At 36.4% G+C, this 432281-nt stretch overlaps 3 protein-coding genes across 3 annotated transcripts; 1 reads left to right on the top strand and 2 right to left on the bottom strand.

Annotated features, from left to right (window-relative positions):
• Positions 1-2266: 2266 nt before the first annotated feature.
• Rfk (Riboflavin kinase) lies at positions 2267-49562 on the bottom strand. The gene is made up of 4 exons (XM_090388405.1): positions 49369-49562; positions 29976-30127; positions 15192-15294; positions 2267-2379 (listed from the first exon to the last, which is right to left on the bottom strand). Exons 1-4 carry the CDS (start codon positions 49463-49465, stop codon positions 2267-2269), a joined length of 465 nt encoding a protein of 154 aa, XP_090244531.1. The 5' UTR covers positions 49466-49562.
• Positions 49563-65800: 16238 nt separating this feature from the next.
• Positions 65801-133354, top strand: LOC150075224 (serine beta-lactamase-like protein LACTB, mitochondrial). Its single transcript, XM_090388406.1, has 7 exons — positions 65801-66115; positions 77401-77467; positions 79387-79577; positions 93037-93135; positions 109322-109514; positions 114504-114669; positions 132565-133354. Exons 1-7 carry the CDS (start codon positions 65801-65803, stop codon positions 133253-133255), a joined length of 1722 nt encoding a protein of 573 aa, XP_090244532.1. The 3' UTR covers positions 133256-133354.
• A 23420-nt stretch (positions 133355-156774) lies between these two features.
• On the bottom strand, positions 156775-410327 carry LOC150075225 (alpha-mannosidase 2-like). The gene is made up of 22 exons (XM_090388915.1): positions 410042-410327; positions 387650-387898; positions 372880-373027; positions 365664-365835; positions 345315-345442; positions 333524-333697; positions 327508-327694; positions 311377-311554; positions 300529-300731; positions 288053-288238; positions 284309-284414; positions 273559-273632; positions 259231-259393; positions 239972-240108; positions 225479-225575; positions 222536-222661; positions 207839-207950; positions 191971-192107; positions 177436-177577; positions 175402-175538; positions 162249-162581; positions 156775-156959 (listed from the first exon to the last, which is right to left on the bottom strand). Exons 1-22 carry the CDS (start codon positions 410204-410206, stop codon positions 156807-156809), a joined length of 3507 nt encoding a protein of 1168 aa, XP_090245041.1. The 5' UTR covers positions 410207-410327; the 3' UTR covers positions 156775-156806.
• Between the last annotated feature and the right edge of the window lie 21954 nt (positions 410328-432281).

Raw genomic sequence — 432281 nt, forward strand, 5'->3', positions numbered from 1 at the left:
GAAGTTTGCCTTTAGCCAGCGGGTAGTTGATTACTGGAACAGACTTCCATCTCTTGTTGTGGAAGTTGATAGCTTAAATAAATTTAAGGCTGAACTAAAGAAACATTTGGAGTGACCAGATAGGTGAAATGGGAAGGGTTTTTTTTATTTTTTGGCTGATGCTGTTATAAGCTTGCTTTCTTGCATCATATGCCTCAGCTAATGCTAATGCTAAATCAGGTCTGGAAACACTATGAAAAATTAAGGAGTAAAATTGCAATAAGTAAAATAAATAAATACAGGATCTCTCCACATTTACACTCCTTTTAGCACAATGTTTATTTCTGTGTGAGAATAATAAAGAATATATGTCCTGCTGTACATGATGTATGATATGGCAGACCATTTGATTATTCTGCCTGGTGTTGCTGCAAGTGGATGGGTCTCCTTAGAGAGCCCATCATTATCAAAAATTGATAGCGTATCCCTGAAGTTTTTTCATGGAATTTTGAAATTTTTTAAAAATTAAATTATCATACATAAATATTAATATACTTTATTTAGGCTTTAGTGCCCAACAATACAGTAAAATTATTGTCAAATATCAAAACAGAATAAAAATTAAAAAAAAAAAAAAAAAAACGGAATAAAACAGTGATTAATGTAAAAATATCGTCTACCTCTATTTATGTATTACTTGATTTACTTCTTGCTTTATCAAATTCTGGATCTAAATTACACAGAAATTCTTCAATTTAGGAGTGAAGAATTCTTCACTCCAAAATTTATTTACACATTGATTTTACATCAATGTGTATATAAATTCTTGCATTCAGCAAGAATCAGACTGTGTTAACTCAAATCAAAAACACTTAAATTATCCCCTTGTATAAGGCCACACCTTGAGTACTGTATACAGTTCTGGAGGCCTCATTTTAAGAGGACATAGAGTTGCTAGAACGAGTACAGAGAAGGGCTCTGTACTCTTTTTGTGCTGATGTCCATTTTAAACTGCATCTACAATTAGACAGTTTAAAATTTAGACTTTGGAATTACAATTCATAGATTAATAGACATTGTTTTAAGTGATCTTCAAAACAAATTTATGTGCATACTCCCATAACCCACACACAACAAGCATAGATCTACATACATATGCCACAAAGGCTTAATAATTGCACTGTGCTACAAGGTATTTAAAAAATATATATGGAATTCAAATTTTAATTTAATGAAATAAGCACAATAGTATTTTCTGTTAATTTAATTTTTTTTTTTTTTTTTAAATACCAATTGTTTCACAGACCACCTGAATGAAGTTCACTGATCACTGGTGGTCTTTAGACCACACTTTGCAAACCTCTAGTCTGAAAAAAAAATTCACTGAAAAATACAGCTGTTTGACATTTTATACAAATCATAACTAAAGCAAACATCATTTTAAAATGATTTTAAGTGTCTTAATGGTTAGGGGAAAAAAAAAAAAAAAAAAAAAAAGAAGGATAAAAAAACATTGGAATGTCTACCAAAATTCGATCTAAGGAAACACAACATAAGAATGAAGGATAATTTTCACCTAGAATCTTTGCCATTACAGTTATATCTCATTTGACACAAATGCAAAACATTTTTAATACACAGCTGCAGAAATAAGAAATCAGGTAAACGTTTATAAACTAAGCTAGTTTCATTACTTCTTAACCACCTGAGTATTATTAATTGTTTTTTTGAATAAGCCCCTTCTACTTAGATTTAAAAATAAAAGACAAACAAAAAAATGTTTCCTATAATTGTGAAGTATATAAAAATATATTTATCAATAGATCTACAACAGTATTTATATCTCCTGATGTGTCATGACCAAATTGAATGGCTTTATCACAGTCTATATTTTAAAGCAATAAATAAACTTCTACCTGAGAAAAAGACAGTAAAATTAAAATTCCTACTAGACTTATAAAGAATTCAGTCTATAAATATTACTTATAAATTAATCAATACTTTTGAATAAAAAACCCTACATGTATACCTCTATCACATATCACATTTGAATAATATCAAAATTAAAAAGAATTCTTGCACTGAATATATATACATAGCTTTTACAGTGATTAGAGTAATCTATATAAGTTTTACCAAAAAATCAAGAAAAATTATATTAATATGTATAAATAATATAATTTATGACGTAAAATCATTTTGTATTTGTCACACTATAAAATTAATGTTACAATTATATAGTTCTGGACTGTTCGGTGAAGGCAGCCAATCCCATTCTTTTAATAATTTATTTCATTTCAGAGGAAAAAAAGGCATTTTCTCTATAAATACTATGCTGTGATTCATCTAACTTCAGTTCTGCTTGTTTGATGTCGGACTTGATTTCAACTATCAGATCATCTGTTAAAAAAAAAAAAAAAGGATAAAGATAAAAAATAAACATCAATTAAAGTTAAAAGAATAAATAACCATCAATTAAAGTTAAAATAACAAATAAACAACAATTAAAGTTAAAAGAATAAAAACAAAAACTGAAGTAATAAAGAAATCTGAAATTAGATTAATTAACACTTAACTCCAATGTTTAAAAAGTGGTTTGTTGATTCTGTAATGTTGAGAAATTCTACATCTAGAATAGTCAATATAATAAACTAATTACTCTTTTGCACATAAATTTATTTTTCTGAATTTACTTTGGTGTTCTGTTCTAAAAAGCAAGTAAACAGAAGAAAAAATTACTGCAGTCCTGAGCTGTGCATGCAAAAATAAATTTAAATTTATGCATCAAGCAAACTACTTTAATACTGTATTGAGTTTTTAAATAATTTTGAGAATAAGCACTCTTTAAAATCTCTATGATTAAAAAATAAAATAACTTTTTTTTTTTTTTTTTTTTTTATGTGAACCCCAAACACAAGAGGTATTAGAACCTATAGTACTTAGTACCGTGCTTGGGTTGGAGGTTGAGAAGACGAAAGAAGATATTTGTTGACATTGGACTTGAACTTCTGCAGACTGTAATTTTCAGGAAAGACATATGAAGGACGGTTGTTCCAGAAAATGGCAGTTGATTGAATAAACAAGGAAGATGAAAAGTTGGTTCTGTGAGTTTGAAGTTGGACAGTAAATGGATGTTGTCTGGTGGCGGCATGTGTTTGGACTGTTTTGAAAGAGAGAGAGAGTGGGAATTATAGAAGCCAATTCAGAGAACAGTGCCCATGGAAGTATCTGTAGAAGAGGCATGCAGCAGAAACAGTGCGTCTATGAGAAAGCGAGTGGAGAGACTCTGTTAGAGATGAATCATTAATTAACCTAACTGCCCTCTTCTGAATGGAATCAAGAAGCCTGAGAGAGGTTTTGGGGGCACCACCCCAGATGTGGGAACAATATTCCATGGCAGGGCAGATTTGTGATTTATACAGAGTAAGCAGCTGTTTGGAAGAAAAGTAACGCCGAGAGCGAAAGAGAAAACCAAGTTTTTTAGAGGCAGAGGAAGCAATATTTGTAATGTGCTTGTGCCAAGAGAGATTAGAAGTCAGGGTAATCCCCAAAAGAGATATATCATTTTGCCTAGAAATCGGAGTGTCACTAAAGATAAGCATAGGAGCAGAAGAATCCTTTTTGCGAGATATAAGACAAGACTGAGTTTTAGAAGGGTTGAAATCAACTAAGTTGTCTTTGCCCCACTGGAGAATTACCTGAAGATCGGCATTTAAAGAATTGGTAGCAGATTTTCGAGAAGTTGAAGCTGATTGAGCAGGACAAGGTTTCTCAAAATGGAAAGTTGAATGCAATGTGCTATCATCAGCAAAACTATGGATAGGACTTCCAGTCAATGGAAGAAGGTCATTGATATACCAGAGGAAAAGAGTGGGGGAAAGAACTGAACCTTGGGGGACACCGGCATTAGTAGAGAAGTTAGAAGACAGAGAGCCATCTACCATCACCCTCAGTGAGTGATCAGAGAGAAAACTGGATAACCAATTACTAAAAACAGTTGGCAAACCATAAGATGGAAGCTTGTTTAGAAGACCTTTATGCCAAACACGATCAAAAGCCTTTGAGATGTCAAGAGCAACTACTTGTGTTTCACTGAACCTTTCCATTGAATTAGTCCATAAATGGGTAACATAAGCCAGAATATCACCAGTGGATCGACACTGACGGAATCCATACTGGCGATCGTTGATCAGACGGAAGGTTTCTAGGTAGTTTAAGAGTTGGCGGTTAATTGATTTTTTTTTTTTTTTATGAAAACTCCAAACACGAAAGGTATCAAAACCTATAGTACTTAGTACCATGCATGGGTTGAAGGAGAAGAATGCGGGGAGGGGGGGGTGCCGGCAACTTTGCTCTAGAGACTAAACATGGGTTTCACCACTTCAAGCCTCCAATAAGCAAAGTGGTGGTATTTCACCGGTTGATGCAATGGGACGATAATTGGATGGGAGGGATTTGTCACCCTTTTTAGGAACTGGCTGGATATGAGCAAATTTCCAATCAGAGGGAAAAACACCTTTGGAATAAGAAAGTGAAAAAAGGCGGCAAAGAATAGGAGTAAGTTCAGGAGCACAGGTTTTGAGAACAAGTGGAGAAATACCATTAGGACCTGGAGCTTTCTTAGCATCAAGATTCATCAAAATCCTTCTGATATCCTTTTGACGGAAGACCACAGGAGGCACTGAATGGAGCGTGTTGGGAATGGTGGGAGGTGTTTTACCAAGATCATTAATACATGAGCTGGAAGAAAAATGGGATGCTAGCAGGTCAGCTTTATCCTTGGCTGAAGTGACAACAGAACCATCTGGTTTGGACAGAGGTGGGAGAAGAGATGGGCAAAAGTTGTGGCAAATAGCTTTGGCAAGAGACCAGAATGCTCGGCTACCATTAGGGCAAGAAGGAAGTTTTCTACTCTTAGCCTGTTCAAACTCTAGTTTGGACTGATTAATAACTGCTTTACAATTGTTGCGAGCTTTGGTGTAGGCAGAAAATGAAACTGAAGAATTAGAAACAAGCCAATTACGATATGCAACATTCTTCTCTTGGACAGCCTTAGCACATTTATTGGAAAACCAAGGTTTAGATAAAGGACGAGATTTTAAAGTGGAGTGTGGGATAAAGGATTCCATTCCTGCAAGAATAATTTCACTGACAAGACCTGAGCAAATGTTGACATCGGAAGTTTTGAAACAGTAATCCGACCAAGGAAAAGAAGAAAAGAAGTCTCGCAGGTCATCCCATTTTGCATTCTTGTAATGCCAAACAACACGAGGTTGGGAATAGCCATGAGATAAAGGTTCCATTGGAGAAGAGACAATCGCCAAGTTGTGATCTGAAGTGCCTAAAGGACCTCTCACTTCGACCGTGTACTCAGAAGGGTTGTTTGTGAGAAAAAGATCAAGCGTATTGGCTGTATGATTAGGATTGTCCGGTATTCTTGTAGGTAAATGAACAATCTGTGCTAAGTCATTAGTAATTGTAAAAGCCTCAGCATCTCGACCTGCTGGGTCGGTGTGACTAGAAAACGGAAGCCAGCTGGAGTTGTGAACATTAAAATCAACAAGGAAAATTACCTCACTGTTAGGAAAGTTGGACTGGAGAAAGTCAAGTTGCAAAGAGAGGAAGTCAAAGAGCTCCAAGTGATTAGTGGAGTTGGGAGAACGGTAGAGACAACAGATGAATTTAACACAATGAGGTAGAGAGATTTTAAGCAAATGTTAATTTATAAGCCAGAGAAGATCAAAGAGAGGAGATTCCAAATTGCCAAGTCTCTGACAGGGAATATCAGAACGGACATATGCACAAGTACCACCTTTGAGGCGAAAGGAATCATACAGCGAATAATTTGGGCATCTGAGATGAGCAGTAGTTGAATCAACCGATAACTGAGATTCTGTCAGAAAAAGTACATGGGGTTTGGCAGACTGCAAGTGGAAATGGAGTCTGTGGAAACTGTAGTCACTAGACAAGAATATTATCATTAACTGTATTTAGTGGTCACACTGACTTTGAACCATGGCCAGTTCAAATGAAGATACTGTTGCACTGCTGCACATTGACTACCAAAGCAAAATAAATACAACTATTTTCAGACAGAGACAAAAAGAAACTGAACACTGAGTTAGGAAACACAAGAAAGAAAGTCAAAATGATTAGTTTTCTTTCATTTCTTGTGAAGCCTGTAGTATTTATTTTCATCATATGAATTTGATTTAAATGGGTTTTTACAGAGTGCTTATTCTTGAAGTTATGTAAAAATGTAATATCCAAGTAGTTAATAGTACTGAAATATTAAATTTAATTAGTACATCAGATTTAGTTTTGCATAAAGCTAAAAATTTCTTCTTTACTTCCAACTCTTATAACCCAATGGTTCTATTGTAACATCAACTAAAGATAAAGCAGACTTATCAGCATGTTACCTTTCTCCTAACTCTTGTATCAATGATCTTGGTAAATCATCTACCAGACCAAACACTTCACCTAATGCCTCTCATAGTTTTCTGACAGAAAGGTATTATTAAAAGGATTCTGAAAAATCTTGACACCAAGAAAGCTTTGCCTAATCACATTTCTCCATTTATTCTCAAAATCTGTATCCCCAAACTCTCTCTGTTTTGCCTTTTTACACTTTCTTATTCCACTGGTGTTTTTCCACCTTCTTGGAAATTTGTTCATATCTAGTTAGTTCCTAAAAATAGTGACAAATCTCTCCCTTCCAATTAATGTCTCATTGCACTTCTCACCTTTTACGAAGTAATTAAGAAATCTATTAACCTCCACTTCTTAAACTATTTCAACCTTCCATCTGATTAGTGATTACCAGTATGGATTCTGTCAGTGTCATGCCACTGGCAATATACTGGCTTGTATTACTCATTTCGATGGAAAAGTTTGGAAAAACTCAAGCAGTTACTCTTGACATTTCCAAGGCTTTTGATCATGTTTGGCATAAAGGTCTTCTAAACAAGCTCCCATTTTATAGATTACAAACTGTTTTTTGCTGTTGGATAGCCAGTTTTTTCGCTGACTGCTAACTGCAGGTGATAGTAGATGGCGCTCTAACTTCTCAATGTTGATGTTTCCCAAGGTTCTGTTGCCCACTCTTTTCCCTTTTCTTTATTAATGTTTGGCATAAAGGTCTTCTAAACAAGCTCCCATTTTATAGATTACAAACTGTTTTTTGCTGTTGGATAGCCAGTTTTTTCGCTGACTGCTAACTGCAGGTGATAGTAGATGGCGCTCTAACTTCTCAATGTTGATGTTTCCCAAGGTTCTGTTGCCCACTCTTTTCCCTTTTCTTTATTAATGACTTTCTTCCACTGATCTTCTTCAATGACTGCACATCATTTCACACTACAGTTTGAGAAACCTTGCCCTATATAGAGAGCATAAAATTCTTGAATAACCACCACAAATTTCTTAATACCAATCTAAAGGTAATTCTCCAGTGGGACAGAGAAAACTTAGTTATTAAATTCAATCTTCTAAAACTCAGTCAGTTTATGAATTTACTACTCCTATACTCACCTTCAATAATGCTTGGATTTCCAGTCAAGATTGCATATCCCTATTAGGGATAACCTTAACTTCCAATCTCTCTTGGCATAAGCACATAACAAATATTGCTTCCTCTGCATCAAAAAAAACAGGGTTTTCTTTTTTGCACTTGGTATTACTTTTCTTCTAAACACCTACTCATTCTGTACAAATCTACAATGGAATATCATTCTCGAATCTAGGGCAGTGGTCCCAAACCTTTCAAGCTCCTAGACTCCTCAAAGAGGGCAGTCCTATCTCTGACAATCAGTTTTTATTGCATGCCTTTGCTACAGGTATTTCTATGGGCACTGTTCTGAACTGGCATCAGTAATTCTCTCTCTCTTCCAAATGCCTGAACATGTGCCTCAACTAGGCATCCATTCACTGTTGATTCCAAACTCAAGAATTAACTTTTTCTCATTTATACCTTTCACTCCTGTCCTTCAAGCAGCTTTCCTTTGTATGTATGTATTTCCCAAAAATCATAATCTCTAAAAATTCAGGTTTAATGTCATGTACCTTCTGTCTCCTCAACCCATACATAGTACTAAGTACTATAGATTTTAATACTTTTTAGTGTTTGGCATTTTCATAAAAAAAAAAATTTAATTAAATTAAAATAAAAAATATAAAATCTTTATCATGAAGTTTCATTGTTTTCTCTAAATTTGGTTTATTTAAATTTCTTTGTTGCAGGTAGTAGTTAGACCTCTCAAGTACAACTTGTTGCATTTGTTAGCCATTTTTAGGTGCATTAGCATATATGCATAAACACCTATTATCTTCACCACATCCATCTGTCTGCATGTAGACTCAACTCCCAATGAATGGATTTTTGTGAAATTTTATATTTGGCTCATATAGGAAGATTTGCTGAGCCATTCCAAATTTCATTCACATCAGACAAATAGAAATCCAGCAATTATTATTATTATTATTAGCATATGGTGCAAGGAAGCCTAAGGCTTATGCTGCACCAGCTAAAAAAAAAAAATTCTCAATTACCCTGAGAGAGAGAGAGAGAGAGAGAGAGAGAACAATTATTATTTTTTTTTCCCACACAATTTGTATAGAAAAAAGAAATTCATAAATTAAATATAGTTTTAATGCAGTATTATTAGCTTTAGATGCACACACATCACATGTATTTTTTGTAGGATTTGCGAACATGGTATTGCTTGTGAAACAATACACAGATATAGAGAGACTAAAGAAATTTAAGAGTATACAGAAGAGAAATAAATATTATACAATTGTAATTAAATTTCAAAAATATTTTAAAATTTTCAATAAATAAGCAACAATAAATGATACTAAGTATTAGTCACAAATCTAATTAATACTTTCGCTGCCAACTTTGATGACCTTTTTGACCTGGGATTGAAAATTATAGGATTGAGTCAATCTGGACTAAAAAGGGCAGAGACATTTTTGGACTTACTTCTCACTATGACTAAAGTAATCAGCCTCCAGTGAAGGCTGCTTGAAAAAAATTTCTAATTTTTCTTGTCAAATTAAAGAAAAAGTTCTAAAAGTAGGGTGGTTTCCCTAAAAGTGGATCAAAAATCTGAAGCCACATATTTGCATGAAGAAGCAGTTAACATTTTAATCAACTCACTATAATTACTTTTGTGTTTAATTGCTATGTGAAAATAACACATGTAAGTAAAATAATAAAAATATTAAGTCTAAAAATATATCTACACAGTTGCCTCCAGCTGGTGGAGTACAAAATGTCCGTATTGTTCATAAACAATCCATGGTGGTTAATATTGCAACTTTTCTCTAATGGAATATATATTTGTTCTGTGGTCAGTACATCTATTTCGAAGGGAAGGTAACTAATATAATTGAAGGGGGATGGTACAAGACCCTATTACTTGTGCTCCAAATTGAAAGGCTCCAACTATTAGGAAAAAAATATATATATAATATATATATATATATATAAAAATAAAACTGGGATAAATAAATGGAACTTTGAATAATTATTTCTGATAGCCAGTAGCATGTTTCAACTGTTATTTTATTTTTTTATTTTTTTTTTTATGAAAACCCCCAAACACGAAAGGTATCAAAACCTATAGTACTTAGTACCGTGCATGGGTTAAAGGAGAAGTATTGGGGGAGGGGGATGCCGGAAACTTTGCTCTAGAGACTAAACATGGGTTTAACCACTTCAAGCCTCCAATAAACAAAGTGGTGGTATTTCACCGGTTGATGAAAGTCATCTACCACTGAAAATCCCAAATTGATAATCCCAAACATGAAAAGTATTAAAAACTATAATACATTAGTTTTGTATATGGATGAAAAATTGAGAAGCCATAAGACTTGAATTTCTGTAGATTGCAATTTCAGGAAATATATGTGATGTAAGATATTTATAAATGCAGAAATAGAAGGGGATAAATGACAAAGGGAGTAAGGCTAGTTCTGTGAGAATGGAAGTTGAACGGTTGAGGACTAGTCTGGAAGGGAGTAGGAGAATTACAGCTGTCAATTCAGAAGAATAGTGTATATGGAGGTGTCCACAGAAAAGGCATATGCAGCAGAAACCAAATGTCTATGTAAAAGGTAGTGGAGACAGTTTGTAAGGGAATGGTCATTAATTAACTAGCTATTGCTGAATGCCTTTTCTATAGAAGCAGAATTAGGGAGCACCACCCCAGATGTGGGAACAATATTCTGCTGTATGTAAAATTTGAGATCAGTCCAGAGTTGCTAGCTGTTTAGAAGAAAAATAATAGCAGCAGCAAAAAAAAAAAAAAAAAAAAAAAAAGAGCTATTTTTTGATACAGAGGAAGCAATATTTGTGATATGTTTAAGCCAAGAGATTTTAGAAATTAAAATAATTCCTAATAAAGATATGTGGTCTTGCCTAGAAATCAGTGTTGCTGAAGATGAGTGTGGGAGCACCATGCACCTTTTGGTGAGAAATAAGACTGAGTTTTAGGATTGAAGTTAACTAAGTTTTCCTTGCCCCATTGAAGAATTAGCTGGAGATTGGCATTTAAAGAATTGGTAGTCAATATGAGTAGTTGAAGCTGTTTATGCAGAGAAAGGTTTCTCAAATTGGAAGGTGGAATGTAGTGTGCTATCGTCAGAAAAACTATGGATAGGATTTTAAATCAGTGAAAGACTGTCATTAGTATATGAGGCAAAGAGCGGGAAAAAGAACCTTGGGGAACCATCTACCAACACCCACAGAGAGCAGTCAGAAAGAAAACTGGCAACCCAATTACAAAAAATATAGGCCAAACTATAAGACAGAAACTTGTTTAAAAGACCCTTATGCCAAACATGATCAAGAGCCTTGGAAATGTCAAGAGTAATTGCTTGAGTTTTCACCAAACTTGTCCAAAGATGAGTAACAAAAGATATATCACTAGTACATTAATTTTAAGAGCACAATGCCTTTTCTTACTATTAGAAAGCAAACTGATACCTGTAATAATCTTTTGTTTTTGTTATGCAATAAACTGTAAACATTCTAAAGGGTTATCATTCTCTAAGTTTAAAATGGGGAAAATTGTGCATTTTGTGATTGTCTTTGATGAAGGACAACTTTCCAACCATTTGAAATAAATATAACAATTCATCAGGCACAGTCGATAATTCGAACTAATAATTCATTGTCGATAATTCAAACTAATTGGGACTGGGGGTAGTTCAGACTTTCGAACTTATCAAAAATACTGTTCTGAAGACAAAAAAAAAAAAAAAAAAAAAAAAAAGGTTTAGTAAGTTTAAAAATAAAAACACTAAGTTGTACTTTATGTGCTTTTATTCATAGGTAATGGAAAAAATGGAACTTTTGGTCACAATGACACATGTATAAGCTTTTCACGAAAATAATTACTTATTTTTTGCTGCACCATTTTCAAACTTCATTTCTTTGCTGTCCAGATCTCTCACTCTTTTCAGCAAGAGTAGTTGAGTTGGACAGCATTCAGTTTGTTTGTTGATTTTCACGTGTCATTTAATTTTGTTAATTGGTAAGGTAATAAAAGTGTACATTTGAGCTTTATATCATCATTTTTATAGCCTGTGGATAATTCCACAGGCTATGTTTAGGATAGATTTAGAGAATTCTAATTTTCACATACTAGAATTCTCATTTAATAGAATCAAAATTCAATTTGCAAATGTGATCACAATAACTGGCACATACTATAATTATTTTATGCACCAGCATAAAAAAAAATAAATGTTAGCTCATTCAGATTACTGACATTTCGAATTATTGATGTTTGGATTTTCGACACTACTGTATTTCTAAATTTATTACCTAAAACACATATCAATCAAAATTGCAAGATTGCATGAGACAATAATAATGTTCACAACTTCAGCTGGCTTCCATTTTCTAGTCACACTGAACAAGCCGGTTGAGATGTTGAGGTTGTTGCAATTACTAATAATCTCGCAAGGATTGTTCACTGAAATCTACAGATTTAGTTTCTGCCTATGGCAAAGCTTGCAACAATTGTAAAGCAGATATTAATCAGCCCAAACTAGATTTTGAACAGGTTAAGAGTAGAAAAATTTGATTCATATCCAAACGGTAGTCAAGCATTCTGGTCTCTTGCCAAAGTTTTTGCCCATCTCTACTCACATCTCTGTTAAAACCTGATTGTTCTATTGCCATTTCAGCTAAAGACACAGCTGATCTACTAGTATCCCATTTTTCTTCTAACTCTTGTGTTAATGATCTTGGTACATTCCATTCAATGCCTCCTGTAATCTTCCATCAAAAGTATGTCAGAAAAATTTTGAATAATCTTGATGCCAAGAAAGGTCCAGGTTCTGATGATATTCCTCCATTTGTTCTAAAAAAAAAAAAAAAAAAAAAAAAAAAAATGCTTGCTCCTGTTCTGTGTTGCCTTTTTACACTTTCTTATTCCACTGCCATTTTTCCTTCTGCTTGGAAATTCTCATATCCAGCCAGTTCTTAAAAAGGGTGACAAATCTCTCCCATCCAGTTATAGTTCTACTGCACTTCTACTATTTCTAAAGTAACAAGGAAATCCATTAACTGCCAACTCCTAAACTATCTATAAACGTTCCATCTGATTAATGATCGCCAGTATGGATTCCAGTATTGATCCACTGGTGATATATTGGCTTATGTTACCCATCTATGGAAAAATTGAAAGGAAATGTTTAGTGAAACTCAAACAGTTTCTCTTAACATTTCAAAAGCTTTTGATCAGGTTTGGCAAAAAGGTCTTCTAAATAAGTTTCCATCTTATGGATTGTAAACTGGATCCCCAATTTTGTAATTTTTTGTAAACTGGTGTTTCCTACAGTTCAGTTCTTTCTCCCATTCTATTCCTTTTGTATATTAATGACCTTCTTCCACTGACTGGAAATCCTATCCATAGTTCTGCTGATAATAGCACGTTGCATTGCACCTTCCAGTTTGAGAAACCTTGCCCTTTAAAAACAGCTTCGATTTCTCAAATATCCACTACCAATTCTTTAAATGCTGATCTCCAGGTAATTCTCTAGTGAGAGAAAGATAACTTAGTTAATTTCAATCCTTTTAAAATTCATTCTTGCCTTGTATTTCACAAAAAGGATTCTTCTGCTTCTATGCTTATCTTCAACAACACAGACTTCTAGACAAGGTCACATATCTTTACTGATATTGGGGGTTTACCCTGACTTCTGATCTCTCTTGGCATAAGCACATCGCAAGTATTTATTCCTCTGCATCTAAAAAACTGAGTTTTCTCTTTCACTCTTAGCATTACTTTTCTTCTGAACAGCTACTCACTCTGCACAAATCTCAAATTTGCCTTACTATGAAATATTGTTTCTACATCTGGAGTGGTGCCCCCATAATCTCTATCAGGCTTCTGGACTCTATTCAAAAGAGGGCAGTTAGGTTAATTAATGACCGATCTCTTACAATATTTCTCCACTCTTTGTCTCGTAGACATTCTGTTCTGCTGCATGCCTTTTCTATAGATACTTCCATGGGCACTGTTCTGAATTGGCTTATTCTCTTCCAATCCAGTCCAAACATAGGCCACAACCAGTAGCATCCTTTTACTGTCTAACTTCACACTCACAAAACTCAACTTTTCTTCTTCCTCATTTATTCCTCCAACTTCTGTTTGCTGGAATAACTCACTTCGCACATTTCCTGAAAATTACAATCTACAGAAATTCAAGTTTAATGTTGACAAGTACAGTGGTGCTCAAAAAATATTGTATCACCTCATTTTTAGATTATTTGTTCTTATATTGGCAGCTAATCTTTTAGAAATAGTAGAAGGAACATAAATAAGTAGTAACAATACACATGTGAAACTATTAATTACAGAAAAATGTACTTTTATGCCTTATGGGTAAATATACAATTAAACAAGTACTTTTCTTCAAAATAACAGCATGTTACGTATGGTTCATATAATAACAAAAATTCTATGAAAGCAGTGATTTCCTTCATTACTTTGCTCATACTAGGATGACAGGCAGCTATATAACCAAAAAGACACACTAATATTTTGTTGGCTACCCTTGCTTTGATTACATCATCATAGCATCCACTAGATAAGGTTCTGAATGTATTCCTAGGAAATATCATGGTACTAAATAAGGATTAATGTTTCCTACAGCTCTTTAAGTGTTTTTGGTTTCTTTTGCATTACTGAAATACCCATTTTGTTCCAACAATTTTCAACTGGACTGAGACCTGGACTTGTTATTGTACCATGCCATGTTATTGTGTGAATTGATTTATCCTTCAACCATTTTTGCATGTGTGAACAGTGAAATAAATTACATTTATTTAAGCAAAAGTGCAATGTTTCATAAATTTTAAATACAGAATTGAGACCTGGACTTGTTATTGTACCATGTCATGTTATTGTGTGAATTGATTTATCCTTCAACCATTTTTGCATGTGTGGACAGTGAAATAAATTACATTTATTTAAGCAAGAGTGCAATGTTTCATAAATTTGAAATACTACTAATCCCAATGAGATTACAACATCTATGTATTGTAGCAGTACTTGCCTTTACTCCTGTATCCTCCTCCCATGCTATTTTGATATCCATCAATGAGGATCTTTTGTTTCAGACATACAGCCAGATCAGAAATCTGTCCTGTGCTGCAGTAGTTATTCATGGGCATCCACTTGTTTTCAGACTGTCAGTTTCTGATAATTTTAGTGATAAACGTGCCACTGTTGACTGATTACAGTGAACCCGTTTAGCTATTTCATGCACAGAATCTCTAACATGTCTCTGCATTTAATGCAGTAGCAGCATCACTTTTCCTACATGGTGTTAATTTTGAAAACTTAGCCATTGCAATAGTACAGAATACTGGGCTCGTGGATGTATGGCAGACAACATCATCTAAGAGATGGATGATGCAATAGAGTAATGCTTTTACAAAATATACATATTGTCAGATTTCACAGAAATTCAGTGAATTTTGCAAGTTATGTATTTTTTTTTGAGCATCACTATCTTCTTTCATCTTCTCAACCATCAACTCATGCACAGTACTAAGTACTATAGATTCTAATATATTTCATGTTTGGTGTTGTCATAAAAAAAAGTTACAAGAAGGTACATATGCAAATCAGTACAATGAAAAATTTTTGAAATATAAAAGATATAACAAAATGTATAATTAAATTGCTTACCTACTGATGTAAAGTCCTTTTCTGGCCTTAAGTATTCCAAAATTATCACTTTGAGTAATGAACCATAAAAGTCTTCTTTAAATTCATGAATTATATGGGTTTCCTAAATAACAGTATGGAATTATTTTATATTGCACTTTTATTTATAATTCCTAAAAGGAAAACACTTTAAATATAATTACCAAAGGATATTATACAGGAATTTTAGAAATTTTAAAGAATACACTTAATCTATGCATTGAATTAATTTTTTTTTTTTTTTTTTTTGTATTATTGAATATATTTGGATAGTATGAAGTCCTCTGCTCAGTATTCTCGCCTAGAATACTGAGCTTGCTGTGTTCTACATTTAAATAAGATTATGTCAGCTCAGACTATATCAGATCTAAAAACATTTTAGGAAGAGGGCTTTGTACATTTTCAGTATAATTCAACACACAGGGCAAGAATCTCCTCATTGTAAAAACTTCTGAAATACTATTATACAAATTTAAATGATCTCATTGGAACATGTTTTAAGACATACAGCATTGTTTAAAAATATTTAAAGCAAATGTTAATTTATAACAAAATAGTTTATGTAATAGTTATTTTTTAATTAACATAAAGTAAACTTAGCCCCTAAGTCCTCTTCAGTGTATCATGGTTGTGTACTGTTTGCATTGTAAGTTAGATTGACTATTTATAGGGGGAAAAACAGGAAAATGAATGCTTCCTGAAAGTGAATAACTCAAGTACAGTAGTATATGAAGATGCCTTAATAAGTTCCTCTCAATTACTGATGGTGTTTCAAATCTGCACCTTTCCTTGAAACAGACAGCAAGTTTAACATTGAAAAATGCAAGGTACTTCCATATAGGTAGTGAGTAGTGAATAACCAGGCAGTACTAGTTAGTGAGGATGGAGAGTAGGATTTTCATAATAGGGCTTGCTTAATGGAAAATGAAGTGATTGGCTAAAATCAGATACAAACACATATCATACAATGGATGTAGTTGCAAAGATAAAAGAGTGGCTGAAAGTCAGTTCACTACATGTGGTATGAAAGACTAGTATCAGCAGATAATCTGTCCACCTAATAGTAACAAATAAAAAAAATCCTCTTTACAGAGCCTTACATTTCACAATTCGTTAGCAATGCACTTATAGTGATGCCAACTTTTGCAGTGTATGGTGTTTAATTACAAATATTTTTTTTTTGGCTGGCAGAGTGATTGATACTTTAAAAATATAACATGCAAAAACCACCCAAACATTAAAAATAAATAAATAAAATGTTGCAGTGAAACTAACTTTCTTACAAAACCTGTTCTTTCACTATTGATTTGCTACATGGGAATATCAGTCCAGAGTTTACACTGAGTGGATAGAAATCATGGGATACCTACCCCTAGTAATGGGTAGACCCACCTTTCACCCGGATAAGGGCAGTCACATGGCGAAGCATTGAGTCCACTAGTTCGTGGAAGTGTTCCACAGGTATTTCCATCCATGCTTGCTACACTGCTGTCCAGTGGTGAGCTGTGAATATTTTAACAATGGGCTCGCAGTTTTTTTCGGCTTTCTACTGAGTAAATTTGATCGGTCATGGAAGTTATGTCATCCGCGGCTTCCACCAGAGGCACTTCCCACGCTCGCACTACTAGTAGCGTGATTAGAGTGCGTGACGAATTTTTAGTGACCAGTATGATATCTCAAGTCAGATTCAGGGGGAGGCAGGTGTGGCTTATTACCCCCTTAACCATGCATATAAGTGAATGTGTAAAATATTCCTAGGTCTATCTAAAAAAAAAAAAAAAAAAAACTTTCTCGCCTTACGATGATAACTGAATACGACAGTGTCTGCAGTTCTAAATTTTTAGAATTTTTGAATAGTATGACGTCACAATCATGCTTCCTGAAGTTACTACTGCAGTAAGTATGATTGCAACAATACAAATATTTGTCAACAATTTCTTTTTTCATCTCACATTTTTGTTACATTACATTGTTAGGTGCCCCTAACAGCTGCATATGTTGCTTCAACAACAAGATTGATACATCGATCGGTGCTGTTTTACAGAGACATTTAGATACATTGTAATCACAAGTATACATCTCTTCTGGATTTAGTTTTCATAAATCCATTGTATCTTGTCTTCCAGAAATTATGAAAATTTTTGAATGATCAATAAAATATTTATAATAAAAAAGCTCTTTTATTTCGTAATCAATATATACAAATCAAAATACCTAAAAGAAATGCAAAGGATATTTCACATAAACCATCTACCATGCGTGCTCAGCATACACGCAACTTTTTTATTCATCTTTTTTTTTTTTTTTAACAACTAGGGAAATTAATGGATACATTTTTTTCATGAAAAAATTATAATATTGCAAATAAAAAATAACATGAAATATTTCCCATATCACAAATAACATAAAAACTATCACAAAACATTCCAAAATAAGGGCATTACATAAAAAATATTACACAAATATTACATAAAAAACAAACTTTCTAGAAAAAGTACACAAAATCACAGATTACATGAAAAAAAATTTTCACAAATATTCAAGAAAAATTTATTCTAAAAATTGACATATACAATTTACTTCTTTATTAATATTTGTTGTCGATCTTCTGCTTTGCTCAAAGCTGAGCAATAATTACAGAGGAATGATTTGACATAACGATCCGGATCACACTGAAGCAATGGTTTTCCATTTAGATGTATGGTCATCAATAAACTGCAATGTATTTAATTGTTACAATATTATTCATTATGCCGAAAGCTCACTCAGCTTCAGCATAGCTAATCGCAATAGTTTCAAAGACATTTTCTGGCATTCTTAATTGAAAAGGGAATTTCAATCGATTTTAAAGGTAAACTGTCTTCAACAAAATCTCTAAAATTATTAATTTTTATTTCATATTTTATCAGAAAACTTAAATTTCTTATTTGGTTTTCACCATCTTGCCACCGAGACGAAAGTTCTTTCACATTCCACAATTTCGGGTAGCATATGTTTAAAATTTCTTTCAATGCTATTGTAATTTTCTTTATTTAATTTAAAATCACCCTGTTGCATTAATAACTTGTCAAGAGGTAATTTTTTAAATGTATTCTTACTTTCGATTTTGATTCCTTCAAATTCTTTCCACTTCAACATGCTCTCAATTTTAGCTTCATGATTTCCTTCAGAATTTTTCATATTAGCAATAGCATTGATAGTCTGAATAATTAATTTATGTGCTTTTACCATTGTGATTCTGTAAAACTTCTGAAAGGTAAGAGAGAGCTCCTGCAGGATGTCGATCATTAGTGCTAAATGGTTAAGAAATTCCAAATTTAAAAGTCAATTTAATAATCCGGAATATTTAACTTCTGATTGAAAATGTTTGCACAAAGCTGGATAATTCTTCCAACCCACATTTGCCATCCACAAGCTACAAGCTGCTCATAGTGGCCTGAACACATGACCGATCTTTATAGTTTCCACATCAAGTTCTTTAGCAACCATCCTTAATTCGCACTAGTTTTTTTGGAGAATGGTGTTAATTTTTTTTTTTTTTTAATTATTGCCTGTATGCCATTATATTTTAGAACATTTTCTACACAGTGAAAGCCTCGACAAAGTTTCAAAATCTGCCAACATTTCTCCTTCGTACAGTTTATATAATATCTTAGTTGCCTCAATCCCTCCCCCTCTACGTTGCTACTCTCACTAGTTCTTTGAATACAGTGCAAAATGTCAGAATCACATGGATATTCAGCTACTGTGACCATGCAAACATAGACAGGAGAAATTTACTGGAATGCGTGGATCACTCACTCACTTCTCCAAAAAACATATGACTTCTTGTCTGAGTAAAGGGAAACTACAACACAGGTTGACCAGAGGCTTTATCCATGTCGGGAATATTCTTAATCCTCAGACTGGCTATGGGAAGCATATTGACTAGAGAGACTTCTCGATATGCGACTGCATATCGCACTTTCTAATTACCTAAATCACCTAAAGGCCAGAGGTGAGAACTCTCTCTTAATTCTCTCGTATATGGGGGGGGGAATACACAGACTAAAACGTCAACAGTGGCCACAGGCAGAGGCAAAAGTGATTCTTGCACTGCTTCTATCAGAATGGGTAGCAGACTAGAAAGCAAGGTAATGGAGATTTCCAGGACTGCTGGGGGTCATAGTGGAACAAGTAAATACATGGACTGCGTTAGGGTGGCTAGGAGCAGGAACAGGTGCATGTATACTTGCATGTACACCAATGCTAGGAGTATAGTTAATAAATTTGATGAGCTTAAAGTGCTAGTCAAGACATCAAAGGCAGATATTGTTGGGATATCAGAGACGTGGTGTCACACAGATATAGGCAGTGCTGAGTTGGAATTTGGGGAGTACAATGTGTATAGGAAGGATAGAAAGGGAGGATGGGTTATGCTGTTAGTTAAGAAACACAAAATCTAAGGAAATGCATCCAATTGATGTTGGTGGACAATGCAGTGTTGAGTCTGTTTGGTGTGACATAAGCACTGGGAAAGGAAAAATGAGAGTAGGTGTGTGTTATAGGCCCAATGAATCTGATGAGTATAATGAGCAATTGTGCAGAGAAATAGAGCGGGCCAGTAAATCAGAATGTCTTATAATGGGAGATTTTAACTTTCTTGTGGAACTTGTCGACTGGAACTTGTGCGTTGGTCACTCGCACACAAGCAAGACTTTTGTGGATTTATTGGATGACTGTTTTTTACAGAAACATGTTTGAGAGGCAACCAGAGGGAGTAATACTCTTGATATGATTATCAGTAGTGATTCTTCATGCATTAAGAATCTGCAGATAAAGGAACCACTGGGCGACAGTGATCACAATGTATTGATGTGGGAATTATTTAAAGATGTAACTACCATCAAGGCTAAAGGGAAGGGCTTTTGCTTTCGTAAAGGTGACTACTGAGGTCTCAGACAGTTTTAAATTCTGTACAGTGGGATCAACTGATGATGTTGCCAACAGTGAATTCTAAATGGGAAGCCTTCGGGGACTTAATTTTGGAGGCTACTAGGCTTTTCATTCCAACCAAGAAATACTGTTCAAGGTTTAGGCCTAAATGGATGTCGGATGAATTAATGAGGCTAGTGCCAGAGAAGAAGAATGTATGGGATGCATATAAAGTATCAGGCAACACAGAAGCCTATGGCAGGTACAAACTAGTCTGTAATTAAGTCACAAAGGAGGTTAGGCAGGTGAAGGCACATTATGAGAAATCTTTGGAAAAGGATGCAAAGAAAAATAGCAAGGAGTTCTTTACTTATGTAAACTCTAGAAGGAAAGAGATGAATCAGATTGGACCACTTAACATAGATGGGTTGACTATTGATGATCATGCTCAGGTAGCTGATAAACAATGAGAGGAGTGCCAGAAGTTTATCAAATGCTAACAGGGAGCTAAGTGATTTTGTAATAACTGAGAGCAAAGTGGAGGAGAAATTGTTGAAGTTAAACATAAGAAAGGCACCTGGGGTGGACGGGATCTATCCAGTTATATTAAAGGAGGCAACAAAAGAAGTAAGCAAACCCTTAGCCATAATTATGAGAGCTTCCTTGGACTCAGGGGAGGTCCCAATGGACTGGAGGTGTGCAAATGTATCACCAATTCACAAAGGAGGTTCAAAAGGTGACACAAGTAACTACAGACCTGTTAGTTTAACTTGTGTTCCAGGGAAAATAATGGAATCACTGGTTAAAGAAGAATTGCAGGATCATCTAGACAAGACTGCAGTAATAGTTAAGACACAGCATGGGTTTGTCAAAGGGAGGTCTTGTCTGAATAATTTGATTGGTTACTATGATGTGGTCACAAAAGAACTGGATGCAGGGAATAACTTTGATATTATATACTTGGATTTCAGAAAGCTTTTGATACTGTTGGACATGGAAGACTGCTGTACAAATTGGAGAGGTAAGCTATTACAATGGACAAAGGGATGGTTGAGTGGGAGACAACAGAGAGTGTTAATCAATGGACACTGCTCTTCATGGACAAATGTTATTAGTGGAGTTCCTCAGAGTTCAGTGTTGGGCCCATTGTTGTTTTGTATATTTATCAATGATATTGATGAAGGTATATCAGGTTTAAATGTCCAAGTTTGCAGATGATACAAATGTTGGCAGGGTTGTTAATGACAGTAATGACAGTATGCTACTCCAACTGGTTCTATATAAGTTGAGAAAATGGGCTGAGAAGTGGTGACTGAAGTTTAACATTGACAAATGCAAAGTACAGGCGGGCCTCGATTAACGCAATTAATTTGTCCTGCGAGCGCATCGTGCAAAACGGAAACGCGTTAATCAAATATAATAACCAACAGGAAAAATTATAATTGGTCCTTGACCTTCTGGAATGTCCATGAAGAATTTTAAAAATACCTTTTAAATAACTTTTTAACTGTATATAATGTAAAAGATAATGAAAATAATTATGGAATTAAATGTTTATTGCATAAAACAGCGGGTCTTAAACTGTGCGCCGCGGAATATTTTAAGTTTTCGAGGGAAACACAGCGATATCTGTCGGACACCGCTCGAACTACTAGCTCGAGGTAGTTCACAGTTTCAACATTTCTTATTAAGTTGTTTGGACCTAACTACTAAACGAAACTGTTAGGTATTTCTTTTGGTCTGGGTGCACCTTGAAAAAATTACTGAGACATTAAAGGCGCTGTGAACCGAGAAACTTTGGGAACCTCTGACATAAAATACACAATGAAGAAATTATTGTTGCGAAAATATTTGAACAGTGTTGACTTTCTCTTTTCATCACTCAATTTCCGATAGCCAACAACAATCTTCTCTGGGCCCTGGCAAAATAAATATCGCAGACAACATCAAACCTTTTGTTTGAGGTTCTATGCGATATGAAAGTTTTCATCTAATTCTTTTACCGTTATTTCCTTCGCGGTAACATTTTCATCTGGCTCATTTAAAAATTTGAATTTTTAAATGCAAGTCTGCATTGACTTTATTAGCAGGAGACAAACACGTCTTCTTCCGATGGTTGATGGAACACATTGAGGCGGGCAGCAGGCAAACGTTTGTTCATTGACCGTACGACTCGCGGTAAGCTTAACGCGCGATTCAAATCTTTTTCAACTATCGCATAAAAAAAAAATCGCGTTAACTGGAAATTTGCAATGTGTAAAGTGAAAAGTGGTATCATTTTTCAAATAGCGTTAACTGAATATCGTGTTAATCGAACTCACGTTATGCGAGGCCTAGCTGTACTGCATATGGGTAGCAATAACCGAAGAGAAACGTACCAACTAAGTGGTACTACACTCAGGGAAGTGGAAAGTGAAAAAGGCCTGGGGGTAATTGTGCAGCCAAATATGAAGTTCGCTGAGTAGTGCAGATGGACTGTTAGGGCAGGTCATGGAGTCTTGTCAATGATATATAGGAATTTTGCTAGCAGGGACAGGGAGGTGATAATCCTGTTATACAAAGCAATGGTCAGGCCACACCTAGAGTTCTGTGTACAGGTCTGGAGGCCTCATTTTAGGAAGGATGTAGAGTTGCTAGAACGTGTACAAAGAAGGGCAACAAGATTGGTGAGGGGAACAAAGGGGTGCTCTTACCAAGAAAGGCTTAAGTTCTGCAAATTGCAGCACCTGGAGAGTAGGCACCTGCGAGGTGATCTGATTGAGGTGTATAAGGCCTTGAATGGGCTGAGCAAGCTGAATGCTGATGGGATTCTTCATCTTGCTCAGAGTAAGAACCCGAGGGGGCACAGTTTCAAATTGAGGAAAGATAGTTGTAGAAAGATGTGCAGAAATTTGCCTTTAGGCAGCGGGTAGTTGATTGGTGGAACAGGCTTCCATCTTTTGTTGTGGAAGCTAATAGCCTAAATAAATTTAAGGCTGAGCTGGACAGGCATTTGGAACGAATGGAGGGATGAAATGGGAGGTTTTTTTTTGGCTGATGCTGCATAAGCTTGCTTTCTTGCATTGTATGCCTCTACTAATGCTAATTCATTCATTATATAGAAAATTTCTTCGTTCAACAGAAACTATATTAAATATAATTTACCAAGGGGAATTCAAAACAATTTGCTATAAAGAAGTTCGTTAAACAGAGTTCCGGCTGTAATAAAATCAAAAATTGAGGAATTTTAAAATACATACCCGATCGATTGTGCCATTAAAATCTGGGAATGGGGCCCACTCGCCCGTGCCTTGGTTTTGGCTCAGGATACTCAATAATTGCATTCAAGATTTCATTTGTAAAATAAATGATCATCTCAACAATGGGCTCGGAAATTTTCAAAAAAATAACAATGAGCTTCGCGAGCCCACTATAGCTCACCACTGCTGCTGTCCATAATTCCGTTGCATTCCTGAGTGGAGGATGCAAAGCTTGAACGGACCTTTCCACAACATCCCTGGGTTCATGTCCGATGAATGTGAAGGCCATTCCATGGTGGTAAAATCTGAAGAATGCTCTTCGAACCATGTTCTAGTTACCACGGCTCTGTGGGAAGGTGCATTGTCCTGCTGGAAGAGTCCACTGCCCTCTGGGTGCACAATGACCATGAAGGGATACAGATGGTCTGCAAGGATGGACACATAACCTGGATTGTTCAGAGATGCGTTTAGATGTACCAGCAGTCCCAAGGTGTGCTAGTTGAACATGCCCCAGACCATTACTGACCATTCACCTGCCTGAATAGTTCCTTGTTGATATGAAAGGTGCAATAGTTTGTGAGGTTTCTGCAAGATACAAACCCTCCTGTCCGCTCGAAATGGGACTCATCGGACCAGGAGATCTGTCTCCAATCATCCAAGGTCCAGTGCCTATGTTCTTTCACTCAGTTGAGGCATAGAGTCCTGTGTCGTGGTGTTAGCAATGGTACATGGTAGGTCAGTGGCTCCCATAACCTACTTATTGCAGCTAATGATTGCCTGATGTTCTTAGTGGAGATGTTTCTGGCACCTCCCTCATTGAAGTCAGCAGTGATTTGTGCCGCTGTTGCTCTCAAGTTGGCCGAAACAATGTGAAACACATCGATGGCCACATTCATCCGCCATCTTTCTCTGCCCACAGCACTGTTCAAAATGAGATATTATTCTGGAAATGACGTATTTACAATACACTCTTGAACAGGGATAGTGCATTTCTGTACCACCTCCACGATAGAGTGACCTATGCATTGTGCACCATCATCCCTCTTTCAAAGTTGGTTAACTTGCGACATTTATCCATACTGACATTGAATTACTGTCTATGCGAATGCAGTGAACCGTATACCTGCCAGGCAGTTGGTTTGTCCATTACTGAGGGGAGTGACAGAGTCATGTTATCCAGGAACCAGGTATCCCATGAATTCTGTCCTTTCAGTCTATATAACCATTGATGCAAGAGTGTCAAATGAATCAGAAACATAGCACCACTCAGAAGCAAAACAGAAGGGCAGTAAATGTTACATTATGAATGAATAAGATAGCAACCTTCTCTGAAAGGTTTCTGCTGTTATTCAAGCAAAATTTCATTAGGAAAGAAAAAGCCAATTTCTAACTACTAAACATAACAGGATTTCATCCTTGAAATGCTGCTAATTGAAATGAAGTACAGAAATTTTCAATGAGAAATCAAATAAAATACCTTTCTTGGGTAGTGTTGTGAATTCCAGGTAGATGTAAACTGAGTGAGCAGCACAAAAGAATTATAAAATTGCATGGGGCCTTAGTTAGGCCCCATGCACGTTAAACAGCACATATTAGGGTTGTCTCAAAAGAAATGTACACAGAGTACATGCTCCTCACTCCATATGACTGACATTTATCAGAATAAAACAGAATTCTTGCATTAAATTGTCTATATAGAGTTTTATATCACAAATTTAAACAAGTAGACTAACCATTTAACTATAATAGTTTAATACTGAAAACTATAAAATGTACCAGACAATACAGTACTGTAAAATAATATTTACTAAAACTGATTTACAAAATAAAATGTAGGATGAAATTTTAAAATACAATAAAATATAATAAAAGTTAAAAGCGATAAAACAATGATTGTAGCTTTCGGGGGCATCCGCCTCCTTTCTCAACAACAATGATGTTTAGGCAACACATCCTTAAATAACAGGTTCACAGCACACGTGGCTGACCAAGGTGCATGCTCAGTATTTCTTCCATGTGAACCAGAACCGGAAGTGGCTCGGGAGCATGGGAACGCAAAACGCTTGTCTTTTGCAAGGACCACAGCCTCCAGCAGGGGGTGGAGCCGAACACCCCTGTCCCTATTCATACTATTGTTTTCGGACGAGCCAATCCACAAACTCTTCAGCCACTTACAGTCCCAGAACCTATGCGAGCCCAGTCAAGGATGACAGCATTCACTGGGGAAACCTGGTGTTGTTTCTCCCTATAATGCTCAGCAATGGCGGACTTATTAAACTCTGCGGTCTGTATGGCTCGCATGTGCTCCCCCACATAACATTCCCCACAATCCGGGCATTTGATCTCATATACGACCCCACTACTGGAATCCCCAGTAATGGGGTCTTTGACCTGTGACACCACTGTGTGCAACCTCCGGCCCGGAAGCTGCACACAGCGTGCCTGAAAGTCACGAAGAATTCTTGCAATACGCGATCTGACACGCCTGGTGTTCCATGATTAGGCTCCACATATCTATTATATTTATCAATGACCCTCTGGGGGTAACCGCATTTCATAAGATCCGCCCTAACTTGCCCAATTCTCTCTCTCTCTCTCTCTCTCTCTCTCTCTCTCTCTCTCTCTCTCTCTCTCTCTCTCTCCTCAGAGGTACTACAATGTGTTCTAACCCTACCCAAAAGTGCCCTGGCAACACTATTTTTATACTGTGCAGTTTGTGCTGACCTATAATGGGTGTACTGGCTCCTACACATTGGTTTCCTAAAAACTGTAGTACTAAGTCTGGAGCCTTCTCTGTACACCATTACATCCAGGAATGGGAGGGAACCATTCACTTCTACCTCTGAGGTACACTGTATAAAAGGAGAGAAATCATTGAGAAAACTAACTACATCCTCTTCTCTCCCCTTTTGTACCAAAGTGAATGTGTCATCCACGTATCTCTTCCACTTGCGCATAGGGAACTCCAAACTTGTAAAACCCTATTCTCTAACTCTTCCACTGCTAGGTTTGCGACACGGCTATGGCACAGCTATGGGTTCTCCTATCAGCGCTATTGGCGCAAACCTAGCAATGGAAGAGTTAGAGAATAGGGTTTTTACAAGTTTGGAGTTCCCTATGCGCAAGTGGAAGAGATACGTGGATGACACGTTCACTTTGGTACAAAAGGGGAGAGAAGAGATGTAGTTAGTTTTCTCAATGATTTCTCTCCTTTTATACAGTTTACCTCAGAGGTAGAAGTGAATGGTTCCCTCCCATTCCTGGACGTAATGGTGTACAGAGAAGGCTCCAGACTTAGTACTACAGTTTTTAGGAAACTGATGTGTAGGAGCCAGTACACCCATTATAGGTCAGCACAAACTGCGCAGCATAAAAATAGTGTTGCCAGGGCACTTTTGGGTAGGGTTAGGACACATTGTAGTACCTCTGAGGAGAGAGAGAGAAATTGAGCAAGTTAGGGCGGATCTTATGAAATGCAGTTACCCCCAGAGGGTCATTGATAAATATAATACAGACGTGGAGCCTAATAATGGAACACCGTCCGTTCCAGTCACCACAGTTTATATTCCCTACTATCCGGGTGTGTCAGATCATATTGCAAGAATGCTTCGTGACTTTCAGGCACGCTGTGTGCAGCTTCCGGGCCGGAGGTTGCACACAGTGGTGTCACAGGTCAAAGACCCCATTACTGGGGATTCCAGTAGTGGGGTCGTATATGAGATCAAATGCCCGGATCGTGGGGAATGTTATGTGGGGGAGACAGGACGGCGACTAAAAGACCATCTGGGGGAGCACATGCGAGACATACAGACCGCAGAGTTTAATAAGTCCGCCACTGCTGAGCATTATTGGGAAAAAAAACACCAGGTCTCCCCAGTGAATGCTGTCATCCTTGACCGGGTGCATAGGTTCTGGGACCGTAAGTGGCTGGAGAGTTTGTGGATTGGCTCGTCTGAAAACAATAGTATGAATAGGGACAGGGGTGTTCGGCTCCACCCCCTGCTGGAGGCTGTGGTTCTTGTAAAAGACGAGCATTTTGCGTTTCCACACTCCTGAGCCACTTCCGGTTCTGGTTCACATGGAAGAAATACTGAGCATGCACCTTGGTCAGCCACGTGTGCTGTGAACCTGTTATTTAAGGATGTGTTGCCTAAACATCATTGCTGTTGAGAAAGGAGGCGGATGCCCCTGAAAGCTACAGTCACTGTTTTATCGCTTTTAACTTTTATTATATTTTATTGTATTTTAAAATTTCATCCTACATTTTATTTTGTAAATCAGTTTTTGTAAATATTATTTTACAGTACTGTATCGTCTGGTACATTTTATAGTTTTCAGTATTAAACTATTATAGTTAAATGGTTGGTGTACTTGTTTAAATTTGTGATACAAGTTATTCTCCCAACCTTAGAGGCCTTTTTGAAGATGTAGAGTTTTTTTACAAATGGACGGCGATTTTAAATTTGAAACCTTACATAGTTAAATGCTCACAAATTTATAAATTGCTGGCAGTAAAGTGTGCAGTGAGCCAACTATGAACAGTATATCATAGCATGATTTCATGTTTCTCAAAAGTTCATCTCAAAGGTTTCAAGGTCAGACCAGTGTTGAAGACAAGCAATGCTCAGGTAGAGTGAGAACATCTATGGACAACACATCAACAGTCATTATTACCACCATTTTGGAGAAAGACATAACCTGTTAAGAAACAGCCAATGAATCTGGAATACCAAAATCATCTGTTCACCAAATTTAAATGAGGTGTTATAAAAACAAAAGGTCACCCAATGTGGGAGCCCTATGACTCCCACAATTTGCTGTCAGATGAACAGTCAGCAGAGCATAAAGAAATTTCCAAGTTACTCACATGTTACTGAGAAGAAGATAAAGATGCTGTTGTTGTTATTTGGTTTTTAGGAGCATTAGCAACTAAGGCCATATTGCTCCGGGGATATGCGGTGGTCATTCCCTGACCTTTCTGCATCCTTCGTATTTGGTGGTCACGGGCTTAACCCTGGTCTAATCAAGAAGCGTGTGCTACGGACTGCCGCTCCTACCCACCTGGCTACGGAGGCACCGATAAAGATGCTTAAAAACACATTTTGCCTCAATGAGGCATGTACATGGGACTTTGAACTTGAAGTCACAATCAGCTTGGTGGAAGCATCCATCTTTGCTATGCCCCTCTAAATGTAATTGGCAACATTCAAAAGTGAAGCAAATAAAATAAAAAATAAATTTTCTGTTTATACTCCGGGACGACCAAACGGTCAGAGGAGTTCACAAGATAGATAGAATACAAGAAACAGCACCGTATTCAGTAGTCACGGATTTGAACCCCAGTCACTGATCATGTGCCACTTGTTGCCCAAAAGTTTGTCAGAAGCAGCCATAGATATTGGAAGCCACAGATATTGAATATACACGGAATACTCTATAGTACTCCATGTGTACTATAGAGCAGAGTCTGTATAGCTTGTTTTCACCAATTACAAGTGGGAAGCACTATCTCATCCCCCTTACCATCTTGATATGAGGTTCCTTGTGATTACAGTCTATTCCTCAAAATCAAAGAACTGTTGCAGAACAAAGATTTTCATCTTTAGAAGTGTTCAGTGCAGCTGTGACTGGACACAGCATACAGTTAAATGCATTTTAAAATTATCCAAATGTTGGGAAGCAGTCATCATAAGGTGTGATGGAGACTGAAAGTTTTTAATGTAAATTATCTTATAAAATAAATTCATTTTAAATTAACTGCATTTGTGCATTACTTTTGGGATAACCCTTGTATTTATAATAGACCTGCATCAATTGACCTTAGACTATTTCACTTGTGTTTTCGATTATTCACACTGGCAATTCTGACATCCATGAGAAATGATGAAAGTGAAGTGTTTGACACACTGCATTGTGGTTGAAGAAAACGGAATCTTACTGTTAATTCAAGTCAATTATATTTCTCTTTTGTCAACTGACTTCTGTATGATATCGTACCACACATATCAGACAAAAGGAATTTTTGCTTACTAGCTTTGATAATTATCACATTAATATTTATATGAGCTGTAATCAATTAATTTTCAATGATTGCACTATTCATGCTAGCATTACAACGACTTCACCACAAATAGTTGTAAGGGCAGCTGAACTTAAGAGAAAATAGCAAAAACTTGCTTAGGCCATGGGTATAACCAACCTTCATAATGCAATAGCAGTGTAGCTAAGGAAGAAAGCACAGCAGTGTGAAATCAGCTGTGGATTAGAACTCTGAAGTTCAGATGGTAAACTTTTAATCTGGATTAAAGAGTTTTTATGTAACTATTCTACATAAGCTACAAATACATTTAAATAAGTAGTACAGAGATAACTTTCTGTATGAAATGATATTACTAGCCATTAATTACCTTGAATGCTGAAAGGTAGTCTTGAATGACAGTATAATGGTTTCACTACCTGTCAACTAAAAAAAAGAGGAAATACTAAAACAACCAAACTATCAGTTCTACTGCAAGTTTATTCCAGTGAAGCCAGTAACATGATTATAATTAGTTATGATTGATTAAGTTAGGGGATTAAAAAACAGAACACTACTAAGAAAGAATCAACTTACCATTGATTTTTTAACATTTTTGTAATAAGGATTCCAACCAACACTCATCACCATCTTGTATACAGGGCCATAATCAACACTTGCCCATCCAAAATAAATGCCACCAGGAATATCTGAAGGAAGCTGATCAACTATGTCTTGAGGAAAATTGGCTGCAAGGGCAAAAATAAATTCCCTGAGAAAAAGAAATGCCTTAGTTGGTAGACAAAATTATTTTGTAAATATGGTATTCATTAAACAGAGGAGGTGCAAGGGTTTTCTCTAAAGCCATTGTGGAGACATTATGGGTTCAAGGAAGTTAGCATACAACTAACTCGGGTCAGTGGCATGGGACAAAATTACAATTTTGCCCTCTGTGAAAGCACTTGTGTGCAACCATTAATTACTCCGAATACTGAAAAGTAGTCTTGAATGACAGTATAATGGTTTCACTACCTGCCACCTATTCGGAGAGGTCAGAGTTCAATTCCTATGATGACCAGAGAAATTTCTCAAGTCCTCTTCAGTTGAAGCTGTAGTTAGCCAATCGCAGGCATAGAGAATAGGGTCTCTTCCCCCCTTCCCTGCACAAGTTATTCTGGGATTTTCAGCTTGCACAACATACAAAATGACCCATGAACGCATACTCTTACAGATATAAGTTGTGCTTGGGAGTCATTAATATAATAATTATAAAACTGTTATAGATATCAAAATCCACCAACAATTTAAGCCTTACAGAAAACAAACTTTGAATTATGTCAGGATTTTCAAAAGCAATAAAGTAAAAATCTTAATTTGTCTATACAGTAATGCTAGGAATATTGTAAACAAATTAATTCAATTTCAGCTTTGATTGTCAACTAATGCTAATAATAGTTGTGTTTACTGAGATATAAAATGAAGAATTTCTTTTTTGTAAATACTGAGAGTTCAGGAAAGATAGGAAGGGAAGTATCAGTGGAGAAGTAATGCTTCTGATCAAAAACTACCTTAAAGTGGCAAGAATTTTCCCTGAATCACATCAAGGTAATCAGATGTTGAGTCACTAAATGACTTGATAATAAAAGATGATAGTGGGGATATTTTACAGAGGAGTATGACAAAAATTTCTTTAGGCAGACTGAATAGGCTAGTAAGTATGACTGTCTCATGATGGGTGACTTCAACCTACCTCTTTTAGACAATAATATATAGATCAAAAATACACTATATGTTAAGTTTTTGGAACAAATTAGATGACTGCTACCTAAGAGACTACAAGAGAGTTTAATATCCTACGTCTGGTTCTTATCTCACTAAAGTGGCTAACCGTATCAAAAACTTGCCAGCAGGGAGTGACCACAATGCCATTTTTTTTTTTTTTTTTTTTTTTTGATTTGGTAGTTGTTGGCGCATCGGCTTCTGTGGCCATATTGCACTTCCCAAGGTTTTTGCAGTACTTTGATCCAAGCCCGAGGCGGGAATCGAACCCGCGACCTTTGGGTTGCCGGGCAGGTACTTTACCCACTCGGCTAGCCCGGTCGGCGACCACAATGCCATAAAGTGGATTGTATCTAAAGAAACCTATGTGGTCAAAGATAATATGCTATTGGAAATATTCAAGGGATTTATCTTGAATGTGCAAGCCACAAATGTATTTATAAATTATCTGAAGGAAGCCAGTATGCAAGTTCCATAAACTGAACTGGGCAAAATGGATGACAGGTGAGGTTAAGTTTAATTGAGCAAAAGAAACAAGTATGTGACAGATAAGTTACAAACAATCATGTGATTCTGATACATATGAGTAAACATTATAAGAGAACATGTAACCAAATCACTGGGACAAGAGTTAATTATGAGAAAGCACTAGAAAATAGAGCTAAGAATGGGGATGAGAAGTTCTCATATGTGAATACCAAAAAAGAATCAAATATGACTCTTAGTGGGTTGCAATGGAAGGTCCATAGAAAGCCCTGCAGAAATGGCAGATGAGTTGAATAGATGCTTCTGGATGTTTACAGCTGAAAGCAAGCTTGAATCTCTAGGGAATATTAAGGAGTCATATTGCTGTAAATAAGTAAGATAATGATTTCGGAGAAGCATTATTTAGAGAATGCTATTGAGATTAAAGGAGGGCAAGGCTAGAAGGGAAGATGACATGTCAGTTATTACTAAGAAGACTGTATACACGAGTGGATCAAACCATTTTGAATGTTAATGAGAGCATCATTAGACTCCAAGATCCCCTTTGACTGGAAAAGTGTGAATATATTCTCCAATTCACAAAAATGGTGCTAGCAAAAGAAGGGTTGGGTAACTAGGCCAGTGAGTTTGACTTCTGTGGTTAAGGATGATATTTGGGAGCTTTAACAGAATAGTATCTTGACTAGATCTAAGCATAGGCTTTTTAAGAGGAGTTTATGCCTCGCCACTCTTGTAAATTACTATTATATAGTCATTAAAACAGTTGAATTCAAATAACAATCTTGACATTACATATCTTGCTTTTAGTAAAACTTTTGATAACGTCACTCATGGAAGGCTGCTATGTAAACTGGAAGAAGTTAGAGTTACCAACTACTCCAATTTTACACTGGATTTGAGCCTGGCTAAAAGACCAGAGAGAGGATTGACATAAATGGTCAGTCTTCATGGTGGACCAGTGTAACAATTGAGGTCTCTCAGGGTTCAGCATTGAACCCCTTCCTATTTTCAATTTTCATAAATGATATTAATAATAGTATCCAGCAAAGCTGTCAAAGTTTTCTGATGATCTGAAGGTAGGCATATTGGTTAACAGTTTGAGCCAGGCCATGATGCTTCAAAAAAACTTGAATCCATTGCATGTAATGTCCAAAAACTGGCGACTAAAGTTTATTACTTATAAATTTAAGGTTATTCACTCAAGGAACAGAAATCCTGGAGTCACATTCAAGGTGGAAAAGGCCTGGAAGTTACAATTCAGTCTCGCCTGAAACTGTTATGCAGTGTAAACAGGCATCTAGGAAGGCACATGGTGTACTGTCCATTATTTATAGTACCTTTTCTAGTAGGGAGAAGGACATCATTATCCCTCTATATAAGATGATAGTTAGACTACATTTGAAATACTATATTCTTGTTTGGAGAAAGCACCTAAAAAAACGTACAGCTGGAGGTTAAAAAAAAAGAAAAACAGATAAGTGATAGATGGAAAGCGATGCACACATGTGGTATGGCTTAGATAGTGTGAACTACAAAGTTTGATGGCTGGACAATTAGGGGGAGATCTGAGTGAAGTGTATAAAGTGCAAAATGGATTGAGTAAAATGAATGTGGAAGGTCTGTTCTCCCTCATGAAACAAGAAACAGGGAGCACATAAAACCCAGGGAATAACAGAAGTATGGATTTCATGAAGTTCAAACTATGAACAGCTTATTGTTGAACACTGGAATAAGTTGCCTTCCAATGTGGCAGAAGCAGCTAGTCTGACTAAGTTCAAAGCAAAATTGTACACTGCTCAACAAAATTAACAGAACAATTTTTTTTTTTTCCATGAATATTTCATTGTGAACAGTGTTGTCAAAGGCAAATATTTGATATAATAGGCATCCTAGCATGCAACTTCCGAGTATCCAATAGGAATCGATCTACCACCTTAGAGCCACACATTATGCATATTATTCATGCTATAAAAGTCCGGTTTGCAACTACATCACTTCAAACCCAATTTCTGGCTTGCTCAGTAGGTTAGCCACATCTCCAGTCTCAGGATGGCAAATAAATGTTGTTTAGATGATTCTTTGCAATGGCAAGCTGTTGGAAGACTTAAAGCCGGGCAGTCACAAGCAGAGGGGGCACACTGGTTTAATGTGTCACAGTGTCGTCTCAGTACTATGGAAGAAGTTTTAGAAGACAGGAACCATTACAAGAAGAGCTGGCCTAGGTTTCCTGAGGGCTACTTCAACCAGAACAGACCACTATCTGGCTCTAACAACAAGACAGAACCCTACGATGTCATGTCATCAACTGTCTCTTGAGGTTGCTGTAGCCACAGGTGAAAACATTTCCAACCAGACTGTATTAAGAAGGCTCAACTCAAGTGGACTCTATGCAAGGAAGCCAGTGGTTTTTAGCACATTAACCTGAAACTACTGCAGAGCTCATCGAAATTGGTGCCATACACATGCAACTCGGAGCCATGACAAATGGGATACAGTTCTGTTCTCTGATGAGTCATATTTTAGCCTACAAACACATTCTAGATGTTATTTCACCTGGAGACAACAAGGAATGCAGTACCATCCCTCCAACATCAGAGAAAGGGACACTAACTGTGGAGGCAGTGTTCTCCTGTGGGCAGAATAATGATTAATAGCCGCACCCCTCCATGTTTTTTATGGAGTTACCTTGACTGCGCACAGGTACCGAGAACAGATCCTCGAATCCTATATGCGACTTTTTAGGGGTGCTGTTGGTCCAGGTTTTCTTTTCACAATAATACCACTGCACATAGAGCTCAAGTGGTGGAGGAATATCTTGAAACTGAAGATATCCAATGACTGCCATGGCCCTTTGGGCATTGCACTGCACACCAACAGCAAATCCCTCGGTGGTCACTTTTTTTTTTTTTTTTTTTATGAAAACCCCAAACACGAAAGGTATCAAAACCTATAGTACTTGGTACCGTGCATGGGCTGAAGGAAAAGCATGTGGAGGGGGGGGGGGGCAGAGATTCCGGAAACTTTGCTCTAGAGACTAAACATGGGTTTCACCACTTCAAGCCTCCAATAAGCAAGGTGGGCTAAGATCTGCACTGATGGAAGATTGGGATTTGTTGCTACAAAATCTTATAGCCACCCTTATATTAAGAATGGTTCACCACTGTCAGACCTGTTTGGCCATTGGAGGGATCATATGCCGCACTGCCATGTGACCATATTTTCAAGCATCTTGTATCGATTTGTGTAATGTGACCTTTTTGATAATTCTTAATTCAACCCCTATAAATGTCTCTTTAATACCTGTCCGAAGTTTCTCACTGTCTGCTCATTTCATTGTTATTCTATGGTGCACCACCATACCAAAATTTGTTCCACTTCATTGCAAGCTGCACGAGTTACAACACATTTTCTACGTGTTCTGTTAATTTTGTCAAGCAGTGTATATTTACCTCATTGGAATGAGAATATAAATATTCCATATATTTTATTTTTTTGGCTGATGCAGAAAAAGAGTCTGCTTCCTTGCATCATTTGGGCTTAATATTACTATGATAATAAAAATTATCAGTTTATTAGAAAAATTAAAATATAAAAAATAAAAATAAGCCCACCATGGGACCGCTTATGGAGGATCAGACTGTTTCCTACAAGGTAATAATAAATAAGTAGATATAAATACATTTCTATTTATACCTGGTATGTCCAGAGGAAGTTACAACTTAATTGTAGCTGCTTTGGATGAATAATAAACTAGCCAGTTTAACAGAACAGAAAAGATGGCATGGAAGTTAGAGTAATAAAAAAATACTGAAGCCTATAACATCTAAAAATTGATCTGTGATGATACCACAGAAAAAGTTAGACTGACAAAGGCATATTATGAGAAATTGCTGAGTAAGAAAGCAAAGAACAGAGACAAGAAGTTTCTCATATGTGAATACTAAGAAGAAAAGAGTAAATCAGATCAAACCCTTGCATAATGGTCACAAAAAAAGTTATAGATAACCCTGCTGATGTTGCAGATGAATTGAATGGGTACTTTGCATTGCTATTTACAGAAGAAAGACCCTTCGTAATGAGAAACTGAGCAAGTGAAGTTGGAAAGCATGAAATTAGTGATACTGAAATTCCAGAAGATTATTTATTAGATAAACCTTCAAACTTAAGGCAAATAGGGCTCCTGGAGTTGATGACATATATCCAGTAATTTTGAGGGAGGTGGCAAGAGAGGACATTGAAGTTAATTGTGATGTTGTCACTATGCTCAAGATTGGAGCATAGTTCCCTTAGATTGGAGAACTGTCAATGTATTGATGATACATAAAAGGTGATTGTAAGAGTGTAACTACCAACCAACTAGTCTGACTTCAGTGGTGGGGAAAATCATGGAGGAAATGGTAAAGAGTGCATTACAGGATCACTTAGATAGAAATGAAATTCTGAAGGAAACAGCATGATTTTGTAAAGGGAAAGTCATATTTAACCAACCTGGTTAGCTATGTTGACAATCACTCATGAGTTGGATGTAGGAAATCATTTACTTAGATTTCAGCAAAGCATTTGACTTAATCCCAGTAATCTCTTAGTCAAAACCTTTGAGATTACTGTATAAGCTGGAACATGTTGGAACCACAGGGAAAATCCTTAGATGGATTGCAAGATGGCTGCAGGGTAGGAGGTAGAGGATTGTGATTAAGAGTTATTCTTCTGATTGGGTTAATGTAAGAAATGGAGCTTCCCAAGGATCAGTACTGGGACAACTCTTGTTCTTGATTTTCTTATGTAACATCGACAAAGGGATAGAGAGAGAGTGATGTCAAAGATCAGCACCAAACACAGCTTCTTCAGGACAACTTAAAGAGACTTCAGAGATGGTCAGAAAAGTGGCAGCTAAATTTTAATGTATCAAAATCCTACACTTGGAAAATAGCAAACCCAAAACAACTTACACACTTGGTGAGGTTGAACAAAAAACAACAGAGAAAGAAAGAAAGAAAGAGATTTGAGACTTAAAACACGGTTGGGCACGAAGTTTTCTGCACAAGTAAGACAGTTGGCAAGGAAGGCTCGTGGTGTCCTATTGATGGTTTATGAAACATTTGCTTGTAGTGAGATCATAATACCATTCTATAAGAAAATTGTGAGATCACACTTGGAATAATATGAGGGTATGAATATCACAAAAAAAAAAAAAAAAAAGACTGAGCTTCTTGAAAGGGTCCAAAGACAAGCAAAGACAGTGTTATGAGCTGTCTTGTAATTTCAATACATATTGTCTGTGTATTTTACCCATAGACCAAAGCCATCTGAAAATATTTGGATAGTGAGTAAAATTTATATCATAAAAACTAAAATATACCTTTACACCATGGATGGGCAAAGTTTATAAATGGGAGGCCAGATAAAATGTCTGTGAGGTATATATATATATTTTTTTTAGCTTTCCACGATTTTTAGGATTATTAAAATGGTGTATAATGAAAAAAATCGATAAACAATTTCATAAACAGTTTATTATTTATTGTAACATTTATACATACACGTATGTATAATTAATTTTATTAATAAAAAATATATATATATACAAATTCAAGATAAAATTATAAAAATACAATTATAGTCACAAAACACAAACATAATTCCAGTAGCAAAAATTGCAGTATGCAGTTTATTATGTATACTGTATTTATAAAATGATCGTGGGCCGGATTACACACGTCTGCGGGCTGGAGTTGGCTCACAGGCCGAACGTTGCCCACTCCTGCTTTACACTACGTTGCCATATATTGTCAACAGAAATTAAACAAATCAGATATGTATAATTATAGTGCGAGCATCAATAATATCTATACATAGTCTAGACTTTTCCATAGCTTGAGGCTTCAGCCCTAAACGCTCTATAGTACAAATCAGATACGTATTCAGTGATTTTTTTTTGTGTGTGTGTGTGTTTTTAACACTTAAGCTATCTAATTGCTTATAAGTCATGTTACAGTTAAAAATAAAGTAATTTTCTTTGTTTATTTTTTCTTTTTAATTTAATAACTGGTAGTTTCAAGGAGTAAGTTTCACAGTGCAAGTAAGAGTCTGGTAAAAAACAAAACCACCCCCTCCCAAAAAAAAAAAACCTTTAATCATTTAGCTGGTGCACTGGTGTATTTCAAAGGTTTGGAACTTATGATACATGTACCACTGGTGCATCTAATTATACCAGATGGTACACAAATTCATAGGGAAAAAAATTAATTAAAATACATAAAAACACTGATATAAATTGTGATTTATTATTATAATGGTACAATAACCTTCCAGATTATTTAAGTGGTACATTAAAAATAAAACATTGATAACTCCTGGTGAATTTGATACACAACAAAAAGTAAAATAAAACATGAATTTAAACTATTACAATCATATAAGTTTTAATTTAGTGTACTCCAATGTACTCTTCATATTCATTTTCAATCTCCAACATTAATTATTTTTTTAATTGGAAAGGTTTAGCCATGAAAAAATTCTTGACAGCACCATTCATGTCAAAAATGCTTGTGCTAGGGTAGCTCTGCATAGTGATTCAGTTTCCTTCTATTTTTCAGCAGCTTCCAGCCCTGAAACAACCAACTGCAAAGCCAGAATTCTGTTGTACAGTTGTTGTGGATTTTTTTTTTTCCAGGGGAGAAATAACAAACAAGACTCATTTCTAATGATGTGTTTTGACCTTGTTAGAGAATACACTGTCAGAATTAAAAATAAAATATTAAGGTTTCCCATTAAATTATTTTCCATCCCCCACCCCACCCCAAAAAACTGATTAATAAAATAAAGATAACTACGTGCCTGCTGTTATGGGTTTTTGTATATCCACTAGAGGGTTAAATGTTCTCCATTCTGTCAGATTCAATAATAGATTTGATACAATCAGGCAAGGAATTTATCATACAATGTAATCAGCCATCCAGGAAGGCACATTACATCCTACTGGTGTTTTATCAGCTGCAAATAGACAGAAGGATGTCATTATTTCTTTACATAAAGTGATAGTGATACTGCACCTAAACAAAGACCAAGAGCTTACAGTTAAGAGCTCAAAGAGGAAGTCAAATAGGTACTTATCATTGGTCATATGAAGAATAATTCAGCAGGTGCAGACTGCAAAGCTTAGCAACTACACCTGGGGGAAATTGAAGTGTGTAATGCTACAAATATAAAACTTTAGGGAGCAACAGAAGGCTTGATCTCATGAAGTTTACCTTTGGGCAACATTTTTTTGATCACTAGAATAAATTACCTCCCAAAATGCCAGAGGCAGAGAGTTTGGTAAAGTTCAAGTTAGCATTAGCAAATGATGTAAGGAGGCAAGCTTATACAGCATTAGCAAAGAAAAAAAAAAAACCCTTCCTATCACACGATGGTATAGCCCAGTAGCAAGTGTGGTTTACAACCTGACTGCAACTGTTTCCATGATACATAACACATTAGTGCCCAGCTAATAATAGGTCATATATTTTTTATGGTAGTATATAGATACAAAGATACAATCATGTAATAAGTATCAATAAAGAAATGCAAAATGTCAGAACCACAGCCAGCATGTCAAGTAAATATATCTGGGTGGGGAAATTAAATTGTAGTATTTATTAGTATACAGATACAATCATACAATGTAAGTATCAACAAAAAATGCAAAATGACAACTACAACCAGTCTTTCAAGTGAATATATGTAGGCGGGGATTGTAGTATTTACTTGTACAAAATGATTGGGCCTTTTATAAATAAATACTACAAAGAAATATGTGAAATGCTCTGAAACATGCAGCATGGGTACAAACACTAGACTTATAATACAAAGGTCACATGTGGCACACTATCATGTTTTGATTTGCATCAGAATTGAACTCACTCAATGAACTTCTTTAGGAGCCTCAAATATCAGTAAATGATTCAGTCAGAGGACTGTGCATAAAAAAAAAAAAAAACTAGCATGTTTATGCAAATGTTACCTCACTATTACTTAGGTTTTGATATCTCCCCACCCCCAACAAAATTTCCTATCCTTCCATTAATCAAATGATCTTTAAAATGTCAATATTAGCTTGAATTTCAAAACCAACATACAAGTAACATATAATGCTACTTGACAGTCAGAAATATTCAGTTGACCTTTTTTTTTTTTTTTTTTTTCTTTACCATTAATTTATTAATGGTAAAGAAAAAAAATGGTAAAGTTTGTTAACCATTAATTACTTCAAATTACATTAACATACCGAACTAGTGCAGAAGTGTTTCCCTAGAAAGAACTGAATAATTCTATCTATACAATTAATAATAACAGAAAAAATTTTAAAAATAGCATACAACAGTCTGATATCATTTAATTGCAGCACCACAAAATCATACAACTCTAGTGTCATACACTTTAATCTACTCGAAAAATGCCAACATTCAAACTACTTTAATTTTTGACAATAACATTTTTTCCCAACATGCAAATGAAGCATAATTTTCACACATTACAATACAAAATACTGTTACTGCAAGGCTAGATTATTACAATAAAACCCAGTATGAATTTGCTAAATAGATAAATGAAGTACACCGACTCACAGTTTTTCAGCTAATTAATTAATCTGGTAACAAATTCTAATGGAATAGTGGTCCTTGTTGCTAGTTTCATTTTGAAACTGCCCAAGTGGTTTTGAACATCAACTATCTGTGTCAGGCTTGATTGATTAAGTTTACAGCCTTTCCTAGGTGCAATTTATTACATTTTAAGGTTAACTAGTAAACTTAATTAATGACAAAAAATTCTGAGTTGTGTACTTCATTTATCTATTTAGTGATACTTCGTAGTTTAATGTATGCCTCATTAGTCATTTTGTATTCACCCTGTGAAAATAATGTGCACAAAATATTTCTTCATGTTAATGTTATGAATACAAGTTGAATAAGTATTTGTTCTAAAACTCATTTCTTGGCTAAAGCCTTAGAGTATGAAGGAGTTTACTTATGCAGGGGTTAATGCATTACTTATGCATACACATTTCTACTATCAAGGTACTTTTGCATTGTTTTAATTATATCTCATATTGTGAATACCTTCATAATGAGTTGCCATGGTATTGCACTACCTCGAATAAGTGACGCTTCACCTATGGAGAAGACTAATGTTACTTATTCTCGGCGGATACCACCACCCAGATGGCACTGTTTCAAAGCTTGTTGGCTTCTCGTCAGTGGGCGGGCAGGTACCCTGTTGTTGCAATAGTGACAACCCAGTTATGAAGTATAACTCATTCTTATTTGAGGTAGTGCAATACTATGGCAACTCGTTATGAAGGTATTCACAATATGAGATATAATTAAAACTACGTTGGTAGTAGAAATGATGTGTGTGCATTACCCATGCATAAATAAACTCTTTCTTACGCTTAGGCATTTAGCCAAGAAATATCTTTTAGATTAAACCACACAGGCATATCTCATATTGTGGGGTTATACTTCATCACTGGGTTGTCACTATTGCAACAACAGGGTACCTGCCCACCCACCAATGAGAAGCCAACAAGCTTCAAAACAGTGCTGTCTGGGGGGGGTCTTGATGGGGAAGCGTTGCCTATTCAGGGGATTATGAGTGGTTTAGTTCAGTGAATGAGTGTGAGGAGCAACTGTCCCTTTTCTCTTTCAACAGCATTTCTTCCTCTTCCTCTCCTACTGTCACCTTCCTACTTTCCTAAGTCTAATAGGGACAGTATGTGCATAACAAAGTGTTTTATTCCATACCATTTGTCAAATGGTGCCATCTGGATGGTGGTATCTGCCGAGAATAAGTAGCATTTGTCTTCTCCATAGGTGAAGCATTACTTATTCGTGGCAGTGCAATACCATGCCAACTTGTTGTGAAGGTATTCACAATATGAGATATAAAAGAGTTTACACTTATGCATGAGTATCATTTCTACTGCCAAGGTAGTTTCAGTGTATCGTTTTAATTATATCCATGGTATTGCACTACCTCAAATAAGTAATGCTTCACCTATGGAGAAGACTTGTTACTTATTCTTAGCAGATACCACCACCCAGACGGCACAGTTTAAAGACCTTTTGTGACTCCTCCTTGAAGGGTGGGTGGATAGGTACTCATTAGTGACAACCCAGTTATGAAGTATAAATCCACAATATGAGAGATGCCTGATGTATGCATAGTTTAATCTAAAACCTTAAGAGTATGAAGAAGTTTATTTATGCATGGTGCATTAGCCCAGCCAAAAAAAAAATTCTGTGTTATCCTGAAAGAAAGAAAGAAAGAGAGAGAGAGAGAGAGAGAGAGAGAGAGAGAGAGAGAGAGAGAGAGAGAGAGAGAGAGAGAGAGAGAGAGAGAGATAGAAGGCAATCACCAAGAAAGAGAAGAATGATGATATCCAGCTGAGGACCCTGGGTGTGCCAGGCCCATACTTACAAGATGTGAGCCCCTGGGATTAAATATATTAGCTCTTCTCTAAATTTAGGTGTTCACATAATAAAATATTTAAATATTTCACACTTTTAAATATTTCAGCACAGAACTACTAGCTACTGATAAAGAAGCTGGCATGCTGAATGTGACAGTTCTATTGATAACATTTGCAGAAAATACCATAGTAAGTTTGAGAGCTGATTTCATACTGCTTTCTTACTTTGAAGAAAGTAATATTAATAGCTGTAATGTCTAATTATATTTAAGAACTAAACATATCTTAAACTGCATCTTTCCACCTTTGTCTCACACAGTTGTTTATCAGAATCAGCTGACAAAGTTTGTTAACAAAGACAATGAAGGTATAATTAAAATTGGTACAAAGTTTCCAGAAATATTTAGAGTTGAATTTCGACAGATATCTTTAAATAATAAATTGATAATGTCTCCATGAACTGATCCCTCCATTCAGATATGATTGCCAAAATTGACTTTACAGCTATTACTGATAAGTAACCAGCCCCTCACCAATAGAAAAGAGGGCATGGTTACTTAGAAAAATATGGATAAGGGGAAAGAAATGTAAAGAAACATACATATGAAGGAGAGAAAATGAATTTTTAGAAGAAAATAATTCTAAAAAATATGCAACACATCCAGAAAAAGGTGAAAACACTACAACAGGAACTAATTAATAATGCTTTGATTTGGATAAAACTTGTAGGTTAGAGATATAAATGAATCTGCAAAATATTATTATTATCCATATGGTACAAGGAAGCTTGAAGCTTATGCTGCACCAGCCAAAAAAAAAAAAAAAAAAAATATTCCGAATTACCCAGAGAGAAGTAGAAGGGAATCACCAAGAAAAAGAAGAATGATGATATCCAACTCAGGACCCTGGGTGTGCCAAGCCCATACTCACCAGATGTGAGCCCCTGGGGTTAGTGTTATCTGTAATTGAAATGACATGTGAAAAAAAGTTCAGTGAATTTGAATGTGGACAGGATGCCAGACTCAAAATACAACAGATTACTCAACATTCCAAAACCCCAACCTCTTTAATGGTAAGCCAGCTACCACTTGCATGTTGGTACTTGTACATAGTTTAATGCAGGTAGCCCACTATCTGGGAACAAGCACCTTCATACAGCTTAAATGAGTCATATAAGTTAATATATTTCATTTATTCATAAATAAGCTACCCCAGAGGCTCACACTGGTGAGTATGGGCTTGGCAACCCAGGGTCCTGAGCTGGATATCATCATTCTCTCTCTTCTTGCTTTTTTCCCTTCTATTTCTGATTCTCTCTCTCTCAGGGTAATGTGAAAATTTGGCTGGTGCAGCATAAGCTTCAGGCTTCTTGCACCATATGGCTAATAATAATAAGCAAACACACATAGTAACAGCATGACAGAACCGGTCATTGCTGGGTGTATTAATATGTCTGCTCACTGGAATGAATTTTAGTTTAAGCTTGCTGGTTGTCAGAAGCTGAAGCAGTGGATATTGTGTTGTTGCTGTACACTGATTGGAAGAATGAATGGGCAATATAACAGATAAACAAAAATGTAATTTTTTCAGTTTCCAATAGTTTTTTTGTATGGTGCTCTTTTTTTTTGCTGCTTATGTCAATTAGTCCATGTTTTTTGTTAACTGATGATCAGCTTTTTAAATATATAATTAAGAAGTTTTTCAAAGTTGGCAACCACTTTGTATACACCACTCAATTCATAATACAGACTGGCACATGTGATGGCTTTGAGTAACACAATTTCCCACAACTAACAACAAATGCTGGTCAACCTGCATTCTATGCGACTATTAATGTAAGCAGATGTGTGTGTCTGTAGACACAGAGTCACATAGATGTGTCTATGTGACTATTAATGTAAGCAGATTAACACAGCTTCCAAGGGCTGACAGTATGTGCTAGTCAATAGGTTTTCTACATTAAAGTACCCTATCAAGCATAAGCAGCATACACAAGTGGAAATTCAGCAATTCACCTAAGAGATCTAGAAATGTATATATGAGCAATTAGCTGGGCAGCTATCATATGATATTCCAACTTTGAAGCTTGTCTTCAATTCTTATTTGACAGTCATACCAAATAACACTTCCAACACTGGAAACAATGTTTGTCATTTGTTGATGTGTAAAGCCTCCCACACTGTCTATAATCCTTAATGATATTTGGGCAGTCAGTCATGATGTTCTCTGATCAGTGCAATTAGGCTGCTAGGACAGCTCATGGGGTTTTATCAATGATATGCAGGAATTTTGCTAGAGATAAAAAGTCTTAAATATTCTTTTAGTGGCATGGTGCAGAGGTATATATCAAGAATTTCATGAAATTCATGAAATAAGGAGCATTTAAACAAAACATCTGAGAATAATCTGTAATTAGTGTTCTCCCCAGAAAATTTTGCTAGCTAGGTGGCATTATGAAGTAGCCGGGTGGGGAAGTGTAATATTTTGCAATATTATAAAATTTTCTGTTATTTATAAATGTGACTTAAGCGATCCAGAACAAAAATTAATTGTATAATTTAACATTATATGCCCCTGTCGCATAGTATGTTTGAATTAATATTGATCGAGATCAGTGGGCAATACCATATGATACCGTGAGAATTGCTTAAATTTAACTGGGTGATCAGTTAAATTCACCGGGCAGTGCACCCGTTCAATAGGTCCTGGGGAGAACACTGCAATATTTCATGGTAGTTCCTGTACCACTTCATCAGTGAACTCCTGTAATGTTGTCCTTATGATATCATCAGTTGGTATGCAAGGCTGATGATATTGTAAGGACAGCATTACAGGCATTCACTGAAGTGGTACAGGAAGTACCACAAAAAAACACCTTACAATAATCTGTAATTCTTCAAGAAATTAAAGGCAGATTACACTCCATGCAGGTTTAAGTGTTCATTATTTCACCAATTTCCAGGGATAAAGATGCAATTATTCTACTGTATAAGGCAATGGCAATCTTAAGTACTGCTTAAGTACTCCTCGTTTCAAGAAGGATGTGGATCTGCTGGAATGAGTGTTATTTTGTTTTTAGGAGCATTAGCAACTAAGGCCATATTGCCCCGGGGATATGCAGTGTCATTCCCTGACCTTTCTGCATCCTCCGTATTTGGTGGATCACGGGCTCGAACCCCGGTCTAATCAAGAAGTGTGTGCTACATACTGCTGCTCCTGCCCACCTGGCTACGGAGGTGCCTGGAATGAGTGCAAAGAAGAGCAATCAGATTAGTGAGGAAGCACACCAAAGGGTGCTTTTACCAAGTAACACTTCAGTTCTCATTACAGCATCTTAAACTAGACATGTGCAGGAGATCTGATTGAGGTTATTATTATTATTATTATTATTAATATCCATATGATGCAAGGAAGCCTGAGGCTTATGCTGCACCAGGAAAAAAAAAAGTTCCCGAGTAACCCTGAGAGAGAGAGAGAGAGAGAGAGAGTCAAAAGTAGAAGGGAATCACCAAGAAAGAGAAGAATAATGATATCCAGCTCAGAACCCTGGGTGTGCCAAGCCCATACTCACCAGATGTGAGCCCCCGGGGTTAAGGTTTTTAAGGTTTTGAATGGATTGAATAAACTAAATGTTGATAGCAACCTTACTTCTCTTGCTCAGACAACGCCCAAGGGGACAAATTCAAATTGAGGAAGGATGGTTGCAGGACAGATTTGCCTTCAGCCAGAGAGTGATTGATTGCTGGAACAAACTTCCATCTGGTGTTGTGGACATGGGTAATTTCAAGGAAGGAAAACAAATTATTAGAGGTTATGTTTTTGCTGATGTTACATAAGCTTGTATCTTTGCATCAATTGCCACTATTAATACTAAAATAGCAACTGATGTTTAACAGTGATAAATGTGAAATACTGCATTTGGGTGGCAGTAATACCAGATTAGCATAACATCTAAATTGGTACCAACTGGGTAGTACCAGCAATAAGGAGTATGAAAAATTCCTAGTGGTAATTGTATAATATATGAAATTCTCTGAGCAGTGCAGCTTTGCCAGCAGGGACAAGGAGGTGATCATCCCATTGTATAAAGCGATGGTTAGGTCACATTTGAAATACTACATACAGGTATGGAAACCTCATTTTAGGAAGGGCATAGATATAAATAAATAAATATGATCTTTATTGCAAGGTGCAAAAGTACACGCAGATACCCAGACTTTACACAGGTACCCTTTATGGCACTAAGTCAAGAGTTAACAAGTAGCTGAGATATCATCTTGCCAGAAATATAATACAGGATAAATAACAGAGCAGATTATATTTCTCTAAAAATTAATAAAATAAAATACTAATAATAATACATCAAATTAAAATAATAAAATATATAAAAAATTACACAGAATACTTTTCTTGAATTCGGTTTTATATCAAATTCTTGGCAAGCTGGAGTCATCTCAGTTGTTTGTTTGTTATTTGGTTTTTAGGAGCATTAGCAACTAAGGCCATATTGCTCCGAAGATATGTGGTGGTCATTCCCTGACCTTTCTGCATTCTCTGTATTTGGTGGTCATGGGCTCGAACCCCGGTCTAATCAAGAAGCATGTGCTACACACTGCTGCTCCTGCCCACGGAGGTGCCCGACTTATCTCAGAACAATTAATGGTTGTGGAACACACATGCAGATCTAGGATGAGCCATCTATACTTTTTGTCATCAACTATTTTGCGCAGGTCGGCATCCAAGGATTGAGCTAGATGGGGCTTTTGATAAGGGAGGAGCCGATCTTTAAAATGTAGCCTTGAAGGAAGAGCAAGGAGCTTCGGAATGGAGTGGAGTGGAGAGCTGGTTGGGGGATCTGCCAGCACACAATGTCTCAAATGTTGGGGTGGAGAGATGAAAAAGATTGGTTAGAGGCACAAAAGTATTCTTACCAAGAAAAACAGGTTCCGTAAATTGCAGTCTCTGGAAACTAGGCATCTGTGTGGTTATTTAATCAGAATTAGCAGAGGCATAAGATGCAAGAAAGCAAGCTTATAGTGGCCAAAAAAACTTCCCATTTCACCCATCCATTCACTCCAAAAGTTTGTCCACTTCCTTTTTATTTATTATTAGCTATATGGTGCAAGGAGACTTATGCTACACCAACCAAAAAAAAAAGTTCCCGAGTTACCCTAAGAGAGAGAGAGAGAGAGAGAGAGAGAGACAAAAGTAGAAGGGAATCACCAAGAAAAAGAATGATGATATCCAGCTGAGGGCCCTGCGTGTGCCAAGCCCATACTCACCAGATGTGAGCCCCTGGGGTTCAACTTCCACAACAAATAAAATTTTGTTCCAGCAATTAACTATCCGCTGGCTACAGGCAAATTTCCACACATCCATTTGTCAATTGTCTTCCCTCAATTTGAGTTTATGCCCTCTCAAATTTGTAATCTGAGCAAGAGGAAGAACACCACCAGCATTGAGCCTGCTCAATCCATTCAAGGCCTTATATACCTCAATCAGATCAACTTGCAGGTGCCTAGTCTCCAGATGCTGTAATTTGCAGAACTTAAGCCTTTTTCATAAGAGCATCCCCTTTGTTCCCTTCCCAAGTCTTGCTGCCCTTCTCTGCATCCACTCCAGCAACTCTTCATCCTTCCTAAAATGAGGCCTCCAGACCTGTATCCAGCACTCAGAGTGCAGCCTGACCATTGCCTTATACAAGGGGATAATTATCTTCTTATCCCTGCCAGTAAAATTCCTGTATATCATTGACAAGACCCCACAACATGCTCTGGCAGCCTGTTTACACTACTTTGAAAACTTTACATCTGACACAATTACCCCCAGGTCTTTTTCGTTCACCTCTACCCTGAGTGTAGTAATACACAGTTAATATATTACTCTGGGGTTACTTCTACCCATATGTAGTATGTTGCATTTGTCAATGTTAAACTTTAGTTGCCTATCTGCCCAACTTTTTTAGATCCTCTTGCAGTAGCATACTGTCATTACTGTCATAAACAACTCTGCCAACCTTTTTATCATCTTCAAACTTCAACATTAAGCCTGATATACCTTCATCAATATTATTAATAAATAAACAAAACAACATTAGGCCCAACACCAAATCTTGGGGGGGGAACTCCACTGATAACATTAGTCTACAAAGAGCAGTGTCCATTGAGTACCACTCTTGTCTTCTCCCACTCAACAATCGTTTTATCAATTGCAGCAATTTGCCCTTAACGCCATACTGCTCCAATTTGTACAGCAGTCTTCCATGTGCAACAGTATCAAAAACTTTCTTGAAATCAAAGTATATTACATCAAAATTATTTTTTGCAACCAGTTCCTGTGACCACATCATAGTATTCAATCAAATTGGTCAGACTAGACTTCTCCCTTAACAAATCCATGCTGTGTCTGAATTATTGTGTGTGTTATGAGCTGTCTTGTAATGCAGATGATCCTGCAATGCATCTTTAACCAGTGACTCCATTATTTTCCCTGGAACAGAAGTTAAACTAACAGGTCTGTTAATTTCTCGTGTCACCCTTTAATCCCCCCCCCCCCTTTGTGAATTGTGGGTACATTTGTACATCTCCAGTCTGAGGGGCCCTCCCCCAAGTCCAACGATGCTCTCATAATTATGGCTAAGGGTTTGCTTACTTCCTTGAATTGTATAAGAGTTAAGTAAAACAGATGCCATCTGTTCCCTTTTTCAGATTAAACACACAAGAAGGGGCCATAAATTTAAATTGGAAAAGAATAGTTGTAGAAAATAGGAGTAGAAAAATTTGCATGCAGCAAAGTGTAACCAATTTTGGAATAAACTTCTACCTGGTGTGGAAGTGGGTTGTCTGAAATTATTCATAGGACTGGAGAAATGAAGTTTGTCCCGTTCCTTTTGTTGGTGTGTCACTTCCTTGTATCATGTTTCCAGTACCAATACGAAATGATGCAAACTTATTAGTGAAAGAACCCTATGGTTTTACAAAAGGATCACGAGGATTCTGCAAATGTTCCGTTTTAATGTTCTTTACATACTTAAATGTTTTAATTATTACTGTTTTTAAAGATATTACAGTTCCTTGAAGGATTTTTATTTGCAAAATGATTTGCAGTCAAAAGTTTTGAAAAGCGCTGAATTTTATACAAATAGTGTTGTTACTGATCACAGCAGTATACTGTGATGAACAAGGATTGCCTGCTGCGCTTACACGGTAGTAGTAGCAGCGGTCTCTTAAAAGCCGCCTTATTTTGAAAATAAATTTTGAAACAAATATGTCTAACCTGTTGGTATTCCTAGTTCTTTACTTCCTCTACCAAATCCTTTAACAACTTTTCCTGCTACAAACAATGGGAGACTTTTCCGAATAACTGCAGACATAATACGCAAAATCGTCCTTCGAAATTATGATCTCTTGATATTGTAGTTTCTTTTTGTGACAATTAAAAATTTAACTGCTTCACTTGTACACCAACTCTGTCATGCTACACACCGCTTTCGCTTAGCAAGTGCCACGTGATTATCGAACATACCAATACACGTAATAATAATTTATTCTGATAAGAGATCATATCAAACTTGATCACAATGCAGCATATCAGTAAACAATAATCAGAATTAGAACAAGATAGCCGTCAAAATATGTACAGAACTGTGAACAACATTATCTCTACCAATACCAGGTTCAATTTATTTAAAATCGGCTAAATTAAAGATAGGTTATAAAATCACAAACTGTGATTTTGTCACTGTTCTGGGTAATGTCACAGCTGGAGGCTGTCACGGAGAAACTGAAATCAGCGAAAGACTGCAGCACGTGACTTTTGCACGTATCCGTAGGCGATGTTTAAAACATACAGTATATAGTATACCGATTGGACATAAATCATGGGATACCTACCTAGTAACGCTCAGGCCCACCTTTCGCCCGGATAAGGGCAGTCACACGGCGAGGCATTGAGTCCACTAGTTCACGAAAGCGTTCCACAGGTATTTCCATCTATGCTTGCTGCACCGCTGTCCATAATTCCGTCGCATTCCCGGGTGTAGAATCCAAAGCTCGAACGGACCTTTCCACAGAATCCCAAAAATGCCCCAAAGGTTTCATGTCCGTGAATATTTCATGGTTGTCAAATCTACCTTAGATTAGTTAAGTTAATTCCTGTCTTAGATCTATATACAAGTTACAATTAAAAACTAAGTGCTCTATTGTTTCTGAGACACCACACATACAAAGTGGCGAGGCAGCCAACCCCAAAGCAAATAGCTTGAAGTTCAGATTGCCATGCCCTGAAAGTAGAAATGATAAACTTAGTCCGGCACAAAACCAGGACACCTTTTGCTTAGGAAGCACTGACACATTTGGGAAAAAATTCAGTGTAGCTCTACCTAAATCAGCAGCCGTCCATGAAGACTGCCAACTATTTATAAGTTCTCTCCCAATTCTTCCATTATCTTCCTCGACGGGCATATCCAAATCTTTAGCATACTCTTCTAACCTTGCAGGAATAGCCTTCTTATGAAAAAACTGTAAATAATGATAAATGATCTCATACTGAATAGGAAGTTTTCCATTTAGTACATGTAATGCTACCGTAGCAGTTCCCGGTTATGACCAGAATAAAAAATCGCTGAGCCTGAGTAAGAAATTTTCTGAGTTATTTATCCAGAAACCCCAAGCGCAGCAGCATAGCAAATAATTGGTAAGAAGACACATTTGTAATACAACTTTAAAGTGACAGGTTTTACTCCATACATTCTTGGAGATTCTCATAATCTTTCCAGTCAGTACACTAATTTTTGACAAGATACCGGACATGAGCGATGAAATTGAACCGATCGTCCATGACAATACCAAGATACTTATAATTCCTGACTAATTTCATGGTTTGGTTACTCAATTTTACGTTAGGAGGCCTATTTAAATTTCCCTTAAGAAGCACCTGCTTTTTTACCAATTGAAATTTTAAAATTTTGAACAACGCCAGTTGTCCAAACCCTGTAGAACATTGTTTGCACGTTGTTTTAATTGAGACCGTGACTTTCCAAAAAATAAAACCGTCAAGTCGTCAGCATATGCTACCTTGATAACATTTTCATGTTCCGTCACGAGCTACCCATCAAGGATCATGGTACAGCAATACGGGCAAAGGACCGATCCCTAAGGGCAGCCGGTTGTGATATTCCTTTTAACAGAGCAAGTGCCAAAAAAAAAAAAAAAAAAATTATGATATGAGGGCCCCTGTAAATGATTACATCTACACATATTTATTTTGTCTGTAAATTGCGTGTGTTCTCCGATCGATTTACCTGTTTGCTGGACGAAAAAAACCCACTTTCTGGGTGGAGGGGGGGGGGGGGAACCTTGCTATCTACGCCTGAGGCCGACTAACTCAGCCACGTAGTGAAAAAAACCCATTAAAGTCATCGACGGGAACAGAACAAGTACCAGAGTAAACCACGAGAGCTCTATCCTCGAAATAACTATAGATTAAACCAGAGGTTCCCAAACTTTCGCGGTTCACGGCGCGCTTATAGTGTCCCAATAATTTTTCACGGCATCCCTTGGCCAAAATAAATACCTAACACAGTGGTTTTCGACCTTTTAATATATACCTATATAATAATTTTATTCGTTATATAGAGGTACTAAATAAAGATCAATTATAGATCACCACAAAATTAAAAAGATACGGTACAATGGAGAGCGTACACCTTTTTATAATGAAACACTGTAAATGTATAAATTTAGAAAAAAATAATAAAATAAAATAATAACTTTAAGTAACTTAAACCGAAATTACACGGCAAACCAAGAGTGTTGTTGCAGCACCCTAGTGTGCCGCGGCACCCCAGTTGAAAACCACTGGCTTAAACGATAAATGGCGGCAGAGATCCCGGAACCTCGCCAGGATAATTTGCCACTATACGGTGTCAAAGGCCCCTTTGAAGTCCACGAAGAGGCCGAGGACAGCTTTAGAAGTTGCAGGCTGTACAGAATCAATGACTAGCCGAATGCATTAACGGTTGATCTTCCTTTGCAGAACCCAAATTGATTAGCTGCTTGTAAGTTTTTGTCAGTATAATAATTCATGAATCTATAAACTATTAATTTCTCCAAAACATTTCCCAAAACGGGCAATAGCGCTATGGGGCGATAAGAAGAAGGAAAAATTGGAGTTTTCCAGGGTTTTTCAACAGAATTTTGACATTTGCCTATTTCCAAGGGTTGGGGAATCAAGCAGGAATTTTACAGATTAAAAATTAATTTTGGAACGACAGACCTAAGTATGATATACAATCAGGATGGAATTCAGCAGTATAATGATTTAAATGCGCAGGAAATGATGGATCATGTGGAGTATCGTCTGCTGCAAGCAACGCAGCAGTCAACTAGGTGGAAACAAAATAAAACGACACCTATTCCTTGGTGGCATGCAGCTTTGATTCAGCTGAGAACTAGAGTTCAATCTGCTAGTAAAATGAATCAACGCAGTAGACACTTGTTGGATGTGAGCAATTAAAGGAAACTACAGAAATTTAAGAAGACACTTTCACAAAGCGATAGATGACAATAAGCGAGTATGTTGGCAGAACCTTGTTAAGGAGGTAGGGAATTCTGACCCCTGGGGACTGATTTATAGTTTTTTCCCGAAACAAATTGATGTCGGAAGAAATTTACAATACCGTTACGTCTAATGGGCGAGATTGGAGAAGCACAGTTGAAGCTATAGTAGGTAGTCTATTTCCTGAGGATGTTTCCAGCATGGACACGTGTGATCAAGCTAAAATCGAAAAAAACCCAGAGAATATGTTGATTCCTTTAATGTTGAGCTTTTTATATTGGTAGAACTAGGTATTGCAATTTTGAATTATAAAAAGTGTCCTGGATTGGATCTAATCGAAAATAAAGTATTGGTAAAATTCTTTGAATTTTTTCCTCAGATTTTGCTCTCTTTTTAATAAGTGCTTGTTTTAAGGAGTTTCCCCCCGCTTTTAGAAAGTAGCATTGCTTAAAATTTTGCATAAACCTGGTAAACCAAAATGTGATCCGAAAACATATAGATCGATATTTTTTCTTGCAAATTTGGGAAAATTGTTTGAGAGATTGTTAGCTCCTAGAATTGCGATGTTTGAGGAAAACAGTCTTTACTCTGTTCTTCAATATGGATTCAAAAAGGGACATTCTGCTGAGGATGCAATGACTACTCTTTTGAATTATGTTAAGTTCGAGAGGGCGCTCCGGTCGCAGACGAGAATAGTTGGTTTGTTTTTTGGCTGCTGTAAGGGGATAAGTATTTTTAATTTTTACCTCTTTGTTAATTAACATAGTACATTGTGTTTTACAGAGATATTAAATGGGAATAGTAGCGTTCGTCAGCTTCTTATTTTGAATTTAATCAGCAATTTTCGGAAGTTACGACTACCGTTGTTGGCGCCAGTATTGTTGGACTAGCCGCCATATTGTAATCGATAAGAAATATCGTAACGTATATATATCTAATTGATAGCGTATAAATTGATAGCGTAATAGGAAGCACTGTATTAGGAATCTGTTAGTTAATTATAGTATAATCAATTAAAAATATTAATTTTATTAAATTTCATTGTTAATTAAATTGTATTTAAAAGGAAATCATGAACTAGACTAGAGCTGCGAAGCAAAGATCACAGAGTAGCGAGAGTGCTGTGACTCAGGAGAAAAACGAAATGGGCGATTCTCCAACGCATCACAGTTTCAAAATTTCTGGAGTCATAAGCTAATAAACTTGTCTATGCATGGTTTAAAGCTAAGAAAATTTCTACTCCGACTCGGTGGCTTCTTCATGCCACCGAGTCGGAGTAGAAAGGCAGGTGTTCCTCTGCGGCCCATAGTTTCCTGCTGCAATGCACCTTCATATGAACTGTCCAAATGCATTTCACGACTCCTTACATCTCTTGTAAGAAATACCACCCACACTCTCACTAACAGCGGCGAGTTCATTCACCTTATTAAAGAACTCTCAATTTCGGACAACGAGGTTATGGTGTCATTCGATGTAGTGTCCCTGTTTACTTCAATCCCAGTCCAACAGGCCGTAAACTGCACCAAGAAGCTTCAAGAAAATGAAACAAACCTACCAAGCAGAACGTCCACTGACGACACCTGTACCACCTTCAACCTGTGCTTGTCAGGCAGCACCTTTACCTTTGAGGTGAGGAGGATTCCTTATACCAGCAAGTATATGGCACCACGATGGGTGCCCCTGTTAGTTCCGTTGTGGACAACATCGCCATGAAAGAATTGGAAGAACAGATATTCCTGAACCCACAAGTACCTATTACAACATGGTCCATATACGTCGATGACATTTTCACCGTCGTCCCACGTGGCTCTGAAGCAACATTGCTAGAATATCTCAATTTCTTGTCAGCGTTCATCCAGTTCACTGTAGAGTTAGAAGTAAACGGATCTTTCCCATTTTTGGATGTCCTGGTAAAACGCGTGGGCCCACATTTAGAAATTTCAGTATACCGTAAGCCAATGTGGTGCGGACAGTTCATAAACTACGGATCTGGCCGTGCCACTAGCCATCTCAACAGCAACGCCCGCACTTTATTCTACAGGGCTACACTCCAGCACAGATGAAGCTAGGCGCAACGAGATGTTCAGAGTGAGAACAGACTTGATCAATTCACAATGTTTATTTATTTTATTAATTTATTTATTATTATTGTTCTAATTTATTACTATTATTATTATACCGGTCTCCCAGCGTGATGGAGCCGCGTTCGCTTCCGCCAAGGCGGTACACGAACCCGGGTCCATCAGGCTGGTAGTCATCACTACTGTGCCATCGCGCCCCTTTATTATTATTTTTGTTGTTGCTCTTATATTATTTCTCCCTGATTGGGGGACTCCACTCCGTGACGGGGACTGCTACCAAGTACACAGGGTGGTTGTAATGTCTGGTGTTACTGTCGGTCGAGGAAATCTCTGACTGTCCTACAGGTGTACACGATTGCGATATTCTGGAATTCCTTGTAGGTGTTCTCTGGGAAACAAATTGTTGCTAGGCTGCTATGTAGAGCCTTTGGTACCATACCGGTGGTTCACACAATGATTGGGATGGTTGGCACTTCTTGCAAATGCCACATCTCCTTGATCTCATGTCTCAGGTTCGTGTACTTCCTAATTTTTTCCTCATGAGTTTTATGGATATTTCTAGTGTTTGGCACCGCTATGTCAATGAGGTAGGTGGCCTTTTCCATCTTGTCCACAAGGGTTATTAGCATTAGCATTAGTAGGGGCATTTGATGCAAGAAAGCAAGCTTATGCAGCATCAGCCAAAAAAAAAAAAAAAAAAAAAAACCCACTTCCACTTCACCCCTCTGTTCGTTCAAAATACCTGTCCAGCTGAGCCTTAAACTTATTTAGGCTATCAACCTCCACGACAAGGGATGGACGTCTGTTCCACCAACCAACCACCCGCTGGCTAAAGGCAAATTTCCGCACGTCTATCCTACATCTGTCTTTCGTCAATTTGAATTTATGCCCTCTCAGGTGATTATTCTGAGCTAGAGGAAGAATCCCATCAGCATTGAGCATGCTCAAACCATTCAAGGATTTATACACCTCTATCAGATCACCTCGCTGGTGCCTAGTCTCCAGACACTGTAATTTGCAAAACTTAAGCCTTTCTTCGAAAGAGCACCCCTTTGTTCCATTCACTAATCTTGTTGCCCTTCTCTGTACTCGTTCCAGCAGCTCTACATCCTTCTTGAAATGAGGCCTCCAGACCTGTATACAGTACTCTAGGTGTGGCCTAACCATTGCCTTATACAAGGGAATAATCACCTCCTTATCCCTGCTGGAAAACTTCCTGTATATCATTGACAATACTCCATGAGCTACTCTTGCAGCCCGTCTGCACTGCTCAGAGAACTTCATATCTGCCTGCACAACCACCCCCAAGTCCCTTTAATTCACCACTGTCAGTGTAGTACCACAGAGTTGATACGTTGCTCTGGGGTTGCTGTTTCCCATGTGTAGTACTTTACATTTGTCAATGTTAAACTTCATTTGCCACCTCTCGGCCCATCTGCTCAACCTTTCCAGATCCTGTTGCAGCAGAATAGTGTCAGTAGTGTCCTTGACAACCCTGCCAACCTTTGTATCGTCTGCAAACTTGGACATTAAGCTTGATATACCATCATCAATATCATTTATAAATACAGAAAACAATAATGGACCCAACACTGAGCCCTGAGGGACTCCACTAATAACATTAGTCCACGATGAGCAGTGTCCATTGATTACCACTCTCTGTCTTCTCCCCCTCAACCACCCCTTTATCCATAGCAGCAATTTGCCTCCAATGTCACACTGCTCCAATTTCTGTAGCAGTCTTCCATGTGCAACAGTATCAAAAGCCTTTCTAAGATCCAAGTATATAATATGAAAGCTATTCCCTGCATCCAGTTTTTTTGTGACTGCATCATAGTATCCAATCAAATTGGTCAGGCAAGACTTCCCCTTAACAAAACCATGCTGTGTCCGAGCTATAACTGAAGTCTTGTCTAAATGATCCTGCAGTGCTTCTTTAACCAGTGCCTCCATTAATTTTCCTGGAACAGAAGTTAAGCTCACAGGTCTATAATTACTTGTGTCAGCCTTTGATCCTCCTTTGTGAATTGGCGTCACATTTGCACATTTCCAGTCTATGGGTACCTCCCCTGAGTCCAAGGAAGCTCTCATAATTATGGCTAAGGGTTTGCTTACTTCCTTTGCTGCCTCCTTTAATATAACTGGATAGATCCCATCCACCCCGGGTGCCTTTCTTGTGTTTATCTTAAACAGTTTCTCCTCCACTTTACTCCCAGTTATTTCAAGATTCTGTAGCTTACTGCTAGAGTTGCCTACACCTCTGGCATTCCCCTTGCTGAATAACTCCTCATGTGTGAATGTCGATGCAAAATATTCATTTATTTTGTTAGCTACCTGAGCAGGATCATCAACAGTTGACCCATCAATATCAAGTGGACCCATCTGATTCATCCCCTTCCTTCTAGAGTTTACATAAGTAAAGAACTCTTTGCTGTTTTTCTTTGCATCCCTTGCCAAGGATTTCTCGTAATCTGCATTCGCCTGCCTAACCTCCTTTGTAACTTGGTTGCATATCAACTTGTATCTATCATAGGCTTCTGTGTCATGTGTTAATTTGTAAGTATCCCATGCATTTTTCTTCTCTGCCATATGCCTCATTAGTTCATCTGACATCCATTTTGGCCTAAACCTTGAACAATATTTCTTAGTTGGTATGTAAAGCCTAGTAGCTTCCAAGATAAGTTCTTTGAATGCTTCCCATTTTGAATTTGCTGTTGGTAACATCATCAGTTGGTCCCACTGTATAGAATTTAAACACTGTCTCAGTCCATCGTAGTTGCCTTTACGGAAGCAATAACCCTTCCCTTTACCCCTAATGGTAGTTACCTCTTTGAGTAAATCACACTTCAGCACACTGTGATCACTGCCACCTAGTGGTTCATTTATCTGCCGATTCTTAATGCATGAAGAATCACTGCTGATAATCAAATCAAGAGTATTACTCCCTCTAGTTGCCTCCCGAACATGCTGATGTAGAAAACAATCATCCAATAAATCCACACAAGCCCTCCTAGTGTGTGAGTGACCAACCCCCAAATTCCAGTCAATATCCGGGAAAATAAAATCTCCCATTATAAGACTCTCTGATTTACTGGCCCCCTCTATTTCCCTGTACAGTTTCTTATTATACTCATCAGAGTCATTAGGCCTATAGCACACTTCTACTCTCAATTTTGATCTCCCAATGCTTATGTCACACCAAACTGACTCAACACTGCACTGTCCAGCGATGTCGACTGGCTTCACTTCCTTGGTTTTTATGTGTTTCTTAACTAATAGCATAACCCCTCCCCCCTTCCTATCCTGTCTATCCTTTCTGTAGAAGTTGTACTCCCCAAATTCCAGTTCTGCATCCCTTATATCTGTGTGACACCACGTCTCTGATGTCCCAACAATATCTGCCTTTGATGTTTTGAGCAATACCTCAAATTCATCAAATTTATTTACTAAACTCCTAGCATTGGTGTACACGCAAGTATACCTGCACTTGTTTCTATTCTTAGCTACCCTAACACAACCCATGTGTTTACTTGTACCGCGATGGCCCCCAGCAGTCTCTGAAATATCATGCATCTTGTTTTTCAGGCTTCCACTCATTGTAATAGAAGCAGTGCAGGAATCTCTTTCACCTCTGCCAGTGGCTACAGTCAATCTATTGGTCTTTGTCTCCCCCCAAGCTAGCAGTTTTCCGACCCACCTAACACTGCCTCGATAGCATCAGCAAATATTCTTACACCCTTTCTAATTTAAGTGTATCCCATCCCTGTAGAAGCAATCTCTCCTGTTAACAGTCCAGGTACATAAGTACAGTCCAGGCTGAAAAAAATTCTACCCCTTGAGCCTTGCACAATCCTTCAAGGGCCGAATTGATCGACAAGGCTCTCATCATATACTCCCTCCCATCGTGTCTGGGCAGAATTGCAGACACTTTCAAATTCAACCCTAATTCTCGGCTTTTGTTCAACAGTGACCTGTACTTGTTAAGTAATTCTGCCGGTCTCCTACTCTTAATATCATTATTGCCAACGTGCACAACTATATCACCTTTTGTGCCCTTAAAAGATGATATTCGCTCTACAACGTCATCAACCTTTGCCCCTGGCAGACATACCCTGGTCCTGTTCCACCTATCCGTTTTACAAAGCATGGTCCCCGTTTCCCTGACAATAGAGTCACCAACAACTACTAGTTCCTTCGGGACCAGCGCATTCTGCCTTGGGGGTTGCCTCTGTGTCACGTGATGTCCAAGTGCAAACTCTGGCGTTGATGTGGGCAGCTGAGAGCTTGATAGGCACCTCAATTTAGTTTCTTCGAGGGCATCCACCCTGTCCTTCAAGCTCTCATATAGGCCCACAAGAACGCTGAGTTGTTGCCTGATATCGATACACTCCTTGCATCGCACACACAAAGACATCCCCCATGGCAGTATCATGTCCCGTACCCGATTGCTCTGCAAACATCAAGCAAACAGTGCATTTTATAAGGCTGTGAGTCAGAGGACAACAGCCCCCCTCAGTTCTGCTCTGAGCCACAGCACTTCCATTAGCTTGAGACTTTTGCTTTGCTGCTCTCGTCTGAGTCATGATTCTATTAATTTATTAATTAATTAGTAATTATGTCCGATCTGTTGTGCGGGATTGTCTTATCCGTTATTATGGCGCGGTCCCAGTACAGCTTGTGGATTCGGGTGTCAAATACTGCCTGGGGTTTGTACTTGTAGTATGGTACACTTTCTTTTGTCAACTGGTATTTCCTTGCTAGCTTCTGGTGTATTATCGTGTCTATGAGTGCACTCAGTCTAGGTGATCACCTTGCACCCTGCGGTGATATGTTGCATCGTTTCTGAGGACAGGAGGCATCGTCGACATGTGTCATCTGACATTCCGGACTGCTTTGCGATGTATTTTCTATAGTTTCTGGTGTCGATTACCTGATCTTCGATGGCCAGCATGAATCCTTCACTCTCGGAGAAGAGCGTCCCGCTTATGAGCTGGACGTTCTTCCATACGGGACCCACAAGCGGGACGCTTCCATACATTGGAAGCAATATTATCGATGTGATCTTTATGAAGGTCATTGTAGTGTCTGCCATGGAGTGTCTTCTTTGCCCATCTTTCTTACTTCGTTTCTTGTACCGTCTGGGCGGGAAGGATTACCTCGCTTAGGTTGAGTGGGATATAACACTTATCTATCTTCCTTATGGCCTGGTGTAGTGGTACTGTGTTGTTCTCGAAGTAATCCTTCAGTTAACTATCGCTGTTTTGTGTTGGTCTAGCAAGCCCCTTCTTCCCTCTTTCCGAGCTATTGTTATTCTCTTCACTGCTGACTTCGGGTGGTGGTGGCAACTATTGGTCATCATTGTTCTTGTTTTTCGCATGATATCTTCTAGCTCGGTGTTAGTTAAATCTATGAACCTGAATGTGGATGTTAGTACTGGAGCTGCATAGGTGTTTATGGCTTTAACTGTATTCCCTCCGTTCAATTTTGCTTTCATCAGGCTTCTGAATCTTTGATGATATTTTTCGGTCAGGCACTTCTTGATTTCCTTATGCTCTAACTGCTCAGCCTGCATCATTCCCAGGTATTTGTAGGTCTCTCATTCTGTCATAGCTTCGATCTCTTTATCAGTCAGCAGCTGGTAGTTTCGGCCAACTAATTTTCCCTGGTGCAGTTTGTGGGTCTTCATTTTTCTAGACCAAATTCCATCCTGATATCCTTGCTGAATTCTTCGGTGATCCGGAGTAGTTGCTGGAGTTGCTTCTCAGTTGCCGCGTAGAGCTTGATGTCATCCATGTACATCAGGTGGGTAAGGGTGTACAGGTTCTTTCTTCCTTCTTTGAGGTTAAATCCATATTTGCTACCTATGGTGGATAGCGGGTTGAGTGCTGGACAGAACCATAGTGGGCTCAGAGTATCTCTCTGAAAGATTCCTCTTGTAATGGGGACTGGCCTGGTTCTGATGTTCTCGACCTTAATGGTGGTACTCCATTTCGCTATTGTTGCTCCTAGGAAGTTTGTCACTATCGGATTGACCTTGTAGATCTTCAGGGTCTCTATTAGCCAGCTATGAGGTACGGATTCGAAGGCCTTGCGGTAATCGATGTAGGCCGTGTATAGTTTGCGGTGCTTCTTGAAGGCTTGATCCATAACTGCGGAATCTATGGTTAATTTCTCCTTGTATCCTTTCTGCTGTTCGGCCATTATGTTCTGACTCTCTAAGTGGTCTGATATATTCTTAGTTATGCAGCTGGTCAGGATCTTGTCCTCCATTGGGAGGCATGTGATTGGCCTGTATTTCTCCGGGTTTATTGTATCTTCATCTTTAGGTTTCAGATATGTGACTCCTTCAGTGAGAAAATTCCGGATTGTCTCCTTGTTGCTTAACTTTCGAGTGAACTGCTCTGCCAGGTGCTTGTGTGTGCAAGTGAGCTTTTTGTACCAGTAGTTGTGGATGTTATCAATTTCCGGAGTTCGCCAGTTGTGGGTGTTACTGATCGACTGTTTTACTTCTTCTCAAATCTCCCACTCTCTCATCCCTTGTATGTCCTTCGTTTTCTTCCGTTCTACTTCTATCCAGCGTGCTCTGCTGTTATGTCTTATTTCACTGCTCCAGATGTTTCCCCAGAACTCTTCGATCGTCTTCTTTTGGGTGGTCCGTTTCCTGCTTTCTCATGTTCACCCAGTTTCCTGTAGAAGGCTCTTTGGCCCTCATCGAAGATTCGGTTGTTTATTTTCTTCTTGGAGCTCTCTTTGTATCGATGTAGTCTTTTGCTGAGTGTTAGGAGGTTCTGCTTCAATGTGTCCAAGTATTCTCCTATTCTTTGATTTCTGGTCTCATGTTTGCTGTGGACGCTGTCTCTCTTGAGGATGCTCTTCACCTTTCCGATCAATTTCTTACTTCTGTTACCCTGTTGGTACTGGGTCAACTGACCTATCTTGACTCTTAATTCTTCTATCTTCTGCTGAAGTCTTCTTTCCCAAACTGGCGGTTCCTTCTGTTTTCGGTTCTTCTGCTGCTGGTCTCTTGTTTCTTTTCCAGTAATTCTAGTGGCTGCTATGGCAGCACAGTATATGGCTGTGTGGATAGCCTCCAGCGTTGCCCCATTGTTGTCAAGGTAATGTGGCATTATTTGCCGATTGAGGTGGTCTGTTACTCTCCACAGAATTTTATTTGGCCTCTGCATAGGTATCACGTGGATTCTTGTGGGGTCCATTCCTTCGAATTCTGTTAGGGCCTTCTTCCACTCGTCTTATATTCTGGATAGCATGACGTCGTCTCTTTTCATTTCAGCTACTCTGGGTTGTATTTCTTGCTGTTCCTCCTCTGGTTTCATATTGACCATATTCTTTTTTGTGCATTATAGCAGATCGCTGAGATTCTGCTTGATTTTTTCCAAGATGGCAGGAGCTATTAGGTTCTTCGTGACGATGGTCCTTCTTTGGTCTGCTAATCGCTGTTCGGTGACCTAAATATCCTGGTATCGTTCCAACCACTTGGTATATAGTCGCGATCTGTACATTGTCATATCTGTCTCTAGCCTGGTTATTTCATAGTATGCTCGCATGAGGTATGTATTCATCTGAATGCTCCACTTCATGCGCCGGTGTTTTCTACCTTCCTGAGTGGTCACTAGCGTAGTTGCACAGGAAACACTTCCAGTTGGTGGGGCTGGATGGTCTTGACCTTCTCTTGTGGTTGGCTTACGCGGGACAGCGCCACTTTCTCCACTGTCTTGCTCGGGAGACTATCTCCAAATTTTTGAACCGACCCCTCTGCCTAAGGACTGAACGCGAGTGACTTTATCCTGCGCCACACTGGATGCAATATGAATAATATTTAACTGCAATATCATCCATCTATGGAGGTGGACTTGTTTAGCTTTGGCTTATGTCCAGTGGTTTATTTATTTATTTAGTTCTCGCGAGTGACACCAGTTTTTATTATTATTATTATTAGCCATATGTTGGAAGGAAGCCTGAGGCTTATGCTGCACCAGGAAAAAAAGAAGTTCCCGAGTTACCCTGAAAGAGAGGGGGAGAGAGCGTCAAAAGTAGAAGGGAATCACCAAGAAAGAGAAGAATGATAATATCCAGCTCAGAACCCTGGGTGTGCCAAGCCCATACTCACCAGATTTGAGTTCCCGGGGATGTTCATTTGGCTATCTTTTTCTCCCCTTCCCCTCCCCAAGAATTTTGCCATTCCCTGTATCATTTACTTGCCCACACCTTTTGGTTAAAATTTTTCTGCTTTATATTTGAATTTAATTTTCAAATATAATTTAATTTATTACTTTTCACCTTTCACGTTAATTTAATTACCTTTCACCCCTTATGCACTTCACATTTGTATTATATTTCACGTGATACTTTTGTAAATTTGTATTTATTTTAATTTACATTATTAACTTTATTTTTACACTGCGTAGGGGCTACCTTGTCTACTAGTATTACGATAAAGGCCGCATATTTGCTTTCCCCCTTTTTTCTAATACTACAGAGAAGTTTGGAAACTCAGTGCCTGATACATGGTCAGGAGTAGTCCCCTGATGAATTTCCTGACTATGTATCGTTTTTTAATCTACTATATTCAGATTTTGCATATTTGCCACCTCCTGGTTCGATCTCTTGCTAAAATTGACCTCCCGTATCTGAATATAGTGTTATTTACTTATTTATTTCTTCGTTATTGATTATTTTATTTTTTTCCCCCTCAGTTCAAGTTAATTTTTGTACTAAGTTTTTCAAATTCTTTCACCTGTTTAACTACTATTTCACTTCCACTTTCGACTGTCCCACTTCTCTTTGTTCAGGCACCGTGTGTACTTTTCATTTCCATTTTCTCAGACACCTTATCTATTTTACAAACCACACATTATTTATATCCCTTTGCGTCCTTTACTGTTGCACTGCGCGTTTTGGAGCATTAGACGTACGATAACTTTGCTCTTTTCCTTTTTCTGCTTATTTTGCTTCTTAACAGCTGTATATTACCACTATATATATATACACACTACTGATCTCTGTTTCTGTGGATCCGTCGAGAGTTGGGAACATATACTCTTTGAATGTACTATCTAGGAGGACCATAGACAACAACTCCAGGCAGCAATTTCGGGATTTTCTCCTTACCAAGTAGAACTCCTGATACAATCCCAAAAGAACTTAGTTGCGCTACAGCACTTTGCGACATTCAAGCGTAGAAGGAGGACCATCCTCTCAGCTTCTGTAAATCAACAACTAATGGCCGCTTGGCTGAATGCCGACTTACCACTTCTTTCGTCTTGCATGGGAAGAAATTAGTTCTGTTTTTTTTTTTCTCTTCCTCTATCTCATCTTCTCCTGATCTGCTAGCACTAGTAGCCCTAACACTCCTGCTAGCCTTTTCCTAACCATCCCGTGTGGGATAACTAATAATTAAAAAAAAAAAAAATCCCTCTTTCTTTCTTTCTTTCTTTCTTTTTTATATATTTTTTTCTCCCCATCATTCTGCTTGCTGACGTCCTGGCCGACGCTCTATTCCTTTCCTTGACCAGGTTGTGGGATTTAAACTTTTTTTTTTTTTCCGCTTTCTGACTTGGACTGGGGTTCCCCAGACCAGGAAAGCTCCTCTCTCACACTATACGTTTCTTTTCTTTTATTATTATTATTATTTTTATTATTAATTAATTTATTTATTTTTTATTATTATTTTTTTTGTTTGTTTGCGTTGTTGTTCTAGCAATCCATCCTGGATTGGGACTTCCATGGGCCGGGATCGTCCTTCTCCTCTTTACTCCTTCCCTCTCTTCATCTTATACAAGTTTTTCTTTCCTCCCTGGGAAATCATTCCCCAGGGAGGAAGGCGTGAAGATAGTAGGGGAGGCCTTGCCCTCCTGCTAGGGACGAATACCTGGAGGAAGTCGTCCAGGTGATCACTGCTTCTAGGTAGCCAAAAGGCCAAAACACAACATCACGCTACAGAACACGCACCAAAGCTCACAAACACAGTTTTTCTTTCCTATCACTTTCTTCCGTGCGGGATGAAAAACTTTTTTTTTCTTCGTCTTCCTTTTCAAAAAAAAAAAACAAACCTTTTTTTATTTTTATTTTTTTTACACGGTACACACTGTCCTTACCTTGACAGAGTCTGTAAAAACTGAACAGAGCAACGAGGGGGAGATGAACTGTTCTAGGAGCCACCCAGACAAAAACACAAAAATAAAAAAAATATAAAAATATATATATATACACTGTATATATTATTATTATTCATATGGTGTAAGGAAGCCTGAGGCTTATGCTGCACCAGCCAAAAAAGAAAATTCTCCAGTTACCCTGAGAGAGAGAAATGACGATCTCTAGCTCTGAACCCTGGGTTTGCCAAGCCTATATCAGATATATACTTTGAAAATGAAATGCGCTAGGCATAATTCTTATGGGTTTTGGTAATTAACTATATAGTATCGGTGTAAATACACCATAGTTAACCCATAAATTTGAACTACGTAAGTAGCGTAGAAGGCATCGTTTTAATTGTATCTCATATTGTGGTTGTCTTCACAGCCAGTGAAGGCAATGTGTTCTATTTACACCGATACTATATAGTTAATCAGATATATATATATATATATATATATATATATATATACACATTTGTACAAATACAAATATATCGTAGGCTAGTATACGTACAATATATATTGTACGTATACTAGCTTACTAGCGTACAAATATATATATATATATATATATATATATATATATATATATATATATATATATATATATATATATATATATATTTGTACGCTAGGGGTCCGCTGTACGGAATGAGTTTAGAAGGCATTGTGGACAGCTGATTTGGAGTCGTTTATGTTTGGTGAGAACTTATTAGCCAACTATATAAAAATCATGAGTGATCTTATTTTCGACAATTGAAAATATTTTATTGCCGTGTGTAATTTCATTAAAGTTACTGAAATTATAATTTTGTTTTGAGTATCTGCAGTGATATCGAGAAATTAATTATCCTTAGTTTTTCACTAAATATTTTGTTTTATGCATATGCAAACCAAAATCAGTTCCGAATTATGAATTCCTTCAAACCAACCTGTAGTTTATTTTTGAGATTTTGTTGTAATAACGGATCCACGAAGTGGTATTCAACAAAATTTTTAAATTCAATCAACTTAAAACATTTTTCGACCAACTTCAAAAAGAAAATTAAATACAGAATTTTCACTGCTGGAGCGTGTACCATCTGTGCTTGTATTGGAGTTTACTGCGTATTGCATTCTTCAGTAAAAGAAATACAGTGTGAGAAGATATATGAAAATAAATATCGGTCATCAATTTCTCTTGAGGAAGCCATCAAACAAAGTCGAGACTTAATACAGCGACTTAAGGTTTGTTTGTGGTACCTGTTTAATATTCCTTTTGATATTTTATAGTTCAATATACAATATCACTGCATGCAACAGTTGTCCAAACCAAGGGATATAAGAAAATACTGAAAATTAACCAAGAGAATAAGAAAATACTGAAAATTAGCGTAAATAAATACTGAGTAATAAAATTATATATGAAAACTATATGTAAATTCATTCATTTGTTTCATATTTAATAACTAATCAGTTACAACTGCCTTCACTTGTAATAAATTAAATTTAAAAATTGAAATTAAAATTGTAATATCTTTTTTATGCAAATCTGTAATATTACACACTTCTTTATTTATACTCAGAAAGACTCCTTTGTTAATATTTTAATTACTTCAAAAATAAGAAAAAAAAACTTTGTAGTATTATTACACAATAATTTGAAATTTAAAATTTACCACTGTTTTACCATGTTTACACATTGCTGTAGTTATGAAATGTGATATCGAAATATGTATATGTGATAAACTGGCTTAAGTTTCAATTTGATATTAGTCTTTTAATTGTTTGCTCCTTTGAAAATTTCTTTTTTTTTTTCCCTTCTTGATACTTCTGATAACGAAATATGACATGCTATAGTAGAACTTCATAAATCTGGCATTCTCAGGACTGAGCAGATTTTTTTTTTTTTTCAGATTTTTGAAAATTCAAGTTGTTTTAAGGTTATGCATTTAGCCTAAGTATGACTATGTGCATAACCGTTGCGTGTGCATAAAATATTCAGGGATAATTTACTATTTTTATTAGATAATACAGTAACTCTGTGATCCCTATAATCTCCACAGAATGATAGTTATCATTAGTAGAGGCACATGATGCAAGAAAGCAGGCTTATATATCCAAAAAAAAAAACCCCTTCCCATTTCACCCATCCATCCACTCCAAATGTTTGTCTAGCTCTGCCTTGAACTTATTTAAGTTGTTGACCTTCATTACAACAGATGGAAGTTTGTTCCAGCAATCAACCATCTGCTGGCTAAAGGTGAATTTCCGCACATCTGTTCTACAATTGTCTTTCCTCAATTTGAATTTATGGCCCGTCAGTTGAGTAATCTGAGCAAGAGAGAGAATCCCATTAGCACTGAGCTTGCTCAAACCATTCAAGGCCTTATACACCTCAATTAGATTACCTTGCAGGTGCCTAGTCTCCAGACACTGCAATTTGTAGAACGTAAGCCTTTCTTGGTAACACCAGCCCTTTGTTCCACTCGCTAATCTCGTTGCCCTTCTCTGTACTCGTTCCAGCAGCTCTACATCTTTCCTAAAATGAGGGCTCCAGACCTGTGTACAGTACTCAAGGTGTGGCCTGACCATTGCCTTATACAAGGGGACAATCACCCCCTTATCCCTGCTAGCAAAATTCCTTTATGTCATTGACAAGACACCATGAGCTACTCTTGCAGTCTGTCTGCACTGCTCAGAAAACTTCATATCGGACTGCACGATTACCCTCAGGTCCTTTTCATTCTCCACTATCTTGAGTGCACCATCCAGTTGATACATTACTCTGGGGTTGCTGCTACCCATATGCAGTACTTTACATTTCCAACTTTAAGCCAAAATGTTAACAAGTACTGTCTGATTGGTCCAGTAGATAATGTATAAATAAAGGCCATGGGGTTTGAATGCTGCCTCTGATATGGGTGTTGCAATTGTCTAATTTTTTTTAATATGAAGTATAAATAGTGCAATATATTTCAGAAATCAAACTGCCTTCAAAACTAAATACATTCTGTACACTGTATTGTGAACTAGTATTGAATGTCTTGCAAAATGAGTGATTTTATACATTGCAAATACATGTTAACTGTGGCATAAAGTCTTGGAAATATGTAAAACAAATGAACCGGTGTTTGGAAATTATTAATGGAACATAATGCATAAATATGGAACCTGATTTTTTTTTTAATTCCAGCTAGCTTAATTTCCATGTGCCCTATGGTCAACTACCCTCTCCAAGAAATATTCACAAAATTCTGTATTTTTTAGGTTTCTGCTGTATTTGCATGTAGAATGTATAGGGTACTCAGAAAGTCCCATTATTCCGCACCATAAAAACGAAATGTGACACATAAATGAAGAACAAAGTTGCTAACAATAGTTACTAATCTGGAGCATCTGTGTTTTCATGCCATTTTCTGGATGTTGAAAACACAAATGCCTTACACAATAATTACACAATAATTTTGAAATGTGATATGTGATATCGAAATATGTATAATGTATATGTATATGTATAATATGTACAAAAATTTTGCAAATTTTTGCATAAAATTTGCAAAACCTCAATCAGATCACCTCGCAGGTGTCTAGTCTCCAGACACTAATTTGCAGAACTTAAGCCTTTCTTTGTAAGAGCAACCCTTTGTTCCATACACTAATCTTGTTGCCCTTCTCTGTACTCATTCCAACAGCTCTACATCCTTCTTAAAATTAGGCCTCCAGATCTGTATACAGTGCTCAAGGTGTGGCCTGACCATTGCCTTATACAAGGGGATAATCACCTCTTTATCCCTGGTAGAAAAAATCCTGTATTTCATTGACAAGACACCATGAGCTACTCTTGAAGACCATCTACACTGCTCAGAAAACTTCATATCTGCCTGCACAATACCTCCAGGTCCTTTTCACTTTCTACCACTTTCAGCATAGTACCACACAGTTGATTTGTTACTCATATGCAGTACTTTACATTTATGAATGTTAAACTTCAGTTGCCACCTCTCGGCCCATCTAATCAACTTTTCTAGATCCTGTTGCAGCAACGTACTGTCATTAACAATCCTGCCAACCTTTGTATCATTTGCAAACTTGTTAATGTTCTGATGGTATATTCAGAACATTAACCTGATATACCATCATCAATATCCATTGATGAATACAGAAAACAACAATGGATCCAATGTTGAATCCTGAGGGACTGCACTAATAACATTAGTCCACGAAGAGCAGTGTCCGTTGATTACCACTCTGTCTTCTCCCACTCAACCATTCTACACTGTTCCAATTTGTGCAGCAGTCTTCCGTGTGTAACGGTATCAAAAGCCTTTCTAAGATACAAATATATGATATCAAAATTATTCTTTGCATCCAGTTCCTTTGTGACTACATCATAGTATTCAATCAGATTGGTCAGAAAAAACTTCTCCTTAACAAACCCATGCTGTGACCGAGCTAATGCTTCTTTAACCAGTGCCTCCATTAATTTCCTTGGAACAGAAGTGAAACTAACAGGTCTGTAATTACCTGTGTCTCCCCTTGATCCTCCTTTGTGGATTGGGATCACATTTGCATATCTCCAGTCCATGAGTATCTCCCCCGAGTCCAAGGAAGCTCTCATAATTATGGCTAAGGGTTTGCTTACTTCCTTTGCTGCCTCCTTTAATATAACTGGATAGATTCCATCCACCCCAGGTGCCTTTCTTAAGTTTATCTTCAACAATTTCTCTTCCACTTTACTCTCAGTTATTGCAAGATTATCTAGCTTACTGCCAGAGTTTAATACACCTCTGGCATTCCCCTCCCTGAATAACTCCTTATGTGTGAATGTAGATGCAAAATATTCATTTAGTTTGTTAGCTACCTGAGAAGGATCATCAACAGTTGAACCATCAATATCAAGTGGACAAATCTGATTCATCCCCTTCCTTCTGGAGTTTACATAAGTAAAGAATGCTTTGCTGTTTTTCTTTGCATCCTTTGCCAAAGATTTCTTGTAATCTGCCTTTGCTTGCCTAACCTCCTTTGTGACTTGGTTACAGACCAGTTTATATCTATCATAGGCTTTTGTGTCACCTGTTAATTTATATGTATCCCATGCATTTTTTTTCTCTTCTGTTTGTTTGTTATTTGGTTTTAGCAACTAAGGCCATATTGCTCAAGGGATATGCAGTGGTCATTTCCTGACCTTTCCGCATCCTCCGTATTTGGTGGGCACTGGCTCGAACCCCGGTCTAATCAAGAAACGTGTGCTACACACTGCTGCTAATGCCCACCTTTTTTCTCTGCCACGTGTGTAATTAGTTCATCTGACATCCATTTAGGCCTAAATCTTGAACAGTATTTCTGAGTTGGTATGAAAAATCCTAGTAGCTTCCAAGATTAATTCTTTGAATGTTTCCCATTTTGAATTTGTTGTTCGTAATATCATCAGTTGGTCCCACCGTATAGAATTTAAATACTGTCTCAGACCACCGTAGTCACCTTTACGAAAGCAAAAACCCTTCCCTTTATCCCTGATGGTAGTTACCTCTTTGAGTAAATCCCACTTCAGTGCACTGTGATCACTGCCACCTAGTGGTTCCTTTATCTGCAGATTCCTAATGCATGAAGAATCACTACCGATAATCGGATCAAGAGTATTACTCCCTGTAGTTGCCTCACGAACATGCTGATGTAGAAAAGAATCATCCAATAAATCCACAAAAGCATTGCTAGTGTGCTCGTGACCAACCCACAAATTCCATTCAATCTCTGGGAAATTAAAATCCCCCATTATAAGGCACTCTGATTTACTGGCCCACTCTTATTTCTCTGCACAATTGCTCATTATACTCATCAGATTCATTAGGCCTATAACACACACCTACTCTCATTTTTCCTTTCCCCGTGCTTATGTTACACCAAACAGACTCAGCATTGTATTGTCCACCAACATCAATTGGATGCACTTCCTTAGATTTTGTGTTTCTTAACTAACAGCATAACTCCTTCTCCCTTCCTGTTCTGTCTATCCTTTCTGTGCACCTTGGAGTCCCCAAATTCAATTCTGAACTGCTTATGTCTGTGTGACACCACGTCTCTGATATCCCAACAGTATCTGCCTTTGATATCTTGACTAGCACTTCAAGCTCATCAAATTTATTAAGAGTACTCTTAGCATTGGTGTACATGCACCTGTTTCTACTCTTAGTTACCTTAACCCAGCCCATGTGTTTACTTGTTCCACTATGATTCCGAGTAGTCCTGGAAATCCCCTTTGCCTTGCTTTCCAGGCTGCTGCTGCTGCTCAATTCCATTTCAGTAGAAGCAGTGCAAGAATCACTTTCACCTCTGCTAGTGGCTACTGTTAATCTATTAGTCCGTGTATCCTCCCAAGCTAGCAGTTTTCTGACACACCTAACTCTGCATTGATAGCATCAGCAAATATTCTTGCTCCCTTGCTATTTAAGTGTATCCCATCCCTGTAGAAGCAGTCTCTCCTGTTAACAAGCACAGACCAGGCTGAGAAAAATTCTACCCCTCGAGCTTTCCACAATCTCTCCAGGGCCAAATTGATCGACAAGGCTCTCATCACATACTCCCTCCTATTGTCTGGGCAGAATTGCAGACACTGAAATTCAACCTTAACTCAGTCACAAACTATTCCTTTAAATATTTGGTTGATGATATATTCAAAGAAACATGGAATAAACAAGTGTGTGGCAGACATTGCCACTCATATCATAATGTGGATTGGGTTCCAGTTCATCAAAGAGGTGTGGATTGTCTTTGTTCAGAAATGAATATTTCTTATATTTGTACTGTGTTAAATTGCACACTCGTTGCAGAATGTAATTTTTCAACATGCCAAGATTATTAGAAAAACTTCCAGGAAATATTCACAGGCTTTAGATTGTTTCTCTTTGACTGCTTAATTCATTAACAAATGATTGGTGATGTTTCATGCAAGATCTTTGCTTATGTGATCTCTTAGCTGTGTGTGGCCTCTGTAACAGTATAATGGTTTTGTCACTTAGAGAAGTTTGGACTTGAATCCTGTTGGAGACTGGAGGAATTATTAAAAGCCTTTCAATCAGGGCTATAATTAGCCAAGGAATTGCCTTCCTCCATCTTTCGTGAGTTATTCTGGGTTTTTCGGCTGCACAATGTCAGCCTGTGAACAGACGCATGTGCATCATCACAGGCTGATGTTGTGCAGTCTGAAAAACCAATATATATAGGTTATTAACTTTTATAATAATCTGTATATAGGTTAATGTATTATATACAACAACAACTTCAGTTGTGGAATGTCAACTCTGCATTTCTGTGACTGTATCTAAAGTGATTTCTTCAGCGAATGACCTGCAGATGAACTGATGCCTATATATTGTTTTGTTCACATTGACAGTCTTTGTGACTGTGGTCTCTCTTTAATAGAACTAGTTTCAAACAGCTTTTCTGAGCATAGAGCCATTTTCCTTAGTGGTATTGCTTTTTTTTCCATCAAATAAAATTGATTTATATTCATTTTAGAAGTACACCAATGACATTTTTAGACTAAACTGAAGACATGGAACTACTCTTGCATTCAGAATAAAACAGTTTATTAGGTAAAATTAAAATTTTTAGAAATCATAAAATCTGAAGAGTAATACTTAGTCCAGTTTTATCAGATTCAAAAATTTCATCTCAGTATGATGAAAACGTTCCAGACAAATCTCATAAGCATTACAGCCCATTTACATTGTATCATATTAATGTATCTGTGCACATCACATGAAATTGTTTCTATGCTAATTTGTATAAATGTTAACAGTGCTCTGTTTTGTCTAGATATTAAAAATAAGTTGAGGACAGTATTGGAATTTGAGTTTGTTTATACTTTGGCTTGAACAGAATAGGTCAGAGGAGTTCACAGCCAATTGCTATAACAAGAATATAGTTATTACACTGTATTTAGCAGTCAGTCATGCTGGCTTAAATCATGGTTAACTCAAACTAATGTGCAGCTGCACTACCACTTGTCTACGTGAGACTTCACAAACATCTGTTTTTCTTTCTTTTTTCTTTTTTTTTATGAAAACCCCAAACACGAGAGGTATTAGAACCTATAGTACTTAGTACTATGCTTGGGTTGGAAGTTGAGAAGACGAGAGAACATATTTGACATTAGACTTGAACTTCTGCAGACTAATTTTCAGGAAAGACATATGAAGGACGGTTGTTCCAGAAAATGGCAGTTGATTGAATAAACAAGGAAGATGAAAAGTTGGTTCTGTGAGTTTGAAGTTGGACAGTAAATGGATGTTGTCTGGTGGCGGTACATGTTTGGACTGTTTTGAAAGAGAGAGAGTGGGAATTATAGAAGCCAATTCAGAAGAACAGTGCCCATGGAAGTATCTGTAGAAAAGGCATTCAGCAGAAACAGTATGTCTATGAGACAGAGAGTAGAGAGACCCTGTTAGAGATGAGTCATTAATTAATCTAACTACCCTCTTCTGACTGGAATCTAGAAGCCTGAGAGAGTTTTTAGGGGCACCGCCCCAGATGTGGGAACAATATTCCATGGTAGGGTGGATTTGCGATTTGTACAGAGTGAACAGCTGTTTGGAAGAAAAGTAACAGTGAGAGCAAAAGAGAAAACCAAGTTTTTTAGATTCAGAGGAAGCAATATTTGTAAAATGCTTCTGCCAAGAGAGATTAGAAGTCGGGGTAATCCCCAAAAGAGATATATCAACTTGCCTAGAAATCAGTGTCACCAAAGATAAGCATAGGAGCAGAAGAATCCTTTTTGCAAGATGTAAGACAAGACTTAGTTTTAGAAGGATTGAAATCAACTAAGTTGTCTTTTCCCCACTGGAGAATTACCTGGAGATCAGCATTTAAGGAATTGGTAGTGGATATTCGACAAGTTGAAGCTGATTGAGCAGGGCAAGGTTTCTCAAAATGGAAAGTGGAATGCAATGTGCTGTCATCAGCAAAACTATGGCTAGGATTTCCAGTCAATGGAAGAAGGTCATTAATATACAAGAGGAAAAGAGTGGGAGAAAGAACTGAATCTTGGAGGACACCAGCATTAGTGGAGAACTTAGAAGACAGAGAGCCATCTACCATCACCCTCAGTGAGAGATCAGAGAGAAAACTGGATAACCAATTACAAAAAACAGTTGGCAACCATAAGATGGAAGCTTGTTTAGAAGACCTTTATGCCAAACATGATCGAAAGCCTTTGAGACGTCTAGAGCAACTGCTTGTGTTTCACCGAACTTTTCCATTTAATTTGTCCATAAATTGATAACATTAGTCAGAATATCACCGGTGGATCGACATTCGGAATCCATACTGGCGATCGTTGATCAGACGGAAGGTTTCTAGGTGGTTTAAGAGTTGGCAGTTAATTGATTTCTCCATTACTTTAGAAAGAGTAGAAGTAATTGCAATGGGGCGATAATTGGATGGGAGGGATTTGTCACCCTTTTTTAGGAACTGGCTGGATATGAGCAAATTTCCAAACAGAAGGAAAAACACCTTTGGAACAAGAAATTGAAAAAAGGCGGCAAAGAACAGGAGTAAGTTCGGGAGCACAGATTTTGAGAACAAGTGGAGAAATTACCATCAAGACCTGGAGCTTTCTTAGCATCAAGATTCGTCAAAGTCCTTCTGACATCCTTTTAACAGAAGACCACAGGAGGTATTGAATGGAGTGTGTTGGGAATGGTGGGAGGTGTTTTACCAAGATCATTAATACGTGAGTTGGAAGAAAAATGGGATGCTAGCAGGTCAGCTTTATCCTTGGCTGAAGTGACAACAGAACCATCTGGTTTTGACAGAGGTGGGAGAAGAAGTGGGCAAAAGTTGCGGCCAATAGCTTTGGCAAGAGATCAGAATGCTCGGCTACCATTAGGGCAAGAAGCAAGTTTTCTACTCTTAGCCTGTTCAAACTCTAGTTTGGACTGATTAATAACTGCTTTACAATTGTTGCGAGCTTTGGTGTAGGCAGAAAATGAAACAGAAGAATTGGAAACAAGCCAATTACGATATGCAACATTTTTCTCCTGAACGGCCTTAGCACATTTATTGGAAAACCAAGTTTTCAATAAAGGACGAGATTTTGAAGTGGAGTGTGGGATAAAGAATTCCATTCCTACAAGGATATAAGGTATAAAGGTATAAGGTATAAGGTATGTTAGTGTCTAACGGCTCCTGGGATTTCTCCCATCTCCGCGGGTGTACATTGTATCGGGGCCAGAGATTTGAAGTGTGTGGGGGTCATGTGCTGTATATTGTGTTGTGCCCTTTGTTCCTCCGGTCTATTAGCCGCCGAGCCCCTAGTGGGACCCGACGTTACCACACCATGCCACGGGGAGGCTGACCGGGTGTACCACTGTAGCTAGAGTACTCTGGCGGGTCCTGCCACCTACTTTCCTGGGATTTCAGTGGCTAGGACCAGATTTAAGAATGAGATGATCGCTGTTTCTTGAGCAACGGTTGTAATTTTAACAGCGCGTAGGGTTGTTCGCTGATAACTTGTTCTAGGGCCAAATAGGTCGGGCAGTAATTTTGATGTTTTTAGATTTAGACCTGTGGGGGCATGAGTGTGTGTGTATATAAAAATATATATACACACACACCCACACACAAATATATATATATATATAAACTAAAAAAAAAAAAAAAAAAAAAAACGTTGTGCAAGAGAAAAGTAAGGGAGGAAGGCAAAAAGACTGGAGGGTAGGAAACAAGGATAATTTCACTGACATGATCTGAGCAAACGTTGACATCAGAAGTTTTGAAACAGTAGTCCTACCAAGGAAAAGAAGAAAATAAATCTCGCAGGTCATCCCATTTTCATTCTTGTAATGCCAAACAACATTATGTTGGGAATTGCCATGAGATAAAGGCTCCATTGGAGAATAGACAATCACCAAGTTGTGATCTGAGGTGCCTAAAGGACCACTCACTTCAACCGTGTACTTAGAAGGGTTGTTTGTGAGAAAAAGATCAGTGTGTGTTGGCTGTATGGTTAGGATTGTCCGGTATTCTTGTAGGTAAATGAACAATCTGTGCCAGGTCATTAGTAATTGCAAAAGCCTCAGCATCTCGACCAGCTGGGTTGTTGTGACTAGAAAATGGAAGCCAGCTGTAGTTGTGAACATAAAAAATTGTTAACATTTAATCAGTTTATACACTTGGATTTGAAGACAATCTTATTATTTATGACAGCTCTACTTTGACTTTGTGCTAAGTCACAAATTCAGTCTCATGTAATCACATCTTTTGAACCTAAAAACTGGAGTGTCAGGGAAAAAAAATTGTTTGCTGCAGTATTACAAAAAAGAAAAAATAAATTCAATATGTTGATATATCCTAGCCATCAGATATTCTTACATTAGTGTTATATTTTGTGCAGATGTTATTAGACATTATCAAATTCTTCATAAGCTTTCTTTCTTGCATCGTATGCCTTTGCTAATACTAAAATCTCACTTTTTTTTTTTTTTTTTGTCTTATGCCTGATGTACGTGATACCACATATTTACTCATATTATATGGAGTACTAATATCTGTCATCCTTGGTATATGTGTCTATTTATAACAAGAATTAAAAAAAGAGAGGATTTAAGGATATTTGCTTCATGTTATAGTAATACTGTGACATGAATCAGATATGATAATGAAAATATTTTAAGTTCTGTTTCAGACAGGTTGAATCCATATGACATCCATAAAAGGGAAACAGTTGGTGGAAGTTTCCTAGAAGTCTTGAACTGGACAATTTTTAAAGAAAGTTTATTTGCCATTTTAAAATTGATGACATTTCTTAAAGTTACTAATTTAAAAGAAATTACAAATAAAAAAAAAAAAAATGCAAGTAAAACTTAACTTTGAATAACGGATTCTAGAAGCTCTCTGAAACCAGAATATTATGATTTACATATCCATTATTGCACACATATATATATATATATATATATTCTTTTGTATTATGATGGTTCAATTCGCATTTTATTTTTAATATTCTATTATAGTAGTTTTATTTAATTTCTTTCTAGCTTTTTCTGTTGTCCCAGTAGCTGTTTTAGCAATGCATGGGTACGAACAGAGTACCTATTATTATTCTTTTGTATTATCATTCTATTGTGGTTTAATTCGTCTTTGTTCATCATTAATGTCATTGTTTTACGCCATGATGGCTAATTAAACATTATCCGTGCCGGTGTTTTTTACCTATAGATATTATAGTTAATACATTACTGGTCTTTAAGCCAGTAATGTATTAACTATAATATCTATATTACTGATACTGATATTACTGATACATTACTGGTCTTTAAGCCAGTAATGTATTAACTATAATATCTATAGGTAAAAAACACCGGCACGGATAATGTTTAATTAGCCATCATGGCGTAAAACAATGACATTAATGATGAACAAAGACGAATTAAACCACAATAGAATGATAATACAAAAGAATAATAATAATAATATATATATTATTATGGAAATTTATGAATTTCAATAAAATTACAATATTACTTATACAGGATGAGATTGGAGCTCCAGGAATAGTTGTTGGAGTCAGCATAGATGGAGAAACGGTATGGGAAGAAGGTAGGTGGTTCTCAATTTTTTTAAGCCTACAAGAGAATATGCTGTGAGTATTAAAATTATTTATTTATTAACTTGACAGAATATCAATTACAAGTCACAGTTTGGTAAAACTGTATATTTCAGGTTGTGCCTTGTGCTTGGAGACATGATTTTCATTTCTCATTTTATTAACTTCTACATTTCCTCTATTGAGGAACATATGCCAAACTTCATTCCACTAATTACTGAAGAGGTATTCTTGTTATAGTTTTTGTGTGTACATTATACTGTTATAACCATAATATTCAATGATTAGAAAATTAAGATATGTCAGTCATATTCAATGATTTAAGATGAGTAACAGTGCCAGATTCATTTATAGTTGCCTAGACTAGACTGGAAGTGAAATTTATCAAATGCATTAATCATGTCTTTAAATGAGATGTTTTCTTCATGGGTGTTATCCATCAAGAAATAAACTATTAAAACACTACACACCATGATAATCATATCATGGTGTATAAATATTTATCATTATGTATAAAGTGTTTGAATTGTTTATTTCTTATTATCAAATGTAATTCTATTTCGTTAGAAATTCAAATCTTCCCAATTCCACATAAGGCATATATGAGATCATTAGACAGTCGACATTATCATTCTTCAGCATAAATGAGGCTAGTGCAAAAATTTATTAGTAATGTCAGTCATCCTTTATAAGTTATCTACAAATTTCCTCTGCAGTTGTCAATGAGGATTTTTCAAAACTGGAGATGGATTTTATGGTCATTTTCATTGTAAAATTCTCATTAAGCACTATTTAAAAAGTAGTAGTTTTGGAGAAGAAACCATGCTTTTCCCCAGTCACAAAATGTTGCATGCACTATTGTTTCTGTAAATTTTTGGTATTTTTCTGGGGATAAAACAACTGTATATTTCTGTATGAGTAAAAGTTATAAACAGTGTAAATTTCTTGAAAAATGCTAATATTAAAATCATTAAATATTCATTTACTATTAATATTGTTACTTTTTAATTTTTTTGTTTCATGTTAAAGTATTATCTTGAGTCACAAATTTTTCCAATCAGTTGTTTGTTTGTTTATTTATTATTTTTCCCCCCACTCCATTACTGTACAAAGGTGGCCTTTGTACAGTATGGAGTATATACTAGTACAATTTTTAAAACTGTTTTGAATTAATTGCAAACTATATGCCCTATTAATCACTGGCTAAACAGCCTTTTTTTTGAAGAATATTTATTTGTTGTGTTTTTAATGATAAAGTAAGATAAGTTTTTTTTTATTTAAAACTGAGTTGGAGTTATGATCCTGCCCATGCAGGTTGATGTCATATCATGTTATTTGTTTACTAATATCTATATTCATTAGAACACTAATATACTGGCATATTAGGCTCAGTTGGATGGGATCATATGCTTCACTAAGGTTGACCATAAAAGTACTGTATTCAATTATATTTTACTTTTATAGAGAATGATTGATATTCTCTCTCTGTTGCTGTTTTTAACTATTGTTTTTTATGTATGTTTGTGTGGATGTCTAGTTTTTCTCAGCCTGAAGAATAAGGAATGAGAACTACATATAGCATATATTAAACGTCTCTAAAATATATAATTTGCAATAAACATCATTTCTAATAAAAATTGGCATACATTGTCATATTACCATTGTCTAGAATTAGGTTTCGTAAAAATTTTTTTATTTGCTTTTGATTTCATGTATAACCGAACTTTATTTTACTGCCTGTGCCTTCATGCTTAGTATTGACTTGTGAATTTTTTTTTTTAACATACTGTTATATTTATAACATAATGTATAATAATCTCTTGAAACTAAATTATGATTCATAATTCAGTTTCAGTATCTGCAGCTATAACCTTTTAACTATACTTAAATAATACATACATGTATATTTTAGGATTTGGCTATGCAGATATTGAAAACCGAGTTTTATGTTCTAAGGATACAGTTATGCGGATTGCCAGCATCAGCAAAAGTATTACAATGACTGCAATTGGAAAATTATGGGAAGAAGGCAAGTTAGATATGGACAAACCAGTAGAGGAATATGTACCATGTTTTCCACAGAAGACATTCCAAGGAGAGAAGGTACCATACAAAGCATAACTTTGAGTTCCAGACCAGTGGTTCTCAAACGTTTTCTACCGTTAAACTCTTTCTTTTAAGTAAAAGTTCTGCAGAACACTGATAACAAGTTGATCACAGAAACTAGCAGTATGCTGGGTAAGAGTAAACTTAGTAGTTTTACACATACCTTTTATTAAATGAATATTAAACTTATAATCATAGTACTATTTCATAACATTTATCAACACACACATTCTAAAATATATTGGAAAAGAGTAGACTTTAGAAAAATACCTTATTACCAAATTAAAGGTGAGTAATTATTACTGATCAATGAAAGAAAATGAACAGTTAATTTAAAAAATTATAACTAACACCTTGTTAAAAATTATAACAGTAACACCTTCAATTTTACTATAATTTGATTATTACTACCTTTTGCTAGAAGCGATTACTTTATAAAACGTCCTGATAGAAAATATTTTTGGTGTGGACTTGATGGAGGTCTGAGTCTACTTCATTGTATATTAGCTTCAGTTGAAATGCTGATATCATTCCTTGAAGTTGCTCTAGAAAATGCAACATAGAGTTTTGACCATGAGCAAACACTGGGGAGTAGATATATGCTATTCAAAACAATTAGAGATCATAGTATGAGCAAATGATGTTTGCATAAATATGATAACATGTGAGATATTTATCAAAATGTTTGGTGATTGACTTTGTATCTTGAAATTGCAACATTATAGCAAGTTGCAAATTGTTACAACATCTACTGCACAAACCATCCATTTATTAACAGTCTGAATTAGCATGCATTGAATAGAAAGTGTTTTATGCATTTCCTTACATTTTAAAATGAGTGATTTTGCTGAGCAGTGAATTTGCATCCAATTAATTTTGTTTCAAATTAAGGAAAAGTGTGACAGAAACCCACAAAATGTTAAAAACAACTTTTGTAGAAGATACTATATGTCATTCAAAGATTTTTTTTTTAGTTGTCCACAAAGTTTAAAGAGGCCCACTTATCCATTGAAGATGATCCTCACTTTGGCCATCCTTTAACAACAAGAAGAATCTTTATTGCAATGCTTAGAATGATAATTTACATAATAGTAGTTGCAACAACCTTTCATGACCCAGTGACCAGGGGTTAGCAATGTACTGCAGAGACATTATTGCCTCAACAAGCCAAAAATACATAAATAAATAATAGCATAATAAATAAGTGAAATAAAGTACAGGAAAATGGAGAAATGACTTGAGTATACTACATATATAGACCATTAAGTGAGTGTACAACCATTTGTTTCAAAATACGTACTATAAGGATATACATTGAATGCATAAATATGTACATAGTGGGTTGGGTTAAGAATATACTTTGCTCAAGACTCAAATTATAATAGTAGTAGCCTTGGCCACCCCACTGAGTATTCCTTTCCTATATTGTCGATCTCGACAGAACTTGTTGAAGTTAACATTAAGTCCTGGACTCGAGATAGCATCTGCTGAGGAAGAAACCGGCCCGACAGATGAAGGCATCTTTGCAGAGGACATAACTGGGGGATTGCTCGTAGATGTGCCGCTGGGATCCTCCATGCGCAGTTTTCCCAGGAAGGGGAGGAGATGAGATCGGTCATGAGTTTGACTGTTGTGACGAGCCTCCTTTCATTAATTAGCAACATGAGCCTTGGGATGTTAAGTGCATTGGCCATATCTGTGGTCTGGAGCTGGGGAGTCAGGTTAAGTTTGTGGCACTCCCACTTGAGAAGCCAGTACTCCGATGAGAAAACTGGTTTGATGTTAGAGGGAGATGCAGATGCCCAAATCTCTACAGCATAGAGAAGTGGTGGATACACTATTGTTGAAATGTATCTCACCATGGTGAATTTGTCTGTTACATTGTGCAGATGTTGCTTACATATCCATCTCAGTCTGGCGGCTTTTGTGAGGAGTACGTCTACATGCTGGCCGAAAAGAAGCTTTGGGTCGAATCTGATTCCTAGGTCGATGTATGTTGGACAAGAGGGATGGAGGCTCCATTGAGGGTTGGATAGATTTTTGTTGGCTGTTTCTTTAATGAGAAGACCATGATTTCTGACTTCTCAGGATTGATACGCAGACCAAATTGTTTGAGGTAGATACATATTGAGGAGAGAGTGGAGGTTAGCTCTTCTGAGATTTGGTGAGGGTCTTGGCTTGCCTTTATTGGCGTGAATACCTTTAGATCATCAGCATATACCAGGCTATACTGCTGCATCCACCACCATTTGAAGGGGGATGGCGAGGAAACAAGGAGTCAGGAGTGCCTGACATTCAATATGGTTGTTAAAGATCACATGGAGCTCTTCAGTCATCTGGGAGGAGAGCCCCAGAATTTATAGTTTTGCCACTGGGTTTACTGTGACCCTGAAACAAAAGCCCAGTCCTCTCACTGGAAGATTCTGGTTTCTCCAAGCTCCAAAAAAAAAGAAGCAAGACAATCTCAATTAAATGTCACAATCATGGTTATTGTGTTTTTTGATTCATGGGATACCGATCATTATGAATTTGTACTGCATGGAACAGTGAACCAGGAATAGTCAAAATACTTCTACAGAAATTGAATGATTATGTTCAGAGCAAATTGCTACAAAAGTGGGCTTGAGAAAATTAATGCCCACATCATGACAATACACTTGGTACTTTCCATTCAAGAATTTATTGCAAAGCATTCTATCACTGTGGTCCTCTATCTGTCATACTTACCAGATTTAGCATTCTGTAATTTTTTTTTTTTTTTTTTTTTTTCCAAGATTAAAGCCCCCTTTAAAGGCCACAGATTTGCAAAGATTAAGGCAATTATTCAGATTGTGACACATGAATTATTATCAATTCCAAAAGAAGCCTGTGGTCTTTAGAAAACTTGTTACACCAATCATACACACTTCCAGAGTTTGCAGAAGCATTGGATTGATGTATACAGTGTAAAGGAGACTACTTCAAAGGAGATCCATCTGAATAGCTGGTAAGCTTCTTCATTTCCCAAGTACTAGTTCAGGCACTAAGCTTTTTGATCACACCACATATGTATCTCACGGTAGTTGAAACTAAGGTCAATTATAGTATATTGAAAAAGCCAAAAGCAACTCTAGAGTGAATGATAAGTGCAGCTGTATTGGAACCTGGCATATCAGAAGCAAAGTACTGTATGTTTATAGGAACAGTTTTTGTCATGGGTCTTTTCATGTAAAGTCCAAGTCAATGCAAACAACTTCAGATGGTTTATCTTGACATCCATGTTCCTGTTGTTGCAGAGTGTCCAAGTAGCTGAGTGACATTTAAGCATTGATTGTGATGGTCAAGGGGTGGAAAAGGAAAAGAATGAATGATCACTTGATTGATCTCCTATGTGTTGTTGGTCTATAACCTTTACCTGAATATCTACAAAAGGTCAGGGGTTTCTTTCTTGGAGACAATCCTACAACCAACTGATGACACTGTGACACAACAAGCCATTCTACAATTTGGAATTGTCTCTGTCCCATTACTCTCAATGACTCTCCAATTAGTAGACTTTGACAGATCCTTCTGAAATGAGATTATCCTAATAATCTCATTTCAGATGAATAATCAACATTGTTTTATGTTTTGCAACTATAGTAAATGAATGAGTTGCATCTGTTACATAGTTGAACATTTAACAAAGTGGTTGCATGCCTGAATTTGCATGTTCTCAGCCTGCATTTGTTGAAGAACTTTGCAATTTGCAGCTGCACATCATTCTGTCAATGTGTGATGTCATTGTGGACCACAACAGATTGTACAGTGATCTCCTCTTGGTTTTGAACAGTGTATTCCAACTTTATTGAATGACTGACTCTTTGATAATTGTCATCATAAATGACAAATGAACTTCAGAGATAGCAGTGTAGATACAGTCAGTCCTCGTATAACACGTGTTTACATTACACGAATTCAATCATACACGATTTATAAATAGGGGAACGATATCTTATATAACACGAACCGAATTCGCTTATGCACGATTCGCCTTTGTGTTTACAAGAAATGGCAGTCGAACGCAGAATCACCCCAACCGAACGCAACACGATAGGAATGAAGAGAAGATTCTGAAAATGTATTTACGTTTTTTATATCAGTGAAGGGGAAACACATTTCACCATAATAACGTAAAAACCAACACAATTCCAGCTATCGGTATTATCGAAAAGTGCAATTAGATCGAGTTTACTATCAATTTATAACAGATTCCACTAGCAGGAACGTAACTGGAAATTGTTTTTATTGTTTTATGGTAGTAACCCCTACAAATGTGCTTTAAAATGTGAGGTGTTAATAGTGTGTCTCTGCCTTTACGGTGTTGTTTATTGAGTTGCTACATGCGCACAGCTTTGTTTATGTGTATCAAGCGTGCCTCCTCGTTTTGTAATTGTGCTTTATTCCCTAAAAATGAGTAAAATACTTAAAAGGTGTGAAAAGGAAGCGTCCTGGTGAAGACACTGCAGAGAGAAAAAGAAAAGCAATATCGATAAACAGAGGTGGACTGGGTCAAAAATTCTTACCCGGGAAAATTTATAGTGGCCTTGTACTAGTGAATGGCTTGAGCATGCTCAATGCCGATGGGATTCTTCCTCTTGCTCAGAATAATCACCTGAGAGGGCATAAATTCAAATTGAGGAAGGACGGATGTCGGATAGATGTGCGGAAATTTGCCTTTAGCCAGCGGGCAGTTGGTTTGTGGAATAGACTTCCATCGCTTGTTGTTGAAGTTGGTAGCCTAAACAAATTTAAGGCTCAGCTGGACAGGTATTTCGAACGAATGGAGGGGTGAAATAAATGGGAGTAGTGGTTGTTTTTTTTTTTTTTTTTTTTTTTTGGCTGATGCTGAATAAGCTTGCTTTCTTGCATCATATGCCTCTACTAATGCTAATGCTAGTGTTTATGGCCAAAATCACTCCGGCCCACCGGGGTTTCTCCGGTAAGGCTTATGGCCCGTCCGCCTCTGTCGATAGAGAAAAAATATGAAATTGTGAAACACTTTGAGCGAAATGAAAGACCATGTGATATTGCGTGTGCTACAGACCTAAATGAGGCATCGCCGAGAATTACAAAGAATGCAGAGAAAATAAAAAAACTTTCATAGCAGGAACAACTCAAAGTGTAATTAAAATCCATTAGATTAAGACACAAAGAATTGGTAGAGATGGAATGGCTGTCATCTGTTTGGATAGAAAACCAAACAAAAAACAAGTTTTCTTACGATAGAAGCAAAAGAATTAGCAATATTTTATTACATAATAGTCGTAATAAAATACGTATTTTATTACGACTATTACGTAATAAAATATTGCTAATTCTTTACATATTTTATTACGATTATTTATTGTGTTTGGTAATGTTTTGGTTACAAATGTCTGTTCAATCTTGGGTGGTCGGCACCTAACCCCATTTTTCCCACAAGGCCTGTTGTTTATATTGCACGATTTTGCATTGCACGAGGGTTTCTAGGAACGCAACTATTGTGCTATATGAGGACTGACTGTACATGGCTGTTCTTTAATATACACAAAGCAGAAATGGCCTAGATTCAAATCCCATTGGCGACTGAAGTTGAAGGATATTTTGTGTCAGGCATGAAAGAAACCATTGTGAGCTGTTTTTTGCTCTGTTGCGAAGTTAAACTTTCTCAGATGATAGTTAAGAATGAGAAAGCTTGGTTTATTAGTGGAATATAAGCCAAACTGATTTTAGTGGACTTTTAGTAATTCACAAATTATGCAGTGCTATTTAAACATTTTCTGGAATGCTAAACATTGAGGGTTTCTTTAGAAATCCTCAGTGTTTAGCATGACCAAGTACAAAGAAAGTCAAACTTTCTTTATACTTGGCCATGTGACATACAAAAGGGGATATAAAATTGACTTGAGAGGACATAATTGTAAAATAGATGTTAGAAAGTTTTCTGCTAGTCAAAGAGTGATTAACTGTTGAAATACATTATCACTGACTCTTGTGAAGTTTTCAGAAATACTTGAAAGAAGTAGGTAAATGAAGTGAGAGATGGTGACAGTGGTTACTTTTTTTTTTGGCTGATGTTATTTAAGCTTGCTTCCTTGTATCATTTAGTGATACCCACACCATATTAGAGATTGGCAAAATTGTGCAACTTAGTGACAGAAGTGATTCATATGTGCAATTTCACAATTACAAATTAATCAGTTATTCTGGTTAATATCATAAACTTGATTCTTCAAACTCTTTTCAAATGATACATCTCTATAGATTCAAAACATGAAGGCAAGATCATATATAGTAATAACTGTATAGTGCAAGGAAGCCACAGGCTTTTGCTGCTCTGGGGGAGGGAAACATGAGTAGTTAAGAAAATACAAATTATTTGCTTCCCTCCTCACATAGATAACTATTCAGTTCAGTTGACCTTTGAATTTATTCAAACCCTCAGCCTCAACTACCTGTGAAGGCAACCTGTTCCAGTAATCAGACTTGCCGACTAAAAGAAAACTTCCTACAATCTAGTCTAAACCTCTTGCTCTGTAATTTGGATTTATGCCTTCGAGTTCTGGAATTCCGTATAACAGTGAAAAGTCCACCTTTTTCATTTTACTAACTCCTCTCAGAGCCTTATAAATCTCAATCAGGTTGCCTGTGAGGTGCCTGGTTGTCAAGCTCTGTAGCCCACATATACAGAGTCTTTCCTCATATGTTGCCCTTTTGCCGATTTCACTGTGCAAGTTGCCTGTCTTTGGACCGCTTTCAAGAAGCTCAATGTCTTTTTTTCAGATGAGCTCTCCATACTTGAACACAGTATTACAAATGTGGTCTTACAATTGCCTTATACAGTGGACTATGACCTCCATATCTCTACAGGATAATGTTTGATAAATCATTGATAAGACACTATGGGCTTTCCTGGCTGCCTGTTTACACTGCTCAGAAAACTTCATATCTACCTATATTATAACTCTCAGATATAGTGCAATATGATTGCAGAAATCAAATCTCCTTAAAACCTAAATACATATTACTGTGAATTAGTATTGATTGTCTCACAAAATGAATGATTTTATATGTTTCAAATGCATAGTAACAATGATATAGTCTAGGAAATATGTAAAATAACATAGAAAGAAATTGGTATTTTTGGAAATTATTAATAGAACATAATATATAAATTTAGAACTTCTGGTACTTTCTTAAGTCTGGCCAGCCTATTTTCCCTCAGCCCTTGTATGGTTGACTACCCTCAGAGAAATATTCAAAGTGTTATGGATTTTTGAAAATTCAGAGTTTTGAGTTCTACTATAGTTCAGATGTTCTGCAGAAAAAGCAGCACATTCCTTCTGGTCAAATGTCAGCATCTTTGAGATCCACAACGTGCACACTTCCATAAACCATAATTGTCCATGGATTATTGCCTCTACACTTCCAACACTTATGCACTTTCAGTGCAATATCATTCAATGTAATTTTTCCAAAATGAGCTCTTCGACGTGGTGAATTTTTGCATGTGAAATCTCTTTGCCACATGTGAGCTTGTAGTAGATTAACAACACCTTCATGGCCTTCAAGAATTGTTATACCAATCACACTTATACTTAATAATCTCTTCCTCTATATTGTGTGTTTGACCTGTGGAGAATTTCTGCCAGTTAGACTTTCTCTTTTAACAGAAATTAGATGATACAACACTGCCCTATATTCAGTGAGACTATTGTTCTGAATGGTACTACTACACCACAGTAGAGATTGGCAACATTTTGCAACTTAATAGGGCAGCACCATGTTGTCACAAGTATTGCTAATTTTTATTCTGAGTGAGAGTCTTATGCCATCTTTTACTGCTTCTAATGCATATGTCAATCCCCGACATAAAATTATGGATTTTTTCACATGAAATTTACATTTACAAGAGTGGTCAAGGTTTACTTACTTTTTTTTTTTTTTTTACAGAAAGTTTGTGGATGTTGTGTTAAAATTAATGAAAAATTAAGTGGCTGATTATGAGAATTTCCATGCAGAAGGAAAAAAAACAAAAGTGGAATAAGAGTGTAAAAAGGTAGCAAAGAACAGGAGCAAGCTCTGAAGCACAGGTTTTGAGAACAAGTCACTTAAATTGGGAGACCCCATCAAGCTCTCAGCTACCCCCATCAATGCCAAAGCTTGCACTTGATCATCAGCAACACAGCCACAATTCCCAAGGCAGAATGTGCTGGTCCCATAGGAGCTAGTTGACGTAAGTGACTGTTGTCAGAGAGACAAGAAATATATTGTCATTAAAAAGGATAGGTGGAATAGGACCAGGATGTGTCTGACAGGGGCAAAAGTTGATGATGAAAAGCAGATATCATCTTTTAAGGGCACAAAAGGTGATACTGTTGTACACATTGGCACTAATGACATTAAGAGTAGATCTGTGGACTTATTCAACAAATACAGGCAAATATTGAAAGAAAGTTGCGAGTTAGGGTTAAATTTGAAAGTGTCAGCAATTTTGCCTAGACATGATAGGATGGAGTATATGATGAGAGTCTTGTTGATAACTTTGGCCCTGGAGAGATTGTGCAAGGCTCATGGGGTAGAATTTTTTCAGCATGGTCTGTGCTTGTTAACAGGAGAGACTGCTTCTACGGGGATGGGATACACTTAAATCGAAAGGGCACAAGAATATTTCCTGATGCTATCGAGGCAGTGTTAAATGGGTTGGAAAACTATTAGCTTGGGGGGGGGGGGAGGAAACACAGACTAATAGATTAACAGTAACTGTAGGAAGAGGTGAAAGTGATTCTTGCACTGCTTCTGTTGGAATGAGCAGCAGCCTGGAAACTAAGTTGCTGGGGATTTCAAGAACTGCTGGAAGTCATCATGGAACAAGTAAATACATGGCTGTGTTAGGGTAACTAACAGTAAGAATAGGTGCATGTATACTTGTGTGTGTACACCAACGCTAGGATTATAGTAAATAAATTTGATGAAGGTCTGGTATGTTGTTTGGTTTTTAGGAGCATTAGCAACTAAGGCCATATTGCTCCAGGATATGCGGTGGTCATTCCCTGACCTTTCTGCATCCTCCGTATTTGGTGGTGACGGGCTCGAACCCCGGCCTAATCAAGAAGCGTGTGCTACGCACTGCTGCTCCTGCCCACCTGGCTACGGAGGCGCCTGAAGGTCTGGTAAAGACATCAAAGGTGGATATTTTGTGATATCAGAAGTGGTGTCACACAGATATAAGGAATGCAGAATTTGAATTTTGGGAGTACAATGTGTACAAAAAGGATAGACAAGTAGGAAAGGAGAAAGGATTATGCCATTAGTTAAGAAACATAAAATCTAAGGCAGTGCATCCAGTTGACAGGGTAGACAGTGCAATGTTTAGTCAGTTTGGTGTGACATAAGCACTGGGAAAGCAAAAATGAGAGTAGGAGTATGTTATAGGCCTAATGACTGTGATGAGTACATTGAACAACTGAACAGAATGCCTTATAATGAGGAATTTTAACTTGCCATATATTGATTGGAAATTGTAGGTTAGCCACTTGCAACTAGCAAGGCTTTTGTGGATTTATTGGATGATTGTTTTTGACAAACCGAACAAGTATTTTGCATCTACATTCACACATGAGGAATTCTGTAGGGAAGCGGAAGACAGAAGATTATTAAACTCTAACAGGGAGCTTAATGATTTTGTAATAACTAAGCACAAATTTGAGGAAAAATTCATTGGCGTTCAATCAAAACCTTGTATGTTGAATTTGTAAAAAAAATTGATTTTGTTTGTAATGAGTTTCATTTTTGGTCCCACATTGCTCTTGCAAAACCTCTGAAGCAATCAAAACAAGTATTTAAAGACAATGTAGAAACCTTGCACGTCATTGGCTGCATATTGTGACCATCAAAACCTCGTATGTTATGGTTCTCCTGAAAAGTAGTAATTTTCAACATACGAGGTTTTGATAGAACGCCAACGAATTGAAGTTAAACATAAGAAAGGCACCTGGGGTGGATGGGATCTATCCAATTATATTAAAGGAGGCGGCAAAGGAAATAAGCAAACCCTTAGCCATAATTATGAGAGCATCCTTGGATTCAGGGGAGGTCCCCTGGACTGGAGATGTGCAAATGTATCCCCAATTCACAAAGGGGATTCAAAGGGTGACATAAGTAATTACAGACCTGTTAGTTTAACTTCTGTTCTAGGGAAAATAATGGAATCCATGGTTAAAGAAGCATTGCAAGATCGTATGGACAAGACTGCAGTAATAATTTCAGATACAGCATGGGTTTGTTAAGGGGAAATCATGTCTGACCAATTCGTTTGGATACTACAATGTGGTTAGAAAAGAAATGGATGCACAAATTAATTTTGATATCATATACTTGGATTTCAGGAAAGCTTTTGATACTGTTGCACATGGAAGACTACTGTACACATTGGAGCAGTATGGCATTAAGTTGCTGCAATGGATAAAAGGGTAGTTGAGTGGGAGAAGATAGAGAGTGGTAATGAATGGACACTGCTTTTCTTGGACTAATGTTATTAGTGGAGTCCCCCAGGATTCGGTGTTGGGCCCATTGTTGTTTTATATATTTATCAACGATATTGATGGTTTATCAGGCTTAATTTCCAACTTTGCAGACAATATGAAGGTTGGCAGGGTTGTTAATGGCAGTATGCTACTGCAAGAGGATCTAGAAAAGTTGGGCAGATAGGCTGAGAAGTGGCAACTGAAGTTTAATATTAGCAAATGCACATTACTGCATATGGGTAGAAGTAATCCCAGAGTAATGTACTAACTGTGTGGTATTACGCTCAATGTGGTAGAGAATGAAAAAGATATGGAGATAATTGTGCAGTCAGATATGAAGTTTTCTGAGTAGGGCAGACAGGTGCCAGAGCAGGTCAATGGGGTTCTGTCAATGATACACAGGAATTTTGCTAGTAGGGAGAAAGAGGTGATTATTCCTTTCTATAAGACAATGGTCAGGCTATGCCTTGAGTACTGCATACAGGTGGCCAACCGGGCTAGCCGGGTGGGTCAAGCACCTGCCTGGCAACCCAAAGGTCGCGGGTTCGAATCCCGCCTCGGGCTTGGATCAAAGTACTGCAAAAACCTTGGGAGGTGCATTATGGCCACAGAAGTCGATGCACCAATAACTACCAAAGAAAAAAAAAAAAAAGCATACAGGTCTGGAGGCTTCATTTTAGGAAGGATGTAGAGTTTCTAGAACGAGTACAGAGAAGTGCAACAAGATTGGTGAGGATAATGAAGGGGTGCCCTTACCAAGAAAGGCTTAAATTCTACAAATTGCGGCATCTGGAGACTAGGCACCTGCGAGGTGATCCGATTGAGGTGTATAAGGCATTGAATGGGTTGAGCTCAATGCTGATAGGATTCTTACTCTTGCTGAGATTATGCACTTGAGCAGGCATAAATTCAAATTGAGGTATGACCATTTCAGAATAGATGTGTGGAAATTTGCCTTTAGCCAGCAGGTGGTTGATTGCTGGAACAAACTTCCATCTGTTGTTGTGGAAGTTGATAGCTTAAATAAATTCAGGGAAGAACTGGACAAACTTTTTGAGCGAATGAATAGGTGAAATGGGAATGGTTTTTTTTTTTGGCTGATGCTGAATAAGCTTGCTTTCTTGCATCATATGCTTCTGCTAATGCTATTGATATGGCAAAAAATATTAGCTATTCAGAAATTAAAGGTCTTTCAGAATTACTGAGAGTTAGCTACCCATAACTAACTTTTGCAAAGAGTTTATAAAACTGAAAGTTCTGTCTGAAATTAAAAAAAAAATTTTAAACAAAAGTTATTTCTGTTTGAGCAGTATCAAAAGCTTCCTGAAATCCAATCTTGCTCAGGCAGTTCGGGGTTGCTATTCCCGTTCCTATAGTAGGACTCTGAAAATATTTCTGTGAGCATACTGCAGTGTTTAAGCCAGTTGTGTGGTATATAAAATAATACAGTCAGTCAGTCCTCATATAATACGTGTTTACATTACATGAAATCAACCATACACGATTTATAAATAGGGGGAACGATATCGTATATAACACGAACCGAATTTGCTTATGCACGATTCGCCTTTGTGTTTACAAGAAATGGCTGTCGAACGCGGAATCAACCAAACTGAATGCAACACAACAGGAATGAAGAGAAAATTCTGAAAATGTATTTATGTTTTTTATATCAGTGAAGGGGAAACACATTTCCCCATAATAACATAAAAACCCACAATTTCAGCTATTGGTATTATTGCAAATGCAATTAGGTGGAGTTTACTACCAGTTTATAACAGGTTCCGCTAGCAGAAACGCAACTGGAAATTGTTTTTATTGTTTTATGGTAGTAATCCCCAACCCCGGGGCTCACATCTGGTGAGTATGGGCTTGGCACACCCAGGGTCCTGAGCTGGATATCTTCATTCTTCCCTCTCTTGGTGATTCCTTTCTACTGCTGACTCTTGTTCTCTCTCTCTCTCTCTCTCAGGGTAAGTCAGAAATTTTTTTTTTTTTTTTTTGGCTGGTGCAGCATAAGCCTCAGGCTTCATTGCACCAATGTCTAGTAATAATAATAAATGTACTTTAGTAAAATGTGAGCTAGTGAGGTGTTAATAATGTGTGTCTGCCTTTATGGTGTTGTTTATTCAGTTGCTACACGTGCGCAGCTTTGTTTATGTGTATCAAGCGTGCTTCCTCATTTTGTAATTGTGCTTTATTCCCTAAAAATGAGTAAAATACTTAAAAGGTGTGAAAAGGAAGTGTCCTGGTGAAGACACTACAGATTCAGAGAGAAAAAGAAAAGCAATATAGATAAACAGAGATGGACTGGGTCAAAAATCCTTACCTGGGAAAATTTGTAGCAGCCTCATACTAGCGTTTATGGCCAAAATCACACTGGCCTCCATCGTGTTCTGGCCTCCGGCCCACCGGGGCCAGTCCACCATGTGCATGTGCTACAGACCCAAAGGAGGTAATGCCGAGATTTAGAAAGAATGCAAAGAAAATAAAAACAACTTTCATAGCAGGAACAACTCAAAGTGTAACAAAATCCATTAGATCAAGACACAAAGAATTGAAAGAGATGGAATGTCTGTTTGGATAGAAGATCAAACAAAGAACAAGTTTGCTTATGATTGAAGCAAAAGCATTAGCAATATTTTATTACGTAATAGTCGTAATAAAATTCGTACGTATTTTATTACGATTATTTATTGTGTTTGGTAATGTTTTGGTTACAAATGTGTGTTCAACCTTGGGAGGTCGGCACATAACCCTATTTTTCCCGTAAGGCCTATTATTTATATAGCACGAGAGTTTCTAGGAACACAACTATCGTGCTATATGAGGACTGACTGTAAAAAGATAAAAAGGTTTAAAAATAATAAAAATAAAATAATTATTTATATTTTGCATTCATTGATTAATTGATTTTTAAATGCTTATAGGTGTCTATTACTACTCGTCACCTTGTGTCGCATATGGGGGGAGTTCGACACTATGAAAAGAACAGCACAAAAAATGAAGTAAAGAAAGAGAATATAAAGGTAAGGCAAGAACTGTTCATTTATTGGATGAACTCATAAACTGTAGAATAGTAGTAGTGGCATGTGATGCAAGAAAGCAAGTGTATGAGCTTATGCAGCATCAGCCAAAAAAAAAAAAAAATTTACAAAACAATTCCCTCTAAATGTTTGTCCAGTTCCTCCTTAAATTTATTTAACCTATCAACTTCCACAATGACAGATGGAAGTTTGTTCCAGCAATTAACCACCCGCTGGCTAAAGGCAAATTTCTGCACATCTATTCTATATCTGTCTTTCCTCAATTTGAATTTATGCTTCCTTAGGTTCGTAATCTGAACAATTGGAAGAATCCCATCAGAATTCAGCATGCTCAACCCATTCAAGGCCTTACACCTCAATCAGATCGCCTTGCAGGTGCCTAGACTCCAGCCACTGCAATTTGCAGAACTTAAGCCTCTCTTGGTATGTGTGTAAGGCTTGAGCATCTATTATTTTACTTTTTCGTTTCTTGTCTCTCTATACTATAATTTGATGGGAGTGGTTTAGTGACAGGCTCTTTATAGCTCAGGAAGCTTATTAGTTAGGAATGGGATAAACACTAATGTCAACATTGCAGTGATATCAATGATATCAACCTGACTAACTGGCTTCTCTTTTTTTTTCCTACACCATACAGACTAAAGTTGAAGATATTGTGATATTAATATGAATACATATTAGTGATAACTTCTGTAATTGAAAACATTTGATTTTTTGGGAAGTTGTCTAATAGTTTAACTGTTCATTCTTAACCATCAAGAAACAGGGTAAGCTTATTGCTGTTAGGATTAGTAGTGTCAAATAATGTGAGAAATCAAGCTTATAAAGTATCGGGAAAAAAAAAAAAAATCCCACATCACCTGTCTGTCCACTCCAATAATTTGTCTAGTTCAGTTCTTCCCAGAATTTTTAAAACTACCCACCCTCATAGCAGATGGAAGTTTGTTCCAGCAGTTGACCACCTGCTGGCTGAAGGCAAACTTCTACATATCTATCTTGCAAACCACCCATCCTCATATGAATTTTTGCCCTCTCTGTGTATTCTCAGCAAGAGTATTCTCAATGCCATCAGCTTATTCAATCCATTCCAACCTTAAAAACCTCAAGCAGATCACCTCCAGGTGCCTAGTCTCCAAACACTGTAATTTGCAGAACTTAAGCCTTTCTTGGTAAGACCAATCCTTTGTTCCCCTTACCAATCCCATTTCCCTCCTCTAAACTCGTTCCAGCAGTTCTATGTCCTTCCTAAAATAAGGGCTCCAGACCTGTATGCAGTACTTTGTTAATATTGTTGATAAATATAGAAAACAACAATGGGGGATGCCTCCTTAGCCAGGTGGGCAGGAGCAGCAGTGCATAGCACACGCTTCTTGATTAGACCGGGGTTCGAGCCCATGACCACCAAATACGGAGGATGCGGAAAGGTCAGGGAATGACCATCGCATATCCCCGGAGCAATATGGCCTTAGTTGCTAATGCTCCTAAAAACCAAATAACAAACAAACAACAATGGGGCCCAATGCCAAACACTGGGGAACTCCACTAATAACATTAGTCCATGAAGAAGAGCAGTGTGCTTTGATTACCACTCTGTTTTCTCCCACTCAACCATCCCATTATCCCTAGCAGCAACTTGTCCTTAATGCCATACTGCTCCAATTTGTACACAGTCTCCCATGTGCAACAGTACCAAAAGCTTCCTGAAATCCATTCTTGCTCAGGTAGTTCAAGGTTGCTATTTCTGTTCCTCTAGTAGGACTCTGAACATAGGCATACTCCAGTGTTTCACTGGAGACTTAAACACTGGAGTATGCCCATCTTCCATGGGCATACTCCAGTGTTTAAGTCAGTTGTGTTGTATATAAAATAATAAAAAGATAAAAAGGTTAAAAAATAATAAAATAATAATAATAATATACTCCTTGGTTAGCCAATTGGTGGGTATAAGTTTTCTATGTTTGTAAGACACCAAAGAGGCTAGGAGTATAGACTAGGCTTGTACATAGTCCTAGTACATGTCTATACTCCTAGCCTCTTTGGTGTAGCAAGATCTATTTGTGTCTTCCGTATTCTTTATGCTTTCCTACCTTTCTATATATTTTTATTTCTCGTGATCCATTAGTTTATTGAATGCAATATTCAAGATTCTCCTTTTCTGCAATAAACACTGTTCTTGCCTAAACAAAGTTTAGTGACTATTTAACGCTACTTTGCAAGCTTTTTACTCCTTTCTATCCTGGGATGCATTACTTCACATGTTTAATACAAACCCCTATTATATACAGGCAGTTCCAGCTTTACAAGTTTTCGCTTTACGAGTAACCAGGTTTATGAGTTCTTTTTTTTTCCAAGTATCATGTATCAACAAAATCAAAAATATGAAGATTAATTGCAAAAAATGAATGTTAAACATTCATAAATCCCACATATCAAACCATGTGCGTAGCTGTACAATATAGTGCACCCCGCTTTATGATATTAATCCGTTCCATCGTATTGTGAAAATATTGTAATGTGAACCCAATAACACATTGTTCTTTAGTTATTCATTCCAAGGCCTTGGAAGTTGAAATTTATGCTGTATATCTCTCTAAAAGGTCATCTTATAATGTAAATTGTATTAGTTACCAATTCAAATCATTAAATGCACTACACTTTCATCGTTATCATATGTTCTGTTATAAGAACCAATTTTTGAACGACTTTGTGATATTTTTCTAAAGCACATTTCTGGAAGTCACGACCATAAAACAATAAAAACAATTTGCACTTTCCGGTTTATTGTGCTTTTCTGTTAGTGCAATCAATTGCTTGCTTGCACCTTGCTCGAATGCTTGCACCTTCACAATGGTGGGACTGTTAGTAATCCTGGGTATAACCCCCATGCACAAGTACATGGTGGGTGACCACCCAGGTGTGAACCAACGTAAGCAGGGGTCGAGGTGTGGCGCCCACACCACATGGAGGAACGCCGCCCCTCTATGTTACCAGGCAGTACTAGGTGGAAGATGACTCTCATCAACCGGTGGTATTTCACCGGTTGATGAGAGTCATCTTCCACCTAGTACTGCCTGGTAACATAGAGGGGCGGCGTTCCTCCATGTGGTGTGGGCGCCACACCTCGACCCCTGCTTACGTTGGTTCACACCTGGGTGGTCACCCACCATGTACTTGTGCATGGGGGTTATACCCAGGATTACTAACAGTCCCACCATTGTGAAGGTGCAAGCATTCGAGCAAAAGTTATTAAAATCTGAATAGATTTTAATAACTTTGCTTATTGGAGGCTTGAAGTGGTGGAACCCATGTTTAGTCTCTAGAGCTAAGTTCCGGTCAACCCTTCCCTATCTCTTCCATCATGCAGTATGATTGATGACTTTTGAGGTTATGATGAACGTCGTGGCGAGATCCAATATTCCTTACATTTCGAGGGTACAGCTCTAAAACGGTTTTCGCAGGCCGGCCGCTAGTTAGTACACCGGACCGGACCGGACCTATTGGTAACTCTCTAGGAGGCTTCCGGATCAGCTAGTGTATAATCTTGCTACCTCTACTCTGCCAGATAGTGACTGGAGGGAATCTGAGTAGTGTGTATGCGGGGAGCATTGTCGAGGCCACGTTATGTTAAGGATCTGGGTATATTCTTACCACATGTACGCCATATCCAAAAATTTCATTACTTCATACAGCATGTCCCACCCACTTTTTCTTACTATTGAATACACCATGAATTGTCAAACTAAAAGAGCAAGCTTATCTGCGAAAAGATCTAAACCTCCCAAGGACTTTCTAATTCATTTCACAAATATATGTGGTCTCAATTCTAATCTCAACGATGTCCATTTCCACTTGCAGTCTGCCAAACCTCATGTACTTTTTCTGACAGAATCTCAGTTATCGGTTGATTCAACTACTGCTCATCTCAGATGCCCAAATTATTCGCTGTATGATTCCTTTCTCCTCAAAGGTGGTACTTGTGCATATGTCCGTTCTGATATTCCCTGTCAGAGACTTGGCAATTTGGAATCTCCTCTCTTTGATCTTCTCTGGCTTAAAATCTCTCTGCCTCATTGTGTCAAATTCATCTGTTGTCTCTACCGTTCTCCCAACTCGACTAATCACTTGGAGCTCTTTGACTTCATCTCGTTGCAACTTGACTTTCTCCAGTCCAACTCTCCTAACAGTGAGGTAATTTTCCTTGGTGATTTTAATGTTCACAACTCCAGCTGGCTTCCGTTTTCTAGTCACACCGACCCAGCAGGTCGAGATGCTGAAGCTTTTGCAATTACTAATGACCTAGCACAGATTGTTCATTTACCTACAAGAATACCGGACAATCCTAATCATACAGCCAATACGCTTGATCTTTTTCTCACAAACAACCCTTCTAAGTACACGGTCGAAGTGAGAGCTCCTTTAGGCACTTCAGATCGCAACTTGGTGATTGTCTCTTCTCCAATGGAACCTTTATCTCATGGCTATTCCGAACCTCGTGTTGTTTGGCATTACAAGAATGCAAAATGGGATGACCTGCGAGACTTCTTTTCTTCTTTTCCTTGGTCGGATTACTGTTTCAAAAGTTCTGATGTCAACGTTTGCTCAGATCGTGTCAGTGAAATTATTCTTGCAGGAATGGAATCCTTTATCCCACACTCCACTTTAAAATCTCGTCCTTTATCTAAACCTTGGTTTTCCAATAAATGTGCTAAGGCTGTCCAAGAGAAGAATGTTGCATATCGTAATTGGCTTGTTTCTAATTCTTCAGTTTCATTTTCTGCCTACACCAAAGCTCGCAACAATTGTAAAGCAGTTATTAATCAGTCCAAACTAGAGTTTCAACAGGCTAAGAGTAGAAAACTTGGTTGTTGCCCTAATGGTAGCCGAGCATTCTGGTCTCTTGCCAAAGCTATTGGCCGCAACTTTTGCCCACCTCTGCTCCCACCTCTGTCCAAACCAAATGGTTCTGTTGTCACTTCAGCCAAGGATAAAGCTGACCTGCTAGCATCCCATTTTTCTTCCAGCTCATGTATTAATGATCTTGGTAAAACACCTCCCACCATTCCCAACACACTACATTCAATGCCTCCTGTGGTCTTCCGTCAAAAGGATATCAGAAGGATTTTGATGAATCTCAATGCTAAGAAAGCTCCAGGTCCTGATGGTATTTCTCCACTTGTTCTCAAAACCTGTGCTCCTGAACTTACTCCTATCCTTTGCCGCCTGTTTTCACTTTCTTATTCCAAAGGTGTTTTTCCTTTTGCTTGGAAATTTGCTCATATCCAGCCAGTTCCTAAAAAGGGTGACAAATCCCTCCCATCCAATTATCGTCCCATTGCAATTACTTCTACTCTTTCTAAAGTAATGGAGAAATCAATTAACCGCCAACTCTTAAACTACCTAGAAACCTTCCATCTGATCAACGATCACCAGTATGGATTCCGTCAGTGTCGATCCACTGGTGATATTCTGGCTTATGTTACCCATTTATGGACTAATTCAATGGAAAGGTTCGGTGAAACACAAGTAGTTGCTCTTGACATCTCAAAGGCTTTTGATCGTGTTTGGCATAAAGGTCTTCTAAACAAGCTTCCATCTTATGGTTTGCCAACTGTTTTTAGTAATTGGTTATCCAGTTTTCTCTCTGATCGCTCACTGAGGGTGATGGTAGATGGCTCTCTGTCTTCTAACTTCTCCACTAATGCCGGTGACCCCAAGGTTCAGTTCTTTCCCCCACTCTTTTCCTCTTGTATATCAATGACCTTCTTCCATTGACTGGAAATCCTATCCATAGTTTTGCCGATGATAGCACATTGCATTCAACTTTCCATTTTGAGAAACCTTGTCCTGCTCAATCAGCTTCAACTTCTCGAAAATCTGCTACCAATTCCTTAAATGCCAATCTTCAGGTAATTCTCCAGTGGGGCAAAGACAACTTAGTTAATTTCAACCCTTCTAAAACTCAGTCTTGTCTTATATCTCGCAAAAAGGATTCTTCTGCTCCTATGCTTATCTTTAGTGACACTCCAATTTCTAGGCAGAAGGATGTCTCTTTTGGGGATTACCCTGACTTCTAATCTCTCTTGGCACAAGCACATTACAAATATTGCTTCCTCTGCATCTAAAAAACTTGGTTTTCTCTTTCGCTCTCGGTGTTACTTTTCTTCCAAACAGCTGCTCACTCTGTATAAATCGCAAATCCGCCCTGCCATGGAATATTGTTCCCACATCTGGGGTGGTGCCCCCAAAACCTCTCTCAGGCTTCTTGATTCCATTCAGAAGAGGGCAGTTAGGTTAATTAATGATTCATCTCTAACAGAGTCTCTCCACTCGCTGTCTCGTAGACGCACTGTTTCTGCTGCATGCCTCTTCTACAGATACTTCCATGGGCATTGTTCTTCTGAATTAGCTTCTATAATTCCCGCTCTCTCTTTCAAAACAGTCCGAACACGTGCCGCCAGCATCCATTTACTGTCCAACTTCAAACCCACCGAACCAACTTTTCGTCTTCCTCATTTATTCATTCAACTGCGGTTTTGTGGAACAACCTTCCTTCATACATATTTCCTGAAAATTACAATCTACAGAAGTTCAAGTCCAATGTCAACAAATATCTTCTTTTGTCTTCTCAACCTCCAACCCAAGCACGGTACTAAGTACTATAGGTTCTAATACCTCTGGTGTTTGGGGTTCACATAAAAAAAAAAAAAAAAAAAAAACACATTTGCGCTATACTTTTTATTACCCTCCACTGCAGTGCAGACCTTCTCTATAATTATATATATACCTACTCGACCTCAGTAAGTATCCTACTTCTTAACCTTTGCATTCTGCCTGTGTCGGGTAAGCCATGAAATATACTTAAACCATATGACTTAAATTTAAATTTTAACCCTGATCTTCAATACTGAACCCCCACAATCTTCCTGATCCCTGAACCATGATCTTCAGTACTGAACTCCTACCCTTTCTCTATATGATTGCTAAATTCCATAAACAAACTTAGGTGTCAGATTCATCAAGTGGCTGCTACCTTCCATCCAAACAATTTGTCACTCTACCTAAAACTATTTTTAATAATCTCATATCTACTTTGGAAATAAATAATAACCTAGCTGTCATCAATACCTTCAAATATAATATTACCATAACAAACATAGAAACATGTGCTGCATATATTTCATGTCAGAAACAGAGGCCTGTACGTCTTGCCATTTTTTCCTTTGAGTTTGGAGACTGGCCCCAGAAGAAGGTGCTGAAATCATAGGACACACGGCATTAAGTATTTCTAATTACTTATTATTATCGTCTTTCTCTTCTTTGTTCTCCGTAATTACAATTTCAGTTATGTTAGCACTTTGACACTATCTACCTACTTTTATACTCTCAACCTATGTATCAGTTATGGTCATTGGGTTCTTTCTGCTTAAATTTAGCAGTGTTCTAGGTCCATTAATTAATTAATAATATTTTATACCGTTAAATTCTTAAAAAAAAGTTATATATACATTTTGCTAACAGACTCACTTCAAAATACAACATTCCACATGAAGCATACCAAAATTGGATTACCATTGTCTATCATGACATATTAAAAGCTATATCAAATTCCTACAAACTGTACAATAACTTTTACACACCATACTGCAAACTTAAAAATCATATAAAAGAATTACAAGACAATTTTATCATCACCCCAGTAGATAAAGCTTCCAACAACTTTGCCATATTTTGCAAGCAATTTTACTGTAATCAACTTAAAAATGAAATAGAAAATAGTTCCACTTTCACTCCCTGCCATCTTAATCCTTCTGCCACAGTTAAAAAGCTGATTGCTTTACATAAAAAACTACATAATCTATACAATATTGGTGTAAACACACCATAGACAACTCTTAAACAAAAAAACTATGTTAGTAGTGTGAAGGGCATCATTTTATCTGCATCTCATATTGTGCTCATCCTTCACAACGAGTTGCCATGTATTGCACTACCTTGAATGAGTAACGCTTCACTAAAAGAGAAGACTATTGTTACTTATTCTCAGTGGGCACCACCACCCAGACAGACTGTTTCAAGGCTTGTTTGTATATGTGTGGGATAATAACTCTACTATCCACTTGTCCCTATTAGACTTCGAAAAGCAAAAAGTAGAGGGAAAGTTATAGTAGGAGTGGAAGAAGAAAAGAAACGGTGTAGAAGAATGAAAGGGACAGTAACTCCTTCAACACATACCGCTCAAAAACTCAAATTCCTTGAATAGGCAACACTTCCCCAGTAGAGAAGACTGTTGTTACCTATTCTTGGAAACTCCATGAATATCAGGCTCCCCCTTGGTGACTGTTTCAAGGCTTGTTGGTGGGTGAGCAGGTACCCTGAAGATAATTCCACAATATGAGAGATGCCAGAAGGTTGTGATAATATTTAAGTAAAATTAAATGCAACAAGGCATCATATCTTTAAGAGTATAATAATCTATATAATATTGGTGTGTAAACACACCATAGACAACTCTTAAACAAAAAAACTGCGTTGGTAGTGTGAAGGGCATCATTTTATCTGTATCTTCACAACTGGATTGTCATGTCTGCAATACCAGGGTACCTGCCCACTCATCGATGAAAGGCCAGCAAGCCTTGAAACGGTGCCGACTGGGTGGTGGTGCCCACTGAGAAAAAGTAACAATAGCCTTGTTATGTATAAATATAGTGCAAACGCATCAGAAATACATAGCTATATCTGAATAAATCAGAATATTAGTAAAACGGCATCGTTTTAAGCTTGAGGCTTATGCCCTAAACGCTTGAGTCTAAATACATGATATACCATCAGGCATCTCTCATATTGTGGAGTTATACTTCATAACTGTTTTGCCATCATTGCATCACTCGGGTACCTACCCACCCACCGAAGAAGGGCCAAATAGCCCTGAAACGGTGCTGTCTGGGTGGTGGTATCCATCTGAGAATAAGTAACATTAGTCTTCTCCTTAGGTGAAGCGTTACTTATTCGAAGTAGTGCAATATCATGGCAACTCGTTGTGAAGGTATTCGCAATATGAGATATAACTTAAAACGATGCCGTTTTACTAATATTCTGATTTATTCAGATATAGCTATGTATTTCTGATACGTTTGCACTATATTTATACATAGTCCAGACTCCTTCATAGCTTGAGGCTTATGCTCTAAACGCTTGAGTCCCAATAGCCTTGTTGCATTTAATTTTATGAATGGCCTTGAGTGGGTTGAGCACGCTAAATTCTGATGGGATCCTTCCACTTGTTCAGATTACAAACCTAAGGGGGCATAAATTCAAATTAAGAAAGGACAGATGTAGAATAGATGTGCGGAAATTGCCTTTAGCCAGCGGGTGGTTAATTGCTGGAACAAACTTCCATCTGTTGTTGTGGAAGTTGATAGGTTGAATAAATTTAAGGAGAAACTGGATAGGCATTTGGAGGGAATGGTGTTTTTTTTTTTTTTTTGGCTGATGCTGCATAAGCTCATACACTTGCTTTCTTGCATCACATGCCACTACTACTATTTACTTTTACTTAAGTAAAAAACTACATATTAATTACAGAACTCAACCCTACCCTTTCTCTATATGATTGCTAAATTCCATAAACAACCCATAGGTTTCAGATTTATCACCAGCTCCAAAAATAGTGGCTGCTATCTTCCAGCCAAACAATTTGTCACTCTGCTTAAAACTATTTTTAATAATCTCACATCTACTTGGGAAATAAATAATAACCTAGCTGTCATCAATATCTTCAAATCTAATATTACCATAACAAGCATAGAAGCATTTGATTTCACCAACCTTTTTACCCGTATATCACATAATTTACTGATATTTGTGCTAAAACAACTTTATCACAGATACAAGGATAAATTAAACATAAATGATAATACAGCAGACTCTCGATTTACCGGGATCGGATTAACCAGGACACTTCAAGACACCAAATTAAAAAAAAAAAAAAAAAAAGTCAATCGGAAATCATAAAATTCAAGTAATAACTAGAATAGGTATAAACAGATAATTTGCAAGTCGAAAAGAAGTGGCGTTATGTTGTCATTGGGAGATTGTTACCCCCCGCTGTCTTCACATCCTCTGCTCAAAAAAAAAAAAAAAAAACTGTGCATCCATTAATTAAATCTCTGACAAACCATTATAATGTGGTTGACCAAACCATACGCGACATTGTAAAAAATAAAGGGAAGCTATTCCCTTTATAAAAAAACTTACCATGTACTACTTGGACACACGAGTAGTACGTGGTAAGTTTTTTTATCTATCGCCATATTTTTTACGTTGGTTGCTGAACATTTTTCAATAGAGTAAGTCCCCGACTTATGCAACTATAGGTTTACGTAAATTTGTTTTCACTCAATTTTTTTTTTTTTTTTTTTAGGTTGTAAAATTTAAAACAACAAAAAATAATAATAAGCAATCAAAAAATAACGACGATCACTGCACGCACAGATTGCCCAAGTGAGATCGGAATAACAAGCAAAAAAAAAGGAAAGAAGAGAAGGTTCTTACAGTTATTTATGGTTTTTTTTTTATATGACTGAAGATTTCAGTGAAGGGGGGACACATTTCACCATAATAACGTAAAAACCCACAGAATTCCAGCTATTGGCATTATCGCAAATGCAATAAGATCGAGTTTACTACCTATTTATAATAGATTGCGCTAACAGAAACGCCCAATAAAACGGAAAGTTCAAATTGTTTTTATTGTTTTTTGTTGACCTCCAGAAATGTGCTTTAGTAAAATGTGAGCTCGTGCTGGGTGATGATAATGAGTTTTCGCCTTAGCCCTGTGCAGTTCTTTTCAGAAAATTTAATTTTGACTGTTATCATGGTGCCGACTAAGAGACTAAGTGACAGCGCTACTAGTAAATCTACCAAGAAAAAGAAAGCGATCGATTTGGATCAGAAAATTAAACTAAGAATGTATGAAAATGATCCAACATTAACAAGTATCGCGCTGAATTCAAATTTGTCAATAAGATATATGTTATTAGCCATTCCTGAGTTATGCAAAACTCGAAGTAAGAAGTCTTGGAATGTATCTCCTACGTATGTCGGGGACTTCTGTATTTTTGGATTAACCGGGAAATCGATTATCTGGGATTTGTTTTTTACCATCTATCCCGGAAAATCGAGAGTCTACTGTACATGGAACAACTATGTAAATCTCTGTTTACTCAATAACTATATCTTTGATGGTAAACTTACGTATAAACAAACTATTGGTGTTCCCATGGGTTCCCAAATATCTAGCTTAGTATCCAACCTATTCTTACATTATTATGAAGAACTATACACCATAAACAATCCTAATCATAACCTTTTAGCTTTCAGATATGTAGATGACATCCTAGTTTTAAATACTAACTTTGAACCTATAGCCAAAGCGATTTACCCTATTGAACTTAAAGTAAATAAAGAAAACTCCACTAATCACACTTCCAACTTCCTTGACCTCAATATTACTCTTAGCAATACCTCACCTCCATATAATATTGACATATATGATAAAAGAAATAAATTTAACTTTGATGTCATTTACCTTAACAACTGGCATTCCAATATTTCCAACAAAATACATAAAAATATGATTTGTACCCAAACCATCAGATTAGCTAACATATGTAGTAACCAGCTACTGTTCACCAAAGCTCTACAACTCCTTTACAATAAGCTAGTCAACAATAATATCCCTATCTACTTTGTAAAATACTGTTTCAATATAGTTTCCCATTTTATCAGAAATAAATTCAGTTATAATTTACTATGAACTGGTTAGTTGTATTTGTATAGTTGTAAAATAATCTGGTGGAATTCCACTACTTGGTAAGTAATAGCTATACATGATTTTTAATGCAATTATTTTCTTTGGAATGATTACTTTGGTCTCTTTACTCACTAAGTTTCTACTGTTAAGTTTTCACTTTTCTCATTTATCCATTGGATTAGTTTTAATAATCATTCATGAAATTACTTATAATTCACTACCCGTGTTTAGTCTTTGTTGACTTCTACTAATTTGTTTTAAGGTTAGGTTTATGTTATGTGTAGAATTTGCATAATTCCTTTGGGTTTTGGATTTTTTTCAAATATATGTTAACATATTATATCTTTTGAAAATCCATCTCTGAATTTTCTACTGAAATTGTATAGTCACATTCAAATTTTAGTGACTTTGGTCTTTACCACTAATCTTTGTATAAATCACCTTATACAATCTCCTAACTACACCACTATTAGATATAGAGACATCCAATTATTTGATTCCTTGGAATTGCTTCATGTTTTTCCATCTTAAGATTAAGCTGTTTCATGTCCATAGACTTGTTTACTGTTCTTTTATAATTGGATTCTTAACTACACCACCGTTGGATAAAAAGTCAACTAGTTCTTTATGCTTGGATTTATTTACTATTTTTTCAACAATGAATTCACACCTGATACTACCTGTGGATTCAACTAGTTTCATATACATGAAATTATTTCCTATTCTTTCATACTATACGATATTTGAAATTCCACCACTGAAATTTCTACTAAAATTGTATAGCTGCCTTTACATTTTTACCACTAATCTTTATTAAAAAATTAATTTCTATAGTCTTCTAACTACACCACTATTAAGTCTATAGAAATCCATTTATTTGTATCTTTGGAATTATTTCATGTACATGGACTTATTTCCTGTTCTTTTATATTTGGATTCTTAACCACCACCTTTGGATCTAAAATCACCATGTTACTTATATCCATGGAATTATATCACATTATTTCATCTATGGATATAAATTAGTTCTTTATCTTTGGATGTATTTTCTTGCTAAATTTGATTCTTTCAAAATTGGATTCTTACTATACCTTTTTGGACTACAGATTATAATTATTAATCTTTCTCTATCTCAAAACTTTTGGTGATTCTTGCTTTCTATACTCTGATACACTTACAATCATTCCCTTATATAAGACTATTCAGCTTAGTACAACGTAGCCTCATCTTTTGGTCTACCTTAACCCCTGGCTTGTAGCCGTGAAGGGTATTGTGTACGGCGTGTGCCTTTTGTGTGCAATAAAGAGTTCTTCTTATATAAATTTCATCTTCATTCTTTTTGCCACCACCTTGTTCAACACTTTAATTTTTTTTCTATGAAATGTAGTGTGTTTACTTTTGTAATTTTGTATGACTTTATTGTGGTAAAGTCCTGCTATTCCAACTGCATTTCTTTTTCCAACACTAATTTTAAATTATGTCCATACACTTGTGTTCTAAATACGACAATAGAGGTCACTATTTTCCCACTGTTTTGCATTTCTTTGCAGCTTACTTATAAGTCTGATACAGTGCTATAAATTGCTTCATTATGTAGATACGCTGATGAGCCAAAACATTATGACCACCTACCTAATATGATGTTGGTCCTCCACGTGCAGCCAAAACAGCTCGTACACAATCTTGTAGAGTCCATGCCTCGTGAGGCATGGACTCTACAAGATTTCTAAATGTGTCATGTGGTATCTGGTACCAACATGTAACCTGCAGATCCTTTAACTCCTGTAAGGTTTGTGGTTGAGATGTCACAAATTGGAATTTCTGTTCCAACACAAACCACAGATGCTCAATGGGATTGATGTCTGGGGAATTTGGAGGCCAGGGCAATACCTGGAAGTCTTCCTCATGTTCCGTGAATCAGTCTCGAACAATCTGGGTGGTGTGGTGTGGTGCATTATCCTGCTGAACGATGGCACTGCCAGAGGGGAAGACCGTTGCCATGAATGGATGTACCTGGTCAGCAATGATGTTTAGGTAGGTTGTAGATGTCCGAATGCCCGGCACATGGATGACTGGACCCAGGGTATCCCAACAGAACATCGCCCAAAGCATGACACCCCTGCCACTGGCTTGTTTTTGTCCCATGGTGCATCCATGTGCCATCGCTTCCTCAGGTAAATGATGCACACTACCCAGCCGTCCACATGGTGCAACAGGAAACGTCATTCATCAGACCAGATGACCTTCCAATCACTCAAGGTCCAGTTTTGATACTCATGTGCCCATTGTAGGTGCTGTGGCCAGTGAACCGTGGTTAGCATGGGCACTTGGAGCGGCCTGCGGCTACGCAGCCCCATTTTTAGCAGGGTTCGATATACTGTGTGTGTGTTGTGGCACATTAATCCCATCACCAGTATTCCAATTAGTGGCAAGTTGCGCCAGTCTCCCCTCTGTTGCCATGTCCCATCTGGGAGTGCCTTCACTCATCTCGAGCATCGATGAGCCGTGGTTGTCAAACACCTCACTGGCGGTTTGTGGGTTCCCCTCCCTGGACCACTTTCAGTAGGTACTAACCACAGCTGACCGTGAGCATCCCACCAGCTGTGCTGTTTTGGATATGCTCTGACCCAGTCGTTTGACCATTACAATTTGGCCTTTGTCAAACTAGCTTAAGTCTGCTTCCTTTCCCATCTGAAGAACAAGAGTAACACTGATTAACAGAGCTCAGTATCAAGTGTTTTTTTTATACCATGTCCCGACCTGCGCACACGCTGTAGTTCACCTGCAGTTGCTTCGATTTGCGTAACGACTCGCTGGTCAATGTTTTGGCTCATCGGTGTGTATTGCTAATTTGGTTGAAGTTTGCAGGCAATGATCTACTCTACTGAATATGTGCTCTTCATCTCCCTGGCCTTTTCCTTCTACTACGTATATTTTTCCCGCCAGTTTATTTCTGCTACGCATTTCTTGAAAACCCCAGGTATCGTTCACTTATTATATTTTCGGTTTCGTTTTAGATTCGTTTCTCGGCATGTTTCGACCTACATAATTTTTTCCTTAGAATAAAAGCATGTGGTATTTACTCCCTTTTGTTACTAATGCGTACATAAGCCAGAGCCCTTACTATAAGGTTGAGCTTCACAACCCCAGCAAGCTCAGTGTTATTTAATAACTTTTTCTTTGCTTTTTATCTTTCTGCTGTCTATTTCTACTGTTCTTCCCATTCGTAAAACTATCAGTGTATACGAGAGTGATACAAATGTTCCTACTATCGTACTTCTATTGCTATTTTTCGTCTTTATTTATCTAAAACACTCCTTTTTCCCTTCCCCATCCTCAATTTAATACCTCACCCTGTCCCATGTGCTTGTTCAAAATTTATTTATTGAACTATTGAATTCCAGCCTACACAAAATTACATCCTTTAAATCCTATACTAAATTCTATATATTTATATTAACCATATTTATTCTACCTTGATCCTTAATTTTACTTGAATAAATTACACTGTGTTGGGACTACCTTGTCCATACAGTATTAGAAAATGCTAATTTCATTTTTGTTGCTTTTTGCCATTCATTTTTCTTCTATTTCTATGGACAAGTATAGATAAGCAGTTCCTGATACATGGTCAGGTGTAGTCCCCTGATGAAATACCTGATCATGTATCAATATTTGTTGCAGCTGATATCAGATTAGGCACTTTTGCCTTACCTATATTCGACCATTACCTAAATATGTTCCCCCTCATATTTGATGACAGCTGTATCACTTTCTATTTTTATTTTTTTATCTTTATTTTTGTTTTATTGGTATTTTGCCATACTAATTTTTCTTTACAGTTCTCCAACCTTCTATTGGCTTAGTAATTTAGCCCATAATTTTCCTAATTCATCATAACTTTTAGGATATTAACATTCTTTCACCTATCTACTACACTTCTTTTTCAACTATCCTCATCCTTCTAGTTACTGGCACTTTCACACTGTAACTTTCACATCCATTTATGCACACTTTATTCAATATATTAATACAAGTGTGTGTGTGTGTGTGTGTGTGTGTGTGTGTGTGTGTGTGTGTGTGTGTGTGTGTGTGTGTGTGTGTGTGTGTGTGTGTGTGTGTGTGTGTGTGTGTGTTGTATAAGGCCCTGAAAAGATTCTGTAAAATAAATGAGAGAGGTATTCTCACTTTTAGAAGAAAGGAAGAACCAGGAGTACACAAATGTGTACTACTGGTTCTTCCTTTCTGTATGTGCTCAATATATGCATGCTGTAACGTTTAAATAATTTTATATACTGCAAAAGGATGTTAGTCTTTTTATCTATCATTAATCTATGGTTACACAATTATTTGTAGGATACCAAAGACAGAAAGAACAATGAAATAAAGACGTCTTCAGGATCAATCAAGTCAAGCCAACCTGATAAAAAGAAGGAAGATGAAGTTAAAAATGAATTTGATATGCCAGAATACTACATCAAGGAGAGATATGATAGTGTGAATGAATCTCTGGATCTCTTTAAAGATGATCCATTAATTAACAAACCAGGTTGGTATCTGTGTATTAATTTTTATATTTTCAAAAATGCAAAAATGAAATTCACTTTTATTTCATTACTTAAATTATTTGCTAATAGATAAACATAAATCCATGATTTGTAGAAACAATGTAAAAAGGAATCAAAACCGTAAAGAACACAATTTCCAGAAATATTCTAAGAAAAATGAGAAATGTTTGTAGGTACATCCTTACACTCTACCAGCAGCAGTGCATAATACTCACTGTAAGCCATTCATAAAAATAGCTCTTTGCTTTCATAAAATTTCAAGGACTTGTCATGATACTTATTAGAAAGCAGTGAGCTGTTTTTGTAAATGAAGTACAGTGGGGTATTGCAAGCTGTTGCTGGCAGGATGTAAGGCCATACCTTTCAAATTTTCGTATTTTTCCTAGATTATTCTGTAAATTGTGTCCTTTATAAGCCTTGCATCATTTTGTCAATACTAATAGATTAATATAAGTTTGAAATTTCAGAATATTACATTAAAGCTGCTATTCCGTTCATTTTTAGTGCAGAATACAGCATATGCTGTATTCAGCACTAAAGATGTATTCGTTCAAAGAGTACTGTAAAAGCCATTTGTGGTGACCTGTTAGTTGATTTGGGTTTTCTTTTGTGTTAGGGAGGAAGCAGTCTTCACGTTTTCTATGGTTTGTGCCATTGTACAATAATGGTTCAAATATAAATGAGAATTTTTTTATTATTATCAACTGCAGAAAGAGTTCTGGACTGTACCTACTGGGAGAAAGCCAACATCTGTTATTTTTTAAGATGCAAAAGACGTTAATTCATTGATTTTCTTAAGGAGCAGAAAAGTTACTATAGATTACTGTTGATTATTATTATTTAAAATTCCATTGACTTCTGTTTTCACCAAGACAGTGATAAACCTTAGCACTAGGGCTTACAATACAGAGATCCCGGGATCCCGGTATTGATACAAAAATACCGGTTTTTCGGTACTAATTTAAAAAATAATCATCCATGATTTATTCACATAAAGGTTATAAAATTGACAAAAATAAATCATTAATACTGCCCAATTTGCAAATGAGGGATTGTTATACACAGTACAAATGCAACAGAAACCTGAAAACATCATGAAACTGTAAGACATAAAATCTTACAAATATGTTTCTCTTAGTAAGTATAGCATTTGTGGAAGTAAAGCACTCAAGGAATAACAAAAACAATCATTACGAATATTTCCATTAGTGGCAGTAGGCCTGGTAATGCAATTAAGGAATATGGCGAACAATGGTATGGCAGGTGCAGAAGGGTTAAAATTAAAAGCTTCTGAACAATAGTTTAATCCCTCTATTACACTGCTACTTGAGGATGTGACACTTAGTGCATTTTGGGAAAGGGTGTTGGTATGGAGCAGTTCAAAGGTATTTTGAACAGATGATCTTGAGGTAAAAGATGAAAGCATTTCGCTGTGTGGAAAAATATTCTATTTTTCCCACCAAAGGAAGAAGAGTGAGTGTAAAGAATAACACCGTGATTGGGTCAGGTTTAAATTAGATAGGGGGAGATACATAAATGTGTGCAAACCCCAAAGGGGTTTGCACACTAGCTTGTGTTTAAAAAAGTAGTACAAGGGGCGATTGTCACTTGCAATCAATTCAATAAATAAACAAATGAGAAGGAAATAAATAAGGTGCTCGCACCAAAAGATTGGTTTGTTGTTGTTGTTTGGAGGGGTTGCAGACTTCCAGTGGTAGTTCTGGGTTCAGTTCGGGTCCAGTTCTGGGTTCAGTTCGGGTCCCAGAACTGTTCTTGCAATCCCGAAATAAGACAGTACTGGAAGAGCTATACAGCAGAGATGCAGAGTTAAAATAAGAAGAGAGAGAGAGAGAAAGAGAGACCACCACATTCCGTGGAAGGAACCTGCACGATGGAATCCCACCATGAAAGAGAAGGAAGGTAAGTCCTCTGAACTGTGTTGTTTTGGAAACGGTAGTTAAAGTGGGAGATTATTTTAGAATAAGGTTGAAGTTGTAAAGAAAATTGATATTGCTAAATTAAGAGAGATTACATGGAATTGTTAGCATTAAGTTAGCAACTTATGGATTGCTGTTGTGAAGAGAATTGATATTGGTGAGAGAATTGATATTGGTGAGAGAATTGATATTGGTGATTAAGAGAAATATGAGGAAGTGATTAAGATTGAATTAGTTTAGTGTTTGAAGCTGTAGAGAGAGAATTGAGATGTTAATTGAGAGAAATTTTATGGAAATGATAGCATGTATTAACAGATTAAATGAGAAAAATGAATAGATTAGATGTAAATGAACACCAGTTATGTATTGTAAGTAGATTTGTATGATAAACGACTTTTGTTTTATATTTGTGTCATTGCTCTTGAGAAACTGACATCTCACATATATCATCATCATTCTCTTTCTTGGTGATTCCCTTCTACTCTCTCTCTCTCTCTCAGGGTAATTCAGAATTTTTTTTTTTTTTGCTGGTGCAGCATAAGCCGCAGGCTTCCTTGTACCATACAGCTAATAATAATAATAAATAAAAATAAATATATATATAATATATATACTCATGTGTGAGGGGGAATATCCCTCAGCTCCTGGAAATTCTCATTTTTTTAACAGTCAGGTAGCTTGTGTGGGGCTTTGTGCTTGAGGGGAGCTGCTGTACGAAAATCATAACAATGGCCACCGACGGCGATACTAAGGTACAGGGAAATAAAAATTAATAAATAAATAAATATCCCCTTCCACAACTTAGATTTGGTTTCCTCACCAAGCTTAACCGTCAATCCCTTTCTTTCGTTAATATGGATTTAGTGCCATAAAAAGTTAAAAAGGAAATATATTTTATTTTTGATAAAAAGAAAATAAGATTTTTTGAAGATGAAGGAATAAGTGGGGTTAAACTGCAACTCGTCTACGACTGTCTCAGTACAAAGCACCAACCAGCACAGAATCCAAAAGAACGTTTTCTGCTGCTAATTAAATATGTACCAAAACTAGATCCAGTTTAAACCATAACACTATTGAGTTTCTTAAGAGCTCACTTTATTCGGACAGGTAGTGTGGATGCTTATTTTTTGTTTTTAGAATAACTGTATGTTTAATAATTTTTGCTAGAATATTTATTATTGTAATAAAAGTTTGATTTAAAACGTGAATTTAAGTAATTACTTGTTTTTTCCTTACTTTATTGCACCTAATTGTCATCAAAATTTATTGCGAGGAATATGTTATTTTTGGAATACTGGTATTAATACTGGTATCTCGGTTTCATAAATTAAAAATACCGAAATACTGGTATTAAGATTTTTACTGGTATTGTGAGCCCTAATGACAACCTGTTTCAGAACTTATTGGTCCCTCATTAGATAGCATATGATTCTATAGTTTTGTTTCCATGATAAATTTGGAGTCAAATTGCTGCTATGGATAAAGGGATGGTTGAGGGGGAGAAGACAGTGATAATCAATGGACACTGCTCATTGTGGACTAATGTTAGTCCACGATGAAGTTAAGAAGGATGTAGTGTTTGGTCCATTATCATTTTCTGTATTTATAAATGATATTGATGATGGTATATCAAGCTTAATGTCCAAGTTTGCAGACGATACAAAGGTTGGCAGGGTTGTTAGGGACACTACTGATGCTATGCTGCTGCAACAGGATCTGGAAAGGTTGAGCAGATGGGTTGAGAGGTGGCAAATGTAAAGTACTACATATGGGAAACAGCAATCCCAGAGCAACGTATCAACTCTGGTACTACACTGACAGTGGTAGAGAATGAAAAGGACCTGGGAGTAATTGTGCAGGCAGATATGAAGTTCTCTGAGCAGTGCAGACGGTCTGCAAGAGTAGCTCATGGTGTCTTGTCAATGATATACAGGAATTTTTCTAGCAGGGATAAGGTGATTTATTCCCTTGTATAAGGCAATGGTCAGGCCACACCTTGAGTACTGTATACAGGTCTGGAGGCCTCATTTCAAGAAGGATGTAGAGCTGCTGGAATGAGTATAGAGAAGGGCAACAAGGTTAGTGAATGGAACAAAGGGTTGCTCTTATGAAGAAAGGCTTAAGTTTTGCAAATTACAGTGTCTGGAGACTAGGCACCGGCGAGGTGATCTGATAGAGGTGTATAAAGATTTAAATGGTTTGAGCATGCTCAATGCCAGTGGGATTCTTCCTCTTGCTCAGAATAATCACCTGAGAAGGCATAAATTCAGATTGAGGAAAGACAGATGTAGGATGTGTGGAAATTTGCCTTTAGCCAGCGGGTAGTTGGTTGGTGGAACAGACTTCCATCCCTTGTTGTGGAAGTTGATAGCCTAAATAAATTTAAGGCTCAGCTGGACAGGTATTTCGAACAAACGGAGGGGTGAAATGGAAGTGGGTTTTTTTTTTTTTTTTTTGGCTGATGCTGCATAAGCTTGCTTTCTTACATCATATGCCTCTACTAATGCTAAATGCTGATAAAGCAGTAATAATGAACTTTCTTGATGTGAGGTACCATGTGGTATTTAAGTTAGAACTGAAATAAATTATTTTAGCAGGAAACAAATAATTTGTATGAATTGTAATAAAAAGTTTGAGAGCAGTCTGTTGTATTGTTAATTCACTATCTACAATTTCATACAATGAAAAGTTACTCACAGTAGTTTTAGGGTAAAAATAATTGCAAAAAAAAATCAGAATTAATCACACATATTCTACAAAAAGAGATTATTACAAAAAATTTAAATAAGGTCTAACATTATATAGCATTTATATTTATATAGTGTAGTTAATAGAAACACAGATTGATTAAGATCAAGAGCTATTTTTGTGTGTATCTATTAATTAAAAATGGAGAGAGCAACTGGTTTCATGGCTTAATAAAATCAATTTATCTTTCCTTTCTTTTGTTCTATAAATAAATAGTATTAAAATATTTTTATAAATAGAAAAAAAAAATGTTACACATCCTGATGAAAATTTTATATCTTCCAGGTTCTAAATACCATTACAGCACTCATGGCTGGACCCTGTTGAGTGCTGTTGTTGAAAGTGTGAGCAAGGAACCATTTCCTAGTTATATGACTAAGTTATTTAAACAACTAGGAATGGACCGTACTTATTTGGATACTAATGATCCCATTATTTATCACAGGTCAAGGTATGACATTTATAGTTTTTAAATGAAGTTTAATTTGTCATTGTGTGTTAGCCTGATAATTCTGAAATAGCAGTAGTAGACAAATGATGCAAGAAAGCAAGCTTATATAGCATCAGCCAAATAAAATACACACTTCACCCATCCATACCCTCTAAGAATTTGTCCAGTTCTTTCTTGAATTTATTCAACCCACTCACTTCCACAACAGATGGAAGCCTGTTCCAACAATCAACTGCCTGCTGGCTGAGGGCAAACTTCCACACATCTATCCTGCATGCTTCCTCTCAGCAAGAGGAAGCATGCCATCAACATTTAGCTTACTCAATCCATTCAAGGTCTTAAACACCTCAGTCCGATCTCCCTGCAGATGTCTAGTCTCTAGATACTGCAATTTTTAGAATTGAAGCCTTTCTTGATAAGATCACCCTTTTGTTCTTTTGACCAATCTGGTTGACCTTCTCTGCACCTGTTCCAGCAGATCCACATCGATACATAGAACTGAACTTCCACAAAGCATAACCCTTCCTAAAGTGAGGCTTCCAGACCTGTATACAGTACTCAAGGTGCAGCCTAACCATGACTTTGTACAAAGGAATAACCACCCTTTTATCACTACTAGCAAAGTTCTTATCACTGACAAAATCCCATGAGCTGTCCTGTCAGCTTGTCTGCACTGTTCAGAGAATTTCATATTTGACTGCACAATTACCCCCAGGTACATTTTCATTTTCCATTAACCTGAGTTTAGTACTACACAGTTTATAAATTACTCTGGGATTACTGCTGCCCATATGTGCAGTACCTCGCATTTATTAATGTTAAACTTCAACTGCCATTTCACAGCCCGTCAACCTAATTTTTCTAGATCTTGTTGCAGTAGTTCACACAATTACTGCCATTAACCATGCTACTAACCTTTGTATCATCTGCAAACTTAGACATTAAACCTAATATACCTTCATCAGTATCATTAATAAATATTGAAAACTACAACGGGCCCAGCACTGAACCCTGGAGGACTCCACTAATAACATTAGTCCATGAAAGGCAGTGCCCATTGATAACCACTCTATTTTTCACTCAACCATCTGTTTATCCCTAGCAGTAACTTATCCTTAATGCCACATTGCTCCTGTTTGTACAGCAGTCTTTTATGTGCAACAGTACCAAAAGTCTTCCTGAAATCCAAGTATATGATATCAAAATTATTTTTTGCATCCAGTTCCTTGGTCACTTAATCATAGTGTCCAATCAGATTGGTCAGAGAAGATCATCTATTAACAAATCCATGCTGTGACTGTAATATAACTGCATTCCTGTATAGATATTCCTGCATTACTTCTTTAACCAGTGACTCCATTATTTTCCCTTGAACAAAAGGCATTAAGCTAACAGGTCTGTAATTACTCATGTCACCATTTGATCCCCCTTTTGTGAACTGAGGATACATTTGCACATCTGGGGGGACCCCCCCCCCAGATGTGCATCCTCAGATTCGGGGGACCCCCCCCCCCCCCGAATCTGAGGATGCTCTCATAATTATGGCTAAGGGTTTGCCTACCCCTTTGCTGCCTCCCTTAATATAATTGGACAGATTCTATCCACCCCAGGTGCCTTTTTTTATGTTTAGCTTCAACAATTTCTCTTCCACTTTCCTTTCAGTTATCACAAAATCATTTAGCTCCCTGTCAGAGTTTGATAAACCTCTGGTGTCCCTTCCCTTAAAGAGTTCCTCATGTGTGAATGCAGATGCAAAATACCTATTCAATTTCTCGGAAATCTGAGCAGGGTCATCAATAATTAACCCATTGACATTAAATAGCCCAACATGATTCAACCACTTCCTTCTACTGTTAATATAAGCATTGAAGTCTTTGTTGCCCTCCTTCAAATTCTTTGCCAGAGACTTCTTATAATCTGCTTCCTTTTATATACTTATTTTATATATACAGGCAACTGTATATATAAAATTGATATCGCTGGTTCGATTGTTGATGATCTGCTCAGATACCAAAAAAACTGAATGAGTATTTTGCATTTACATTCACACACGAGGAGTTAAGGAAGGAAAATTCCAGAGGGTTATCAAATTGTAGCAGGGTGCTTAATTATTTTGTAAATACTGAGAGCAAAGTGGAGGAGAAATTGTTGAAGTTAAACATAAGAAAGGCACCTGGAATGGATGGGATCTATCCAGTTATATTAAAGGAGGCGGCAAAGGAACTAAGCAAACCCTTAGCCATGATTGAGAGCATCCTTGGACTCAGGGGAGGTCCCCCAGACTGGAGTTGTGCAAATGTATCTCCAATTCACAAAGGGGGGATTGAAGGGTGACACGAGTAATTACAGAAAAGTTAGCTTAACTTCCGTTCCGAGTAAAATAATGGAGTCACTGGTTAAAGATGCATTGCAGGATCATTTAGACAAGACTGCAGCAATAATTCAGACATAGCATGGGTTTGTTAAGGGAAAGTTTTGTCTGACAAATTTCATTGGATACTGTAATGTTGTTACAAAGGAACTGGATGCAAAAAATAATTTTGATATCATATACTTGGATTTCAGGAAAGCTTTTGACACTGTTGCACATGGAAGACTACTGTACAAATTGGAGCAGAATGGTATTAAGGGTAAGTTGCTACAGTGGATAAAAGGGTGGTTGAGTGGGAGAAGACAGAGGGTGGTAATCAATGGGCACTGCTCTTCGTGGGCTGATGTTATTAGTGGAGTTCCACAGGGTTCAGTGTTGGGCTCACCGTTGTTTTGTATATTTATCAATGATATTGATGAAGTTATATCAGGCTTAGTGTCGAAGTTTGCAGATGATACAAAGGTTGGCAGGGTTGTTAATTACAGTAATGGCAGTGTGCTACTGCAACAGGATCTAGAAAATTTGGGCAGATGGACTGAGAGGTGGCAACTGAAGTTAAAGATTGACAAAAGCAAAGTACTACATATGGGCAGAAGTAACCCCAGAGGAATATACTAACTGTGTGGTACTACACGTAGGATAGTAGAAAATGAAAAAGACCTGGGAGTAATTGTGCAGTCAGATATGAAGTTTTCTGAGCAATGCAGGCAGGCTGCCATAGCAGGTCATAGGGTTTTGTCAATGATATACAGGAATTTTGCTAGCATGGAAAAGGAGGTGATTATCCCTTTGTATAAAGCAATGGTCAGGCCACGCCTTGAGTACAGGTCTGGAGGCCTCATTTTAGGAAGGATGTAGATTTGCTTGAGCATGTACAGAGAAGGGCAACAAGATTGGTGAGGGGAATGAAGTGATCCTCTTACCAAGAGAGGCTTATGTTCTGCAAATTGCAGCGGCTGGAGACTAGGTACCTGCAAGGTGATCTGATTGAGGTGTATAAGGCCTTGAATGGGTTGAGCATGCTGAATTCTGATGGGATTCTTCCACTTGCCCAGATTGCAAACCTAAGGGAGCATAAATTCAAATTGAGGAAAGACAGTTGTAGAATAGATGTGCAGAAATTTGGCTTTAGCCAGAGTGTGGTTAATTGTTGGAACAAACTTCCATCTGTCATTGTAGAAGTTGATAGCTGAAATAAATTCAAGGAGGAACTGGACAAACATTTAGAGGGAATGGTTCTGCAAAAAATTTTTTTTTTTGGCTGATGCTACACAAGCTCATACACTTGCTTTCTTGCATCACATGCCTCTATTACTATAACTCTTGATTTACGAATGTTTGATTTACGAACATTTGCTGTAATGAACATCACAATTCATTCAAAATTTCTTAAAGTTTCCAATAGATAAAGTTCCTTGTAAAACAAAGTGCCAAATGTATAGCGAACATAATTGTAAGATTTAAATTAACTTTTAAAAAATGTATTTATTACAGTAATTATCAGAAAATTATTATATGATAATTATATTGAACTGTTCTTGGTTAATAAAACTAATATAGGCAGTAAAAAAAAACGTTGGTTTACATGCCACGGCGCCTAGAATGTTGATTTCTGATGAATATATTGATGAGTAAAAGTTGAATACATATCTATGTACAGTACATATATTATGTTAGTACTCATTTTCTTTATTTCTGTTTTGTAACTCTTTGTTTTTAATTAAAATTAACAAGTACAATATCTTTTTTTTTTCTTTTTTTTTTTCTTATTTTATTTTACATTACGTATCGTATATGATAAACCATAATGCATACATACATCATTATGATGAAATGTATTGTATAGACCATTCGATGTTTAGTACATGGTTTTAATGCTTTAAAATGGCTGCTAACGTATACAATATGGATTGTAAAAGCTGGGGAATGTAAGATACATATAACAAACAAAATGTATAACAAACAACATCTTGGAACCAAACTCATTCGTAAACTGAGAGTTGCCTGTATATAATTATATATCGGCTTCTCTCTCTCACCTGATAATTTATATTCATCCCATGCATTTTTTTTTCTCTGCCACGTGTCTCAATAGTTCATCTGACATCCATTAAAGTCTAAAACTTGAACTGTATTTCTTCATTCATATGAAAAGCCTAGTAGCTTTTATGATTACTTACCTTATTGCTTCCATTTTAAATTTGCTGTTAATAGCATCATCAGTTGGTCCCACTGCACAGAATTTAAAAACTGTCTGAGACCATTGTAATCACTCTTCTGAAAGCAAAAGCCTTTCTCTTTAACCTTGACAATAGTTATGTTTTTAATTCAATTCCACATTAGTACACTGTGATCGCTGCCACCCATTGGGTCCTTTACCTGCAGATTCTTAATGCATGAAGAATCACTGCTAATAACCAAATCAAGAGTATTGCTTCCTTTTCTTGCCTCTCTGATGTATTGCTGTAGAAAACAGTCACCCAATAAATCCACAAAAGTCTTGCTAGTGTGTGGATGACCAACTCAGAAGTTCCAGTCAACATCTGAAAAGGTAAAATTCCCCATATAAAATATTCTGATTCACTGGCCCACTCTATTTCTCTGTATATCTGTTTGGTATATTCCTCACAGTTCATTAGGCCTATAACACACTCCTCCTCTTAATTTTGTTTTCCCGGTGCTTATGTAACTCCAAACTGACTCAAAATTGCACTGGTCACCCATGTCATCTGGATGTACTGCTTTAGATTTTGTGTTTATAGTAATAGTAATAGAGCCATGTGATGCAAGAAAGCAAGCATAAGAGCTTATGTAGCATCAGTCAAAAAAAAAAAAATTCACACAACCATTCCCTCTAAATATTTGTCCAGTTCCTCCTTGAATTTATTTAAGCTATCAACTTCCACAACAACAGATAGAAGTTTGTTCCAGCAATTAACCACTCGTTGGCTAAAGGCAAATTTCCGCACATCTATTCTAAAACTCTTTCCTCAATTTGAATTTATGCCCCCTTAGGTTCGTAATCTGAGCAAGTGTAAGAATCCCATGAGAATTCAGTGTGCTCAACCATTCAAGGCCTTATACACCTCAATCAGATCACCTTGCAGGTGCCTAGTCTCCAGCCACTGCAGTTTGCAGAATGAAGGGATCCTCTTACCAAGCCTCTCTTGGTAAGAGGATCCCTTCATTCCCCTCACCAATCTTGTTGCCCTTCTCTGTACATGCTCAAGCGAATCTGCATCCTTCCTAAAGTGAGGCCTCCAGACCTGTACGTAGTACTCAAGGTGTGACCTGACCATTGCCTTATGCAAAGGGATAATCACCTCCTTTTCCTAGATAGCAAAATTCCTGTATATCATTGACAAAACTCCATGACCTGCTCTTACAGCCTGTCTGCATTGCTCAGAAAACTTCATATCTATCTCACTGCACAATTACTCCCAGGTATTTTTCATTTTCTACCACCCTAAGTGTAGTACCACACAGTTGGATTAGTTCCTCCGGGGTTACTTCTACCCATATGCAGTACTTTGCATTTGTCAATGTTAAACTTCAGTTGCCCATCTGCCCAAATTATCTAGATCCTGTTGCAGTAGCGCACTGCCATTACTGTTATTAACAACCCTGCCAACCTTTGTATCATCTGCAAACTTTGACACTAAGCCTGATATATCTTCATCAATATCATTGATAAGTATACAAAACAACAGTGGGCCCAACACCAAACCCTGTGGAACTCCATTAATAACATTAGTCCATGAAGAGCAGTGTCCATTGATTACCACCCTCTGTCTTCTCCCACTCTACCACCCTTTTATCCATTGTGGCAACTCACCCTTAATACCATTCTGCTCCAATTTGTACATTAGTCTTCCATGTGCAACAGTGTCAAAAGCTTTCCTGAAATCCAAGAATATGATATCAAAACTATTTTTTGCATCCAGCTTCTTTGTAACCACATCATAATATTCAATCAGATTTGTCAGACAAGACTTTCCCTTAACAAACCCATGCTGTGTCTGAATTATTGCTGCAGTCTTGTCTAGATGAACCTGCAATGTATCTTTAGCCAGTGACTCCATTATTTTACCCAGAACAGAAGTTAAACTAACTGGTCTATAATTATTTGTCACCCTTCGATCCCCCTTTGTGAATTGGGGATACATTTGCACATCTTCAATCCGTGGGAACCTCCCTTGAGTTCAAGGGTGCTCTCATAATTATGGCTAAGGGTTTGCTTAGTTCCTTTGCTGCCTCCTTTAATATAACTGGATAGATCCCATCCATCCCAGGTGCCTTTCTTATGTTTAACTTCAACAATTTCTCCTCCACTTTGCTCTCAGTTATTACAAAATCATTAAGCACCCTGCTACAATTTGATAACCTTCTGACATTTTCCTTCCTTAATAACTCCTCATGTGTGAATGTAGATGCAAAATACTCATTCAGTTTGTTTGCTGTTTGAGCAGGATCATTAACCGTCAAACCATCGATATCAAGTGGACCAATCTGATTCATCCCCTTCCTTTTAGAGTTTATATAAGTAAAGAAATCCTTGCTGTTTTTTTTAGCATAGAAATCCTTGCTGTTTTTCTTAGCATCATTTTCAAAAGATTTCTTGTAATCTGCCTTTGTTTGCCTATTCTCCTTTGTGACTTAATTCCAGACTAGCTTATATCGGCCATAGGCTTCTGTGTCACCTGATGATTTATATGCATCCCATGCATTTTTTTCTTTTCTGCCGCGAGTCTCATTAATTCATTTGACAACCATTTAGGCCTAAACCTTGAATGCTTGCCACTTAGAATTTGCTGTTGGTAACATCATCAGTTGGTTCCAATGTACAGAATTTAAAAACTCTGAGACCACTGTAGTCACCTTTACGGAAGCAAAAACCCTTTCCTTTACAAACTGCTGGTAGTTATATATTTAAGTAAATCCCACATTAGTACACTGATCACTGCCACTTAGTGGTTCCTTTATCTGCAAATTCTTAATTCACAAATGATCATTGCTGAACTTAACCAGAAGCATAATCCTTCCCCCCTCCCCTTCTGTCCTGTCTGTTCTTTATGTATACATTGTACTCCCTAATTCAAATTCAGCTTCACTTATGTCTGAGTGACACCATGTCTCTACTATCCCTATAATGTCTGCATTTGATGACGTAATCAGTTCTTCAAATTCATCAAATTTATTTACAATGCTCCTAGCATTAGTGCACATCCAAGTATACATGCACATGTTCTTACTCTTAGTTACTATAACAGGACCCATGTATTTACTTGTTCCAATGACCAACAGCAAAGTTTGAAATCCTTGGCACCTTGCTTTCCAGGCTGCTGCATGTTTCTATTTAAGTGTATCCTAACTCTATAAAAATAGTTTTTCCTGTTAACAGTCACAGATGAAACTGAGAAGAATTCTACCCCATGAGCTTTGCACATTCTCTGCAAAGCCAAATTGATTGACAAGGCTTTCAACATGTACTCCCTCCTATCATATCTGGGCAGAATTGTAGACACTTTCAAATTCAATCCAATTCAAACTCATGACTTATCTGAATATTGTATTAATATTTAGTTTTAGGATTCATCGTAATTTTTTATATCTAACAGAAATATTTGGAGAGTTTGTGAAGTCAAATTTCCAACAATGAAATACAGGTAAGCAGCTAATTCAGAAATCAATGACTTATGTGATACCATGACTTCAAAAGACTAGGCGTATCACATCGGCAATCCTGGTGAAACATCTTGTCATTTGAGGCCATAGAAGCTGTGAGCCTGCTTTTCCTACCAAGTAAATTTTTATGCATTGAAGATACCACTACTACATGTTAATTAAAGGGCTTTCAGTTTGTATAGTGGTATTACAGTGATGAGCCAAAACATTATGACTACCTACCTAACATGATGTTGGTCCACCACATGCAGGCAAAAACAGCTCGTACCCGGCGAGGCATGGATGCTACAAGATTTCTAAATGTGTCTTGTAGTATCTGGTACCAACACATAATCAGCAGTTCCTTTAACTTCTGTAAGGTCCGTGGTTGAGACAATGCAGATCACAGTTGCTGTTCCCACCCAAATCACAAATGCTCAATGAATTTGATGTCTGAGGAATTTGGAGGCAAGGGCAATACCTGGAAGCCCTCCTCGTGTTCTGCGAACCAGTCTCGAACAATCCGGGCAGGTTGGCATGTTGCATTATCCTGCTGAAAGAGCACTGCCAGAGGGGAAGACCGTTGCCATGAAAGGGTGTGCCTGGTCAGCAATGATGTTTAGGTAGGTGGTAGACATCAGAGTGCCCAGCACATGGATGACCGGACCCAGGGTACCCCAGCAGAACATCGCCCAAAGCATGACACCACCGCCACCGGCTTGTTTTCGTCCCACAGTGCATCCAAGAACCATCACTTCCCCAGTAAATGGTGCACACATATCCCGCCGTCCACATGGTGCAACAGGAAATGTGATTCATCGAATAGACTACCTTCTTCCAATCACTCAAGATCCGGTTTTGATGCTTGCATGCCCATTGTAAGCACTGTCACCGGTGAACAGTGGTTAGCATGGACACTCAGAGCAGCCTGTGGCTACGCAGCCCCATTTTCAGCATGGTTCGATGTACTGTGTGTTGTGACACACATTACTCCTGTCGCCAGCATTCCAATTACTGGCGAGTTGCGCTACAGTCGCCCTTCTGTTGCCATGTACCATCCGGGAGAGCCTTTGCTCACCTCGAGCATCGATGAGCCATTGTCGTCTAACACTTCCCGGCGGTTCATGGGTTCCCCCTCCTCGGACCACTTTCGGTAAGTACTAACCACAGCTGACCGTGAGCATCCCACCAGCCATGCTGTTTCGGATATGCTCTGACCCAGTTGTCTGGCCATTACAATTTGGCCTTTGTCAAACTCACTTAAGTCTGCTGCCTTTCCCATCTGAAGAACAAGAGTAACACTGATTAATGGAGTTCAGTATCAGGTGTTTTTTATACCGTGTCTCGACCCGCGTATGTGCTGTAGTTCACCTGCAGGTGTTTCGATTTGCATAACGATTCGCTGGTCATAATGTTTTGGCTTATCGGTGTATGGCATTTGTGTTGTGTCCTTTGCCAATATGAGTTGATTAGTCGAAGGCATATGTGCCACGTTAACTGCACTGGTCACATTGTGCCATTTCTTACGTTGGTTATAGTAGACAGCTTTTGTGTATTTTGTTTATACATGTGTACGTGTGTCAGTTTGTATGTAGACTAAAAAAACCTAGAATAACTTTTGGGTGGGAGTGGATCCTACCAACTGAGACAGGCCAACATGACTTAGTCTGTCTCAGTTGATAGGATCCACCAATGAATTTTGATTCCCCCACTAAACAGATGAACCGTATGTATTATAACAAATATAATGGGTATATTTAATATAATATAATAACATTTCAAATATAAGCTAACTGCACAGGTAAAATATTCTAATGAAATAAATTTGCTTCTGTGTCATCATCGTCATCAGCCATTTTCAATCCACTGCAGGATGAAGGCCTCTCCAGAAACTTTCCAGTTCCTTCTGTTTTGTGCAATGGTCATCCATTTACTACCCACAAACTCATGAATTTCATCTGTCCATCTCCATTGTTGTCTTTCAGGTTTTCTTCTAGCTCCTCTTGGGTACCATTCTGTTATTTTCTTTGTCCATCTGTCATGTTTTCGAGCTGTGTCCCGCCCAAGACCACTTCTGTGTAACATGGTTAAATATAAGCGATACCTACTTCTTAGATAAACTCAAACCAGATAAAATTTTGCATAAATAAATCATTAATGGTTAGTGAAGAAGCAGGAAAATTTAATTTCACATAAAATTTAATTTAGCCTTAATTTATTCTCTTTGCTGACACTGTACACCGTATGACCAAAAGTGTTTGGATACCCCTCCACAAATATTGTGTACTGTGCCAGAAGTTCCAAGCATGTGTATTAGCTCAGACATATCAATATGAATTGCATGGGTCTGTTAGTGCAGCAACCAGGTGTTGAAGATAGCATAGTTTATGGATTAAAACTTTCAGACTTTTGGGGTGGTGGGTGTTGGATGCCACATCAGTAACTTTTCTGTGCATGCAAGTGAGCATCCCAGAATCTGCTATGTCAGATATTATTCAAAGATGAAAGATCATAGGTGGTACTGCAGTGAAAAAAAAAAAAAAAAAACCTCCTCAAACTCATGACACATGTTCAATAAACCATAAAGAGTGTAGTTCATGCCTCTCACATACTTGCAGGAAACATCACAAAATATTCCAAGAAGCCACAGGAACATTTCTCTCTCAGTACATCAGATTTCCTTAGGGAGGTGCATAGCCTTAGATTCAGTTGTGGGGGCCAGCTGTGCATAAACCTGTGTCATGATCACCAATACATGATTTTAGGTGTATTGGCAACTTAGACCATATTGCACCATTGTGTGTGTTGTGTCTGTAGAGTAGAGCAGCATTTCCCAACCTTTTTAGTCACAGAACGCTTTTCAGCTCACAATATATTTACGGAACACTTATGAAATACAAGTTTAGCAGAAGCCAAAGAACAAAGATGCTAATATTTTATTGCGATGCACTATGCATCAGAAACATCTTCATTTCCAACATGTGTGAAGCCGAAATTCAAATAACTGTCATCATACTTTTGTTTTGGTCTTTTATTAGTTGGTTCCTGTTTTTTCACTTCAGATTTTTGGGGAATAAAAGGCTGCAATTGTTCATCTTCACTTTGAAGTGTGACAATATTGTGTTCCTTTTTTCAACCAACAACTCCATGGTCATTTATTTTAATAATAATATTTCGAAATACTGATTATCAAAAAATACTGAAATTATCAAAAAAAATTTATACAAGGAAGTGTTTAGTTATGATATCGGTTCATGTCCCCCTTTCCTTCAACCTAAGTTCTCTAGGCTAAATCGCATACAAATGACATATTTGACCACTACATTGCTACTTTTTCGTAGATGGATACTCATACTCTATGCATACTTTTCTATAAAAAAAAAAAAAAAAGTTAAATATTATAATGATACAAAAGTGGCGTATGCTACAAATATGCAAAATTTATTTATTTTATTTTTTTAATTATTAATTACATATTTTAGCATTAGCATTAGTAGAGGCATATGATGCAAGAAAGCAAGCTTATGCAGCATCAGCCAAAAAAAAAAAAAATAAAAAAAAAAACAACACCACTTCCATTTCACCCCTCCGTTCGTTCGAAATACCTGTCCAGCTGAGCCTTAAATTTATTTAGGCTATCAACTTCCACAGCAAGGGATGGAAGTCTGTTCCACCAACTACCTGCTGGCTAAAGGCAAATTTCTGCACATCTGTCCTACACCTGTCTTTCCTCAATCTGAATTTATGCCTCCTCAGGTTTATTATTCTTCTGAGCAAGAGGAAGAATCTCATCAGCATTGAGCATGCTCAAACTATTCAAGGCTTTATACACCTCTATCAGATCACCTTGCCGGTGCCTAGTCTCTAGACACTGTAATTTGCAAAACTTAAGCCTTTCTTCGTAAGAGCACCCCTTTGTTCCATTCACTAATCTTGTTGCCCTTCTCTGTACTTGTTCCAGCAGCTCTACATCCTTCTTGAAATGAGGATGTAGAGCTGCTGGAACAAGTACAGAGAAGGGCAACAAGATTAGTGAAATTTTGCGGAACACTTGTTCACATCTCATGGAACACTAGTGTTCCGCAAAACACAGTTTGGGAAACGCTGCTGTAGAGAGACACCAGTGCAAAACTGTTTGGTGTGGTGTCATTCTCAACTTTAATGGATTCTAGAACAGTAGAAGAAGGTGCTGTGGAATGACAATCTGAATACATAATGTTTCATGCTGATGAATGTGTTTGGTGTAGAAAATGCCTGGGTAGTGCTTCCAGAGTGTATCATTATGATCATGAAGTTTGGTGACTTCAGTATGATGGTATGGGATTGTGTTAGCTGGTTTGAAGTTAGTCTGTTGGATGGAGTACCTAAAACCACGAAGTCCATGACATACTTGGTGTTTTTAGACAATTATGTGCTACTTACACTGTGACAACACTGTGGGAACAGGCCCTGCCAGTATCAGCATGACATGCTCCATTTTACACAGGACTGGGTTTTTGGACAATGTCAAAAGGTTGTACTAGTGGGCCTAGAGCCTGGAATGCTCAATAGTGGTCAGAAAAGGCCCTCTTCCAAACTAGTTCTCACAGCTTTCTACCAACTTCTGGTAGCTGTTGGTAGAAAATATGCCCAAGAGAGTTGAGTCTGTCATAGAGTACAAAAGTGGCCATATTGCATATTATGTTTTTTGAATTATAAGCCTGTTTTGCAACTACTTGTGTGTGTTTTCATATACTTTTGGTCATAAAGTGTACTACCATGTAGAGAAAGAATGAAATAGTGCTGTAATAGTTTACTAGAACTGGATGATGATTAACAACACAAACTGCAAAACTAAATGTGCAACATTTCAGGAACTTTTCTTGTTCCTGATCATCAGCCCCAGGAAAGAAAGAAATTTACATATGCAAATTACACATGATGTAGGGTTTTAATGGAATATTTTTTTTGTAGATCTCATTATTAATTTAGTGCAATATCAAAAACCTTATATATTTATGACTCTAACTCAATTCATAGACATTTTTGTGGGCATTTCAATTTCTGTAATCAGTGCAGCAGCCATGTTAGTGCTTATATACACTTCCTGTTTTCAGCTCTTCCTTAGATAGAATATTTAACATTTTTTTCAAAATTTTTTAAAATTTACTTTTCTTCCAGATTTCAAAGTTGTTACATTTTTCAAATTTTCATTTTTAAATTTGGGCCTACCAAATTTACTGATAGGGGCTGAAAGCCATTGTTAGGTAGTTGTGGCTCTGCTTTTGCTTAGCACAAAAACCAGTCAGTATACTAATCATCAGGTCTCATTGATCACACATTTGCTAAAGGTCATAGTTTCATTCTATTATAAGTAATAGCACTTCATGTTTTTTGTGCTTCATTTGTAAAAATGGAGGCTTACCTAGTTTTTATGGAATGTTTTAGGACAATTTTCTTATTTGATGTGTATAAAAAAAAAAAAAAGAACAATTAGCTTATTGGAGGATTAATTATTTTCTGTAAATATTGTTTCTTCTAAATGTACTGGGACATCTAATCTGAAATAAAATTCTTCCACTTCATACATAGAAAAAGTTATTTATTTTTTATTTCAAAGTGTTCCTTGCAACAATACTCTATAGAACATTCTTTATAGATTTTGCGTTTGTTATGAAAAAGTGAGGTTATGTTGAATTACTTTAAATATTTGTCACCTGACAGTGTCAGGTGACAAAAACAAGCAGTGTTATTTTCAAGAATAAGAGAAATTGATTCTTATCAGGTATGCCATATAAAACTTTAGAACTTTTTTTTTTTTTTTTTTTGTTTTAAAATAACAGAAAATTGGGTCTTTGGTTTCCCACAAATATTAAATCTTCCACATCATAATAGTAGGTGAAGAATTGTAACTTGTATCTGTTTTGATAAGCACGTTATGTTTTTGTTACATTTTTTCCCCTAGCAAATGAATTTGTAAACAGCAGTAATTATCTATTAATGAATTGTTTTTTATATGCCAGATATATTTTCCGGACTCCCTTCCTAATGAAAAAAAGGTTGCAGAATACAAAACTCTTCAATCGGCCAATACTTTGTAATTGGAAAAAAAGTATTTCTAAAACACAAATGAAGACAAACTTTAAAATACAGTTTGCGTTTGCAGTGATGTACATAAGTCTCTGCTTTACACCATTAACTAAGTTTTTTTTTTTTTTTTTTTTTTTTATGTATTACTTTCTTTTGATAAAATATCTACAAGTAAACTAAATTACTGTTTAGATTTTTTGAGACATTGTTTATCTATTTATATTTAATTTCAGAAAAGTTTTCTGTTAGTGGCTTTTTTGGATGAAATATTTATTTTTTTCAGAAGTTATTAGAAATAATTTTCCTGTTGTGTTATATGATGTGCATTAATCATTGGTTTTTTTTATTAAATTTGGAATTACTATTAAATTACTTTTAAATTAAAATTATTAAATCATCAAATAAATGATTAAATATATTAAATTTAATTATTAATTTAATATTATATTATTACATTTATATTTTATAATATAAATTTTTAATTTAAATTAAATTAAATTAAACTTACTAAATTACTTGTAAATTACTATTAAATTTGGAAGAAAACAGTGTTCTGTCTATTAAGTTTCATATTCCAATTTCTGAAAGTTGGCAGATATTTGGTGGTATTTGAAACAATATATCTGTAATTTAAAGAAATAAACATGGCAGCAGTTGCCTCTTTCTTATAAATACCCTGTACTGTTTTGTTGCCCATCATGTTATGCTTGATCTTTCTTGATTTGATATTATTTACCTCATCAATAAACATAAGTTCTAGGTAACCACCTGTTCTGCTAATAAATTTGCACAATTGTATTTAGTATTAGTATTCATAAAGGCAACAATGCAAGGAAGCCAGGCTTATTCAACATCATAAAAAAAATTGCCTTGTTTCATCCAAGTATGTATCCAAACCTTCCTTACACAATCTCTCCAGTTTTACAGGATTAGGTGGCAATTTATTCCAGAAAAGGCCTATGAATTATAAGGGAAAAAAATTGTCATATAATTCGTAGTTCTACTGTGAATATTCATAGTTATACTTTGAGAATATTGGTGGGCAAAGATACACAGAAGGATTTGATTTCATTTACAAATTTAAAAAAGTAACAGAAAAATTTAAAAGTCATCTGTCAGATTCAAAATATCAGCAGAAGGTTGATATATTCAAACCTTTCAAAGCCTCGCATACCTCAATCAAATCCCTCACATAAGACACCTGGTTTCAAGATTTGCAATCCACAAAACTGAAGTCTCTATAGGAATGCTTTATGCCATTAACTAATTTGTTTTTTATGTACAGGAACTCCCCGACTTATGGAAATTTGACTTTACATAAGTTTTTCACAGTCGGTGCAAACTTTAAAAAAATCGTAGAAACATATTTTGCATCCCATAGGAATAAAAGGAGGTATCGTGAAAATATAATGTGAACCCAATAACACATTATTTTTTTATTTATATTTATTATTTTTTGTAATTCGTTCCAAGTCCTTGGAAGTTGAAAATTTCCCTACATTACTAAGCTATTTATCTCTCTAAAAGGGTCATATTTATAATGGAGATTGCACTACCCTTTCATCGTTATCATATATTCCCGTTATAAGAATCAATTTTGAATGCCTTTGATATTTTTCTAAAGCACGTTTCTGGAGGTCACGATCTTAAAACAATTTGCGCTTTCTGGTTTATTGGGCTTTTCTGTTAGTGCATCTAATTATAAACAGGTAGTGAATTCAATCTTATTGCATTTTTGATAATACCGATAGCTGGAATTGTTTGGGTTATTACGCTATTATGGTGAAATGTGTTCCCCTTCACTGAAATCGTCAATTATATAAAATACATAAATAAAATTTCAGAATCTTCTCTTCATTCCTATTTATGTATTACAATGATGAAGGGAAAGGGACCAACTGAAAGTGCAAGTTCTGACAGTGCTGGGAAACGAAACAAAATTGATTTAGAAATGAAGATGAAAATGATTAAGAAGTACAGAGCAGGACAAATTGTGTCATCTTTTGCAAGGGAATTAGGTCTTGCTGCTTCAACAGCAAATATTATTTTAAAGGACAGTGCACGTATAAAAGAACATGTCAAAGGATCAATGCACTTAAGATCAGTAATGATCACAAAACAGCATTCAGGTGCTATATTGAAGATGGAATAGCTGTTAATAATATGGACGGAAAATCAGATTCAGAAGCAAGTGCCCCTGAGTCTAATGGCCATTCAAGCAAAAGCAACAAGTATTTATAAAGATATTAAGGATAAGTACTGCAAACCCCAATCCAAGTTCGTTGCAAGCAATGGGTGGTTAAATAGGTTCCAGCATTGCGCTGGTTTCCACAACGTTAAAGTATGCGGTGAAGTCGCCTGTGCCGATTCTGCTGCAGGGAAATTTTGTGATGTGTTGGAAAAATGATTGACGAAGGCAAATTTTTAACATTGATGAGACTGCTCTGTATTGGAAAAAAATGCCAGAACAAACATACATTGCCGAAGAGGAAAAGACAATGCCAGAAGATAGGGCTACGCTCTTGCTTGGGGCTAATGCAGCGGGAGATTACAGATTAATACCACTGCTTGTGTACCATTCTGGAAATCCTCATGCATTTAAGGGCATCAATAAAGCCACCCTACCCGTGCATTTCTGATTGAACCAGAGAGCATGGATAACAATATCTTTCTTTGAGGATTGGTTTAAATGCTGCTTCATTCCCAAGGTTGAAAAATATTGTAAAGACAACAATGTTCCTTTCAAGATTTTGCTTTTATTAGATAATGCTCCTGGACATCCTACGCATTTAGATGATTTAATTTTGAATGTGAGAGTCATATTTCTACCCCTTCGAAGGATTTGAAAAAGTCTAATCATACAAAGAGGCTACAGATAAAATTGTAAAGGTTGCAGAGCTACTTCAGTTGGAGGTTGATGTCAAAGATATGGAGGAGTTAATAGAGGAAGAAGAGAAGAAATTATCTAACGAAGAACCTATTGACTTGCAGGCAGTGATAGTGAAAGAAGAAAATGCTGACGAAGCTCAATATGAACCAAATGAGGAGCCGAGACGCTTCATCACTAGAGAGATGGCAATGGCATTTCGTGAAATTGTATCGGCAATGGCGAGGTTTGAGAAGATGGATCCTGACAGCAAACGATTATTAAAAGTTAACAGAGGGGTGAATGATATGCTTGCTTGCTACAAAGAAATCTACGATGAAAAGAAAAAAGCAACCGTTCAGTCATCCATTAATATGTTCTTTCGTAAGGTTGAGCGGCCAACCCCTTCTAAATCTCCACAACCATCAACCTTCGCAATGGCGTACTTATCAGCTGAAGATGTCGATTCTGGCACCGATGCTCGAGAGGTAAATATTACTGACATTATGCCTGTCTCCTCTCTTTTTTTTTGTAATTTTATAATTTTGAATTTTTTAAAAATTGAATGCTTTGTAATTTTTTCTGCGCATGAGATAAAAAATTTAATAAATACAATAAATCTATTTACATGTTCGTCAAACATTTATTTTTTGATTCAATCAATTCAGCGAGCACAGTTGCGAGTGCTGCACAAGCATGGGGGAAATTTCGACTTGCCTAGCATTCCGCGGAACGCAACTCTTACATAAGTCGGGGAGTTCCTGTATTACTCTGTATTACTTTCTTTTGGTAAAATAACTACAGTAAACTAAATGACTTTAAATTTTTGAGACATTTTATATTTATCTATTTATATTTAATTTCAGAAAAGTTTTCTCTTCTGTTAGTGACTTTTTTGGATGAAATATTTGTTTTATTTTTTCAGAAATTATTATAAGGAGAAAGGTCAGCTGATTAATGCTCCATATGTTGATAATTCCTATAAATGGGCTGGAGGAGGATTTCTTTCTACAGTTGGAGACCTGCTTAAGTTTGGTAATGTCATGTTATATAGCTTTCAGTATACTCCAAGTTCTGAGAAGAATATCAGTAGTACAAATGAAAAAATGAAAGATACTCCCAAAGGACTGAAATGTCATGAAACTAAAATTCCCAGTAACAAAAACCTATCTGAAACTGGAATTGAAAAAAAGGATGGTAGTATATTGAAAGTTGTTGAAGATATTTTAGAAATGAGTGATAAAATTAGCTTACCAGTGCAGTGTATAAACCTTCCTGGTTTTTTAAAGGGAGAAACTGTTAGGAAAATGTGGACTCCAGTTATACAAGTAGCTCCAGATTCTGAAGCACATTATGGCATGGGCTGGCTTGTTGTTCCACACAAACAAGACTGTGGCTGTTGTGCCCACCAGCAATATTATGTTTCACACACAGGTGGTGCTGTTGGCTGTAGCAGTGTCCTTGTAATACTTCCACGAGATTATCCGCCAGTAAAAGCTGCATCAGTTTGTCCTCCAAGAGGAATCATTGTTACTGTGATTACTAATTTACAAAATGTAAAACTCAGAAAGATCGCTTTTGAGGTAGCTAAAGTTTTCGATAGTGCAGTAATATGAATCTCAACTTCGATGTCCAATATCTCTAAAATTGTTGCCTTTTGTGGGAGTCAGTGGTCTGTTTCATTTTCTGCAGAAGTTTTTGTTAAAAAAAATTCATTCCCCTCAAATATCTTCAGCTGTATTTAGTTTGTTCTAAAACTGAATGCAGGCAAATATTTTTATTTATATGATCTTAGTTTATTTTCTTATTAAATTTAAGACTAAACATGCAAGCTATAAAGATATATCCTTATTTATTTTGATAAAATGAGAAACTAGGATTTTTACTTACGACATTTTCTTAAATTTTTATGGTTATTTTGAAATATTTAGATAAGCCTGTTGGAAGGAAAACAATTCAGGTGTTTCAAAACTCATGCATGCTCATTATAAGCACTGATCTTAAAATGCATTGATAATGTAGGACTTACAGCTTATTTTATTGGCAAAATAGCAAACAAAAGTTTGCTTTCAAAAGATCCCTGCTGCCTTTTTCTTAAATGGCATTTATACCTCATTTTGTGAGACTTGCTATGAATTGCAAATCTCACAAAATGACATTGGCATTTGTGCCTTCTTGACATCACTATTGTATGATTTTGATCATTTAATATTAATATCAGCAAAATGATGCAAGGAAGCAAAGCATTATACAGCATCAGCCAAAAAAAAAAAACCACTTCATTTGTCCATTCATTCTACACAGGGAAACAAATTTAATGTTGTCCCTTGTGCATGCTGTCTGAGAAAGAGTAAAGATTCCATCGACATTTATTTTACCCTTTTAGAGCATTATACACTTCAATTAGGTAACCACACAGATACCTAGTTTCCAGACACTGCAATTTACAGTATCCCTGTCTTTTTTTCGTAAGAATATCTTTTTGTGCCTTCAACTTACCTTGTTCATTTTATTTGTGCTCTTTCCAATAGAACCCTATAGGTTTCTAAAGGTGAATAGGGTTTAAAGTTTAAGATTTTTTTTTTATCACATTAGCTATAAAAGGCTATTATGCACCAGTGAATGCAATATTCCAAATGTGGTCTGACCATTTTATACAGTGGGATAATTACCTTGTTGTTCCTACTGGAAAAATTCTTGTATATCATTGAAAGAACATTGTATATCATTGTTTTAGCAGCCTATCTGCACTGCTGAGAAAACTACACATTGAATTGTACAATTACCCAAGGTTCTTTTCATTATCAAGTAACTTGAGTTTGGTAGCACATACTGATTGTCACTAATCATCCTACTTACCTTTGTTGTCAGCAAACTTAGATATCAAATTTCAAATACCTTCCATCATCATCAGCCATTTTCAATCCACTGCAGGATGAAGGCCTCTCCAGCAACTTTCCAGTTCCTTCTGTTTTGAGCACTGGCCATCCATTTACTACCCAAAAACTCATGAATTTCATCTATCCATCTCCGACTTTGTCTTCCAGGTTTTCTTCTAGCTCCTCTTGGATACCATTCTGTTATTTTCTTAGTCCATCTGTCATCATATCTTCGAGCTATGTGTCCTGCCCAAGACCATTTTAGTTCTTTAGTTTTGATAAGAATGTCCTTTACTTGAGTTTGCTGCCTAATCCATGTGTTTCTCTTCTTATCTAACAGTCTGATTCCCAATATAATTCGTTCCATCCTTCGCTGTGTAGTTCTCAGCTTCTCTTCCATTCTTTTAGTGAGTGCCCAAGTTTCACTTCCATAAGTCATGGTGGGGTATATACATTGGTTCATTATTTTACGTTTCAGACAAACTGGGATATTGCTCTTCAGTATGTGACTGTATTTCCTGAATGCTATCCATCCAAAATTTATTCTTCTCTTGACTTCCAGCCATTTATTATTATTACAGCTAATAACTTGTCCCAGATAAGTATATGACTCCACCTTTTCAATTACTGCTCCTTCAATCATTATTTCCCTTTCTGTGGCATACTTGTTCATCATTACTTTTGTTTTAGCTATATTTATCTTTAGTCCAAAATCCTTACTGACTCTGCATAACTGATTAAGATTTTCCTCTAATTCTTTGGGATCGTGGCTTATGACCACAATGCCATCTGCAAATCATAAATGGTTTAGGTACTCTCTGTTCACATTGACTCCTTTCTGCGACCAGTCTAATCTTCTGAAAGCTTCCTCAAGGGCAGCAGTAAACAGCTTCAGAGATATTGTGTCTCCTTGTCGAACTCCTTTCTCAATTTTAAATTTCCTACTGTCTTTGTCTAGTCTAATAAAGGAGGTAGCATTCTCATATATTTTCTTCAAAATCATAATATATGGGGTATCAATGCCTTGTCTTTCCAGTTCCTTCAACATTGCCTTATGCTGTATGCAGTCAAATGCCATTTCATAATCCACAAATGCCAGGCATAATGGTGTTTTATATTCATTTGCTTTCTCCATTAGCTGTGATATCACGTGAAGATGACCCATAGTTGAGAATCCTGTCCTAAAGCCAGCTTGCTCTTTCGGTTGATTCTCATCAAGTATTCTTTCTAATCTGTTAGTAATGACCCTTGTGAACAACTTGTAGATGTGGGATAACAAGCTAATTGGTCTATAATTTCCAATTTCTGATTTATCTCCTTTCTTATGCAGCAAAACTATGATTGCATTATTCCACTGCTTAGGCGTCACACCTTTTCTAATGCACTTTGTGAAGAGCCTTGCCAGTTTTTGGGTTATGTCTCTTCCTCCCAATTTTAACAACTCTACAGTAACTTCATCTTCCCCCGGGGCTTTCCGATTCTTCATTTTCTTCAATGCATGTTCTACCTCATCAGGAAGAGTATCGGGTATGTCGTATGTGTTGCTACTTTGCAATCCATCTTCCCCACTGCTGGTATCATTCCCTCGCTCCTTGTATAATTCTCTATAGTAGTCTTCTGCTATTTGAATTCTGCTTTCTCTGCTGTTTATAAGTACACCATCGCTATTCTTCAGTTTCAGTATCATTTGTCTTTCTGTATTACTGCTCATGGCTGCTGATTTAAATCCTTTGTTTTCCCTTAATGCTTGTTCTACTTTTCTTGTGTTAAATCTTCTTATGTCCTCTCTGAGTCTCTTTCTAATGGCTTTGCATAACTCAATTTTCTCCCTGTCAGTGTTTTTCTTGCTCTTCATTTGTCGTCTTCGGTTCATCATGACAAGTGTTTCTTGACTAATTTTTTCTTCTTTGGATTTCTGTTTCCCTATAGGTTTCTTGGGCTTTATCACTTTCAGAAAGTTGTAATATTCCTCGTCGATATCTTGGTCCTGAGCAGTCTGCAGAAGCTCAAACTTGTTTTTAAGTTCCAGTACATACTGCTTTTTCTCCTCCTCTGTTATCTCAAAGACCTTTGTATTATTTACTCGAGTCAGTTTTTTCCTTTCCTTTCCTACATCTATATCCAGTGTACATCTTACCATTCTGTGATCACTTCCAACATTTACCTTATTCAGGACGGTAACATCATTCACAATATATTTACCTTTACTTATTTATATATTTATTTGTAGTAAATATAGTAGGTATTTGTAGTAAATATATTTATATTTACTACAAATACCTTCATTAATATTAAATATCTAAAACATTAGTTCCTGAAGAGCAGTGGCATTCGTAACTACTTTGTCTCCTACCACTTAACCATCCCTTTGCCTGTAGTAGTAACTTTCTAATGCCACAATTATCCAATACACAACAGTTGTTCATGAACTGAAGCTTTACTGAAATCCAAGTACATGATGTAAAAATTGTTCTTTGAATCCAGTGCCTTTGTGATGACCTCAGAGTATCTAATAAGATTGGTCTAACATGATAATAGCTCCAGTCCCATCAAGATGTTATTGCATTACTTCTTAACTATTGGCCCTGTTGTTTTTCCATGGCACAGAAGTATAATTTGCAGGTCTGTAATTACTCACTTTGCCCTTTGAACAACCCTTGTGATTAGAAGAGACATTTGCACATCTCTGATCTGGATTCTCCTAGATGCTCTCAGTATTATAGCTAAAGATTTTTATACCTTTGTTGCTTCTTTCAATATACTTGGATACATTCTAACAGCTTCCAGGTGCCTTGTTCACTTTTAGGTGCATCAATTTCCCTTCAGGCTTCCTTTCAGTTATAAAATCATTTAACTCCGAACCAACATTAGATAAACATCTGCACTATCCATCCCTAAAAATTTCATGTGTAAATGCAAATTATTTTTTAAATAATCAGAAACAGCTTTTTTCTCCAGTACAAAATTAGTTAATTTCATTAAAAAGACATCTAAAGCTTCCCTTTCTGCCGATATGTTAGAGGACAAATGTTTATACTATACAAGATGTGACATTGTGCAATCTAGTATCTTCATTAAATGACCTGAGGTGTAGAAGTATTTTCCACACATTCAGGTCATTTATTAAAATGCTCACATTTCAAATTAATTCATGATTAAAAATGCTGTTAAAAATATAACTAACTTCAGTGATAACTATTAAAAATATAAATTTATTACTCATAAAGTGGACTTTGTAATTGTGCTATAGCAATATTTAAGTATTATAATAGTTTCAAACATAATAATGCTAATTTTCTTTCACATACTAGTTATATCAATATATATAGTGAGCTAACAATAAAACTATTATTATCCTTATTGTACCAGTTGATTTTGTCCCTACAGACAGCCATAAAGGAGGGCTAAAGGCAGGCATAAAGGCAACCAAAGACCTACTTACACTACAATTAAAAGGCAACCAAGAATGAAAACAAATAAGTCCCAAACTACTTCCCCGCAATTGTAATCATTTTATGTTTCTTTAGAGTTAATATTTTTACTACAATGTATGAAATTAATAGTTAATCACTGTCAGGTTTACTGGGTGTTTGTAGATCCTAAGCACTGTGATTCTTAGTCACTTTAACTCCTAATTCAGCAGCGCATTAAGTAGCCAGGCATCCCTGGTTGTAGCCTACAGGGCACTTCTAACGATGTTGAGGTGTTCATAAATGAATGCAGAAAGCAAATGATTTGAACCTTTGCCTGTCATTCAGGCCCAAATCAAACCCTTTCAAGGACTCTATGACCCTGATCAACCTTGTGTGGCATTTGGATAGCTAAAATTTTATGAGTTGGTAAATAGTTTCTGTTAGTATCTGCATCCTGTAATGTCATCTCTTACAAAACTTGTCCAGGATAATTCCCAGGCTGTTTACAAACCATAGTGTTTGCTGGACTCTCCACTTGAGGTTGCTCAAGCCTGTAGAGGAAGTTGCAGCTCATCTTGGTTTCTCCCTCCCTAGGGGTTCTGATCAGGTTATCCACTTTGGGAGCATCCCATTGTCCTGAAATTAGCTGTGTGGGAGTAAAAACATTGTGTACAACTGTTGATTGCTTCCACAGGGTAACTGCAACTAAAGGACGTGAGTATCCGCTGAGTATATAACCTTGGACCCTGCAATAGCGATATCCACGGTAATACACTTAGAAAACGAGATTTTTTTTTTTGAAAATTTAGTTTGAATTTAGTTCTATAATATAGAAATGAAGCTTTTACCAATTTGTATACGTTGTTTTATTGCTCTCCTTGCTTGCAACTTTTGCTTGAAATTTACTGTTTTTGTAATATAATTATGCCACATGTATACATATATGGCTAAACAGCATGTGCATGATAGTTGAAATATCTGAAATATTAGCAGAAAACTTCTCATGTAATTAGTACTTAACTAGTATTCATAATTTAGTGCTATGAAAGCAGTTATAAGGTATTCTGACTATTTTAAAAAGTAATACTTTTAATAAGGTTTATTTTTTACATGACTTTTTTCTTTCTCTAGTAACTGAAATTCATTCTAAAGATTTTATTCAATTGTTTTTCATCTAACTTTAAACTCTGTATGACAGAGCTGAATGTCCATTATTAATAATGAGCTGTATTTTCAGAAACTGAAAGTTTAACTAACTGAAAAAAGTTTTAACAGAGTGTAAAAATGAGTTTCACTGAAATTAAAAACTTTTTTATTAATGAATGAGTATTCTTTTTAATTTATTATCTTTTATGACCAGAAAAATTAAAGATAGCATGCAAGGATTTATTGATGAAAATAGAATATCAAAAATGTATTTGCTGATATACGGATGTTATTTTGTACAAACTTCACATTGATTTCTTATGTCTTTAGTTTATCTTTCAACTCCCACACTTCTGTTTTGTGAAGAAGAAATACATTGATAACAAGAAATATATTTTTTAAAGCCTACAAGATATTATTCCACGAAGTTATGTCCCATTATCATCTGTTAAATAATTCAAACCAGAATGGTTTGAAGTATGTTTCATGAATACTAGTCTAGTAAGAAAATTCTTTCCTCACAGAAAATACAAGTCTTGATAATCCAAACACTAATTCAAATCAGACTCTGGTTTAAATAATATTTTTCAAAAAAAAAAAAAAAAAATTGTGCTAAATAGAGAGCTTGAAATACCATGAATTAACATTTATCAACACACTCATTAACTGAAAGTTTCCCCACTGTTTCAACCAAAGATACTTTCAGCACCACTATTTGGAAAACATTTTGGCATATGATGGAAGGTGAACTTTCCACAACTGAAAATGTTCTACTTACTTGGCAGTATAAAAAGACTGCTGATGAAAAAGTCAGCAGTCGTTGTGTACTGTTACTAATTTTTTATTAGTGGTTGGATTTGGTGTTAACAATTTGGCTTTACCACAAATTGAACAACCAAGTTAGTTTTTTATATGCATTTCTTTTAACATTGACCCCAAACACCAGGTGCAGGGGGGGAATTTTGCCCGGGGGCCCCTAAAAGACTTCATATTGATTGTTTAGGATTCTTCTAATATCCTTATGGTGAAAGAGCGCAGGAGGCATTGAATAGACTCCTGTGAAGAAAAGAAAACATCTTTTCTACACAAGGAAAAAAAAAAAATCTACAAAATGTATCATTGTTAGTTCTATATTTAGTAATAAATAGATTACAAGCTTTACACAGTTGAAGTACTTTTCTTTCAGAAGTATTTAGATAGAGAACCAGTGCAACGTGGTTTAAACATATTAGGAGGTATAAATCCACTTGGTGATAGGCATGATTAAGAGGCTATAATAAGTTCTTTTGATTTTACAGTAAACCAGTGGTTTTCAACAATGGCACCCCTACTCAATTTTCTGCCTGTTAGATCCGATTCTCTCTCTGTATAAAAATAATATTTAAAAATATATACGGTATGTTATATGATAGTTATTACAATAATATAATTATAAACATTACATTTCATAATACAAATTATATAATAATTTTATTCTTTATATAGAGGCACTAAGTAAGCATCAATTATAGATCACCACAAAATTAAAAAGATACTGTACACCTTTTTATGATAACTTAAATCCAAATTACGTGGCACCCCTGGAATGTTGTTGCAGCACCCTGATTGAAAACCACTGCAGTAAACCCTCAATTTAACGGACCGGACAAATAATAATACAGTAATGTAACATATATCTTAACCATATTATTATTTTTTAAGTTATACAAAACTTCAGTGGTATTATTGATTAAAAATTAATAATAATTACCTATTTCCATTGTTTTGATAATTACCTACTTTTATTTTTATAATCAAATTCAGGAAATTATAGTTAGGAAATTGTTTTTTATTCTTTCTGAAAACTTGTTGAAATAGCTGTTTTCCCAGATTACAGATAAGAGTAGGCAGTGACTTGAGCTAAATGGCACTTAGGACACTGAACTGCAGGTCTACTGACTCGCTTTGTTTCGGTCTCGAGTCTGCTTCAAGCTATATTGCGGTCAGGTTCGGAAATCACAGAAACACTATGTATATAGAGTTTCTGAATTGTGACTTTATTTATTAAATAATTTTGCAATCCTTACAATTTAAAATGGCATCAATGTGGCACAGAAATTAGAGCTAATTGAGAAACTAGAACAAGGCATTTTGTCTCAGTAGCACGTGTGTGTGAAATTTACTACGTAAAAAAAACTGTTTCTGATATCCGTAAATCAAAGGCCAAATTGCAACATAATTTTTATATTGTACAGTACTGTGTATTGTATTAAAGCTTTTTTTACATTAAGAACAATAAAAAAAAAATGTTCCCCAAGTTACATTCAATTTAAGACTTTCAGCATTAACGGACCCTTCTCTCCTATTAGTCTGTTAAATTGAGGGTTTACTGTATTCATATAATTTGAATGCTCATTAGATCTACTTCATCAACATCTCAGTAACAATTGTTCTCTTGATAAGGACAATACAAATATGCTGTTTAAACGTACATGATAAATCTCTCGTTGTTCAAGGGATTGTTTTGAATAAATTTGCTTTTAATCAGTAAATTTGTGCCATTAAAATTTATATTACAGGGTGATTCACTACCAGTGCGACAAACTTGCAGGAAGTGTAGGGGGCACAAAGACGAATCGGAATAACATAGCATTGCAGGGTCCGAAATGGACCAGGTTTTGGCGCATTATAGCCTTAGTTGCTAATGCACCAATAAAACCCAACAACAAACAAACAAAAAAACATCTGAAATGCCTTCGTCGTGCGGTAGAGGACGTTGAACGGGAGGTCGGGTGAACAGCGATCCCGCTGGAAGTCAGCATTTGCGAACCGGTTCCTGAGGCAGTAGGATGGACGAGTATTCAAACTTTGAACTGGCCGACATGCACCTCGCTTATGGAGCTGTGGACTGTAACGGGCGTGCCGCTCTGCGCTTATACCAGGAACGTTTCCCGCACAGGCGTGCTCCTCATCATACAATTTTTGCATGTGTGCACAGAAGGTTACGTGAGACTGGTTGTTTCACGAGAGGTACCATGAATCAAGAACGAACGACGAGGACACCAGACAATGAGGAGAATGTCCTACGTCTCGCAGAAGGCAATCAGAGTAAGAGTACTTGAGTGATAGGCCAACGATTGGGTATTTCCCAATCCACTGTGTGGGGGATACTGTCAACAAACCAAATGAGTTCATACCATCTGCAACACGTCCAATCATTGGAGCCTGTGGATTATCCACTCCGGAGGACTTTTGCTACTTGGTTTCTTCAACAGAGTGCGGCAGACAGCGCATTTTATGCGTCTGTATTGTTCATGGATGAGGCAAGTTTCACAAGAGAGGGAACTTTCAATCAACATAACGCCCATTTGTGGGCTTTGGAGAACCCCCCCATGGTACACGTACAACTCAACGCCGTTTCTCTGTCAATGTTTGGGCCGGCATTGTTGGAGACTACCTCATTGGACTGTACCTTCTGCCCCCTCGTCTGGACAGTAGGGCATACTTGATCTTTCTACAGCAAGTCCTGCCCGAACTTATTGAAGAAGCACATGTTCCTCAGTCATTGCGCCGCTCAATGTGGTTCCAGCATGATGGGGCTCCCCCACATTACACCAATGACGTCCGCCAACACCTAAAGGTTACATTTGGACAGCATTGGATAGGTCGTGGTGGTCCGGTTCGTTGGCCTGCTAGATCGCCGGACCTATCATGCCTGGACTTCTGCTGGGGTCAAATGAAGACATTGGTGTATGAGATCCCAGTTGAAGACCTCGTCGCTCGCACCTCTGTAGCTGTCGGGGAGATTCGAGACACGCCAGGAATCTTCCAGAATGTTAGGGATTCTATGCGGCAGCGCTGTGAAGCCCATGTGACTGCTTCTGGTCGAACTTTCAAATAGCTTCTGTAGCATGGCTTTTTGCCAATGTAAAACTTGTCATTAAAATGATTTCTGTTACACTAACGAGTTACTTTTTCTGTTCTTTTTCTTTGCTCACGCGACCTCCCGCATGACTAAGGCATTTCGGACCCTGCAATGCTATGTGATTCCGATTCGTCTTTGTGCCCCCTACACCTCCTGCAAGTTTGTTGCACTGGTAGTGAATCACCCTGTATAATACTCATGAACCAAAACATTATGACCACTTACCTAATAGCATGTTGGGCCACCTTTCCTGTAATAATCGGCCGACCTGGCTAGCCGGGTAGGAAAAGTACCTGCCTGGAAACCCAAAGGTTGCGGGTTCAAATCCCACCTCCGGCTTGGATCAGAGTAGAAAATGCAAAAACTTTGGGAGGTGCATTATGGCCTGAGAAGCCGATGCGCCAAAAACTAACAAAAAAAAAAAAAAAAAACAACCATAATAATCACTTGCACCTGCTGTGGCATTGCTTCCATGAGACTGTGGAAAATCTTCCGCAATCCGAGACAAACTGGATGAGAGGACACCCCCAGAATTCAGCTACAGAATGAGGCACTGGCAAATGCTATGTTCCACCATGTCCCACAAATGTTCAATGGGATTGATGTTGGGAGGGGGAGAGATTTGACAGCCAGGGGAGCACACAAAATGCTTGAACATGATCATTGAACCATTCCTGCATAATCGAGCATCACAACACTGTCTTGTTGAAAGAGTCCAGTGCCATCTGGATATATGGTCACCATGTAGGGCAAAACTTGGTCCAAAACAATGCCAAGGTAGAGGAGGCAGTGAGGATGAGGGGACCAAGAAATGTCCATGAAAACACCTCACAAACCGTGATACCACCACCAGCCTGTTTTATTCCAACTGTGCAGTCTGTTCACCTGCTCATCATTGGATACACACCTGTCTGTCGCCATGATGGAGCTGTAACCTTGATTCATCAGACCAGGCAACTCTTTTTTTTCCACTCTTCTAGGATCCAGGAATGGTACTCCCTACATGCCGAGGTGTTGACAGTTAGTCAACATGGGTACATGAACAGGTTGCCTACTCCATAATCTTATCCACAAGTGTCTGTTGGATGGTGTGCACCCTGGTTGTAGTCTGCCATTAATTGAGGGATTATGAGCTGTCTGTTGTCCCAGACAGCATGTACCACACACTGTTAACATTGACTCAACTACTGCTGGTCTCTCCTTCTTGGCTGTTTTTGAATCACTCCCACCACACTACTACAGCCGATGATGCCTGCAGTTGCTGAGATGGTGGTTGCCCACACCTTCCTTGCACCACAAATCATCCCCCATTCAAACTCCATTAGGTCCTTTCCTTTCCCCATTGCACAGGCTTTATACTAACAGGCACTACCTATGCTATCATTTCCAGGTGCTGTGGGATGCATCCACTTGTAGAGACTGGTGTGGTCATAATGTTTTTATCATATCTGTCATGAGCCAAACAGCTTTACTGTTTGGCTCATCAGTATATATACATAATAATATATGCAAAATAATACTGGTCAACAATATTTTTATTTCTTTTACATTCTTTGGTGTATTTGACCAGCCACAGTTTCTTTGGTTGGTTTATAGTGATTTTTAATGATTCAATATTTCAGTTATCGAAATTTTTCTGTTATTAATCATTTGATTATGCTCATCACTAATTTCACCTAGTGAAATAATGATAAACAAGAGTCCTCCAATGTGCCTTAAGAGTTAAACTTTAACTCATTCACTTCAGCAGGTGAATGGATGATATAAGTTTTTCTTTTTATACTATTGGCCCACCACTGGTTTTTTTTCTTTCTCTCTCTTTGTGTTCTATCCTGTTCAGAAGTAATGTGTATAAATTCAGTATGCTGGTCAATGAAGAATGATCATTTTTTTTTAAATTCTTTACCAGAGTAGTCCACATTTGATGCACATATGTAGTTTCCATTCTCCAGGAACTTCAAAACTGCCTCTGCTACTTTGATCACTGCTTCTGAAGAATTTAAATCATGTCTCCTTAACTTTAATGTAAGGAAAAGCCACAGGATCCAAGTCTGACCTATAATGGATGACATCTGACATTAGTAGAAGCCAAGAACTCCATGACAATTAGAGTAATGTGAGAATGTCCATTGGCATGATGGGGGCATCCCCACTGGTATGGAAATTAGAATGTGTTTCTGCTGGTATGTTCTTGCATGGTCTTTAATATGGAATCATAATACTAATTAATAATTGTTGTATGGGGTGACATAACATGATAGTATACCCTTCCTATAAAGACCATAGCTTTACTAGCAGATGGCAATACCATTGGTTTTTTGGTTGGAGACACCACACATAGCTTTACTATTTGCTCTCTGGATCTTAACAGTTTCATTTGCTGTCATAATCTTTGCCAAGAAGTAACCTTCAACAACCATTTCATTTTCCCTAAACTGATTGCACACACTTGTTTGTTCTGGTGTCAGTAATTTTGAATGCTAGTGTACATAGATAACTGTAAGCTATATCTATTTGAATGCTAGTTTTGCTTTCAACATCACAAACATATTGCTCACACATGTTTGAAATTGGCATGTTGGCTAATGTATAGCAGAAGTGTCTTCTGTAGAAAGTAGTTCAATATTTAATTGGTGTACAAAATGAGGTTTTTCTGTCTCAGTTATTGATGTAAAATGGTTTCCTGCTTCTATTATTACTATTTATTAAAACATTAGTTTCATGTTTGTATTTTATGACTAACTTTTTTTTCAGGTTTAGCAGAATTTTTTTGTTGTTTTAAAAATAACATATTTAACAAACTACAAAACATACTGAAATCATTCAAGAAAAGAAGAGCTACTGTATTAAAATAAAAACACACACACACACGGGTTTGCTGCTGGATTAAGCTTCTATGGTGGTTTTTTTTTTTTTTTTTTTTTAATGGTAACAAAATTTAAGGACTGCATACTTGTTCTTCATTTAACTATGCAGAGCCTCCTAAAGTGTACCAAACTTCAGGGGTTGTTGATTCCATGAGTAATTTTAATAAAAAAAAAAAGTTCATATCAACGTGTCTGATTCTGAACAGTTAGAGCTACAGCTGTTTGAATTTTAAAAATGGCTATGGAGTTTTCAATGATAATAAATAAGAATAAGCATTTTAACTAAGTATATATCTACTTATTCTCATTTATTTTTTATCATTCAGAATTGATCAATGTTAATATGAACTTTTTTTGCTTAAAATTATTCATGGAATCAACCTCTGAAGTCTGGTATAAAAAAAAAAAAAAAAAAAAAAAAATTTGTCACTCACGTAAAAAAAAAAAAAAAGAGGTTTAGTGAAAATAGCAGAAGCACTGCAGATGGGGAAAAAACTCAAGGCCTGCAGTGGTGGCTTGTCTCTTTCTTTCCAGCCCAGAGTTTAAAGAATTGAGAACGACTGGGAAAATTTCCACATATCTATTCACATGAGACATCTGTTGCTTAAAAGTTTGTGATGATAAACTAGTAAGAGAGGACAGAGCACTTCTGTCCTCTCCCTTAAATATGTTATTCTACTGCATATGTTTATTAAATAGTTCTATGTACAGTAAATTAGAAATATTTGGAAGTTTTTCACTTTTAACAGTTTAGTACTTTTATTCCTTCAAGGTGATTACTTTCAAATACTTTTGCAAATGTGTAATGAGCAGCCATATCAAATATTGCTGTTTTCAGTACTAAATAACAATGCCTGATAAAGGGTATAGTTATTTGGAACTGATTTTATTAAAAAAAAAAAAAGTAAAAAGAAACAATAAGGATGATACTAGTGCAATTTTTAATCAACAATTCCATGACGAATTTGGCAAAGATGAAAGAGGAGAAACTTTTAACAAGGTAGATAACCATAACTTTTTATTTTACAATCCAGATAAGAATATACATTGACATACAGTGAATTTGGATCATAAAAATATCTTAAGCTAACTCTGTACATATCACATTTTAAACTGTACATTCTCACATGACAGTGGTAGGGAAGTCTATTTAAAAGAGGAGGAATGTCTACCCAAATATTTATATATATACAAGAATATTCACAGAAGGGAGAAGATGAAAGGAAGGCATTTAGTAAGTGACAAATTTTGGCACAGAACCTGTCCAGTTTTATGAAAAGAAATACTTTGATGAGATCATAAGCTATTTTAAATGATGCAACAGTGAATATTAAGGAAGTTTATATGAAATTTAGATGAATCTCTTTTCAATCACCACAGAAGATAGTGGATAAAAATCCAGATTTTTATTATTTTAATAGCAGTATTATATAGTTAATTTAAAATAGCTTTACACAGGGACTCATGCAGTATGGCATGTATAAATCTCACCAACTGCAAGTTCAAAACATTTACAGTTTGCTAACAATATACTTCAAATTTTATCAGTATCTATATATATATAAAGCTATAATTTTCTTAGATAACATATTTTTGATAATTGCTTCAATATGTTATGTAAAAAAAATTTCACATGTAATTATATATAGCATAAGATATTGTTTAAAAATCAGTAATATTATACTGAACAAAACTGGTTGTCTGTGAGCCATTAGGTTTTTCTTTCAACATAAATAAGTTTAACAAGAGTAACAAAGAAAAATAACTTCAAATTATATATATATAAAATACACAAAAATATACACATCAGTAATTAGAAGCACTTAATATACAGCTCACTTCTTCCATTAATTTTTTTTCATAAAGTTATTAATGCCTTCCATTATTTAATCTTACCTTGTATTGCTTTATCTTAATAAAGAGATAATTTACATGAATTATACAGTATTTACTTAATAAAAAAAATTAAAGAATTGCTAAATTATGTACAAATATTACATAAAACTGGGAAACAAATACTTGAATTGTACTCAAAATAATCCCATTAATTAATCTCTATTTGTATAGCAATTATTTTAATTGACAATGAAGCATATGGTGCATTTCATAAGTATTAATTAAAAAAAAAACTAACAATTGACCATACTTTCAAAAATGTTGCAATATAATTTCTAAAGTGTATTTTCAGAATGTTAAGTACAGTAATAACTTTTACAGGTATACTAGAAATGTATATCAAAGCAAAAAGCTTATTGAAATATTTTTAGAAATACTGATAAATTAATTTTATTTGTTGTTAAAAACCACTTAAGTACTTTTTGAAGTGCTTCAATATATAATCCTAATGTAAAATTTCCAAGTTTTCTACAGTTAATGAGATGTAAACACTAAATGAATTGCCAAGCTTATAACTGAGTTTTGTGATATCAAGATTCTCACTGGACCACAGAACTTTAGGTATTTTATAAAATTTTGATTTGACACCCTCCCCCCATTTCATCTTATTAAAATGTAAGCATACTTTGCAGTTTTTGGATTTCTAAAATACTTGTCACAGTTAATGCTACTTTATTTGACTAAGATTCATTAGACTTATGCTGTTACTACATCCATTGCTTATATGGTAAAAGAGAAAAAAAAAATTCAGATTTTAGCTATAGGGAATAGTCACTTATACAAAAGGTGTTTTATATAAGTTACAGTGTACAAAGGATATTAAATTCAGTTCATGCCACACGGCAAACATTAATATATGAAATTTTAGTTATAGCAGTTAAACAAAGGGGGGGGGGAAGTATATAAACAAGAGGATCATCACTTCTTAAACAAATTGATAAAATTTATTCAGCAGCTAGAATAGTATAATTAATAATATAGCATCTGAAATAAAATATGGTTGAAAGAAAAAAAATTTAACACACTCACTGCCACCTACTGTGAGAGAACTTGGGCAATGTACTGTAGTTTTCAGAATGTCGAAAGAAATCAACATCCCCCCCCCCCCCCACACACACACACAATTCTGAAAATTAAAAGTCTGGAATTCAATGCTAAAAGCAGACACTTATTTTTGAATTGAGCTGACAATCAGAAAAAAACCTTAATTTTATAAAAAGTTTATTCTTGTAGCTAAACATCAGCAAAAGCAAATAAAACTGTGTACCTAACCTATAAACAAAACCCAATCATTACTGGAAATTGTTCAATCATTGCCAATACTGAGCAGTTAATTTTGTGTCTTTGTTTATAGTATTCATTGGTTGCCTGCTCATATATGTTATACACATCACTTCTAGTGCCATTTTATGCTTCTACGTGTAAAGGTAGCAAATGTGTTAATCACAATTTATCCAAAAGCAAACTAAGTTTGCATGTTATAATTAAGAGACCGACAGAAATTTTACTAATTAGCTGAAAGAGGAAATGATACACTTATTTTTATATTACTTGTTAAGATTAAGACATTTATTAAAATGTTACAATAAAAGTGACACCACCTTAATAGAAGGTTGATCAAGATTCTTCTGAATCTCTTGTATACCTCATGATGATGATTTGGAGGAACCTTAATGCATTTGCTTCTGCACCACAAACTTGCATCAAAACGAAATGCTGTTTTTGTGCCTTGATTCAGCTCTATGTCCATTCAGTTGTGGTTAATAAATGAGTGTTGTAAAAAGAAAGGCACACGAAATGAATAACTGTTTTGATAGCAGCACACTGATTCAACCATGGGCTATTTGCATTATGGCTGGGATTCTTTTATTAGCATCAATTGCACTGTCTAGCCAGTGCCATAAAAGCTGCATACTTTGTTCACAGTTTCATATATTCTTATGTTGAAGTTATTTTATCTAGTATAGTATTTTCCACAAGAAGAAAAGATAATATTTTTTGAAGATTATGCTTGCCAAATTTTAATTGTTTAGTTTTTGAGAAAAAAAACAATCTTCGGTAGGGTCTAATGATAAAAGTTTGTGTAAAATGTTTTCTCCTATAAAATTTTACCCTAAAGGGTTGGTATAATGGATCCACAGCCTGGCACATCAGGACCGAAAAGGAACATGAAACGTTGATCTAATGAATCTTGAGTCCCATAAAGCAGAATTATTTCTTTAACACTTTTGTTATCCATGCACTAATTAAAATTACAACCCAATAGGCTACTAGTTATTCTATCCTACTAAGTAATGTGAAATAGCAAAGAAAACAGAAAAGTTTCCTTTAATGTGACCCAGAATTAGTCATTTTAAGAGGATCTTAAATGAGTCGCTTTAAAGGTTTCTATTTCAAATTAGTTATTCACACAGTAAAGTGGAAGCTGCCTTTGGTTATTCCCATCTAAAACCTATACATTATCTTAGGAATTCCAATAGACCCCTGGTAACTCTTTTATACTCTCCAACTCCCATCGCTGATACAGCCGAAACCCACACTTTGGAAAATTGAAACGTGTAATTTTACACGTTTCAATATTAGTCTGACCAACCAAATCATATAATTTTTTTGCTCTTATTATTAAAATGTACAAAAATGCAAATTGCCTTTCTACAGCCTACAACAATATAACTGCTTTTATAGTAGTATTACAAATCATTATTTGGCACTTGAAGAAGGGAATAAAAAATTTGATCTGAAACTTCCCCCCCCCTCTCATCTGGTGTGTGCAACACACCAGATGGGGGAAAAAAAAAAAAAACACTATATTAGTAATATTTTTTTTGTATAGAAATTGTATGGCAAATTTTTAAAACTATCTTGTAGGAATCATCCTGGATCAGGTATACAATCCATATTTTATTTACCAAAACGGAAGTAAATTATTGCCTTTAAACTAATTCTGAAATAAATAGGATCAGTGGGTCTGATGTATTTACATTTTTGCCTTACACAGAAAGCTACTTTTCTACTAGGCAGAATTAAGTACTTGTAATTTTATATTCTTGGTTTTCAATGCTAATAAATGAACCAATATAAGAACAACCTAATTTCTCTAAATGTATCTTATTAATACTGGCCTTCTTTTAAAGATGAGTAAAAATAATACACACCTATACACTAATCTGTACTAAAACAGCAGATGAGAAGTGATACATATATGAATTCTGGTTATGGAATAGTAAAATAGGCATAACCTCTAGAACTAAAGGATGGGCCATATCAGTGCAAATGAAAATAAATTCTTACACTACAATTTATATGCAATGCTATCAAACATATTAACTGGAAGCACATTTTATCACATCCTCTAATTTTTATGTTGCATAATAAAACATGTAAAAGAGAAGTCCTTTTCCTATCCAATTAGGCTTCATTCAGCAAGGATGGCACATATATATATAAGAGATTCTTTAATAATGCTTTATACATCCTTAAATTTATTACTAAGCAGTACTGTTTAATAATGTTTTAAAATAGGTACAAGAACTTTACTGTAGGGATACTAATGCCCACTATTTGTGTCTTAATAGAGTTGATGATGAAGCTTTTCCAACTTGTGCCACAAAAAAAAAAAAAAAAAAATGACTACAATTAATAAGTAGTCTTGACTGTTATTATAAAAAAAGGTAATAATACTTGAAAGTTTCTAATGAGAACTCTGTTTCTGCATAATTCTGCACAATTACACTTATGCTTTTTACTGCCAAATGTGGCTGTAAAAACAAGAGGAAAAGAAACACTGGAAGAACAAGTCGTCAAATAGATTTTTTTTTTTTTCAGATAACATATACTATTTGTGGGTTGCCACATATCCATATATTTTCATAAATATGCCAGCCTTGGCACATATGCCATTGTTTTGCCATCTCTGTCTTAATACAAGCAAATTAGACTATAAGTTTCTATAGTATGCAGACTAAGTACCCTTGGGATATTTAAAAATTAATTCATTCTGCATATACAGTGCATGTTTAATATTGGATTTCTATATTTCTCTATTTAAATGCCTTGCAAAATGAAAAGAATGTTTGCAGTGTCCTTATGTAACAGTGAAAAATGAGATTGACCCACGAGAACAAATTTATCAGCAACATAACCATATTACGGAAATAATGACACCCTACATTAATTGAAAAACCCCAGAGAAAACTAGATTGAAGTTCATTAATTTTTTTTTAGAAAACTATGGAAGGATCTTTGGTTCACTGGAGATGTCAGCTCAATTTAAAGAAAACTGAAATTACCTTCAAATTGTGAATCAGAAAACAACAATATATGCTGTGTATATGCTATTAAACAATTTATTAAAACTAATGGTTTCAAGAATAATCACATTTTCTCAACCTCAAAGTGACTGGATTATTCTCAATTATTTAAATCGTCAACTAGTAATAAATTATTGCTCTGTAATAATATATAGTGCATGTCTGAAATGCTTACAAGTTTTATTTCTGATTCAATGAGTGATTTTTGGCTCGTACCATTACTATTTATACACAGTAGCTAATTAAAGGTATCAGTAAAGTTGTTTACAAAATGAAACCATAATGTTCTGCTATTTCCATATTTTTATGCATACTATTACTTCTTTTATGCACACATGTATATACAAGTTTTAATGTTTTGAAAATCAAAGACAAGTTACTTTCTCAGCAAAAGTAAGATACTTGCTTAAAACATTATTATGCAGGATTTTCACTAACCTGCTATATGCCCCTACAATCAAAATAAATGCAAATAAAATTTTTATTTGCTGTTTTAACATTAGCATTACAGAAACAACAGAATAGAGAAACAATAAACTAATAGTTTTATGATTAATATTCCTATTATATTCTTCCTGAGCTGTTTTTCCACTTGTTGGAAGCCCTTGATGGAAAACGTAGACAAATTTTCAGAATAAAAACGTATAATTCACAACGTCCAAGCAGATGAATGGCTAGTGTATTTCACTTTCATTTCAATTCCAGATGACAATATCAGGTATTTGGTTTATAACTTTTTTTTTAAGACAAATTTGGAGACCACATCATAGCAAATTTTTATCCACATACATCAATCTATTCTTCACTTTGAATGTACAGGCCTGCATATCACAGAAAAAGGTAGAAGTGATAAAAACCTCTCCAGCTATGTAGTACCAGTCAGTTTATTATGCATAAAGACCAATTAACTTGTCAATCATTATATATAAAAATCTGCTTATACTCAAATCATGCTGAGTTTTTTTACTTCTCATATTCAGTATTACAATTCACTTTCAGTCAGCCAAACACAGCTGGTACCTATTTAATGTACTCAAGTGTTTCAATTGAAGTATCTTCTCACTGAGATTTGTTTTCAAACTGTCTTTATTTTATGTTCTAAAAAATATTTCAGAAATCACATTTTGAATGTGAGAGAAATGGAAGAGAATCTTTGAAGAATTTCTCATTACCAGCGATGAATTCAGTGCTCAACAGGAAACCATCCATCATGGCAATTGTGGGAAGTGATTTCAATTCTCGCCAATAAACAAAGGAACACCAGCTAAACCACCAGACTATGACAGGATGACTACTGCCCAGCATGCAAAAACAAATGACATTTCTTCATATGGCTGTTTCTGTGCTTTTTGTCACTTCATGTTTTGTTGATGCTATTAAAAGCCATGAAAATGATAAATCATTTTTAAACATCCTTTACATTTGTTTAATCTTTTATCATTTCGGTGGACTGAATTATCAATAATTTTAAATAAGATTAATAAAAAATAAAAAAAAGTTCTGCTCACACTGTGGCACAAACACAGGAGTTTACAACTAATGATTCTGACAATGGTACAATCATTAAACCTATTTAGCAGCCCCATGTGCTTGAACCACATTCAACTGAAATGCATTCCGCACAGACACTACTTGGTTGTTGTTATTTGGTTTTTTTAGGAGCATTAGCAACTAAGGCCATATTGCTCCGGGATATGCGGTGGTCATTTCCTGACCTTTCCGCATCTTCCGTATTTGGTGGTGACGGGCTCGAACCCCGGTCTAATCAAGAAGCGTGTGCTATGCACTGCTGCTCCTTCCCACCTGGCTACGGAGGCGCCCACACTACTTGGCTACAACAGGCTAAGTACAGTAGAATTTCCTTACTGAATACATCATATAAAATACAACTTAATATCTGAAAAATATTATCTCAACCCTGGCAAAGAAGATTACAGAACAACAGTATCAAATTAGAAGGGGATGATAAAGTACAGACCTAATTTTCATAATAAAATGGTAATGGAAAAGTAAAGTATTGATTTTTACAGATTATGAAAAGGCATGTGGTACAGTTAACTGATAGAAACACCTTGGGTGATTCTGCTTTTTCAAAAACTAAATGCAATGAAAATATGATGAATGAAAGCCATATAGAAATTCTGACAGATGATATTTATATAAAGGGAAAACAGAACCAATCTTAGTGTGACAGACAGTGTAGTGAGTTTATCACTTTTTTTGGAGGAGGTCGGTTCTTAATCCTGTTCAAGATCTCAGGAACACAAAGTTCAATTAGCTAAGATGTAGGGAGTAGACTTCCCATGAGAGAGAGAGAGAGAGAGTGTGTGTGTGTGTGTGTGTGTGTGTGTGTGTGTGTTCTCCCCCAACCTATACAATGTAAATTGGCCTGTGAATATTCACACAAACATGGATAAAATATAAAGACTCCATGACCTAAGTAGCAAAGAACTTCCAACCAGGCTAGTCTCATTGATCTCATCATGGAAAAATCTGTAGTGGTGATTATGAGAAAATAACATGGATGGAATAAATGTTAAAAACAGGAAACTTAAGGTTTTAATGACAGAGACACAAAAACGTTTATGTACGTCGACTTAATGAAATAGATGATTTGACAAAAGTCTCTAATTAAAAAATCTCAAATGGCTGACTTCAAGTCTCAGATCCCAAATCACTTTGAACAAGAAACAGCTTGCAATGTGTAAAATTATAGCAACTAATCTACCTATAAACAACTACAAGAGGTAAAGAGATCTGGGGAAAAAAAAAAGAAAAAAGCTGAATGGAAAAATTATCCAACTTTATGTGAGGTATGAAATAAAATGACTAATAGGGATAATCAAACACAGGTAGCAATCTCAAGGAACATTTCATATTTAGGAATTTCATATTTAGGATGGGAAGAACACTTCCAAACTGGTTTCATCATGCCACCTATGTGCTTAGGAAAAAGCATATGAAACAATCAAAAGTAGACTATTAAAAAAAAAATACATTTGCATTTTAAATGAAAGGATAGTGTGATTTTTCACCGAGATTATCACTTACTTTATTATGATCATTAATTTAGCAAACCATTGAATGAATACTTGTATGTGGGGTGTTCTTAAATTACATTGACAAAATGAGGGTAGTTCTAGGTGCCAAAACAAAGTTCATATAAAGATGTTTGAAGTTCATGTAAACATGAATGGTTAAGGAAGATATGGCTGTTTCAATTTTAGAAAATTGCTATGGAGTTTTGAATGGTAAAACTAATGAAATAAAAAATAAGAATAAGCAGGTACATACCTGGTATGAATAAACATTTTATTAGACACATGTCTGCTTATTCTTATTTATTAATATTTTAAATTTCAACTTAACAGTTACACAGTTGTGTAACTGTTAAGATTTGGACTTATATGAATTTTTTATTTGTTTTGGAAAGTAGAACCATCCCTATAATTTTGTTGGTGCAATTTGTGAGATATAATTACTTTTTATTTCTAAATGATATTTCAGAGTATAGCTAGATGGAAATCCCCTATTTTACAACAGAATTCCAAAATGGATCAAACATCATATAGAGCCTTAGTTGCTCTTGGTTTTATAGAAATATTTTTCTTATAATGAAAAAGTAGTTTTCAATTCATATCCAGTTTCACTGCTGTTCTTAGCCATCACTTTGAATTTAAAACTGCAGTTGTTCCATCAGTTAAATGGAAGTAAAACATACGGATTTAATGAGTTATTCATGCAACTTTCATTTCAATGACTTTTTTCCTGCACTACCATGAAATACTTTATTGAAATGCAATTTCAATAAGCACCATGAAATGCAATTTTAACTGGGTTGTTTATCAGTTAAATACAACTTTACAAATAAGAGTTTTATAAATTTTAATTTCTACTTCAGTTTGGGAATTCTTCAGCAGTTGCAGAAGTGGGTTTTCGTATATTAGTAAATAGTTAAGTTTGGGAAAAGCAAGATTGCATGGGATGGAGAAGCATACAGAAGGTACAGCCTGTATGTGAAGGAAAGTTCCTATTGTAAAATTCTAATAGTGGCCCTGAATTCTGTTACATATCTGGATATCTTTCACTCAAATGGGATTATTTTATATGGCAATACTTAGAATGGATAGTTAAAAAGATATACCTGGTCAAATTCAGTAAAGCTTGTTGCTTATGGAAAAAGCTTAAGCAACAAACCCAACAGAGTCTGAAAAATTTGATCTAATTTCATTTTGAAAGTTTTCAGCTTCTGTTACTTATTCTTTTTAATCTCTTTTTATAAACCCAGTTTGCCTGACCAGGTAGAATCTTTAAAGTAAATAGAATTGCTTTACTGGAATGATATTAACAGTTAATGACCTTAATGATGTTAACAGTTAACATGACCATAATTACTTGAAAAGTGAATATTAACTGAAAAATCTACACATTTATAAATATTTCCTATTCAGTAATATTTTCTTCCCAAGTAAGCTGTTGATTGTTTAACTCCATGGCACCGGTGTAATACTAAATGGAATGCAAAGTGATTATCACTGAACTGACAAGTGATCACAGCAGCTAGAATGAATGGTCAAATGAAATTATGTATAAAATTTACATCTCTTACTATGAAAGATGATAATAGAAATGTTGAGAATGAATTTTGTTCTTTTTAAATGTCAACCACATCTATGATGATCAATGAATAAAAAAAAAAAAAAAAAAAATTAGAGGATGTGAAGACTTGGTATCCAAAAGTTAACAATTCTGTCACCTACGGTTGAGTTTTAGTGTAACCATTTCCATTGGAGGTATCTGAATTGCAGCATCCCTGGAAAACTTGGCACCAGAATACATAAGCGAAAGTGATGATTCTTCGACTGTTGGACCAAAGAGATCTGGAAACAAGTCTGATACAGATATCTGAAATTACAAAATGAATATATTTCAGTATTATCAAAGGAAAATTTCACACGTAAGCATTTATTTTAGCACGAGAAAATAAAACGGGCACAAATCCAAAATCAATAAGAGGTTATGAAAAAATATATACAATGATAACCCAGTTTAATATAATATAATAAAATATACAATAGCAGAAGCTTTCAAGACTAACGAGTCTCTTTTTCAACTGATAATTTGATTTAAATCACCATGGAAGATTTGGAGGAGTAGATACACCTGTACCTATTACAACATGGTGCAGATATGTTGACGGTATTTTTACTGTAATACCACGTGGATCTGAAACAGCATTACTGGAATACCTCAACTCCCTGTCTAATTTCATCCAGTTTACTATTAGAGTTAGAGGTCAACGACGTGCTCGTGTTCCTGGATGTCTTAGTGCATCGCGTAGGCCCACGTCTAGAGACTTCGGTATACCACAAACCTATGTGGTGCAGACAATTTGCTAACTACAGATCCAGCCATGCACCCAGTCATCTCAACAGCACTGCCCGCACCCTATTCTCCAGGGCTTGGAGCCATTCCAGCACTGATGCAATTAGACGTAACGAGATTTCCCATGTGAAGGCGGACCTAACCAAATGTGGTTATCCATCCCATGTGCTAAACAGGTGTCTATTACAGGCACAAGAACTCACATCCCACCCAAGACCACTGAACCAAGACGGTATACCGTCCGCCTACATTCCCTATTATCCAGGCATGTCAGGACGGATCTCAAAAATCCTCAGAAATTACAACATCAAATGCATACAGTTACCCTGCAGAAACCTACGTTCACTTGTCTCCAGTGTGAATACCCCTGTCACACCTCTCTTACGCAGCAATATAATATATCGCATCACCTGTAGAGATTGTGACAGCTGCTACATAGGAGAGAAATCAAGACGTCTTCAAGATCACCTTACAGAGCATGACAGAGTGATCCGGCTTGCCGAAACTGACCAGTCCACAGTCACGGAACATCTTTGGGCCACCAACCACGATTTTAATCCCAAACATGACTTCAAAATAGTAGACCACTCACGACACTTTCGCCACCGCCTATGGCTAGAGTCACTTAATATATTAAACAATCCAAAGGCCATGAACCGCTGCAAAGGCACACGTCTGCACCCCATCCTAGAGACAACCATTTTAACGCTGGATTAAAACAGTGCACGTCTGTGCAACAACAATAGGAAATGAATAACGTGCGTCACTCTCAGCTCATTGCACTTATCCGTTGTATTTAAATCAAATTATCAGTTGAAAAAGAGACTCGCAATTTCTTGAAAACTTCTGCTATTGTATATTTTATTGTATTATATTAAACTGGGTTATCATTGTATATATTTTTTCATAACCATGGACCCCAGTAAACCAGGCCCATTTGTTACAATTAAATAAGAGGTCTTTCAATTACGATCTAAATGTTTTCACTCATTTTGCAATTTTAATTCTTAAAATTCTGTAGCCCCCCCTCACACCATATGGCATGATGAGAAGCTGGTGTTGTCCATAATCATTTTGCATTAAATGTCGTCCAAACATCTACAACACTGATGTTCTTTATACAATGAGTCCTTCCATAATGATCAAGGTTTAAAATAATTCCAACCTGCCAATTTTTAAAATTTAAAAGTCGATTTATTTATTATTAAACTTGAGGGAAAATTTGGAGTTTAATTAAACCAGATTTCAGCCTTTACTGACATATAACTTTCATAACTTTTGCTTTCTACTGAACTTTGATATTATTATTTTATTTTGATTTTATTTTATTACTTTGATTTCATTATTAAGCTTCAATTTTCAGTGAAACCTTTTATATTTTACTGTATATAAACATTACACTACAATCAGGGGAGTACAACGTCTACAGAAAGGATAGACTGGATAGGAAGGGAGGAGGGGTTATGCTATTAGTTAAGAAATACATAAAATCCAAGGAAGTGAAGCCAGTGGACATCGCTGGACAGTGCAGTGTCGAGTCAGTTTGGTGTGACATAAGCATTTGGAGATCAAAACTGAGAGTAGGAGTGTGCTATAGGCCTAATGACTCTGATGAGTATAATAAGAAACTGTACAGGGAAATAGAGTGGGCCAGTAAATCAGAGAGTCTTATAATGGGAGGTTTTAATTTCCCAGATATTGACTGGAATTTGTGGGTTGGTCACTCACACACTAGCAAGGCTTTTGTGGATTTATTGGATGATTGTTTTCTACATCAGCATGTTCGGGAGGCAACTAGAGGGAGGAATACTCTTGATTTGATTATCAGCAGTGATTCTTCATGCATTAAGAATCTGCAGATAAATGAACCACTAGATGGCAGTGATCACAGTGTGCTGAAGTGGGATTTACTCAAAGAGCTAACTACCATTAGGGGTAAAGGGAAGGGTTATTGCTTTCGTAAAGGCGACTACGATGGACTGAGACAGTATTTAAATTCTATACAGTGGGACCAACTGATGATGTTTCCAGAAGCAAATGCAAAATGGGAAGCATTCAAAGAACTTATCTTGGAAGCTACTAGGCTTTACATACCAACTAAGAAATATTGTTCAAGGTTTAGGCCTAAATGGATGTCAGATGAACTGATGAGGCATATGGCAGAGAAGAAATATGCATGGGATACATACAAATTAACACATGACACAGAAGCCTATGATAGATACAAGTTGATCTGTAACCAAGTTACAAAGGAGGTTAGGCAGGCGAAGGCAGATTACGAGAAATCTTTGGCAAGGGATGCAAAGAAAAATAGCAAAGAGTTCTTTACTTATGTAAACTCTAGAAGGAAGGGGATGAATCAGATTGGTCCACTTGATATCGATGGGTCAACTGTTGATGATCCTGCTCAGGTAGCTAACAAACTAAATGAATATTTTGCATCCACATTCACACATGAGGAGTTATTTAGCGAGGGAAAAGCCAGAGGTGTATTCAACTCTAGCAGTAAGCTAGAGAATCTTGTAATAACTGTGAGTAAAGTGGAGGAGAAATTGTTGAAGATAAACACAAGAAAGGCACCCGAGGTGGATGGGATCTATCCAGTTATATTAAAGGAGGCAGCAAAGGAAGTAAGCAAACCCTTAGCCATAATTATGAGAGCTTCCTTGGACTCAGGGGAGGTACCCACAGACTGGAGATGTGCAAATGTGACCCCAATTCACAAAGGAGGATCAAAGGCTGACACAAGTAATTATAGACCTGTGAGTTTAACTTCTGTTCCAGGAAAAGTAATGGGGGCACTAGTTAAAGAAGCACTGCAGGATCATTTAGACAAAAGACTTCAGTTATAGCTCGGACACAGCATGGTTTTGTTAAGGGGAAGTCTTGCCTGACCAATTTGATTGGATACTATGATGCAGTCACAAAGGAACTGGATGCAGGGAATAACTTTGATATTATATACTTGGATCTTAGAAAGGCTTTTGATACTGTTGCACATGGAAGACAGCTGCACAAATTGGAGCAGTGTGACATTAGAGGCAAATTGCTGCTGTGGATAAAGGGGTGGCTGAGGGGGAGAAGACAGAGAGTGGTAATCAATGGACACTGCTCGTCGTGGACTAATGTTATTAGTGGAGTCCCTCAGGGCTCAGTGTTGGGTCCATTATTGTTTTCTGTATTTATAAATGATATTGATGATGGTATATCAAGCTTAATGTTGAAGTTTGCAGACGATACAAAGGTAGGCAGGGTTGTCAAGGACACTACTGACACTATGCTGCTGCAACAGGATCTGGAAAGGTTGAGCAGATGGGCCGAGAGGTGGCAAATGAAGTTTAACATTGACAAATGTAAAGTACTACACATGGGAAACAGCAACCCCAGAGCAACGTATCAACTCTGTGGTACTACACTGACAGTGGTAGAGAATGAAAGGGACCTGGGGGTGGTTGTGCAGGCAGATATGAAGTTCTCTGAGCAGTGCAGACGGGCTGCAAGAGTAGCTCATGGTGTATTGTCAATGATATATAGGAATTTTTCTAGCAGGGATAAGGAGGTGATTATTCCCTTGTATAAGGCAATGGTCAGGCCACACCTAGAGTACTGTATACAGGTCTGGAGGCCTCATTTCAAGAAGGATGTAGAGCTGCTGGAACGAGTACAGAGAAGGGCAACAAGATTAGTGAATGGAACAAAGGGGTGCTCTTACGAAGAAAGGCTTAAGTTTTGCAAATTACAGTGTCTGGAGACTAGGCACCAGCGAGGTGATCTGATAGAGGTGTATAAAGCCTTGAATGGTTTGAGCATGCTCAATGCTGATGGGATTCTTCCTCTCGCTCAGAATAATCACCTGAGAGGGCATAAATTCAAATTGAAGAAAGACAGATGTAGGATAGACGTGCGGAAATTCGCCTTTAGCCAGCGGGTGGTTGGTTGGTGGAACAGACTTCCATCCCTTGTCGTGGAAGTTGATAGCCTAAATAAGTTTAAGGCTCAGCTGGACAGGTATTTTGAACGAACAGAGGGGTGAAGTGGAAGTGGTTTTTTTTTTTTTTTTGGCTGATGCTGCATAAGCTTGCTTTCTTGCATCAAATGCCTCTACTAATGCTAATGCCGATGTTTTTTTGCCCAGTTGAGATGTAAGTACTGTGTCATGGTGTTAGCAATGGGACTCTGGTGGATCAGTGGCTCCCATAACCTATTGCGGCTAATGATCGCCTGATGGTCTTGGTGGAGATGTTTCTGGCACCTCCCTTGTTGAAGTCGGTAGTGCTTTATGCCACTGTCACCTCTCCAGATGGCTGAAATGATGCGAGGCAGAAGTCAACTGCCATGTTCATCCACCACCTTTCTCCACCCACAGTGCTGTGGGTGGAGAAATTCAAATTACATGGAATTTATGTAAATTCAAATTACATGGAAAGAGGTTTAGATTGGATAGTAGGAAGTTTTCTTTTAGCCAACAAGTTGTTGATTACTTGAGCAAGTTACCTCTGTAGTTAGTTGAGGTTGACAGTGTTTTTCTTCTTTTTTTTTTTTTTTTTTTTTTTTTAATTTAAAGGTTAACTAGATTTTAATAATTTAATAATTTGTTTTCTTAATTTATATAATTTATTTTATCTAATTTATAATTTATTTTCTTATCTACTTTTAATATATCTTCTTTTAATTTTGTTATATCTTCTTTTATATTTTTTATTATTATTTTATTCTTGTTGGTAAAAATAAAAATATATTAAATAATACTTTCCTTTTTAATTCATAAAATCACAATATTTCTGCAAAAATAACATGTTATTCACTTACAGTTCCATTCCTAGTTTGGCAATTGAGTCCCCACATCCTGTAAGTACAATCAAACCCAAATCGATGGAGAAAAAGTGCAGTACTGTTGGAAGGTAAAACTGATGATACACTTCCTGGTAACTGAAGTGTTCGCAGTACCATTAAATGTATGTCACAAGGCAACTCCACATTCACTGGAGAGAAGTTCGGCAGTAGAAGAAGGTGGTCATTGGGAATGTTAACCTGAGCATCTAGCTGGGATTGTAGCTTAAACATGGTGAAGATGGGATGAAGAAGAGAGAGTAAAGCTTGATGAGATAAAAGTGAAGGATAAGAACTTGATGAAAAAGTCTTCTGTGAAATGGAAAAAAAAAAAAAAAATTATATATACACACACACACACACACAAAATATTACTTTCAAAGTATGTATATAAGTCTATATTACAATATAAACTATTTATATTATATAAGGTAGGTTACCTGTTCCATATCATAATATTTACACATTGCGAGCTCAACGCCATAACAATTGGTAACATCATATTTACAAAATAATTCAAATTAAGAATACAACAATAAAGTACAATAGATAAGAACACTGAAATATCACAAAATATGCTGTGTAAATAAACATGATAAAAATTCAAGTTAATACAAAAACTAAGCTTCAATTAAAACTATAAAATCCATTTAAAAAAGTTTATAATATTTATACATCCTTGATAATGTCACAAATCATGCCATTTAACTGATTTTGAAAGCAGACAAAACTGACAAAGGGATCAAGTTCATAATGGTTAAATAAAGCTACCAATGCCGATGATAGCACATTGCATTCCACTTTCCGTTTTGAGAAACCTTGTCCTGCTCAATCAGCTTCAACTTCCCGAAAATCTACTACCAATTCCTTAAATGCCGATCCTCAGGTAATTCTCCAGTGGGGCAAAGACAACTTAGTTGATTTCAACCCTTCTAAAACTCAGTCTTGTCTTATAACTTGCAAAAAGGATTCTTCTGCTCCTATGCTTATCTTTAGTGACACTCCGATTTCTAGGCAAAATGATATATCTCTTTTGGGGATTACCCTGACTTCTAATCTCTCTTGGCACAAGCACATTACAAATATTGCTTCCTCTGCATATAAAAAACTTGGTTTTCTCTTTCGCTCTCGGCGTTACTTTTCTTCCAAAAAGCTGCTCATTCTGTATAAATCGCAAATCCGCCCTGCCATGGAATATTGTTCCCACGTCTGGGTTGGTGCCCCCAAAACCTCTCAGGCTTCTTGATTCCATTCAGAAGAGGGCAGTTAAGTTAATTAATGATTCATCTCTAACAGTCTCTCCACTCGCTTTCTCATAGACGTACTGTTTCTGCTGCATGCCTCTTCTACAGATACTTCCATGGGCACTGTTCTTCTGAATTGGCTTCTATAATTCCCGCTCTCTCGTTTTCAAAACAGTCCGAACATGTGCCGCCACCAGCCAACATCCATTTACTGTCCAACTTCAAACTCACAGAACCAACTTTTCATCTTCCTCATTTATTCATTCAACTGCCGTTTTCTGGAAAAATCTTCCTTCATATGTATTTCCTGAAAATTACAATCTACAGAAGTTCAAGTCCAATGTCAACAAATATCTTCTTTCGTCTTCTCAACCTCCAACCCAAGCACGGTACTAAGTACTATAGGTTCTAATACCTCTCGTGTTTGGAGTTCACATAACAAAAAAAGAAAGGTAGTTTAGCGGAGACAGAAAAAGTCTTCCATATTCAGTTTTGAAGTTTATTTTAAAAAGAGTACACTTATATGTTTTGATGTTTGGGGTTATTAATTTTTATATAAGACAGCAAAGTTTATTAAAATAACAAAGACACAGATTTAGATGTTTATTAGTGATTATTCCATATAATAGTTTAAGTCCCTGAGTTTGTATTCTGGTTGATAGTGGTTTAAGCTAATATTTATTTAAATAAGTCAAATACAGATTACTTCTGTAAGATGGAATTCTGTTTCAATGTATACTTTATTACTCTACTTATTTTTTCAAGTTTGTCTTTTAAGACTGTGAAGTTCAGATTTCATACAAATTCAAATGTTGGAAGGATCAGGAAACAGAATAATATTTTTGTTAATTCAGAATTATTTAATCCTGCAGCTAGTGTTTCATAAATTCTAGCTTTTTATATGGTTGTGATGTAATATGGTTATGATTTTGGAATGAGACATAAGTAAATATATGGTTACCCTATTCATTATTTTACTATTGATTGTATAACAAGGGGAAACATTTAACTTTTCAGGATCTAGACTAAGATGCATTTAGGGCTAAAGCCTCAAGCTACGAGCAAATTTAGACTATGTATATATTAAGTGCAATAGCATCATTAATACACAGCCATTTCTGAATAAACAGAATATTTATAAGGCGGCATCATTTTAAGTTATATCTCATATTGTGAATACCTTCACAACGAGTTGCCATGATATTGCACTACTTTGAAGTTGTAAAAATTGATACTGATTTAAATTACAGGAAGGATAAATCTTGATTTCATCCATGTGTTACAATTTTGATGCCTCAAGGTAACTTGATAAGAGTAAGGTCACTAATGTGCATATTGAATAAAAGAGGTCTAAGGGAGAAACCCTGATGTGCACCAATATAAAATGTAAAGTTGTTAGAGAATGTACCAGAAAATTTTCATATAATCTGCTAGTAATATAATTCATGATCTAATTTAACAGAGAGAACTGGCAATTCCATACAAGATTAGTTTTTGTTTTAACAGGATATAATCAGCTAAATCAAAATCCCGGAGAATCAATGCAAATGATATCAAACGTGTTCCTTTCATCTGGCTCATTAGAAACATATTGCCAGAAGGAGACAAAGTCGGTTATACCACTGACCCCCACAGGATAAAAACCATATAATTCTATTGATAATGTTAGATTTATATATATATATATATATATATTTTTTTTTTTTTTTTTTTTTTTTTAATTATGTGGTCTTGGAGCATAATAGGGTGATGTTTGTAATCCCTGTTTTAGATATTTAGTAGTTAAAAAAAAAAAAAAAAAAAAAGGTAAACTGCAGCCATTATCAACCTACTGCAGGACGGAAGCCGCCTCAACAATTCATGCTGCGGGAAATGGACCATAATCTGTCATGCTGGTCCAGTGTGGGTTGGAAGATCGACCGTATTTAGCAGTCGGGCTTGAACCCCGGTCTACTCAAAGAGCATATGCTACTGTACTCCCGCTCCTGACCACTCGGCTACGGAGGCCATTTTAGTAGTAATATTTCATTTCAAAAGGACTGCTTCTTGAATTGATTTATTAAAGTATTTTGAACATAATTTTCATTGATATATATATATATATATATATATATATATAATTTATGAAAACCCCAAACACAAAAGGCATCAAACCTAAATACTTAGTACCGTACATGTGTTGCAGGAGATGGGGGAATGCCAGAAACTTTTCTGTGGAGACTAAACATGGGTTTTACCACTTCAAGCCTCCAATAAGAAAAGTGGTGGTATTGCACCAGTTGATGAGAGTCACCTACCACCTAAAAATATGGACTATAAATAATGTATCACAGTAATCAGAGGTAGTGCTTTCGTGAGAAATGTATTCTACAGAATGGAACTTCAAATTTGCAAAATAATCTGAAAATAAATTGGCTATTTGTTGAGGATTAGAAGCAATTTGGTGATCATTTATTAATCTAGGCATAGTAAGAGGTTGTTGCTATGCTGTTGTTGTTATTTGGTTTTTAGGAGCATTAGCAACTAAGGCCATATTGCTCCGGGATATGCGGTGGTCATTCCCTGACCTTTCCACATCCTCCGTATTTGGTGTTGTTGTTGCTATGCCTAGATTAACATATTTATAAAATAAGTTGATTCTTTTCTTTAAGATTTTTAATTATTTGAGTATTAAAATTATTACGACATTTGATTATTAGACGTTTTATTTTTATTAATTCAGAGAATTTTTCGTATTCAAGACGAGTATTAAGTTTTTTGTGTTCTTTGTGGGTTGGGTTTTTTTTTTTTTTTAAGAGTTAATTTTAATTTATAATTAACCCATGTTATAAATAGGTTTTCATTATATATTCTCTTATTTCAATTTTTTTTTTTTTTTTTTTTTAAATTAAGAAGAGAGTATATCAATCAATTGATAAGTTACATATCGAATAGGTTTATTTTGATATAAGAACCACCAAGTTTGGGACAAGATGTCCCAATGGTTGTCCTAAAATAATCATTATTATGGTTATTTTAGTCGGTTCTAATAGGTTTTCATGTTGCACTTTTGATTATAAGGTTTTTACCTACTGCCAAACTAAATACTAACACCTTATGATCTGAGCATATTATATCCCCTATCACCTCTACCTTGATATCAATATCAGAATCCATTGAATCGAGCAGGTGGTCATCAGAAGTAGAATCTTGAAGCTGTTGGTTCAGTGCACAGCTGTTCATGGGTACTATAAAAAATTTTGCATCTGTATTTCATATTGGTATATGAATTACTGATTGTAGGGATATTAAAATATCCAAGAATAATAATTTTTCAGTTAATTTAAATATTATGATTAATTCCATCAGCAGAAATAATGTTACCTGGAGGGGGGGGGAGTAAATAGAAATTATTAAAATAGAAGTTTTTCTGAATTTTAATTCTAAGTATAGTCCCTCAATATTACTCAAAAGATCATGGTTAACAGCACAAATTCAGCTTTTCCAAATAGCGGCCACCCCAATCCCATCCTTGCATGATCTTTTTGGAGTGCACTATATAACCAGGGGGAAGAAATTCAGTAATGTAGAGGTTGGAGGAAAAAGCCATATTTCAATTAGGAAAATAAACTGATAATCATGTAAGATAACATTATTGATATATGTATTTTTTTTTTACTTTGACAATTATGCAAATAGCATTTCACAGTTTTATCAAAGTTAACTGATGAAATGTTAATAGTCTAGTTTTTTCTTTAAAATCATTTATTAAAAGTGCCTGTCTACAGAAACCAAAAGTAATTTAGGAATTTAGTTTTAAGTTTTCTTATGTGGTTGCTAATTCCAAATACTTCACTAAATACTAAAAAATATAATGGAAAATATTCCATTATATTTTCCTCTGTTATTGTAAGCTCTATTTTCAGAAATTATTAAATTCCTGAAAATAATTTTGATTTATGAGCAAATGTTTTCTTTAAATGTATGGTTGCATTATCGTGAGGTTAAAATCGAAGAGAATGAATTACTACTTTATTTATTCTGGTTAGAATAACATGCTTGAGATCAAGATGATTGAACAATCTGAGAACAGGTAGTAGTGGTATTAGTTAATATGGTATTAGTTAATATAACGTGCATTTTTGCAATTCAAATTTGCTCCAACACGACTGGGAATATTAGAGAACAATGCTAGTATAACGTGAAAATCACATTGTCTCCTGCGCAATTTCATCTGCGAGTAACACCAGGTGAATGCAAAATTCGGGACCAAGCTGAACGTAGTGCAGCAATACATACAAGTTTACGAAGCTTTAAAAATGTCAAATATGTGAGATCTATATTTTGCATTTACTGTAGTTGTATTGGTCGGAGACATACTGTTGTCATTCGCTGTATTCACAAGATAATAGGTGATATTGTAAGCCGACTCACGTTTCAGGAGCTTATTTTTCTGTTCAAACAGAAATTTTGTGAGGCGGGATAGCTCGAGTGGAGGAACACATTTCTGGAGGTCACTACAATAAAAACAATTTGCAGTTCCTGCAGAGGTGTAACTATGGTTGATGGCACCCAGGGCAAATAAAAAAAGCACCCCTTGAAAATTATTCTTTAAAATTCTGGCTGAATTTTTGCATTTTTTAACCATGAAAATGGCAGTCTAATGGGTGTTAGAGATTTTCCCATTGTGGCATGAAAAAGGAATATCCACGTAGGGTGGTCTGGCAGGGATTTCAATTAAAAAGTATATTTTAATGACAATTGCTTTCATTGAAGTGACAGAGGTGGTTCATTTGCTTTGACATATAAACTCTGGACAGAGGATGTTCTAAATGCTCCTGTAGCAATGCAGATGGTTTGATGATGAACTGGGTCTAGCCATCGGAGTATGCTGTTTCTAGCAGATGCATACACTTGAGATTCACGATATAATTTAGATCAGACAAGTGCACAATAGCAGTGGAGTAAAATGCAGTGGCTTGCTCCCCACTTGTTAGATGAAATGGCATGTAGGAGGTTCAGTCCCCCTGTGCACTTCATCCGTAATTGATGGATATGTGATAGGAATGTCAACTTATTGAATATAAGCGCTAAGAATTTTGGCTTGGGTGCCACTGGAACATTTTTTCTGGGCTTTAGTTCTGGTTCAGGATGACGGTTCCATTTGTGACAAATGTATACACAGTCAGTCTGCTGAGATGGTCAATGGCTTGTTGGAATTGCCTTTCAATGGCCCTCACATTATGTGACTGGGAGAAAATACCGAACTCATCAATAAACAGGGCACTTTTCACTGTTAGAGGAAGTTGTTCAGTAATAGAATTAACTTTGATGGCAAAAGTGTAACACTTAAAAATTACTCTTGTGCAGCTCCTGAGAGAGAGAGAGAGAGAGAGAGAGAGAGAGAGAGAGAGAGAGAGAGAGAGAGAGCGAGCAAACATGAACTTGGAATTAGCGGTTTGACAAAAATGTTTTAGTAAAAAATGCTAAATGGCTCCTATGACCAAAAGTTGTAAATATATTTTAAAATTCCAAATCTCTTTACCTTTACCATATCAAAGAAAACTGACACCTTGTGCTCACGTTTCAGGAAAGCAGATGATGTTTTCAGTTGCATTAAATGGTTGAGTATTGACCTGTTTCTTCAGAAGCCACACTGTATCCAAGAAAGGAGGATGTTACCTTCTAAATACAACACAAGTTGAGTGTTGCCTATTCTTTCAAGGATCTTGCACAAGCAGCTTGCCATAGCTATAGGACAATAATTATTCAGTATTTTTGGATCCTTTCATGGTTTGGGAAAGATGATTATGATTGCTTTGTGCCTGGAAGAGTCTGGATACTGCTCTTCGAGAAGATAGATTCTGTGGTACACACAGAGCAATCAATCCATAAATTCAGTGGAAATATGTCATCTACCCCGACAACACTTGCTTGGGATAGAGATAGTGTCACTTTCATTATCCATTCTGTGAAAGGCTGGTTGCAGGCCTCACAGTTATTTGAAGACAATTTCAAATGCTGCTTTTCAGCTTTTGCTTGAGGCCAGAAACTAGGGGGGGGGTAAGATATTTCAGTAGACACTTTAGTAAATGTCTCCCCTAAAGTGTTCACAACTGCAATGGGGTCTGTGATTGCACATCCATTATGCTCAACGATCGATGAAGGGCACATTTGTATCTGCCCTTAATTTTCTGGACTTGTCCCAGGTGTCGCTGCCTGGGTGATGTTGAAGATGTGAAGTGTAACATACTTTGTAACATACTTTGGCATGTGCACGTTTGAAGGCTATTTAGATTATCTGTGGTAAGATAACAATGAAATATCCACCATGCCTTATTTTGAGCCTTTCTTGCTGCCGTGCATTCTGCATTCCACCAGAGTTTTGGAAATGGTGGAAACCAAATTGATGTCCTTAGAATTGCATTTGCTGCTTCTTGGACAATAGTTTTCATGATGTACTTAACTGCATCATTAATTGGCTCTTAGCACACTGTGATGATATTAAACACTAAAAGGTGATATAGTTGTACACGTTGGCACTAATGATATTAAGAGTAGGAGACTGGCAGAATTTACTTAACAAGTACAGGTCACTGTTGAACCAAAGCTGAGAATTAGTGTTGAATTTGAAAGTGTCTGCAATTCTGCCCAGACATGATAGGAGGGAGTACATGATGAGAGCCTTATTGATCAATTCGGCCCTGGAAAGATTGTGCAAGGCTCAAGGGATAGAATTTTTTTCAACCTGGTCTGTACTTGTTAACAGGAGAGACTGCTTCTACAGGGATGGGATACACTTAAATAGAAAGGGTGCAAGAATATTTGCTGATGCTATCGAGGCAGTGTTAGGTGGGTTGAAAAACTGAAGCTTGGGGGGGATACAAGGACTAATAGTTTAACAGTAGCCGTAGGCAGAGGTGATTCTTGCACAACTTCTATTAGAATAAGTAGCAACCTGGAGCAAGGGGTGTGGGGGTTTCAGAGACGGATGGCAGTCATCCTGAAATAGGTGGGTATATGGGATGTGTTAGGGTAACTAGGAATAGGAATAGGAGCATGTATACCAATGCTAGAAGATTAGTAAATAAATTTGATGAATTTGAAGTGTTGGTCAAGACATCAAAGGCGGATATTGTTGGGATAGCAGAGATGTGGTGTCACACAGATATAAGGGATGCAGAAATGGAATTTGGGGAGTACAATGTGTACAGAAAGGATAGACAGGATAGAAAGGGAGATGTTATGCTGTTAATTAAGAAAAACATAAAATCAAAAGAAGTGCACCCAGTTGATATAGATGAACAGTGCACTGTTGAATCAGTTTGGTGTGACATAAGCACTGCGAAAGCAAAAATAAGAGTACGAGTGTGTTATAGGCCTAATGACTCAAATGAGTACAATGAACAATTGTACAGAGAAATAGAGTGGGCTAGTAAATCGGAATGTCTTATAATGGGGGATTTTAACTTCCCAGATATTGACTGGAACTTGTGGGCTGGTCACTCCCACACTAGTCAGACTTTTGTGGATTTATTGGATGATTGTTTTCTGCAGCAGCATGTTTGAGAGGCAACCAGAGAGAGTAATACTCTTGATCTGGTTATCAGCAGTGATCATTCGTGGAACCACTAGGTGCAGTGATCACAGTGTACTGATGTGGGATTTACTTAAAGATTTAATTACCATCAGGGGTAAATGAAACGGTTTTTGCTTCCGTAAAGGTGGGTACAGTGGTCTCAGAAAGTTTTTAAGTTCTGTACAGTGGGATCAACTGACAATGTTACCAACAGTAAATTCTAAGTGGGAAGCATTGAAGGAATTAATCGTGGATGCTACTAAAATTTTCATACTTTTCATAATTTTCTTAATATACCTATTAAGAAATATTGTTCAAGGTTTAGACCTAAATGGTTATCTAATGAACTAATGAGACTCGTAACAGGGAAGAAAAATGCATGGGATGCATATAAATTATCAAGTGACTCAGAAGCCTATGGCAGATATACGCTAGTCTGTAATCAGGTCACAAAGAAGGTTAGGCAGGCGAAGGCAGATTATGAGAAATCCTTGGCAAAAGATGCTAAGAAAAACAGCAAGGATTTCTTTCCTTATATAAACTCTAAAAGGAAGGGGATGAATCTGATTGGTCTACTTACATCAATGGTTCGACTGTTGATGATCCTGCTCAGATAGCAAACAAACTGAGTATTTTGCATCTACATTCACACATGAGGAATTATTAAGGTTTGAAAATGGCAGAAGGTTATAAAATTGTAGCAGGATACTTAATGATTTTGTAATAACTGAGAGCAAAGTGGAGGGAAAATTGTTGAAGTTAAAGATAAGAAAAGCACCTGGGGTGGATGGGATCTATCCAGTTATATTAAAGGAGGCAGCAAAGGAAGTAAGCAAACCCTCAGCCATAATTATGAGAGCATCCTTGGACTCAGGGGAGGTTCCCACGGACTGGAGATGTGCAAATGTATCCCTTCACAAAGGGGGATCGAAGGGTGACTACAGACCAATTAGTTTAACTTCTGTTCCGGGTAAAATAATGGAGTCAGTGGTTAAAGATGCATTGCAGGATCATCTAGACAAGACTGCAGCAATAATTCAGACACAGCATGGATTTGTTAAAGGAAAGTCTTGTTTGACAAATTTGATAGGATATTATGATGTGGTTACAAAGGAACTGGATGCAAAAAGTAATTTTGATATCATATATTTGGATTTCAGGAAAGCGTTTGACACTTTTGCACAAATTGGAGCAGAATGGTATTAAGGGTAAGTTGCTACAATGGATAAAAGGATGGTTAAGTGGGAGAAGACAGAGGGTGGTAATCAATGGGGGGCTGCTCTTCATGGACTAATGTTATTAGTGGAGTCCCACAGGGTTCGGTGTTGGGTCCACTGTTGTTTTGTTTATTTATCAATGATATTACTGAAGGTATATCAGGCTTAATGTCGAAGTTTGCAGATGATACAAAGGTTGGCAGGGTTGTTAATGACAGTAATGGCAGTGTGCTATTGCAACAGGATCTAGATAATTTGGGCAGATGGGCTAAGAAGTGGCAACTGAAGTAAGTTTAACCTTGACAAATGCAAAGTATTGCATATGGGTAGAAGTAACCCCAGAGAAACGTACCAACTGTGTGGTACTACACTTAAGGTGGTAGAAAATGAAAAAGACCTGGGAGTAATTGTGCAGACAGATATGAAGTTTTCTGAGCAATGCAGACAGGCTGCCAGGGCAGGTCATGGAGTTTTGTCAATGATATATAGGAATTTTGCTAGCAGGGAAAAGGAGGTGATTGTCCCTCTGTATAAGGCAATGTTCAGGCCACGCCTTGAGTACTGCGTACAGGTCCGGAGGCCTCATTTTAGGAAGGATGTAGATTTACTTGAGCGTGTACAGAGAAGGGCAACAAGATTGGTGAGGGGAATGAAGGGATCCTCTTACCAAGAGAAGCTTAAGTTCTGAAAATTGCAGTGGCTGGAGACTAGGCACCTGCACGGTGATCTGATTTAGGTGTATAAGGCCTTGAATGGGTTGAGCACGCTGAATTCTGATGGGATCCTTCCACTTGTTCAGATTAAGAATCTAAGGGGGCATAAATTCAAATTAAGAAAGGACAGATGTAAAATAGATGTGCGGAAATTTGCCTTTAGCCAGCAGCTGGTTAATTGCTGGAATAAACTTCCATCTGTCGTTGTGGAAGTTGATAGGTTGAATAAAGTTAAGGAGGAACTGGACAGGCATTTGGAGGGAATGGTGTGATTTTTTTTTTTGGCTGATGTTGCATAAGCTCATACACTTGCTTTCTTGCATCACATGCTGCCACTACTACTACTACTACTACTAGATATTTGAGAACATTCCAATCAGGGTGATTGATCTTCCACTGTGGTATCCTCAATTGGTGGCATGGTTTCCCCATTGCAAATAGTGGATATAATGAGGAAGTGATAATTTCCATAAAGGTTGTCTTCAACCTCCCATGTACACACAGGAGGAGAGAAGGGAAGCATATGGAGAGAGAGAGAGAGATCAATTGCAGCAAATATACAGGTAAACATGTGGAAGGTGTTATAACTCACATTTAGAAAAGCCAGGTCACTGTTCTCGATAGTCCAATCCCTTCCAGTGATGTCAGCACTACCCCACAAAGTATTATGTCCATTGAAATCCTTTAGTAATAGAAAAGAGGACAGGCAACTGCTTAATGAGATCATCAAGGTCTGTCCAGAAAAAGTCGTTCCCAGGTGGAAAACAGAAGGGGCAAACATTTAAGAGGAACCCTGCTGTTAGACGAACTGCTACCATTTCTAAGTTGGTGGTAAGTGGTATAGCTTAAAAAGAGGTATAGTTATCCACAATAATGGCAACACTGTATACACATATACTGTATTAAGGAAAGTACTGGAACACTAAAGAGATGTTCCCATAAGTTCACATAAGTGATGCACACAAGAATTTGATTGCACATTTATTTTATTAGTTTTATATTTATTTTATTTCTTCCTGAATTTTCATTATTGCAATTCACAATGTCATATCAAAGAAATAAAGTCTTTTGTGATGTATGTTTATAGGAAATATTTTTTAGTTGTAGAATATACTGTTACATTTGTTCTGTGTAATTTGAAACACTGTATTATCAAAAGTACTGGAACACCAAATAGATGTTCACATAAGACAAAAAAAAATTAATGACATAAGGCCACAGACCTACATCTTTCAATACAGAAAATAGACTTATACAAAATTTTCCTTGTTAAAAATTTTTTCAAAACTTTTTTTTAACAAGTTTCAATGGAAATACTTCATTTCTCATACACAAAATCTTAATGCAGCATGTGAAGTTGTCCTCCACAGTCAAATCTGCACACCTCTCAAATTCATCCCACAGATATTCGCTGGGGTTATGAGTAGAGCTTTGAACTGACAATTCCAGTGGTGGTAACTTCTTTCCTTTAAACCAAGCCTTTATGCATTAGGCTTGATGGCAGGGAATACTATTCTATTGAAACATGCTTCGCCCTTCACAAAAAAATTCTATCAGAACAGGAAATGCAGCATAGTGTAGAATATCACAGAAAGAAAATTTATTTCAATTACGAGACTTCATATTTGAAATGACACAATCTATATGGATGCATTCTAGCCATCACCATATCCAGATTCTTCCATATGACTGAAACAGCATATACTATGATTCATTATTCCAGGAATGTATTTCCACTCTCCAAGTGTTCAGTTTCTGCAAGCACAACTGTAAATGTCACCGAGCACCGACTTTCATGATCATGAGTTTCTCCAATGAGTTTGCCAATAAAAATCATCCAACTGCCCAAAAACCACCACACCGCTCATGAAAACCACCTCTACTGTATGTAGAGCATTACCCCCTACATAGTGAATTTGCTGCAGCTGTAGTGGGGATTTTGTTTTGGCAACAAATTTGGCTATTCTGGGGCCTCTTGCAGTCAAAATATGTAGTTAGCCACTCACAATTCAGCTTTTGAATCTTCCTTCATCAATCTTTACAATGTCTTGTTAAAGCAGAACCTCTGGGACCTTCAAGTATTCTGAAATCCATTTAATGCTAAATCTCTTAAATCGACACCTATCTAGCTTGTCAGCATTGAACTTGCTGAGGTCAGCTTCAAGTGGCACTTCACTTGATTATTGCATGAATGAGACACATTCTGCAGTTCAATTACACCATTTGCTACTATAATGCTTTCTACATCATTAGCTTAACCAATATTTTGCACATGCTAATCAATGGCATCCTAATACTTTTTATAACATTTTGCATGTGCGTGCATGTTTTCCCTCGTGTATCTCTAGGGTTTTTAAAGCTGATGTATGAAAATTTAATATATAGAAAGTTCGCTATTACCTGTGTCACAAAATAAGATGGCCGCTCAAGTAATACTCTGAAGGTGCTGGGAGTCAGTTTGTTATCCATAATTCCTTGTTGAAGACCACGGTTATCATCTTGGTTTAAACGTCTATCTAAAAATATTTCCAACCAACCTAAAAATTTTAATAATAGGAATAAATTATCGTGCAGAAATATCTTTATAATTTTAATGGCATTATAATGGCTAATTATGTACAGAAAAGAATTAGGATTATATTGTAAAAAGTTATGCAAAAATCATAACCCTTGAATAAAAATACTCTGAAACAATTTTAATTCATGAAATTTTAAAACCTGAATCTTTTCCAAAGGTTTTCACTGTTATAAAAATATCTGCTTACATTTAATCCAAATTTCTTCCTGAAGAAGAAGAGAGAGAGAGAGAGAGAGAGAGAGAGAGAGAAAAAAAAAAAAGGTAAAATGTAGAATAATGTTAATACGAGCTCTTGATTTACAATATCATTCTGTGCAAAACTGTCATTATTCTACAGGGTATTTATAAATTATTCACCTGATTATGAAGCTAAATTAAAATTTTATTGTAATAGGTGCTGTAAAATGGTTTGCTGCACTTAATAAAGCAACTCAATGAATTTCTTATCACACAACCAACCACACTTCAGTAAACCTCCATACCTTTGGTAGCACACAGAATGTCAATATGGTAGCCTATTTCATTCCAAATGTTTTGAATCACCTGTTGAGAAATGGAAGTCACTACCTGTTCAATCCAGTCTAACTCTGTGACAATTTTTTTCCCCATACATCTTGTCTGTATGTAGCCCCATATAAAGAAATCCATAGATGTGATATCTGGGAATTAAGGAGGCCATCCTGGCTGATCCATCAGTTAGAAATTTTTTTATTGGGGAAATCATGCACATGCAAGTGCCAGTGTAGTGGTGCTTCATCTTTCTGATAGAACACATGGCTGCATGTCGTCTAGCTGAGGTGCAGCATATGATTTGTGCATGTCTAGGTCATTTATGGATTTCAGTGTTTTCATGGAAGAAAATTGGCCCAATCACCTGGCTGAATGAAAGTGTGCACCACACCTTGGACCATCACGCTTGTGTTCACAAACTAAGTGGGATTTTCAGATTCCTCTATGTGAGAACTGTGTCTTTTAACTTTACCAACAGGTGGAATGTCACTTCATCACTGAAAATGATATTTTTCAGAAAGTGCTCATCTTTATTTATATGGTTGAGAATGTGAAGAACAAATTCCTCTTGTGGTTTGTCATGAGGCTTAATTTCCTGTGCATTATTTGAAACTGCAGGCTTGCCCAGCAGATAGATTTTGTAGGACTTCAGGTAAACACTTCCTGAATTTCTGAAACTTTATCTGCAGATACACTAGGCCTACCTGCTCCTTTCTGGTGCTGCACACTGCTGGTTTTGTGAAACTGTTTCAACCATCTCCTCACTGATTGTTCCATAGGTTGATTTTTTTTTTGGAATTCCCATTGAAAACAGCTTTACAGTCACTAGAGATATGTTATCCCACAGCCACAACATGCATATTTCATTCTCCTGCACTCCATTATAATGTTGTATTGTCAAAATGCTTGCTGGGATCAAGGCTGCCAACTGCATGAGAAAAAAACTCATGAGTTGCTCTGATAACTGCAGCAAACCATTTTAAGATACCTATCACAATAAAATTTTAATATAGTTTCATAATTAGGAAAATTATTTATAGACACCCTGTATATATTGTTCCTGGATTCTATATGTTTTCCTGCATTTTCATGATATAAACAATTTCTCAATACTCTATAAACAATTTTGCACTCTGATGTGAATTTTGCAGTAACAAAAGTGCAAACTTGTTTATAGATGGTTTTTAGGATATAAGCATCAAAATTATGTTAAGTAAAGAACACAAATTCATATTCAAAATTAAAAATCTATGTTTTTGAAACATTCTTATAACCTTTTAAATATTTTTACTTTTATTCTTAACAATAATTGCTGGGGGAGGGGGTAACTTAGCAAAATTGATTACCTGGATTCAGATTAGCAACTCCAAGTGGCTGTGCAGTAAGAAGAGTAAAGCGAGTGTTATTGTCCTGAAAATATGCCATTGTTGGCATTGGATAAACATTTGCTTGAAGTGGAAGCTTGTCATGTGTATGCCGCTTAACCACCTAAAATAGAGAAATTACAGTTACATTCTATAAAAAAATAAAACAATTTTTTAAAAAGAATTATATTTATTTCCAATAAAGTTAGCAAAATGAAATACAGGTGTGTGCATCCCACATCAAAATTAACTTTCTGCTGTTAGCTTTAGCCATGCAAGTTGCATACCTATACTAGAAAGTAACAAATTCTGTGGCCTATTGTTTTGCAGAGTATATAGGTTTCACTCAGTTTTGATGTCAGGGGGTTTTAATGTAGACTTTTTACGTTGCATTTTTCATCCTACTCAAAATTAATAAAAAAGTTATGCATACAATTTTATGATTTCTGATTTTAAAATTTGTATAACCAACTGTGTGCATGTGTCAAAAGAAAAGTTCTCTCTTTTTTCAGTCTAAAAATGTCAATTATTTTTAAATTCCTTCTGAAACCCGATTTAGCAGACAAAAAAGCAGCCTCTCTTCATTAGCAAAGCTGCTTTTAATGGTTGTCACAAACATCCATTAGAACTTATAACTTATAGGAATAAAAAATATATATATATTTTTTTCATCTGGCACATAACTTGTAGGTATATTCAGTGATTAACGATTCAGGTAATAATAATTATTCAGAACTATTAATCACGTGTACATTAAACAATATAAATAGTGCAATAATATGTAGATAATGAAATGCCGTCTATCTTGTTTTAACCTTATTATCAATGATCAATAATGTATTTCCATTTATAAATATAATTAAATATAAAACAAAAATAATTTGAGAAATAAAACATGCCAGTAAATTTTCCCCAAAAATTTGGTATGATGTACTAATTCAGTAAATTTTTTTTTTATTTAGTCAGTTACTGGAACTGTTTGTGTCTAATTATATTAATTTGCCCTTTCATGCCAATAAACTAATTATTTCATGTGCTAAAATGTCTTTCATTAAATTTTTGTACTTAGTGTACATTTTAGTATTTGATAATAACCATTGTATATGTTTGAAAATGCTATTACCAGTAGTCTATCAAATGCAGAAATCCCTCAGCAACTGTTTGGGTGTTACATTCCTGTAATGTTCTGCATTTGGCAAAAACCATGGTTGACAAGAGTATGGTCTCACAGAAAATAAGGGATTATGGGTAAAGCAATAAATAGGCCAATAAAATATATGGAAAAAACAAACTTCATTTTAAATTTACACAACATAAAAACAATGAAGTTTCTGAAGTATTTTTATCATCTGTCCCAATGCTATTACTTTCCCTATTCTTTTCACAGATTCACTTTCAGTACTTAGCAAACATTTAAAAGCCATAATAAAGAGTAAACTAAATATTAGTTGATAACTAATACAATAATCAAAGAATTATGAAAACATGCCAAAGTACATCTAATTTTTTATTTTGTTTAAGGAAACTAGACAACTGCATATATGTAAAAAAAAAACAAAAAAACTATTACATTACTAAGAAAAAGAAATGTACAAGGAGTTGTTACATGATAAATCAGAGCAACTTCAACACTTTTTTCCATGTAAATGTATTAAATTACAGCAAGTATTCTTGTTTGTTAGGAAACCACTTTGTCCATATGCAAACAAAAATCTAAAATAAATAAATAAAACAATTAACAACTGAAATTAACAAAAAAGAATTAAAGGAACAGAAGAATAAGGGTATCTACCTTCTCATGGGAAGCACCTCCACAAAATTCTGCTCTAACAGTACAACTGCTGCCTACAATCCAAGCAAAAGACCATAGAAGGATGTCCCACTATCAAATACAGACACCTCAAAAAATTAAGGAAGTAAAAGAATAAAAAATAAGGCAGGCAAAAAGTGTGATTTCCTCAGGGAGTAAACCACACCTGTAAAACCCCCAAAGGTCATATTTCCATAGCAAAGGTTTCCTACTAAATAAGAATACTTGTTGTAATTTCAATAATATGTTCAAATAGGAAAAAAAAGTGTTGAAAATAATCTAATACACAGATTGTAAAATTTTGTTATGCAAATACAAAACTGCATATTTCAAATTCGGAGTTGGTGAGGATTATGCATTTTGTTACTATGCAATAAAAAAAAATGCATTTTTTAAAGAAACATTTTAAAATTTCATACTTGCTAATTGGTACCAGATAAAAACACATGTACAGAATTTCATTATGTTAGTGTACAAACCGTGTTTGTACACTAACATAATGAATATGCACATACTTGATTAGTTTTCTTGATAATCATTACTGCACCAATATCAATGAATTAGGTGTAAAAACTTTTATTTTATAGAAAATAAAATAAATGTTTTTATTTAATTTAAAATAAAATAAAATATAAAAAAACATTTATTTCATAAAAAAATAATTATGAAATAATTAAACACACACACCAAAAAGTTTGGAGACAGAATTCAAGAAATGAACTTATCAGCTAACTGGGTGGATCTCCTTGACACCATGCACACATGCAAGCATACAAATTCAAGAACAGTACATCCATTAAATAAGTCTGCTACAGACCCAATGAACGCATTGGTCGTGATGATCAGCTACATGTGTCCTAAAAGTCTTCCATAATAAAATATTTTATTATGGAGGACTTTTAACTACAATCACTGGCCAAAAAATTATCTAGTAGGGCTACCTTTTGCCCAAATTACAGCCTGTACATATCATAGCACAGATTCTAGTAGGTGAGGATGCCTAGTCCCAAATCTGACCCTTCTTCTAATCAGGATATTCATCAGTTGCTGTATTATGGTTGTGGTCGGTAAAGAACTGTAAAGCTCAACCATTCTTTCCCACACGTTCCATACATTTTCAGTTAGATTCAGATTTGGAGAATTAGGTGGTCAGAGTAGATATTGGAAATCTTTGAATGTTCCTAGACCTATTCAGATGCAATTTTTTCACAGTGAATAGTTACACTATCGTCTTGAAAGAATCCATTGTAATTCACCAGACGTAACTTGATTTTCTAATGGTATGAGCAGACCTAGTCCATACCGATAAAACATACCACACCAATTGCTTGAGTAGTGGACACGAGACAGTCTGGATGAATGACTTCACAAGGTTTATACCTACCACACTTTCACCCTACCAGTGGTGCATAAGAGTGTAAAATGAGACTTGTCAGACCACATGATCTTATTCCACTGTTCCACAGTCCAGTCTTGGCATTGGCAGCACCACTCCAGTTGAACCTTTTGATTTTTTTCAGAAAGAAATGGCTTTTGTAAAGGCACACGACAGTCCCTCATCTCCTTCCACATAGTTCAGTTGATGGGTCTTTTCTTTGCCTAAATTAAATTTTTCAGTCATTGCTGCACAATTGGAAAATGGAAGTCTAGGCCTTCCATTCTGACATACAATTTGCTTTAAATTCCTGTAGTCTCATTCTTAGAATATCAACTTTCTGCCACATTTCTTCCTTTTAGAGTGACACTTTCCTTTCATCTTCCACTCATTGTATACTTTTGAGAAGGTTGCTTTTGACATAACAGTTTGTTTTCTCAATTGTGGCTCCTGCTAAACATGCTCCAACAATAACATCTGTTCTGAAAATTGCAAGGATCACCTGTCTTCCCCACGACCAAACCAGATCAACTAAGAGGCTACAGGAAAGTGTACCAGTATTTATCTGATAGCAAGGTACTTGTGATCACACTATGTGCAAATTTAAATTTGCATACCATATGTTTAATTATCTGCTGACACCAACTAAAAGTTTTCTATTTGGCCAATGAGTGCATCTAGGCATAAACTGAGATTTGTAGATAGGACATTTTACAGGTATCAGGCAGTTTTTGGACCATCTTGATAACTTCTTTCTATGTCAAGCTTGTTAAGGATGCTACAATTATATATAATAATTTTTGAAACTATAAAGTTTCAAAAATTGAAATGCATATTGCAACCACCATTTTTGATGCCACAAGTCCAACTGCTCAACAGAGCAAGTAAGTAAGGTTGCAGAGGACAGCTCATGAAGTACTTTCAATGATATATGAAAATTTTGCCAGTAAAGATAAAAAGAGGTAATTATCCCATTGGACAAATCGGTGGTTAAGTTAAATCTTGAATGCTGTATACAGGCCCAGAAGCTCACTTCAGTTTTATTAGCTGCAAAGTTTTGCAACTCTGCATTTGTGTAGGGATCTGATTGAGGTGTTTAACCCTCTGAGGAGTAAATACACTACTTTATAAATGAATAAATGTATTTTTAGTAAATGTGCATTTTTTTGTGTGTGGGCTTTCCAGAGTTCTGTGCATATGAACAATTTTTTTTTTTTTTTTTAAATAAAAACCCCAAACATGAGCGGTATCAAAACCTACAGAGCTTAGTACCATGCACAAGTTGAAGGAGATAGGGAGGGAATGCAGGAAACTTTGCTCTGGTGACTAAACATGGGTTTCACCACTTTCAAGTTTCCAATAAAGTAGTGGTATTGCACCGGTTGATGAGAGCAATCTACCAACTAGTGTTAGTATTAGTACATATTAGTATTATATTATAGTATTGTATTATTATCTATTTTATATTAGTATTACCATGCATGGGTTGAGGGAGAAGGAAGGGGGATGCTGAAAACTTTGCTCTAGAGACTAAACATGGGTTTCACCACTTCAAGCCTCCAATAAGCAAAGTGGTGGTATTGCACCAGTTGATGAGAGTCATCTGCCACCTAGAAATACAAGAGTTAAAAGAAAAGTAGGACACTAGTAAGTTGGCTTTATCTTTAGCTGAGGAGGGAACTGAACTATCAGGTTTCAACAGAGATGGCAGTGTAGATGGGCAAAAATTGTGGCCAATAGCTTTGGCAAGAGACCATAATGCTCAACTATTGTTTGGATAAGGAGCTAGTTTTCTGCTATTAAAGTTTAACTTCCACATGAGAACTACTTAAATAGTAACATTCTGGAAGTTTTATACTCTGTTTTCATATTGAATCCAGTTATCAAACCCCATCAGAAAAGATTTAGTGCCTATTACTAACTGTACAGTGTCTTTTACCCTGTACAGTTAGTAATAACAGGGTTCACAGTAGAGGAACCAGTAGCAGGAAGTGATCACGGAGTTCTACGGTGGATGATGACGACAGAGGTAGCAGAAGTAAAAGGCAAAGGAATGGGTTTTAATTTCAGAAAAGGAAATTACGATGCCTTAAGGTACTACATGGCCTCTATTAACTGTGTAGATATCGCGCAGAGAATGAATACATTTGAACTGTGGTACGCTTTTAAAACATTAACCACAGATGCCTTGAATGCGTATATACCATTAAAAAAATACTCCATGAGGAGGGTTCCAAGTTGGATGAATAGTGAAGTTGCCACATTACTTGAGCAGAAAAAGGTGGCATGGAAAGGTTACAGAGCAATAAAAAGTACTGAAGCCTATAACAGCTACAAGGTGATGTGTAATAGAGATACAGAAAAGGTTCAACAGGCAAAGGCAGTTTATGAGAAATCACTAGCAAACAGCAAAGAGTGGGGGATAAAGAATTCTTCACATATATAAATGCCAAGAAGAGCTGGACAAACCAGATCGGACCTTTACGTAAGGGAAAGGGGATAGTATTAAATACACCAGCTGCCGTTGCAGATGAACTCAACAGTTATTTTGCATCGATATTTACAAATGAAAAACCTTTTGTGGCAATGGGAAATTGTGGGAGCGAAGTTGAAAAATACGTAATTAATAATATTGAAATTTCGAAGATTATTTAATGAAAAAACTTTTGAGCCTACAGGCTAGTAAGGCTCCTGGAGTTGATGGAATATACCCTATAATCTTAAGGGAGGCGGCAAGCGAGTGCATTAAACCATTGAGGCTAATTATGCGAGCATCACTAGACTCTGGGGAGATTCCGTTGGATTGGAAAAGTGCAAATGTATCTCCCATACATAAGGGTGGCTCTAAAAGTGAAGTTGGAAATTATCGACCTGTCAGTCTGACTTCAGTGGTAGGGAAAATCATGGAGGCAATGATCAAGGGTGGAATTCAGGATCATTTCGATCGAATTGAAATTCTCAAGGATACTCAGCATGGTTTTGTAAAGGGAAAATCATGTTTAACAAATCTGGTTCGCTATTTCGAAAGGGTCACTCACGAGCTGGATTTAGGAAATAATTTCGACATTGTTTATTTAGATTTCAGCAAAGCTTTTGACTCAGTCCCACATGAACGGTTGCTTTATAAGCTGGAACAGGTTGGAATCACTGGGAAAATCCTTAGATGGATAGAAGGATGGCTTCAGGGCAGGAGGCAGAGGGTTGTGATAAATGGCTATTCCTCAGATTGGGTTGATGTAAGAAGTGGAGTTCCCCAAGGATCAGTATTAGGACCACTGTTGTTTTTAATTTTCATAAACGACATTGATTAAGGGATAGAGGGCGTGATGCCTTGAAACTAAATTTGCAGATGATGTTAAAATTGGTAGAGTAGTTAATGATCACTGTCAAGCTGAGCTTCTTCAGAGAGACCTAGATAGACTTCAGGAATGGTCAGAAAAATGGCAGCTATGCTTTAATCGAACAAAGTGTAAGGTATTACACCTGGGAAACAGTAATCCCAAAATAATTTATTCACTTGGTGGAGTTCAACTAAACCCAGTACTGGAGGAAAGGGACTTGGGTGTTACGATACGGTCAGACATGAAATTCTCTGAGCATTGTAAACATGTTGCAAGGAAGGCCCATGGTGTCCTATCGATGATCTATCAAACTTTTGCAAGTAGAGATAGGGACGTGATAATCCCATTATATAAGGCTTATGTTAGACCACACTTGTAATACTGTGTTCAAGTATGGAGACCGCACCTAAAGAAAGACATCGAGCTTCTTGAAAGGGTGCAAAGACGGGTAACTCGCCTGGTGAGATCGGCAAAAGGGCGTCCTTATGAAGAAAGACTTCGAATATGTGGGTTGCAGAGTTTGGAAACTAGACACCTTAGAGGAGATTTGATTGAGGTGTTTAAGGCTCTGAGAGGCATCAGTAAAATGAATGAGGACGAAATTTTCAAGATTATAAATGATGCTAGAACTAGGGGACATAAATTCAAGTTACGGGGGGAAATGTTTAGATTGGACTGCAGGAAGTTTTATTTTAGCCAGCGAGTTATAAATTACTGGAATAAGTTGCCTTCGTGGGTGGTAGAGGTCGACAGTTTGGGGAAATTCAAAGGTCATCTGGATAATACCTTTGAGTAAGGGAAGCGCATAGGATGATAGGTTTAATTTCCTTTTTTTTTATTAATTATTATTATTTTGTTATTTTATTTATTTATTTTTTTTTGTTGTTGTTTTTATCATTGTTTTGTTCGGATTTTTTTTTTTTTTTTTTTTGCTGGTGCAGCATAAGCCATAGGCTTTCTTGCACCATGCAGCCATTACTAATACTAATAGCTGTTAAATCTTTCCTGATTAGGCTTGATGATGGGATACTATGCACAAACCGAATTATTAAGAAATTCTACTGTGTGGGAATTTAACTTACTTAATGCAACTTAAACTTACTTTTTACACAATAAAATTCACTTTATAAAAACAGTTCATGTGGTTTAATTAGTATTACTCACATGTCATTATGTGACAACCACATGTCCTCCCAACAAAATTTTATACTGCTTTCACCTGGCTAGCTACCATGGTCTATTATGTGATCATTTATATATGAATTGTTTTTACAACTTCCAGTATGTATTGCCATCTGTGTTTCTAGTAATGGATATAATTGTAATAGATGGCATTACAAAAACAGCTTTTAAAATTTGAGAAGCTTGTCAGTAAGCTATTGTTGCTTAATACAAAAGCTAAAACTCTGTGGAAATCCAGAAGAATTAAAGTAATCCAAGTGGCACATAAATAGATGTTAATGCCATTATTGCATAAGGAAAGTAACTTTAAAGGTGTTTATGTAGAAGGTTTTAATTTTTACAAAAAACAATTTTCAAAATTCCACAAAGAAACTTACCCAAAAGAGCATGCTGCAATTGAATGATATATTAGCGAAATATAATTGTAGATCAGATTTAATTAATGTCTTCCCCACCCCAAAAAATACTGTTGGCAGAAAATAACATTTCCCAATTTTTCTGCATTGTAATTGGGAGAAATCATAAAGACAGAGCTGTAAATGGAAAGGATAGTATAGAGGAGATTACAAGTACTTATATTGTAACAATTCCTTGATTACCCCAAAAAATTATTCCTAATCTAAAAACAGAAGATGCTGAATATACAAAAGTGATTTTAAGATAGTCTCAAAATGAACATGAAGGGAAAAAGTAGCCACAACAGTGACATGGAAGATAACTTAGAAGAAGAAATGGCAACTGAAGTTTAACATTGACAAAGTGCTGCATATAGTAAGCAGTAACCCAGAGTTATATACCAACTGTGTGGCACTACACTCAGGGTAGTGGAAAATGAAAGACTTCGGTGTAATTGTGCAGCTATATATGAAGTTCTGCGAGCAGTGCAGACAGGCTGCCAGGAGAGCTCATGGAGCTTTGTCAATGATATAAAAGAATTTTGGTAGCAGGGATAAGGAGGTGATTATACCACTGTATAAGGCAATAGTCATGCCACATCTTGAGTCTGGAGGCATCATTTTAGGAAGAATGTAGAGCTGCTGGAATGAGTACAGAGAAGGACAATGAGATTGGTAAGGGGAATGCTCTTACCAAGAAAGGCTTCATTTCTGCAAATTACAGTATCTGGAGACAAAGCACCTGCAAAGTGATATGTTTAAGGCTTTGAATAGATTGAGCAAGCTTAATGCTGATGGGATTCTTCCACTTGCTCAGACTACGAACATGAGGGGACATGATTCAAATTGACGAAGGACGGTTGCAGAATAGACGTGCAGAAGTTGCCTTTAGTCAGCATGTAGTTGATTGCTAGAACAAACTTCCATCGTGGAAGTTGATAGCTTAAATAGATTCAAAGAACTAGACAAACTGTTGGAGGGAATGGATTAGTGAAATGGGAAGTGTTTTTTTTTTTTTTTTTTTTTGCTGATGCTGTATAAGCTTGCTTTCTTGCATCATTTGCCCCTACTAATGCTAACTTCACACTTCTAACATCACACTTCAAACCACAAAACAAATTAATCAAAAAATAAAAATTTTGGCTTTGATTATGGTGGTTGATGGCAGTAATATCTACAAGTTTAGAAAAGCTTGAAAAGCTTTTCTAAACTTGTAGAACAAGAAGCAAGCTTTGAAAAGCTTGCTTCTTGTTCATAATGTATTTGCATAGAAAAACTGAATACTTGTAAACCCTTTATCTTTAAGGAGAATAAGATCATAATATAAATCTTGTCAACTGATAACACTCAAGAAATTTCATTTAAGCTTCTTGAATGTCATCATTTTCTTTTACAAATCAGAGAAATAAAATAACTAAAAACTTGTAAAATAAAAGAACTAAAAGTAATAAGAGTAATGAAAACATTAAAAACAATACAATATACACAACAAGAATATACTAATATACACAAAGTAACTTTCAGAGAGCTGTGCCCTTTATCAACTTTAAAGTAATTTGTGAATCACCATTGTAAAGCAATAAAGAGAAAACCAGTGCAGATCATGAAGAGTGAATTAAAAAGGACAAAAGTGGGGGATAAAAAAAAAAAAAAACATGATATAGAGAATAAAAGAAAGGAAAGCATAATTTGTCAGACTCTGGGAAGATTGGACAACATGCATTAGCTGAAGTATCAGAAATCCATCAATTCATCATTGTAAAATAACTGCCTCCAAAACAGAGTGTATTACAGGTTCCTCTACTGCAATTAATACTGGAATTCACCACACCTATATGGAGACTAACCAAGAGTGATGACGAGAATCATGTACACAATCCAAATAAATATTAAGCTAAACAGTCAATACTAGAATATAAATTATGGCAGATAATTAACATGACGTGGCACAGATAAAACATTATTTCTGTACAGTGAGATGGATGTTAAGCAATTAAATATGTCACAAGGACTTAAGTTTTCTGCACAAAAATTATTTACTTCAGAGAGCTCTTCAGTAAAACATTTTAAACACAAAATTAAAATAACATATTCAACAAAAACAAAATCTTTATTACCTTAGGCTTTTTATTTAAAAACTGAATAAGGCTACAATAAAAGACTCTAGGATATACTGAATAAGGCTATTATTCAATCTTTTATTGCAGTCTTCTTCAATCTTTTCATACTCTGATCAACAAAAAACTGATTTTCAGCAATGGTACCTGGCAATGATGCCTAATATTAAGTTTTGGTAATAAAATATAAAATAAAATATATAAAATTATTACTCTCATGGATTGATGCCTTATTGCAGCAGGAGTGTTTGCACATGTCAATGAAGCTGAGAACTATGCCATTGGGAGCGTATACTCTTAGCAGTATACTCTTAGCAGATTATGGTCCATTCCCTCAACATGGCTTCACAACAAAATAAACAACCCTCATTCCCCAGAGGCCTGTGAGCTACAGCAGTGGGAGGACCAGCTCAATGGCAGAGGGCGCTAAGAATCACTGGGCACAATCAGGCTGCCTTTGGACTTTAGACATTGGAACGCTTAACATTTTGTCTATACGAACAGACTCATGCCTATAAGAACTATTATAGGAACTGAAAAACATCATCAGCTTTGTGAGATTTAGAGAAAAGGTGAAGATTTGAGTGAAACTTGAAGATGGACATTGGCTGTACTACAAAGAAACAAATAATGGATGGTGTAGTGGAATTGGGTTCTTGATCAACAAAAGACTAAGAGATTCAACCATAAAAGTAGAAAGTATTATGGAAAGGACTGCTTGCTGTGCTGCCAAGCTATAAATAGTCACTATTCTCTTCAAATTATTCAAGCTTATGCTCCTACAAACAGCCACAGTGATGATTAAGTTGAAGAATTTTATGATGTATTGTGCCTTTACAAGCAGGACAACTAACCACTATCATATTGTAATGGGAGATTTCAATGCGAGAATTGGTAAGATCCAAAATGGGGAAAGATCTAGTTCATGATGAACAAAATTTGTTCATCACGAACTCATTTTTCAAGAAAAAGGCCCAACGAAAACATAAGTAGAAGAGCCCTCTTGGAAATACTAGTGAAACTGACTTCACAAACAATGAAAAACAATGACAAACAATGAAATGATATTCACTGTCTGCTCAGTCTTGAAGCATTGGCAGAGGGTGTTTTAATGTTGGAAGCAACCACTGGTTACTGGGAGCAAAAATGAAAATTGATTACAAGAAATAATGAAATAAATTGGTCAACTAAAGTGAAGATCAACATTAACCAACTACTGAAAAATTGACAAAAAATTGATTGAACTAGAGCTATCCAATTGTTTTCATGTGCTGCAGGACCTTCTTGACACAGATATTTCAATAGATAAAAACAAAGTCATTGAGACTATTTTAGATGCTGCCTATTCCCTTGCACCTACTGTAAAATTGGAAAAATCAACCAGAACATCAAAAGAAACAATTGTCATGATGAAAAAGCGATGAAAAATGAAGCACAGTGGTAACATTAGAAAGCACATAAGAGAAGAAATGCGGAAATTCAATGCCCATCTCGTCAGAACACTAAAAGAAAATCAAGGGCTAAAGAAAGCAAAATTAAAAATAGTTACGCACAAGAGCCAAATGTTTGCTGCTTTGAAGCTTGAGGATAGTGCAACAACAAATATTAAAATGAGTGGAAAAATTTTATTCTAATCTGTATAAGGATAAAGAAGAACAACTGGATCCAACAACAGATGCAGAAGCTGTACCAGAAATATTGGTAGAAGTAGATGTCATAAAATCAAGGAAAATTGGCAAAGCAGTAGGACCTGATAAAGTCACTGTTGAAATGTTAAAAGCTGGAGGCCAGCTGGTATGTAAGGCTCTAGTCAGACTATTTTCAAAATGCCTTCAACTTAACAAAGTACCTATAGCATGGAAAAATCAGAAGCCATCCTATTGCACAAAAAATGTGACAAGGCAGATTTAAAAAAAACTACTGACCAATAAGCCTACTGCAAGTTGTCTACGTTTTCACAAAGATACCTTCAAGAAGAATGGGCACAATACTTGATGCACTACAATCCAAAGAAGCAGGTTTCAGAAGTGGCTTCAGTACAATGGATCACATCCAAACGGTGCAGCAGTTATAGAATGACACAACAAATACAACCTTCACTGACTATGAAAAATTTACAAAAGTCACAAAACAAGCAATAATAAATGCTGTAATCAACCAAGGCATAGACAGAGTTTACATCATTATTTTCCATTCAATATATGAAAAGGTGGCTACATTGATAAGGGGCAACAATGATAAAGTTCAGATTAAAACATACAAAAAGTTGTCCAATAAGGAGATACAATCTCCCTAAAATTAATTTCTGCCTGTTTAGAAGAAATTTTTTGCAAGTTAAATTGAGATAATAAAGGACTCAAGATAAATGGAGATTACCCAAATCACTTACAATTGCAGATGATATCATTCTCTTTGCCAATGATCTGGAAGAATTGCAGCATGAAAGCAAGTTCAGTTCAAAGATGAATATCAAAAGACTACAGGTTATGTTCAACAAATTTATCAGACCAAAGAAAATCATGGCTGATGGACAAGAACAAGTGGAAGGGTATGTTTACTTTGAACAAGAAATTTCAACAGATGGAAACTGAACGGTACATAAAATTGAGATGGCAAGCATTTTGAAAGCTTAACATTGTCTTCAAGACAAACTTACAACTCTGTCTCAAAGAAAATGTTTCTGATCAATATATCCTCCCTGTCCTAACATATGGCTGTAAAACATGGACATTGAATGCCAAAGTTTTACAAAGACCGAGGGTCATGCAGAGAAGTTTCGAACATAATTTTGAACATAACCAAAAAAGAACGAAAAATGGGCACAGATTTGTCAACAAACCAAAGTCTGTGACATCACTGAAAGAACAAAGCACTTAAAATGGAAATGGGCAGATAACATATCAAAAAAGAACTGATGATAGATGTGCCAAACAAATTTTGGAATGGATATCGCTTGACTCTAAATGCCCAAGAAAAAGATCAAAGATGAGGTGGATTGATGAAATTGTGTAGTTTTCTGGTGTACAACCAGCAACAGATGCACATCCACATCCAACAACAGATGCAGAAGCTGTACCAGAAATATTGGCAACAGAAAGCACACAACTGTAGTTGCTGGACTAATAAAATATTAGTCATACTACTATATTCATGATATGCCAAAATTACAAAAACCACATATCCTCAGAAGAATGAAGAAAATTAGTTATATATTTTTCAATTAATTAGTTATATATATATATATATATATATAGAAAAACAGTTATATATTTTTAATTAGTTCAATTAAAAACTTTATCTGGGGACAGCAGTGAAGTAGCCAGAGTGGCACATCAGAAAAGAAAACATAAAAGGAAGAAAAAACACGTTATTGTACTGTAAAAACTGATATGTTTTTCGTAGTCTTCATTATTATAGTTGACTTGGTGCCAATCCATTCACCATTTCTCGTATTCTGTCTTTGTCCTTTGTTATTGTGTTCACTGTTGACAATAACAAATTAAATTCTGCATGATACTTGTTAATGTTTGACCATTTTCATACATCCTTATTACTTAATTTTCTGATCCAAATCGATCGCTTTCCTTTCCTTGGTAGATTTACTAGTACCACTGTCACTTATTCAAGAAATGAATAAGTGATATACTATGATAACAGTCAAAATGAAATTGTCTGTAAAGAACTTCACAGGGTTAAGGCAGAAACACAATATCACTTTAGCAAAATGTGAACATGCGAGTCCGTGTGAGGTGTCACACGAACTCGCATGTTCACATTTTGCTAAAGCACATTTCTGGAGGTGATTACCATAAAACAAAGACAATTTGCAGTTTCCGGTTTATTGCGCTTTTCTGTTAGTGCAATTCATTATAAACTCGATCTTATTGCATTTGCAATAATACCCATAGCTGGAATTCTGTGGTTCTATGTTATTATGGTGAAATATGTATCCCCTTCACTCAAATAAAAAAACAAATAAATTTTCAGAATCTGCTCTTCATTCCTATTTTTAAGCTTGTTACCCCGATCTCACTTGTGCAATTTGTGTGTACTGTGTTCATCATTATTGATTGCTTATTTATTTATTTTTTTTGCTGTTTTAAATTTTACAATCCTACAAAAAAAAAAAAAAAAAAAAAAAAAAAACTTTACGAAAGTCAGAAGTTATGTAACTCAGGCTTACATAAGTCAGGGACTTACTGTATAAAAAAACATAAAATAGATGTGATAGCCATCTCAGTATTTCAATTATCAATTTTAACAAATGGCAAATCAAAAAACTAATGTATATTTTTACCTGAAACCCATTGATGTCTGTAAAAAAGTCCTTATTGAAGTTGGAAATATTAGTATAAAATCTCATGATCAACTCTTTATTGTTCTCACGACTCCAGTCTACAATATTATAAATTTCAATCCCTGCACCATCCAAACCTAGAATTACAATTTTCGGTATTATTTAACACAATTTCGTAAGCAGTAAGATTTCAGAAAGCATTGATAACTAATTTTTATTATGATGTAGGAAGCTGTAAACAATATTACAAGTAATATGCATTTTTAATAACAGTTCAACTGGTAATATATAAATATTACCAGTATTGTACTAATAATGAAAATTAATTTTGGAAGGACTAGACAATTTATGATTCATAAACTCCTTAGCCAAAGAGAAAAAAAGTAAAGATGAAATTTAAAAGGAATTTTGTGTGTGGGTATGTATACATATGCACATAATAATACAGCTTCATCAGAAAACACTGTTTACAGAGAGTGAAGCACAGAGTTTTATTCTAAGGATAACCATGCTTGACACACCCAAGTACAGCAACAGATGATCATGCAGAGTGCACAGAGACTCCATCACAAGTGACAAACACGTAACAGCAAGAGATCATCCATATAGATATTTCTTGGTTCTGTGTAGATATTATTCTTCATGCTCACCCAAAAATGGCAAGGTCAATATAAAAGGAAATGAATAATGAGCAGTAAACTGCTTGCAGGTCTCAGAAAAAGCAAACCATCACACTTCTGCTGAGAGTGCAATGAATTATTGTTACATTTCTTAGAGCAATAACAAGATGCAATCAAAATAATGGAAACAAGCAGATTTTTCTTCCACCAAAAAATTTTTCATTTAGTCATTAGAAAATATTCTGTATGTAATGCTTTGAGACTTAGTTTTAAGAGTACCTTCACATCTTATATCGAAGAGAACTGTGACAAGAAAGAGCTGCACTAAATTCTGCAAGAACTTTCCAGCACTGCAACAAAGTGTTCAAACTTGAAAAACAACATCTCCATGTATCACTAATGATGATGTGTGCTATTTCATTAAGAAAATTGTATAAGATAGTTCATGATATCCTCCTACCCCATTCTTTTCTTTTCTCCACCCAAAAACTTAAAGCTATTTAATTAAGATAGGGAGATAACATCTGTAATATAAGTTTAAAGGAATACACAAGATTGTTCATGACAGCTGACCCTTTTATCTATTAAATGATATAGATAGTATGAATCAGAGCTGTAATGCTCAATACGTTCTATGTTGATATTAATATTTGTAAAATAATAAGAGTTCTCTGAACATTCGTGTAAATCAACATGAAGCCTCAGTTTGTGCTTCTCGTTCAGCAGCGTCAGAATTAGCTTTTCATGCCATTAACGAAAAACATTTTTATTTAACGAGACCAAAATACTTAATGTCCAACGTAATTATACGCGACTATTAATTGCAGAAACCGTAGAAATTAAATTACATGAGAATTCTGTTAATGTTCGTCGGCAATATTTGATCTCCGACGCGTAGACCTTTACGTGCATGCGCGAAGACAATAATCACTATTTAAGTTTCAGGTTCAACCCTATTCGGTAATTTTCATTCCTGTGATCAAGACATACAGTCGAAAAGCGTTGTCAGCTTCAGGAAGGAAAATCGTTTTGAATATTTTCGTTCGATTCTTTTTAATATTTTTAATTGCATTAAATTGATTTTTAATTGTGTTATATTGATTTTAAAGTTTGAGCCTGAGCGGCTTAATGTCAGAGATCTATCTCTCAATGATTGAGCATATACGTTTGACACCTTTTCAACCCCGTATCACATACTATGGGAGGTATTTAGACGATGTTCTAGTTATTACTGATAGGTAGTACTATCCAAGATATTTTATATTCGTTTAATAATATTCATTCTAGACTTGAATTTACATTGGAAAGGGAGGATACGGATACAAAGTCATTAAACTTTCTATTTAAATTTCATGCTTACTCGAGACTCGAATAAAATCCAATTTAGCATCTGTTGAAAACCTACAAACACCGGTATGCTTCTACATTATAATAGCTATCATCCGTTCACCTACAAAAGATCGATTATCTTTAATAAATTTCTAAATGCCTATAAATATTCAACGACGGAATCTGCTTTGGGCACAGAAATACAAATATTAACTAGCAGGTTCTTAAACAGGGGTTATCCCCTTGCCACAATAAACCGAATTAGGGTACAGGCCAAGGATAAGATACAAAATACTACACTAACCAACAATAGTAATATCAAAAAATACTTTATTTCTGTCCCATATGTTGAACAGTGGCACAAACAGCTTAGATTCTTTAAAGATAACTGAATTTAAAATTGTGGCCAGGCCAATACGGAAATTACACACTATACTGAACAATCGCTCGGTTCTTTCCACGTTTGCAACACAAATTAATGACCTGGTATTCAACATGTCTTGCGGTGATTGCAACTCGTCTTACCAAGGTTCGACGCGTTTTTCTCTGAATATTCGTGTAAATCAACATGAAGCCTCAGTTCATGCTTCTCGTTCAGCAGCATCAGAACTAGCCTTTCATGCCATTAACAAAAAACATTTATTTAACGTTTTTAAGTATTTTAGTTAAGTATTTTGGCCTCGTTTTATTTAACGAAGCCAAAATACTTAATGTCCCACGTAATTATACGCGACTATTAATTGCAGAAACCGTAGAAATTAAATTACACGAGAATTCTGTTAATGTTCATCAGCCATATTTGATCTCCGATCCATGGACCTTTATGCGCATGTGCGAAGACAAATAATCACTATTTAAGTTTCATGTTCAACCCTATTCGGTAATTTTCATTCCTGTGATCACGACATATGGTCGAAAAGCATTGTCAGTTACAGGAAGGAAAATCGTTTTGAATATTTTCGTTAGATTCTTTTTAATATTTTTAATTGCATTAAATTGATTTTTAATTGTGTTAAATTGGTTTTTAATTATTTTTTATTCTAATGTAAGTTTTTCGATTTTTCTGAAAGTATGATACTCTCCAGTATCATACTTCCGTTCTACGTACTATACTGAGTACTATAGTACGTATGAAGTGTTCATTGTACTATAATACTGAGGTGTACTCCTCTTATTATTTTACAAATATTAAGTGATATAAAAAATTTCTATTACAGATGTTAATTTTAGTCCCTTGTGAAAGTGCGATAAGCTAATGAGGATTCCCAATATCATGCAAAAGACATGCTCTAAGTCTCTCTCTCTCTCTCTCTCTCTCGCTCTCTAATATGATTATTTATAAATGATGGTATTAGAGATTGTTAATTTGCTTTGCCTTGGCAAATTCCTATATAACATTGACAAAACTCCATGACCTGCTCTAGAAGCCCATCCACACTGTTCGAGAGAACCTCATTATCTGACTGCACAATATTACCCCCAGGTCTTTTTCATTATCCACTCCAACCCCTGAGTGTAGTATCACACAGTTGGTACATTGCTCTTGGATTACTGCTACCCACATACAGTACTTTGCATTTGCCAATGTTAAACTTCAATTACCACTTCTCAGTACATCTGCCTAACTTTTCTAGACCCTGTTACAGAAGCATACTGTGTTTACTGTCATTATCAACCCTGCCAACCTTTGTATTATCTGCAAACTTGGACATTAAGCCTGATATACCTTCATCAATATATCATTGACAAATACACAAAACAACAATGGGCCCAGCACTGAACTTTGGGGGACTCCACTGATAACATTAGTCCATGTAGAACAGTGTCCATTTATTACCAATCTCTGCCATCTCACACTAAAACATCCCTTTATCCATTGCAGCAACTTGCCCTTAATGTCATAATGCTCCAATTTGTACAGCATTCTTCCACATGCAACAGTATCAAAAGCTTTCCTGAAATCCAAGTATATGATATCAAAATTATTTTTTTACATGCAGTTCCTTTGTGACTACATCGTAGTATCCAATCAAATCGGTCAGACAAGATTTCCCCTTAAGAAACCCATGCTGTGTCTGAACTATTACTGCAGTCTTATCTAGGTGATCTTGTATCAACTCTTTAACCAGTGACTCCATTTTTCTCCCAGAACAGAAGTTAAACTAACAGGTCTATAATTATTTGTGTCACCCTTTGTGAATTGGGGATACACTTGCACATCTCCAGTCCATTGGGACCTCCCCTGATTCTAAGGATGCTCTTGTAATTATGGCTAAGGGTTTGCTTACTTCCCTTACTGCCTCATTCAATATAACTCGATAGATTCCATCTGCCCGAGGTGCCATTTTTCTGTTTAATTTCAACAATTTCTTCTCCACTTTGCTCTCAGTTATCACAAAATCACTTAGATTGCTGTTAGAGTTTGATAAACTTCTGGCATTCCCCTTCTAGAATAACTCATGTGTGAATGTAGATGCAAATATTCATTCAGTTTATCAACTACTTGAACAGGATCATCAATAGTCGAACCATCTATATTAAGTGGACCAATCTGATTCATCCTCTTCCTTCTAGAGTTTACATAAGTAAAGAACTCTTTGCTATTTTTCTTTGCATCCTTTGCCCAAGATTTCTCATAATCTGCCATCACCTAGCTAACCTCCTTTGTGACTTGATTACAGACTAGCTTATATCTGTCAGAGGCTTCTGTGTCGCCTGATAATTTATATGCATCCCATGCATTTTTCTTCTCTGCCACGAGCCTCATTAATTCATCTGACATCCATTTAGGCCTGAAACTTGAACAGTATTTCTTAGTTGGTATGAAAGGGCCTAGTACCCTCCAAGTTTAAGTCCCTGAAGGTTTCTCATTTAGAATTCACCGTTGGTAATATCATCAGTTGATCCCACTGTATAGAATTTAAAAACTGTCTGAGACCGCTGTAGTCATCTTTACGAAAACAAAAACCCTTCCTTTTACCCTTGTTGGTAGTTACATCTTTAAGCAAATCCCACATTAGTACACTGTGATCATTGTCACCTTGTGGTTCCTTTATCTGCAAATTCTTAATGCTTGAATAATCACTGCAGATAATCAGATCAGAGTATTACTCCCTCTGGTTGCCCCTCAAACGTATCGCTGTAGAAAACAATCCTCCATTAAATCCACAAAACAGTTGCTAGCATGCAAGTGACCAATCCACAAATTCTAGTCAATATCTGGAAAGTTAAAATCCCCCATTACAAGACATTCTGATTTACTGGCTCACTCTATTTCTCTGTACAACTGTTCATTGTACTCATCAGAATCATTAGGCCTATAATACACTCCTACTCTCATTTTCCCTTTCCCAGTGTCACACCAAACAGACTCAACATTGCACTGTCCACCCATGTCAACTGGATGCACTTGCTTAGATTTTATGTGATTCTTAACTAACAGCATAACCCCTCCTCCATTCCTACCCCCTATCCTTTCTGTACACATTGTACTCCCAAATTCCAATTCTGCACTGCTTATATGTCTGTGTGGTGCCATGTTTCTGATATCCCAACAATATTTGCCTTTGATGTCTTGATTAGCACTTCAAATTCATCAAATTTATTTACTATACTTCTATCATTGGTGTACATGCAAGTATACATGCACCTGTTCTTCTCTTAGTTATTCTAATACAGCCCATGTATTTACTTGTTCCATGATGACTCCAAGCAGTTCTTGAAATCCCCAGCAACTTGTTCTCTAAACTCATTACAATAGAAGCAACGCAAAAAATCACTGTTGTCTCTGCCTGCAGCTACTGTTAATATTTTAGTCTGTGAATCCCCCCAAGCTAGCAGTTTTCCGACCCACCTAACACTGTTGTATCTGTTGTTTCAAGGTCAAATTTTTTGAACTGTAACTTTTAGACTAACGGGTGATCTAATATACAGTAGAGTGGGAATCAGCTTATTGTTATTATGAATTATTTTAAGATTAAATAACATTTTCTATTTCTCAAAGATCATGTGTTATTTATATCAGTGGGAAAATAAGTCTGGATCAGACATTCATATTAAGAATGTCTGATCCAGACATGTGCATATATTCCAAGTGTCAAACATAAGGATAAGTTAGTCAAACAGTAATATTGACATTAAGTTGATCATCGAAAGTTTGACAGGATAGCATTTTTAAAATAAAATTCTTCTTTAACAGGATAACTATCAATGCTACAAATGAAATTTACTTTAAACTGCCACAAACTGTTGAAACAGAAATGTTCAAATTATCTTTTAGACTTACTAATGCAGGAGAAAGTACTAATTTCCTCTTATCTGCATTCAAATTTTACACGAAGTAGCATTCTTGTATAATGTGTTTCAAAATATTTATTAAAATGTATAATTGTATAAAAGGATATAACTAATTTAACATTATGATTGGTATAGCATAACGTATATTCCGAACTTATTAGCACAAAGTATAACATAAAACTAGATAGTGTAATATGTATCACTGCATTTTGGAATCTATTAAATTAGTGCAGTAAGTAAAAAAAAAAAAGTAAAGTGCAGCCATTATCAACCCACTGCAGGATGGAAGCCTCCTCAACAATTCATGCTGAGGGAAATGGACCATAATCTGCCACGCTGGTCCAGTGCGGGTTGGCAGATCGACCGTATTCAGCAGTCAGGGGCTTGAACCCCGGTCTACTCAAGGAGCGTGTGCTACTGTACTCCCGCTCCTGACCACTCGGCTACGGAAGCTCTTTAGTGCAGTATTGTCAATTAATTAAATTTTTTAATCCTATTAATTTTCATTGTTAATCAATTGTATTCAAATGGAAATCCTTCCCCAGGCTAGAGCAGCAAAACGGGTACAGAGTAGCAAGAGTGCTGTGGCTGGAGGGAGAACCAATGGGGGCGATTCTACAAAGCATCACAGCCTAAAAAAAATTGCAACTTGTGAAATGTTTGCGGACTTTCTGGAACAGGACATGATCTAGTCAAGAATGATGTCTTTGTGTGTACAAGGTGCAGAGAGTGTCAAGAAATTAGGTGACAACTCTGTGTTCTGATGGAAGTCTACGAGAGTTTGAAAGAGTCAGGTAGATGCCCTCGAAGGAATTAAAATGGGGGGGGGGGCATTAAGCTCTCAGCTGCCAAACTCAATGCCAGAGCTCATTCTTGTGCATCAGACAACACAGCAGCAATCTTCAAGACAGAATGTGCTGGTCCTACAGGAGCTAGTTATTGTCGGTGAATCTATTGTCAGGGAGACGAGTAATATATTGTGCAAAAAGGATAGGTGGAATAGGGTATGTCTGCCAGGGGCAAAGGTTGATGACATTGTGAAGCAGATATCTTTTAAGGGCACAAAATGTGATATTGTTATATGCATTAGCACGAATGACATTAAGAGTAGGAGATCTGCAGGTTTGCTTAACAAGTACAGTACAGGTTATTGCTGAAAACAAGTTGAGAGTTTGGATTAAATTTGAAAGCGTCGGCAATTCTGCCCAGACACAATGGGAAGGGGAGTATATGATGAGAGCCTTGTCAATAAATTCAGCCCTGACGAGATTATGCAAGGCTCATGAAGTAGAATTTTTTAAGCATGGTCTGTGCTTGTTAACAGGAGAGACTGTTCTTCAGGGATGGGATACACTTAGATAGAAAGGGTGCAAGAATATTTGCTGATGCTATTGAGGCAGTGTTAGGTGGGTAGAATTTTTTAAGCATGGTCTGTGCTTGTTAACAGGAGAGACTGTTCTTCAGGGATGGGATACACTTAGATAGAAAGGGTGCAAGAATATTTGCTGATGCTATTGAGGCAGTGTTAGGTGGGTTGGAAAACTATTAGCTTGGGGGGGGATCATGGACTAATAGATTAATAGTAACAGTAGGCACAGGTGAAAGTGATTCTTGCACTGCTTCTATTGGAATGAGCAGCAGCCTGGAAATAAAGTTGCTGGGGATTTCAAGAACTGCTTGGAGTCATCATGAATACGTGGGCTGTGTTAGGGTAACTAAGAGTAAAAACAGGGGCTCGTATACTTGCATGTACACCAATGCTAGGAGTATAGTAAATAAATTTGATGAATTTGAAGTGCTGGTCAACACATCAAAGGCAGATATTGTTGGAATATCAGAAACGTGGTGTTACACAGATATAAGAAATGCAGAACTAGAATTTGGGAGCACAACGTGTACAGAAAGGATAGGAAGGGAGGAGGAGTTATGCTGTTAGTTAAGAAACATATGAAATCTAAGGAAGGGCATCCAGTTGATATGGGTGGACAGTGCAACGCTGAGTCAGTTTGGTGTGACATAAGCACTGGGAAAGAAAAAATGAGTGTAGGAGTTTGTTATAGGCCTAATGACTCTGATGAGTACAATGAACAATTATACAGAGAAACAGAGTGAGCCAGTAAATCAGAGTGCATTATAATGGGGGATTTTAACTTCCCAGATATAGACTGGAACTTGTGGATTGGTCACTCACACACTAGAAAGGCTTTTGTGGATTTATTGGTTGACTGTTTTCTATAGCAGCATGTTTGAGAGGCAACCAAAGGGAGTAATACTCTTGATCTGATTATCATCAGTGATTATTCATGCATTAAGAATTTGCAAATAAAGGAACCACTAGGTGGCAGCAATCTCAGTGTACTGATGTGTTATTTACTTAAAGATGTAACTACCATCGGGAATAAAGGGAAGGGTTTTTGCTTTCTTAAAGATGACTACAGTGGGACCAACCGATGATGCTACCAATAGAAAATTCTAAGTGGAGAGCATTCAAGGAATTAATCTTGCAAGTTACTAGGCTTTTCATACCATCTAAGAAATGCTGTTCAAGGTTTAGGCCTGTCAGATGAACTAATGAGACTCATGACAAAGAGTAAAATGCATGGGATGCTTATAAATTATCAGGTGAAACAGATACCTAAGGTAGATATTAGCTAGTCTGAAATTAAGTCAAAAACGAGTTTAGGCAGGAGAGGACAGATTACGAGAAATCTTTGGCAAATGATGCAAAGAAAAACAGCAAAGACTTCCTTACTTATATGAACTCTACCAGGGAATAATCTTAGTGGTCCACTTTTTATCGATGGTTCGGCTGTTGATGATACTGCTTAGATTTTTTTTTTTTTTTATGAAAACCCTAAACACGAGAGGTATTAGAACCTATAATACTTAGTACCATGTTTGGGTTAGAGGCTGAGAAGGTGAGAGAAGACAGTTATTGACATTAGACTTGAACTTCTGTAGACTGTAATTTTCAGGAAATATGTATGAAGGAAGGCTGTTCCAGAAAAGACAGTTGAATGAATAAACGAGGAAGATGAAAAGTTGGTTCTATGAGTTTGGAGTTGGACAGTAAATGGATGTTGGCTGGTGGCATTCGGATGCTTTTCAAAGAGAGAGTGGGAATTATAGAAGCCAATTCAGAAGAACAGTGCCCATTGAAGTATCTGTAGAAAAGGCATACAGCAGACACAGTACATTTATGAGACAGCGAGTGGAGAGACTCTTTTACAAATGAGTCATTAATTAACTTAACGGGCCTCTTCTGAATGGAATCTAGAAGTCTGGGAGAAGTTTTGGGGGCACCACCCCTGATGTGGGAACAATATTCCATGGTAGGGCGGATTTGCAATTTGTACAGAGTAAACAGCTGTTTGGAAGAAAAGTAACACCGAGAGCGAAAGAGAAAACAAGTTTTTTAGATGCAGAGGAAGCAATATTGTAATGTGCTTCTTGTAGGTAAATGAACAATCTGTGCAAGATCATTAGTAATTGCAAAAGCCTCAGCATCTCAACCAGCTGGGTCGGTGTGACTAGAAGATGGAAGCCAGCTGGAGTTGTGAACATTAAAATCACCAAGGAAAATTACCTCATTGTTAGGATAGTTGGACTGGAGAAAGTCAAGTTGCACAGAGAGGAAGTCAAAGAGCTCCAAGTGATTAGTGGAGTTGGGAGAACGGTAGAGAAAACAGATAAATTTGATAAAATGAGGTAGAGATTTTAAGCCAGAGAAGATTGAATTATCAAGTCTCTGACAGGGAATATTGGAACGGACATATGCACAAGTACCATCTTTGAGGCAAAAGGAATCTTACAGCAAATAATTTGGGCAAAGTTGACAAACTGAATGAGTATTTCGCATCTACATTCACACATGAGGAATTCGGTAGGGAAATGGAGGACACAAGCTTATTAAACTGAGTAAATGAAGAGCATAAATTACAGTTAGCTTACTCAATCCATTTAGTCTTAAATTACCCAAACATATTTCCTCACAGGTACCTAATTTCCAGATACTGCAATTTTCAGTCAGAGCCTTTCTTGATAAGATTAACCTTTTGCTTCCATCACTAATTTCAAATGCCCTTCTCTGCAACAGATCCACATCCCTCTTAAAATGAGTTTTCAGATCTGTATGCAGTACTCAAGATGTAGCCTAACCATTGCCTTAATGGGATAGTCACCTCCTTATCCCCACTGGCAAAATTCCTGTATATCAATGAAAAAACCCCATAACATGTCCCATCAGCCTGACTGCACTGTTTATAGAACTTAATGTCTGACTGCACCATTACCCTTAGGGTCTTTTTCATTCTCCACTACCCCAGTGCAGTACCAGATCATAGTGAATATTGTTTCTCTAGAATTAATGCTACCCATGTGCAGTACCTTGAATTTGTCAATGTTAAACTTCAATTGCCACTTCTCAGCCCATCTGTCTACTTTTTCTAGACCTTGTTGCAGTAGCACATCTGATTATTGTCATTAACCACCCTGCCAACAATTGTATCATCTGCAAACTCAGAGACTAAACCTGATATGATTAATCAATATCATTAATAAATATTGAAAACAGTAGGCCTAATGCTGAACCAGGGAGGACTCCACTAATAACATTACTCTAAGTGTAGTGTCCATTGAAACTTACTCTGTCTTCTCCCGTTCAATCATACTTTATCTATAGTAGTATAGATAAAGGAAAACTTGCCCCTAATGCCATACTGCTTCAACTTGAACAGCAGTGTTATGTGTAACAGTATAAAAATCTCTGAAATCTATATAAGATGTCAAAATAATTTTTTTTGCATTCAATTCCTTTGTACTGCATCATGGTATTCAATCAGATTGGTCATACAAGATGAACCCTTAACAAATGCATGCTGTGACTGCAGTATAACTGCATTACTGTCTAGATAGCCCTGCATTTCTTTTTCAATCAATAACTCCATTATTTTTCCTGGAAGTCAAACTTACAGATCCGTAATTATTCACTTCACCCTTTGATCAACCTCTGTGAATTGGGGACACATTCACACATCTATAGTCAACAAGGACCTCCCCGAATCCAAGGATACTTTCAAAATTATGGCTCATGGATTGCTGACCTCTTTTGCTACCTCTCTTAATATAATTTGATAGATCTCATCTGCCCCAGATGCCTTATTTTCATTTAGTTCAATGATTTCTCTTCCACTTTCCTCTCTGTTATCACAAAATCATTTAGCTCCCCATCACAGTTTGATAAACTTCTGACATCTCCATCCCTAAACAGTTCCTCGTGTGTAAACTTAGATGCAAAATATGTATTCAGTTTTTCAGCAAGCTGAACAGGATCATGACCATTTATACCATTCATATTTAACAGACCAACATGATTCATTCCTTTCCTTCTAGTGTTTAACTAAGTGCATGCTTTGGCTAGGGTGAAAACTGCTGTTGGCAGTTTCTCTCTTGAGCTAAAACATTCGCAAAGTAGTTGGTGACTCTACTGTCACAAAAACAGGAATTATATTGTGTAAGAAAGAACAGCTGGAATAGAACCCATGTATGTCTGCCAGGGGTTAAAGTTGCTAACATTATAGAGCAGTTGTCATCTTTTAAGATGCCCAAAAGGTGATACTGTTGTATGCATTGGTCTAACAATATTAAAAGTAGATCTGAAAATTCACTTAACAAGTACAGGACAATGTTGAGAAAAAGTCACAAGTTAAGATTAAATTTAAGTGTTTACAATTCCCTGTTGTCATGTCTGTGCAGAGCACAGACATGACAGCAGGGAGTATAGGACGAGTGCCTTATCAATCAATCTGGCCCGGGAGAGTGTGCAAGACTCATGGGCTAGAACTTTTTTGCAGCGGTCTGTGCTTGTTAACAGGAGAAATTGTTTTTACATGGATGAGTTACACTTAAATAGAAGGGGTTCAAAGAACATTTACTAATGCTATCAAGGCAGTGTTAGGTGGGTTGGAAAATGGGGGAGGGGATATACAACTAATAGATTAAGAGCAGCTGCAGCCAGATATGTAAGTAAATCTGCACTGCTTCTATTGGAACATGCTAAATCCTGAAAAGTGAGTTGTCGGAAATTATGAGGCCTGCTAAGGGTCATAATGGCACAAACAAATAGATGGGTTGTGCTAGGGTTAATAAAAGCAAAAACAGGTGCATGTATATTTGTGTGTACACTAATGCCAGGAGAATAGTAAATAAATCTGATAAATTTGAAGCACTGGTCAAGTCATAAATTGTGGACAAGGATATCAGAAACGTGGTATCACTCAAATATAAAAGATGCAGAATTTGAATATGGGGAGTACAATATGTACAAAGAGGACAGGAGGTTGGTGGTGGGGAAGTTCTATGCTCTTAGTTAAGCAGCACATAAAATCTAAAGCAATGCATCCAGTTGGCACGGGTGGCCAGTGCAATGTAGAGTCAGTTTCGTTTGACATAAGCACTGGGAAAATGATAGTAGGGGTGTGTGTTATAGACCAAACGATTGTGATGAATATAAAGAACAACTATACAGAGAAATAGAGAAGGCGGAAAATCAGAATGTCTTATAATGGGGGGATTTTAACTTCCCAGATAATGATTGGAACTTGTCAGTTGGTCACTAACAGTAGTAAGTACAATAAATCCATGAAAATACTAGGAGTAGCACTTCCATAGATTTATTGTACAACTATTTTCATTAGCACGTTAGACAGGCAATGAGAGAAAGCAATACTCTTCATTTGATTATCAGCAGCAACTGTTCATGCATTAAGAATCTGTAAATGAAAGGTTGCAGTGATTGCAGTGTATTGATATGGGATTTACTTAAAGATGTAACTACTTGCTGTAAAGAGCATTAGAAAGGATTTTTCCTTTCAAAAAGGTGGCTACAGTCGTCTCAGACAAATTTTAAATTCTAAGTAGTGGGACTAAGTGATGTTACCAACAGCAAATTCTAAATGGGAAGAATTCGGGGAAGTAATTACAGAAGCTACTAGGCTGTTTATACTGATTAAGAAATACTGTTCAAGGCTTAGACCTAAATGGATGTCATATGAAATGATGAGACCTGTGACAGAAAGAAAAATACATGGGCAGTATTTAAATTATCAGGTGATACTAAAGCCTACAGTAGATATAAACTAGCCTGCAATCAAATCACAAAAGAGGTTAGGCAAGCTAAGGCAGATTACGAGAAGTCTTTGTCAAAGAAGCAGGAAAGACTTCATTAGTTATGTAAACACTAGAAGAAAATGAGATGGATCACATTGGTCAACTAGATATGAATGATTTAACTTTTGGCAATCTTGCTCAGGTTTCTGACAAACTGAATAGATATTTTCCATCTATGATCATACATGAGGAACCTTTTAGGGATGGGGATACCAGAAGTGTACCAAATTATAATAGGGAGCCAAAATGATTCTGCGATAAAAGAGAGGAAAGTGGAAAAGAAATTATTCAAGCTAAATGTAAAATTAGTACCTGGGACAGATTCCATCTACCCCAGGTGCTATTTTTATCTGTATATTAAGGGAGGCAGAAAAAGAGGTATGCAAACCTTTAGCCATAATTATGAGCATCCTTGAATTCAGGGGAGATCCCTATGGATTGGATATGCACAAATGTATCCCAATCAACAAAGGGGGACACATGAATAATTACACACCTGTTAGCTTGATTTCTGCTCCAAGGAATTATTCAGTCACTGGTAAAAGAAGTAAAGCATCTATACATGAATGTAATCATACTGCAGTCACAGCATGAATTTGTTAAGAGGCAGTCATGTGTGATCAATATGATTGGATAGTACGATGTGGTAACAAAGGAAATGGATGTAAAGAATAATTTTGACATCATATACTTCTATTTCAGAAAAGCCTTTAATGCTGTTCTACATAAAAGACTGCCATACAAATTGGAGCAGGGTGGCATTAAGGGCAAGTTACTGCTCTGGATAAATGGATAGATGAGTGGGAAAAGACAGAGTGGTTATCAATGGATACTGTCCCTTCATTGAATAATGTTATTGGTCAAGTTCCTCAGGGTTCAGTGGTGGGCTCATTGCTGTTTCCTATATTTATTAATAATATTGATGAAGGTATATCAAAGCTTACTGTCTAAGTTTGGAGATGATATAAATGTTGGCAGATTGGTTAATGACAGTAATCAACGTAAGCTAATGCAACAAGATCTGGAAAAATTAGGCAAATAGGCTAAGAAATGGCAATGGGTAATAGCAATCCCAGATTAATGTAACTACTGTGTGGTACAAAGGGTGCTGGAAAATAAAAAAACATGGGATATTGTGTGGTCAGATATGAAGTTCTCTGAGCTGTTGTTAGTTGGTTTTTAGGAGCATTAGCAACTAAGGCCATATTGCTCGGGGATATGCGGTGGTCATTTCATGACCTTTCCGCATCCTCCGTATTTGGTGGTGATGGGCTCGAACCCCGGTCTAATCAAGAAGTGTGTGCTACGCACTGCTGCTCCTTTCCACCTGGCTACAGAGGTGCCTAGTTCTCTGAGCAGTGCAGATACTGCTCAGAGACAGCTCGTGGGATTTTGTCAATGATATATGAATTGGCTAGCAGAGATAAGGAGGTGATTATCCCATTGTACAAGGCAATGTTTAGGTTGCATCCATCTTAAGCCCTTTTAGCTTGGTTTCTGCTCCAAGGAATTATTCAGTCACTGGTAAAAGAAGTAAAGCATCTATACATGAATGCAATAATACTGCAGTCACAGCATGAATTTGTTAAGAAGCAGTCATGTGTGATCAATATGATTGGATAGTAAGATGTGGTATAAAGGTTAGCAGATTACTGCATATAGGTCTGAAGACTTCATTTTAGAAAGGGTGTAGATCTGCTGGAATGGGTGCAGAAAAGGGCAAGATTAGTGAGGGGAACTATAGGGTATTCTTACCAAGAAAGGAGTCTTCTGCAAATTGCAAAGTCTGGATACTAGGAATTTACGGGGTGATCTAAATGAGGTTTTTAATGGTTTGAATGGATTGAGTAAGTTCAGTGCTGATGGAATACTTCCCCTTGCTCAGAATACCCACATGACAGGGCATAAATTCAAGGAAGAAGTAAACAAACTGTTAGAGGGGATAGACAGGTGATATAGAAAGTGGCTGTTTTATTGGCTTATGCTGTATATGCTTGGTTTCATGCACATCATTTGCTATTCTTTTTACCAGAAATAATGACTTATCGCAGTAAGTTATTTCAAGAAGATTAAAATCTATTGCAAATTTCTTAATTTTTCAGATGAGTTATTGCAATACTAGTCTGATGATCTAGATCCTGGAGAGATAGAAAGCATATTACCATACTCCAAGAAATGCTTGAGGGCAGTATGGATTAATCAACTGCATGCATTCAACTTGTAGGAAACAGAGAATAGGATATGTAAGTATGCATTCCACATGTCAAATGTATGCAATTTAGAAATATCTGGAGTTACATTATTTTTTTTTTTTTTTATCAAATGTTATATTTCCAGGGAAAAAGCTAAAATGGAATTATAAACTTTTGTTAATATCATTAAGACCACAGCAAATAAGGCAATTTGAATTTTGTTTCCTATTTTATATATTAAATTAAAATAACATCAAAGTTTACCTGGTGAATTCCTTAGCCTAATGTGGTGTTCCACCTCTGGTAAAAAAACTACAACCTCAGACAAAAGAGATCCTTCCATTACCCGTATTTGAGGACGATTATATTTGATGTCCTTTTAAATAAAAAAAGGTTCTGAATATCAGTATTTAAAGAAAGTTAAAATGTAACTATTTTATATATATAATAAACAAGAGATAAAAAAACTAAGGAAGCACTAAATGAACTATATATTTAATCTGAAAGAAATAAAATAATAAACGAGGAAAATAAACTTTTAAAGAATTTAAAAAAAACAGAAAAAAAAAACTTAGGGTTATTGAGGGATCTGAGGTTATCTCATCAAGAGGCAACTCCTATATCTCAGAATCCATGCCTTTGAGGAACCGAGAGGAGGGGGCCTGACCCAATGTCCACTCTTCAACTTTTCATGGTGTGACTTGTTAGTAGGGAAGCCAGTTGTCTCCCAATATGGGACTAAGCCAGTGGCACACAAACATATTTCGCTTGCGACTCCCTTTATTAAATATAAAATTGACGAGACCCCTCGATGTAAACCCTGAGATAGGATGACTAGATTTTTAGAGAAGAAAAATGGCATTTTATAAATTATGTAATATAAAATTTTATTTGAGTACTGAGAAAAGAATAAAAAAAATTTTCCATTTTAATTTACACATTAAAATGATTGTTTAATATTTTAATTGAATACAGCAAAAACAACAAATCAAATTCTTATTCTTCAATTAAGATTACAAAACAATAAAAAATGAAAAAAACAATTAATGAGAAGGATGGGCCTGAATAACTGATAATATTTTCCGCAATGTTTGAAATTACTAATCTCGTGTCATCTTCTGGATCAAGTCTGGAATGCTTTTCTGTTTTTATAGCTGTTAATTTTGAGAAATCAACCTCACATAAATATGTAGACCTGAAAGGCAACAATGTTTGTATTGCCATTTTCGATAATTCTGGATACTTGTTTCGAAGAGAAAGCCAAAATTTTTCACAAGTTGTCATCTTGAAAGAAGCACTTATTGCTTCGTCAGATGACAGGTCGATAAGATCTCCTTTTGCTGAATGGTAATTTCGGGGCATGAAGAAATTTCAAAAGCAAAGGGATCACGAATCCAATACAACTTTTTTTCTGGAGATACATTAAATTGTTTGAAAAAATTGTTAATTAGCATTGTTAGGTGGGTGGCAATGATATCCCTAAATTGTAAAATGTCAATATTATAACAAAATCAGAAAAGCATGGGAACGTTTCAGTATTATTATGCTCAAATTCAGTTTTCCAAATATTAATCTTCCCTTTGAAAGTTTCTATTTTATCACTGAGTATTAATATATTTGTTCCCTGTCCTTGAATACTTAAATCATTAAGTTTTTCAAATACATCAGCAAGGGAACTAAGTTTTCCAAGTCATTTTTGATTTGTAAACAATTGAGCAAGGTTCTCATTTTTATCCAATAAAAACAATAAAACTTCATGTTTGATGTCAAAAAGACGTCGCAACACTTCACTACTGGAAAACCACCTCACTTTCATATATAAAAGAAGCATTTCATCCCATTTCATTTCAAAGCATTGTGAAAAGTCTGCTATTTAAGCTTCTACCTTTTAATAAAGTTGATCACACATCACATCTTTCAAAACTTTATACATTATTCATTGACATAAAGTTGCTAAATGGGGCCATGCCATACTGTATGAAGGTTTGATGTTGTATGAACAGATATAACAGCATTTCTTTTGAGTTTTAATGAATAATGGATTTTCCTGTTTTGGTTGTGCTATTATTCAATTAAAAATGATATCAGTAATTTTGGAAGTGGACAAAAATATCACACTTCTAAAGTGAGTATAAACCCAAGTCTGTCACTGTCACCAGAGATAAGAGTGTCCCCAAGACAGAAAGACAGAATTCAGAGAAGCAATAATTATATAATTGTTACAACAGAAATTTTGAGTAATGAAATTTGTGCACAAGGACCAGCTGAAGACTCAAAAAATGTTACCAAGAGTAGTAAAAAGTAGACACTAATGAAAAAGAATGAATATTGTTAATGGGAATTTAAATAGCAGGAACAAAAAAGACATTTGCATCAGATATATTTTAGTAAAATTCACAAAAGGTAAACCTAAAAAAAATGGTTCTAGAATTCTTCACAAGCCAAATACTCTTAATTGCAAACACAGCATTACAACATGGAGGTAACAATTTACATGGAGGGAGCATAATGAAAGGCATAATTGAGTACCTCATTACAAAAAAGGAATTTAAAAAAGCTAGATAGAAATATGAGTATAGAGCTATATAGATCTGAAATTGAAAGTGACTATGTTGAGCAAATTAAAAATGCTAATTAGTGCCAAAAAATAAGAGATATAATGAATTGTCATAAGCTAAAAAAATAAAAATCAATTTTTCATTAAAAATGTTAACTTATTATAGAGTTCACAGGATAAACAACTCTAAAATACCCTAAAATAGTTTCTCAACCCCCACCCTTTAACACATGCCCCTCCTTTAAGTAAACATAAAAATCTTATGAACTGCCCCCTAAAAACCTGTTTTCCCACAATCTTCGAAATTTCTTTTCACGCAAACTATATATTATTTGCTTCAATTATTATCAATGTAAGAATTAAGACTGCTCGTTTGTCATAAGCTTCTGAATACAACACAGGCCACTTTCAACATCAAGCCAGTTGCACTCCATTGTTTTTGGCCATAAGTGCAGAAAAACCAGCTTTGCAAAGATATATAGAAAATGGGATAATGACATGCAGATCATATTCATTTGTTTTGGAATAAACAGGGTGATACTTTAACCAAATATTCTTCAGAGTAATTTGCTGGATAATACACTTGGCAAGTGAACCAAACTTCAGTTCCAAAAATTCCTCTTGCAGAAAAATATCTGGCAAACATAACATTAGTAGTAAAAGGGTTCCTTAAGAGCTTCCAAATTGGAGTTTCAGCTATATTTTTGGGGAATATTGTCTCAATTTGCCCTGCGAACAAATTAAGTGAGATTTGAGTTTTTCCTTGAAATCATTTTCAAGAACCTTATACCTGAGAACTACATCAAGTCGAGAAAATGAATCTGAATTTATAACAAGTATAAATGTATCTGCAGCTGGAGTTTGGCTATAAATGCTTGAATTATATCATAATGAACAATGATAGTGGTGGCATTTGCTCCTTGAGACCTCAATGTGTTCAAAGCTTTAAACATATCTGTCAAAAATGTGGAGCTGGGATGAAAGCTATGATCTTTGAAACCAATTGGCAGTAAATGACAATCCATTGTGAAAGATTCAGCTCCTTTGTTTAGAAAAATTTCAATACAACTTTGAAGATGTCACAGCTGTAGGAACAGCTTCTAAGGCCCGAGAAATCAGCATTTATTCTTCACCCTATCTTTAGTTACATATTACATACAGACAAGTAGTTGTGCACAATTTCCTTCATCAGTTGATTTATCAAAACAGATAAATAAACCAACTGCAAAACAACAGATAGCAAAAAAAAAAAAAAAAAAAAAATTGTATTGATCTTTTCTAAAACTTTAAGTTTCATATCCTCATCTAATTCATAAAGAGAATAGGAAAAGGAAAAATTTTCTGAAATTTTTTCTCAATTTCCTTTCCACACAAATTTTGGCAGCACTCATAAACATGAGGTTTCATGAGAGTTTCTCCAGAGATACATAGGTGTTGATAGAAGGGCTATTTCATACAAAACTTTCACATTTTTTGCAGATTCCTCAAGGAATGTTTTTGGTACTGTTGAATTTTACATGATTGAGGAAATTTCTTCTGCCAGGGCTTTTTTTTTTTTAAATAAGGTATACACAATTTTGTCTCAAATTTCAAGATGAGAGGGTTGCACAGTATCACTGCTCACTATTTGTAGACATACACACAGTGAAAAAGTTAGATTCTACACTCTGTTATACACATGAATTAATAAACGATATAAGCCTCATCAAATTTATTAATTTTTTTTAACTACCATCAAGCTTTTTAAAGAATTTCTGGTACAGTGTTATAAGCATATTAATAGATAACAAATAAGTAAGAAAAGCATTTCAATCATCGAAAGATTTTTTGAACTAAAATGTCAGCAGTAATTCTGAAATAAAATATCTCAACTTAAAACAGAAAATACTTATTAAGGTATGCAAGAACAATTTGAAGACCTTAAAAACAAAAATATTACACAGTATGTCTATGAAGTAATTGTATATTTCAACCCTTTCTGGAGTGAATTTCTTGAACATGTGTGGACCCTGAGTTTTCTTCTAGAATGGCTCTGTGGAGTGAACTACTTCACAAAATTTTGAATTTTCAAAAAATGAAAACTTTATATATAAATGAATATTAATCCATATTAATCATAAACTTTATATAAAAATCTGGAAAATTTTAAAATCCAGCAGCTCTCAATCCTCAAGGGTGCCATATTATAAAGTTTACTGTAATTCAGAGCCCACACACATGCACAAAAGTGCAATAATGGAGTATTTTCCTTATTATTCAAGTGGTTGAATAAAAAGGACTCTTTCCATATTATTTCAAGGTGGCAGATCAATATAAAAATAAGTACCCCATCATATAAAATTGCTGAAATGCCAAAAGAAAGACTTTTATTAAAAAATAATAATAATAATAAAAGTGCAGGTATATCAAAATAAAATAATCATAAAATGAATAAAAATAAGTTTATAATTAAAATATAGGGATATAAAAACACACACACATTTCTGGATGCTGGCTGTATTAGCTGAGATCTGACATGTAATGTGTTGACAGTTATAAAGAATAAAAATATGTGGGTGGAAGAATAACATGGAGAGAAATTTTTGAAAAGAAAATGGAGAGAAGAAGAAAAGACAGGGTTGGTCCCTCCACAGCACAAGGTGAAAGTGTTCTCTCAATGTGATTAATAGTTTTGGATGCTAAATACAATGCCTAAATTTGGCATCAAATGTGGATAACATTAATTAAACAACTTTAATTGCTGTTATGTTATCAAGTAAAGTTTACTGTGTAAAAAGAATTACATTGTTTTTTTATTCCTTTTTTCATGAAACCCCCAAACACAAAAAGGTATTAGAACCTATAGTACTTAGTATAGAAGGTCCTTGCTGACAACAGACTTGAATTTCTGTAGATTGTAATTTTCAGGAAATACAATTGAAGGGAAGGTTGTTCCACAAATTCTGAAGAACAGTGACCATGTGCAACAAAAAGAGAATGTCTATGAGACTCAGAGTGCAAAGGGATGGATCATCAATTACTCTTCTGAATGGAGTCTAGAAGCCTGAGAGAGGTTTTTAGGTGCATCAACCCAGATAACGAAACAATATTCCATGGTAGGGAGGATTTCAGATTTGTAGAGAGTGAAGAATTGTTTAGAATAAAAGTAACCCAGAGGGCAAAAGAGAAAACCTAGAAAACAGGCCTTGTGCGTTGGTTGCATTATATCATCAAAGCTTCTTGCGACGACCGACTAACTGGTTAAAATAAATTTATTAAAATAAAAATGATATATACATAAGATAAAACAGAAATAAAATAAGATGTGTTAATATACAATAAGATAAAAGAGTTAAAATATATATAATAAAAGCATTAAAATACATAGTAGCTTTCAAAGCGAAGTGCCTTTTCATCAGCTAGTCTATGAATCAGTATATACAAAGGGTACTAGGAAAGTTTTGCAATATGACGCAACAATGAATCACAGGAAGCTGCTTGTTGCTGCATGTTGAGACATGTTCATACGTGCATAGTAGCCGCCGCGCCAAGTCGATGGGCTCAGTTATTCATTAGTAGCGAGAGTGTAAAGTGCTTGCGATGGCATCGTGGTCACGAAATGAGATAAGGACAGTTTTGCGGTATAATTTCGTGCGTGGTTTAACCATAGACCGCTGCTTAGAAGAAATGACTCTTGCACTAGATGATGATTGTCCACATCGTACAACGATATTCAGGTGGTATAGAGAATTCCAAAGGGGAAATTTCACTCTGGAGGATTCTGAGAGGTCGGGAAGGCCACGAACGTCAGTTACGGAGGAAAACGTTACTGCTGTGAGGAAAATGCTTGACGAAAACAGGCGAGTGACCTACCAACAGATAGAGGATACTTTGGGCCTAAATGCACCAGCAATTCGTTCGATTCTGCAAGATCATTTGCACGTGAAGAAACTTTGTTCTCTCTGGGTGCCGCATCAACTGACTGAAGAGCAGATGACACGACGTGTGATTTTATGCCGGGAGATGTTAAAAAAGTTTGATAAGGGACAATCTCGGTATGTGAACAACATCGTGACAGGTGACGAGACTTGGCTGTACTATTACGATCTGCCGACCAAGGCTCAAAACAAAGTTTGGGTCTTTGATGATGACGACACACCCGTAATTGTCAGAAAATCCCGATCTGTAAAGAAGAAAATGATAGCTGTATTTTTCAAATCGAGTGGAATTGTGGAACGTGTCGTTTTGGACATGCAGAAGACAGTCACAGCTAAGTGGTATACTGAACAATGCCTGCCTAAAGTCATTGGATCTATGAAGAACCTGCGGCCAAAGTCAAGAATGGACACCTGGTACCTCCATCACGATAATGCTGCAGCTCACCGCGCCAAAGCCTGCACCGAATATTTGACCACGACAGGACTGAAACTTCTGGAGCACCCTCCCTACAGTCCAGACCTTGCTCCCTGCGACTTTGCACTGTTCCCGCATGTGAAAATGAAGCTAAAAGGGAGGCGGTTTTCCAGTGATGAGGACCTTCTACGGGCTTGGGACAACGAGTGTACTTTACTCCCTAGTGAAACTTGGCAGAACTGGTTTAAAGATTGGTTTCGGAGGATGGAGAGGTGTATTGAATGTAGAGGAAATTACTTTGAAAAAATTAAATAAACAAAGCTGTATTGCAAAACTTTCCTAGTACCCTTTGTATTGATAGTTACGATAGCACAAGTCAGCTGGGCATGAGCATGTATCACGAGTCTGGTGTAGATAAAGCAGAATTATGTACACATGATGATCACCAGCACTCATCACACTGCAATACAGTACATTCTATAATAGGGTGTAAGTGTACTCCCCTACACTTACTGTACGCTAAGTACGGACCTGGACCTTTCTTGGCATTTTAACGCTTTTATCTTATTTTATTTCTGTTTTATCTTATGTATATATCATTTTTATTTTAATAAATTTATTTTAACCAGTTAGTCAGGCGTCGCAAGAAACTTTGATGATAGAGAAAACCTAATTTTTTTAGTTGAGGAATGAATGACATTTGTGATGCGCTTATGCCATGAGAGATTAGAAGTCAGGGTAACCACTGATAGAGATAAGTGATCTTGTCTAGAAATCTGAGTGTCATTGAAGATAAATATAGGAGCAGTAGACTCCTTCTTTGTGAGATATAAGACAGAACTGAGTTTTAGAAGGACAGAAATTAACTAAGTTATCTTTGTTCCATTGGAGATCAGCATTTAAGGAATTGGAGGTGAATATTTGGGAACATGAAGATGTTTGTGCAGGACTTCCATTGAATTCGTCCAAAATGGGTAACATAAGCCAACATATCACTAGTGGAGTAACACTTATGGAATCCACAAGGGCAATCACTAATCAGATGAAAGGCTGAGATAGTTTAGAAGTTGGTGGTTAATGGATTTTTTGATTACTCTGGAAAGAGTAGAGGTAAGTGGAATGGGATGATAATTGGATGGGAGGTCACCCTTTTTAGCAACTGGTTGGATATGAGCAAATTTCTAAGCAGAAGGTAAACACACTAGAGGAATAAGGAAGTGTGAAAAGGTCACAGAACAGGAGCAAGCTGAGGAGCACCTGTCTTGAGAACAAATGGAGAAATACCATCAAGACCTGGACCTTTCTTGGCATCAACATTGTTCAAAAGTCTTCTGACATACTTTTGACAGAAGGCTACAGGAGACATTGATTGGAGTGTATTGGGCATTGTAGGAGGTGGTTTGCCAAGACTGTCAAAATATGAGTTGGAAGAAAAGTAAGATGCTAGAACACTGAAAGGACAGATTTCATGGCATACCTGGTCCCTTGGCAACGCGATGCTGTCACCGCTCTCGCTAGTGGACGAATCCATCACCTGGCATATATGTATATATATATATATATATATATATGTACACTGCACTCACGTAGATGGTAATTCGATGTCAGTATGGATAATCATTGTGAGTTAACCGACTTTAAAAGAGGGATTATAGTGGGTGGCAGACGCATGGGTCACTATTGTGGAGGTGGCACAGAAATTGCACTATCCCCGTTCGACAGTATCAAGAATGTATCGGAAATAGGTCATTTCTGGAATAAAATCTCATCATGGAAAGTGCTGTAGGTGGAGAAAGGTGGTGGATGAATGCGGCCATCGACGTTTGTCTTGCATTGTTTCAGCCAACTGGGGAATGACAGTGGCACAAATCACCACTGACTTCAATGAGGGAGATGCCAGAAACACCTCCACCAAGATCAGACGATCATTAGTTGCAATAGGTTATGAAAGCCGCTGACACACCAAAGTCCCATTGCTAACACCGCGACATTGGATTCTACGCCTCAACTGGGAGAAAAAACATTGGAACTCGACCTTGGATGATTGGAGATTGGTTTCCTGGTCCACTGGTCCAAAGAGTCCCGTTTCCAGTTATTTTGAGTGGATGGGAGAGTGCGCATCTGGCGGGAAATGCACAAAGCTATGTACCCGTCATGTCAACAAGGAACTGTTCAGCAAGTGGACAGTCTGCAATGGTCTGGGGCATGTCCAAATACTTGCTACCTGGGAGTCTAAAACACTGATGGAACTGATATTCGGGTGATATTCAAGTCAAGTGGAACCAGTTTCAGCGAAATCCGGACAGTCTGTGACAGCCAAATCCTCTGCTTGCACCTTCACGATGGTGGGACTGTTAGTAATCCTGGTTATAACCTCCATGCACATGCACACTGTGGGTGACCACCCAGGTGTGAACCAACGTAAGCAGTGATTGAGGTGTGGTGCCTACGCCACATGGAGGAATGCCATTTCTCTGTGTTACCGGACAATACTAGGTGGTAGATGACTCTCATCAACTGGTGAAATATCACCACTTTGCTTATTGGAGGCTTGAAGTGGTGGAACCCATTTTTAATCTCCAGAGCTAAGTTCCGGTCAATCCTTCCACATCTCTTCCATCATGCAGTATGACTGATGACTTTTGAGGTTATGATGAACATCATGGTGAGATCCAATCTTCCTTACATTTCGAGGGCACAGCTCTAAAACAGTATTCGCAGCCCGGCCGCTAGTTAGTACACCGGACCGAACCTATTGGTAACTAACTCTCTAGGAGGGTTCCAGATCAGCTAGTGTATAATCTTACTACCTCTACTCTGCCAGATAGTGACTGGAGGGAGTCCGAGTAGTGAGTATGTGTGGGGGGGGGGGGAGGACATTGTCAAGGCCACGTTATTTCAAGGATCTGGGCATATTCTTACCATGTGTACACCATATCCAAAAATTTCATTACTTCACATAGCATGTTCCCCCCACTTTTTCTTACTATTGAATACACCATGAACTGTCAAAGTAACAGAGTAAGCTTATCTGCAAAAAGATCTCAATCTCCAAAACACTTCCTAGTTCATTTCACAAATATACGTGGTCTCAATTCTAATCTCAACGATGTCCATTTCCACTTGCAGTCTGCCAAACCCCATGTACTTTTTCTGACAGAATCTAGTTATCGTTTGATTCAACCACTGCTCATCTCAGTTGCCTAAATTATTCACTGTATCATTCTTTTCGCCTCAAAGGTGGTACTTGTGCATATGTCCATTCCAATTTTCCCTTTCAGAGACTTGGTAATTTGGAATCTCCTCTTTTCAATCTTCTCTGGCTTATAATCTCTTTACCTCATTGTGTCAAATTCATCTTTTGTCTCTACTGTTCTCCCAACTCCACTAATCACTTGGAGCTCTTTGACTTCCTCTCTTTGCAACTTTACTTTCTCCAGTCCAATTTTCCTAACAGTGAGGTAATTTTTCTTGGTGATTTTAATGTTCACAACTCCAGCTGGCTTCCGTTTCCTAGTCACACTGACCCAGTTGGCCATGATACTGAGGCTTGTGAAATTACTAATGACTTTGCACAGATTGTTCATTTACCTACAAGAATATCGAACAATCCTAACCATGCAGCGAACATGCTTGATCTTTTTCTCACAAACAACCCTTCTAAGTACACAGTCAAGGTGGTTGTTGTTGTTTTTTGGTTTTTTAGGAGCATTAGCAACTAAGGCCATATTGCTACGGGGATATGCAGTGGTCATTCCCTGACCTTTCCGCATCCTCCGTATTTGGTTGGCACGGGCTCAAACCCTGGTCTAATCAAGAAGCATGTGCTACGCACTGCTGCTCCTGCCCACCTGGCTATGGAGGCACCTCACGGTCAAGGTGAGTGGTTCTTTAGGCACCTCAGATCACAACTTGGTGATTGTCTCTTCTCCAATGGAGCCATTACCTCATGGCTATTCCCAACCTCGTATTGTTTGGCATTACAAGAATGCAAAATGGGATGACCTGCCAGATTTCTTTTCTTTTCCATGGTCGGATTACTGTTTCAAAACTTTTGATGTCAATGTTTGCTCAGATCGTGTCAGTGAAATTATTCTTGTAGGAATGGAATCCTTTGTTCCACACTCCACTTTAAAATCTCATCCTTTATCTAAACCTTGGTTTTCCAATAAATGTGCTAAGGCTGTTCAAGAGAAGAATATTGCATATTGTAATTGTCTTGTTTCCAAATCTTCAGTTTCATTTTCTGCCTATACCAAACCTCGCAACAATCGTAAAGCAGTTATTAATCAGTCAAAACTAGAGTTTGAACAGGCTAAGAGTAGAAAACTTGCTTCTTGCCCTAATTGTAGCCAAGAATTCTGGTCTCTTGCCAAGTAGCCGAGAATTCTGGTATCCACAACTTTTGTGGCCAAAGCTATTGGCCGCAACTTTTGTCCATCTCTGTCAAAACCAGTTGGTTCTGTTGCAACTTCAGTCATGGATAAAGCTGTCCTGTATTAATGATCTTGGTAAAACACCTCCCACCATTCCCAGCATGCTCCATTCAATGTCTCCTGTGGTCTTCCTTCAAAAGGATGTCAGAAGGATTTTGACGAATCCTGATGCTAAGAAAGCTCCAGATCCTGATGGTATTTCTCTACTTGTTCTCAAAACCTGTGCTCCTGAACTTACTCCTGTTCTTTGCTGCCTTTTTTTTTTCACTTTCTTATTCCAAAGGTGTTTTTCCTTCTGCTTGGAAATTTGCTCATATCCAGCCAGTTCCTAAAAAGAGTGACAAATCCCTCCCATCCAATTATCATCCAATTGCAATTACTTCTACTCTATCTAAAGTAATGGAGAAATCAATTAACCACCAAATCTTAAACTACCTAGAAACCTTCCGTCTGATCAATGATTGCCAATATGGATTCTGTCAGTGTTGATCCACTGGTGATATTCTGGCTTCTGTTACCCATTTATGGACAAATTCAATGGAAAAGTTCCGGGAAGCACAAGCAGTTGCTCTTGACATCTCAAAGGCTTTCAATCGTGTTTCGCACAAAGGTCTCCTAAATAAGCTTCCATCTTATGGTTTGGCAACTGTTTTTTGTAATTGGTTATCCAGTTTTCTTTCTGATCGCTCACTGCGGATGATGGTAGATGGCTCTCTGTCTTCTAACTTTCCCATTAATGCTGGTGTCTCCCAAGGTTCAGTTCTTTCCCCCCACTCTTTTCTTCTTGTATATTAATGACGTTTTTCCATTGACTGGAAATCCTATCCGTAGTTTTGCCGATGATAGCACATTGCATTCCACTTTCCATTTTGAGAAACCTTGCCCTGCTCAATCAGCTTACACTTCTCAAATATCCGCTACCAATTTCTTAAATGCCGATCTCCAGGTAATTCTCCAGTGGGACAAAGATAACTTAGTTGATTTCAATCCTTCTAAAACTCAGTCTTGTCTTATATCTCGCAAAAAGGATTCTTCTGCTCCTATGCTTATCTTTGGTGACACTCCAATTTCTAGGCAATATGATATATCTGTTTTGGGGATTACCCTGACTTCTAATCTCTCTTGGCACAAGCAAATTACAAATATTGCTTCCTCTGCATCTAAAAAACTTGGTTTTCTCTTTTGCTCTCGGCATTACTTTTCTTCCAAACAGCTGTTCACTCTGTACAAATCCGCCCTACCATGGAATATTGTTCCCACATCTGGGGTGGCACCCCCAAAACCTCTCTCAGGCTTCTAGATTCCATTCAGAAGAGGGCAGTTAGGTTAATTAATGATTCCTCTCTAACAGAGTCTCTCCACTCGCTGTCTCATAGACATACTGTTTCTGCTGCATGCCTTTTCTACAGATACTTCCATGTTCTGAATTGCACTGTTCTTCTGAATTGGCTTCTATGATTCCTGCTCTCTCTTTCAAAACAGTCCGAACATATGCCGCCGCCAGCCAACATCCACTTACTGTCCAACTTCAAACTCACAGAACCAACTTTTCATCTTCCTTGTTCATTCATTCAACTGTTGTTTTCTGGAACAAGCTTCCTTCATACATATTTCCTGAAAATTATAGTGTATAGAAGTTCAAATATAATGTCAACAAATATCTTCTTTCATCTTCTCAATCTCCAACCCAAGCACAGTACTAAGTACTATAGGTTCTAATACCTTTCCATAAAAAAAAAAAAAAAAGGCACACATTGGGACCTCTGGTATGTCTAGATGCATCTCTGAACAACAGTCCAGATTATGTGTCCATCCTTGCAGACCATCTGCATACCTTCATGGTCATCATGCACGCACAGGGCAATGGACTCTTCCAACAGGATAATGCTCCTCCCAACAGAGCAGTGGTAACTAGAACATGGTTTGAAGAGCATTTTACAGATTTTACCACCATGGAATGGCCTCCCCGTTCACCGGATATGAACCCTGTGGAGTATGTTTGTTTGTTTGTTATTTTGGGTTTTTAGGAGCATTAGCAACTAAGGCCATATTGCTCCGGGAATATGCGGTGGTCATTCCCTGACCTTTCCGCATCCTCCGTATTTGGTGGTGACGGGATCGAACCCCGGTCTAATCAAGAAGCGTGTGCTACGCACTGCTGCTCCTTCCCACCTGGCTACGGAGGCGCGCCTGTGGAGTATCTTTGGGATGTGTGGAAAGGTTCATTCGAGCTTTGGATCCTCCACCCAGAATTATGGACAGCAGTGCAGCAAGCATGCATGGAAATATCTGTGGAATGCTTTCGCGAACTGGTTGATCCTGCCAGTAGTCATATGCTTGTCTCAAAGATTAAGCCATGCATGTCTAAGTACATGCCTAAGCAAGGTGAAACTGTGAATGGCTCATTAAATCAGTTATGGTTCCTTAAATCGTACCTTTTTACTTGGATAACTGTGGTAATTCTAGAGCTAATACATGCAGCAGAGCTCTGACCTTCGGGGACGAGCGCTTTTATTAGACCAAGACCAGTGTATACAGATGGGCAAAAATTGTGGCCAATAGTTTTGGCAAGAGACCATAAGGCTCAACTGGTGTTTGGATAAGGAGCAAGTTTTCTAGCAAATGTTCTGTCATGTGGAAGTTAAACTTCCACATGACAGAACTACTTAAATGGTAACGTTCTGGAAGTTTTATACTGTGTTTTCATATTGAATTCTGTTATAAAACCTCATCAGAAAAGATTTAGTGCCTATTACTAACTATACAGCATCTATTACCCTGTACAGTAAGTAATAGCTGTTAAATCTTTCCTGATTATGCTTGATGATGGGATTCTATGTGATTCTATTCCCAATTATTAAGAAATTCTATTGTGGGAATTTAACTTACTTAATGTAACTGAAACTTACTTTTTATACAATAAAATTAGCTTTATAAAAACTGTTCATGTGGTTTAATTATTTAGTATTAGTCACATATAATTCGTTATGTGACAACCACATGTCCTCTCAACATATTAATTTTATATTGCATTTTGTATGAATTGTACTGTAAAATGTACGAGTTCTAAACAGGTGTCACATGCAACCTATATGTGGTGGCCATCTTGTTGCAATTCAAAATCAGATTATAAAAACAGCAATTACTGGTCAAACAAATGGATACATATGCAGTAATCTCATAAGCCCTGTTGCTATTTTTGGAGAACTCTTTAAAAGCTGTTCAAAGATTCTATTTATGTGACAATAAAAACTTATTTCTGTTCTAAAGGTTTATAGTCTATTAATGTGTGAGTAATCTCTGTTGCATGGGTTGTGTACAACTCAGTTTGCAAAGTAAGTTAACTGCTTTCCTGTGCAAGGGTACTAAGTACTATAGGTTCTAATACCTTTCATGTCAGGGGTTTGAGTCAAAAAAAAAAAAAAAGGCACATGTTTGGACCTCTGGTATGTCTAGATGCATCTCTGAACAGTCCAGATTACTAATCATTCCCCCCCCCCCGGTGTTATTTTCCATCAGTCATAGATAATTATGGAAAATATTTTGCTTTTTTTTTCTCCTTAAATCAAATAGTTCAGTGCATAAAATGCACATATTGTAAAATAGATAAACAGAAATTTATTTTAATAAACATACTTGAGCATCTGAATCAGGAAGGAAGAGATAGGCTCCACTTCGATCCCGACCTTTGGGCCTTGTACCATATATCATAAACTGAATTCTAGCCTCAATAGAAATAGAATCGTCTTTGGACACAATTCTCTATTAAAAAAATTATCAGAGAAATATAAAACTGAACTGTATTTAGTAGGTGCACTTTAAATTGGTACACATCACTATTTTTTAGTCAACAAATAACAAAATGCTATGATTAAAGAGAACAATAACCATGAGGAACACGGATATTCATTGCAGTTATTTTGAGAATCAAATACATTTCTGCATTCAATTTCTGTTTCTTGAGGGTACTTTGGTTCCTTAAATAACACTGAAAGTTGGCAATCATAGGGCTTACAGTGGACACGATTGACATTGTCCAGAGGTCAATGATATTGCAATTACCGTATTTCCCCATGTATAAGACGCACCTTTTTTCGAAAAATTTGGGGTCAAAAAACTGGGTGCATCTTATACAGTGGTTGTAGATTTTTTTACTTGCATTTCCCGCTTTTTCGCACTTGTTATCTTTGCGCTCATTGTTTCGCACTTGTTATCGGTATATTAGGTTACGTTTTGCCACGTTCTGCCTAGAAATGGCTCAGAAAAGATTTTCGTACAGTGCTGAATTCAAGTTATGAGGAGTTGTATGAATTTTATGATGAATAAAACTTGAGTTCAATAACTTTATGTAATACATTTTTTTTTTAATTTCGGGCCCCAAAATTAAGATTCATCTTATACATGGGGAAATACAGTATATCCTTTTAAAACGGGCATCATCTAAAGATTGGCACAATCCATGTAAAATATATTAGCAACATGAAGCCACCATTTGACTATCGGTGGTAAACCAATAGTCAAATGTTCAAAGACTACAAAAAAATAATAGCTGACCTTCATTAGCAAATGTGTGAATAACATATCAAATCTAAGTGAACAGCCAAGTGATGTATGGAAGTAAAACCTCATAATAAAGGTTACATGCATCTTTAATCCTTAATACTTTATTATTACATAATATTAGGCCACTTTCTGACTGCCCTAGTCTTTAAAAGGAACTACAGCTATTAATATACGTGTTCAAAAGTAATAAAAATTCAAAATACTGTCAAAGTATTTCATGCACAATAGGTAGTTTGGGGTAAAGTGCAAAAGTCCAACATGTACTATAAGCTTCCTATAGATGGATCTCAGTGGGAGGAGGGAGAGGTTCAGGTACATTTGTTTTTGAGACCATTTTTTTTTTAAAACAAGAAACCTGAATTGTCTCCAAATCCAGCTACAAGAAGCCCTCAAGACAGAGGTTGACTCTTGCATTCTACTCCAACTGCCAGCCATGTATAAAAAGGTGCTAATAGATTGCTAGGGTTCTTCAGTTTGTAGGGGCTGCTTTTTTCCCCTACAAACTGGACTCATAATCTCTTCTCCAAATACAGTCATATCTTATGCTGCCAGCCATAGTAAACACATATCCAGCACTGCCAACAAACAAAAAATAGCAATAAAGCATGTTTCATTGGTGCAAAAAATACCTAAGTGCTTAAGCTACCCTCATCCAAGTGCCACCTAATTTTTATGGGAGAAAGAGAGGACTGCAGGCCTGAAAATGAGATAATAAAATCTTGAAAATGCTGGTACTATGTTATGTTAGATATTGATATGAACCAATTGCCTAAAAGCAGCATTTCACTAAATTATTTTTTTAAAAAAACAGTATAAGACTGCTTTCTCACTTGCTCTATCTTTTAAAAATAATGTTTATTTTAAAGTTAAAGCACTTACAAGCTTTGTGATAATTCTGAACAACAAGAAAAACTTTTAACAGAAATATGAGTTAAGATATTATTTTTTTACACCAATTTTGAATATGTTGACCATCTTTTCACGGCACCCTCAGTTTGCAAGTTATTTCATATTTAATGAACTTAGATTTTGGTCTGTCTGTTCATAGTAGTTGGAACACTAATTGAGAAGTTCTGGAACCAAGAGTTTTGGTCTGGGACCAAGAGTTTAAATATTGCTGAAATGGTGGGTTTCTGGTAGTTTCTAGTCTATTCTAACCCACACCTGTTCTCTGCATGTCAGATAGACCAATCAATAAATGTGTGAATTAATCAACAGAACCAATCAGTAAATGTGTGAGTTAATGATACATATTAGTAAATTTGTGTTCTTTTCATAGCTTTTGGCAACAATTGAACATACTTTTAAAATGTACAGTGCATTAATTCACCAGATAGCTTTTTTATGTGTGGTATTTACACCAATTAAATCCTGCAATCAGTCTATAACACCTTTATTAAAGAAATAAACCAATATGAACTTTATTTTGGCTACAAATTAGGTGATCAGGAAATGAAGTGGGCTCCTCCTATATGCTGCACTAATTGTGCAGCATATGAGAAACAGAAGCCCAGAAATCCTTCAAGAACATTTGTGAATTTTTTTGAGGCAATAACAGAGCAGAGAACTATAAAATCTTGATTGGGAATTTATTACAAGCCTACCATAATCTCACTTTCAATATGTCTCTAAAAATACACTTCCTCCATTCCATTTAGACTTTTTGCAGATAATATCAGACACGTTGGTGATGAACATAGTGAACACTTTCATCATAATATTATGCTTCCGTGGAGAAATTTTACCAAGGAAGGTAGGAGTCCAGTTTCTAATTAAACAGTTTTATTTTGCGAGTAATACTACATTACACTTAGTTGTGACTAAATAATGTTATTACTATTCTTTACTTTAACTTTCTTAAGGTATGTTTTCATTTACACATTAAAATCCAGAATATGCATATAACTCTTAAAAATGCCTAATAATCTTTCAGCTAAAATTTAAGTTAATTTTTTTACAGGTAATAAAAAAAAAGCAGTATAATTCTGAAAAATGAGACGTAGTCAAATTACTCACCCTAAGCATTCCATCAGCACCTGAAAAAACAGCAGTAAGAAATGGTGTCTGAATTGAAAACTCTTGAGGGGCTGGCAACTGCCTCATAACAAAGTCTCTGTAAAAACAGTAGTGGTAATTACTGTATTTGTGTAGTATTACCCATATGGTGCAAGTAAGCCAGGCTTTTGCTGCACCAACCAAAAAAATAAAATAAAATAATTAATTTAAAAAAAATAATAAATAATAAAATACTTATCTGACTCCATCCTTGTGTAGGTATTTGTTCAGCTGACCTTTAAATTTCCCAAGGTTTTAAGCCTCAACCACCCATGGAGACAGCTTATTCTAGTAATTAACATGTTACTGGCTAAAAATAAACTTCCTGCAATCCAGTCTAAACCACTTTTCCAGTAATTTATGATTCCTAGTTCAGGAATGATTTATAAATGAAATGTTCATTGTAGTAAGTGAAAATTCCCCCTCATTCATTTTAATTTCAGCTCTTAAAGCCCTATACACCTCAATAAAGTCTCCTCTAAGGTGACTAGTATCCAAGCTCTGTAGCCAACATATCTGAAATCTTTCCTTATATGGACACCTCTTTCTGATCTTGAAAGGGTTCAAAGGGTCCACCTTTGAATCCTTTCAAGAGTTCAATGTGTGTGTTTTTTTTTTGTTTTTTTTGGTGCAGTCTCAGATCATGAATAAGATAATATATTCAATTATGAAAGATTTTTTTCTTCTTATTGGCTTATTAAGAAACACAGTGTTGTGAAGATTACACAGTTATAGTGACATTAAAAGTGGAGGCGTAACCATTAGTTAGTATCAAGATTAATTTAATCTGTATTTGGTTCGTCTAAACACAAAGTGTCAAGGTATATTATGCAGCATAAGAACACTTGTTAAAGTTCTTGTTAAATGAACACACGAAAACAGGTACTATTTTTTACTACACTCAAAGTTCACTATAACAATGAATATTTATCGTAATCACAAGTGCTTAAGTAGTACAAAGCTTTCAATGAATGTCATGAAAATGCAAAAAACTCCACTCTTAGTAACCAAAAATATATACGAATTCTAAGGGGATTCAAAATAATAACTTTATTCAAAATGAACGATATCAGTTCATCAATTGGCAAATGTAGCTATCAGTATAGATAATGTGGAGAAAATAATCCACAAGGAGTTAAATTTTACCAGACTACACAGACTAGGTACTAAGCTTTTTTCATTAGAACAAAGGCTGTGCAATTATAGTTCTAACAACAAATACTAAAGTTTTTCAAAAAAGGCATTTGTAAGTCAATAAAAAGATGTAAAAGTGTTTATATAAAGGAAGTGATCTCAAGAATTTAAAAAGAGAGATATTAAATAGGCTTAGTAGCATTCGTCAGCTTCTTATTTTGAATTTAACCAGTGATTTTTGGAAATTACGACTCCAGTGTTGGCGCCAATATTGTTGAACTGGCCGCCATATTGTAGTCGATAAGAAATAGCTTAACGTGTATATATATATATATATATATATATCTCAAACTGATAGCGCAAGATTTAAAGTAAAACTAGATAGCGTAATATGAAGCATTGTATTAGGAATCCGTTAGCTTATTATAGTATTATCAATTAATCAAAAATATTATTAATCTTATTAAATTTCATTGTTAATTAAATTGTATTTAAACAGAAATCATGACCCAGACTAGAGCTGCAAAGCAAATATCACAGACTAGCGAGAGTGCTGTGGCTCGGGGAAGAAACAAAGGGGCGATTCTCCAATGCCTCACAGTCTCAAAAAATGTGCGAAACGTGAAATTTTTGCTGACCTTTCTAAAACAGGACATGATCTAGCCAAGGAGGATGCCTCTGTGTGTGCTAGGTGTCTGGAGTGTCAAGAAATTAGGCAGCAACTCAGCATTCTGATGGGCGTCTATGAGAGCTTGAGGTGTAGGGTAAATGCCCTCGAAGAAATTAATGAGGGGCCCATAACCTGGGGGTTCACATCTGGTGAGTATGGGCTTGGCAAACCCAGTGTCCTGAGCTGAATATCACCATTCTTCTCTTTCTTGGTGATTCCTTTGTACTTCTCTCTCTCTCTCTCTCTCTCTCTCTCTCTCTCTCTCTCTCTCTCTCTCTCTCTCTCTCTCTCTCTCTCTCTCAGGGGTTAACTCGGATTTTCTTTTTTTTTTTTTGGCTGGTGCAGCATAAGCTTCAGGCTTCCTTGTACCATATGGCTAATAATAATAATAATAATAATAATCAAGCTCTCAGATGCCCAGCTCAACGACAGAGCTCACTCCTGTGCAACAGGCAACACAGAGGCTATCTCCAAGGCAGAATGCACTGGTCCCAAAGGAACTAGTTATTGTTGGCGACTCTACTGTCAGGGAGACGGGGAATATACTATGTAAGAAGGATAGGTGGAACAGGACCAGGGTATCTGTTGATGCCGTTATAGAGCAGATATCATCTTTTCAGGGCACAAAAGGTGATACTGTTGTATGTGTAGGAACTAATGACATTAAGAGTAAGAGATCTGCAGATTTACAAGTACAGGTCAATGTTGAAAAAAAGTTGTGAGTTAGGGTTGAATGTGGAAGTGTCTGCAATTCTACCCAGACACAATAGGAGGGAGTATATGATGAGTCTTGTCAATCAATTCGGCCTTGGAGAGACTGTTCAAGGCTCAAGGGGTAGAATTTATTTCAGCCTGGTTTGTGCTTGTTGACAGGAGAGACTGCTTCTACAGAAATGGGATACACTTAAATAGAAAGTGTGTAAGAATATTTGCTGATGCTATGGAGGCAGTGTTAGGTGGGTTGGAAAACTGCTAGCGTGAGGGGATAAAAAAGTGTGTGGGGATACACAGACTAAAAGGCTAACAGTGGCCGCAGGCAGAGGCAAAAGTGATTCTTGCACCTTCTATTAGAATGGGCAGCAGGCTGGAAAGCAAGGTAATGGAGGTTTCCAGGCCTGCTGGGGGTCATAGTGGAACAAGTAAATACATGGGTCGTGTTAGGGTAGCTAGGAGCAGGAACAGGTGCATGTACACCAATGCTAGGAGCATAGTTAATAAATTTCATGAGCTTGAAGTGCTAGTAAAGACATCAAAGGCAGATATATTTTGGGATATCAGAGATGTGGTGTCACACAGATATAGGCAGTGCAGAGTTGGAATTCGGGGATTAAAATGTGTATAGGAAGGATAGAAAGGGAGGAGAGGTTATGCTGTTAGTTAAGAAACACAAAATCTAAGGAAGTGCATTCAATTGATGTTGGTGGAAAATGCAGTGACGAGTCTGTTTGGTGTGAAATAAGCACTGGGAAAGGAAAAATGAGAGTAGGTGTACGTTATAGGCCTAATGAATCTGATGAGTATAATGAGCAATTGTGCAGAGAAATAGAATGGGCCAGTAAATAAGAACGTCTTATAATGGGAGATTTTAACTTTCCAGATATTGACTAGAACTTGTGGATTGGTCACTCACACACTAGCAAGAATTTTGTGGATTTATTGGATGACTGTTTTCTACAGCAACAAGTTCGAGAGGCAACCAGAGGGAGTAATACTGTTGATCTGATTATCAGTTGTGACTCTTCATGCATTAAGAATCTGCAGATAAAGGAACCACTTGGTGACAGTGATCACAATGTATTGATGTGGAAATTATTTAAAGATGTAACTACCATCAAGGCTAAAGGGAAGGGCTTTTGCTTTCATAAAGGTGACTACAGAGGTCTCAAACAATTTTTAAATTCTGTACGGTGGAATCAGCTGATGATGTTACCAACAGTGAATTCTAAATGGGAAGCCTTCATAAACTTATTTTTGGAGGCTACTGGGCTTTTTATTCCAACTAAGAAATACTGTTCAAGGTTTAGATGAATTAATGAAGCTAGTTGCAGAGAAGAACAATGTATTGGATGCATATAAAGTATCAGGTGACACAGAAGACTATAGCAGGTATAAACTTGTCTGTAATCAAGTCACAAAGGAGGTTAGGCAGGCGAAGGCAGATTATGAGAAATCTTTGGAAAAGGATGCAAAGAAAAACAGCAAGGAGTTCTTTACTTATGTAAATTCTAGAAGGAAAGGGATGAATCAGATTGGACAACTTAACATAGATGGGTTGACCATTGATGGATCGTGCTCAGGTAGCTGATAAACTGAATGAGTATTTTGCATCTACATTCACACATGAGGAGTTATTCAATGAGGGGAGTGCCAGAAGTTTATCAAATGCTAACAAGGAGCTAAGTGATTTTGTAATAACTGAGAGCAAAGTGGAGGAGAAATTGTTGAAGTTAAACATAAGGAAGGCACCTGGGGTGGATGGGATCTATCCAGTTATATTAAAGGAGGCAGAAAAGGAAGTAAGCAAACCCTTAGCCATAATTATGAGAGCTTCCTTGGACTCAGGGGAGGTCTCCATGGACTGGAGGTGTGAAAATGTATCACCAATTCACAAAGGAGGTTCAAAAGGTGACACAAGTAGCTACAGACCTGTTAGTTTAACTTGTGTTCCATGGAAAATAATGGAATCACTGGTTAAAGAAGCACTGCAGGATCATCTAGACAAGACTGCAGTAATAGTTAAGACACAGCATGGGTTTGTCAAAGGGAGGTCTTGTCAGACCAATTTGATTGGTTACTATGATGTGGTCACAAAGGAACTGAATGCCAAAAATAATTTTGATATCACATACTTAGATTTCAGGAAAGCTTTTGATACTGTTGAATATGGAAGACTGCTGTACAAATTGGAGAGGTATGGCATCAAGGGTAAGCTGCTACAATGGATAAAGGGATGGTTGAGTGGGAGACAACAGAGAGTGGTAATGGACACTGCTCTTCGTGGACAAATGTTATTAGTGGAGTTCCTCAGAGTTCAGTGTTGGGCCCATTGTTGTTTTGTATATTTATCAATGATATTGATGAAGGTATATCAGGTTTAATGTTCAAATTTGCAGATGATACAAAGATTGGCAGGGTTAACGACAGTAATAACAGTATGCTACTCCAACTGGATCTAGATAAGTTGGGAAAATGGGCTGAGAAGTGGCAACTGAAAGTTAACATTGACAAATACAAAGTACTGCATATGGGTAGCAATAACCGAAAAGAAACGTACCAACTGGGTGGTACTACACTCAGAGAAGTGGAAAGTGAAAAAGACCTGGGGGTAATTGCGCAGCCAAATATGAAGTTTGCTGAGCAGTGCAGATGGGCTGCCAGGGCAGGTCATGGAGTCTTGTCAATGATATATAGGAATTATATATCATTGACAAGATATATCACCTGATATATAGGAATTGTATATCATTCACAATGATATATCACCTCCCTCTCCCTGCTAGCAGGGAGAGGGATGTGATAATCCCATTATACAAGGCAATGGGCAGGCCACACCTGGAGTACTGGGTACAGGTCTGGAGGCCTCATTTTAGGAAGGATGTAGGGTTGCTAGAATGAGTATAAAGAAGGGCAACAAGATTGGTGAGGGGAACAAAGGGGTGCTCTTACCAAGAAATGCTTAAGTTCTGCAAATTGCAGCACCTGGAGAGTAAGCACCTGTGAGGTGATCTGATTGAGGTGTTTAAGGCGTTGAATGGGATTCTTCATCTTGCTCCAAGTAAGAACCTGAGGGGGCGCAGTTTCAAATTGAGGAAAGATAATTGTAGAATAGATGTGCGGAAATTTGCCTTTAGCCAGCGGGTAGTTGATTGGTGAAAGAGGCTTCCATCTTTTGTTGTGGAAGCTAATAGCCTAAATAAATTTAAGGCCGAGCTGGACAGGCATTTGGAACGAGTGGATGAATGAAACAGGATTTTTTTTTTTTTTTTTTGGCTGATGCTGCATAAGCTTGCTTTGTTGCTTCATATGCTTCTACTAATGCTAATGCTAAGAAGTAACAATGTTGATAATTAGAGCCAATATAATATAAAAATTAATTTTTACAGTGCAAGCTATTCTATTGAAAAAAAAATTCAAACTGCAAAAATTGCCAGGATATCCATAAAACACATCATCAGAAGCTTCTCGGGTTCACCTAAATCAAAGAGGAATGTGTTCACATTCTGATTTGTGCATTATGCAGGCTGAAAAAACACAAATCAGGATCTGAACCAAAATTTATTGAAATGAGTGACAAGTGGTGAAACTGCAACATTTTTAGAATGGATAGAATCATGTTTTTTTCTGGGGATCACACAACTGAAGTCATCTACAAGCATACACACTTTTGTAACTAATTTTACATTGGTTACACCATTTAAATGTCTTTCTTTCGGGGGGGGGGGGGGTGATATTCAGTTTTCCCTAGTATTCCACTGCAAAAACAGGACTCCACCATAAATTTCTAGGATATCCCCCAATTCTATTGCACACTATTTAAGTAATGCTTTCTTATCCAATTATTAATCAACACTTCCTTATTTTCAGGTGGCTTGGGATGTCATCACAGCTTTTCCAGCTTGCTTCCATGTAATTCTTATCATTTGTTCAGTTGCACTGAATAAATTCCACAGCCAATTTTTCCTGCAATGCTATATTCTTCAAATGCCGCTGCAAATTTGTCTTGTCACCAGCTAGGAAGTCTCATTCATTTTTTGAGATACTGCTTCCTTATATATAAGAAAAGTAACACATTAGCAAGATGATAAGTGACATTTTCATGGCGCTTAGTATGTAATTGCATTTTGCGTTGCCTGGTCTTTGCATTTCACTCCGACTTAATGGCATTATTGATAATAATACTGGTAAAAATATTGTAATGTGTGACTGTTAAACTACATAATGTGGCAACTGGAAAGCGAGACTGATGTTATGAGACGAGTGCTGGTGCTGCCATCTATTAGAAGTAATCATGAAACAAGTGAGTGTTCCTCGAGCACAGTAGTCAAGGTCAGCAGATGCCGCCATTTCAGAACACTGTATGAGTTTAACTGCACGTCTCTCCTATGTCTGCATTACGGAGGGACAATGGAACAAACAGCAAACATCAAGTTTTGTTCAACTGGGTAAAACCCCCATGGAAACTTTTCAAATAATAAAGCAAGCATATAGAGAGAAATGTGTCTCATGCATGCACATGTGAGTGGTATAAATGTTTCGCCCATGGAATAGAAAAACTGGAAGACAACGAATATCTAGGCCCAGCAAAAACAGTTTGAACAGCACAGTTGATTGAAAAGGTGCGGGAAATTATTACCAATGACTGATGTACAACACTCTGAATGATTTCAGAAGATCTGTGGGTTAATAAGGAAACCATTCGATAAATAATAACCCAGGACTTGAAGAAAATGAAGGTCTGTGCACAGTTTTCCACATTTGTTAACAGATGGTCAGCAACAGGTGCAAATCGAACAATGCAGAGGACTCACTGAAGCTGCTGAAAGCAAACCCAACCTCCTGAATTCGATTGTGATGGATGATGAGACATGGCGTTTTCAGCAATCCCCACAATGAGGTGACAAAGTGCAGAATGGAAGTTGGCAAACTCTCAAAGCAAAAAAAAAAAAAAAAAGTTCATCAAGGAAGGTCAAAAATCAAAATCATGATCACTTTCTACGATATCAAGGGAATTGAGCAAAAAAAAGTTCGTGCCCAATGACCAAAGTGTTACTGCTGCCTACTATTTAGATGTTTTGAAATGTTTGTTGCAGAGAATCTGTTGGGTGTGGCCTCAGTGTGGAAAAGACAGCAGTTAGTTCTTCTGCACAAGAATGCACCAAGCCACAAGGTTCTCATTGTTTGGGAGTTTTTGCCTAGCAAATAAGTCTACATACTGTTGTACCCATCATATTCACCAGACTTAGCCTCCTATCAAACTCCAATAAAACTACTTTTTTCCCATCATCAATAAACCCTTCATTATTTCTCACACTCCATGTGACTTTTTGTTCCTGAAGTTCAAGGTACCACTCAAAAACTGTTATTTTCACGAACAACACTATTCAAAGAGCTGTGATGAGAGCATTGAACGGTATACCAGTCATGGCCTTCTACCAGTTGTTCCAGTCATTTCGTGATCATTGCATGTAGCGTGGATGAAGTTACTTTTAATAAACTGAGGTTAGTTTACTCATACATGGGATCATTATTTTTTTCTAGTATCAGTATCGTTTTCCAATTGCTGCACTGCATATACCAAATTTTTAAAACATTTTCATCATTAATTTTTTTTTCATATGTGAAGGCTACTGTGGTTCCATCAATTTATGAGAATTTCTTCTCACACCATTATGTACTTTTTCTTTTTTAACTAGATTATTTGGTCTAATTTCTCTACATTGTTTTTCTATTTAAATAAGTTACATCATTTATTCTGTGTGACCTTTTTACACTTTCTTATTCCATGTGTTTTCCCTTTTGCTTGGAAATTTGTTCATATCCAGCCAGTTCCCAAAAAGGGTGAAAAATCTCCCCATCCAATTACCATTGTACTTACTTCTACTCTTTCTAAAGTAATGGAGAAATCTATTAAGTGCCAACCCCTAAACTAACTAGAAACCTTCCACCTGATCAATGATCAAACTGGCTTACATTACCTATGGAAAAATTCAATGGAAAGTTTGGTGAAACTAAAGCAGTTGCTCGACATTTCAAACATTTTTGATCATGTTTGGCATAAAGGTCTTCTAAATAAGCTTCTATCTTACGGTTTGCCAACTATTTTTTGTAACTGAGTATCCAGTTTTCTCTCTGATTGCTCACTGACAGTGATGATGGACAGCTCTGTTATTTAACTTCTCCACTAATGCTGGTGTTCCCCATGATTCAGTTCTTTCTCCCACTCTTTTCTTCTTGTATATTAATGACCTTCTTCCACTGACAGGTAATACTATCCATAATTTTTCTGATGGTAGCACATTGTGTTCCATCAGTTTAAAAAACCTTGCCCTGCACAAACAGCTTTAACTTCTTGAATATTCACTACCGATTCCTTAAATTCTGATCTCCAACTAATTCTTCAGTGGGGAAAAGATAACTTAAAGGTAAAAAAAAGAAATAAAAAAGAAAACTCTTCACAAGTGTATGAACTCTCTATACAGTTACACAGGCAATGTTTCATAAAGGGCTGTGGCTCACAAATCCCACACATCAGTAAACATTGGTAAATCATCAATTCTATCATTCATGAACTGAATCTGGAAAAATGGAAAAAGTCCTATAGAATGAGAATTTGTATAGGTCTGAAAGCTGAATTTGGGTTTGAAGAATCAGTGAATGGCCCCAATAATGAAATACTGTGGTATGGTGCTTCTCATGATTTGGGCTGGAACTAGTAGTTATAGTGCTGAAAATCCTCAATGACACATCATATATTGATATTTTAGACAGCTCCTCTGTGACATCTATTGTGGGTAATACTCCATCTCATAAAACCAGGCCTGTATGCACCTGATCTGAGGGAAAACAAGGTTCTACAATTGGCTTATAACTTAGGAGTCCTGATCTTGAAAAACACCTTTGGGACAAGCAAAAACACTGGAACAGGGTGAATCCAATATGGTTCGCTCTGACTGTGGTAATAGTGACCACACTGAAGGAAGAATGCACCAAATTCTAGCTGGCTGCTATTATGAACTGTTTTAAAGTCTTTTACAACAGATCCTGTCACTCAAACCAAAGGTGGGCCCATATGCTGTTAATCTCATTAACAAAAATATACTGCATTTCTTTCAATATTACTAGTGTATAAACAACCTAAATAAGATCAAAATGTTCCATGGATAATTTGGAGAAAACCAACAGAGAATGTTGAGAAGAAAATGAGAAGACTCATTCTTTGTGGCCATGAAAGATAGCAGACCACAAAGGTAAACACCAACTTCACCACATATTGACCAGGACATTCATACTTCAACTGAAATAATATATGACAGATTTCTCCATGTAATGCCTGATATGTAAATCCCTTCTCCATGGCTCAACTGTACTGTCACCTGAATTTCTTTCACCCCCAAATTATCTAGGTTTGCCAACTTACAGTTGACGTGTGTGTAGAATAGATCACGCAACGAGATTAGTCAAGGACACAAAAGGATATTGTTATTAAGAAAGACAGACTTGAGTCCTGCAAATAACAGCACTATACACACCTGCAAGGAGACCTGATTGATGTGTTTAAAGCTTTAAATGGATTTACTAAATTAAATGCTGATGGTAACCCTGATCTTTCTCAGATAATACACATAAAGGGACATAAATTGAAATTGAAAAAGGATGGTTGCAGAACAGATGTGCAAAAATTTACTTTCAATCAGAGAGTAACTGATTGCTGGAACAAACTTCCATCTGGCTTTTTTTTTTTTTTTTTCTGGCTGATGCTGTATACGCTTGCTTCCTTATAAAATTTGCCACTATTAATAGTTCCACAAATAGTGTATGAACATTCTGAACTATCAATAAAGTGAGAACTGTTCTGTCCTTATTTGTATTCAGTGACTCGGATAATTTCAACCACTTTTCCAACTAATCTTATTACTTAAGATAGAACAAACTTTAGTATCTAAGTACCCTCAAAAAGCACAACTTTTAAACAAATAGCATGTTGTTGTTGTTGTTATTTAGGAGTATTAGCAACTAAGGCCATATTTCTCCAGGTATATGCGGTGGTCATTCCGACCTTTCTGCATCCTCCGTATTTGGTGGCTCACGGGCTCGAACCCCGGTCTAATCAAGAAGTGTGTGTTACGCACTGCTGCTCCTGCCCACCTCGCTACCGAGGCGTCTAACAAATAGTATCCCCAAAAGGCTATTCTGTTATTTATATAAAATAACAGATACCAATATGATAGCATGTTTCAAGACTTACTGTTTTCTAATCAATAAGTGGATGGTTGCAATTAGTAAATATGAAGTCAACTGAATAATGAATCAGTTCTATGTGAGTTGCTATGTCACAAAGAAGTTAAACCTCTGAGTATTTTATATCTATTTGTCTTTATACTTTCATCAATTTATTTTACCAAATTTGCTATTTATTTCATAAGCCATACAGCTTTTCTACATAGCTTTTAAAATAAATGACACCTTTGGTTTTTGATTTATGAAATAAAGGAGTAAATTCAGGACTATCTCATGCTTCTAAGTATTACTGAGGACAAGACAGTCACTGTCATCATAATTATATATCCAGCTCAGTCCTTCTAGACTACCAGTTTTCAATTAACCATGTTCCTCTATGTTATCCTATTTCCGTTTAGATATTTAGCCTTATCCAGAGTATGTGCTCCTTCTAATGTTTGCTTGGCACCATCAGTCCATCAACTTTTTGGTCTGCCTCTAGGAGTATTATACCATTTAATTTTTTTCTTCAAAAAACTGTTTAGCCAATCTTCCTTTTCTCATCCTTTCTACATGCCTGCACCATCTTAAATTTACTTCACTTAATTATGATTTGATATTTGTTAACCCAAGTTTTATATTTTTACTTCCTCATTTGTAATATGGCCTTGCCATTGCATCCACTGTTAGTGCTATATATTTTTCTTAATATCTAATTTCTGAAGATTTTAATTTTTAATCAATTACTTTTTTCTTATAAACTTGTCAAGTTGTTACTAGCGGGTGGTCTCAGCTTATGAGAAGCTAGTAGCTTTCAAACAGCTGTCCTGGCAGTGTCTCAGATTTTTAAATGTCCAGCAGATTCACCAGTACAAGTGATGCTTTAAAAAGATATATGCAATGTAGGCAAAACAGTATTTATCTCAAAGCTAAACATAAGCCTAAGCTTGAGTAGCACCCAACTCAAATATCAACTATTTGAGTTGAGTGCTACTCAAGTGGTATGTTATTACAGGATAGCCACTACCCAAATTCCATTACCTTGCATGAGTATATAAAGAAAAAGATACTATAGGATTGCATTGGGGGGGGGGGGGGGTATTTAAGCACCGTATTTGAAACCAAATGAAATTTATATGCTCTACTGCATTTGGTTTTCAGTGATGAGAATTATTCTGCTACCACCCAAATGCAATCCTATAGTATCTTTTCCTTTATATACTCATATGCAAGGTAATGGAATTTGGGTAGTGGCTATCCTGGAATAACATACCACTTGAATAGCACCCAACTCAAATAGTTGATAAGGAAAAGACCTTGGGGCATTTACATAGTCCTACACAAAGTTCTAGAGCAGTGCAGACAGGTTGCCAAAAAAGTTCATAGATTCTGTCACTGATATACAGAAACTGCTAGCAAAACAAAGAGATAACCGAATGGTTAGAACACATCTTAATACTATATTGGTTTGGAAACATTGTTTTAGGAAAGATGTAAATCTGTTGGAAAGGATGCAGAGAAGAGCAATGAGATTAGTTAGGAGACACAAAAGGGTATTCTTACCGAGGAAGCCTGAGGTTCTGTAAATTGCAATGTCTGGAAACTAGGCACCTTCATGGCAATACATTAAGTAAACTAAATGCTGATGACATCTTTATGCTTTCTTAGCAACATACACATAAGTATACAAAAATTTAAGCTGAAAAAGGATGGTTGTAGAATATATATGCAGACATTTGCCTTCAGCCAGAGAGCAACTGATTACTAGAATAAACTTTCTCCTAAAGTTCTGGAAGTGTGTAGTTTGAATAAATTTAAAAATAGGATTAGATAAATTATTACAAGAAATGGGCAAATGAACATAAATTGGATGAAAAGTTAATTTTTTGTTTGATTCTGTAGAAGCTTGCTCTGTTACATCAATTTGCTAATGCTAATATACTGGCCAGGAACATGATTGTGTATGGCCTTAACTATCAGTCATAACTTGGTGGAGTGGAGTACATTAAATAAATCTGAATCATTGGTTTATGCTTAGCAAAAATCTATGCAGTTTCAACATAAAAATTTTTAAATAAGCATACAACATTTTTCAAATGGTATATGATTTTAACTGCAAAATATCTAACTTAAAAAATAACATATTTTCTTTACTCCAATGGAACTTTTTACTCAAAAGATCATATAGTTAAATACTGTCCAGATATTCTCCTTCAGATTGAATACAAACAATAAACAGGAACACAAAATAGTTATGAATTAATTTTTAATAGCTTTAATTATAATAATATTTTTGATTATTCAATCAAAAAGGATTATATACATGAGGGAGGGGATTTGAAAAGTTTTTAGCCCAATATAGATTGCAAAGGTTTTTGTAAAAGACAATATTACCAATCCGTTCTGTGACTCTTCTTGTGTGTTCACGGAAAATTTCAGTTTTGTAAACTATATTCTTCTCCTTTAAAGAGGGTGTTGAAGTGTGGAAGGTGAACAAAGATAGCGACTGTTGAGAGAATCTTGTCCTTCATATGCCATAGTCAAAAATTGAGATGTAGAATTTAAGCATGGGTGAGACAGTGTTGAAAATGCACCCTGCAATGGGAGGCCTGTTACCATGTCAATACCTGCAAGTGTGGATGCTATTCATGACCTGATCATGTAAGACTGGAGAATAATGCAAGATCATGCAAGACTGTTGAATGTTGTCTCAACGTGCTTCAATACACATTGAGACAACATTCAACATCTCCCATAAGTGAGCTCATGATATTACGGTGAATGTTTCTGGAATGAAGAAGGTTTCTTCAAGGTGGGTTTCTAAAGTACTGAATGTAGATCAGAAGCAGGAAAGAGTGAAGCAAAACATGGGTGCACCATTTCAACCATGAAACAAAAGAACAAATGAAACAGTGACAGCATCCCTCTTCTCCCCAAAAAGTTCAAGTGCAGAAGTCATGGTATCAGTCTTCTGAGATAATGGTTGAATTTCTTGAATGATGCCGCTATCAATGCCAAATATTATTCTAACCTACTGAGACATTTCCATGACAAACTGAAGCTCAATTCACATGGAAAATTAGTCAAAGGAGTCATCTTGCATCAAGACCATGCACTAGCATACACAGCATTTGTGACTCGGGAAACACTGTGTGAATGTGGGTGCCAGCTATTACAGCATATGCCCTACTCACTGGATTTGATCCATCAGACTATTACCTATTTCCAAATCTTAAAAAAGGACTTGAAGGATTAGAAACTTGACAGTGACAATGCTGTGATGGATGGAGTCAACCACTGGTTTGAGTCAAAACCTTCTGAATTTTATTTGAGCAGGTTACAAAAGTGGATCATGCCAGAAGGTGTGTTGACTTAATGTGGACTATGTTGAAAAATAAATAGGTTTTTGCATCTTTCCAGCATTCTTTCTATGAGGCTAGAAACTTTTCAATCTCCCATTGTAAAGCCATCTGAACTATAAAAAAATAAAATAAAATTGGAAGATTTTTCACATCTCTAAGATCACTATTCTTAGCTATATAAAGTCTTCTTAACAATTATCCTGCAATGATTAAACAGAGCTATTATTTATACAACTCTCTTTATATAGTGGTACTTAATACTTCATATAGTGATACTTAATAATGCATATAGACACACACACCCACCCACCCACACACAAACATATAAATTAATATTATATATACGTATACCTGTTATCAGACTGGATATCGGAATTGTAAAAAGTAATAGTTGCCCTGCTGCTACTGCTGCTTAAACCCATATCCTGAACCAAATGAACTGTATAAACAACTAATCCCAATGCTGGTATTTCAGCCAAAAATGCAAGCTAAAAAAACAGAAAATTGTTAATGAAATGATAGAAACATGCAAAGATTTTTTTTACTAATTGAAAAAAAAAAATGAACATTCTTAATATGAACAGAAATAATGCTCTAAATCTGAAAGTTTTTACAGAGCATGTGAAAAGAAGTCTTCTTCAGTTCCAAGATTAATCAAATTAATGATCTTTTGAATAAGAGTTAGTATACCTTTTTCCAAATTTAATGTACAATAGCATTTTGCAAACTTTGGGGTGCAATCCCCTAAAGAAGAAAGGTAGGAGACAAAATTAATTATTCAGTACAGGCACAAACTGGCAGAATAAAATAACAAACAAAAAATAAGAATTAATTTTTATTAGCACTTAACTTTTCAAGCAAAACAAAAATATAAAGTTTCTTAATTCTAAGTAAGATGTAAACAATAGTACATTATTGTTGCATTAATGTTTCCTGCTATTATATAGCAGCAAACATTTTTATTTACTTTACATTTCTATGTAGTCTAACATAAAGGACATAATACAGGAACATTGTGCCAGACATGGTGGTATATTAGAGAAATCACAGAATGGGTTCAACAAAGGGAATTTGCTTAGTAACCTTGATAAGTTATAATGATGCATCATTAAGAATTTGGACATAAGGTACAATTTCAATATTATATACCAAATATAATTTGTTTTATTGGGTTTGCTTTCGATCATGGGCTCTTCCTGCTCCCACCGAATATCAAGGTAAAGCACTTGGCCTCTGTCTTAAGTGGGAACAGAAATACTCCCATGACCAAAATTGGATACAGTAAAGCATGCAAATTTTATTTAATTTCAACTACCACATTAAAATACCTCCCTGAAATCCTAGTGTTATATACCAGACTTCAGTAAAGCATTTGACATAATCCCACAAGAACAATTATTTTACAAAATGGAGAAAGCCATGTTTATTGATAAGATCCTCAGGTGGATCAAGGGATAACTGAAAAACAGGAAAAAGGTAAATACAAACTATCATTCTTTGGGGGGGGGGTGACCAAAGTTGCTGGAATCCTGGATTCTCCAGGTTTCTTTTCTGAAATTGCTCTTGTCAGTTATTTCTAATTAACAATAAAGGTATTCAAATGCATGTTGTCAAAATTGAAATCAGCTATATATGTGATGAATGATCAAGGATGGGCTGCCAATATGAAACTAAACCAACTAATTAACCTAGAGGCCAAAAACTTATGGTAGGATAAAGTAATTGAGAGGCATACCGGTTGAGACGCTGTCCAAGTCAACAATGTCTCTACTGTGATTGTCAGGAAATTCAGTACTAAATATGCTATGGAAGAAAGTTTAATTGACTGGAAAGCCAAAATTTCAGTAGAATTAAGTGGGCAAAATTTAAGATGGAAACATGGGTTATGAAGTTTTGTGTGTGCACATTCAAATAAAAAAGATAAAAAAAGATGAAAAAGAAAAGTTCTTTAATATCTTAGAAAAAGCAATAAAAACTAATGACATAAGTTTCCAATTAAAAGAATTACAATTCTATTGTACTTTTTAGCACCCTTCAAGGAAATTCTAAAGAATGGATTAACAGCAACATCATAGATTATCAAATGTGGACAGAGCCAGGCTCAAAATGCCCTCTGAGCAGTTCTACATACCTTCACTCATGCAAATTATTTGTAGATGTAATGCTCACTGCTTTTGCAATGACAGGGAACCAAATCCACATAGATCAGATTATCTAAGGTTTCTTTGATATTTTATGTGAAAAAAGTTCGGTCTCATGCTCCTCAAATCACTGGATGACCACCTCTGCTCCGTGGATTGGGGCAACGTCATTCTGAAAGGTAGCTCACTCTTCATGAAAGAACTGCTTGATTATGGGATGAAAATGATCAATCACTCAGGACTGTTAAATAGTGACTGGTATCAATCTTACCTTCTAACGGAACGAGTACACCCAAACCATGTCACAAGTAATTCCTCCACACCATTTCAGAATCCTTAATAGCAGAAAACAAGCAATCAAAGTAAGATTCCTTAGGCTGGTGCCATACATGCACTCGTACATTTGCTGCAAACAAAGTGTAGGAGGATTTTTCAGACCATATCGCATTCAATGACATGTTGATGTGGCACCTCCATAGCCAGGTAGGCAGGAGTAGCAGTGCGTACCGGGGTTCGAGCCCGTGACCACCAAATACGGAGGATGTGAAAAGGTCAGGGAATGACTACCGCATATCCCCGGAGCAATATGGCCCGAGTTGTTAATGCTCCGAAAAAAAAAAAAATAACAAATAACATGTTGATGTGCACTGTGAGGTGTGATGAGTGGGTCGTGAAGTGCAACTCTACCATGATATCCAGCTCTATGGAGTTTAACATAATGTGTTTAATGAGACTGGCCTCTCAAACTGACCCTTCAATGTCCTGCATTGAAATCTATGTACGGATCATCAGCTGTTGCTCACCAGTTTCACTTTGCACATTGCACTAATACTCGAGCATCCTGATTCTGGAGTATGCAGTTTCCATGTTGCCTTTTGCAGATGACGTCTACCCTTTAGACTTCCATGAAGACATGACCTTATAAACTGTTCCTCGTGAAATATTAATGAGTTTAGCTACCTTAGTGACCAAAGCTCCTGCAAAACATGCTCTAATCACGCCCCTTTCGAATTTGCAAAAGTCTTTTCTTGATGACATGGTACCAATAATTACATGTCATTAGGCCAAGTTTGCCTTTAAAGATATGATGCTAAGTATTCAAGGATGTCATTTGTATGTTTCATGCCTTCAGCAGTGGCATGCAGATGCCACTGTTTAGCATAAACCTGACACTTTCTGCAAACCTTTGCATTTCCGTTTTTTTTTTTTTTTTTTTTTTTTTTTGTCCATTACCTGTACATAGTCTACTTGTCTCTACATGGTTATGCCACAGAGGTGTTGATGAGAACCTCATTCAAACAATGGATTAGAGCCTCATCACAATATTTAAGTTGTATTAGGCTCACCATACATTTACAAGAATTCTTTACCCAATGAAGATTCCTCTATGTCAGTCAGCAACTGCTGGAAAAAGTATGACATCACTGTCTGTATAACAAATATAAAGGAAGGAGACTAAACCAGCAACTTGGAATTCATGCTGGAGAGAGCCATTGCCTGAGTGGTGAAAGACCATCAGAAGAAGGGCTGCAGAGGGTTGAGAGTCTGGTACATGATGTGAGAGGAGAGGGTTTTGGCAGTGAAGTAGTAGAAGAAAGTGATACACTCAAAAGCCTCAGCTGTTGCTTAAATTACTGGAAGAAAGTCTGGAAAAAAATTTATCACTACAACCCTCTTTTTTTTTCTTTTCTTTCTTTTTATTGTCAATGAATTAAATAGGTTTTTTGCATTTTGTATTTAATTCTTTATATAAAACATTCTTTTATTATAATAAGCATGGATATTAAATATATTGTTTGATAATTCTTATGGATCATGAACATTTGCCTTAATTTCTGCAAGAAATGCTAACCTAATGCCCCCCTTCCAAATTTCCCTACTCCCATAAAGCTTTGGTCTTAAAATTCAGTTCTGATATTTATAGTATTTTCCAGGAATATATCTTCCACAAATATCAAGGATTTACTGTATTATCTTTCTTCTGATGCCTTTGTGTATTCCCAAAGGAAGCTGATGTTATGTGAACCATTCCATAAAGTTCTGGTCTATGGATTTTAGATTTATTTGGTTCTGCATGCTGAGCAAAAGAGTATTACTGCAAAAAAACTGAATAGTTTTTGACGAAATGTTCTACTTGCTTATCTTTTTTTTTTTTTTTTTTTTGTTTACATTACAGAATCTTCCAAAGGTTTCCAGTTCTGCCTTTCTTGAGTACACCTTGACAATGCATCTCTAATCACTTTGTCTCATAGTAATGGAGAATTACTTAACTATATGGCTCTTCCCTAAATTCTTGATTTTAAAACTGAAACTTTATGTTAATCCAACTAACCTGCCATCTTGAAATTTTTGCATCAGATTTCAAATAGAAATGTCTCAACAAGAAAAATTCTGTCCTTTCCTGAAAAGTTTCTCAACAGCAATCCTGGCTGAGTAAGTTTACATGATGATTATTGTAATCCTGACCTCTCCAACAGAGTTATTGCTATTATTCATCTCCACTGATGTCATCAAAGTTTAATCTTGCAACAAAGTTCAAGAAATGTATTACTTGGTATACTTACTGCAGAAAGATGGAACAGTACAATTCTTTCTTCTGCTGTAACGTGGTCTCCAAAGTTAATATTATGCAACAAATACTCTCCAATCGCACCTCAACATTAAAAACTTTCTATACTTAAACTAATTCACTCTGGAAAAATGCACAACTGTCTTTTGTCAGAAGGATGTCACAGAAATTCCTCCAGGTATGACAACTGAGGCTTGATGGAACTAATTTCAGGTCCCACTTGTGTTAAGTGACTCCACTGCAGCAAAGTCCAGTTACTCTGTGGTGACCAAATCCTCTATTTGCACTTTCATGATGGTGGGATTGTTAGTAACTTTGAGCATACCCCTCCCCATGTGCAAAGTTGAAACACTGCACCTGGTATACTAGAGGTGACCACCTAGGTGTGAACTAGTGTAAGCAGGGGTCAAGGTGTGCAATCCTCATTGAGAAATGCTGTCTTTGTGTGTCACCAGGTGATACTAGGTAGCAGATGACTCTCATTTGTCATCTTTTGCTCAGTGAATGCTTGAAGTGGTGAAACTGAAGTTACCATGTCTCCATGGCAAAGCTGAAGCAACTGTTTCTTCTATCATGGTAGAAATCATGTCTTTTGAGGTTATGGTGGGCATTATGGTGAGATCTTATATTCCTTAGATTGAGGTTATGGTTGTAAAATGGTTTTTGCAGGCCAGCTGCTAAATAGTCCACTGGACCAAATTTATTGGTAACTCTACAAGAGGCATTCAGATCAGATAGTGTATAATCTTGCTGCCTCTAAAAATGCATGCTAGTAACTGAAGGAAGTCCAAACAGTGTATGTGCAGGAGGAATTATTGAGGGGCCCCCCATTATGTTAAGGAGCTGGGTATATTCTTGCTTTACATAATTCATACATGTTCTTACTCTTCCACGTTTACATATCTGTTTGTTGTTTGTTATTTGGTTTTTAGGAGCATTAGCAACTAAGGCCATATTGCTCCGGGAATATGCGGTGGTCATTCCCTGACCTTTCCACATACTCTGTATTTGGTGGTGACAGGCTCGAACCCCGGTCTAATCAAGAAGCTTGTGCTACGCACTGCTGCTCCTTTTCCCCTGGCCACGGAGGTGCCCTTTTACATATCTACTGACTGCATTGTGAATAGTCCAACTAATAGAATAAACTTATCTATTAAAAAGGTCTAAACCACCAAATAACCTCCTAATTCATTTCACATATATATGTGGTCTTAGTTCCAACCCCAATGATATCCCCTTTCACATACAATCTGCCAAGACCCACTTACTTTTTCTGACAGAAACTCAATTATCAGTTGCCTCAACTACTGTTCATTTGTTCCCCAATTATTTGCTCAACAATTCTTTTTGCTTCAAATGTGGCACTTTTGCATATTTCTCCTCTCATATTTCTTGTCAAAGACTTGCCAATCTGAAACCTTCTCTGGCTTAAAAATCTCTCTAATCCATTCTGTCAAATTCATCTGTTGCCTCTTTCTCTCATCTCTACTAATCACTTGGAACTCTGACTTCCATTCCTAACTTTCCTATTAGGAAAATTAGAGCAGATAAATATATAATATACAGATAATAGTAAGGGAATTTTCCTTTTCCTTGGTAATTTTAATGCTCAAAACTCCAGCTGGCCTCAGTTTTCTAATTATATGGGCCTAGCTGGTCAAGATACTAAGGCTTTTGTGACTAATGATCCTACACAGCATGTTCATTTGTTACTGGAATACCTGACAATCCTAACCACACATACTCAACTCTTGATTTTTTTTAACTCACCAACAACCCTCAAAGTATACAGTCAATGTTAATGGTACTATAGGTACCTCAGATCACAACTTCATGGTTACTCACTCACTCACACACACACACGCCGACCGGGCTAGCCGGATGGGCAAAGTGCCTGCCTGGCAACCCAAAGGTCGCGGGTTCGATTCCCGCCTAGGGCTTGGATCAAAGTACTGCAAAAACTTTGGGAGGTGCATTATGGCCACAGAAGCCTATGCGCCAACAACTACCAAAAAAAAACACACGCGCGCACGCACGCACGCGCACGCGCACACACACACACACACACACACACACACACACACACACACTAAAAAAATGCAAAATAGGAGAATAAGATGATCTGTGTGATTTCTATTCCTCTTTTCCTTGGTTAAATTACTGTTTAATTCTTCCAGATGTTTCAATCCAAATGTTTGCTTAGATCATGAGTAAAATTTTTCTATTAATAATGAAATCTTTTAGGCTACATTCCATCCTAAAATTTCACCCTTTATCTAAAAACATTTTATAATAATAATAAATGTGCTAAGGTTGTTCAGGATAAGAATGTAACATACTGAAATTAACTTGTATCCAAATGTCCAGCTATATTTTCTGCTTACACTAATGCTTGCAACAATTATAAAAATTATTAATCAATCTAAACTTGATTTTGAACTGGCAGAGTAGAAAACACTTGCTTCTTGTTCAAGTGGTAGTTGAGCATTCTGGTCTCTTGCCAAAGCTATTGGCCACAACTTCTGTCCATCTATACCTCCACCTCTCTTGTAAACTGACGGGTTCTGCTGCATCCTCAGCTAAAGATAAAGCCAACTTACTAGCATGATGATATTGGTAATCACTTCCTACCTCATCCAATAAACTCCACTGAATGTTGTTTTTCCAATAGAAGGATGTTTGAAGAATTCTGAACAATCTTGATGGAAAGAAAGCTCAGATACTGATGATATTTCTTGACTTATTTTCAAAACCTATGCTCTTACACTTTCTCCTGTTCTGTACTGCATTTTTTATACTTTTTAATTCCACTGCTGTTTTTCATTCTGCTTAGAAATTTGCTCATATCCAGCCAATTCCCAATAAAGGGTGAAAAATCCCTCCATTCCAATTATTGTCCCATTGCACTTACCTCTGCCCTTTCCAAAGTAACAGAATGCCATCAACTGCCAATTCTTAAACCATCTTAAAGCCTTCTATCTGATGAATGATGGCCAACATGGATTCTGTAAACATCAATCCACTGGAGATATATTAACTTATATTAGTAATTTTTGGACAAATTCAATGGATAAGTTTTGTAAAACTCAAACAGTTGCTTTAAACATTTCTAGAACTTTTGATCATGTTTGGCATAAAGGTCTTCTAAACAAACTCCATCTTATGGATTGTTGACTGCTGCAATTGGGTATCTAGCTTTCTCTCTGACAACTTACTGCAGGTGATGGTAGAGAGCTCTCTGTTTTCTAACTTCTCCACTAATGCTAGTGATCCCCCAGGGTCCCCCCAACTCTTTCTCCCATTCTTTTCCTCTTGTATATTAATGACATTCTTCCACTGACTGGAAATCCTATCCATAGTTTCGCTGATGATAGTACACTACAACCCACCTTCCAGTTTGAGAAACCTTGCCCTGAACAAACTGTTTCGACTTCTCAAATATCCACCACCAATTCCTTAAATGCTAAATCTATGGGTAATTCTCCAGTGGGGTGAAGAAAAATTCATTACCTTCAACCCTTCTAAAACTCAGTCCCATTTCATTTCTCACAAAAAAAGCATCTACCACTCCTAAAACTCATCTTTGATGACACTCAAATTTCAAAGCAAGATCACTATCTCTATTAGGGATTACTTGAGGTTGTCACAGACATTCTCTCAGATATGCCAGACAAGCTGTACTTGCTACCTGGGAGTCTAAAACGCTGATGGAACTGATATTCGGGTGACACTCAAGTCAAGTGGACCCAATTTCGGCGAAGTCCGGACGGTCTGTGACAGCCAAATCCTCTGCTTGCACCTTCACAATGGCGGGACTGTTAGTAATCCTGGGTATAACCTCTATGCACAAGTACATGGTGGGTGACCACCCAGGTGTGAACCAACGTAAGCAGGGGTCGAGGTGTGGCGCCCACACCATCATGGAGGAACGCCACCCCTCTATGTTACCAGGCAGTACTAGGTGGTATATGACTCTCATCAACCGGTGAAATACCACAACTTTGCTTATTGGGGACTTGAAGTGGTGGAACCCATGTTTAGTCTCTAGAGCTAAGTTCCGGCCAACCCTTCCCTATCTCTTCCATCATGCAGTATGATTGATGACTTTTGAGGTTATGATGAATGTCGTGGCGAGATCCAATATTCCTTACATTTCGAGGGTACAGCTCTAAAACAGTGTTCGCAGGCTGGCCGCTAGTTAGTACACCGGACCGAACCTATTGGTAACTCTCTAGGAGGCTTCCGGATCAGCTAGTGTATAATCTTGCTACCTCTACTCTGCCAGATAGCGACTGGAGGGAGTCCGAGTAGTGTGTATGCGGGGAGCATTGTCGAGGCCACGTTATGTCAAGAAGCTGGGTATATTCTTACCACATGTACGCCATATCCAAAAATTTCATTACTTCATACAGCATGTCCCACTCACTTTTTCTTACTATTGAATACACCATGAATTGTCAAACTAATAGAGCAAGCTTATCTGCGAAAAGATCTAAACCTCCCAAGCACTTCCTAATTCATTTCATAAATATACGTGGTCTCAATTCTAATCTCAACGATGTCCATTTCCACTAGCAGTCTTCCAAACTCCATGTACTTTTTCTGACAGAATCTCAGTTATCGGTTGATTCAACTACTGCTCATCTCAGATGTCCAAATTATTCGCTGTATGATTCCTTTTGCCTCAAAGGTGGTACTTATGCATATGTCCGTTCTGATATTCCCTGTCAGAGACTTGGCAATTTGGAATCTCCTCTCTTTGATCTTCTCTGGCTTAAAATCTCTCTACCTCATTGTGTCAAATTCATCTGTTGTCTCTACCGTTCTCCTAACTCCACTAATCACTTGGAGCTCTTTGACTTCCCCTCTTTGCAACTTGACTTTCTCCAGTCCAACTTTCCTAACAGTGAGGTAATTTTCCTTGGTGATTTTAATGTTCACAACTCCAGCTGGCTTCCGTTTTCTACTCACACCGACCCAGCAGGTCAAGATGCTGAGGCTTTTGCAATTACTAATGACCTAGCACGGATTGTTCATTTACCTACAGGAATACCGGACAATCCTAATCATACAGCCAATACGCTTGATCTTTTTCTCACAAACAACCCTTCTAAGTGCACCATCGAAGTGAGAGGTCCTTTAGGCACTTCAGATCACAACTTGGTGATTGTCTCTTCTCCAATGGAACCTTTATCTCATGGTTATTCCCAAACTCGTGTTGTTTGGCATTACAAGAATGCAAAATGGGATGACCTGCGAGACTTCTTTTCCTTGGTCGGATTACTGTTTCAAAACTTCTGATGTCAACGTTTGCTCAGATCGTGTCAGTGAAATTATTCTTGCAGGAATGGAATCCTTTATCCCACACTCCACTTTAAAATCTCGTTCTTTATCTAAACCTAGGTTTTCCAATAAATGTGCTAAGGCTGTCCAAGAGAAGAATGTTGCATATCGTAACTGGCTTGTTTCTAATTCTTCAGTTTCATTTTCTGTCTACACCAAAGCTCACAACAATTGTATAGCAGTTATTAATCAGTCCAAACTAGAGTTTGAACAGGCTAAGAGTAGAAAACTTGCTTCTTGCCCTAATGGTAGCCGAGCATTCTGGTCTCTTGCCAAAGCTATTGGCCGCAACTTTTGCCCATCTCTGCTCCCACCTCTGTCCAAACAAGATGGTTCTGTTGTCACTTCAGCCAAGGATAAAGCTGACCTGCTAGCATCCCATTTTTCTTCCAGCTCACGTATTAATGATCTTGGTAAAACACCTCCCACCATTCCTAACACGCTCCATTCAGTGCCTCCTGTGGTCTTCCGTCAAAAGGATATCAGAAGGATTTTGATGAATCTTGATGCTAAGAAAGTCATACCAGGTCCTGATGGTATTTCTCCACTTGTTCTCAAAACCTGTGCTCCTAAACCCTAAACTTACTTCTATTCTATGCCACCTTTTTTCACTTTCTTATTCCAAAGGTGTTTTTCCTTCTGCTTGGAAATTTGCTCATATCCAGCCAGTTCCTAAAAAGGGTGACAAATCCCTCCCATCCAATTATCGTCCCATTGCAATTACTTCTACTCTTTCTAAAGTAATGGAGAAATCAATTAACCGCCAACTCTTAAACTACCTAGAAACCTTCCGTCTGATCAACGATCGCCAGTATGGATTCCGTCAGTGTTGAGCCACTGGTGATATTCTGGCTTATGTTACCCATTTATGGACTAATTCAATGGAAAGGTTCGGTGAAACACAAGTAGTTGCTCTTGACATCTCAAAGGCTTTTGATCGTGTTTGGCATAAAGGTCTTCTAAACAAACTTCCATCTTATGGTTTGCCAACTGTTTTTAGTAATTGGTTATCCAGTTTTCTCTATGATCGCTCACTGAGGGTGATGGTAGATGGCTCTCTGTCTTCTAACTTCTCCACTAATGTCAGTGTCCCCCAAGGTTCAGTTCTTTCCTCCACTCTTTTCCTCTTGTATATCAATGACCTTCTTCCATTGACTGGAAATCCTATCCATAGTTTTGCTGATGATAGCACATTGCATTCAACTTTCCATTTTGAGAAACCTTGTCCTACTCAATCAGCTTCAACTTCCCGAAAATCTGCTGCCAATTCCTTAAATGCCGATCTTCAGGTAATTCTCCAGTGGGCAAAGAGAACTTAGTTGATTTCAACCCTTCTAAAACTCAGTCTTGTCTTATATCTTGCAAAAAGGATTCTTCTGCTCCTATGCTTATCTTTAGTGACACTCCGATTTCTAGGCAAAATGATATATCTCTTTTGGGGATTACGCTGACTTCTAATCTCTCTTGGCACAAGCACATTACAAATATTGCTTCCTCTGCATCTAAAAAACTTGGTTTACTCTTTCGCTCTCGGCGTTACTTTTCTTCCAAACAGCTGCTCACTCTGTATAAATCGCAAATCCGCCCTGCCGTGGAATATTGTTCCCACATCTGGGGTGGTGCCTCCAAAACCTCTCTCAGGCTTCTTGATTCCATTCAGAAGAGGGCAGTTAGGTTAATTAATGATTCATCTCGAACAGTCTCTCCCCTCGCTTTCTCATAGACGTACTGTTTCTGCTGCATGCCTCTTCTACAGATACTTCCATGGGCACTGTTCTTCTGAATTGCCTTCTATAATTCCCGCTCTCTCGTTTTCAAAACAGTCCGAACATGTGCCGCCACCAGCCAACATCCATTTACTGTCCAACTTCAAACCCACAGAACCAACTTTTCATCTTCCTCATTTATTCATTCAACTGCCGTTTTCTGGAAAAATCTTCCTTCATATGTATTTCCTGAAAATTACAATCTACAGAAGTTCAAGTCCAATGTCAACAAATATCTTCTTTCGTCTTCTCAACCTCCAACCCAAGCACGGTACTAAGTACTATAGGTTCTAATACCTCTCTTGTTTGGGGTTCACATAAAAAAAAAAAAAAAAAAATTAATTCTAATCTCGCTTGGCATAAGCACATCATAAATATTGCTTCCACTGCATTAAACTATAAATAAATAAAATAAATGAAATGGGTCTCAGTGTTACTTTTCTTCTAAACAACTACTCACTCAGTACAAATCTCAAATCTGTCCCACTATGGAATGTTGTTCTCACATCTTGATTTTTTTTTTTTTTTTTCTTTTTTAGTTATTGGTGCATCGGGGTCTGTGGCCATAATGCACCTCCCAAGGTTTTTGCACTACTCTGATCCAAGCCCGAGGTGGGATTCGAACACGCGACCTTTGGGCTGCCAGGCAGGTACTTGACCCACCCAGGTAGCCCGGTCGGCTCACAAATCTCTCTGAAACTTCTATTCAAGAGAGGGCAGTTGGGCTAATTAATGACCCATCTCTTACAAAGTCTCTCTACTTTGTAAGAGATGGGTCTCTCTCTGTCTCATAGATGTTTTCTTGTTTCTGCATGCCTTTTCTATAGATATTCCATGGGCACTGTTCTTCTGAACTGGCATCTGTAATTCCTCCAGTCTCTTTCCAAAACAGTCCAAAAGTATGCAATCAATAAGCATCCACTCACTGCTCAACTCCAAACTCACAGAACAAACTTTGCCTCTTCTTCATTTATCCACTCAATTCTGTTCTCTGAAACAACCTTCTTTTACAAGTATTTCCTGAAAATAATCTACAAAAATTCAAGTATAATGTCAACAAAGTATCTTCTGTCTAGTGTTTGGGGTTTTCATAAAATAAAACAAAAAAAATTTACTTTTAACAATATATGGTGTATTATAGTAATCTAACAAAAAAGTTTGTTTTAAATATCTTTGTAAGAATATTTAATTTTTTCTTGGAAAATGTATTAAATTATTAAAACATTTTGATATTTTAATGAATATTTAATTAACACCATGTTAGAACATAACTGCATGCACAAATTAAGCTTTCTTTTTTAAATATAAATCCTTTATCTGGTTGTATTGGTGTTTAAGGGCACAAGGGCAGCTAAGGCCAAAATGTGCCAGGTCCTATATTATTATCCTAAAGTAATATGATGTGTTCCATTTTTGCCTCAGAGGAATTCATATATATGTATTTGCTTCAGAAAGGTATAGAGTGTAGCTAGGTTAGCACTATTGCCAATCATGTGGTTAAGGGATAGTGGTTCTTGCAGTTGTGATTGAGCGTGGAAAGTACTTCTGAAATGGGAATAGTGAGGACAATCTAAAAGTATATGCCTGACTGAAAGCGGTAGTGTACAATGTGTGCATCGAGGTGGGCCATCCCCCATGAGTAGAAACATATGGGTTAGGTGCATATGTCCAATTCTTAGTCTTGCTAGTATAACTTCTTCCTGTCTATTTTGTCTGAAGCTGGAAATCCATAAGGCTGGTTCTTCTTTGATTTGGAGCAACTTGTTATTACTTTGTGCCTTCCATATTTCTGTCCACTGAAACATACAGACTTTTTTAATATGCTTCAAATAATCTCTATATGGTACTTGGTAATTTGCTGGTGTTGTACTGCTTGGTTTTTTGGCTGCCTGATCTGCTCTCTCATTGCCTAAGATACCAGAATGGCCTGGGATCCAGCAGAATTTCACTGAATGATTCCTACTTCGTAGATGGTTTAAACAGCAACTGATTTGTTTTTTGATTGGTTGTGATGTTGAAAATTGATTGCCCAAAGCAGACACTGCACTCAATGAATCAGTGTATATTATACTGCTAGCATTGTGGAGAGTGCTAATATTCTGTAAGGCTAGTTTGATTGCATATAACTCAGCAGTATAACTGCTGCATTAAACTGGTAGTGATATGGAGACTGTAAAGGACGGAAAGACAGCTGCGGCACCAACGGCAGAACCTGTTTTTGAGCCATCTGTATATATTTGGTAGCTCTGTATATTGTTGAGGGCATGTTCTTTATGTAGTTGTTTGATATTTTCATCTGCCAGGGAGTTTTTTCCCCACTGCTGAAAGTGGGTATCACAGTGAGCGAGATTTACAGACCAGGGTGGGTCAGGAATATCGCTCTCTTGAAGTATGTTATCAAAATCAATATTCCAGGTGTGAATCAAATCTTTTAATCTAATACCAGTTGGTCTACTGTTATAGAAAGCTGTCCACTCAGGATTGGAAAGCAACGGTTGAACGGGATGGTCTGGAAGGCTTTGAATTTTAGCTGCATTTAGAAGCAACATTTTCCTTCGAAGGTGAAGTGGAGGTTCGTGTGCCTCTACATACAGACTCTGAACAGGGGATGTTCTAAATGCGCCAAGAGCAGTGCGAAGGGCACTGTGTTGGATGGTATTAAGTCTGATTAATGCACTTTTCCTAGCTGAATCATATACAATAGCACCGTAGTCTAAACGAGATCTGATAATAGCACGATACAGATGTAACAGAGTGTATCTATCTGCTCCCCATGTCATAGCAGAAATGGACCTAAGTATATTAAGTTTCTTCAGACAAACAGTTCGGAGGTATGTGATATGTGGAATGAAGTTCAGTTTGGTGTCCAATATTAAGCCTAAGAAACGAAGATTACTGGTGAGAGGGATCAAATGGTTTTTTAATCTGAGTTCCGGTTCCGGGTGTAGTTTACGTTTTTTGCAAAAGTGAACTGCAATTGTTTTTTGATCTGATAATCGATATCCATTCTGCATTGTCCATGCCTCCAACTTATTTATGGAGAGTTGCAGCTGTCTTTCAATGGTATGAATATTTTGTGAACGGCAAGATATAGTTAGATCATCAGCATACATATATAGTTCTACAGTATTTGGGATGTTGTGTGTTATGGTGTTCAGTCTAAGTGAAAAGAGGGTAGAGCTCAGTACTGATCCCTGCAGGACATCCTCCTCCTGAGTGTAGGACCGAGAAAGTACAGATTGATAGCGGAACTGAAAGGTTCTGTGTTGAAGAAAATTTCTAATGAATTCTGGTAAGTGCCCTCGCAATCCTATGGAATGAAGTTCTCTCAATATGCCATACCTCCAGGTAGTGTCGAAAGCCTTTTCTATATCGAGACTTACCATTACAAGATGTTCATTTTTGACGTAAGCATTACGGATGTTAGTCTCGGCTTTCACCATTAGATCCAAAGTGGCTCTGTTTTGTCGGAAACCGAACTGATTGTTGTTCATCAGTGCTTTAGTTTCAAGAACCCAGGTAAGCCTTCTGTGTATCATTCTTTCTAGGATTTTACTTAGGCAGCTGGTTAGAGAAATAGGTCGGTAATTTTCTGGAAGTGAGTGATCTTTTCCTGGTTTAGGAAAAGCTAAAATGATGGAATGATGCCAGGAAGATGGATATGTACCTTCAAGAAAAATCCGATTATAGAAAATTAATAGTAAATTCAATGCCGTACTGTTTATATGTTTCAGCATTGCATAATATATACCGTCAGGTCCAGCTGCACTGTTGGGTGATCTATTTAATGCTGTTTGCAGTTCAAATAGGTTAAACGGTTGATTATAGGCAATATATTGGGTAGTATGGAATTTTATTTTGTACCTTTCCACCGAAGCTTTGATTTTCAGAAAGGAGTTGTCATATGCTGACGTGGCAGATGTTTGGTAGAAATTCTCTGCAAGGGCGTTAGCTATTTCTTCTTCAGAAGAAATTTCCTGTCCATTTTTGATTAAGATGGGAGAAGGAAGAGGTAGATATTTCCCATTTAATTGCCGAATCTTTTTCCAGATTAGACGACTGCTAGTATCCTTTGTGATAGTGGAGGCAAACTGTATCCATGATTCCTTTTTGGCTTTTTTTCTAATTTGTCTAGCTTTTGACTTTAGCCTTTTATATTGAATTAGGTTGTTGGTAGTTGGGAACTTCCGGAACAGGTTCCAAGCTTTATTTTTTTCCTTTTTGGCATTGGTACAAGCTTCATTCCACCAGTGTTTTGTGTTTACATTTGGAGGCTTGAGGTATTGCTTCAGAGGCAATGGTCAGTATTTGCCTGGTAATATGCTCTGTGACATCATCAATGGGTTGTAGTCTGATCAATTGGCTATCAAAAGAAAGACGGTTTGAAAACTTTTCCCAATCAGCTCTGGAGAATTTCCATTTTGAGCGATTATCAGGGTATGATGTTTGAAGCGTTTGGATTCTGCATATGATTGGAAAGTGATCACTATTATGTGGGTCGTTTAATACTGTCCATTCTATACTGGGATATAATATGGGGGAACAGAGAGTTAAATCAATTGCTGACATAGATCCAGAGGGAAGGTGAGTATAAGTATTTTCACCAGTGTTCAGTAATGTTAGATTCAGTTGGTCCAGTATCGTCTCGATCAAGTGTCCTCTATTGTCCATGTGGTCTGATCCCCACAATGGATGATGAGCATTGAAATCACCAAGGATACAAAAAGGTGGTGGTATTTGTCTTATAAGGTCTTCTAGTTCTTTAAATGTGCACATCTTGTTAGGTGGAAGGTACAGATTTTTTTTTTTTTTTTGGTTTTTTTTTAGGAGCATTAGCAACTAAGGCCATATTGCTCCGGGATATGCGGTGGTCATTCGCTGACCTTTCCACATCCTCCGTATTTGGTGGTGACGGGCTCGAACCCCGGTCTAATCAAGAAACGTGTGCTACGCACTGTTGCTCCTTCCCACCTGGCTACGGAGACGCCGGAAGGTACAGAGATACTAGAGTTAGAATTTGCCCAACTGATACACGTACAGCAATAGCTTCTAAGTGGGTTTGAAGTGGAATGTTTCTAGAAGGTATTTTACAGTCAACTAGAATAGCGATGCCTCCACGTGCAGATAGTGAGGAGTTTCTATCTTTTCTGTAAAATGTAAAATTTCTGATTGATGGAGTTACTTGTGGAGTTAGATTAGTCTCTTGTATACAAACGACTATAGGACCATATCGGGAGATTAAATCATAGATGTCATCGGTATTGCTGCGTAAACCTCTACAATTCCATTGAACAATGTTCTGCATTATCGGGGTTTGAGGAGGGAAGGTGAGTCTGTCTGTTTCTTGTGAGTGGTTTGCTTTTGACGGTCATATTTCATTTTATCTTTTCTAGGAAAATTGGGACGTCCGGGATCTGTACTCTCTTCTACATCATCAGTTTGACCTGATGAAAATCCAGTCTCCATATCATCTTCTGCATGAAGATCAAGGACTGTTTCATCGTGCGTAGCTATATTTTCAGAGTCCATTCTATTTGAGTTTGTCTTTTGTAATTCAGTGGCTTGTTGCCTTCGGGATTTATTAGACATTTTATCACATGATTTTATTTTAGGCGGAACTGTGATAGGGGTATTACTTACTTCATCAACTAGAACGGGTTTGGTGGTAGGTTCAGATGTTGATAGCACAGATCGTGCCCATTCTGCAATGGATGTATTGGGCGGAATTGATACCTCAATTTGGGTTGAAACAGCTTGGCACTTTAGTGTAACGGAAGCGTACGTGGTTTTTGCGATAGTTGACTTTATTTGCTTTCTTGCTTCTTGATATGTGACCTTATTCTCGATCTTGTACTTTTGTATTCTTTTTTCAATTTTCCAGAGTTCGCATGATTTTGAGTATGCTGGATGGTCATTCTTGCAATTTGGACATTCCGGAGCCTTTGCAGTACACTCTGTTTGTGAATGGTTTTTTGATCCGCAGTTAGGACAAGTAGTTTCGCCTCTGCATGTTGTCTGGGAGTGGCCAAACTTTTGGCACTTGAAACATCTTAGAGGGTTTGGAATGTATAGGAGTATACGGCAGTTTAGGTAGCCTGCTTTAACTGAGGTCGGCAAATTCGGTGTACTAAAGGTCAGTATAATATTACGTGTGGGAACAAGTTTGTCATCCTTCTTTATCATAATTCTTCTTGCTTGAGTTACTTTCTGTTCTAGTAATTCCATGACTATCTCCTCTTCGGTTACGGTCAACAAATCCCACTCACTTATTACTCCTTTTGAGGAGTTCAAGGTGTTATGTGGCGAGACTTTGATTGGTATTCCACTTATAGATGACATTTTTAGTAAAAATTCTGAATGCCTTGCTTGAGTGGTCTCAATTAAAAGATCTCCTGATTGGAGCCTTTTCACCATTTTCGGTGTACCTGCTGCATTCTCGAGACATCTCTGAATGACAAAGGGAGAGAGTCTGCTTAGCGGCTGAGTCGATAAGGAATGTATAATCAGAAAAGCTGGTGGTTCTGATTTGTTACAATCCTTTTTCATTCTTTTTGGAAGATTGGGATCGTCTTCCATTCTGCAGGTCTCAACATGTTGAGAGCCTGTTGGCTCTAGTGGTGGACATGTATCACAGTCCATTGTTGCTCCTTTTAGCCCTGGGAGTGAGAGCTTTTCCTCCCAGATTTCCGGCCCCGCCACGTGGAGGCAGGAGCGGTGCCACCTAGTGGCCAAGCGGTTGGAGAGGTTAGTTTGTTAGTGCAAAAATTAATAAATATACTAGGAAAAGAAAGGTAATTTTCCTTTCTGGGTTCTTACTTAGGATCTGTTAAGTACAGAACCACTTACAAAGAAATGAGGATGCGAAAAACACTAGAAAGTAAATATAACCAAATCACTGAGAAAGAGCACTATATCTCACTTGGGAAAATCGCTTGGACACTATCGCTTGGCACTCGGGGCCTATCTAGTTGTAATCTTAACTTCTGTAAATTTAATTTGTATGTTTAATACTTGTAAACTGGCATTTAATAGGGTTTTTTTTTTTTTTTATGTAATTGCTCCTATTCATATTAATGTTCTGACTGTATTGTGTGTTAATTTATATTAGCATTATAGGCATCTCTTGTCTCAGAAAGGTATAGGGTATTTCCAGCTGGAGAATAATGAATAAACGGCTATTTATTTATTCATTATTTATATTTTCATATAACAAATATTTTTTAGTTCTATTCTTCATTTTAGCATCTACTACCACTTTATGGCTGGCAAATTCTAACAATAGCCACCTGTGGTTAGTAATCATAGTTAAACCATACAGGAACAGAAACACCAGAGACTGTACAATAGCAAAAATTCTCTATAACTATGCTTTATTCCTTGTTTGTGAGGTGGATAAATAGTTTAATGAGAAATGTTACCACTATGTAACTCTTACATTCTTTTTTCTTATTAAAATAATGTATCCACAATGTCATGACCAACAAATAAAAGTGGTTTATCACATTCTTTCCTTTTCTTGATCACTGAGGAGCATTTCTAAAACTATTTGTCTTAGCTGCTGGTCTTTTAATTTACTTTTTAGTTAATCCATTTAGTCTTCTTAAAAATATGACAAAGTACACTAGAAAGCAAGAATATGCTGCACTTTGGAATTTTACTAGTTTTTATTCAGTCTATTTAGCTTAAAAACTTCCAAGTTAAATTACTCTACTTAGCCCTTGCATGCCTACACAAAGATAGATGTACTTTGACATAAAAGTATTTATTTTAATTAATAGTTGAAAAACTTACCTCAAATTCATTTTTCGCAATAGATGTTTTAGATATAACAGGACTGATCTGGCTTGGGACAATATTACCTAAATTGTCTCGCACTTCAACAGAAGGAAATGTTACGTGGCAAATTACAATTTCCTTACGTGAATTAGCAAGTGAATTATACAGCACCAGTGTCCTGGGAAAGGAAACATATACACATACAGATCTGAGGTACAGCTCATTACAAATCACTGCTGCTTAATAAGTAATAAATTTAAAGGCATGCTTCAGGCACATTTAAAATGCACACGAATATATATTTGCAACAGAATGAAATATACATATATATTTCATTCTGTTGCAAATATATAATTAAAAACAGCTACAATATTTAACATAGAATGGAAACACTGCTTAACACTAAGTTTTATTTCATGAAAAGTGAGTTTAACATTAATCATGCTGATTCTTTGTTCAAAAGAAAGAACAATTTTAATCAACTTGGAGTTCTGATGAAGGTCTATGGAGCTCTGAGAAGGGATAGCAAAGTGAACAAAAGAGAAATTTTCATGGTTAAAAATGTTATTAGAACTAGGGGCCATGAATTCAAATTACAGGCAAAGTGTTATAGAATGGATTGTAGGATGCCTTCTTTTAGCCAGAGAGTTATACATTACAGGGATAAGTAACCTCTGTGGATAGCTAAGTTTCACAGCTTGATGAAATAATTCAAAGGTCAGGCAAAAGCCTGGGACTTCCTTGCACTATATGACTAATGGCAATACTAACTTACTGGTAATTAGAAATGTCAAGTAAAACAAATTATTATAAATTACAAGTAAATGGCTATTTGGCAGTAATTATAATACAGCCACTCCCTGATTTACGTAATACTCGACTTATGGAAATTCGACTTTACGTAAGTTTTGTCAGCCAGCACAAACTTAAAAAAATTGTGGAAAAGTATTTTGCATCGCATAGGAATAAATAATATGAAAATACCGTAATGTGAACCCAAAAACACAGTTTTTTTTTTTTTTGTTGGTAATTTGTTCCAAGACCTCTGAAGTTGAAATTTTTCGCTATATAACTAAGCTATTTATCTTTCTAAAATGTAATTTTTATAATGGAAATTGCACTACATTTTCATCGTTATCATATGTTCCGTTATAAAAATCAATTTTTAACGGCTTCATGATATTTTTATAAAACACATTTCTGGAGGTCACTACCATAAAACAATGTGCACTATTGAGTTTTTTGGGCTTTTATGTTAGCGCAATCTATTATAAATGGGTAGTAAACTTGATACTATTGCATTTGCGATAATACGTATAACTGGAATTCTGTGGGTTTTTATGTTATGGTATTATGGTGAAATGAGTTTCCCTTCACTGAAATCTTCAGTCACATAAAAAACAAATAAATTTTCAGAATCTTCTCTTCGTTCCTATTTACTTATTACAATGGTGAAGGAAAGGGACCAATGGAAAGTGCAAGTGCTGGCAGTGCTAGGAAATGAAACGAAATTGATTTAGAAATGAAGATGATTAATTAAGAAGTACAAAGCAGGACAAAGTTTGTCATCTGTTGCACAGAATTAGGTCTCACAGCTACAACAGTGAATACTATTTTAAGGAATAGTGTGCATATTAAAGGATCAACGCATTTAAGATCAACAGTAATCACAAAACAGCATTCAGGTGGAAAAGCCATTAATAATATGGATGGAAAATCAGATTCAGAAGCAAGTGCCCTTGAGCCTAATGGCCATTCAAGCAAAAGTAAGAGGTGCATCCGTTGCCAGGTGGGCAGGAGCAGCAGTGCGTAGTACAGGCTTCTTGATTAGACCGGGGTTCGAGCCCGTGCCTACCAAATACAGAGGATGCGGAAAGGTCAGGGAATGACCACCGCATATCCCCGGAGCAATATGGCCATAGTTGCTAATGCTCCTATATAACAAACAAACAACAAACAACAACAGCAAAAGTAAGACATATTTATGAAGATATTAAGGATAAGTATGGTGAATCCCAAGCCAAGTTTGTGGCAAGCAACAGGTGGTTTTGTAGGTTCAGGCATCGTGCTTGTTTCCACAACATTAAAGTATGCAGTGAAGTTGTCAGTGCCGATTCTGCAGCTGCAGAGAAATTGTGATGTGTTAGAAAAAACCCCTTCTAAATCTCTACAGTCCTCAACCTCTGCAGTGGCGTGCTTAGCAGCCAGAGTTATTTTCGTAATTTTTAGTTTTGTAATTTTTCCTGCGCACGAGATAAAAAAATTGAATAAATAATTCTATTTACATGTTCATCGAACATTTCTTTTTTGCTTCAATCAAATTTGCGAGTGCTGCATAAGCATTTAGGGAAATTCTGACTTACGTAGAGTTCTGCGGAATGCAACCCTTATGTAAGTCGGGGAGTGGCTGTATACAGAATACCAAGTAGTTTACACGAGGAAAGGCCAAAAAATTTGTTAATTTTAATTCCAAAATTTTATAACTTAATTTTCAGTATTCAGAATGTCAATAATTATCTACACAATTCCTGCAGATATTAATATAATTTTTAAATGTAGTGGCTATAACAAGGTAATACATTATAACTTAGGTACTGTGATACAGATAAATCAAGCAGTATTCAACATGCAGGTAGAAAAATTGCTAATTGATTAGTTAGAACTTCTCTAAAGAACTCTGCAATTTGAAAGAATTAGGATGTTGATCCAGTTTTCTATTAAATAAAACCAAATAATTTCAAGTTGGCCTATCAATAGGAAATGCCTATTTCAATTTTGTGGATGAAATTTACAAACAAGTGTCTCAAGTTTAAGCATAGGGAAATCCCACTATCCCCATGACTTGCAGTGACTTTTGTAATCAAATTAGAATCATCATCATCATCAGCCATTTTCAATCCACTGCAGGATGAAGGCCACTCCAGCAACTTTCCAGTTCCTTCTGTTTTGTGCAATGGCCATCCATTTACTATCCACAAACTATGAATTTCATCTGTCCATCTCTGTCATTGTCTTCCAGGTTTTCTTCTAGCTCCTCTTGGGTACCATTCTATTATTCTCTTAGTCCATCTGTCATCATGTCTTCGAGCTATGTGTCCTGTCCAAGACCATTTTAGTTCTTTAGTTTTGATAAGAATGTCTTTTACTTGAGTTTGCTGCCTAATCCATGTATTTCTCTTCTTATCTAACAGTCTGATTCCTAATATAACTCGTTCCATTCTTCGCTGTGTAGTTCTCAGCTTCTCTTCCATTCTTTTGGTGAGTGCCCAAGTTTCACTTTCATAAGTCATGGTGGGAGTATACTTTGGTTCATTATTTTACGTTTCAGACAAATTGGGATATTGCTCTTCAGTATGTAACTATATTTCCTGAATGCTATCCATCCAAAATTTATTCTTCTCTTGACTTCCAGTCATTTATCATTATTACAGCTGATGACTTGTCCCAGATAAGTATATGACTCCAGCTGTTCAATTTTTGTTCCTTCAATGATTATATCCCTTTCTGTGGCATACTTGTTTGTTATTACTTTTGTTTTAACCATATTCATCTTTAGTCCAAAATCCTTACTAACTCTGCACAACTGATTAAGATTTTCCTCTAATTCTTTGGGATCATGGCTTATGACCACAATGTCATCTGCAAATCGTAAATGGCTTCGGTACTCTCCATTCACATTGACTCCTTTCTGCAACCAGTCTAATCTTCTGAAAGCTTCAAGGGTAGCAGTAAACAGCTTCGGAGATATTGTGTCTTCTTGTCGAACTCCTTTCTCGATTTTAAATTTGCTACTGTCTTTGTCTAATCTAATAAAGGAGGTAGCATTCTCATATATTTTCTTCAAAATCATAATATATGGGGTATCTATGCCTTGTCTTTCCAGTTCCTTGAACATTGAATTATGCTGTATGCAGTCAAATGCCATTTCATAATCCACAAATGCCAGGTATAATGGTGTTTTATATTCATTTGCTTTCTCCATTAGCTGTGATATTACGTGAAGATAACCCATAGTTGAGAATCCTGTCCTAAAGCCAGCTTGCTCTTTCGGTTGATTCTCATGAGTATTCTTTCTAATCTGTTAGTAATGACCCTTGTGAACAACTTGTAGATGTGGGATAACAAGCTAATTGGTATATAATTTCCAATTTATCTCCGTTCTTATGCAGCAAAACTATGATTGCATTATTCCACACTTTAGGCATCACACCTTTTCTAATGCATTTTGTGAAGTTCTGCCAGTTTTTGTGCCAGTTCTCTTCCTCCAAATTTTAATAACTCTACAGCAGGGGTGGGCCACAGTCGGCCCGCGGGCCACATCCGGCCCATGACGATGTTGAATCCGGCCCCCTCGGTAAATGCATAAATATAGAAAATCCACACCTGACTACACTCGCCGTAAACGTTCGGCTTAATTCGGTTCAATCGGGAATCGCGGCCAGTACAACAGTAACCAAGTGATTCTACGCAGCGTCAAAGAGTTATTTCCTAATTATTATTGTAGCATCGATCGAACGAAGTTCCTTTGGGTTTGACTTCTTATTGAAAAAAATAATATTGGTGCGAGATATTTTATGTTTTATGCCTTTTCTAATTATTACAATTTTTAATTTAATATAATTAAAATGAGCCAATTAAAAAAAAAAGAAAAATTGATGCCGAATGCCGCATTTTCAATGATAATTGGACATTCAGATATTTTTTTAAAAATACATTAATAATTTGGTAATTCAAGTAATATAACATTTTTTAGGTTCTGATTTTTTTTATTAAATCGTTCAATCTATTCCGGCCCGCATCATGATGTGAAAATTTCATTCGGCCCACTGACGAAAAAAGTTGCCCACCCCTGCTCTACAGTAACTTTATCTTCCCCCAGGGCTTTCTGTTTCTTCATTTTCTTCAACACACATTCTACCTCATCAGGAAGGATATCAGGTATGTCATGTGTTACTAATTTGCGATCCATCTTCCCCACTGCTGGCATTATTCCCTTGCTCCTTGTATAATTCTCTATAGTAGCCTTCTGCTATTTGAATTATGCCTTCTCTGCTATTTATAAGTACACCATCGCTATTCTTAAGTTTCAATATCATTTGTCTTTCTGTATTACTGCTCATGGCTGCTGATTTAAGTCCTTTTTTTTCCCTTAATGCTTGCTCTACTTTTCTTGTGTTAAACCTTCTTATGTCCTCTCTGAGTCTCTTTCTAATGACTTTGCATAACTCAGTATACTCAATTTTCTCCTTGTCAGTGTTAATCGTGCTCTTCATTTGTCAAACTCAAATAAGAATCACAAGCCAGTAATTCCTTCAATATCTAACCTATCAACTGAATATTTATAGAAACAAATTAGGCTACAGATGGCGGTATGAATTCAGTGTTAGCACATCGACACGCTACCACCATGTAAATATAAATCAATAATTAATACAAAATTAGAGCCATAAAAAGTAAAAGTAGCAAAAAATATATAGTAAAAAATAAATAGTAGGAAAGGTAACATCAGTGGCAGCAGAAAAGCACAATCCACTACATGTTGTGTATAATAAACTAAAATAGAATATATGCCAGTAGCATGGCAAACCAGTACAGTGATAATGAACTTAACCAAATAAAAACAAGAAAATGAATTTAACGAAATAAAATAAAAAAGATCACAGAAAAATGGTGGGGGGGGGGAATAAAGAAGAAGAGGGTAATAATGAAGCAATGTGCTAAAATAATTTAGAAAATTCAAGCCAATTCAAAAGAAATTTAGTGGCGCCCCAAGAAGGTACCAGTTTCCAAATTTTGTGAAATTTCACTAATGTGGAAACATGACCAAATAAACTGAAAATAATAATTAATAAAATGAAATAAAATAGACTGACGATTATTAGCATTAGTAGAGGCATATGATGCAAGAAAGCAAGCTTATGCAACATCAGCAAAAAAAAAAAAAAAAACACTCCCATTTCATCGCTCCAAATGTCTGTCCAGCTCAGCCTTAAATTTATTTAGGCTCTCAACTTCCACAACAAAAGATGGAAGTCTGTTCCACCAATCAACTGCCCGTTAGCTAAAGGAAAACTTCTTTCCTCAATTTGAATCTATCCCTCCTCAGGTTCTTAGTCTCAGCAAGAGGATGAATCCCACCAGCATTCCACCAGAAGATCAGCTTGCTCAACCCATTCAAGGCTTTATTACACCTCAATCATATCACCTCACAGGTGCCTACACTCAGGGTGCTGAAATTTGCAGAACTTAAGCCATTCTTAGTAAGAGCACCCCTCTGTTCCCCTCACCAATCTTGTTGCCCTTCTTTGTACTCGTTATAGCAACTCTACATCCTTCCGAAAATGAGGCCTCCAGACCTGTACACAGTAATCTAGGTGTGGCCTGACCATTGTTTTGTATAAAGGGATAATCACCTGCTAGCAAAATTCCTATATATCATTGACAAGACTCCATGACCTGCCCTGGCAGCCCCTCTGCACTACTCATCAAACTTCATATTTGACTGCACAATTACCCCCAGATCTTTTTCACTTTCCTGAGTTTAGTACAGCACAGCTGGTACGTTTCTCTTCAGTTATTGCTACCCGTATGCAGTACTTTGCATTTGTCAATTTTCAGCCCATTTGCCCAACTTATCTAGATCCAGTTGGAGCAGCATACTGTCTTTACTGTCGTTAACAACCCTGCCAATCTTTATATCATCAGCAAACTTGGACATTAAGCCTGATATACCTTCATCAATATCATTGTTAAATATACAAAACAACAATGGGCCTAACACCGAATCCTGGGGAACTTCACTAATAACATTTGTCCACGAAGACTAGTGTCCATTGATTACCACTCTCTGTCATCTCCCACTCAACCATCCCTTTATCCATTGAAGCAAATTACCCTTAATGCCATGTCTCTCCAATTTGTACAGCAGTCTTCAATGTGAAACAGTGTCAAAAGCTTTCCTGAAATCCAAGTATATGATATCAAAATTATTTTTGGCATTCAGTTCCATTGTGACCACATCATAATATCCAATCGAATTGGTCAGACAAGACCTCCCTTTAACAAACCCATGCTGTACCTTAACTATTATTGCAACTTGTATGTATGTATGTTATTTGGTTTTTAGGAGCATTAGCAACTAAGGCCATATTGCTCCGGGATATGCGGTGGTCATTCCCTGACCTTTCCGCACCCTCCGTACTTAGTGGTGACGGGGTCGAACCCTGGTCTAATCAAGAAGCGTGTGCTACGCACTACTGCTCCTTCCCACCTGATCCTGCAATGTTTCTTTAACCAGTGATTCCGTTATTTTTCCCCCAGAACAGAAGTTAACTAACAGGTCTATAGTTACCTGTATCACCTTTTAAACACCCTTTGTGAATTGGTGATACTTTGCACACCTCCAGTCCATGGGAACCTCCTGAGTCCAAGGAAGCTCTCATAATTATGGTGAAGGGTTATAAATCTCATAATTATGGCTTACTTCCTTTGCTGCCTCCTTTGATATAACTGGATAGATCTCGTCCACCCGAGGTGCCTTTTTTATGTATAACTTCAACAATTTCTCCTCCACTTTGCTCTCAGTTATTACAAAATCACTTAGCTCCTTGTTAGAGTTTCGTAAACTTCTGGCACTCCCTCATTGAATAACTCCTCATGTGTGAATGTTGATGCAAAATACTTATTCAGTTTATCAGCTACCTGAGCACGATCATCAATAGTCAACCCATCTATGTTACGTGGTCCAATCTGATTCATTCCTTTCCTTCTAGAGTTTACATAAGTAAAGAACTCTTTGCTGTTTTTCTTTGCGTCCTTTGCCAAGGATTTCTCGTAATCTGCCTTTGCCTACCTAACCTCCTTTGTGATTTGATTACAGACTAGTTTATATCTGCTGTAGGCTTCTGTGTCACCTGATACTTTATACGCATCCCATACATTTTTCTTCTCTGCCTGCCACAAGTCTCATTAGTTCATCTGACATCCATTTAGGCCTAAACCTTGAACAGTATTTCTTAGTTGGAATAAAAAGCCCAGTAGCCTCCAAAATTAAGTCCCTGAAGGCTTCCCATTTAGAATTCAATTTTGGTAGCATCACATCATTTGATTCCACTGTACAGAATTTAAAAACTGTCTGAGACCCCTGTAGTCACCATTACGAAAGCAAAAGCCCTTCCCTTTAGCCTTGATGGTAGTTACATCTTTAAGTAATTCACACATCGGTACTTTGTGATCACTGTCACTCAGTGGTTCCTTTATCTGCAAATTCTTAATGCATGAATAATCAATGCTGATAATCAGATCAAGAGTATTACTCCCTCTGGTTGCCTCTCGAACATGTTGCTGTAGAAAACAATCACCCAATAAATCCACAAAAGTCTTGCTAGTGTGCAAGTATCCAATCCACAAGTTCCAGTCAATATCTGGAAAGTTAAAATCCCTCATTATATGACATTCTGATTTATTGACCCACTCTATATCTCTGCATAACTGCTCATAATACTCATCAGATTCATTAGGCCTATAACACACACCTACTCTCATTTTTCCTTTTTCCTGTGCTTATGTTACACCAAACAGACTCGACATTGCATTGTCCACCAACATCAATTGGATGCACTTCCTTCGATTTTGTGTTTCATAACTAGCAGCATAACCCCTCCTCCCTTCCTTCCTATCCTGTACAACTAGGCCTCGCATAACGCGAGTTCGATTAACGTGTTTTTCAGTTACTGCTATTTTAAATATTATACCACTTTTCATGTTACACAATGCAAATTTCCAGTTAACGCGATCTTTTTTTTTTTTTTTATGCCAGAGTTGAAAAAGATTTGAATCGCGCGTTAAGCTTACCACACGTCGGACGGGCAATAAACAAATGTTTGCCTGCCTCGGTGTGTTCCATCAACTATCGGAAAAAGATGTGTTACCTGTTTTTCTCCAGCTAATAAAGTCAATGCAGACTGGCATTTAAAAATTCAAATTTTTAAATGAGCCAGATGAAAATGTTACCGCGAAGGAGATAACAGTAAAAGAACTAGATGAAATCTTTCGTACTGCAGAGAACAAAAGGTTTGAGGTTCTCTGCGATATTTATTTCGCCAGGGCCCAGAGAAGATTGTTGTTGGCTATCAGAAATTGACTGATGAAAAGAGAAAGTCAACACTGTTCAAATATTTCTGCAACAGTCATTTCTTCATTGCGTATTTTATGTCAGAGGTTCGCAAACTTTGTCGGTTCACAGCACCCTTAGTTTGTCAGTAATTTTTTCACGGCGCACCCAGACCAAAAGAAATACCTAACAGTTCCATTTAGAAATTAGTTCCAAACAACTTAATAAGAAATGGTAAAATTGTGAACTACCTTGACCCCTCTCTGACACTGTGGACAGCCAGAGACGTGGGAGCACCTCATGCACCACTGCCAACTACATGAAGAACTCTGCTGCCTCTTAATAACCAGAATACGTTTCTCGCCAATAAACCAAGAACAATATCTGTTGAGGAGCGAAGACAATTATAAAGCCTTAATGCAGTTTGCACAGGATCTTTTTACTAGAAGGACATACCCACAACCTTAACAGGAATTTTCCTACAAACCAACCACTCAGAATAAAGATCCTTAGATGTGTCAACGAAACAAAAACCTAACAGCTACAATCTGAAGAACAACTAATCATTAACTTAACCTGGAACTGACCACTGGCTTAAACTGGAGCCATTATCTGGACTTAACCACTGACACGGACGGGACAACATGTCCCGGGAATGGCATAGGAAGACCCAACAAAGATATTGTGCAGTTTGCTGCCGAAACATCATTAGGCAATCTGAACCGGGTACCCTCACTCGGTTCACTTTCCATCCCTTCTCTTAGCAAGGGGATGGTTACTCTGTACCCTCCCCCTGCCACTCCCTATCTTCACCTGGTGAGGCATGGGCCTGCCCCACCGACTTATGGGGTTATCTTCACTATTGACCCCATATTTCGGTCTTTCACCCCCCAGTCTTCAGTCTCCCTTCCCTCTCTAGCAACTAGCGTTTGACCATTGTCAAAATTACACAAGCCCCACACTAAAAAAAAAAAAAAAAAAAAAAAATTTAACTCTACCCCTCATAACTTATATCTCTTTCAGCCTGACCCAATTTCTAGTGTTTCTTCCCCTGCCTTTTTATTTTTTTTATTTGTTTGGTTCTAGCCACTGAAATCTCAGGAAATTAGGTGGCAGGATCTGCCAGAGTAAATAGTAAATCCCTAAAATACTGGTGTACCTGGTCTGCCTCCAGGAGGTATAATGTGTGAACGGTGGGTCTCATTAGGGACCCAACGGCTAAAAGACCAGATGAACAATGGTACAAAACATTACACACCACAATATCCATACACTTTTTAACCTCTGGCCTCTACAGTGTTCTGTATCACACCACAATGTATACGACATGGAGATGGGGGAAATCCCTAGTGCCGTTAGACCCTAAACACACTATACCTCGAGCTAATAGTTTGCGCAGAGTCCGACAGATGTCGAGTATCGCTGTGTTTCCCTCAAAAATTTAAAATATTCTGCGGTGCACAGTTTGGGAACCGCTGTTTTATGCAATAAACATTTAATTCCATAATTATTTTCATTATCTTTTACATTGCATACAGTTAAAAAGTTATTCAAAAAGTATTTTTAAAATTCTTTATGGACAATCCAGAAGGTCAAGGACCAATTATCATTTTTCCTATTGATTATTATATTAGATTAACGCATTTCCGTTGTGTGCGATGTGCTCGCGGGACAAATTAATTGCGTTAATTGAGGCCAGCCTGTATATCCTTTCTGTACCCACTGTACTCCCCAAATTCCAATTCTGCACGGCTATCAGAGATGTGGTGTCTGTATGACACCACATCTCTGATATCCCAACAATATCTGCCTTTGATGTCTTGACTAGCACTTCAAGCTCATCAAATTTATTAACTATACTCCTAGCATTGGTGTACATGCAAATATACATGCACCTGTTTCTACTCTTAGTTACCCTAACACATCGCATGTATTTATTTGTCCCACTATGACTCCCAGCAGTCCTGGAAATCTCCATTGCCTTGCTTTCCAGGCTGCTGCTCATTCTAACAGAAGCAGTGCAAGAAATCACTTTTGCCTCTGCCTGAGGCCACTGTTAACCTTTTAGTCTGTGTATTCCCTCTAAGCTAGCAGTTTTCCGACTCACCTAACACTACCTCGATAGCATCAGCAAATATTCTTGTACCCTTTCTATTTAAATGTACCCCATCCTTGTAGAAGCAGTCTCTCCTGTCAACAAGCACAGACCAGACTGAAAAAAATTCTACCCCTTGAGCCTTTGCACAATCTCTCCAGGGCCGAATTGATCGACAAGGCTCTCATCGTATATGCTCTCCTATCGTCTCTGGGCAGAATTTCAGACACTTTCACATTCAACCGTAACTCGCAACTTTTTTTCAACACTGACCTGTACTTGAGTAAATCTGCAGATCTCTTACTCTTAATGTCATTAGTTCAAACATACACAACAATATCACCTTTTGTGCCCTTAAAAGATGATATCTGCTCTACAATGTCATCAACATTTGCTCCTGGTCCTGATCCTTCTTGCATAGTATATTCCCCATCTCCCTGACAATAGAGTCACCAACAATAACTAGTTCCTTTGCGACCAGCGCATTCTGCCTTGGAGATTGCCTTTGTGTTGCCCGATGAACAGGAGTGAGCTCTGCCATTGAGCTGGGCAGCTGATGGCTTGATGGGCCCCTCATATTAAATTCTTCGAGGGAATTTACCCTACACCTCAAGCTCTCATAGACACCCATCAGAACGCTGAGGTGGGGCCTAATTTCTTGACAATCTAGGCATCTAGCACGCACACACAAAGACATCCTTCTTGGCTAGATCATGTCCCGTTTTAGAAAGTTCAGCAAAAATTTCACATTTTGCACATTTTTTGAGACTGATGTGTTGGAGAATCACCCCCTTTGTTTCCTCCCCGAGTCACAGCACGCTCACTAGTATGTGATCTTTGCTTTGCAGCTCTAGTCTGGGTCATGATTTCCATTTAAATACAATTTAATTAACAATGAAATTTAATAAGATTAATAATATTTTTGATTAATTGATAATACTATAATAAGCTAACAGATTCCTAATTGAGTGCTTCGTATTATGCTATCAGTTCGAGATATATATACGTTACGCTATTTCTTATTGACTACAATATGGCAGCTAGTTCAACAATATTGGCGGCAACACCAGGAGTCGTAACTTCCAAAAATCGCTAGTTAAATTCAAAATAAGAAGCTAACGAACACTACCAAAGCTATTTAATATCTCTGTAAATCACAATGTAGTATGTTAATTAACAAAGAATACGGTAAAAATTAAAAATACCTATCCCTTTACAGCAGCCAAAAATCCACCGACTGATCTCTTCCGCGACTAGAGCGCCCTCTGACCTTATGCCCCATCTTGACGAAGGACTACGAGGCCAATAATTCATTTTCACTCTACTGGTTTGCCATGCTACTAGCATATATTCTATTTTAGTTTATTATATGCAACATGTAGTGGATTGTGCTTTTTTCTGCTGCCACTGATATTAGCTTTTCTACTATTTATTTTTTACTATAAATCTTTTGCTACTTTTACTTTTTATCACACTATTTAATTTTGGATTAATTATTGGATTATACACTGAATTATGACCACCTACCTCATACTTCATAGGTCCTCCTTTTGCCCTCAGTACAGCAGCTATTCGATGTGGCATTGATTCAACAAGATGTTGAAAGCATTCGGGAGGTAGGGCCAACCAAGCTATGCGTAACATGGTTAGCAATGTACGTATGGAGGCGATTGGTGTATCCAAGTGCCTGATATGTCTTTCCATAGTGTCCCACAAGTGCTCTATGGGATTGATATTAAAGGAGTTAGGAGGCCAATCGATATGCTGGAAGTCAGAACTGTGTTCCTCAAACCATTCCTGCACACAAGTGCCTGATGGCTTGGTGCATTGTCATCTTGGAAGACACCATTGCCATTCGGGAAAAAGTGTAACATAGCAGAGGGGGGGTACACAGTCAGCAAGCATTTGACGATAGCGGAGATCAGTGATACTTTGTTCCACATGCACCAGGGGTCCAAGTTCCTGCCAGTGAAACATGCCCCACACCATACAACTGCCTCCATCGGCCTGCACTTTTGATACCATGCATGATGGATCAAGAGCCTCATATTGTTGATGCCAAATCCGTACACAACCATCCAAGGTGTGGAGTAAATAACATGACTCATCCGACCAGCACATCTTCAGTCTTCTAATAATAAAATTAATGAGAAAAAACCTTCCACAGTTATAAATGATTCTATTCTAGAAGTAGTGTAAATAAATTCAAATTAAGGTGAAAGTTAATACAAAATTAACATTTTAGTCGGTGTTATACCAACCAAGAGATATTGTACAAGTTGTAGCAGTTCTCTGATTACTCCCTTGTAAATTTCCTATTGGCACTTGCATTTGTTAACCTTCGCTGGTCCCATTGAAAAGAATTTAAAGTGTTCAAGCCCATTCATAGTTTGGCACTTTTTAAATTCTATTCTTTGTCTTCTGCTTTATCCACAGTAGTAACTTTACCCCAATGCCAATTTATATTACAATCATTCATTTAGAACAATATCAAAAGCTTTACTGAAATCTAAGTTATTCCCAATCAGTATTAAACAGATATTTGTTATTCACATTTGTAAAAACTTCATGTCTAAATGTAGATCTAAAATTTGTTCAGTTTGTCAACACATGCAGTGTTAACACTGCATATGTTGACTATAACGTTGTTAGTTAACATGTGCAAAAATGCAGCTTTTCTTTCTTTCTTTCTTTTATTTATTTTTTTTTTTTTTTTTTGCATTCTTAGTCAAAGACTTCATAATTTGCTTTGGCATGCCTAACCTCCTGACTAACTTTTCCACAGACTAATTTATAATTATCTCATGCATTTGTCTTCTCTGATCTCTCATCCATTTTGGTCTAAAACTTGAACAATATCTCCTAGTTGGTTTTATAACTAAGAGATAATGTTCTTGTTCGCTCAAAACACAGGGCTTGGAATGGATGCTGGAACACCAGTTCATCATACATCAGCAATGTCATGCATTACATTAAATACCTTCTGCATATATCATCCTAACAAGTGTTCCATTTTGTAAAATTTTCCACTTAAATCCTGAAATATAGCATGCCAACAAAATCTTTTATTTTATCAAAGAATACTTTACTTTTGGAAACAATTTTGTTTGTGAACTAGAATATCGATGAAACTTACCTCATTTTCACATCATTTGAAAATGTTATGGGCTTTTTGGTAGGAATGGTATTGTACCCTTGTCTGTGTTCATCCTAAAACAGAGGAGAAATTACTTACCTTAAATCAGCTAACAACTTTCAATATCACTACTTTTTAAAAAGACTATAGCATTCCTTTATTTGGGTACATTTTTAAGCATTATATAATTATTATACTTGCACATTTTATTAAAAGTGAAAAACTTTCTATTAATTGGAGTTTTCACAAATGATAGACATTACAAAAGAATGTGTGCAACTAATAAAAAGAAGTTGAGATGCCAGTAACTTTTTTTTTTTTTAACTCATTTGTGGGCACATAAAAAAAAAATCACAGCAATGTAAATGTTAGCGTACAAACTACAATCAGAATTTTTTTTTTTGGATTCCATGAAAATAAAAAAAATAAAAAAATAAAACAGATGAAGATGGGAAACTTTAAAGATTTGTTCTTAATTCTGACACAACACAGTATAAAGATCAAAAACACCACTATAAATAAGCCTTGTATCAAAAAAATAAACATTCCACAACTGCCTTAAGGTCAAATTTCCTCATTGAAGCAGGAGTGCAAAAAACACTAAGAAAAATTAGCATAATGTAATAGAGAAGCACTTTTTCACTTCAAAATTGACTCAAAGAATTTATAATGTTATTGGGGGAGAAATATCATACTTCAAGAATATTGAAATTCACACTCAGAACTAAAAACTGACAAATCTGTCTGTTCTGGGTTAATTATTTTTACCAACACACTTGAAGGTTAAAAAATGGTATCTTTAGTGTATACAATAAAGATTTCTTCTTCTTCTGTAGGATCAATGATGAACCCACCCTCATAATTAACATATCATTAAATGCATATTAACACAATTCCTAATATTACTATCATACCAGGAGCTGGTATTGAAACAGAATATTCTTAAAAGCTGAATCTGGTTATGTTAGAATGCATGTCTTGTTTTGATTGTGCTTTCTAAAGATAACGCCACTATAAAATAAACAGAATACACAGAAAATTTATGCAGTAAAAGAATAAATACACAGAAAAAGAAGATACATCAGATAAATCTATTATATATAGGTCTGGCCATACAAGTCTCACTTTAGGAAGGGAGCACAGAGAAGGGCTTGTTGTTTGTTGTTGTTGTTTTGGTTTTTAGGAGCATTAGCAACTAAGGCCATATTGCTCCGGGATATGTGGTGGTCATTCCCTGACCTTTCCGCATCTTCCGTATTTGGTGGTGATGGGCTCGAACCCCGGTCTAATCAAGAAGCATGTGATACGCACTACTGCTCCTTCCCACCTGGCTACGGAGACGCCCGCATAGAGAAGGGCAATGAGATTAGTGAGGGAGAGAGGGGACTTAGAGGGGAACAGGCATTGTGTGTGTTATCAGACCATTCAGTCTAAAACATTGATGGATACAATATCTTTTTATTTCAGAAGATTTAGGAGTTGTCTGGTTGGCCTGCCTCCCTAAAATCCACTCATGAAAACCTTCTCAATGGTAAGCCCTGTTACGTCACTTAGGTGGCAACAAACATGTAGAGTGGGTCTCTTCAAGACACCTGTTCAGCGTGAAAAGGAAAAGACCAAACCCTCCAGTACACGACAGCACGACGAAATGAATGGTCCTCGGTCCTGAGCAGTTTTCACTCCCCCTCTTATGGCAGTGAGAGGATCAGAGTGGAAGCAGAGGGTGCAACCTCTGGGTACAACCAGGCTGCCATGCATGGAAACTGAACTTGGCCTGTTACAACGTAAGATCACTCATCAGTGAAGATAGGATATTAGAGCTGGAAAAGGAATTAGAAAATGTGAATTGGAATATCGCCAGTTTGGCTGAAACAAGAAGAAATTAATCACTTATAAGTTTATCAAGTGGAATTCTGCTGTACACCAATGGAAACAATGAAAGGAGCAAAGGTGGAGTTGGCTTTCTGGTCCATAAAGATATAAAAACATTTTGGAATTCAAAAGTACATCACCAAGGGTGTCAAGACTGCTACTCAGGATTTCTAACAAGTACAAATTAAAGGTTATAATGATTTATGCACCAACGCTGAGCCATGATGATGAAGCGGTTGAAGAAATGTACACCGAAACTGAGTCTTCTAGATGAGCAGAAAACGCACTACACTATCATTATGGGAGACTTCAATGCTAAGATTGGAAAGAGAGAAAACAGCACAAAAAGGGGAACTATAGGAAATTTTGGAATTGATGAAAGAAATGAAAAAGGTGAAAGAATTGTGGAATTTGCAGAATCTCAAGGAATGTCAGTAATGAACACTTTTTTCAAGAAACGGGTGAACAGAAAAGGCGTCACGTCCAAGGAGTGGAATAATGCAGTCATAGTTTTGCTGCATAAGAAAGAAGATAAATCAGAAATTGGAAATTATAGACCAATTAGCTTGTTATCCCGCATCTACAAGCTGTTCACAAGGGTCATTACTAATAGATTAGAAAGAATACTTGATCAGAACAAACCAAAAGAGCAAGCTGGCTTTAGGACAGGATTCTCAACTATGGATCACCTTCATGTTGTTGTTGTTATTTGGTTTTTAGGAGCATTAGCAACTAAGGCCATATTGCTCCGGGAATATGCGGTGGTTATTCCCTGACCTTTCCGCATCCTCCGTATTTGGTGGTGACGGGCTCGAACCCCTGGTCTAATCAAGAAGCGTGTGCTACGCACTGCTGCTCCTTCCCACCTGGCTATGGAAGCGCCTCACCTTCACGTAATATCACAGCTAACGGAGAAAGCAAATGAATATAAAACACCATTATGCCTGGCATTTGTGGATTATGAAATGGCATTTGACTCCATACAGCATATGGCAATGTTTCAGACACTGGAAAGACAAGGCATAGATATCCCATATATTATGATTTTGAAGAAAATATATGAGAACGCTACCTCCTTTATTAGACTAGACAAAGACAGTAACAACTTTTCGAACTCCTTTCTCCATTTAAAATTGAGAAAGGCATTCCGACAAGGAGACACAATATCTCTGATGTTGTTTACTGCTACCCTTGAGGAAGCTTTCAGATTAGACTGGTTGCAGAAAGAAGTCAATATGAATGGAGAGTACCTAAACCATTTACAATTTGCAGATGATAGTAGTAGTAGTAGTAGTAGCAGCAGTGGCACGTGATGCAAGAAAGCAAGTGTAGGAGCTTATGCAGCATCAGCCAAAAAAAAAAAAAAATTCACACCATTCCCTCCAAATGCTTGTCCAGTCTTAAATTTATTTAACCTATCAACTTCCACAACGACAGATGGAAGTTTGTTCCAGCAATTAACCACCTGCTGGCTAAAGGCAAATTTCCACACATCTATTCTACATCTGTCCTTTCTTAATTTGAACTTATGTCCCCGTAGGTTCGTAATCTGAACAAGTGGAAGGATCCCATCAGAATTCAGCGTGCTCAACCCATTCAAGGCCTTATAGACCTCAATCAGATCACCGCGCAGGTGCCTAGTCTCCAGCCATTGCAATTTGCAGAACTTAAGCCTCTCTTGGTAAGAGGATCCCTTCATTCCCCTCACCAATCGTGTTGCTCTTCTCTGTACACGCTCAAGCAAATCTACATCCTTCCTAAAATGAGGCCTCCAGACCTGTACGCAGTACTCAAGGCGTGGCCTGACCATTGCCTTATACAGAGGGACAATCACCTCCTTTTCCCTGCTAGCAAAATTCCTATATATCATTGACAAAACCCCATGACCTGCCCTAGCAGCCTGTCTGCATTGCTCAGAAAACTTCATATCTGACTGCACAATTACTCCCAGGTCTTTTTCATTTTCTACCACCTTAAGTGTACTACCACACAGTTGGTACGTTTCTCTGGGGTTACTTCTACCCATATGCAGTACTTTGCATTTGTCAAGGTTAAACTTCAGTTGCCACTTCTTAGCCCATCTGCCCAAATTATTTAGATCCTGTTGCAGTAGCACACTGCCATGACTGTCATTAACAACCCTCCCAACCTTTGTATCATCTGCAAACTTCGACATTAAGCCTGATATACCTTCATCAATATCATTGATAAATACACAAAACAACAGTGGACCCAACACCGAACCCTGTGGGACTCCACTAATAACATTAGTCCACGAAGAGCAGCACCCATTGATTACCACCCTCTGTCTTCTCCCACTTAACCATCCTTTTATTCATTGTAGCAACTTACCCTTAATACCATTCTGCTCCAATTTGTACAGTAGTCTTCCATGCGCAACAGTGTCAAAAGCTTTCCTGAAATCCAAGTATATGATATCAAAATTATTTTTTGCATCCAGTTCCTTTGTGACCACATCATAATAACCAATCAAATTTGTCAGACAAGACTTTCCCTTAACAAACCCATGCTGTGTCTGAATTATTGCTGCAGTCTTGTCTAGATGATCCTGCAATGCATCTTTAACCAGTGACTCCATTATTTTACCCGGAACAGAAGTTAAACTAACTGGTCTGTAATTACTCCTGTCACCCTTCGATCCACCTTTGTGAATTGGGGACACATTTGCACATCTCCAGTCAGTGGGAACCTCCCCTGAGTTCAAGGATGCTCTCATAATTATGGCTAAGGGTTTGCTTAGTTGCTTTGCCGCCTCCTTTAATATAACTGGATAGATCCCATCCACCCCAGGTGCCTTTCTTATGTTTAACTTCAACAATTTCTCCTCCACTTTGCTCTCAGTTATTACAAAATCATTAAGCACACTGCTACAATTTGATAACCTTTCATTTTCAAACTGTAATAATTCCTCACGTGTGAATGTAGATGCAAAATACTCATTCAGTTTGTTTGCTATCTGAGCAGGATCATCAACAGTCGAACCATCGATGTCAAGTGGACCAATCATATTCATCCCCTTCCTTTTAGAGTTTATATAAGTAAAGAAATCCTTGCTGTTTTTCTTAGCATCTTTTGCCAAAGATTTCTCGTAATCCGCCTTCGCCTGCCGAACCTCCTTTGTGACCTGATTACAGACTAGCTTATATCTGCCACAGGCTTCTGCATCGCCTGATAATTTATATGCATCCCATGCATTTTTCTTCTCTGTCACAAGTCTCATTATTGTGATCATAAGCTATGAACCCAAAGAATTAGAGGAAAATCTTAAATCAGTTATGCAGAGTTAGCAAGGATTTCGGAGTAAAGATGAATATGGCTAAAACAAAAGTAATAATAAATAAATATGCCACAGAAAGGGATATAATCATTGAAGGAGCAGTAATTGAAAAGGTGGATTCATATACTTATCTGGGACTAGTCATTAGCAGTAATAACGATAAATGGCTGGAAGTCAAGAGAAGAATAAATTTTGGATGGATAGCACAGGAAATATAGTCACATACTGAGGAGCAATATCCCAATTTGTCTGAAACATAAAATAATGAACCAATGTATACTCCTCACCATCACTTATGGAAGTGAAACTTGGGCACTCACCAAAAGAATGGAAGAGAAGTTTAAAACTACACAGTTAAGAATGGAATGAATTATATTAGGAATTAGACTGTTAGATAAGAAGAGAAACAAATGGATTAGGCAGCAACCTCAAGTAAAGGACTTTCTTATCAAAACTAAAGAACTAAAATGGTCTTGGGCAGGACACATAGCTCAATGACATGATGACAGCTGGACTAAGAAAATAACAGAATGGTACCCAAGAGAAGCTAGAAGAAAACCTGGAAGACAATGACTGAGATGGACAGATGAAATTCACAAGTTCGTGGGTAGTATATGGATGTCTATTGCACAAAACAGAAGGAAGTGAAAAGTTGCTGGAGAGGTCTTCAATCCTGCGGTGGATTGAAAATGGCTGATGATGATGATGAAGGGTAGAACAAAAAGGATATTCTTACCAATAAAGACTTCAGTTTTGCAAATTGCAGTGTCTGAAACTTGCACCTGTAAGGAAATCTGACTGAGGTGTTTAAGGCTTTGAATACATCAAGTAAGCAAAATGCTGATGACATCCTTACTTTTTCTCAGACAACACACAAAGAGGGCACAAATTTAAACTGAGGAACGATAGTTGCAGAAGAGATAGGGAGAAATTTTCTTAAAGCCAGCAGATGGTAGATTGTTGGAACAAACTTCCATATGATGTTGTGGAAGTGGGTAGTTTGAATAAATTTAAGGAAAAAATAGACAAATTATTAGGGGGTTTTGGACAAGATGCAAGAACTATCCCCTCCATTCCCAACTGATGCAGTCTGCTTTCTTATGTTGTGTACCACTACTAATACTAACTATTCATTTCATTCGTATTGCTCCAAAAACAGCTGTTTTTCTCTTTAATTTTTTTATTTATTTATTTTTTTTAACTCAGTAGAAAACTTTCTTTGTTAATTTGTTGTCATGCACATGCATACACAGCAGTTGATTTCATTCGTTCATTCACATTTGATTGTTTCACTTTGCTGCCAAATATAAACACATTAACTATGTAGGTGAGGATAAGCAATTCAGTAGAGTGTTTTTACAATTAGGATATAGATTAAATAAAACACCAAACAAAAAGGTAAGAAATAACTGTTATTTTTTTTTCTATAAAAATTGTTTTAATGCAAGTTCATTGCCAAAATCCTACATACCCATGAACTAAATTCAAGCAGCAATTAGTACAATAACAGTCATGGACACCTATTCTATATAATAAATAATGTGAAGAATTGCAAATTCTTCTATAGCAAAATATTTTTCATGAAGTACTTGTACAGCAAATGCATTCGCCTTTCAGCTTGGGTGCAACTGATTTTCAAATCACACAATAAGATCAAAATCAATACAGAAATTTCTCCTCCATCTTTGGAATAAGCTATACATAGGTATGCTTTAACGGCAGACAAGAAATGAAGTTGAGGGTTCTGATGTGTGCTTGATGAATTTGAAGTGCTGATCAAGATATCAAAGGCAGATATAGCTGCTAATAATAATAACATATTTGGACTCCATTTCCCAGGTATCTTTTTTCCATTTGAGAAATATCTTGGTGCAACCTTTCACTGTGTTCATCAGAGACCACTCCCAAGTTTTTAGGAAAAGTCTAAATGGGAATGCAGGAAATGAAGCTTTAATGCCATGTTGCATCCCAACTCTCTATACACTAAAATTAGCTCATCCACAATTTCAGTATAATTTTGTGATTTCTCATTGCCTAAAAAGTTCCAGCAGACTTTTTTTTTTTTTTTTTTTTTTTAATCAAACCTAGTTTGATGTGCAAGGAAGGTACACAGATTTTTTACTTATCCACCAAAGGAGGATGCGCTACATTTTTCTGGCCTGGTGTAGTTTCTGAATGGTCTGGCCATTTTTTTACCCTGCAGTGGCAATTTGCTCAGCTATCCGACTCGCATAAAAAGCAGCAGTAGTTAGTGTATCCATCTTGCAACCAAGTCAGCAAAGCTACCACTTTTAGGTCAGCACAGATATTCCATTTGTATTCTTGATGGCATATTTTTTGTAAAAGAACCTGTAGGTTCTCGTGTTTCCTTCATGTGAACTGCAGGGGGCAATGGTACAGATGGATACTCATTTCCATTATGGAGTAAAACTGCTTTCAAACTGACCTTGAATGAATCAATGAAAAGCCTCCCCTGCTCAGGGATGTGCTCCAGATTTAATTCTTTCATTAATTCCTAGACATTGTTACAATAAACCAAAGCACCATCCATGGAGTAAAGATCTTTAAGTGAGATTGCCACTTCCTATAAAAAGACACCTTGACACCTTTCAAGAAGATTCCACTGCTGAAGCCATGATCCTAGTAATTGAGCCTTGGTTTTCAAGAGGTCCAAATCATTCAATTTTGCCTGAATGATTAGATGCAGCTTTGCAGTACCAGGAATTAAAGTCTAGATCAGTACTCATTCTGGGTACTGCATCATCTGGAGACTCCTTTTCTGATCCTGAATTAGAGACCAGTCCATAAGTTTCTGGTAGTTTTGGCGCTGGTATGATCCTTCTGCTCTAAGACAATTATGAGGAACTGGTCTTAGAGCAGAAAGTATGTTGGGATATTCTACTTTATGCTTGGGTTTCCCAAAAACACCAGAAAAGTAACAATCATGCAAAAGGAATTGATTTATGACTACCTCTAAGCCAACTTGTTAATGTCTTTCTTTTTGAACATGAGCTACAGGAAATCTTTGGAGCTCATACTTTATCTTGATCTCTGACCTTACATCCAAAATAGAGTTCATAGACTTTTCTCACAAGTTGTGATAATGGTTTCTGCTGCGATTTTAATACCACTCCACAAATGAGCAAAAGCTATCAGGCTTATTTCGGCAATAAATCGACATATTTCATGGATGGTTGAAGTATGCACACATAAGAATACAATTAACAAATTGTAGATTTTTATTTATAATTTAAACACAGTTCACAATTTACACTAATGCATATAACACTTGTTTACAAACACTAATTCACTAAAACACTTGTTTACAAACACTAATTCACTAAAACACTTGTTCACTTCAACCTCTCAGCTGCCCAACTCAATGACTAAAAGGTTAATAGCAGCAAGCAGGCAGAGGTGAAAGTGGTTCTTGCACTGCTTCTATTAGAATGAGCAGTGGCCTAGAGGGCGGGTGCTCGGGGGTTTAGGGACTGGTGGGAGTCATTAAATACATGGGCTGTGTTAGAGTAACTAAGAATAAGAATACGTGCATGTATATTTGCATGTACACCAATGTTAGAAGTATAGTAAATAAATCTGATGAATTTGAAATGCTGGTCAAGACATCAAAGGTGGTATTGTTGGGATATCAGAGACAGTGTCACACAGATATAAGCAGTGCAGAATTGGAATTTGGGGATATAATGTGTACAGAAAGGACAGACAGGATAGGAAGGAAGGAGGGGTTATGCTTTTAATTAAGAAAAACATAAAATCTAAGGAAGTGCATCCAGCTGACATAGATGGACAGTGCAATGTTGAGTCAGTTTGGTGTGACATAAGCACTGGAAAAACAAAAATGAGAGAAGAAGTGTGTTATAGGCCTAATGACTCTAATGAGTACAACAAACAATTGTACAGAGAAATAGAATGGGCCAGTAAATCAGATTGTGTTATAATGGGGGATTTTAACTTCTGAGATATTGACTGGAACTTGTGCTTTGGTCACTCGCACACTAGCAAGACTTTTGTGGATTTACTGGATGATTGTTTTCTGCAACAGCATGTTCGAGAGGCAACCAGAGAGTGTAATACTCTTGATCTGGTTATCAACCGTGATTATTCATGCATTAAGAATTTGTAGATAAAGGAACCACTAGATGGCAATGATCACATTGTACTGATGTGGGATATACTTAAAGATATAATTACCCTCAGGGGTAAAGGGAAGGGTTTTTGCTTCCGTAAAGGTGACTACAACGGTCTCAGACAGTTCTAAATTCTGTACAGTGGGACCAACTGATGATGTCACCAACAGCAAATTCTAAATGGGAAGCATTCAAGGAATTAATCCTGGAAGTTAATAGGCTTTTCATACCGATTAAGAAATATTGTTCAATGTTTAGGCCTAAATGGATGTCAGATGAACTAATGAGACTAGTGGCAGAGACAGAAACCTATTGGCAGATATAAGCTATAAGGATCAGTGACATTAAATGCTAAAAGATATGATAAAAACTTCATTATTATTGGTTCCTCTTGTTTATATTCATTCAGTATTTTTTAAGGAGGTTTAATGAATTATAATTAATAGATCATCATTTTCAATTTATTAGAAAAGCTAAAAGTTAATTTTTTTATAATTAAAACAAAGGGATCACATGAGGAATAAAAGATGATTTCAGTGATGAATTCAGAGCAAGTATTGAAATCAACAGATAAGGAAGAAAGGTAAAGTAATGACACAGGACTAATTCTAATGCTAATTCACACTTCTGTATTTCAAAAAGCAATGCAAGGAGAATAGTCAGTCTACGGGAAAAGAGATCACTACCAAGTTTCATCTGAGATAACTAGGGAAGAGCTGACCTACTATCAGTTTATGGTAGAAGAGCTAATCTACCATAAACTGATTAACTTCTTTAATCGATTTAAATGATTTCAATGATTCTAAATGGGAAGCATTCAAGGAATTAATCCTGGAAGTTAATAGGCTTTTCATACCGATTAAGAAATATTGTTCAATGTTTAGGCCTAAATGGATGTCAGATGAACTAATGAGACTAGTGGCAGAGACAGAAACCTATTGGCAGATATAAGCTATAAGGATCAGTGACGTTAAAATATGGATTAATTTAAGTGGACTTAAATTAATCCATATTCAGTACAATTTGTTCTTCTGTTTTTGCCATACTAAAAAAGGATGTTATATAGTACATTTACATCTAAAACCATATGGCACTTTATGTATTATATAAATAACATGGCATCATTTCATTGCATAACTAAAGATATATGTTCAAGTGCCCTCCAAAATTAAACTTTTCTGGTGATTAATTCTTAGCAACTGAATACCAATTATTCTAATTTGAATTCACTTATCTATAATTTTGAACTAAATGGTAAAAATCAATGCCCCAACATCATTATTTCACATTATTTTATTATTTTATTTTTTTTATTAATAGCTTATCCTAATTAGTTCCCATCATTAAACATTGCTGCCAAATGTCACCCAATCACTGATTTAAAAGAATAAAAATTACTCCTTATTAAATATTACCTCATGTATTAACTTACCATTTGTAAAACAGTTGTATGTGGAGATATGTCTGAATCAGAAGACAATAAGTAGAAACTACTTTGTGCTATTATCTTCTGCAATTTGCCAATGGATTGAAACATTCTACAAATTAAAAACATTTTAGACTTATCAAATGTAATGAAACAATGATTAATAGCATTTTATGAAGCATAAAAACTTCAATAAATAAAGTACAGTAAAATCGATTATAACTTCACCAGAGTGCACAAATCATTTCATTGTATTGAAATTTCATTCTAATGAATATTTCTGAAAATTATTAGAATAAATCATTATTTATTTGTTATTTGTTCAAATGAATTCTGCTGCACTTTCTGCATTTCTATAATACAGTATGTAGAAATAGAAATTTTCGTCTTTATTTTACTTAAATATCAACCTTTAAAATCAATAATAAATAAATAAATAAAATGATGAAATATGTGTAATACAAAAGTAAAAATATATTGTTGAAAATATTTTATTTATAGCATTCAGAAATAGTAGAGAAGTTATTGTTACTATTCACATATTAATATGTCAATTTTTCAATTTTAATGCTGAAATTTTTTTTATCCTTGCATTAACATGGGAATTAAACTTTAGTGTAATTGAAAATGATGATTCAACTAGCACCAAGCTGAATTTGATTACTAATTCTTATACTTTTTTTGCTGATTGAATGAACTGCTTACATGAACATAAACAGAAGAACTAGAAATCATGATAAAATGAGGCCTGTTTTGTTAGTGCCCCCTAATTTGCTTTTTGTATGACTTCTTTGATTTGAGCATTTTCTTTTAAATTTATTCTACAAGTTAAAGGGGGGGAGAATAGCTAATTACAGGTACTGAATTTTGCAATCACACATCGTTCAAGTTTTTTTTTGTGAAATGTTTAGCAGAATGCTGTATACCAGTTCCAGTTACATTCTGTGGAGGGGGGGAGCATATGATTCTTTCAAAAATACTGAAAATATATAAAGGGTGTAATAGTGGATTCTTTTGTCATATTTTTTAAAACTTCCTTATTTTTCTTCATGCAAATGCTCCCATAATCATATTTACAATTTGGGACATACAATGCTATTCATAATTTTTTGAATAAATTTCTTTCTTTGTGAACCAGTAAATTTAGACATAGGTAGACTTTGAAAATAATTCATTACACTGAATTTTGTGCCAAAATTATACAAATCATACAAATATATATCATACTGTTGTTTGTTTGTTATTTGGTTTTTAGGAACATTAGCAACTAAGGCCATATTGCTCCAGGATATGCGGTGGTCATTCCCTGACCTTTCCGCATATGCGTATTTGGTGGTGACAGGCTCGAACCCCGGTCTAATCAAGAAGCGTGTGCTATGCACTGATGCTCCTTCCCACCTGGCTACGGAGGCACCTATATATCATACAAATGAAACTTACAAAACACTAACAATAAGGAAAGTCAGAAGGGACCTATAAATACTTCCATTCATTAAAATTGTATTCGCTGTAATGGGATCTCACTCACTCCATAATGGAGTACATTAACTGTACAGAAGTTCCTCAAATCTAACACATAAATCTGATTAAAACAAATACTGCCTGAAAAATGAAATCAAGAATACTAACTGTTAAATAACACAGGAAGCAATATTTTTGAATATTATATGCTATAACTACCTTTTATCCAAAATATATTAACAAAAGATATGCTGACACCAAAAGTGCAGCCAAAACAGAAGTGGAACTGAGCAAATTTTAATCCTTAATTTTTTTTTAGCAGCATACTATTACTGAAATGGTATACTAACTTAAATAATTGAAAGAAGTTAACATATAATTGAGGTTGATTTCCAGTTTCTTAATGCTGGCTCATCCTCAACTTCTTTGTAGTTCATGACACAGAACTTAATTATCACATTTCTTCCCCAACTCCCAAAAAAAACCATCAAAAAATGGAATTTTGTTACAGTATAAAACAGACATTTTATGACTAATTTTAAATGCCTGCTCACTCTGAATTAAAACAGATTTTTACATTTTTCTCTTAATTTCATATAATCAACTAAAATAATTTTATTTATTGGATTATTTTGCAAATAGTCTATATTTTTTAATGCCTTTAGTCTCTAAATTAAAAATTTAAAGGACACTTAAAGATGCAGGTATACATTTGGAAATTATGTTCGCAAGTTTGGAATTATACCATTTTAATTCCAAGCAGCCTATAAGCAGAAGATTTTCCCCATAAAGTACTAACAAAAATGAAAATTCTAAAGTACTGAAAAAATTCTAAACAGAATTCGGTTTCCACAATGCACCAACAAAAAATTACTGTTTGGCATTTAAACATTAAAAGAAATGGGTTGTCTTTTCAATCAGCAAGAAAGGACATGCTGATCACCCATCCGACCCCACAACACAACACCTGACATAGTGGGTGAAATCAGAGTTTGTTGAGAAATCTAAAGAAATCCTTGCAATGTAGCTTACGAAACATAAATATGAGCTATACCAGAGTGGGAAAAATCTGACATTCTGACTTATGAGCATATCCTTATTTAGCATTTTTCAATGAGATTCCAATAGGCTTAAGAACAACCACACATTTTAAACACAATACGGTGTTGTGAGAAAGCTGACTTTTATTTAAACAATTGTGAACAAATGAAATGCTCATTACTGAGCTTTATAAAATCTCTTGCGTTCTTAATGAATTTCAGTATATGGCGTGCCTTCTTTCCAGTATTAGTATCTTTGTACTTATATTCACAATCACTTCTGAAGTTTATCTCATTTTTTTCTCAATGATTATTCCTTTTAATCATACGTTATGAAATTGATTGACACCAACTGATTTTGCAATGTTCACAGTGGAGGTTTCACTCGTTACTCATTAAAACCACGGCTATTTTATATGAAGAATATTTTCAAAGGCAAAGTTTAAAAAATAACCTTCACACAGCTAATGATTTGAAATAAATAATAACAGTAAAGTCTTTTCAATTTCTACAAAAATTGCAAACTGTACTGCAGAATTTTATTATTCAACTATCTATCATTTCACAAAGTGGAGAGCATAAACAATTTAAAATAATTAACAAGATTTATGACAATTTTTCCTTCCATGAGCAAGCGAAATAATTCAATAAATATAATACAAGAAGATGAAGGTATCACTGTCTATCTGTCTAAGATCACAATAAGACTGCACTAAGGAATACTGTATTCAGGAATTTGGATATTGCATTTGGAATATTACATCCACAGGACTTCTGGAGTAGGTTCAGAGGGTGAACAGATTGATTAAGGACACTAATTGATATCTATAAGAAGAAACAGATCTAGCCTGGCAATTAGATTTTGATGGGGGGGGCTAACTGAGGTGTATAAGGCCCTAAATGGGACTGACAGAAGGAATGAAGGAGGTATATTCAGGAATAAATTACTTGCTAATATTGGCAAAATTCAAAGCAGAAATGGATGGTCACTTTTGGATAATGGGGAAATCGTGGGTGGAAAGGTTTTTGTTTTTTTTTTTCAGATGCAAAAAAGCCCACTTCTTTGCATCATTTGGCACTGATCTATAAAGAAATATTATAGAATTATAAATAACAAATAAAATATGTTCAAACATAAAAACATTAAAGATTATAAAAATGTGCTGTCATGACTAATAACTTTGCATTACTAGGAATGTTTAATAAAATGTTCAAACCATGCGAATTTAGGCAGCTACACACTACTTACTTTGTAGCATAATCTATTACAACAGGATCCTTGGATGTTCCAGTGATGGCATCATGATGCTGAAAGAGTCCTAAATCCCGCCTACTTTCAATTAGAATTTTCATTAGGTTTCCAATGAATGATAAGTTATCACTGTTAGCATTACTCATTTTGGCCCACATCACTGAAAAAAGGATTTCTGCTCCCCTAAATTAACATTAATCAAAAAAAGCTTTTAACATAGTATAAATTTATATGAAATAATTATGAATTTAAAAGGAGTTAATCTTGCTAATTATATTAGATACAGCACTTGTTCCATTTGAAATTTGCACATTTTATGGACACTAATAGTGTAGATATGATTTGTCTAATATAGTCACAATACAAGATAACAGTAAACCCTCTGCTAAATTTTATAAATTGAAAGGTGTTCCCGCATGGAACAAATACTAAATTTATATATCAATCCTATTATCTTTCCAAATCTGACCCTATTTCATTTCTGACATTAAAATTAATGTTGGAAAGGGAAGTAAATTCTCTTTCCTTTTTAGATGCTTTATTTAGGAGAACTGGCCTCCAAACTGAAACTTCGACATACAGGAAATTAATGTGAGCAGGCCAATTGACACATTTCTTACAACCTATGCATTAATGTTATTTTAATGTAAATTTATTTATATATCACAACATTACATATGTATATAACATATTGAAATTAATAAAAAAAAAAATACTCAGAAAAAGACATCCTGTTAACAGCTGCATAGCAATTTGCCAAGGTGCTGGTTTAATATATATATATACACCTGTGAACTCTTCTGATTTAATCAGATTTCCCATAATTGGCTGTATCTTTCAGGTCCTTCTGAGTTTTCAGTCAAGTTTGTATTTATTGTTTAAATATTTTTTAACCGGACCTACAAATATGTAAGCACTGATTGAGAAGAACAAAGGAGCAGTTATCAGGTGTTTTGGATAGTGAAGGTGATAAACATAGATTTAACATTTTTTTTGACTCTTCATCTGTAGTTGGTGTCTCCTCAGTTTCTGCTCCCCATAAGTCTGTTGATCTTTGGAAGCAGGAGAATAAATCAGATTTAGAAAGTATAGTATGTCAGAATGGAGTAACAGGTTCACATGGACGAAATGATTATGGTGATACCTTGATTTGATTTTAATTTTTTTTTTTTTTAAAGGAGCATTAGCAACTAAGGCCATATTGCTCCAGGATATGCGGTGGTCATTCTCTGACCTTTCTGCATCCTCCGTATTTGGTGGTGACGGACTCGAACCTCGGTTTAATCAAGAAGCGTGTGCTACGCACCGCTGCTCCTTCCCACCTGGCCACGGAGGCGCCTTGGTGATACCTTACCTAAGCAAGGTGGGGTAAAGATTTCAAATGGATGGAATGATGGGGATACATCTGCAGCTTGCATTTCCATAAAATGCATGTCCTCTTGCAGAAGCTGGTATTAGGAGAGTACAAAAAAGTTCTCATTTAACAATAGTGGGTGTAATGAAGTGGAAATTGGATGTGAAAAATCTGATAAATCAGAACAAACAGACTCCGAATCTACTGAATCAGATTCCATTGAATAAGAATCAGGGTCATATGCCTCGGTTTTACATGAGACGGGATGTGAACAGTCTGCCAAACTAGAACTAACAGAATTTGAACTGACTGCATCAGATATCACTGCATTGAAATTACAGTTGTATGAGTTGGTTTTATGGAGTGTTGTGACCGGATCCAATGGATTGAATTCTATTATGAATTTACCAAAGCAATTTATTTCCTGACAGAGGTGCTCCCCTGCCTAACAATGGAGTTTCTCTAGCTGAGCCTTCTCCTCACTGTGGTGGTTCTTGTGATAAAGAGGAAGAGTTAAGGTCAAACGGAATGGACAATAGGGTTAAAATGGAACACCTTAGAACTAACAGTATTAAGCTGGATCTTGTTACAGTTTTACTTTCACTACATTCTATGAACATATACCAATGCTAGAAGTATAGTAAATAAATTTGAAGTGTTGGTCAAGACATCAAAGGTGGATATTGTTGGGATAGCAGAGAAGTGGTGTCACACAGATATAAGAAATGCAGAACTGAAATTTGGGGAGTATAATGTGTACAGAAAGGATAGACAGGATAGGAAGGGAGGAGGTGTTATGCTGTTAATTAAGAAAAACAAAATCAAAAGAAGTGCATCCAGTTGATATAGATGAACAGTGCACTTTTGAGTCAGTTTAGTGTGACATAAGCACTGGGAAAGCAAAAATAAAAGTAGGAGTGTGTTATAGGCCTAATGACTCGAATGAGTACAATGAACAATTGTACAGAGAAATAGAGTGGGCTAGTAAATCAGAATGTCATATAATGGGGGATTTTAACTTCCCAGATATTGACTGGAACTTGTGGGCTGGTCACTCACACACTAGTAAGACTTTTGTGGATTTATTGGATGATTGTTTTTTGCAACAGCATGTTCGAGAGGCAACCAGAGAGGGTAATACTCTTGATCTGGTTATCAGCAGTGATCATTCTTGTATTAAGAATTTGCAGATAAAGGAACCACTAGGTGGTAGTGATCACAGTGTACTGATGTAGGATTTACTTAAAGATAAAATTACCATCAGGGGTAAAGGAAAGGGTTTTTGTTTCCATAAAAGTGAGTACAGTGATCTCAGACAGTTTTTAAATTCTGTACAGTTGGATCAACTGACAGTGTTACCAATAGTAAATTCTAAGTGAAAAGCATTCAAGGAATTAATCGTGGATGCTACTAAAAGTTTCATACCTATTAAGAAATATTGTTCAAGGTTTAGGCCTAAATAGTTATCAAATGAACTAATGAGACTCGTGAGAGAGAAGAAAAATGCATGGGATGCATATAAATTATCAAGCAACTCAGAAGCCTATGGCAGATATAAGCTAGTCTGTAATTGGGTCACAAAGGAACTTAGGCAGGGGAAGGCAGATTACGAGAAATCTTTGGCAAAAGATACTAAGAAAAACAGCAAGGATTTTTTACTTATATAAACTCTAAAAGGGGATGAATCTGATTGGTCCACTTGATATCGATGGTTCAACTGTTAATGATCCTGATAAGACAGCAAACAAACTGAATGAGTATTTTGCATCTACATTCACACATGAGGAGTTATTAAGGTTTGAAAATGGCAGAAGGTTATCAAATTGTAGCAGGGTGTTTAATGATTTTGTAATAACTGAGAGAAAAGTAGAGGAAATATTGTTGAAGTTAAAGATAAGAAATGCTGGGGTGGATGGGATCTATCCAGTTATATTAAAGGAGGCAGCAAAGCAACTAAGCAAACCCTTAGCTATAATTATGAGATCATCCTTGGACCCAGGGGAAGTCCCCACGGACTGGGGATGTGCAAATGTATCCCCAATTCACAAAGGGGGATCAAAGGGTGACACAAGTAATTACAGACCAGTTAGTTTAACTTCTGTTCCGGGTAAAATAATGGAGTCACTGGTTAAAGATGCATTGCAGGATCATTTAGACAAGACTGCAGCAATAATTCAGACACAGCATGGGTTTGTTAAGGGAAAGTCTTGTCTGACAAATTTGATAGAATATTATGATGTGGTTACAAAAGAACTGGATGCAAAAAATAATTTTGATATCATATATTTGGATTTCAGGAAAGCTTTTGACACTGTTGCACATGGAAGACTATTGTACAAATTGGAGCAGAATGGTATTAAGGGTTAGTTGCTACAATGGATAAAAGGATGGTTGAGTGGGAGAAGACAGAGGGTGATAATTAATGGGTGCTGCTCTTCGTGGACTAATGTTATTAGTGGAGTCCCACAGGGTTCGGTGTTGGGTCCTCTGTTGTTTTGTATATTTATCAATGATATTGATGAAGGTATATCAGGCTTAATGTCGAAGTTTGCAGATGATACAAAGGTTGGCAGGGTTGTTAATGACAGTAATGCCAGTGTGCTATTGCAACAGGATCTAGATAATTTGGGCAGATGGGCTAAGAAGTGGCAACTGAAGTTTAACCTTGACAAATGCAAAGTACTACATATGGGTAGAAGTAACCCCAGAGAAACGTACCAACTGTGTGGTAGTAAACTTAAGGTGGTAGAAAATGAAAAAGACCTGGGAGTAATTGTGCAGTCAGATATGAAGTTTTCTGAGCAATGCAGACAGGCTGCCAGGGCAAGTCATGGGGTTTTGTCAATGATATATAGGAATTTTGCTAGCAGGGAAAAGGAGGTGATTATCCCTCTGTATAAGGCAATGGTCAGCCCATGCCTTGAGTACTGCGTACAGGTTTGGAGGCCTCATTTTAGGAAGGATATAGATTTGCTTGAGCGTGTACAGAGAATAGCAACAAGATTGGTGAGGGGAATGAAGGGATCCTCTTACCAAGAGAGGCTTAAGTTCTGCAAATTGCAGTGGCTGGAGACTAGGCACCTGCGGGGTGATCTGATTGAGGTGTATAAAGCCTTGAATGGGTTGAGCACGCTGAATTCTGATGGGATCCTTCCACTTGTTCAGATTACGAACCTAAGTGGGCATAAATTCAAATTAAGAAAAGCCAGATGTAGAATAGATGTGCGGAAATTTGCCTCTAGCCAGCAGATGGTTAATTGCTGGAACAAACTTCCATCTGTCATTGTGAAAGTTGATAGGTTAAATAAATTTAAGGAGGAACTAGAGAGGCATTTGGAGGGAATGGTGTGTTTTTTTTTTTTTTTTTTTTGGCTGATGCTGCATAAGCTCATACACTTGCTTTCTTGCATCACATGCCACTACTACTACATTGACTATGGACATATTTTAGAGGAGGAAAAGAAGATGCGCGACCACAATGCTCTACAGAATGATAATGCACTGGACTAATGATTTAGATGACCTTCTGCTGAATAGGGTATTGAGTACATTGCATGATAATATGATGGTTTTCTTGAATTGTACTGAATCAGAGCTGAGCAATTATACTTATAATGGTTTGTTGAGCAGGTAGAACTTATTGATGGGTTTGCCTCTCAGTTGTTCCAATTGGAGGAATTGCATTGATTTGGACAGTTCGCAAAATCAACATGCAAAATGTACACTATTTAGTGCAAATTCTAGCATATTAGGTCAGAAAGTGAAGAAGAATCAGAGAAAAAATAGAAACAAAAAGAAAAGGACACTAAATCATGTGATGCAGCTTCTGATAGCACGGAGAGCGAAACATGGGACTCTGGAGAAGGTTCAGATGATAGCAGCATCACAGAAACAGAATCCAGTTCTGTAGTAGATTTTGCCAATGGAGATATTTTCACCGAGGGAAATCACACATTTTCAGGTGCTTCAGATATCAAAGAAGAAGAAAGTACTTTTGAGGGGACTCTCATCGACCGTCATCATCGTCATAATGTTGAAAATAGCAGCTTCATTGCAAACAATGATCTAAAATGTGGAAGAGGTAGGAGGGGAAAAAGAAACTAAAAGATGTAATAAAGGGGGGGGGGGAAATGGAATACATAAATACACATAGTGATAGCAAGGCACAGAAGCTTAATGTCAATAGCTTACAAGACAGAATAAGATGGTTGTAGGATAGATGTGCAGAAGTTTGCCTTTATCCAGCGGGTGGGTGATTGTTGGAACAAACTTCCATCTGTCGTTGTAGAAGTTGATAGTTTAAATAGATTCAAGGCAGAACTTGACAAACATTTCGAGCGAGTGGATGGGTGAAATAAGGATTTTTTTTTTTTTGGCTGATGCTATATAAGCTTGTTTTCTTGCATCATGTGCCTTTGCTAATGTTAATGCTAAAAAGTATGAATGGTAATGTACTTCATCATGGCTTGCAAATATACTGTAGAGAAAAGAAAAAAACCCAGTTTTTTAGATGCTGAAGAAGCATGAGGTTGTCACGGGCATTCTCTCAGATATGCTGCCAGACAGGCTGTACTTGCTACCTGGGAGTCTAAAACTCTGATTGAACTGATATTCGAGTGACATTCAAGTCAAGTGGACCCAATTTTGGCAAAGTCCGGAAGGTCTGTGACAGCCAAATCCTCTGCGATAGCACCTTACCGATGGCGGGACTGTTAGTAATCCTAGGTATAACCTCCATGCAAAAGCACTGTGGGTGACCACCCAGGTGTGAACCAACAGGGGTCAAGGTGTGGTGCCCACACCACATGGAGGAATGCTGCCTCTCTGTGTTACCAGACAATACTAGGTGGTAGATGACTCTCATAAACCAGTGCAATACCACAACTTTGCTTATTGGAGGCTTGAAGTAGTGGAACCCATGTTTAGTCTCTAGAGTTAAGTTCCGTTCAACTCTTCCCCATCTCTTCCATCATGCAGTATGACTTTTGAGGAAATGATGAACATCATGGCGAGATCCAATCTTCCTTACATTTCGAGGGTACAGCTCTAAAACAGTGTTCATAGGCCGGCCGCTACTTAGTACGCTGGACCGAACCTATTGGTAACTCTTTAGAAGGCTTCAGGATCAGCTAGTGTATAATCTTGCTACCTCTACTCTGCCAGATAGTGACTGGAGGGAGTCCGAGTAGTGTGTGTATGGGGAAAGGGGGGCATTGTAGAGGCCACGTTATGTCAAGGATCTGGGTATATTCATACCATGTGTACGCCATATCCAAAAATTTCATTACTTCATACAGCATGTCTCCCCCACTTTTTCTTACTATTGAATACACCATGAATTGTCAAACTAATAGAGTAAATTTATCTGCAAAAAGATCTAACCCTCCCAAACACTTCCTGTTCATTTCACAAATATACATGGTCTCAATTCTAATCTCAAAGACGTACATTTCCACTTGTAGTCTGCCAAGCCCCACACACTTTTTCTGACAGAATCTCAGTAATCGGTTGATTCAACTACTTCTCATCTCAGTTGCCAAAATTATTCACTGTATGATTCCCTTCACCTCAAAGGTGGTACTTGTGCATACGTCCGTTACGATATTCCTGTCAGAGACTTGGTAATTTGGAATCTCCTCTCTTCGATCTTCTCTGGCTTCAAATCTCTGTACCTCATTGTGTCAAATTCATCTGTTGTCTACCATTCTGCCAACTCCACTAATCACTTGGAACTCTGACTTCCTCTCTCTGCAACTTGACTTTCTCCAGTCCAACTTTCCTAACAGAGAAGTCGTTTTCCTTTGCGATTTTAATGTTCACAACTCCAACTGGCTTCCTTTTTCTAGTCACATTGACCCAGCTGGTCGAGATGCTGAGGCTTTTGCAATTACTAATGACCTTGCACAGATTGTTCATTTACCTACAAAATACCAGACAATCCTAACCTTGGCACCTCTGTAGCCAGGTGGGCAGGAGCAGCAATGCGTACCACATGCTTCTTGATTAGACCAGGGTTCAAGCCCGTGCCTGCCAAATACGGAGGATGCAGAAAGGTCAGGGAATGACCACCGCATATCCCCAGAGCAATATGGCTTTAGTTGCTAATGCTCCTAAAAACCAAATAACAAACAATCCTAACCATACAGCCAACACGCTTGATCTTTTTCTCACAAACAACCCTTCTAAGTACATGGTTGAAGTGTGTGGTCCATTAGGCACCTCAGATCACAACTTGGTGATTGTCTCTTCTCCAATGGAGCCTTTATCTCATGGCTATTCCCAACCTTGTGTTGTTTTGCATTACAAGAATGCAAAATGCGATGACCTACGAGATTTCTTTTCTTCTTTTTCTTGGTTAGATTACTGTTTCAAAACTTCTTATATCAACATTTGCTCAGATCGTGTCAGTGAAATTATTCTTGTAGGAACAGAATCTTTTATTCCACACTCCACTTTAAAATCTCGTCATTTATCTAAACATTGGTTTTCCAATAAATGTGCTAAGGCTGTTCAAGACAAGAATGTTGCATATCATAATTGGCTTGTTTCCAATTCTTCAGTTTCATTTTCTACCTACACCAAAGCTCACAACAATTGTAAAGCATTAATCAGTCCACACTAGATTTTGAACAGGCTAAGAGTAGAAAACTTGCTTCTTGCCCTAATGGCAGCCGAAAATTCTGGTCTCTTGCCAAAGCTATTGGCCGCAACTTTTGCCCATCTTTTCTCCCACCTCTGTCAAAACCAGATGGTTCTGTTGTCACTTCAGCCAAAGATAAAGCTGACCTGCTAGCATCCCATTTTTCTTCCAACTCATGTATTAATGAACTTGGTAAAACACCTCCCACCATTCCCAACACACTCCATTTAATGCCTCCTGTGGTCTTCCAACAGAAGGATGTCAGAAGGATTTTGACGTATCTTGATGCTAAGAAAGCTCCAGGTCCTGATCTTATTTCTCTACTTGTTCTCAAAACCTGTGCTCCTAAACTTACTCATGTTCTTTGCCGCCTTTTTTCACTTTATAATTCCAAAGGCATTTTTCCTTCTGCTTGGAAATTTGCTCATATCTAGCCAGTTCCTAAAATGGGTGACAAATCCCTCCCATCCATTTATAATCACATTGCAATTACTTCTACTCTTTCTAAAGTAATGGAGACATCCATTAACCACCAACTCTTAAACTACCTAGAAACCTTCCGTCTGATCAACGATCACCAGTATGAATTCCACCAGTGTCGATCCACTGGTGATATTCTGGCTTATGTTACTCATTTATGGACAAATTCAATAGAAAAGTTCGGTGAAACACAAGCAGTTGCTCTTGACATCTCAAAGGCTTTCAATCGTGTTTAGCATAAATGTCTTCTAAACAAGCTTCCATTTTATGGTTTGCCAACTGTTTTTTGTAATTGGTTATCCAGTTGTCGCTCTGACTGCTCACTGAGGGTAATGGTAGATGGCTCTCTGTCTTCTAACTTCTCCACTAATGCTGGTGTCCCCCAAGGTTCAGTTCTTCCTCCCACTCTTTTCCTCTTGCATATTAATGACCTTCTTCCATTGACTGGAAATCCTATCCATAATTTTGCCGATGATAGCACATTGCATTCCACTTTTCATTTTGAGAAACCTTGCCTTGCTCAATCAGCTTCTACTTCTCGAATATCTGCTACCAATTCCTTACATGCCGATCAAGGTAATTCTCCAGTGGGGCAAAGACAACTTAGTTGATTTCAATCCTCCTAAAACTCAGTCTTATCTTATATCTCGCAAAAAGGATTCTTCTGCTTCTATGCTTATCTTTGGTGACACTCCGATTTCTAGGCAAAATGATATAACTCTTTTGGGGATTACCCTGACTTCTAATCTCTCTTGGCACAAGCACTTTACAAATATTGTTTCCTCTGCATCTAAAAAAAACTTGGTTTTATCTTTTGCTCTCGGCGTTACTTTTCTTCCAAACAGCTGTTCACTCAGTACAAATCGCAAATCTGCCCTACCATGGAATATTGTTCCCACATCTGGGGCGGTGCCCACAAAACCTCTTCCAGGCTTCTAGATTCCATTCAGAAGAGACAGTTAGGTTAATTAATGACTCCTCTCGAACAGAGTCTCTCCACTTGCTGTTTCATAGATGTACTGTTTCTGCTGCATGCCTTTTGTACAGATTCTTCCATGGGCACTGTTCTTCTGAATTGGCTTCTATTATTTCCGCTCTCTCTTTCAAAACAGTCTGAACATCTGCCACCACCAGCCAACATCCACTTACTGTCCAACTTCAAACTCACAAAACCAACTTTTCATCTTCCTCATTTATTAATTCAACTGCTGTTTTCTGGAACAACCTTCCTTCGTACGTATTTCCTGAAAATTACAGTCTACAGAAGTTCAAGTCTAATGTCAACAAATATCTTCTTTCATCTTCCCAACCTCCAACCCAAGCACGGTACTTAGTTCTAATACCTCCTGTGTTTGCGGTTTTCATTATAAAGAAAAAAAAAAAAACAATATTTGTAATGTGTTTATGGCAAGAGAGATTAGAATTCGGGGTAATCCCCAACAGAGATATATGATCTATGATATATGAGAGAATCAGAGTGTCACCGAAGATAAGCATAGGAGCAGAATACTTTTTGCAAGATATACAACAAGACTGAGTTTTAGAAAGATTGAAATCAACTAGGTTATCTTTTCCCCACTGGACAATTATCTGGAGATAAACATTTAAGGAATTGGCAGTGAATATTCGAGAAGTTGAAGCTGTTTGAGCAGGGCAAGGTTTCTCACACTGGAAGGTGGAATGCAATGTGCAGTCATCAGTCCAAAACTATGGATAGGATTTCTGATCAATAGGACAAGGCAATTAAAATAAAGGAGCTAAAGAGTGAGAGAAAGAACTGAACCTTGGGGAATACCTGCATTAGCGGAGAAGTTAGAATACAATGAGCCATCTACAATTACCAGTGGTCAGAGAGAAAACTGGATACCCAATTACAAAAAACAGTTGGCAAACCATTGGATGAAAGCTTATTTAGAAGACCTTTATGCCAAACACAATCAAAAGCCTTTGAAATATCAAGAGCAACTTCTTGAGTTTCACCAAAAATTTCCAATGAATCTGCCCATAGATGGGTAACATAAGCCAGAATATCACCAGTGGATAGAGGACATAATTCACACTGGCGATCATTGATCAGATGGAAGGATTCTAGGCAGTTTTAAGAGTTGGTGGTTAATTGATTTCTCAATTACTCTAGAAAGAGTAAAAGTAAGTGCAATGGGATGATAATTGGATGGGAAGGATATATCACCTTTTTAGGAACTGGCTGATATGAGCAAATTTCCAAGCAGAAGGGAATATACCTGTTGAATAAGAAAGTGAATAAAGGTAACACAGAACAGGAGTAAGCTCAGAAGCACAAATTTTGAGAACAAGTGAAGAAATACCATCAGGACCTGGAGCTTTCTTAGCATCAAGATTGATCAAAATCCTTCTGACATCCCTTTTACGGAAGACCACAGGAGGCACTGAATGGAGTGAACTGGGAATGGTAGGAGGTGGTTTATCAAGATAATCAGTACACAAGTTAAAAAAAAAGTAGAATGCTTGCAGGTCAGCTTCGGCTGAAGTGGCAATAGAACCATTCAGTTTTGATAGAGGTGGGAATAGAGATGGGCAAAAGTTGCAGCCAATAGCTTTGGCAAGAGACCAGAATGCTCGACTACCATTTGAACAAAAAGCAAGTTTTCTACCCTTAGCCTGTTCGAAATCTAGTTTGGACTGATTAATAACTGCTTTACAATTGTTGCCAGCTTTAGTGTACGCAGAAAAATGAAACTGGAGATTTGGATACAAGTCATTTGCGATATGGATACGAGTAATCTGTGATATGCAACATTCTTATCTTGAACAGCCTTAGCACATTTATTGGAAAACCAAGGTGTAGATAAAGGACAAGATTTTAAGGTGGGGCATGTTGTTGTTGTTTGGTTTTTAGGAGCATTAGCAACTAAGGCCATATTGCTCCGGGGATACGTGGTGGCCATTCCCTGACCTTTCCCCATGCTCCGTATTTGGTGGTCATGGGCTTGAACCCCGGTCTAATCAAGAAGCGTGTGCTACGCACTGCTGGTCCTGCCCACCTGGCTACGGAGGCACCAGGTGGGGCATGGAATAAAGGATTTCATCCCTACAAGAATAATTTCGCTGACACAATCTGAGCAAACGTTGACATCAGATTTGAAACAGTAATCGTAATAGACCATCCCATTTTGCATTCTTGTAATGCCAAACAATACAAAGTTGACAATGGCCACGAGAGAATGGTTCCATTTGAGATGAAACCATCACCGAATTGTGATCTGAGATGCTTATAGGACCACTCACCTTAATTGTGTACTTGGAAGGGTTGTTTGTGAGAAAAACAGTGGTTAGGATTGTCTGGTATTCTGGTAGGTAAATGAACAATTTGTACAAGGTCATTAGTAATTGCAAAAGTATCAGCATCTCGACCAGCTGGATCCATATGACTGGAAAACAGAAGCCAGCTGGAGTTTTGAATATCAAAATCACCAAGAATTAGGAAAGCTGGACTGGAGAAAGTCAAGTTTCAAAGAGGCCCAAATGATTAGTGGAGTTGGGAGACCAATAGAAGCAACAGATGAATTTGACAGAATGTGGTAGAGAGATTTTAAGCCTAAGAATATCCAAAAGAGAAGATTTCAAATTACTAAGGGGAATATCAGAGTGGGCGTATGCACAAGTACCACATTTGAAGTTAAAGGAATCATACATCAAATAATTTAAAAAAATGAGATAAGCATTGGTTGAATCAAGTGATAACTGGGATTCCGTCAGAAGGAGTACATGGGGTTTTGTAGAATGTAAGTGGAAATGAACATCACTAAGATTGCAACTGAGACCACGTATATTTGTGAAATGAACGAGGAGTGTTTGGGAGGTTTAGATCTTTTTGCTGATAATTTTGTTCTATATTAGTTTGACAATTTATGATGTATTGAATAGTAAGAAAAGATGGGGCCACTCTGTATAAAGAAATGAAATTCTTGGATATGACATACACATGGTAAGAATGTAATTAGTTTTTATTTAACTTACCTTAAATATGCTTCCAATATGCGATCCATATTTTTATAAAATGGCCTTGAGGTATAATATCCACTCCAGTAATGATCATCACGATCAGCATAAGTAAAAAAATCACCTATCAGCGCAGGAAAATTTGAAGGCATATTTCTACCATCTACTCCACTCTCTTCTCTTAATGCTGAAAAATAATCATCAAGAGTACCAAATTGTGCCTGCATAAGAGAGAGAATAAAAAATTAACATAAAGAAATTAATTAAAGATATATAAAGACAGTTCATTATTAAAACAATGCTTTATCATATGAAGTTTCAAAAAAGAGGGCATAGATTTGATAGATACTATCATAGATAGATTTGATAGATGATATGTACACATCAAGATTAGTATGAAACTTAGTTCAAGCACTGAGATGGTCCATCTTATACAAGTTTCATACTAATCTTGAAAATTTATATAAGGAGTTTACTAAAGACAAAAAGTTAAATGTATTTAACCTTTTTTTACAATCATACTATTTCAGATAAAACAAATCAATTTAATAACTGTATATATTGCCATTTTAAACCCATCAAACTATAATAAAATTAAAATGCCTTGACGTGATAGTATTAGTATTGAAAAAATGAAAGGAGGAAGCAAGCTTGTATAGCATCAAGCCAAAAAAAAAATAATAATAAATTAAAAAATAACCACTTTACTTGCCCACTCCTTTAAATTTATTGAAACCAAGCACACACTGCCAGAAGTTTATTCCAACAATCAATTACTTTTGGTTGAAGGCAAAGTTCGGCATATCTTCTCTGAAACCATCTTTTTTCGATTAAAATTTATGTCGCCATGTGTGTGTTGTCTGAGATGACTAGTGCAGTGCAGCGACTAGATGCTACCAAAAAGCTTGCTTCAAGCAAACAATATTTGACTCTAGCAAGCATTTCCATTTACTTTATTTGGATTACAGATTGTGCTTAATGCATGTCTTTTATTGGATGCTAGATATTGCTAATTTTAAATTCTCACTTTAGAGCACTTGACAATTATATGCAAGAATTGGCTTCACAAAGCCTGATGAAAATTTTCCTTTTATTATTTTTTTTATGTTCAAACTTCTATAACAAAAGAATTAATAATACAGATAAAAAAAAAAACCAAACCAAAAATGAAGAAATACTAAAATTCACACTGACATCACTTTAATAGATATTTTTATATTCAAATTTAAGTTGCTTTGGTGGACATTTACCACCAACATGTCAGGTAAAGGCTTTAAAGCAGTAAGGGGGGGCCCAATAGTAAACTCTGTGGTACTTCTGTAACACTAGTCCATTTAAAGTAGTGGCCATTTAAAACCTCCGTCACTTACCACTTAACCATTGCTTTATCCACATAAACTTGCCCCTAATGCCAACTTGTACAACAACCATTCATGTGGAACAGTAACAAAAGCTTTAGCTTATGATATCAAAATTATTCTTTGCATCCAGCTCCTTTGTGACAAACTCATAATAGCTACTCAAACTGATCAGGCATGACCTTTCCTTAACAATCAAAATCTATGCACTGCTTGCCTTGCTTAGTTCCATTTCTATCCAGATAACCTTGCATTACTTCCTTAACTACTGACTATATCTTCACTGGTACAAAAGTCAAGCTTACAGATCTATAATTATGCACTTCACCCTCTTTTTTTTTTTATGTTCAAACTTCTATAACAAAAGAATTAATAATACAGATAAAAAAAAAACCAAACCAAAAATGAAGAAATACTAAAATTCACACTGACATCACTTTAATAGATATTTTTATATTCAAATTTAAGTTGCTTTGGTGGACATTTACCACCAACATGTCAGGTAAAGGCTTTAAAGCAGTAAGGGGGGCCCAATAGTAAACTCTGTGGTACTTCTGTAACACTAGTCCATTTAAAGTAGTGGTCATTTAAAACCTCCGTCACTTACCACTTAACCATTGCTTTATCCACATAAACTTGCCCCTAATGCCAACTTGTACAACAATCATTCATGTGGAACAGTAACAAAAGCTTTAGCTTATGATATCAAAATTATTCTTTGCATCCAGCTCCTTTGTGACAAACTCATAATAGCTACTCAAACTGATCAGGCATGACCTTTCCTTAACAATCAAAATCTATGCACTGCTTGCCTTGCTTAGTTCCATTTCTATCCAGATAACCTTGCATTACTTCCTTAACTACTGACTATATCTTCACTGGTACAAAAGTCAAGCTTACAGATCTATAATTATGCACTTCACCCTCTTTTTTTTTTTATGTTCAAACTTCTATAACAAAAGAATTAATAATACAGATAAAAAAAAAACCAAACCAAAAATGAAGAAATACTAAAATTCACACTGACATCACTTTAATAGATATTTTTATATTCAAATTTAAGTTGCTTTGGTGGACATTTACCACCAACATGTCAGGTAAAGGCTTTAAAGCAGTAAGGGGGGCCCAATAGTAAACTCTGTGGTACTTCTGTAACACTAGTCCATTTAAAGTAGTGGTCATTTAAAACCTCCGTCACTTACCACTTAACCATTGCTTTATCCACATAAACTTGCCCCTAATGCCAACTTGTACAACAATCATTCATGTGGAACAGTAACAAAAGCTTTAGCTTATGATATCAAAATTATTCTTTGCATCCAGCTCCTTTGTGACAAACTCATAATAGCTACTCAAACTGATCAGGCATGACCTTTCCTTAACAATCAAAATCTATGCACTGCTTGCCTTGCTTAGTTCCATTTCTATCCAGATAACCTTGCATTACTTCCTTAACTACTGACTATATCTTCACTGGTACAAAAGTCAAGCTTACAGATCTATAATTATGCACTTCACCCTCTTTTTTTTTTTATGTTCAAACTTCTATAACAAAAGAATTAATAATACAGATAAAAAAAAAACCAAACCAAAAATGAAGAAATACTAAAATTCACACTGACATCACTTTAATAGATATTTTTATATTCAAATTTAAGTTGCTTTGGTGGACATTTACCACCAACATGTCAGGTAAAGGCTTTAAAGCAGTAAGGGGGGCCCAATAGTAAACTCTGTGGTACTTCTGTAACACTAGTCCATTTAAAGTAGTGGTCATTTAAAACCTCCGTCACTTACCACTTAACCATTGCTTTATCCACATAAACTTGCCCCTAATGCCAACTTGTACAACAATCATTCATGTGGAACAGTAACAAAAGCTTTAGCTTATGATATCAAAATTATTCTTTGCATCCAGCTCCTTTGTGACAAACTCATAATAGCTACTCAAACTGATCAGGCATGACCTTTCCTTAACAATCAAAATCTATGCACTGCTTGCCTTGCTTAGTTCCATTTCTATCCAGATAACCTTGCATTACTTCCTTAACTACTGACTATATCTTCACTGGTACAAAAGTCAAGCTTACAGATCTATAATTATGCACTTCACCCTCTGAACAAACCCTGTGAATAGGCACCATCTGTATATTTCCAATAGGACTTCCCCTGAATTGAAGAATGTTCTCAATATTGATGTTTGCAATATTATTGCTTTGATTACCTCCTTTGCTATTTATTTTAGTATTTAGTATTATTAGTAATGGCCGCATGGTGCAAGAAGCCTATGGTTTAGGCTGCACCAGCCTAAAAAAAAAAAAAAACTAATAATTAATAAAAGAAAAGGAAATTAAACCTAACATCCTACGCGTTTCCCTCACCCGAAGGTACTATCCAGATGACCTTTGAATTTCCCCAAACTGTCAGCCTCTACCACCCATGTAGGCAACTTATTCCAGTAATTTATAACTCGCTGGCTAAAATAAAACTTCCTGCAGTCCAATCTAAACATCTCCCACCGTAACTTGAATTTATGTCCCCTAGTTCTAGCATCATTTATAATCTTGAAAATTTCGTCCTCATTCATTCTACTGATGCCTCTCAGAGCCTTAAACACCTCAATCAAATCTCCTCTAAGGTGTCTAGTTTCCAAACTCTGCAACCCACATATTCGAAGTCTTTCTTCATAAAGACGCTCTTTAGCCAATCTCACCAGGCGAGTTACCCGTCTTTGTACCCTTTCAAAAAGCTCGATGTCTTTCTTTAGGTGCGGTCTCCATACTTTAACACAGTATTCCAAACGTTGTCTAACAAAAGCCTTATAAAATGAGATTATCATGTCCCTATCTCTACTTGCAAAAGTTCGATAGATCATCCGATAGGACACCATGGGCCTTCCTTGCAACCTGTTTACAATGCTCAGAGAATTTCATGTATGACCATATCGTAACACCCAAGTCCCTTTCCTCCAGTACTGGGTTTAGTTGAACTTCACAAAGTGAATAAGTTATTTTGGGATTACTGTTTCCCAGGCGTAATACCTTACACTTTGTTGGATTAAAGCATAGCTGCCATTTTTCTGACCATTCCTGAAGTCTATCTAGGTCTCTCTGAAGAAGCTCAGCTTGACAGTGATCATTAACTACTCTACCAATTTTAACATCATCTGCAAATTCAGACATCACACCCTCTATCCCTTCATCAATGTCATTTATGAAAATTAAAAACAACAGTGGTCCTAACACTAATCCTTGGGGAACCCCACTTCTTACATCAACCCAATCTGAGGAATAGCCATTTATCACAACCCTCTGCCTCCTGCACTGAAGCCATCCTGATATCCATCTAAGGATTTTCACAGTGATTCCAACCTGTTTAATATAAATCCAATCAGCCCCACATGCCTTGTTCACTTTTTATCTGCAACAATTTCTCTTCCACCTTACTTTCAGTTGCCACAAAGTCATTTATTTAAATATGTTTCTGGTGTCCCTATCTCTAAAAATATATATAGATACATCCAATAAGTCATCATTCAATAATTCAATCTTGTGATTGGTCTCTCTCTCTCTCTCTCTCTCTCTCTCTCTCTCTCTCCTGGGCCATTTGTTTAAGTTCTTCAAAATTTCTAAGTCCTGCTTCATCCAGTAACGTCCTGATGAAGGTATTTTTTGGTCTTCCCCTATGGCATTTCCCCTCTACCCTGCCCTCCATGGCCTCCAGAAGTAACCCACCATGTCGTATTATGTGTTACTTCCTCATTTGATGCTTTTTCAGTCCATTTGATTTTTTCCATCTTGCACCAGCACATCTAAATCCTCAAATCTTTTTGTCTTTCTTTGTAAGAATCCAATATATATATATATATATTTTTTTTTTCAGTTTGTCAGCAACCTATACAGGAACATTAATAGTTAAAAAAAAGGTAAAGTGTAGCCATTATCAACCCACTGCAGGATGGAAGCCTCCTCAACAATTCATGCTGAGGGAAATGGACCATAATCTGCCACGCTGGTCCAGTGCAGGTTGGCAGATCGATCGTATTCAGGGGCTTGAACCCCAGTCTACTCAAAGAGCATGTGCTACTGCACTCGCGCTCCTGACCACTCGGCTACGGAGGCTTATTAATAGTTATGCCATTCATAATAATATGGTTAATTCCATTTTTTCTAGTGTTAACATAATCAAAATTTTTTGTGAATTTTCTCTGCACAATTAGCTAAAGATATCTGCCTTAGCACAACTGACACTTAAGTAATGTATACTTATGATTCTATATCCCCTGACAATTTACAATCATCCCATGCATTTTTCTTCTCTGTGCTGCTAAACTCAAGAGTTCATCTGATATCCATTTTGGTCTTAAACTTCAAACAATATCTCCTAGTCCACCCTTGGACATTTGAGAAACCCTCAACCCCCCTCCCACTGACTTCTGAGAACCCTCACCATTCTCAACACAGTCTTTACTGTTGTTCAAGCTCTCCCTTGAAATATTTATAATTTAAAATAAGCTCGGGCAGTTTTCTTTAGCAGAAAAATTTCATAAAATTGTCACTTAACATAAGAAATAGCAAACAGAAAATGAATTTAATGTGAAATAATTAATGCTTTTTTCCCCCCATAAGTTCAGAAATCCTAGATTTCAAAGATGAAAATGTGTAATGCAAACTGCTTTCAACAGCTAGTTAATTCCTTGTTTATGCTTTTACTGCGACTATCAAAAGCTTTTTTTGGCAGAGGTACATTTGGAAAAAATACAAAAATGTGTAGTACTTCTTCTCCCCAAGCTTTTGAGTAAATTGGAAAATATTTTTTCCTAAAATTCCTCCAAGCTCGAGTTATCAAAATTATCTTTCACACTTAAATTGTATTTCATTTAAAGTTTTTATTCTTGCAATACTTCTCCTGGCTAAGAATCAACATCAACTTTGAATGGATTTTGTACTAATTTATGAACAGGGTTGGTAGAGAGTTGTCTGAAAAACAGCAGATGAATTTGTCAACAAGACAATCCAGATGAAATGCAATTTTGTTCTTTGTGCTCAGTTTAAAAAAAAAAAAAAAAAATTGGACACCTCCATTTTCGGCAAGTAATGAAAATATTAAATAAAGTGAGAGAGAACACAGAGTTAAACAAAACATGTAAACTGACACAAGCACAAAACATTTTTAATTTAGTACAAACATAGAACACAGAAATAGTAGCTTTTGGCTACTGTATGTAGCCTTTATCAACTGACTGAGCACTGGTCAGCAGTGGTTTTGTGTGTGGGTTGACCTTCAACGTGTGTAAGCACGAGAGGTCATGGAGGAGGAGGTGTGTGGAAGAGTGACAAGGGAATGGCTTCGGGATAGCCACATTTGCTGAGGTTGGATTTGATCCTGTCAGCAAATGTGGCTATCCTAAACAGACCATCAATTACTAGGAATTGCGTATGTCATTCTTACACAATGCCGGAAACTCCTCATCCGACGGCTGTCAACCTAACACATCCAGTTTCGCAGGCATCGCCCGCATTCATTTTACCCTACATTATCGCAAGGCATTTCCAAAATCTTATGTAGCTGTGACATCTGCACCATACAAACACCCGGCAAAAAACTGCAATCCAGTTACCCCTCCCTCTAAAAACACCGATACCACCTCTGAAGCGGAGTGCAATCATTTACCGCATACCCTGCAGGAACTGTGATGCAAGCTACATCAGTGAAGCCATCAGTCTTTTGGAAGACCACCTGAGGGACCACCACATTGCCATCACTCGCGCCAACTTTGCCCAATGGGCGCTAGCTGCACACTGTTGGCAGGAGGGACAAAAATTTACACCCAACAATACTAAAATCATAGGCTTTTCAAGTAATTTCAAGATCCGCCGTTGGTTAGAATCAGCACCACTGAAACTACACTCAACAGAGACTGCGGCACCCACATACACCCCATCTTCGAGCCTTTCATACTTTGTGAGGTCGGCAGTTCCCATCGCCGGTCACCTACCTCAACCCCTCCCCGACTTACGTTGAATTTGCAACTAATGCAAATTCAACTTTACATAAGTTTTTTCCGGCCGGTGCAAACTGAAAAAAAATATGGAAACTTATTTTGTATCTGTAGGGATAAATGGAGGTATTGTGAAAATATCATAATGTGAACCCAATAACATATTGTTTTTTCTTTTCTTTTCTTTTTTTTTTTTTTTGTAATTTGTTCTAAGTCCTTGGAAGTGGAAAATTTTACTATATTACTAAGCTATTTATCTCTCTAAAAGGTCATATTTATAACTGAAATTGCACTACACTTTCATCATTATCATATGTTTCCATTATAATAATCAATTCTGAACGCCTTTGTGATATTTTTCTACAGCACGTTTCTGGAGGTCACGACCAAAAAAATAATATGCACTTTCTGGTTTATTGGGCTTTTCTATTAGTGCAATCTATTATAAATGGTCAGCAAACTCGATCTTATTGCATTTGCGATATACCGATGACTGAAATTCCGTGGGTTTTGATATGGTGAAATGTGTTCCCCTTCACTGAAATCTTCAATCGTGTAAAAAAACAAATTTTCAGAAACTTCTCTTCGTTCCTATTTACATATTACAATGATCAAGGGAAAAGAACTAACAAAAAGCGCAAGTGCTGGCAGTGCTAGGAAACGAAACAAAATTGATTTAGAAATGAAGATGAAAAATGATTAAGAAGTACGAAGCAGGACGAAGTTTGTTGCAAGGGAATTAGGTCTCGCTGCTTCAACAGCGAATACTATTTTAAACAACAGTGCACATATAAAAGAACATGTCAAAAGATCAACGCACTTAAGATCAACAGTGATCACAAAACGGTGTTCAGGTGCTATATTGAAGATGGAACAGCTATTAATAATATGAATAGAAAATCAGATTCAGAAGCAAGTGCCCCTGAGTCCAATGGCCATTCAAGCAAAAGCAAGAAGTATTTATGAAGATATTAAGGATAAGTACAGCGAACCCCAAGCCAAGTTCGTGGCAAGCAACGGGTGGCTTAATAGGTTCAAGCATCATGCTGGTTTCCAAAACATTAGAGTATATGTTGAATTCACCAGTGCCGATTCTGCAGCTGCAGAGAAATTTTGTGATGTGTTGGAAAAAATTATTGATGAAGAAAAATTTTTAATGTTGATGAGACTGCTCTGTATTGGAAAAAAATGCCAGAACAAACATACATTGCCAAAGAGGAAAAGATAATGCCAAGTTTCCAGGCTTCAAAAGATAGGGCTACGCTCTTGCTTGGGCTAATGCAGCAGGAGATTACAGATTAATACCACTGCTTGTGTACCATTCTGGACTTGCATTTAAGGGCATCAATAAAGCCACCCTACCCATGCATTTCCGACCGAACCAGAGAGCATGGATAACAATATCTCTCTTTGAGGATTGGTTTAAATGAGGTTTCATTCTAGAGGTTGAAAAATATTGCAAGACAACAACATTCATTTCAGGATTTTGCTTCTATTAGATAATGCTCCTGGACATCCTATGCACCTAGATGATTTCAATTTGAACATGAGTCATATTTCTACTGGCAAACACAACTTCATTCAACCAACCTACAGATCAGGGTGTTGTTTCGAATTTAAAAGCATATTATTTACACACAACATCTGCTCAGGCATTGTCTGCAGTAGACACTGAAAACAATTTTACGTTAAGAGACTTTTGGAAATCCTACAATATTTACCACGCCATCTTAAACATTAACAAGGCCTGGGCAGAAATTACTAAAAGTTGTTTAAATGCCACATGGAATAAAATATGCCCACAGCACGTAAAAAGTTATAGATGGCTTTGAAAAAGGTATAGATAAGATTTTAAAAGTTGCAGAGATACTTCACAGTTGGAAGTTGTTGCCGAAGACGTGGAGGAGTTAACAGAGGATGAAGAGAAGGAATTATCTAATGAAGAACTTATTGACTTGCAGGCAGCGATAGTGAAAGAAGAAAATGCTGACGAAGCTCAAGATGAACCCAATGAGGAGCCGAGACACTTCATCACCAGAGATGGCAATGGCAAGGTTTGAGAAGATGGATCCTGACAGCGAACGATTCTGAAAAGTTAACAGAGGGGCGAATGATATGCTTGCTTGCTACAAAGAAATCTATGACAAAAAGAAAAAAGCCACCGTCCAGTCATCCATTAATGTTCTTTCGTAAGGTTGAGCGGCCGACCCCTTATAAATCTCCACAGCCCTCAACTTCCGCAGCAGTGTACTTATCGCTGAAGACATCAATTCCGACAACGATGCTCGAGAGGTTAAAATTAATGATGTTATGCCTGTCTCCTCTTTTTTTTGTAATTTTTAAAATTGCACGCTTTTGTAATTTTTCCTGCGCATGAGATAAAAAATTGAATAAATACAATAAATAATTCTATTCGCATGTTCGTCGAACATTTCTTTTTTGATTCGATCAATTCACTTTGATTCAATCAGAGAGCTCAGTTGTGAGTTCTGCACAAGCATGGGGAAAATTCCAACTTACATAGTGTTCCATGAAACGCAACCCTTACATTAATCTGGGAGTGGCTGTATAAACATATATTTTTGTTTTCTTTCTTTCATCCTTCATGCAAACAATTGGTTAGTGTTGTGGGGGTTCCTTAGAAATCAGTCACTTTGGTCAGAACACTAGTTCAAATGGAATGCAGTATGATTAATTTTCTTTTTCATATATATATATATATATATATCTCTTTATAAGTACATTCATAGACTAATTTGCATGTTAGATATACTGAAAAACCCAAAGACAGAATACAAAGTATAAATGCATAACATATTTCTTTACATATATATTTTGTATTACGTTTCTAAACCAATTTATATTATAAATATACAGTAAATGCTCGCTTTAATGGACCTCAATTTAACGGACTTCAGAAATAACGGACAGTGTATAACTGAACCAGGCTTTTCCTTCATATAGTACCCAGTGACATAACTGCCTCAATCCGATGGCACTTGCTATCAGTTAAAATATTTTCAAAATAAAGCAGGTACCAAATACCTATGGATTTTCCTCGTCATCCCATTCCATTACCTTGCTAAGGATGTTAAACATCAGTAGAAAGTCATCTGAACCTCCAAGCAAGGTTACTTGACAACTCTTCAGACTGAATAAGCTTTAGTCAGTTTCCATTTAAATATGCAACACCACAAAATTTTAAGCTGTTCTGCTCCACAAAAAGAGTGCAGTGAAACACAATAGTACAGCATTTAATATTTTTTATTTGATATTACAGCACTTTTTCTTAACATTCAACCATATATATTTCTATATATGTATTCTATATATTCACTATATGTATTTCTTTCAAGTTTAACGGACAACTGGATTTAGCAGACAGGCCTTATCCCCATAGAGTCCGTTAAATCAAGGTTTTACTGTAATTATAAATCATGTTTATATTGGCTCTAGATTCCACACAAACTCACCAACAGGAATTAATTATTTACATATTTAGCTCACCTCAACATGCCAATCTTCTCTGCCATTCATATAGTCAAATAACTTTTGATAGTTATTGAACTGCTGGTCCCATTCAAGACTTTTATCAAAACGAAAGTCATCACCCAATGGCACAAGCAATGCATTTGTGCGATAGAGTGATGCCTTTTTACGATACTGGTCCAGTAAGAGCCATGCTCTGTAAAAAAATCCAAGTATATACATCACAAAACAACATCTTCAATAATATAAAATGATTCATTAATTGAATTCTCTTGGTATATATAAGCTATGTAACTGTAAGAAACAATGTGGTAAGGGACATCCATGATGCAATATTCCATTTAGCTTCTAACGTATGTAATGAATAGCATAATGCTACACACAGGAAACTCCTTTTAAAATAATTTGCACTACATCATGTAAGAAAACTCTAGGTGATAGATAACTGTCATCACCTGGGGTTAATACCCCACCTTGCTTAATAGAAGCTTAAAGTGACAAAAATCATTTCTAGGTTTCCAGAGCAGAGCTCTGGCATCTCATCATCTGTTCTTCTATCGTGCAGTATGAGTCATGTATTTTGGGGGTATGATGAGCATCATGGAAATGTTTAGTATTCTTCACATTTTGAAGTTACAGTTTTCACAGGCCATCTGCTAGATAATCCACTAGACAAAATCTATTGATAATACTCTAGAAGGTATCTGGATCAGCTAGTATATATTATCTTACTGCCTCTACTCTACCAGCTATGACTAGTGGGAGTTTGAGTACTATATACAGAAAGAAACTGCCAGGGCCACATTATGTTAAGGAGCTGGTATACCGAAAACCTTTTAGGGCTAGAGCCTCATGTTGCGAGCAAGTTTATTGATGTATAAGTTAGTGCTAGTGCATCATTTTAATACACAGCAACCTTCTAAAGTAGTACATAATTGACATTGTTTAATTATATCTCATATTGTGAATACCTTCACGATGAGTTGCCATGATATTGCACTACCTCGAATAAAACTTCGCCAATGGAGAAGACTATTGTTACTTATTCTCGGCAGATACCACCACCCAGACGGCACCGTTTCAAAGCTTGTTGGCTTCTATTCGGTGGGTGGGCAGGTACCCTGGTGTTGCAATGATGACAACCCAGTTGTGAAGTATAACTCCACAATATGAGAGATGCCTCATGGTGTTGCACAGCATCAGGCATCTCTCATAACATTAGTTCTGAAACATTAGTTCCAACCATAATCCAGCAGGTAACAACTCACAATATAAAAGTTTTACTTTAGATCTATAAATGATGATGGAATATAAATCAAGTACTGGAACTCAACAATCACCACCTTTTCTCTTGGTATATACAATAACAATCAGCAGTGATAAAAATAATGAAAACTTGTGAACAGGGCACCGAATCTTAAGTTTTTAGGACTATTTTAGCACCATTTTCAGCTACAGCCAAAATTTTAAAGACAGATAAAAACAAATCAAATCCAATATTTAACACAGCTATTCCAATTTTTCTTTGGCACATTGAGAATTTAAATATGCAATTATTTCTGAAACCATCTGGGATACCAAGTTGCTTCATTAACAAAATTATAATATATTGACTATTAATCAATTAATCAATTTATTAATTCATAATAAACTGATAATAGTGTAGCACAGTTTGTGTTCCTTCCTATAAACAAATAGTATGGCATCCTAATCCTAAATTCCTGCAAAATTATGATTAAAATTTACTCATTAAATTAAATTTAATTACTTATTCAATACTTGATAAATTAAATTTATTTACTGTAAATAGTTGTCAAAATTCAAGATTTAATTTCTCCTCTGAGATCAGTATCCTATTAAACCAGAGTTTTCTCAAGTGAAAGAGTTGAATTATTTAAATATTACATTTGCATATATGGAATATCATATCATGGAGTGCAGCTATGTTGTTTTCTTGGGAAGTTCATGCTGAAATTTTATTTTGTGTGTGTGTGTGTGTGTGTGTGTGTGTGTGTGTGTGTGTGTGTGTGTGTGGTTGTTATTTGGTTTTTAGGAGCATTAGCAACTAAAGCCATATTGCTCTGGGGATATGCGGTGGTCATTTCCTGACCTTTTCACATCCTCTGTATTTGGTGGTCACGGGCTCGAACCCCGGTCTAATCAAGAAGCATGTGCTACGCACTGCCGCTTCTGCCCACGGAAGCGCCGTGTGTGTGTGTGTGTGTGTATTAATAATACTGTGTGTGTGTAATGTTGTATTAATAATACAACATTATTGTATTATTAATTTTACTTTTCTGTATGTTTTAAAATACAAATTAAATTACTTCAAATATTATATATGAGAAATTAAAATAGTAAAATTACATTTTCAAACACTGATTTTTACACAGTGTTAATGGATAAACAACAGAATGCTCATGAAGTTATATCATAATGAAAGTAGCTGCTATAAGTTAAATTAATATAAAATAACATGGAGAAAACAAAAAAAAAACTTTAAAAAAATATTAATTTAACTTCATAAACCAATGAAATAAAACCATCCTGGTTATAGACTACTTGCATGTTCTGAATGAAAACATCCATATTCTGGCAACTCAAGTGAAAACAAACTTTACATCCCAAATCTTTTTCTTTTCCTACTAAGTTCTTTTCTTCACTGTTTGCATTTCTACAGTTTCATTCATTTGTTTTATTTTTGCTGTTGTTCCTCTTGTTTCAGCTACACATTATTATAGGTCTTACTACAGTTTTATGTTTTAATTTCAGCACTCTGATTAATTTTTGGATTGTTCCAAATTAAATTATTTGCATCCCTACCCCAATATTCTACTTGCTTTTAATGCTTGTTGTTCTGCTTCTTGAGTTAAACAAGTGGGACATCCCCAAAGCAAAATATAGTTTAAATGCAAAAGAACACAGCCAAGTGTAAAAATACAGCTGTAACAAAATATTTCACTTTGATATGATCATTAAGTTAGGTATACTGTGCCAAAATACAGATTAATTTTGATTAATTTTACATATAAACAGACTTACACAGAGGTATTATACTATCTACTTTTACATCCTATCCAATGTAAAAAATAGTCAGTATAAATGTAGCTGAAGTTAACTGTAAAATGCATGGCTTTTCACATGAAAAATGATACGTTTCAAGCTCTTCTACCAGAAAAAATATACATTAAACTGAATAAACTTTAGATAAACACAGATTTACATGGTACAGAGATATTAAACTGACACTGATCGGTTTAACTTATATTTTTCCACAGTAGAAGGGCTTGAAGAGGAGCCAAAAATGTATGGCTTTTAAATTAATTAATATAAATTCCTAAATTAAATACTGTTTTCTGCAAAGAATTCAGTGACATGTCCTTTCAAGTAAACAAAACCACTTTTAAAAGTAGAAAATTACAGGAAATGTAAAAGAATCTAAACAAGAATCTAAGAAGTATAAACAAATACAAAACAAAATATTTAAATAAACATTTAATGAAATATATCTCACAAAGCATCCCTTCCACCAGAAAAAGTACACAGCTGATAAAACTACTTGAAATGTAGCTAAAATCAAAACATAAAGTAAGATTTATAAGGGTCACTCAAAAAACTTTTACCCCACAACTGTTTTCTAGTAAAAAATTTATTTAAAAAACTGTGAAGCTATTTTGGAAGAAGTCTATGGGGATGACCCTACTGACAGAGGCACTGCTGAATGCTGGACCAAATGAGCAAGTGCATCTGAACAAGGAAAATTTGGGTGCCCATCACCATCTGTACAGCAGCCACCCAATCTTGGTAGTAGCAGTGAACAATATGTAGATGCATCATTTTAACAAGGTTAGTGTGTATACACAAGAAGTTATCACTATAGCTCAGTATTAGAGAAAGTGTGAATGTTATTGTTATTTGGTTTTTTTTTAGGAGCATTAGCAACTAAGGCCATATTGCTCCGGTGCGGTGGTCATTCCCTGACCTTTCCGCATCCTCCGTATTTGGTGGTGACGGGCTCGAACCCCGGTCTAATCAAGAAGCATGTGCTACGCACTGCTGCTCCTTCCCACCTGGCTACGGAGGCGCCTCAGTGTGAATGTAATAATTAACCGTATTCTTCTCCTACATGGCAACATAAGCCTGTATACTAGTTTATAAACAAGGGAAGCAACAGCAAAATTGGACTACATTATGCCATCCAATATATAATTCAATTCTTGCTTCCTGGATTTCCATCCTTTTATCTTTTTTCGTCCACTGAAGGGTACCATTAATACAGAGCAATGCACAAAATGCTGATACATTTAAATTTTCCTATGAAACTTTATGAATTTTCGTGCTCAGATTCTTGGACAACATTTTACATTTTCAGTATATCCTCCATTTTTACGAACAAGTTTCTGAAAGTGCACATCAATGTTTCTTATGCTGTGACAACACATCTTGGTCAATTTTATGACTAACTGAACAATCATGGCTCCTAAATCTTTGGAAATAATGGCTATCCTGGGGAATAACTTCTCTTTCAAGAAAACCCACAAATAAAAGACATGGATTTGAGTCAGGACCCAGAAGCAGACAAAAATACCCAAAACTGTGATTATTAGGATAACAGTATGACAACATGCAAAGGCCAAAAACAGTCTGCAAAAAATCAACACATTAGCTGTATGTGGCATGGCACAATCTTGTATGAACCATTGGGTGTCCACAGAAAGCTGATCTGCCATGAGCTGTGGTGGAAAATCATTCTGAAGCATAGGCAAATACCACTGTGAGTTAACAGTTTAGCTGAAGGGTCCAATTAAACCATGACATAAGAGGGCTAAACATATGGTTGCTTTCCCTCCATGGCAAGTAAGTTCTGTTCCTCAAAACTGTACATTCTGTTTGTTCACAGTCCCATGAGAGAAAGAGAGGGGGGGATAACACCAGATGTTGCATAACCCTGCATTATTCTTCCCTTGCCATTCAGAAAATTGAAGTCTTCTCTGGTAACATTTTTGAATCCAATTTAAGTATCTGTTCAGCATTACAGTGAGATATTCCAAATTCACAAGCTGCTTTTCTTACTGACTTTCCTGAACTACATGCTTTTCGACTCAGAGGACGTCAACATTTTCTGAAGAATCGATACTGACTGTTGAAAACCATCTTTATTCATTTACAAAGTCTTCAAGAGTGCTGGGATAAACAAAGTACCATGTTTCTAAATCTTCTTTGTGTGGCAGTTACACTCTTTTGTTTCAATGAAATAAAAAAATTAACACAACTTTAGTTTTATACTCTACTGCAAGGCATGACTACTGCCACTCACCTTACTGATGACAGTACATAAGAATTCACAAATATGTAAAGTATTGTGACATGTTTTATGAAAACTATAAACTAGAAAAGTATTAAACCTACAATACTTTGGACCACGCATGGGTTGTGGCTGAGAAGACGCTTGTTGACATTTGACTTGAATTTCTGTAGATTGCAATTTTCAGGAAATACATGTGGAGTAAGGCTGTTTCAGAAAACAGAAGTAGAATGGATAAATGAGGAAAAGTAAAAGTTGGTTCTGCAAGTTTGGAGTTGAACAGTGAATAGATGTCAACTGGTTGTAGCATATGTTCAGAATGATTTGGAAGAGACTGAGGAAATTACAGATAGCAATTTGACAAGGGAATTACGGATGATGATGATTAGACTGTTGGCATTCATGTTGAGCAGACGTGCCTTTTGGAGCTCTTCATAGCAATTACAAAGAGCTATAGATAAGAGAGGATTAGTGGAGTAGAGTAGGATTTCAGAGGTTATTTAGTATATTATAAAGTTTATTTTGATAAGTTTTTTTTTCTGTAATAGTTTGATTTTTATAATAATATAAATAGAATTTTTTGAAAGTTTCTTTTATTGATATTTAGTAAATTTTACAATGGTTTTTACAAGATCTGCCTTGAACACTTCGTCAAAGGGTACCATGACTCATATGGAAATAGCCGATGGTGATTTCCGGGTGAGCCATGATTTTTTCCTTTGCAGAACCTGTGGCATGTATTCCAAGGTCGATCTAGTGGATAATCATAGCTCACCTGGTGATTCCTTTCTTTGTCACAGTTGTAAGGAATGTACCGATCTTAAGTTAAAATTTGGTACATTGCTAGAACAATTTTAGTCACTGAAAACATGGGTGCTTGCCCTCGAGAATAATGTAAGTGGGAGCACGTCAGGGACTCTAGTAACCTACTAAGTGATGCACTCCTGATTCGAGCCCCAGAACAGAATAACCAAGTACAAACGGACTTAGTTCTATAAGGAGACTCCATTGTCAATGAAATGGGAAATATTTTTTGTAATAAGGATAGGTGTACTAGAACCAGAGTATGTCTGCTGGGAGCAACTATTAATGATGTCACCAACAGACTGTCATATTTTAAGGGGGGGGGCACAAAGAAAATAATATTATTCATGTGAGGACTAATGATATTAAGTGTACACGATCTGACGATTTGTTAGACAAATATAGGACCACGCTGAAGAAATGCTACAAGTTAGGTCACAATGTTTATGTGTCTGCAGTTCTGCCCAGGCGCGACAGGGGGATTATATGCTGAATGCCTTGTGTATTAACTCAAGACTTGAAGGACTCTGCAAGGCTTGGGGGGGGGGGAGATTTCTATCAGCTTAGCCTGCACTTGTAGGTAGAAGGAATCTGTTTTGTAGAGACAGGATACATTTAAACAAAAGTGGTGCAAGAGTTTTTGCCAGTATTATTGAGGATACCTTAAAGGTTCAGGGAAACTGCTAGTTTGGGGGAACAAGGGTAATATACAGGGTGTCTCAAAAATATTGGTACAAACGTTTAGGGGAGGTAGGTAACATCTAAAGGAATGTGTATCGCAGAGGAACCCATAATCGGAAACGTCACAGGAAAGTAGTAGCAGAGGAACAAGCAGAAATGACACAAGACTGTAATTAGTGGCAAACATTTATTTGACATAATATTAACAATGGAGTACAAGATGGATGCATTTCATGATGTTACAACAGATGCTTGAAGGCTCCACCATGAGACGCGATGCATGCGTGACACCGATGCAGCATGGATTGGCGGACACGGTCGAACACACCTGGAGTTTCTTTGACAGTAGCAGCAGCGCAAACGAGTCTCGCCACGAGATTCATTTCCGTCTCCACGGGCGATTCATACAAGATAGATTTGAGTGCCTCCCCACAGAAAGAAATCAAGGCTTGATAAATCAGGTAAGCGTGGGGGCCAGGCAACAGGTCCACCACGGCCAATCCATTGACACCCAAAACGCCTGTTCAAATGGTCACGAACACACCTTCCATAATGGGCAGGCGCCCTGTCGTGTTGAAACCAAATGTTGCGTCTCACATTTGCTGGAACATCGTCAAGTAACCCTGGTAGAACTTGTTCAAGAAAGATTCAATATTTAGCGGAGTTCAAGCGGGATGGTAACAGATATGGGCCGACTAAGCAGTCACCGACCATACCCGCCCACACATTTATTGCAACGTGATGTTGTGCCGCATGGGGGTGCACACCGTATGGGTTGTTGTGAGCCCACACACGAGCATTGTGCTGATTGAATAAGCCTTCCCGAGTGAAATAAGCCTCATCCGTGAACAAACAGGCTGAAAAATTCAAGTCTTGAACACTTTCTTGGAGAAACCACTGCGCAAAAGCCACATGTGCAGGATGATCTTGAAGAAGCAGTAACTGAACCCTTTGGAGGTGAAAGGTGTGTAAGGAATCGTAGTGCCAGACACGCTGTACACTGCAACGAGACACTCCTAAGGCAGAGGCAACGGTACATGTGCTGGTAGTAGGATTATTCTGGATGGCATTCAACACACTTTCTTTCATGGCGGGAGTTCATGTCGAACATGGTCTGCCCGCACTACTCCTGTTACATCTAAATGACCCATAATCGCACAAATTTTGATGCACACGCGCAAACAAACAGTGGTCCGGTACATGGCTGTCTGGGAAGCGTTCTCCATAAATTCGTTGAGCGGCTCGTCCATTGCCCTCTGCTAATCCATACACTAGGTGCATGTCTGCCAGCTCACAGTTCGTATATTGATGCATGCTCTTCGTGCAGCAACTACTGCTTGAATGAGTAAACCAGAAATTTTCTCTCTCACAAACTGATGAACAGTGCTGTCTACCGACTTACAGTGACATTTCCGGTTATGGGTTCCTATGCGATTCACATTCCTTTAGATGTTACCTACCTCCCTCCCCTAAACGTTTGTACCAATATTTTTGAGACACCCTGTAGATATGTGTTTACCTGATAATATTGGTCACATACATCAAGAGTTCTTGTTTGTTACTGCAACAGAACATATTAGCAAGATGTCCTAAGGGCAGAAACATTTTAAATGAGCGGGTAGCTAATGCCAGAGAAGCAAGCTTAAATAACTTTAAGGGGTGTGTCAGGGTAGTTAACTATGCAGGAACACTAAGTCTTAATTGTTTATACAGTAATGTCAGAAATGTCTCCAATAAAATGAGTGAATTCGAACTGCTGGTTAGGACAAGTAACGCTGAAATAATAGGGATTACGGAAAGGTGGTGCCACCCGGAGATAGGGGATGATAAGTTTCAGTACAGTATGTATAATGTATTTAGGAAGGATAGGGAAGAAAGAAGGGGTGGTGGTGGTCATGCTTCTTATCAAAAGCAGCTTGAGCATGACAAAAGCTTTCCTGGATTCAGACGTTTCATGCTATGTAATGTTTCATCAGAATTTGTATGGTGTGAGATAGTTGGAAGCAAAGGTATAATGAGAGTGGGAGTAATCTACAGGCCAGATGACTATGAAGATTATGATGAGTAGTTGGTGTTTATTGGCACATCGACAACAGAGATCATAGTGCACCAGTTCATTTGTTATACAATGTTCTCTTTATATAAATCTTGTTCGAATGTACAAGGTTAACTGTTTCTGTGGAATTATACTATTATTTACAGCAGATGGTATATGTTGATTGTTTGTATGAATCTAAAAATATCTGACACGTGTTCTTTGTCACCTATAAGATCTTTAAGGGTGATGTTTTGGTTTCCTTTATATAATGATGAAAAAATTCGGTGTCGATCGCTTTCATATATTGGGCATTCTATAAGTATACGTTTAACTGTTTGGATAGTATTGCATACTTGGCATCTTGGGGGTTCTTCTGCACGTAATAGATAACCATTTGTGAAATGTGTATGGCCTATCCGCAATCTGGTCAGAACAACTTCTTCTCTCCTTGATTTCCTTATGCTCATTTTCCAGTGCTCAACTTTTGGTTTTATTTCATAATTTATTCCATGTTTGTTTTTGCCAGTGTTCTTGCCATTGGGTTAGACAGCGATTTTTAATGATTGGCTTGTAGTCCTTATGTGGAACTGTGAAATATTGTTCTTGAAGGTTAGTGGTTGATTTTGCAATTCTATCCGCTTCTTCATTTCATTTCCTTTTATCCCTTTGTGTCCTGGTATCCAGCAGAAAAGTATCGCTTGTTTTTTATTTGTGAAGCCTATTAGTATCTGTTTAATTTGCCAGAGTACTGGATGGGTTATATTGCTTGTGTTTTGTATGGCTTGGATTACACTTAATGAATCACAGTATATTACTGTTCTCAAGTGGTAGGTGGTTTTGAAATGCTCCAGGGCTATCTGAACTGCTACTAATTCTGCAGTGTAGACACTGCATTCTTTTGGGAGTTGGCGTGACAATGTAACATCTGGGAATACTGCTGCTGCTCCTACATGGTTCTCTGATTTTGATCCGTCTGTATATATTGGTATGTGATTGGGATATTGCATTCTATGTGCTGCATGCAGTTGTTGAAAGTTGCTGTCTGATAAAGTATTTTTATTCCAGTTTTGTGTGAGGAGTTCATAAGCTGTGGAATGGTTTATCCATGGTGGATCTATATGTCCTTCTTGGTTTGCAACGTTATCTATTTTGAGATCATGTGTTATCAGTAGCTCCTGTAGTCTGATGCCTAGGGGCTGGTTTGCTCTTTTGCGGTTCCTATATATGTTTTCCCATTTTGGCGCGAATAAAGTTGTCCAAGTCGGATGGTCTCTTATGGGTCTTATCCTGTAAGCATATAGCAGTGACAACTGTTCTCTCCTCAGGAACAGTGGTGATTCATTAGCCTCTGTATAGAGACTGTATACAGAGGATGTGCGGAAAGCTCCTGTTGCTATTCGTATTGCACTATGGTGAATCTGATCTAGCCATTTGACGGCGCTCTTTCTTGCTGATGCATAAACCGGTGCTCCATAATCTATTTTTGACCTTACTAGTGCTTTATACAAGTTGAGCAGGGTATAACGGTCTGCCCCTCAAGATGTTGTTGTTAAGACTTTAAGAATATTAAGTTGTTTCATACATTTTATTCGTAGTTCTTTTATAGGTTCTACAAAGGTCAACTTGTTGTCTAGAATAAGTCAAAGAAATTTTACACTTTGTTTAACTGGTATTGTGTTACCTTGCAATATTAGTTCAGGTTCAGGGTGTAAATTTCGTTTTCTACAGAAATGTACGCAGACTGTGTTTTCTTTTGATATTCTAAACCCGTTTTTCTGGGCCCAATGACTGACGTTGTTAATTGCACATTGTAGTTGTCTTTCTATTGTTCCCATGTTCTGTGCTCAATATGAAATACTGAAGTCATCTACATATAGTGCATATGACACTGTGGGTGGTAGTTGTTTTGTGATGCTATTTATTTTTATGGAGAATAGTATGGCACTCAGGACACACCCTTGGGGAACTCCTTGTTTATATGATTTTGACATGGTGTTTTGTACTCTAACTTGAAATGTTCTATTTTTCATGAAATTTTGAATGAATAGTGGTAAATGTCCTCCGAGTCCTGCATTGTGGATATCTTGTAATATATCGTGTCTCCATGCTGTGTCATAGGCCTTTTCTATATCAAAAAATACAGTAACCATATGCTTTGAGGTTATAAATGCATCTCTTATATCTGCTTCTATTCGTACAAGGTGATCTAATGTGGATCGATTGTGTCTAAACCCACAGTGCATATTGGTGAACCACTTAGTTGTCTCAAAAAACCAGACTAATCTTTTGTTGATGATCTTCTCTAGTACTTTGCTTAAGCAGCTTGTGAGGGCTATCGGACGATAGTTGTTTGGGTCCTTCTGATCTTTATTGGGTTTTTGGAAAGCTAATACTATTGCGTGATGCCACGCTTCAGGATATTGGTTTTCTAGAAATATGCGGTTGTACAGTTGGAGGTTTTCTATCTCTTTCTGCTTTAGGTATTTAAGCATATCATAGTGTATGTTGTCTGGTCCAACTGCACTTGGTTTTGTTTGTGATACTGCTTGACGTAATTCATGTATTGTAATTAGTTGGTTGTAGGGTTCAATCCTTTTAGTATTAAAATTAATTCTGTTTTTTTTTCCGTTTTCTCCTTATAGGTCAAAAATTCAGTAGTGTAGGATTGTTTTGACGATACTTTAGCAAACGTTTCACCTAATATATTAGCTATCTCTGACGGTTCGGTAATGCTTTCTCCATTCCAATGTAATACTAGTGATGGTTGGTTTTTATACTTCCCATTCATTTTTCCTATTTTATTCCATATTATTTTTGTGTTTGTTGTTCTATTTATAGAGGAAGTAAACTGGATCTAGGAAGTTTTTCTGGCTTGTTTCCATGTATACCTAGCTAGTGCTCGTGCTTGCTTAAATTTTATGAGATTATCCATTGTAATATCTTATTCCAAGCTTTGTTTTGTTGTCTTCTTGTTTTCATGCAATCTTCGTCCCACCAGGATTTTGGGCGCAACGGAAAACGAGTTGAGGTTGTGGGTATTGTTTGTTTGACTGCTTGTATTAAGGTATCTGTGACGTGCTTCAGAGCATCATCGACCAATGTTTCTTGGATGATTTGTGGATTAAATATTGCCAGTTCTCTAAAGATTATGATGAGAGCCTCTACATGCAAATGGAATGGGCAAGTAAGCATCAATATCTTATTATGGGCGATTTTAATTTGCCTCTAATTGATTGGAGCAAATGGGAAGGAAACTCCACATGGGGGACAAAATTTTTAAATCAACTGTTATTTATTTTTTTTTGTTATTTGGTTTTTAGGAGCATTAGCAACTAAGGCCATATTGCTTCGGGATATGCGGTGGTCATTCCCTGACGTTTCCGCATCCTCCGTATTTAGTGGTGACGGGCTCGAACCCCGGTCTAATCAAGAAGCGTGTGCTATGCACTGCTGCTCCTTCTCACCTGGCTACGGAGGCGCCCTTTAAATCAACTGGATGATTGTTATTTGTATCAACATGTCAGGGAAAGAATTAGGGAAAAGAATATTCTAGGCCTTGTCATCACCCATGAACCAGATGACATAACAGGGCTGACAGTACAGGAACCAGTAGCAGGAAGTGATCATGGAGTTCTACGGTAGAAGATGAAGAGAGAGGTCGCAGTAGTTAAAGACAAAGGAATGGGTTATAATTTCAGGAAAGGAAATTACAATGGCTTAAGGTGCTACATAGCCTATATTAACTGGGTAGATATAGCAAAGAGAGCGAATACAATTAAAAAAAAAACTCCATGAGGAAGGTTCCAAGTTGGATGAATAAGGAAGTTGCCAGATTACTTGAGCAGTAAAAGACAGCATGGAAAAGTTAGAGCAATGAAAAGTACTGAAGCTTATAACAGATACAAATTGATCTGTAATAGTGCCACAGAAAAGGTTAGGTTGGCAAAGGCAGATTATGAGAAATCGCTGGCAAAGAGTGGGGATAAGGAATTCTTCACATATATAAATAAATGCAAAGAAGAGAAAGACACCAGATCGGACCCTTTGTAATGGATGTGGGATAGTATCAGAAACCCCAGCTGAAGTACAGATGAACTCAACAGTTACTTTGCATCAATATTTGCAGAAGAAAAATCCTTTGTCAATGAGAAATTATGGGAGTGAAGTTGAAAAATATATAATTAATGATATTGAAATTTCACATGATTATTTAATAAAAACTTTCGAGCCTACAGGCCAGTAAGGCTCCTGGAGTTATTTTTAAGCTTTCGCTATTCTTTTCTAGTCTATTAACACGGTACTTGAAGATTTCTAAAAATTTCGTATTGGGAAGAGGCAAGTGAGTGCATTGAACCATTAACCTAATTATGAGAGCACCACTGTTGTTTTTGATTTTCATAAATGACACTGATGAAGGGATAGAGGGCATGATGTCTAAATTTACAGATGAATAAAGATTGGTAGAGTAGTTAACGATAACTGCCAAGCAGCAGAGCTTCTTCAGAGTGACCTAGATAGACTTCAGGAATGGTCATAAAAATGGCAGCTATGCTTTAATCCAGCAAAGTGTAAGGTATTAACACCTGGGAACAGTAATGCCAAAATAACTTATACACTTGGTGGAGTTGAACTAAAGCCAGTAGTGGAGGAAAGAGACTTGGGTGTTACCATACAGTCAGACATGAAGTTCTCCAAGCATTGTAGACAGGTTGCAAGAAAGGCCCATGGTGTCCTATCGATGATTTATCAAACAACTGCTAGTAGAGATAAGGACGTCATAATCTCATTATATAAGGTCTCATTATATAAGGCTATTGTTAGACCACACTTGGAATACCATGTTCGATTATGGAGACCGCACCTAAAAAAAAACATTGTGCTTCTTGAAAGGGTCCAAAGACAGGTAACTCACCGGGTGAGATCGGCAAAAGGGCATCCATATGAGGAAAGACTTCAAACGTGTGGCTTGCAGAGCTTGGAAACTAGGCACCTTAGAAGGGACTTGAATGAGGTGTTTAGAGCTCTGAGGGACATAAATAAAGTGAATGAGGATGAAATTTTCATGGTTATAAATGATTCTAGAACTAGGTGTCATAATTTCAAATTACAGAGGGAGATCTTTAGATTGGATTTCAGGAAGTTTTATTTTAACCAGTTAGTTATAAAATTACTGGAATAAGTTACCTACATGAGTTGTAGAGGCCAATAGTTTGGGGAAAATTCAAAGATCAGCTGGATAATTACCTATGGGAGGAGGGAAATACATAGGTTGTCTATTTCCTTTTCTCTTATTAATTATTTTTTTAATTTTCCTTCTTTTTATTATTTTACTTTTATTTTTTTATTTTATTTTTAATTTTTTATTTTTGAGTGGTGCAGCATAAACCATAGGCTTCCTTGCACCATGTAGACATTGCTACTGCTAATTCAGAAGAATAGTGTCCAATATAATGTTTAAACACGATGCACCACTTGCTATCTTGATGAAATTATTTGAAATGAAAGAACTTTATCTGTGTAGGGTTTAAAATCTATTTATTACTAACAGAATCAAACAATCATATGTTTTGCAGATGTTTTTTTACTCCACTTCTTCAGTGATGAACCTCTGAAGTTGTGCTTTCACCAAAATTCCAAAGTAGCAAACTGACAAACTAAAATTTCTAAGCAGAAGGAAGTGAAAACTGTAAAACGGTGACACAGAACAGGAGCAAGCTCGGGCACACATTTTGAAAACAAGTCAAGAAATATCATCAAGACCTGAAGTTGTCTTGACAACAAGATCATTCAGAATTGTAACAACCTTTTGTTGGAAGACCACAGAAGATATCACAGGGAAGTGCACTGGATTTGGTAAGAGATCATTTAACTAAATCATCAATACAAGGGTTAGTAGAAAAGTAGGATGCTAAAGTCAGCTTTATCTTTAGCTAACAATGAAGCAGAACCATCAATTTGTAAGAGAGGTGAAGGCATAGATGGACAGAAGTTGTGGCCAATAGCTTTTGCAAGAGATCAGAATGATTGACTACCACTTGAACAAGAAGCAATTTTTCTACTCTGATAATTCAAAAAAAAAAAAAAAAAAAATTGGATTGATTAATAAATGTTTTATAATTGTAGGTGGAAAAATTAAGCTGGAGATACAGATAAAAGCCACCTGAGATATGCTACATTCTTATCTTGGACAGTCTTAGCATATATTTTGGAAAACCAAGATTAAGATAGAAAAACAAGATTTAAGTGTAGAATGCAGAATAAAGGAATTTGTCCCCACAAGAATAATTTCAGTAACATGAACTGAGCAAACATTGGGATTAGGAGATTTAAACAGCTATCCAATTAAAGAAAAGAAAAAAAAAGAGGAATAGAAATCACATTACTCGGTTCAACCCATTTTGTAGTGTTGTAATACTCAAGAGAATGGTCGTGTGTGTGTGTGTGTGTGAGAGAGAGAGAGAGAGAGAGAGAGAGAGGGGGGGGGCAATCATATAAGGGACCACGTGAAGTTACAATCAGAGGTGCCTAGAGAACCGCTAACACTGATTCGGAATTTTGTAGGGCTACTGGTAAGGAGAGGAAAAGATCAAGTGTTAGGTATGTGATTATAATTGTCTGATATTCTGAAATGTAAATTAAAGCTATGTGAGGTCATTATTAATTGCAAAAGCCTCAGCATCTCAACCAACAGAGTCTGTATTCAGCAACAGTACCCTACATGAATAATCAGAATTCTTTACCTCTGTTACTTAAAAAGAACCTCATAGAGCCAGACTAATGAAAATATAATGGAATAAGATGCATCAATAGAACAGTTCTAATGAGTAGATATTTATTTTTTTATATGTAAGTAATAACATTTCTTACAGTAGTAAAGCAGGATATGAGAGAGAGTGTTTTAGACATTTTATCAGAGACAAAGATCTCAAAAAGTAACACATGGTTTCAGACGTTACTTTTGGAGATCTTTTGATATGTTTACTTTCTGAGTGCAACATATGGTTTCTAAACTTAGATCGAAATCTATCCATATGTTTGTTTTCATATGCCTTGAAATACCTCTAACTTAAATCAGATTTCTATAAACATACACTTAATAATGTATCTTAAAAGTCACTAGGCAATTTTAGGATAATCTATCTTATCTTTCAAAGATATTTACTATAATGAATCATTTAATTATATCCAAGTAGGCATAAACAAAAGGCTATGGTGAAACCTTCACTTATGCATCTAATTAAAGTCATCCTTACTATACTATATAAATATTTTTTTGTAATAGGTTTTATGGTAAGAATGTCAAAGAAGACTAATAACAAACCTGTCAGCCACATTTTTATCAGAGATTGAAACTGGTGGTATTCTCCATGGACAGTTGATTTTGTTTCCTGGTAAGCGCTTAAAATCAAATTGACAGCATACTTTAGGGTTAGGCCCACACGTGTGAGGAACATCATAACTAAAGAAGGGCATCATGTGACACAGAATATCCATTGTATGATTTTGGTCTGATATATAAAGATAAAGAAAATTATATTTAAGATATATTGATATATATATAAAATACAACAGTATTACAAAAAAGAAAATACATTTCAGAAACATTACATGGGACAAGGATACTTCTAATAAACGCAACATATATTTTCCACTTTTTCAAAAATTCCTAAGTCAGTCTCTCTCTCTCTCTCTCTCTCTCTCTCTCTCTCTCTCTCTCTCTCTCTCTCTCTCTCTCTCTCGAAATGATGCCATTTCATGCTCTATAACTTTGCTTTAGATCAAAATGATAAAAGCAACTTTACTTCTTTCAGTATGGACTTTTATAAAATCACTAGTCATAATATTGAAAAAGGAGGTCAGGGCCTTCTGCACCACTATAAAAAACAAGGACAACACATACAAGCATGTTTTTTTTCTGTTCAACTGTAAGAAAGTGGGGAACATATGTAGAATATACTTTATACCTCTAAGGTGCAAAGTGAGCTTAGAGCTCACCCATTTACCTTTCTTAATTAGAGCAGAGGCTTTCTGCTTTATGCTACAGATTAGGGCAGTCACTCATTGCTATATAGCTGATTAACAAAGTCAGTGTTTCCATCTTTAAAGTGTTTACCTTAACTCCTTATACTGATAGCACCCATGAGGGTGTTTCCATATACCTGGTGTAGTTACTAATAGGTATTTTCATGACTTTGTCCACAACCCCAAGGGCTCACATCTGGTGAGTATGTGCTTGGCACACACTGAGCTGGATATCATCATTCTTCTCTTTCTTGGTGATTCCCTTCTACTTTTGACTCTCTCTCTCTCTCTCTCGGGGTAAATCGGGAATATTTTATTTTATTTATTTATTTTTTTTTTTTGGCTGGTGCAGCATAAGCCTCAGGCTTCCTTGCACCATATAGCTAATAATAATAATAATGAATAAAATCACTGCATAATAGCAAAATGATATGCTTTTGACAGCAACTTGCCTTGTGCAACTGTGGGAAGAGAGATGATGCACATGCAGAATGTACATCCAAATCATGAATATCTGTGTGGAGAGATAGAACTAACAATCTTGCAACATACATATAAATAGTAGATGCTAATTTCTGGTATTGTCCTCAACACAATCACAAACTAAAAATACTCAGATGTTATAATTATTTCATTTTAGCAACAATGATTTTGTTTTGCTTAATTATAATACTGATATTTCTAAGTAAAATCTTAGATCTGTTTCAAAAACAGAGTTTATAAAAATTTCATGCCCATTTTAATCATCTGACACATATATATATACACACACACACATATATATGTATATCCGTATTAGGCGAAGAATTATTTGTAAATTTTAACTTATAGATAACTTAAGGTTGTTAATGAAATCAGTCAATTGCCACAGTGCCTGCTTTGGCTTTCGCACGTTACTTGGGCGGTTTTGACGCACAGGTCTTTCACAGACTGCACCTTATCTCACTCAACCTGCTACCTCATTGATAATCCGATAAATTATTATATAATTGGTATTATTTTAAATTGGATTTATTATTATTATTATTAACTGGATTTAAAGCTCTAAATTATTTGGGGACTTTCGGCTACGGTTTCTGTCTTTTTACCTTTACTTCCCCCTTCCTGTTAATTTATTTTTATTTCGACTTTCGCTCTACTGTTTTTTGCCATACTAGTGGCTTATGTTTTATTTTTATATGAATTATTGGTTATATTTGGGCATCATATGGAGGATGTGCATTTTGCTGCCTCTAACGATAGCTTAATATTTATTTATTTTCTTATTTTATTTTATGTTATTACATTCTAACTTTTAAGTCATTATTTAAATATATATATATATATATATATATATAAACAGGATTTCTATCCTTTTGTTTTAAAATAAACACAAAGTTTACTACAGAAAAAAAAAAAAAGAAAACTCTTTTCACAATTACACTGATCTCTCATTATGTGAAGGTACTGAATGAGTTGCACTATAAAAAATAGCACAACTCCATAAGAAAATTATGAATAATATGAAAAAGCCATAGTAGCCATTGTGCTGTTCATATGGAAAAAAAATCACACTGCTATGGAACACTGGATAAAAAACTTTATTTAATTAAATAAATAAATACCAGTCTGACTGCAAGAAAATATTATATACATATACATTCTTACACATCCTGGACAACAAGTAAACCAGGAGGGGATTTTAAAGTAACAATTTTTTTACAGTAGACACAGAAACAATTCAAAAAGACAGAGAGAGAAAAAAATATATATATATTCAATATTCAAGTTGACATTAATAGATTAATAGGGTAAAGAAGGATTATAAGATAGCTGCATGACTATTAGGGTAGCAAAAACAAAGCTCAATGATCTTTGTTATTAAATGTGAGAAATTAAAAATATTTTTAAAAAATGCCTTGTTGTGAACTCCTTAAAAATAGTTATTATTTTATTTATTTATTTTTTTAAATCATCAATTTTAAAGCATTTTTTCCTCTGAAACGCACTCATTGTTATTCTCATTCAAATTGTGCACACAGAGGTGGCAATTTGTTCAGTGACTGCATTAGGAAATCTTAAGTTGATACTGTGAGTGATCAGTTCTTTCCTCCACAACACTATAAACAAAATGGATTACCTATAATGTGAGTTACAATTACGTGAAATCTCTGCAATTCTGCATGCAGCTCACAGGGAAGGGAATAAAAATAAAGGTACCAGATGCTGTATAGTGATACTATATGAAGAGCGCCAGCAAATTTCATTATAGCTTCATTCAATTTCGTTATAATGATGCTTACCTATAGCTGGTTTCGGCAGTCTTTTAGAATTTGACAAGTTATTCACAAGTTGCAGGGCCAATTCAAACTTTGAATCTCATTACAGAATTATTTTGAATAATCTACATTAAAACGCTATATATATTAAATCTTATGTTGTTGTTGGTCAAGGAAAGGTAGTGACTATGAAATATATCACATATATCAGATTAATGAAGAGATACTGCAGTAAGGATATTCAGGAAGCTACTTAGCTTTGTATAATGAAATAAAAGATGCTGTTCAAGGTGTGGGCCAAAACATGTGTCAAAATAACTGGTATTGACTTTTTTTTTTCTTTTTTTTAAGACTTATGGCATAAGAGCCTCCTGGGGCAAATTTTATCAATTATAAATTGATTCAAGAGACCGTGAATCCTACAGTAAACATAAGTAATCTGTAATAAAGTTACTCAGGGGATAGCACAGCACTTGGCTTAGGGTTTTGTGTGGGTCCATTGTATTACATCCATACTCAACTTGCACTTGCAGTAACTGGAACCACATCCAAACTGTACTGTTTGTACTTGCCATCCAACCAGCAAAATAAAAAAGACATATTAAGAAAATTTATTTGAAGTTTTACACATCAATAATAATACAAAATAGTTTGTTCTAAATCAATCAATAATATTAATACTTTATTGTATATATTACACAAATTTAAAAAATCAAATCAAATTAAATTGAAAAAAGGAAATGAAAATATATTCATAATATATATCTAAAAACTGTTTTGGCAAGTTACTGTTAAAAAACAGGAAATCAACAGTTTCTGGGTTCATCTATGTTCTTATTTCTTGGAGTAGAAGCTCAGCTGCTGAAAAATTCTTTGCTGGTAACCAAAGTTTTCTGCAGCACAATTTCTAGTGTGCTGCTGGTAGGAATGGAAAGAATTAAATCCTTCCCATTTTCCCACAGAAGAGAGGAATGTACGACTGAATGAAACTACAATTTCATAACAATCTATACAAATCTCTTAATCAAAAGAAGTTACTCTGTTACTCAATAGTGAATATGAGTACGTGGGTCCATACTCATTCACTATTAGATAGGCAATGTTAATTTTATGCAACCAAGCTGTGAATTGTATAAATTACTAAACCAAACTATATTTCATTTGCTACTGGGACTAATCTTTGTTTCTTCAAACATCCATTCAAATATTCCCATTCGGTAGATAGTTATATCAGCACTAAACAATGTCAAGTATTATCCAATGACATAGGAGATACCCAGCTTTTAATATTGCATTCAGCAGCAATTTTTATACATGGTATTAAAGTGTTTTTTAATTCATGCATCATTAGTGATCATATCATGTATATTTTATAAATTAAGTTTTAACTTTTGTTCCTCTATGTCAGCTATTATGCCATTGTAAAAAAAAAAAAAAAAAAATCAAGTGGTACATAACTCTAATTTCTATCAGAGCTGTTTTACATGAGAAATTCTGTTGTAATGCTATAACATTTTAACCAATGGCATAAGAGGATATCCAATTTAACTTTATTTATATATGTAGGATAACCCAATGGGCCATTGTTAAAAAAATGTAAAGTACTACATATGAAAAGCAGTAACCCTAGAGTAACGTATCAACTCTGTGGCACTACACTGACAGTGGTAGAGAACGAAAAGGACATGGAGGTAATTGTGCAGGCAGATATGAAGTTTTCTGAGCAGTGTAGATGGTCTGCAAGAGTAGCTCATGGTGTCTTGTCAATGATATACAGGAATTTTTCTAGCAGGGATAAGGAGGTGATTATCCCCTTGTATAAGGCAATGGTCAGGCCACACCTTGAGTACTGTATACAGATCTGGAGGCCTCATTTTAAGAAGGATGTAAAGCTGTTGGAACGAGTACAGAGAAGGGCAACAAGATTAGTGAATGGAACAAAGAGTTGCTCTTACGAAGAAAGGCTTAAGTTTTGCAATTTACAGTGTCTGGAGACTAGGCAACTGCGAGGTGATCTGATAGAGGTGTATAAAGCCTTGAATGGTTTGAGCATGCTCAATGCTGATGGAATTCTTCCTCTTGCTCAGCATAATCATTTGAGAGGGCATAAATTCAAATCGAGAAAGGACAGATGTAGGATAGATGTGCGGAAGTATGCCTTTAGCCAGCAGGTAGTTGGTTGGTGGAACAGACTTCCATCCTTTGTTGTGGAAGTTGATAGCCTAAATAAATTTAAAGCTGAGCTGAACAGGTATTTGGAACGAACGGAGGGATGAAATGGGAGGGGTTTTTTTTTTTTTTTTTTTTTGGGGCTGATGCTGCATAAGCTTGCTTTCTTGCATCATATGCCTCTACTATGACCTTTTTTTATGAGTGAAAGTCTTACATATTTTCTGGTGGGCAATATAAGCAATTGTCACCGTGGCAACTTGCACATACTAACAACATAAAAGCATGCACAGCTATTACAAAGTAAGATATTTTGATGTTATGCTGCCTATGAATATAAATTACTGAAATGAACCATATTTATTTGCTATTAGAGGTTTCTTCATATAGTATATGTCTTCAAATGGCTGCATGAACATAAATACTTGAAAGCCGGTTATACTGGCCACCAACAACTGCTTCTAAGTAAATTTAAATGTTTCAAAAAAATTTTTCAAATGTCTTAAAAACAAAAAGAAAAACAACAGTTAAGTTAAAAGAGAAATATGATGGACAGTTAGTAGATTGCATTCTCATTGCAGGACTACTCACCAACTTGTGATCAATTGCATTTTGTTGTCTTTGCAGAACATTATGCAGCATATTTTTGTTGTTGTAGGTACTGGAATGCTGATGACTGAGGGTACCATATTCTGCATTTACAGAGCCCATAAAAGAAACTTTGTTGACAGAGGGCTCAATGAGTGAGTGTCTCTTATACATAATAAAATTATGGTTAAGGGACAACATACTTGATATTTTCAAATTATTTTAGCAAGTACACAAAAAATCATACACGTATATTTTTATAAATTTTCTCAATAGATAAGAAAAATTCTGCAAACTTACCCCACTGTTGACGCCATAAAAATTCAAGACTTTTGTGCTGTGCTAAATATTTTTTCACAGAATAATGTACCCTTTGGATGACCATATTATCTAAACCCATACGTCTTAGAATATAGGCCATTGTTGGTGAAAGACCAAATGGATCTATTGCCCATCCACTTTTTGGCTTATAATCTGGAATTTCAAAAAACCATTGTTATTGTGTGTGTGTGTGTGTGTGTATATATATATATATATATATATATATATATATATATATATATTATTTTATCTTTCTATTGTGGTTTATTGTGTTTATTTTCTTAATTACGGGTGTTTGGACAAACAAGTGCTGTTACGCCTTGGAAAAGCGGTACCAGCACTGTCCGAGGTGAGACATAAAATAAATGTAAAAATATTGTAAATACACAACTAAATAAATTCATTTAACCTGCCACAAAACCACCATAATAGACCTTGGCCTGAAGTTCGGGGACTTCCGCCAAAACACCATCGGAACACAGGGAAACGCTAAAGCGACAAAGCCATAAAAATAGCCATCTATAAAACAAGTTAAGGGTGCGAAACATTCCTTTTTCGACTCGACGACCTCCACCGAAACACATCAAGTAGGATGGGAAACTTTCCTGATTCGACACTACGACCTCCACTTATACACATCAAGTAAGTAAAGTTATTGTAATTTTTTAAAAAACTCACCCGTTGGGCTTTGTGTATTCTATCACAGTTGCTGTAGAAATTATGGGATATTAATTCGGTTCATAATAAATTTATAATAAATAATACCTATTTAACTAATAGCAATGGGAAAGGGACAAAAATGGGAATTTAAAAGAAACTTAGAATTCAGTATCGGACAAAATAGCAAAGCTGTGATAGATACAAACAGAAACGGGTAAGTAAGTAATGCATTACATCGAATGGACCGTCAATCCGCTCAAAGCCCCCGATGAAGTAGGGGATTGACGACCATGTGATGTAATACAAATATGTATAAAGATGTAATACAATAAATGTATAAAAATGTTTAATATTTTATCATTTTGTCATAAAGTAGTATTGCTACAGTTTTTCATCTATAATTAATATGACAATTTCTTTAGCAATACGTAACAAGTTGAAAAATAATAAATGAATAGGCCCTGGGCATTTAAGATAACCGAGTTTAGGCTAGCTTAAAGACCAGTAATGTATTAACCATAATACCTATGAGTAGAAAACACCCGTAATTAAGAAAATAAACACAATAAACCACAATAGAAAGATAAAATAATAATATGTACTCTGTTCGTACCCGGGCATTGCTAAAACAGCTACCGGGACAACAGAAAAATCTAGAAATAATTTAAAGAAAAACCACTATAAAAGTATATTAAAAGTAAAATACATCATAAATTATCATATTACTAAAGAATAATATATATATATATAAACCTTAATAATATATACAAAGAGTGATTCTTAATTATGCACAACAGTTATGAGATGATCTCAAAGGCTCATATAGTAACCTTTTTTTTTTTTTTTATGAAAACCCAAAACACAAAAGGTATCAAAACCTATAGCACTAAGTACCGTGCATGGGTTGAAGGAGAAGTATTGGGGGGGATATGCCGGAAACTTTGCTCTAGAAACTAAACATGGGTTTCACCACTTCAAGCCTCCAATAAGCAAAGTGGTGGTATTGCACCGGTTGATGAGAGTCATCTACCACCTATAACCTACTGTTATAGTGCTTTCAAAGAGAGGCCACTCTCTTTATAAGTGGAAGATTATTTTTCATTTTTCATCAAGATTTTGGCAAGTAACATTGATTTTTTAGCTTTTTTTTTTTTTGCAGTGCTTACAAAGTAACAGTTTATACACAAGTTCAAACTGCTGCATACTTAATGCACTACAATATCTCTTTTTGAGCACCTTAACTCTTTTTTTTTGCTTAAAAAGAATAAATTTTTAAATTAACTTTAAATTAAATTTCATGAATGACATTATTATTAATGAAACTGAATAATAATGTCAGTCATGAAATTTACTGATGCACACAAAAAAGATTAACTGTATAATGTTTACTCTAAAACACACTGAGGAGGGTAGGTGAATGCAACAATGATAATTAGCCACTGAGTTGTAAAGAGCGGCCTATCCTACATTAAGGGGTTTGAGTTAAACATGACAAACACATTGCATGCACAAGGATCGATTTCTATGAAGTAAATAAATTGCATGTTAACAATTTCTAAAATTTAGTCTATCATTCCTTTTCCAAAGCCAAAAATCAAAAGAAAGAGAGTTATGTCATTTATTCCTTACTGCCACCTTAAAGAAAAACAATATCAGTGGGAAAGCATTTAAACAGGAGCACTACAGCCATTAAAGATTGCATGGCACTTCATAGAATTGATCATGGGACCAGAAGAATGGAGAGTTAAAAGTGGGATAGTGCTATAGCACTATCCCACTTTTAACGCTCCATTCGGCACATTAAAAGACTGGAAGAAGGTGTGCTGGTCAGATGAGTCCCATTATTTACTCCACACTGTGGATGGTCATGTATGGATTTGGCACCAACAACATGAGGCTCTTGATCCCTTATGCATGGTATCAAAAGTGCAGGCTGGTGGAGGCGGCTGTATGGTGTGGGGCATGTTTCACTGGCAGGAACTTTGACCCCTGGGGCATGTGGAACAACATATCAGTGGTCTCTGCTATCATCAACTGCTTGCTGACTGTATACCCCCCCCCCCGGCTATGTTACACTTTTTTCTGAATGGCGATGGTGTCTTCCAAGATGACAATGCGCCGAGCCATCGGGCACTTGTTGTGCAGGAATGGTTTGAGGAACACAGTTCTGACTTCCAGCATATCCACTGGCCTCCGAACTCCCCTGATATCAATCCCATAGAGCACTTGTGGGACACTATGGAAAGGCATATCAGACGAGTATCTCTGTACTCGTTCCAGCAGCTCTACATCCTTCTTGAAATGAGGCCTCCAGACCTGCATACAGTACTCAAGGTGTGGCCTGACCATTGCCTTATACAAGGGGATAATCACCTCCTTATCCCTGCTAGAAAAATTCCTGTATATCATTGACAAGACACCATGAGCTACTCTTGCAGCCCGTCTGCACTGCTCACAGAACTTCATATCTGCCTACACAATTACTCCCAGGTCCTTTTCATTCTCTACCACTGTCAGTGTAGTACCACAGAGTTGATACGTTGCTCTGGGGTTGCTGTTTCCCATATGTAGTACTTTACATTTGTCAATGTTAAACTTCATTTGCCACCTCTCAGCCCATCTGCTCAACCTTTCCAGATCCTGTTGCAGCAGCATAGTGTCAGTAGTGTCCTTAACAACCCTGCCAACCTTTGTATTGTCTGCAAACTTGGACATTAACCTTGATATACCATCATCAATATTATTTATAAATACAGAAAACAATAATGGACCCAACACTGAACCCTGAGGGACTCCACTAATAATGTTAGTCCACGATGAGCAGTGTCCATTGATTACCACTCTCTGTCTTCTCCCCCTCAACTACCCCTTTATCCATAGCAGCAATTTACCTCCAATGCCACACTGCTCCAATTTGTGCAGCAGTCTTCCATGTGCAACAGTATAAAAAACCTTTCTAAGATCCAAGTATATAATATCAAAGTTATTCCCTGCATCCAGCTCTTTTGTGACTGCATCATAGTATCCAATCAAATTGGTCAGGCAAGACTTCCCCTTAACAAAACCATGCTGTGTCCGAGCTATAACTGAAGTCTTGTCTAGATGATCCTGCAGTGCTTCTTTAACCAGTGCCTCCATTAATTTTCCTGGAACAGAAGTTAAACTCACAGGCTATAATTACTTGTGTCAGCCTTTGATCTTCCTTTGTGAATTGGGGTCACATTTGCACATCTCCAGTCTATGGGTACCTCCCCTGAGTCCAAGGAAGATCTCATAATTATGGCTAAGGGTTTGCTTACTTCCTTTGCTGCCTCCTTTAATATAACTGGATAGAACCCATCCACCCCAGATGCCTTTCTTGTGTTTATCTTCAACAATTTATCCTCCACTTTACTCTCAGTTATTACAAGATTATCTAGCTTACTGCCAGAGTTGAATACACCTCTGGCATTCCCCTCGCTGAATAACTCCTCATGTGTGAATGTCGATTCAAAATATTCATTTAGTTTGTTAGCTTCATGAGCAGGATCATCAACAGTTGAACCATCGATATCAAGTGGACCAATCTGATTCATCCCCTTCCTTCTAGAGTTTACATAAGTAAAGAACTCTTTGCTGTTTTTCTTTGCATCCTTTGCCAGAGATTTCTCATAATCTACCTTTGCCTGCCTAACCTCCTTTGTGACTTGGTTACAGACCAGGTTATATCTATCATAGGCTTCTGTGTCACGTGTTAATTTATATGTATCCCATGCATTTTTCTTCTCTGCCATGTGTCTCATTAGTTCATCTGACATCCATTTAGGCCTAAACCTCGAACAATATTTCTTAGTTGGTATGTAAAGACTAGTAGCTTCCAAGATAAGTTCTTTGAATGCTTCCCATTTTGAATTTGCTGTTAGTAACATCATCAGTTGGTCCCACTGTATAGAACTTAAATACTGTCTCAGACCATCGTAGTCTGCCTTTACGAAAGCAATAACCCTTCCCTTTACCCCTGATGGTAGTTACTTCTTTGAGTAAATCCCACTTCAGCACACTATGATCACTGCCACCTAGTGGTTCCTCTATCTGCAGATTCTTAATGCATGAAGAATCACTACTGATAATCAAATCAAGGGTATTACTCCCTCTAGTTGTCTCCTAAACATGCTGATGTAGAAAACAATCATCCAATAAATCCACAAAAGCCTTGCTAGTGTGTGAGTGACCAACTCACAAATTCCAGTCAATATCTGGGAAATTAAAATCCCCCATTATAAGACTCTCTGATTTACTGCCTAACCTCCTTTGCAGCCTCTATTTCCCTGTACAGTTTCTTATTATACTCATCAGAGTCATTAGGCCTATAGCACACTCCTACTCTCAATTTTGATCTCCCAATGCTTATGTCACACCAAACTGACTCGACACTGCCCTGTCCACCGATTATTGTTATTTGGTTTTTTTTAGGGGCATTAGCAACTAAGGCTATATTGTTCTGGAAATATGCGGTGGTCATTCCCTGACCTTTCCGCATCCTCCATATTTGGTGGTGACGAGCTCAAACCCCGGTCTAATCAAGAAGCGTGTGCTATGGACTGCTGCTCCTTCGCACCTGGCTACGGAGGCGACCTGTCCAGCGATGTCGACTGGCTTCACTTCCTTGGATTTTGTGTTTCGTAACTAATAGCATAACCCCTCCCCACTTCCTACCCTGTCTATCCTTTCTGTAGACGTTATACTCCCCAAATTCCAGTTCTGCATTCCTTATATCTGTGTGACACCACATCTCTGATATCCCAACAATATCTGCCTTTGATGCTTTGAGTAATACCTCAAATTCATCAAATTTATTTACCAAACTCCTAGCATTGGTGTACACACAAGTATACATGCACCTGTTCCTATTCTTAGCTACCCTAACACAACCCATGTGTTTACTTGTACCATGTTGAGAACTTGTACCTTATGTTGAGATCTGTGGTAGAACAGTGTGTTGGTGATGAATAGTTTATTTTCTTTGCAGAAGTTCATGAGTTCTTCTTCTCGTTCATTTCTATTTCTTATCCCAAACTTTCCTAACATTTCACTGAAATCTGTCGAAAAGCCTCCAACTTTTGCGTTAAAGTCTCCCATTATTATCAAAATATCTTTTGTGTTTGTGTTATCTACGGTTTCTTACAGGTCTGAATAGAAGGCAGCTGTCTCTGTATCATCATGTGAGGAGTCTGGGGGGTATACCTTGATTATCTTTATGAAGATTCCTTTTTCTTTACCTTTTATTCTTAAACTTATCATTCTTGAGCTGTGTGGGTGAATTTCTATTATTGAATTTAATAGATATTTCTTTTCTATGAAAGCGACTCCTCTATGTATGTTGTCTTTTCTCCATGAGTAAAATATTCTTCCTTCTGCCATATCCAGTGTTCCTTCTTCTGTCCAACGTGTCTCTGACATTCCAACAATATCCCATTTGATCTTTTTCAATTCTTCTTCTACCAATTTTATTTACCCGGGTTTGTAAAGGGATCTTACATTTAGCATTGAGAGATACATCTGAGTTTTGGCTCACCATATAGCTTTCTTCACAGCTGTTCTCCATAGTATAAGAACAGCCGTGTCGGTTACCCCGGATGAGGTAGCATGACTGTTTATATTACAATGACTGAAATCCATAGGGTTTAAGGCAGATAATGCAGCCAGCTTGCCATTCCTATGCTGCATAGTCCACAATTTAGATGAGACTAGTATCTTGGAAGAGTGAGAGATTTCCACTGTTTCCTAAGATAGATCCTCCATCTTCACCTGCAACCCAGGCAGGGGCCCATCCCAGGTACTGTTGGCTGGAGCCAGCCAAGCTCAGATTTTTTTACATGAGGTATGCACCTCCCCCTCCTCCGAGCTTGGGACCGGCAATGGCAGAGTTCTTAGTGGCATATAAGCAAGTAAATGTGTGACTGCTCTCAGTGACTGTAACACAGCCTATATATATGTCCCATGAAGGCTTTTAAACCCCCCCCCCCAACAATCCGTACTTTCCAGACTTCAGCAAGTTCCAAAAGGAGTACTGCAAGAATTTATTTCAACTGTGCTTACAGCTACCATTGAACAATTAGTCTGCACAATTAAACCAGTGGTGCGTCTGAGGAGATTACTTTGATAGAATAGATGTGCAGAAATTTCATCATTAGACTGGAAAATTCTTGCATCCCTTCTATATAGGTGTATGCTATCCCTGTAAAAACAGTCCCATCTGATAAGTACAGGCCATGCTGCAAAAAATTCTACCCCAGGACCTACCCCGTGTCGGTAAGGGTATCCAATCCATGTGTTTTACAAGTTTTGCAGTTTTGGCGAACGCAAAGTTTTTAGTTATATTTAGCCGCTTTATTGACTTAATTGTCATAGTAAATTATTTTCTATAAGTAGCTTATAGACCTAGTCAAGATCCTTGGGTGTATTCTGAATTTAGATAGCAAGATTTTGGAAGTTAATTAATACTTAGTGTCCATAGATTTACCGTTCGTAACTTGCCGCCATTGTTATACAATATAACGTTATATCCCGTACTAAGCATTAGCTTAGTATAGTATATAGTATTATTGATTAATCAGTAAAATTTATTAATCTTGTTAAACTTCATTATTGATTAAATTGTACTTTTTTAACTAAATGACTTAGATTTTACAAACGTAACATTATTAATTAATACATAACTTGATACGGAAGTTATATATTGAAACTCGAAGATAACACTCGATACTGAAAAAAATAAAATAAAAATACATATATATAGTGTTATAACTGTATTGGGATATAGGTTTAGGGTTATAATTTTGTACTGAAATTGAATTTTATTGAAATTAAATCTAAATCATGACAACAGACCAGAGCAGAAAAACAAAAGGCCCAAGCTAATGGGAGTGCTGTGGCTCAGAGGAGAACTGAGGGGGTGGGCAGTTGTCCTCTGAATCACAGCCTTTTAAAATGCACTGCTTGCTTGATGTTTGTGGAGCAATCAAGTACGGGACATGATATTGCCAAGGAGAATGTCTTTGCATGTGCGCGATGTAAGGAGTGTGAGGAAATCAGGTGACAACTCAGCGTTGTTATGGGCCTATATGAGAGCTTGAAGGAAAGGGTGGATGCCCTTGAAGGATCTAAATTGAGGGGCCCATCAAGCTCTCAGCTGCCCACATCAATGCGAGAGCTTGCACTTGAACATCACACAACACAGCAGCAAACCCCAAGGCAGAATACACTGGTCCCACAGGAACTAGTAGTTGTTGGTGACTCTATTGTCAGGGAAACGGGGAACATATTGTTTAAAAAGGATAGGTGGAACAAGACCAGGGTATGTCTGCCAAGGGAAAAGGTTGATGATGCTGTAGAGCAGATAATCTTTTAAGGGCACAAAAGGTGATATTGTTGTACACGTTGGCACTAATGATATTAAGAGTAGGAGACTGGTGGAATTACTAAACAAGTATAGGTCACGGTTGAAAAAAAAAAAGCTGTGAATTAGGGTTGAATTTGAAAGTGTATGCAATTCTGCCCAGACACATTGGGGGGGGGAGTATATGATGAGAGCCGTGTCGATCAATTCGGCCCTGGAGAGATTGTGCAAGGCTCAAGAGGTAGAATTTTTCTCAGACTGGTCTGTGCTTGTTAACAGGAGAGACTGCTTCTACAGGGATGGGATACACTTAAATAGAAAGAGTGCAAGAATATTTGCTGATGCTATCGATACAGTGTTAGGCGGGTCGGAAAACTGCTAGATTGGGGGATACACTGACTAATAGATTAACAATAGCCGCTGGCGGAGGTGAAAGTGATTCTTGCACTGCTTCTATTGGAATGAGCAGCAGCCTGGAAAACAAGATGCAGGGGATTTCAGAGACTGCTGGGAGTCACTGTGGTACAAGTAAACACATTGGTTGTGTTAGGGTAACTAAGAATAGAAACAGGTGCATGTATACTTGTGTGTACACCAATGCTAGGAGTTTGGTAAATAAATTTGATGAATTTGAGTTGTTGCTCAAAACATCAAAGGCTGATATTATTGGGATAACAGAGATATGGTGTCACACAGATATAAGGAATGCAGAACTGGAATTTGGGGAGTACAATGTGTACAGGAAGGATAGACAGGATAGGAAGGGAGGAGGGGTTATGCTATTAGTTAAGAAACACAAAATCCAAGGAGGTACAGCCAGTCAACATCACTGAACAGTGCAGTGTCGAGTCAGTTTGGAGTGACATAAGCACTGGGAATTCAAAATTGAGAGTAGGAGTGTGTTACAGGCCTAAGGACTCTGATGAGTAGAATAAAAAACTGTAAAGGGAAATAGAGTGGGTCAGTAAATCAGTCTCATAATCGGTAATTTTAATTTCCTGGATATTGACTGGAATTTGTGGGTTGGTCACTCACACACTACCAAGGCTTTTGTGCGTTTATTGGATGATTGTTTTCTACATCAGCATGTTCAAGAAGCAACTGGAGGGAGTAATACTCTTCATCTGATTATCAGTAGCGATTCTTCATGCATTAAGAATCTGCAGATAAAGGAACCACTAGGTGGCAGTGATCACAGTGTGCTGAAGTGGGATTTACTCAAAGAGGTAACTACCATCAAGGGTAAAGGGAAGGGATTTTGTTTTCATAAAGGCAACTATGGAGGTCTGAGACATTATTTAAATTCTATACGGTGGGACCAACTGATGATGTTACCAACAGCAAATTCAAAATGGGAAGCATTCAAAGAATTAATCTTGGAAGCTACTAGGCTTTATATACCAACTAAGAAATATTGTTCAAAGTTTCAGCCTAAATGGATGTCAGATGAACTAATGAGACATATGGCAGAGAAAATGCATGGAATACATATAAATTAATGGGTGACATGGAAGACTACGACAGATATAAGCTGGTCTGTAACCAAGTCACAAAGAAGGCTAGGAACGCAAAGGCAGATTATGAGAAATCTATGGCAAAGGATGCAAAGAAAAACAGCAAAGAGTTCTTTACCTATGTAAACTCTAGAAGGAAGGGGATGAATCATATTGATCCACTGGATATCGATGGTTCAACTGTCGATGATCGTACTCAGGTGGCTAACAAACTAAATGAGTATTTTGCATCTACATTCACACATGAGGAGTTATTTAAGGAGGAGAGTGCCAGATGTTTATCAAACTCTAACAGGGAGTTAAATGATTTTGTAATAACCGAGAGCAAACTTGAATAGAAACTGTTGAAGTTAAACATAAGGCACCTGGGGTGGAGAGGATCTATCCAGTTATATTAAAGGAGGCAGCAAAGGAAGTAAGAAAACCCTTAGCCATAATTACGAGAGCATCCTTGGACTCGGGGGAAGTTACCACGGACTGGAGATGTGCAAATGTATCTCCAATTCACAAAGGGTGACAAGTAATTACAGACCTGTTAGTTTGACTTCTGTTCAATGGAAAATAGTCACCGGTTAAGGAGGTGATACAGGATCACCTAGACAAGACAGCAGTAATAGTTCAGACACAGCATGGGTTTGTAAAGGGGAAGTCTTGTTTCATCAATTTGATTGGATACTATGATGTGGTTACAAAGGAACTGGATGGAAAAAATAATTTTGATATCATATACTTGGATTTCAGGAAAGCTTTTGATACTGTTGCACATGGAAGACTACTGTACAAATTGGAGCAGTATGGCATTAAGGGCAAGTTGCTGCAATGGATAAAAGGATGGTTGAGTGGGAGAAGACAGAGTGATGGTCAATGGGTACTGCTCTACATAGACTAATGTTATTAGTGGTGTCCCTCAGGGTTCGGTGTTGGTCCCATTGTTGTTTTGTATATTTATCAATGATATTGATGAAGGTATATCAAGCTTAATGTCAAAGTTTTCAGATGATACAAAGGTTGGCAGTGTTGCTAACGACAGTAATGACAGTATGCTGCTGCAACAGGATCTGGCAAAGTTGGACAGATGGGCTGAGAAGTGGCAACTGAAGTTTAACTTTGACAAATGCAAAGTGCTGCATATGGGTATCAGTAACCACAGAGAAAAGAACCAACTGTGTGGTGTTAAACTCAGGTTAGTGGAGAATGAAAGAGATCTTACGGTAATTGTGTCAGATATGAATTTTGCGAGCAGGGATAAGGAGGTGATCATCCCCTTGTAATAAGGCAATGGTCAGGCTTCCAGATCTCTGTGCAGTACTCAAGTATTACCTTAAGTACTGCCCAGAGATCTGGAAGCCTTATTTTAGGAAGGATGTAGAGTTGCTAGCATGAGTACAGAGAAGGGCAACAAGATTGGTGAGAGGAACAAAGGGGTGTTATTACCAAGAGAGGCTTAAGTTCTGGAAGTTGCAGCATCTGGAGACTAGGCACCTGCAAGGTGATCTGCGTGAGGTGTATAAAGCCTTGAATGGATTGAGCAGGCTTAATGCTGATGGGACTCTTCCTCTTGCTCAGATTATAAACCTGAGGGGGCATAGATTCAAACTGAGGAAAGACAGTTGTAGAATAGATGTGCAGAAGTTTGACTTTAGCCAGCGGGTAGTTGATTGCTGGAACAAACTTCTATCTGTTGTTTTGGAAGTTGATAGCCAGCAAACATTTGGATTGAAAGGATCAGTGAAATGGGAAGGGTTTTTTTTTTTTTTTTGATCATGCTGTATAAGCTTGCTTTCTTGCATCATGTGCCTCTACTAATGCTAATTCTGGGGACATATCAATACATCATCACAAACATTTTTTTGAAGAAAAACAGTTACATAAGAATGAAGAGGTAAACAAAAAAAGAAGACACTGAATAACAACATGGTAAATGGCAGGATCAAAAAAACCATATAGAGCAAACATTGATAAAAGGATAAATGGAACAATGAGGATGTATGGCAAACCAGCAACAATCATACAGTATCAATGAAACAATGCCAAAAAAATTAAATTGTTAAAAAAAAAACAGCAAAAAGACTGTTAATTGTAATTTTTGTAAACATGAGAGAAACAAGTTTCAAATGTACATAAGAATTAGGTATGTACACCAAATAATTTCACACTTAAATTACACAGATCAGTTACCAAAAAAAAATTTAACAAGTAAATAAAATATAAGTATTACCTAAATTATGTTCTAACCACTGATGACCTTCTACTAACTGTTCAATCATTGCATAATAGTGTGTAACTGCCTCATCAGTCATTACCCAGCCTCCAGTTACTATTTCCAGTTGCCCATCAGCAAGGTATCTAAATTTCAAAAAATAATAATAAATTAATTAATAAAATAAACAATACAAGTAAAAAAAGCTCCCTCACTCACTTGTGCTATAATTTTTTAACCTATCAAATTATTTAAAAAGTAACTCATTAAATCTTAAAAATAAATAAAAAAAAGAAATCAATCTATTCAGCTTTTAAGAAGCTGACAATTTTTGAGCTTACTTGTTTATAATTTGGTCCAATATGAAAAGGTATTGTGCTATAAAAAGGCATATGAGGAAGCTAATTTCTGTTTAAAGGCAAAGACAAAATGAATATAGAAAAGATGATAAAGGCTGGCACCTTTTTATGGTGGCAAAAATTAAAGTTTTTCACTTGAATGAGGGGTGTAATTGTCTATAAGTCTCAGTGTAATCTGAGGAGTTATTGACAATTAGATAGTCCACCAGACCAAACTTATTGGTAACTCTCTATGTGTCTTCCAGTTCAACTAGTGTATAATCTTGCTGCCTCTACTGTGCCTGATAGTGTTTGGAGACGGTCCAAGTAGTGGGTATGGTGGGAGGATAGGCATTGTAGAGGTCACATTATGTCAAAGCATTGGGTATTTGTCCATTTAATTTGTCCAAATTAATTTGTCCATTTTCTTCTAATTCCAGGGTATATTTTAATCTATTATGCATGGAATTAAATTTAATTCCATGCAGGACAAATTAATTTCCTAAACCTCACTATATACAGAAGCGATACAAAACTAGGAACAAGAATTTTCAGAAAAAATACTCACACGGGCAAATACTTACACTTTGAATCGCATCACCCCATCAACACAAAAAAAGCAGTCCTTCATAATCAAATTTACAATGCTATAAAATACAGTTCCACACATTACGACCTTAATAATGAACTACAATATCTTACAAGTAAATTCATATCTAGGAAATATCCTATTCAATTAATCAAACAAACTATTATCACAGTCCAAAATAATATCAACAACCCAACCAAACACATTTCCAATAATAATCCACGTATTATCCTCCCTTACCATAGTAATTTTGCCAACCAATTCCGCCGTTTATTCAAAGGTACCGATATCACCCTTACATTCTCATCTTATAATAAACTAGGTTCATTATTCAACTCATATAAAGATACACAAAATTACCACATTAGTGACATGAATAATATCATCTACTTAATAAAATGTCAAGATAACTGTAATGCTTGCTACATTGGTAGCACCACCACAAAATACGGTTCTACCAAAACATCAAACACACGTGCGTACTACCACTACAAAAGCTTTAGGATGGGACAGTCCAATACCGATTAGCAACACATGTTCAATCCCACACCCCCTTAGTAGATTCAGCCATTCCTATTATCAAATTAAAATCCAGTTTTAAAATTTTCCAATATGAAGCCCTAGTTATAGAATGGTTTCGCCGCCATTCCACTCTCCAAGTATTAAATTCCCAAACTACCCTATAACATAGCACCTGAAATTCCCACATGTATCCAGGAGCATCACGGGAACTAGTCTTCTTAAATACACGCGTTTACTCTCATTCTACCATTGCCAACTGAAGACGTGTAAAACGAAAGCCACTTGTTATGGCTATTGGCCTTCTGTTTCCAACCATATAACTTCAATCGTTTCAAATTTCAATTATTCACGCTAACTTAAATTTAAAATTATCATCCATTTTATTCCAACGTCAATGCAGATTATAAAAAGGCAAGTATCATAATAAATTAAATTAAGCTACGCTATTATATTGTGTCAGTTATAAATGGTACTTTAAGAGATCTACAATTTTCGAATTTACACGTTGAAATAATTGTTTAATATTTTAATTGAATACGGCAAAAAAAAAAAAATCAAATTCTTATCCTTCAATTAAAATTACAAAACAATAAATGAACAATTACAAAACAAAACAATTAATGAGAAGGATGAGCCTGGATAACCGACAATATTTGGAGCAATGTTTGAAATTACTAATCTCATGTCATCTTCTGGATCAAGTCTGGAATGCTTTTTTTTTTGTTTTTATAGCTGTTAATTTTGAGAAACCAACCTCACATAAATATGTAGACCCGAAAGAATCGCCATTTTTGATAATTCTGGATACTCATCTCGAAGAGAAAGCCAAAATTTTTCCCAAGTAGTCTTAATGCTTCATCAGACAACAGGTCAATAAGATCTTCCTTTTGCTGAATGGCAATTTCAGGACATGAAGAAATATCAAAAGCAAAGGGATCACAAATGCAATACAACTTTTTTTCTGGAGATTCATTAAATCATTTGGAAAAATTCTTAATTAGCATTGTTAGGTGGGTGGCAATAATATTTCTAAATTGTAAAATGTCAATATTATAACAAAATCAGAAAAGCATGGGAACAATTCAGTATTATTACACTCAAATTCAGTTTTCCAAAGATTAAGCTTCCCTTTGAAAGTTTCTATTTTATCACCGAGTATTAATATACGTATTTGCTATACGTATATATACGTAAATATGTATATATATTAATACGTATTTATGTATTAATATACGTATATAAAGACTTAAATTTAAATCATTAAGTTTTTCAAATATATCAGCAAGGGAACTAAGTTTTCCAAGCCTTTGATTTGTAAATAATTGGGCATGGTTCTGATTTTTATCCGATAAAAACAATAAAACTTCAAGTTTCAGGTCAAAAAGATGTTGCAAGACTTTAACCACTGGACAACCACCTCTTTTTTTTTTTTTTTTTTTTTTTGATTTGGTAGTTGTTGGCACATCGGCTTCTGTGGCCATATTGCACCTCCCAAGGTTTTTGCAGTACTTTGATCCAAGCCCGAGGCGGGAATCGAACCCGCGACCTTTGGGTTGCCGGGCAGGTACTTTACCCACTCGGCTAGCCCGGTCGGCAACAACAACCACCTCACTTTCATATATAAAAGAAGCATTTCATTACAAAGCATTGTGAAAAGTCTGCTAATTAAGATTCTACTTTTTAATAAAGTTGATCACATTTATCACATCTTTCAAAACTTCGTGCAAATCAGTTTGCATTTCCTTTGCTACTAATGCTTCCCTGCAATGTACTGTACAATGCAATGATTCAAAACTATATTTGGAGCAATTTCCTTTACTTTGCCTAAACCTTTATTTTATCCTGTTAATGCAGCAGCACCATCAGCACAAACTGCAAAGCAGTTGTTCCACGTTAGATTATTTGTTTGAAAGAAAATATTTATAACATCAAAAATCTTCAAAGCTTTGCAAAATAAAAAATTCTCTAAAATATCTCCCTTGTAATAGTATCCCACATATACAATAAGTTGAGCAAGGTTTTACATATCTGTGGATTCATCTAATTGTATTGCAAAAATTGGACTTTCTCTCAGTCGATTTAATAAACTGAATTTGATGTTGTCCGCAATAACTATAATAAGCTGCGAGAATATGTCTCTGGATAGAGGAATGGTATTTAAATCGTTGCTGTACTTTTCTCCATGCATAATTTAAGTCATTTTTATAGCAGCAGGGAGAACAAGGGATTCAGCAATAGTATGTGATTTCAAATTTTTCCCTATTAAATATGAAACTTCCAACGATACTCTTAAAGCTTTACAAGTAACTGCCGTATGTTTCTTCATGAAAGATTTCAGACCTTGTATGGTGTCGGTGCGTCATTTGAAAAGGATTCAGTATTTTTTAATTATCTCTGGATATCTTTTTAATTTAATAGGTTTCATGCTTTCACTAGCCAGTTTTTCGTAACATATTACGTACAAAGGATGTTGCCTGGATATCAGGCAACATCCTTTGTACGTAATATGTTATAAAATTATTCATTGATCATCAACAAAATTATTCTTTGAATCATTGATCATCAACAACACTTTAAGTAAAGCCATACTTCATAAATTCTTCTTGATATTTTCTATTCTTTTTCATTTGGAATATGATGGCTCTCTACCAGAAATTGTTGGTTGCACTACACTTGAAATAACATTAATGTCAAATTTTAACATGATACATTTTTTATCCTTCCAGCTTCTGAAGTATCTGTAGCAACATTATTGTTTTCACTCCTGGACTATTTTGTTCTGATTACCCAATTGTCCATTGTAAAATATAAAAATATATATTTTTTAATTTTTTTTTTTTTCTTCTTAAAAACAACGATAATATAAAAAGTAGCAAAAGAATGAAAAACACATCCAACTTGACGTGAAAGCACCGAATTACAAAGCAGAATAAAGCATACGTGCAACAGACTTGCTATTACTGCCACCGTATATTTGCACCTCTGGCATTTAGGCAATATCAGAAATTTTTGCCGTAGGAAGCATGAATTAAGAGCCAAAGGGATTACAGTTTAGCAAATTGAAGTAGTACTGAGAAGTATTAATACATACTGAGAAGTCACACTAGTCAGCTGCTTTCTGTGTGTCCACAGCCAGTGAGAAAATTAAGGCATGTTACCCACAAGGACAATAAGTAAGAAAGCCACCTGCATCACACATGAAATCACCCTAAAAAATAAAGAGTGGCAGTAGGGTTCGTTCGTATCTCAGACTTTGTTTGAGTAATAAGGTCACTGACACCTACAGTATTGAAAAAATATGCGCGCAGGTTTTATGTCCCAAAAGACATACTCTCTTTTATGTCCCAACAATGAATTACAACAAGACATCTTGCATTCCATCACCATCTCTACACACCAGCTGACAGTAGTGATAAACTCCCTTCCAGCGACAGCAACCGCGGGGGCTGACAAAGTGCCACAATTCATGGTAAAATGCCTCAGTTCTTTCATCCTCCAACCACTCAAGTCCATCTTCAACGGAATTCTAACCACAAGAAATTTTCCTAAAGCCTGGAATAGCTACCTTGTCGGACCACATCCAAAAGTTCAAACCCCACTCTACCTAGGCACTTTCGGCCGATATCTAACTCCTCAACGCTACTGAAAATCCTGGAAAAAAACTATGCTGCCCACCTTAATGAATAAGACACTTGGAGATAAGCTGCCACAGATCCACAACGCCATCCGAAACCGATCCACAGTGACGAACCTCCTTGCAACCATATGTAATATATTGTCTGCCTTTGAACAGCAAGAGGAACTAGCAATCACGTACCTGGATATTGAAGCTGCCTTTGACACCATCGTGTCGGCACTCCTCCACTTACTGGAAGACCATTATCTAATCCAAGGTAATATCCTCTGGTTCATAGCATCACTCCTCTATGATAGGGTACTACAGGTCGATGCCTATGGACAATCGCACAAGAAGGCGATCTCTGCTGGTGTTCTGCAAGGAGGAGTCCTATCTGGACTATTATTTACAGCTATCATTGCGCCTCTTGTTCATAACAATGAGAAAATCATCACCTATGCAGATGATATAAAAATTCTAATGCCTATTGCTTCCAACAATTACCTTGAACCTACAGCAAGCATTAATAATAGTCTTATCAATGTTGCCCCTTACTTCAAACAGTATGGACTCTCGATCAACCCACAAAAAACAAAACTAATCATGTTCTCTCTCAGACTAACCCCTACAATAATAGCCCCAACACTCGACAGAATTATAATATCTGCCACTCCTACACATCGGATTTGGGAATAGTATTTGACCCAAAACTTCGGTTTCGTGCTCATGTAGACAAGCTCACTTCCAGAGCAGCTTCTCTCCGATGGGCAGCTAAACAACAACTAACTGATGTTAAGCAGTCTTATTTAATTAAGAAATTCATCAGAACAGTAATCTATTCTCCACTCCTCTATGCTGCTGAAGTGTGGGCATCAGCAACTACTACAACAAAGAAACCAATCCTCGCTGCAGAATTCTGGCTCCTTAAATGGGCTAATCGGAAAGCTTGTCTCCCACCACAGGACAGAACTACAGCCTTAACTACCTCACTGGGTATTTCAGCGACTGCCTGACATCACTGAAATATGACTGATAGCTACAGTTAAAATGATCACTGGGCAGATCTCAATACCGTGCATTTGGGATTTGTGTTACTGGCAAATACCTAAGCCAGAACTTTGGTCAACCCCAATGCTCTGCTCGAGGAATCTGAGGCTTCATATCTCAGACTGCTTCCTCCCAAACCAAATGCTACCAGAAGTACAGCACCTCGACACTGACTTGCATAGGTTTTGCAGCAATAAAACCTACAGGAAAGAAGTGTTAGCAGCTTGCTCCAATCCCAGAATCGAATAAGAACACGTTCATGCACCCTCCACACCATCTGCCAAGCTCTCCTGTGCCACAACAAAATTCATTTGACAGAGAAGCGCCATCCATGTATATCAGATATTTTATTGTAAATAAAACTGTATGATGTAACTTGTAAATATAGTTAATACTGCATAATGTGAGGAATTGTAATGACACGTTTACATTTTTATTTTTGACATTTTTAATTTTACAGTGTGCACTATCTATTCTGATGTGTGCATTATCTATTAACATAATAGATAAACAGTGTGCATCATCTAATTATCTATTCTGATGTGAGCCCCTTGGGCATTGGCCGTGACGGGACAATTGCAACTTCACTTAAATCTATGTACATTGTATTCATTTAGTTGCAATAAAGATTCTCCTCTCTCTCAACAACAGGTGTTTCAGTTTCTATGTAAACAATAACTAATTTTATTTAAAAATTTCCGAGACCCCTATGGGAATTGTGCCCCATAGTTTGCACACCACTGGCTTAAGATATAACATAAAACTTGATAGCATAATGTATCACATTTAGGAATCTATTAGCTTAGTATAGTCAATTAATCAATTAAATTGATTAACTTCATTAATTTTCATTGTTAATAAATTAAATTGTATTAAAATGAAAATCATGCCAAGACTAGAACAGCAAAGCAATGGGCATGAAGTAGCAGAAGGGCTGTGGCTCAGGGAAGAGCTGATGAGGTGAATATTCTGCATATCACAGCCTAACAAAATGGTCAACATGTGAAATGTTTGCAGATTTATGGAACAGGATATGATACAGCCAAGGTAGATTGTCTTTGTGAATGTGTTTAGTGCAGAGAATGAGATGAAATTATTAGCATTAGTTGAGGCATATGATGCAAGAAAGCAAGCTTATACAGCATCAGCCAAAAAAAAAAAAAAACCCTCCCCATTTCATCCATCCGGTAACTCTAAACGTTTGTCTAGTTCAGCCTTAAATTTATTAAAGTTATCAACTTCCACAACAACAGATGGAAGTATGTTCCACCAATCAACTATCCACTGGCTAAATGCAAATTTTCACTAATCTAGTCTACAACTGTCTTTCCTCAAATTGTATCTATTGCACTCAGGTTCTTAATCTGAGCAAGCGGAAGTACCCCTCAGCATTAACCCTGCTCAAACCATTCAAGGCCTTATACACCTAAATCAGATCACCTTGAATGTGCGTAGTCTCCAGATGCTGCAACTTGCAGCACTTAAATCTTTTTTCGAAAATGCACCTCTTTCTACCACTCACCAATCTTGTTGCCCTTCTCTGTAGTCATTCTAGCAACTCTACATCCTTCCTAAAATGAGGCCTCCAGACCTGTATGCAGTACTCAAGATGTGGCCTAACTATTGCTTTACACAAAGTGATAATCACCTCCTTGTCTCTGCCAGCAAAATTCCTATATATCATTGACAAAACTCCATGACCTGCTCTGGCAGCCTGTCTACACTACTCAGGAAACTTCATATCTAACGGCACAATTACAGCAGGTCTTTTTCATTCTCCAGGTACCCGAGTGCAGTCTTCCCACTTCTCAGCCCATCTGCCTAACTTTTCTAGATCCTATTGCAGTAGCATACTGTTTTTACTGTCATTAACAACCCTACCAACCTTAGGATCATCTGCAAACTTGGACATTAAGCCTGATATAACTTCATCAATTTCATTGATAAATACACAAAACAACGGGCCCAGCACGGAACACTGAGGAGCTCCACTAGTAACATTAGTCCACATAGAGCAGTGTCCATTGATTACCACTCTCTGCTGTCTCCCACTCAACCATCCCATTATCCATTGCAGGAACTTTCCCTTAATGCCATACTGCTCCAATTTGTATGGCAGTCTTCCATGTGCAAAAGTATCAAAAGGTTTCCTGAAATCCAAGTATATGATATCAAAATTATTTTTTTGCATCCAGTTCCTCTTTAACCAGTGACTCCATAATTTTCCCTGGAACAGAAGGATGCTCCCATAATTATGGCTAAGGGTTTGCTTACTTCCCTTGCTGCGTCCTTCAATAACTAAATTGATTCCAACTGACCCAGGTGCCTTTTTTATGCTTAACTTCAATAATTTCTCCTCCACTTTGCTCTCAGTTATTACAAAACTACTTAGCTCCCTGTTAGAGCTTGATAAACTTTTGACATTCCCCTCCTTGAATTACTCCCTATGTGTGAATGTAGATGCAAAATACTCATTCAGTTTATCAGCTACTTGAGCAGGATCATCAACAGTCAAATCATCTATGTTAAGTGGACCAATCTGATTCATCCCCTTCCTTCTAGAGTTTACATATGTAAAGCACTCTTTGCTGCTTTTCTTTGCATCCTTTGCCAAAGATTTCTCGTAATCTGCCTTTGCCTGCCTAACCTCCTTTGTGACTTGAATACAGGCTAGCCTATATCTGCTGTAGACTTCTGTGTCACCTGATAATTTATATGCATCCCATGCATTTTTTGGCTCTGACACAAGCTTCATTAGTTCATTTGACATCCATTTAAGCCTGAATCTTGAACAGTATTTCTTGGCTGGTATGAAAAGCCTAGTAGCCTCAAAGATTAAGTCCCTGAAGGCTTCCCATTTAGAATTCACCAATGGTAACATCATCATGGTTGATCTCACTGTATAGAATTTAAAAACTGTCTGAGATCTCTGTAGTCACCTTTACGAAAACAAAAACCCTTCCCTTTATCCTTGATGGCAGTTACATCTTTAAATAAATCCCACATCAGTACACTGTGATCACTCTCACCCAGTGGTTCCTTTATCTGCAAATTCTTTATACATGAATAATCATTGCTGATAATCAGATAAAGTATTACTCCTTCTGATTTCCCCTCGAAAATGTTGCTGTAGAAAACAACCCTCCAATAAATCCACAAAAGTCTTGCTAGCATGTGAATGACCAACTCAAGTTCCAGTTAATATCTTTAAGTTAAAAAACTCCCATTACAAGACATTCTGATTTCTGCCCACTATTTCTCTGTACAACTGTTCATTGTACTCATCAGAGACATTAGACCTATACCACACTCCTATTCTCATTTTCCCTTTCCCAGTGTTTATGTCACACCAAACAGACTCAACATTGCACTGTCCACCCATGTCAACTGGATGCACTTCCTTAGATTTTATGTGTTTCTTAACTAACAGCATAATCCCTCCTCCCTTCCTACCTTGTCTATCCTTTCTGTACACATTGTACTCCCCAAATTCCAATTCTGCACTGCTTATATGTGTGTGGATACCATATCTCTGAATCCCAACAATATCTGCCTTTGATGCCTTGATCAGCACTTCAAATTCATCAAATTTATTTACTATACTTCTAGCATTGGTGTACATGCAAGTATACATGCACCTGTTCTTACTCTTAGTTACCCAAACACAGCCCATGTATTTATTTGTTCCATGATGACTCCAGCATCTATTGAAATCCCCAGAAACTTGCTCTCTAGGCTGCTGCTCAATACAATAGAAGCAGTGCATGAATCACTTTCACCTCTGCCTGTGGCTACTGTTAATATTTTAGTCTCTGAATCTCCCCCCCCCCCTGCCAAGCTAGTGGTTTTCCGACCTACTTAACACTACCTCCACATAGCATCAGAAAATATTCTTGCACCCTTTCTATTTCGTGTATCCCATCCCTGTAGAAGCATTCTCTCCTGTTAGGAAGCACAGACCATGCTAAAAAGAAAAAAAATCTACCCCATGATCCTTGCACAATCTCTCCAGGGCTGAAGTGATTGACAAGGCTCACATCATATACTCCTTCTTATCGAGTCTGGGTAGAATTGCAGACACTATCAAATTTAATCCTAAATCGCAACTTTTTTTCAGCATTGACCTGTACTTGTTAAGTAAATCTGCAGATCTCTTACTCTTAAGGTCATTACTGCCAATGTGTTCAACAATATCACCTTTTGTGCCCTTAAAAGATTATATCTGCCCTACATCATCAGCTTTCGCCCTTGGCAGACATACCCTGGTCTTGTTCCACCTATCCTTTTTGCATAATATATTTCCCATCTCCCTGACAATAGAGTCACCAACAATAACTACTTCCTGTGGGACCAGTGCATTCTGCCTTGGAGATTGCCGCTGTGTTGCCTGATACACAGGTGCCTCCGTAGCCAGGTGGGAAGGAGCAGCAGTGCGTAACACACGCTTCTTGATTAGACCGGGGTTCGAGCCCGTCACCACCCGGAGCAATATGGCCTTAGTTGCTAATGCTCCTAAAAACCAAATAACAAACAGCCTGATGCACAGGGGTGAGCTCTGGCATTGAGTTGGGCAACTGAGAGCTTGATGGGCCCCTCATATTAATTTTTTCCAGGGCATCTATCTATCCTCAAACTGTCATAGACACAATCAGAATGTTGAGTTGGCACCTAATTTCTTAACAGTCTCTGTGGCTAGCACACACACAAAAACATCCTCCTTGGCTAGATCATGTCCTGGTCTAGACAGGTCTGGAAACATATCACATTTCACACATTTTTTTAGACTGCAATGCTTTGGAGAATCGCCCTCTTTGGTTCTCCTGCGAGCCACAGTACTGCCGCTACTTTGTGCTGGTTCCTTTGCTGTTCTAGTCTGGGTCATGGTTCTGTTTAAGCATAATTTAATTAACAATGAAATTTAATAAGATTAATAAATTTTACTGATTAATTGATAATACTATACTAATATTATGCACCAACTCAACGTCCTGATGGGCAGTTATGAGTCTGAAGAGTAAGGTTGATGCCCTTGAAGGAATTAAAATGGGAAGAAATGGGCTCTGGTGCTGCCCAACTCAGCACCAGAGCTCACATGTACATCAGAAAACACTGCAGCAATCTCCACAGCAGAATGCACTGGTCCAAAGGAGGTAGTTATTGTCAATGACTCCCTCATCAGTGAAATGGGAAATATGTCATGGAGAATGGGACCAGGGTATGTCTGCCAGGGGCAAAAGTAAATGACGTTGTAGAGCAGGTATCTTTTAAGGGCACAAAATGTGATATTGTTGTACACATTAGCACTAATGATATTAACAGTAGATGTGAGAACTTATTTAACATGTACAGGGCAATGTTGGGACAAAGTCACGAGTTAAGATCAAATTTGAAAGTATCTACAATTCTGCCCACGCACGACAGTAGGGAGTACATGTTGAGAGCCTTTCAATCAATTTGGTCCTGGAGAGAATGTGAGGTCCACGGGAAAGCATAGTCTGTGCTAGTTAACAGGAGAGACTGTTTACTGTTTTTCAAGAGATAGGATACATTTAAATATAAGGTGTGCAATAATATTTACTGATGCTATCGAGGCAGTGATAGGTGGGTTGGAAAACTGCTAAATTGGGGGATACACAGACTAACAGATTAACTAGAGCCACAGACAGAGGTGAATGCGATGTTGCATTGCTTCTATTGCAACATACAGCAGCCTAGAAAGAAAGGTGTTGAGGATTTCAGGCCCTGCTCTGGATCATCATGGAACAAGTAACTATGTGGGCTGTGTTAGGGTAACTAAGATTAAGAACATGTGCATGTATACTTGCATGTACACTGATGCTAGAAATATTGTAAATAAATTTGATGAATTTGAAGTACTGATTAAGTCATCAAATGTAGACATTATAGGAACAGCAGAGATGTGGTGTCACTCAGACATAACTGCTGAATTTGAATGTGGAGGTACAATGTATACAGGAAGAAGAGAGAGGACAGGAGGAATAGAAAGGTTATGCTGTTAGTTAAGAGGCATATTAAATCTAAGACTTTGCATCCATTGACATGGGCAAACAGTGCAATGGTGAGTCAGTTTGGTGTGATAATAAGAACTGGGAAAATGACAATGAGAATAGGAGTGTACCACAGACCTAATGACTGTGATGAGTACGCCAAAAAACTAAACAGAGAGAGTGGGCCAGTAAACCAGGTCTTAAAATGGAGGATTTTAATTTTCCAGATGTTGATTGGAATTTGTGGGTTGGTCAGTCGCATACTAGTAAAGCTTTTCTAGATTTCTTGGATGACTGTTTTCTACAGTAGCATGTTAGAGAGGCAACAAGAGGAAGCAAACTCAATCTTGTTATTTGCCATTATTCTTCATGAATTAATAATTTGCAGGTAAATTTCTATGAAGTGGGACCAACTGATGAGGCTATCAACAGCAAATTCTAACCAGGAAGCATTCAGGGAAGTAATCATAGAAGTTACTAAATACTGTTCAAGGCTTACACCTAAATGGATGTCAGCTGAACTAGTCAGACACATGGCAGAGACAAAAGCACAAGGAATACATAAAATTTACTAGGTGATACAGAAGGCCGCTGCAGCTGAGTGGTCAGACAACCGGGTGCATAAGTACACATGCCTCGAGTGACTGGGGTTCAAACCCATGACTGCTAAATACGGTGGTGTTTCTTGTATTCTATCTATCTTGTGAACTCCTCTGACCATTTGGTTGTCCTGGAGTATAAACAGAAAATTTAATTATTTATTTAGAAGCCTATGGCATATACAGTATAAATATAGGCTTTATTCAAGACACAAAGGAGGTTAGCAAGGTAAGGCAGATTATTAGAAGTCTCTGACAAAAAAAAATGCAAAGAAAAGCAACAAACACTTCTGTGTTTGTTTATATTAGCAGTAAAAGGAAGGGGTTGAATCACATTGGGCCACTTGATGTCAATTGGTTAATTGTTGATGACCCTGGTCAGGTTGCTGACAAACTGTATAAATATTTTGCATATACATTCACACATGAGGAATTCTTTAGGGGAAGAGATGCCAGAAGTTTATCAAATTCTAACATGAAACTAAAAGACTTTCTGATAACTGAAAGGAAAGTGGAAGAGAAATTACTGAAGCTAAATGTCAAAAACGTGCCTGGAGTGGATGGAAACTATCCAATTACGAGGGTTGATCATTATTTACAGGACTGGTGCAAGATCTTATCTTAATTGTCATCTGAATCTTCTGTTGAGTTCTCCTTCTCAAAATACTCTCTCCTGAACTTTACACAGTTTCCCCACTGTCGTTCCTATGCATTAAATGCCATTACAACCAATTTTTCAAAAGACTGCGAAGTGCTTCTGTTGTGGCTCTGCGAGCATCGTGGTCAGACGTGAAACACTTGCTTTCAGAGCTTTCTTCAAACCTGTAAACAGGAAGAAATCACACAGGGCTAAGTCCGATGAATAAGGAGGATGTGGCTGTTTGTTTCGGGATTTATTCGGCATATCGGCAACTATGGCCATAGTGCACCATACATATGGTAACTATGCATGCCATTTCTTCTCAAATAGAGAAAAATGGAAAAAAGGAACCAGAAAGTAATTTTTTTTAACTAACTAAAGGAGGTGATATACTTTAATCATCTGGAGAAAGTTATAAATGCTTGAGACATTTGTTTCATTATTTAAAAGTGAAGTAAGTGTAGGAGGATCTTCTGTTGTGGCTGGAGTGCAAAGATTCTGGTGTTCTCTTGTATATTTTGTGCATTCAACCAGAATGTGTTTCACTAAGAGTATTGTATTACAGTGATGACATTGAGGGGAGTATCTCTCCTCTTAAAAGATAACCATGAGTGATATTTGTGTGACCTATTTGCAGACGATTTGCAGCTATTCCGTAGTATGTACTACGGAAAAGCTGGGAAACTGGTCCACTACTGCATGATATAGTTGCAAGAAGTTTTCTCTATGCAATGTAGATTTATTCCATTCATGCAGATGTAAGTCACATGAGGGTGGAATGATATTCCAAGGAGCAAGAGAGGATGTGAGGCTATGTGCCACATTGTCTAAGGTTAAATTTAGTTCTTCTAAGAGGTGTTTTATTCTCATACCCAGAGGACGATTAGCATTAGGGCGGTTTTGGTATAACCTGCTGTGCTGTGATGTGAAAAGTAACTGCCAGTTTGGGTGTTCTGGCATAGATCTAATTTTATAGGCATAACGTAGTATCAGTTGTTGCCTGATCGAGAGAGGGGAGGATGTGGCAGAACTCAGAACCTATGGCAGTGATCATTGGCTGCACAATATTAGACATATGGGGCCTGGCAATATCTTGATGGAGAAATCACTTCACACTGAAGTTTTACTCTGAGAACCTCAGAATAAGCTTCCTTATTCATAGTTTTTCCACGAGGCACAAAATGTTAACAAGAATGGCTTTTATGTCAGAAAACAAACGAACCATTTGTTTGTCAACCAAACAAGAATCTCGAAATTTCTTAGGTCTTGATGAATCAGAATGCTTCCACTCACTCAACTGTTGTTTTGTCTCTGGATCATAGTGAAAAATCCAAGTTTCATCAAGTCACTATTCAATTAAAGAAGTTCTGACGCTGTATTTCAAAATGATCAAGCATTTCTTTGCACAAGTCTACTTTTTTGCTGTTTCTGTTCTGGAGTCAAATTGTGTGGAATCAAGCGGGCACAGATTTGCAACATCTTTCACAATATTATGAGCACTACCATATAACATGGACATTCTAATAGCTAATTCATGAAGTGTAATTCACCTGTCTCTATCCAAGATTTCCTGGGCTTTCGCAATTTGCTCAGGAGTTGTTAAAGAGGAAGGATGACCAGGTCTTAAGTCATCTGCAACAGACACACGGCCTTCACTGAATAGCTTGTGCCATTTAAAGACTGCCAATAGCACATGCTTCATTAATTTCTTTAACTGTTGCCGATGCATTTAAGCCACATCTGACATAAAATTGCATAGTGCTGTTCAATTTGTATGTCCGACATGATACTTGCTTCGAAATGATTGTCAGTGATATGGGGTTAATAAAAGAAAAAAAAAAAAAAAACACACCTCTTCACACAACACTAGCTCGACAAATACAAGCATGCTCACACAGACTCTGCTCAGTAGCACTCGGGGAGAGTGCCCCTAGTGGCAGTTATGGAAAGTTCTCGCAGTAAACAAAATCTTGCACCAATCTGCAAATTAAATGATCACCCCTCTTTTATTAAGGGAGGTAGTAAAGGAGACAAACAAACCTTTAGCCATAATTATGAAAGCATCCTTGGATTTAGGGGAGGTCCCTATGGACTGGAGATGTGAAATGCATCCTCAATTCATAAGGGGTGGTGACATGAGTAATTACCTGTTAGCTTAACATCTGTTCCAGGGAAAATAATGGAGTCACTGGTTAAAGTAATAATGAAGAACCATCTGGACAGGAATGCAATTATGCTGCAGTTACAGCATGGATTTGTTTAGGGGTGGTTTTGTCTAACCAATCTGACAGGGTTATTATGATGCAGTGGCCAAGGAACTGGATACAAAAAGTAATTTTGATATCATACACTTGGATTTCAGGAAGGCTTTTGATCCTGTTGCAGATAAGACTGTTCGCACAAAATGAAGGAGTGTGACATTAAGGGCAAGTTACTGCTATGGATGAAGAGATGGTTAAGTGGAAGAAGACAGTGATTATTAATAAGCGCTGCTCTTTGTGGACTAATATTATTAGAGTACCCCAGGATTCAGTGTTGGGCCCATTGTTGTTTTCAATATTTAATAATGATACTGATGAAGGTATATTAGCGTTAATGTCTAAGTTTTCAGATGATACAAAGGTTGGCAGGGTGGTTAATGACAGTAATCAGGGAGTGCTACTGCAATAAAGTCCAGGAAAATTAGGCTGATGGGGTGAGAAATGGCAACTGAAGTTTAACATTGATAAATGCAAGATACTGCATATATGAGTAGCAGTAATACCAGAGTAACTTATCAAATGTGTGGTACTACACTCAGGGCAGTATAAAATGAAAAAGAACCCAGGCCTAACTGTGCAGTCAGATATGAAATTCTCTGTGCAGTGCAGATATACTGCGGAGACAGCTCATGGAGTTTTGTCAATGATATACTAAACTTTGTTAGCAGGGATATTAAGGTGATTATCCCTTTGTACAAATCCATGATTAAACTGAATGTTCGGTACTGTATATAAGTCTGGAGGCCTCACTTTAGGAAGGGCTACCAATTTGATGAATGAAACAAAAGGGTGCTCTTAGCTAGAAAGGGATTCATTTCTGCAAACAGCAACATCTAGAGACTAGACGCTTGTGAGAAGATTTGATTGAGGTGTTTAAGGCCTTGAATGGATTGAGTAAGATAAATGTTGATAGTATTAGAATAAGTAGAGGAATACGATGCAAGAAAGGAAGATTATATAGCATAAAAAAAAAAAAAAAAAAAACCTTCCCATTTCACCCATCCATTCGCTCCAAAAATTCCTCCAATCTTCTTCCTTGAATTTATTTAAGCCATCAATTTCAACAACGCCAAATGGAAGTTTGTTCCAGCAATCAACCACCCGCTGGCTAAAGGCAAATTTCCACACACCTGTTCGACAACTGCCTTTCTTCAATTTCAGTTTATTTTTCTTATTTTAAAAAATTTTCTTATTTTTAACTACTAATTAACGGTTGATGAAAATCATTATTTCCGAGAGCTACCTGTTAAACGACCCACCACTAGTGCCATGTTAAACTGTAATTTGTAATATGAAATTGTGCAATAAATAAAATTTTTCACAAATTTAACAAGAAAATCGCTTCTTAAGTGCAAGTGCACTCAAAAACTGTTTTTCATTCCAATTCAATCTAAGCTGAAGAGCTAAGGAAATTGCATCATACCCCTCAACAGCCAAGACAAGACCTTGGTCATGTTAACAGAGCTGGTTTTGTTGAAGGAATCAATGACTGCACTTTCTGCAGAGGGATACAACTGGTGTCAATAACAGATGGACCAGACAAACAGATGTGTGAGAAACCTGTAAAGCAGCAAAAATTAATATTAATTAATTACTCTTTATGGAACCATAACATTGCACCAGCAGATTTTCTTCCACGCATTCAAACAAGCTGTGCAATTGGTTCCATCATTCCATTCCATTCCGCTGTAAACATCTCACAAAACCTTGGAAGTTGAAATTTTTGATATATAACTAAGCTATTTATCTCTCTAAAAGGTCATTTTTATAATGGAAATTGCACTACACTTTCATTGATATCATATGTTTCATTATAAAAATCAATTTTAAACACCTTCATGATATTTTTCTAAAACACATTTCTGGAGGTCACTGCCATAAAACAATAAAAACAATTTGCACTTTCTGGTTAATAATACTGGGCTTTTCTGTTAGCGCAATCTATTATAAATGGGCAGTAAACTCGATCTTATTGCATTTGCGATAATACCAATAACTGGAATTCTGGAGGTTTTTACGTTACGGTATTATGGTGAAATGAATTCCCCTCCCCACTGAAATCTTCAATCATATAAAAAACATAAATAAATTTTTAGAATCTTCTCTTCATTCCTATTTACTTATTACAATAGTGAAGAGAAAGGGACCAACGGAAAGTGCAAATGCTGGCAGTGTAGGAAATGAAACAAAATTGACTTAGAAATGAAGGTGATTAATTAAGAAGTACGAAGCAGGACAAAGTTTGTCATCTATTGCACAGAATTAGGTCTCGCTGCTTCAACAGTAAATACTATTTTAAGGGACAGTGCGCGTATAAAAGAACATGTTAAAGGATCAATGCATTTAAGATCAACAGTGATCACAACACAGCGTTCAGGTGCTATATTGAAGATGGAAAAGCTATTAATAATATGGATGCAAAATCAGATTCAGTAGTGAGTGTTCCTGAGTCTAATGATCATTCAAGCAAAAGCAACAAGTATTTATGAAGATATTAAGGATAAGTACAGCGATCCCCAAGCCAAGTTTGTGGCAAGCAATGGGTGGTTTAATAGGTTCAAGCATCGCGCTGATTTCCAAAATATTAAAGTATGCGGTGAAGTCATCAGTACCAATTCTGCAGCTGCAGAGAAATTTTGTGGTGTGTTGGAAAAAACCCCTTCTAAATTTCCACAGCCCTCAACCTCTGTAGCGGTGTACTTATCAGCTGGAGACATTGATTATGGCAACGATGCTTGAAAGGTAAAACTTGCTGACGTTATGCCTGTCTCCTCTCTCTTTTTGTAATTTTATAATTTTGAAATTTTTGTAAACTTTGTAATTTTTCCTGAGCATGAGATAAAAAAAATTTAGTAAATAATCCTATTTACATGTTCATCGAGCATTTCTTTTTTGCTTCAATCAAATTCAGCGTGCATAGTTGCAAGTTCTGCATAAGCATTTAGGTAAATTCTGACTTACGTAAAATTCCGACTTATGTAAGGTTCCATGGAATGGAACCCTTATGTAAGTCGGGGAGTTGCTTTAAATATATTTAATCTTTTATGAAATAAATAACAATTAATTAAAAGTAAGAAAAGTGTCACAGATCAGATTAATTGCATCAAATTATTGATTAAACACTACAGTCTATAAAATAATTAAAATACTGTTGTAATTATATATAAGTTAGTTGATTGAGAGGACGAGAAACAGAAATGAGCTATTAATGGAAATGGAGCTATGGAAAACAATGCAAAGATATAGAAAAAATAAAAAGTACTTAATGCTAAAAACTTTATTTATTTTCAGCATTAAGTACTTCTTTTTATTTTTTGTATATCTTTCCTGTTTTCTGTAGCTCCAATTCCCGTTTGGTAGTTCATTTCTTATTCTAGTCCTCTCAATCAACTAACTTATATATCCATTATGGTCGTTGAGTTCCTTCTGCCAAAATATGTAGTGTCTAGTCCATAATCCATATTACTATATTTTAATATTCCCCTTCAAACGTTTATAAATACAATACATATATTTCCTTTATATATATTCAATATGAAATATTCTTTTATGGATACTTTGATCAAAGCAGGACACATGCAGTTTAAAGTGCTTATAAAAAAGTGTAAAAATTAAAAAAAATCATGTATAACAAAACAGTTCACAGAAAGAGCAGTTTCAAAATGAAAGTCAAATAATATTTGTGCATTTCAATATATCACCTTACAAGTATTTTATAATTTTATTTCAGAAAAATATGCCATAATTGAAAACAAGCTGAAAAAGATTCAAACAGGTCAAAACACCAAAAATAAGGGTATTTTTTTTTCTTATTTTCTCAACTAACTTATACATCCATTATGGTCATTGGGTTCCTCCTGCCAAAATATGTGGTGTCTCTAGTCCATAATCCACATTACTATATTTTAATATTCCTGTGATATGACCCAAAACACCAAAAATAAGAAAATAAAAAATTTTCTTATTTTCTCAACCATTTATAAATTCTTACTCCAGTGGTTCTAAAACTGTGCATCATGACACCCTAGGGAGGCATTGTAATTTACCAGGGACATGAACTTCTTACATGAAATCTTACATGAACTATTACGATGTAATAGTTCATGTAAGATTTCCATGGCAAATATTAAATATGTATTAAGAATTACTATTATTTTTTTTTCTATTAGAAAAATACTATTTGATATGTATTATTAATGTAATAATTATAAAAAATATTTGGGGTATTTTTAACAAAGAGAATACATAGTATTCCCTGAACATATCCTTGGGATCCGGTTACTACAAGCAATTGGTTCGGGTATTTTCGCAAGTTATTTTACCTTGCATGAGTCTGAATGGCATCATTGGCAGTCATTAAATATAAGTACAGATCAAAATTAAATGTTGAAAAAGAAATATGTCGCCATTTCAAAATGACGCATAGGTCTGATGAATTATTATGCAATAAAAAGCAAGCACAAACATCACATTAATGCTTTTTAAGAATAAAATAATATCCCGACTATTATTCCATGTATTAATAATTATTGTATTAACATATTAAAAATAAGAAATTGCACAATTATAGATGTTTTACTTCAAGGGAGGCACAGGGAAAAATTTTACAGGTCAAGGGAGGCGTGGGCTCAGAAAGTTTGAGAACCACTGGCTTACCTATTCAAAATTTATCAATAACAGAAAATAGCAAATGACAAAAATCTTTTGATAAAACTTTTTATGACTAATGTTTTGTAATAATATATACCTTTTAACCATCTGTTTAGCATTGTTATCTATCTTGTCCCACCAATATGAAAGGAAAGAAATTTCAGCCCAAATAAACCTGCGCCTGCTATCTTCTTTTAATTTTATAATCATATTATTTAAAATATGTTGTGTTTGGTCCTTGTAGTACTTGTCAAATGTTTTCAGCCAGCCTTTGAGAAAGGAGGAAAAAATTAAATACAACTTATTAAAAATTTAGGGTTTAAATCAGCTCTGTTAGCAATATTAAGTACAAAGAGCAAGGGAAAAAAAATTTACACATATAAAGAAACAATTCTCTACAAAATTTCAATGTCAGACATTTGGTATCTTTCAACTATATTTAAACAATAAACAAGACACTGTACACCTGTAGAAAATCCAAATACATCTACAAATTTCATGCTGTTACAAAGTTAACTTAACACTGTATAATAAAACTATTGTATACACCTAGCTTAGGGGAAAAGTGACTTTTTAATGTGGGCAGCAAGAAAACTGCTCATTTGTATGAAAAACCATACAAATGTGTTTCATCTGTATAGATTTCATTTAATTAATTTGCACAGTCACCAATAGTTATTTGGCAGAATACAATAGGTCAGCAATAAAAAATTAACATCACATATCATAATAGCAAATAACATTATACAACCTAATGGTTGAATGACAGACAAAAAAACCCAAGCATTGTACCGAGTACTATAGTTTCTAATACCTATTGTGTTTGAGGTTTTCATAGAAGAAAAAAAAAAAAAAGAGGGTCAAGCCATGTACATTTAATATCATTAGTCCTCATATGAATAATAATAATGGCCTTTCTTTACCTCCCTTAAAATCTGTTGGTAACATCATCAATTGTTGCTCCTAGCAGACAAACTCTAGTTCTGGACCACCTATCTTTATTACAAAATTGTTACCCGTTTCCCTGACAATAGTCTCACAATAAAACTAGATCACCTTTGACCAAAGCAATCTGCACTTGACAGGTCAGAAGATACCGGAGCTCCCAGTTACATTTGTTTCTAGAGCATGCACTCATTTCTTCAGTGACCCAAATCCTTCTCGTAAAGCACTAAGTTCTAATTTGAGATCGGTATACTATTTACATCGGCTGCAAAGAAAAGAATAGTCAATTCAGCTAGGTCTGTCTATTTTAACTTAACAAAGACTAGCCTAGAAATACATGCCATAGGCTATAGAAACAATGAAGTCATGACTCCCACCAGAAATCCCAGCAGGTATTTCCATTTGAGTCCTGATGTCTTTGGACTTTGTATTGTAAGTGAAGCTTGTAGCAACCATTACTTAAGTAAAATTTGAACTTTAGAAAGATTAAGAAATTTAAATGTACAATATATTACAGAATTTATGTTAACAAAATATTGCAAAAATTAAACTGTTGACAAAACTTTAACCACTAAAGAAGTTAAATTTAAGCTGCCAAACAAAAGTTAGGAAGTTTCTGCCAAAATATCGATAACAAAGTCTAATATGAATATTAAGCAATGGCTTTCCAAATACTTTACAAATTTAAGCTTACAATACACTATAAAATTTAAATTAACAAAGTATTACAGAAATTAAATGAATCTTTTTGCAAATACAATTCAAAAGTTGCTGGAGTTGCCATCTATGTTCCCCATCGTCTTCATCTCATTCACTATGTTCACGATCACCTGCTTTTCCTTTCACAAATTAACCAGATCAAGCTTATAAAATTATTTTTACCCGAACTGTTTCTTTAGTAAATGAAAAACTTTGCCAACTTTCTTCAGTTTCAGTTAACATCTTCCTTGTAACTCTTAATAATATTCTATCAACCTTATATGCAAATCACTTAGTCTTTTACCAGCAGGAGATTACAATATTAACATTCTTCAGAACTCTTCCTCTAACGTATAAGAATTCTTGGATGTCACTACTTCTAATGGTTTCTCTCTTCTTACCAATACAGGTATCCGACAACAACAACAAAAGCATTCACGAATCACACATTAACTTTGCAAGTGGAAATTGCTCATGCAATACTTGATGCGGCCATTTCTGAACGATGTCTCATTTTAACAGCAGCTAAAAATTAAGTAAAACAAATCTGACATCATCCCTACTTTCAGGGTTGTTATTTTGATGCTCTAAATATAAAAAAGCACATCTAAATACAGTTCAGCAATTTTCATGGGAGGAGGGGCTCACCTGAAAGTGCCAATACCTCCTTTTAGGTTTCCTAAATATAGTTGGGGGAGGATGTTATGTGGTGTTTTTTCATAGAATTATACATTTAGTAATGCCCACTCTTATACTACATGCATATTAAGGTAGTTAATAACTAAATTACTATACATTAAGGTGACATTTTGTCACCTTATTATATAGGAATTTAGATGATGGGTATTAGTAATGGCCATGTGGTGCATGGAAGCCTAAGGTTTATGCTGCATCAGCCAAAACAAAATAGAAAATAAAATAAAAAAATAATTTTTCAAAAAAAAATAATAATAGATAATAAAAAAAATAAAGGAACTCCCCAACTTACATAATACTTGACTTACGGAAATTCGACTTTACGTAAGTTTTTGCCGGCCAGTGCAAACAAATCATGGAAACATATTTCGCATCCCTTAGGAATAAATGGAGGTATCGTAAAAATATCGTAATGTGAACCAAATAACAATTTTTTTTTTTAATTCGTTCGAAGTTCTTGGAAGTTGAAAATTTCGCTATATTACTAAGCTATTTATCTCTCTAAAAGATCATTTTTATAATCGAAATTGCACTACACTTTGAACATATGATAATAATGAAAGTGTTCCCATTATAAGAATCAATTTTGAACACCTTTGTGATATTTTTCTAAAGCACATTTCTGGAGATCACGACCATAAAACAATAAAAACAATTTGAACTTTCCGGTTTATTGGGCTTTTCTGTTAGCGCATCTAATTATAAATGGATAGTAAACAACACGATCTTATTGCATTTGTGGTAACTGGAATTCTGTGGGTTTTTACCTTATAGTATTATGGTGAAACGAGTTCCCCTTCACTGAAATCTTCAATCATATAAAAAACATAAAATGAATTTTCAAAATCTTCTCTTCATTCCTATTTAAGTATCACAATGATGAAGGGAGAGCGACCAATGGAAAGTGCAAGTGCTGGCAGTGCCAGGAAATGAAACAAAATTGATTTAGAAATGAAGATGATTAATTAAGAAGTACAAAGCAGGACAAAGTTTGTCATCTATTGCACAGAATTAGGTCTAGCTGATTCAACAGTAAATACTATTTTAAAAGGATAGTGCATGTATAAAAGAACATGTCAAAGGATCAACGCATTTAAGATCAACAGTGATCACAAAACAGCTTTGAGGTGCTATATCGAAGATGGAACAGCTGTTAATAATATGGATGGAAAATCGGATTCAGAAGCAAGTGCACCTGAGTCCAATGGCCATTCAAGCAAAAGCAAGAAGTATTTATGAAGATATTAAGGATAAGTACGGCAAACCACAAGCCAAGTTCATGGCAAGCAACGGGTGGTTTAATAGGTTCAAGCATCGCGCTGGTTTCCAAAACATTAAAGTATGCGGTGAAGCTGCCAGTGCCGATTCTGCAGCTGCAGAGAAATTGTGATGTGTTGGAAAAAATTATTGATGAAGGCGGCTATTCAATGCAGCAAATTTTTAACGTTGGCAAGACTGTTCTGCATTGGAAAAAATTCCAGATCGAACATACATTGCCAAAGAGGAAAAGACAATGCTAGGTTTCAAGGCTTCTAAAGATAAGGCCACACCCTTGCTTGGGGCTAATTCAGCAGGAGATTACAAATTAATACCACTGCTTGTGTACAATTCTGGAAATCCTCGTGCATTTGAGGGCATCAATAAAGCCACCCTACCTGTGCATTTCCGACTGAACCAGAGAGCATGGATAACAATATCTCTCTTTGAGGATTGGTTTAAATGCAGCTTCATTCCCGAGGTTGAAAAATATTGTAAAGACAACAACATTCCTTTCAAGATTTTGCTTCTATTAGATAATGCCCCTGAATATCCGATGCATCTAGATGATTTCAATTCGAACATGAGTCATATTTCTACTGCCAAACATGACTTCACTCATCCAACCTATGGATCAGAGTGTTATTTCGTATTTAAAATCATACTATTTATGCACAACATTTGCTCAGGCACTGTCTGCAGTAGATGGTAAGAAAAACTTTACGTTAAAATATGCCCACGGCACGTAAACGGCTTCAAAGGGTTTTTAAAAAAGATGAATCATATGAAGAGGTTATAGATAAGATTGTAAAGGTTGCAGAGCTACTTCAGTTGGAGGTTGATGCCAAAGATGGGGAGGAGTTAGAGGAAGAAGAGAAGGAATTATCTAACGAAGAACTTATTGACCTGCAGGCAGTGATAGTGAAAGAAGAAATGCTGACAAAGCTCAAGATGAACCAAATGAGGAGCTGAGATGCTTCATCACTAGAGAGATGCAATGGCATTTTGTGAAATTGCATCGGCAATAGAGAGGTTTGAGAAGATGGATCCTGACAGTGAACAATTCTTAAAAGTTAACAAAGGGGTGAATGATATGCTTGCTTGCTATAAAGAAATCTACAATGTAAAGAAAGAAGCCACCATCCATCATCCATTAATGTTCTTTTGTAAGGTTGAGTGGCCAACCCCTTCTAAATCTCCACAGCCCTCAACTTCCACAGCGGCGTACTTATCAGCTGAAGACGTCGATTCTGGCAATGAGCTCGAGAGGTAAAACTTACTAATTTTTCCTGCTCATGACATAAATTGAATAAATACAATAAATAATTCTATTCACATGTTTGAACATTTTTTTTTTTTGATTCAATCAATTCAGCGAGTGCTGCACAAGCATGGAAGAAATTCCGACTTACATAGCACTCCGCGGAACACACCCTTATGTAAGTCAGGAGTTCCTATAATAATAATAAAATTAAATTAAATAAATAATTAATAAATAATAAAAGAAGAGGAAATAGACAACCTATGCATTTCCCTCCTCCCGTGGGTAGCTATCCAGCTGACCTTTGAATTTCCTCCAAACTGTCAAGCCTCAACCACCCATGTAGGTAACCCAGTAATTTATAACTTGCTGGCTAAAATATAACTTCCTGCAATCCAGTCTAAACATCTCCACTCATAACTTGAATTTATGGCCCCTAGTTCAAGAATCAATTATAACTGTGAAAATTTTGTCCTCATTCATTTTACTTTTGCCACTCAGAGCCTCAAACACCCCAATAAAGTCTCTTCTAATGTGCCTAATTTCCAAAGGGCAAGGTTCCCTGAAATGTCACCTTAATGTATAAAAATTGTTATTAACTGAAAAAAAAAAAAAAAAGTTCACGAAACCAATGGAAAAATATGCACATTTATCTGGAACAAAATTCATGTGTTAAGGAAAAGGGATAAATTAGCAAAATCTTCAAGGGCAATACAAAGTGAAAAAGAAAACACACACACACACACACACACACACACACACACACACACACACACACACACACACACACACACACACACAGTACAGGAACAAGGTCACTAATTGCATTCAGTCAGAGAAGAGAATAAAGTTCCCAACTTCAAAGTGTTGGAAACAATAAGGAAAATGGGAAGTCTGGACAAGTTGCTAAATGGAATAAAATTAAAACCAAACAACTGTATTGGTAATGTGACTGTGAATGAAACACATTTCTAATGACTGTGAAAATAGCCTCAGCTTTATGTAATCAGTTAATCCCAAGTGTGAATGATATTTTTCAAAGTTCAGTTATCATAGACTGTATTGGTAATGTGATTGTGAATGAAACATACATTTCTAATGACAGTGAAAATAGCCTCAGCTTTATACATATTAAACAAAATTCCAAGTATTCAACAATATGATTTTTTTCCCCTTGCCCCACTCTAAGCAAGAGAATTCAAATGCAGGGAATCAAATGAAAGGAAAAGAAGCCTCTAGTTTTGATAGAAAAGTATGTAATACATATTTAAAAAAAAAAAATTAATTAAAGAGGCCGGTGCACTCTGGATTCATTATTACTATTGTGGATTATTGCAGACACAGAGCGAAATAGAAACAGAATAAATGACAAGTTTAATAATAATTGGAAAACACACATATATTAAATTAGATACATACAAAAGCTTTCAGTTAGTTTGTTAACCTTCATCAGTCAAACTGACAGTTAAGAGTCTGGAACATGAGGGCGAGTACTGCCAGTCATGTATATGAACTGCGCAATGTAATGATTAATTGGCAACGTTCACATGTGTCACAGCCACAGGCTTCAACATCCAATTAACCATCACATAACACAATTCATATACATGACTGGCAGTAGACGCCCTCATGTTCCACACTCTTAACTGTCAGTTTGACTGATGAAGGTTAACAAACTAACCAAAAGCTTTTGTATGTATCTAATTTAATATATGTGTTTTCCAATTATTATTAAACTTGTCATTTATTCTGTCTCCATTTCGTTCTGTGTCCACAATAATAAAAAAAATTAAGTATTTGTATACTTAATTTTTTTTAACATAATAAGCATAAATAAATGTCTTTTTGCTTATTACGTACAGACTAACAGATTGCATTATATTTTATGTTATATTTATACTGTTATATTTATATTCATATTTTTAATTTAGCACAATTGTTTTGTTGTTTCCTTGAAAATAACATGCATAAAAAAACACTTAATTTTTAAAATATTTAGTGTTTTAATAAAAATGAAAAAGTTCTTTAAAATATTGAAATCCATTAAGAAAAGATGAAATACTGGTACTGCACAAGCAAAATTAAAAGAAAAAAAAAAGAAAAAAAAAACCTTTTCCAGAAATTAAAAAGAAAATTGGCACTCATCAGATGCCACACTACTATGCTTACCTCAACTTTGGGTACTACCACCACCAGGTTAAACGCAATGAATAATCAAAATGGTTTTGGTACTCATAATACAGCATAACCCTTTGTTACAATAATAATAAAACAAAAGTTATATCTTAAATAATTAAAATCATTTATTTGTGTATGTTTTATTTCAAATAAATATGTAACAACATGAAGTGCAAGTTGATTTTTGAGATTCTAATTTTTTTATTCATTATATAAAATCAGAAACTGAGTCAAATACAAACAATTCAGAATAACTTATTCAAATATCCAATATTACCTGGATCATTATGTGAATGGGGAACAACAAACACCTTTAATTTCTGCTGTGGTGACCACTGGTTATCTTTATACTGTACTTCATAACCCTGTTTCCATACTCCTCCATCAGGATTGTCAAACTTCAAATTTTCATACATATTTGACATCTGATGTACAAAAAAAAAAAAAAAAAAAAAAAAAATGTTATATTAGCCAGTGAGTAAACAACTATACTGTATAGTGTTAACAGATTTTTAAATTAAATGATTAAAAAGAAAAATTTTCTTAATTTGATAAAACAAAACACCTCGACATGAGTAATAATTAATCAAATGTTGTTGTTTAATACAATCTTTTCAACCTAAGCAAGGTATCCGCACAAAAGTAGTCTAACACAACAATCCTTACAGTCAGATACATAACTATTCCTCTAGTTTTTATTCCAAACATACAAATGCACACACTTAACAGGTTATATTACAGAGTGAAACCAATGCAAGCCACAAGCACGTTCAGCCAGCTTTGTAGAACAGGGCCCCCATGCTCGCAAATGGTCTAAATAATAATATCATCTGTGTCTTTTCCACATTTCTATCAACTAACCTACCACCATCGTAATGTATAGTTACCCACATTGTCACTCCAAAAGCTATAAAATTTGAAAAAGTACCCCGTATTTATTTTTGCACATGATCCCCGAGCCCTGCAAGTAATTCTTGAACAGGCCCCCACAAATTTTGGGGCCAGCCCTGAGTATTAGTATTAGCAAAGGCCACAGGGTGCAAGGAAGCCTATGGCTTATGCTGCACCAGCCAAAAAAAAAAAAATAAAAATAAATAAATAAAATAATAAGAAGAAAATTTTAAAAAATAATAATAATCAATAAGAGAAAAGAAAATGGACAACCTATGCGTTTCCCTCCTCCCATAGGTAACAATATTATAATGCTGGAATATTCAATTTTACTCAGTCATTTTTAGTAATATGTAAATGTCAGGCTGTATACATCATTCTTAAATCAACTACAGTAAACTCCCATTATAGTGCCTTATAAGGATAGCCTTATAAGCAGAGTGTTGATTATCCAGCTGACCTTTGAATTTCCCCAAACTGTCAGCCTCTACAACCCATGTACGTAACTTATTCCAGTAATTTATAACTCGCTGGCTAAAATGAAACTTCCTGCAATCCAGTCTAAATATCTCCACCCCCCTGTAACTTGAAATTATGGCCCCTTGTTCTAGAATCATTTATAACTGTGAAAATTTCGTCCTCATTTATTTTGCTTATGCCTCTCAGAGCCTTAAACACCTCAATCAAGTCTCGTCTAAGGTTCCTAGTTTCCAAGCTCTGCAATCCACATATTCAAAGTCTTTCCTCATATGGACACCCTTTTGCCGATCTGCCCAGGTGAGGTAGCCATCTTTGGAACCGTTCAACAAGCAATGTCTTTCTTTAGGTGCAGTCTCCATACTTCATCACAGTATTCCAAGTGTGTTCTAACAATAGCCTTATATAATGAGATAATGATGTCCTTATGAGATTATGACATCCTTGAGTGTAACCATATAACAGCATAATGCAGTTGTTGGGGAGAAGCAATCCAGTCTAAGAGGGACAATTTCAAAACCAAATTAAACAAATCATCTTCCTCATTTATTCATTCAACTGCCGTTTTCTGGAACAACCTTCCTTCATACGTATTTCCTGAAAATTACAATCTACAGAAGTTCAAGTCCAATGTCAACAAATATCTTCTTTCGTCTTCTCAACCTCCAACCCAAGCACAGTACTAAGTACTATAGGTTCTAATACCTCTCGTGTTTGGGGTTCACATAAAAAAAAAAATACCTGTGTTATAAGCTAATGACATTATAAGTGGAAATAAACTTTACCTATTTTTCTTAAGCTTTACTATTTTGATATCAGTAGTCTAAATGGGCTAACATTTTAAACTGTGACTGCAACATTACTGCAGTTTCAAATGAGGCATATTTACAGGAAACACTAAACAAGACAAGAAACATGTTATGGTCAGGTCCTGTGGTTTCCATTAGCTCTATACAGGAGTATCGTAATTTCGTCACACTTACCACTTTATTCATAATGTGCAATGCAGTACACTTTTGAGCACTGCACATTAAATGCACCTATATAAAAGTCAAAGGGTGACGATATTCAGTGAGTTATTTATGTCTGATAACCAAAGGCCAAAGACAATTCTCTCTCTTTCTGACCCAAACTAACAAAACTTAAAAATAAAATGTATCAACATTCAATACTGCAATTCTTTTCAGAAACAAACTGTCATATGTATCTTTCAACAAATTATATGAACATAATCACTCTTACATTATTATATCCAAAACTGCAATATAACAAAGCATTTCTGAAGTTGCACTGTATGAGCTTTCCAAGAAAAGCAGAACAACAGGATCATTAACATTTACTGTCTTAGCCAAGATGTTGTTGTTGTTATTTGGTTTTTAGGAGCATTAGGAACTAAGGCCATATTGCTCCGGGAATATGTGGTGCTCATTCCCTGACCTTTCCGCATCCTCTGTATTTGGTGGTGACGGGCTGTCTTAGCCAATAACATGGGATTTGTATGCAGTATCATAAGCACTGCAGAGATTTCTAATAGTTCCAAAATGTTAACCAAATGATAATTTAAAACAATAGCAATCACAGCAGGCCAGTATCTGTGGTATAACCAGTGATTCTAAGTCTAATGCATTTGTAAGAATGGTATTAATTTCATTAAGTATGCCCCTTGGTATGGCCAAAACAATAGGTAAACATCATAAGAAATAATATCATAATGCTGGAACATTAAATTTTACTCAGTCGTTTTTAGTAATATGTAAGTGTGAGGTTGTATACATCATTCTTAAATCAACTACAGTAAACTTCCATTATAGTGCCTTATAAGGATAGCCTTATAAGCAGGGTGGTTGATCATTTTCATGTAGAAAGCAGTCTCCATTATCATCACATTCATTTGATAATTGCACTTGCTCACGAATTTCTACATTTGGAAACATTAGCCTGGCATTCACTGCTAAAACTTCAAAATCACGATACTGATTCTGGCTGTTGTCAGACTTTGATTATCTTGATCATTTGAAACAGCTGATTACGCATAGCTCTTTGTTTATGGCAAAAAAAAAAAAAAAACACATACAAAATTGGATGACTCCCAAGTTTTTCAGCTAATAAGATATATACAAGTATTTGAATAAATACTAACCTTTTCATAAGTGAGTTTCCCACACATGCATAAGCACCACATAGTTTTCATAAGGGTGAGCTTATATGGAGCAAGCTTCTTCATGAAATTGAACTTTTATAAAAATAAAAGCTTTGCACATAAATTATTTTATATATTAATTTTTCCTATTTTGACATGACTTCCCATTATTTTACTCTAGTAAAATTACTGTCAAAAATGAACTAAATTAAAATAAAAGAAAATACATCTATTAAAATCTTTAAAAATAAACTTGTTACTTTTCTTTTTTGAAACAATAATATCATTTACATCTATTTTAGTATTACTGTATTTAATTCAAATTCTGAATGAGAATTCCACAAAATTCTTTCAATTTTTTAGCTTTTGTAGCCTAAAACTGAGCAAAAATGGCCAACAGGTGTGACTTCATCTTCAACTTTTCAAATCAATTTTCATGTCACCATCTATTTAAACTATCTATTGCAAGATAAAAACACATATATGAGGGATGACAGTATGTACCAGAAAAATTGCAAGACAACTTGTATGTAAAAAGATGCATTATTTCAAATATACTTGAAATAACCTTGAAAGAAGAAAGAACTAAGTGCACCCCCCCAAGCCAGCTGCCACACAAGATATGTAGAGTTACACATATACTTGTGAAGAGGTTAATGTCAGATGTCCTTAGCCATTCATGATTATTTTTAAATTATTTTCTGTGCCAAAATTCTTTCTTCATCCAAATTCACTATTAGCAATCAAAACCTTTTTGCACAAACTTCTTTTCTTTTACCAGGCTGCAATTTATATTTTATAATTCTGTGGCATAACAGTACTATAAACAGGATTCTAAATCTAGTGTATTTGTAGGAATGGTGTTAATTTAATTTTTTTTTTTTCTGCTCATTTTTTCTGTACATCATTACTTGGAAGTTTACCTTCAAATGACTAAAATAAATCAGTCAAACACACATTTATAATTTGGATCATGGAATCCATATTTTCCTCACTTTTAATGCATACTTTCCTAACCCTAACTATATTAAATTCATACTTTCTTTGACATGTTTCTTTATAAAAATGAAATGTGAAAAAAAATGATGCAGTTAGCATTAGTTGAGGCATATGATGCAAGAAAGCAAGCTTATACAGGCATCAGCCAAAAAAAAAAAAAAAACCCTTCCCATTTCACTTCACCCATCCGGTCACTCCAAATGTTTGTCTAGTTCAGCCTTAATTTTATTTAAGCTATCAACTTCCACAACAACAGATGGAAGTCAGTTCCAGCAATAAACTACCCGCTGGCTAAAGCCAAATTTCAGCACATCTATTCTACAACTGTCTTTCCTCAAGTTGAATCTATGCCCCCTCAGGTTCTTAATCTGAGCAAGCAGAAGTATTCTGTCAGCATTGAGCTTCCTCAAACCACTCAATGCCTTATACACCTTGATCAGATAACCTCGCAGTGCATAGTCTCCAGAAGCTGCAACTTGCAGCACTTAAGCCTCTCTTAGTAAGAGCACCCCTTTGTCCCTCTCACCAATCTTGTTGTCCTTCTCTGTACTCATTCTAGCAACTCTACATCTTTCCTAAAATGAGGTCTCCAGACCTATATGAAGTACTCAAGGTGTGGCCTCACCATTGCTTTATACAAAGGGATAATCACCTCCTAGTCTCTGCTAGCAAAATTCCTATATATCATTGACAAAACTCCATGATCTGCTCTGGAAGCCTGTTCGCACTGCTTAGAGAACTTCATATCTGACTGTGCAATTACCCCCAGATCTTTTTCATTCTCCACCTCCCTGAGTGTAGTACCATAGAGTTGGTACATTTCTCTTGGGTTACTGCTACCCATACGCAGTACTTTGCATTTGTCAATATTAAATTCAGTTCCCACTTCTCAGCCCATCTGCCTAACTTTTATAGATCCTGTTGCAGTAGCATACTGTCTTTACCCTGCCAACCTTTTTATCATCTGTAAACTTGGACATTAAGCCTGATATACCTTTATCGATATCATTAATAAATACACAAAATAACAATAGGCCCAGCACTGAAGCCTGGGGGACTCCACTAATAACATTAGTCCATGTAGAGCAGTGTCCATTTATTACCACTCTCTGCCATCTCCCACTCAACCATTCCTTTATCCATTGCAGTAACTTGCCCTTAATGCCATACCACTCCAATTTGTACAGCAGTCTTCTATGTGCAACAGTATCAAAAGCTCTCCTGAAATACAAGTATATGATATCAAAATTATTTTTTTGTATCAGTTCCTTTGTGACCACATTGTAGAATCAAATCAAATTGGTCAGATAAGACTTCCCCTTTACAAACCCATGTTGTGTCTGAACTATTACTGCGGTCTTATCTAGATGATCCTGCAATGCATCTTTACCCAGTGACTCCATTATTTTACCCGGAACAGAAGTTAAACTAACAGGTCTATCTGTATCACCCTTTGAATCCCCTTTGTGAATTGGAGATACATTTGCATATCTTCAGTCCATGGGGACCTGCCCTGACTCTAAGGATGCTCTCATAATTATGGCTAAGGGTTTGCTTAACTTCCCTTGCTGCTTTCTACATTATAAGTGGATAGATTCCATCTGCCCCAGGTACCTTTTTTTATGTTTAACTTCAACGATTTCTCCTCCACTTTGCTCTCAGTTATTACAAAATCACTTATCTCCCTGTTAGAGTTTGATAAACTTCTGGAATTCCCCTTCCTTACAGAATTTTTCACGTGTGAATGTAGATGCAAAATACTCATTCAATTTATCAGCTACTTGAGCAGGATCATCAATAGTCAAACCATCTATGTTAAGTGGACCAATCTGATTTATCCCCTTCCTTCTAGAGCTTACATAAGTAAAGAACTCTTTGCTGTTTTTCTTTGGATCCTTTGCAAAAGATTTCTTGTAATCTGCCTTCGCCTGCGTAACCTCCTTCATGACTTGTTTACAGACTAGTATATATCTGCCATAGGCTTCTGTGTCGCCTGATAATTTATATGTATCCCATGCATTTTTCTTTTCTGCCACGAGCCTCATTAATTCATCCGACAACCATTTAGACCTGAACCTTGAACAATATTTCTTAGTTGGTATGAAAAGTCTAGTAGCCTCGAAGATTAAGTCCCTGAAGGCTTCCCATTTAGAATTCACCATTGGTAACATCATCAGTTGATTCCACTGTATAGAATTTAAAAACTGTCTGAGACCACTGTAGTCACCTTTACGAACAAAAACCCTTCTCTTTACCCTTGATGACAGTTATATCTTTAAGTAAATCCCACATCAGTACACTGTGATCACTGTCACCTAGTGGTTCATTTATCTGAAAATTCTTAATGCATGAATAATCACTGCTGATAATCAGATCAAGGGTATTATTCCCTCTGGTTGCCTCTCGAGCGAGTGACCAATCCAAAAGTTCGGTCAATATCTGAAAAGTTTAAACCCCCCATTACAAGACATTCTGATTTACTGGCCCATTCTATTTCTCTATACAACTGTTCATTGCATTCATCAGAGTCATTAGGCCTATAACATACTCCTACTCTCATTTTTCCTTTCCCAGTGTTTATGTCACACCAAACAGACTCAACATTTCATTGCCACCCGTGTCACTGGATGCACTTTCTTAGATTTTATGTGTTTTTTAACTAACAGCATAACCCCTCCTCCCTTCCTACCCTGTCTGTCCTTTCTGTACACATTGTACTCCCCAAATTCTAATTCTGTTCTGCTTATATCTGTGTGACACCATGGCTCTGATATCCCAACAATATCTGCTTTTGATGTCTTGATCAGCACTTCAAATTCATCAATTTTATTTACTATACTTCTAGCATTGGTGTACATGCAAATATACATGCACTTGTTCTTACGCGTAGTTACCCTAACACAGCCATTGTATTTACTTGTTCCATGACTCCCAGCAGCTCATGAAGTCCCCAGCAACTTGCTCTCTAGGCTGCTGCTCATTACAATAGAAGCAGTGCAAGAATCACTTTTGCCTCTGCCTGCCATTACCATTAATATTTTAGTCTGTGTATCCCCCCCCCAATCTAGCAGTTTTCAGACCCACTTAACACTGCCTCGATATTTAAAGTACAACATGAAAATTTAACACTGGTTGTTTCAATTTTCTTAGTGCAACTGTCATAGGAACATTTATCAAATTATTTTATCACTATTTTTGCTATGAATTACTATTGTACAAAGTATTTTTTCAATCACATCATAAGGAAGTTTTTTTTTTTTCTTTTTTAATCTGCACTCCATTTATTGCAAATACGAGAAAATCCACGAAGTAAATTTTACTTTTTTTTCCTTTTCAGTACCATTTGTTAGAACACTTTTGTACTGAAAATTTAAATATGAATAACACTTTTGCAAGTGTTAATTAAAACATTGATTTGTTAAACTTTGATACAATAGAATTATTAAATCATTTGCAACATTTCTGGATTCTTTATTTAAATTCCATTATAAGGCCTGATCAGAAAACAGTAGGTAGCTGTTCTTAACTTTACTGGGTAGAAGACTAGCAAGTACAATATAAGAACTGTAAGTGATGATCTGAAGAATATAGTTTCCCTTCATTACTTGGAAGAAACTATGAAACTAGACTATTATACACAGGAAGGGCAGATGAAGGATCACACTTGTGACAAAAAAAAAAAAAAAAACTTGTTAGGCACATAATGTGAAAAGAAGAATGCAAGTGAGAAATAAAATTTTAAAATAATGAAAATAAAAAAATAAATTTTAATCATCCCTGCTAATCAGCAAACTACATAATCTGGAGTTTACTAGTCGCTCATGTTATGCATTTAATTTTTAGGATTTTTTCACACTATTTTTTGGCTCTGAAGAAGTACTTGTGACAAACCAGCAGCAGCACAATGTTTGTATTATGAAAGTGTAAAAATGTCCGGTTCTGATCTTACCAATCATAATGCATGGTACAGTTTGTCTGCCCCTTCCCCCACGAATCATAGTTTTTGAATGGTCCAAACTTTTTTTTTTTTTTTTTTTTTTTTTAAATAAGTTTAATCATTAAAATGCAACTCATCCCCTTATATGAGTTAGGCATTTCTTCAAATCATTAGAAAATTTTTACTGTTTCCAAATGTTAACCAGATAAGTGAAAACAATATTAATCACAGCTGGCCACTATGTTTAGTGATAATATTACTTAATTTTTAACTAATAAACCTATTTTATTTAAAATAAATGCTAATTTCAGAAATAGCAGAATGCTTCATTTCAAAAATGTAAAATCACTTTGCTTTTTCAAAACATTGGTGGAAGACCACGTTCAAATGCATATCAGTTCCCTGTCATATTAGAATACTTGCAGCATACCCTAGCATTTCTTTCATAAAAATTAAAGGAGCTGGGAAACTCTTCCAATTAAGCAACTTGCCCACTTTTTACTTTATATAAAAACAAATAAAATTAATAAACTAAGGAGCAGCACCAATAAATTTATCTATGGGCAGCAAAATGATAAATTTGTCTCTTATACAAGACCAGAGAAGTAAAGCTGTTTTGAAACTAGAAAAGGTCATAAAGAAGGGTAGGCAAGCAAAGGCAAATTACACTTCTATAACAAATAATACAAAAAAAAAAAAGCAGCAAAGACTTCTTTACTTATATTAATAGCAGAGGGAAAGGGTTAAATCACATTGGTCCACTTCATGCCGATGGTTTAATGTTGATGATACTGCTCAGAGAGCTAAATGATTTTGAGATAACTGAGAGGAAAGTGGAAGAGAAATTGTTAAAACTAAAGATAAGAAAGATATCTGGAATAGATGAGACCTATCCAATTATATTAAGAGAAGCAGCAAACAAGGTAAGCAAACTCTTAGCCATAATTATGAGAGAATCTTTGGATTCAGTGTGAATGTATCCCCCAATTCACAAAGGCAGATCAAAAGGTAATTGCAAACCTGCTGGCTTAACTTCTGTTCCCGAGAAAATAATGGAGTTACTGGTTAAAGAAGTAATGCATGACCATCTAAAAAAGAATGCAATCATACTGCAGTCACAGCATAGATTTGTTAAGGGGTTATCTTGTCTGACCAATCTTATTGTATACTATGACACAGTAACAAAGGAAGTGGATGCAAAAAATTTTGATTTTAGCATTAGTAGAGGCATATGATGCAAGAAAGCAAGCTTATGCAGCAAAAGCAAAAAAAAAAAAATGCTCCCATTTCACCCCTCCGTTCATTCTAAATACCTGTCCAGCTCATCCTTAAATTTATTTAGGCTATCAACTTCCACAACAAAGGATGGAAGTCTGTTCCACCAACCAACTACCCGCTGTCTAAAGGCAAACTTCCGCACATCTATCCTACATCTGTCTTTCCTCAATTTGAATTTATGCCATCTCAGGTGATTATTCTGAGCAGGAGGAAAAATCCCATCAGCACTGAGCATGCTCAAACCATTCAAGGCTTTGTACACCTCTATCAGATCACCTCGCTGGTGCCTAGTCTCCAGACACTGTAATTGGCAAAACTTAAGCCTTTCTTCGTAAGAGCACCCCTTTGTTCCATTCACTAATCTTGTTGCCCTTCTCTGTACTCGTTCCAGCAGCTCTAGATCCTTCTTGAAATGAGCCCTCCAGACCTGTATACAGTACTCAAGGTGTGGCCTGACCATTGCCTCATACAGAGGGATAATCACCTCCTTTTCCCTGCTAGCAAAATTCCTATATATCATTGACAAAACCCCATGACCTGCCCTGGCAGCATGTCTGCATTGCTCAGAAAACTTCATATCTGCCTGCACAATTACTCCCAGGTCTTTTTCATTTTCTACCACCTTAACATACCAACTATGTGTAGTACCACATAGTTGGTACGTTTCTCTGGGGTTACTTCTACCCATATGCAGTACTTTGCATTTGTCAAGGTTAAACTTCATTTGCCACTTCTCAAGCCCATCTGCTAAACTTTTCTAGATCCTGTTGCAGCAGCGTACTGTCATTAGTGTCCTTGACAACCCTGCCAACCTTCGTATCATCTGCAAACTTGGACATTAAACTTGATATACCATCATCAATATCATTTATAAATACAGAAAACAACAATGGACCCAACACTGAACCCTGAGGGATTCCACTAATAACATTAGTCCACGATGAGCAGTGTCCATCGATTACCACTCTGTCTTCTCCCACTCAATCATCCCTTTATCCATAACCGCAATTTGCCTCCAATGCCAAACTGCTCCAATTTGTGCAGCAGTCTTCCATGTACAACAGTATCAAAAGCCTTTCTAAGATCCAAATATGATATCAAAGTTATTCCCTACATCCAGTTCCTTTGTGATCACATCATATTATCCAATCAAATTGGTCAGGCAAGACCTCCCCTTAACAAAACCATGCTGTGTCCGGGCTATAACTGAAGTCTTGTCTAGAATGATCCTGCAGTGCTTCTTTAACCAGTGCCTCCATTAATTTTCCTGGAACAGAAGTTAAACTAACAGGTCTATAATTACTTGTGTCGCCCTTTGATCTTCCTTTATGAATTGGGGTCACATTTGCACATCTCCAGTCCATGGGTACCTCCCCTGAGTCCAAAGAAGCTCTCATAATTATGGCTAAGGGTTTGCTTACTTCCTTTGCTGCCTCCTTTAATATAACTGGATAGTTCCCGTCCACCCAAAGTGCCTTTTTTATGTTTATCTTCAACAATTTCTCCTCCAAATATTATGTATTTGGATTTCAGGAAAATGTTTGATACTGTCACACATAAAAGACTGCTTTAGAAATTGGAGCAGTGTGTGATTAAGGACAAGTTACTGCTAAAGGGATGGTTGAATAAGAGAAGAGGTTATTAATGGACATTGCTCTTTGTGGACTAATGTTATTAGCACAGACCCACAGGGTTCAGTGCTGGGCTCATTGTTTTCTATATTTATTAATGATACTGATGAAGGTATATCAGACTTAATGCCTAAGTCTGCAAATGATACAAAGCTTGGCAGGGTGGTTAATTACAGTAATCAAGGTAAGCTACTGCAATAATATCCAGAAAAATTAGGCAGATGGGCTGAGAAATGGCAGTTGAAGTTTCACATTAGCAAATGCAAGGTCCTGCATATGGGCAGCAGTAATCCCAGAGTAACATACCAACTGTGTGGTACTACACTCGGGGTAGTGGAAAATGAAAAAGACATGAAGGTTAATTGTGCAGTCCAATATGAAGTTCTCTGAGTAGCACACAGGCTGCCAGGGCAGCTTATGAGGTTTTGTCAGTGATATACATGAACTTTGCTAGCAGGAATAAAGAGGTGATTATCCCACTGTACAAGGCAATGGTTAAGCTGCATCTTGAGTGCTGCATACAGGTCTGGGGACCGCATTTTAGGAAGGATGTAGATTTGCAGGAATGGGTGCAGAAAAGGGCAACAAGATTGGTGTAGGAAATTGGTGTTCAGTTCTGCAAATTGCAGTCTAGAGACTAGATCCCTATGAAGTGATCTAATTGAAGTGTTTAAGGCACTGAATGGATTGAGCAAGCTCAGTGCTGATGGTATCCTTCCTCATGCTATACATGAGGGGCATAAATTCAAACTGAGGAGGATGATTGCAGGATAGATGTATGGAAGTTTGCTTTTGGCCAGCAGGTAGTTGATTGTTGGAACAACCTTTTATCTATTGTTGTGAAAGTAGGCAGTTTGAATAAATTCAAGGAAGAACTAGATAAATTATTGGATGGAATGAACAGGTGATGTGGGAAGGGTGTTTTTCTTTTCTTTTTTTTTTGTGATGCTTTATAAGCTTGATTTCTTGCATCATTTGCCACTACTTATACTAATACTAAATTTCTAGGAAAAAACCATAACTGTTCTATTCCAATAACAGTTTCATGCTCAACTGGGTTGAGGAAGCATTTTCTCACTTAAATGCAATTATCGTCACTGCCTGATTAATAAACTTCACACAAATATGGAGACTAATCACAAGACAAAGATTAAGCAAAGCAGAATAAAAGACTAAACAGCTAATTTATTCTTTTATCCTGGAATTATACAAGTCTTTCTTTGAAACTGAAATCATAAAAATACACAATTAAAAATCTACTTAATTTATATTTTACTGCATTGAGACTGAAAGAAATTATTTTTGAAGAAATTATGAAAGTACATCAAAGCTTGCTGGGATAATCTTGTCTCCTCTGCAATTAGTGCTTTCAAATGTTGCTGGGTTTGTGAAATAAAATACAAAGGATGAAGAATGGAATAAAACTAAACATAATAAAAAAGGATATTGCCTATTTAACCCTCAATCTTAACAGGAATTACAAGCCATCACATTTTAAATTTTTTTGGGCTCATCATGGCAACCTTAAAAATATCATCCCCCACCACCATACTTTTGGCAGCAATAGTTGGTATGGCAAATTCAATTGCTGCAGAACCAAGGCATTCTCTATAATCATTTCAATAATAATTTCACAGATCTTTTACCATTTTTTTTTTCATCTCAAATCAGAATTAAATCTGCATTTATTACTAAACCTAGGTGACAGGAAACAGACAAAAACTTTGCATAGAATACTGTTTGTATTTTGCACATACAATCTGGTGAAATGCAAATCTCCCACTTTCTTTCCATAGCCAGTCATTCATTTTGAGGCTTCCTAAGAAACAAAATGTTTCAATAGTTGTGTGTGGGGGGGGGGGAGATTCTAAACTATTATTCAAATTTGTCCATTTCATCTTGTTATAGCCATTAGATGAGGCAAAATTGGCTCACTGGCCACAGCAGCCTTTGGTTATTTTTATCACATTTTTGAGAATATCTTTAATAGGATTATTAACCCTGTTTTTGCTGCTGGCATCAGTAGCTTTAGAAACAAACCCCATCATCATTCTTCTTATCCGTAGTTCATGCTTCTCCTCTCCCAAACTTCAGGTCTATCTTCCCACTTGTTAGTTACTCAGAAATATCCAGGTACATTTTTATTACAAGGCTTTATTTCATTTCAGTTTGTTTTTTTATTGATTTAGTTATTACATTTATTATCTTCTTTTTCTGGTTCCAATTCCTAGCTCAGCTGATGAATATAATATTCAGGTATAAAGTCTTATTAAGCCTGGATCATTTATTTTTGTTATAATATTATTTTTTCATAAAAAGTCTTGAATGCCAAGATACAGTTGTTTCAACATTCCACTGAGAAGGCACTATTTGAGAATATTCAATGATGGTGACCTTCAAAAAGCATTCTTCATTTCTTCAGTCTCAACTGGGTAGTACTTCACATGGCTATGATCTGAATAGTATAGGGCCACAGCCTTTTAATCAAGCCTTATGGCAAGTTTAGAAGTTACTGAAATTCTTTATCACTCATTTTTTCTGCTGGTTGCTGGTACCGTATAGTTCCAGATGAGATAAGGTCCAAGTACACAAAAATTCTTTATTCTATTTAACAGTATTTTATTCTTTATCCTTTTTTATTTTATTTCATAAATCTAGCACCCTTTGAAAGCATTAGCTGAAGAGGAGATAAGACTGTCTCAGCAAGTGATTCTAAAAAATAATTTCTTTCAATCTCAATAAATACAGGTAGCATAAACTTTACAGAGTGAAAAATAAAACAAATTTGAACTATCTTTAATTGAAGAGGAAAATACCATTCTTTATAATCCTGTGAAACCAATGACACTTTTACAACAATTCAGTAGTTTGCCAAGATAAAACTGCTCTCAAGATTTCTTTGAGTTGTTTCTGCCAATAATGAAATGAATGTTGTCAAAGAAAAATAATGCCATCATTATTGTATGCAACCAGTGAAGTTTCTACTGTGAGAAACTCATGTGATGTTATGCAGGCTACAGAAAGCATCCACATACATTTATTCACATGGCAAATGACAATGTCATAATTTCAGCTTGTATAAAGTGCCTGAAATTATGACAATGTCATAATTTCAGCTAGTATAAAGTGCCTGACATAACAGAGCGATAAGTGAAGAGCATAGCAGTACACTCATTTGAGCTGACTATGGTGTGAATCTACGTGATCACAAAATAGAGTTAATGAGAGTATCTAGCCAAATAACTGGTTGTCAACTCCTCCGATCTACATACCAGAGTATAAAAAGAAGAAAGTCCAAAATTTTCCAACAGGAACTGGCAGATATTTTTTGAAACAATCATAAAACTAACATGGCTACCAGTGGGCTTCTGTCTCATACTTTCCTGGTGTATGCATGTGTAATTAATTTTTATGGAATACATATGATTTTTAGAATTTTTCCCTTTTAGCAATATTGTAATCAATAACAAAACAAAAATATACTTTTGCATGTCATTAATGCAGGTTCATCTCTATATTTTGTAATGGTTCATGTTATTTAAATATACAAAAATGCACTACACATTACACACAAGGTGCTGTTTATTTGTTTAATATTGCAAGAAAAAATTAGAATTATTATATGTGGAAGTCAAATTCCCTAAGAAATAGAAATAACTATGTTTAATAGATAAGTTCAATGCAAAAAAATTACCTGAACTTCTGCCTGCACTGGTGGCTCCATGCAAAAGTTACAGTCACCGGAAGACAAACTAACATAACTTCTGTTTTGCTTCAAAGTAACAGCTCCTTCAAAAAACTGTTTTTTTAAATCAGAGTCTGGTCCCAATCTTAACAATTCCTTTACAGTATCTTTTACCTGACCTAACATAACACGATTTAAATTAAGCTCCTCCTCTAACCTCTCAAGTCTCTGTTCTAGTACTGTCAAATCACCCTTCTCCTGCAAACAGTATCAAAAATTTTCACAATCAGTTCAATGTAAATAAAATAAAAAGAAACACATTAAAAATAAGTTGAAAATGCTGGAGTGATTCCACAACTTTTAGTCATTACCATTCAATTTGGTGAAAAACAGTAAACAGCAGTATTTTAAAATTTTACATGAAAAAGTGTTTCTGCAAAATCCTACTAACTCTTATTATCTCAAGGAAATATAAATTGTTGCAAAATCTGTATAGGGCATAGTATCCACTGCCTCAATTCAACTACCTGATATTAGTTACTTTCATTTTCAATTATTAAGACTACTTGAAAAACAAAATTACTGAAACTGCATGTTTCAAGGCTGAGTTTTGTAAAAAAACAACTTCCAAAAAAGTTCTACACACAAAAATTGTAGGAATTTAAATCAGGAGCTTCATGGACATTATGAAGCTCCTGATTTAAATTCCTACAATTTTTCATCTAAACCCTGACCTATGAGATTACTGCCAAATGCATTCTTGAGGAAAATAGTTCCACTTGGATGGAAATAAGTCCGTCTTGTTGAAATAAAGAATGTTTTTATTTTGCACACATAGTAAGCATAAAACATTCTGCATATCCTTCTCCAACTTACCAACAATGAGTACCTCTAACTTTTTCTCAAAGATATATTGGACCAATAAAGTGCAACATAAAATGATACAATACAGTAACTATTCCTAGTGTAAACATGAGCAATTCTCCGTTGCCTAAATGACAGATTTGTGGACAACGAAGAAAGAAATAAGCCTCATCTGTTCAGAACACATAGGATAACCAGTCCCCCCCCCAACAAAATCTACTGGGAATATGACCTTTACTTAAAACTGATTTTTATCAGTCAGCCTTAAAAGAATGGTTATCCTTCATCTGATCAACAAACAATTAGGACGAATACCACATCAGTTTTCAGCTTCCCCATGCAACCAATCTTATTTCTTAGTCCCCCACAAGCATCCCCATTCCTTATACTGTATTCCCAACATCAGTTAACCATATCTCCAGACTAGCAAGACATCATTACACCTCATATTTCAACAAGGGGGGAAAAACAAGTTAACATGTGCAATAAATTACATTTTAAGCATGTCAGCAAAAAATAATAATTTATAACAAAAAATAAAAATAAAAAAAAGAGAAAGGAGTAACAACATTTATCCATGAACTGTCAACATTTTGTCTCTGCACATCTGCCATACTACCCATTCATTTCTCCAATCAGCACACCACAACAAATGAAATATCCAGCATCTATTTGTATCAGCATGATAGATAAAATACTAGGGATAAGAATATTCTTGACCTCACCATTACTCATGAATCAAATGACATTGCAGGGCTTAAAGGACAAGACCCATTGACAGTTAGTGATCACCAGTCATTAGTCAGAAGATGAAGAAAGCTGCAGGAGTTAAAGGTAGAGACATGGTTTAAATTTCAAAAAAGGAAAGAATATATTAGAATCATGGAATACCTTTAAAGCAATAATCACCAAAGTGATGAATGCACATATACCGTTAAGAAAATACAGCATAGGGAGGATGCCGAGATGGATAAATATGGAGCTGGCCATTCTAACAGAGCAGAAAAAGACAGCACGGGAAAGTTACTGAGTGATGAAAAAATACTGAGGCCTACACCAGCTACAAGTTGATGATCTATAATAGTACTACAGATAAGATTAGGGAGGCCAAGGATGGGTGTGAGAAAGCAAAGCATGGGGACAAGGAGTTTTTTTTTTTTATTTGCTTGCTAATAGGAGAGACTGCTTCTACAGGGATGGGATACACTTAAATAGAAATTGTGCAAGAATACTTGCTGATGCTATCGAGGCAGTGTTAGATGGGTCGGAAAACTGCTAGTTTGGGGAGGGGGGGGGATTCCAGACTAAAAGATTAACGGTAGCCGCAGGCAGAAGCGAAAGTGATTCTTGAACTGCTTCTATTGCAATGAGCAGCAGCCTAAAGAGCAAGTTGCTGGGGATTTCAAGCGCTGCTGGGAGTTGTCATGGAACAAGTAAATGCATGGGCTGTATTAGAATAACTAAGAGTAAGAACAGGTGCATGTATACTTGCACACACACACACCAATGATAGAAGTATAGTAAATAAATTTGAAGTGCTAATCAAGACATCAAAGGCAGATATTGTTGGCATATCAGAAACATGATGCCACACAGAAATATAAGCAGTGCAGAATTGGAATTTGGGGAGTACAATGTGTACAGAAAGGATAGACAGAGTAGGAAGGGAGGAGGGGTTATGCTGTTAGTTAAGAATCACAAAATCAAAGGAAGTGCATCCAGTTGACATGGGTGGACGGTGCAATGTTGAGTCTGTTTGGTGTGACATTAACACTGGGAAAGGGAAAATGAGAGTAGGAATGTGTTGTAGGCCTAATGACTCTGATGAGTACAATGAACAGTTGTGCAGAGAAATAGAATGGGCCAGAAGATCAAAATGTCTTGTATTGGGGGATTTTAACCTTCTCGATATTGACTGGAACTCCAATAAGTCAACAAAAGTCTTGCTAGCAAGACTTTTGTGGACTAATTGGAGGATTGTTTTCGACAGAAACATGTTCGCGTAGCAATACCCTTGATCTGATTATTAGCAGTGATGATAATGATGTATTAGGAAATTTTTAGATAAAGGAACCACTAGGTGACAGAAATCACAGTGTAATGATGTAGGATTTACTTAAAGATGTAACTACCATCAAGGGTAAAGGGAAGGGTTTTTGTTTTCGTAAAGGTGACTACAGAGATCTCAGACAGTTTCTAAATTCTATTGAGTGGGATCAACTGATGAGGTTACCAACTGTGAATTCTAAATGGGAAGCCTTCAGGGACTTAATCTTGGAGGCTACTAGACTTTTCATACCAACTAAAAAATACTCTTCAAGGTTAATGTTGGACCCACATCTCATCCATGAACTCAAACCTTGCAAGGAAATTTGCTGGATCTGCTTAAAAATAATACAAGCGTTAGCTTGACAACTCTTGCGTGTTTTTGATCTGTTATCAACAACTCTAAGACCCATCATGCTGACACTTTTTTTTTTTCATAAGAAATCTTTGGCAAAGGACACAAAAAACAGCAAAGAGTTCTTTACTTATGTAAACTCTAGAAGGTAGGGGATGAATCAGATTGGTGCACTTAATATAGATGGTTCGGCTATTGATGATCCTGCTCAAGGAGCTAATAAACTGAATGAGTATTTTGCATCTATATTCACACGTAAGGAGTTATTCAAGGAGGGGAATGTCAGAAGTTTATCAAACTCTAACAGCAAGCTAAGTGATTTTGTGATAACTGAGTACAAAGTGGAGGAGAAATTATTGAAATTAAAAAATAAAAAAGGCACCTGGGACAGATGGTATCTATCCAGTTATAATGAAGGAGGCAGCAAGGGAAGTAAGAAAACCCTTAGTCATAATTATGAGAGCATCCTTAGAGTCAGAGGAGGTCCCCATGACTGGAGATATGCAAATGTATCCCCAATTCACAAAGGGGTTCAAAGGTTGACACAAATAATTATAGACCTGTTAGTTTGACTTCTCTTCCAGGGAAAATAATGGAGTCAATAGTTAAAGAGGTGATATAGGATCACCTAGACAAGACAGCAGCAACAGTTCAGACACAGCATGCATTTATTAAAGGGAAAACTTGTCTGCCCAATTTCATTGGATTCTACAATGTGGTCACAAAGGAACTGGGTGCAAAAAGTAATTTTGATATCATATACTTGGATTTCAAGAAAGCTTTTCATACTGCTGCACATGGAAGACTGCTGTACAAATTGGAGCAGCATGGCATTAAGGGCAAGTTACTGCAATGGATAAAGGGATGGTTGAGTGGGAGACAGCAGAGAAGTAAGCAAACCTTACTTTACAGATTATACAGGACATTATACAGATGATAAAGGTTGGCAGGGTTGTTAATGACACTAAAGACAGTATGCTACTAAAACAGGATCTAGAAAAGTTAAGCAGATGGGCTGAGAAATGGAAACTGAAGTTTAACATTGACAAATGCAAAGTACTGCATATGGGTAGCAATAACCCAAGAGAAACATACCAACTCTGTGGTACCACACTCAGGGAGGTGGTTGTTGTTATTTGGTTTGTAGGAGCATTGGCAACTAAGGCCATATTGCTCTGGGGATATGCAGTGGTCATTCCCTGACCTTTCCGCTTCCTCCGTATTTGGTGGTCATGGGCTCAAACCCCGGTCTAATCAAGAAGCGTGCTACGCACTGCTGCTCCTGACCACCTGGCTACAGAGGTGCCACTCAGGGAGGTGGAGAATGAAAAAGACCTGGGGGTAATTGTGCAGTCAGATATGAAGTTCTCTGAGTAGTGTGGACGGGCTTCCAGAGCAGATCATGGAGTTTTGTCAATGATATATAGAAATTTTTCTAGCAGAGACAAGGAGGTGATTATCCCTTTGTATAAAGCAATGGTCAGGCCACACCTTGAATACTGTATACAGGTCTGGAGCCTCATTTTAGGAAGGATGTAGAGTTGCTAGAATGAGTACAGAGAAGGGCAACAAGATTGGTGAGAGGGACAAAGGGGTGCTCTTACCAAGAGAGGCTTAAGTTCTGCAAGTTGCAGCATCTGGAGACTAGGCACCTACGAGGTGATCTGATCGAGGTGTATAAGGCGTTGAGTGGTTTGAGGAGGCTCAATGCTGACAGAATACTTCTGCTTGCTCAGATTAAGAATCTGAGGGGGCATAGATTCAAATTGAGGAAAGACAGTTGTAGAATAGATGTGCGGAAGTTTGCCTTTAGCCAGCGGGTAGTTGATTGCTGGAACAGACTTCCATCTGTTGTTATTGAAGTTGATAGCTTAAATAAATTTAAGGCTGAACTAGACAAACATTTGGAGTAACCGGATGGATGAAATGGGAAGGGTTTTTTTTTTTTTTTGGCTGATGCTGTATAAGCTTGCTTTCTTGCATCATATGCCTCAATTAATGCTAATGTATCTGAATACAAAGGAGAAAATGAATCAGATCGGACCCTTGTGTAGGAAAGTCTTAGATAAACAAGCTGATGAATTGAATAGGTACTTCACGTTGGTCTTTACCGACACGAGGCCCTTCATGCTGAAGAGAGCCTGTGAAAGCAAGGCCATGTGAAATTAGTGATTTTGAAATTAGACGACTGTTTATTAGAAAACCTTGACACTAAAGGCAAGTAAGGCTACTAGAGTTTGTGATATATACCTAGTAATTTTGAGGGAGGCAGCCAGAGAGTGTATTGAACCACTGAGGTTAATTATGAAGGCATTGTTGGAATGGGATGAGATTCCTTTGGACTGGAGAAGTGCCAACAAGTAACCAATACAAAGACTGTTCTAAGAATGAAGTCAGTAACTACAGCTGGTTATTCTGAATTAGTAGTAGGGAAAATCTTAAAGGCAATGATTAATAGTGCAATACAGGAACGCTGATAGAAATGGCATTCTGAAGGACAGACAACATGATTTTATTGAGGGAAAATGTTTATCTGGTAGGCTATTTTGAGAGAGTTACTAACTCCCTTCTGCCATGCAGGGTGGCTGCATGGCAGAAAGGAGAGGGTTGTGATTAATGGATTAATTCATATTGATATAAAAAAAAAAAAGACAAAAAAAGTGGGGTGTCCCCCCAAGGATCGGTTCTTGGACCACTGTTGATTCTGACTTTCATAAATGAAATCAACAACAGGATAAAGGTGATGACATCAAAATTTGCAGACAACAAAAATTAGGAGAGTAGTTAATGATCAATGTCAAGCAGTGCTCCTTCAGGATGACTTGAACAGGCTTCAAGAATGGTCAAAAAAGCGGCAACTATGTTTTATTGCGGCAAAATGCAATGTCTTATGCTTCGGGAATAGCAACTCCAAAATAACTTGTACACTTGCTGTGGTTGAATTAAAAACTGTAGAGGAAGAGAGGGATCTGGGAGTTATGATAAGGGAAGATATGAAATTAACTGAACAGTATAAATAGGCAGCCAAAACAGCCCATGGTATCCTATCAATGATTTACTGAACAATGGCCTATAGAGATAGCAAGTCATAATCCAATCATATCAAGCAATTTTAAGACGGCATTTGGAATATGGTGCATCCAAGTATGGAAACATCAAAAAAAAAAAGACTGAACTTCTTGAAAGGGTCCAAAGGCAGGCAACTTGCACAGTAAAATCATCAAAAGGGTGACCAAATGAGGAAAGAATTTGATTATGTGGGCTACAGAGTTAGGCATAAAGGCCCTTAGATGGGACCAGATTTTGGTATATAAGGTAAAATGAATGAAGGCAGAATTTTCACTGTTATACAGAATTTCAGAACTAGGGTGGCCATAAATTCAGATTACAAGTGAAGAAGTTTAGATCAAATTGTATGTTTTCTTTTAGCCAGCAAGTCGTTGATTACTGGAGCAAGTTGCCTCTGCTGGTAGTTGAGGTTGACAGTTTGAAGAAATTCAAAGTCAACTGGATAATTATCCATGTGAGTGGGGAAGTTTATAATTTGTTTTTTCTTATCAACTTTTTTTCTTTTTTTTTTTTGCCAGTAGAGTTTATTATATGGCTAACAATAATTTCACTATAACATATGGTATGTGTATGGCCAGTGTGATATGTATAAAAAAGAAAAATCGCATGTGTACCCTGTATGCACAAAAGATGTTTAATGTGTAAACATCTTTGAAGACACCTAATAAATTTCGAACAGACAGAACAGAAATCACAAACGATGTAAATTATGCTCACACCAGCTACTTACTCTACCGAATCAATGTTAGTGATAAATAAGATACACATACCCACTGCTTACTCTACCGAATCAACATTTGGAAGAGGTTAGGCCAATAGCCTAATTACTCATTTGATTGTAGTCATTTGTTGAATAGTATGATTGCAACAATACAAGTATTTCTATTGTTACAATCATACTATCATGTTACGCTGTCATAAATTACATATGCAGTGCTATGAGATCTGCAAGGAACAACAGTATCCACGCATAATACACTATCAAAACTATGGACTTGGCTCAGAATCTCAACGAGTACAAGTGCGAGATGGTAACGCTGCATATTCCATTTCGCAATGAGGAAACAGAGATACTGTCGGAGATGAAATAGGTCAAGATCTACGACAACAATGAAGAGTTCATACTAGATCGTAAATTGTATGAATCGGACTTGGATATTTGCAAAATGATTGAAATAAGTAAGGCGATGTGCCAAGACAATGACAACATTCACCCTGATGAAGCATGCGATAATGACCTGCATAGCTTTGTAATGCGACTGCAAGAAGAACCCTTTCAAAACTTTTACAATCATCCAAACAGTGAGATGAATGAGGATCTAAAGCAGTGGCTTTCAGCCTTTTTTAATAACGGCACCCCTACTCAATTTTCTCAATATATATAATATTAAAAAATATATGTTATTTATTACAATAATATAATTATAAAAATTACATTTCATAATACAAATTATATATTTACAGTATATAATTTTATTCTTTGTATAGAGGTACTAAGTAAACATCAATTATAGAACACCAAAAATTAAAAAGATACTGTACATCTTTTTATAATGAAATAAACATATAAATTAAAAAATAATAAGTTTAAGTAACTTAAACCCAAATTATGTGGCACACCTGGAACGTTGTTGCAGCACCCTAAGGTGCCGCGGCACCCCGGTTGAAAACTACTGATCTAAAGCTTGCCCAACTGGCTCAGTGCAATTGCAAAGAAACGCAAAACATTGATGACCAACGAGGACTTCTGCAACTTAATGAGAATGGCCAATGACAAGCAAAAGATTCTACTCATACATGTAATGTGGAGTCTGTTATCTCCCAATTGCGAACTGATTCAAATATTCTTGACCGGCCTAGCTGGTTGCAGAAAAACGTTTATGATTTGCCTCTTGATGGAAATAAACAACCGCATCAGTAATACAGACAGATACTGTAACCTACATTACATGGGTTTCAACAGGATGAAGCGCATGCAATGTGATGATCTTGGATGCGCTCAGAGCTGGTTTATGAGCTCTGAGCTCTGAGCACATCCAAGATCACTGCCCTCAAGATATCCATTTCTCTGGTTACCAAAAGGTTTCTACCACAAGTGGCAATGGTTAGCCCAAAGCCACCTAAGTGATATGCCCCGAATCATAAACGTTTTTCCGCAACCAGCTCGTTCATGATGGCTCTGAACACATCCAAGATCACCTCCCATGACCCTTTATGCGATTTCCTCTCCCAACTCCGTTCTTTTTGCCTTTCCCATGTTTTTTCCACAACCAGCTGGTTCAAGGCCAGCTCTAAGCACATCCAAGATCACCTCCGATGACCCTTAGTTTTAAATGCTTTACTTTAAATTTTGCAGGATATCCATTTCTCTGGTTACCAAAAAGGTTTCTGCTACAGGTGGCAATGGTTAGCCCAAAGTCACCCAAGTGGTATGCCCTGAATCAAATAACTTCAAATGACGTCATTTCCGTGTCGCAAAATCGTGACAAACTGACTTTACTACCATCTGAAATTTAGTAGGCGATCTGCAATATCACCTTCCATGATCCTTTCCACGATCTCCTTCCCCGACTCTGTTTTTCTTTGTAATGAAACGGAAATGAGTCAAATGAAGTCATTTCTGTATCGCAAAATCGTGACAAATTGATTTTACTACCGTTCGAAATTTACTAGATGCCACCAAAGATGTTTACCCATCAAAAACAATAATTTAAAATTTTCTATTGGTCTCATTTTAATTAAATTTGTGAAGGCTTCACAAATCTTTCTAAAAGAGCCATACATAAAATTTCATCAAAATTCATCCACAGGGATGTCTAGTTATTACATGCAGATGAATGAACATGTACAATAGGCACTTTAAGCATATGTGCTAACACGACTTAGTATGAAAACTACTCTGATCTCCACTTCAGCACACACCTCTTGTCATCGGGGGTGCAGTTAAACTGGATTTATTGTTTTAAAGTTTATATAAAATATACTGACTTTAGTGAAACTGATGAGCAGAGCATCAGACAATCTCATGAATTCAAACAACTGCATGGTGCTTCCTACAGAATATTTTCAAAAGAGACAAAAATATAGAGGTCTTCATCATACAAAATTCTCCTCCTAACTACTAATTACTTTCAAACTAAGTAGACAGAGAGAGAAAAATTGTAGAACACTCTCTTCCCTGCCCATTCCACCCACACACACACCCTTCACGCCATTCCATACTCAGAAGTAAACATCAACATTCCGAAAAATGTCACTACTGAACTGCCTGACATCTCTTCCATGCTGCAACTCACTATGTGAAGATCAGCCAGCCGGAGTGGTGGTTAAGAGGACAGCCTGCTCATAAGCCTCAATCTATATGACTTATGAGCAAGGTGTAATATCCATCTAATGTAATATCATTCAACTCTGGCAGTAAGCTAGATAATCTTGTAATAACTGAGAGTAAAGTGGAGGAGAAATTGTTGAAGATAAACACAAGAAAGGCACCTGGAGTGGATGGAATCTATCCAGTTATATTGAAGGAGGCAGCAAAGGAAGTAAGCAAACCCTTAGACATAATTATGAGAGCTTCTTTGGACTCAGGGGAGGTACCCATGGACTGGAGATGTGCAAATGTGACCCCAATCCACAAAGGAGGATCAAAGGGAGACGCAAGTCATTACAGACCTGTTAGTTTAACTTCTGTTCCAGGGAAATTAATGGAGGCACTAGTTAAAGAAGCATTGCAGGATCATCTAGACAAGACTCCAGTTATAGCTTGGACACAGCATGGGTTTGTTAAGGGGAAGCCTTGTCTGACTAATTTGACTGGATACTATGATGTAGTCACAAAGGAACTGGATGCAAAGAATAACTTTGATATCATATATTTGGATCTTAGAAAAGCCTTTGATACTGTTTCACATGGAAGACTGCTGCACAAATTGGAGCAGTGTGGCATTGGAGGCAAATTGCTGCTATGGATAAAGGGATGGTTGAGTGGGAGAAGACAGAGAGTGGTAATCAATGGACACTGCTCTTCGTGGACTAATGTTATTAGTGGAGTCCCTCAGGGTTCGGTGTTGGGTCCATTGTTGTTTTCTGTACTTATAAATGATATTGATGATGGCATATCAGGCTTAACATCAAAGTATGCAGACGATACGAAGGTTGGCAGGGTTGTTAATGACACTAATGACAGTATACTGCTGCAACAAGATCTAGAAAAGTTGAGCAGATGGGCTGAGAGGTGGCAAATGAAGATTAACATTAACAAATGTAGAGTACTACACATGAGAAGCAGTAATCCTAGAGTAACGTATCAACTCTGTGGTACCACACTGACAGTGGTAGAGAATGAAAAGGACCTGGGGGTAATTGTGCAGGCAGATATGAATTTTTCTGAGCAGTGCAGACGGTCTGCAAGAGTAGCTCACAGTGTCTTGTCAAATATATATAGCAATTTTTCTAGCAGTTATAAGGAGGTGATTATCCCCTTGTATAAGGCAATGGTCAGACCACACCTTGAGTACTGTATACAGGTCTGGAGGCCTCATTTTAAGAAGGATATAGAGCTGTTTGAACGAGTGCAGAGAAGGGCAACAAGATTAGTGAATGGAACAAGGGGTTGCTCTTACGAAGAAAGGCTTAAGTTTTGCAAATTACAGTGTCTGGAGACTAGGCACCTGCGAGGTCATCTGATTGAGGTGTATAAAGCCTTGAATGGTTTGAGCATGCTCAATGCTAATTGGATTCTTCCTCTTGCTCAGAATAATCACCTGAGAGGGCATAAATTCAAGTCTAGGAAAGACGGTTGTAGGATAGATGTGCAGAAGTTTGCCTTTAGCCAGCAGGTGGTTGATTGCTGGAACAAACTTCCATCTGTCATTGTAGAGGTTGATAGCTTAAATAGATTAAAGGCAGAGTTTAACAAACATTTGGAGCAAGTGGATGGATGAAATAATGGGGGTTTTTTTTGTTTTTTTTTTTTGCTGATGCTATATAAGCTTGCTTTCTTGCATCATGTGCCTTTGCTAATGCTAATCAAAAAATAAATAAATAAAAATTATCCTTAATACTTTAAAACTATGCATGGTATTTTATGCCTTTCAGCACTGGTAGCATAGTGTGCAGGCAACAGCCCAGGGTCTTGCATCAGTAGGGTATCTCTCAACTGAAAATTTAAGTTAGCTTATTATATAAATGCAGATAAATTCATGTAGCCTAGCTTTGAGGAATCAGCAATCAAAAACAGCCCAGTACAAAATTTTTCAACACTACTACAGATTTAAAACTAATACTTCAACATGAAATTACTATGTGTACTAAAACATAAACTTACAAAACTGACAGCCTCTTACATAAGCTTCAAAAACACAGTAAATTGGTTTCCAGAGAAACCAATTTACAGTGTTTTGTTTTTTTAAATATTGATCAAGTTATTTTGTAAATTTCATTTTAATATAATTTAACTTTGTTTCCTAAATTGGTAGACTGATATATGTTGTATACTTGCATGTACACCAATGCCAGGAGTATAGTATATAAATTTGATGAATTTGAAGTTCTGGTCGAAATATCAAAGGTGGATACTGTTGGGATATCAGAGAACTGATGCCACACGGATATAAGGAATGCAGAATTTCAATTTGGGGAATAGAATGTGTACAGAAAGGACATACAGGATAGAAAGGAAGGAGGATTATGCTGTTAGTTAGGAAACACAAAATCTACGGCAATGCAACCAGTTGCACTGCCTTAGATTTTGTGCAAGTCAAAAGCTAATGACTCCGATGAGTACAATGAACGACTGCACAGAGAAATACACTTGGCCAATAAAACAGAACGTCTTATAATGGGGGATTTTATGTTTCCAGATATTGACTGGAACTTGTGGATTGGTCACTCACACAATAGCAAGACTTTTGTGGATTTACTGGATGACTGTTTTCTACAGCAGCATGTTTGAGAGGCAACCAGAGGAAGTAACACTTGATCTGATTATCAGCAGTGATTATTCATGCATTACGAATCTGCAGACAAAGGAACCACTAGGTGGCAGTGATCTCAGTGTATAGGTGTGGGATTTACTTAAAGATGTAATTACCATCAGGAGTAAACGGAAGGGTTTCTGCTTTCGTAAAGGTAACTATGATGGTCTCAGACAGTTTTTAAATTCTATCCAGTGGGACCAACTGATGATGTTACCAACAGCAAATTCTAAATGTGAAGCATTTAAGGAATTAATCTTGGAAGTTACTATGCTTTTCATACCAAATAAGAAATACTGTTCAAGGTAAGAAATACTGTTAAAGCCTAAATGTATGTCAGATGAACTAATAAGACTCACGGTAGAGAAGAAAAATGCATGGGATGCATATATGTATCAGGCGACACTGAAGCCTATGGTAGATATTAACTAGTCTTTAATCAAGTCACAAAGGAGGTTAAGCAAGCAAAAACAGATTATGAGAAATCTCAGGCAAAGGATGCAAAGACTTCTTTACTTATGTAAACTCTAGAAGAAAGGGGAAGAATCAGATTGTTCCACTTGATACTGACAGTTCGGCTGTTGATGACCCTGCTCATGTAGCTGACAAACTGAATGAGTATTTTGCATCTACATTCAGACTTGAGGAATTCCGTAAAGGAGGGAAGGCCAGAAGTTTATCAAACACTAATAGGAAGCTAAAAGATTTGTGACTAAATGACTTAACTGAGAGGAAAGTGGAAGAGAAATTGAAGTTAAACATAAGAAAGGCACCTGGGGTGGAAGAAACCTATCCAGTTTATTAAGGGAGACAGCAAAGGAAGTAAGCAAACCCTTATCCATAATTATGAGAGAATCCTTTGATTCAGGGAGGTCCCCACGGACTGGAGAAGTGAAAATGTATCCCCAATTCACAAAGGGTAACATGAGCAATTACAGACCTATTAGTTTAACTTCTGTTCCGGGGAAAATAATGGATTCATATCTTAAAGAAGTACTGCAGAATCATCTTGACAAGATGCAGTTATAGTTAGGAGACAGCATGGGTTTGTAAGGGGAAGTCTTGTCTCACCAAATTGATTGGATACTATGATAGGGAAAAAGGAACTGGATGCAAAAAATAATTTTGATATCATATACTTGGATTTCAGGAAAGCTATTAATACAGTTACACATGGAAGACTACAGCACAAATTGTCTGCCATGCAACCATAAAGGAATGGTTGAGTTGCAGAAGACAAGAGTGGTAATCACTGCTCTTCGTGGACCAATGCTTTTAGTGGAGTCCTCCAGGGTTCGGTGTTGGGCCCATTGATATTTTCTATATTTATCAATGAAAGTATATCAGGTTTAATGTCCAAGTTTGCAGACGATACAAAGGTTGGCAGCATTGTTAATGACAGTATGCTACTGCAACAAGATCTAGAAAAATTGGGAAGATAGGCTGAGAGGTGGCAACTGAAGTTTAATATTGATAAATGCAAGTATTGCACTTGGGTAGCAGTAACCCCTGAGTGACATACCAACCGTTCCGGTACAACACTCAGGGTACTGGAGAATAAAAAAGACTTCGGGTAATTGTGCAGTCAGATATGAAGTTTTCTGAGCAGTGCAGACAGGCAGCCAAAGCAGCTCATGGGATCTTGTCAATGATATACAGGAATTTTGCTAGCAGGGATAAGATGATTATCCTTTTTATACGGCAATGGTCAGGCCACACCTTGAGTATTGCATACAGGTCTGGAGGCCTCATTTTAGGAAAGATGTAGAGTTGCTTGAACATGTGCAGAGAAGAGTAACAAGATTGGTGAGGGGAGAACGAAGGGGTCCTCTTACCAATTAAGACTTCAAGTTCTGCAGATTGCAGCAGCTGGACATTAGGCACCTGCGAAGTGATCTGATTGAGGTGTACAAGGCCTTGAATGGTTTGAGCATGCTGAATTCTGATGGGATTCTTCCGCTTGCTCAGATTATGAACCTGAGGGGACATAAATTCAAATTGAGGAAAGACAGTTGTAGATTAGATGTGGGGAAATTTGCCTTTAGCTAGAGGGTGGTTGATTGCTATAACAAACTTCATCTGTCGTTGTGGAATTTGATAGCTTAAATAAAAAAATAAAGATTGTTTTATTGCATCATATGCATCTACTAATGCTTTCAGCTATCATAAAATCAAACTCATCAACAGTATCCTACTTATAAACTGGTAGACTTCCTCAGTTATGGCAGCTTACCTTTATTTGAGCACATGAATTCATGAAAGGGTAAACAATAACAAGATGATAAAAAAAAGCTTAGAGAAAAATTCAAAAAGATTCGATAAAGCCATCGTACCAAAATAATCTGAAGAGGAGAACTGAGTTGTTTCTAACAAGTCATGTTAAAAGCAATGCAAGGTCAGGACAATATCCACACACACACATAGAACATTATACAGAAGTTTCTGCTGCTTTCAAGGAGTGAGTCTCTCCAGAAAAGATCTTTGGAGTTCAAAGTTCCTGGAGCCATGCTGTTATAGAAATTGAGACTTAATGGAAGAGTTGGTCATCCCGGAGTATAAACAGAAAATTTATTTCTGTTTATACTCAGAAAATTACTGTTACTGGATCATTACAGTAGGAGATGCCAGTAAACATTAAATCTCATTTTATATTTGCATTTATTTCCTTCCCTTTAAATTTTATTTGAGTGTTTAGTGTTGTTAGATTTGTGTTTGTTTCATTCCATATCATTGTCTTTTGGAAAAAGAGTTTATTCAAAGGATTCACAAGTTTTTGAATTATTAAAAAACTTATATAATAGATTCCCATAATGTTTTATTATATAATGTCAAGGATTCATAAGTGGATCTACTCTGGACTATCGAGCATTTGGTGACCACAAATGACCAATTGCAATCATTGCTGCTCTGTTGAAACAACCTCCAAAGCAACTGAGCAGAAATTTCCCAGAACAGTGCTTTCTTTGGACTCTTCTCCAATCTCTCAACTACTAAACATATCAAGGTGAACTAAGTATCAATCATATATACTCAGTGATCACTGAATTATTACCACCTCATCAGTAGTAGACTATGATGTACAGTCCACTACTCACAGTATTAAAAGCAGAACAGCTTCCTACTCTAGGGGTGCCTCCGTAGCAAGGTGGGCAGGAGCAGCGGTGCATAGCACACGTTTCTTGACTAGACCAGGGTTCAAGCCCGTGACCACCAAATACGGAGGATATGAAAAGGTCAGGGAATGACCACCGCATATCCCCGGAGCAATATGGCCTTAGCCGCTAATGCTCCTAAAAAATAAAAATAAATAAAAATAACTAACTAACTAACCTACTCTAGAGCAGTGGTAATTTGCATCTGGTCATGCAAGTCAAAGTGATAAAATAGCAGTTATTGGGTATAGTAAAAATATCATACCAATGATATTTGCTATGATATTTTTACTTTCAAAAGGGCATGATTTGCTCTTGGTTACTTTAGGTCCACTGTGGTTAAGGTGAATAAAGAATTGTATCAAGGGTCAAACCTGTTTGGGGTATTGTTCTTGCATTTCCCATACTGTATTACGATGTCAACTGTTACACAGTGACCTGCTGTCTACAATGCGCTGCACCCTTCATTGACCATGAACATCCACCTTGTGTAACCCTTAACAGTTTTGTTGGTGGGAGGTGGTTAGTATCAGTAGGGGCAAATGATGCAAAAAAGCAAGCTTACACAGCATCACCCTAAAAAAAAAAAAATTTTCAATTCACCCATCAATACCATCTAAGCATTTGTGAAGTGTTGTAGTATTTTTTTTTTTTGGTTGATGGTTTATAAGCTTGCTTTCTTGCATCATTCTCCGCTATTAATACTAATCACCTCCCACTGACAAAACTGTAAAGGATTATGCAAGGTGGATGTTTGTGGTAAGCAAAGGGTGCATGTGTTATATGGACTCAATGCACTTCCTAATACACTATGCAATAGCTGACATCACAATACAATATCCCAAATGACAATGGGCCACACAGATGTATGGGGTCCCACAGAAGACAACCCAAGATACACCTTCACCTGATCAATGTTGACAGCATTGCTGTGGAGTCAACAACACACTAGTTGGATATATACTAGAGGACTGGAAACAAGTGTGCTGGTCGAATGAATCCAAATACCTGGTGCAGCACACTAACAGATGCCATCATGTGTGGTGCAAGCAACACAAGTCCATGGACCCATCAGGCATGATGCCCACTATCCAGGCAAGTGGTGATGGTTACTTAATGTAGGGCATGTTTTCTGGCAAGAACTAGGACCCCTGGTGCTTATGGACCAACATTTCGCTAGCAAGGTCTACTGGCAGCTCTTGGAGACCATGTGCACCCTGTCATGTTGCATTTTTGACCAGGATAGTAACAGGATCTTCCAAGATAACAGCTGTGTCATCAGGGGCACACTGTGCATGAGTGGTTTGAGGAAAACAGTGAAGATATCACACATCTTGATTGGCCTCCAAAATTGCCCAACCACAATCCAATTGAACACCTGTGGGATGTTTTGGAAAAGGGAGTCAGGCATATGGACACGCAACTATCACCTATTCAGACAGGGTGGAAAGCAGAATGGCTACAGATCCCTATGAACATCTTAAGACACCTAGTGGAGTCAATGCCCAAATGAATAGCAGCTGTTATCCATGCGAATGGTGGTCATAATTCAGTGATCGATAAGCATATATGCAAAACAAAAATATCATTTATAGATTCATACATCACTCAAGAAGGAAATTTTGGATTGACACCAAGATTAAATTAATAAATAAAAACTTGGAAAGATTTCATGCCCAAAGGCATTCCGTAGTTCCCACTTACCCCTTCAAAAAAACACGGTTTTAAATTCAAAATAGTGGTTATGAACTAATTCAAAATTTCAGGATTTACATTAAATATCATTAGGAAACCTCTAAAGAAAATTTCATGTCAACAGATTAACATCCTCCACCATAGTATAATATTTTGTCACTCGTATGGAAAAGTCTGGGTTTGAGTACCGGCAATGGCTGGAAGAATTTCTAAAGTCCCCTTCAATTGAAACTGCAATTAGATGATCTCAGGCAGAGTACGTAGGATTTCAAATTATTTCAGGGTTTTCAGCCCACTCAACGTGCAATTTGGCCCATGAATCCACATACTGGTACAGACATAATACACAATAAAACAATATGTGCCCAAGTTGCTAATGTTCCTAAGAAACCCAACAATTATCTAGCCCTGGACAGAATGTGCAAGGCTCATGGAGGAGAATTTTTCCCAGCATGGTCTGTGGTTGTTACCAGGAGAAACTTCTTCTACAGGGATGGGATACACTTAAAATAGGTGTGCAAGAATATTTGCTGATACTATCAAGGCAGTGATAGGTGGGTTGGAAAACTGATAGCTTAGCAGATAAACAGATTAAAAGATTAATTGAAGCCACAGGCAGAGGTGAAAGTAATTCTTGCACTGTTTATTGCAACATACAGCAGTCTGAAAAGCAAGGTGTCAGGAATTTCAAGCCCTGCTATGGGTGATCATGGAAAAGCAAATACATGGACTGTGTCAGGGTAACTAACAGTAAGAACACGTGCATGTATACTTGCATGTCACTAATGCTAGGAACATTGCAAATAAATTTATTGAAGTACGTACTGATTAAGTCATCAAATGCTGACAAATGGAGGGATATCGAAGACATGGTGTCACTCAGATACAAGTGATGCTGAATTTAAATATGGGGGAGTACAATGTATACAGGAAGTACAGACAAGACAGGAGGGATCACGGTTTATGTTCTTAGTTAAGAAGCATATTAAATCTAAGGCAGTGCATTCAGTCAACATGAGTGACTAGTACAATGATGAGTCAGTTTGGTGTGACATAAACAATGGGAAAACAAAAATGAGAGTAACAGTATGCTATAGGCCTAATTGACTATGACGAGCATAAAGAACAACCATAATTGACTATGACAAGCATAAAGAACAACCATAGAGAGAAAGAGTGGGCCTGTAAATCAGAAGGACTTATAATGGGGAATTTTAACTTTCCAGATGTTGACTGGAATTTGTGGTTTGGTAACTCACACTAGCAAGACTTTTCTGGATTTACTGGATGACTGTTTTCTACAGCAGCATGTTAAAGAGGCAACAAGAGGAAGCAGTACTCTTGATCTGGTTGTCAGAAGTGATACTTTGTACATTAAAGAACTGCAGGTAAAAGACCCACTGAGTGGTAGTGATCAAAGTGTACTGATGTGAAATTTACCTAAAGACATAACTACTCAAGGCTAAAAGGAAAGGCTTTTGCTTTCAGAAGGGTGACTGCAGTGGTCTTAGACAGTTTTTAAATTCTATGCAACGGGATCAACTGATGATGTTACCAGCAGCAAATTCTAAATGGGAAGCATTCAGGGGGAAGGTAATCCCCCTGAATGCTTTTAGGATATCATTCAAGGTATAGCCTTAATGGGGGTCAGATGAACTAATGAGACCTGTGGCAGAGAACAAAAATGTATGGGATGCATATAAATTATCAGATGATACAGAAGCCTATGGTATATATAAATTAAGCTGTAATCAAGTCACAGAGGAGGTTAGGCAAGCTAAGGCAGATAAGAATTCTCTGGCAAAGAATGAAAAGATGGGCAGCAAAGAATTTATGCTTATATTAACAGTAGAAGAAAGGGGTTGAACCAAACTGGGCCACTTTATGTCAACGGGTTAACTGTTCATGGCCCTGCTCAGGTTGCTGATAAACTGAATAGGTATTTGCATCTACATTCACACATGAGGAATTCTTTAGGGAAAAAGATGTCAGAAGTTTATCAAAAAAACTATCTAGTGAACTGTTTTATCATACACTATAAACAAAATATGGAATTCTGCAACTAAGATGTTAAAGATTTTATCTACTGCTGATATAAATGAAAAACTTTGGAAATCATAAATATCTGTATATTAAAATAAATAATAATTTGAAGAACAAAATTTGTGATCAACTGATTAATCAAAAAAAAAAAAAAATTAACATGTAAAGCAGAAATGAATAAACAAAAAAAACATTGATGTTTTCTGATGAACTCGTGACTGCATTTGTTTATCAGTTATATAAAGATATTTTATTCATTACTAACTATATGCTATTTTATTTTTAGATAGAATAATTCTTCCATTAATCTGAACTTAATTTTTTTATGAACTTTTAAAATGGAGTGGTTTTTCAATTTCCTTTGGAAACAAAGGAAAGAATTATTTGTAAAGTGCTGCATAATGTTCCTTTAATCAAATTATGATAAAGTCCTTTTCAAATAATGCTCTATTTATTTGCAACATTATAATCAGATCAATTTTACCTGATTTTGCATAGGTACAGTTTTACTTCACTGGTATAGAATTAATGCAATGTGAAAAGAGAAAAAAATCACTTAAGGCACTAATACATCATAAGTGCCACGTGTTACCTTTCATAACTGATCTTTCTTCACAGTATGTTATTACAGTACTTTTACAAAGTATTTAATTAAAATACCACCTATGATTTTTAAGTTGTTTTTTTTTGGTGGTACTACATGAAAAAAAATTTTTTTTAAAAAAAAAAGTGTGACGACGTGAGATGGCAAATTTGTACACTGGTATTTTTTTTCAGAAAAAAAAAAAAAAACATATGTATGTATGTAGGTGGTAGATGACTTTCATCAACCGGTGAAATACCACCACTTTGCTTGGAGGCTTGAAGTGGTGAAACCCATGTTTAGTCTCTAGAGCAAAGTTTCCGGCATCCCCCTCCCCCATACTTCTCCTTCAACCCATGGGTTGAAGGAGAAGTAGTTAATACATTATGTCTAATGTATTAACTGGATAAATTGGATGTGAGCATTGGGTTGAAGAATTTTCCTACAAAAAAGGTATGAGAAGTTCTCTTATATTTAACATTATTTATGTAGGAAAGATTGAGCTTCACTGCTCTTATATTTTGTAATCTAAAATATTACTATTAATATAATATTAGTAATATTATATTAGCATTATCAATAATACTAATATAAAATAATAGTATTATTAGTGCCAAATGATGCAAGACAGCAAGTTTATACAGCATATCAGTGAAAAAAAAAAAAATCCGTCACCTGTCTGTCTCCTCCAATAGTTCATTTAGTTCTGTCTTCAATTTATTCAAACTGCCCATTTTTGCAACAGATAGACGTTTGTTCCAACAATGAACTACCTACCAGCTGAAAACAAATTTCTGCAACTATCCTTCCTCAATTTGAATTATATCCCCTTGTGTGTAGTTTGAACAAGAGGAAGGTATCATTAGCATTAAGTTTAATCAATCAATCAGATCACCTCACAGGTGCCTAGTTTACACATACCGCAATTTGCAAAACGGAAGCCTTTCATGGTAAAAGTAGCCTTTTGTTCCCCCTCACTAATGTCGCTGCTCTTCTCTGCACCCATTCCAACAGATTCACGTCCTTCTTTCTAAAAGGAGGCCTCCTGTATGCAGTACTCAAAATGTGACCTAACAACTGCCTTATACAAAGGAATAATTGCCTCTTTATTCCTGCTAACAAAATTTGTGTATATCATTGAAAAACCCTCATGCGCTGTCCTGGCAGCCATCTGAACTGCTCAGAGAATTTCATATCAGACTGAAAAATTACCCCCAGGTCTTTTTTCATTTTCCACTACCTTGAGTTAGTACCACACAGTTGGTACATTAGTTGCGATTACTGTTGCCCATGTGCTGTAACTTATATTTGTCAATATTAAATTTCAATTGGCATTTCTCAGCCCATATTAGCAAAGAGATAAAACAGAAAAACATTACTGGGTGATGTTGCAGTTAATAAATAATATCGATCACTAAATCAGATTACAGAGTAATGGACACATCACTCCACTTAACATGTGAGCTTAAACTGTGAGATTTACTGGATACCAATAAATTTTTATTAATGATTAATAAGTAAATTAAGTAATTGCTATAGTTGACTTTGGAGTTCATTATGAAATATTGAAAAATGCATCTGCTGTGTCTTGCAAAGCTGGTAGTGAAAACAATAACCAACTACAAAGTACAGTTAGAAACATCATCACTGTTAGAGCAAGATTTTCAGAGTAGTTGAATACAGAGCCTACTTCATTTAAAATAATTTAACTATGAAAGAAATTGCTCAGTATCCAATGAATCTCTCAATTTAAGCTCAAACCTTACACAGAGTGAATTGTCAATTACTTTGTAATTCTAATTTAGTGATCAAGAATATCTCATGTATGCCTTTCACACATTCACAACATTTAATAAATTGATGTTGTAAACATAACTAAATAAGATGTAAACATTTCACATTCAAATATTTAAAATTGTTTTGCTTATGTATTTTAAATAACTTGACTCATGTGAAGGCAGCAGGAAGAACATTACCTTAGAAAGAAATCATTCATTTTCTTTCTCTGCATAAAATTATGTATTTATGCATTAATAAGCTCCTTATGAATAAACAAAACGAAAATTTTCTATTACATTAACAACATAAGGCAGACTATTATAGTTTTAAAAATATCCAAATTAATAATTAAATGTGTGCTGGTAATTGTTAAAATTTCCAGTCACCAATCCTTATATTTTCCAAAAGGAATAAATATTGTAGGGTACACAGCCTAAGAAGAGGACTCCATAGGGATTGGGGTCCCAAAATCCTTGACTGCTTTACTTAAACATTCTTTTTTATTATAAAGTGAAACAATGCTTCTACCGAAAGCATCACCCAACGAAAATAAATCCAAATTAATGATTACAAAGTAACTGAGGGTGATTTAAAAAAAAAATGAAGTACCATTTCATGTGCATTATCATTGCTGTGGTGCTTATTAGTACTTATGTTTTCTAACCGGCAAACTATTGCAGGAGATTAAAATTAGTTTCCTGGGAGGGTCGGATGGAAAGAAGTACTCCTATTTTCATCCCCTCCAAGGATACTTCCAGGATGCATATGAGCTGCAGTGCTAATACGACGAAAGCAATTAAGTGAACTATATACCCACAGATTATCTAAAAATAAGCTTACCTTATTTTCTATTCTGTATCCAGGTTTCGGTTTAAGTGGCACGTTAAAATGCACACTTCCAATCATTATACCTATCACAAACGTCAAGAATATCGCCCCTAGTACTGTAACCGATTTCCTAAGCTGGAACACCGATGGTCCTATGCGGAACCTTATCATTGTCATTAATCATCAACCTCCAACCTTACTCAATTTAAGAAAACAGAAGACTAAAGAAAAGAAAGATTATACGTAAAACTTTTCATGCTGTAACATAAAAATATTACGCAGTAACAAAAGTGACTGTCTAAATATGATTTTCTTAGTCTAACATGTAGTACGATCATTTCTGAACGTCTTTCCGCAATAACGATACAATCACCCAGGAGAACTTTAAATATACACAAGACAAACCATAACATATATATTTTTTTTCTTTTTTAATTTTTGGCTCTTTATAAAGTAATAATTCCAGTGAGTATTAATATACAATACAAGGGTAAAAAAACAAGGGAAAAATACACAAAACACCGCATAAAATTATTATAACTCGTAACGATAATACATCGTGTACGCTATAAACACAACCACGAATTTATAGGACAACAGATGTAGCCGCGTACGTCAGTAAAGCACGACCGGTTCACAATCATCGTGCAGCGCCACCTACTAGTTAAACTAGGGACTAATAGAAATATGCCACTTGGCTCAATCGTATTACTGTACTATTATTAACCAAATTATAATTATAAGAATAAAACAAAAATTCTCTATAGTTAACGTATTTATTGTTCATAATTTACATATCCATCTCGCAAGTGCTGAAAACTCTACATGAAATAGCACTAGTAATATAGACAAAGATTTTTATGATTATAGAATTACAGTCTAGAACCAACGACGTGGACAAACTTCGTACCTGCGTGTGCCGCATACATAAATTAGTATTACCGTGTACAACAGATTACACTGCTCTTTGCGGACTAAAGTTATTAGTGGAGTCCACGGAGCCCCAATAACTTTAGTTGCTGTTTTCGTTATTGACCGTTGAATAATCTGGGGCTCACATCTGGTGAGTATGGGCTTGGCAAACCCAGAGTGCTGAGCTGGATATCGTCATTCTTCTCTCTCTCTCAGGGTAACTCGGAATTTTTTTTTTTTTTTTTTTTTTTTTTGGCTGGTGCAGCATAAGTCTCAGGTTTCCTTGTACCATATGGCTAATATGGTACAATGGCTAATAATAATATAGAAGATACAATGGAGGACAAAAAACTGCATCACTTGTGAATTTTTCAAATAATGTGTTTTGCGCTGCATTGCGGGTTGCAGAAATATTCGAAATGCATTTGTTAGATGGGATATATATCTCTGCGAATGAAATCCAATGAAAAGACTCCACCTGATATACCTAACTGCCATAAATACCTTCCCAAAGGATAAAATGCGTAATTAATGAAAATATGAGAAATCGTGCAAATAGCAATCATGACAACCAAACATACATTTTATTGAATTTACGTGTACAAACTGAAATGACAAGTTGACACAATAGTATTATGTACTGTAAATCAGCAAAATAAGTCCTCGATATTTTGTTATTCCTCCTCGAGCTGCAATTACAACCTCGCAACGATCTGGCATAGAGTTAATCAACTTATACGTTCCCCAATTTCGTGGTACCATACCCTTATAATGCTCCCCTGCAGCTGAATCTTACTTGTTGGTTTCTTCTGAGCAATTTTAGGCGACATTATGTACCAGTAATTTTCAATAGGATTTAAATCTGTCTTGTTGCCAGGCCAGTCGAACACTGTAATTCCAGCATTTCTGAGGTGTGACTGCACCAGTCTGCGCGGGTAGCACAGTGGTAACGTCACCGTCCTTCACACACCGGGTGGAAAAGGCCCGGGTTTGAATCTCGTCGATGACGCGAGAAACTTTAATGGGCTTTTTTCACTCCGTGGCTGAGTTAGTCGGTCTTAGGCGTAGATAACAAGGTTCCCTCCCCTAGAAACCGGGGTTTTTCGTCCAGCAAAACAGATAAATCTACCATTGAACACACGCAATTAACAGACATAAGACACTCTGCACGGCAGATGAATTTAATTATTCGGGTGGCCTAACCTTGCTATCTACGCCTGAGACAGACTGGGGAAACCTTGCTATCTACGCCTGAGACAGACTAACTGAGCCACAGAGTGAAAAAAAGTCCATTAAAGTTCCTCGCATCATCGACAGGATTCGAATCTGGGCCTTTTCCACCGGTGTGGGGAGGATGGTGACGATACTACTGTGTTACCCTCGCTGACTGTTCGTCCATTAAACAGAAAATCGATCTCGGAGCACACGCAACAGACAATATATCAACGGATCGACATAATGAGAACAATGTCTCATCACATCGCCATCAAAACACGTCCTCTCTGTAAAAGGAAATGTTTGATGGGCTAAACGTGTCGAGGGAGGGTTTGCTTCGATTTCCTATTCATGAATTTGGTCCTTGGATCAGAGGAGTGTCACTATGATTCCTTACCAATGCAAATTACAAAAAGGTTCTGACAATGCGATTTAAGAAATGGTCACCCTCCTCGTTATAATGAAATAAATGTTCCATGTACAAACTCTGTGATCTTCCTCACTCTAACATTATGCCATCCACACAACACACACTTTCCAAAACAAAGTTCTACAGTATTGGAATTGTATGGACGCTACAGGCGCTTCTTAGCTTGCTGGTAATCTCTCACAGATTTAAACCATGACGAATCTGCACCGTTGCACCAACAACAAGTGTTTAATTATTAATAATGCCTTGATTTTCCCCGACAGAAACGTAGCAGTTATTCGGTTAATAGCCATCCCTGTGATTGATTGTACACCATTGAAGCACCATGACTACATCATGTCCCCCACATCATTCACTGGTTACATACCGGATGTGTAACCAGTGAATGATATCTAGTGTGAATATCCCATGGTCTTCATACTACACAAACTACATCTACCATTCCCATCTCGCATTGAATACCGACAACTATACTGGTGTGCAAAACTTAAGGACCAGTCAGGTTTTCACCTGTACCTTCTCATAGGAGTGGCCTGGATATGGGAAAAGCATACCAAAGGAACCTCGTAAGGTACACGAAATGATGAAGGAAACAACACAGACACAACCACAGAAAAAAAACGGTACAGAGGGACTTTATTCAAAAATGGCAACATAGCACTGGCTGTCATGATACAGATGTATCACTGCCAAAGATGGAACAAAGGGAAGAGGTGGTCCTCAGTAGGAGATATGGCTACCCCTAATGTCGATGCAGGCTTTGCACCGCCTGTCCATACTTAGAACAATGTTGTTGATAAGTTCTTGCGGTAACATCGTCCATTCCTCTGTCAGCGCCATCTTCAGCTGGTGAACATTAGCATACACAATGAGCTACTCTTGCAGTCCATCTGCACTGCTCAGAAAACTTCATGTCTGCCTGCACAATTACTTCCAGGTCCTTTTCATTCTCTACCACTGTAAGTGTAGTACCACAGAGCTGATACGTTGCTCTGGGGTTACTGTTTCCCATATGTAGTACGTTACATTTGTCAATGTTAAACTTCATTTGCCACTTCTCAGCCCATCTGCTCAACCTTTCCAGATCTTGTTGCAGCAGCATACTGTCAGTAGTGTCCTTAACAACCCTGCCAACCTTTGTATCGTCTGCAAACTTGGACATTAAGCTTGATATACCATCATCAATATCATTTATAAATACAGAAAACAACAATGGACCCAACGCTGAACCCTGAGGAACTCCACTAATAACATTATTCCACGATGAGCAGATGAACATTTTCTGGTGGGTGTGAACATGCCTCTAGGCGTCTCCCCAGAGCGTCCCCTATGTGTTCGATGGGATTTAGATCGCCGAAAAGGGCAGGCCAATCCATACGAACAATGTTCTCACTTTCCAAAAGCATGTTAACAGCTTCAGTGCGATGATGTGTGGTGTTATCATCCATAAACACGAACTTCGGGCCAATAGCACCTCGGAACAGACGCACATGGGGAAGAATTACCCAGTAAAGTAGCGTGCACCGGCTACAGTACCGCCTTCCAGTATCTGGAGTTGTGTACGTCTATCCAAGATAACACATCCCCAGAGAAGAACATCTCGACCGCCATAACAATCCCTTTCAGTGATGTTTGCCAACCTCTCGCCAGACTAGCTGACGTACAGAATCGCTACTGAGACTGAATCTACTCTCATCAGTAAAGAGTACCTTAAGTAAAGATTTTGTGGTTGTAACTAGTGTTGGTCCTTAAGTTTTGCACACCAGTGTATATTTAGCAAATCGGCACTACAGGATGTGATTATCTTTGTTCTGCAGCTTCAGTCATTCTTTCTGTGCATTTACCCACTGCTTGTTTCAAAGACTATGTTGCATTTGAATGATCCCTATAAATTACAGCAACTCCAATTCATGCCAACATGTACCCTGTGCATTATACCATATCGAATCAAGGTGGACATATTAGATGAGAGAGGGCAGTTCTCTTTCTCAAGTGTTCTGGCTTCCAAAATGATAAACGCATCGTGTTTGAGGAAGAAATCTAACACTTAACAATTATACATACTATATAATTGTTAAGTGTCAGGTTATATTGTTCCCATTGACTTTGTTAACAGCACTGTTTTACTGTATAAATTCCCCTTGCTAGCATTATTAGAGGCATATGATGCAAAAAACAAGCTTATAAGAGCTGTTGCTCTATAAGCTTGTTTATAAAATTCCCATTTCACCCATCCATTCGCTCCCAAAGTTAGTCCAATTCTTCCTTGAATTTATTTAAGCTATCAACTTCCAAAACGACAGATGGAAGTTCCAGAAATCAACTACCCACTGGCTAAAGGAAAATTTCGGCACATCTATTCTACAACTGTCTTTTTCTCAATTTGAATTTATGACCCTTCAGGTGCGTAATCTCAGTAAGAAAAAGAATCCTGTCAGCATTGAGCTTGTTTTAACCATTCCAGGCCTTAACTTTAGTCAGATCACCATGCAGTTGCCTAGTCTCTAGACACTGCAATTTGTAGAATATAAGCCTTTTTTGTTAAGAGCAACCCTTTGTTCCCCTCACCAATCTCGTTGCCCTTCTCTGTACTCGTTCCAGCAGCTCTACATCCTTCCTAAAATGAGGCCTCCAGACCTGTATGCAGTACTCAAGGCGTGACCTGACCTTATAGAAAGGTATAAACACCTCCTTATCTCTGCTAGCAAAATTCCTGTATATCATTGACAAGATCCCATGAGCTGTTCTGGCATTCTTTCTGCTCTGCTCAGAAAACTTCATATCTAACTACACAATTATCCCCAGATCTTTTTCATTCTCGACTGTCCTGATTGTAGTACCGCAAAGTTGGTACGTTACTGCTACCTATATGCAGTACTTTGCATTTGTTAATGTTAAACTTCAGTTGCCACCTCTCGGCCCATCTGCTCAAATTTTCTAGATCCTGTTGCAGTAGCGTACTGTCGTTACTGTAATTAACAACCCTACCAACCTTCGTATCGTCTGCAAACTTGAACATTAAGCCTGATATACTTTCATCAATATCATTGATAAATATAGAAAAAACAATGGGCCCAACACTGAACCCTGAGGGACTCCACTAATAACATTAGTCCATGAAGAAATGTGCCCATCAATTGCCACTCTGTCTTCGTTCACTCAATCATCCCTTTATCCATAACAGCAACTTGCTCTTAATCCCTCCATGCTACAATTTGTATAGCATTATTTTATGTGCAACAGTATCAAAAGTTTGTCTGAAATCCAAATACTGTATATGATATCAAAATGATTTTTGCATCCGGTTCCTTTGTGACCACATGGTAATATCCAATCAAATTGGTCTGACAAGACTTCCCTCTAAAAAAGTCATGCTGTGTCTGAACTGTAACTGCTGTCTTGTCTGTACGATTCTGCGATTCTTCTTTGACCAGTGACTCCATTATTTTACTCAGAAAAGAAGTTCCCCTTAGATCTCCTTTGTGAATTGTAGCTACATTTGCACATCTGCAATCCGTGGAGACTTATCCTGACTACAAGGATGCTCTCATAATTATGGATAAGGTTTGCTTACTTCCTTTGCTGCCTCCTTTAATATAACTGCATTGATCCCATCCATCCCAGGTGCCTTTCTTATGTTTAACTTTAACAATTTCTACTCCACTTTGCTCTCAGTTTGTTGGGTCACCTCTGAATTCAGCAGCAATATTGCTATTACAAACTGTGTTTTTAGAGGCCCTTATGTTCATTTCACATGATTAAAAACGTTTCCATCCCTGTTCCCCACGGGAAAAGTGTGTTATATCTGTATCAGATCAATTACTATACTCTGAGTGAAAATCTCTAGGAAAAAATACTTTAGTCATCAACAAGATTAGAACCTCAAACCAAAACCCATAACCACAGCCTCCTCAAATCCCACATTATGAAAATTTCTGAAAGCCTCACTTTAATTGTTTCACTTCCTTCTTTGGTAGCAAGTTGTTACTTTAAAATAGATATGTTCTGGGAAATGTTTGTACCATTGTAATCTATATACAAAAGTAATTAGGTCGTCGGAAAGAAATTATTAAGATAAATAAATAAAATATTTCTTTATTTGGTTTTTGACTATTTCGATATCATGTGGTCCCCACAAAAGCAAAATCATTCACACACTAGAGTGAATTCGATCCAACTTTTCTAAATCGCGTTTCACAGACAAAACTGCTAATCACTTTGCGACAGTTTTCCGAGAGAAAAATCAGGAGTACTAGAGGGGAGGTTTAGCACCCCAATTACACACAAAAAAGAGCCAAATATAAAATTTTATGAAAATAAATCCCGTAGCAATCGAGTTATTACATGCAGACGGAAGGATAGATGGATGGACACGATGAAGACAATAGGCACTTTATGCATATATGGTAACGTTTCTAAAACTAATGCTGCCCAAACTTTTGGAAGTGGAAGTACTATTTCCAATGTTCATGACTGAAAAGAAAGTAACTCACCAGAAGTTAACAGAAATTAATGCAGTTATATTAGAGAATAAAATTTCAAAATGTAAGGAAGATATAGTCAAATCCGTAGTTATATATATGATGAATTTATTAATGATATTAAGAATAGAATAGGAGGCCAACAGAATTACTTAACAAGTACAGGTCACTGTTGAAAAAAAGCCGTGAATTAGGATTGAATTTGAAAATGTCTGCAATTCTGCCCAGACACGATAGGAGGGAGTATATGATGAGAGCCTTGTCAATCAATTCGGCCCTGGGAAAATTGTGCAAGGCTCAAGGGGTAGAATTTTTTTCAGCCTGGACTGTACTTGTTAACAGGAGAGACTGCTTCTACAGGGATGGGATACACTTAAATAGAAAGGGTGCAAGAATATTTGCTGATGCTATCAAGGCAGTGTTAGTTGGGTCGGAAAACTGCTAGCTTGGGGGGAGACTAATAGATTAACAGTAGCCACTGGCAGAGGTGAAAGTGATTCTTGCACTGGTTCTATTGGAATGAGCAGCAGCCTGGAAAACAAGATGCAGAATATTTCAGAGACTGCTGGGAGTCATTGCGGTACAAGTAAACACATTTGTTGTGTTAGGGTAGCTAAGAATAGAAACAGGTGCATGTATACTTGCGTGTACACCAATGCTAGGAGTTTGGTAAATAAATTTGATGAATTTGAGGTATTGCTCAAAGCATCAAAGGCGGATATTGTTGGGATATCAGAGATATCCCAACAATATCCCCCCCATTGTCGTAGCCTTGCCCACGCATATTTTGAATATTAATATTATGTTTTTTCCAATAATTCTAAAATTAATGTAGTTAGCCCACTACCAGTTGTATTTTCAATTTCACAGAAACCTAAAAATTGTTTGTGTCTCATCATTATAAATTACAAATCTTAAAATAATTGTCAATTATTCCTGGTGACTGCCATCTGGTGTACAATCTAAAATCAAAGAATAATATTTAGCTTCCTGTAACTTATCTAAAATTTTTGTCCTTATACGATTTCCTATAAATTTAAAATATCATTTTGAATTTTGTATCCTAAATAATATAGTATGTGAAGTTTATCAATCTGAATGCGTTGGATGTGTTCCGATAAAGTGGAATCAAATTTGGTAATCATTTGTATTAATTGCAAAATTTTTCCGTTATTGTTATCAAATAATTTTGAATTAGTAGCCCTTAATTAAAGCCAAATTTTGTTTTGCCAAATATTGAATGCAAAGAACAATTCTCTTTAATATTGATTGCCATCTTATTTTTTCTTGATTTATCAGACTTTGATAATGTGCATCTATTGTATTTTGTAATTCTCAGTTTTTACGCAAATTAATTAATTTCTTAGTGCATTCGGCATTCATATTGCTGTTTTCGTGAATATTAGAATGTCTTGTTAAATGTCGCCAATCTTTGAATCCACCGTTTACAAGTGGAACTGAAACAGTACTATTTAAAAGTAATTTACAATTATAACAAATGACAGCATTTTTCGAAATCGAATGCAGTAACCAGTTACACGAAAGTGATTCACCTTTTGTAATTCTTTTAGTGTAACATTTAATAGAAATGTTTCTTCTATTATTATCTTTATCTTTTGGAAAATCTAATTTTTTTTATTGTTCTGGTTTTTTTTCAACTAACATCATTCTTATTTTATTATTTAAAATTTCTGGCCATTTACCAGGATCACTAAATGAAATTAGTTGAATTTGTATATCACTATTGCGATGTTCACTTTCCTCTTCATCCGAATTTGCTTCACTTGCACCTAATGTTTCTTGCCGAATTGGAATGTCAACATCTTGGACAGGTGATATTTCACGTGTTTCAGTTTCTTCATCAATAGTATTAAAGCTAGATGAAATCGGAGTCGACGGACGTGGATGTTGCTGGAAGTTCAGAAAGCCTTGTAATCGAACTTGTCGCTTTTTTTATTTGGTTGCTTTTCTTTTTTTTTTTTTTTTTTTTTTCCGTATTCATAACCAGAGAGTCGTTTCCTTCCATCAGACATCGGAGAAATATTGAAAAAAAAAAAAAGTTTTAAATTTAAAATTCATTATTTGTTAATATAAAATACGACAAAACACATTCTTTGATGCATTGAACTTTTAGTCTCCTTTTACAGAACATTGGCCTTTATGGCCTCGCCTCTTAGTTTCTGCCGCCCCTTAATCAGCCGCCCTGGTGCGGTACACCACTTGCACCACCGGGTTGGCGCGGCTCTGCTCACAAAGAAGCTATGCCCGACATGTAAATGACTTTATAGTTTTCGTAGCTTGAGGCTTTTTCCCCGAAATTAATTATGTCTACTTATATTTTGTATTAAATAAACATTTTATATTATAAAAGAACTCACCCTAGGGCATTTTATTGGAACGTTAAACTTTCAAATAACGAATGATGCTTCTTAAAAAAATTAAGAAACATAATTCTTTATTTACTAAAGGGTCTCATTAAAATATTTTTAGCATTGGTATTGTTTTATTTTTGGTATTTATTATCTGTGCAAATATATTTTCCTTACACGTTTGAGATACGCGTATTAAACGGAACTTGTTAAATGTCATTAAGTTGTAGAAACAAAATTTATCTCTATAACTGTTGCTATCAAGCTTATCATATTTCTGTCAGAAGACAAAATTGCGAACACCGGAAATTGCGAAATTTGCAGAAACAGACAAGGAAATGACGGCATATATAATTTTTTTTTTGAATCATACAGACGTTTAGCAGATATATTGTGTTACGCATGCGTGAAGTTAATCCTGTAAGATGAATTTACTAATTAAGAACATTTATACAAAATAGTATATTAATAAAAAGTAAAAAAGTAAAAAGTATGTACTTCATGGTCTGTGGTTATCTTTTGTTGAAAGAGTATAGGCGAGGGTAGCATGGTTTTTCATCCTGCAAACAGGCAAATCGACCACAGAACAAACACAATTTATAAACATGTTATATACGGCGCAATATGGCCTAAGTTACTGATGCACCTAAAACAAAAAAAAAAAAAAAAAAACAGAAAAAGAGTATAAGTACTTTTCACTAAAAAATAACAATGGATACCAAAGTTCGCACATGATTATCTCTGGAGCTATGACAACAAAATAATCTTTTGTGATGTAAACCGTTGTTTTCCAAAGCCCATCTTTTTCTTGGCCCATCTTTTACGAGATGGACGTAAGTACTGTTAACTTATGTTATTGTTATTATCTTTCTATACATTAAAAAGGTTTTCCTCCTAGTGATATTTATTCGAACTAATGGGAGAAGAGAGCGAGGCAATTATGTCACTACAAATGTAATTAATTATTGACAACTGTGAACATAACGTTCAGTAACCTCGTGCATGTGCTCCCCTGTCTAACATTTGATGATCGATTGTAACGTTTTTTGTATATTAATGAATATTGTATATTTGTACAAATAGTTTAGTAATTTGTAAATATTTTAAATATTTGTATAGTTTGTAGTTTGTAGTTTAGTTAGTTATATGAATCCCGTAGTTTGTAGGTTAGTTTAATGTTTTAGTCCTGCTCTTTCGGATGCAACAATATTCCTCATGCGTTATGGGAACCCGAAACAAAAGGCCTTTTCCTAAGTGACCTATGTAAACGCAGGTAAATAATTAATAGTGATATTTATTCGACCTTGAAAATGCCGCGAACTACAAATGCATAGGTAAATAATTACATAGGTCATTAGATGTCGATCACAGTAACATAGTGTTTTTTTGTCTGTCAGCACTCCGAGATTTTACTCTGTTAGAATGCAATACTCTGCATAGGGCCAGGGTGTGTGCTAGTGTGTGTTTTGTGAAGTGTGGATTGGGTTGTGTTGTTCCTCTGGCCACTTAGCCTGGGGGGCTGCGGAGAGTCACTAACAACCCCAGTTTCCGTCACTGCCACGGGGAGGCGGGTCAGGACACATTAGGAGAGAAGAAAGCTCTGGTGGGGTGCACCTTGTGGTAGCCTAGGCATCCAAGGAGAGCTAAAAAAAACATTGGAAAGGCGATAATGGGGAGATAGGAAGAGGGTGAGATAAAAGGGGTAGAGAACAGATGGGGAGTGTTGAGGCACTCGCCTCATACCCATGGTACAGGACGCCCGTCTTGGTCCAGAGGGTGGGAATTGAAATTTGGTGGTGGGGTGAGCCACCAGGCAAAAGGAGGTAGGAGCCACACAGGATAGGGAAGGGGATTGGGGGAAAGAGACTCAACCACCCCAGGTGGTAGGAATAAAAGAACACAGGGAAAGAGATTCCTATAGTGGCGAGTGCTTTTGTAGTTCTGTCCATAGGACCCTGAGACCATGAGGCCCCTGAGGGCCAGCATAGCCATCAGTCTGTCCGGTGAAGAGGCTAAGATAGAATATGCAATTAATAATAACTTTCATTCACTTAACATTCACACAGTTTTACTTTTTATAGTTTTTTCTTACACTATCTATTTTCTTTTATATATTAGATTAGATATCGATCAATGCGTTTCGACAGGTGTGTCTTTTACGTAGAAAAGGTTTGACTTACTCCGTCATACCTCTACATATTACGTAGAAAAGCGTGCGCGGGGGTAGGCGAGCAGGGGCGGAGCCCCCTAGTTATTATTATAATTATATCTTATGTTATTATTAATATAAGATTTCTCACCATTATCTAGGGGTTTTGTGCTCTGTGAGTAAGAAATTTGTAACTAAATAGATAAATAAATGAGGAAGCCAAACTCTGCCCTTTTTCTTCTAATTTTGTCAAAACGACCACGACTAGCAGGACAACTTACCAAATCTGGGACTATGTATGTCTTCTATGAATAGGACATTAGTTCCCAGAACATTAGTTCAACTCCGCCGTCATTCTGTATAAATACAGGTCACTATAATTTCGGATGTAGTGTTGGTGTAGGTCTATATTAGTGTGGTGTAGGGCTGTGTTGTTGGTATTGTCATCCGACCCCTTTGTTACCTGTGGGCGGCAATCCAAAGGATCACAAACCGCCAACCCTGGCACCCGATCATGCCACGAGGAGGCGGGCCGGAACAAAACAGGCGGAGGTAGGCCAACTGCAAACGAACCCTGTCGATCTTCAAAAGAAGACAGTGAATTTATACCCATAGGTGTAACAATCCCGTATTCAGAGAGGCCCACTCACTGAACACCGGCACTGACTAAAAACTGTTTTTTATTAGGGTCACACGGAAAGTTATTTCATCTACCCATATGTATTGTTTCTGTAAATTGCGTGTGTTCCCTGGTCAATTTTCCTACTTTTCTGGACAAAAACCGCGGGGGAAAAAAATCTTGCTATTTTCTGAGACCGACTAACTCAGCCACGGAGTGAATAAAGCCCATTAAAGTTCCCGGCGTCATTGACGGGATTCGAACCCGGATCTTTTCCACCTGGTGTGAGGAGGTCGGTGACTATGTCACTGTGCTATCCGCGCAGACCACCAGCAGTGATTATTTAAATTCATCTGCCGTGCTGTGTGTCTTATGTCTGTTAATTGCGTGTGTTCTATGGTCGATTTGTCTGTTTTGCTGGACGAAAAACCCCAACCTTGCTATCTATGCCTGAGACCCACCCACCAGCAGTGGATCTCAGGCGTAGATAGCAAGTTTATTCTCCATTTTTGGACAGGGTAGGCAGTCACTGCTAGTGTACCCTGTCCAAAAATGGAGAATAAATTTACTCCTTAACTATGTTTTGCACGTATTATCCCGAGGAACATTCTGTTTCGAGTGCTGAACATCAGAATATTATTTCCTGCTTTGCCAATATTTCAAGCTCAGACTGATCTTGAAATAGTGGCAAACCTGAAAATGGTATCCTCTATGATAAAACACAGAGGATACCATACCGTTGGTAAAGTATGTTAAGTTTTGTATATTTTCAAGTTGTTCGAGGTGTGAGGGTTCTGTATTGAGAAAAAAATAAAAAAAAAAACACTAACTAAATATTCGAAAGTGAAAAGAAGCCCGGAAATCTGGGATCATGGAAATGGAAGGAGTTCCTTTTTTATAAAACCTGCCTGCATGATTGTTTGCCTGCCAATGTTGGCGACATTCTTCTCCAAGTTAGTTTTTTTTTATAAAGTGGTGTTTATATCCTTAGTTTGAGAAACCTTGTTAGTAAGTGAGTTGAGTTTCATTTCTTTAATGGCCTAAGGTTTCACGTGAATAACTGAACTATTTCAGCAGGTAAGAAATTTGAAAAATTAATTCAGTACTCAGATTGGAAAATATTGCAAACAATCGTTTGACCAATCTTTTGCTAAACATTTTTGTAAGCCTCAAATTTTCACTTAGCACGTATATTGCAGTACTTAAAGTGGAACAAAGTTTCTCCAAACTGGACGGAGACTGACTTTGTGTCCTTTTTTCACGAGATGAAAAAGGACACGAAGTCAGTCACCGTCCACGTTTCACGAGGTGAAAAAGTACACAAAAGTTCATCCTCAACTGGATTCCGTATGAGGAGGAGTCTCTTCTTCTCAACTCCTTCGGTATGGAGGAGAAGAGGTAATAGAAAAATTGTCGAAATGGGCTGATTCCTGTGGCCAGAAGAAATACGAACAAACCAATAAAGAAAACTGGAAATCTAGAGAGCAGGAGTTAGAAGTTGAATGTTAGACGCCATAGCAACTAAGGCTATCACTGTAATTGCGTGTTTTCTTTGGTTGGTTTCCTGGACAAAAGTTTCCGAGAGAAAAAACCTCAGGCAACCTTGTATAAGACAAACTAACTCAACCATGTCGCGAAAAAAGTCCATAAAAATTCCTCGCGTCATTAATGGGATTCGAACGTAGGTCGTATCCACCAGGTCGAAGAGAACAGTTATTATAACCAATGTGTTATCCACTACAGCAGAAAGAAAGACAGAGAAAATAAGATAACATAGTGAGTAGTTACTGAATAGAACAAAAGTCAGCTCTGAATTCTTTCGAGAGAACGAAAATTACATTTCCATTAATGCAAGATGCAAAATGACGACTTTCAGAAAGGAGTTTAATGGAGACAAGCTCCTGATGCTGGTTGGAGAACACGAATATGCAGAAAAAGAAAGGTCAGATGTAGCAAGCAAGCAAGATTTAACAAACCAGATACGCAACTTTAGAAGGCTAACAGCAATTTCTATAACGACCTGAAAAGACAAGCATTATTGACTCCCTTTGTTTTGTGAACAGAATTTTTATTTAACAGCGTTTTACGGAAACATTCTTTTATCCTATTTTATCCTATATAGTGTTTGTATAAAGAAATCTGTTGAATAAATTTAAATTATCAGCAATTTCGATTTTACACGATTATTTTATGACATCAGTTAAAGTTGCTTTAATGTAGTTCGCTCAAAATATTTAAACAAATAACCAGCAAGCTTGAAAAAAAGTCCTTTAGATTTTGAATTGAGGATTTTAGTGAGTAGTCTAAAGGTTATTCATTCATTGAAGGCTAATGAATTGTACTGTCTGTGTGTTTTACGTTGCATCAGTTCATAAACACAAGTCTTTCTTGGAACACAAATTTCCTTTCTGTTATATACTTTCAATAAGCAAAGAGCAATCGTTCGTACTAACCACATTTACAGTTTTTTATTTCCTTAAAAAATCATGTAAATAACAAATTCAATACTTGAAAGTTCATCCGTTAATGGCAGCTTCTTTGTTACTACTAGCTATAGATAAATACTGTACTTCAAATACACTTACACTATTCGTTTCTTTTTTTTTTAACTTTATAAATGCATCATCTTGTTTCTTGTTTATCAAGGAAATGCTTATGCTTTTTAGAACTGGCAAAACAGGTTCACAATAGTGTAAAAAGAATGTGCTCACCGTTCTCGTCTTAAACAGGATACTGATGATCCCTCAAACCCTGCTTTAGCCTACATTCCTGGTGTTCACGAAATCTTCAGTATTTTTTAGGAAATTTTTTAACCACACATTTCCTATTTTCAATAGCTTCTAATTTTAGATAAATGTTTTATATTTCTTAAAAATGAATAAAGTTTTAAAACATCGAACCAATCATTTCGATTCGCTTGAATCGAAATTATTGGTTATTGTTATATTGCTATTATAGTATAGGTTATTGGTTATTATTGGTTAAATAATTAATTATAAGCTTTCCCACTATAAGCATATAAGCTACAAAGTCATGAGATTGACGTATCGCATTTTTTTTAGTTCTATTTTGAATAAAATAAGATAGTTGAAGAATTATCGTAATTATTATTATAAAAAGCATTTAGCAAATAAGTACATAAATCTCAGTAAACTTAAAAACTAAATCACGAATAATTAATGAGATTTCTGGAAATGGTATTCTTCAGAAAATTATATTTTTATTTTTATGCGCTGTGATCGATAATTTTCGGACTCTTTTTTTTTTTTTTTTAAACTATTAAACATTTACAAGATCTTAAACTGCAAACAGTTATCCCAGAAGTCACTTTAGTAATTTTTAGTCTATAACATTTAACAAATTATTATTTTTTTATTTACAAAGTAATCTAGAAAATATGCTGTTGATTTAGTTTCTCGAGTTAATCAGCATGTACTCAAAAACTATGATTATATCAAATGTTATCTATAGTATCAGCATGTACTCAAAAACTATGATTATATCAAATGTTATCTATAGTATTAGCATATATCCGATGCGAATTGCTACAAGTTATTATTAGTATATTAGAATGGCCAAATGATACACGACGCACTTTTTCAGCATCTATCAAAAGGAAAAAAAAAAAAAACTTTTTCATTACAGTCATACTTTTCCCATCAAAAATGACCGGCCTATCTCGATCTGAACCCCTCGCCTCAGCCCTGTTAAAAGATAAATTATTTTAACAATTAACAACATGAAAATAAATTGCATGCGATTAGCCTTCTGCTGCTCCCTAAGATTTTATATTGCTTTCCCTGGTTCTTTCCTACCTCTGTTTAATGATTGTTTCTAGTTGCCAACTTCGCAGCGCTCACTTTCTAATAACCTCTAATCGTAATCTCATCTTCTCATCAATCTATCTTCAAAGATGCTAAAAAAATGCCAAAATTCACAAAAAGACAATTTCCATAGTAGAATAGTTGTTACGTAACTTAGCACCATTTGGAAAAGCCCATGTTCGAATCTCGTCTATGATGCAAGAAACTTATGGGTACGGGCGGGTCAAGACTTTCAAGTCTTGAGATATTAAAGAACCTTTAATGTTAACCTTCCAACTTATAAGGACCTCTTCAAGCAAAGATGAATAAGCAGATCTCAGACAGAGCTATAGGATTTTTTTAAACAGACAAACTGGCCTTAGAACAATTTACAGACAAGACAGACACTAACGTTTTATGTTCAGAGTTACTTTGGCGCTAACCGAAAATAATCCATCTTAATCCCACAAGAAAACCACGATTTCAGCCTGAGCCTGGCTCACTTAATTCCAATTGAAATTTTCTTTTAAGTTCCTCATGTAGTGGGAAACGTTTGTTATTAAACGATATCAAAGGAAAAAGAGGGAGTTCCTCGGCTTTATCTTATATCCTTTATTGCAAGTGATTATACTAGTAACAGGAATGAGATAAGAGGTGCATTTGTTGCAAAACCGTACAGGTTCCATCTCCTGATATACATATACGTTACTGGCGTACATGTACTGTACTTTAGTACAAAACCACACTTGGCTCTTGTCCGGCCTTTGGTAATGTACAATTGATTTATATTCAGATATCAAAATATTGCTAAAATTATCACTGCTGTTAAGACAAATAAATATTCGTATTTCAATTTCAATTTTTTATTTTTTTCTTATAAAGTTTACTGGACACGTCACACCTTTATTTCACTTTCTCTCCCATTTGTTTTAACAAAGTATTTCGAAAGTCAGCCTTTCTAACTTTACACACTTGTTTCAAATAAGTACAGTATAGTATTGTGATGCAACTTTGTCTAAAAGCATCAACACGCATGCGCATAAAATCAGTAGCTTCCAAATTCATCGGGTGGTTTCTGAAAAATATTGTGACACTATATAATATTGAAAATATTGTGAAATGTGGTTGAAGACATAAATACAGTGCTTCGACTTAAGATAAACGAATTAATGCAATATAATATTGGTGAAACTTAATACATATCTTGAACGAAATTCCGTACGTGACATTTTTAATTTATTCAAAAGCCATTTTCATATTATTCTAAAAGATCACCACCTAAAAGAAAAAGAGAAGAGAAAACGAAATACAGTACAACTACTCTTTTACTACCAGTGACTCTGCATTTCTTGCTGAAATAAAAGAAACGAAAAATTCGTATCTATTGTAAATAGTATAGAAAACTAGAAGCGGAATGTCGAATTTTTTGCTTTATTCAGTTTTAATGAAGACAAAATGGCTCTTTAAAAATTGCAGTTCTAACAAAAATTGGTTACTGTGCATTAACCAATTTTTTAAAGTCATGATGCGCTGCTCTAATGCTACTATGTACTATTTTATGGCTTAATGAAATTAATAAATTGAAAACATCTAATCTCGAAATTACAAAGCGACAGCAACACGTAGGCTTAACAATAGTCGAAGGTAATTAATTCAATGGGATTTTTTTAAAATTAAAACTTGTTTAAATAAATGAATTCTACTTTATGTAAAATTGTCTACCATTATCGGAGTTTATAGTTGTTGTGTTGTTAAAATTAGTCTTCAAAATTTCTGTCAATTGTGATGAGTAATTTTGAAACTGGAGCTATTATTCAAGTGTTCCATTTCGTTTAGATCTAGATTTATAGGTTCTGGCAAATTTAAAGTCACTTGGATGCTCTTCAACTCCAGTTCTTAGTTTTATTTTATTTTGACCAATATAAAGTGAGTCACGTAAAATGTTACAAGCAATTTTCTTGAAACCAATAGAGTTAGGGTTGCTGTTTTTTAGAGGTCCTTAAACAGAAACTGAACTTTAATTTCATATTAGGAGGAACCTCAAGCCTCTTACAGATGAAGAGGTACAGGGTTTGCTGAACGTGAACATGACGTAGCAAAGAAAAGTTGTTGATGAAAATCATGCTATGTACGAGGTCAGGAACGAAAAGTTTATTCTTAAAGTAGTTAAGTAATTTATTAAGTTAACCCAACAATACGGTGCGCTTTTGGACAGCAATACCCATGTTTCGAAAATGATTGCACAATCTCTTTTAAAAAGCAGTTGCATTTGCCAATATACAAGCAATCTCTCTCTCTCTCTCTCTAGGGTTTATAGTTTAGTATTTCCTTCGGTAACCTATATAAGGTATACGTTCACGTACACGTGCCTTGAGTGACTGTGGTTAAAGCCGCATGACTGCTGAATACGGTGCTGTTTCTTGTATTTACTGTATCTTGTAAACTCCTCTTGTCCGTGTGGTCGTACAGGATTATGAACAGAAAATTTATTTATTTATTTATTTATTCTGTTTATATTTTCTAGGTTGTTATTATTTTGATTACGTCTAGTTCCTTCTTTAATTCAGTGTCAAGATTTTTTTTTTTTTTCTTAACTAAAGCTATGTATCAAGAGGCAATCTCAAGAATTTCATCTCGGCTCCTATTATTCCCCCTTGATATCTGTTCATAACGTAGGATCGTCCGTGACTGCATAGTGGTTTCGCCACTTGTTACTTGCTTGGAGAGGTCTGAGTTCAAGTCCCGTAGTAGACTGGGGTAATTTCTAAAGACTTCTTCAATCGGGACTGCAGCTGATCTCAGGAAAAGCAAGGAGAGTTTCCCCAGTGAATATTATTCCGGGTTTTTCATCCCGCACAACATACAAATCGGACTCCGAGCACGCAGTACACAATGGAGCAATACGGTGTAAGTCCTTGATGAGCCTTAAAACTCAATAACTCAGTGTACGGTTCGCAGCCATAGGTTTGTAAATATTTATATCTTTCCTTGTGAAATTTGACTTAAAATATTATTGTACGCCCGTTTCGATTTATTTTATATCAAATTTTGTTTTATAAATGAAGGCTATGCGTGTCTCTATATTAAACTCTGCTGTTCTCTGTTTTCAAGAGCTTAAAGTGAAAATACTGCATCGATTCAAGGCTTTCTGAAGTTCTAAAGCCACTTTGTTTCTCAGTAAAATGGGATTCCAATATTAAGTTGGACTTTTGTGTCTCTTTGCTGATTTAGTATTAGTATTAAAATAACAAAATGATGTAAAAGGAAGCAAATTTATCCTACATCTGCCAAAAAAAAAAAAAAAAATGAAAGAAAAAAATTCTCTCTCATATTTAAAAATAGTTTTCGGACCATTTTGGGGACGTCAGCATTTAAAATTGCCTTGTATTGTTGTATGCAATTAAATAAATTGCATAGCGAAAAATTTTAAGCTGTCATAATTGACTTTCACAATCTTGAGGACAAAATAGCACTGCTATTTTGTATTTTCGAAGTTCATAATTCTAATAGTTTCTCTAATTTTGCTCTTGTGATATTACAGCTTAATTTGCTCATAGCAGTACTCGAAACACAGATCAGACTATTTATTTAGTTTTTAGGAAAACCACCCATAACGCATTATTTTCGACATCCTGTGTGAGTAATTATCTAAAACCTTTATTTTTTTCATGCCGCTTTCTTTTTAAATGTGTTATATTTTTATTTTTATATTCATATTTTTAGTTTGTATCGATATCGGCATGAGAAAAACAAGTGATCTCCTCCAGGACCAATTAACTTGGCAGATTATTTATATGAAAATTTTTAAAAAAACATTTTAAAATTTCTGTATAAATATATACAAACATTTTATATATTTGTATATTATTTACATATGAAAATAGTTAATTGTAATACTGACCATAATTTAATTGTTCTGTTCTTTATGTCATTCCTAGTATTTATAAAACACTCATTTTTTTGTGAGAAGTAGGACAGTGGCAATCATTTTCCCACTCCTAGTAAATGAGATCATATAAAATATTCAAAATTAACAAACATAATAACACGTGCTGAGAATATAGTATTTATTTCGATCTCTTTTATACATCATACAACTGTATACATACATTCTTGACAAAGAGATTCTATTACCTTTTTGTGGTAATTTTCACAAATGAATTTACATATATCTTGAAACATGTTTTTTTATACATAATAATTCCTACTTTTATAAAGAAAAACATCGACGACTAAAGGAACAAGTGTAAAATTTTACCAAAAAATACATTAAATAACGACTTAAATGGCATTACTTTATTGAGTATTTTATCACTTAAAAAGACGTCTTGGGAGGTTTCGCAAAACAGCAGATTGCGAAACCGACACTGATCAATGGAAGACGCATTGTAGGGCAATGGTTTACCACCAATTGCCAAAATTCTAGGGGAAATAACACTTGGGCTAGCTAAATCCAACAGCAATATCTACAGGATAACGATTCTATCTCAAGAAAACTACGAACTTACAAAAATATTAGTATAACTGTTAATTTAAGGACATTAACTACTCTATTATTCTTTACCATAAATGCCTAGTAGTTATCAGGAAAGTGGAGAGACATTCTTTTGATCACAAGTGATCAAAACAACTGTGATTGATTTTCTACAAAACAATTACTATAAAAAACTTACAACAGCAGATTTATTAAATTAGTAGCATTATTTCGAGAGATTTACAACTGAAGAGAAATGAAAAGCATACCTGAGAAAATAAAACACAAAAAAAAAAAAACAAAAAAAACATTAACACATATTATTTACATATTTATTGATGGCATCTGAAAGTTTTCTAACCAGAATATTGCCAATTTGCTTTTACATGATTCTTTTAGAGTACGTGAAGATAATTAACAAACAATAAAACAACGTCCAATCGATTTGATTAAACACTATTAAATCAAATACCAACAAAATATACGAAGTATAATAAAAGCATTTTATTAATACGACTTAGATTTTACGATAAAAAAAATGTACAAATAGATGTAATGATCCAAAACAACTGTTTTCAGAATAGCTTTATTATAATTCAAAAATTACATCAAATTACGCCAAGAATTGCAGCAAGGATACTTTCTTTCTACCGATTATTTATTTCGCTATTTAATCGACTGCAGTAAAAGTCTGATTTTTGCCTTGGTATATTTAAATACAATGCCTTCTTTTTTTTTCTGCTCAAAAGCCGAGAACACAACTGTTCCTACAATGAAGATACATTTGCTCGCTACCATTATGATTTAAAGAACAGTGTCTTTGACCAATACAGTATAAAAAACAATAAGGAAACGTGTTTTCATGCCTTTATCTTTTCGTAGAAATTTCTTCTATTCATATCTGAAGTTTTTCCTCTTCCTATAAATTCTCTAACTTATTCCGCCTCCCACAATCTAATAAATTATCTGAGCTGTCTTGAGATATCATATCTCAGACAATATAGAACTATCACATTATAAGACATATGTGGATAAAGTCTGACGTTTGGGCTCTAAAGTCCGGTGTGATAATGCCTGTCTCTACATCAATAGGGCTAAAATTTCCTGGAAAAAGCGCAAATACTGTTCGAGATTTTTGAATGAAACGATTAAAAAAAAAGAGGGTTTTGTTCTAAAATTCATTATTACCATCATATATGCTGCGAGATTAGTTCAAATTCCACTTTTTATGCTGCACTTTTCATTTCCTGGTAGCTTATGGGAAAAATTAGTAATATCAATTCAATTTTCATTCTCCATTTTAATTCCGTTGCTAAGATTTATTTTATATTTTTACCTTGGATAGATTCTTATGCGTGATTGACAGTAATATAAAACAAGGAAAAAATAATCTAACAAAAACGTTAAAAAGCGCAAAATACATACGTAATATCGACGCGGTGATCATATTATCTGAGTGTAAATGAAACTATGTAAAAATAATTCTTATATAAACTTATAATAAAAAAGCGAATTCAATACTTCAATATTAAACAATTTAATTTAACGAATTCGGTACTAAATAAAAACATTCTGATGCTGAGATTAAAAAAAGCTAAAAGTTACGCCTTTTTTGCGAACTGCAAAAAATAAAAATTCGAGCTCTTGCTAGAAGTATTAGTTTGTCTTAAAACAGCAACGCATAGCTAAGCTACCTATAAGATAATAATATATAATTATACATTGAACTTATTTATTCATATTTCTAAATCGGGAATGCAATTTCGTTATGTTATAATCTGTTTTAATAGAGTCTTATAA

This window comes from Mastigoproctus giganteus, chromosome 14 (genome assembly GCF_048544385.1).
Source record: "Mastigoproctus giganteus isolate SK-2022 chromosome 14, ASM4854438v1, whole genome shotgun sequence".
Lineage (NCBI taxonomy): Eukaryota > Metazoa > Arthropoda > Arachnida > Uropygi > Thelyphonidae > Mastigoproctus > Mastigoproctus giganteus.

What these genes read in the sequence shown, in the direction of transcription:
- Rfk (XM_090388405.1), bottom strand. Translation starts at nt 49,465, where the DNA reads ATGTCTGCAGTTATTCGGAAAAGTCTCCCATTGTTTGTAGCAGGAAAA. An exon ending in AGAACTAGGAATACCAACAG is followed by an intron (nt 30,128 to 49,368) that starts GTTAGACATATT and finishes TTGCCCTTGCAG; the next exon opens with CCAATTTTCCTCAAGACATA. An exon ending in AAAGGACTTTACATCAGTAG is followed by an intron (nt 2,380 to 15,191) that starts GTAAGCAATTTA and finishes TTTTTTTAACAG; the next exon opens with ATGATCTGATAGTTGAAATC.
- LOC150075224 (XM_090388406.1), top strand. Translation starts at nt 65,801, where the DNA reads ATGAATTCCTTCAAACCAACCTGTAGTTTATTTTTGAGATTTTGTTGT. An exon ending in ACTTAATACAGCGACTTAAG is followed by an intron (nt 66,116 to 77,400) that starts GTTTGTTTGTGG and finishes TTACTTATACAG; the next exon opens with GATGAGATTGGAGCTCCAGG. An exon ending in AGAAACGGTATGGGAAGAAG is followed by an intron (nt 77,468 to 79,386) that starts GTAGGTGGTTCT and finishes TGTATATTTTAG; the next exon opens with GATTTGGCTATGCAGATATT.
- LOC150075225 (XM_090388915.1), bottom strand. Translation starts at nt 410,206, where the DNA reads ATGACAATGATAAGGTTCCGCATAGGACCATCGGTGTTCCAGCTTAGG. An exon ending in GTGGTTAGAACATAATTTAG is followed by an intron (nt 333,698 to 345,314) that starts GTAATACTTATA and finishes TTGAAATTCCAG; the next exon opens with ATTATAAGCCAAAAAGTGGA. An exon ending in AGTTGCTAATCTGAATCCAG is followed by an intron (nt 175,539 to 177,435) that starts GTAATCAATTTT and finishes TAAAATTTTTAG; the next exon opens with GTTGGTTGGAAATATTTTTA.